Source organism: Lissotriton helveticus, chromosome 2_1 (genome assembly GCF_964261635.1).
Source record: "Lissotriton helveticus chromosome 2_1, aLisHel1.1, whole genome shotgun sequence".
Classification (NCBI taxonomy): domain Eukaryota; kingdom Metazoa; phylum Chordata; class Amphibia; order Caudata; family Salamandridae; genus Lissotriton; species Lissotriton helveticus.
In genome coordinates, this window is record NC_136059.1 from 191,086,244 (window position 1) to 191,662,959 (window position 576,716).

A 576,716-nucleotide genomic window follows, 5' to 3' on the forward strand; every position below is an offset into this window, starting at 1 on the left:
ATCCCTTTCTTGGCCGCCATGCATGGGAACACCTCCTACCCCCAAACCCGAAGTCAAAAATCTTGGCATCTGGTTGGATCAAGATCTCAACTTCAAAACTCAGGCCAGAAAAAAAACCACTGGCACTTGTTTTGCCCTCATTCGAATGGCGCGAAAAATCCTCCATCTAATCCCCTTCCAATCAAGGAAACTGCTGTTGCAGGGATTGGTGAACTCCAGACTGGACTATGGCAACGTCCTGTACCTGGGGGCACCGGCATCTGTTCTTCATAGACTGCAATGCGCTCAGAACGCTGCTGCCAGACTACTAACTGGAACCAAAGCGAGATGCTCTGCTAAACCAGCACTTAAAAGCCTGCATTGGCTTCCAGTCAAAGAGAGGATCATCTTTTAGACCTTATGCATTGCACACAAAATAATGCACGGTAGAGGCCCCCCGATTCTGAGATCCTTCGTCAAACCCCATCACTCTAATAAACAACTCAGATCGGATTCCCTCGCCCTGGCCAGCGTTCCCAGAATAAAAAAATCCCGATCTGGGGGGCGCTTGTTCTCCTACAACGCCCCAAAATTGTGGAACGCTCTCCCACTTGCCATGCGGAGAGAACACAATCTTCTGGCCTTTCGGAGGCTATTAAAAACCTGGGGCCTCATTTATGAGGCCGTACGTCACTTTTACGCCCCCGGTGCATCACTTTTTGTGACGCACCAGCAGCGTAAAAAATTTGCCTTGTTGCACCATATTTACAAAGTGACGCATCTAGGTAGGTGCGTCACTTTGTAAACCCCTGCGCTACATTATACCTAGGCCAGGTATAATGTATGCAGGGGGGTCGTTCTGACGCAAGACAGGGTCATAGAAGTGACGCAGTGAAATCTATAAGATTTCACTGCGCCACTTCTAGGTCACAAATGCGTCAATTTCTTACGCCTGCCTCACAGCAGGCGTAAGACTGACGCAGGCCCTTTCACATGGGGCTTGCCCCATGTGAAAGGACACATTGCTGGAGTTGCGTCACTTTTGTGACACACTCCAGCAATGCGTCACTTTTGCGCCTACAAATACGTCAGAAATACTGACGTATCTGTAACTCCTTGCGACATGATGCGTCATACTGTAAATATGACGCATCATTGGTCTCGCAAGGAGGGTGCAGCGAAAAGTGACGCATCGCTGTTTTCACGCAGCGATGCGTCACTTTTCATAAATGAGGCCCCTGGCTCTTCCCATAAACTTTCATTTCTTCTACTACCCTCTCTGGAACCTTAGGTCAATTCAGCGCTGGGACGCCCTAGGGTAGCTACGCGCTTTACAAATCCCCCATTCAATTCAATTCAATTCAATTGTCGTCCTTGTACATTGCATTGCAGATTGTAGAGTGAGCTAACTAAACCATTGTAGCCAACACACTGATATAGAACTTATTAATTGTTTGTAAAGCCATTAATCTGACCCTTCACATTTGGCAAAGCTAGGTGGGGGCGTTGGTGGTGGCGGCTGGCGGGTTTTTTCTTCTATGCCCTTCTCTGGATCGCTGTTGGTAAATTCGACAATAGGTTGATTAGTTGCTTTGCCTGACATGAGTCGCAAAGATTGTGGTTTATGTTGAGTGATGCCACCGAAAAAGCCTTGACGTAGAACTCACTACAGATCAGCAGCCACATGCTGATTGGTCGTGTTGAAATGCATGCACTGTCACTCACGTTGTGGTTGTGAGCAGAAGGGCTGCAATGCCAGCTGCGTGAGGTGGCTTACAGCCCTATAGACAAATACCTACATTTGTTCTAGAGGCGTCTCGGTTTCTCCTCAAGCATTAACTCTCAGACAGCACTTAGGGGTCTCTCTGCAATTTCTTATCACGACTATGAACAGCTTTCATTTAGATAGGTCTTGAATCACAATTTATTTTTAGATCTCAGCTACAGACAGCGTTAGCTATTTGTTAGCAAGGTCTATAGTTTCCAATACATAATATATATTTAGAATAGGCTTAGGGTCTGCCACGTGCTCATGACTGGATGGCTTGGTTGTCTATCTCAGTAGTCTGCTCTAGATTCAATGGCTTTTCTTCCTACTCTTGTGTTGGTACGGATCAGGAGCATTTCAGAGATACAGTTTTCTTTTTTTAAAATCTTTTTATTGGTATTTTCACATTTACAACAAATGACATTTAACATGTATATACATTTCGCTTTTATTCTCGTAGGGGCCCCTGTTGGTGGTTTTTTTCTAAGGATATCTATCGGGTTTTCTAGTTGTACATGTCTGTCTGTGCTTTCTTCCTTGCCCCTCTGTGTATTAAACATATAACATACAGCATGTAACATAGGTTTGTGTCCTTCGATTTGATTGACTGTTCTACCATTGTCATCTGCCACGTTAAAAAGATAAATTTCATTTAATGTATTCTTTATTTCAGTTAAGAATAACCATAAAAGATTACACAGGTAAATGAAAAAATGGCTGTCATGCATCATGATGCATGCACACACATGCGTCACAAGGAAAGTGTCCATACAAACCCATACAAATCCTGATGCACATGTGCGAATGAGTGTTGCAACATGCGTGCACATCAGCAGCCATATTGGAATGGATTTCCTGTCAAGACCATAGGCTAGCATTATACTTATATCTTTTAATGCCAGCTACTCGCAGCCCTTTAAAGGAAACATCACCAACATCAAAAAAACTCCAGCCAGGAGTTACGTAGCCATAAGGCTATATACCTCCCATCACAGCAGCCATCTTTCTCTTTTATCTGCTGCTCCTTGACAGATAAGTAATGTGTGAATGTAGATTTTATGAAGTGTCTTTATAACAGATTAGTTTAGGATTAATTGATATTTATTTGTTTGAGGGTATATGGGTATTTTAACTGGTGGATTTTTTAAAAGTAAGCTTGTTGTTGCATGTGTTTTAAATATTTAAATGTGATTCTTTTTTTTCTATGAAAATTGACCCACTCTATGGGTTTGTAGCGTATTGGTTGGCTGGTATAGGCTTTAGGGAGTACTTTCTGGGTAAATTTAGTTTTAAGCGACTGTTATCGCAGCCGTTTCGGGCTCATGCTCCGCTGCGGTAACGATTATAGAGCACAGACCTGTGTTTTTGCGTGGCTTCCTTTGTTCGCGCCTGGACGATCGCGTGTTGTCTCTTGAAACGTGCCTACGGAACAGGATTGTTCCTCGGAGGTGTCCGTAATGGCAAACGTGACGTCATTACACATGTGTATGTCACATAGGGGCCATTTTGGAAAAGGAAGACATCGGTATGAATAAAATTGAATTAAAGATAACGATTGCAATTTTGGAAAAGGTAGTGGCGATCTTTATCTCCGGCCAACTGTCAAACAGCGGATTCATAGCATTTTGACAGTCTGCACATTAGGAAGAAGAGCGGTAGTGTGGAAGTTAACAAAAAAAAATACAGAGGAGGAGAGAGTTGATTTTTTGGGTATTAACAGGAAGTGATTTAAATGTAATAGAGATAAATTGCTGAAATAAATATTCATTAATTGGAAATTGAAGAGATAAATATTTGAAATTAGTTTAGAGGGCGAATCTTCTGGTGGGGGATGCTCTTTTGAGGAAGTTAAAGCAGGAAGAAGTAAGGACCACAGTAAAGGAGCTTTAGAGAGTGTTTTAAAGAGGAAAAGAAAGGCTGTTTGTGGAATTTTCAGATGTTGAATTTTGTTGGTCAGTAGATGAAGATGAAGGAAGTAAAGACAGAGGTTTTGGATAAAGGAGAAGAAAAACTAAAAATGTTGAAGTTGGTATCAGATTTCTGACAAAAGAGAAAGCTGTGCCAAGCTCCACAAATGATGAGGGTGTCAAATGCGGCACGAAAGATGGTGTCCTTAGTGGCACAAAGGAAATTGAGGGTGTTCATGGAGATGAATTTAATCAGGAATTTGGAGAAAATGATGATGAGTTCATTTTAGATGATTACATTGATGATGGGACATGGATTTGTACAAAGTAGAGAAGGAAAGGAAGGAAAAGGGATTGTTAAAGATCCTCAAGGAGAGTATATGTTAAGTCCTGAAATGATAAGGCATCCCAGAAGTGCTAACTGGTGGCCACTTCCAAATGTGGCAAATTTTGATAAGCTTTGGGTTGGGAGACCATTAGAGAAGTAGGTCAGGGCGGAATACTCTTGGCAAGTTGTTGAGAACAAAGCTTGTGTAATGACTGATGTGGATCCTACTTTACTCAGTTTCTTGTTAAAAATGTGTCCAGATCCAATAAAAGGATTAGAGAGGGCACTTAAGCAGAGTCAGGATCGTTTGCTGGATGTGTTGGGGCCATTAGCCCGAATTTTTGACATGGCTGAGTAAGCAAAGATGAAGTCTGTGCAGGTAGACAACGAGTTGTTGTGTGGGTGGTCGCAGAGAGCAGGATGTTTCCTCAGAAACGCTAATGCAGCAATTATGGCTGAGTACCAAGGTGGTCCTGATGAGGATAAATCTCAAGTTGGGAGATTTAGCCAAAAAAGAGCCTTCGGAGGACCCTAAGGGTTATTTGTTTGGTGAAGGATTGGTTAAGGGGGTAGGTAAGTATGTAAAACACACAAGATGATGGATGGAATGTTGCACAATGACAAAACATTCACTCCCAATCACAGATCTGGGTTTAATCCATCGTTATTTTGCTCTCCAAGCCACCACAGTTCAGACATGGCCATATGCAAATCAGTCTTGACCCTGTGCCTCATGGTAACAGTCCAGCCCGAACTGCCAAGGCTTGTCTTCCCTGGACCGGAATGAAGCATCCTAGGACCGGTTTCTGGCTATCAGCCGTCTTCAGCCAGGATAGCTTGACTCCAGTGGCTTACTGAGCACGGGACCCACGTCTGGGCATACCCTTCCCACATAGGGTGAACAGCAAAACACACAAGATGATGGACGGAATGTTGCACAATGGAAAAAAACATTCACCCCCAGTCACAGATCTGGGTTTAATCCATCGTTATTTTGCTCTCCAAGCCACCCCAGTTCAGACATGGCCATATGCAAATAAGTCTTGACCCTGTGCCTCATGGGAACAGTTCAGCCCGAACTGCCAAGCCTTGTCTTCCCTGGACCGGAATAAAGCATCCTAGGACCGGTTTCTGGTCATCAGCCGTCTTCAGCCAGGATAGCTTGACTCCAGTGGCTTAGTGAGCATGGGACCCACGTCTGGGCATACCCTTCCCACATAGGTGAACAGCAAAACACCCAAGATGATGGACGGAATGTTGCACAATGGCAAAACATTCACCCCCAGTCACAGATTTGGGTTTAATCCATTGTTATTGTGCTCTCCAAGCCACCCCAGTATAGACATGGCCATATGCAAATCAGTCTTGACCCTGTGCCTCATGGGAAAAGTCCAGCCCGAACTGCCAAGCCTTGTCTTCCCTGGACCGGAATCAAACATCCTAGGACCGGTTTCTGGCTATCAGCCGTTCAGGGTTATTTGTTTGGGAAGGATTGGTTAAGGGGGTAGGGAAGTATGTATCCACCTTCTCCAGTTTAGACCAGTCTCAATACTCTCTGAGAAGAGTGTTTGATCGGGCCGGGGCAAGGGGTTGTTTCCCTGGCCGATCATATACAAGGTCCCAGGACCAATACCAGGGACGTGGTACATTCAGAGGTTTTCAGTCCACAACTGGGTTTTATCTCCAGAGGGAAAGAACAAGACAGCCAGTCGAGAGGAAGAGAGCAGTTTGCTCAAGGAGTTCATGGTAAGGTTGAAGACAACTTTTGGTTCTTCCCCAAAAAAGGTAGAGGGAAGATTAAGGTGGTTTGTGAACAATTGGAAAATGTTAAAAAAGGTCTGTGGGTACTTCTCGCAGTTCAAGTGTATGTTTTAGAATTCAGAAAGGATCCAAGGCAGATGGGGGAACCAAGGCAGCTAGTCTTTCAAGAGGAGCTACATAATTTAGTGCAATAGGAAGAGCAAGAGATGTGACAAAAAGGAGCTATAGAAAGAGTATCAGAGGAAGATCGGGGTATGTGAGTACAATCTTTTTGGTAAGAAAGAAGGACTAGGGTTGGAGGCCCGTAATAAATTTGAGAGAATTGAATCAGTTTCTCATTTACAGGTATTTCAAGATGGAGAGGATCCATCTATTGAGGGATATCTTGCAGGAGAACGATTAAAGAATGTGTTTTTTTATAATTTCAATAGTGAAGGAGAGTCGCAGGTTTCTGCAGTTCAGGTGGTTAGGAGTTCTGTATCAGTTTGCAGGCCTTCCATTTGGGTTGGCATCAGCACCTCGGTGTTTTACGAAGGTTTTGCGACCAGTGGCGAAATTTCTCATGGAGAGAGTTATAGGAATGATCATCTATGTAGATGATTTTTTAATTATTGCTCAGAGTCGGGAGGAATTGAAAGAACTGCAAGTGGCTGTATATCTTTTGGAAGGACTGGGGTTTTTGATCAACCGGTAAAAGTCAGTTCTGGTTCCCAGTCAGCTTTTGGAGTTTTTTGGTTTCATGCTGAACACAAAGGAGACAATTTTGAGTCTACCGGAAAAAAGGTGGTGAAGATAACGTCAGAAGTGAAAGGTCTGATGAAGAAGCAGTCTTTTACTTTAAGGGCTCTAGTGATTGGTTTGTTCTCTTCTTCAATTCAGGCAGTTTTCCCTGATATGCTTCATTACAGAGCTTTACAGAGGTTAAAGGCGGAAGCTTTGTGGAAAGGCTTGTGGTATGGAGATCAGGAATTTGTCTCAGAGGAGGCTTGAGAGGAATTAATATGTTGGTTGGACAATCTGGAGGCCTGGAATGGGCATACAATATTTTGAGCATGTCCAGATTTTGTGTTAGCAAAAGATGCAAGTCTTTTTGTTGGGGTGTTTGTTTGTAGAATCCCGAGACTGGTGGGAGATGGTCTTGGGAGGAGACTTCAGAGCATATACATGGTTTGGAAAAGAAACCAGGTCTTTTTGCTTTGTAAAGTTTTGGGAAAAAGTTGAGGAACTTCAATGTTTTGCTGAAGGTGGACAATGTTTCAGTGGTTCGGTATTTAAACAACTTGGAAGAAAGCAGGTTGAAGAATTTGACTCAGATTGCGAAGCAGATTTGGAGTTATTGTCTAGAACAAAAGATTGGGTTGCAGACAGAGTATTTCCCAGGCCAGAAAAATTTAATGCAGACTGGAATTCCAGATATCTCAGGGACTACAGTGATTGGAAGCTAAATGTTCAAATTTTCCGGAGAATATTTCAAGTTTGGGGACCTCTAGAGTTGGATCTGTTTGCATGAAGACTAACACTTCAATTAATCTAGTATTACAGTTGGAGACCTGATCCTCTAGCAAAGGAGTTGGATGCTTATCAGCAGGTTTGGAGGAAGGTACGGGTGTATGCATTTCACTCGTTTGCAGTGAGGGTATTGTTGATGGTGAGGAGGCAGAGCTGTCAAGTAATTCTTGTGCCCTGGAAACCAAGCCTGTCCTGCCTTTTTGGGCTGTTGGAATTGGCAATAGAGGAACCCTTTTTAATTCCAGATTCAGAGGACGCACTATTAGGGCCAGAAAGGATTTTACATCCCTTGGTCAGGTAAGGGGCTTTGAGCCTTCTTGTTTGGAAGATTTCAGGGAAGGAGTGCAAATCGCAGGACTTTCGCAACAGGCTAACAAGCTAGTCAGGGAGTCTTGGGCACCAGAGACAAGGAAGAGATATGATGGCGCTTGGAAAAAATGGGTGTATTGGTGCCTGGAAAGGGTTTTGGATCCAGTGGAAGCATCTACCATAGAATTTTCAAATTTTATATCAGCTTTGTTTGAATAAGGTTTAAGTTACAGAATTATAAATTGTTACAGGTCTGCTGTTGCAGCGGATCATGATTTGGTAGGAGGAATTTCTATAGGTAAAGATCCTTTGGTTTATAGAGTGATGTATGGTATTAGGTTACAGAGACCTCCTAAGCCTAGATACAGTTGTGTGTAGGATGTGAGTTTACTTCTTTGTTTATTTGAAAGATGGCCGATGAATAGGCTTTTAAATTTGAAACAATTATCAGGGAAATTGGCAACTTTGTTATGTTTAATTCTTTCAGGAGGGTTTCGGATGAAGAGTGTTGGAGGTTGGAAATAGATTTTATAATCCAGACGGGGTAATTTTTTAGATCACTAGGAGAGCAAAGACCATGTCTTCTATATTCTACCCAAGGTTTCATGACCGTCCTAAATTGGGTGTGGTGAGATGTATAAGAGAATATGAGAATAGGATGGAGGAGTGCAGAAGGGATGGAGATATTCAGCTGTTGATTTCATATGTAAAACCTTTCAGGCGAGTAACTATGGCAACTATTGCCCGTTGGGTGAGGTCTTGCATGTTTGAAGCGGGTATTGATCTAGAAAGGTTTGGAGCACATGCAGTGAGAGGTGCTATGACGAGTAAGGTGTTCGCGTCTGGTGGACAGTTGAAGCTTTGACCATTTTATAGCGCCGAGCCTCGCCTTCTGATCTGCATTTTAGCGCGACTTTGTATGATTGTAGCTGCTGCCGATTGCATATTTTGTATAGCGTGCTGGCTTGACTTTGTGCATTACTGGTATTTAATTGAGCTTTGTGATTATTGAACTCTGCCCCCGTTTCACTTTCCATTCTCCATTTTGTTTGTTGTGCATTCCCCTGGCCCGCCTACCCTCCCCGCTACCGCCTCCCAGCTGCCCCTCCCACCCACGAATAGAGAGCTCACCTCCTCCTCGTCGAAGTTGTGACCGTCTGGATCTCATCCAAAGCGGTCGCTCCCCCCACGCTCCCTGGCCTCAGACTCGGCCGTGATCCTCGTGTGAAGCTCCTCAGCTGAACCGCACTGGTGTGCTGAGTCCGGTATCGTAGGCTTTTAAACCTAGCGCTTTGACCATTTTATAGCGCCGAGCCTCGCCTTCTGATCTGCATTTTAGCGCGACTTTGTATGATTGTAGCTGCTGCCGATTGCATATTTTGTATAGCGTGCTGGCTTGACTTTGTGCATTACTGGTATTTAATTGAGCTTTGGGATTATTGAACTCTGCCCCCGTTTCACTTTTCATTCTCCATTTTGTTTGTTGTGCATTCCCCTGGCCCGCCTACCCTCCCCGCTACCGCCTCCCAGCTGCCCCTCCCACACTCCGCCCCCTCCACTATCCATTTATGACAGATGCCTCAACGCGCAGCGGCCGCGCCGAAGGTGCGCCAAAGGTAAGCCCGTCTACGCCCGTCCACGCCTGGACCGCGCCCAGCGCCAGACCCCCTGGTCCCCGCAATGCCCAGCCCACCCGCATTACATACGCCTCATCCACCCTCCTAGCACTTAACCCGGGCATACTCCCTGACTGTGCCCAAGCTTCACCGGGACACACCCATGGACCCTTCACATGCCACTCCTGCAAGTTTGACTGCACCAAGACCCCCACCAATTCCTCAAACACCAAACAGAGATCCGACACTAACCACCTACAATGCATCCTGCTCAACACCCGCTCGGTCCACAGACACGCCATCGACCTTTGGAATCTACTAGACACCATCTCTCCAGACGTCGCCTTCCTAACAGAAACATGGATGAACGCCTCTTCAGCTCCAGACATCACAATAGCCATACGGACGGCTACAAGATCATCCGAAAAGACCGCATCAACCAAACAGGAGGAGGCATCGCCATCGTCCATAAGAACACCATCCGCATCACGACCAGCTCCAACGATCACCTCGCAGCCGTCGAACACCTTCACTTCCAGATCCACACCGACACCAAGACCACACTCAGAGGCACACTCCTCTACAGGCCACCAGGACCCCGTGCACAATTCAATGAAGACATCACTGACTTCATCACCCCACACGCCCTCCCCTCCGAGGACTACATTCTACTGGGAGACCTCAATTTTCACCTGGAAAATAACAACGACAGCAACACCACCACCCTTCTGGACAATCCCGCCAACATCGGACTCAAACAACTAGTAAACACCCCCACCCACCACGCAGGACACACACTCGACTCTATCTTCACCTCCAGCAAACACATCTTCTTCAGTCACACCACAGCTCTCCATTGGACGGACCACAGCTGCGTTCACTTTGTCTACAAAAAGACCACTACCCACAAGAACCCTCAACGTACTCTGCGAAGAAACTGAAACAAAATCACCATCGACCAGATCTCCACATCGCTTCTTCAAAACCCCCCTGCCTATTCATCGAACCCTAACCAAGCAGCCATTAACCTCACACAATGGCTTACCAACAGCGCCGACAACCTAGCACCCTTGAAAAAACGTCAAATCAAACTAGGCAGCAAAAACGCCCCCTGGTTCAACGATGAGCTTAAGAAATCCAAGAAACTCTGTCGCTCCCTTGAGAAGGCCTGGAAAAAAGACCCAAACACTAGCACCAAGGACGCCTTCAAAAACGCCACCCGTATACACCACCATCTGATCCGGACAGCCAAGAAAGCCGCATTCAAAGACAGACTAGACAACAACGCCCACAATAGCAAGGAATTATCCAACATCGTCAAAGAATTTACCAACCCCACTGCCAACTCCAACGACATCACTCCCTCTCATACCCTTTGCGACTCCTTAGCTTTGTTCTTCCACGACAAAATCGCAAACATCCACAACAGCTTCGACAACCAACCCGGAGACCAACACACCCAACCTTCTGCCGAACCTTCACCCCCCTTGAACATCCTTTATGACTGGAACCCAATCTCCACCGAGGACACCATCCACCTGATGAACTCCATCCACTCAGGATCCCCCACAGACCCATGTCCTCACCACATCTTCAACAAAGCAGACTCCATCATAGCACCACACCTCCGAGACGTCATCAACTCCTCCTTCAACTCCGCCACCTTCCCGGAAAGCTGGAAACACGCCGAACTCAGCGCCCTCCTGAAAAAACCCACAGCTGACCCCACCGAACTCAAAAACTACCGCCCCATCTCGCTCCTACCATTCCCGGCCAAAGTCATTGAGAAAGCCGTCAACAACCAGCTCGCCGCCTTCCTCGAAACCAACAAATCCCTCGACTCCTCACAGTCCGGCTTCCGAGCCAAACACAGCACTGAGACCACTCTTATCGCAGCAACAGATGACATTCGATCACTACTGGACAACGGAGACACAGTCGCCCTCATCCTCCTCGACCTCTCCGCAGGCTTCGACACAGTCTGCCACAGCACCCTTATACAACGCCTCAACAACATCGGAATCCAAGGAACTACACTAGACTGGATCACCTCGTTCCTTGCCAGAAGAACTCAGAGAGTCCGCCTCCCACCGTTCAAGTCAGAAGCCACCGAAGTCATTTACGGCGTGCCACAAGGATCCTCTCTTAGCCCCACCCTCTTCAACGTATACATGAGCCCCCTCGCGACCATCGCACGCCAACACAACCTCAACATCATCTCCTAAGCCGATGACACTCAACTGATCCTCTCACTCACCAAAGACCCTAACACCGCCAAAACCAACCTACATGAAGGAATGAAAGAAGTAGCAGAGTGGATGAAGCACAGCTGTCTTAAACTGAATTCAGACAAAACAGAAGTACTCATCTTAGGCACTGCCCCCTCCGCCTGGGACGACTCTTGGTGGCCAGTGGCCCTAGGAAAAGCACCCATCCCAACGGACCACGCACGGAACCTGGGCGTCATCCTGGACTCTTCACTCTCGATGACCAGACAAGTCAACGCCGTTTCATCATCTTGCTTCAACATTCTTCGCATGCTCAAAAAAACATTTCGCTGGATCCCCACCGAAACTAGAAAAACGGTCACCCACGCACTGATTACAAGTCGCCTGGACTACGGAAACACCCTATACGCCGGTACCACCGCAAAACGTCAGAAAAAACTCCAACGCATCCAAAACGCTTCAGCCAGACTCATACTAGACATCCCGCTTAAAGTCCACATTTCTGGTCACCTGAAAGACCTCCACTGGCTCCCTGTCAATAAGAGGATAACATTCCGCCTCCTCACCCACGCACACAAAGCACTTTACGAACTTGGACCCGATTGCCTCAACACGCGACTTTCCTTCTACACCCCCTCCCGCCAATTACGCTCTTCCAACCAAGCCCTTGCTGCTGTTCCACGCATCAACAAAACCACCATGGGAGGAAGATCCTTCTCCTACCTGGCGGCTAAAACCTGGAACTCCATTCCCATTCACCTCCGCCTCACTCAAAACCACCTAGCCTTCAGAAAGCAACTTAAAACCTGGATATTCGACAAATAATTACCCAACCTTCCTCAAGCGCCTTGAGTCCCTCTGGGTATGTAGCGCGCTATATAAATTATTTGACTTTTTTGACTTTTTTTCATGTAGCTGACTGGTCGAATACTCATGTGCTTGGGAGGTATTATTTGAAGCCAATGGAACATGTATTGTCTGTGGTATTAACAATAATTTTGAACATGCATAATGCTAGCCTCCAGTCGTGACATGAAGTGTATATTCTCCAAGTAGGTTAAGAGAGAATCTGGATTTCATTAAAGACCCGGAGGCTAGCATTATCCCTCTGTCCCTCCCAGGTGAGTATTTGGGGACGAGAGGAGTAAGTAGGAAGACTGTGTTCTGTAGAGGGTCTGATTTGCAGTACGTGATGTTAGAAGAGCATGTTATATTGTTTGTCATGTGTTGTTTTATTTCAGACAGCCAATAGAAAAAGAGGAAAAGAAGATGAGTGTATTTTGTTCTTCTGTGAAGGAAATATTATGAGTTATGGGACCCGAGCAGTTTAAAAGAGGAAGATGGCTGCCGTGATGGGAGTAAAATTGGCTTATGGACAGTGTAATTCTGGAATTGTTGGGATGTTGGTGATGTTTGATTTAGAGGGCTGCAAGGAGCTGGCAATAAAAGATATATGCATAATGCTAGCCTCCGTGTCTTTATTGAAATCCAGATTCCCCCTTCACCTACTTGGAGGATTTACATTCTCCACAGAACGGATTTTAAGATTGTTTTATATACATTTCTATTGGCCTTGATTAATGCACTGCCAAATCCAATAGCTCGGCCTTCAAGAGTCAAGAGTACTGACTGTGCCAATACCGATTTCTCTACCTCTCTCCTCCATCACGCTTCAACTGCTTATAAGATGCTATCTACAGCACCCCTTTCTATCCTACTGATATCCCTGATGCTGACTGCTGTCTCTCCCACGTACAACAAATTACTATTCCCCTATTATACATACAAAGCTCATGGAGCATTTTCAACCAGTCCTTCTTCCTACAAAACCCATTAAAGCCTGGTCTTCTCCTTCAATGGGCAATAGCTTGGCACACTTTTTTCTTGTGAATGAATGCATTATTACTATGGCTTAATCATGGCTGGTTGGCTCGCCCACAGGATGTAGGAACGCTCTGGTGCATGCCGAGAGCCGGACACTGGACGCTGACCTGCTAACGCGCCGCTGCGTGATGATGAGGCTGGAGGACTTCACGCGTAAGCGATACCAGGAGGTTCTAGCCCAATCAGCAGGGGGAGTACTGATGCTGGTTCCCCAGAATGTTTCTGAGGCTTTACATCAGGTAAGCAGTGCACTTAAAATTATTTACTTTAATTGTACAGAATTGTATGTAGCGCTGATACATCAGCTTTGTCTCTTCAGAATGCTAGATTTATTTATTTACTTATGCATTTATTAATGGCAGACATTATCATCAGGGACACCAGAATGCTTTATAATACACCAAAATATGTTTACAGAGCGCTAGATTTATTTAGGCATTTATATAGTGCAGGCAGGGAAAGGAGTATGTTAGAAAGCACTACAAGATGTCACGTATACTGTAAAATAATGTTGACTTTAGGATGAAACTAGTAGGTTGACAATGATCCTCTGATGGAACATGTAGCATATTTTGCCATGACTCTTGTGATCATCTCTAAAAAATAAATATAAATCATCTTCAGTGCCCTTCTAAACGAAGATCTCCCATCACTTCCCCACCGGCTCGCCTCCCACTTTCCACACTTACTTAAACACATATTATTATTTTCGATTGAGAATTTGAGACCCGTAACGTTACATCGGACTACTGTTTCTAATGGTGTATTAAAATATATTTATGAATATGTATGCTCACGTAAGGCCATTAGACAATCTGGCGCAAGGCAGAATCGATGGCGTGGAATAAGCCCCCATCATAATGCGAGGCTGAAGATATAATTTCATACCCTCACCTCTGAATATTTCTTGTCTATACTGCAAACCCTTATTGTAAAACCCTGGATTACTATAAACTCTATAATTGTGATTTGTTTTTACATATTGATTGTAAGCTCACAATAAGCTGCCACAATGATATTGTTGGATTCTAAACCTTTTTTTACATTTGTTTATGAAAATCCTGTGAGGTCCTCTAACCCCCTCCTGCGCCTTGTTCGCCACCAATTCAAAACCACAAACACAGAAACATAAAATGCAAACACAATATGTACACTGTGGATTTCAGTGCTTATATTAGAGATGCCCATATTGTGTGTTTATAGCTAGGAACCTTAACTGCTGTTTGTGCTTAGGGTCTATTCTAAGGGGAGCTGATATGGGTAAATACTACTAAATGTCCTGCCTGATTTAAGCGATAAATGTAACCTCTACAATTACTAGCTGAGCAGAGTAGATTTGCCGTATGGAATTCCATAGTGTGAAGTAGAATCCATGTGTGGAATTCCATAGTGCGGAGTAGAAACCATGTGTGGCATTCCATAGTGCGGAGTAGAATCCATGTGTGGAATTCCATAGTGCGGAGGAGGATCCATGTGTGGAATTCCATAGTGCGGAGTAGGATCCATGTGTGGAATTCCATAGTGCGGAGTAGGATCCATAGTGGAATTCCATAGTACGGAGTAGAATCCATGTGTGGAATTTCAAAGTGCGGAGTAGGATCCATGTGTGGAATTCCATAGTGCGGAGTAGGATCCATGTGTGGAATTCCATAGTGCGGAGCAGGATCCATAGTGGAATTCCATAGTACGGAGTAGAATCCATGTGTGGAATTCCATTGTGCGGAGTAGGATCCATGTGTGGAATTCCATAGTGCGGAGTAGGATCCATGTGTGGAATTCCATAGTACGGAGTAGGATCCATGTGTGGAATTCAATAGTGCGGAGTAGGATCCATATGTGGAATTCCATAGTACGGAGTAGAATCCATGTGTGGAATTCCATAGTGCGGAGTAGGATCCATGTGTGGAATTCCATATGCGGAGTAGGATACATGTGTGGAATTCCATAGTGCAAAGTAGGATCCATGTGTGGGATTACATAGTGCAAAGTAGGATCCATGTGTGGAATTCCATAGTACGGAGTAGAATCCATGTGTGGAATTTCAAAGTGCGGAGTCGGATCCATGTGTAGAATTCCATAGTGCGGAGTAGGATCCATGTGTGGAATTCCATAGTGCGGAGCAGGATCCATAGTGGAATTCCATAGTACGGAGTAGAATCCATGTGTGGAATTCCATTGTGCGGAGTAGGATCCATGTGTGGAATTCCATAGTGCGGAGTAGGATCCATGCGTGGAATTCCATAGTACGGAGTAGGATCCATGTGTGGAATTCAATAGTGCGGAGTAGGATCCATATGTGGAATTCCATAGTACGGAGTAGAATCCATGTGTGGAATTCCATAGTGCGGAGTAGGATCCATGTGTGGAATTCCATATGCGGAGTAGGATCCATGTGTGGAATTCCATAGTGCAAAGTAGGATCCATGTGTGGGATTACATAGTGCAAAGTAGGATCCATGTGTGGAATTCCGCTACACTTGGTCTTGAGTGGTCTGTTGATTTTGGCGCCTGTATTTACTGGGTACAGAAACAAATGACTCAATTTTACCAATTGTCTGGAAAACTGGCCTTGGCGATGGGCTACAATGAAGTCCAGCCCCATTCGCTGGCCCCTGCCAGAACTTCTTTCACGGCACAGGGGAGCTTTGACAAGCAGTGCTCTTTTTCACTCTCCCAACATCCCCCCCTTCCCCCCCTGCACCATCTGCCCCGCACTAGCCCTCCCGGCTCACATTAATCACCTGTTTCGAGCAGGTGGTCAAAATGAGCAGTAATCCCCAGGGAAAATAAATACCCTGAGGAATTCTTCATAGTAAAAAAGTCTACACAAGTATTACCCATCCCATGGAGATTGACTTGTAATTTCGAGGTACTGTTGTTTATGGGGCTGAGTAACTATCTTATCAGTACTGTCCAAATGGTAATTGGAGTTCTAGGTAGTATTGCCAGGGCTGGGGAGAATTCCGCAATTATTGCTCCAGGGCATTTTTTTATACTCCAGGGAAACTCACATCTACCCCTGCAAACACTCCTTACATTTAAACTTAGCAGAATAGATACTTAGTTCAGTTGAGCACCAACCAGTCATCTTTTTAGGTAAAGAGATTTTGGAGGCCCCTGTCTGTCGCAACTTTTAATTTTATTACCCATTCTCTGCTAATTCAAGCCCTATGCGCCTACCAACACTGAATTCAGTTTTAAAGGGGACCCTTTGGACTGTGGGGGCCCTGAGGCAATTTCCCACTTTGCACATGCCTTAAAACATCTCTGTCGAGCACAGCGAAAGGAGAGACGAGCTAAATGTTTGGCCCTGTGTTTCTTAATTTTATTATGCCCCATTTTCTAAATCACAGGAGATCTGTGTTCCAAGATACTAGTGAAACTCAGAAGTGGTATTTCATATCATGCTGTTGTCAGGTCCTTGAATAATCCAAATGTCTATTATGCTTCCTTTTGTACCTGAAAGATGCCTCAGTGAAGAAGACAGTACTACAGGGCTTTCCCTAAGAAAGGTGTTCTGACCAAATCCACCCATTCAACTGAACAGAGCAGCAAAGTAAACGATGGTCAGCAGTAAAACCAGAGTCATTTTATCTGAGTGTGAGCGTTCAGGCACAGTTTAAGACCCCTTCACCTGTCAAAGATGGAACGTGCACACCTCCAGCAAGATAGCACCAACGCCAAAGGCAAGCCCGTCTGCACGTGTCCATGCCTGGACTGCGTCGAATGCCAGGAATCCTGGCTCTTTTACCCTGTGGAGCTACACCACCACCGAACTTCGAGCCCTGGATCCCGGATGCCTGAACAACCACTACTGCCATACATCCCCCAAGCACCATCAGAGGTCCGTTCTCTGGCCAACACTGGCGCTTCACCTGCACCACTGAAACAACCAATAACATCATAGACACCGCAAACTCGACTGCGCCCACCACGCCGACCGAGACTACCATGACAAAACTCCAGTGCATTCTACTCAACACTTGATCACTCGGCAAACACGCCATAGAGATCTGGGGCACAATCTAATCCCTCACCCTGGATGTCATCTTCCTCACAGAGACCTGGCTGATACCCGCCTCCTCACCAGACATTGCCATCACTATCTACAAAGGCTACAAAATAACACACCAGGACTAAACAAACAAACACAGACTTAGAATCACCTTCATCTACAAGGACACCATTTGCTGCATGACCTCCATAAACGAGGTGACCCTGATAATGGAACATCTCTCCTTCCAACTCCACACAGACAGGAAAAGCACCATCAGAGACCCCCTTGCCTACAGACCACAGTGGACCACGCCCCAGCTTCTGCAAAGCCATCCATGACCTCATCGCCCTGACTGCAATTGACTCAGAGCACTTCTTCTTCCTAAGAGACCTTAACTTCCACCTCGATCACCCCAGGGATGTTAACACAACCGACCTCCTGGAAAGCATGAGCAGCATTTGCCTCAAGCAGTTGGTCACCAACTCTATCCACATCGCAGGACACATGCTCCGCTCCATTTTCACCTCCATTGACAGAGTCAAGTACAACTGGACTATGGGAACACACTCTACGTAGGTATCACCGTACGCCTCCTGAAAGACTACAGACAATACGAATCTCAGCAGCAAGACTCATCCTCGACCTCCCCAGCAGGTCCCACATCACAGTTATTATCTCCTGAGCCTTGAGCCGGGAGACACTTAAGAAAGTGCGACTTGCTCAATTTGCACTATTTTGCACATTTACTCTGATTACTTTTCCCTGACATTTTAAATGTGTATATTGTGTTCTTCATTTGTATTTTAAACACACCTGGGACTCTGTGGGATTGCCGCTGCATTGTTAGTTGGTGTGTGTCGTCTCGCTTGGCTGAAACATGCTAAGATTGCAACAGTCTCGTAGTGCTGAACGGAACCGCCAATTTGGGAATATTGAAGGTTAGCGGGCTAGTTCTTCGCCCTGCCTGACTACAAATGCGCGTTGTGATGCGACTGCGCAATTATCTCCTGAGGCTTGAGCCGGTAGACACTTAAGAACTTGTGACTTACTCTATTTGCAGTATTTTGCACATTTACTCTGATTACTTTTCCCTGACATTTTTAATGTGTATCCTGTGTTCTTAATTTGTATTTTAAACACACCTGGGACTCTGTAGGTGCGCCGCCGCATTGATATTTGTGGTGTGGCATCTCGCTTGGGTGAAACACGCGAAGATTGCGATGGTCCCGTAGTGCTGAACGGGACCGCCATCTTGGGGATATTGAAGGTCAGCGGGCTAATATTTCGCGCTGCCCGACTACAAATGCACGTTTTGACGCGACAGCGCAGAGTTATTATCTCCTGATCCTCATCCAGGTGGTAAAGCTCTCACTTGGGCTAAAAATGCAGCCCCAGGAAGCAATCATAATTAACAAATATATTCACCCTAAACAGAAACATAAGGCGATAGAAGATCTAGCGAAAGTTCTAGGAAAAATAAGGGAAACAATAGTGTCTGAACTATTCATCATGGCTGGTGACTTCAACACGCTCCTCATCAGCAAAGATCAAGACAGCGATCTTGTTGGACCTGGCATCATTGGCATGAGTCTCTCCTCTATTTTCTGTTTGCCTCACCTGTTTACGATGTTTTTGCTGGTAAATGCTTTGGGCACTGTGCCACTGCTGATCAGTGCCACAGTGCAAGTGCTCCCTATGTGAAATTGCTGTATTGATTGAATTCCATGTTTGGCTTATTTGGTTTACTGTCAGTCCCTAGTAGAGTGCACCAGGAGTGCCAGGGCTTGTAAATACAAATGCTGCTAGTGGGCCTGCAGCACGTGTTGTGGCACCCACAAGAGCGGCCTAGTAAAAGTATGTCTGAAGGTCTACCATTGCTAGACCACGTGCAGTCTGGTACTGTCACGCAGACTGCGCAAGTACACCTACTTGCCAGTCCCTAAACCTTCCCTTAACTTCATGTTAGTCACCCCTATGGTAGGCCCACGGGCAGGATGCATTGTAAGCATAAGGTAGGACAAGCCTGACAAGGTTGGCATGTCCTAATAGTGAATTACAGCCATATTCGTTTTTCACTATTGTAAGGTAACCTGCTCTCCATCAGTTAGAATGGGCTGCCAGGATTATTAATGCTATAATCCTAGCGGGCTCGGGGAGCATGGTGCAATGTCGAGTTTGGTATCCCTGAACTCAGGGTTTAATAACGCATCCGTTTGGGTGGATGGTTTTTGGACTCTGTGTTTGAAAATAGCACTTTTAGAAAGTAGCTATTTTCTTGTCTAACTGTCTACCGGTCTCTGCTGGTTCTGGTGTGCGTGTGACAGGAGCTGGGTGGCTCCAGAGGTCTGAATGAGTCAGTGTGGGATGAGTGGGGCATTTGCATTGAGAGTAGGGGAAGAGTAGCTCCTGATAGCCTGCCCTGCCTGATACAATGCTGGCTCCGCCCCCCTGCCGGGCGGCTGATGACTCTGTGCCTGCCTGGGACTTCCTGCCGGGCACTTGATGGCCCTGTCCCTGCCAGTGACAATGCTGGCTCTGCTCCTGCTGGGCGGCTGAAGACTCTGCCCTGCACAGTGAATAGGCCAGGTGCTTCGGCCTGGCAACACCCACAACAAACCCAAGATGGGGGGAAATTCCCCTGCATGGACAAAGGGATCAAAGCCAAAAAGGGGTATAAGAGAAGGACCCCTGAACCAAGAATTTAGATCACTTCTGACAAGGAAACCTGAACCAAGGACAAGAAGCCTGCTGATCTAAGGACTGCCTACCCCTTCTGCCAGAGTGCTGTTTGTTGGGGGAATCCTGCATTGCTTCTTTATTTTTGCCAAGGAACCAGGAGAGAGGAACTGTGTGTGTACTCTCAATCTTTGCTAAGAAAATCTCCAAGGGCTGGAAGAGTGCCAGTCTCCTGTTGAAGTCACAGGGCTAAAGGACTTCATCTGCTTAAAGTGCTGTTTGCTGGAACTTGTGAATCCAGCACCTCTGAAAGAATCCAGCAATCTCGACGCCGACGGACGCCGCCGAATCCAGCTCGACATCGTGAGTAACGGCTCTAGTGTCCCGCTTCCTCGACGCCGGCCGCCGGGCCCAATCGACGCCAGCAACAACGCCAGTGAGTAGTGAGTTCGGCTCCAGCTCCAAGTGACCTCGTGTCTGCACCGCTGCTTATCGCATCGACTTCGAGCCCTCTCGACGCCGTGAGCGCTGCTCACTCTTGCAACATCGACATCGACGGCGCCGTATCCTGCTTCACCTCGTGAGCGCTGCTCCCGCCTGACTTCGGTCGACGCCGCTGCAGATCGCCCCGACTCCGAGGCCCGATCGACGCTGAAGACGCGACGCCGGACATCTCGACGCCGCTGATCATCGAGTGCTTCACTTTTCCAAGGTACTGTGTTGTGGGGGTCTGTGCGACTCCGGGCTCGACGTAGCGCTCCTCGCGGTCGACGCCGAACCTTTGGATTAACTTTGCCTCGACGTCGTGTGACTCCCGTGTGGGTTACATTGTTGCCAAGAACTGTGTTTTAGAGAAGAAGAGTTGCTTTTGATACTAAAGACTGTGTGCTAAGAAGAAACTACGCTTGAACTATTATTTTTCCTTCCAAGAGTATTTATTAAGACTGTGGTATATTTTAGTCGTTATTTGGTCTTGTGCTAAGCCTTATATAAAAATCCTTATTTTTATAATACTACTGTGTCGTGTCCATTTGTAGTGTATTCACTTTATTACTGTATGTGGTCATAAATGCTTAACGCACTGCCTCTGAGATAAGCCTGTCTGCTTTGCCAAGCTACCAAGGGGGTGAGCAGGGGTTATCTAAGTGTGTGATCCCCTTGCCCTGACTAGAAAAGGTGTGTCCCTATTTGTCAGAAGGTATACCTCTGCCAACTAGAGACAGCCGCTTCTAACATTGGTGGCAGCGGTGGGATCTGAACTTTGCATTTATGACCCATGTGCAGTGATTAGTGTGCACTACATAGTGAAAGCAGACCATAGCGCAGCCACAATCTGTTTTGGATATTCTATTTTTGTTCTCCAAATTTCCTGAAGCTTGATTTTGGAAACTGCCAGTTTTGACCATGAGTAATGCTGGAGGCACTACACCTGTTGTTGAGGAGGAATTTGATAGGAGTAAGATCAACGACTATCAGTTAAAGGATCTGAAATCCTTTTGCAAGCAATTTAAAGTTCCTACCACAGGCTGCAAAAACAAACCAGAATATCTCAAAGCATTGCAGGCCTGGGTAGAGGCCAGAGATCCCTCTGATGCGGTGGTGGTACCGCCAGGGGAAGGGGAGGAGGAGGTGCCAGTGAATGGGCCCGCATCCTCTCCTGGCAGCAGTGTTTCCTCCAAAGGTCTTTCTCCTGAAGAAAGAGAAGAAAGGGAGAAAGAGCGAGCTTACAACATGGAAATGGCAAAACGTAAGATAATGGGCAGTTGGAGATAGAGAATGCAAGAGGCAGGAGAGAAGCTGATATGGAGATCAAAAGGTTGGAGTTTTAAAGAGAGAAGTTAGCTTTTGAGCGTGATACCAGGATGAGGGAGTTGGAGCTCAAAGCTAAAGAGTTAGAATTGAATCCCTCTGGTGGCAGCATCCCATCTGTGCCTGCAGAAAGTAGGTTTTATTTTCCCAAAGATGTGATCAAAGATTTTCAGAAGAATGAGGATATTGGTCAATGGTTTAAAGCATATGAGTTAGCATTGTTGGCCCACCGGGTCCCTGAGAAGGATTGGGGAGCGGGGTTGTGGGGTCACTTTGTGAATGAGGGAAGAGATACCCTGTTAGACATGCCTGTTGAGGATAGGATGTCTTATACTCATATGAAAGATGCTTTAATGTTAAGGTATGGCCTAACCCCAGAAAAGTACAGACAGGCCTTTAGAGAATGTAAGAAGTTGCCTGGTACCACGTGGGTGGAATATGTGTCATATTTTTGCAGAGCCATGGATGGTTGGGTAAAGGGCAGCAAAGTGGAAAGTTATGATGCTCTTTATGATTTGTTTGCTTGGGAGCACTTGTCTAATAACTGTTTTCCAGAGCTGCGCCAGCACCTTATTGATAGCAAGATATCTAACCCTAGAAAACTTGCTGAAGAGGCGGACCGCTGGGTCAGTACCAGGGTCCACAAGGGTCCAGTGGGAGACTCAGCCAAAGGTGGGCAGGGTCCCCAGCAGAAGAGTGGGGGGGACAAGGGTAAACAGAGGGAGTTCCAGAAAGGGCCCCAAAGTAATCCCCAAGGGAACCAAGGGAAGGGTTCCCAGCCTCCCCCAGAGAAGAAATCAGAGGCCCCGACAGGTAAACCTGTTCGTAGGGGCCCAATGACCTGCTTCGCTTGTAAGCAGGTGGGACACCATTTTTATGATCCTCAGTGTCCCTTGAAGAACTCTAGTGCACCACCCAGTGCACCACCACGTGCCGCCCCCCGTCAGTTGGCGAGTGTAGCCCTGGGAGGGGAGGAGATGGTTGCCCATGGTGGGGAGGGTCCCGCAGAGATGTCCCTGGTCTCTCTAGGAGACATGGAATTGGTCCCTCCACCCCCTCTGCCTAGTAACACTAAGAAATATAGGCAGTGGGTGACCATTAATGGCCATAGAGTGGAAGCTCTCAGAGACACCGGAGCGAGTGTGACAGCTGTCAAGTGTCACTTGGTGTCCAGAGAGCAGGTTGTTCCCCACGCATTCTACCCTGTGATAGCTGCTGACAACTCCCAGAGAGAGTGTGAGGTAGCTCAAGTTTCCTTTGAATGGGGGGGAGTTTCAGGTACTCTTCAAGTTGCTGTAAGGCCCGCCATGCCTGTTGATTGTCTCCTGGGCAATGATTTGGTAGACTCCCCTTGGGCTAAGGTGGAGAGGGAGACACATTTGAAAATGTTGGGTGTGCCAGAGTGGGTGTGTGCAACCACTCGATCCATGACAGCAAGTAAGGGTGTTGATGGGGTTCTGGAGCCTGAAAGTATGGCCCAGGACCCAGCTGTGAAGAGAAGAGGCAGGGGGCGCGGGAAACCGTCCCCCGTAGTTCCCGTGGTCCAGGAGGAGGCAGACCTTGAGGGGTATGCCCTGGAACCCACAGGTGAACAAGTTGCTGAACTGGGAGACCTGCCCGAGCTGACCCACTGGCAGCAGGATGGTGGTCCCTCCAGGGAGGAATTCTGTGCAGAACAGAAAGTGTGCCCTTCTCTTGTGGGTATGAGGCAGCAGGCCTCAGCCCAAACCTCAGGTGATCAGTCAGGGTCACATTTTGTTTACTGGGAGAACGACCTCCTGTATAGCGAGCCTAAGGCTGCTGAGCCTGGGTCAGCCCGTGTGCTGGTGGTACCCCAGCGCTTCAGGGCCTTCCTACTGGGTTTGGCTCATGACGTTCCTTTAGCTGGACATCTGGGGCAGGACAAGACCTATGACAGGCTTGTCACCCATTTTTATTGGCCTCAGATGAGAAGGGATACAGATATCCATTGCAAGACCTGTCAAACTTGCCAGGCAAGTGGGAAAAGCGGGCGGAAGCAGAAGGCTCCCCTCCAACCTTTTCCCGTGGTCAGTACCCCCTTTGACCGGGTGGGGATTGACATTGTTGGGCCCCTGGACCCCAAGACAGCCCTGGGCAACAGGTTCATCCTGGTCTTGGTGGACCATGCCACACGGTACCCGGAAGCCATCCCTCTCAGAACGGTGACGGCCCCCGTGGTGGGACGGGCACTGATGGGTGTTTTTTCCCGAATGGGGTTCCCCAGAGAGGTGGTGTCAGACCGGGGCACCAACTTCATTTCCAACTATATGAAGTCTCTGTGGAAGGAGTGTGGGGTAACCTACAAGTTCACCACTCCTTACCACCCTCAAGGTAATGGGTTGGTTGAGAGATTCAACCGTACCCTTAAAGGCATGATTATGGGTCTTGAAGAACCAATGAGGCGTAAATGGGACGTCCTCTTGCCATGCCTGTTGTTTGCTTACCGTGAGGTGCCGCAGAAGTCTCTAGGGTTCAGCCCCTTTGAGCTTTTGTATGGACACCCGGTAAGAGGACCTTTGAGTCTGGTCAAAGAAGGCTGGGAGCAATCTCCCAGGAAACCTCCCCAGGATGTATACAGTTACATGCTGGCCTTTAGGAACCAGACTAGGCGCTTCAGAGATCTTGCTCAGGCAAATCTGGAGGCCAGCCAGGAGGAGATGAAGCGGTGGTACGACCAGAAGGCCACTCTGGTAGAGCTTCAGCCTGGACAGAAAGTTTGGGTCATGTCCCCTGTGGAACCTTGTGCGCTCAAGGACAGGTGGACTGGACCATTTAAGGTTGTGGAGAAAAAGAGCGATGTCACCTACATGGTGGACTTGGAGTCTCCCAGGAACCCCTTGCGGGTCCTGCATGTCAACCGTTTAAAGCCCCACTTAGAAAGGTCCGAAGTGGGCATGCTCCTAGCTACAGATGCTGGAATGGAGGAGGAGAGTGAGCCTCTTCCTGACCTCCTGTATGCAAAAGAGCAAGATGGGTCAGTGGATGGTGTTGTCCTCTCTGACACACTGACCCCTGAACAGCAGCAGGATTGTCGCCAACTGTTGGGACAATTCCCTGATCTGTTTTCCTTGATTCCTGGTGTCACTCAGTGGTGTGTCCATGATGTAGACACCGGGGACAGCACTCCTGTCAAGCACAAGGCTTACAGAGTGACTGACAAGGTCAGAGCATACATCAAGGAGGAGGTCTCCAAAATGTTTGCCTTAGGGGTGGTTGAGTCCTCTAGCAGTCCTTGGGCCAGCCCAGTGGTCTTGGTCCCAAAGGCTGCAGCGCCTGGTGCTTCACCGGAACTTCGGTTCTGTGTGGATTACCGAGGACTCAATTCAGTCACCAAGACTGACGCACACCCCATCCCCAGAGCTGATGAGCTCATAGATCGGTTGGGGGCTGCCCGGTACCTTAGTACGTTTGATCTAACGTCTGGGTACTGGCAGATCGCCTTGACTGATGGGGCAAAAGAGAGGTCAGCATCCTCCACACCAGATGGGCACTACCAGTACCGGGTTATGCCCTTTGGGATGAAGAATGCCCCTGCCACCTTCCAGAGGTTGGTCAACCAGGTCTTGGCTGGACTGGAGGATTTCAGTGCCGCCTACCTGGACGACATCGCAGTGTTCAGCGCCAGCTGGGAGGAACACTTGCGCCACCTCCAGGAAGTGTTGTTGGCCCTGCGCAGAGCAGGCCTCACAATCAAAGCCAGTAAGTGCCAGATTGGGCAGGGTTCAGTGGTGTACTTGGGGCACCAAGTAGGGAGCGGCAAGGTGGCCCCCCTGCAACCCAAGATTGATACCATCCTGGCATGGGCACCGCCCAAAACCCAGACTCAGGTGAGAGCCTTCTTGGGTCTCACGGGTTATTACAGGAGGTTCGTCAAGGATTATGGTAACATTGTGCACCCCTTGACTTCGCTGACTTCCAGGAAGCAGCCACGACTTGTGATCTGGACTGACGCCTGTCAGACGGCCTTTGACACCCTGAAAACTGCAATGTGCACAGCACCCATACTCCAGGCACCCGACTTTTCTAAAGAATTTGTTGTCCAGACGGACGCTTCAGAGCATGGCGTGGGGGCTGTTCTAGCTCAGGTAAATGAAGAGGGCCGAGACTTACCTGTAGCCTTCATCAGTAGGAGGTTACTTCCCAGGGAACAGAGGTGGAGTGCGATAGAGAGAGAAGCATTTGCTGTGGTCTGGGCGCTGAAGAAGCTAAGACCCTACCTGTTTGGGACTCACTTCCGGGTTCAGACAGACCACAGGCCCCTCAGATGGTTGATGCAGATGAGGGGTGAGAATCCAAAGCTGTTGAGGTGGTCCATTTCCCTACAGGGGATGGACTTCACGGTGGAACACCGCCCTGGCACAGATCACGCCAATGCTGATGGTCTGTCCAGATTTTTCCGCCTTAGTGATGAGGACTCCCTAGGGTAAGGGTATTTCTCCCCACATTTCAGCTGGAGGGGACACGTGTTAGACCTGGCATCATTGGCATGAGTCTCTCCTCCATTTTTTCTGTTTGCCTCACCTGTTTACGATGTTTTTGCTGGTAAATGCTTTAGGCACTGTGCCACTGCTGATCAGTGCCACAGTGCAAGTGCTCCCTATGTGAAATTGCTGTATTGATTGAATTCCATGTTTGGCTTATTTGGTTTACTGTCAGTCCCTAATAGAGTGCACCAGGAGTGCCAGGGCTTGTAAATACAAGTGCTGCTAGTGGGCCTGCAGCACGTGTTGTGCCACCCACAAGAGCGGCCTAGTAAAAGTATGTCTGAAGGTCTACCATTTCTAGACCACGTGCAGTCTGGTACTGTCACGCAGACGGCGCATGTACACCTACTTGCCAGTCCCTAAACCTTCCCTTAACTTCATGTTAGTCACCCCTATGGTAGGCCCACGGGCAGGGTGCATTGTAAGCATAAGGTAGGACAAGCCTGACAAGGTTGGCATGTCCTAATAGTGAATTACAGCCATATTCGTTTTTCACTATTGTAAGGTAACCTGCTCTCCATCAGTTAGAATGGGCTGCCAGGATTATTAATGCTATAATCCTAGCGGGCTCGGGGAGCATGGTGCAATGTCGAGTTTGGTATCCCTGAACTCAGGGTTTAATAACGCATCCGTTTGGGTGGATGGTTTTTGGACTCTGTGTTTGAAAATAGCACTTTTAGAAAGTAGCTATTTTCTTGTCTAACTGTCTACCGGTCTCTGCTGGTTCTGGTGTGCGTGTGACAGGAGCTGGGTGGCTCCAGAGGTCTGAATGAGTCAGTGTGGGATGAGTGGGGCATTTGCATTGAGAGTAGGGGAAAAGTAGCTCCTGATAGCCTGCCCTGCCTGATACAATGCTGGCTCCGCCCCCCTGCCGGGCGGCTGATGACTCTGTGCCTGCCTGGGACTTTCCTGGCCCACCTCCTGCCGGGCACTTGATGGCCCTGCCCCTGCCAGTGACAATGCTGGCTCCGCTCCTGCTGGGCGGCTGAAGACTCTGCCCTGCACAGTGAATAGGCCAGGTGCTTCGGCCTGGCAACACCCACAACAAACCCAAGATTGGGGGAAATTCCCCTGCATGGACAAAGGGATCAAAGCCAAAAAGGGGTATAAGAGAAGGACCCCTGAACCAAGAATTTAGATCACTTCTGACAAGGAAACCTGAACCAAGGACAAGAAGCCTGCTGATCTAAGGACTGCCTACCCCTTCTGCCAGAGTGCTGTTTGTTGGGGGAATCCTGCATTGCTTCTTTATTTTTGCCAAGGAACCAGGAGAGAGGAACTGTGTGTGTACTCTCAATCTTTGCTAAGAAAATCTCCAAGGGCTGGAAGAGTGCCAGTCTCCTGTTGAAGTCACAGGGCTAAAGGACTTCATCTGCTTAAAGTGCTGTTTGCTGGAACTTGTGAATTCAGCACCTCTGAAAGAATCCAGCAATCTCGACGCCGACGGACGCCGCCGAATCCAGCTCGACATCGTGAGTAACGGCTCCAGTGTCCCGCTTCCTCGAAGCCGGCCGCCGGGCCCGATCGACGCCAGCAACAACGCCAGTGAGTAGTGAGTTCGGCTCCAGCTCCAAGTGACCTCGTGTCTGCACCGCTGCTGATCGCATCGACTTCGAGCCCTCTCGACGCCGTGAGCGCTGCTCACTCTTGCAACATCGACATCGACGGCGCCGTATCCTGCTTCACCTCGTGAGCGCTGCTCCCGCCTGACTTCGGTCGACGCCGCTGCAGATCGCCCCGACTCCGAGGCCCGATCGACGCTGAAGACGCGACGCCGGACATCTCGACGCTGCTGATCATCGAGTGCTTCACTTTTCCAAGGTACTGTGTTGTGGGGGTCTGTGCGACTCCGGGCTCGACGTAGCGCTCCTCGCGGTCGACGCCGAACCTTTGGATTAACTTTGCCTCGACGTCGTGTGACTCCCGTGTGGGTTACATTGTTGCCAAGAACTGTGTTTTAGAGAAGAAGAGTTGCTTTTGATACTAAAGACTGTGTGCTAAGAAGAAACTACGCTTGAACTATTATTTTTCCTTCCAAGAGTATTTATTAAGACTGTGGTATATTTTTGTCGTTATTTGGTCTTGTGCTAAGCCTTATATAAAAATCCTTATTTTTATAATACTACTGTGTCGTGTCCATTTGTAGTGTATTCACTTTATTACTGTATGTGGTCATAAATGCTTAACGCACTGCCTCTGAGATAAGCCTGTCTGCTTTGCCAAGCTACCAAGGGGGTGAGCAGGGGTTATCTAAGTGTGTGATCCCCTTGCCCTGACTAGAAAAGGTGTGTCCCTATTTGTCAGAAGTGTATACCTCTGCCAACTAGAGACAGCCGCTTCTAACAGATCTTATTCAAGAACTGAACAGAGTGTGGGGAGTGCCGCCACAGGGCGATCTAAAAAATAACAAAGGGTTGAAGCCCTCAAAAAAACTCCAATATCATCTGGAACAACTCAATCTAAGGCCGCTACGTTGAAGACGATCCCCCAGTAGCCACCTTCCATACTAACTCACAATCCTCGCACCTCGACTACATGTTCGTATCTCTGAATATGTTTTGCTGGGTTTCTTCATTCAAAGTAGAAGCGAGTGCCCTCAGTGATCACTTGCCTTTAGTGGCTGAAATAAGATCCACTCGACACTGGAAATTGAGCACCTTACTGGCCCAGACATAGATGTCACTTCAAACTTAAAGCGACTACGGTGCAACCCCGGCAATATCGATTTCATCAGCCTCACTGCAAAAACTCTCTTTTCCCAAGTCTCTGGGTCTTCAACCAAGCTGTCGGACATCTGGCAAAACTTCATCCACGCCATGATGGCGAGAATAAGATGCACGGTGCCTAAAAACTCTGGCCAAGCAAAGGGATTTTCAGTTCGGAAATTTCTAACCCCAAACATGAAAACACAAAAACGAATAATAAACCAAATCCTGAGACTCATGAGGAAGGACCAGGCAAACTACAGCTTGCAAACAATTCTGTGGGAAGCGAAAAAACAGCTTAAACGAATGAAATGGGAAAGCCAAAAGCAAAGAAATGATGATCTTCGGGCTAAGCTTGTCCACGAGGGGAAGCAAAAAAACAGCTCCAGGTTCTGGCAAATGGAAAAAAGATTACAGAACCCCAACCACCTAGGGCTAAACTCTCATATATCGGAGGAGGTATGGTCAAAATACCTACTATCACACTTCAATGAAGAAGTCACCACGTGTGACACGACAATAATGCCTCCTGATATAAAAATCTTAAAGCCTGGCAGCAAGGAACAACCCACTCATCACATGGTCGTAAGCACACAAGAAATATGGGAGTGTGAAGGAATAACGCCAACGAAATTTGACTATCCCAATAAGGAAGAAAGACCTACAAAAGATGCTGATCAAGGGTCAATTAAAACTACCCCAGCAGACATCAGACGGCAAATAAAAAAATTGAGACCCAATGGAGCGCCAGGGCCGAATGGAATACCGTCTATGCTGTACAAATCAGATCCAGACTTCTGGAGTGCATCTCTGGCACCAATATTCAACAACGCAAATGTAACTCTTCCTGACTCATGGCATGGGTCCGTCATAAGTCCGGTATACAAACATGGGAAGAAGAGTCACCCAAATAGTTACAGACTTATTGCCTTGCTCGACATAGAAGCAAAATACTTTGCAGGTCTTATCTTGGAGGAATTATCATCATGGGCGTCCGAAAATTCCATCATCCCCCTTAACCAGACGGGTTTCTGTAAAGGCCAAGGGACCACAACTAACATCATGGCTCTGTCCCTTCTGATGGGTGCAGCAAAAACAACTAAGTCACCCTTGTTCCTTACATTCATCGACTACACTGCCGCCTTCAATCACGTGGACCGCAACAAACTTTGGAAGAAATTATATAGCTGGGGTATTCCGAAGCACCTCTTAGACGTCCTAATACTGCTCCATTCCAACACTTGGATCAAAATTAAGCTTGGGGCAGGCACACACCTTTCAGACCAATTAGGACGACAAAAGGATTAAAACAGGGCTGCCTGCTAGCGCCGATCTTATTTAATCTTTTTCTAGCGGATCTGCCTGCAGAACTCGACAAATGCCGCAATCACGCTCCCAAGCTTGGACGTATTACCCTCTCAAATTTGCTATACGCAGACGATCTGGTGCTGATAAGTTGTACCCAAATAGGTCTTCAACATCTCCTGAATGCAAATTACGCCTTTTCAGCAAAGAATGCCCTCCAAATAAATCTTCACAAGTCAAAGGCCATGACTGTCAATTACAGTAAAAAAAGGACTCCTTGTTGGTACCTGAATGGCGAGAAACTTGACAGGGTAGCCTCATACAAATATCTGGGTGTCCTCTTGGACTCAAACAATATTTCTAGGCCTCAACTTCACTCCATCCGAGGGAAAGCTGTAATGACTTATCTAGCACTAAAATCGCTAAAGGCAAAACTCCCTGACCTTACACTTAAACCATTCCTCGAAATCCTGCGTGCAAAACTACAGCCAACGCTCACGTATGGGAGCGAATCACTCCACAGGAGGGACGCCATACTGCTGGACACAGTCATAGCTAACTCCTATAGGGCTATTTTTAACCTTCCCTCATACGTTTCCACCACCCAGATTCGTTTGGAATTCGGCATTGTCAAGCAAACTTTAGAAAGGCGGAGTGCCTACGTAGCAAGCTGGCGTAAATTCCGTAACGCAGAGGCTGACTCCCTAAAGGCCAACGTATGGGAAGAGTTACTACGGCACCGCTCCTCGCTACCTAGAGCCTACCTCTTTGAATCAATTGAAGTCCTAGGTTTGTCCGCTACATGGGAAACGTCTATAGATCTCCAGTCCTTCAAAGAACTGGCTAAAAATCGGCACGCATCATTTCAGTGATCGAAGATAAGAAAGACCTAGCAAACAGAGCGCACGGATAGGCAACCCTGGGGGATTATGGTAAAATACAGCCACAACCATATCTCAACATCGGGATGAAAATTCAAGTCAAAGAAAAATTCCTAAAAACTACGCCTCGGCGTAATCCCGATACTGCCGCACCTGCCACCTTGGGAGAGAACACCGGCCTCGCAACAGTGTCGCCTGTGCAAATCTGGCAAAGAGGATATTGTTCACGTGATCTGTATATGCCCTAAACTGAGGAACTTGAGGTGCAACTTATTACTTCCATCCTTCAAGTCATATGCAGTACGGACCTGCCGGCAGGCAGTCAAACTATGCTTCAACTCTAGCGACACAAAATTCAACTGTCAGGTCGTGAAGTTCTTTGACTCAACAAGAAAAAGACTTGATACCATTTGAAGCTCTTTATTAGCACCCGAGGACAACCTTGATCTGCCCATTGTGAACTTTGATCTTTTTAATCTTAACTACTCAGTGGTTTAAATGTTTTTATTTGTGTTTTATATTTGTGTTTTATATTTTTGTAAAGATTTTAATTAATCGTGTACAAATAAATATTACCTTACCTTATCTATCCTGAAGCTTGAGCCGGGAGACACTTAGGAAAGCGTGACTTGCTCTATTTGCACTATTTCGCACATTTACTCTGATTACTTTTCCCAAACATTTTAAATGTGAATACTGTGTTCTTAATTTGTATTTTAAACGAACCTGGGAGACTGTGGGATCGCTGCTGCATTGTTAGTTGCGGTGTGGCATCTCGCTTGACTGAAACATGCTAAGATTGTGACGGTTCCGTAGTACTGAATGGACCGCTTTCTTGGGGATATTGAAGATTAGCAGGCTAGTTCTTCACCCTCCTTGACTACAAATGCCTGTTCTGATGCGTCTGCGCCCGTCCTTGCCCAGATCGCGCTCAGAGCCAGTTCCCCTGTGCATTTTAAACCAGGAGCTGCCTCCATTGTAAGTTACACAAAATCACAGCTACTAGATTTGAGGCCAACTAGTAAATCCACATTACATTGGATTTAAGTCCTCCCTTTCCCCTGGTCACCTGCACCTATTGCAACTGCATGTTGCCCAGACTCATGTACCAAACTGTTATCTTTATAACCCCTAAAAAGCAAAAATGTACGGGCTGGTGAATACGGTGATTAAATGCATGATGCTTAACGCCAGATCTCTAGTGAAGCACAGCATAGATTGTGCGGACCTAATTGAGGAAAGAGATATCAAAATGGCATTTATTACAGAAACGTGGACTGACAAAGCCTCAGGTCCTGACATTGTTAAGGCCACCCCTCCTGGGTTCCTATGTTACACCTGAAACGGACCATTTAGGAAAGAGGGCGTAGCTATAATCTATCAAAATTCATTGAAGGCGGGTTTCTGATCAGTTTCAAACTGAGCCTGTGAGGCACTCTCCTTTAGCCTCTCTCTATCCGTTCACCACACATTTAAGGGCATTCTACTATACAGACCCCCGGGGCCCAAAAGCAACTTCCTAGCCTCTATTCTCTCTGCTGGAAATAGGGCTATGTACTGATTCATTTACGATCTTGGGTGATTTCAACTATCTCCTGGAAGCACTCATGGAACCTGACACATTGGCTCTCGTAGACATGATGAAGAGTGGGGACCTTATTCAACAGGTTACAGGACCCACTCACATAGCAGGGCACACTCTAAATGGCATCTTTTCAAACCATCCACAACTCACCTGCTCGGGCATGGTGCCCCTTACATGGACTAATCATGCAGCTGTATACCTCTCTATCTTCGCTGCCCAAGCTCCCTGGCCGGACATCGCAGCGCTTGGCTCTGACTGCTTGCTCGAACAAGATTGCTGCCTGGGTATCGTAGTTGTGACTGCTTGGCAGTATTAACAGTGCAGATTGGTTATTTTGCGCTCGCATTGCTGGATTTAAAAAACAAATATCATTGCCTGATTGCATCGTAGCTCTGACTGCTTGCCTGTATTAAAATTGATGCTTGGTTATTTCTGCGCTCGCATGGCTGGACTGAATTATAACTAGTATTGCCTGATTGTGCTGGTACCACCGCCCATAGCGCCATTCAGCTGTCTGCCCCAATCTCGTCCTTGTATCAGGTTTGTTTATCGCTGCCATTTTGTTTGTTGTGCCTCGTAGCGAGGATCCCCAGCCCGCACCCGCCTCCCAGCTGCCCCTCCCTCGCCCCTCCACTATCCACATATGACAGATGCCTCCGCGCGCAGCGTTCACGCGCAGCGGTCGCGCCCCATGCGCGCCAAAGTTAAGCCCGTCTACGCCCGTCCGCGCCTGGACCGCGCCCAGCACCAGACCCCCTGCTCCCCGCAAATCCCATCCCACCCTTATTACCTACGACGCCGCAACCCTCTCAGCCCTTAACCCCGGCCGATCACCAAACTGCTACCAAGCCGCACCAGGACACACCCATGGACCTTTCACCTGCCTCTCCTGCAAGTTCGACTGCATCAGCACCCACACCAAATCCACAAACTCCAAACAGAACTCCATCACTAACCACCTAAAGTGCATCCTGATCAACACCCGCTCAGTCCACAAACACTCCATCGAACTCTGGAACCTACTCGACACTACATCGCCGGACGTCACCTTCCTCACAGAAACATGGATGAACGCCTCATCAGCGCCCGACATCGCCATAGCCATCCCAGATGCCTACAAGATCATCCGAAAGGATCGCACCAACCAAACAGGAGGAGGCATCGCCATCGTCCATAAGAACACCATCTGCATCACGACCAGTTCCGATGACAACCTCCCTTCTGCCGAACACCTTCACTTCCAGATTCACACCGACCACAAAACCACACTCAGAGGCACCCTCATCTACAGACCCCCAGGCCCCCGCACGCAATTCAGCGAAAACATCGCTGACTTCATCAGCCCACATGCCCTCCCCTCCGAAAACTACATTCTTCTGGGAGACCTCAACTTCCACCTGGAAAAGAAAAACGACAACAACACCACCACCCTTCTGTATAACATGGCCAATCTAGGACTCAAACAACTGGTAGACGCCCCTACCCACTCTGCCGGACACACGCTTGACCCTATCTTCACCTCCTGCAAGCACATCTCCTTCGTTCGTACCACAGCTCTCCTTTGGACGGACCACAGCTGCGTTCACTTCAACTACAAAAAACCCACGACACACAACCCCCCCCAACCCATCCCCAGAAGAAATTGGAACAAAATCACCACCGACCAGCTCTTCACATCGCTTCACCAGAACCCCTCTGCCAATTCATTGGACCCTAACCAAGCCGCCACCAACTTCACACAGTGGATCACCCTCAGCGCTGACGAACTAGCACCCCTGAAAAACCATCTAATCAAACAAGGCAGCGAAAAAGCCCCCTGGTTCAACGATGACCTTAAAAAATCCAAGAAGTTCTGTCGTACTCTCGAGGAAACCTGGAGAAAAAACCCAACCAATGACAACCTAGCCACCTTCAAGAACGCCACCCGCAAACACCATCGACTGATCCGATCCACCAAGAAATCTGCATTCAAGGATCGACTTGACAACAATGCCCAAAACAGCTAGGAACTTTTCAACATCGTCAAAGAATTCACTAACCCCACCGCCGACACAAACGACATTTCTCCCTCCCAAGACCTCTGCGACTCTCTTTCCTCATTCTTCCACAACAAAATCGCAGAAATACATAACAGCTTCGACAACCAGTCCGACGACATGCCCACTCCACCCATTTCCAAACCAACACCGCCCTCTAACATCCTTTTCGCCTGGAACACAATCTTCACCGAAGACACCATCCGCCTGATGAACTCCATCCACTCAGGATCGCCTACCGACCCATGCCCCCACCACATTTTCAACAAAGCAGACTCCATCATCGCACCCCATCTCCGCGACGTCATCAACAGTTCTTTCAACTCCGCTACCTTCCCGGAAAGCTGGAAACATGCCGAACTCAGCGCCCTTCTGAAGAAACCCACAGCAGACCCCACTGAACTTAAGAACTACCGCCCATTCTCGCTCCTCCCATTCCCTGCCAAAGTCATTGAAAAAGCCGTCAATAATCAGCTCGCCGCCTTCCTCGAATCCAACAAATCCCTCGACCCTTCACAATCCGGCTTCCAAGCCAAACACAGCACCGAAACCGCCCTCATCGCAGCAACAGACGACATCCGAACACTACTGGACAACGGAGAAACAGTTGCCCTCATCTTACTTGACCTCGCCGCAGCCTTCATCACAGTCTGTTATAACACCCTAATACAACGCCTCAGCAACATCGGAATACAAGGAATTGCTTTGGAGTGGATCATCTCATTCCTCACCGGAAGAACCCAAAGAGTTCGCCTTCCCCCCTTCAAATCAGAAGCCAAAGAAATCATCTGTGGCGTACCACAAGGATCATCACTCAGTCCCACCCTCTTCAACGTCTACATGAGTCCCCTCGCATCCATTGCGTGCCAACACAACCTCAACATCATCTCCTACGCAGACGACACCCAGCTGATCCTTTCCCTCACCAAAGACCCGAACACAGCCAAAACCAACCTACACGATGGAATGAAAGAAGTAGCCGAGTGGATGAAGAACAGCCGCTTAAAACTGAATTCGGACAAAACGGAAGTTCTCATCTTAGGGTCATCCCCCTCGGCCTGGGATGACTCTTGGTGGCCACCAGCCCTGGGAACCGCACCCTTCCCAATGGATCACGCACGTAACCTGAGCTTCATCCTGGACTCCTCCCTCTCGATGACCAGACAAGCCAATGCCGTCACATCATCCTGCTTCAACATCCTACGCATGCTCAAAAAAGTCTTCCGCTGGATCCCCACTGAAACAAGAAAGACGGTCACCCACGCACTGGTCACTAGCCGACTGGATTAAGGAAACACCCTTTACGCCGGAACCACAGCCAAACTACAGAAAAAACTCCAACGCATCCAAAACGCATCAGCAAGACTCGTATTGAACATCCCTCGGCAAGCTCACATTTCCGGTCACCTGAAAGATCTCCACTGGCTCCCCGTCAACAAGAGAATAACATTCCGTCTCCTCACCCACGCACACAAAGCCCTCTATAACCTAGGACCCGAATGTCTCAACACGAGACTGTCCTTCTACACCCCCACCCGCCAACTACGTTCATCCAACCAAGCCCTCGCCGCCAGTCCACGCATCCACAGATCCACCATGGGGGGAAGATCCTTCTCCTACCTAGCGGCCAAGACCTGGAATTCTCTCCCCACCCACCTCCGCCTAACTCAGAACCACCTCTCCTTCAGAAAGCAATTAAAAACTTGGATATTCGATAAGTAAATACTCCCGCCTCCTCAAGCGCCTTGAGACCCTCTGGGTGAGTAGTGCGCTATATAAATTTTTGAACTTGAACTGTACTATTTGAACTGACCTGTCTCGCTCACTGTGTCACCAGGGGGGCAATAAGAGTCAGATTGATAGCAGGGCATGGAACAAAATTGAGGGCAACACCTAAGAAGTGGCTCTCATAGCAACTGCTAGTCTGTTACTTACAGGAATAGATGTGGCGACCACCCTTTACACAGATTGGGTGGGAACAGCATGCAATAAATTAGCCCCAGTAAAACTGCGATTTCCCAAAAGATCTCACCCAACAGCTCACTGGTATACAGAGGTACTGAGGAAACAGAAACTCACTTGCAAAACCTTGGAGCTACTGATATTTAATGCTAAGAAAATTTTCTTCACAAATCAAATCAGTTTAGCTAAAAATTTAGCGAAAGAAATCTTTAAAACTGTATCAAGTTTGGCCTCCTCATCCAGCAAAAATGTAGTCAAATCAGGAACTATGCGAGGACATCGCGAGATTCTTACTGAATAAGGTGGAGGTCATTTTGTCAGCATTTAACCTCCCAAGCTCTGCAGAGACTGAGGTTTTGCTGGAGAGAAGGAGGCCAGCTAACGACCCTCCCCTTGTCTTTCACAAATTTTCTGAAATACCCTAACGGATACTAACAGACTCCTCATGGCAGTAAGATCAGGTTCCCCCTTTGATCCCTGCTCAGTCTCGATTTTCAATGTGCCCCGGCACCCATAGCCCTTGCACTCACCTCCCTCTTCAATGCAATTTCCGAAACAGGGCATTTCCCTAAACTGTGGAATCTCACTTCTATACTAACCCTTGCTAAAGAAGCCGAGCCTTGATCCTAAGGATCCCAACAATTTTCGACTGATGTCTCTCCTTCCGTAACCAGCAAAAATGATTGAGAAGGCAATGAATTTGCAACTCAGTGCCTTCCTAAGTGAAAACCAAGTGTTAGACCCTACTCAATACGGTTTCAGAGAAGGTAACAGTACCGAATCAGCTCTTAATAAATCTACTGAAGAGATAAGGGAAGCTCTGGATAAGGGAGGTAAGGCCGCCCTGGTTCTGCTCGAATTGTCGGCGGCCTTTGATACGGTCCATCATGATCTCTTGATGGGCCGTCTGTTGGCATGCGGGTTCAAGGTAAAGCGTGGAAGCTCCTAAAATTATTTTTTGGGCCATCATAAATAGTGGCACTGGATTAAATTCACTCTAAACCTTTCATTGTGCCTTGTGGAGTGCCACAGGGGTCTTCGCTCAGCCCCTTACTCTTTAATGTGTACGTCTCATCCCTAGCTTAACTAATCAGCTCCTTTGGTTTTAACCTGACCTCCTATGCTGATGACACACAAATTGTTGTGGCATTGCGGCCTGGTCAGGGAGCTGAAATAGATAATCAGTTCCACAACTGTATGAAAGCTGTGGGGAGGTCGATGTCACAAAACTGCCTAGAATTAAATTCAGGCAAGACAGAAGTCATCCTTTTTGGAAACGATGCCAACTTCTGGACCCCCAACTTTTGTCCAATAACAATGGCCACAAGTTCCTACACCTTTAAGGAAAGTAAAAAACTTGGGCATTATGGTTGATAGCAAGCTCAATTTTGTGATCAGATTAATGCAATGTCGTCAGCCACCTTCTATGTGCTTAGAATGATCTAGAAAATTCTCCCCTCTCTATCGGCTGACAGTCAGCGGACAGTGGTCACGGCGCTTATCCTGTCTAGGCTCGATTATTGTAATGGCCTCTATCTGTGCCTACAGGAACGCTTTATGAACAAACTCCAACTTCTGCAAAACGCGGCAGCGAGGTTCCTTTCGGGCACACCTAAATTTGCATCCATCTCCAAGGAAATTAAAAAACTTCACTAGCTGCCTGGCAAGAAACGGGTGCACTTTAAAGCCCTTTGTACCGTTTTCAAGGTCCTCCAAGGCACAGGTCCAGATTATCTGAAACAACATTTACAATGGTACTGGCCTAAAAGAGCCCTGCATTCCATGGAAGCCAAGTTGGTGATAGTACCACCTACAAAAAAAAGCCTCTTGGGGTGGAAGAAGCTTTATTGTGCCTGCTGCAAAAGCCTGGAATTACCTTCCTTTTTTCCTGAGAAACACCACAGATCTCTTGAAATTTAGGAAGGGACTAAAGACCTGGCTTTTTAACCTATAATTGCTGTCTACCGTTTTTTACCCATGGGATAGTAGTTAAAGCCAGGACACCTCCGGGTAACCGTTGTGCTTTATAAGTTCCTATAACATAACATAACATAGCACTCCACCTCAAGAAACTACACTGGCTTCCGATCCAAAAGAGATGCCAGTTTCAGATGCTGACCCACGCATACAATGCTCTACATAGTGAAGGACCAGCAAACATCAACAAACATCTGACCTTCCACCAACCAACCAGACATTATGATCTTTTTCCCTCTTCCTCGCAGACACCCCCTGGATCCGCTGAAACAACAGCAGAGGACACTCTTTCTCACACCTGGCAGCCAAGGTATGGAAAACCTCAGGACCACACCAACGATCCAGTAATTCAGGAAAGAGCTCAAGACCTGCATGTTTGAATGAACAAACTACTGCACGATAGCCAGCAACTCCAGCACCCTGAGACCCTCACTGGTGATTTGCAGTGCTATATAAATGTTTGATTGATTGATTAATGATCTTATGAATCAATCGCAACAGAGGTGAACCATAATGCCAGGAAGTCAGCACTATCCCCTTCACCTGTGAGATATAAGAGGATGACTATCTTTGTATTTCTGAGAACTTCTCACTGTACAAGGGAAAGTCATGCATCTGGAATCACACAGAATGTCATTTGGAGAGCAAGGATTTGAAAGATGTAATTTGAAAGATTTGGTTGCAACAGTGATTTTCTTGTTATATGAATGCATGTGGCATGGTGGAATGCGGTGGCATCACTGAACACATCTTCTCCCCCACCACAGAGGTGAGCCAAAGAAACAACTGTGTTGATTCAAGAAACTATTATCATATGTGTTACATCACACTGGATCACCCTGGATGAAGCGCTATACAAAAAAAAAAAACATTTTATAAAGCGCTTGCTAAATCTCTCATCTCTACATTTCACCTGAAAAGGCACTCTATTCTGGGTCGCGTGGTTCCATACTCACCTCTTCTACAATCCTGAAATGAGAAATTTCCTAGCTGTAGCAAAGGAAACTTTTAATTCTATTAAGGACGTGGAGGCGAGGATTATGCATATCTTTCTTCACTTTTTATTACACCAGCAGTTTTTAAAGTTAAACACAAAACATAATAAAAAACTTCAAGTCCCACGAGTCCTTGGGAAGTGTTCATAGTAACCATCAACCAATTACAGCACATTCCGACCATTGTATATTTATCCCCGATGTCTGTAGTCCTTCTTCTTCTTTGCTTCATGATGTTAAGTCATGCCTCCTCAATCTGTCTTGGAATCATATCCTACAAACAAACAAAACCATTCAGTTTCATTTGACCAGTGGGGCAATATTTACCAATACCAGAACATGATCATGTATGCACCACGAAAGAGATAACTAATCAATACCTTGATAACTATAACATGCGTTAAATGCAACTCGTACCATGTGAATGCATTACAGTATGTGACAAAAGCACCATAGCATGAATTCCATAGAGGAAAAGCCTCCATAAAACCACCTGTTATCTGTAGATGGCGATGTCTCACCACAAACTGTAAGAAAAAAGGAACATACTTGTACCTTCTGTAATCCAGTCCAGTGGGAGGGTAGCATATTCCAAATATGCTCTAAATCAGGACGAGAGGTGAGGATTATGCAAGTTCAAAGCTTACTTACCACCAAGCATGCAGCCTCATAAATAGGTTTAAAATAAAAACCTTTTAAAGGTTGATTCTGAGGACCAATCTTCTGCATTCATAATCTCCTCCAGTCTGCCGCCTACCTGAATGGCTTTGGAGGCTGACTGAGCTCCAAAACGATGAATGTCTATACCAGCCTCGACCATAACCCATCTTACCCACCTGGCAATGGAGGGTGAAGAGATGGCATTAAATGGTTTCCTGAGAGTAATCAGAAGCTGTTTTTTCTCACGGAGGTTTCACCTTCACCGTCATTTCCTCATTCGCTTTGAGGCATCTCATCACACAGAGTTTAGGGTTAATCTTAAAAGAAGGGTATGTTACCAACCTGGTATTTGTCTTTGTCCTCCTAGAAATAGAGAATGTCACCCCTTCTTGGGTATTGATGGGTGCCATGATAACTAGGGCTCTGACATCAGAAACTCTTTTACATGAGATGAGACAGAATAGCATGGCTAGTTTTGCAGAAGGTTTTTTCCTACACAAACACTGGTTGTCTTGCAAACTCGCCAACAGGCGCAGAACCAGGTTCACGTCCCACAAGCCCGAGTACTTAGGCTCTGGAGGTCAAGACATCCTGATACCCTTTAGTAATTTACACATCCAAGAGTGTTCCCCCACCGGGGTGTTGTTAATGGGTATGTGCCCCGCTGAAATCGCTGAGCGGAAAGAATTCACAGTGCAATAAGCTAGGCCCGTCGTCGCCAATTCTGCAAGAAAATTCAAGATGTCTGTAACTTGCAACCCCACGGCATCCAGGTGTCTCCCCACACAAACATACCTATTGTCTCCAAGCCGATCTGTACCGCTTGGTGGACCCTGGGACCATTGCTTGCTGGATGAGTTCCTCAGCCTCATTCTAAAGTCTGCTGTCTTGCCAGCGTTGCCTGAAATCCTCCACGCCATGAGACACAAGTGGCCTTGCAATACCATAGGATGTAGACGGCCGCTTGAGTCCCGAAGAATCCTGGGAAATTATGGAAGTGATAGCGGGTTCTTCCACGAAAGTTCTAGCAGGCAGGGAAATCAGGCCTGGGATTTCAAGATTGGTGTCACCAAAATCAAAGACACCTTCTGACGTCGGACTTGAGCTGCTACTTTGGGGAGCAAAAGAAAAGCTGGGAATGCATAGGCCTGACCCTCTGTCCAATCCTGAAGGAAAGCATCCACTGCTGAGGTTTCCAGATCTGGTCTCCTGCTGACATAATGCGGTAGCTGGGCATTCAGTGTGGAGGCAAATAGATCCGTGGAGCAGGGGCCCCACCATTCCATCAATGCCTGGAAGATACCTGGATCCAGTCTCTGGTGTCTGTGAAATGCCTTGATTTCCAGTCCGCCACTGCGTTCAGGGAACTTGGAAGTGACTCCAACATTACAGATATCTGACGTTAAAGTCATTAATGCCAAAAGTCTTAGTTCATTTCCACAAGCACTTTCGAACTGGTACCTCCTAGATGATTGATGTTCTGGACCGCTGATGTGTTTTCCATCCTCAATAGCACACAGCAGGAGACTCTGTCCTTTGTTGGAGAGTGGATTGCAATAGACCCCACCAGGAGTTCTGTCCTGTGGACACAGCTCCGCATCTGGCTCCCCAGCCCTGGCGGCTGGCGTTGGACCAGATCCGGGAGGGAACCAAAGATCGCCTTCCCGTTCCAAACTTCCATATGGTCCATCCACCAGTGCAGCTTCGTCCTAGCTTCGCCCGTCTGTGAAATCAGCTCCAAATAGGTGAGACCCTTCCGAAGTTGCACCACCTTCAATCTCTGTAATGCTTAGTAGTGGAGCAGCTTAGATTGAAGAAGACAATAATACAACCATTCGGGCTAGCTGCCTTAGGGAGATTAGTTCTCTCCACAAGACCTTGTTTAGTTCTTTCTTGATCTTTGTTATCTTCCCCTCCGGGAGACTGAGAGTGGCTGACCTGGATTCTATAAGAAACCCCAGGAAAACCATGTTCTGCAACAGAGTTAACTCCGAATTCTGGGCATTGATCACAAACCCCAACTCCTGCAGGAGTATAATGGTTATGTTTAGAGGGGTCACTAGCCGGTTACATGACTGGTCCATCAGGAAGACGTAGTAGAGATAGATGATCAGTCGTATGCCTTTCGTCCTTAGGACCTCCACCACTGATTTGAGGAGCTCTGTGAAGCCCCACGATGCTGAGGATAGGCCAAATGTGAGGGATTAAAACTCAAACACCTGATCCCTCCATGCAAATTGCAGAAACAGTCAGTGAGGAGGAAAACTGGGGACCACAAGATAGGCATCCTTGAGATCTAGACGCACTATCCAGTCGTCCTGTGGTAATAGGTCCCATAGGATGTGGATGCCCTCCATTTTGAAGTGGCGATATACCAGCCACTCATTGAAGCCCTTTGATTTATTACTGGGTGGAAACCTTTGTCCTTCTTCTCTACCAGAAACAGGTTGCTGAGGAAACCCTGGGGCGCATATCCTACCTCCGAATGGCTCCTTTGGAAAGTAGGTCCTACACCTCTAGGTCGATCAGCTTCATCTCTGTCTCTGAAAAGACCAAAGTGTAGAACCAAGAAAAGCCCACCTCCAAGAGGAGTGGGGGCTTGGCGGTGCGGGAATCACACAAGTCTACCCTTACCCTCCTTATATAATAAAGTGGACCCGGAAACCTTCGTCTGCAGAGAGAACCACCTTTATTACAATAGCCCGGGCTATGGAACAGAGTCCCAAGCTAGTCAGAGACAAAACCAAGGAGGCTGCTGCTTTACTCCACAGCGAACAAGCCTTATATGCATTTTTACTCCACTCTTTGGTATTCAGTCTATTGTTCAATCAGGGCGGTGTTTGTAGCTCAGCTAGATCAAGGCTCGGCATTCAGACCATTGTTCAATCAGCTTGATCAAGACTTGGTATTCAGACCATTGTTCAATCAGCTTGATCAAGGCTCAGCATTCAGACCATTGTCCAGATAACCTGATCACGGTGTCAAGGATGTTTACCAAGCAGGAAGCAGAAGATGAAAAACAAGCTTGTTTACACAGGGCGTAGGTATCTCATGGCTTTCTGTTGAGGAATTGGCTAACTGCAAAGAACGGGGGTTTGGGTATGTGATATGTTTTAGCGTCAGCAGAAATGTAGGCTGTAGGCAGGGTTTTGTCACGAGATGGCAAGGAATGGAGGAATTAATAGGACCTAGTGAAAACTCATTTTCTTCAGCCCCTCCTTTTGCCATTGAGTGGCAAAATATGTTCTCAGGAAATGTCTATCTGCATTAGGTTGCCAATCTCTTGTTGAAGCATTATCCTTACGTTGGTGTCACGTGTACGGACCGGGGAACTTTTAAGGGCCTGTGTACACATAGCACAAAGCATAGGCAAGCAATGGATACACAGGCAGCAGAGATGATGACTGCTATTACCAAGGCAAAAATGATGAGGATCCCCATCTGGAAAGGAGGCCCCAAATCCAGCCCATGAGGGACCAGTCATCTTGTTGTTGATGAATCTCAGAGGAAAGTTTATGCAGATGTTGGATAGCTTGATAGACTGATGGAGCGTTATCAGGTATGTAAATGCAGCAGCTGGAGCCGATTAGTTAACATACACCACCACGGCCAGCAAGGATGATGTCAAGTACCATTCGATGTTGTAGTGTCATCAGGCGGTCCGTCGGAAGCTCTGCGGTGATGTTGCCCAATGCCCCTGCTGTTTCATTAATGGTTGCTTCCTCCACTCGGGTAAGGTGTCATATGTTGCGGCTGTTGACCATAGGACCCAAGAACGGCAGGAAACCTTTGAAGAATTCCCCCATCTCCTGTCCTGCAGTGTTATCGGCTACAATTACTCCCCTAGGCATACGATGGTGGAGGTGGGGATTGGTCAAGTGATGTGTCCCAACAGCAGTAAAGGTAGGGGGAAGAAGAAAGGGCAAATAACACACACCTGACCAATTTCCTGGAAGCTAGGTATAAGCAGACTGTCCACAAACAAAATAGGTATTTGGAGAAGCAATTAGGAGTGGTGGTGAGGTAATATTCAGTGTACTGACTATTGCGCAGTCACTGACTCCTACCTCCCGGGTCCCCGGTACTTTCATGCACACCTGGCCATGAATGTTGATCACATTGAAAGCCTGCAATTTGGTGGGAACTTTGTGTCTGGACCGAAAGCGGGAGAAGATTATTCTACTTGAGGTGTTGAACACAACCATCTCATTGCGTTCAGCACGAGAAATGTTCAAGATGTCAGATGTCGTAGTAGGGCAGAAAGGATTTCTGATAGTGCCTGTTCTGTTTCGAGTGAAAGTGTCATAAAAATTGCCAGTGATGCAGCTCGTTGTTCCATTGATCGTATATGCATCGGTGACGAGCATCCTCTAAGCTAGGCAGGACCCAAAACCAGAAAATGGATAGACGAAATGGGGACATTGTGTGTCATACAGTGTGGCATGAGCCCACACACCCAACAGTTCGAAGTATTAATCACAAGCTGATGCTGGTGCAATAATTGTACAAAAGTATTGTTCATGAATTCCAGGTGTCGTGGTAGTTCATGGGGTGACAAGGTGGCGTGGAGATGTTCTGCAGGTGTCGGTGTCATAGCCAGAGGAGCTGGGGGAGAGGTCAGCAGCAGAAACCATCCCACAACCAGCAGGATGAAGAGAGCAAAAAGTATAACTATCGTGGAAAGGAAGCGTTTATAGTTCAGAAGTTTGACATATTTCTTGTGCACTTCAGACCCTCGGACCGCTGCTATTGTGCTCAGCCTGTTGTCACTAGCGGCTGTCTGTGATTGGTGGTTGCTTCACTGGATGTGGATACCAAGAGTCCTACGGACTTTCCATTGGTCCAGCATACCAGCACCGGTCTCAGCCGGGGATATCACAGCCCTACAGCCTATTAGACACTAGACAGAGTCAAGGGCCAGCCCCGTTCCTTGGTCTCAAGTTGTAGCGAGTGGAAGAAGGTATGGAGTGGTCTGGAAAGAGAGCTTCTTGTTCCTTCCTCTGATCCTGCAGAGGAGGGATGACTGGACCCCCTACGATTCGATCAGTTTCGGCTTCCGTAGTGGTGTAATGAAGCTGAGCATCACTGAAAGGGACAAAAGTCGGTACTACTTCTGTGTCGCAATCCGGCAGTCCTTCTTTCACCCATTGGTCGTATGGGAGGGGGAAAGTGTCATGCCTGTCGGGTTCAGGGCAGCATTACGCTCATGACGACTAAAAAACAACATTCAGTTTTGTTTTCTATGTTTTGCTCTGTTTGTCTACGTGATGCAAAAGCTTGGTTGGAAATGGTTGACAGAAAAGAGTACACGGGCATTGGCGCATGCGTAGTAGCAGCGCATGCGCGGAAGTTTAGTGTTCCCATCCTTAAGCCCGCCCCAAACCTGCAGGAAACGCTTCGCGTTTAGCCAGAGTGTTACCTTTGTCGTTCCGGGTCGGAGTTGGCGTCCGAGGAGCTAGTGGTTCGAGTTTGCTGCTTCCTTTCGTCCGGCGGTTGAGAGCCCGTTTATAGAGTCCTTGAGTCTTTAGGAGCGTCTTGCTTCTGATAAAGTGTTCTGTTCTCGTTTTCCGTGTATCAGATTGTACCGCGGTGCACGTTTAGCGGTGTTGTTAGTTATTGGATTTTCTCTTGAATAAGTCTGTTCAGGAGCCTTTTGCCATGTGATTTAGTGGTGTTTATGATTTGGCAAAACCTAAGCAAGTCATTAGGTTTAGGATATTCTTTGAGACGTTTTCAAGTTATAGAACCGGTGAGTTGCACAGTAACCGGAGAATATAGTATTAATATTGTTTGCACAATATTTATCGTGTTACTTCTTATTTAGATCACGGCTACAGTGGATAGACCACAAGTCAGATATCCCCTGTCCCAGAAACGCTTCTTTCTTTTCCTTATAAATTTTCTCCACATTTCATAAGGTCAAGATACATTACATCACACTCCATATTTTGGGAACATAAAGGGAGGGGATATTTTCACTTATTGTTCTTGTGTTTTACTGCAGTGCTACCACCAGAGGAGAGTACATCATCTGAGTGAAGAGGAGTGTGGAGCGCCATTTTCTTTCCCTTTCTTACCCTTGTTTTGTTCCCCTGTGTTCCCCTTGGTTACTTGTTGGGCGTTAGTACTTATTCCTGGCGTCCGGGGGGTGACAAGGGGGAGACAGGGTGCTAAGCATCGTGGCTCCAGGACACTTCCGAGACAAACAAGGTGCGTGCATTACAGAAAGGCACCCTTTTACAATGGGTAGCATGTGTCCAGTTCTTTCTCCCTTCGACTTTTACAGCAGTGCGGGTGGCCAGAAGAACCTGTCTGGGTGCGACCAGCGGGGCTCCAGACACTTGGTGCGCTGAAAATGTCGTATCACCACCCAGTCACCTGGTTGAATGGTGTGACCTGGGCCTTCGCTCTTGTCGGGGATAGCAGCGTGTACCTGATGATAAAGAGTACGAAAAGAATCGGTTAACTGGTACAGGTAGTCAGTCAATACTGGGAACTCAACATCAGACAATTTCTTTGGCCTTGGTATGCCCCATACATTAGCTGGTCTACCGAATACCAATTCGTATGGAGATAATCCTATCCTTGGGTGGGCAGTCGTCCTTACTGACAGGAGAGCAAGGGGTAGGGCATCTACCCAGGTAACACCTGTTTCCGCCACTATTTTGGCCAATTTTAACTTAAGTACCCCATTGTATTTCTCCACCAATCCGGCTGACTGGGGGTGATTAGCAGCATGAAACTTTTGTCTAACACCAAGCCCGGAACACACAAACTGAACCACATTGGCTGTAAAATGTTGGCCATTGTCGCTCCAAATCAAACGGGGCATCCCAAATCGGGGAAAGTATTCTTTCAACAAAACGTTGGCTGTTTTAATAGCTGTGCAATCCTTGGTGGGGTAGGCCTCCACCCATCTGCTGAAGGCACAGACCACTACAAGGAACTATTTCAAATTCGCACACCTGTCCATGTGGATATAATCCATCTGGATGGCCTCAAAAGGGAACATAGGTGGGGAGAAGCCACCAGCAGGGGTAACTGTACCTTTTGCTGGATTGTGCATAAGGCAGATCATACATGACTTAACCACCCGGTCAGCATATAGGGGTATTTTTTCATTATACCATGTTGGCTCTAGTAACTTGCATATTCCCTTTGCACTGATATGGGCAGGGCCATGGGCCATAGTGACAATAGGGGGGACATGACTGTCTGGTAACATCCATTGCCTCCCTTCGGATATAGGCACCCAATATCCCTCTATCTCTTTCTGTGCCCGATGTTCTTCCCATGTGTGCAGTTCTTTTGCAGTGGCATGAGATTGATTCTCGACCACACTCTGACTAGTATTTTCCAACATTCCTCCTTCCACGACCCATCTGGCTGGTCCTGTCACAAACATTCCATCTGATTTACTTAGAGCAAGTCTGTATTGCTGTTTCGTCTGCAAGGGCATTGCCTTCCCCTACATCATCAGTCACTTTCTGGTGGGCTTTACATTTAATCACTGCAACTTTTCTAGGTAATGTCAAGGCATCTAGAAGTCTATGTATCAGGGGGCCATGCTGTATTCTAGTCCCATGTGAGGTGAGAACATTTCTTTCTTTCCAGAGTCTGCCAAAATTGTGAGCCACCCAAAGGCGTATTGACTGCCCGTATAGATATTAACAGTCATGTTTTTACTGATTTCACAAGCTTGTGTCAAGTCCATTAATTCAGCCGCTTGGGCCGATGCCTGTGGAATTTGTACTGTCTCAACTACTGTAACAAGAGTGGTGAGGGCATATGCAGCAGATGTAGTTCCATCGGATATTTTAAGACATGAACATCTATGTATAATGTTCCATCAGCGTCTGTTAGGGGGGTGTCTTGTAGGTCCACACGACCCTTTGTCTCTTCTTCAGTCCGTAATATGCAGTCATGAGGGTCAGAATTTTTCCCTCGCATCTCACTGGGGAGTAGTGTAGCTGGGTTTAGAATATTACATCTCCTAATGTCAATTTGACTGGCAAAAAGAGTGAGATCATAACCTGTAAATCGTGCACTGGTAAGGTGCTGTGTCTTGGTGGTGTTGAGCAAGGTATCTACTGCATATGGGACCATTAAGGTCAAGGGTGAAGACATAACAATACCTGTGCTCTGGCGGACCATAAGTGCAGCTGCAGCAGTTGCGCGTAAACATCCAGGGAGGGCTCGGGCTACTGGGTCAAGTGTAGCCGAAAAATAAGCACAAGTGCGATGTTTGTCTCCAAAAATCTGAGTTAAGACCGCGCAAGCGCAGCCATGTGTCTCATGGACAAAAAGTAAAAAATTGTTTGCCATAGTATGGGGTGCCTAACAATGGAGCTGTACATAAGGCATCTTTGAGTGTCTGAAAGGAAGCCACATGTTCAGTTGTCCATGGAAAAACTTCTTTCTGGCATATCTTTAGTAGTGAGAGCTAAAAGAGGTTTGACAATGGCCGAGAAGATAGGGATCCATTGTCTGCAATAGGAAGTAAGGCCTAAAAAAGGCACATACATGTTTCTGTGTCAAAGGGGGAGGCATGGAGGTAATAAGGGACACTCAGTCAGCAGTAAGTTGTCTTCCCTCCTTCGAGAGGAGGTGGCCGAGGTAGGTCACCTTCTCTCGACAAAATTGTAATTTGTTCAAGGAAACCTTATGATTGTGGGAGGTGAAGCAGACGTACTGTTGCTCATTCACAAAGTGGAGCAGAAGTGGCTGCAATCAAGAGGTCATCTACATATTGCAACAGAGTGGCTCCTGCTGGGAGCGTCAGCGAGTCCAACTGATTCTTGAGAGCCTGACTATAGATGCTGGGGCTTTCAGTGAAATCTTGGGGGGCACGGCAGAACCGGAAACTCCACCCTCCAAGGGAGAAACCAAAAAGATGTCTACTGTCCGGATGTATGGGAATGCTAAAAAACGCATTCTTTAGGTCAATAACAGAAAAATGAGTGGCGGTCGCTGGGACCATGGTCAAGAGGGCTATGATATCAGGGACAACCGGATACTGTGAGACCGTAATTTTGTTGAGAGCTCGCAAATCAATGACAAACCGATAGATTTTGGGGGCCGCGGGAGAGGAGTCAATACATTTTTTAAGAACTGGAATAATTGGGCTGTTACACTCATTACCACGTGTCTCCTCAACGACTCCCGTCTTCATGAGATCTGATATTATAGATAATAGGGCAGCCTCACCTTCCTGGGGAAGGCGATACTGGCGAAGCCGGGGCAGTTGGGCACCTTGCTGGATATGGACAGTATGCGGAGAAATGTCGGAAAGTCCTACATCAGTGTCAGAAGTGGCCCAAAGTGATGGGGGTAAGGCCTGCAGAACGGGAGGGAGGGGTCCAGAGAGGAACATAGTGGAGGAGGAATCTGTTGATATGGTAAGGGACATGCCATCAGGACTACAAGAAATGGTAGCATGTAAGGCCTTTAACAAATCCATACCCAGCAAATTTTCACTACATCCAGTCGTGAGATCCAGCGGGAGAGGCTTAGAGACGGGGTTGGTGACAGGGACTCCAGAAAAACCCATGGAGACATTGAGAGAGCCAGAAAGGGGTGGCTCCGGTATCAAGGTGTGCGCAACAGAGGATCTAGTAGCCCCGGCGTCTAGGAGAAACTTCTTTTTATCCCCTGCAATTGACATCCGGACATAAGGACCTCACGGATCCACAGGAATCGGCACTCTTGCATTACCCCTTTCCTGGCTTTCCTATGGCTGGTAGAAACCTGTCTCATCAGTCTCATCATATCCATCGTTAAAGTAGGTCCTAGTGGCCTCATACCCGTTGTAAATCTGTTAAATGTACCCTGGGGCGAACCCATATGGGGTCAAACATTAGGATCTGGTGCATGCCTCTGCCTAGGATGTCCCATATTTCCTTCCCTTTGGGTTCGGGCCTAGTTTCTCCTGACTGAATATTCTGGGCTATACCGGGCATTCACTAACCCAGTGGCCATAAGCCTTACAGTAGGCAGACTGGTCTTTATCAACGGGACCTGCCGAACTGATGGACTTCTGTAAAGGAGACTGAAGGGGGTGCTGGAGCAGCCTCTGGAACTGGTCCGAAGGCGGACCATGGCCTCTAGCATTTTGTCCCCGGGGTGGGTAAGTTTGTTGTAGCAAAACTTTCGTCTTAAGGTCCTTGTTCTTCCTAACCTCTTTGTCTTTATCTTCATTCTCTCTATTCTCATGATATTGGGCCATGGCAAGGATGCCTGCCATAGACTGAGCTGACCATGTACTCTCAACCTTCTTAAGGCGGGCCGAGAGATCCGGTAATAAATTAGATACAAATTTATCAATAAACACTGAGCCCGAGCCAGGGGCTCTAGGGTCCAATCCACTGTGACTTTTGTACTCAGTTTCGAAGCGGGTGAACAAATCAGCAACAGACTCATTCTTACGTTGTTTACATGCATTTATCTTATCCCAATTAACAGCTATTTCGGGCAAAATGGTCTTCATGAGTTGCAACAGATGGCCTGGGAGAGACAAAATAGCCGGATCAGGCTTAGTCCCTCCCTCTCTGTCATTCTCCAACCTTTCAAAGTCGGTCCAGTCACCATGCAAACCGGCATTGTGTTTAGCATGGCCTATTTTGTCCCATACGTTGGGTGGTACTACTGACCCAAATAATAAGTCAATATCCTCTAAGGTAAGGACACCAAAGGAAACAATCGGACCTAATTCCTGATAGTAAAGAGCCAGATTCTTACGGGGGTCTGGTAATTGGGATTACAATTGAACATCCGCTCTTTTCCATGGGACATGCTCCCACATCCTACGCCAGTGGGCTGGGGCTGCTCCAACACCCTGGTTATTGGCGAGCACTGCAGGGATAAAGACGGGAGCTGTCTCTCTCATAGGTATAGCTTTGTCATTCGGAGATGGCGGAAAAGCAGTTGTGTCTCTGAACGTAATCTTGGTAACAAGGGCTTCATGCATATCATCTCCCTGAACATGACCCTTAGTTTTAAATCAATCAATCCCCGGGGAGTATCTATGAACAATACTTCGCATCTTTTCATTATAAGTGTGCACATATACTCGGCCATGTCTGTTTATTGTATGGCCGTCCATTGTCTAAACGTCGACCAGATTTCTTTAACGCCATAAATATTACCATTATTTACCCAAAATCCACATTGTTTTCGCATAGCGTCCCTTTCACTACCCCCAGCAAGTTCAGCAGACCTTAAAAATTCCTTTCTAGGGGTACCGAAGAATCCAAACAGGGTATTGGGCATGAGGGAGGACCATCTTGTTCGGTCCAGAGTGGCATAAGAGTCACCAACAGGGGTACCAATAGACTGATTATCAAGCAGACGGGAATGTATGGTCGGGGTTGGGTCAATAGGTGGGCGGGTATGAACTGTCGGTGGGAGGGGTGCTGGCAGGATGACGGGAGTCAAAGGATCAGGCAGTGGTACAATGGGTGGGGCAGCCTGAACCACCCCTGGTGGAGGTGGAGCGTTAGGAACATTTTGAGGAAGAGCGGGATACATAGGAGCCGGAGCATAGGCAGGAAGTGGACCTTCAAGAATAGCATTCAACAATGAGTCCCCCTCTTCTCCTTCAACCTCAAAGTCCCTGGAAGAACGAATGGGGTAACATTTTGTCGCCTTAGCCCTATGATGCCTATCTGCCATTTCAAGCCCTTCCTGAACCTTATTTTCTAAATGCGCTTTCGCATGATCAGCCATAGACATCCTCTCTTTCTTTTTATTCAACGCTTGCTTTTTTTTCATTTTTTGATCTATTTCTTTTCTCCCGCAATGCGGTGGCGTCAAACATGGCTTGACGAGACCGTTTGCGGAGCAGCTGATCCTCCAAGCTCGAAAGGGCCTGGAGATCAAAGGAGCCAAACTGTGACCACTGTAATTCAACATTGCTTTGTTTCGTATATTTTACTCATAAGGAAGAAAACATGATAGCAGATGGCCCATATTTAACATACATCTCGTAACTTGGAGTTCCTTCTGGAGGAAGCGGGCAGGCTGCCTCCAGAAGGAAGTCCTCTGTACATACGCAACAACATAACTTTCGGAACTTACTACTGACTGGCATATTTTTACTTCAGGCAGACAACAGTGGGAGAAAAACACTCACCTCACTGGCTTGGCTTTTGCAAAAGTCAATATAGACAGAAAACAGAGCACAAGTGGTTGATGATCAGTCCACCCTTACTCGAAAATGTTGTTCTCTTCTGCAGACGTAGGCACGAGTCCAGATCCAGACAGAGACCACACTAAAGGGGGCACCAGCGGGACACGGTCAGATGGCCCAGACCGGATGGGAAAGACTGTGTGCAAGACTTCTGGTCTACCGGACTCAAAAAATGGTCCCTCGGGTAGGGTACCTCTGGCAGACTTCCACCACGGGACCCCTCACGACCACCGGGCCAGACGTACATCTCGGTGGTGTACCTGTTCACGCGCCATTTGTAGAACCAAGAAAAGCCCAACTCCAAGAGGAGTGGGGGCTTGGCAGTGCGGGAATCACCTGAGTCTACTCTTACCCTCCTTATATAATAAAGTGGACCTGGAAACCTTCGTCTGCAGAGAGAACCACCTTTATTACAATAGCCCGGGCTATGGAACAGAGTCCCAAGCTAGTCAGAGACAAAACCCAGGAGGCTGCTGCTTTACTCCACAGCGAGCAAGCCTTATATAAATTTTTACTCCACTCTTTGGTATTCAGTCGATTGTTCAATCAGGGCGGTGTTTGTAGTTGATGACCTGATCAAGGCTCGTATTCAGACCATTGTTCAATCAGCTTGATCAAGGCTCGGCATTCAGACCATTGTCCAGATAACCTGATCACGGTGTCAAGGATGTTTACCAAGCAGGGAGCAGAAGATGAAAAACAAGCTTGTTTACACAGGGCGTAAGTATCTCAAGGCTTTCTGTTGAGGAATTGGCTAACTGCAAAGAACGGGGGGTTTGGGTTTGTGATATTTTTTAGGGTCGAAGCGTTAGAATGGAGGCTTTAGGCAGGGTTTTGTCATGAGATGGCAAGGAATGGAGGAATAAATAGGACCTAGTGAAAACTCATTTTCTTCAAAAGGGCGCGTCTGGTTGACTGTCCGGGAGTACCATAGAACTCTATGTGGAATCCCAATACCATCTCTAAGACCCATAGGTCTGACGTGATCTCCTCCTACCTGTGTGAGAACCATTGTAGTCTCTCCCCTAGCTCGTCAGGGAAAGAAGGGATACTCATTACCGTTAGGTCCTCCGGGGTTGTTAGCCTCGCCTCTGCCCTTTTAGCGCTGCCTCTTTCAGGACCCCGGTTTGGATAGAAGGTGACTTGTCTGACATAATTCCAGCCGTTATTGCGCTTGGCGTTCTTTCTGTTGGGGCCTGGCTGAGAGGAGCAGCCGGAGGAATGACCCCTGCCTCTTCCAACCCCGGGGGAAACCTTCCTGGGAAATATTTTTTTGATGGAGGTTTGCACTTTATCAAACACCGAAAAGGTGGCCACATAATTGCCTAATTCCTTCACAAAAGGATCGCCAAACAAATTGCCCTTTGCTATGGCCCCTGCCTCAAACGAGGAGAGCTCTCCTAACTTTGGGTTAATTTTTAGAAGACAAGAGCGTCTTCTTTCTGCTGAGAGGGCACAATTAGCATTGCCAAGGAGACACATTGCCCGTTGCACCCACCCAGCCACCACATCTCTGGGCAGGGGTTTCCCTGATTGCTTAGAATGTTCGGCCAGCTCAACTATTTTCATTAGGGGCCCTACTATGTCGAGTAACTTATCCTGGCACACCCTCCAGGAGTGGTCAATGCCTTTTTTAGGGTCCTTCATGTACTTAGCAAAGATGCTGCATAACTTAGGATCAATCTCTAGGGTAGCCGCCCCCTTCCCCTCTAGTAATGGTCTAGGGCACTCCCTCGAAGGCACGTGTGTACCTTTTTACCTGTGGGCTGGTGAATCTTGCGGGCGACATATTCTGCCACCTTTTGATCTGGAAGCCACTCTGGCACGAACATGTTGGCCGAGGCGGGACCCTTTTCAAAGGAGCCGAAGGCCAGAGGCCGCAAAGCCGGGGTGCCAATGCCTTCCTGAGTCCTCCACATCCGAGGTTCCATCCTCATCCGTACCACCCTCCCCCATATCGGGGAACCCATTATCAGGGTCAAAGTTTGGTGCAACAGCATCACCAGTATCCCGGGCCAGTCTTCCTCTTAACGTGCATACACTGTTATGGAAGTCGTCTGATGACATGCCACGAGGGCCTGCCCCCACGTCCTCTATGATCCCAGAACCTCCAGAGAACAGGGATATTAGCTTGTCCACACTTTCTTGCAAGGGTGCCAATGCTTTGAAATTGTCTGTGAAAGGAGCATATCCATCCCTGTAGGAAGGTGGCGTTGTGGGGGCCATTCCTGATCAGAGCTCAGTTAGGGGGAATAATCATGGTCCTTGAAAGGATGAGAGCAGCCTGAATTCACAAGGCGCCGCTCTCCTGTTATTTTTAAAACTTGTAATCTTTTTAATCTTGCACACTTGCACTAAAACCTAGCTACTGAGCACTTTGTACTGTACCTGATATCCTGATTGTGGCTCCAAGGCCCCGTTCCAACACGGCTTGTGCCGATTGTTTGGAGGGCTACACCGGACGTCCCAGAAACATCCTCACTTCCGGCGGATGCCGAAAGTAGCGCTCCAGTCTCTCGACTGCCCCAGTCTACAAAGGGCGGAGAGCCCGGAGCAGGCAAGTGGATGAGAGCAGCCTGAATTCACAAGGCGCCGCTCTCCTGTTATTTTTAAAACTTGTAATCTTTTTAATCTTGCACGCTTGCACTAAAACCTAGGTACTGCGCACTTTGCACTGTACCTGATATCCTGATTGTGGCTCCGAGGCCCCGTTCCAACACGGCTTGTGCCGATTGTTTGGAGGGCTACACCGGACGTCCCAGAAACATCCTCACTTCCGGCGGATGCCGAAAGTAGCGCTCCAGTCTCTCGACTGCCCCAGTCTACAAAGGGCAGAGAGCAAGCGCAAGCGCAGCGGACGCGCGCAGTGGGCGCGCCGAAGGCGCACCAAAGGTAAGCCCGTCTGCGCCCGTCTGCGCCTTCATCGCGCCCAGGGCCATAAACCTTGATCCTTCAGCCCCTATTCCCACATATACTCATCAGACCCTTCTTGACCTACGTCCTCCATTCACATGTTTTGATTGTATTTACAATCTACATGAGCCTCTTTATCATCTCAAAGCCTGCACTCACTGCCGATTCAAACTGGAGGCCCCTCAAGCAACACAAGCCTATACCTTGTCCCCAAAAACCAGTCGTACCACTATTAAAGCTTCACTAATAAATGCTAGATCTCTTAGTAAGCATAAAGAGGAAATTGCTGACTTTATCTGTACTGAAAAACTGGATATACTGTTCTTAACAGAAATATGGACTACCCCAGCGTCTGAACCCGATCTCCTAATAGCTACACCTGAAGGCTACAACATTCTTAGGCAGGATAGACAACTAAGAACTGGAGGAGGGATTGCCATAATATATCGAAGTCAGCTCAAAACCACGGTTAATCCCTTACCTCTCCCTACATGTGAGGCCCTGCAGTTCTCCATACTCCTGGGTCCGTCCCAATGTTTTAAAGGTGTTCTCCTATACCGACCCCCAGGAAGCAAAGGTCAATTTCTTGCCACTTTTTTAGAGATGATGGAATCCCTTGCCATTGAAAATACCTCCACCATTTTAGGAGATTTTAACTTTCCTTTAGAAAATAGGACAAATAACGATACCAATACCCTTATTTCGGACCTGGAATCTCACGGTCTTACTCAACGGATAACAAATAGCACACACGAAGCAGGGCATACCCTTGACGGGCTATTCACTAATGACAAGGACCTACACATTACTGAAATCATCCCATTAGGATTGACTGATCACTATGCAGTCGTATTCACCATTCCATCCATCCCTCCGCCCCACAAGGAACATAATTTTCGACCTCTTAAAATGCTTAGATCATGGAAGAATATTGATCATAAACAACTCCACGAAATGCTGTCTGCATCCGCAACTAACTTGCCTCTAGACTCAAATAACGCAGCCATAGAATACACGAGCTGGCTCACTCTGCCCCTAAATAAACTAGCACCTACTATAACCAGTTCAAAAAATCGGAGTACCCCATCGGCACCCTGGTACTCAGAAGAGCTATGATTGCAGAGACAACTCTGTCGTAACAAAGAAAGACATTGGAGAAAAACCTACTCCACTCAAGACAAGGAAAACTATAAGAGAGAAATGTCTCTATACAAATCGCTCATCCACCATGCCAAAGTTCCTACTATTCATCGCAAATTGAGCAGGCCAAGAACTCAAATAAAGAACTTTACAGAGTGGTAACTAGATTATCACATCTACCTCCCCAATCCACCCCTAAACCGACTCAGGCATTTTGCAATAACTTAGCCACATTTTTCTACGATAAGGTAAACAATATCTATGCCAAATTTTCATTAGAAACTCAGTCGGACCCTTGTCCTAATGCCGCCCCCACTAATCACCCCACCTTTTCACAATTTCACAAAATCAACCCTACTCAAGTCGCCGAAGTCATGAAAACCATCAAATCAGGATCAGCCAAGGACCCGTGTCCAGTCTCCACTCTCCTTCCCATTTCAGATCTTATTGTACTCCATCTTGCTAACATTTTCAACACCATGTTCAGTACTGGAGTCTACCCCGCAATCTGGAAAGATACTATTCTTAAACCCCTTCTCAAAAAAACCCCACCTTGACCCGGATGACACCAATAACTATCGTCCAATAGCTAGTTTGCCATTTCCAGCTAAAGCTGTCGAAAAATTGATGAATTTCCAAATATCACAGTATATAGAACAACACCCTCTATTGGATGATAGTCAATTCGGCTTCCGCAAACTCCATAGTACTGAGACTGCACTCATCAAATCTACCGATGAGATTAGGAAAGCACTTGATCAAGGAGGAGCGGCGGTCCTCATCCTGCTCGATCTCACTGCGGCTTTTGACACGGTCGATCATAACATCTTGATCGACCGTGTCAATGCCATTGGCATCCAAGCCAAAGCCAAAGATCTTGTAAGATCCTTCCTAACTGGCCGTACCCAGACAGTTCAGCTAGACACATTCTCATCAAAACAACTGGCCTTACCCTGTGGTGTTCCCCAAGGTTCATCCCTCAGTCCAACCCTATTTAATATCTATGTCACCGATTTGGCAAGGGTAATTAATGACTGGGGGATGAGCCTAAAATCCTATGCGGACGACACCCAATTGGTTCTCACTATTAAAGAGACGGAGGAAAAATAGCTGCCAATTTCCAACAGGGCATGCTAGCCATCAGTCACTGGATGTCAGCTAACTGTCTTAAATTAAACTCTAACAAAACAGAGGTCATGACATTCGGCAAACTTACTCCTTCATGGTCAGACACATGGTGGCCCACCGAGCTAGGCCCCCCCCACCCCAGCTACCAAGATTAAAAACCTTGGAATAATCATAGATAATACACTTTCTTATTCAGCCCATGTCAACCTCACTGTTTCATCTTATTTCTTTAAACTGAAAGCTATAAAAAAGATTCTCCCACTTCTTCCCCCCAACTCTGGTAAAACCCTGGTCACCTCATTTGTCATGTCCTCAGTGGACTATTGTAATGGACTTTTAATGAATGCCCAAAACAAGGTCATCAAAAGGTTCCAATCTATACAAAATGCCGCGGCCAGATTACTTTCCGGCACCCCCAAATTCAAACCCAATGCCGACACTATAAAAAACTATCACTGGCTCACAGTCAAAAACAGGATGAAATTAAAAGCACTCTGTATAGCCTACAAAGCCGCGTACAAACAAGGCCCGCGCTTTCTCATTGACCCATTCACGTTTCATGTTCCCAATCGATCACTTCGCTCTATGAACAATTTCATCATGACAGTCCCACGCACCAGAACTGTTGCATGGGGTGATCGTAGCTTTCACATTGCAACGGCAAAACTCTGGAACTCCCTTGATCTAGAGGCCAGGTCTGCTCCCACTCTCACCATCTTCAGAAGAAAAATAAAAACATGGCTCTTTAACCAATAAATCAATCCCTCTTTTCATTCTCTGCCTCATCCATAGCGCCGAGACGCCTTTGGGCAATTGTTCGCGCTCAACAAATCACATAAATAAATAAATAAATAAATAAATAGAGATGGAGGGTGAGAGCACCAAACAATCAAATTCACCCTTAAAATATATATAGGGTAGCCCCCTTGCAGGTTTGCAGTGTCTTGCGAGGGTTGGTAGGGAGGTGGGGGGCTCCACACAGTTTATGTGGGGCTTATGATGCCGCTGCTATCCCTAGCGCGCGTCGCGAGTCTGAGGAGCGCTTCTTTGCACAGCGCGCAGACTCTCGGTTTGCATTGTGTCCAGCGGGTCTCCAAATGCACAAAACAGCACCCCTAGCGGATACTCTGTGAAAGAAAAAGAAAGTGCTTGGGCTGTAGCCTGCCGCATGTGTATGGTATTCCATGCGTGCGCGCACAGAGGAATTGCCACAGAATTATTGTTCAATAAGGGAACAACCCTGAACAAAGAAATATACACTGCTAACAAACTCTTAAGCCCTCAAACACCGTAACACCCAAGAGAGTCGTGAATGGAAAGAGGGACTTAATAGACAGCAGTGAAGAAAGAGGAAGGACTACAGACATCAGGTATATATATATATACAATGGTTGGAATGTGCTGTTATTGGTTGATGGTTACTATGAACACTTCCCAAGGACTCACGGGATTTGAATTTTCTTATTGTGTTTTGTGTTTAACTTTGAAATTGATGGTGTAATAAAAAGTGTAGAAAGATATGCATAATCCTTGCCTCCGGTCCTAACGTAGAATATATATATATATATATATATATATATATCACCTACTGGCGGTTATAGTTAGGATTGATTTCCATAGGGAAATCGTAACATTCTATTTGGAATAACTTTGGCGCCTGTGGAGGAATCTGCCTGAAATTTTCCTCAACTTTGCCTCGCGGCGCTCCGCTCCTTCCCTGAAAGTTTGGGGGGCATTTGTGAAGCGGGGGCCGAGATAAAAGGGGGGTCCCAAAACATGTTTTCCCCATGTTAATTTCCATAGGGCGGTCGAACTCACTTTCAGCTCGAACGGCTGAATGGATTCCCACCAAACTTGGCAAAATTGTAGGGACTGGTAGCCCGATGTGCCTTTGCTATGTCTCAAGATATGTGCTCCAGTGGATTTTGAGTAATTTAGGTTAAAAGAAAATTATATATCTATAGCCACGCCCCGGTACGCGCACCGGGGAGCGCTCCGGGCACGCCACGCGACTTGCGCACGGAAAGCTGATTGGCTCTCGGGTGTCTGTAAACATTCCAAACAGTCCGGAGCGGCCGCCATCTTGTGTCTTGGTAGGATCGAGACACAAGAGGTGGCAAAAACAAAGGGGGAAATAACCAAAAGGGGGCAGGGTAGACCCCCCTGACCCCCTAGGTTTGATGTGGGGGCCATAAAAGGGTCCCGCGGGTGAAATGTTTTTAAAAAATTTTTTTCGATTTTCGCGGGGGGAGCGCCCGGTACGCGCACCGGGGAGCGTTCCGGGGAGCGTACTTTGGTGAAAAATAGTGAAAATAATAGTGTAAAATAATCATTTTTAGTGATTACAGGTAGGGTAGCTCTGAAAAGAGCTTTTGGGTTCTGTGGCTGTTTTAGGTACCTACAAGTACGACCCACACACACCCACACACACACAACCCCACACCCCCACACCCACACACTCCCCACACACACCTCACACACGCACACCTCCACCCACACCCAAACACCCCACACCCCCACCTTACACATCCAAACCCACACCCACATCCCACACACCCACACTCACACACACACCTCACCCCCCCAACACATGCACACACAGATACCTCACAGACACACCCCACACACACACCTCCCCCTCCACACACACACACCTCAGAGACACATCCACACATCCCACACATACACACACATTCTACACACATACCCCCCACACCCACACACACCCCACACACACCTCACACACCCACACCCACACCTACACCCAAACACCCCACACACCCACACACACACCTTACACACCCACATCCCCACCCACACCCACATACCCCACACACCTACACACACCTATACACCTCATCCCCCCCAGGCACACACACACACACACACACACACACCTCACAGACACACCCCACACATCCCCCACACACACCCCCCCACATGGGGAAAACTCAGTGAAACACTAAAATAATAATTTAAAGTGCTTAGAGGTAGGGTAGCTCTGAATAGAGTTGTTGTGTTGTGTGGGTGATTTAAGTACCAACATGTAGGTACCAATGCAGAGTCTTAAATTCAATGTAGACTGTCTCATCTGTAGATAATTTGCATGTTGTTACAGAAGTTATTGTGGTATATGGAATCTATACTATAGTCTGTCAGGAAAGCAGAAACAACATGGAGGCAGGAGATGAAAAAGAGATGTCAAATACACATTGGAGATAATAAAGTGGGAGAAAGGAAGTAACTATGAGCAAAATTACTATGTAACACAAAAAAAAATTGCACAGTATACTGTAAGTCTCACATTATATTATATTCATTTTGGTAGTATTTCATTGATTACATATAAAAAAGAATAATGTCTGGAACAATGTTTAATTATTAAATATAAATTTATTGCTCTGATTTTTCAAAATTTAATAAGACTTCCAAAATGATGTCGTCGGGAATGTCCTCATTTGGATTACATGATTCTATTTCTTCCACATATTTCAGAAACTCTTCATCAAGAGACTGATCCAAAAAATCTGAATCGTTATTCTCTTCCTCTGGGTTGTCCTGAAGATCAAGTTCGAATGAAATATTACATTTATTTTGATCTCCTTCCATTATGTTGCTGTAAATTGCATAGAAAATAAATATATCAGTAGAGATAGGGCACTGTTGGGTTTAAGTTCAGACAGGTAGTTTTGATTTTTTAACAGTGAAGTTATCTCTGGGCAGTGTATGGTATCAGGCTGGAAGTAGAAATATAAAAAAGTGTATATCATAAAGACTAAGTAAATTAATAATTATACAAGACAAGCCTAACTCCATCCATATCTATAACAGAGAAGTCTATCTCAATCTATAACTATTACAGAGGGATAGTATATAACTATCAGAAAATGTTTTCCAAATTAACTTAAAGTGCACACATACTTCAGTTTTCAAAATAACATCTTACCTTTGAAAAAGAAGTTTAAGTTCTCAGTGAAAATCCTTTTGAAATGTACTTCAGGAAGTAGTAGTGAAAATGGCTGTGTTTCCCTCTCTTTCTTTATATATATTCATGTACATAACCAATCAAATGTCATGAAATAATAGTAGAAAATGAAAGTAACATTTTAATTGGTTGTAAATTCTAAGACTTCAGATGTGTTTTTTCACCTCAGGATATTTAGAGAGGGCTACAGGCCAAATGGCTCAATGGAATTCCACCAAATTTGGGAAAATGGTAGGGACTGGTATGTAGTATGGCCTATTCTATATTTGGTGAAAGTGTCTCCAGTGGTTTTTATGTAAATGAACTTTAAAGAAATTTTGGGAGCGCTTCCCGGTGCGCGCCCCGGTACGCGTACCGGTACGCGTACCGGCAGCGCAACGGGAGTCCTCCATTTTGTGTTTCTGTAGATTTGAGACAGAAAATGGAGGACAAACAACGTTGGGAATGGGTATAAGGGGGCATCGTAGGCACTCCCTGACCCTCTAGGTTTTCTGAGGGGGTCTTAGGAGGCCCATATAGGCGAAAGAAAATATATATATTTTTCGCGGGGGGAGCGCCCGGTACGCGCACCAGGGCGCGTACCGGGGAGCGTACTTTGGTGAAAAATTGTGAAAAAAGTTAGAAAAAGATACTCTTTTGGAGTGATCGGAGATAGGGTAGCCCTGAAAAGGGCTTTTGGGTTCTGTGGCTGATTTAGGTACCTACAAGTAGGTACCAATGCACAGTCTTAAATTCAGGAGGAATATTCTATTCCCCTCATCTGAAAAGTGCACACCATCTCCTCTGTAGATATCTTGCATGTTGTAACGCAAGTTGTTGTTGTATATTGAACCCATTCCATAGTCTCTCATGTAAGCAGAAACAGATTTATTCACATGTTTCCGTGCTTTCTCAAATTGTGGACAAAATTGGTTGGACCAGTTCCATTTCTGTCTTTGGCATATATTGGAATATACCATGGCAGTTTGTGGAAAAAGTGTCATCAATTGCCCAAAGGTGTCCTTTAAAACCATCTCCAGAAATACCCCAGTCAAAGTGCCTAGGTCATTTCCACCACAGTGCAAAATTATGAGGTCAGGGTGCGGCAGATGGTAAAAGGTTTTCACCAATGGTATCAATTGATGACATCTCAATCCTCTTTGGCCAATCCATTTTATGTGCACATTTGGTAAATCAAGGTTGTGAAAATTTCTGGTAGCTGCATACCTTTGAGCCCAGTGAATGTAGCTATGTCCAATAATCCAGACAGAGTACATGGTGAGAGGAGGTTCTGGTGCAGTCAGATGAAGTGTAGGAATGAAATGGCAGTTGGAACAGTAGGAGTTTGCAAAAAAAACCTGTGGAGTTTCAGTGCTCTCGAATCACAAGCAATGATTGGTGGATTCAGATAGTTGAAAACTGAAAGTTAGGGTGCATGGTTCTGTTGTGTGTAAGAAGTAATTTGAACGGTTAAAAAAAAGTCATTTAAAGAAAGATTGCAGTGGATAAGCTGGTGTATTGAGAGGTCAAACATGCTTGCTGATTTGATTTGCAACATTGTAGAATAAACTTTTAACCCTGGGAGCTCAGTGAGGAGGGAGTTGCTATGGTAACAGGTAGAAAGGGCTGAGGGGGGAAGGGTGTTGATTTGAAAATAGAGAGGGAAGAGTTTTGATTGGTTACCATGAGGAAGATGTGTGTACAATTAGAGGTTTTCTGTGCCATTAAAGGTTGCAGTGCCTGGAGAACATACCTTTTGCTCTGCTAAAGAAATATTGGTGTGTGTATCTGACACTGTTCTGAATCTCCCAAAGCATTTCTAAAGGTGAGTTATGATTCATTTAGATAGAGAGTTCAGATTAAGAAGCACATTGATTTTCTCTGCTGTTGGTTTGTGTGATGCTTTTTGAAAATGCATGGTTTCTATATTTGTAAAATAGAGGATTTGTATTTTGTGAAATAGTGATGTTTCAGTAGTGAAGTTGAATGGTTGTACATAGGACTTGCACTCTGTATCTAAAATGTTATTTTTAAAATCAATTTAAGGGTAAATGAATGGGTTTCAGTAGTGAAAATGAGTGCTTGTACATAGGACCTGTGTTGTGTTCCTAAAATGGTAATTGAAAAACGATTTTAGTGCAAATCAATGGGTTTGAGTAGTGAAAATGAATGCTTGTATAGAGGATCTGTGCTGTGTTTCTAAAATGTTAATTGAAAAACGATTTTAGTGCAAAACAATGGGTTTTAGTAGTGAAAATAAATGCTTATAAATAGGATCTTTGTTTTATTTTTTGGGTAATGCTTGGTAGGAATGTTTGCACGAGATAGGAAATGTATTTTGTAAAATAGTGAGTTTTCAGTACTGAAATGGAATGCTTGTACTCCAGCAATGCATCCTTTCACATGGGAAAAGCTCCATGTGAAAGTGTTTGCCTCAGTCTTATGCCTGCTGTGAGGCAGGTGCAAGATTTTGATGTAACAGTGTCCTAAAAGTGACGCAGTGAAATCTCATAGATTTCACTGCGTCACTATTACAAGGCTTTTTGCGGGGGAATGCCCCCTCTGTGTACATTACACCTGACAGAGGTATAATGTGGCGCAGAGGTTTAAAAAGTGACGCATCTACCTACATGCGTCACTTTTTAAATATGGCGCAAAAAGGCACATGTTTTATGCCGCCGATGCGTCAAAAAAAGTGACGCATCAGCAGTGCAAAACTGACGTAGGGCCTCATAAATGAGGTTCATCTTTTTTTGCACACTACTCCAGTTTAGTCTTGTCCACTGCACTCTTGGACACAAGCCTCACCTTTTGTGCTCCTCTGGACAGGCTTCATCTCATCTGCACTCCTGCTTAGGTGTCAGAATCCTTTGCCTCAGTCTTATGCCTGCTGTGAGGCAGGTGCAAGATTTTGACGTAACAGTGTCCTAAAAGTGATGCAGTGAAATCTCATAGATTTCACTGCATCAGTATTACGAGGCTTTTTGCGGAGAAATGACCCCTCTGTGTATATTACACCTGACAGAGGTATAATGTGGCGCAGAGGTTTAAAAAATGACGCATCTACCTACATGCGTCACTTTTTAAATATGGCACAACAAGGCACATGTTTTATGCGCCAATGCGTCACAAAAACTGACGCATCAGTAGCGCAAAACTGACTCAGGGCTTTATAAATGAGGCTCATCTTTTTTTTTGCACACTACTCCAGTTTAGTCCTGTCCACTACACTCTTGGACACAAGCCTCACCTTTTGTGCTCCCCTGGACAGGCTTCATCTCATCTGCACTCCTGCTTAGGTGTCAGAATCCTTTCACATGGGGAAAGCCCCATGTGAATTCGTTTGCCTCAGTCTTATGCCTGCTGTGAGGCAGGTGCAAGATTTTGATGTAACAGTGTCCTAAAAGTGACGCAGTGAAATGTCATAGATTTCACTGTGTCACTATTACGAGGCTTTTTGCGGAGAAATGACCCCTCTGTGTACATTACACCTGACAGAGGTATAATGTGGCGCAGAGGTTTAAAAAATGACGCATCTACCTACATGCGTGACTTTTTAAATATGGCGCAACAAGGCACATGTTTTATGCGCCGATGCGTCACAAAAAGTGACGCATCAGTAGCGCAAAACTGACGCAGGGCTTTATAAATGACTCTCATCTTTTTTTTGCACACTACTCCAGTTTAGTCCTGTCCACTGCACTCTTGGACACAAGCCTCACGTTTTGTGCTCCCCTGGACAGGCTTCATCACATGAGCACTCCTGCTTAGGCCTTATAATCTTTTTTTAGAATAACATTTGAAAAACAGAGAAAAGGTCATATGTATAAGCTTTTCATTGCACTACTAAAATATTTTTGGTGCAAATTAATGAGTTTTACATTTTTGAGAAAGAATAAATAGTGTGTGCATGATTACATAACAAATTTTGACCTTTTCACAATCATGTCACCTGTGTTACCTCAGATTAGGAAGTAGATTGTGTAGATGAGGTGAGGCATGTCCAGAGGGACAGACGAGGTGAGGCCTGAGTTCAAGACTGTAGTGGGTGAGAACATAGGTGGTGAAGCCTGTGTGTAAGAGTGCAGTGGACTAGACTTCATGAAGCTTATCTCCTACTGCACTCTTAGACACAGGTCTCACTTTCTTTGTACCTGTGGACATACCTCTCTTCCACTACACTCTTCAATACAGGTCTCACCTCTTCTGCACCCTTGGAGAATCCTCACTTGATCTGTAACCCTGAATAGACCGTTTGCTTTTTGTCATTGCTTTGTTGTTTGATAATAGTGGTCTATAATGTGCTATTTTTTTTTAACACAGATTGAAATCAAGATTTCAAGAGTAAGGAAAGATGCCCTCAAGGCAAAGAAGAAGGAAGAATAAAATACGGTTCCAAACAAAAACAGCAACGGAATTACAGCACTCTTCAACAACAAATACTTCAAAAAACAGGAACAAAGCTCCTGGTAAGACCACTAAGTCTTTCTTATGGAACATATGTAGGTCAAGTAAAAATGTTGGACAGCATGTAGAAAAAGAGAATGAGAGAGTAAATTTGAAAAGGAAGGAGAGAACCTCAAAGAATCCTACAACTGGAGCCGGAGAGAATAATATGTATAGGAATAGAAGGCAGAATCAGTTTAGAGACATTCGTAAACGAATGTTTCGCAATAGGGTGGTTTTAAATTTGTTAAAAAAACATTAGGAAAGGTAAACAGAGAGCTGCTTTTTTTAAGAAAAAGAAAAGTGTAGAGAAGATTGTTGATCAGGCTTTTTTTTTAAAGTTTGAAAAGCTTTATTGAATAATAAAGACAAAGTAAAACATCATTACAAGAGCAAAAATTGAAGTACAAAATAAGAATTAAGATAAATAAACCTAGCAATCAAAAGACAGAAAAACCCCATAAGAGGTTAAGATTATACTGAGAGAAAATGCTTTTATAACTTTTGTAATTTTGGGGGGAGGGAGAAGAAGAAAAAAAGAGGGAGAAGAAGAGGGGGAGGGAGGGAGAGAAAAGGGAGATGAAGTACATAATGAAACAATGCAATGAACTGGCAAAAAAAATGCAAATGCATGTTTAGAAAGAAAAAACAAAGTAGGGAGATAAGCATCAATAAAATAAATAAATTATGGGGCACATTTGGAGAGAAAATCTGTTAAAGGGGACCATAATAAATCACGTTTAATCAAAAGAGAGGTAGTGGAGGGACATGCATGATCCAACCTATGGTGGTGACAAAGTAAATTCCACCAAGCATTATAACAGACATTCTTGGTGTCTTTCCAATTAGCAGTAATAATTTGAAAAGCAATAGCAATACATAAATCAATAAACTTACGAGTAAGAGGGGAACATTCTTGGACCGCAAATCTCAATCTCGCTACATTCCCAATAAAATGCAGAAATTATTTCATAAATCCATCTCCTCCAGAGGCCTTATTGATTCATGGAGAATCTCACACCCCGATTCCCTGGAATTTTCTTTTTTTTCTCCTGTTCACTCTTGTCTCTCCCGTATCGATTATATTTTTTTATCCCATCATGCATTCCAATTCATGACCAACTCCGAAATAGGCTCCATCCTTATCTCTGATCACGCCCCTGTTATTTTGGACATGGATTACCCCTCTCTCATTCCTCAGTCCTCCCGTTGGCGTTTTAATAATTCCCTTTTACTGGACACCGCTTTCACAGAACACTTCACTCACTTTATGGATGAATTTTTCACAAATAATACACACTCCACTTCTGATTTTCATTTTCTTTGGGACGCCTTCAAAGCCACCACTCGTGGTTGGATTATTGATTATGTATCACGCAAAAAAAAAGAAGGCTCTCTCTCTGGCTTCCTCTTTTCTAAAACGTATCAAAGAACTCGAGCATCTCTACTACACTTCTAACTCTCCAGATTCTCTATCTTCTCTCATCTCCGCGAAGATGCAATTTAATAAACATACTTGGGATTCAGCCTCTAATCATCTCCTCCAGTTTAATGCCAAAATTTATGGCGGTCGCAACAAGGCTGGTAGATCTTTAGCGAATTATCTTAAAATTAAGAAGCAAAAATCCTAAAAAAGATAAGGATCCCTCCTTGTGCAAGAATTATAGACCTATTTCATTAATCAACACCGATTGTAAAATTTATGCAAAGCTTCTGGCCCTTCGTTTAAACTCCCTTGTCCCTGATCTAGTTAATATCTACCAATCTGGTTTTGTTAAGGGTAGATCTATTACAGACAATTCTAGGACTCTACTCAACATTATTCATCTTTCCGCCAAAATGGACTCTCCACTTGCCGCTATTACTCTCGATGCTGAGAAGGCATTGATCAGGCTTTTGAAGTTAAGAAAAAATTATTTATTTTAATAATCAATAGAATTAGGACACTTAACAAGACAATTGATGTTTTCAAATCAAACAGTAGATGGAAAAGAGTGATTAATCGGACAAATTTTTGTAAAGTTTTTTCAGAAAAATGGCTGCACAGTTCAAGTTGTGAGCCATTTTTTAATGAGGAGAGTTACTTCCAGGAGAATGATTTAGTGCATGCAGTTGACACCAGTGGTCGAGCGTATGAAGTGAAAGACGGTTGTCCGATTGAAAAAGAGAAACTTGTGCCTAGAGAACCAGAAGAGGTGTTAACTGATGTAGTTTTAGGGAGACGTACTAAGGGTCCAGTGTACACTTGGAAGTGTAGTCATATTTGTAGTGTGCGACAGAAATCAATTGATTTGTTTTGTAATTTCTTACGTACATATAGTAAGAAAAGTCTAAAGCAGAAAGTGAAGTTGTTGCAAGACTTAGATCCTTGCAGAGTGAGAGAAAACGCAGGTTTGCAAGGGCATTCACTGGCTTGTCTTTCTAGAAAAGTCTGTCAGAGTGTTTTTCATCATTTTAGGATGTTAGCAGTGCATCATACCAAATTGAGGAAATTTGTGAGAATGTTGTATTATGCAAAAAGTCCAGCACTTAAGCTTAAACAATTAAACAGTGCTCTTTTGCATGGAACTGAATTAGATGTGAAGAAGATTTGTGAAGAAATTGAGATTTGTTATTTTGGTGAAAAAGAGGACAGTGTAGAAATTGACACAGCAATTCAAGGTAATGTGGAAGAGAATGTACAGATTTCAAGTACAGAAAGGTTTGAGCAGGAAATTATCAGGTTTAAGGTGAAATCAAGTGAAAGGCCAAATTTTACTTGTGTGTGTTGTCGACGAAGTCATTATAAACATCAAACTTGATTAGTTGATTTATACTTAAAAAGTGAAAAGATGAATAATTATGAGTGGAAGGATTTTGCAACTTATTTTTGGGTGGAGAATTGTTTTGATTTGGGTTGTGATCAGCGTATTTGTAAATAGTGTTATGATAAATTAAATCGAAACAGAATGCCTGCCAGAGCTGTTCATAATAATCTGGAGTTGGTAGACATTCTCCGTGAATTGATGGATTTAAATACATATGAGTCTATTTTGATTCAATGTGTCCATCCTTTTCAGGCAATTGTTCGCATGGAGACTAAGATAGGGAAATTGCCTCCTACAGATTTGCAGAGAGGATTAAAGGGAAGAGTTGTTTATTTGCCTCTAGATTTCAAAATAAAATATTAATACAATTGGTATAGAAAAAGTAGAAGTGGAACCTTTAGTTATTCTAGTTAATGGGGTTCCGACAAAGAGTAAGAAAATCTGGCAAGATTTAGTGGATGTTAGGAAAGTCAAAAAGGCAACGTTGTATTTAGTCAAAAACAATGAGTATTACAAAGATGTATGTGTTGCAGCAGAGGAAACAGCTGCAGATGAAGACAGTGATTGTTCAGGCGGCCAAATTGAAAAAGTTGATGTGTCTGGAAGTGAAGAAATATATGAACATTATACTGTTCATCCTTTGCATTCCAAAGAAGTAATGGGGAATGCAATTGAATTGTTTCAAATGAAAGCAGCAAAAGGAAGTCCCATTAGTGTATGGGAAGAAAGTTTGGAAGCTCGTTGTTTTCCACAGCTATTTCCAACAGGTCGAGGTGGACGATATGACGATCGACCACTTCAAATTCCTGCATCTGAATATCGAACTGTAAGATTATATGCTGAAGGTCCAAGGTTTCGTCAATGCATTCCCTATTTGTTTCATTTACTGTATGAAGGTGACTTGTCTGGGCTTTCTTATGCAGTAAACCATATACTGAAAAGTGGAGCACATCTGCAAAATGTTTCGGCGAGGGACTTTATGGAGAAAGTGAATCTGCAAGATAATATTTTGGAATCTCATTTAATCAATCTAATGGCATGTCAGCGTGGTACAAACGAGTATTGGTACCATCGTCATGGGGAATTGAAATGTATGCTAAGAAACTTAGGAACTCCTACATGGTTCCTCACTCTTAACTGTGCCGAGTATGCATGGGACGACTTACTTCAATTTCTACGCGAGGCAAATGCAAATATATAAAATATAGAATTCAAAACACCTGGAGAACTGTGTTCTTTGGATCCAGTGAATGTATGCAGATATTTCAATCATAGATTTGAAGCTATGATGTCTTTTATTACCAACAAAAAAATCCTCCCCTTGGAGAGGTTTTGGATTTCTTTTGGAGAAAGGAGTATCAAGCGAGAGGTGCTCCTCACATACATATGTTGTTGTGGATTAAAGATGCACCCAAATTTGGAACAGATTCGGATGAGACAGTGATGAGCTTCATTGAAGAGTATTCAACATGTGCTGTTCCGAAAAGTACCGAAGAAAACAGTTTAAGGCAACAAGTTTTACGCTTTCAATCCCATCGTTGTGGAAAGTACTGTCGTCGAAAATTCAGAAACAAGGACAAGTTCTACACAAAATGTCGTTTCAGCTTTCCACGACCAGTGATTTCTAAAGGAAGAGTAAATATTTGATGTCTTCTCTGCGACATACTGTGACGAGGAAGTCACCAAAAAATACATACAATTTAAAAAGAAACGAAGAGTCCAAGTACATCAACGACTACAACCCAGTGATTTTGTCCATGTGGAATGCTAACATGGATATTCAATTCGTTGCTGACAACTCTATTGCTGTGGCTCGATATGTGACGTCTTACATCACAAAAAAAGAAAAAACAGAACTGAAGGAAATGTGGGAGGACATTTCACATGAAAAGAGTCTAAGCAAGAAATTATACAGTTACAGTCTGAAGATGTTGTCGCATTGAGAAATTGGAGCATATGAATGTTCTGATCGATTGTCATCAGCAAGTCTCTTTGCCAAATCTAGAACCATCATTTGGGTGAGTCTATGTCTTGTTGCAACACAAAATCGAGTTTTGAAATCTGTACAAGAGATAGAGTATTTGGCGGAGAAAGAACCAGAAAGTACAGATATTTTGAAGACAAACATGTTGGATACATACTATCCAAATAGAAGTCCTCACCTTGAGAACGCTTGTCTCTATGAAGTTCTTCAAAGCTATATTTATAAGAGGAACAGCAGAGAAGATATCAATAATGGAATATATGCTGTCATTGGATGTGAAGGATGTCTAGTGAAACAGAAAAAAGGCCATTTTATTAATCATCGAAAATTGAGTTGTGAAAATCCAGAGAAAAGGGAATTTTACTATTTAGCTCTTTTGCAACTCTTTAAGCCATGGCGTACAGAAGAGGAACTACTTGGAGATTTTCTGTGTTACGAAGATTCTTTTAATGCAATCAAGGATACCATAGAATGCCCTGTTTTTCCACATTATCTGCAAATGTTGAACGAAGAAATAGAGCAAGAAGCCACAATTGCTGCAGAGATTGCTAGAGACAGTTCTCAAGACAGTCAGAGTTCTGCTTCATTGAGTCAGGATCCACTTGGAGGACCAATTATTCAAAATGAAGCTGCCACTGCCATGGATAAGGTGGAAGAGCTATGGAAAAAGCTCAAGATGATGTAGTTAACTTAGAAGATTTGGTGAAACAACTAAACCTTGAGCAGAAACAGATATATGACGAAGTCACAGATCAGATTGAACATGGATTCACTCATGAGAAAAAAGAGTGCTCATGTACATCATTTAAACCAGTCCAACTGTACGTAAGTGGAGAAGCGGGAACTGGAAAAAGTTTTCTGATTAAAGCAATTGCAACTTATCTGCAGAAAAGGACTGAATCACCGCTATCTTGTGTTGTAACTGCTCCAACTGGGCTGGCAGCACATAACATTAAAGGGATTACTTTACATCGTTTACTGATGCTGCCAGTGGAGCATGATAAATTGCAATATCACAAGCTATCTGGAGATGCGTGTTCCGAAGTTTCGAGAGTCCTGAAGAAAATGAAACTTCTTATCATTGATGAAGTAAGCATGGTGTCAAATATAATGCTTGCTTTTGTGCATTTGAGAATGCAAGAAATTCTTAGAACAGACTATAATGTCTTATTTGGAGGAAAACATATTATTGTTTTTGGAGATCTACTGCAGTTGACTCCAGTGAAAGGACAACCCGTGTTCAAAATGCTCACGCATGAAGATACCAGGAAGTGCCTAGGAAGCATTGGAAACGTTAATATATGGTTAAACTTCAAATATGCAGAACTGCTTCAAAATATGCGGCAGGCAAAGGATGAAGATTATAAAAATATTCTACAAGATGTAAGAATCGGAAAAGTAAGTCAGCAAGGGAAAGAAGCTTTACATGGACGATTAATTTCAAATTTGTACCCAAATGAAAACATTCTTCCAGAGTATATTTTTAAGAAAATTAATGAGAAGAAATCTGGCATATGTTTGATGCCAACTCTGAAAGAATGTTCCATGTTCAACAACAAAATTTTAAAGTTAGAAAATGAAGAGATAGTGAAACTGGAAGCTATAGATAAAATTGAACATATGGGAGCAACAATTATTTTGTCTGAAAATTTGAAATCAAAATTAGATTCATTAGAGAAGACTATATCTAAAACTGCTGGTTTTGAAAAGACTCTGAATGTGTGTTTAAATTGTCGTTTTATTTTGAGAAGGAATTTAAATGTTGAAAGAGGTCTGGTAAATGGAGCAATGGGTCATGTTGTTGGTTTTGTGAATTACAAAAATAGAGATGGAATTGAAATTTTAAAAATTAAATCTGATGGCATTGAGGGAATAGAACAAATTTGTCATCGTTCAGCTAGATGTTTGCTTGTGAAAGACTTATATGTACGCCGAAAACAGTTTCCTATTTGTTTGGCATATGCGGTGACAATTCATAAATCTCAAGGTTTAAGTGTAGATAGCGCTTTGGTGAACATTGGAAGTTCTGTGTTTAAAGAGGGTATGGCATATGTGGCATTATCACGAGTCAGAACTTTATCAGGATTGTACTTGATTGAGTGTGATGAAACAAAGATTTGTGCAGATCTACATTGTGTTAAAGAATACAATAGGTTAAGAAGAGAGTATGCTCCACATTTGCCTCAATATCCTCTGTTTGAAAAACGTGTGGTAGGCCGAAAAAGAAGAAATTAGAATAATTGCAGTGAGGTAGTAGCAAAAAGACAAAAAGTAGATGAAACTGTAATTGTAAGGAGAAAGAAAAAGGATTCTGTTGAAGATGTTGTTGGATTTCAGTTTGAAAACAGTTCTGGTGTCAACTGCTATGCTAATGTAGTGGTTAATGTTGTTTTTTTACTTCAAAATATACAAGAACAGATTGTTGAAAATCGGGATCAAAGATTCTGTTGTTTGTTGAATTCCGTGTTTGAGTAATGTAGCAGTGATAGAGCAAAAATAGAAAGTGTTTCAGAAATTCGAAATCTTCTAGACATATGTTCTGGTCAAAATCAATTTTCACAGAATATTCAGCAGGATTGTCAGGAATTTTTAATGTATATGTTTGATGTATTGGAAGATGAAGGTGTAGATATAAAAAATCTTTTTAGCCTTTCTTATCAATGGCAGCATGACTGCGACAACTGTACTTTATCAAGTACTACTAGAATAGACACTGAAAGATTTATATATTTGACTTTACCAGACTGCAAATCAGTGCCTTTTAATAATCTAGTTAAAGCAGCGGATCACAATATGGTGTGTACCCAATGTAAGTTTACTATGCTGTCCACATTATTTCTACAAAATTATGGTCAGTATGTCATTTTAATGTTCCAACGTTGTGTTCGTTGGTTCTCAGTTATCAATATCAGGAAGAACCTTTGCAACTGTAGCTATTATTTTTCATGACGGTCCTTCTACAACATCAGGGCATTACACATGCTATTTAAAAAGTTGTAAAGGTTGGACCCACTGTAACGACATTCATTTGACTTTCAAACAACGTTTGCCTTTTGGCTTAAAAAATTCATACCTAGTCTTTTTACAACCAAAATTTAAGTAAAGGTAATTGGCCTTTGAAGACGGGAGCAGTTAATAAAGTTTATTTTGCTGTTTAAAAATATATTCTGAGTAAAAGTGATCCAGGTAATATAAAAAATTGACTTGTCATATAGGTACTGTAAGTGGATCTCATAGTATGTGATATTAGTATTATACAAAATGATGACTATGAGTGAGTCAGAGATGGTTTTACAAATACTTAAATATTGTGAAAATGTTGTATGAGCCTTTCTTTCAGAATGTCGGAAAAAAGGTAATTTCAGAGTTTCTTAGAGTTAATTTGAAAATATACTCATACATCTGACACTCTTTGGCCAAAAGGAAAGGTACAGGAATGAGTAAAGTGTCATGCCTGAAAAAAAGGAGTATATGAAAATAATGAAAATATTTCAGATGTTCTTGGAGCTTTTCTTCTAGAAAGTCGATGAAATGGATTTTTTAGTGAACAGCAGAGTACTTTGCAACGAGAAAAGGATCTCCATGATATACTATTTGGCCTCATGGAAAAGTAAGTCAATCAAAGATTAGTGTACATTTGTCATTTGTCAGTATCTAAGGTTTTTTTTAAAACACAATCTTTTAGATTGTGTTTTTTTTCCCGCTGTCATATGATGAGTAATTTGAACTCACTGTTTTAAGTGAAATTCAATATATTCTGAGAACAGCAAAAATAAACTATGCAACATGTTGTACAAGTTATACTATAATTTGGATTGTGTAAATTAAATTGTATTCCCATTCTCTGACACTCATTTTCATTTTTCCTCTCTCTTTCAGCTCTCTTTACTCACTCACACTGCCTTTCTCTCACTCTGTTTCACACCCATTCGTTTACTGCACTTCTTTCACAACTCCTCATTCTCATTTCACCTGTCTGCATCCCCTCTCTCCCTTGCACCACTTTTCAGCTTTCAGTCTCTCTGCTTTACTTCCCTTTTCCGTCTTTTCCTCCTTTGCTCTTTTACTAATTCCTCTTTACTCACTCAGCAGTATTGTTGCACTCTATCACTATAACTTACCCACTCTCCCTCGCTTATCTTTGTTTGCTCCTTTCTTTTGACCTCTTTTCTCTATTTTTCGTTCACTACCTCTATGTCCTCAGTGCCTCACTCTCCTTGTGTTATGTTCACTTGTGTTTATCTACCTTATATAATTTCTTTTACAACAACTTCACTGCTCCTCTCTCATCGTTCTTCATCCCATTTCTTTTACTCTGGTTCCATTACTATCCCTCATTTCCTTTCTTTCAATGTCCTTCTCTTTACTTTCATCACCAAATTACTTTCTCTCAGTACCACTCTTTTAGTCGTCTTCTCCTCTCTATCCTTTTTTTGCTCCTTACTCATTTCCTTTTGTCACTCATTGTACTCCACCTCACTCAGTTTTTAGGTTTCGGCTACCGTCGCACTGCGTAAGCAGTGGGCGGAGCCGAAATCTTTTGTCTGTAGTATGGGGGCTGAACACGCCCCTCTTCTCAATTGGCTGGCCTCGTAAATGCTGGCCAGCCATTTGAGGAGAGGAGCGTCACTGAGTTCAGGGCCCGCCTTGACGCGATTCGGGGGCGTTTCTGGGTCTTTTTTTAAGCCCCGCCCCTTTTTTCGTCATTCGGAGGTGGGTCATTGTGGGCGTTTGCTTTTTTTTTTTTTTTTTACACAGGGATGTTTTTCGTCATTGCTAACATCTCTATTGCGGGATGGACGTAGTATTGCTGCTCCCGTTCCCCTCAGAAGACCCCAGCGTCCCGCGCTGTCCTGTCTTTGAGGAGCTGCTTGGCTCCAAATTGTGTTTTCCAAGAGAAATCCGTTTACTTTTCCAATACTCCTACCATTGTTATTTTTGTTATGCCTCTAATGCGTTTCTTTTAGTCTTGAAGCGAATTAAAATCGAGAAAGAGAGTGACAGACAGTTATCACCAAATACCAACTCACCAATTGAAGCTCAATATTTTCTTCCGTTGCCAATTAGCGCAAAGCTGGGCGGGTCCTAGACTGACGAGCCGAGGTGGTAGGCAGTCGACCGTTTCAGCTGCGTCTGTTACTTTTACACAGTGTGGAGTCTGCGATCTGCAAGTGGCGAGGTAAGATGGCGGCTGTGGGATGAGGCCCAAGGGCGGAGAAGGCCACGAGAGAACTAGCAGCCATAGGGGAAAAGGATAGGGCGGAAAAAACCACCGCGAGTAATGTTAGACAGTCTACGGCAGTGGCGGCTGGTGTTAAGGAGCGGAGGGGATTAACACCATTGAGCAGCTTTGAAAGAAGTGCTCGCTGTTTGGTGCTCCCCCGAGAAACGATGTATGTAAAATATGTTTTGGTGCGCAGTCTTCCTGCAGGCTGCACATGTGCTAGCTAGGCGGCGCTGGGCCGGGCGCCTAGAGGCACCAGCGACGAGGCGGTAACATCTGCTTTGTGGGAGTGTCTGCATACCACTGCAGTGTATGGCTTTACAATGGGGCGATTATGAAATGGCCCAGGGCGCGGTCAGTAAATCTTCATTCACAATAATGGGCAGTGTTGGCGTACAGTGCGGGGTGGCAATTGCTGGCCCTCCTTTCGAAGTTTCGCCTCCGTAAATTATTAAGCTTCCTAATTGGTTAAGGCAAGCTTGGGAGCGTGACGTATGCATGAGCTTGGCAGCACAGTTTTTCCGGGACACTACACGAATCAAGTTGTTGTAAAAAGAAAGGCGCCTGCAGCCGTGAAATCAAAAGGGCGTACACCAGGTTTGTTTTTCTAGTAACAGAGACCTGAATAGGGGCTGGGGCTGGGGCGGGGCGGGTAGGCTGCCATTAATTGTGTCATTAATTGTTCCAAACGGGCTGAGTCTTTCCTGCGGGCCGTAGTGATATAAACATTCCGTTCGTCTTTAGATAAAATAGTGTAAAAGCGTGTCTTTTAAAAATAGGATTGTTGTGTTATGCAAATTATGCAGGTTACCCCCTTTGGCTGTCTTAGTTGCAAATCCCACGTACAGATGCCAGCTGAAGCCGAGCCGTTGTCCCGGTTGGTTCTGTCCTTTCCAGTCTCCCCCAGGAAGCGTAGGGGGACAGTTAATACGAGCCCTTGCACGATCTTAGCGCCATGAGAACAGCTTTTTTAGATGCAGGTCAATAAACAGAACAGTTATCACCCCCTCGCCTAACACACGCACACACACACAAACACAAGGGAAACAACAGTGCGTTTCCAAAAGCCACCAAATGATAACTCAAACTCAGCATTGTTTATTGATACTCACGTATTCGAAAACGGTGCTTTGTCCTGCTCTGTGTCTGCAAGTTATGACACAAGCAACTCGCACTCTTAATAACCAAAGTGTTTCTTATTCAGTCTAGTCCTAAACAACACTCTTTCCACATGAAAGTGCCGCCAGTACTGGGAATGCCACCAGCCATAAATCAAAGCGCCAGCACCGGCAGGACTGGCTTCACTCGCAGCCCTAACTATTCATAATTAAAACATGTGCCTTTTTAATGACGGTGCGTGCATACGGTGAAATCCAGCCTAGTTGCTTAACTCGCAGCGCAATATTAACGGCCCTCACTTCATTTAGCTTTAATTGTATCTCTGGGGCAAGATTACGACGTGAGTCCGGCAAGGGCTGTGACGAATAGTCTTCCGAGAAAGCATGCCGGTTTCTTAACAATGCGCCGGAGCCGTCACTAACTGGCCAAGAGAGGACTGCAGCCTAAAATCGCGGAGCAGGCCTCTGGGATTATACATGTGTGTTTTCGTGCTTCTAAACGTGGGTCGTTTTTTCTTAGCACCATTGTTTTCAGTGTATTTGTGTCTAGATTTTTGTAGATGTCAGTAAATGCATGCAGATAAATATTATAGTTGTGTGTGCGTGTAGATATATATATGATTATTTATATATCATTTATAGCATGGATGGAACAATGTTAAATATATATGCAGCTTATGTGTAACTTATATTCATGTATACATCTTCTTTATATATAGAGACATGAGGGGGCCTGCATCTTACTTTTAAGACGGGTCTCAAGGGGGTTAGTGCAGTGTTCCACTAGTTTCTCTCTTTCCGCTTGGACAGGCTTTGCTTCAGTCTTGGCTAAGGGAATTTGAGAGGATTAATCTAAAAAACTTGATACAGGAAGGACAGAAATGTTTAAAAAAAAATAAGTAAGGGCATTTGAGCAATAGTAACATCTGTAAAAAAAAAAAAACTTTCAAGTCATCTGTGTGTCATGCAACTTAATCTCCCCATGTCTAATATAATGAATGTGTCCGTCTGTAACGCAACTGGTGCTCATGTAAAGCGCTCTGATACCTCCGGGTCGAGTGGCGCTATATAAAACTGCAACAAAACTAATACAAATACGTAAGAGATAGATGTATCGTCCATACTTATGAACAACTCATGCAGTCCCCCACGCCAGTTAAAGTGCCTCCTTGCTGCTCTGAATTCCAATTGTCTGCAGACTCCTGAAGCTACCGCCCTCTGCTAGAGCTCATCAGACAAGAACACGACATTGCTTGTTTTCATAAACTAGCAGGGTTCTCCGAGTCAGCCTAAACACAGTCTTTAACAATGGCACTAATTATTGTCTTCCTACAGCGAAAACATGTTGCACTATTCAGCAGAGTACAGAACAGGTGCCACGTATGGATGAGCAGTGCACGCGCTGCCCTCCACGGGACAGGTGCAGCATACCGCCACGGGACAGGTGCAGCATACCGCCACGGGACAGGTGCAGCATAGCGCCACTGGACAGGTGCAGCATAGCGCCACTGGACAGGTGCAGCATAGCGCCACTGGACAGGGGCAGCATAGCGCCACGGGACAGGGGCAGCATAGCGCCACGGGACAGGGGCAGCATAGCGCCACGGGACAGGGGCAGCATAGCGCCACGGGACAGGGGCAGCATAGCACCACGGGACAGGGGCAGCATAGCACCACGGACAGGTGCAGCATAGCACCACGGGACAGGTGCAGCATAGCACCACGGGACAGGTGCAGCATAGCGCCACGGGACAGGTGCAGCATAGCGCCACGGGACAGGTGCAGCATAGCGCCACGGGACAGGTGCAGCATAACGCCACTGGATAGGTGCAAGATAGCTCCACTGGACAGGTGCAGCATAGCGCCACGGGACAGGGGCAGCATAGCACCACGGGACAGGTGCAGCATAGGACCACGGGACAGGTGCTGCATAACGCCACTGGATAGGTGCAAGGTAGCGCCACTGGACAGGTGCAGCATAGCGCCACTGGACAGGTGCAGCATAGCGCCACTGGACAGGTGCAGCATAGCGCCACTGGACAGGTGCAGCATAGCACCACGGGACAGGTGCAGCATAGCACCACGGGACAGGTGCAGCATAACGCCACTGTATAGGTGCAAGATAGCGGCATGGGACAGGTCCAGCATAGCGCCACTGAACAGGGGCAGCATAGCGACTGGTGCAGCATAGCGCCACGCGACTGGTGCAGCATAGCGCCACGCGACTGGTGCAGCATAGCGCCACGCGACTGGTGCAGCATAGCGCCACGCGACTGGTGCAGCACAGCGCCATTAGCAGTGAAGATGTGCAGCTCTGGACCAGCAGCGCGAGCATCCCTCCCTCCCGAATACCTATAGCACGGCCTCGGGGGTGGAAAGTTCCATCACCCAGCACAAGTCCATGGCAGGTGGTGGCAGCCAGAGTGCACGGTACCCTCACACGTGCCTAGTGCAGCACAGGATGTAGCAGTGCGACTTCCACACCCACTCTCTGCCCTGGGGCGAGTAGACAGCCATCTCAGCTTTTTTCTCTCTCTCTCTCCCTGCCTGTCTGTCTATATATTCTACGTTCTCTCACCTTCCGTCCCGTAGTGTGAGAGACCTTTTTATTATGTTTTGGTTTTGGCATTGTTATTTGCAATGTCAATAGCTCAAACTTGCGTAAATACGCGCCCTATTGCATTGCAAATGCAATAGGTCTCGCATTTGCGAGAGATTGAGCTATTGGCATTGTAAATAACAATGCTATTTATTTATCTGTTTTCAAAACCAACATATATTAAAAATTTTGTCATTTACAATGCCAATAGCTCTAACTTTTGCAAAGCCGAGACCGTTGCATTGTAAATGCTTGTTCTCTTAGTGTGTCTGTCTACTAACTTCCTGACTCCATTTCCTTCAATCGTTGTATATTATCCTCTCTCCCTTCATCCCTTCACTTTGACTGTTCTTCACTTACTCTCAGTTATCTTCTATTTCTCAATCTTCTAAATGCATCCTTAATTAGACTCTTTTCCGTCTCTGTTATTATCTTTTTACTCACTACTGTTTCCTGACTTAGTTTTGCTAACTCACATTGTTTTAGTATCTTTCTTACCTTCAGGTAATTTCTCTGTTCTTCTCTTCCTCTGTGTCAGTGAATCTATATGCCTTACTCTTAGTAATTTGCTCTCATTCTATTTCTTTTTTTCTCTTTTTATCCTTCTACCTTACTTTATTTCCCTTCCTGTGTCCTTCACTCTTACTTTATTTCTAAATACACTGTTATGATTTTTAACCTCTTCATTTGTATATTTTAATTTAAAATACACATTTTACTAATTATGACTTATTTTTTCTTCTCTCTTTCACAGATACAAAGTGTAGTAAAAAAAATTCATTAAAGTTACATTTATTATATGGTAAGTATGACTATAAAAATGTATTTTGTCATTACCCTTTGCTTTAAGCTCACTAATATTTTCTCAACCAACCTCACTCATGTGTCTTTATTCTGTTTCCCTCACTTATTCTTATTCTCCATGTTTACTCCAATTTCCCTCCTTCCCCTCTCATATTCAACTTCTTTCAATCCCTATTCTTTACTTCACTTACCCTCTGTTCCCTTCCTTTGCTTTTTCACTCATTCTGTTTTTCCTAATTATTTACCTTACTCCTACACACACACCTCATCCCCCTCTCAATACATACACATACCTCTAACATACACCCCACACACACACCACACACACACCTCATACACACAAAACATCCCCCCACACACACTCTTCACATACACACACACATTCCATACACACACATACATCACACACATATACACCCCACACCCATACACTCCTCACACATACTTCACACACCCTCACCTCCACCCACACCAAAACACCCCACACATCCACACCCACAGACACACCTTACTCACCCACACCCCGACCTACACCCACTGACTCCCTATAAGTCACACACACTGCATTACTTATCTTTCTTTGCTGTTTCACTCAAACCCATTCAGGCACTGTTTTCTTTACTCTCTTTGTCCTTTCTCTTTGTCACTCCCCATGTCTTATCCTAATTAAATTTTTCACCCTCTTTCACCCCTCTTTACTTACACTAACTGGTCTTTTCTTACCCTCACTCACCGTTCTTCATTTATCCCGGTTACGCCACTACCCTTCATTCTCAATTTTTTACTGTCCTTTCTTTTTCTTTCAACACCCACTCAGATTCTCCCACTATCTCTATTATTATTATTATTAAAAAAGATTTGGTACCGCGCACATACACCAATTGGTTTCTTGGCGCTCGAGACCAGGTGGGAGGAGAACATTCAGGGACAGGGCCGCTAGCCGTGCGCCAGACGGAACAAGTAAGTTTTCAAGGAATTGCGAAAGCAACGATAATCGGTGGACAAACGAATGGCAAGAGGAAAGGAGTTCCAGGTAACAGGAGCAAGGAAGGAGAAGCAGGCTCCTCCATGTTTCTTACGGTTGAACCTAGGGGTGATCAGAAGGTTATGAGCCGAAGATCTGAGGTGACGGGAAGGGATATAGGCGTGCAAACAGGAAGAAATAAAGGCAGGGGCGCATGAGAACAAGGATTTGAAAATGGTGCAGGCCATTTTAAAAACACACCGCTGTGCAACTGGGAGCCGGTGTAAAGTTTTCAGCAAAGGGGTGACATGCTGATGTTTAGGTTGCTGAAAAATTAGTCTGGCTGCCTGGTTCTGGACCAGTTGGAGACGGGAAAGATGGCAGGCAGGGACCCCCACGTATAGACAGTTGGCATAATCTAGACGTGAGGTGATGAGGGCAAGGATAACAAGAATAAGGGCCTCTTGGGATAGAAACCTGCGAATCTTCCCGATTCGGCGGAGATGAAAGAAACAAGCCGAAGTGACGGTGTTGATATGTGGCCGCATTGAGAGGTCACTAGAAATGGTGACCCCCAGGCTCTTCACAGTATTCACTGAACAAGGAGGGGAACCCAAAGCTGCAGGCCAGAAGTTGGGAGACCAGGGAGTAAGAGAACCACCGGTCACCACCAGCTCCGTTTTGCTTAGGTTGAGCTTAAGTTGACTAAGGTTCATCCACTCGTAGATGAAGAGCATGGCATTTTGAAAATTAGAACAGGAGGAGGGAGAAGAATTGAGAGGAAAAATAAGCTGCAGATCATCTGCATAGTTAAAAGCAGTAAGTGAGAACTGACGAAGAGAGACAAGAAGGGGCTGCATATAAAGATTGAACAAAAGCGGGGACAGAGCAGAACCCTGGGGAACACCACAGGAAAGAGAGGATAGAGGGGCAGAAAAAGAAGAAAGCCGGACAGATTGAGAACGGGAATGAAGGAAAGATACCACCCATGACAGGGCCAAGCCAGAAATGCCGGCATTTCTGACACGGTCGACCAAGATACCATGGTCGACCGTGTCGAAAGCGGCTGAGAGGTCTAAAAGTACAAGGGCCTGGGCCAAATTCCTGTCAGCTCCCTGTTTCAGCGTGTCCATAACTGCCACCACAACTGCCTCAGTGGAATGAGCAGGTCTGAACCCAGCCTGTCGATCTCTACTTTAGTCTTCTTCCTCTCTCTTCCCTTCTTTCGCTCCTTTAGTCATTTTACTTTTCTCACTTTCACCCTATTACACCTTCTCTGTTTTTTACTATGTAATAAACAATCCCTCTGTGTTCATCCTGTAGCTCTCTTTCTCTTAACATTACTCTCTTTGTGTTCTTCCCTCATGCTAACTCCTTCATAAAATTTTTTTTTCTATTTTTTGGGGGGGGGGCCCGGTACGCGTACCCTAAGAAAAGAAAATTGACAGAGATTCATTAAAAATATAGGTTTATTTTTATGAATGAAAGGTAGTTATAAAAAGAACTGTTTTTTTTCTTCTTTTTGTTGTTTTATATTTTTTTTAATGTTTTTTTGAACATTTTGTACTTTTTTTGGCTTTTCAAAACAGTTTTATATATTTTTTGTATTTTTTATGGGGAGAAACAAAAAACAGGGAATTGTAAATGGCTCAACAGGAGCAAAAAACAAAAAACGGAAAAAATTACTGTTCTTTGGGGCATTTGTGATTGTCACCAGCAAGGACGACGAGCTTCATGCTCTTTTCACCATAGGCGATGAGCTTGCCACATGCAATACATGTGATTCTAAAATTTGCAAATCGTGGTTGTATACAAGGCATCATCTCCGTTGTTTCTGGTCCCGATGGAGTGGGTTGTGTTCTTTTGGAGGTGGTCCTTGAAGACTGGGGGAGGTTACTGGCCAGTTCCCTGAGCTCTGCACGAGAATAGTTGTTAGGATGCTTCCGGATCATATGTTGAATCATGGTATTATTACCAAAGGAATATTTTTTGTTTGGGTTGCCCCTTGAGATTTGTTCGCCACAGATTAGGCAAGTTACCATTCACTTTTTTCTTGCCCTCTGGGATTGAAAAAAACTCCCATACAATGTGTGACTTGGGCTTGTATGGGGTATTTTGTTCAGGCAGCCATCTTCTCCCCTCCTCCTCTTCCTCTTCCTCCTCCTCCTCTTCTTGACCAGCAATGTACTGTTGTGGTGGTCCTCTTGGTGGTGGTGGTGTCGATGCTCCAGCTGTTGCAGCTACAGTAGCCATTTGAAAGTACAAAATAGTTCTCTCTCTATTGCTGAAACAGGTCTTCCTCAGTCAAAGGACAAAGTCAGAATAAGGATAGAAGGTGGGGTCTTTCATCATTTGCAAAAAACAAAGTGTCCTTGACCAATGAGAAGTGTTATTTTCAGGTCATATGACCCGGGCTTTACTCATTTGGAAACCAAAACTGTTCTGCACCAATAGAAAGTGTTATTTTCAGGTCACATGACCCGATGCGCTTACGCTATGCGCCGCGGGGCGCGCCGGTGGTCGCGCTACAGGGCCCGTCCGCGGGCGCGTAGTGTAAGCACGTCAAGACGTTGCGCGATCGTATGCGCTCGCGTGCTTTCGGGTGCGCTTACGCTGTGCGTCATATGACGCATCACGCGTCTACGCCAAACGTCACGATGTTGTTTTTGTTCGCGAAAATAGCGCTAACGGGACGCTCCCCGGTACGTGCCCCGGGGCGCGCCGCAACATTGGGCTGACCGGGGCGCTCCCTGGTACGCGCCCCAAGCAAAAAAATAAATAAAAAATTACATAAATATACAATATAAAATTCGTTATAAATTTTTTTTACTTTTTATACCTATAGAGATTTGCTATTAAAAAACCTATGAAATTCACTGAAAAAACCATAGGTTTCACACCAGTTATAGTTAGGAATTAGCATTTAAAAAACCTATTAAATTCACTGAAAAAACCATAGGTTTCACACCAGTTATAGTTAGCTGGAAATTTTACTCGCATAAAACCAATGAAATTCCCACGTTATAGTTAGTTGGACTCACTATAACTTGCGCGTGCAATGCACTGCTGATGACGTCACATATTACATCACTCATGACATGGTCAGTGACATCACTCATGACATCACTGATGACACCATCCAGTGAATGTGTGTCTTTCTGAAAAATAAATATTAGTGAATAATGTTTAAATATTTAAATATATGTATTAATGTTTCACTTTGTGTATAAGTGGCTGCATGGGTTGGTGAGTAGCTTCATGTGTAGGTATATGGGTTATTAGATGTTTTTCTTAGTATCAGTATAAGTGTTTGTATGGTTTGGTGGGGGTATTACTTAGCACATAGATGCATGAATGACTGACTCTCTGTTTGTATGTGTTTTGAATACAGCACATGTGCAGGACTGTATGGGTGGATGAGTGTGTATATGTGTATGTTAGTGAGTGAATGACTGTCTCACTAGTGTCTTTATCAGTAACTACATATTTTTTAATGTAGTATATGTGAATTTTGATGTATATAAGTGACTATATGTGAGAGTAAGGGATTGTAAGAGTTCCTGTTTAAATAAGTATGTGTTTCTATAAGTGATTGTTTAAGAGAGTAAGTATGTGTAAGGTTCCTTAGAAGTAAGGTGGTAGTGTATGTATAGCTGTATATGCAAATAAATGGATGTTCAATAGTTTTTTTGCATGTGTGAGTATGTGTGAGAGTATCTTTTGGATGACTGTCGGTGTGTAACAGGATGTATAGGTGTATCACTACATATGATGAGTGAGTATATGTATGAGTGACTACATAGAACTGTTGGTGAATGAGTGGATGTGTATATAGATGGTGGAATTACTGAATTGGTTGTTGTAACTGGTATGGGTATCTCCATTTTTCTGAAAATTTTAGTTTCTATTTTTGAATATGTGTTTCAAGGGTTACATTACAGTGAAAGGAGGTCTGTCACTCTGTCACAAGGATGGTGTCATCAGTGATGTCATGAGTGATGTCACTGACCATGTCATGAGTGATGTAATATGTGACGTCATCAGCAGTGCATTGCACACGCATGTTATAGTGAGTCCAACTAACTATAACGTGGGAATTTCATTGGTTTTATGCGAGTAAAATTTCCAGCTAACTATAACTGGTGTGAAACCTATGGTTTTTTCAGTGAATATATATATGAGTGACTACATAGAACTGTTGGTGAATGAGTGGATGTGTATATAGATGGTGGAATTACTGAATTGGTTGTTGTAACTGGTATGGGTATCTCCATTTTTCTGAAAATTTTAGTTTCTATTTTTGAATATGTGTTTCAAGGGTTACATTACAGTGAAAGGAGGTCTGTCACTCTGTCACAAGGATGGTGTCATCAGTGATGTCATGAGTGATGTCACTGACCATGTCATGAGTGATGTAATATGTCACGTCATCAGCAGTGCATTGCACACGCAAGTTATAGTGAGTCCAACTAACTATAACGTGGGAATTTCATTGGTTTTATGCGAGTAAAATTTCCAGCTAACTATAACTGGTGTGAAACCTATGTTTTTTTCAGTGAATATATATATATATATATATATATATATATATATGTATATATATATATATATATATATATATATATATATATATATATATATATATATATATATATATATATATATATATATATATATAAAACACCCATGCTGTATTGCACTGCATTGCCCCATGTCTAAAATGACCTTCTCACCTCAATCAGCCATGCCAGGCTTCCGGTCGAGTTTAGGTAGGGACCATTTACTTCAGGGTCACAAACACCTGGTTTCGTGACCCGGAATTAGATGGTCATTACCAGGTGTCATCTAAAGCTAGGATCTGCTGTTCTCTTGTGCTTGTGCCTTTGGTGAGGGAAACAAACAAAATGAATGAAGTGTCTTCCTGTGCTCGGTGAAGCTCACCAATGTATGAAATGGAGAAATAATTGTTTCTCACTTCACACTCCTGAGCCGTAATAGTGCCATGAGAGGCAGGGGAGAAAGACTCTCTTAGCAGATTAATTAAGCTGCATGAGTGAGAAATACGACGCAAAGGTGGAAATGCAGTCACAGATGTAATTACAGCCAAATACCCAGATGAAGGTGTCCTGCTTACTGAATGGCACTGGAGATGCTGCTGTAATTATCAGTCAGAGGAAAGTCTCCACTGCTAAAACAGCTGCAGTATCTCAGCATAAGTGCAGGGCCACTGACATTTTGCAATCCTGCAGCCGTGGAATTTTTCGTATAATTATAGATATGCCACATTTGCCACGTAATCGATCATCTGCTGCATAATCTGCAGATTTTAACAAAAAAACTATCTTTTTTCTATCTCAAACAGTTCAAAAGTTACTAAAAACGCAGCAACACCTGTTGTCGCTCAGTGGAAGACCCTTTGCAAAGGTCAACTGGCCGGCCACCTTTCTGTTTCTTATTGCTATATTTTGGTGTTAAATTGGTACTAATGAGGTGAAACCAATGCTCTGACAGTGTAAATAAGTGTAAAAATCTCACACAATAACAAAGTAATACTATCACAAAACATGCCGGTGTTTCTTGCTGCATAATTTTGTCAACTCTGTCGCATAATTTGGACCTCTTCTGCTGCATAATTCCAGGGGCCCTGCTAAGTGTTACTGTACTCTGCAGAGGCATTAGCAGCGGTTAATACTTCTGCTGATAACTCTTTTACTGCCATTAATTGCATTCCTGCAGAATTCTGAACCCATGCAGAAGATGATAGTACATGGGGAGAAAGGGCAATTACCAACTGTGTAACTGCTGTAATTTTAGCCATTTAAATAACCTGTGGCCCTCTTCCTCCCAGGCAGTCCTTGCCAGCCTCCCCCACCACCTTTTTTCCTGCCCAGCATGGTATACACCTTTAGACCTGGGAGAGAGAGATAAAGATAGAATGTTGACGAGAGGAGAGAACCCGAGTGTGATAGAGGTGAGCTAGAGATTCACAAGTTGGACTTAATAAATTCATTGGTCTTATCTTCCTGACCCGTGTCTTTTTCTTTATAATACTGGCCCCTTCATTTCATCCTAGACAGCAAGACAAGGCCCTGAACCAGATTCACAGATCAGGCCACAGGCGGGGGCCTATAACGAGGAAGAGGACCTTCTACAGTCAGTGTGGATCAAGGCATAGGGGCTATAATGCTATCGGAACATTTCACCCCTAGGGTGGTAGTGTGTTCTAAATTAAAAAAGGAAGAAAGATAAAGACAAACATTGGAATGCTGGAGCAGCATGTATGTACCAGCCTTCATTGGCCTTGAGCTGTTTCATTGTCTACAGTGGAGCTCCCAGCATTTCAGTGTTTAACTACTGAATGAATGCCTTTTGAGTAAGAAGTAGTCGGAATACTCTGGATAACTAGCATAACCCTTTAGCAGTTCCTGAATGCACCGAATGAAGGTCTTCTAATGTCTGAAATGCAGTTGTCATGATACACCAGCAATCGGTCAGGAGGATCCATTATGCTGCCAGAACGGATGCCATTTCCCCCTCCACTAACCCTCCGTTGTGGTATTTCAGAGGAACACATCCCACCCTAATGCAATGTAACAAAGCATTGCAGAGAATGTCGAGTAACTTTCTATAAAGAATGCCCTTCACAGACTGAAACGTACTGTCTTGTCCTGAACTCCTCCATCTCCTCAGTGGCTGGACTCACTTTTGTTCTGTGAAGGACATGGTTTAGAAGGAAATGCTGCCAAATAATTCTAGGAAGAAAAAAATGAAAAAACACATATTTCCCAGCTCCATTGACTCCACACAGTGGACCAGTAAGAATCTATTATACGAGGAGTGGTTGAAGGTATGGGGTAATGGCAGCAGCCACGTTCAGCCCACTGCCCTATTGTGCCACCAGCTCAGCTGGGTATTGACACCTGTATCTGTCTGCCTCTAATTCCAGATGGTCACATCACTCTGCTTTTCTCTCACCTTTACAAGATCCTGGAAGATTACGCTCATGTTCATCAGTCTTCCCTTATAGATGAGGCACAATCTCCTCACCACCCTTATCAGTGCAGGTGGGTCAGCTTTACCAGACCACATCAACCAATTGATATACCTTAGTCATACCTTTTTCTGGAAAGAGTGCCTTCATGAAATGTTTGAGGCTGTAACATGTAAATTTCCCATCATCCATCTGCACAGGAAGTGGCATCACTGCATGTCCTATCATCTATCTGCACAGGAAGTGACTGGTTTTCCTCTAAAACCATCTTTAAAAGAAGAAGCCAAGCAAGAGGACGTCATTTAACATCATCCAACTGCATTGGAAGTGACATCACTGTATTTCCCATCATCCATCTGCCCAAGAATAAACATCACTAGTTTCCCACCAAAACTGTCTTTAAAAGAAGAAGACAAACAAGGGGACTTAAATTCCCATCATCCATCTGCACACCTCCCACCGCGTTCCTCTCTCCTCATAGGATCTACTTAGTGGCAGTCGAAGAGCAGATGCCCTGCAGGGATGTTGAAGGCACACCAAAGGCAAGGCCACTTGCACCTGTCCGTGCCTGGACCACGCCCAGTGTCAGGAACCCTGATCTTCCCCCCTACCCACTTTTGCTGTGCCATGCTCCTCCGCACTCCACACTCCAGCTGCTGCTCGCTGCACTGCTCCACGCAACACGGAGAGAGCATTCACATGCACCTTCTGCAAGTTCTCACGAACTCTCCCACACCCTACACTCCCACACAAACAGCATCAAGCACCCCATAAGCTCACACTTACATAAACCAGCCACCCATTCAAGTTCACACAGAACAATCACTACCCACGCAATATACTATATTGGCATGCATCCTCCTCAACACATGCCACATAGATATAAGATCTACTGCAGGACCACGCTCCGGCCCTGCTCTTCCTCATGAAAAGATGTCTAGACCCAAACTCTGCACCAGAAATTGCTGCAGCCATTCCTGCTGGCTGTAAGATCAGCAGGCGATACAGTTAACATATGCCCAGAGGCGGTGTCACCATCTTATTCAATGACACCATCAGCCACACCACCTACATGGACATATATACCAGCTACATGGACCACCTCACATTATGCATCACAGCCAATTTCTACCTGGGCAGAACCCTCGTATACAGACCACTAAGACCGTGCACCAATTTCGTCAGCAACATCCCAGACTTTGTTGTACCCCTCATCATCAACACCAGCATTTTCATTCTCCTCAGAACCTTAATTTTCACCTAGAATACTGCACCAACCTAATTTCTATGGCCCTTCTAGAAAATCTAGGAAACATTGGCCTCACACAGCACATTATCGAACCCATACAACACTGGATAGCTATTGGACCCGATTTCTTCTCAATCACAAAAATCACACTTGACAAGCCAGCAACTATGACCTAGACAGACCACACCCTCCTCAGTTACTGCATATCCATCCAACATCACCTTAGATACCCATCCTGCAACAACACAGACTGGACATCACCAGAACTGCCCACTGCAGCTGGGAAAGCATCACAAAAAAGAAATGGGCTTCCAGCTTCTCCACGCACTTTCCCAAGACATCAGCAACTTTCTGAAAGCAATCAAGAACCTCAACAGCTGGATCACTGCATGCGCTGACACTCTGGTTCCCCCTAAGCACAACCCAACTGCAAGATCCAGACCACAGGCCAGCTGGTACACAGAGCAACTCAGGCTGATGAAACACCAGTGCACGCAACTGGAGTGCAAATGGAGAATAAGTGAAGACACCACAGCTAAAGGCATCTTCAAATCAGCCTTAAGCCACCAGTAGATACAGAACAATGAGTGCACAGTTCTTGCAGACTGCATCGACACTCGCACAAAGGAGCAAGCAAATCTTCATCATAACTAAGGCTCCCTGTTTGCCATTGTTACTGACTTTTGCAGATAAACACAGACAGAAAACATTCATTTTCTTGTCTGTATTTATTTTTAAATGTGGATAAAAACAGAAATTGGATTGCTTTTGAGTAATTCTAAATACTGTCTGCTATGAGTGATAGGCCAATAGATGTGTGGATTGATAAATAAGGGGGTTAAAAAAAAGGAATTTTTGTAAAGAGGCTTTAACAGCAGTAGATATGCGCAAAGTTTATACTAAAATTTGTATATTTTCATATACATGCACTGATTTATCTTCTTCAGGTGTTCACGGCACTGAAACCAGGCAGACATTCAAGTATGACTGCATATTTATCGGTTAAATAAATGTGGAAATATACTAATTTCAGCTTAATTTTTCCACAAAACCCAAAATAAATATGGATAAATACAGATAAAATTAGCAAAAAGTTAATATGGATAAATACAGACGGAAATCGCAACAACATAAATACCACAAAACCGGGAGCAATAATCATAATCAATGATTTCACTGCGCCTCTTGCTGCCTCCAGCAACATTACTCCCTCGCAAGACTGTTGCAACAAGCTCTCTGAATTCTTTTGCAATAAAACCACCTCCATATATGGCAACTTCGACCCTCAACCAGACCCTCCCACTGTTGCAACTCAACTTTCCATCATGGCTGAAGAACGAACACTGACCTCATGGGCTGCCGTCACCATCATTGAAACCGCTCTTACCTAGAAGACCATCCACTCCGGGGCCGCATTTGTCCCATTGATCACCAAGGCACTCACACCCATCTTCAATGCCTTCATCAACTCCACCACATTCCCGGACATTTGGAAACATGTCACCATCACTTTCCTGCTCAAGACACCATACACTGACCCAGCCATGCTCTCCAGGTACAGGCCCATCTCCCTTCTAAGATACCAAGACAAGGTTTTAAAGAAACTAATCAATGACACCTCATCAACCACCTCAGCAACCACCTGCTCCTCAATGTGTTGCAGTACACATTCTGGCTCAACCACAGTACAGAAACAGCACTCATCACCGCCACAGACAACAATCACATGATCCTTGACAGAGGAGACATAGCAGCCCATTTCTCCTAGACCTCCCTGCAGCATTTGACATGGACTCACCCCATCCTCATCAAACGGCTGTCCAAGATTGGCATCCAAGAATACACTGAGTACACTATACACTGAATCTGCTCCTACTTAATGGATAGAACAGAAGCAGTCAGCCAGGTACCTTACACTCAGAAGCCCACAAACTCATCTGTGGAATGCTTCAAGGTGCATCACTTGGCTCCACCCTCTTCAACAGATACATGATCCCTCTGGCCAGTTTCATCCACACACATGACATCACTATTCTGTGCCAACAAAACACACCTCATACTCTCGCTCTCAAAGAAGATGCCCAAGACAAGAAACAAGTTCACCACCTGCATGCCCGAAGCACCTACTGGATGAAAGCCAAGTGTCTCAAGCTCAACATGGACAAGACAGAAGTAGTGATTTCGGCAAGAACATCTCTACATGGAACTTTAACTGTTGGTCAGACTCACACCCGCGCCCAGCACCCACCCAAAAAAACTCATATTCTTCATTGCTGCAAACTGGACATGACCATATAAGTCAGCGCCATCAAGGCAACCTATTTCCACATCCTGAAGATGTCGGGGAAGATATTTAAAATGCTTCCAAGCAACACCAGAAGAACCGTCACTCATGTCAGTGATCAGAAAGTTGGTCCAAGGGAATACTCTCTACACTGGGATCACCAAGCAACTGACCAGAAGACTACAAACCATAAAGAACTTGCTAGACAGACTCATCCTCAACCTCTCACAGATAATTTGCATCATGCTATGCCTCAAAGAGCTCAAGTGGCTCCAGATACACAGATGTGCTCATTTCAATCTCCTTACACATACATTCAAGCCACCTACCTGAACAGTTGCATCTCCTTCCACCAATTACCCAGACACCTCCCCTCTGTAGAACTCCTGCTCACACACATCCCATGCATTCACAGTACCAGATCAGAAGAATGGGCATTCTCGTACATTGCTTCTAAAGTGTGTAATGGCCTCCCACTCAACGTCAGAGCCTGCTCCTTTCTTCTTGAATTCTGCAACCTACCCTGGGCAGTGTTAGGCAACACACTTGCTGAACACCAGGATGCCCTCACAGGTGATAGTGAACTTCACAAATACACATAACATACACCCATAGCTTATTCCTGCACCAGCACCATACACTGATGTGTCTGGTCCAAGTCCCATTTCCTCTCTTCCACCTTATGTTTTGTCTTCATGGAAGGTCATTTCAACCTGGGAGCCTCATGATCCAATCCATTTAGCCCTTCATTTAGTCTACACAAAAAGGCAAGGTTAGCAAAACCGAGTATAAATTCCATCCACCGCTGTAGTGTTTTATCTAGGAAACCTGAATCGATATTCCTATTTTATGCCCTTGTCCGGCTATAATCAATAATATCCATACAACGGCATAATAATCATATCCATAATTCAGTCGTAGCACATGCTGTCACATTAAGCAGGGCTACTTCTCCGACCCCCTAGTAAAGCACACCGAGTTCTCTAAACAAAACCAAGCCTCCAGCAACCTGGGAAATCCCCCTTGCTTTTGTTTTGATTTCGTCCTAGAACTCTTGTAAAGCACTGTAAGAACGGCCAGTTCTTAGTGACATCTTTATTGACGTCTTATGTCCAACCTTACGTCAAACGCAGGCACCTTTCAGGTATAAATATACCAACGTTGCCTTAAGCAAACACACGGTGGTAAATCTGGAGCAGAGCCGCTATCTACTTGCCCGAAAGCCCAGCTGATGCGAGAGCCCACGGACGCTGCCCCTCCTCTTTGACGCGCTGAGAAAGACGCTGTCTTTTCTCCTGCCGAGAAATCCAGCTCCCGCGTTTCCAGCCTACCCTTGCGGGTTGCTGGGATATCGAGTCCTGAGAGAGAGATACCAGACCTCCTGCTTTCTATTACCCAGGTACGGAACTGACTAAACCCTTACAGAGAATTCTTGAGTCAGATTCTTGGCAAAACAAACTTAACTTAAACTGCTACTTACTTACTCCCTCCCATGTATTAGGCTTAGGTCAGGTACACCGGGGTAGGCGTATTTAGAAGCACCAGTTGAGTACGATTAGTCAATGTATATATGTATGTATATATTTTATCTATTTTAAAGTATCATATGGCTAAGAAACCATATCAATGCTTTTACAGTATTATTTTATAATCCTCCTTTTACTGTACGCACTTTACTTTACCATGAGCATTACAATCGTGGCAATTCATTTCTCTTGTATGAGGAAGAAGACTGCTCAATAAATAACACCTTTTATTGAAAATGCCCGTCTCTCTTTTCTCTGCATTCTGGTGAAACTAAGTACGCACATTTGACTGAGTGAAATAGCTGTCTATTGTTTTCACACGACTCTAGAGATACACTCTTATTCAGGGAGAGCAAAGTTGTCATGTTTTATGGTTGTCAGAAACGAATCCCTTCTTGTCTATCCAGGGAGGTTAAACTCCTCCTCGTTTATTTGAGAAAGTTTCTAGTGACCTCTGAGCTAGCTGGCAAACCTTAAGTCTAATATAGTCAGTAGAGACCTAGATAACCTCAGTCCTACGTCTACACTGCTGAATATATTATTCCAGTGCTCAGAGCCTATTGGGAATATAGGAACTACACTACATGGCGCCCAACGTTTGGTAAGGCGATAAATCTAACGCAAGACGTTAGAGTAACTCAGTCGTGCTTTTTCACACAGACCCTTTTTCCCGTAAATACTCCAAAAGACGTCTGGAGTGGGTAAAAGGTAAAAATACGCCGGAACTTAGTAGGAAGAGATTTCTATGTATAGTTTCTGGTTTAGTCAATGTTGAAGGATACAGTGTTCCAAAAATATTGTGCACCTAATTTTGGTTTCCTTGAAAGTTGATCTGCAACAAGAACCTTTCTGTCAGTAAAAAAATGACAGAAAGTGAAGAAGAAAGGGAGACAGCTAGAATAGCAGCTCGACTCCTAGAGGATGACAATAGTCTCCTGCAGACCGACCCGAATGCAATACTCATTCCGGTCAACATAAGAAAAGCTATAACTCTTAAACTAATAGAGAATGGACCAACATCGAGAGGTGGTATAGTCGTATTCATAATTGAGGCACATGAATATCGGCAGACAGAGGTATTCTATTCATGGATAAACTTTCCAGCAGCAAACGCTGTCACACACGAATTCCACTATTACAAAATAGAGGAACCACCGGATGAATACACTCCTTTCGAGGAGGTGGAAATACCATTAAAATACCAAGAGCACCTGCTCTGGTTTAAAGGCGCCCTAAAACATAATAATCACATCACCAGGCTCGGTCCACTAGGTAGACCAGGAGCAACGTGGCCGGTTCTAGCCAGCTACACACCACATCCAGGCATTGAAAAAATGTCAATACCAGAACTTTTAGCACAGCTAAAACAACTGATTAAAATTCATAGACAATTAGTCCAATATGTAATGCGGACTACAACAGTCCAACCAGCTATTAACATTCCACAGCTGACCCCTCATCAGGGGAACACAAACAAAATTACACCACAGAACATACAATAATATCCATACAACGGCATAATAATCATATCCATAATTCAGTCGTAGCACATGCTGTCACATTAAGCAGGGCTACTTCTCCGGCCCCCTAGTAAAGCACACCGAGTTCTCTAAACAAAACCAAGCCTCCAGCAACCTGGGAAATCCCCCTTGCTTTTGTTTTGATTTCGTCCTAGAACTCCTGTAAAGCACTGTAAGAACGGCCAGTTCTAAGTGACATCTTTATTGACTTCTTATGTCCAACCTTACGTCAAACCCAGGCACCTTTCAGGTATAAATATACCAACGTTGCCTTAAGCAAACACACGGTGGTGAATCTGGAGCAGAGCAGCTATCTACTTGCCCGAAAGCCCAGCTGATGCGAGAGCCCACGGACGCTGCCCCTCTTCTTTGACGCGCTGAGAAAGACGCTGTCTTTTCTCCTGCCGAGAAATCTAGCTCCGCCGTTTCCAGCCTACCCTTGCGGGTTGCTGGGATATCGAGTCCTGAGAGAGAGATACCAGACCTCCTGCTTTCTATTACCCAGGTACGGAACTGACTAAACCCTTACAGAGAATTCTTGAGTCAGATTCTTGGCAAAACAAACTTAACTTAAACTGCTACTTACTTACTCCCTCCCATGTATTAGGCTTAGGTCAGGTACACCGGGGTAGGCGTATTTAGAAGCACCAGTTGAGTACGATTAGTCGATGTATATATGTATGTATATATTTTATCTATTTTAAAGTATCATATGGCTAAGAAACCATATCAATGCTTTTACAGTATTATTTTATAATCCTCCTTTTACTGTACGCACTTTACTTTACCATGAGCATTACAATCGTGGCAAATCATTTCTCTTGTATGAGGAAGAAGACTGCTCAATAAATAACACCTTTTATTGAAAACGCCCGTCTCTCTTTTCTCTGCATTCTGGTGAAACTAAGTACGCACATTTGACTGAGTGAAATAGCTGTCTATTGTTTTCACACGACTCTAGAGATACACTCTTATTCAGGGAGAGCAAAGTTGTCATGTTTTATGGTTGTCAGAAGCTAATCCCTTCTTGTCTATCCAGGGAGGTTAAACTCCTCCTCGTTTATTCGAGAAAGTTTCTAGTGACCTCTGAGCTAGCTGGCAAACCTTAAGTCTAATATAGTCAGTAGAGATCTAGATAACCTCAGTCCTAGGTCTACACTGCTGAATATATTATTCCGATGCGCAGAGCCTATTGGGAATATAGGAACTACACTACACTGCTTTTGCTACCCAAAGACTAAGAGAATTTGCATTCTACTAAAAAGTTCTTTTTTAGTTCTGAAAAAGAGACTTCAGATGATGCCCACGAGACATGACCTCAGCTTCTGGAGGATAAAGCTGTTATGCTCTAGTGGCTGCCTAATCTCCCATCACAAAACCTTCACTCCTTTCTATGCACATAGAGCAGTTTCCAAGTTACTGGACAATGGTTTTAGGGTCTCTAAGGTAGCCTTGTCACTACAAAACTGCCAGTTTAGTTTCTGGGCGTGTAGGGCTTTGGTGAACAGCTGTATCCTCCCTCTTGGATAAAGCAGCCGGTGTCTCAAGCTATTGCAAGAAATCTGTGACTAGTCATAGAGATAGACTAAAACTATTTATTCTGAACCTCTCTGGCATGTCTTTGACAGCTAAGCATCCCTACTGCTCAAGCATGCCTAAAGAGAGGACGCATTGATGCTAGGTCTTGGTCTTGGAAAGGGAGTCGCTGAGTAGATATTACTACAGTCCTGTCTATGGGGCAGAATGACAGCGCTGCACTAACACTGGGCTTTCCATAGGGGGCAGGCCTAGTGGAAGTCTTCAGAATTTCAACAGGAGGCCTAGGGCAAGGACATTCCCCTACAACATCTGTTGACATCCTACAGTTGTAAAACTGGCCAAATCATTGAGTTCCATTGAAGAGTACATAGAGTCTCTAGAGGACACAGACACATCCTTCATACTGCATCAAGCCTCTAGGGCAGTGCGACCGGTGCAGCCGCACCTGGCACTGACCTCGTAGGTGGAGGGGGCTTGTGTTTAGAAATAATACTGGTTTAAAAATCACCTGCTAGCTTTTCAGATGTAGAAGACTAGCTACAAGGTGTATGTGAATATCAACAAACTTGGGGATTTGCTGACATTAAACTACATTTCCTGGAAGGACCTCCTTGCAACACTTACAGACCAGTCCCTAACCCCTCATTCAAGAGTGAGGAAGCCACCATACCGCTGATTTCCCGTTTATGCAGGGATGCGCCAGTCCTTGTAAATCTGCCACAATGATTTGCATGGGTGTCGCAATTACTGGTGCATTCATAACTGATGCTGCAGGATCTGTTTGACTCTAGCTTTTCGGAGTTGTCTTCTTGTCTCTCTTTAGTAGGTGTGTATAGGATAACGAGTGATCTGCTGGTGGAGATTTATGTCTCCATTATTCTGTTCTCTCTCCTTTTTAAATTGATATTTATAGTCCAATATATGTACTTTCATTGCAATTTGTTTCAAGTATACAGACACCTTAATATCCTTCAATAAAAAATTCATTCTACTTAAACAAAAAAAGAAGAGGTTTCGCATGAATTGGGCCATCTTCTCCTACCCAAGAGGCCCATCTCCAGACGTTTTATGGCCTAACTCCACCGTGAAAAACTTTAGTCCTGGACAGTGGCCGGCCTGACAGCACACGTGTGCACTCAAGCCGTCCACTTCTAAGTCAACAGCACATTACTATGCATTGAGGACTCCAAGACACTGCATGAGGCTGCATCACCCTCTGGCGCAAACTATCTCGAGACAAGGAGCCCACTTTTACAGGGTTAGTAGTGTCCTGCATGATTACACAATTTACTGACCAAGTCTTCCATTTTGAAGTCAGGCAGCAAACGTCACCTCTTGTGAGGAGAGAGGCAGCTTACCATATTTCTTTTATTTCACTTGGAGCTGGAGCTGTATGCTCTTTGGATGGAGTGCAGGAACTCATTGTGGTTGATTCTATGTATGCTCTTTTGTGCCTGAGAAATGTTAAATAAAGACTCAAAGAAACATATATATTTAAAAATGAAATTGCAATGTATGAATTTTAAAATATGCGAGTGATTATAGTAATTGGTGACTTTTTGACAATGCCAATATGTCTGTTTTATATATGTTGATGTGTTGACCACTTGATACAGCCAACTGGCCAGCCACTTTTTATATTTTGGTGCTCTGACCCATCGACAAAGCCAGTAGGCCCACCTACTTAAAATTACACCCTTTATATAGTTACATGACATAGTGGTGCCCGGCGGTGGGCACAGGGCCTGACCACATGATTGGCCCTGTGCCAACGCCATGACACACACAGCCAGAGGCTGTCTGCAGCAGGGGGTTGGTGCCCAACTCCATGCTGCACGCGACTGAAGGCGGCCTTGCCATGCACTGCGGATTACTTCCCATATTACATCACTCATTACACGTTCTCTGACATCAATGACCCAGGAGGCTTACTGTGTGTTTTTTAATGTTGCTGAGAAGCTGCTGCACTCTCTGCAGCTCTCCCCTTTTAGGGGCACCACAAGGATCCAAACACATAACTAAAAAGTCCTTGCAAGGCTTGTGTGGTGTTCCTTGCCCGGAGCAGGGACTAAATGAGCTCCCTCTGCTGCTCATTATTTATTTTTTATTATTATTTTTTTGTGTGTGTCTTGGCCCCACTCTGTACACTCACACTTCATATTTACTTTGGTGCCACGTGAGAACCTACTCGGGCACCCACAATATGGCCATCTTTCGGGGCTACGTGGGAGCCCCAAGACCAGTGTACCCCCTGCCGGCTCCCTGGCCAGTACCCATTCTAGGTGCAGCAGGAGCCGGCTTTGTCATTTGCTCTCACCCTGGCGGGAATAGTTTTTTCTCTGCACCTATTGGACGGGAGCAAAGTTGAGTTCCCCACCTGGGAGAATGTGGCCAGGGAATTACGTTTGTGGTCCCTGCCTGCACTAGGGCAGGGGATGGGGTCTCTGGGTGACTGCCATCTTTTCAGGCCAGGGATGGGGTCCCCAGGGCTGTTGCACAGCTCTGAGACAGGGGCCAATGCCTCCCTCCCCAAAAAGACACTGGCCCCAGGGGATAAAGAGGCCCTGGGAGGGGGCCCGCATACAGTCTTCCCCAAAAAGCTTATTTTGGCCCCAGGGGATGGGGTTCCTGGGGCCTACAGAGGTGGTGTGGGTTTCCATATTTTCTTGCGGGTTATATTTTTCGGCAGTGATGCAACACAGATTACTGCTTCAGGTATGAGTTCACATTGCATGCTATGATGTCCAATGCCTTGAAGCAACATCAACAGTCATAGCCTTTTAGTACCATGCATTACCTGACCTGGCTCAATCATATTCTCACTTTTGGCTTAGTTCTTTTAAAGCAGTACTTACATTATTATATCAACTAGGAATGATAACACATCCCCAGAAATGTATGCCTTACTGCTAACACTGTACCATGCTGAGCATCTCTCCCAGGTTTCTCTTCTTACTGTTAGATCTCCTTCTGTAACATCCTTACCTGATTAAACTCCAGTCCCAAACACATGGGATCCCATGAGATGTAGGTTCATGAAAGATGCATTTATTCTGAAGAAGAAGAATTGAGTTCTATGAAATATATCCACCTAACTGATGGTCAAGGACCTATATAATGTTGTGGCTCACACTGTCTGCCCTAGGGCAGCAAGGCTGCACCTATGCCTATGCAGGCAGGACTGTAGATAGTGACACTTTGTTGCTCCACCAGGCCTGTTTTGTTTGTTTATGAATCCCCTGTGGTCTTTTGCTTCTAGCATTTCATGGAGGAGGAAATGGACTTGCTGGTAAATGAGACAATGCTTCCCATCTACTTTGCCATAGAAGATACAGACCTTCTAAGCGTGTATGAGGAAAGCAAAGCAGTCTCCAAGTCCCTGACGTCGTCTTCTGCACTAGAAGGTGGGTCCAACACAACTCGCGCGTAAACGGAGAAATCAGTAGGAAATGCAACTCCTTTTCATAGATGTTTTCATAGTGCATGTATTCATGTTTCCATGTGAGCATTAACCTTGTAAGCACTTTTTTTAGAAACAAAATATTCTGTGAGAAGTAGTAATGTCATTGCTCTTCCTTAAACTACACATATACTTTGAGGAATGCATCTTCACTTAGTCGACCCTTGTCTCAATAAACCGGATTTGAGTTTTATTTTTAATCTTTTGACTTACGTTTTTGAATAAAAGCAACATGGAAAAAGAATCGATCTGTGTCACTTCAATGTGATATAATTAGCTTCACAATGTTAATATGTGTAGCAAACTACAAATGCCATACATTCTATTCCTTCTTCCTCTGTTATTGAATAGATCTGTCACCCTATACCTACAGCCCATTGAGACAAAAGTCAAACTTTCCTATTTTACATTGGTGGAGGTGATTATTTACAGACACCTCTAAGGGAAGAGGCAGACAAAGGCTCCAGATATCATTGGATAGGGGTGGGGGCGCAAAAAGCAAAAGATCTAGGGGTCATAGCTAGGCAGCTGGAATTTCCTACAGCCACAAACTGAAATCCTATTGGTAAAAAGCATGCAGAAGACCATCAATATCAGCTGTCTCCGCATAAGTTAAATATCTTCATAGCAGTACGTATTAGATTAATGTTCCCAATATGATCTGGAGTTCGGCACACTCATAAAAAATTGTAATTCTGAAGCTTATAAAGCGCATGGTTACACTTACCAGTGTGTCCCCGCGCTGAATAAACCGCTGAGGAACCCGTCCTGGCCTGTTCCTGTGAGGCGCCCAACTCTTGGGCACCCCCCTGGTGAAGCCAGGCATCCTTAGCGATTAGGGCCGGTGTGGAGACTAAGCAAGCTATTGCCCAGAGTTGCAGCGTGGGACCCCATGATTTGAGTAGGCACCGTGCCGAGAATTATCGGGTCCGCGGACATTTGAGCTCAAGACCCTGCCGCGACGGGAATTGAACCCTGGTCCCGGGCCAGACCTCTGCATCAGGGTCTGCCGCTCTAATCAGTGAGCCCCACTCCTCCACAAGCTCAGGCTCTGTCTTCCTGGGTTCACATGTTGCTAAACCTAGGACATGGCTTTCAAGTAGAGTGAAGCTGCCAATGCAGCCGACCGAGATAAAGTTTCAGCCGTCTTGACCTCAGCGAGTCTCGGGCAACATTTCACTTAATCATATTTATAGTTTACAGTTTACCATTTTTTTTAATTTCACCTCCATCTTGTTTTACTGTTTTGTAGTTTATGGAATATGATCACCACGACTCATGAAAGTAAGTCTTGTGCTTTTCGAACCACGTCAATATGATGTTTTAACGACTCGGAGAAGATAATGACCAAAGTCTGGTATTGTTGAGAATTCTGGAATCTTCCACCATTTTAACCCAAGCTTGAGGGTCCAAATCAGGTGGTGAAAGTTTACTTGAATCACTGATGGTCGAAGAAGGGCTTCTTCTCACACTTTGTATTTCTTCCTCAGTGATGTTCGGCATGATAATGGGAAGTGGATTCCAAATGGAGGCCGGAGAGACTCAGAGTAAACCCATCAGAGATTCAGTGATCATCACCTTGGAGGTATGGCACAGAGTTTACTTTCAAGTCAAGGCAAACATGCTTTATTCGGTTTAACATCACAAACCATAAACGCATCCTAAAAGTCATTAACATCTTCACATCACAAAATCTACAATAAAATACATTAAAACATGAAAGTAAGGTTACTTTATTCATCTAATTGGTGATTTGTTTTGATGCTAGAGAAAGTGAGTTCAGATAGTTAAGAGGCTGCTACCTGTGTGTATCGCTACACTCTCACCAGAGACATGAAAGACAAAACCTCAATGACACCATTTAAAATACTTTGCCCTGACTTGGAAATATTTGTATGCCGGCAGTACTAAATATGACCACAGGTTTTAATGGGGGCTTGCTGCAATGCTGCTGAATCTTGGAGTTGCCTTCTATCTAGGTTGCCTATCTAGAATACACCTCATGCCTTGTTCTTCCACCACCCTACACTTCCTGTCTCTATATCTCACTCTTGCAGGTTATTTTTCATCTTTAATTCTCTTTCTTTTCCTTTTCACCCTTTTCAACAAGTGTCATTTCCCAAAACTGAGTGCCAATTTTCCTCAATTATACCCACCAGAACAAGTTACATATTTAATCAGGATTAGCATTATATAGAATAGACATAATTGATCGATGTTAGGGACCATGTTACTGCTGAACCCAACGGTGGATGCCAATTTTGGGTATCATGCTTGACCTGCCACTTACATTTAACACCATCAATCACATTGTCCTGTTTAAAGACTATGGACAGTTGACATGGTCTTCAGGGCTCACTGGGCTTACGTTGGTCTTGGCTAATGACATCACTAGAGTCTGTTTGGATTTATTTGAAACCCCGAACTTCATCTTTGTTATGAGAGGTTTGTCCTTATCTTCGCTCTGTCTCCAATTTCTAATATCAATCTTCAAATTCTGGAATTATCCGCTAACAGCCTGAAGGGCAGTCTCCCATAGCTATGCTGATGGCGCACAGTTGTGCTTATGACCACGCTTAGGATGCAGAGAACATGTCTAGGCGCTAATATCAGGTTTCAAGTTAATTTACGTTTGATAGTATGCCAATGTAAGCAAAAGAAACACTACAAAGACAAGTTCTCATAAAATGATGGCAATATCTATAAACTAATTTCTATAAATATAATTTTTTTAAATGTCTTTGTATATATATATATATATATATATATATATATATATATATATATATATATATATAAATATGTATATCCATATATCTCTCTCTATATATAGAAATATATATATAGGATTTTCTCTTTTTTAAGTATATTTTTCCACAGGGTTAGCACAAATGTTGCACACTGATTTTACAAGTACTCCCTGTAGTCGGACATAATATGGTTATATGAATTGAGTTGGTCAGTGCCCACAGGGGCGGACATTTTTGGGAAAAACCAGACTTTGGCTGGTAGACCCTGATATATATTTAAGAGCAGTGAGTTTTTATTTTAAGATGTAATTAATTTGAAAACTTCTTAAGACTGCTCTTTTTGCAACCATATACATATTTTAAGAAACCGAATGCATAGATAACAACCTGTTTTAATAGTGCAATGCAATCTTTACAACTGAAAAATGTATGTAGATATATTTGAATACAGACAAAAATTCAATTGTATCTCTATTAATTTATGAATTTTTATATATGTATATATTTTCTATATATATATATATATATATATATATATGTGAATTTTAAAAGAGGTATGGATATGTATTTTAATTCAAATATTTAAATATTTATGTATTTATTTATTTATGTATTTATACGTGTATATATAGCTCTACGAAGTGGATATTTTCATCTTTGTAAATTTTCAGTGTATCAATTGATGTTTTCATCTATGCATAAGTTCTTACATTTGAATTTAGCATATTGACTGCACAACTGTGTATTACACACGGATTAACTTATTTCGCACATTAACAGTGCTAGCATTTATGCAATTATACCAACAAAGCATGTTTTCTATGTCTATGGACTGGAAGGGGAAGTACTTTCATGCACTGGCACTTTAAATTGTTGCAATCCTATCGACACGTCATGTGACCAAGGCCCTACGTGGGCTGAAACGCGTCGTGGCGGTTATGTTGTTGGGCTAAACAAATAAAAAATTTGCACCATCTACCTGGGTTCACCTCGTACAGATCGGAAGTGTGGCTGGAGGACGATTTCTGTCATATATGTATATATATATATATATATATATATATATATATATATATATATATATATATATATATATATATGTGTGTAAACAATACACTTTCAGGCATAGAGTGACGCATAAATTATTAAAAAAAGAAGCAGAGAACTCTGGGTAGTTCTCAAGTTTAGGTGGAAAGCAGCTCCTGTATAGAGCACTCTCAACACCAGCAACACTGTAGATCTGCTCACCTCAAATGTCAGCTTTTCCATCAAAGTCTTTAAGCATAGGATTAGCACAGTGCCATCCACGCCGAGAAACAAATGGACAAAGACTTAAAGACTTTTTACAGCAAAGTCTTTGAGCATAGGACTAGCACAGTGCTGTCCATGTCGAGCTGTAAATAGACCAAAGCCAATTACCACTCCAGGCACAATATTACAGCTTTGAATTGGTAAATTACCAACCAAGCCAACCTGAAATGAGTCAAACAAACCCCTGACACAGTGTTTCGCTCTACTTAGAGCTCTTCAGAGAGGTACAGCTTCGTCCAGACACAAGGGAGCACCCAGTATAAGTAAAAACAATACCCTTTCAGGCATAGAGTGACGCATACATTATATATATATATATATATATATAATACGTTTTTATCTCTACTCTACTATCAAAGCAAGTTGATATGTTCCTGCGAAAATAATACAACATAAGGTCACTAACTATGACGCACGTTCATATTTAATTATCATTTCTGGCAACATTATCAGCTAGATTCATGAAGCCAAATTGCGATCGCAATAGCTGCGAATTCGCAATTGCGAGCGCAATTTGACGGAAAGGAATTCAAGAAACAGAAAATACCAAAATTGCGTATTCGCAAAATAAAAATTGCGAGTTCGCAATTAGATTCACAGAATCCTTGAGGAAGGGCAATTGCGAATCTGAAATTGCGAAAATCCATGGATTCTGCAAATTCAATTGCGAACTCGCAAATCAGTCGCAATCGGCATTCATGAAAAATCGCTAATAGCGAAAAACGATAAAATCGCTAATAGCGACGCGCAAATTAAGAAGAACTCAAATCAGGTAGTAACCAGTAGTTTTAAAAACAGTATGGTTAGTCCCAACAGGTGCAGGGCTGACCAAACACATTTAAGGACATGCAGCTGGAGCCTGGGGATTCCCACAATGCCTGGACTCTACATGCTGGTGAGGCGGCGTAGGCTGCAGCGAGCTGCACGCAACAGACGGAGGATACAGGACCGGATTTTCCGCCAGCGGGTCACCCTTCTGGGCCAAACCAGGGAGCAAATCTATGCCAAGTACCGCCTGAGTGGGTCTATGATTATCAAGCTCATCCGGGACCTAGACCCCCTGATGCAGCACCCTACAAGGAGGACCAATGCCGTGCCCACACATGTGCAGGTATTGTGCTGCCTGCACCTCCTGGCCTCCGGTAGCTTCCAGGGGATGGTCGCTGTTGCAGATAGCCCAGCCCAGCATGTCCCGCTGCCTAAGTAGTTTCCTGGAGGCAATGCTGACCCGGCTACACCACTATATATCATTCCCCACCAGCCAACAGGACCTCAATGAGACCAAGCTGCAATTTTACAATGTAGCGCAATTCCCACACGTCATTGGATGTATTGACTGTACACACATCCATATTTGCCCACCTGCTGAAACTGAGTACATGTCCCGCAACCGGAAAAGCTACCACTCCCTCAACATTCAGATGGTGTGCAATGCAAAAACAATCATCACGGACATTGTGGCACAGTACCCGTGGAGCACACATGACTCCTTCATCTTCAGGCACAGCGGCATCCACACACGACTGGCCAGGGGAGACTTTGGGGAAGGACACCTACTAGGTAAGTACACATGCCCTAAAATTGTACACTGTGATCATGTAGCTGCGCAGAATAGGCACTCACCCTCTGCTCCTTTCATTCAGGTGACAGCGGCTATGCACTCCGTGAGTACCTCCTCACCCCATACCTCAACCCTGCAACACCACAGCAACGGCGATTTAATGCATCACACATACGCACAAGGAATTGTATTGAGAGGACATTTGGACTGTTGAAAAGCAGGTTCCGCATACTGCACAAGACAGGTGGGGCCATGAAATACAGTCCTGAGGTCTGCTGCCGCATCGTGGCCGTGTGTGCAATACTTCACAACATTGCTACCAAGCGCAGGATCCCTGTTGACATCTCTGGCAGTGAGTCTGAAGGGGACCAACGCCCACCAGCACATGCGCATCATGCACGCGGGGAAAATCCTGCTGAGGGACACAGAAGGCGCAACCAAATCACTATGAACTGTTTCTAGTGCACCCACTCCCCTCACCCAACACTTCACTCATGCATGACACTAGAAATAATGACATGAGTCTGATGTATTATCATAGAATAAATATTATTGTTGGTTGCACAATAATATGGAATTAGTTCAAACTGTAACATTAGAGGAGTATTGCTTCATACTACTCGACATTTTGGAGGGGGCATGCTTATGTCAGCAGCATGTCCCTGCCCTATGGACATCAATGCCATTGGCGCCTCCGGCCCGCGGCTCCCAGGCGCCTCTCTGGCTCTTCCTACGGCTGAGCACGTGATGCCGCAGTGGGCCTGCTGCTGCGGCGTGAAACACTACCATGTGACGAAGACAGGCTGCTGTGAGTAGATGTCCCCTCACTTGTGTCATCCCCTCCTGCATGGCCATGGCCATTTGGCTGCAGAGCCTGAACAGCAGTGGTTACCTGCTCCAGTGCCCGTGCCACGTCCTGATTGCATTGGACCATCTGGAGTTGCATGGTCAGAGACCTACGGGCCAGCTGGGAAGTGGCGTTCCCAATAACATAATTGGAGCGTGTGTACGCCGTGAGGCGTGTGAGGAGCTGGCGGTGGCGGCAGAGGTTTCGCTGCCTAACCATGGCCGCAGTGTTTCCCTCCATAGCAGTGGTCATCCGGTCCATCCGGTCGGACAGATGGGCAATATTCCTGCCTGTATTGTGCAGCTGCAGGTGTCGTGCCTGTAATTGGTGCACGCGCAGCATGCGGTACTCTATTGAGAGCCCTAGCACACGCACAGTCATCCCCCTCCTGGTGGTGCGTGCTGTATTTTGGCGCCGCTCCCTGACCTGCCTGCTGGGCTGGGTGGGCACAGTAGGTGTGCGTTGTGTCGCTGGTCTTGCAGCTGCTGGGATTGCCGATGCCACTAGCATGGGTCTCACTGCTGATGATGGTGGTGCGCCTGTTGTAGCTGGCCTTGCAGGTGGTGGTACGCCTGCTGGCACTGGTGCTTGGGCAGATGGGGCTGGTTGTGTGGATGTTTCTTCCTCACCCTCAGGATCCTCTTGTGTGTCGTCAATTTGCAGCCCCTCACTTTCGCTGCTGGTGTTATCAGCGCCACCTGTGATGGAAAGTGGACGTTGATTAATTACATGTATCTTTGACATGTGAGGTTGCTACATGCATGCTGGCTACAATTCCCTGACTGGCTGTTGCATTGAGTACATTAGGACATGTCTGGCTGCATGGGAATTTAGGACATTGTGGTCAGACTACATGTCCCACAATGCTATAGGGATATTCTGGTGTGCATGGGCTGCATGACTGGGGTTTATTATGAGTAGCTATAGGGTCATGGCCATTGTTAGGGGACAGGGTCGCAGTCGCATGGCACTTTCCTTGGCTGTCTTGGGTGGGTCGGGATGAGTCCAGACGGGTTACCCCCACGCATGCCTCAGGTTGTAATGTGTCCTCGACACGATCCTCCAATGGGGTATTGGGAGGGACTGTAGGCTCTCCCCCTCCTGTTGCAAGGCGCTCACCCAGCCTCTCAGCCACCCTCTCCTTGGCACGACCTCGGAGGTCGTACCACCTCTTTTTGAGTTCATCTATTGATCTCTGTGTTACTCCAACAGAGTTCACTTTCGCGCGTATGCGCAACCACAGTCGGCGTTTCTCGGCCTCTGGCACCCTCCTGGAGTCCGTGCCAAAAAGTTTGTTATGGTCTTTACAGACTCCATCGATTAGATATTCCAGCTCCTGTTCGGAGAATTTCAATTTACGCTTTCTCCCTGTGTCACTGGTCCCTGGTGCTTCCTGTGACATAGCTGCAGCCTGCAGGATCCAAAAGCAAAAACTGGAGGTGGTTGGAGTGGAGCTGTGAGCTGTGCTGCTTCCAATTCTGCCTCAGTATTCTGAATGAGGGAGGGAACAGCCTGCTTCCTGGTTGTGATGTCATCACTGTGCACGAAATGCGACTTCCCGTTTTTGCGATGTCGCTAATAGCGAGATCGCAATTTCAACACGGAATTTGCCCGTTTTTGCGAATTTTATGCGATTTAAGGGAAATCGCTATCGGCTTTTGCGGCCGAATGCGAATCGCTATATTTAGTCGCAGATTTACATGAATCCCATTATGCGAATTCTAAATTGCGATTCGGTATTAATCGCAATTTAGAATTCGCAGAATAGGGTTTTCAGGAATCTGGCAGATAGTTTTAAAGGTACTTTAAGAGAAGCATATCATATAAAGTACTATTATCATATTACCCCATCATGTGATCAGTCATACGTTCCTTCATTTGAAGAAGGTGTATTCAAGTGAAATGTGCCAACGGATTATACATAAAAGTGCAGGGCATAGAGGAGAATATGGACCTGATTTTTACTATATTCTTCTTCAGAGAGCTAAAAAGATGCCCGATGTAGACCAAACTGTTGATGAGGCACCTCTGGCCTCAGTGCCATGGAGGGAGACTTCACTACCATTACAGTTCTCTTTTGGTGACCATGCATGTCAGACCCAACCTGGGGGGAGGTCCCAGGCTTACAAGAGCTACTATGCCACAACCTTGGAGGTTATGTGTGTTTACCACTGTTCGCGAAGCTCTTACTCACTATGGACCAAGTACAACCCTTTAGCACTTGACTCTCTTTGGAAGTGGTCCATGGCTAGGGCAGGGCGCTGGTGCAGACTTAGAGACTCAGGACTCAACACTGCGCACAGTCCAGGCAGTAAATGCTCTTAATAAAAGATAAGTATTTTGTTTTTATTAACTCAATACTAAGCAGGATCCTAATGGAGCTCAATACAGTACGCAAGGCTACTCTACAGCTGTGTCACTGTGCTAAACAGCCACAGTCCTTTGGGAGTGCGTAACACTGAAATTGGGAATAGTGATTAAAACTGTGTATGAATGTGGCGTAGGCGATCTTCTACCCGCAACTCCAGGCAACACCCACCTCTCCCAAGTTGGTGACGATGTGGACAGTCTCTGGGTACAGAGAGTTCTGACCTCTCCTTACCTTATTAATCTGGGTCTGCCTGGAAGTAGTTCCACCGTTACCGGGTCCAAGGATGCATTTCAGTCTTTAAGAGCACTTCTGCTGGTCTTTGCAGACCTCATGCATGGCTCTGCCCCTCTTCCCAGGTGCCTTCGCGAGAGCTGATAGTGGAGCAGTCAGTCCAGACAAGTGGTGCAAGACGCAGATCGGGTTGATGGGCGTCCCAGCTGAATGGACAGGATTCTGAGGACACAGGTGCCTTGCCATTCAGGGTCTTTTATGCTTATGCTCTCCACTCTGGGTCACGGCTTACACAGACTGACACAGTGGAGCAGGCCTGCCACGCTGAGTCTCAACAATGTCAATAGCATGTCCAGGCACACAATATAGCATCACAGCCATGCTGGGGGGCATATGATTTTGGCAGTGAATGCAGCTACACGAGGAAGGAGTCCCATTGCACTGGTTGGCAGCACGGAGAAGTTTATGCTGAAGTGGCCCAGCTGCGCTGGACACAATGATGAAGGCAGCATGGGCATTCAGTCTAAAAACTGTTCTTCCATGGTATACTACAGCATGGGACACAAAGTCACTGGCACAGTTCTACCATGATTGACCACCACACTGGCACAGCTACTGCACACCTCACCTCCTCTGGGCAGTCTTGATCTGGAGTGGCACATTTGGCACTCCACCACACAGGCCCATACCAGGCAGTTGTCTCTGGGCTTCTCCTCTGGGTAGAAGCTTTGCATGGGCATCTCCAGTGTCCGTCCCTCAGCTCAGCAGTCCCTATTCCAGTGTGGATACTCAGCCGCAGGTTGTAATCTTCCATGACTTTGTCCCCTTGGAAATCTGGCACTCAGAGCCTCAGTCCTGGATCACAGAAGTCCTCCTACACACTGGTGGGTGCAGCCTCCCTTGGGCATGAGAAATCGTGGATGGCTGAATGGCAGCTCAGTCCAGTCTTTACACAGTCCTTCCAATGTCCTTTTTAGGTCGAGCTCTCTCGACCTATTGTCGTGGAGTTGGCTCTGAAGGGAGACAGGTCAGGGAACTGTCGTGGAGTTGGCTCTGAAGGGAGACAGGTCAGGGAACGCGCGGCGTTTCTGGTCTGTGAACGCGCTTATGCAGGCCAGCTGAAGACACGCACACACGCATACACAGACACACAAACAGATGCGCAGACAGACGCACGCACACACACACAGTCGCACAGACACACATACACACACACCGCCCCCCACTATGCCCCACTTACCGCATCAGCGGCCTTAGCCGCCACTCCTGACTTCTGCTGCCACCCGCCGCCACTCCTGCTGCCACCGCTCCCGCCTCAAGACAGCCGTGAGCGTGCACATCCCGAAACCGGAAGTTCGGGAGTGTGCACGCTGACGGCTTGTTATATAAAACTTTCCGGATAAGATTGTGCAAAAAATGTTGACGAATTTCCGTGGAATGCAGACGTATATGAATGAAAAAACTTTATGTCACAGCTTTATGAAGTGAGTCCTAAAACGTGGACTCATTTCTTCATGGATAGACTCAGAGTAGCGATAAAAATACACTGCCGCGGAACTCCTGCCACATTCCCCAGTCAAGAAATGTGTAGGCATCATTTGTTTATATTCTGTAACATTTAGGAGCCATGCCGTGGGCGCTTTTTAGGATTTCCCTGATGTTCCGTGTATTTATAAAGCTCTACAACATTTGTAAAGGCACACCTGCCAGGCCGGTATTTGTTGCTTACTGCTTTTCTTTTTACCATGTAATGTAGATTTTTGACGCACAGGGTCGAGCGACTCCCGAAGGACCGGGTGTCACCGGCGGGTGATGTCTGGTGAGGGGATACATGGTGTTTGTTACTCTCCTCCCACAATGCAGCTGGAGTGCGCGCGCGTGCTGGGAGGCGAGTTTCAAGAACCGCTGATGCAAGCCCGGAGTGCCAGTGATAAGTGTTTATTTTGATCGATTCCTCGGCATGGGCGTCCGCAGAATTGTTTCTAGGGGGGGGCAAAATGTTAAGTTCATCACCATCCGCCGACGCCATGATGTGTGCCAAGTGGGGAACAAGAAACACTGGGGCGCAGGAGGAGCCATGTAGCTCTGAATGCCCCTCTTGCTATTTTCCAAGCTCTCTGCACTTCCTAGGACATTCCTGTCCACGTGGGAAACAGGCTACCTCGATGGCACTGCTGAGCTACACAAGTATTCTTCATCTATAGATTTTCTGTGTAATATGTACACAATGTGCACTCATGTCTATCTGGGTGTGTGCAAAGAGCCACAGAGACTGCTTCTGGGGTAGCTTCCAATTCAGCGCCAAGAGACCTTTGGTGTATGTGCGCTCAATAAATTCCCTATAACATAACATAACAATAATCTTATACAAAGAGGCTGAGGCTATAGAACATCACACCTAACAAACAGTCCATGCACTGTCTTGTGAATGCAGGGCACATTTAAATAAATGCAATAAGTAAAAACACAATAACAGTGAGTTGGTCATCAGAGTTGAGAGTGGTGTAGAAATAGTGAAAGGGTGGATGGGAGACAGGCAGGTGGATGGGAGCTTACAGGCAGGCAGGTGGGTGGGAGGTTTGAGGAGGCATGTGAATGGGAGACAAACAGGTGGATACCAGGTTATAGGCAGGTGGGTGGGAGATTAGAGGAGGCAGCAGGATGGGAGCTTAGACCCAGGCAGGTGGATGGAGGTTAGATGCATGCAGGTGGATGGAAGTCAGGCAGGTGGATAGTAGGTTGTAGAGGCAGGTGGATGGGAGCTTAGAGGAGGCAGGTGGATGGGAGGGTAGATGCAGACAGGTGGATGGGAGGGTAGAGGCAGACAGGTGAATGGGAGCTTAGAGGCAGACAGGCAGGTGGTGGTTATTGGCAGATGGATGAATCCGACCAGGATGTGATAGTGGTGGCTGCCTAATACGTATAATGTCCTGACATACCTGAATGCGTTCAAACTTCCCCAGACAGTGTGGCATATGTGTTTGTTCTGCACGGGGCACTGTTGGTGTCAGATGGGGCAGGAGCTGGCCCTGTGCCCTTAAGTGGCCGGTGACTGCTCCATAATACAGGGTGAACTTTTCTCCCACACACCTTTGGCTGCAAGGCCCTGTTTGTGCACATCGCTATAGTTAGTACTTTTGGTTGGTCCTTTCCTTGCTTTTCCTGTCCTCAGGTTGGTCCAGGCCTCACACGCAGCATCTCCTAAGGGTGCCTGGGGCAGGTGCCCCCTATCCCTGTCACCCCCTCGTGTCCAGGTCTATTTGTTGCTGAAGCTCCTCTGAGCAGGCCTCATCCTGGCCTCCTGTCCTCTGAGGTTGGAATGCCTGTCACACACACTGCACCATCTACGGGGTGCAAAGGGCATGTTCCTCCCCATACCCAACCCACACCCCCTTCAGATCCTCTGGTTCAGGACTATGGTAGGAGCTCAGAGCACACACCTTCCTGGCCTCCTGCCCCGTGAGGTGGAAGCGTTCCTCACACAGGTGTTTGTCCTTCTCAGTACCAGGGCAGTAGCTGACTGGAGCACTGAGTAGGGCTCTTTCTGGGTGTTCCTTCCCACTGGGGGGTCCGGCCCTCACACACAGCCCCAACGGACGAGAGCCGAGGTTAGGTGCCCACCCCCTCAGTGCACCACGCCCCAGCCTCAAAGGTCCGTCTGCCCCATGCCTTAAAATACGCATTACTGGAGTCCCTACCACCAGGGGGTGTGGGTGAAAGCTAGGGTGCTAGCCTAGGCGCGTTGCCTCCGAAGCCTCCTCATGTCCCCAAGTGCACCTGGTGCTGTGGTGCTGCTCTGCTTGGGACCGAGGCGCATTCAGAGCAAGACTCCGTCCTTTTACAATGAAAGCGCCACTTGTTCAGAGGACTCCGGTTAAAACACTCACATAGTCAGATCAAAAAGATTCACCTAAGTGCCTTTCAAGCAAAGTATTTACATATCGTATGGTGTACAGGAGAGAGTGCTGTACTGAACATTCTACGAAGCTGGTGTGACTGCCACGTACATAGCATATCTCTGCTGTGAGAGTACCTTTTCAAAGCGGAACCCCTATATAGGTGTCCAGCGGGCAGGTATTTTTATTTAAAAGTGTCTTGTGTAGTGGGTGCACATAGATCATGCTAACGTGCATTCCGCAGCTGCACTTTAGATCAGAAAAGTCAGAAAAAGACATTCCCAGCAAAAACGATTTCTTCCTGTTAGACGGGGACCTGGAGGGTCGGCCGAGCACAAGGGAAGAGGCCTCCGGTGAGGGCCGTCCCCAGCGATCGTACAGACAAGTAACTTCCCCCCCACAGATGGACACCACACGAAGATCAGATTAACACCTTTTATAGGCAGTTCTTGAAGTAAGGTAGTACGATACAATGAGATCAGGACACGATGATCCTCTCAATTCTAGTCTCCATTAGGGAAGGGGGTAGCGGGACAGTCTTGGTACCCGTAGGTACGGCGGTGGAACGGTGATAGCTCACAATCCTCGAGCTCGGTGTTCGGACGGGTCAGACCGCGGCAGCGCCAGCAGGTCCCGAAGAGGTCGTAGGTGGCAACGGGCCGCGGCAGCGCCAGCAGGTCCCACGAGGATGAAGGTTGCAACGGGCCGCGGCAGCGCCAGCAGGTCCCACGAGGATGAAGGTTACAACGGGCCGCGGCAGCGCCAGCAGGTCCCACGAGGATGAAGGTTGCAACGGGCCGCGGCAGCGCCAGCCGGTCCCACGAGGATGAAGGTTACAACGGGCCGCGGCAGCGCCAGCAGGTCCCACGAGGATGAAGGTTACAACGGGCCGCGGCAGCGCCAGCAGGTCCCACGAGGATGAAGGTTGCAGAAGGCCGCGGCAGCGCCAGCAGGCAGGACAATAGTTCACAAGGCAGGGCTGCGGCAGCGCCAGCAGTCCGTCAAGGATGAGTTCGTCGCGGTGTCTCTTGACTCCAGGATACAACTGCCTTCCTGTTCTGGGGCTGCCTCAGTTATAGGTCTGGCACTCTTTGATGTCCGGACCCTCGCTCTTGGAGGTCGGGAGGTCCGGGATGAGGGAGTCCAGACACCCAGCAGGGGGGTGGAGCCAGCGCCCGGGGAGGCTGGGGGTGATCGGCACCTGGCGGGAGAGAGCCATCGACACTTCTTACTCCCATTGACCGGCCAAGTGGTCCGTTCACCTCCTGGGTGGATGGTGGTGCCGGGATGTCGGGGCCTGGCCAGGCCCGGGGTTGGGGTCGAGCTGAGGCCACGCGGCCTCGTGGTGCAGTGTCTAAGATGGCGGCTGGCCCGGGCAAGGGTGCTGACGGTGGCCCAGGCCAGGGACACAGGGATTCCCAGGAGCAGACGTCCCATGGGGGACGGGTTGGGGGTTGCTTCTGCGGGTAGTACCTGGAAGGCCGGTACCAGGGCCCTGTCATGCGGGGAGGGAGCGAGCCCTTCATGGGGCCTGTCCAACATGCGTCCCCCCCAGCTGAAGGCGGGGAGAGTCACCCATCCTCTTGGGGACTTTCCTCGTCGAGGCGGAAAAAGCGGGACAGGCCGTCCGCGTTGGCGTGGTCTTGACCAGGGCGATGCTCTACAGTGAAGTCCATCCCCTGCAGGGAGATGGACCATCGCAATAGTTTGGGGTTTTCCCCCCGCATTTGCATGAGCCATTGCAGGGGCCGATGATCTGTTTGTACCCGGAAGTGGGTTCCGAAGAGGTAAGGCCGGAGCTTCTTGAGGGCCCATACTACTGCGAAGGCCTCTCGCTCAATGGTGCTCCAGCGCTGTTCTCGGGGCAGTAGGCGTCTGCTGATGAAGGCCACTGGTTGGTCGACTCCTTCGGGGTTCAGTTGGGAGAGGACGGCCCCAATACCATGGTCGGAGGCATCGGTCTGAACGATGAACTCGCGGCTGTAGTCGGGGGCCTGGAGCACAGGAGCGGTGCACATGGCGGCCTTCAGCTTCTCGAAGGCCGCTTGACAGTCGGGAGTCCAGTTGACTCTTTTTGGGTGATTCTTAGACGTGAGTTCCGTGAGGGGCCCCACAATGCTGCCATAGTCCTTCACGAACCGCCGGTAGTATCCGGTGAGCCCCAGGAAGGCTCGGACCTCGGTTTGTGTTTCGGGGGGTTGCCAGGACTGAATGGCAGCTACCTTGAGTTGGAGGGGGGCCACCAGACCGCTCCCCACTTGGTGTCCGAGGTAGGTCACGGACCCCTGGCCGATTTGGCACTTGCTGGCCTTTATGGTGAGGCCGGCCTGTTGGAGGGCCTGCAGGACCTCTCGGAGGTGGTGGAGGTGGTCTGTCCAGTGGCGGCTGTATACCGCGATGTCGTCCAGGTAGGCGGCGATGAATTCTTCGAGGCCTGCCAATACCTGGTTCACCAGTCTTTGAAAAGTGGCTGGAGCGTTCTTCATGCCGAATGGCATCACTCTGAAATGGTAGTGCCCATCCGGGGTGGAGAAAGCGGAACGTTCTTGGGCCCTGGGGGTGAGGCCGATCTGCCAGTAGCCCGCTGTCAGGTCGAAGATGCTTAGGTAGCGGGCTGCCCCCATGCGGTTGACTAGTTCATCTGCTCGGGGGATAGGGTGAGCGTCGGTTCGGGTGACCGCGTTCAGACCCCGATAGTCGATGCAGAATCGGAGCTCAGGTGTGGTGCCCGGGGCCGCGGCCTTGGGGACCAGGACGACCGGGCTGGCCCAGGGACTGTCCGAAGGTTCGATGACCCCGAGGGCGAGCATCTTGGAGACCTCTTCTTGGATGCATGTACGTACCCGATCCGGTACTCGGTACGCCCGGTGTCGGACAGGAGGACTGTCCCCAGTGTCCACGTCGTGCAGGCACCAGGAGGTGACTCCGGGTGCGAGGGAGAACAGGTTTGCGAACGGCATCAGGAGGGCCCGACAATCTTGACGCTGCTCTGGGGTCAGGGCCTCGGAGAGTCGGACCCCGTCCACCGAACCATCTCTTTCACGGGTCCTCAGTAGGTCAGGGAGGGGCTCGGAGTCTCCTTCTGCGCCACTGTCGGTAGCCATCAGCAGGCTGAGCTCTGAGCGCACGAAGTGGGGTTTGAGTCTGTTGGCGTGGAGAACCCGGAGGGGGTTCCGGGGGGACTCCAGGTCGATGAGATAGGTGACGGGACTCTTGCGCTCGATCACCTTGAAGGGCCCTGTCCATTTGTCCTGCAAGGCACACGGTTCGATGGGGGACATCACCCATACCTGCTGACCCGGTTCAAACTCGATGGAGGAGGCATGTTGATCGTACCACTTCTTCATGTCCTCTTGACTGGCCTCAAGATTGGCTTTGGCGATCTCCCTGAATTTCCGGGTCTGATTGCGGAGGGTCAGGAGGTACTTGTAGACGTCTGGAGGGGTTTTTAGGGGGGCCATTTCCCATTCCTCCTTCACTAGGCTGAGAGGCCCGCGAACGGGGTGTCCGTACAGGAGTTCGAAGGGGCTGAAGCCGAGGGACTTCTGGGGGACTTCTCGGTAGGTGAAGAGGAGGCACGGTAGTAGCACGTCCCACTGGCGGCGTAGGGGTTCTTCTAGCCCCATGATCATCCCCTTGAGAGTGCGGTTGAACCGCTCGACCAGTCCGTTTCCCTGGGGGTGATAGGGGGTTGTGAATCGGTAAGTGACCCCGCACTGCTGCCAGAGGGATTTCATATACTTTGAAATAAAGTTCGTACCCCTGTCGCTGACGACTTCCCGGGGGAAGCCCACTCGAGAAAAGATCCCCATTAAGGCTCGACCCACTACTGGGGCTGTTATAGTACGAAGGGGGACCGCTTCAGGATAGCGGGTGGCGTGGTCCACCAGGACCAGGATGAAGCGATGCCCTTGTGCTGTTCGGGGGTCCAGGGGCCCCACAATGTCTATTCCCACCCTTTTGAACGGGGTGGTCACCACGGGGAATGGTTGTAGGGGTGCCTTGAGTTTGCGGCCGCTCTTCCCGCTGGCCTGGCAGGTCGGGCAGGACCGGCAGTGGTTGGAGACGTCATTTCTCATTTTGGGCCAAAAAAAGTGAGTTACCAGGCGGTGGTAGGTTTTGTCTTGCCCCAGGTGCCCAGCCAGGGGGACATCATGGGCCAAGTTCAACAGGAAGTCTCTGAAGCGGAGGGGCACCACCAGCACTCGACCGGCCCCCAGCTCTGCGATTCTCTGCTCGCTGTACAAGAGATCAATGTCCCAATAAACCCAGTGGGCCCCGGTGGTGTCTCCTTGGCCCTGGGCGAGCGCTTGCTGTCGCAGTCCCTCGAGGGAGGGACAGGTCTTTTGCTCCTGCCGGAATTGTTCTTGGGTGGGCCCCCCTTCTTGACGCCACTGAGCCAGGTCGGGAAGTTCGGGGGGCTGTGCGGACCCCTCTGGGGTTGGTTCCGGGTGGTCGGTATGGATGGAGTCTTCTTCGGGAGCGATCGGGGGAGGAGGTGCTGACCATTCGGGTTCTTCCGGTCTAGGGGTGGTGCGGGTGGCCATGGACCGGGTGGTCACGCACGCCCAGTCCGGGAGACCCAACATCCCCAGATGCTCTCTTCTTTCAACAGCTGCCCACGGGGAGTTCTCGAGATCGTTCCCCAGGAGGCAGTCCACGGGGGCATCGTCGCGGACAGTTACTTTTAGCATGCCGGACACTCCTCCCCATTCGAAGGGGACGCAGGCCATCCGACACAGGCTCTCCGAATTGTCTGCCGATCGGACGGGGCAAAGAACGTTTGGCAGGATTTGTTCTGGGGTCACCAGGTGACAGCGGACGGCCGTCACACTGGCCCCGGTGTCACGCAGGGCTTCGGCCTTGCGCCCATTTATGCTCACCCATTGGCTGTACTTCCGAGTGTTGGCTGGCAGGGGAGTCCGCGGGACCATGTCTCTTCCCCCTAGGCAGGCCAGGGTCATGGCGGCAGGTTCCCACTCGAACTGCTCCGACTCGTATGCTTCAGTGTCTTCGGAGACTTGTTCTTCTCCTAGGACGGCGGCCGCCACCTGGCGGGGCCCGGGCGCCGGTTTCTTCGGGCAGGTCGGGTCACTGGCGTAGTGGCCGACTCGCTGGCATCGGTGACACGTAACGTGGGCTCGGAACCCCGGGCGCATCGGGGGGTTTCCCCGGCCGGCTAGGGGCGGGGGGGTGTTGGCGGGAGTGACCGGGACAGCGTCTCTGCCTCGGCCCGGTCCTCCTCCTCCTCCTCGGGGACGATGATGACCTTGGTTGGATCTGTTCTGCTAATTCGGCCCACTCCGGGCCACTCGGGTGCTCTCCCACCGGTCTGCCTCGGTGGCGAGCTGCCGTGGTTCAGTAAATTTACTGTCGAGGAGGTGCTGCCTGAGTTTGACGAAACAGTTGTTGGAGAGGTGCTCCCATACAATGAGATTGAAGAGTTGTTCGTAGGTGGTTACGTTGTTACCCTTGATCCACCCCTCGAAGGCTCGGCTGAAGTAGTTTACGTACTCCAACCAAGTTGTACCTGGGATCCGGGTGCAGTTGCGGAACCTCTGGCGGTACATTTCGGGCGTAAGCCCATATCGGCTGAGGAGGGCGGCCTTCATGTGGTCATAGGACGTCATTTGATGGTCCGGAAGCTGCAGCAGGGCATCACGGCCCTCATTGACGAATCTTCCCCATAGCCCAGCTCCCCAGTCACTTCGAGCGATCCGGTGGGCCGTCATGGCGATCTGGTAGGCCTTGAACCACTGCTGTATGTCGTCGTTCCGGTGGTATTCTCGGACCACATCCTTGGGGATGTGGACCTTCTGTTCGGTAGTACCCGGGGAGCGCGGTGGCTCGGGCACCCCTAGGTTTGGGTTCAGTTTGCGTATTTCTATCTCTGCTAGTTTGCACTCGTGTTCGTATGCCAGTCTTTTTTCTTCAAGATCCCTCTGTCTCTGTTTTTCCTCTCGCTCTTCTCTGAGCCGTAATTGTTCTAAGTTTATTTTCTGTTCCGCCAGCTTCAATTCTCCGTCTAATTTGAGCCGTGCCAAGTCTAGCTCGTGTAGTCTATTTTTTTCCCGCTCCTGGATCTCTTCTCGGGAGGGACCTGTTCTCCGTTCTTCCGTCAGGGTGGTGTTGACTTCCGGGGCTTCGAGGTCCCGGGGTGTGGCGGTATTCGTCTCTGTCCAGGCCTCTAGGGCGTTTTTGAAGTCTTCTTTTGTGCTTAGCCCGGTGGTAGCAATGCCTAAGTCCATGCAAAATTGTTTTAGCTCTCGGTGGCTGTATTCCTCCAGCTTTTCCATCTGGAACTTCTCTGCCGATCCGCTCTCTTTGGTCGTCATTGTGGTTTAGTCGTAGGGTGAGTTACGGTACGCGTTGGTTTGGATCGCGCCGCTGGCCACCAATGTTAGACGGGGACCTGGAGGGTCGGCCGAGCACAAGGGGAGAGGCCTCCGGTGAGGGCCGTCCCCAGCGATCGTACAGACAAGTAACTTCCCCCCCACAGATGGACACCACACGAAGATCAGATTAACACCTTTTATAGGCAGTTCTTGAAGTAAGGTAGTACGATACAATGAGATCAGGACACGATGATCCTCTCAATTCTAGTCTCTATTAGGGAAGGGGGTAGCGGGACAGTCTTGGTACCCGTAGGTACGGCGGTGGAACGGTGATAGCTCACAATCCTCGAGCTCGGTGTTCGGACGGGTCAGACCGCGGCAGCGCCAGCAGGTCCCGAAGAGGTCGTAGGTGGCAACGGGCCGCAGCAGCGCCAGCAGGTCCCACGAGGATGAAGGTTGCAACGGGCCGCGGCAGCGCCAGCAGGTCCCACGAGGATGAAGGTTACAACGGGCCGCGGCAGCGCCAGCAGGTCCCACGAGGATGAAGGTTGCAACGGGCCGCGGCAGCGCCAGCCGGTCCCACGAGGATGAAGGTTACAACGGGCCGCGGCAGCGCCCGCAGGTCCCACGAGGATAAAGGTTACAACGGGCCGCGGCAGCGCCAGCAGGTCCCACGAGGATGAAGGTTGCAGAAGGCCCCGGCAGCGCCAGCAGGCAGGACAATAGTTCACAAGGCAGGGCTGCGGCAGCGCCAGCAGTCCGTCAAGGATGAGTTCGTCGCGGTGTCTCTTGACTCCAGGATACAACTGCCTTCCTGTTCTGGGGCTGCCTCAGTTATAGGTCTGGCACTCTTTGATGTCCGGACCCTCGCTCTTGGAGGTCGGGAGGTCCGGGATGAGGGAGTCCAGACACCCAGCAGGGGGGTGGAGCCAGCGCCCGGGGAGGCTGGGGGTGATCGGCACCTGGCGGGAGAGAGCCATCGACACTTCTTACTCCCATTGACCGGCCAAGTGGTCCGTTCACCTCCTGGGTGGATGGTGGTGCCGGGATGTCGGGGCCTGGCCAGGCCCGGGGTTGGGGTCGAGCTGAGGCCACGCGGCCTCGTGGTGCAGTGTCTAAGATGGCGGCTGGCCCGGGCAAGGGTGCTGACGGTGGCCCAGGCCAGGGACACAGGGATTCCCAGGAGCAGACGTCCCATGGGGGACGGGTTGGGGGTTGCTTCTGCGGGTAGTACCTGGAAGGCCGGTACCAGGGCCCTGTCATGCGGGGAGGGAGCGAGCCCTTCATGGGGCCTGTCCAACACTTCCTGTTTAGATCGATTTCACTGGGGAACAAATGAAGCAAAGGAGTGGAAAGAAAGGGTAAGAGGCAGTTCTTGGAGACGAGTCAAGGTTATCAGCAAGTGAGGAGCTAGACAGAGACAGAAAACAGGAGCGGTTATGACTTACTTCAAGCTGTGGGAGCAGGCAGACCCGGACCTTCTCTCTTATCTTGCCGATCAGCAGCTGTTTTCCCGCTCATCAAGCAGGGCCTGCAGACAAACACCACTCTGGCGGGCTGTACTTGACCCTATGCGTGGTTCTTTACAGCGTAAGATAGGTGGCACAGCTGCAGCACTCCTCATGATGTCATGATAAGAGTGCTGCTAGCCTAAAATATATAATGAAGAGGCCTGCTCACAAATTAAACAAGCATTTACAATGCAATGGTTTCGCCTTTGGAAAAGTTAGAGTTATTGGCATTGTAAATGACAAAATTTGTATTTATGTGTTGGTTTTGAAAACAGATAAATAAATGGCATTGTCATTTACATTGCCATTAGCTTAATCTCTGCAGTCACTCTGCACTCTCTAGCACTCCCTACTCACTCTGCACTCTCTAGCACTCCCTAATCACTCTGCACTCTCTAGCACTCCCTAGCACTCCCTACTCACTCTGCACTCTAGCACTCTCTAGCACTCCCTACTCACTCTGCACTCTGCACTCCCTCTGCACTCCCTATGCACTCTGCACTCCCTATGCACTCTGAACTACCTCTGCAATCCCTCTGCACTCCCTATGCACTCTGCACTCCCTATGCACTCTGCACTCCCTATGCACTCTGCACTCTGCACTCCCTATGCACTCTGCACTCTGCACTCCATATGCACTCTGCACTCTGCACTCCCTATGCACTCTGCACTCCCTATGCACTCTGCACTCTGCAGTCCCTATGCACTCTCCACTCCCTATGCACTCTCCACTCCCTATGCACTCTCCACTCCCTATGCACTCTCCACTCCCTATGCACTCTCCACTCTCCACTCCCTATGCACTTTCCACTCTCCACTCCCTATGCACTCTCCACTCCCTATGCACTCTCCACTCTCCACTCCCTATGCACTCTCCACTCTCCACTCCCTATGCACTCTCCACTCCCTATGCACTCTCCACTCCCTATGCACTCTCCACTCCCTATGCACTCCACTCTGCACTCCCTATGCACTCTCCACTCTGCACTCCCTATGCACTCTGCACTCCCTATGCACTCCCTATGCACTCTACACTCTGCACTCCCTATGCACTCTACACTCTGCACTCCCTATGCACTCTACACTCTGCACTCCCTATGCACTCTACACTCTGCACTCCCTATGCACTCTACACTCCCTATGCCCTATGCACTCTGCACTCCCTATGCACTCTGCACTCCCTATGCACTCTGCACTCCCTATGCACTCTCCACTCCCTATGCACTCTCCACTCCCTATGCACTCTCCACCCCCTATGCACTCTCCACTCCCTATGCACTCTCCACTCCCTATGCACTCTCCACTCCCTATGCACTCTCCACTCTCCACTCCCTATGCACTCTCCACTCTCCACTCCCTATGCACTCTCCACTCCCTATGCACTCTCCACTCTCCACTCCCAATGCACTCTCCACTCCCTATGCACTCTCCACTCCTCATGCACTCTCCACTCCCTATGCACTCTCCACTCTGCATTCTCCATGCACTATGCACTCCCTATGCACTCTCCACTCTGCACTCTCTATGCACTCTGCACTCTCTATGCACTCTCCACTCCCTATGCACTCTCCACTCCCTATGCATTGTCATTTACATTGCCATTAGCTTAATCTCTGCAGTCACTCTGCACTCTCTAGCACTCCCTACTCACTCTGCACTCTCTAGCACTCCCTTATCACTCTGCACTCTCTAGCAATCCCTAGCACTCCCTACTCACTCTGCACTCTAGTACTCTCTAGCACTCCCTATACACTCTGCACTCCCTCTGCACTCCCTATGCACTCTCCACTCCCTATGCACTCTCCACTCTCCACTCCCTATGCACTTTCCACTCTCCACTCCCTATGCACTCTCCACTCCCTATGCACTCTCCACTCTCCACTCCCTATGCACTCTCCACTCTCCACTCCCTATGCACTCTCCACTCCCTATGCACTCTCCACTCCCTATGCACTCTCCACTCCCTATGCACTCTCCACTCCCTATGCACTCCACTCTGCACTCCCCATGCACTCTCCACTCTGCACTCCCTATGCACTCTGCACTCCCTATGCACTCCCTATGCACTCTACACTCTGCACTCCCTATGCACTCTACACTCTGCACTCCCTATGCACTCTACACTCTGCACTCCCTATGCACTCTACACTCTGCACTCCCTATGCACTCTACACTCTGCACTCCCTATGCACTCTACACTCCCTATGCCCTATGCACTCTGCACTCCCTATGCACTCTGCACTCCCTATGCACTCTGCACTCCCTATGCACTCTCCACTCCCTATGCACTCTCCACTCCCTATGCACTCTCCACCCCCTATGCACTTTCCACTCCCTATGCACTCTCCACTCCCTATGCACTCTCCACTCTCCACTCCCTATGCACTCTCCACTCTCCACTCCCTATGCACTCTCCACTCCCTATGCACTCTCCACTCTCCACTCCCAATGCACTCTCCACTCCCTATGCACTCTCCACTCCTCATGCACTCTCCACTCCCTATGCACTCTCCACTCTGCATTCTCCATGCACTATGCACTCCCTATGCACTCTCCACTCTGCACTCTCTATGCACTCTGCACTCTCTATGCACTCTCCACTCCCTATGCACTCTCCACTCCCTATGCATTGTCATTTACATTGCCATTAGCTTAATCTCTGCAGTCACTCTGCACTCTCTAGCACTCCCTACTCACTCTGCACTCTCTAGCACTCCCTAATCACTCTGCACTCTCTAGCAATCCCTAGCACTCCCTACTCACTCTGCACTCTAGCACTCTCTAGCACTCCCTATACACTCTGCACTCCCTCTGCACTCCCTATGCACTCTGCACTCCCTATGCACTCTGAACTACCTCTGCAATCCCTCTGCACTCCCTATGCACTCTGCACTCCTTATGCACTCTGCACTCCCTATGCACTCTGCACTCTGCACTCCCTATGCACTCTGCACTCTGCACTCCATATGCACTCTGCACTCTGCACTCCCTATGCACTCTGCACTCCCTATGCACTCTGCACTCTGCACTCCCTATGCACTCTCCACTCCCTATGCACTCTCCACTCCCTATGCACTCTCCACTCCCTATGCACTCTCCACTCTCCACTCTCCACTCCCTATGCACTCTCCACTCCCTATGCACTCTCCACTCCCTATGCACTCTCCACTCTCCACTCCCTATGCACTCTCCACTCTCCACTCCCTATGCACTCTCCACTCCCTATGCACTCCACTCTGCACTCCCTATGCACTCTCCACTCTGCACTCCCTATGCACTCTGCACTCCCTATGCACTCCCTATGCACTCTACACTGTGCACTCCCTATGCACTCTACACTCTGCACTCCCTATGCACTCTACACTCTGCACTCCCTATGCACTCTACACTCTGCACTCCCTATGCACTCTACACTCTGCACTCCCTATGCACTCTACACTCCCTATGCCCTATGCACTCTGCACTCCCTATGCACTCTGCACTCCCTATGCACTCTGCACTCCCTATGCACTCTCCGCTCCCTATGCACTCTCCACTCCCTATGCACTCTCCACTCCCTATGCACTCTCCACTCCCTATGCACTCTCCACTCCCTATGCACTCTCCACTCTCCACTCTCCACTCCCTATGCACTCTCCACTCTCCACTCCCTATGCACTCTCCACTCCCTATGCACTCTCCACTCTCCACTCCCAATGCACTCTCCACTCCCTATGCACTCTCCACTCCCTATGCACTCTCCACTCCCTATGCACTCTCCACTCCCTATGCACTCTCCACTCTGCATTCTCCATGCACTATGCACTCCCTATGCACTCTCCACTCTGCACTCTCTATGCACTCTGCACTCTCTATGCACTCTCCACTCCCTATGCACTCTCCACTCCCTATGCACTCTCCACTCTCCACTCCCTATGCACTCCCTATGCACTCTCCACTCCCTACTCTCCACTCCCTATGCACTCTCCACCCCCTATGCACTCTCCACTCCCTATGCACTCCCTATGCACTCTCCACTCCCTATGCACTCTCCACTCTGCACTCCCTATGCACTCTCCACTCTCCACTCTCCACTCCCTATGCACTCTCCACTCTCCACTCCCTATGCACTCTCCACTCTCCACTCCCTATGCACTCTCCACTCCCTATGCACTCTCCACTCTCCACTCCCTATGCACTCTCCACTCTCCACTCCCTATGCACTCTCCACTCCCTATGCACTCTCCACTCTCCACTCCCTATGCACTCTGCACTCCCTATGCACTCTCCACTCTGCACTCCCTATGCACTCTCCACTCTCCACTCCCTATGCACTCTCCACTCTCTATGCACTCTGCACTCCCTATGCACTCCCTGTGCACTCTCCACTCTGCACTCCCTATGCACTCTCCACTCTCCACTCCCTATGCACTCTCCACTCTCCACTCCCTATGCACTCTCCACTCTCCACTCCCTATGCACTCTCCACTCTCCACTCCCTATGCACTCTCCACTCCCTATGCACTCTCCACTCTCCACTCCCTATGCACTCTCCACTCTCCACTCCCTATGCACTCTCCACTCCCTATGCACTCTCCACTCCCTATGCACTCTCCACTCCCTATGCACTCTCCACTCCCTATGCACTCTCCACTCTCCACTCTGCACTCCCTATGCACTCTGCACTCCCTATGCACTCTCCACTCTGCACTCCCTATGCACTCTGCACTCCCTATGCACTCTGCACTCCCTATGCACTCTCCACTCTGCACTCCCTATGCACTCTCCACTCCCTATGCACTCTCCACTCCCTATGCACTCTCCACTCCCTATGCACTCTCCACTCCCAATGCACTCTCCACTCCCTATGCACTCTCCACTCTCCACTCCCTATGCACTCTCCACTCCCTATGCACTCTCCACTCCCTATGCACTCTCCACTCCCTATGCACTCTCCACTCCATATGCACTCTCCACTCCCTATGCACTCTCCACTCCCTATGCACTCTCCATGCACTCTGCACTCCCTATGCACTCTGCACTCCCTATGCACTCTCCACTCCCTATGCACTCTCCACTCCCTATGCACTCTCCATGCACTCTGCACTCCCTATGCACTCTCCAATCCTGTTAGACGGACCGGGAGGGTCGGCCGAGGATACGGGGAGAGGTCTCCGGGGAGAGCCGTCTCCAGTAAATCGTACAGACAAGCAACTTCCCCCCCACAGACGGACACCACACAATGATAAAGTTCAACGATACTTTATAGACAATTCTTCACGTACGGTAGAATGGTACAAGGAGGTCTGGACTCAGGGGTCCCCTCTATTCTGGTCTCTGTTTGGGAAAAGGGTAGCGGGACAGTCTTGTTACCAAAAAGATGGAAAATAGCTCTCAATCCTCGAGCTCGGTGGTGTAGATGAACGGGCCGCGGCGGGGCCAGCAGGTCCCGAGATGGATGAAGGAAGACGACGGTCCGCGGCAGAGCCAGCAGGTCCCGATGAAGGTGGTGGTTACAAACGGTCCGCGGCCACGCCAGCAGGTCCCGACGATGATGAAGGATAGGGTGGTTCCCAAAGCCACGGCAGCGCCAGCAGGCAGGACGAGGGTGCACAAGGCAGAGCTACGGCAGCGCCAGTAGTCCGTCAAGGATGAGTTCTTCTTTGCGTCTCTCGACTCCAAGATACAACTGCCCTCCTGCTCTGGAGCTGCCCCAGTTATAGGGCTGGTGTGCTTTGATGTCCGGACCCTCGCACTTGGAGGTCGGGAGGTCCGGGATGAGGGGGTTCAGACACCCAGCAGGGGGGTGGAGCCAGCGCCCGGGGAGGCGATGGGCGAGCGGCACTTGGCGGGGGAGAGCCATCGACACCTCCTGCTCCCATTGACTGACCAAGTAGCCCGCTCACCTCCTGGGTGGATGTTGGTGCCGGAATGTCTGAGGCCTGGCCAGGCCCAGGGTTGAGGTCGATCGGGGGCCAGGCGGCCTCGTGGTGGAGTGTCCAAGATGGCGCCCAGGATGGGCGCGCAGGCCGGTAGTGGGTCGGCCTACGCGGTCAACAGGTTCGAGTGTAGGGGTCCCTGCGGGGACGGTGGACGTGCAATGGTGGTGTGTGGTACTTGCGTGGCTGGTTCGGGCCTGGTTGGGCCAGGGGAGAGCGGCCCTTCATGTGGCCTGTCCAACATGCGTCCCCCCCAGCTGAAGGCGGGGAGAGTTACCCATTCTCTTGGGGACTCTTCTCGTCGAGGCGGAAGAACCGGGACAGGCCATCTGCGTTGGCGTGATCGGGCCCAGGCCGATGTTCAACTGTGAAGTCCATCCCTTGTAGGGAGATGGACCAGCGTAGCAACTTCGGGTTTTCCCCCCGCATCTGCATCAGCCACTGCAGGGGTCGGTGGTCGGTCTGTACCCGAAAGGGTGTGCCAAAAAGGTAGGGCCGGAGCTTCTTGAGGGCCCATACCACCGCGAAGGCCTCCCTCTCTATGGTGCTCCAGCGTTGTTCCCGTGGTAGGAGTCGCCGGCTGATGAAGGCTACCGGCTGGTCATGGCCTTCGGTGTTCACTTGGGACAGGACTGCCCCAATGCCATGGTCGGAGGCATCCGTCTGGACGATGAACTCCCGGCTGTAGTCGGGGGCCTGGAGCACAGGGGCGGAGCACATGGCGGCTTTCAATTGTTCAAATGCAGCTTGACACTCTGGGGTCCAGTTGACTTTCTGGGGCTGATTTTTTGACGTGAGCTCTGTGAGGGGCCTCACGATAGTACCATAGTCTTTCACGAACCTTCGGTAATAGCCCGTGAGGCCCAGGAAGGCTCGTACCTCGGTCTGGGTAGTGGGGGGCTGCCAGGACTGGATGGCGGCAATTTTTAGCTGCAGAGGGGCCACCAGGCCGCTTCCCACCTGGTGCCCGAGGTAGGTTACAGACCCTTGCCCAATTTGACATTTGCTGGCCTTGATCGTGAGGCCAGCTTGCTGAAGGGCGTGCAGTACTGCTCGGAGGTGGTGGAGGTGCTCGGACCACTGGTTGCTGTATACAGCGATGTCGTCTAAGTAGGCGGCGCTGAATCCTTCGAGCCCCGCCAGGACCTGATTGACGAGCCGTTGGAACGTTGCTGGGGCATTCTTCATGCCGAAGGGCATGACTGTGAAATGGTAATGGCCATCGGGCGTGGAAAAGGCAGAACGTTCTTGTGCCCGGGGTGTGAGGCCGATTTGCCAGTAGCCCGCCGTCAGGTCGAAGATACTGAGGTAGCGGGCAGCTCCCATGCGGTCGATTAGTGACCGCATTCAAGCCCCGGTAGTCGACGCAGAACCGGAGTTCTGGTGTGGTGCCGGGGGCAGCTGCTTTGGGGACCAGTACTACAGGGCTGGCCCAGGGGCTGTCTGAGGGCTCGATGACCCCGAGCGTGAGCATTTTGGCTACTTCCTCCTGGATGCAGGCCCGTACCCGATCTGGCACGCGGTAGGCCCGGTGGCGGATAGGGGGGCTGTCCCCCGTGTCCACATCGTGCGTACACCAGGAAGTGACACCTGGGGTGAGGGAGAACAGGCTGGCGAATTGTGACAGGAGAACTTGGCACTCCTGGTGTTGCTCGCGGGTGAGGGCCTCTGAGAGTCGGACCCCATCTACGGAACCGTCTTTCTCCCGCGTTCGTAGGAGGTCCGGGAGGGGCTCGGAGTCCTCTTCAGCCCCATTGTCTGTGGCCATCAGGAGGCTGAGTTCTGTCCGTACAAAGTGCGGTTTCAGTCTGTTAGCGTGGAGGACCCGGAGGGGGTTCCGGGAAGATTCCAAGTCGATGAGATAGGTATCCGGACCCTTGCGCTCGACCACTTTGAAGGGCCCTGTCCACTTGTCTTGTAGGGCGCAGGGTTCAGTGGGGGACATCACCCATACCTGTTGCCCAGGTTCAAATTCGATGGAGGAGGCATTCCGGTCATACCACCTTTTCATGTCCTCCTGACTGGCCTCTAGGTTGGCTTTTGCTAGTTCTCGGAATCGCCGGGTCTGGTTGCGGAGTGTTAGGAGGTAGCGGAAAACATCTGGTGGGTTCTTTAGAGGGGGCATCTCCCAGCCTTCCTTAACTAGGCTGAGCGGCCCGCGCACGGGGTGTCCATATAGCAGTTCAAATGGGCTGAAGCCCAGGGACTTCTGGGGAACCTCTCGATATGCGAAGAGAAGGCACGGCAACAGTACATCCCACTGGCGACGGAGGGGCTCTTCCAACCCCCCGATCATCCCTTTGAGCGTGCGGTTGAACCGCTCAACGAGTCCGTTTCCTTGAGGGTGATAGGGGGTCGTGAACCGGTAGGTAACCCCGCACTGTTGCCAGAGAGATTTCATATATTTCGAAATAAAGTTCGTGCCTCTGTCACTGACGACCTCCCGGGGGAAGCCCACCCGGGAGAAGATCCCCATCAGAGCCCGGCCGACTACCGGGGCTGTCACAGTCCGCAGGGGAACAGCCTCCGGGTAGCGGGTGGCGTGGTCCACTAGCACCAGGATGAATCGATGGCCTTGTTTTGTGCGCGGGTCCAGGGGCCCCACGATATCGATTCCGACCCTCTCGAACGGGGTGGTGACCACGGGAAAAGGTTGTAGGGGGGCTTTCAGTTTGCGGCCGCTCTTCCCACTGGCTTGGCACGTGGGGCAAGATCGGCAATGCTGGTGTACATTGTCCCTCATTTTGGGCCAGAAGAAGTGGGTCACCAGGCGGCTATAGGTTTTGTCTTGACCCAAGTGTCCTGCCAGGGGGACATCGTGGGCCAGGTTTAGCAGAAAGTCTCTAAAACGGAGGGGTACCACTAGGACTCGGCTGGCCCCCAGCTCCGCGATTCTTTGCTCACTGTACAGCAGATCATTGTCCCAGTAGACCCAGTGAGTTCCGGAGGTATCCCCTGCGCTTTGGGCTAGCGCTTGCTGGCGGAGTCCCTCGAGGGAGGGACAGGTCTTTTGTTCTTGGCGAAATTGTTCTTGCGTGGGCCCCCCCTCTTGAGGCCACTGGTCGAGGTTAGCGAGGTCTGGAGGTTGAGCTGGTTCGGGGGGGGACGTCACGGTCGGTGGTTTCGGCGGGGGCGACCGGAGGCGGTGGCGCCGGCCATTCGAGTTCCTCTGGGCGGGTGTTGGCACGGGCGGTCATGGACCGGGTGGTGACACACGCCCAGTCCGGGACGCCCAGCATCCCCAGGTGCTCTTTTCGTTCGACTGCTGCCCATGGAGAGCTTTCCAGGTCATTACCCAGGAGGCAGTCTACGGGGGCATCATCTCGGACCGTCACCTTCAACATGCCGGAGACCCCTCCCCATTCGAAGGGGACGCAGGCCATCCGACACAGACTTTCTGAGTTATCGGCTGAACGTACAGGGCAGAGAATGTTTGGTAAGTATTGTTCGGGGGTCACCAGGTGACAGCGGACGGCTGTTACACTGGCCCCAGTGTCACGAAGGGCTTCAGCCCGGCGTCCATTGATGCCCACCCATTGGCTGTACTTCTGGGTATTAGCGGGTAGGGGGACCCGCGGGACCATGTCTCTCCCCCCTAGGCAGGCGAGAGCCATGGCGGCTGGCTCCCATTCTTGGTGTTCCTGTTCATATTCTTCTTGTTCCTCTGAGATCCGTTCCTCCCCCAGAGCAGCAGCGGCTACTTGGCGGGGTCTTGGGCTCTGGTACTGGGGGCAGTTTGGGTCGTTTGCATAGTGTCCGACTCGTTGACAACGATGGCAGGTAACATTGGCTCGATGTCCCGGTCGCGCTGGGGTGCTGCCCCGGTTGGCCGGGGGGGTGGGGCTGGTAGTGGGGGTGACCGGAGCGTTGCTTCTTCCGCGTCCTTGGCCTCCACCTCCTCGGGGACGGTGCTGACCATTGTTGTTCCGGTTCTGTTCGGAGGACCCATTTCGACTCACTCTGGTGATCTCCCACCGGTCTGCTTCGGCTGCGAGCTGCCGGGGATCCGTTAACTTGCTGTCGAGGAGGTGCTGGCGAAGCTCAATGAAGCAATTGTTCGACAGATGCTCCCATACCATAAGATTGAACAGTTGTTCGTAGGTTGTGACCTTGCTTCCTTTGATCCAGCCCTCGAAGGCTCGGCTAAAGTAATTGACATAGTCCACCCAAGTTGTACCTGGGATGCGGGTGCAGTCTCGGAACCTCTGACGGTACATCTCGGGTGTGAGGCCATAGCGGGTGAGGAGTGCAGCTTTCATATGGTCATAGGAGGTCATCTGCTGGTCCGGGAGTTGCAGCAGGGCGTCGCGGCCCTCATTGAGGAATCTCCCCCACAGACCGGCCCCCCAATCGCTTCTATCGATCCGGTGTGCAGTCATAGCGATTTCATAGGCCTTAAACCATTGCTGGATGTCGTCCTCTCGGAAGTATTCTCGAACGACATCCTTGGGGATGTGTACCTTCTTCTCTGTTGCCCCTGGAGTGTGGGGTTGCTCGGGCACCCCTGTTTCTTTATTCTGTTTGCGTAGGTCGATTTCAGCTAATTTCCGCTCATGTTCATATGCCAGTTTCTTTTCCTCGAGCTCCCTTTGTCTCTGTTTCTCCTCTCTTTCTTCTCGGAGACGCAGGTGCTCTAAGTTGATTTTCTGTTCGGCCAACTTTAGTTCAACGTCCATTTTGAGCCGGGCCATTTCCAGCTCGTGTAGTCGGGTTCTTTCTCGTTCCTGGATCTCGTCTGGCGAGAGACCCGTTCTTCGTTCTTCAGGGGCCATGGGGGTTTGTGCTGCGATGTCTTGATCGGGGGTTCCGGCAGCCCCGGTTTCTGCCCAAGATTCCAGGGCCTGCTTAAAGTCATCTTTGGTATTTAGTCCGGTGGTAGCGATACCTAATTCGATACAGAACTGTTTAAGTTCACGATGGCTGTACTCGCCCAATTTCTCCATCTGGAATTTCTCCGTTGATCCGCTGTCTTTAGTTGACATCGTGATTCGCCGTGGGGTGAGCTACTCTCTGTACGGTTTATGCGGTGATTCGGATCCCGTCGCTGGCCACCAATGTTAGACGGACCGGGAGGGTCGGCCGAGGATACGGGGAGAGGTCTCCGGGGAGAGCCGTCTCCAGTAAATCGTACAGACAAGCAACTTCCCCCCCACAGACGGACACCACACAATGATAAAGTTCAACGATACTTTATAGACAATTCTTCACGTACGGTAGAATGGTACAAGGAGGTCTGGACTCAGGGGTCCCCTCTATTCTGGTCTCTGTTTGGGAAAAGGGTAGCGGGACAGTCTTGTTACCAAAAAGATGGAAAATAGCTCTCAATCCTCGAGCTCGGTGGTGTAGATGAACGGGCCGCGGCGGGGCCAGCAGGTCCCGAGATGGATGAAGGAAGACGACGGTCCGCGGCAGAGCCAGCAGGTCCCGATGAAGGTGGTGGTTACAAACGGTCCGCGGCCACGCCAGCAGGTCCCGACGATGATGAAGGATAGGGTGGTTCCCAAAGCCGCGGCAGCGCCAGCAGGCAAGACGAGGGTGCACAAGGCAGAGCTACGGCAGCGCCAGTAGTCCGTCAAGGATGAGTTCTTCTTTGCGTCTCTCGACTCCAAGATACAACTGCCCTCCTGCTCTGGAGCTGCCCCAGTTATAGGGCTGGTGTGCTTTGATGTCCGGACCCTCGCACTTGGAGGTCGGGAGGTCCGGGATGAGGGGGTTCAGACACCCAGCAGGGGGGTGGAGCCAGCGCCCGGGGAGGCGATGGGCGAGCGGCACTTGGCGGGGGAGAGCCATCGACACCTCCTGCTCCCATTGACTGACCAAGTAGCCCGCTCACCTCCTGGGTGGATGTTGGTGCCGGAATGTCTGAGGCCTGGCCAGGCCCAGGGTTGAGGTCGATCGGGGGCCAGGCGGCCTCGTGGTGGAGTGTCCAAGATGGCGCCCAGGATGGGCGCGCAGGCCGGTAGTGGGTCGGCCTACGCGGTCAACAGGTTCGAGTGTAGGGGTCCCTGCGGGGACGGTGGACGTGCAATGGTGGTGTGTGGTACTTGCGTGGCTGGTTCGGGCCTGGTTGGGCCGGGGGAGAGCGGCCCTTCATGTGGCCTGTCCAACAAATCCCTATGCACTCTCCACTCCCTATTGTTAGACGGGGACCCGGAGGGTCGGCCGAGCACAAGGGGAGAGGCCTCCGGTGAGGGCCGTCTCCAGCGATCGTACAGACAAGTAACTTCCCCCCCACAGATGGACACCACACGAAGATCAGATTAACACCTTTTATAGGCAGTTCTGGAAGTAAGGTAGTACGATACAAGGAGGTCAGGACACGATGATCCTCTCAATTCTAGTCTCTAGTAGGGAAAGGGGGTAGCGGGACAGTCTTGGTACCGACTGGTACTGAGGTGAAACGGCAGTAGCTCACAATCCTCGAGCTCGGTGTTCGGACGGGTCGGACCGCGGCAGCGCCAGCAGGTCCCGAAGAGGTCGTAGATGGCAACGGGCCGCGGCAGCGCCAGCAGGTCCCAACGAGGATGACGGTTACAACGGGCCGCGGCAGCGCCAGCAGGTCCCACGAGGATGAAGGTTGCCGAAGGCCGCGGCAGCGCCAGCAGGCAGGGCGATAGTTCACAAGGCAGGGCTGCGGCAGCGCCAGCAGTCCGTCAAGGAAGAGTTCTTCTCGGTGTCTCTCGACTCCAGGATACAACTGCCCTCCTGCTCTGGGGCTGCCTCAGTTATAGGTCTGGCGCCCTTTGATGTCCGGACCCTCGCACTGGGAGGTCGGGAGGTCCGGGATGAGGGAGTCCAGACACCCAGCAGGGGGGTGGAGCCAGCACCCGGGGAGGCTGGGGGCGATCGGCACCTGGCGGGGGGAGAGCCATCGACACTTCTTTCTCCCATTAGCCTGCCAAGTGGTCCGTTCACCTCCTGGGTGGATGGTGGTGCCGGGATGGCGGGGCCTGGCCAGGTCCAGGGTTGGGGTCGAGCTGAGGCCACGCGGCCGCGTGGTGCAGTGTCCAAGATGGCGGCTGGGCCGGGCAATGGGGCTGACGGGGGCCCGGGCCCGTGACACAGAGACATCCGGGAGCAGGCGTCCCGGAGGGGACGGGTTGCGGGTTGCTTCTGCGGGTAGCCCCCGGAGAGCCGGTGTCTGGGCCCTGTCATGCGGGGATGGAGCGAGCCCTTCGTGGGGCCTGTCCAACATGCGTCCCCCCCAGCTGAAGGCGGGGAGAGTCACCCATCCTCTTGGGGACTCTCCTCGTCGAGGCGGAAAAAGCGGGACAAGCCATCCGCGTTGGCGTGGTCTTGGCCAGGGCGATGCTCCACAGTGAAGTCCATCCCCTGCAGGGAGATGGACCATCGCAATAGTTTGGGGTTCTCCCCCCGCATTTGCATTAGCCATTGCAGGGGCCGATGATCTGTTTGTACCCGGAAGTGGGTTCCGAAGAGGTAAGGCCGGAGCTTCTTGAGGGCCCATACTACCGCGAAGGCCTCTCGCTCAATGGTGCTCCAGCGCTGTTCTCGGGGCAGTAGGCGTCTGCTGATGAAGGCCACTGGTTGGTCGACTCCCTCGGGGTTCAGTTGGGAGAGGACGGCCCCGATGCCATGGTCTGATGCATCAGTCTGGACGATGAACTCACGGCTGTAGTCGGGGGCCTGGAGCACAGGAGCGGTGCACATGGCGGCCTTCAGCCTCTCGAAGGCCGCTTGACAGTCGGGAGTCCAGTTGACGGTTCTTGGGTTGGTCTTGGATGTGAGTTCCGTGAGGGGCCTCACAATGCTGCCATAGTCCTTTAGGAACCGCCGATAGTACCCGGTGAGCCCCAGGAAGGCTCGGACCTCGGTTTGGGTTACGGGGGGGCGCCAGGATTGGATGGCAGCGATCTTGAGCTGGAGGGGGGCCACCAGACCGCTCCCCACTTGGTGTCCGAGGTAGGTCACGGACCCCTGGCCGATTTGGCACTTGCTGGCCTTGATGGTGAGGCCGGCCCGTTGGAGGGCCTGCAGGACCCCTCGGAGGTGGCGGAGGTGGTCTGACCAGTGGCGGCTATACACCGCGATGTCGTCCAGGTATGCGGCGCTGAACTCTTCGAGGCCCGCCAATACCTGGTTCACCAGTCGTTGAAACGTGGCTGGAGCGTTTTTCATGCCGAATGGCATCACTCTGAAATGGTAGTGTCCATCCGGGGTGGAGAAAGCGGATCGTTCTTGTGCCCTGGGGGTGAGGCCGATCTGCCAGTAGCCCGCCGTCAGGTCGAAGATGCTTAGGTAGCGGGCCGCCCCCATGCGGTCAACTAGTTCGTCGGCTCGGGGGATGGGGTGAGCGTCGGTGCGGGTGACAGCGTTCAGACCCCGATAGTCGACGCAGAATCGGAGCTCGGGTGTGGTGCCCGGGGCCGCAGCTTTGGGGACCAGTACAACCGGGCTGGCCCAGGGGCTGTCCGAGGGTTCGATGACTCCGAGTGCGAGCATCTTGGAGACTTCTTCTTGGATGCAGGTGCGTACCCGATCTGGTACTCGGTACGGCCGGTGTCGGATAGGAGGACTGTCGCCAGTGTCCACGTCGTGCAGGCACCAGGGTGTGGAAAAGTAAATTTTGTCATGTTCTGTGTCCCTACGTGTCCCCCATCTTATGTTATGTGTGCATGATTAATATGCATATGTATTCCCCATGATCGATTAAAGATGCAATTACAGTTGTGTCCAACTCTAGTATGCCAGTTTCCAGTTCTCGTGAAAGCTATGAGTATTAGGCCTATGTAAAGCTACGTTGCCACGTTTCTCAGTGTGCACGTTATTTCATTGTAAAATCCCCGTTTCTAGGCCTCAAAAGGGCCCGGACTCAGATTCAGCTCCTGTCTCCTGAATCCTCGCTGAGGAGCGATACAGCCCCCACCTGTATCCCTGACCCTTCACTTACTTCCTGCCTCATAGTGCCCGGCTCGGCCTGGCTCTGCCTGTCAGTCTGCCAAGAGTATGTTATGATTCCAGTTATCAGTCCAGCTCTCCTTCTCTGCATTCCTAAGCTACTGAATCGCATCAATAGTTTCAGTCATCGTCTAGCCTTTACGTCTCCATGTAAGAGAAATACTGTATTTATGGTCATTTAATATTCCTCAACACGCACTACATGTAGAATAATGCATGCACCAGTCTTAGTGTCCGTTAGCCTTTGCCCTGATAACTTTTGGATTCTATCAACATGTTCTCTAAACATCAGATACTAGATAGTGTTTAGGTACATGTCGCTCTGACTCTCCAGACTTTCGTCTCTCCTTCTAGCTCAGAAGTCATAGCCCCCAGCTTCTCCCTAGTGACACGTCATTGTCAGTTTGCGCGCACCTCTAGGTCAGAGGTCCCGGCTCCTTAGGTAGCCCCCTCCATGTTTCCGCCTCATTTGTGACATATTCCGTTACGTTTACATCACATGTCTATGTATACGCCCTGTTCACGCCTCTTGTTACACCTACTTTCTGCCTTATCTCTCGCGACTGCTATAGGCCCTGCCTACTGTTACGCCTATCGTATTGAACATCATGTATTTTGTTTAAGTATATATACTTGTGCACTGTTATTAAAAGTTACCATTCCTTTGTCCCTGCCCCGTCCAGCGCTGCCATCCTATTCCCGTGCAGGTTGTCCTGTTCCTGTCCTTTATGCTGTATTAAACCTGCAAACTCCTACTACCTCGAATCTTGACTCTTATTTATTGAGCTATCTGTTATTGTATATCCAGTCAAAAATAGAAGTATTATTTATTTATTTACCACATAATGGCGCCCGAACAGGGACTTGCCCTTTCCCCACGCGCCGGTGAAGCCACGCAAGCCCCCTGATCCTCTGCAGCCGTGACGGAACCATACCGTGCACGTGCAGATATTTCTGCTTCAAGTATCCCTCAGGCCCACGGAGGAGACGGAGGTTGCGGTCCAGCATCCAGACGAGGCGGTGGAGGAACGCGGCGAGTCCCGACCAGAGCCCAAGCCGAGAGTCCAAGGTCCGAGGTATCCGGAGGCCCACCTGTAACTGAAGTCCGAAGTTCGTCCGTCCGTCGTCGTAGCAGTCCAGTCCAGTCCGAGGCCTTCCGTTCTTGCTGCCCGGTGAGTACCGTTGCTGGGGTAGTATCTAGACAGGGTCAATTGCATTGTCTCTGGTCCGTGGGTTTGGGTACACAGATCCAACACGAAGTGTCCACTTAGGTGGATGCGGGTCCTGACGTGTCTCTTTATGAGACCGGTAAGTTTCGTACTGTTTTAGCAGTGCATCTAGTTTCTGTTCTAGCCCGTTCTGTTCTCGAGAAATTCATGTATTCTGTTTTCAGTATTCCAGGTAGTATTTTGTCAGAACTGTTATTTTAAATGTCATTCATGTATTTCAATGTCGTGGTATGAAAGTGGTGTTTCTTCAGTAATTATCGTGTTCATTGTGTATTGTATTGTGTCTAGACTCCAGCCCAGTCATGCCATTGTTTTCCAAATTGCGTCAGTTAAAAACTAGAAAAGGTCTGTTAGAAGAAGCAGTTCCTGTCCCGCCTAGGGACAGTCCAGGTCATTTTATGTATCAAAAGCATGGCATAAGTGCCATATTGTATCTAGATTTGTGGGTGGAGTACACCAAACAGTTAGAAGAAAAGTATAGATGGCCCGTATCGGGTACATGGGATGCCGAGTGCATCATGCGAGTAGAAGAAGCATTATGGAAAAAGAAAGCCAGACAGTCACAGAAAGATGCCATCGAGTTATGGCGCAAAGAATCTCATAAAAGAACGGAAAAAGAAATCAGAAAGTCAGAATTAAGTAGAGAATCCTTAGAAAGAGCCCAAGAAAGGGAATTAATCAAATAGGTGAACGAGTTAAAACCGAACAGTCAGACAGACAGAGGAATGCCCACATTAAGGGTATGTATCCTCTTCTTGCCGAGGGCTTGCCAAAAGCAACCCCGGAAGCATCCAGTAATTTTCTGCCACCCTTAGTTCCGACCAAGGTACGTCACAAACCGACCGCAGCTGATATTTTTCTCTCGTCCTATTTGGACGACACAGTCCCAGAATATGCAAATCCTGTTCCGCCAGCTCCTGTAAATAATGTAAATCCTGCTCCTCCAGTCACCGGGGCACCTGTTACAGCACCTGTTACGGTACCCCCGGTCCAGCCTACATTACAAGTACCCGCTACACTGGTCACTCTGCCAGCACGAAGAGTATCAGTCGACGATTCCAGTTTAGGGGCCGCGGGAGGAGGTCCTCCGGGAACCCCGCCGCCACACAAACGTGTAACGTCAGTCGAGTTACATGAACGTGCGTTACAGCGCACGCCCAAACATCAGTCTGTTGCAGATATTAGACGAGCTCTTACCGAATGCCGTTATGATCCGGTCCCAGGTGATGATAGTATGGTTATATATTCATTACGTGTAAGACGGGTGACCGAGTATTTGGACACCCTACCGAATATGAAAGAAGATCTAGACAGAATGTATCGTTTCATTCGTACAGGACAAGATCCAGAAGGTATTGGTGAAGTCATGTCTCACAGAAAATCTGAGATCCAGTTCATGCTGTTAAAAGTTTCTGATCAATTGTTTAATTAGGGAACAAGATTCCCCGACTAAAGATCCGACCGAAATGAAAATTCTGACAAAGTGGAGTGATAATATAGCCGAGGGTAAGCACAAGACACTCAATAGTATAGAGAGTATGTACAAGAAAATACGTAAAGAAATAATAAGGTTACACGAACAACGCAAAGAAGCTCTAGGAAGCGAGAAAGAAAATGACTCTCCTACTGAAGAGGTAGACGACGAGAACACCGCCAGAATAGCGTATGTAGGTAAATCTAGATTTCCAGACCGACATTTACGCCTAGAACACAAGAAAACTGTTCCTCTTCCAGCACCAGAACAAGGTTCTCTAGAACAAGTATTTCAAGCTACCGATCACATTCTGAAATCACGAATCGGTTATAGTGAATTAAGTACCATGCATGAACAAGAACTAGCCCGATCAGCAGTCCGATGGATTACTGATTCTACCACTTTTCCAGACGAAATAGTGGCACAAATGTTTCTGAAACTGCCCCCAGCCGAGCAGCGACTGGTGGGTATGTATATGATCCAGCACCTCATTACACTGTATGAGGATCAACATTCTGATCCAGGTCCGTTACATGATGTCCTGAACGAGTTACTCCAGTATAGATGGAAAGGTTTAGGCACCGATTTAATTAGTGTCATTCTAGAACAGCGCCACAAATATAGAACGTTCCTAAATCCGCATTTTGTTCATGTCTCACCTCCAGAAAGTAAACCGTTTTATATAGATAGACAGTATCCGTTACGAGAAGTACACCCAGTTAGGACAGCGGGTGGTGAAATGCAACGAGTATTTGTTTACACCCCAGTTACCAAGATGGAACTCTTAGAGATGAAGAAATTAATTCCCTGTCACGACAAAGATCCAGCAGGGTTCCACCGAGAATTAAAAGACTTGCTCCGTATGGGAGAATACACGTATCCAGATATTATTAAAATGCTAAAAGTCCTGTTGCCTGCGGGCATATATGAAAAACTCAAGGAAAAAGATTGGGAGGTGGGAGAGAAAAAGATCGATTGGACAGCTCTAGAAGCTGAAGATAAGATACGTGTACCAGGTACCGGTCTTGGAGACAAATGTAAAGAATTACCAGAATTATTAATACAAGTTTTGCCTAGATTATTAGCCACTAAAAAGGAAGACTGGGATACAATCTCAGCCTGTAAACAGAAACAAGACGAAGACACTAGTGATTTTTATTCCAGATTTGAGAAATGTTTTATAATAAACAGTGGTTTAAAGACGAGTAGCGAGTCATACCCTCATCTTTTTGTTACTAAACTAGTCGAGAATTCAAGTCCACAAGTTAAGAATAGAGTTTTGAAAGTCGAAAGTACATGGCAAGCTAGTACCCCGTCACAGATGTTACAGATGCTCCAGTATCACCAGAATAGAATCAGAGAAGAGCAAGAACACGAGAGAAGACGTATGAAAGACACGAAAATTAAAGTACTAGTTGCACAATCTGTTCCTCAAGACAGTCAGAAGAGGGGTCCGAATCAAGCCAGTCATCCTGCAGCTCCCGTTAAAGGGACATGCAATTATTGTAAACAACCAGGTCATTTTATAAACGAGTGTGCAGTTCTGAAACACAATATAGCCACTGGTAAAACTAAAGAAAGACCACGTCCGCCTAGACAAGAACAAGTTTCACAGACTTCTCAGCCACAGAATGCACAACAGACAGTTACAGCACCGCAGCCTATCGCTGCAACACAGCATGTTACACAGCAGATGTACCAGTATGCACAGACAGAGTATCCAGAGTATCAAGCGTATTCATGAAACAGCCTAGAGAGGGAGGTAGGCTTGCCTCTCATCGAGATTCCTGTAGATCAATGTTAGACGGGGACCCTGAGGGTCGGCCGGATACTGGGGGAGAGGTCCCCGAGGGGGACCGTCTCCGGCGATCGTACAGACAAGTTACCTCCCTCCCCACAAACAGGCACCACACCAAGTCGAGTTCAATGCTTTATATAAGGTTCTTAAGGCAAGGATATCAGCGATACAGGATATCTCGGACCCGGGGGTCCTCTCACTTCTAGTCTCTGTAGGGAAAGGGGGTAGCGGGACAGTCTTGGTACCGGATCGGTACTGGTGGTGGTAAGAGGCGAGCTCACAATCCTCGAGCTGGAGTGTCTGTGGATCGGGCCGCGGCAGCGCCAGCAGGCCAAGATGATAGTCTCACAAAGCAGAGGGCCGCGGCAGCGCCAGCAGGCCAAGTCGATGGTTTCACGAGGCAGAGGGCCGCGGCAGCGCCAGCAGGCCAAGTCGATGGTTTCACGAGGCAGAGGGCCGCGGCAGCGCCAGCAGGCCAAGACGATGGTTTCACGAGGCAGAGGGCCGCGGCAGCGCCAGCAGGCCAAGACGATGGTTTCACGAGGCAGAGGGCCGCGGCAGCGCCAGCAGGCCAGTTACGGATGAGTTCTTCTCGGGTCTCTCGACTCCAGGATACAACTGCCGTCCTGGTCTGGCCCTGCCCCAGTTATAGGTCTGGTCCCCTTTGATGTCCGGACCCTCGCGCCTGGGGGGCCGGGAGGTCCGGGATGAGGGAGTCCAGACACCCAGCAGGGGGGTGGAGCCAGCGCCCAGGGCGGCCTGGGGTGATCGACACCTGGCGGAGGAGAGCCGTTGACGATTCCTTCTCCCATTGACTCGCCAAGTGGTCACTCTGCCTCCTGGGGGGAGGTTGGTGCCTCGATGTCGGGGCCGGCCGGGCCCAGGGTTAGGGTCGAGTGGAGGCCACGCGGCCTCGTGCTGCAGTGCCCCAAGATGGCGGCCGGGTCGATGTCGTGGTGTGGATGGTGACCCGGGACAGCTGGGTCCGGCGCTGGTGTCTTGTAGTGGAGGGATTGCAGGGTACTTCGGGTGGTCGGTTGGGGACTCTGGCTGGGGATGCAGGGAGAGCCAGGGTCCCGGTCCTATTGCGGGGAGGGGGGACAGCCCGAACATGCGGCCTGTCCAACATGCGTCCCCCCCAGCTGAAGGCGGGGAGAGTCAGCCATCTTCCTGGGGACTCTCCTCGCTGAGGCGGAAAAAGCGTGACAGGCCGTCGGCGTTGGCGTGGTCCTGGCCTGGACGATGTTCCACCGTGAAGTCCATCCCCTGCAGGGAGATGGACCAGCGCAACAGCTTCGGGTTCTCCCCCCGCATTTGCATCAGCCATTGCAGGGGTCGATGGTCTGTTTGCACCCGGAAGTGGGTGCCGAAGAGGTATGGCCGGAACTTCTTGAGTGCCCAGACTACGGCGAAGGCCTCTCTCTCAATGGTGCTCCAGCGCTGTTCTCGGGGCAAGAGGCGTCGGCTGATGAAGACCACCGGATGGTCGACCCCTTCGGCGTTGAGTTGGGAGAGGACGGCCCCCACACCATGATCGGAGGCGTCCGTCTGCACAATGAACTCCCGGCTGTAGTCGGGAGCCTGGAGCACGGGGGCCGTGCACATGGCGGTCTTTAGCTTTTCGAAGGCCGATTGGCAGGCCGGGGTCCAGTTGACGGTTTTGGGGCTCTTTTTGGAGGTGAGCTCTGTGAGGGGCCCCACGATGCTGCCATAGTCCTTCACGAACCGCCGGTAGTATCCGGTGAGCCCCAGGAAGGCCCGGACCTCCGTTTGGATCGTAGGGGGTTGCCAGGCCTGGATGGCAGCAATCTTGAGTTGGAGAGGGGCCACCAGCCCGCTTCCCACTTGGTGTCCTAGGTAGGTCACGGACCCTTGGCCAACCTGGCACTTGCTGGCTTTGATGGTGAGCCCGGCTTGCTGGAGGGCGTGTAGAACCTCCCGCAGGTGGCGGAGGTGGTCGGTCCACTGGTGGCTGTACACAGCAATGTCGTCCAGGTAGGCGGCGCTGAAGTCTCCCAGGCCCGCCAGTACCTGGTTTACCAGCCGTTGGAACGTTGCCGGGGCGTTTTTCATGCCGAAGGGCATGACTTTAAAGTGGTAGTGCCCGTCTGGGGTAGAGAAGGCGGATCGTTCTTGGGCCCTAGGGGTGAGGCCGATCTGCCAGTAGCCCGCTGTGAGGTCGAAGATGCTCAGGTAGCGGGCGGCCCCCATCCGGTCAATTAGCTCGTCTGCCCGGGGGATGGGATGAGCGTCGGTCCGGGTAACTGCATTCAGCCCTCGATAGTCCACGCAGAACCGGAGCTCAGGGGCAATGCCCGGGGCAGCTGCCTTGGGAACCAGGACGACTGGGCTCGCCCAGGGACTGTCTGAGGGTTCGATCACTCCTAGGGTCAGCATTTTGGACACCTCGGTCTGGATGCAGGTTCGTACCCGGTCTGGTACGCGGTACGCTCGGTGTCGAATAGGAGGGCTGTCCCCGGTGTCCACATCGTGGAGGCACCAGGGGGTGACTCCGGGGGTGAGGGAGAACAGGGAGGCGAACTGCCTCAGGAGCGTTTGGCAGTCTTGGCGTTGCTCCGGGGACAGGGCCTCGGAGAGCTGGACCCCTTCCACTGAGCCATCCTGCTCGAGGGCCCTCAGTAAGTCCGGAAGGGGTTCGGAGTCTTCTTCTGTCCCAGTATCGGTAGCCATCAGGAGGCTGAGTTCGGATCGCACAAAATGGGGTTTGAGCCTGTTGGCATGGAGGACCCGTAGGGGGTTCCGGGCAGTCTCCATGTCGATTAGATAGGTGACGGGCCCCTTGCGTTCGATTACCTTGAAGGGCCCGGACCATCGGTCTTGGAGTGCACAGGGCTCAACCGGGGACATCACCCAGACCTGTTGTCCAGGTTCGAACTCAATGGAGGACGTGTGCTGATCGTACCACCTCTTCATGTCCTCCTGACTGGCCTCGAGGTTGGCTTTGGCGGCGTCTCGGAACCGCCGGGTCTGGTTGCGGAGAGCCAGGAGATACCTGTAGATGTCCGGGGGAGTTTTCTGGGGAGGCTGCTCCCAACCTTCCTTGACTAGGCTGAGGGGGCCCCGGACGGGGTGCCCGTACAGGAGTTCAAATGGGCTGAAGCCGAGGGACTTCTGCGGGACCTCCCGATAGGCAAACAGGAGGCATGGAAGTAGCACGTCCCACTGGCGTCGAAGGGGTTCTTCTAGACCCCTAATCATCCCCTTGAGGGTGCGGTTGAATCTCTCGACCAGTCCGTTTCCTTGCGGGTGATAGGGGGTCGTGAACTTGTAGGTGACCCCGCATTGCTGCCAGAGGGACTTCATATATCTGGAGATAAAGTTCGTGCCCCTGTCACTGACGACCTCCCGGGGGAACCCCACCCGGGAGAAGATCCCCATCAGGGCCCGGCCCACCACGGGGGCCGTCACAGTCCGAAGAGGGATGGCCTCGGGATAGCGGGTGGCGTGGTCTACCAGGACCAGGATGAACCGATGTCCTTGGGCTGTTCGAGGGTCGAGGGGCCCCACAATGTCTATTCCCACTCGTTCAAACGGGGTGGTGACGACAGGAAAGGGTTGTAACGGTGCTTTGATTTTTCGGCCACTTTTTCCGCTGGCCTGGCAGGTGGGGCAGGCCTTGCAGTGGTTGGTGACATCTTTCCGCATGTGGGGCCAGAAAAAATGGGTCACCAGGCGGTCGTAGGTTTTGTCCTGCCCCAGGTGTCCGGCAAGGGGGACATCGTGGGCTAAGTTCAGGAGGAAGTCTCGGAAGCGAAGGGGCACCACCAGCACCCGACCGGCCCCTAGTTCTGCAACTTTCTGCTCGCTGTAGAGCAGGTCTTGGTCCCAGTAGATCCAGTGGGCCCCCGCGGTATCCCCGGTGCTCTGGGCCAGGGCTTGCTGCCGGAGTCCTTCGAGAGAGGGACAGGTTTTCTGTTCGGCCCGGAATTGTTCCTGCGTGGGGCCTCCCTCCTGCCGCCAGTGTGCCAGGTCAGGGACGTCCCGAAGCTGGTCGGATCCTTCTTCGGTTTGGGTCAATGGACTGGCTTCTGGGGCGGCCTTCTCTGGGATGAGCGCGGGAGGAGGTTCTGGCCACTCGGGCTCTTCTGGGCTGGGGACCGCGCGGGCGGTCATGGACCGGGTCGTGACGCAGACCCATTCGGGGAGGCCAAGCATCCCCAGGTGCTCCCTCCGTTCGACAGCTGCCCAGGGAGAGCTTTCAAGGTCGTTTCCTAGGAGGCAGTCCACGGGGGCATCATCGCGGACAGTTACTTTTAACATCCCTGTTACTCCTCCCCACTCGAAGGGGACGCAGGCCATGTGGCATAGGCTTTCAGAGTTGTCGGCTGATCGGACAGGGCAAAGAATGTTCGGCAAGATTTGGTCTGGAGTGACGAGGTGGCGTCGGACCGCCGTTACACTGGCCCCGGTGTCGCGGAGGGCTTCCGCCCGGCGGCCATTAATGTTGACCCATTGACCGTACTTCTGTGTGTTGGCGGGAAGGGGGGCCCGCGGAATCATGTCTCTCTCCCCTAAGCAGACCAGTGCCATGGCGGCGGGTGCCCATTCAGAGGGATCGGTCTCGTACTCTTCTTGGTCTTCCGGGATTAGTTCTTCCCCTAGGGCCGCCGCTGCAACTTGGCGGGGGGTAGTGTTCGGATTCTTTGGGCAGTTGGGATCACTGGCGTAGTGGCCGGGTCGCTGGCACCGGTGGCACGTAATGTTGGCCCGGAAACCGGCCCGGACGGCAGGGCTTCCTCGGCCAACCGGGGTCGAGGGGTTTCTGGGGGGTGACGAGGGGCCGGAGTCTCTCCCCCGACCCTGACTTCCTCCTCCCCCTCGGGGGCGATACGATCTGGATACTTCGCTGGGTGCGTTCCGGCCAACTCGGGTGCTTTCCCACCGGTCGGCTTCGACGGCGAGTTGTCGAGGGTCGGTTAGCTTACTGTCCAGGAGGTGTTGCCGGAGCTCCACGAAGCAGTTGTTCGACAGGTGTTCCCATACGATAAGGTCAAAGAGTTGTTCGTAGGTGGTTACTTTGTTGCCCTTGATCCACCCCTCGAAGGCTCGGCTAAAAAAGTTCACGTACTCCACCCAAGTTGTACCCGGAATCCGTTTGCAGTCGCGGAACCGTTGGCGGTACATCTCAGGTGTGAGCCCGTATCGAGTGAGGAGGGCGGCCTTCATGTGGTCGTAGGAGGTCATCAGCTGGTCCGGGAGTTGCAGCAGGGCGTCCCGCCCTTCGTTGACAAACCTCCCCCATAATCCGGCTCCCCAATCGCTTCGGGGAATCCGGTGGGAGGTCATTGCCACCTCATAGGCTTTAAACCACTGCTGTATATCATCGTTCTTGTGGTATTCCCGGATGACATCTTTGGGGATGTGAACCTTGGGTTCGGTCGAAGCAGACGGGGTCGGTCGTTCGGGGAGCCCGAGGTCTTTATCCTGTTTCTGGATCTCCAGTGCTTTGAGATTGCGCTCATGTTCGTACTCTAGTTTCTTTTCCTCTAGCTCTCTCTGTCTTTGCTTGTCTTCTCGCTCTTCCCTGAGCCGTAAGTGTTCCAGGGTTATTTTTTGTTCTGCCAGCTTGAGTTCTCCATCCAAGCGAAGTCGGGCTAGTTCTAATTCGTGGAGTCTGGTTTTTTCTCTTTCTCGGATCTCTTCCAGGGAGAGACCCGCTCTTTCTTTAGTTGGTGCGGGGCTCGTTTCGGTTGTTTGTGTTTGGGGTACGGCCGTACCCGTTTCCGCCCAGGCTTCTAGGGCTCGTTTGAAGTCTTCCTTCGTACTCAGACCCGTGGTTGGGAGACCAAGTTCCATGCAATATTGCTTCAGTTCTCGGTGGTTGTAGTCTTCCAATTTTTCCATCTGGAATTTCTCCGTTGTTCCGCTCTCTGTTGTCATGGTGGTCGTGTGTCGTGGGTCGGGTGACTTTCTGTACGATTATGCGTAGGTTCGGATCCCGTCGCTGGCCACCAATGTTAGACGGGGACCCTGAGGGTCGGCCGGATACTGGGGGAGAGGTCCCCGAGGGGGACCGTCTCCGGCGATCGTACAGACAAGTTACCTCCCTCCCCACAAACAGGCACCACACCAAGTCGAGTTCAATGCTTTATATAAGGTTCTTAAGGCAAGGATATCAGCGATACAGGATATCTCGGACCCGGGGGTCCTCTCACTTCTAGTCTCTGTAGGGAAAGGGGGTAGCGGGACAGTCTTGGTACCGGATCGGTACTGGTGGTGGTAAGAGGCGAGCTCACAATCCTCGAGCTGGAGTGTCTGTGGATCGGGCCGCGGCAGCGCCAGCAGGCCAAGATGATAGTCTCACAAAGCAGAGGGCCGCGGCAGCGCCAGCAGGCCAAGTCGATGGTTTCACGAGGCAGAGGGCCGCGGCAGCGCCAGCAGGCCAAGTCGATGGTTTCACGAGGCAGAGGGCCGCGGCAGCGCCAGCAGGCCAAGACGATGGTTTCACGAGGCAGAGGGCCGCGGCAGCGCCAGCAGGCCAAGACGATGGTTTCACGAGGCAGAGGGCCGCGGCAGCGCCAGCAGGCCAGTTACGGATGAGTTCTTCTCGGGTCTCTCGACTCCAGGATACAACTGCCGTCCTGGTCTGGCCCTGCCCCAGTTATAGGTCTGGTCCCCTTTGATGTCCGGACCCTCGCGCCTGGGGGGCCGGGAGGTCCGGGATGAGGGAGTCCAGACACCCAGCAGGGGGGTGGAGCCAGCGCCCAGGGCGGCCTGGGGTGATCGACACCTGGCGGAGGAGAGCCGTTGACGATTCCTTCTCCCATTGACTCGCCAAGTGGTCACTCTGCCTCCTGGGGGGAGGTTGGTGCCTCGATGTCGGGGCCGGCCGGGCCCAGGGTTAGGGTCGAGTGGAGGCCACGCGGCCTCGTGCTGCAGTGCCCCAAGATGGCGGCCGGGTCGATGTCGTGGTGTGGATGGTGACCCGGGACAGCTGGGTCCGGCGCTGGTGTCTTGTAGTGGAGGGATTGCAGGGTACTTCGGGTGGTCGGTTGGGGACTCTGGCTGGGGATGCAGGGAGAGCCAGGGTCCCGGTCCTATTGCGGGGAGGGGGGACAGCCCGAACATGCGGCCTGTCCAACAATCAAGAAGGTCCCTATGTTCACAGTCAAGTATTAGGGAAAGACAGAAAGTTTTTGATTGATACAGGGGCAAGTAGGACGACTATTAGTCACGACGAGGTTCCAGGGGCTCCGCTCTCAGGCTCTAGAAATATTTCCCTTGGATTTTCAGGAAAGCCTATTGTAAACGAGATATCAAAGCCAGTTACTTTAGAAGTTGGTCCATTGTCCCGAACTACTGATCTATTACTTACGAAGTCATGTCCAGAAAATTTGTTAGGCATTAAGACACTGAAAGAATTAGGTGCAGTTATTTGTTGTTCCCCAGAGGGAATACGTTTGTTTTTACGTGACTTTAAGGGTCACTATGTTCTACGAGATTTTGATCCGCGATTGTCTAATGTCCCGCAGCATCTATGGGCGCAAGGTCCAACTGATGTTGGTTTTATGCAAATCACACCCCATCGTGTGACTCTCAAGCAAGGTATAGTCTTGCCACGAATCAGACAGTACAGATTGCCACCTGAGGCTGTAGCAGCCTTATCCAAAATTATTGACGAGCTCATTGCTCAAGGAGTAGTTGTAGAAACTGACTCCAATGTATGTAATTCTCCTATCATTCCAGTCATGAAACGTACTGATCCAAATGCACCCCCAGTATATCGATTAGTGATTGACCTTCGAGAACTCAATAAATGTATCATTCCCCAGTACCCAGTTGTTCCAGATATCTCATCTCTATTGACAGCTATTGATCCTGAGGCAATATTTTTTACCGTAATCGACCTCAAGAATGCATTTTTCAGTGTTCCAATTCATCCAGACAGCCAGTACCTTTTCGGTTTTTGTTTAAATGGAAGGAGCTATAAATTCACACGAGCTCCTCAAGGTTTCACAGAAAGTCCTAGTATTTACAGTCAAGCACTTAAGAGACAACTAGACAACATTCACATGCCAACTGACACTGCCCTGCTCCAATATGTCGATGATCTACTGATCACAGCCCGTTCTGAATGTGACTGCGAGCGAGCGTCACTTACAGTCCTGTACTTCCTAGCCGAGATGGGGCACAAGGTGTCCCCTTCAAAGCTTCAATTCTGTGTCCAGCAAGTGATCTACTTAGGCCACTTACTGTCCAAGAGGGGTAGGCAGTTGACACCCGACCGTATCCAGTTAATAGCGAGTCTTCCTCAGCCCAAGACCCAGAAGGAGGTACGTGCTTTTATCGGCCTTACTTCTTATTGCCGACAATGGATTCCTCAGTATGCATTTCTAGCCAAACCACTGATACAGTTAACGACACAGGAGGCAGCCGTATCGACTGTTCTCCCTTGGACATCTGAACATACACTTAGTTTCAATGAGTTAAAGAAAGCTTTATGCCAAGCACCTGTTCTAGCTACACCGAACTACAGTAAGCCTTTTACGCTTTTTGTTACAGAACGTGATGGTACAGCATTATCTGTTCTCACACAAGATCAAGCAGGACAATACAAACCCTGTGCTTATTTTTCGAGCACACTAGATCCAGTAGCCCAGGCTCTGCCTGCGTGCCTCAAGTCAGTTGCAGCCACAGCACTAGCTATCAGACAAAGTGATTCCATAGTATTAGGACATTCCCTGACAGTACAAGTTCCACACTCCGTGGAAGTTCTTTTAAACCGAACACAGACTCAGCACTTGACAATTGCACGTTTGACAGGTTATGAACTGACACTGTTCCAGCCACACATAGAAATCAGACGCTGCAACGTTCTAAATCCTGCTACACTGTTACCGTCAGTTTCCTCAGATCCTGCCACACATGACTGTGTGGAAATAGTTAACACTATAACAAAGCCAAGACAAGACCTGACAGATATTCCGTTACCAGATCCCGACCTGACACTTTATGTGGATGGTTCATGTATGAGAACAAGTACAGGAGAACTAGTCGCCGCGTATGCAGTGACTACTGACACTGAAGTTATTGAAACACATCGTATTGACACCCTGTCTGCTCAAGCAGCAGAGCTAGTCGCTCTGACACAAGCCTGCATACATGCCAAGAACCTGAAAGTTAATATTTACACAGATTCACGCTACGCATTCGGAGTTGTACACGACTTTGGAGTGCTCTGGCAAGAGAGAGGTTTCATGACTTCTCATGGAACCAAGATTCAGTATGGTTTCCTTATTCAAGCTCTGTTAGATGCAATACATTTACCGACATCTATCGCTATCATGAAGTGCAAAGCACATACTAAAGTTACTGACATTATTTCCCAAGGAAATGATCTAGCAGATCGAACAGCCAAGCTTACAGCACAGACACCAGACATACCAGTTAACAAGACACCGACATCCACTCTAGAACAGACTACTTGTATGACAGTTAAGGACCCTACTCAAGATATCATAGATATCCAGTTACATGCTACTCCCGAAGAAATCAAGAAATGGTCCGAACAAGGAGGGGTCCAGACAGATCAGGGATGGGTGACGAAGGGAAAGGCCACATGGTTTCTCCCCGACTCTATGGTTCAAGTCATTATCAATACCGCACATAGTCCAGCACACTTAGGAGAAAAAGCCATGATAGACAGTATCCAGAACATTTGGTTCAACAAGCATTTACGAGCTGCAGCCAAGCAGAAAGTCCGTACCTGTATGATATGTTGCCAGTTCAATCCAGGTAAAAGTGTCCCGGTGGAACTAGGTGGATTCCAGCCCCCTGACCACCCTTTTGAAGTCCTCCAGATGGATTATATTCAGATGGAGCGATGTCGAGGTTTCAAGTATGTCCTTGTAGTTGTATGCGCTTTGTCCAGGTGGACAGAAGCATATCCAGTCCCAGATTATACAGCCGCGACCACTGCCAAGCAGTTGGTTTGTGAGTTCTTCCCCCGCTATGGACTCCCTAGGGTCGTGTATTCTGATAACGGCCAGCCATTCTCATCTGAACTAATGAAGCACGTTTCCCTTTTGTTAGGGTACCAGTGGAAGTTCCATTGTGTACGCCATCCTGAAGCAGCAGGTCTCGTAGAGAGACATAATCAAACCTTGAAAATCCGTATTGCCAAAGTCTGTCAAGAAAAAGGTGTAGACTGGCTAGTAGCCCTGCCAGTTGCCCTATTCTATATGCGCATGGTCGCACACTCCAGATCAGGTCGGTCCCCTTATGAGGTCGTATTCGGCCGCCCCCCGAATATGTGGGGTACACCTAGACCCCGAAGTATTACAGATGTATCCAGTAATATGCTGACAGATTACCTAGCTTCCTTGATGTCTGCCCTACACTCTTGTCGTTCACAGGTTGCCGCCGCATTTCCAGACAATACCGAGGTGAAACCGCATGAAATCGTTCCAGGAAGTCTAGTGCTTGTCCGCAATTTTGATCGTTCAAGTCCGCTGGAGCCTCGCTGGAAGGAACCGAAGTTAGTCCTCCTGACCACCCGTACTGCCGTCAAGTTGGAAGGCAGGAAGGGGTGGGTGCATCTGTCGCATGTCAAGAAATTTCACGGACTCCGACTAAAAACTGTTTCCAAGAACATTTCCAAGGATTGTCAAGATTTTAAAGACTGCCAAGATACTATTCTTAAGGACTGTCCCGCAAATGACATTAATTCAAAGCCCTCCCTGTTAGAGAAAACTCCGCAGCAGGAGTATAAAAGTAAGCTCCGGTCTAGTAAAATAAGTCAGCCAGTTTAATTGTCTAAGTCCTCCCCTAGGTGAAACGGTTAGACAGGTATCTGACATGTATGAAATAGACCCCCATAGTGAGAGAGTTAGTCAAAACTCAATCCGATGTATCGTTTTTCTAAGTTTTATATTGTTTTTAAGCTTGATGATTACCTGCACGAGTTATGCATTTCATTTATGTTTTCCAATTTCTCATGTAAATAAGTTTTCTAATGCTACAGTAGAGCACACGTTTAGTGATCTGCCTCCTCATGAACTATCCTATCGTCGTGCTATGCGTAACAATACATTTATCCGTATGTTACATTATTCACACCAGACCAGCAATGCCACTAATTGTTGGGTGTGTGGTCGACTCCCCCCTTTCCAGACACCGAAAGGAGTTCTGTCACTCTTTCCTTATCCGTTTTCACATAATGGTTCATGTGGAGCCTGGTCCATGTTAACGTCATCTTCAAATGATATGTCCCTTCTGAATAGTACATGTTTTCCAGACAAGCAAGGTCTTCCCCACAGAACAGGGTTAGATCTAGAAAATGAAGTTTATAATTTGGGTAATTATTCTTCGAATTTTATGGTCCTGAATGTTCAGTCTGATCCTACTCCAGACTTACCTGCTATTTCAGTACTACCAGTCAAAGGCGAATTATGTGTCCGAAATAATGGTTCCGTACATGTAGGACATAGTGATTGTACTACTATTGTCAAGTATAGTGACAGTGGGAAATCTATTTTCAAAGCTTCACGTCATTCTTATTTTGTTTGTGGTCAGACCGCATATGTTCGTCTGCCCCTCGATTGGGAGGGAACCTGTTACATTGCCTTCCTACTGCCACCAGTTTTTCTAGCCCCGTCCGATTATCACAGAAACACACGTCTAGTACACATTAGACATAGAAGGGAGATCGAGTCCCCGATTGTCGATCAAACTGAAACTGCTCTAGAACAGTATACAGATTCCAATAAAGGATTCTTCTTTTTTATAGGACCTATCCAGAATAGTAAGTTAATCCGTAGGTTAACAAGAACTCTTGAAGCAGTAGTGAATGAGACTGCCTCTGCTCTAGGTAACTTAACCGAAGAGCAATCTGCTATGAGATTTGTCGTGCTCCAGAATCGTCTCGTTCTTGACGTCATACTGGCCGATAGAGGAGGAGCATGTAGAGTCATCGGATCTAGTTGCTGCATTTTCATTCCTAATAACGCGCCGTCTGTTTATTCAGCTATAACCAGACTTCATAAAATTGCCCATCAGTTACACCAGAATCCAGGCACCTGGACATGGTCCGGTTGGTTCTGGAGTAAAATTTCTGCCTGGGGATGGAAAGTATTGTCATATCTAGGTATTGCAGTAGCGATCATATTCAGTTGCTGCCTCTGTATACAATGTGGCCCTGCGATTTGCGGCATTTGTGCTACCTCTTGTATTCCTAGTCCCAAGTCCCGTCCTAGATCCCGTTCCAAGAAAATTCGAGACGAGCAAATGATACTGTATGAAATGATAGATGGTATCATGAATATTGATGTTTCCTGATGGAAACGTAGTGACAAGGAGGGAATGTGGAAAAGTAAATTTTGCCATGTTCTGTGTCCCTACGTGTCCCCCATCTTATGTTATGTGTGCATGATTAATATGCATATGTATTCCCCATGATCGATTAAAGATGCAATTACAGTTGTGTCCAACTCTAGTATGCCAGTTTCCAGTTCTCGTGAAAGCTACGAGTATTAGGCCTATGTAAAGCTACGTTGCCACGTTTCTCAGTGTGCACGTTATTTCATTGTAAAATCCCCGTTTCTAGGCCTCAAAAGGGCCCGGACTCAGATTCAGCTCCTGTCTCCTGAATCCTCGCTGAGGAGCGATACAGCCCCCACCTGTATCCCTGACCCTTCACTTACTTCCTGCCTCATAGTGCCCGGCTCGGCCTGGCTCTGCCTGTCAGTCTGCCAAGAGTATGTTATGATTCCAGTTATCAGTCCAGCTCTCCTTCTCTGCATTCCTAAGCTACTGAATCGCATCAATAGTTTCAGTCATCGTCTAGCCTTTACGTCTCCATGTAAGAGAAATACTGTATTTATGGTCATTTAATATTCCTCAACACGCACTACATGGAGAATAATGCATGCACCAGTCTTAGTGTCCGTTAGCCTTTGCCCTGATAACTTTTGGATTCTATCAACATGTTCTCTAAACATCAGATACTAGATAGTGTTTAGGTACATGTCGCTCTGACTCTCCAGACTTTCGTCTCTCCTTCTAGCTCAGAAGTCATAGCCCCCAGCTTCTCCCTAGTGACACGTCATTGTCAGTTTGCGCGCACCTCTAGGTCAGAGGTCCCGGCTCCTTAGGTAGCCCCCTCCATGTTTCCGCCTCATTTGTGACATATTCCGTTACGTTTACATCACATGTCTATGTATACGCCCTGTTCACGCCTCTTGTTACACCTACTTTCTGCCTTATCTCTCGCGACTGCTATAGGCCCTGCCTACTGTTACGCCTATCGTATTGAACATCATGTATTTTGTTTAAGTATATATACTTGTGCACTGTTATTAAAAGTTACCATTCCTTTGTCCCTGCCCCGTGCAGCGCTGCCATCCTATTCCCGTGCAGGTTGTCCTGTTCCTGTCCTTTATGCTGTATTAAACCTGCAAACTCCTACTACCTCGAATCTTGACTCTTATTTATTGAGCTATCTTTTATTGTATATCCAGTCAAAAATAGAGGTATTATTTATTTATTTACCACAAGGGGGTGACCCCGGGTGTGAGGGAGAATAGGTTTGCAAATGGCAGCAGGAGGGCCCGACAGTCTTGGTGCTGCTCCGGGGTCAGAGCCTCGGAGAGTTGGACCCCGTCCACCGAACCATCTTTTTCCCCGGTCCCCAGTAGGTCAGGGAGGGGCTCGGAGTCCTCTTCCGCCCCACTGTCTGTAGCCATCAGCAGGCTGAGCTCCGAGCGCACGAAGTGGGGTTTGAGTCTGTTGGCGTGGAGGACCCGGAGGGGGTTCCGGGGGGATTCCATGTCGATGAGGTAGGTGACGGGGCTCTTACGCTCGATCACCTTGAAGGGCCCCGTCCACTTGTCCTGTAAGGCACAAGGTTTGATGGGGGACATCACCCATACCTGCTGGCCAGGCTCGAATTCGATGGAGGAGGCATGTTGATCGTACCACGTCTTCATGTCCTCCTGACTGGCTTCAAGATTGGCTTTGGCGATCTCTCTGAATCGCCGGGTCTGATTACGGAGGGTCAGGAGGTACTTGTAGACGTCTGGAGGGGTCTTCAGGGGGGCCATTTCCCACTCCTCTTTAACTAGGCTGAGAGGCCCGCGAACAGGGTGTCCGTACAGGAGTTCGAACGGGCTGAAGCCGAGGGACTTCTGGGGGACTTCTCGGTAGGCGAAGAGGAGGCACGGTAGTAGCACGTCCCACTGGCGGCGTAGGGGTTCTTCCAGCCCCATGATCATCCCCTTGAGAGTGCGGTTGAATCGCTCGACCAGTCCGTTTCCTTGTGGGTGATAGGGGGTTGTGAATCGGTAGGTGACGCCGCACTGTTGCCATAAGGATTTCATATATTTTGAAATAAAGTTCGCGCCCCTGTCGCTGACGACTTCCCTGGGGAAGCCCACCCGAGAGAAGATTCCCATTAAGGCTCGACCCACCACTGGTGCGGTTACAGTTCGAAGGGGAACCGCCTCAGGATAGCGGGTGGCGTGGTCCACCAGGACCAGGATGAATCGATGCCCTTGTGCTGTTCGGGGGTCCAGGGGCCCCACAATGTCTATTCCCACCCTTTCGAACGGGGTGGTCACAACGGGGAATGGTTGCAGGGGTGCCTTGAGTTTGCGGCCGCTCTTCCCGCTGGCCTGGCAGGTCGGGCAGGACCGGCAGTGGTTGGAGACGTCATTTCTCATTTTCGGCCAGTAAAAGTGAGTCACCAGGCTGTTGTATGTTTTGTCTTGCCCCAAGTGTCCAGCCAGGGGGACATCATGGGCCAAGTTCAAAAGGAAGTCTCTGAAGCAGAGGGGCACCACCAGCACTCGACTGGCCCCCAGCTCCGCTATTCTTTGTTCGCTGTACAGTAAGTCATTGTCCCAATAGATCCAGTGGGCTCCTGCGGTGTCTCCTGCGCTCTGGGCGAGCGCTTGCTGTCGCAGTCCCTCGAGGGAGGAACATGTCTTTTGCTCTTGCCGGAATTGTTCTTGGGTGGGCCCCCCTTCCTGACGCCACTGAGCCAGGTCGGGAAGGTCTTGGGGCTGAGCGGCTTCTCCTTGGGTTTGTTCCGGGGGGTCGGTAGGGATGGAGCTTCCCTCTGGAGCGATCGGGGGAGGCGGTGCTGGCCATTCGGGTTCTTCAGATCCAGGGATGGTGTCGACGGCCATGGACCGGGTTGTTACACACGCCCAGCCCGGGAGGCCCAACATCCCCAGGTGCTCTCTTCTTTCAACGGCTGCCCACGGGGAACTCTCGAGATCGTTCCCCAGGAGGCAGTCCATGGGGGCATCGTCGCGGACAGTCACTCTTAGCATACCGGACACTCCTCCCCATTCGAAGGGGACGCAGGCCATCCGACACAGGCTCTCCGAATTGTCGGCCGATCGGACAGGGCAAAGAACGTTTGGCAGGATTTGTTCTGGGGTCACCAGGTGACGACGGACGGCCGTCACACTGGCCCCGGTGTCACGCAGGGCTTCGGCCTTACGCCCATTTATGTTCACCCACTGACTGTATTTCCTGGTGTTGGCTGGTAGGGGAGCCCGCGGGATCAGGTCTCTTCCCCCTAGGCAGGCCAGGGTCATGGCGGCGGGTTCCCACTCGGGCTGCTCCTGCTCGTACTCGTCAGGCTCTTCGGAGACTTGCTCTTCCCCTAGGGCGGCGGCAGCCATCTGGCGGGGCCCGGGGGTCTGGTTCTTTGGGCAGGTCGGGTCACTGGCATAGTGGCCGACTCGTTGGCATCGGTGACATGTAACGTTGGCTCGGAACCCCGGGCGCATCGGGGGTTGCCCCGGCCGGCCGGGGGCGGGGCGTTGTTTGCGGGAGCGGCCATGACGGCGTCTCTGCCCCGGCCCTGTCTTCCTCCTCCTCCTCGGGGACGATGATGACCTTGGTTGGTTCTGTTCTGCTCGTTTGGCCCACTCCGGGTCACTCGGGTGCTCTCCCATCGGTCAGCCTCGGCGGCGAGCTGCCGTGGGTCAGTCAATTTGCTGTCGAGGAGGTGCTGCCTGAGCTCGATGAAGCAGTTGTTGGAGAGGTGCTCCCACACAATGAGGTTGAAGAGCTGCTCGTAGGTTGTTACATTGCTACCCTTGATTCATCCCTCGAAGGCTCGGCTGAAATAGTTCACATATTCTATCCAGGTTGTACCCGGGATCCGGGTGCAGTTGCGGAACCTCTGGCGGTACATCTCGGGCGTTAGCCCATATCGACTGAGGAGGGCGGCCTTCATGTGGTCATAGGACGTCATTTGATGGTTCGGAAGCTGCAGCAGGGCATCCCGGCCTTCATTGACGAATCTCCCCCATAGACCGGCTCCCCAGTCACTTCGAGCGATCCGGTGGGCAGTCATGGCGATCTCGTAGGCCTTGAACCACTGCTGTATGTCGTCATTCCGATAATATTCACGGACCACATCTTTGGGGATGTGGACCTTCTGTTCGGTAGTCTCTGGGGGGCGCGGTTGCTCGGGCACCCCTAGGTCTTTGTTCTGTTTGCGCATTTCTATCTCCGCCAGCTTGCACTCGTGTTCGTATGCCAGTCTTTTTTCTTCGAGTTCTCTCTGTCTCTGCTTTTCCTCTCGCTCTTCTTGGAGCCGTAAGTGTTCTAAGTTCATCTTTTGTTCTGCCAGTTTCAATTCTCCGTCTAATTTGAGCCGTGCCAACTCTAACTCGTGTAGTCTATTTTTCTCTCGTTCTCGGATCTCTTCCCGGGAGAGATCCGTTCTCCTTTCTTCCGTCAGAGTGGTGTTTGTCTCCGGGGCTTCGGGGTCCCGGGGTCCGGCGACATTTGTCTCTGCCCAGGATTCTAGGGCGTGTTTGAAGTCCTCTTTCGTGCTCAGACCGGTGGTGGCAATGCCTAGTTCTATGCAAAATTGTTTTAGCTCTCGGTGGTTGTACTCTTCCAGTTTTTCCATCTGGAATTTCTCTGCAGATCCGCTCTCTCTGGTCGTCATTGTGGATTATTCGTAGGGTGAGTTACTCTCTGTACGGTTACGCGTTGGTTCGGATCACGCCGCTGGCCACCAATGTTAGACGGGGACCCGGAGGGTCGGCCGAGCACAAGGGGAGAGGCCTCCGGTGAGGGCCGTCTCCAGCGATCGTACAGACAAGTAACTTCCCCCCCACAGATGGACACCACACGAAGATCAGATTAACACCTTTTATAGGCAGTTCTGGAAGTAAGGTAGTACGATACAAGGAGGTCAGGACACGATGATCCTCTCAATTCTAGTCTCTAGTAGGGAAAGGGGGTAGCGGGACAGTCTTGGTACCGACTGGTACTGAGGTGAAACGGCGGTAGCTCACAATCCTCGAGCTCGGTGTTCGGACGGGTCGGACCGCGGCAGCGCCAGCAGGTCCCGAAGAGGTCGTAGATGGCAACGGGCCGCGGCAGCGCCAGCAGGTCCCAACGAGGATGACGGTTACAACGGGCCGCGGCAGCGCCAGCAGGTCCCACGAGGATGAAGGTTGCCGAAGGCCGCGGCAGCGCCAGCAGGCAGGGCGATAGTTCACAAGGCAGGGCTGCGGCAGCGCCAGCAGTCCTTCAAGGATGAGTTCTTCTCGGTGTCTCTCGACTCCAGGATACAACTGCCCTCCTGCTCTGGGGCTGCCTCAGTTATAGGTCTGGCGCCTCTTGATGTCCGGACCCTCGCACTGGGAGGTCGGGAGGTCCGGGATGAGGGAGTCCAGACACCCAGCAGGGGGGTGGAGCCAGCACCCGGGGAGGCTGGGGGCGATCGGCACCTGGCGGGGGGAGAGCCATCGACACTTCTTTCTCCCATTAGCCTGCCAAGTGGTCCGTTCACCTCCTGGGTGGATGGTGGTGCCGGGATGGCGGGGCCTGGCCAGGTCCAAGGTTGGGGTCGAGCTGAGGCCACGCGGCCGCGTGGTGCAGTGTCCAAGATGGCGGCTGGGCCGGGCAATGGGGCTGACGGGGGCCCGGGCCCGTGACACAGAGACATCCGGGAGCAGGCGTCCCGGAGGGGACGGGTTGCGGGTTGCTTCTGCGGGTAGCCCCCGGAGAGCCGGTGTCTGGGCCCTGTCATGCGGGGAGGGAGCGAGCCCTTCGTGGGGCCTGTCCAACACCTATGCACTCTCCACTCCCTATGCACTCTCCACTCCCTATGCACTCTCCACTCCCTATGCACTCTCCATGCACTCTGCACTCCCTATGCACTCTGCACTCCCTATGCACTCTACACTCTGCACTCCCTATGCACTCTACACTTTCCACTCCCTATGCACTCTCCACTCCCTATGCACTCTCCACTCTCCACTCCCTATGCACTCTCCACTCTCCACTCCCTATGCACTCTCCACTCCCTATGCACTCTCCACTCCCTATGCACTCTCCACTCTCCACTCCCTATGCACTCTCCACTCTCCACTCCCTATGCACTCTCCACTCCCTATGCACTCTCCACTCCCTATGCACTCTCCACTCCCTATGCACTCTCCACTCCCTATGCACTCTCCACTCAGCACTCTCTATGCACTCTCCACTCCCTATGCACTCTCCACTCCCTATGCACTCTCCACTCCCTATGAACTTTCCACTCCCTATGCACTCTCCACTCTGCACTCCCTATGCACTCCCTATGCACTCTCCACTCTCCACTCCCTATGCACTCTCCACTCCCTATGCACTCTCCACTCTGCACTCCCTATGCACTCTCCACTCTCCACTCCCTATGCACTCTCCACTCTCCACTCCCTATGCACTCTCCACTCTCCACTCCCTATGCACTCTGCACTCCCTATGCACTCTGCACTCCCTATGCACTCTCCACTCTGCACTCCCTATGCACTCTCCACTCTGCACTCCCTATGCACTCTCTACTATGCACTCCCTATGCACTCTCCACTCCCTATGCACTCTCCACTCTCCACTCCCTATGCACTCTCCACTCTGCACTCCCTATGCACTCTCCACTCCCTATGCACTCTCCACTCCCTATGCACTCTCCACTCCCTATGCACTCTCCACTCCCTATGCACTCTCCACTCCCTATGCACTCTCCATGCACTCTGCACTCCCTATGCACTCCCCACTCTGCACTCTCTATGCACTCTCCACTCCATATGCACTCTCCACTCCCTATGCACTCTCCACTCCCTATGCACTCTCCACTCCCTATGCACTCTCCACTCCCTATGCACTCTCCACTCTGCACTCCCTATGCACTCTCCACTCTGCACTCCCTATGCACTCCCTATGCACTCTCCACTCTCCACTCCCTATGCACTCTCCACTCTTCACTCCCTATGCACTCTCCACTCTGCACTCCCTATGCACTCTCCACTCTCCACTCCCTATGCACTCTCCATTCTCCACTCCCTATGCACTCTCCACTCTCCACTCCCTATGCACTCTCCACTCTCTATGCACTCTCCACTCTCCACTCCCTATGCACTCTGCACTCCCTATGCACTCTGCACTCCCTATGCACTCTCCACTCTGCACTCCCTATGCACTCTCCACTCTGCACTCCCTATGCACTCTCCACTCTGCACTCCCTATGCACTCTCCACTCCCTATGCACTCTCCACTACCTATGCACTCTGCACTCCCTATGCACTCTCTACTCTCCACTCCCTATGCACTCTCCACTCTGCACTCCCTATGCACTCTCCACTCTGCACTCCCTATGCACTCTGCACTCCCTATGCACTCTCCCCTCCCTATGCACTCTGCACTCCCTATGCACTCTCCACTCCCTATGCACTCTCCACTCCCTATGCACTCTCCACTCCCTATGCACTCCCTATGCACTCTGCACTCCCTATGCACTCTCCACTCTCCACTCCCTATGCACTCTGCACTCCCTATGCACTCTACACTCTGCACTCCCTATGCACTCTACACTCTCCACTTCTTATGCACTCTACACTCTACACTCCCTATGCACTCTGCACTCTCCACTCCCTATGCACTCTCCACTCCCTATGCACTCTCCACTCCCTATGCACTCTCCACTCTCTATGCACTCTGCACTCCCTATGCACTCTGCACTCCCTATGCACTCTCCACTCCCTATGCATTTTCCACTCCCTTTGCACTCTCCCCTCCCTATGCACTCTCCACTCCCTATGCACTCTCCACTCTCCACTCCCTATGCACTCTCCACTCTCCACTCCCTATGCACTCTCCACTCCCTATGCACTCTCCACTCCCTATGCACTCTCCACTCCCTATGCACTCTCCACTCTGCACTCCCTATGCACTCTGCACTCCCTATGCACTCTCCACTCCCTATGCATTCTGCACTCCCTATGCACTCCCTATGCACTCCCTATGCACTTTCCACTCTCCACTCCCTATGCACTCTGCACTCCCTATGCACTCTACACTCTGCACTCCCTATGCACTCTACACTCTCCACTTCTTATGCACTCTACACTCTACACTCCCTATGCACTCTGCACTCTCCACTCCCTATGCACTCTCCACTCCCTATGCACTCTCCACTCCCTATGCACTCTCCACTCTCTATGCACTCTGCACTCCCTATGCACTCTCCACTCCCTATGCACTCTCCACTCCCTATGCACTCTCCACTCCCTATGCACTCCCTATGCACTCTGCACTCCCTATGCACTCTCCACTCTCCACTCCCTATGCACTCTGCACTCCCTATGCACTCTACACTCTGCACTCCCTATGCACTCTACACTCTCCACTTCTTATGCACTCTACACTCTACACTCCCTATGCACTCTGCACTCTCCACTCCCTATGCACTCTCCACTCCCTATGCACTCTCCACTCCCTATGCACTCTCCACTCTCTATGCACTCTGCACTCCCTATGCACTCTCCACTCCCTATGCACTCTCCACTCCCTATGCACTCCCTATGCACTCTGCACTCCCTATGCACTCTCCACTCTCCACTCCCTATGCACTCTGCACTCCCTATGCACTCTCCACTCCCTCTGCACTCTCCACTCCCTCTGCACTCTCCACTCTCCACTCCCTCAGCACTCTCCACTCCCTATGCACTCTCCACTCTCCACTCCCTATGCACTCTCCACTCTCCACTCCCTATGCAATCTGCACTCCCTATGCACTCTACACTCTGCACTCCCTATGCACTCTACACTCTCCACTTCTTATGCACTCTACACTCTACACTCCCTATGCACTCTGCACTCTCCACTCCCTATGCACTCTCCACTCCCTATGCACTCTCCACTCCCTATGCACTCTCCACTCTCTATGCACTCTGCACTCCCTATGCACTCTGCACTCCCTATGCACTCTCCACTCCCTATGCATTTTCCACTCCCTTTGCACTCTCCCCTCCCTATGCACTCTCCACTCCCTATGCACTCTCCACTCTCCACTCCCTATGCACTCTCCACTCTCCACTCCCTATGCACTCTCCACTCCCTATGCACTCTCCACTCCCTATGCACTCTCCACTCTTTATGCACTCTCCACTCTGCACTCCCTATGCACTCTGCACTCCCTATGCACTCTCCACTCCCTATGCATTCTGCACTCCCTATGCACTCCCTATGCACTCCCTATGCACTTTCCACTCTCCACTCCCTATGCACTCTGCACTCCCTATGCACTCTACACTCTGCACTCCCTATGCACTCTACACTCTCCACTTCTTATGCACTCTACACTCTCCACTCCCTATGCACTCTGCACTCTCCACTCCCTATGCACTCTCCACTCCCTATGCACTCTCCACTCCCTATGCACTCTCCACTCTCTATGCACTCTGCACTCCCTATGCACTCTCCACTCCCTATGCACTCTCCACTCCCTATGCACTCTCCACTCCCTATGCACTCCCTATGCACTCTGCACTCCCTATGCACTCTCCACTCTCCACTCCCTATGCACTCTGCACTCCCTATGCACTCTACACTCTGCACTCCCTATGCACTCTACACTCTCCACTTCTTATGCACTCTACACTCTAGACTCCCTATGCACTCTGCACTCTCCACTCCCTATGCACTCTCCACTCCCTATGCACTCTCCACTCCCTATGCACTCTCCACTCTCTATGCACTCTGCACTCCCTATGCACTCTCCACTCCCTATGCACTCTCCACTCCCTATGCACTCTCCACTCCCTATGCACTCTGCACTCCCCACTCTCCACTCCCTATGCACTCTGCACTCCCTATGCACTCTCCACTCCCTCTGCACTCTCCACTCCCTCTGCACTCTCCACTCTCCACTCCCTCAGCACTCTCCACTCCCTATGCACTCTCCACTCTCCACTCCCTATGCACTCTCCACTCTCCACTCCCTCTGCACTCTCCACTCCCTATGCACTCTCCACTCCCTATGCACTCTCCACTCCCTATGCACTCTCCACTCTCTATGCACTCTGCACTCCCTATGCACTCTCCGTTCCCTATGCACTCTCCACTCTCCACACCCTATGCACTCTCCACTCCCTATGCACTCTGCACTCCCTATGCACTCTCCACTCTCCACTCCCTATGCACTCTCCACTCCCTATGCACTCTCCACTCCCTATGCACTCTCCACTCCCTCTGCACTCTCCACTCCCTCTGCACTCTCCACTCCCTATGCACTCTGCACCCCCTATGCACTCTCCACTCCCTATGCACTCTCCACTCCCCATGCACTCTCCACTCTGCACTCCCTATGCACTCTCCACTCTGCACTCCCTATGCACTCTCCACTCTCCACTCCCTCTGCACTCTCCACTCTCCACTCCCTCTGCACTCTCCACTCTCCACTCCCTCTCCACTCTCTCTGCACTCCCTCTCCACTCTCCACTCTCCACTCCTTGTTTCACTCAAAAGAGGACTCGGTACACGAGCCTACAACGGGTTAATAATTAAAGGGGATCAAACAGGTTACGTCTGTTAACAGTATTCACCCGAAACACAAATTAACTCCATGTAGAATTACAGATGAATGGTGGGCACTGTTGGACAGGCCGCATGTTCGGGCTGTCCCCCCTCCCCGCAATAGGACCGGGACCCTGGCTCTCCCTGCATCCCCAGCCAGAGTCCCCAACCGACCACCCGAAGTACCCTGCAATCCCTCCACTACAAGACACCAGCGCCGGACCCAGCTGTCCCGGGTCACCATCCACACCACGACATCGACCCGGCCGCCATCTTGGGGCACTGCAGCACGAGGCCGCGTGGCCTCCACTCGACCCTAACCCTGGGCCCGGCCGGCCCCGACATCGAGGCACCAACCTCCCCCCAGGAGGCAGAGTGACCACTTGGCGAGTCAATGGGAGAAGGAATCGTCAACGGCTCTCCTCCGCCAGGTGTCGATCACCCCAGGCCGCCCTGGGCGCTGGCTCCACCCCCCTGCTGGGTGTCTGGACTCCCTCATCCCGGACCTCCCGGCCCCCCAGGCGCGAGGGTCCGGACATCAAAGGGGACCAGACCTATAACTGGGGCAGGGCCAGACCAGGACGGCAGTTGTATCCTGGAGTCGAGAGACCCGAGAAGAACTCATCCGTAACTGGCCTGCTGGCGCTGCCGCGGCCCTCTGCCTCGTGAAACCATCGTCTTGGCCTGCTGGCGCTGCCGCGGCCCTCTGCCTCGTGAAACCATCGACTTGGCCTGCTGGCGCTGCCGCGGCCCTCTGCCTCGTGAAACCATCGACTTGGCCTGCTGGCGCTGCCGCGGCCCTCTGCCTCGTGAAACCATCGACTTGGCCTGCTGGCGCTGCCGCGGCCCTCTGCTTTGTGAGACTATCATCTTGGCCTGCTGGCGCTGCCGCGGCCCGATCCACAGACACTCCAGCTCGAGGATTGTGAGCTCGCCTCTTACCACCACCAGTACCGATCCGGTACCAAGACTGTCCCGCTACCCCCTTTCCCTACAGAGACTAGAAGTGAGAGGACCCCCGGGTCCGAGATATCCTGTATCGCTGATATCCTTGCCTTAAGAACCTTATATAAAGCATTGAACTCGACTTGGTGTGGTGCCTGTTTGTGGGGAGGGAGGTAACTTGTCTGTACGATCGCCGGAGACGGTCCCCCTCGGGGACCTCTCCCCCAGTATCCGGCCGACCCTCAGGGTCCCCGTCTAACATTGGTGGCCAGCGACGGGATCCGAACCTACGCATAATCGTACAGAAAGTCACCCGACACACGACACACGACCACCATGACAACAGAGAGCGGAACAACGGAGAAATTCCAGATGGAAAAATTGGAAGACTACAACCACCGAGAACTGAAGCAATATTGCATGGAACTTGGTCTCCCAACCACGGGTCTGAGTACGAAGGAAGACTTCAAACGAGCCCTAGAAGCCTGGGCGGAAACGGGTACGGCCGTACCCCAAACACAAACAACCGAAACGAGCCCCGCACCAACTAAAGAAAGAGCGGGTCTCTCCCTGGAAGAGATCCGAGAAAGAGAAAAAACCAGACTCCACGAATTAGAACTAGCCCGACTTCGCTTGGATGGAGAACTCAAGCTGGCAGAACAAAAAATAACCCTGGAACACTTACGGCTCAGGGAAGAGCGAGAAGACAAGCAAAGACAGAGAGAGCTAGAGGAAAAGAAACTAGAGTACGAACATGAGCGCAATCTCAAAGCACTGGAGATCCAGAAACAGGATAAAGACCTCGGGCTCCCCGAACGACCGACCCCGTCTGCTTCGACCGAACCCAAGGTTCACATCCCCAAAGATGTCATCCGGGAATACCACAAGAACGATGATATACAGCAGTGGTTTAAAGCCTATGAGGTGGCAATGACCTCCCACCGGATTCCCCGAAGCGATTGGGGAGCCGGATTATGGGGGAGGTTTGTCAACGAAGGGCGGGACGCCCTGCTGCAACTCCCGGACCAGCTGATGACCTCCTACGACCACATGAAGGCCGCCCTCCTCACTCGATACGGGCTCACACCTGAGATGTACCGCCAACGGTTCCGCGACTGCAAACGGATTCCGGGTACAACTTGGGTGGAGTACGTGAACTTTTTTAGCCGAGCCTTCGAGGGGTGGATCAAGGGCAACAAAGTGACCACCTACGAACAACTCTTTGACCTTATCGTATGGGAACACCTGTCGAACAACTGCTTCGTGGAGCTCCGGCAACACCTCCTGGACAGTAAGCTAACCGACCCTCGACAACTCGCCGTCGAAGCCGACTGGTGGGAAAGCACCCGAGTTGGCCGGAACGCACCCAGCGAAGTATCCAGATCGTATCGCCCCCGAGGGGGAGGAGGAAGTCAGGGTCGGGGGAGAGACTCCGGCCCCTCGTCACCCCCCAGAAACCCCTCGACCCCGGTTGGCCGAGGAAGCCCTGCCGTCCGGGCCGGTTTCCGGGCCAACATTACGTGCCACCGGTGCCAGCGACCCGGCCACTACGCCAGTGATCCCAACTGCCCAAAGAATCCGAACACTACCCCCCGCCAAGTTGCAGCGGCGGCCCTAGGGGAAGAACTAATCCCGGAAGACCAAGAAGAGTACGAGACCGATCCCTCTGAATGGGCACCCGCCGCCATGGCACTGGTCTGCTTAGGGGAGAGAGACATGATTCCGCGGGCCCCCCTTCCCGCCAACACACAGAAGTACGGTCAATGGGTCAACATTAATGGCCGCCGGGCGGAAGCCCTCCGCGACACCGGGGCCAGTGTAACGGCGGTCCGACGCCACCTCGTCACTCCAGACCAAATCTTGCCGAACATTCTTTGCCCTGTCCGATCAGCCGACAACTCTGAAAGCCTATGCCACATGGCCTGCGTCCCCTTCGAGTGGGGAGGAGTAACAGGGATGTTAAAAGTAACTGTCCGCGATGATGCCCCCGTGGACTGCCTCCTAGGAAACGACCTTGAAAACTCTCCCTGGGCAGCTGTCGAACGGAGGGAGCACCTGGGGATGCTTGGCCTCCCCGAATGGGTCTGCGTCACGACCCGGTCCATGACCGCCCGCGCGGTCCCCAGCCCAGAAGAGCCCGAGTGGCCAGAACCTCCTCCCGCGCTCATCCCAGAGAAGGCCGCCCCAGAAGCCAGTCCATTGACCCAAACCGAAGAAGGATCCGACCAGCTTCGGGACGTCCCTGACCTGGCACACTGGCGGCAGGAGGGAGGCCCCACGCAGGAACAATTCCGGGCCGAACAGAAAACCTGTCCCTCTCTCGAAGGACTCCGGCAGCAAGCCCTGGCCCAGAGCACCGGGGATACCGCGGGGGCCCACTGGATCTACTGGGACCAAGACCTGCTCTACAGCGAGCAGAAAGTTGCAGAACTAGGGGCCGGTCGGGTGCTGGTGGTGCCCCTTCGCTTCCGAGACTTCCTCCTGAACTTAGCCCACGATGTCCCCCTTGCCGGACACCTGGGGCAGGACAAAACCTACGACCGCCTGGTGACCCATTTTTTCTGGCCCCACATGCGGAAAGATGTCACCAACCACTGCAAGGCCTGCCCCACCTGCCAGGCCAGCGGAAAAAGTGGCCGAAAAATCAAAGCACCGTTACAACCCTTTCCTGTCGTCACCACCCCGTTTGAACGAGTGGGAATAGACATTGTGGGGCCCCTCGACCCTCGAACAGCCCAAGGACATCGGTTCATCCTGGTCCTGGTAGACCACGCCACCCGCTATCCCGAGGCCATCCCTCTTCGGACTGTGACGGCCCCCGTGGTGGGCCGGGCCCTGATGGGGATCTTCTCCCGGGTGGGGTTCCCCCGGGAGGTCGTCAGTGACAGGGGCACGAACTTTATCTCCAGATATATGAAGTCCCTCTGGCAGCAATGCGGGGTCACCTACAAGTTCACGACCCCCTATCACCCGCAAGGAAACGGACTGGTCGAGAGATTCAACCGCACCCTCAAGGGGATGATTAGGGGTCTAGAAGAACCCCTTCGACGCCAGTGGGACGTGCTACTTCCATGCCTCCTGTTTGCCTATCGGGAGGTCCCGCAGAAGTCCCTCGGCTTCAGCCCATTTGAACTCCTGTACGGGCACCCCGTCCGGGGCCCCCTCAGCCTAGTCAAGGAAGGTTGGGAGCAGCCTCCCCAGAAAACTCCCCCGGACATCTACAGGTATCTCCTGGCTCTCCGCAACCAGACCCGGCGGTTCCGAGACGCCGCCAAAGCCAACCTCGAGGCCAGTCAGGAGGACATGAAGAGGTGGTACGATCAGCACACGTCCTCCATTGAGTTCGAACCTGGACAACAGGTCTGGGTGATGTCCCCGGTTGAGCCCTGTGCACTCCAAGACCGATGGTCCGGGCCCTTCAAGGTAATCGAACGCAAGGGGCCCGTCACCTATCTAATCGACATGGAGACTGCCCGGAACCCCCTACGGGTCCTCCATGCCAACAGGCTCAAACCCCATTTTGTGCGATCCGAACTCAGCCTCCTGATGGCTACCGATACTGGGACAGAAGAAGACTCCGAACCCCTTCCGGACTTACTGAGGGCCCTCGAGCAGGATGGCTCAGTGGAAGGGGTCCAGCTCTCCGAGGCCCTGTCCCCGGAGCAACGCCAAGACTGCCAAACGCTCCTGAGGCAGTTCGCCTCCCTGTTCTCCCTCACCCCCGGAGTCACCCCCTGGTGCCTCCACGATGTGGACACCGGGGACAGCCCTCCTATTCGACACCGAGCGTACCGCGTACCAGACCGGGTACGAACCTGCATCCAGACCGAGGTGTCCAAAATGCTGACCCTAGGAGTGATCGAACCCTCAGACAGTCCCTGGGCGAGCCCAGTCGTCCTGGTTCCCAAGGCAGCTGCCCCGGGCATTGCCCCTGAGCTCCGGTTCTGCGTGGACTATCGAGGGCTGAATGCAGTTACCCGGACCGACGCTCATCCCATCCCCCGGGCAGACGAGCTAATTGACCGGATGGGGGCCGCCCGCTACCTGAGCATCTTCGACCTCACAGCGGGCTACTGGCAGATCGGCCTCACCCCTAGGGCCCAAGAACGATCCGCCTTCTCTACCCCAGACGGGCACTACCACTTTAAAGTCATGCCCTTCGGCATGAAAAACGCCCCGGCAACGTTCCAACGGCTGGTAAACCAGGTACTGGCGGGCCTGGGAGACTTCAGCGCCGCCTACCTGGACGACATTGCTGTGTACAGCCACCAGTGGACCGACCACCTCCGCCACCTGCGGGAGGTTCTACACGCCCTCCAGCAAGCCGGGCTCACCATCAAAGCCAGCAAGTGCCAGGTTGGCCAAGGGTCCGTGACCTACCTAGGACACCAAGTGGGAAGCGGGCTGGTGGCCCCTCTCCAACTCAAGATTGCTGCCATCCAGGCCTGGCAACCCCCTACGATCCAAACGGAGGTCCGGGCCTTCCTGGGGCTCACCGGATACTACCGGCGGTTCGTGAAGGACTATGGCAGCATCGTGGGGCCCCTCACAGAGCTCACCTCCAAAAAGAGCCCCAAAACCGTCAACTGGACCCCGGCCTGCCAATCGGCCTTCGAAAAGCTAAAGACCGCCATGTGCACGGCCCCCGTGCTCCAGGCTCCCGACTACAGCCGGGAGTTCATTGTGCAGACGGACGCCTCCGATCATGGTGTGGGGGCCGTCCTCTCCCAACTCAACGCCGAAGGGGTCGACCATCCGGTGGTCTTCATCAGCCGACGCCTCTTGCCCCGAGAACAGCGCTGGAGCACCATTGAGAGAGAGGCCTTCGCCGTAGTCTGGGCACTCAAGAAGTTCCGGCCATACCTCTTCGGCACCCACTTCCGGGTGCAAACAGACCATCGACCCCTGCAATGGCTGATGCAAATGCGGGGGGAGAACCCGAAGCTGTTGCGCTGGTCCATCTCCCTGCAGGGGATGGACTTCACGGTGGAACACCGTCCAGGCCAGGACCACGCCAACGCCGACGGCCTGTCACGCTTTTTCCGCCTCAGCGAGGAGAGTCCCCAGGAAGATGGCTGACTCTCCCCGCCTTCAGCTGGGGGGGACGCATGTTGGACAGGCCGCATGTTCGGGCTGTCCCCCCTCCCCGCAATAGGACCGGGACCCTGGCTCTCCCTGCATCCCCAGCCAGAGTCCCCAACCGACCACCCGAAGTACCCTGCAATCCCTCCACTACAAGACACCAGCGCCGGACCCAGCTGTCCCGGGTCACCATCCACACCACGACATCGACCCGGCCGCCATCTTGGGGCACTGCAGCACGAGGCCGCGTGGCCTCCACTCGACCCTAACCCTGGGCCCGGCCGGCCCCGACATCGAGGCACCAACCTCCCCCCAGGAGGCAGAGTGACCACTTGGCGAGTCAATGGGAGAAGGAATCGTCAACGGCTCTCCTCCGCCAGGTGTCGATCACCCCAGGCCGCCCTGGGCGCTGGCTCCACCCCCCTGCTGGGTGTCTGGACTCCCTCATCCCGGACCTCCCGGCCCCCCAGGCGCGAGGGTCCGGACATCAAAGGGGACCAGACCTATAACTGGGGCAGGGCCAGACCAGGACGGCAGTTGTATCCTGGAGTCGAGAGACCCGAGAAGAACTCATCCGTAACTGGCCTGCTGGCGCTGCCGCGGCCCTCTGCCTCGTGAAACCATCGTCTTGGCCTGCTGGCGCTGCCGCGGCCCTCTGCCTCGTGAAACCATCGACTTGGCCTGCTGGCGCTGCCGCGGCCCTCTGCCTCGTGAAACCATCGACTTGGCCTGCTGGCGCTGCCGCGGCCCTCTGCCTCGTGAAACCATCGACTTGGCCTGCTGGCGCTGCCGCGGCCCTCTGCTTTGTGAGACTATCATCTTGGCCTGCTGGCGCTGCCGCGGCCCGATCCACAGACACTCCAGCTCGAGGATTGTGAGCTCGCCTCTTACCACCACCAGTACCGATCCGGTACCAAGACTGTCCCGCTACCCCCTTTCCCTACAGAGACTAGAAGTGAGAGGACCCCCGGGTCCGAGATATCCTGTATCGCTGATATCCTTGCCTTAAGAACCTTATATAAAGCATTGAACTCGACTTGGTGTGGTGCCTGTTTGTGGGGAGGGAGGTAACTTGTCTGTACGATCGCCGGAGACGGTCCCCCTCGGGGACCTCTCCCCCAGTATCCGGCCGACCCTCAGGGTCCCCGTCTAACAGGCACAAATTCTTTAATAAAATGCAAATGAAACACGGGGAAAACATATACGAATCAATTCAAATGTAAACTCAAATAATCTTAACCAAGCCGACCCGATTTTATGCAGTGCATTACTTTACGGGAATGGAGGCTGAAAGCAACTCACCTGGACTTCGGTCGGCCGCTGTCAAAAGGATACACTGGTTCGGCCCCCTCAGGAACAGATGCTCTTACCCCAGACCCCCTCAAGCCAAGCCAAGAACTACCCTTTAGTAATGCAGTCCAAAGTCTTAACCTGGGGGGGAAGGGGAAGTGGACAGACAAAACAAGAGAGACTTCTTCCTCACGATATCTGCCTCAGGAGTCTTTCTGGTAACTCTCTGAAAAGGAAAGGACAGGTTAATTCTCCCTAATTAACTTTCACTAAACCAAACTCATATTTTCTAGTCCCTTGTATTTTGAGTCTTACCGATACAGACTGGGAAGCTAGCCTCTCTCCTAACTGTTTTGTCTGGAATGTGTAGTATCTGATTAACCGGAAGAACCTCTAGGGATCCTTGGAAAATTAATTATTGCAGTAAATTGCTCATAACACCTCGAACTGTGAATCTCCAAAAGTCTTGAATTCGGAACTGTGAGCTCTCTCTCATGAAATTATCTGGAATTCTTCAAAGTTAATACTCAGATGATAAAGTCTTTGAATGTCTTTGAATACTTTGAGGCACCAAAAGTCTTTACAATACTTCACTTTAGTAATAGTCTCTGACAGGCTCAGGGCGCAATATGCTCTCCTGCATACAAGCAAAGGAGCGTCCTCAGCACCCCTGGTTCATCGCCCGAGACTCGTCTTTTTACTCAACAAATACTCTTACTTGAAAGTCTTTGAGGGAACTTCTCTTGACTGAAGTTTTCCCAACTCTGACTCTTCTTCACCTCGACTTTTCCAGTGCTCCGGCGTCGAATAACTTCAGGTCACTGATATGCTGAGGGAAAAAACATTCGTTAGGACAAGCTATCTGAGTTCTAATATAGCGCTATTACTGTTACTTTCCTTTTGGTTTCAGTTCGGAAGCCTTGTACGGGGAAACTAGTCGAAACACGAATTTTCTGTGGAAGATAGGTTAGTTGCTTTCTCCTCAGGTGAATTGTCGGTTGAAGTGCGCAGCACGTATTGCGCGCATGCGTGAAATACCGAAACTCTTAGAACAACTACAATGCTGACTGACCCGTCGGAGAAAACGGAATTACTTCCGCATTCCCAAAATGGCGGATCGCCGCAAGGCTGCCACTAGAACTCGCAATGAAGTCCTCCAGCAAGGGTGTCTCAACTTGCCAACTCCTTTCAAACACCCCATGTGGTGAGATGATGGGCGCATCCTGACAGTACCTCCCACCAAGGAGGCTCTCCCCAACCTGGGTTTTGAAGGATGAAGCCTATGGAATTCTCTGAGCAATTGTGGGGCATGTACATTTTCATGAGGCTCCCATGATCTTTCCTCAGGACCAAAGTTCTTCCAATCAATCAGATAATATAGTGTGCCTTTCCTGAACTTAGAATCTAAAATTTGGTGTACCTCAAACTCTTCTTCACCATCTACCTGAACAGGCTTAGGAGTCAACCCTACTCTTAGATTCACTGGATTCTTTTTAATTAAAGAAACATGAAAGGTAGGATGAATCTTCAAATATGAGGGTAAATGGAGTCTGACTGTCACTGGGCCTAACATTTTTTCTATTTTGAATGGCCCAAAAAATCGGGGTTGGAATTTCCGATTGGTTTTTAATTTCAAGTTTTTTGTGGATAACCACACCTTTTCCCCCGGACAAAACACTGGGTCTTCTCTTCTCTTTCTGTCAGCATATTTTTTGTAAGATTCCTTGGCCTTGATCAAGTTTTCTTTAACCCGAGCTAGGGATCTCTGAACTTCTGACACTATTTTGTTTACTGCTGGAACTGCACTCTCTTCTTTTTCCACAATTAAGGTTGGATGCCTGCCATAATTTACATAGAAGGGCGAATAACCAGTGGAAGAGTGAACCGAGTTATTATAAGCAAACTCCGCAGCCCACACCATATCAGACCATTCCATTTTCTGATCCAGTTGGTAAAGTCGGAGGTACTGCTCAAGTTCCTGGTTCACTCTCTCCGTTTGGCCATCCGTTTCTGGGTGGTAGCTAGTGGAGAAGCGAGTGTCAATTCCTAACTTGTGGGTGAAGGCCTTCCAAAAATGTGAGACAAACTGGGTCCCCCTATCTGAGACCAGGATTTTGGGAATTCCATGCAGTCGCACAACATGCTGAGAGAAAAGTTGCGCTAACGATGGAGCATCAGGAATCTTTTTTAGAGGGACGAAGTGTGCCATTTTAGAAAATACATCTACAAACACTAAGACAGTAGTGAACCCATGACTAGGAGGTAACTCCACAATTAGATCCATTGACACTGTGTGCCATGGGTGGGGCGGCACAGGCAATGGTCTTAACTTGCCCTGAGGGGGTCTCCTGTCTGCTTTTCCTCGTAAACACCTCTCACAGGTAGTCACATATTGTCGAATCTGCGGTCTCATGTCTGGCCACCAAAAATTCCTTTCCACTAATTCTGTAGTCTTGAGAATTCCTTTGTGCCCCGCTAACAAGTGATCATGACAAGATTCGAATGCCTTTTCTTGAAGCTCTGGTGTTGGAAGAAATAAACGCTGATCTTGATATGGCAATCCATTCTTAATCTCTCGACCTTCCTCTTTCTGAGACCAATCTTTCATTTCCTGAGAAGACATTGCTTCCTGCACCTTGTCCGCCAGAACACTTGCATCTGTCACCATGATGATCTTCTCTTTTGGAATGATGCTCTGCTCTTCTCTTTCTGTCTTTTCAGAAGTGGTGGACTCAATCCTAGATAAGGCATCAGCCTTGGCATTACTCTTTCCAGGACGAAAGGTAATGATGAAGTCAAAGTCCGCAAAAAACAATGACCATCGCAGCTGCCTCGCAGTTAAAGTACGAGCAGACTTGAGAAATTGTAAGTTTCTGTGGTCCGTAAAGACTGTAACCTTGTGTCTCGCTCCCATCAAATAATGGCGCCATTCCACAAAAGCATTTTTAACTGCCAAAAGCTCTTTATCAGCAATGGAATAATTGCACTCTGGAGGATTTAACTTCCGAGAGTAGTACGCCACTGGGTGAAGCTGACCTGAAGCTGGATGTCGCTGAGATAAAATTCCTCCAATTGCAACTTCAGAAGCATCTGCCTCTACATAAAAGGGGTCTTCTGTGCGAGGATGCAGCAAAATTGGAGCTCTGGTGAAAGAATCTTTGAGAAATCGAAAAGCCTCTTCAGCGTCCTCCTTCCACTCAAATTTGACTCCTTTCTTAAGGAGCCTAGTGATGGGGGTTACTTTATGCGAAAAATCTGAAATGAATCTCCTGTAAAAATTTGAAAACCCCAAAAAACTCTGAACTTCCTTCACAGACTTGGGAGAGGGCCAATCTTGAACTGCTTTAATCTTTGTGACATCCATGCTGTTAGACGGGGACCTGGAGGGTCGGCCGAGCACAAGGGGAGAGGCCTCCGGTGAGGGCCGTCCCCAGCGATCGTACAGACAAGTAACTTCCCCCCCACAGATGGACACCACACGAGGATCAGATTAACACCTTTTATAGGCAGTTCTTGAAGTAAGGTAGTACGATACAATGAGATCAGGACACGATGATCCTCTCACTTCTAGTCTCTATTAGGGAAGGGGGTAGCGGGACAGTCTTGGTACCCGTAGGTACGGCGGTGGAACGGTGATAGCTCACAATCCTCGAGCTCGGTGTTCGGACGGGTCAGACCGCGGCAGCGCCAGCAGGTCCCGAAGAGGTCGTAGGTGGCAACGGGCCGCGGCAGCGCCAGCAGGTCCCACGAGGATGAAGGTTGCAACGGGCCGCGGCAGCGCCAGCAGGTCCCACGAGGATGAAGGTTACAACTGGCCGCGGCAGCGCCAGCAGGTCCCACGAGGATGAAGGTTGCAACGGGCCGTGGCAGCGCCAGCAGGTCCCACGAGGATGAAGGTTACAACGGGCCGCGGCAGCGCCAGCAGGTCCCACTAGGATGAAGGTTGCAGAAGGCCGCGGCAGCGCCAGCAGGCAGGACAATAGTTCACAAGGCAGGGCTGCGGCAGCGCCAGCAGTCCGTCAAGGATGAGTTCGTCGCGGTGTCTCTTGACTCCAGGATACAACTGCCTTCCTGTTCTGGGGCTGCCTCAGTTATAGGTCTGGCACTCTTTGATGTCCGGACCCTCGCTCTTGGAGGTCGGGAGGTCCGGGATGAGGGAGTCCAGACACCCAGCAGGGGGGTGGAGCCAGCGCCCGGGGAGGCTGGGGGTGATCGGCACCTGGCGGGAGAGAGCCATCGACACTTCTTACTCCCATTGACCGGCCAAGTGGTCCGTTCACCTCCTGGGTGGATGGTGGTGCCGGGATGTCGGGGCCTGGCCAGGCCCGGGGTTGGGGTCGAGCTGAGGCCACGCGGCCTCGTGGTGCAGTGTCTAAGATGGCGGCTGGCCCGGGCAAGGGTGCTGACGGTGGCCCAGGCCAGGGACACAGGGATTCCCAGGAGCAGACGTCCCATGGGGGACGGGTTGGGGGTTGCTTCTGCGGGTAGTACCTGGAAGGCCGGTACCAGGGCCCTGTCATGCGGGGAGGGAGCGAGCCCTTCATGGGACCTGTCCAACATGCGTCCCCCCCAGCTGAAGGCGGGGAGAGTCACCCATCCTCTTGGGGACTTTCCTCGTCGAGGCGGAAAAAGCGGGACAGGCCGTCCGCGTTGGCGTGGTCTTGACCAGGGCGATGCTCTACAGTGAAGTCCATCCCCTGCAGGGAGATGGACCATCGCAATAGTTTGGGGTTCTCCCCCCGCATTTGCATGAGCCATTGCAGGGGCCGATGATCTGTTTGTACCCGGAAGTGGGTTCCGAAGAGGTAAGGCCGGAGCTTCTTGAGGGCCCATACTACTGCGAAGGCCTCTCGCTCAATGGTGCTCCAGCGCTGTTCTCGGGGCAGTAGGCGTCTGCTGATGAAGGCCACTGGTTGGTCGACTCCTTCGGGGTTCAGTTGGGAGAGGACGGCCCCAATACCATGGTCGGAGGCATCGGTCTGAACGATGAACTCGCGGCTGTAGTCGGGGGCCTGGAGCACAGGAGCGGTGCACATGGCGGCCTTCAGCTTCTCGAAGGCCGCTTGACAGTCGGGAGTCCAGTTGACTCTTTTTGGGTGATTCTTAGACGTGAGTTCCGTGAGGGGCCCCACAATGCTGCCATAGTCCTTCACGAACCGCCGGTAGTATCCGGTGAGCCCCAGGAAGGCTCGGACCTCGGTTTGTGTTTCGGGGGGTTGCCAGGACTGAATGGCAGCTACCTTGAGTTGGAGGGGGGCCACCAGACCGCTCCCCACTTGGTGTCCGAGGTAGGTCACGGACCCCTGGCCGATTTGGCACTTGCTGGCCTTTATGGTGAGGCCGGCCTGTTGGAGGGCCTGCAGGACCTCTCGGAGGTGGTGGAGGTGGTCTGTCCAGTGGCGGCTGTATACCGCGATGTCGTCCAGGTAGGCGGCGCTGAATTCTTCGAGGCCCGCCAATACCTGGTTCACCAGTCTTTGAAAAGTGGCTGGAGCGTTCTTCATGCCGAATGGCATCACTCTGAAATGGTAGTGCCCATCCGGGGTGGAGAAAGCGGAACGTTCTTGGGCCCTGGGGGTGAGGCCGATCTGCCAGTAGCCCGCTGTCAGGTCGAAGATGCTTAGGTAGCGGGCTGCCCCCATGCGGTCGACTAGTTCATCTGCTCGGGGGATAGGGTGAGCGTCGGTTCGGGTGACCGCGTTCAGACCCCGATAGTCGATGCAGAATCGGAGCTCAGGTGTGGTGCCCGGGGCCGCGGCCTTGGGGACCAGGACGACCGGGCTGGCCCAGGGACTGTCCGAAGGTTCGATGACCCCGAGGGCGAGCATCTTGGAGACCTCTTCTTGGATGCATGTACGTACCCGATCCGGTACTCGGTACGCCCGGTGTCGGACAGGAGGACTGTCCCCAGTGTCCACGTCGTGCAGGCACCAGGAGGTGACTCCGGGTGCGAGGGAGAACAGGTTTGCGAACGGCATCAGGAGGGCCCGACAATCTTGACGCTGCTCTGGGGTCAGGGCCTCGGAGAGTCGGACCCCGTCCACCGAACCATCTCTTTCACGGGTCCTCAGTAGGTCAGGGAGGGGCTCGGAGTCTCCTTCTGCGCCACTGTCGGTAGCCATCAGCAGGCTGAGCTCTGAGCGCACGAAGTGGGGTTTGAGTCTGTTGGCGTGGAGAACCCGGAGGGGGTTCCGGGGGGACTCCAGGTCGATGAGATAGGTGACGGGACTCTTGCGCTCGATCACCTTGAAGGGCCCTGTCCATTTGTCCTGCAAGGCACACGGTTCGATGGGGGACATCACCCATACCTGCTGACCCGGTTCAAACTCGATGGAGGAGGCATGTTGATCGTACCACTTCTTCATGTCCTCTTGACTGGCCTCAAGATTGGCTTTGGCGATCTCCCTGAATTTCCGGGTCTGATTGCGGAGGGTCAGGAGGTACTTGTAGACGTCTGGAGGGGTTTTTAGGGGGGCCATTTCCCATTCCTCCTTCACTAGGCTGAGAGGCCCGCGAACGGGGTGTCCGTACAGGAGTTCGAAGGGGCTGAAGCCGAGGGACTTCTGGGGGACTTCTCGGTAGGCGAAGAGGAGGCACGGTAGTAGCACGTCCCACTGGCGGCGTAGGGGTTCTTCTAGCCCCATGATCGTCCCCTTGAGAGTGCGGTTGAACCGCTCGACCAGTCCGTTTCCCTGGGGGTGATAGGGGGTTGTGAATCGGTAAGTGACCCCGCACTGCTGCCAGAGGGATTTCATATACTTTGAAATAAAGTTCGTACCCCTGTCGCTGACGACTTCCCGGGGGAAGCCCACTCGAGAAAAGATCCCCATTAAGGCTCGACCCACTACTGGGGCTGTTATAGTACGAAGGGGGACCGCTTCAGGATAGCGGGTGGCGTGGTCCACCAGGACCAGGATGAAGCGATGCCCTTGTGCTGTTCGGGGGTCCAGGGGCCCCACAATGTCTATTCCCACCCTTTCGAACGGGGTGGTCACCACGGGGAATGGTTGTAGGGGTGCCTTGAGTTTGCGGCCGCTCTTCCCGCTGGCCTGGCAGGTCGGGCAGGACCGGCAGTGGTTGGAGACGTCATTTCTCATTTTGGGCCAAAAAAAGTGAGTCACCAGGCGGTGGTAGGTTTTGTCTTGCCCCAGGTGCCCAGCCAGGGGGACATCATGGGCCAAGTTCAACAGGAAGTCTTTGAAGCGGAGGGGCACCACCAGCACTCGACCGGCCCCCAGCTCTGCGATTCTCTGCTCGCTGTACAAGAGATCATTGTCCCAATAAACCCAGTGGGCCCCGGTGGTGTCTCCTTGGCCCTGGGCGAGCGCTTGCTGTCGCAGTCCCTCGAGGGAGGGACAGGTCTTTTGCTCCTGCCGGAATTGTTCTTGGGTGGGCCCCCCTTCTTGACGCCACTGAGCCAGGTCGGGAAGTTCGGGGGGCTGTGCGGACCCCTCTGGGGTTGGTTCCGGGTGGTCGGTATGGATGGAGTCTTCTTCGGGAGCGATCGGGGGAGGAGGTGCTGACCATTCGGGTTCTTCCGGTCTAGGGGTGGTGCGGGTGGCCATGGACCGGGTGGTCACGCACGCCCAGTCCGGGAGACCCAACATCCCCAGATGCTCTCTTCTTTCAACAGCTGCCCACGGGGAGTTCTCGAGATCGTTCCCCAGGAGGCAGTCCACGGGGGCATCGTCGCGGACAGTTACTTTTAGCATGCCGGACACTCCTCCCCATTCGAAGGGGACGCAGGCCATCCGACACAGGCTCTCCGAATTGTCTGCCGATCGGACGGGGCAAAGAACGTTTGGCAGGATTTGTTCTGGGGTCACCAGGTGACAGCGGACGGCCGTCACACTGGCCCTGGTGTCACGCAGGGCTTCGGCCTTGCGCCCATTTATGCTCACCCATTGGCTGTACTTCCGAGTGTTGGCTGGCAGGGGAGTCCGCGGGACCATGTCTCTTCCCCCTAGGCAGGCCAGGGTCATGGCGGCAGGTTCCCACTCGAACTGCTCCGACTCGTATGCTTCAGTGTCTTCGGAGACTTGTTCTTCTCCTAGGACGGCGGCCGCCACCTGGCGGGGCCCGGGCGCCGGGTTCTTCGGGCAGGTCGGGTCACTGGCGTAGTGGCCGACTCGCTGGCATCGGTGACACGTAACGTGGGCTCGGAACCCCGGGCGCATCGGGGGGTTTCCCCGGCCGGCTGGGGGCAGGGTGGTGTTGGCGGGAGTGACCGGGACAGCGTCTCTGCCTCGGCCCGGTCCTCCTCCTCCTCCTCGGGGACGATGATGACCTTGGTTGGATCTGTTCTGCTCATTCGGCCCACTCCGGGCCACTCGGGTGCTCTCCCACCGGTCCGCCTCGGTGGCGAGCTGCCGTGATTCAGTCAATTTACTGTCGAGGAGGTGCTGCCTGAGTTCGACGAAACAGTTGTTGGAGAGGTGCTCCCACACAATGAGATTGAAGAGTTGTTCGTAGGTGATTACGTTGTTACCCTTGATCCACCCCTCGAAGGCTCTGCTGAAGTAGTTTACGTACTCCAACCAAGTTGTACCTGGGATCCGGGTGCAGTTGCGGAACCTCTGGCGGTACATTTCGGGCGTGAGCCCATATCGGCTGAGGAGGGCGGCCTTCATGTGGTCATAGGACGTCATTTGATGGTCCGGAAGCTGCAGCAGGGCATCACGGCCCTCATTGACGAATCTTCCCCATAGCCCAGCTCCCCAGTCACTTCGAGCGATCCGGTGGGCCGTCATGGCGATCTCGTAGGCCTTGAACCACTGCTGTATGTCGTCGTTCCGGTGGTATTCTCGGACCACATCCTTGGGGATGTGGACCTTCTGTTCGGTAGTACCCGGGGAGCGCGGTGGCTCGGGCACCCCTAGGTTTGGGTTCAGTTTGCGTATTTCTATCTCTGCTAGTTTGCACTCGTGTTCGTATGCCAGTCTTTTTTCTTCGAGATCCCTCTGTCTCTGTTTTTCCTCTCGCTCTTCTCTGAGCCGTAAGTGTTCTAAGTTTATTTTCTGTTCCGCCAGCTTCAATTCTCCGTCTAATTTGAGCCGTGCCAAGTCTAGCTCGTGTAGTCTATTTTTTTCCCGCTCCTGGATCTCTTCTCGGGAGGGACCTGTTCTCCGTTCTTCCGTCAGGGTGGTGTTGACTTCCGGGGCTTCGAGGTCCCGGGGTGTGGCGGTGTTCGTCTCTGTCCAGGCCTCTAGGGCGTTTTTGAAGTCTTCTTTTGTGCTTAGCCCGGTGGTAGCAATGCCTAAGTCCATGCAAAATTGTTTTAGCTCTCGGTGGCTGTATTCCTCCAGCTTTTCCATCTGGAACTTCTCTGCCGATCCGCTCTCATTGTGGTTTAGTCATAGGGTGAGTTACTATCTGTACGGAACGCGTTGGTTCGGATCGCGCCGCTGGCCACCAATGTTAGACGGGGACCTGGAGGGTCGGCCGAGCACAAGGGGAGAGGCCTCCGGTGAGGGCCGTCCCCAGCGATCGTACAGACAAGTAACTTCCCCCCCACAGATGGACACCACACGAGGATCAGATTAACACCTTTTATAGGCAGTTCTTGAAGTAAGGTAGTACGATACAATGAGATCAGGACACGATGATCCTCTCACTTCTAGTCTCTATTAGGGAAGGGGGTAGCGGGACAGTCTTGGTACCCGTAGGTACGGCGGTGGAACGGTGATAGCTCACAATCCTCGAGCTCGATGTTCGGACGGGTCAGACCGCGGCAGCGCCAGCAGGTCCCGAAGAGGTCGTAGGTGGCAACGGGCCGCGGCAGCACCAGCAGGTCCCACGAGGATGAAGGTTGCAACGGGCCGCGGCAGCGCCAGCAGGTCCCACGAGGATGAAGGTTACAACGGGCCGCGGCAGCGCCAGCAGGTCCCACGAGGATGAAGGTTACAACGGGCCGCGGCAGCGCCAGCAGGTCCCACTAGGATGAAGGTTGCAGAAGGCCGCGGCAGCGCCAGCAGGCAGGACAATAGTTCACAAGGCAGGGCTGCGGCAGCGCCAGCAGTCCGTCAAGGATGAGTTCGTCGCGGTGTCTCTTGACTCCAGGATACAACTGCCTTCCTGTTCTGGGGCTGCCTCAGTTATAGGTCTGGCACTCTTTGATGTCCGGACCCTCGCTCTTGGAGGTCGGGAGGTCCGGGATGAGGGAGTCCAGACACCCAGCAGGGGGGTGGAGCCAGCGCCCGGGGAGGCTGGGGGTGATCGGCACCTGGCGGGAGAGAGCCATCGACACTTCTTACTCCCATTGACCGGCCAAGTGGTCCGTTCACCTCCTGGGTGGATGGTGGTGCCGGGATGTCGGGGCCTGGCCAGGCCCGGGGTTGGGGTCGAGCTGAGGCCACGCGGCCTCGTGGTGCAGTGTCTAAGATGGCGGCTGGCCCGGGCAAGGGTGCTGACGGTGGCCCAGGCCAGGGACACAGGGATTCCCAGGAGCAGACGTCCCATGGGGGACGGGTTGGGGGTTGCTTCTGCGGGTAGTACCTGGAAGGCCGGTACCAGGGCCCTGTCATGCGGGGAGGGAGCGAGCCCTTCATGGGGCCTGTCCAACACATGCTTACTCCATCAGGGGATAACACAAACCCCAAAAACTCGACTCTAGTGACATGGAAGGCGCATTTTTCTAACTTGACATAAAGATGATTCTCCATCAACTTGATCAGGATCGCTCTCACATGAGGAATATGTTCTTCCACACTATTGGAAAAAATCAAAATGTCATCGATATACACCACAGCCACTCGATCCAAAAACTCTCCCAACACATCGTTCACAAAGTGTTGAAAGGCTGCAGGGGCATTACAAAGGCCATATGGCATTACTTGGTACTCGAAGAGTCCATACCGAGTTCGAAACGCCGTTTTCTACTCGTCTCCAGTGGCCACTCTGATCAGATGATAGGCCCCCCTAAGGTCTAGCTTTGTATAGACCTTAGCATTCTTTACTTGATCCAACAATACTGAGATTGGGCACCTATTCTTGACTGTCACCTGATTTAATGCTCGATAGTCGATGCAGGCCCGAAGATCTCCATCACGTTTTGGAATGAAGAAAAGAGGCGAGGAAACGGGAGATTGCGAAGGACGAATGAATCCATTGGCCAAATATTTGTCCAGATACTCTTTCAAAAACCGATTTTCCGTTTCAGTGAGTGCATAAATTCGACTGCAGGGCAAAATTGCTCCCGGCTCAATGTCAATTTTACAGTCGTAAGGGCGATGCGGAGGAAGCGTTTCCGCTATTTTCTTATCAAACACAGTTGCTAAATCCTGATATTCCACTGGGATTGATTTTGATTCCACAGTACAAATTTGGGCCGGATGGACTGAAGCTAGGATCTTGACCTGCGACTCATCTTCCGAAGTCTTCATTAAACAAAAGCAATGTTCAGCACAATAAGGAGAGTCCATTTCAATCGTCCTTCGACTCCAGTTTATTCTCGGATTGTGCTCAATTAACCAGGGGAGTCCCAATATTAACTGAAACTGCGGAGCATCAATTAAATTAAAAGTGATATACTCCGAATGTCCTTTAAGCCCTGTCAATTGAACCAACTCTGTTTCATGCGTAATGGGGCCAGAGGACAAGTTGGTGCCATCTACTGCACGTACTGGCTCTGGGATTACCTTTTTTACAAATTGGAGTCCATGCCGCGGAGCATATTTTTGATCACAAAAGTTGCCGGTAGCACCAGAGTCAATCATAACTGATACTTCCTTGATCTCTTGATCTCGAAATTTTACCACAAAGGTTGCTATCAAATGCGGTGCAGCTGACTGTAGTGTATTCATAATATGTTGTGATTCAGGAGTTGACTTTATTGTCGCTTCCACCCGTGCAACTCTCTCTACGGGCGAAGCCGATCTTTTACTGGCAGAGAAGTTTTCAATCGCTTGGAACATTCTTTCACGAAATGTCCAGATCCCCCACAATATAAACACAGTTGTGAATTTCTTCGTCTCTCCTTCTCCTCCTTCGATAGAGGCCCTCTAACCGATCCAATTTGCATAGGTTCTTCGACGGTTGGTGTATCTGAACTCTTGTGAGATTCACTTCGCATTCGATCAAACCGAGGAGGAATTGGGCGAAAGTCTTTTCTCTTTTCATTTTTTCGCTCATTTAGTCTATGATCCAACTGCAAGACCAAATCTATGAGAGCCGAGACTTCTGTGGGTCTTTGCGGAATTTGGGCAAGTGCATCTTTTAATTCATCTCGAAGACCTCTGTAAAAAATTGCCGCTCTTTTCTCCTCAGGCCAGTTGGTTTCCACCACTAATTTATTAAAGTTAGCCAAATACCCCACCAAGTCTCGACTTCCTTGTTTAAGGTCCAACAATTCATTATCTGTAGATTGCGCAGCAGACCGTCGATCAAAAATCCGGGCAAACTCCACCTTGAAATTCTCGTAATTTGTTAGGATTGGATCGTTCTTGGTGACCAATGACATAGACCAAGCAGCAGCGTCCCCCGTCAGATACGACAATATGAAAGCCACCTTCGCCTGGTCATCAGTAAAAATTACAGGGCGACACAGGAAGTGTAATGAACACTGCGTCAGAAAAATTTGGGCCTTCATCGGATCCCCCCCATATCTTTCTGGGGACGCTAATGGAATGACAGGGGAGATGGAATGAATCACCTGAGTTGAAATCCCTGACGAGGATGACTGTTGTTGTGCCAAGGTTTTATCTTGAGAGAACGATCCTGCGGTCACTAGTTTATCTAATCTCTGACGGGTCTGCAAAGACTCCTGACTAGATCTCTTAACTTCCTCCCTTAACGCCTTATTTTCCTCTAAAGCATTATTTAACTGCACCTGCATATTACCTAGGATTTCACCTAAAGTCTTCATATCAACGCCTTCCGCCATTCTGTTCAGGAGGGGACCTAATTCCTCAATTAAGAGGTAGGCACTTCAATCTGTCAAAAGGATACACTGGTTCGGCCCCCTCAGGAACAGATGCTCTTACCCCAGACCCCCTCAAGCCAAGCCAAGAACTACCCTTTAGTAATGCAGTCCAAAGTCTTAACCTGGGGGGGAAGGGAAAGTGGACAGACAAAACAAGAGAGACTTCTTCCTCACGATATCTGCCTCGGGAGTCTTTCTGGTAACTCTCTGAAAAGGAAAGGACAGGTTAATTCTCCCTACTTAACTTTCACTAAACCAAACTCATATTTTCTAGTCCCTTGCATTTTGAGTCTTACCGATACAGACTGGGAAGCTAGCCTCTCTCCTAACTGTTTTGTCTGGAATGTGTAGTATCTGATTAACCGGAAGAACCTCTAGGGATCCTTGGAAAATTAATTAATGCAGTAAATTGCTCATAACACCTCGAACTGTGAATCACCAAAAGTCTTGAATTCGGAACTGTGAGCTCTCTCTCATGAAATTCTCTGGAATTCTTCAAAGTTAATACTCAGATGCTAAAGTCTTTGAATGTCTTTGAATACTTTGAGGCACCAAAAGTCTTTACAATACTTCACTTTAGTAATAGTCTCTGACAGGCTCAGGGCGCAATATGCTCTCCTGCATACAAGCAAAGGAGCGTCCTCAGCACCCCTGGTTCATCGCCCGAGACTTGTCTTTTTACTCAACAAATACTCTTACTTGAAAGTCTTTGAGGGAACTTCTCTTGACTGAAGTTTTCCCAACTCTGACTCCTCTTCACCTCGACTTTTCCAGTGCTCCGGCGTCGAATAACTTCAGGTCACTGATATGCTGAGGGAAAAAACGTTCGTTAGGACAAGCTATCTGAGTTCTAATATAGCGCTATTACTGTTACTTTCCTTTTGGTTTCAGTTCGGAAGCCTTGTACGGGGAAACTAGTCGAAACACGAATTTTCTGTGGAAGATAGGTTAGTTGCTTTCTCCTCAGGTGAATTGTCGGTTGAAGTGCGCAGCACGTATTGCGCGCATGCGTGAAATACCGAAACTCTTAGAACAACTACAATGCTGACTGACCCGTCGGAGAAAACGGAATTACTTCCGCATTCCCAAAATGGCGGATCGCCGCAAGGCTGCCACTAGAACTCGCAATGAAGTCCTCCAGCAAGGGTGTCTCAACTTGCCAACTCCTTTCAAACATCCCATGTGGTGAGATGATGGGCGCATCCTGACAGTCGCGGAATGGCCAAAACAAACCTCGACGAGCAAAAAAAATAAACCCCGCCCACGGCCGCGATGACGACATCGCAGAGGCGGAGAGCGAAAAAATCTCGGGAACGCCCACGAATCTGGTCCGACCATGACGGACAGATCTCTGTTCCAATGGCTAGCCTCCATTTATGGAGCTAGCCAATGGAACAGAGGGCGGGACTAAGGCCTACAATGTAGGGACATAAGATTTCTCCTGGGCGGAGCTAGGAGCTCCGACGCCAGGCGAAATCTAAAAACCCATCCATTTTAGTCTCATGGCAAAAGCTTGGACAGCATTATAAAAAAGAATGGCACCTGCACCACGGCACAAATACGGATGGCTGGGTGATCCAGGGGGGGGCAAGTGCCCCTCCTTGCCCCTCCCTGCGGACGCCCATGTTCCTCGGTGCCCTCTGAGTTACTCATAAACTAATTTCCTTTTTCAAGCTACAACGCGAAGCCTTCTCAAAGTAAATGGTGCACTTACTTGAAGCCAGCTCTTAAAATGGAAATATAGAGGCTTAGGTACTCACTATTGCTGTGAAGATGAAGGAAGTGACATGGGGTCGTAAAATCAAACTATGGCTAAGCGACTAGCATGGCACAAGTGTGGCGCTGTAGCGTTCGAGCTGTCCTGGGTAGTGACAGGTGGGCAGGTATTCCTGATTAGAGAGGGTTGTGGTTGTAGTATGACTGGTGTGGGAACAGTTGGGTCTGCTGCGTGAGGTACTGGCGTGGTCTCATTGCGGCTCAGCAAATGTTGCCTGCTGGTATGCGCGACAAAAAGACCAAGTGGCACAATAGACAAATATATGGCAGTAAAGAGTGATTAGACACAGAAATAAGAAGTAGAAGGGAAGAAGGGAGTGGAAATAGACTATAGATGGGCGGTAGCGCAAACATTCACAGGACAAGGGTTTACATAATAGACCAGAAATGATCCTAGAACATTCAAGTTTTAACAACGTGAACGCTTCCGGTTTCCTCTTCACACTGCCAGTTTCCCTTTCCCTGTGTGCACTGTCCACCCTTTCACCACTACCCGCGCTGCCTTAACTGCTAGTCCATTTGCCTACTTATTCACCTCTGCTCTACCCCGCCTTCCTTCCATCTGTTGATAGGTTTCTGCTGAGCACCCGAAGCCAATATTTTTTGCATGCACGTAAAACCTTTTTTTAATCTTTGTGTGCAAACGCCAGGTGGTTGAATGTGAAATAAACACCTGCATTTGAGACCTCAACCGTTCAATATTTGCTTTTCTCGCTGTAGTTACAGCAAACAGATTATGTAAATGCAACGGGATTTTCAGCCTTCACAATGAGTTTAGTCGCACACTAGAGCTGGTTACCATAGCAGTAAAAGATATTCACGTTCAAGGCATGCTTTAAAAGCGTGACTGGGTCTAGTAGCTCAGTGGGCTCGTGCATCCACTGAAGGGACCTGCGTTTCATGGTCGAGGAGCCAGGCCTCTCTACGTCCACCCCGGATGGAAGAAAGATGCTGCTGAAAGAGCACACTGGTGGACAATCTGGGACACTGGGATCCTGTTGCTATGGTTGCTGCTGCTGATAGTAATTAGAGTAAGAATGCCTGTCAGATAGCGCCGCGAGTGAAGGCCCTACCCAAATATCAGTATCGAGTCGGGCTTGACCAACTCATCCTTTCATCCTTCTGTGGCCGATTATTCGAATAACATGGAGCTCGGGACAGTTTCACCTGTTATTCATGGTTCTTCAAAATTGTGCTATATAAAGACAAGTTGGTATTACTTAAAGGGAGGCGCTTCTTTGTATTTCCAAAACTTTCTACTGAATGTGTCCATTCAGGGGCCGTTCTACATTTAGTTTTTGTTGCAGATGCCTGATTCGGCATCTATGGCGGTGAAGGATTCTTCAGAGGACCACTTATTGTTTATTATTTTTCTTCAATAGCTTTGCAATTCTTCTGCCTTTGCCTATCTGTTTGCTGCACACCGGCTGCTGAACTGCAGTCCCACACGAAATGTAATAGTACAGAGAATACTGATTGTAACAGAGCAGTGTACAAAATAAGGAACTTGCTTTCATTATTCTGACTTTACAGACATGTTAGTGTCTCTCAAACGTCCTTAATAATATACATTGAAGACGTGCCGACGCTTTCTGCTAACATATCCCAGTTAATTCTCCTAAACTCTTAGGTAGAGGGTGTGCATTTCTGATTAGTATAAAGTAAAATAAAGATGTAATCAAATCACGAAGATACCATAACAGGACCACAGGAGGAAAAAAACGTGAAGACCAACATAAACGTATTCCTGTCTAAGTTAGTAAACAAAATATTGGAGTAGTCCTCATTTTTACTTTTAAATTGGGTTTTCTTTTTAGGAATTAACGCTTTGTTTATATCATCATTTCCTCGATGCAGATTGTACATCTGTTTTTATATGTGAATTATTTACGAGTTTCATATAAATCTTACAGACGTTCCTAGTGAGACCGTTCATTAATATTGTTTAACTGAGGTACATGCGCTGAAGGGGTGTTTTGTTGGGGACTGTAAAGGTTGCATCCCATCAACTTTTCACTGTTTATACAGAAAAAGACCTGCTCTGACCTGCCTGCCGGAATCTAAAACATGTCCAACAGTTTTTTTTGCATGGAATATGTACTTGCACGTTTGTGTTTGGATGATTCCACCTCTGTCACTGTTTTCCAAAAGTACATCTGCCCAGAGAGATGTAGGGGGTTCGCGGAGTTTGTTATTAAAACAATAGTGTTCCAAGTGCAAGGGAGATACTGAGAAAACAAATGTATTGCTGGTGAACGCTACTTTGCAAGGTATCATCAAAATGGATATACTTTTCTTACTCATTTAAAGAATTCGAATATGTTTTGTATTTTTGTCTAAGCGTGGTTAAATGATATAATATTATAGGAGACAAATGCAAGTCTACAAGCCTCAATGAATCATTGAAAATGCAAAAAATCATGGATATTTGCATAATGCACCCTTGCGGTCCAGCATAAACAAGCCTTTTTCACCCAAGTCAATAAGAAACTGAAATTGCTTGGACTGAAGTTCATGCTTTTGTTTCCATTGGAACTGAAATTAGTAGACCACTAAGGTTCCCATTTTTTAACAAAAAACTACCAGCCTAGAACTGGATTGAGAATATGAGGCTACCAAGCAGAGTCCTAAAAGAGTGCAAGCAAAAAAAGTTCCTGACGCTGGCCCAAAACTACAAAGCATAATGGTCGACCAAAAGTTTCACACAGGTGGAAAACCCCTACACCCCTGCAAATACAAAAAAGCAGGGGGACTTCTTAGCTATAGCAGCAGTTCTGACAGAAAAACGTCGACGCCCATGGTCATTGCAGGCAGAATCCACAACTTCCGATGATGATTCATCAGCAGATGATGACTCAAAGAATTCTCTGGCTCCCCTGGTAGTTACCCCAAAATGAGCGGATGACTAGTTATAATACCAACAGCATGAGGAAAATGACAATACGAACAACTGCTATTTCTAAAATGACATATCGAATTTTGCGTTGGGAAGCTATTATAACGTTGATACCAATGCCCTGATGTGACTCAGCAGAAATAGCCACATACAGACCCTGAACTTCTGAAACTTAACACACGTAGACCAGCGTGGGATTATTCCAGGGTGATTGTTAATGATACTTGAACATACCCCACGCCACGCACTGGGCTCTCTGTGCCTGGCCTTAGAAGACAGCTGTAATGCCAGAAACCGGTCCTTGGAAGCTTGTTTCCGGTCCAGGGACGGCATGGCTTGGCAGTTCAGGCTGGACTGTTCCCATGAGGCACAGGGTCAGACTGATTTGCATATAGCCATGTCTGAACTGGGGGGGCAGAGTGGGCTAAAGAACGGTGATGGATCAAACCCAGATCTTTTGACTGGGTGTGAGTGTTTGATTGGTTCAGATGCTCTGTCCATTACCACCCCCTTTTTTACCACCCCCTTTTGTACCGCTTTGGCCTTAGATTAAGAGCAGGCTTTTAAATCTCTGAACTGAGGTTTGGTGTGGAGGAAGTTTGGTTTTAGTTGACGTATGGAACAATGGATAAGTTACTGTACACAGAGCTGATGCCTAGAGTGAAAACAGGACTCCACATATTCCACCTCGTTCAGAATTTGAAGGTGTATACGTCGGGGATGCTCTCTATCACCCTCTTGTTTTCACTCGCAATCAAGCCACTAGCACCATGGCTGCGGGAAGAAGGGTGGAGCTTTGGATCTCCCCAAATGACACCAAACTGATAGTTTCATGTTAAGCAGACAACCTGATGGATACTAAAGATGTGATGCTTAACCTGTCTGATTATCGTGCACCTCAGCGAGCTCCCTATTGGGTCTGCATCCAGCCTGATAGTCACCTGTGCATATGTTACAGATTGATCTGTAAATGGCTGGTTACTTGGAATCTAGTTGTGTCGTTGGATGATGGGTGCTCCCATGTTGTCTTGAGGTCACTGAGCTCAAACTTGTATCAAAAGAACAATGGGTGATTTTTGTCATCTGCTGAACTGTTTTCTCAGCACACTGCTTTATAGTCTTGGGCGGACATAGGGCAGCTGTGAAAGACGATGGGTTGATATTTCCCAATATATGTATTGTTTTTTAGGTCGAGTAATTTATTACTCGAAACCTATTGTGTTAGAACAAACTCTCTTGACCAAGCGGATTTCTCACAATGCATGTTGTGTACTGGAGCATGAAGCTTCCCCAGGCGCGCGCTTGGCCTTGCACACCACCATCAAAGGCTTCTGCTCCCCCTCACTCACACCCCATCCCCATATGCTCCTTTCCTCCCTCCCACTCGCTGGCACCCCCGCCCCCCCACCAGGCTCTTGCAGCGCGACGCTTCACCAGCGCTTCCCTCCCACTTGCTCACTCCCCTTCTCCCCCGCTCCCCGCCCCCCACCCCCATCCAACTTGTTTTTCGTATTCTCTTTCCCTTTCAGGCACCCGTACTCACGGCACCTCCAGAAGCCTTCTCCCTCCGTCTACTCTACAGCCGTCTCCAGCAGAACAGCCCCTCCTTCCTCGCGAGCGCTCCTCTTCTCCCCTCACCCCCATCCGACATGTTTTTCTTCATTATTGAACGAAAGCCCCTTAAAAGACGTGCATTCTGGAAGTGTGCTGTTCAAAAACCTCTCCTGTTTGGTTTAATTTATTATAGTGTTGCCTATAGGTGTGATTGCTATATTTTAATGTTCTTTGTTCTCTCCTTTTCCTGTTCGCTTCGTCTTAAAATGTACCATTTGATTTTTTTCCCATCTTTTTTGTATGATGATATTTGTATGATGAACATATACTGTTTATATTTGAAATGGCAACTGAAAAAAAAATCTAGGCCATATAGTCAGCATAACAACTGACTTCTTAGTTCACTAATGTCATTATCGTCTAGTCGGAGATCATGAGTGTTTCGAACTTCATGTTTAAAATGTAAAATTTTTAATTAATGCTTCTCAGAGTTTGTGATATGCTTCCCCAACGGAATACTTGTTTTTGATTTTTGAAGAGACTTTAGCATGTGTTTAAATGCCGTTTGTTGCACGACTTACATGCCGGAGATTTTCATGTCTCAGGTCGTGCACGGGCTGTAGATTGTGGCGTGACTGGATGTGGCCTAAGGACCAGAGCAGCCAACATTGCAGCTGTGGGACCAGGTTTGAGTCTCGGGATTGGCTCAACATCTTGTGAAAATTGGCAAATCACTTATCTGCCCAAGCCTACCAAAAATGACTGTGTAAGATAACTGGTGCTTATGTAAAGCGCTTCAATACCTTCGGGTCGAGTTCGTGCTATATAAAACTGCCCCACGCCCCCCAAAAAATCCTCTGCATTCCTTTTTTTTAAACTTGGAAGTGACACCCGATGTGGAAGGGCGGGAGGCAGAGGAGGGGCTGGTTGTGCAGAAGGTCAGTAGCGAAACCTCTCAGTTTGAGTTAAAAACATACAACCGGCTCATGATAAACAAATTTTCTTAGCGGTTCTCGCGCTACGTGCGGCCACTTTTATGACGAGCGCTCCCTGCTGACTGACCCGCCTATTACAAGCGCTCACTGCGGCTTCTGTGTGAAAACCAAAGCGCTCGCGGATGGGAATGCGGCCCGAGAAAAAACGAGATAAACAGACGTGGTTTTCACGTCCTGCTTTGTGCATTTCTTGCTTTAATCCGAGCCAATTGCCACTACACCAGCACTTCCCTCCGATACATCTGCAGCTCCACTTTTCACTCGCTTACATTACCTGCAGCCCCACATCTGGGCGGCACAGATGTTTTCGTTTATGGTACGAAGGGGTATTTATTCACTAGGCAACCGGTGCCTTGAAAATAAATTAACTCCCGAGGACACCCAGGGATTTCTTTCTAGGTTCCAAGGCGTGCGTAGGGCCATCCTGCGTTAAAAGCACATATGCAGACAGCGATCACTCATCACTCAGCACCACTCAACGCCACAGCACCATTCAACGCCACAGCACCACTCAACGCAACAGCACCACTCAACGCCACAGCACCACTCAACGCCACAGCACCACTCAACGCCACAGCACCACTCAACACCACACCACAGCACCACTCAACACCACAGCACCACTCAACACCACAGCACCACTCAACACCACAGCACCACTCAACACCACAGCACCACTCAACACCACAGCACCACTCAGCGCCACAGCATCACTCAGCACCACAGAATCACTCAGCACCACTGAATGCCGCTGCACCCCTCAATGCCACAGCACCACTCAATGCAACAGCACCACTCAATTCCACAACACCACTCAACGCCTCAGCACCACTCAACGCCTCAGCACCACTCAGCGCCACAGCATTACTCAATGCCACAGCACCCCTCAATGCCACAGCACCCCTCAATGCCACAGCACCACTCAACGCCACAGCACCACTCAACACCACAGCACCACTCAACGGCACAGCACCACTCAACACCACAGCATCACTCAGTGCCACTGATTGCCACAGCACCCCTCAACGCCAGAGCACCACTCAACGCCAGAGCACCACTCAATGCCACAGCACCACTCAATGCCACAGCACCACTCAGCGCACAGCACCACACAGGGCACAGCATCCCTCAACGTCGCAGCATCCCTCAACGTCGCAGCATCACTCAATGCCACAGCATCACTCAATGCCACAGCATCACTCAATGCCACAGCATCACTTGGCACCACTCAACGCCACAGCACCACTGAATGCCACAGCATCACTCAGCACCACTGAATCCCACAGCATCACTGAAGGCCACAGCATCACTCAGCACCACTGAAGGCCACAGCATCACTCAGCACCACTGAAGGCCACAGCATCACTCAGCACCACTTAACGCCACAGCACCACTGAATGCCACAGCATCACTCAGCACCACTGAATGCCACAGCATCACTCAGCACCACTGAATGCCACAGCATCACTCAGCACCACTGAATGCCACAGCATCACTCAGCACCACTGAATGCCACAGCATCATTCAGCACCACTGAAGGCCACAGCATCACTCACCACTACTAAAGGCCACAGCATCACTCAGCACCACTGAACGCCACAGCATCACTCTGTGCAACCATTCAACAACAACTGGTTCTAATATGTTCTCTCAATGTTTCAAGCTTTATTACAAATGTTCAAAAAGGTGTTAATATTTCACTGCTGTTCTTGGATTTTCATCATGATAAAATACAATGAACATAACCTTCCCAAAAGTTATTTACAAAAGTTTAAAATATTGCCATTATAAATTACAATAACCTTTATTTAAGTATTAATTATTAAAAAAATTAAAAGCCATTTTCAATTGTAATATTAATACATCTAAGTCATGTAAATACAACACATATTGCATTACAAATGCTATAGGTGTCACGTTTGCGAAAGTTAAAACTATTGGCATTGTAAATGACAAAGCTATTAATTTCGCTATTTTCAAAACCAACACATAAATAAAATATTTGTCATTTACAATACCAATAGCTCAAACTTTCCTAATGCGAGACCTATTGCATTGCAAATGCTTGTTTGGTACTGGGTCTCTGCCCACAAAAGATTTCTAGAGAGTGCCACCATTTGGTGTTTTGGCTTCAGCCAAGCCCAATGGCATTACACAGGCCCTGCGGTGGGGGGTGGCCCCCAAGCTCCAGGGGGGCCCCTCAGCACAATACTCTGGCTGTAGAGCTCCTGATAATTTCCGAGGGGGCCCCTTCACGTACCTTTCAGAGCCCCCCCTTCAAGTTACATTACGCCAGGGACCAAGCCAGATACAATCTTTATTTTCAGGTAATAGCAGGAAGTAGAATGCGTCTGAGAAGCTCTCGGAGCGTCCCAAAACACTAGCAAAGAAATTATGGAACCGCTTCCCTCTTGCCAATCAGATATTCTTTGCATCTAGCACCTCTGGAGGAACCAGAGTCAGAAAATGCCCTGGAAACACCCTTGCATTTCAAAGACAATGTTGTCTCCTATGCACCCACACCCGTGTTTTCATTAACTACCAAAAGGATAGGTCTCGGGCAGGGTTTTGCGATTCACATCACCTGTTTGGAAGGTGATCTCCATCCTCCATTTTGTATACAGTGCCCACACAGTGGAATCAAAATGGGTCCATGGGTTAAAATGGCACACATGCTACTTGCACACCTTAGCTATACACTGAATGCATGCAAACATTCAACCACACACAACACTTGTGCATACAAGGATGAAGTGTAGGAGCTTGCTGTACTAACCTGAACAAATTACACAGAGAGACTAATAGACAACTCGCCTCTGTAGCTATTCGAAAAAGACCTGCCCTGCTACTAATAATTGCCACTTATTACTGGTGAAGTAAGTTATCCCAGCCTCTTTTGATCTAATAGCTGCACCTAAGTATGCTGTGATTTTTGGAATCCATAGATCAATTAAGCCACCAAAATAATTTCACAATCATCAAAGTTTTGTTATGGACATTGCTATGCTTCTCGAGTTATATATCAAATGTTGATTAAATGAAATATTACATAGCAACTCCAAACCTAATTGTGACTAATGTTTCTTCATTGTCACTTCAGTGCCACATGTATTCTCCAGTTTTTGTTAACCTGATTTATGCTCACTTTCCCCTCATCAAGAATATGATTACCAATTGAACCTAATGCTGTCACTTTTCTCTAGGCGAAAGAGAAAGTTAAAACCTATTTTCAGGAGAACTTATAAAAGGGGCTGACTAAACATTCTTAGGCTCCTTCTGCAGCACCTCTGTTTTTGTTCTGAAGAATCCTTACCTCTTAATAAAAAATATTCTTGATTCTGTAGGAGGTGTACAACTATTCACCAAATTCTGTTTTTGAGGGGCTTGCCATCTTCTCTGTCTCTGTGTATAAAAGAGGACAAGGAGTGTATAACAGCTTTTTGCACTCAATTTGCACATCTTGAGTATGAAGTGATGCCATTCAGGCTGTGCAAGGACCCTTCCATTTTTCAATATTTCATAGGGTCAGTTTATTCAGATGTCTTAACTCATTTTGTGCTGATCTATTGAGATTATATTTTGATATGTTCTAAAAGCCTTAACAAGCATTGAAACCACGTCACCTTGTTATAGTCTAGGATCTTGCAATATCAATTAACCTGTCAAATTGAGAAATGTGAATTTAAGAAAGGGGAGAATCAGTATTTTGAGTTCAAGTCAAAAGTATCCTGTTTGTGTATGGACTTAAAGAAAGTACCTGCCGCTCTTAAAGGTGTTCCTCCGCCATTGTCAAAGGAACCCAGAGTTTCCATGGATTTGTACATTTGTACTGCCAATTTATTAAGGATTTTTCAGATTTAACTGGTGGCTTTACCTGTGTCTTAAAGAGGGAAATGTGAAATAAGGTTTTTGTTTGGATTCCCTAGCTGAAAAAGCAGGGAATTATTCAGCTCTTTCATGTTTTGTTTCTGTAAGACACAGGTAATATCAGCACCTAAACCTGCAAAATCCTTAATAAATTGCCAATATAAATTCTCTCAAAATAGCAGTGGGGTCTGTCTTGTTACAACTAAAAGAAAGCGACGGGTGACGACATCCAGTTTTCTATCTGACCCATGTTTTGTGAACATGGGAGGTGAATGGAACAATTCATGTATACATGTGCTCATTATCTAATCAAGGACTCTGAAAACCGGAGGATTAGTAAAACTGATCTGTTCATGTGATGATTGCATTTCATTTTGCGTTAATTAATGAAGTAAAAACCAATTATGACGCGTGGAGGCAATCTTTAAGCACAGTTTGCAATGTTAGGGAGGTTGAATCTGAATTTATCTAATTCTAGCCATATGTTGTCTGTTTCTCTTAAACCAGGGCTACCTCGCGGGTCAAGGAGAACCAGAGGATCTGCCTACAGTGGTCATTGTTGCTCATTATGATTCATTTGGAGTGGCTCCAGTAAGTAAAGATATATTGATTTGATTTGAAATTCTTGTGGCTAATTCCACCTTCCCTCCAGTCGCTGAATACTCTTATGGGCACACTGAGAATAGGCACTGAGGAAGGCAAAGGATGCTGGGAATATGCACAGAGCGTCAAAAAGTATAGGCCTACTCTGCATCATTGATCACTGTCATTACTGCCCTTATACTAGGTGTACCTGCTTAGACTTATAGGGAGAGCGGCCAATAAGAACAGGGTACTGTGTCTGACTGTAATTATGAAACTGTATTAGACTTAAACAGCCAAATGTAGCCCTAATTTAGGGGCCTATTAGGATGGCGGACGGACCTGCATCCGTCCGCCAGCCCAGAGGTGGAGGGACCGTCCGCAGGGGCAGCGGCGGTCCCTCCGTGCGAATTAGGATGTGACCGCCACCCAGGCGGTCACATCCCTTGATCCAGCAGCACCCGCCGCAATGTTAAAACTGCAAGCAGTGCATTTGCATGCACAAAGCGGCAGGCACCGCGCGTGCCTGCCGCTTCGTGCATGCAAATGCAGGGGGGTACCAAAGGTACCCCCCATGTGCACCCCACACCCCTCCCCCTTCACCCTGGGGGCCCGCAACGGGCCCCCAAAGAAAAGACCGTATGCCTTTTCATGGCGGCATTGCCGCAGAGGAAAGGCATGTCCCAGGGCAAATCCTAATATGGCTGGCAGTGTCTGATAGACACCGCCACCATATTAGAGCTTTTACGCCGTGGTCTCGTGGCAGAAAAGCGGCGGACGGTCTCCCCGTCCGCCGATGACCCCCCAGCCATCCTAATCTGGCGGGGGGTCTGCACACACACCGCAGCGGTGAATCCGCATCCTCCGGGCCAGCGGTGGCTTCCGCCGGCCCGGAGGATGCGGATTCACCGCAATCATAATCGGCCCCTAAGTCTTTCTGTTTTCTCAATAAGTTGTACTGCACTGCATTCGACTTTGGGCCACCAGCATGCACTTTTCAATAGTCTTCTAAAATGTCTACAATCAGTATGGTACAGCGCTGCCCTTAGTTCTGACCCTGTGTCTATCACGGATATTGCTGATGTTGCTGTTAGGAATGTTAGAGTGACATTTTCAGGAAGAACCAAGGGACAGATACTCTGTGTACAGGGCCTCAAAAATGAGCTATTAAAAATGTCTGAGGTAGAGTATAGTACTTCTAGTTATAGTGAAGTAACAGCAACCCAGTGCTAGATTAGCTACACAATAAATCTTTTGCCTTCTCAGATACTGCCGGATAGCTGATTTCCCACCTTCCGCTCTCAGAGACCTTTAAACATGCTTCGCGCAACATTGGTGCCATATTGAAGTCAGGCAGCAGTCTCAATGATGATCTCTGACCCGCTCCTTGAAAACTCTGGGCCAAAATGCACCTTAAGCAGGAGCTAAGCCTATAAACACAAGAGTTATCTATTCAAGAATATGCTCTAACGGGTCCACTGAAGCGAGACCTTCAAGCGGGAGATGCAGTGCTCAAAAAATACATAATGGAATTGCTATAGAAACAAACACACACAAAGCATTTAAAATAACTTTAATAACTACTCTAATCTAAACACGCCAGCTTTTAATACCTTTCTTACAAGAAGCAAATAAACAAGAAGTGTAGGTTTTGGCTTCTTTTTACGAGAATGATTGGGTGTGTGGCTTAAAAGAGAAGCCATATTGAAGGGATGGGATTTTTTAAGTCGACTCTGGTAAAACTTCTAATCACATGAACAGATGCTCAGTGTGTAAGGACTTTTTATACCAAGGACAATCACAGGTGAGAACCCTGCTAGCACAGGTCAGGGTCAAGATTGCCCACTTAGTGGAAAAGTGCAGACCCGGATATGAGGGTGAACATTAGAGGTTGTTATGCCTAATCACCATTTTCTTTTTTATTTAGAACTTGGAAAGGGGCAAAAAAAACGAAGCCAAGTGGTTCCATGTGGTGGGAAATCATCAGCCAGTGCTGGCTTTCAGCCAACAATATTTTGTAGTCTGGGACGTGTAGTTTTTCTGTTGAAACGTATGCTATAGTGTGATAAATCATACTGTGCCATGTAACATTGGCAAATGTAACAGAATTAATGCATACTTACCCATTAGGTACAAGACAGCTGGCTATACTAGGAAGAACAGAACCAGGTTCTAGCACACAAAGCATAAGAACAACTCAGGTAGCAATTCCTAAAGCTTCCCTCTCTCAAAAAAAGGCACAAGAAAGAATAGGAGGGAAAGGTAAGAAAAAGGCAGAGAAAAAGAAACAAAAGGAAGTGTTCTACTTTGTAGCTGACAGAATGGAAAAGAGCTGGTCAGCGGGTTCTGTGGCTGGCGGCATGCTGTTAATGAGATCCCTTACACATCTGCCTCCTCTGCGCTCGGCCACCGTACAAGGACACACCAGCTAAACGGAGCAGATACCAGTTCTACTAACAGTAGCTCTGCTCATTTGTCAGCCCCTCCCCTCCAGCTCCCCAACTTGTCTGCTTATTTAGAATCTACTCGTGAATAATGCGTTGTATACCAAATAGCACATGGTGTATGCAAGGTTTCCAATTATTTGGCGGGAGCAAAAGGTAAAAGGGCCTTTTAGGTCTTGCCTACGCAGCGCTCAAGCGCTGCTTAGGAGGGACCTCTTGGAATAGCTCAGGACTTTTTGGAAAACTCTTGCATGTACTGCACTGTTCCCAATGATGAGCCCTCGTGCATGTGTGGCGTTTACCTTGCGGGAGCAAGCAGCGGCGCCATCTGTTTGTAATTATGGCGCCTGCTGCTGCTCACTCCCGCAAGGTAAACGCTGTGCGCCACTTGAACTTTTGTGACCATGGGCCGCGCTTGTCTTTCAGCGCTTGCTTTGTGTTCCTGCTGCGTTGGCATACCTAATGTACACATCCCATTGCATGTCAGGTTTAAATATATCCAAACCCTTGTTACTTCTACTCGTCTCTTCCATGTCAAAACCAAAATACGAGCGCTAAACAAATTTCCATGGGCATGGGAGCCACCGACAACTTGACAGGCTGCAGTTGTTGTCGGGCATGATTTATGTGGTCACACTCGAACCCTGGGAGTCCTCACCGAAAGCCGGGCATGATATTTTCCACCCTGGCGTTAAAAAATAGAAAAGGCATGGGGCAGAAGCTGCAATGATGTCATCCCCCTGGGCTTTTTATACCCAGCGCGTACCTCCATGATGGACGTGAATGCGAGGCTCCGCTTGCCATCATTTCCAGCTTCAAGGATATGCGCACAGCGTTGCCTAGGCTCAGAGCTCGCCCACCTCTCTGCTGCCTCAGCTCCTGCAGCTCTGCACATACCTCACATTTCACCCGGCTTTGGTCTGTTCTGCATGGTCAGACGATAGCAGCCGTGTTATTTTTCCTCAAATAAATCACTCGGGTGTTGTTAGTCAGAGACTGGGCCTCCGGTCTGCCAGCCTGGGCGATATCTTACGGTGCTGTGGTTTGGCGACCCGCGCTGGCTGTTTGCCCGCAGTCTTGCTTGGGTACCGCCCCTCCTCCTTGCCTGGTTTCGTTTTTGGCCTCATTGGTGATTGGCCGACAGCGGGACTTGTCTCTTCAGGTGTTTTAAGGGTGGGGGATTGGTCGTTTTTTGAATTCTTTATGCCTTTTCTCCCTTTCCTCTGATTCCTGCCTTCTTGCTGAACGTTCAGTGGGAGGGGGCTCAAGTGGTGGCTGTTCTTCTACACTGGCTGAGGAGGTCTTGGTTTCCTCTGTTGCTGGGCCTGGCTGTGGGCCCTCCTTGGCTTCTGCCCCGCTACCCCTCTCCTCTGAGGTCCCCATCCCCCCTTCTGGTTGTTCTCACATTGGCGGTGTGGAGGTTGGACGGTTGTCTCTTGGAGCCTGTGGTCTGCCCGACCACATTATTTTTGTGATGCAGGCCTCTCGTAGACAGTCTACCTTGGCTTCCTATTCGAAGCACTGGTCTTCTTTTTCTGGGTGGTGTTCCTCCTTTGGTCTGTCTCCTGCTTCTTGCCCTGTGTCTTCTGTTCTTCAGTTTTTTCTGGATGGCTTTCAGAAGCACTTTGCTTTGTCTACCTTGCGGGGCCAATGGTCTGCTATCCGTGCCTTCCGGGATTCGGATTCTTTTCTGCCTTCGGATGGCTTGTTGGTTTCTCGCCTCTTTCGGAGTTTCTCTCTCTCTTCCCCTTCTGTTCGTTCCCAGGTGCCCCCTTGGGATCTTTCTTTGGTGTTGGGTGTTTTGCAGTCCTCCCCCTTTGAGCCTTTGGAGTCGGTGGACCTTAAGTTCCTGTCCTACAAGGTGGCTTGTCTGGTTGCTATCACTTCTGCGAGGCGGCTGGAGGAGCTTACGGCCTTGCGTTGTTCTCCCCCATTTTTGCATTTTCTGGATGACGCTGTGGTGCTCTCTTTGGATCCTGGGTTTGTCCCCAAGATCCGCTCTCATTTTCATTCTTCTCAGGAGCTGATTCTTCCTTCTTTGTGTCCTTCTCCTTCTTCTCCTTCTGAGCTCTTGCTTCATTCCTTGGATCTGAAGCGTGCCTTGTCTATTTATGTGGCTAGGTCTGAGGGGGTTCGCTCCTCTGACTCCCTCTTTGTGACCTTTGGTTTGGCTGGTAAGGGTAAGGCTGCCTCCAGGCTTGCTTTAGGTCGCTGGATTAAAGCTGTCATCACTCTAGCTTATCTTGGTGCTGGTTTGCCTTGTCCGGCTGGGGTTCAGGAGGGTTCCACTCGGGCGTGTCTGCTTCTTGGGCTGCTTATCATGGTGTGTCTCTTGATGAGATCTGTCGGGCGGGGACTTGGGCCTTCGAATCTACGTTTGTGAGACACTACCGGTTGAATCGTGCCCTTTCTGACAGGACCAATTTTGGTCGTGAGGTGTTGCAGGCTGTGGGGGTCCCCCCCCCGCTCTGATTCTGTGTTTTTTTATTAAACTTTCACTTTGCTGCACTCCTTTGTGTCTGGTCTGTGTTTTGCTGTGTTTGGGGTGCCAAAGGCCTGGTTGGGCATTGCTTTGGTATGCCTCATGAGTGAGTCGAGGACGAGGGACGTAGAGGTAATGCTATGATTACTCTTGGTAATCCCCATTACTCTTAGTCCTACTCGTCCTCGACCCAGTCATACTTCCCACCCTCCCTCCCTGTCCAGGCCTTTGTTGCTTGGTGTGTCAGGATGTGCTTCTGGTGGTTAGGTATGATATAGCACCTGGCAGGAGGGGGGTTGGAGCCTAAAAGTGTTTCCTGTTTTGTTTCCTGTCTTGTGAGATACCTCATGAGTGATGACTGGGTCGAGGACGAGTAGGACTGAGAGTAATGGGGATTACCAAGAGTAATCATAGCATTACGTCTCATTTGACTCTAGGTGCGCCTCTGGTGGAGATTCCCACTAAAAAGACATGTCAGTAAGTGAGTACCAAGGTATGCAACCCAACGGGGGACACCGAAGATGTACGGGTGCTGATGCCAATGGGCCCTTTATTGATGCCAACAAACCTTCTTGACAGGTGACTGACTGGCCCCAGCTCTACCAGACACCCAGAGGAGATGTGTCTCCAGGGTGACGTGTGACGGACTCTGCACCAGCGTTACTGTCCTTTAGTCACTCCTGCATACGAGACACGAGTGATTCTGCATCAGCCTTACTGTCATTCAGAGTCACTCCTGCACGCAACACACAACTGACTGCACCAGCCTTACTGTCCTTTAAGGGCACACCTGCAGTCGTGTCTTGGCTGCTGCCTATCGCTCCGCCCCCTATAACGCTGAATTATACTAAGGGCTTACGGCTCTATGGTATCTCTTTTTTTACATTTCCATCTTTATCCATTTTGGCAACCCTTACCGGGTGGTGGTGGTGCCCCTCCCCCGTTTCCTTCCTTTATCTTCACCCTGTTTGTTCAGCTTTTCTATCGTACGTCGTTTTCTTTGTTGCTTATCTCCTATCATAAAGCGCCCAGTCATCCATAATAGTTTCTAGAAAGCACTACATAAAAACTTTACATTGCAGGTACACTTATATGTATAGCCTGTCTCACTGCCCTTATCTCGCTCTGCCTCTGTCTATCCCTGTCTATGCTTCCGTATCGATCTATGCCTGTCCCTCTCACTGTTCGTGTCTCACTCTCTCTGTCTCTATACACACCTTAATATAGTACCTGACCCTCACAGCTTCTTCACTCTCTTGTGGCCTGTAAATGCCCTGCCTGGCTTGATTGGTGGCTCTGCTCCCCCATTCACCACCAGTGGCACTTGAAGTATTAGTAGATGTTGTAGCACCCAGAATAATGTGCTGCATGGCTAAATACTAACAAGGTTCCAAAGGCGAGACCTATTGGCTATGCCAATGCTTGTTTCTCAAGTGCTCGATCGAAGGAAGACAGTGAGGTGGAAAGCGTGCACGTTGACAGTGATTCTGGCGTGCAGCATGTGATAGGATTGGGACATGAACACGAGGCGGTGGGCTTGTTGAATGTCTGTCTTGAGTTTGAAAGATAGTTTGACTGCTCCCTTCACTCTCGCTACTATCTGAAGTGTATTTTGTTGCCTTGAGACAGCTCTACCTTTCTGTTGTCAATCACCTATTTTACACTAATGCATTACAATATATACATATAGAGGACTTTGGGTTAGCCCTGTACTTCCGATTGGACTGCTGCCTTGTCTATCTTGCTTTCCTGCTTCTAATTCAATGGCTTCTCTCCCAGTTCTTTCTTGGTCCCGCCTTTTGAGAATTTCTTGACTGTCTTCTGATGGGGTCTTTGTGTCCTTCCACTGCTTCCGCTGAGGGAACTACTTTTTTGTTTCTGTTCTATCACTCCATGGGAGTGCATGTGTTTTAGTCCTCTCTGCCTTTTGTGCTACTCCCTCCTCAAATTCCCCCTATGATCTTCGTGCTGTGTATTCTTCCCTCACAGCTACTCCATTGCTCCCCTGCTCACTCTTTATTAAAATATGTAACCCCCTCTGTTGCTTCTCCAACCCCTACTACTCCCGCCACTTGGAAGTGTTTACTTCTCCTCCACACTTGCTCCTCCTTTACTTCACTGCCACTCCCCGTTTAGTTATTTTTTTCAATATTGTTTTGGAGGGCCTAGCAGCTGCAATTTACAGCAGGGTTGCTCCTGTCTTAACACCCATTGTATTCATATGTTTCATTTACCATTCAAAGACAGACATCCACCACATCCGAATTGATTGTAAATTAAACAAGCATTGGCAAATCCAATAGGTCTTGCCTATTGGCTTTGTCAATGAATTTTAGACTTGTTGTACACCAGCATGGCCGCTGTTCAGAATGGCTAAAAGTTAGTGGTGTAGAGAGTGGGGTGGACTGTTGTTGAGTGGAAATGGCAAAAAGGGGAGTAAAGTGTTGTAGAGTGGAGTGTCATGTATAGGAGTCGCAGAGTAGAGTCGCATAAAGTGGCAAACCGTGGAGTGGCATAGAGTAGAGTGGGCTGGAATAGACTGCATTGCTGTATAGTGATGCACAGTATAGTGACATAAAATGCAGCGGCATAGTGCAGTGCAGCACTGTAGAATGCAGTGGCATAGATTACAGTGGTGCATAGTAGAGTGCAGAGGTGCAGAGTGGAGTAATGCTGAGTAGGGTGGCATAAAGTGCAATGGCATAGAGTACAGTGGTGTAGAGTGGCATAGAGTGCAGTGGCATAGAGTGGTGCAGAGTGTCGTAGAGTGCAGTGGCATAGAGCGCAGTGGCGTAGAGTGGAGTGATGCAGAGTAGAGTGATGCAGAGTAGAGTGGTGTATACTGCATTGGTATAGAGTGCAGTGGCATAGAGTAGAGTGGCGTAGGGAGCAGTGGCGTAGAATGCAGTGGTGCAGAGTAGAGTGCAGTGGCATAGAGTGCAGTGACAGTGCAGTTGTGTAAAATGCATTTGCATAGACTGCAGTGGTTTAGAGTACAGTGGCTTTGAGTGCAGTGGAATAGAGTGGAATGGTGCAGAGTGTAGTAGAGGTGCGTAGAGTGCAGTGACTTAGAGTGGAATTGTGCAGAGTAGATTGGAGTGGCCTAGGCTGGAGTGATGTTGAGTGCAGTGGTGAAGAGTGCAGTGATTTAGAGTAGAGTGGCGTAGAGTACAGTGGCATAGAGTAGAGTGGTACAGAGTAGAGTAGAGAGACGTACAGTGAAGTGGCGTAGAGTCCAGTGGCATAGAGCTGAGTGGTGCAAAGTGGAGTAGAGTAGAGTGCAGTGGAGTGGAGTGGTGCAGAGTCAAGTGCAGTGGTACAGAGTGGTGCAGAGTAGAGTGCCGTTCAGTGGAGTATGTATGGTGTGGAAGCACACTACTACAACAGACAACATATTTTTTATTGAAATGACCATTACCTTTGCAAAGACGTCCAGTGTTATCAATAAAACTATACAGCGCACAATCAATAATGTGAAGGAATGGCATCACCTACTGTAATGATTTTTTTAATCATATTAAATCATTTGTTTCCAACACACTTCAGAATTAACAACAAATATGCTTCATTTTTGTTTCTAATTCTGATATATTCTGAAATACTTGCACGGTTCATTACAATTTTGTTGTGGGCTAGACACCCTATCCTACCCCCAGTAATCAGCAAGATTGCCACATAAACCCTCTCACTTTGTAGTCAGAGAAAAAAAAGTAAACACCCAGTTCGCTTGGCACATCAAATGTGACAAGATGAGAACATTTGCAGGCCTGTTTACAGAAAGGAGCACTCGTGGAAGAATTCAAGGGAAGTTGGCGTGAGAAGGCTTTGCTCCTTGGTAGGGGCGAACTCATCGTTAAAAGCCTAATACAAATAAAGCCAACAAATAGAAAGTCAGAAAATGTTAGTTACAAACCACAAAAATGATATTAAGCAAGGGGAGGAATGTATTCCCAGGAAAGATTTCCGAATGTTCCCAAGATGTCTTTAGCAAACCAGACAGTTGCGCTGCCTGGTAGGCTTAGACCTAAAAAAGGCAGGCATGTCAAGATGCATGTGCAAGGTAACACCTGAGCTCACATACATCCTCACGCTCACCTGCTGTAGTGTCATAATGTATGCGTGTATACTCTTCATTGTGCTTTTTTCTTTTTTTTTGCCAATGCTGTTCAGTTGTACAGCAAACAAATGATGGACAGAATGCTGTCAATGCAAACATTCTCCCCCAGTCAAAAGATCTGGGTTAAATCCATTGTTCTTTTGCCCACTACGCCACCCCAGTTTCGACCCAGCCATATGCAAATCAGTCTTGACCCTGTGCCTCATGGGTACAGTCCAGACCGAACTGCCAGGCCAGGTCCTCACTGGACCGGAAACAAGCATCCTGGGACCAGTTTCAGGGCATGTCACCCTTCTTCAGCCAGGCTACCTTAAATTCAGTGGAACAGTGAGCAAGGGACCCATCTCTGGGCATACCCATCCCACTTAGGGTGAAAAGTGTTACAGCAAACAAATGATGGACGGAATGGTGACAATGCAAACATTCACCCCCAGTCAAAAGATCAGGGTTAAATCCATCATTCTTTAACAATCATATACATGCAGGCTGGGACGGAAGTATAACCTGCAGAAAGACACACGGTAAGTAACAAAGTCAACAACCCTGATGAAGGTGTGGGATTGATTCCCGGAGGCAACGAAACACGTGTTGGCTAAAGACTTATGAAAAAATAAAGAGCACATGAACAGAAGAATCTGTGGAAATCTGATACATTTCTGTACATTACTGTATGATGATACTAGCGTGTGCTGGAGCGTACTATATTGTTGGCCTTGGTCATGTATTGGGAGGGGGCTGATCTCCCTACCTCTTAGGACTGCACTAGACTATGAGGTATTCAAATAATTCTGTGCAAGTCTTTAGAGGGCCATATCCCTTCAAAATACTGACCAAGAGGCTAATAACGTTGATATCCCTGTGATCCGGCGGTAGGGTGACGGTGGCAGAGTCATCCGATCCGCTTGCTCGCTAGAGGTAACAGAATCGAATTGTGCCTTGCGCTGTGCCTAAGTTGTTGCACTGAGAGAATTGTTTGCTTATTTTACACTGTCTGCTGTTGATCTAAAAACGCTGCAGTTGATCTTAAAAAACGCAATAATACCCTGATATGCAATCATTTTAAAAATCAAACTTCTTGTGTCTCTAGACATTTTAAAAAACGTGTACATTCCACTGTGTTAGCGCTACCTGCATTATTTCGCCTCAGCCCTGAGCCAACTGGGGGAGGACGTCATCTTTGGTCAGCAAGGAAGCCTGGGCTCGATTCTCACTCATGCCCGCCCCGGTCCGACGCGGTAGCCAGTACAGTTGCGCGGAGGGCGGGTCAGGTAGAGCCAGGCACTTCCTGTGGGCTGTTTGCTGGAGCGGTTAGCGCTCTAGTTGCCTGCATTTCTCTGGGCTATTTAGGCGGAGCCATTAGAGCGGCGAGCTGCGGTAGGGTGACGGTGGCAGAGTCATCCGATCCGATTTGCTCGCTAGAGGTAACAGAATCGAATTGTGCCTTGCGCCGTGCCTAAGTTGTTGCACTGAGAGAATTGTTTGCTTATTTTACACTGTCTGCTGTTGATCTAAAAACGCTGCAGTTGATCTTAAAAAACGCAATAATACCCTGATATGCAATCATTTTAAAAATCAAACTTCTTGTGTCACTAGACATTTTAAAAAACGTGTACATTCCACTGTGTTAGCGCTACCTGCATTATTTCGCCTCAGCCCTGAGCCAACTGGGGGAGGACGACATCTTTGGTCAGCAAGGAAGCCTGGGCTTGATTCTCACTCCTGCCCGCCCCGACGCGGTAGCCAGTACCGTTGCGCGGAGGGCGGGTCAGGTAGAGCCAGGCACTTCCTGTGGGCTGTTTGCTGGAGCGGTTAGCGCTCTAGTTGCCTGCATTTCTCTGGGCTATTTAGCCCTCGCCCCCTCCCGAGCGCGCAGCGGTCGCGCGCGAGGGAGCCGAAGGTACACCGAAGAGTAGCCAAAGAGTTGCCCGTCTGCGCCCGTCCGCGACAGGACGGGGCTAGGAGCCATACTCTCTGGCTGATTCATCATGGACCCTACGAGGGCCCCCAGACTCAGGTATTCATCCCAAGCCTTACATTATCTTCGTCCTCTGAAGGAAGGGGGTTGTGTCCGTGATCAAAAGCCATGTTTGGAAGGTCCCTTTTCGTGCATACATTGCAGATTTCGAGCAACCCTAACTACTATTTCCATTGGACACGTGGTTAAACAAATACCAGTGTCTAATGGCTGGAAAAGCTTTCTTCTTAACGTACGCTCTCTGCCCAAACATTATCTGGAGATTTGGGACCTTATACATACCACCAGTCCCGAAATATCTTTTCTAACAGAAACATGGTTAAAACCGCATGCCACCCCAGCTATTGCTTTGGGAATTCCGGAAGGATATAAAATTCTCAGACTCGACCGCCCTATAAAAACTGGAGGCGGGATAGCAATAGTATATAGAGAAGATTTGAAAGTCACCATAATTGAGCAAAGTTGTTGTCCAATGATGGAAATGATGATTTTCAAGATAAAGTCAAGCTCCAAACAAAACTGGAAAGGAGCTTTGATTTATCGCCCACCTGGGCCTAGTAAGGAATTTACTTCATTCTTAACAGAACTACTAGCACAACACCTAAAAGCCAAAGAAAAGTTTTTGTTAGTAGGTGACTTCAATTTTCATGTTGATATTCCCGACCATCCTGAAACCTTGTCCCTGCTCTCTGACCTTTCCTTATTAGGATTCCAGTTACAAAATAATGGTCCTACTCATAGAGGAGGCCATACCCTAGATTTGATTTTCTCTAATGGTCCCAAGTTATGCTGTCGACCCCCTACTCGAGTTAACTGGTCAGACCATTGCCTGGTTGAATTCATTCTCCCCGGATTAGCAAAACCAATTAAAAAACAGCCTGCTCCTCCCATCTGGCGTAGACAATGGCATATGGTCACACTAGAAGAAATCCAAAAGGTATGGAGAGAACCGATTATCACGGCAATAGATAATGTGGAGTCAGCTCTTGCCAAATACAACACAACCCTTAAAGAAGCTGTTGATCTCATAGCCCCACTGAAACTTAAGAAACAATATCCCATGTCAAAACAGGAGACATGGTATACTGAACAATTGAGGGTAGAAAAGCAAGGCTGTAGGAAACTAGAAAAGGTATGGAGGAAGACACACACGGAAGAAAGCCGGAAAAATCACCTAGAAGCTCTAAGCTCCTATTATAAAAACATCAGGCTAGCCAAAAAGAACAGCTTAACATCACAGCTAGCAGAAGCAGGGAACTCCTCTAGAGAGCTGTTCAAGATCCTACAGACCTTTGTAAAGCCCCTGGCTTGTGAGAGTCCTGAAGAATTTACCCAATCATTACGTAATGATATTTCCCTCTTTTTTGAGGAAAAAATTGATTCCATCTATCAAAAAATTACAATGGCCAAGAATCCCGGGACTAGCATTAAAAATACTCTGATATCTTCTGATAATAACCAACCCAAGCTAACTGATTTCCCTGAAATCAGTCATACAGAAATCTTATCCTTGATCAGTAGTATTAAAACCGGCTCCCCGTTAGATCTCATTTCAGCAAAAACAACGGCCTTAATAAGCAATCTTCTGTATCCTATGATACAGACAATCATCAATTTATCTCTCAAAGAGGGACAAATTCCACAAGACTGGAAGAAGGCGGTAGTAAACCCCATACGTAAAAACACGGCCTTGCCTTGGTCAGATATATCCAACTTACGCCCTGTTTCCCTACTTCCATTCCTAAGCAAACTGGCCGAGAAACATGTAAACACCCACGTGTCACGGTTTGTTGAGGCTACAGGGGGTCTGGACCACTCTCAATCTGGGTTCAGACCCAACTACAGCACCGAATCTGAACTCCTCTCCGTGTCAGATAACATCAAAATGACACTGGATAGAGGAGGCTCCATGATTCTGGTGCTGTTAGACCTGTCTGCAGCCTTTGACACTGTGTACCATGAGATTCTTCTCGGCCGGTTGCAGCAGGTGGGGATTAAAGGCGTAGCTCTGTCCTGGCTAGAGAGCTTTCTCACAGGCTGCTCACAAAGTGTCAGCTTGGGCTCCTATCATTCCATCTCTAGGGAGCTCACTAAGGGGGTCCCGCAGGGCTCATGCCTAAGCCCCACATTATTGAATGTGTATGTGGCCCCCCTTGCTGACATTGTGAGACAATATGGGTTTACCCCTGTGTCGTATGCTGACAACACTCAGCTCTTGTTCCCTTTTCAAACTTTAACCTCAGAAATAAAGAACTCCTTTGCTGAAGGCATGAGAGCGGTATCACACTGGATGGCCTCAAATTGCCTCCAGTGTAACGTAGGCAAGACAGAAGTTATGCTATTTGGGAATGCAAATCTCTTGTGGTCTCCAGATTGGTGGCCTCTGGAATTGGGACCTATTCCTTGTCCAAAACAATTAGTTAAGAACTTGGGAGTCAGACTAGACCAGAACCTGGTCCTAAAAGAACATGTGAATCTGGTGACTGGATCCTGTTTCCGGACAATTGGCCTTCTGAGAAGGGTTTTTCCCTACTTATCGGATATCTGTAGAAAGACCTTAGTCCAGGCGCTTGTAATAAGTCGGTTGGATTACTGCAATGGCCTCCAAATCTCGGCAAATGAACATGTAATCAACCGACTCCAAGTGGCCGAAAACACCGCGGCCAGACTGGTTCTCAATGTCCCCTCAAGAACTCCATCTAGACCTCTTTTGGAAGAACTTCACTGGCTGCCTGTACGCCAGCGAATTAAGTTTAAAATCTGTTGTATCATTCATAAAAGTCTCTTTGGATCAGGCCCCTACTATCTGGCTCAGAAATTTCAAATTCACAAATCGGAACGTCTTTGGCGTTCCAACAGCCAACTCTTACTAAAAATTCCATCTATTAAAAAGGCAAGGCAGGGTGGTCGTGCTCTCTCTTATGTAGGACCCTCCCTTTGGAACAAACTCCCTTTGGACATGCGTCAGAACACCAATCTTCTCTCCTTAAGGAGGGCACTAAAAACGTACTTCTTTAGGGAAGCTTAGACACCCACCCCTTTCAGTATCCAAGACACCTTTCTCTGATATCTACAGCGTGCGAAGCGCGGAGATACCCCTCAGGGGGTCGAGTCCGGCGCTATAGAAGCAGATAAATAAAAATAAATAAATAAATCCCCCCATCCCCCAACGAGCTTTTCTACATCATCACTCTCCAGCAATATATTTTCATAAAACTTCTTGTACACATCATATATCTAGTCTGCTATAGTTGGCAAGGCTATGGAGACATTTTGGTTAACTCAAGCCATGCCCCGCGGTCTTTGATTTACGTTGTATGTGCGTCTGCTAGCAATTACATTGATAACTTTGCATATATATTATATTTTAAATAAATCACATCTAATAAAACTGTCTCAATCTACACTCAACAGAGAGTTTCATATCCAAAGAAAACTGATTATAAACAAAGAGTTTATAGGAAAAGAGTTTCTCTAAACTGATTGTTGAAGTATTTGGATTAGGAAACAACTCTCTAATGTTGTTTTGTTTGCAGTATCTGTCCTTCGGTGCTGACTCGAATGGCAGTGGGGTGGCAGCTTTATTAGAATTGATGAGGCTGTTCCATGGGCTGTACAGTGATGCAAGAAGCCGGGCCAGGTAAGCCAACTGTAGAAAAGATGGTACATTATGATCTGAAATTGTTACTTTTATGGTGCGGTTCCACAATATCAAAGTCAGAATACTGTCTGATGTGAATATTTCGTTCTAAATATCAATTATAAAAATATCATGGAATGAGGGGAACATCTACACCCAGTGGAAGAATATTTAGGCCACAATGTTTATGTCCGATGATATTTCCGCATACTGTATTCTGAGATCCTAAGTTCCATATAACTGTTTTGTTTTCTTTGGTGTGGAAACACTCACATGTCCAGGCTTTCACAGGGATCCAGAAAAACACAAAAAACACTTTCCCACTTTGAGAATCTTTGCGTGCTTCCCCATGTTCACTTTCATTTTCTGATCTATGCTGTGGGCTGAGATTTTCTAAATAGACCCAGCCTCATGTGCGGTGTCCTGACCCCATTTCAGGACACTCTTATGCCACTGAGAAGAGAACATGACTCAATAATTCATTCTGATGAATCTTTAGCAGTTGGAAAAAGCCTATCTTGTTGCTAATGGCCAGTTATGAAAACTGTGAAGCATTGTACATCAGAATCACATTTTTAGATCTCAACTATAGCCAGCTGTTAGCTGTCTGTTGTCGAAGGTATATTGTGTACAATACCAGTGACTAGAGTGGGGCTTGTGTTAGCCTTTTCTTATAATTGCTTCTTGTCAGTCTCAGAAGCTTGGATCTTGTTTTATTGCTTTCCCTTCTCTTCTGGTGTTTGGCCCTTTCCCGCGCATTTTGACTGAATGGTTTGTATCCTTCCTCGGATGACTACAGGGTTACTCCTTATCTCTGTTCTGTTTCAGCATGCCATTGGAGTGCATGTGTTTTCTTTCTTTCCCACCTGGCTGCTGCTTGGCTTTCACATCCCCACACTCTCCATGATGCTCCTTCCAGTGTATCCTTTGCTTCCCTGTTCCACCATCCTGCTACAAAAAATGGCAGTGGCAGCATCATGATACACGGTGACCCGTTTTTGCATATATGTTAACACGATGCTGCAGTACTTTTGTTTTTGTTTGTTCAGCATAGGCAACAACCATTTTCTTACTGATGCAGTTCAGCATCAGCAACGGGGTATTGGAAACTAAAATGTATATGTGCTACAGAAGCATCTCTCATTTAAATGATTTTAACTTCAATATTCACCTGCTAACATGACTTGGGCAGCAAGAACATGAAGATTATTGATGATGTCAATGAGACTAAAACAAGGATGAAAAACACCTCTTGATGCGATGCTCTGGATCACTTAAAAGTAAAGCATATTTAAATGTGTTTTGCAAAGAACTAGAATACCCCTTTGATTTTGTAAATCTTTCGCAATACAGCACTGGCAACTAGATAGTTATATATATATGTATATATCATCATTGCTGGCAGGTAAAGATAGAGTCATAAAAGAACCACATTACATAGAATTTTGCACGGGTGACCAAATGGAGCACACCCATTTTTTACCGTATTGGCGGCTTGCACAGTAAGAACAAGCAAAGCCTACTGTGAATCAGTTTGTGCAATTGTTGCACGAGCCCAAAACTTTATGAAACATTACTAAAGTGTACTGCAATTAAATGAATGAGCAGAAAGAATGCACAACTCAGTGGATGGCCTAGGGAAACACTTTCTAAGTTTCATTTCTTCTCGTTGTCAGGTACAACCTTCTGTTTGCACTCACTGGAGGAGGAAAATTCAATTACCAAGGAAGCAAGCGCTGGCTGGAGGAGCACCTGGACCACTCAGGTACTGGAAGGGTCAGATAGATCCTAATTTATCGATGGAGGGAACTATTCATTGTTAGTCATTATTGAGAGCTGTATACAGCCGACTTCACAGAGGATGGGATGGGAGCAACAAACTGGGTGTGCACAGCAAACACCAAAGATTGAGTATGAAGGGAATCCATGATCGCTAAATCGCCTTGGTGTGCTCGGGAAATGGTGAGGGGAATGTATCTGCTGCCTGCCCCTCGAAACCCATTGAACACAATGGAGAAGCCTGGTCTTTGAGCATGACTGTGGTGAATCTTCATTCACAGGCGGGACCATTTCATGAGCAGAGATGCACAAATAAGTCTCCAATGCCCTATGAGAGATCAGACTCTCAAAAGTCTCAGTTGGGGAGTCTCAAGTGTGAAAGCAGAGAGTTCCAGAGGGTAGACTTCTTCTTTGTGTTCTGGCTTGACCTGGAAGTCTGATCTGGATGGATGCTATGGGTGTGAAACCTTGGAAAGGTGCCCAGGCTTATCACCGGTATTATCTTCTGGCCTATGTACAAGCCCTTGAATTGACCACTCTCTTTGGTTTGGATGCCACTATAGGTTCTTCAAGGCAAGTGAGGTCTGATTTCAGTGCATTTAGATCAAAATGATCTGGGCTAGAACATTAAGAAGTCACCAAAGCTTTATGTACACTGGAGTAAGGGCATTCCTTTATTTTATCATTATTTGTACTACGTATTTGTTTACAGTGTACCGTTCAGTTTTGAGGCTTGCAAATGCTTTTCATTACAAGAACAATTAATAGCTAGGGACAGTAACCAGCTTGGGACGGTAACCAGGGACAAACAGAGTAAAAACACAGAGAAAGTCGGTATCAGCAATTTCTAATAAGAAAGTGTTTGAATAAATGACATTTAGAGCCTCTCTGAAGGATAGCAGAGGAGATCTAATCTTACATAGTTAAACTAATTCTCCTCTGTCAAGAATCTATTCATAGATGACACATGTTCATCTCAACATCACTCTTTTATGACTTATTTGTCGTGGTCTGCAATAATCCATTCATTTTTCTACAAATCCTCTACAAATCCTCTCCAAATCCTCTCCATTCTCAAAGATTCAATCTCTTCAAGGTAATTTTATAGTGTGCTATTAATTGTCATATCGTCATCGCCTGACCCTGGACACAGACAGGGCAGGCGGAACAGGAAAGGGAAAGGAGAAAGCCAGTTCAAGGTAGGCACGAATGAATAAAGACGTGACCTCACCTTACTCATGGCTCCTGGTTGTTATTTGGGGAAAAGAGGCAACAGTGGCGACGAGGGTGGGATACTTCAAACCCCACATGCCTCAAAAGTCCCCGCCGTCCGTGCATGGCCAGAAAACAGCGAGCCTGCAGCCTGTTGTCGGCGCCGCGCGGAAGAGCACGAAAAGTAAAGAACGCTCCACACGCCGCGTTCGAAGCTGCCTGGAAGCACGACGGCTTAACTACCCTAGAAATTGCCCGCGCTGCCCTCGATCGGTGCCTCGAGTCTGCAGACTCAGAAACTAGCCTGCCTGGCCTGGAAATAGCGCGAAAATCGCAAAAGGCACCAGAGAACGTCCCGGACCCTGCCAGCTGGAGCAGAGCCCGTGAGGGTGAGTCCCGAGCGCTGGAATATTCGGCAAAGTGATTTTAAGGGCAAAAGAAAAAAAAAATAATACAGGAAAGAAAAGACACTGCAACTTCAAGTGGGAAACAGTTGTCACAAGCAGCGGCCATCTTGAAGTCAGGCGCCAGCCATAGACGGCCATTGAATTTTTTGGGTCGGCCATTTTGAAGTCAGGCGACACCAAATTTATATCTAAACAGCAAAATAAATCAAGAAGCAGCCAGCTAAGTGCCTAAATCTACATCAAGATGTCCAACCCCGACATGACAGGCGCTCCAGGAGCAGGAGCAGCGACTCCGGCCCCACCACCTCTCGTACCAGCTCCCCAAGTACTCATGGGGGTGCCATACCTGCGGCCACCAGACCCATTAGAGCTGACATCCGGGAACAGCATGGGGCCCAAGTGGAAAAGCTGGGCGGAAGACTTCGAGGATTACATGACCGGGTCTCAGGTGCAAGACCCTAAGCAAAAACTAATCGCTTTGCGAAACTTAGTTGGAAAGGACATTGCGCAGATTATCAAAGAACTGCCTGCCGCAAATGCTACTTCCTACGATGATGTGAAAGGGGCCCTTGATCGGAGGTTCTTACACAAACGCAACCTGGATTACGAACGCTACACGTTCAATCTAGCATCCCAAGAAAAGGACGAACACATGTGCGATTTCATTGTGCGCATCAGGCGTCTAGCCCGACACTGTGAGTTTGACGCTTTCACCACTGAAGATGCGTTGCGACTGCGCATAATCGAAGGCTGCCAATCCGAATCTCTGCGTCGGAGACTGTTGAAGAAACACTATACTCTCAAAGAAATTGAAGAAATGACGCGTATCAACGACCAAGCGGAAGATCACGCAAGGAAAATGGAAGTTAACAAGACTGAAAAGAAGGAACAAGCGTTCAGGATGCAAGCACACAAGTAGAAGACACACCGGTCGGACCATTACAAGCCAAGAAAACCTACACACTCCACATCCTCCCAAAGGACGTCATCACGTCAGGAGTCACGACACACCAAGAACAGCAAGACGGCACCAACATGCTACAGGTGTGGCCAAGAATACCCTCACTCGGGACAGTGTCCAGCCATTGGTCAACGATGTCATCGGTGTGGAAGGGAGAACCACTTTGAAGTAGCCTGTCAAACTCGACCATCAGGACGCAGATCATCCACGTCGCAGACAAGCACACAACACCACGCTCGAGCAGTAAAAGGAAGAGAAGTGCGCTCTTCTAGCTCATCCAGATCGAGTGTACGCTCCGCCAGTTCATATCGCTCATGAAGATCGACATCTAGTGAGTCATCGTCACCCACGCCCATGTCACAGGATAGTGACGAATACATCTGCATGGTGTCAGATCCAGATCGGCTGAAAAAGTACCCGAAATTGCACATTCGAATAGGAAATCACCCTGCCAAGTTTGTATTGGACTCAGGAGCGTCTTTAAATTACATCTGTCCTCTTGAATACCAAAGCATGAAGCCAAGGCCGAAACTAGAACCTGCGGCTGTCTGGGTGTTCACCTGGATGTACAGAAAACCACTGCCATGCTTAGGTCGTTTCAGCACGACCCTCTCCTTCAAGGATCGACAGATTCCAGCCTATATTCATGTAGTTGAAGGCCCAGATCTGGCCGATTGCCTACTTAGTCTGCCGACAGCAGAACGTCTGAGACTTGTGGAATTTCTCTACATGACAGACGATGCCCCGGACATTGTCTGCAAATTTCCAAATCTCTTCAAAGGGTTAGGAAAACTCAACCAATTCAGAGTAAAGTTACACATTGACGAACAAGTGACCCCAGTGGCGCAACACCACAGGAAAGTGCCTTTTCACCTACAACAAGCAGTGGATGATGAACTCCAAGAGCTGCTGAAGACAGATATCATTGAACGCACATCGGGGCTCACCCCTTGGGTATCGCCCGTGGTGGTGGTGCCCAAGAAAGGGAAGGACAACCAAGTACGCCTGTGTGTGGACATGCGCGCGCCCAACATGGCCATCGAGAGGGAGCGCCATCCAGGACCACATATTAGCGACATGATCGCCCGTCTTAATGGTGCTACTGTCTTCTCGAAGCTTGACCTCAATAAGGGTTATCATCAACTGGAATTGCACGAAAAATCATGCTATAATACGACCTTCACGACCCATCAAGGACTTTTCCGTTACAAACGCCTAAACTTCGGCATATCTTCGGCCGCCGAGATTTTCCAAGAGGCTATCCGGCGAGTAATACAAGGGATCCCAAACGCTTTCAACTATAGCGATGATATCCTGGTGTTTGGGAAAGACCAAACTGAGCATGAACCGCTCTGGACAGGGTATGCCACGCACTACTGAACGCTAACCTAATTTTGAACCCAGACAAGTGCAAATTCCACAGATCGACCCTGAAGTTCTATGGACACATTTTCTCCAAGGACGGCATGAAGCCAGACCCAGAAAAAGTATCCGCTCTCACAGACACCCCGACGCCACGAGACGTCAGCGACCTTCGATCGTTTCTGGGGATGGCAAGTTACTGTGCACGCTACATCCGGGATTACGCTACCATCAGCTATCCCCTCAGGGAACTCACCCATCAAGGCCAGCAATTTCTGTGGACACCTACATGTGATCACTCCTTCAACAAAATTAAGAAAGCTGTCAGCTCTGCCAGCAACTTAGCCTATTTCGACACTAAGAAGAAAACTGAAATCACTGTTGATGCCAGCCCGCTGGGCCTGGGCGCCATCTTGGCCCAATATCATGAAGACTCAGACCAACGCCACATCATCGCCTATGCCAGTTGCAGCCTCACTGACACTGAGAAGGCATACTCTCAACCTGAAAAGTAGGGTCTGGCGGTGGTTTGGGCTTGCGAGCACTTTCATCTTTTTATATATGGCAAACATTTCACTCTCATTACGGACCACCAAGCTCTCGTCACCATATTTGGTAATCCCAAAGTCAAAATGCCCCCACACATTGAACGGTGGGGGCTGCGTCTTCAACACTATGTGTACACTATCGTCCACAAGCCAGGGAAGTCGGAGAATCCAGCGGACTACATGTCCAGACACCCCCAGACATACACCACTGAACGGTGCTCATTGGCTGAAGAGTATATCCATTTCGTCATTGGCACCGCCTGTCCGCCCACAGTGCCCCTGGAGGCGATCCGTGAAGCATCCAGTGAAGACCCGTCTTCCAAGATGTCATGGCTCGTATACGCAACAACTCATGGAGACACGTAAAAGACAACCCCCAGAACTCTACTCAGAGTATCCAAGAACTCGTAGCATTCCGTACACATCCAAGAAGAACTGTCCATCAGTACGGATGGTTTATTACTGAGAGGGGGGAGGATAGTGATTCCACAAAGACTACGACAAGGAGTGATTAACCTCGCCCATCAAGGCCACAGAGGAATAAGTGCCACCAAGAAGGCTCTACGGGAGCGCGTCTGGTTCCCGTCTCTCGATCAGATGGTGGAGACCACCTTCAAAGACTGTGTCTCATGTCAACTGGTGAGCCGTGAAGAACCGCCAGCTCCTCTGCAAGTGTCAGAGCTACCAGATGGAGTATGGCAGCAAATAGCCATTGACTTCTTCAGCCCCCTAAAATCGGGCAAGTACATTGTTGTCATCATGGATGAGTACTCCCGTCTCCCGATTGCGCACCTAGTGTCATCCACCAAAGCGACTGCAGTAATCCCAGTTCATGATGAGACCTTTGCAGCGTGGGGTATTCCGCTGGGAGTGAAATCTGACAATGGACCACCGTTCAATGGCCATGAATTCGCAGATTTTGCAAAGCACCTCAACTTTAAGCACAAAAAGATCACACCGTTATGCCCTCAAGCTAACAGCATGGTGGAGCGCTTTATGGAAACTCTCAAGAAGGCGGTCCAACAAGCAGAACTAGCTCATCGAGACATACAACAAGCTATAAATGAGGTACTGCGAGCATATCGCACTACACCTCACAGCACCACCAACCAATGCCCAGCCACCCTGATGCTAGGGAGAATTCCTCGCACACGGCTGCCTATAATAGACTGTGCCCTACAGCCTCAAGCTGTGAACATTGATCATGACACACTGGTCAGACTGGACCACGACAAGAAACTGAAAATGAAGACCTATGCCGGCAAACGCAGACACGCGAGACATTCAGACATCCAGAAAGGAGATTGGGTGATAGTTCGCCGTGATCGAAGCATGAAAGCGGACAGTCGCTATCTTGCCCATCCCTTGAGAGTCAGTAGCAGGAAAGGGACAATGATTACAGCAGAGGCAGATCACAAACGGATAACTCGCAACGTTTCATACTTCAAGAAGTGTAATTTCAACAACCATGGTGGGGCTCAATCACATGAGTCTACCACTGAGTCAGTGAGTCAAAGTGAGAACAGTGACAGAGACCAGTCCAGTCCGGTGATATATGAAGAAGATGCAAGCCACCGAATCCGGACGCCGGCACAGCTCAGTCGCCCCGGCGACATGTCAGACGACCAGTCCGCCTCATTGAAGAAATCTGAAAGACAGTAAGACTCATTGTACAAAGGGGAAGGTGTCGTATCGTCATCGCCTGACCCTGGGCACAGACAGGGCAGGCGGAACAGGAAAGGGCGTGGGGAAGGCCGGAAAGGGAAAGGAGAAAGCCAGTTCAAGGTAGGCACGAATGAATAAAGACGTGACCTCACCTTACTCATGGCTCCTGGTTGTTATTTGGGGAAAAGAGGCAACATTAATCACAGGGATACACACAGGTCAGACCACCACCACTATCGAATATAGTCCTGTGTAAGTGCACTGTAACAGTGTCTCCCACTACACCCTTCATTTATGTGAGGGTCTTGTACCTTAATTTGACTCTCACTACTGAATAAATGTGCAAGTTGTGTCCTTTTAAAATAATTTATCAAGAATTTCTTCAGGAGGATGCAGTGTTCTAGTAATTTATGAAGTGTGCATACGCAAAAGCTTCTTGGCACTCAAAAATACAAAGCACCTTGTGGAATGCGATAAAACAGTTAAGCTAGTCAAGCTCAAAAAATGTCATTCTAAAACTAGTGGTTTAACAATCTTGTCTTTAAAGGTTTCCCAAAACTCAATTAAGAGGAGAATGGAGAATCATTTGAGGAACAACTAATGGAAGGAGCACTACTGCCTGTTACTGGCCTAAGAGGAAGGACACAAACATTTCCAGAGCTAACCCTTCTACTCACACGATTCAGAGGTGGTTCAATAGAATGCTATGATCACCAGCGTCATGGTACGGAAGGGTCTAAAACAACCACGACACTGATAGTACCCGCATTAGAGACCATCCTCAGATTAGCAGGACCGCCAAAAGAACTGATGTGATGACCTTCTTGTTCCCCTGTTAGGACTCACCTCCAAAAGTGAAGTTAGCTGACTGGCGTAAGAAGGACTCGTCATACCTTCCACAGTTAGCAAAGATTCCCATCGAGTACTGTAAAACTCGTTCCACACTCCTGTTTTTTCCTCTGTTTCTGGCTTTAATCTGGCAATGGAAGCACTGTCCATTGCCCAGCCTGGCTCTGATAAGCAAAAGAACCTTGATTAGGTTTGCCCTTCGACCCTGGTAAAAAATTCCAAGACAAGGACAACACAAGATGCACCGCTTCAGGTATGAAAATAGATTTTGAACTTCAAAGTTGCAGTTTCATTGGTCCAGACTGCCCCGTCAGGCACCCAATCTTTGTTGGTGCCTGTCTCTATTAAAAGTGTGGAATAATCTTTGAAATATTTGCCGCAGCGCTCGACAAGGAGAAGAGGAGCTGACGTGACAATGTGCATTCGAGAGATGAGGCCTATGCAAGGTGCATCTGGCTGAAGTTCTGTGAGGGGGCAGCTTCAGTCCCCCTTTGGGGAGTGTGTGACCTGTTGATTATATGTAGCCTCTCACCAAAGGTTTCCCTCCACCAATCCCTCATCCATGTTTCCTTGACCGCACTGCACTGTGTCCTACCTTTAGGTGCCTGCCTAAATGTAGGGTATTTCATTACAGTGTGATGTCGTGAAAGTATTTTCAGTGTGCATGCTGATGCTGTAATACTTACGTGAAATATAAGGCTTCTTTACTTTTGCCTCCGTGCAGCCTTTTGAAAATGTGCGAAGCTCTCACATTAATTCCACTTTATCTCATCAACAACTTAGGATCCGGTGAGGAAGTCAGCCATATCATTTGCATTCTGCTGCATTAAAAGAATGCTTTCACCTCCTGTTTACTGTCTTAACGCAGTGGCTTTGCCAAGAAAGTGGAAAATATGTTCTGTGCTGTTCTTCCAAGTAGCAGTGTACAGAAATGCTGGATTTGAGGTCACTCGATGCGAACCGGCACTCTGGTGGCTTGGAGAGGTGGAGTGGGGGCCAAAGGGCGGACTTACATGGCAGAGAGGGCACACGCCTGCCTACATCTAACAGGACATGTGTCATGTGTGTGCTCATCTGTAACCGCAGGTCATGGCAGGCCGTGAGCTCTCCCAGACCATTACAGAAGGGTCGGTGTTCTAGTCACTTATTATCACTTTTATCTGTAATAATTGACACATTCGCATTCTTTGTGCTCTAAGTTGGCTTCTAAGTATATATTTCTGGTGTTTACTACATTCTAACGGTGTTTAATTATTTATCCTCTTTTGTACAATGTGCAGTTGTTTCAATGCTTTGCTTCCCTGTGTCTAAGCAGTGAAACCCATGCCTTTGAATGTCCCTGCAGGCCTGATGGCAGTCTCTATAGAGAGACATGCATCATCATATTTTAGCCGCCAGGGGTGAGTGGATCCCTCTCTGTTCTGTAGATCTACAGGACGATCCACAGAAGTCCGAGGACGCCAGGAAATCCAGCCTAGGGGAGCAGGAAAGTTCACTCAACAAGTGGTGTTGGTCCAAGGAAGCATCTGTCCTCTGTCAATACTTGCAAAAATGCAGAGATCATTTCGGACCGGAAGTGCTCTTCACCGAAACTGGGCCCCCACTAGACACCAGTAAATGGACTCCCAGTAGACTGGTTGAACTGGACACAGAGGCGATTGACAACATAAAATTCACCAGTGTGGGTTGGGCAGAATCCTTGTTCTTGTTTGGACTGTGTTTTTTATTGGCTGGGGGATTTTATCCATTCTAGCGGGAACGTCAAAAACAGGGTCACAAACCCCCTTTTAGGACTATTTATCACCACGAGCCAGAGGCCCTGGAACACGAGGACCAGACATACCAAGCAGTCGTCCTATATACTGCCTTTTCTGTCTGCCACCTGTGCCTTTTGGGGAACTTTGTTTACTAATACTGCAACAAATAGCGTTAGGGCTGCGAGTTGTAACCCACAAATAATCCCTCTTGCATTTGCCTGTCACTGTTCTAAATCACAACATATAGGTGAAACTAGGCAAATTATAGACTTATGCTTCCCACACTAATGTGATTTCTAGTATTTTTATAAGAATTGGCCCCATTCAGGGGGATGTTTTGGGGTAAAATTCACATCTTTCTCCAAGGTGACCTGTTTGTAGCACAGAAGACCAGGACAACCAACAAAGGTGGGGCCCACTTTGTGTGAACACTAAGAATGACTTCTCACTCTTAGGCTGTTTGTAGAAAAGTCCACTTTATTTAGAAGCAAGCAGAGCTCTCGTTACATGAACCTTTGGCTTAACCCACACATAATAAATGCCCCCAACAACACCCTGACAATGAACTGTAGCCCATCCCCACACTCCTATACCTAACCCACCCTCCCATTTCCTAAAAGCAATACTATTAGCCAGTCGACCAACTAACAACCTATTCCTTGCTGCAAACTCTCCATTGACTACTTGTTCAGGCTGCCTGCACTAGACCCAAGCTGCCTATTATTCCTTTCTGTGTACTCTCCTTCCTCTTCCCTGCCCCTACCCTTGCCTACTCTCCCCGTGTCTTAATCCGATCTCTCACTTAGCACTTGCCTCCCACGACTCTATGCCTGACCAGACATATATATTTACCCAGCCTTACCTGCTTCCAGCCGGCTAACCCGCTTGCATCGGGGTGAGTGGTGGCATCGCCCCGGGCACAGAGGGTTACTAATGACGTTCCTGCGCATGCGCTGCTACATGACAGCAATACGGCCACTTAATTCATATACCTCCAGAGTTACCTGCCTGCCACCTCCATTTTTCCCCACTAAGGGGGCCCCAACACTTTGGCGGCCTGCGGTCCGTAAGAGTGGTGGAGAAAATTCTCTTCCCCACCCCGATGAACTACTTCCCACCATATTTAGAGATCACGCCTGGCCAATCAGTAATGTCTGCGCCTGCATAGGTACAGCCTTCACAGCACTTCCTCTCATGGCACCACGTTTGGTAGACAGCACTTAACCAGACTTTTTTGTTTTTCAGGCACAAGCTCCCAAAGCAGGAGTTTGTTTCTGAAAAACAAAAAAACTGAGGACACCATCACTCTGGGAGTTTTCTCCCAAAAAGTGGGTGTCATTTTTTATTTCTGTCTGTGGTGGAGAAAAAAACCCTCAAACCTTCTGCTCTAAGAGGGGCAGGCGGTCCAATGTCCTCACTCTGAAGGACCATTGGAGTTGGCTTTATGGCACCAGAGCCAGCGGGAGCTCCATCATCGGGAAGATGAGATCATTGGAAAGATGGCGGTACACTAGACTCGGACCACAGCGTGCAGACCAACACTTTGGTGGACAGTGTACATTTGTGATGGAGTACCCTGTCCTCCAAACTCTAGACAGTACTGTACAGTAAGATATGGTGTCATGCCTCAAAGTGTGTTATTTTACCTAAAGCTTCTCCTACTATCTGTCACTTTCAGAAACCAGCTTACTCCTCGACAATGTGGCCTTTGTCCTATGTTTGGACACTTTGGCCAATGGTGATTCACTTTACCTGCACGCTTCAAAGCCACCAAAAGAAGGAACCGCTCAGTGGGAGTTCATGATCGCGCTTCAAGAGGTAAACTGGAAATCTTTGTACCATCTTTGGATTCATAACATGACACAAGGAAAAAGATACAGCCTTTAAGTAAATTGTTCATTCAGGGTGCGTTTCAACACAGGGCTGCCTCTGTATGATTCCATCAGCAGCCACCCTCACTTAGATAATTGAAGGGTGAATAAAGTGCCTATACACTGCCGCTGAAACCTAGAATATTAGAAGCCACATAAGACCAGGGCTACCCACATAGATTTAAAAATGCTCATCATGATCCAGCTAACAAATGTAAACACTTCCAACTCAAAATTGTTAAGGTGATGAATTATTACACCAGCTTTCTCATATATTCAGTTTGACACTAACAGAATTGTTTGCTTGATACAACGAGTAATTTAGACACTGAGCCCAGGAGGTACAGCAGTAAAAGTGTTCTGAATGGGTAATGAGGAGAGGCAAAGAGGGATTCTTGGAAATTGACCTGTGCTCCTCCAGAATGCTTGTCTAGAACGTAATGACCTGACATATGTTTCCATGCTGTGGTTTGGTGTTGAAGAAGTTGATAATGCTGAGTCCATTAGAAGGAGGGGAGTACCTTTTACGACAATGAAACAGAAGGATATAGCCTTGCGTATGGTGCGGAAACCCATAATGCTCCTAGTCTCTGGCAGCAAGTGGTTCAGAGTCAGGCGCCTTCCTGCAGAAGGCCTGGCCCTGGGTATTTGGTGTGGGATGTTCAACTTGGTGCACTTTATTGACCCTGTGGAGCTTAGGGTGTATTATCACAAAGCAGCAAATAAAGTCCTATAGGGGTTGGGTATTATGCAGTAACAGGGCTCCTACTCTATAAGTATGATGTTCACCACTAGTAAAGCGGATCGCACATCATAGATCTGAGTTTCTTTTTCTCGACTCACAACAGCACAAGTGTCGGACTCATTGATTCAAGATCTACAGAAATCCGATTATTGATTATTCATGTAGTCTTTCAACATCTGATTCAATACATTCTGCTTTCATTCGTACAAATGAATTTCCTGCTCCCTTTGCACTGCCATTTTACAAAAGTCTGAGAGAGAGGGAAACATCATTAAGGGTGAAAGTTATCCTTTTAAAGATACAGGAGCAATTTCCCTTAACAGATTTGTCTAAGCGTGTGACTTGGAGTCAGCCGAATGCCTATGCGTATGTGTGACTTCTGTCCTGGGTAGTGAAGGCACTGTATGGCTTTTATTGCCATCAAATACTTAATATGCTCATTATATGCTGGGTACCAGGGGCATCTTCCAACTCATGAAAATGCACGTCTTCTAACTATCATGCCACCTCTGAAGTTAGGGAATACCAGGTGATCATGTCTCTATGCCAGTCTCCCCACATGGACATGATACGGACTAGTGATGCCGCGTGTTCATTAATGTTTCCTGTATCTTTTCAGGTTATGAACTCTCCTCCCTTCCAGAGCATGAACTTTTCAATGGTGCACAAAAAGATCCACCTGGGAGAGGAGCTGCTCGGCTGGGAGCACGAGCAGTTTGGCCTTCGCAGGATCCCGGCTTTCACTCTGTCACACCTTGACAGCCACAGGCACGGCCGGAAGAACACCATCCTGGACACCAGGTGAGCCTTCGAGTTTACAGGCGTGGCCATCTCTAGCTAAAGAATGTGTGAGCTGGTGGTGCTGGTCATTATGAGTATGGTGAATGTAGACTCTGTGCCCGCTCACACTGGCCTTCCTGGGTGGCAGTGAGGCGCATGGCCTTTTAGGAAGAGAGATAACAGGTATCCACAAGTAACAGGGGGTGGTGTGATGAGTTCCCTGGGCAATACCTGCCTGCCACTTGTGGGGGTGTGGTTGGCCAGGCAGGGGGATGGGAGAGTCAGAAGTGTGCATGATCCAGAGGGAGTGAATCAGTCCATTGCATGGAGCCTGGAGGGTAAGGTTGTCTCCAGTAAGGATGAGTGGTCTGCACTCTGCAGGAAGCCCCTCTTGAGAAGACATTGCCTCAGAAAGGCCTCCCATGGATAGATAGGTTTGTCATGAAAACCCCACTGCATAATGTGTCCAAGCCAGAATGAAACTGTGACCTTTGCAGAGAACAGGAAACCTTCCACTGAGGTATACCTTTGTGGACTAGAAGTGCTAGGGAGTAGATAAAGATCTCAGGGAATCTCTTGTACATGAAGTTGATATACATCCTAACCTCCAAAGTCAGTGCATCTGCAAGTTGGCATTCTATAATGAATTAGAATGTTTTATACGTTTTTCTTCTGCAAATCATATGGATAATAAATAAACACATATTAATGAAGACCTCAGGGTCAAAAAGAAATTGAAGATATGAGATGATAGAAAAAGGCGAGAACGAAAACTAAATAATTCCTACACATTGTTCATCACACACACACTTAGCCTATTTATCTACAATCAAAAAATGCTTTGTGGCATTCTTTATCAGTTTATCATATCCGACGAGCCGTCCAACAGCCTCGAAAGGGGTCCCTGTTCAACAGCATCTCAGCAGCATCTGATGGGTCTGCTTGCTTCATCCCCAGGTGCCAGAATGTTGTACACCTCTTCTGTACCTTAAGGAACCTCTGGAGCAAACGGGGCCTAATGCTCTTGGTTCCAGCATTCTCCAACACAGGACTGGAAAAAATCTCTTATTAGTTTATTCGGAAGTCTATGGAAGACACAGTTCTTCAAATTCTGCCAGGACGAACCTCCTACGAGCTTAGTTTGCCAGCAGAGTACTGCCACCACAGAAAGAAACTGCAGAGAATTGAAAAGTTCCCTTTCAGCTAAGCAATATGAGCATTAAAGATGTGACAATATGGTACATACACACACGCTGCTAGCTGACAAAGGATGACTAAACCCCTGTTAAGTTAGGCCCAAAATGCTTATGCCGTACACACTCCTATTAAAGCAACCACTTAAATCCATTAATTGCACAACCAGTGACTTTGTTAATATGTTTCAAGGACTCTAACATGTATCTTTATCAAACATATATAAAGGCATGCTCACACATAACATGGCAATGATCCCTAGAGCCAGACATGTGGGATCTAGACCCTCTCTGAGGCACTGATGGATGGTTCCTTCTTTCTGGGCAGCATCTCTCTTCATTCCAGAGTTTGTGATGGCCCCATTCCTGCTGCCAACATGGTGTCAAGGGCCACAGAAGAATTCTTCCTGAATAAAACATGCAAGTCAGGTCACCCAGTGGGTGAGTCGATAAAAATAGGCGAGCCTCCTGTCTGGGGTTTGGACCACCTTACCTCCTGGTATGAGACCAAGTACTAGCAGTGGCGGCTTCTCCATTACGGTGGTGAAGCTTCACCCCACTGTTGGAGCCAGCAGGTGAAAACATCATTGTGATCGTGGGACTATGGCGGGCCGGAATATCAGGCACGGAGGGCGTATGTAATGTGCAATAGCGTATCTTTTATCGTGCAAGAGAACAGTGATGGTACAAAGCTGGAAAGATGCAGTACAAAAGCGAAGGTCGTGGAGAGGACGCCTCGATCGTCTTCTGCGGGGTCTTCGGATTCGGATGGTCCCTCGAGGAGGTCGGATGCTGGGGAGTTCCTCGGAGGTAAAGGGACAAAACAAAAGGAGCGGTTAGTCCAGCTGTTCTTTCAATGGTCTGACCCATAACCAGCACCCGGAGGTTAGTGAAGGGGTCGACGGAAACGACGGTGAGGGAAGGGGGGAAGGGATGGACTCGGGAGGAAAGGGAAAAGAGAAAAGAGTGTTTGGTGGGGGGGCGTGAGGGGTGTCCTATACACTACGTGCTGTCCAAGTGGTGACGTGCTATACAAGTATTCAACAGTGATGGCCAGGCCTGGTGTGACTAAGAGAGAGGTCAATATTTACAAGGCACCTAGTGTGCTTACAGAGGCGGATTGTTGGTACTCACACGCTCCGCCGCAACTCCCTGGTGAGTTGCGGCCGCTCTTCAGCCTCCTCCTCTGGACTCCACCAGTCCTCGCTCCACTCTTCGTCCTCTTCCTTCGTCTGGTCTGCGCCTTCTCCGGTCCGAGCCTCCTGCCACGAGTTCGCTGCTCCGACGACGTCTCCGTCCCGGCTTCTCCTTTTTCCGTGTTCCGGCTTGGTCGTTGAGGAGGGACTTCCGGGGTCATGGGGGTGTGGTTCCGGTCCGTGCCCGTTCCTGATAGGTTCCTGCAAGGAAAAGAGGGGAGGGGTACGGGTTGTCATGGTGATGTCCACGGACGCCTCGGGCTCGCTGTCCGAGAAGGGGGTGTGTCCGAGAACAGGCGGTCCGGGAGGGGTCCGGGACCGCCCCGCATCACAATCATGCAAAATAAAATGATAATAAAGCAGTTTTATTATCATTTATTTTTCATGCCGGAGCCGAGTCTTGTGGGCGGGGCCATCCTCTGACAGCAGCAAGCATGGAGGAGAAGTGGTTGGCCCTGCAAGTGCGCATGCCGGTTTGGCCGGCTGTCTAAGTGCAGCCATGCGCACTTAGATATTTCCAGGCTGTTGCACGGAGAACAGCAGGATGAGTCTCCCAGTCCTTGTGGGCAGCCACGGCCCGTGTAGGTCGTGCAACCGGGAGGTGACGTGGGGCGTTGGAGGTGCAGGGTGGGGGGTTGTAAAATGGGGGATACGGACAATTTCAAGTAAGTACCGGGAAAAAAAGAATAGTTTTGTTGCGCGCACTGCATCACATTTGGTGATGCAGCGCACACAAAGAAATTCTTTTTTTTTTTCCCGGTTCTCACCTGAAATCGTCCGTTTCCCGCATTTTACAAGCCGCCCACCCTGCCCCTCCCCTGTCCCAAGTCACCGCCCGGTGGCACGCCCTACATGGCCCGTGGCTGCTTGTGGGAGGATAGAACTAGCCGGCACTGCCCAATCCTGACGCTTCACTCATGCTGGGTTACAGTATTATTAGCATGAGAGCAAGATTCCATTTTGCGATTTCTAAATAGCGATTTTTAAGGAATCGCTATTTAGAAATTGCAAAATGGAATGGATGTAGAAAATCGCTATTTTTTTGCGATTTCTTAGTCTTCCTTATTTGCGAATTCGCAATTTGCGAATTCGCAATTAAGGAATAATTTCCCATGCATTCCTATGGGCCAGGAGGCCCATAGGAATGATTGTGAAATAATTCTCAATTTGCGATTCGCAATTTGCTAATCGCAAATTGAGAATACTTTCAAGGGTGCAGGGTGTCTCAAAGACACTCTGCTGCACCCCTGAAATTTACATGTGTGTGCATATGGCGCACATACATGCCCTATGTGCGTCACATACCACCTTCACAAATGCCAAATAGGGCATTTTTAAAAGAAATCGCAAATTACCACCAACTACAAGTTGGTGGTAATTTGCGAATCGCAAAAGGCTTGATACATCTACCCCTAAGTGCCAATGATGTGTTCACCTTGGCTTGTATGCATCCTCAGTGACGCATTCAATGCAGGCCAAGTTGCATGTAAGGAATGCTGAGCAGTGAAAGGCCTTCAAGCAGAGACTAGGCCAACTTGACATTTTATTTTTTGCTGCTAATATATGCATGTGTGGATTGCCATGGCTTTTCAAAGAAACTTTCTATTCTTGGGTGCATGCACTGTTTGTAATCACAGCAGCTAAAGAGATTGCCTGAGATGGGGAATCTCAGGAATTTTCCATAACAAGTGTAATGTGAATGAGCTGAGCCCTGAACGACACGTGATGTTAAGTGGACTTCCAGAATGGTCAAAGGAGAAAGCCTATGTACATGCGCAACAAACCGCTTTAATAAGCCAGAGCTGTATCAGCAGCCCCTGCTGCTTTCAGCCCTCAATGCCAGACACCATGACCGGTGGGTTTCAACTCTTCTGAAAGATCCAGTAATATCAACGCGCTGCCATCTGCCACCAACCTGAGGGGGAAACTAACTTGAGTCCTGCTCATAATGTAAGACTGTTATATTTAGCCTGTCTCTTTTCTGTCTGTGGGGTTTCATTGTCACTCACATGATGTCACCACTAGAATGTTTGGTGACATCATGGAGTGTTGGTGGCTTAGCCTGGTCTCAACTGGCAGTTGGCACCAGGCAGGCTGAGTGACAAGGAGGTCACTCCTGGTGGGCCTTTTACATTATCATCTTAATTACTTCACCTGGAACCCAACCTGAATAAAGTAACCTAAAATATACCTGGCTCGTGGACTTCTATTTACAACAAAGACGTTTGCATATGAGCACATAACTCTGGGCTGTTTCAATGTACAGCATTTTTGCCGTAGCGGGTAATAGTGATAAATGGTAAAAATCCTTCATGACATTTAGGCCAGCCCCAGGTTTCATTAGGTATAGGGAGACGAATGCCAACTTTAGAAGATGACTTGCAATGCTTTGTTCAGTTGAAGACTCAAGCGCTAACCTTAGTTGACCTTGAGTAGACCTTTGGAACTATTTTAAAACCGATGGACAAGGATCTATTGGGGTGGCTTCAATGTGCTACAAAGAAGGACGACAGAGATAGGAGCCCGGGGTAAGTGCAGAAGCAGAACTAGGCCTTCTGCTACGGCCCAAATTAAATTTACTTAACAGCAGCGGAGGCACCTTGGAAACAATGTTGATATTATCTTTGTTGCATCTTACTGATCCTCCCGAGAAAGTGTCCATGCACTTTAAAGTTAGTTTATTTGTGAGATGGTCAGGCCTCTATCTCCTGGATGGAGACAAGCACCAAATAAGACATTGTAGGCACAAGGCAGCAGACTTTCACTTCCAGGCAAATTGTGGCTGCACATATAGATAGCACACATATACCTCTGCACTTATGCCCATGAGTCAACCATATCCTCACCACTTTGGAAAGCTTGCAAGACTCAGTGTAATACACAATAGTGTCCAATCAAATAGGACTATAAAGATGTGGAAAGATGCTGGACTCCAGTGTTCATGTAGTTAGTTCCTTTATTAAGTAGTAACGTACAGATGATAAGTGTATATCAAGATGCCCCGCACAGAGCCGAGACACTTCCTTTTCAGCTCCTCCACCAACTCATCTCCACATCCACATCCACATGTGTACAGGATGACCTCCCCAACATTCTAAAGAGAATTAATATTCAAGGCAGGGCAGCAGCAGAGATCATGAAGGGTTTAGCAGAAGTGGATGCAAACCAGAACCATACCTGTGCTCATATTTTCTATACCGTGTTCAATGCCTGATCTGCCTACTCTGTTCTTTAGCAAAAACTATAGGTTAAGAAATGTTTTCCTGTAGAAATTCCATGGCATCCTAGATAGTGACACCTTACCCTCTGTCCTGAGACCTGTGAATTTAGTGTATCTCTGAGAAATGTGTGTTGTTAATGATCCACCTTTGCATAAAAAGCTAATTTGTAATATGTATATATCCCTCAGGGCCCAGGTTGACATACAGCGGCTAACGAGGAATGCTCAGATACTAGCGGAGAGCCTGGCGAGGTTCATGTATAAATTTACCAGGAAGGTAAGCACATAGTTGTTTCCACGCTGAAGAAGCGTTCTGGGGGTTTCCTGATGCGGAATCAATGGTAGGAAGTTCAGCAGTCAGACTGACCATAGAAGCATCATGTCCATAGGAGCTCAGTGGTAAAATATCACCTTGCCTTGGGCAAAAAAAATCCTAGAACAGGTTTTGTGTCTGGATTGAGGTTGGTTTTTATAATTCAGTTTTATTCGTTTTTTTCACAATAATTCTGAATAAAAACTACTTAAGACTTATTAGACCAACCATGTAAGGGTCTTTCAGATTGGCCCATACTATATCACATCATACATTAACCAGAGTACCTGCTATATTTGTGTAAGGGAAGGGGAAATTAATAACCTGCTGCTTGGCCCTTCGATGCTGTCCATGCCATCTATCCAGGTTTCGTGGGGTAATGGGTAAAGTTATACTTTCAAAGACATCTCCCCAGCATTAGTGTTTATTGGGGTGAATGTATGCTGTCAGAGACTTCTGTTCGGCTTTAGTGGGTTCCCCAAGACTAGGTCCCTACCATTCTCAAGTGCTTATGTACTCATTTGATTCTAGCTCAAAGTGTGTCAGACATGGTCCCACATATCTTCTGAAAGGTGCTGGTTAATACCCTGCTTTCATAAAAATAAGCTCTCTCTCCATACACGGATATGTTCCTGTGCACCATTGCTCTTCAGTTGTGCCTTGTGTGCCTCCACATCCACCTGCTGCATCTGTTTTTGGCCGCCTCAGATCCAAGCGAGGAGAGAGTGAGCTTCTAGTGAGCTCTGATATGCTATTCTTTTCCTCAAATATAGGATGGAGAATCCAGGCTCCACATTACATCGCAGGGACTGCATACAAACAAATCCCCTCATATGTGTGGACTCAGTGGATTCACAATTCATTTTCTGAACAATTAAATATGTTATTAATTTGGAAAAAAACTTTCCAAAGAGCTAATGCAAACTTGTATCTCTTGAACTCTTAATTCGTATTTTCAGAATATTGAACCAGCCTTTTGAATCATTAGGACATCAAGAACACTAGTGCTCTTTACCATTTTAATTAACGCTTGTTTTAACATTTGTATAAGAAAGTATTTTTCTATATATTTTAAAATAATATTGCATTTCATATTGTAACGGTTTAATTAACTATACAATAAAGAATGTATTACCCTCATATGTGTGTATCAGCATGTATGAGTGAACCAAGTATTTTTTTTATTTTATGTGATTATGTCTTAATATGAAGGGTCAAACTGATTAGTTTAATTTAGAAAATTCTAGTTCCGGTAACATCATAAACCACAAGGTCAAGATGTCTCTGAGATGTCAATATTGGACCATAAGATACATGCTACCTTTCATGCATCTTAAGCAGACATGTTTATTTTGGGGAAGTTAGCTTGAAAACGCAGTTTTCTTCAAGTAGCTAGCAGTAGGCAGTGATTGGAGTTAGAATGTTTGGGATTAAATGTCATTAATACATTGTTAATAAAACAATGCCTAATAATGAGGGCCAGTGGATTTACTAGAGTCTGTAGCAGCAGCCTGCACATAATTATGGCATTTGTCATATATTGCATACCATACTGTGCATTATTTGCTGATTTCACAGAGAATGGGCCGTATAACTTGCGTTCTTTAGATAACCTTGCTGCATAATCCAGTGGATCTGACAATGGTTAAGGTACGCAGAATGGGTTGGGCCTGTCATTATCATGGATTTTTATGCCACTGCAAGTTTGAAGAAAAAATAAAAAACAAAGTGAGAGAAAGAGTGTGTGCCTCTCTCTCTCACACGAAAAACCAAAGGTCATTATAGTTACGTGAAGATGTCAGCTGCTTTAAAAGTACAAAACCACTAAAATTTGTGAATTATGGTTATCTCTAGTAACTATAACTCTCTCCCCGGCCATGCACAGTTTTCTCATCAATAATTTAATTGGAAATGTTGCAGTGATATTATCAATGATGTCATGGAAGATATCATGGGTGATGCAATATGTGTGTTAATTAGCAGTGCATGGCAAGGGTGCGAGTTATAGCTGCCTTAAGGCCCAAGTTAATATTACTTGAGATAACTATCACTGGTGAATTACATTATAAACAGCATTTTTATATTGCCATCTTCACCTAACTATAACATCACTTTAACCTTTTGTTTTTTCAGTGAATTTGTAGTTCTTTTTTTCCCTTCTAGATATATTTTATTATGATACGCAAAGTTAACCCCCCCCGGCCTTTGAGCCTGCATGGTGGGGGTTGGCCGCCTTGCGGCCAACTCCACCTTCTTTCTCTCTCGCCCCCTCAGCATCCCGTTCCTCCTCGCCCTCCTATTAGACATCAACCCACTGTATATAAAGCAGATCTATTGTCTTTCTCGAAAAATAACCAATAACTTTAATCAATATATATTTCAGTGAGACACCCAATGCAATATTTATTAATATTGATTAATTAAAACATCTTTAATAAAGTTTTACTAAAATACATGTCTGTGACTCCTTTTACATAGTTTTTATTAATATATTTTGTTGGTGAAAAATGTGTCAGTAAACAGTCAGGGACATTTATTTAAAAAAGAAAATTCTGAGTCTTTTTTCAGTTCCAAAAAATCCAATCATAAAGACATCCTCAAGAGGGCCTTGTATCTTGTTTATACATCGCTAGGCCACATAAAATTCAGCCATGGAACCAGCCGTTATAGGATGCTCTACTCCAAGCTGTAGAACAAACGCTACATACAGCCTGGGAGCTGCTTAAGAAAATACAGGAAGTTCACCTGGTATCATCAATTTTGTAATGTTGCTGGGGGGATGTAGAACTCCCTGCAGCACACCACAACACTAAAAAAACTTTTGTGGTTCCCCCGCCCCTCTAGTGACAGCACCAAACCCAAAAAATATGTAAATAGACCTTGTACTGTATTATGGCGAGCTCCTTGAAGGAACAGTGAATAATGAATTAGCCCAAACAGCAAAAGAACAAAACCACTGAAGTTCACCAGTTATTGTTATCTCAAGTAACTATAACTCGTGCCCCAAAGTAACTATAACTCACAACACCACCATGCACAGTGTTGTCATTAATGATGTAATGTCAGATGTTGCAATGATATCCTCAATGATGTCATAGGACAAGTCACGAGTGATGTAATATGGGAGGTAGTTCGCAGTGCACAACAAAGGCATACATTATAGTTACTGTAGGGCACAAGGTATAGTTAGTTTAAATATTACATCCCTTTAACTTTAGATTTTTTCATTGAATTTCTAAGTTTTTTTAATGTTAGGTAATATATTATTACAATTCTTAACTATCACCTCACTTTAACCTCTGTTTTTTTCAGTGAACTTCTGTGTTTTTTTAGCGTAAATTAAGATGTCAATTGCATATGGCCAGCTCTGCTCCCAACCCCGTTGCAGGCTTCCAACCCCACCCACCCCCCGCAGCACACGGCTGACTATGTAATAATATGTATATAACAACTATGTTTGTAACAATATAAAGGCTGTTAAGTAAGGCAGTCCTCCCAGTTTTGTCAAAGGGTCAAAACACCGAAATATAAACTGCAGTGGGCCTATTGGTTTTGTCAAAGGGTCAGCATATCAACGTATATAAAGCAGACCTCCAAGCTTTGTCAAAAAGTCATCAATAACTATAAATAAACATATACTTAATAAATTCACACATAGCAATATTTAATAATAGTGACTATCTCAAATTATTTTTAATAAAGTACGTAATTTTTTTTACACGTCTTTCAGTCTTTTTTAAACATTTTCAAGCCCTAATGTGCTGCCATGGGACCAACCACAAAGGAGCCCTGCACTCCAGCTAAAGAGCGTAAGCCTCCAGCCTGAGGCCAATGCCCATGGTAAGTTTTGGAGACCCTTCAAGATACAACTATTCTGATAAGTTTTGTGGCATGGTGCCATTGGGATACCCACCTCCAGAGAAATAGTTGAGCGCAAGAAGATTCTAAGGCCCTGATTACAATTCTGGCGGTCCAAGGTCCTATTATAACTTGGGCAATCGGACTGTCATTGCACTGTTGCAACCACCAGGGATCAGAGATCTTTGCCACAGTTTTCAAGCCCTAATGTGCTGCCATGTGACCAACCACAAAGGAGCCCTACACTCCAGCTAAAGAGCATACAGCTCCAGCCTGAGGCCAATGCCCATGGTAAGTTTTGGAGACCCTTCAAGATAAAACTGTTCTGATATGTTTCGTGAGAAAACAACACTGGGTGTGGGCTTCCCACAGTAAGGCCAAGCCTCTCTATCACTAAGCAACAAAACAGAAGCCAATACTGCAATTTTTGATCAAAGAAGAAATGAATTACTGCGCGCAGAGAATTAAACTGAGTGCGAGTTTGGGACAAATTGTCCAGAATTAATCAAATTTATTATTCAGAAAGATTTTTAAGCATCTTCATTGGTTTGAATTCACCAAACATTTCACAACAAATATTAAAGAACAAACAGTACAAAATTCCAAATTCATAAAAATGACTGACATAAAACATACACATTAGTGTAAGGAACAAAGCATTCATACAAGGTTGATCAACTTTCACATTCGAATCTCACTCTCTCACACATACCATACATACATCAATCGATATTTACAATTTAGAATGTCACAAATTATTTGTTTCAAAAACACCATCATCTAATTTAAACCAAACAACCAAGAAGATATTAATTTTTTTATGGAAATATAGGTATGTGATGCAGTAAGGATGTATGCAGGTATCCTTTGTTAACAGTGTGAACATTGACGTTAAATGCATGTATTTCATTTCATTAATGGTCCCATTTTTTGACATGACCAATGATGATTCCTTTGCTTTTTTTTCAGAACATTCCAGAGGACCTTCGGGTATTTCAGGGAGAGCGGGTAAGACCTCTTCTAATGCCATGCCATGATACTGCTCCATTGCATAGCAGCAGACTATGAGTGTTGCAGTGGACAAGGCGATGGTCCTGAGATGTCACATAGTTAGCCTGGAAGCACCTTCAGGTTTGGTGGGTTGGAGCAGGGAAGGAATGCATTACTAAAGCACTTGAAGGGTTCTTCAGGTCTTTGTAGGGGAGGGTTAAGGTCTGGGTAGATGTCTGTTATCCCTTTAGGATCACAAAGTATTAAGACATCTGCACAAAGTCAAATGAAATTATTACTTTAGCACATTCCAAAATAAATGCATATCTAGAGCAAGGCGCATATCCACCTGTTAAGGTGATTGGTACAAGGTCAAGACATTGTTGTGTGTGGAAGGGATGCTGGTGGAGGAAGTGGGGCGATGGGCCAAGCTGTGTGATTTAATGCTGTGTTGGCTGCATACCATATTTGTTTGGTAGAAGACTGGAAAGGAGGAGGTATGAGGAAGCCATAAGAGACATCCATATAAAATGTTACTAATTCTCCATCATTTCTGGGGGTGCACCTGTCCCCGGTGTATTTGGTGCTTAATGGCCTTCCTCAGTCAAGTGGAAGCATGGGGTAATGGTGCGGGAGGAGATCTACATTGCTTAAGAGGGAAATATCGCCATCTTGAGGGGATGTCTCAAATCTTAATTTCAGTGCGCCCAGGGCCATGCTCTATAAGTGCCCTGTTGGCATAAGCTGTTGTGCAGTTGCTCACTAAATTGTTTTACCCGCCATTAGACCTATGATGTCAATCATGCAGTTCAGGGCCCACCCTACACGGTGGGTCACACATTTACTCAATATTCACAAATATTCTTGATTTTTTAAATGTTTCTCTGCAGCTTTGAACTAAATTATAAATATTCACCTCTCAAACCTGCTCTGAGACCCGGCGTAACAACCAGATATGCATATTAGCTATAAAAACATAAGTGCAGAGGAATATGAAAAACCTAAGGACCAATCCAATTAACACTTAAAAATGCCTTTCGCCTTAGAGTGATTTTAATTACCTTCTCTCTTGCTGTAGCATCATTTAAGGGTAACTAGTGATAGCTACTGCTGTACCCACTGTGCTGCTTGTTGACTCCTTGGCTTTGCCTGTCTCCTAGTCTATCCACAGATCTTTTAAAATCAAGAATGCATTAAGAGTTTGCAGCAAGTTTAGCTGGTGTATTAGTGCCTGCCATAAACCACTTGTTTTGTAATGTGCCGCAGCCACAACTGTGCTTTTAACATAGTTTTTTGTCAGATTGCATGATGTCACAACCTGTGTCGCACTGGGTGTTGAGCCTTGTGATGTTGCTTCAGTTTCTCCTGTGATTTCGGTGCAGTGGTGCAAGTGGCATCTTGATCCCCCTCCTACAATGAATGTTATGTAAACTGTGTTTGTTTCTAGGGAGTAGATGAGTCCCGACTGAGTGCAATTCTAGATTGGCTCGTGCTACAACCCCGCGCAGCGCAACTGATCGACAGGGATCACCCACTGCTCACCACCATGGAGTATTTCTTGAAAAGATACCTGAGCAATGTTAAACGACATGTCTTTAAGGCTGATGAAAGGTAACATAAAAGTGCTCTTAATGCTGAAATGTAGTTAGACTATGTACAGGTCACTGTTTCATTATGTATGTTCAAAAGAACTGTTGGATCTGCTTCTAATAGTTACATAGCTAAAAGAAATACCGAGTCACATGACATGATACAGGCGCATAGCCATCTGTAGGAATCTAGCCAGTCTTTAATAATAGCAAGTACTGGTAAGGCCAATCAGTATTGCTTTGCTGGTGCCTTCAGGTGATGGCTGTTAGCTTTGCAGGTGCTTTTAATATTGCATTGACATTGGCAAAGCTGCCGGCTATCCCTAAAGTGTAGTTTCTATTCTTTTACGCTGGCCGATACATATCATGTAGACGTACGGTGGTGGCCACCTTGAAAGTATTGAAAATAAAATCCGCAAGTTTGGAACTTTATTTTTAATACTTCTGAAATTCCTGCCATGTTGCATGACACAACTTGGTGGCCATCTTGGAAGTGTGTACAAAATATTATACTTGGAATACGAAGTAATATATTTGAAGAAATAACAGATTCTTCTTCCTCCATTGTCTTTCATGATAGAGTATCTGCTCCCATGTCAAGTGTCGGGCCAATATTTGATGTGATAGTGAAATCAGGAAAATATGAGTGACCATTAAACATGGCAAACATTTACATATTTCACAGAAATTAAATATATTAAATTCTTAAGCTTAGTCCACAATGTGATCTTATGGTTAGCTAATTTTAAACATTGACGCAGGTGGGCAAAGGGCTCTTTCTAACTAACAATTCTCATGGCTACCTTTATCTACAGATTTATCACCATAGAATACTCCCCAGGCGCCAGGATCTGGAAACATTTCTATATAGAAATACTCCAGTATGCCACTAAGTGGCACCATGTGGACCCACACTGAATCTACACCACCCCAGTGACATGGCAGAGCCATAAATAAGTGCCACCCTATAGCTGACATAAGTTCTTTTCTTTTTGCTCCGCTCCCAAAATTGATGATTGTTTTTATGTCTTCTAAAATGACTTCACCAATGTGCTAGCGAACTATGTCCCAACCTAAAACAACAGGTTTCAAGGCATTCTATGACTGCAGAAAGCAGATATCGGTAACAGGCCTGCACGAGGTGTGTCTTTGGTCTCTGGATTTGGGCCATGATTCTAATCATGCAATAAGTGGCCCTCATGCTCCTGAAGAAGTCAAGCCTATGTGTATGTCCTGCTCCTGATCCAAGTCGTAGGCGAGAGCTCGGTTCTGGTTCCAAGGCCTTTCCTGTAACCACTCAACTTTGCATTTGAAGTCTTCCGAAGTCTAAATCTAAGTGCAAGCATGAGAAAGTGAAGCTCGAGTTGACTCCATCCAGCAAATCTGACTCCAAGGAGAAGGGACGAGGGTGTCACGATGTCAGTCATAACCTTTGAAGTCTCCTGCCATGGAACTGATTCCTCTAGTCCTGATGCGTTCCAAGTTTCCCAGGCTGTTGTTGACCCCGCAGCAGAGTTGGGCCTTTAAGGAGGCCACGCTGCAAATTTTCAGAGAGCGATGTCATCTATGTTATCATCAATGATGTCATTTGAGATGTTATCACTGATGTCATCAATGATGTCACTGAACATGACATGTCATAGGTAATGTAATATGTGAGGTCATAAGCAGTGCAAGGGGGGTGCAGGTTATTGTTATCTCAGTGAACTTCAGTTTGTTTTGTTTAAAATGGTATTCTTTAACTGACATGTTCACCTAATTCTGTTGCTCGGCAGGCAATCAGAACACGGATGCATGGGGCCGATGAGAATAAAAGCCCACTGTCAATATATATATATATATATATATATATATATTTTGAGCCTTAATTTCTCTAAAAGTTCTAAATTATTTTACAAATCGCAAAAAGCTCACTTTCTGGGTTAAGTTCTAGCTTTCTGCTAAATTTGGTATAATTTTGGTCAGCCATTTGGCAGAAGCGCTGTCTAAATTTCCCTACGGAAATGTCATTGGGGAAAAGGCATTTGGGACCCCCCTTATTCTCGCTCCAGCTCAACAGATCACCCTGAAACTTTCTTGGGATGAATTTTGTGAAGATTCGTCAAAAGGCGCCAAAGTTATTAGTAAAACAAAAAAAATGTTATTCTTGTGGAAACCTGACCTAACTATACATACACAGAGGCCTTCTTTATGTATTTAACTGCTTTTCTTTTATTTATAAATTTGTAATGCCTATTTACATTCTAAGATATTTACAACTTGATATCAATTATTTACAGAATGTTTTCAATGAAGGTTTATAATCCTTCTTTTAAAACTGTATTGCCAAATTGCAAATACATATTTATGAGCTAAATTTTGTTTGTTGTAGCTTAAAATTTGATTAATTTGGTATTTTAGAAGATCTTTCTGTGAAGTAATGTGTGTTCAGTATGTTTCAAAGACATTCACTCAGAGTCATTTCTGCATCCACAAGTTTTGATCACTTGAAATTGTGATGTCTGTTTCCATTGGAGTTGTAGGTCTCGCATGATGCCCAGCATAGGTGTATTACTAGAGAGAACTTCAGCTTTGCTACTTATCTTAATTGTGTCTAAACTTTATGTTTTCCAGGGAGCCAGAGTTTGTTTTCTATGACCAGCTGAAGCAGACAATGACATCACACAGGTAAAAACACCCTCCATTCACCAAGATTCACACCGGGGAATGTTTTTTAATTCTCTGAGTTTACCATGTGATTACACTGAAACATTATATATCCTGATGAACATTTGAGAATCGATCCTTTTAAAATACTATTACTAGCTTCTCCTACGTTATCTCTACGTGACACCATTGCTTTGAGTCTGAGTTACATCACCCCCACCTGAGAGACCTACACTGGCTCCCCGTGGACAAGAGGATTACCTTCAAGCTTCTCACCCACGCACACAAAGCACTCCACAACGCCGGACCAGCCTACCTGAACAGCAGACTCAGCTTCCACACCCCCACCCGCCAGCTCCGCTCTGCCAGCCTCGCCCTCGCCGCTGTCCCCCGCATCCAACGAACGACCTCCGGCGGTAGATCCTTCTCCTACCTCGCCGCCAAGACCTGGAACACCCTCCCCACCCACATACGGCAGACCCAAGACGTACTCGCCTTCAGAAGACTCCTCAAGACCTGGCTCTTCGAACAGTAGCAGCTCTCGCCTAGCGCCTTGAGACCCTCACAGGTAAGTAGTGCGTTTTACAAGTACTCTGATTGATTGATTGATTGATTGAGTTACTGGTCCAGTCTTGGAGTACATTAAGCCACTGCTCCATGTCATGATTAGAAGCGACTTGATTGGCTGTATACAAGCTTGAAGGTCTGTTCTTGTGTAATCATTAGCACCCTTTTTTCAAATTGTGAAATGGTTATCATTTCAGCACCCTACAATTCTGCCTGTCCCTACAGCTGAAACTGCTAGCCTGGAAGTGACACTCTCTCTGCTACTACTATGCTGCAGTCTCTTATTACGCTTCTTTTGCATTTTATTTTACTCTATTCCGGCTTCATATTCCATATTCTCTTTCTTCTGGTTGTTGGTCAGTAGCTGTCCATATCCTTTCAAGTTGATTTTATGTTCCTTGCTTGTGGATGTGTGTGGTGCGTAGGCTTACATTATACAGGTGCGGTCGGTATGGATCAGAGATAGGGGGTTGAGGGCGGGAGGAGGGAAGGACGCATGAGGGAAGGAGGAGGATGCGGGAGGGGAGAGGACGCGGGGAAGCAGTTATGGACAAATACAAATTCAAAATCATACCTTTTCACTGCTTCCTCGCCCGTCTCTCCTCGGTAATCCTCTCTCCGTCGCAACTGGAAGCACATCCAGCCTCCAAGTCAGCCAATCACAACACTGTGATTGGGCTGAGCGCCGCTTTCCAGCTCTCAGATGCTGATTGGAGGACTAGGTATGTTCTCCACAGAGGCTGTAATGCAGCCTGCACGGAGAACGTGCAAAGTGCGTAAGACTGTTTTGGGCGGGCCGAGAGGACTATCCAAGCAGTCAGTGGGCGTCACAGAGTGCTACCTATCCGCGACTGCCCTAAAGCTCTGGGCGGAAGTATGAAAAAAAAAAGATGATAATTGTCATCATTTTTTTATCTCTATCTTTCACTGTAAATAAGCAGTGGGGCGATACTCCTCCGCCTTAGCGGTGGAGCCGCCACTGATTACATAGTCAATTATCCTATTTAGCCCTCTGAGTTACTACAAACAAATGATAACAAATCCAACCTTCTTTGGAGCCTTGGCCTACCCAGTTCTGCTCTTCAAACCTCTAGCTTCTAGTATACAATCTCCATTGTGTCGTTGCAGCTTCGCAATGTTGTTAGTGTCAAAAACTTAGCCCAGCTGCTGATCCTTTAGAGTAAGTTGCTCTTCTGCACCATTGAGATTGAAAATCGTTTTATGTGTTGACGTATCAATCACCAACGCCAAAGCTATCATGATCCGCACTGTACAGCTGAAAAGCACTTGGTAATGACGCTTGTGTGGGACGTCCTACCTGCAGCCTCTGCGCTCCAAGTACTGCTCGGCAAGAGTGTAAGCACCTTGCACTCATTTTGGAAGACCCTGCCTCAGTTGTGTTTATTATGGTTAATGATCAAGTCAGATTTGACAAAGCAGCTGCCCAGGCTGTCCATAATGTAAAACTATAATGCCAGCATCCTCCACATGTAAAGGATGCTGGCATTATCATTTAGACATATTTAGCCTTTATAGTTTTTACTTATATCTACAAGTTCACCTTTTACCAAATTCAAAACCATTGGCTGTTAACTTATTACTTTGCACATAGTTGTTTCCTGCTCAGAATTCAGTGTGGAAATCCGCCACCCGCCGACAGTTTTGGATCAACCTCAGCAACCCAGTGTGCATTGGGATAAACGGTTAAAACTGAAAAAATGTTTATGGTTGCATTAGATAGTGAAAGCTTTGACCCTTTTATTAAAACTTTTGAGAATAGAGAGACAAGAAATATTTGAGCGTTCTTCATTGCCTTCACAGAGAGTAGATGCTAGAGAGTATGACTGCCTTACAGAGGTACTGGACAGACCTAACATTTATACCTATCCTCAGCATGTTAATCAACCCTCTGAATCGTGTATGGCTGCACTTAGGATTTATGCAGCTAATTGCAATTTTGGTCACATTGTTGTCTTAAATATTAGACATCAGGTCATTATTTATTGTTCAAATAAAAAATGCAAGACAGCCTTTGAGACACTTCAACCCTACCCTGACCGGTTTAAAAGGATCAACACTGCCAATAGTGTAGACAGTTGCAGAACTCTAATCATAGTCTCTTTCTTTGGAATTGCTAGTTTTTGCACATAATATCTGATGAGCAATACCTAATTCAGCCCATCAGCAAAGTGTGTTACCAAGTAACATGGACCAACAAAACTATTTACTAGGTTTATGTGAGTTTAATTCAAGGTTTGTTAACAATTTTCTGTCATTTCTTCTCCTATGTGGTTATTATTAAAAACCTTTTTCATGGGCCCATTTCGAGTTTTTCGAGTGATGCATTTGTTAGAAGGCGACCATTAATGCTGCTCTGCTTAGTCTGTTTTCACTCTCTATCAAGAGTATATTTACTGCAGATAGATGTTCAGATGATGTTGAGGTCGTTCAAAGTCAGCTTACAGCTGGTAAGGAAGTAACTGCGGCTTTCTCGTCAAAGTCAGTGACTGAGAGCGGTTTTTGCGGATTTCCTGAGTGTAGAACAATGAAAAACTTCTCTTTGGGGCAATACATTTTACATCAAGCAGATCACAAGTATTATTGTCTTCAATTGATAGTAATGATACTGTGAAAGCCTCTATATGCCTGTTTAAACTTTTGTCTGATAAGAGTGGAACATTTCTGTACCTGTTATACCTGGATCATTAAACATAAGAGCAGACTCCCTCTCTAGACTCTCTAAGTACAAAGGTGAATTAATTCAAAAGATTATTTGGAAGAATATGTTGTCACCTCTATCGAAGATGCTGGTTTTCGAATTTCCGGCTGACTCTCAAAAAGCCCTTCTTCTTTGTTTATTGTTGGATGCGAATGCATTTGAGCCTTCACAGTGAACCTATTGAACTCTGTGGGAAAGATGGCATGACACTGCATAGTGTATGGAATGTGACAGCTTGCCTTCTGCTTAAATTCAAAAAGTCCCATCTGACAAAAATATGACTGATTATTAAGCCATCTAAACCCATGTGCTCAATATCTAATTGTCAAAATGAATGTTTCTTGGTTGAAAATGTTTCCATTTCAGAGGAAGCCCCTGCTGATATAAGTGCAAAAATGGAATATAATTCCCATCACTATGAGACTACAAGACCATCTCCAAATTAGAATACTGAAAAACATATTTTCATCTATATTTTCATTGTATTTCTCGTGAGAGCCATCATGCCATCAACGGACGGTGTATTTCAGAAAAAAATCAATATGACATATCTTGACAATTTTGTATTTGCAGAGTAAAACCTGCTGTCTTTGACCTGCTTGTGGCCATTGTTATTGCAGCTTATCTGGGAGTTGTGCACCAAGTTATACAGGTAAGGAAATGTAAGCTGAAAGAATGCAGACATAATTCTATTTGGTGCTAAAATTAGGTGTCTTGGTATGAAGGCTGTAGCATTCCCTGAGTTGTGCTATATGATTGTAACTCTAATTGTATTTATATAGTGCTTACTACTGCAGACGAGGCGTTGAAGCACTTTTCAGCAAGTAGCAAGTAGCATGCTACTCCCAGGGCTCGAGTTGGGGTCCCACGCGGGTGGACGGCGTCCCCCCACTTATTTTACTGGGAGCTCGATAAGTGGAGCAAATGGAGCCACACATTCACTCTTTGGCCTCTCTGGGGAGAGGTGTGGCTCACTGGTTAGAGGCAGCAGACCTGTAAGCAGAGAACGGCCCAGGACCAGGGTTCAATTCCCGACGCGGCAGGGTCTTGGGCCAAGGTCAACGGACTCGATAATTCTCGCCTCAGTGCCTACTCTAACCAGGGAACACACTCGGTAACTCTGGGCATTAAGCTTGCCTCATCTCTACAACGGCCCCCCACAGACGCCGGGGATGCCTGGTTTCACCCTGGAGATACCCAGAAAGGGACCATCTCACAGGGAAAACCAGGACGGGTTCCCCAGCGGTCTACAGCGCCAGGACACTCGGGTAGAGTAACAGTGCGCTTTACAAGTATCCCACTGGGGCGAGATCGGTGCCCATTCAGAACGCTGCTCACGAGCTGGCTTCTCTGGCACCCCTTAGAAGCAATCGCATCTAAGGGGTGAGCGAAGGGAGGCAATGAGTCTTATGGTGCAAGCCACCTTTCATGACGTCACTTCCTGTTGTGATGTCAGCGTCCCTCCACTTCTTTTTTTAGGACTTGTGCCATGGCTACTACGGACCCTAAAGTGGATTTGTTGTGGATTAGTATAGGGAATAAAAGTTGTTATTTGGAACGGTGGACATGTGAGTCAGTTAGTTGGACTGAGTACGATAAAGGAGGGATAGAGGAGGGAAGAGTCGAAAAAGTGTTATTTGGGATATCATACTAGTAAAATGAGGTTTGGGATAAATCAAAGGAGGGATAGAGGGGGAAGAGTTTAGAAAGGGTTATTTGGGAGATCATACAAGTAAAATGAGGTGTGGGATAAGTCAGATGGTGGAGGTAGAGGATATATTGAAAGAGGAATCAGGATTAGACATAGTGAATTGGAGAGAGTTGACGATTTTTCTTTAAAGTTGGAGTAAAGTAATACATATATAGATACATAACCACATAAAAAGGTATACATATATACGGAAAATAATAGAGAGTTAAAAAATTGTAATATATAAATTTCAATATGTACACGCATGGATATATTCCTTGTGTTGCTGTACATAAAGCTAATTCATTTATTGTTATAACTTTTTGGGGGTAATTTTATGTTTAAAAAAACTTTTTTATTAGTTTATTTATATTTCCTTTATTTTTTTATATTTTTCTTTAATATTTCATCAGTGAAGCACATATGAATTCAATTGTTATGATCAAAGGTTCACATTGTGATAGATAAAATAAAACAGGGACCGATAAGCATATAATCAAATTAATTATGTGTAAACTATTCAGTTATTCAGTGACCTATATACATTTTAAGCACAGAACTCTCTCTCTCTCTCTGTCCTCTCTCTCTCTCTCTATGTATATATGTATATATACATATATAATCAGTAGGTAATATATACATTTTTTAAGCAGATCTCTATGAATAGCTATATATTTTTAAGCCATAAGTAGTATATTTATTTGTTCAAAGATATGCACATATCTAAATACATACAGAGAATCAAATTATACATGTTTACATACACAAGTATATGCTGAACATTTGTGTTTTAATATGGTGGTCATGTAGGAAAGATTCTACTCTTGAATAGTCTTCTGAAGATAAGATAGTTATCTGTGGATCTTGCAGACTCCATAGAGTTATAAGCCATATATATATATATATATATATATATATATATATATATATATATATGTATACGTGTATATATATATTCACTGAAAAAACCATAGGTTTTACACACGTTATAGTTAGGAAGTAGCATTTACAAAACCTATAAAATGCACTGAAAAAACCATAGGTTTGACACCAGTTATAGTTAGCTGGAAATTTTACTGATATAAAACCAATGAAATTCCACGTTATAGTTAGTTGGACTCACTATAACTTGCGCGTGTAATGCACTGCTGATGATGTCACATATTACATCACTCATGACATCACTGATGACACCATCCAGTGAATGTGTGTCTTTCTGAAAAATAAATATGTGTTATATATGTATATATTATTGAATATCTTAGTGAATACATATATTACTGAGTAATGCTTAAATATTTAAATATATGTATTAGTGTTTCACTTTGTGTATAAGTGGCTGCATGGGTTGATGAGTAGGTACATGTGTATGTATATAGGTTATTAGATGTTTTTCTTAGTATCAGTATGAGTGTTTGCATGGTTTGGTGGAGGTATTACTTAGTACATAGATGCAAGAATGACTGAGTCTCTGTATGTGTTTTGAAGACAGCATATGTGAAGGACTGTATGGGTGGATTAGTGTGTATATGTCTGTGTTAGTGAGTGAATGACTGTCTTATTAGTGTCTTTATCAGTAACTACATATGTTTTAATGTAGTATATGTGAATATTGATGTATATAAGTGACTATATGTGAGAGTGAGGGATTGTAAGAGTTCCTGTTTAAATTAGTATGTGTTTCTATAAGTGATTTTTTAAGACAGTAAGTATGTGTAAGTTTCCTTAGAAGTAAAGTGGTAGTGTGTGTATAGCTGTTTATGCAAATAAATGGATGTTCAATAGTTTATTTGCATGTGTGAGTATGTGTGTGAATAACTTTTGGATGACTGTCGGTGTGTAACAGGATGTGTAGGTGTATCACTACATATGATTAGTGAATATATGTATGAGTGACTACATAGAACTGTTGGTGAATTAGTGCATGTGTATATAGATGGTGGAATTATTGAATTGGTTGTTGTAACTGGTATGGGTATCTCCATTTTTTTGAAAATTTTTGTTTCTATTTTTGAATATGTGTTTCAAGGGTTAGATTACAGTGAAAGGAGGTCTGTCACTGTGTCACAAGGATGGTGTCATCAGTGATGTCATGAGTGATGTAATATGTGACGTCATCAGCAGTGCATTACACGCGCAAGTTATAGTGAGTCCAACTAACTATAACGTGGAATTTCATTGGTTTTATATCAGTAAAATTTCCAGCTAACTATAACTGGTGTCAAACCTATGGTTTTTTCAGTGAATTTCATAGGTTTTGTAAATGCTACTTCCTAACTATAACGTGTGTAAAACCTATGGTTTTTTCAGTGAATTTCATTGGTTTTTAAAATGCTAATTCAGAAATATCTCGTGTATACAACCTATACTTTTGTCAATAAAGTTCTGGCAATATTTTTTTCGGAAACAAGCCGTTTTCTTCACTGTTCAAGTTGCATAGAGACTCCTTGTAAAGCGATACAGAATTAGAAAGTCTGTACCTTGCCTTTTTTTCAACGCTTAAAATTTGCCTGTAAATAAAAATAGCCTTTCTAAACTTTCGTGCACGACCCGGTGTGCGCACTCTCGGCAGCAGTTCTCAATAAAATGGATAGCGCATTTCCAGGCTTTCGTGCGCGACCGACTGCGCGCACCCGCCTATATATTTCGTGAAAACTTTGCAATCTGAACTTATTGAATTTCTTCATAGACCCATCAAAGAACTTATACTACGTCAAAGAGACTAAACCTAGGCTTCTTTTTTAATATTATGAAAATTTTCATTAAATGGAGCCGAATGTCTTTTTAAACTTTCGTGCGTGACCGAATGTACACACCTTGGTATTTAAAAAAAAAAATATAAAAGGTTTTATACTTTAACAATTGTATGCTTGAATCGAGCTCAGAAGATATATTAAATCCGGATGTGTTTGGATTTACTCCTTTTCACGTTTTGAAACTTCGCTGAATTAGACCGCTACTTCCAAATGGCGTACGTGACCAGATACTATCACCGCGTACACGTCCTGAAACGCGCATGTGAAGTCATGTGACTTGAAAACAACACTTCCAATTGGTTCTTAGTAGTTTCTATTCTGCAATTTACACGGAGCACTCCACCCACTTATCTCACTATCTTTTCTACTCTCAAAAGAGAACAACGTTCAACATCTTTCGAAAGACTTTCTTTTCACGCGATAATGTGAAATACTGAGATTGTTACAGGATTTTCTATCAGATATGTGTTCCCATTTCTGTTGAAGCACTAACACCGTGGAAAAGTCCACCGATAGCAGTGATATTTTTAACGCCGAGCACCGGCAATTTTTATCACTTAGAAGCCTTCCTATTATGAAAGTTTATCTCCTAAGTCTCTGATTCTCAAACTGTGCAACGCGGCTCCCCTGTGTGCCGTAATGAAGTGCTAGGGGCGCCGCCCACACTCTAGTGTGACTAACCATCTATAAATTCCACAGACATCTCTACCCTGTTATCTGCAATTGTGAGCATCAAAAGGAGCTGCGCTACGCCCCTGTGAGAGGCCTCACTCCCACTGCTGCAACGGCTTGGCAGTCCTCCAGATGCACAGGAACAGCCCCTCCGATCCATTGAAGTTCTCTGTCGTGAGAGGCCTCACTCCCACTGCTGCAACGGCTTGGCAGTCCTCCAGATGCACAGGAACAGCCCCTCCGATCCATTGAAGTTCTGTGTCGGTCTCAATACCACTTACGAAATGAAAATAAGCACTGAAGAATATTCAAGCATGTAGTACTCCTCCTGCTACAGCATACAGAATGCATTGTATTACCTATAAAAAAGTGAAACACCCACGCTACAATCATATAGAATACTTCCTCTAAAGAAGCCTGTGAATAACTTTAAAACATCAGGTTAACCTTTTTTTACTCTCTCATCATTGTTAAAGATAAGTATTTACAATACTATATTAAACAATGCCATGGTTGTTGCTTTTTAATTTAAAAAATCTTGCAATCTTTCACAAACCCAATACTCATGGCTTCTTTTTCGTGACAAAAATATTGCAATATTACATACCTACATAGAATAACAGAAAAAACATAAAACTACAAAGGCCAAACAGTCTACTAAACGCGGATTTGTAACCTATGGGGCAGATTTATGTTAACTACTTCATACCCAGATATGCACCAGTTAATGTGCACCACAGTATGCTAGTGCTCCGTTACCCATGGTGTGCCACATTTGAAATGTGGCGCACCATGGTACAAAAACACCATACATGCGTAACACATCTGTGCTGAAAAAGTAATACATTGCTAGAGTTGCATCGCAACTGTGATGCAGCTCCAGCAAGGCTCACCAATGCACTATATTCACAATCCTGCGTCAATACCTACGCCTGCTTCAAGCACATGCACAGTTTTGAAACAGCATGGGCCTGAAAGTCACTGAGTGAAATATCATACATTACAGTCAGCCACTTTCAAGACGCATTCCCTCAGAGGAACACTTACCGTTTATTAGAGGTAGATCGTCCGACTCCACCGGAGGACACCCCTAATAAAAAAGACATATATATAAAATGCGTACTAGCCGCTGTATCGTGCTAGCAAACTTTAACTTAAAAATCGTTAGAAAAAACAAAATGAATCGAGCAAAATCAGTAGGCCACTGATAGGATCTCTTTTTGACCTCGCTAAAATAGAAACATTAGGAACAACCCCTCATGAGAAATATGAAACTAGTAAGAGAAACCGAGCTCGACGCCATGATGGCTGCAACATAGCTCGGCTCCGCCGCCCACCCCGCCCAAAATAACGACAAACCCTATGCAAATATTATAAATAAATACAAAACACCAGCAAAGTAACAGGGTAAAACGTTTTATTAAATAACTATTGACATGGCAGCCTGCTGCAACATGAAAACAACACTTCCAATTGGTTCTTACTAGTTTCTATTCTGGAATTTACACGCAGCACTCCACCCACTTCTCTCACTATCTTTTCTACTCTCAAGAGAGAACAACGTCCTACATTTTTCGGAAGACTTTGGTGAAATGGCTACCGTATCTCATTCATCTTCCGAATCTGAACAAAATGATCGACTACCTTTAAGAAGAAAAAAAGAATCTTTCATCTGGCAATTTTTCACTTATCCTGAAGATCAAAAGAAAGTAAATGCACCAAAAGTAACCTGCACGATATGTGACTCGTTTCTCTCAAGAGGAAATCCAACAAAAAAATATTCCTTTTCCATACATACCATGGTGCGGCATGTCAAACAAGTGCACCCTGTGCAATTTGCAGAGGCATCGACAAAAGCCCTGGCCACGCTATTACCATTAGAGGTGGCCAGCACATTTTCTGATCGACGACCTGTATCTCCATCGAGTGCACAGATGGACTTGAGATATTTAACTATATATGGTCTATAACCTATGGTTTTTTCAGTGAATTGTCAAGGTTTTGTAAATGCTAATTCCTAACTATATATGGTCTATAACCTATGGTTTTTTCAGTGAATTTGCTCCGCCGCCCACCCCGCCCAAAATAACGACAAACCCTATGCAAATATTATAAATATATACAACACACCAACAAAGTAACAGGGTAAAACGTTTCATTAAATAACTATTTACATGGCAGCCTGCTGCAACATCGATCCAAATGCATGACACTGTTCCTGTCAAGGTAGCATAGCTGGCGGCCTAGGGGTAGAGGACCGTTGTGCAAATACCCCGGGGAGGACTCTGGATATGCTTGGTCCCTGAGATTCTTCGATGTCACTGCCTTCCACAAATGGCATAAGTCCTGGATGTTCGGTGCCATACTTGAGGGTTTGACCTAAAGACACGTCCTGCGGTGCCCTGGTCCAACCATCACATATACCTGCGCCAGGAGACGGCGTGGGGTGCACTGGAAGGGAGAGGCGGCGCGAACGAGCCTCCCCCACCTCCCCAGGTGGAGGTTTCTCAGCTACACCCCTAAAGACACGTCCTGCAGTGCCCTGGTCCAACCATCACATATACCTGCGCCAGGAGACGGCAACTTCCACGACTTATGCCATTTGTGGAAGGCAGTGACATCGAAGAATTTCAGGGCCCAAGCATATCCAGAGTCATGGATGTTGGGTGCCATAGTTGAGGGTTTGACCTAAAGACACGTCCTGCGGTGCCCTGGTCCAACCATCACATATACCTGCGCCAGGAGACGGCGTGGGGTGCACTGGAAGGGAGAGGCGGCGCGAACGAGCCTCCCCCACCTCCCCAGGTGGAGGTTTCTCAGCTACACCCCTAAAGACACGTCCTGCGGTGCCCTGGTCCAACCATCACATATACCTGCGCCAGGAGACGGCGTGGGGTGCACTGGAAGGGAGAGGCGGCGCGAACAAGCCTCCCCCACCTCCCCAGGTAGAGGTTTCTCAGCTACACCCCAGCGCTTCACTGATCTCCTTGTCCTCAGTCAAGCATCAATAGTAAGATTTTCATAGGTGAGTGTAGGTTCATAGTTTGCCATCCACAGACTAAAAGCCTGGAGTGGGAGTGAAAAAACCATAACTAGGTAAGAAGGAACGCAGAGGCTGTAGGAAGGACTCTGGATATGCTTGGTCCCTGAGATGCTTCGATGTCACTACCTTCAACAAATGGCATAAGTCCTGGATGTTGGGTGCCATAGTTGAGGGTTTCACCTAAAGACACGTCCTGCGGTGCCCTGGTCCAACCATCACATATACCTGCGCCAGGAGACGGCGTGGGGTGCACTGGAAGGGAGAGGCGGCGCGAACGAGCCTCCCCCACCTCCCCAGGTGGCGGTTTCTCAGCTGCACCCCAGCACTTCACTGGACATAGGCGGCCGGCTCCCAGGGTCCGGCGGAACTTTTAGCCTTTTGCTGACTCTTCCATTCTGGACCTTGTCCCACAATCCGTTTGACCTGAAGACACGTCCTGCGGTGCCCTGGTCCAACCATCACATATACCTGCGCCAGGAGACGGCGTGGGGTGCACTGGAAGGGAGAGGCGGCGCGAACGAGCCTCCCCCACCTCCCCAGGTGGAGGTTTCTCAGCTGCACCCCAGCACTTCACTCGACATAGGCGGCCGGCTCCCGGGGTCCGGCGGAACTTTTAGCCTTTTGGTGACTCTTCCATTCTGGACCTTGTCCCACAATCCGTTTGACCTGAAGACACGTCCTGCGGTGCCCTGGTCCAACCATCACATATACCTGCGCCAGGAGACGGCGTGGGGTGCACTGGAAGGGAGAGGCGGCGCGAACGAGCCTCCCCCACCTCCCCAGGTGGAGATTTCTCAGCTGCACCCCAGCGCTTCACTCGACAAGATGAGTTGCGCCCGCTCCTGCGGCACATTGCCTCGCTCGGCCAGCTGAATTACGCCTGCTCTTGCTATTACAGCGTCTCACCCGCCATCCGGCTGAATTGCACCCACTCTTGCGGTACAGCGACAGGCGGCTGCCACGGAGCTCAGGAAATGGCGGTCAGCTCCACAGACTTGGGCCTGGCCTGCAAGGATGGCTCTGGACAACCCTGGAACTCGGACGCTTGACTGCTACGGCATGGGCCCCATTCCCAAAAGCGTCCCATCAGCCTTGAAGATTCTACAAGAGTCACCGGGGCCCCCGACTCCCGCAGAGTTCCGGTGGGGAGCTTCTGCCATGATTGCTCGCAGAATGGCCACGACGTAGCCACGGGGTGCTCTCATGCTGACGCCAGCTTCAGTCTGAAACTTCCAGAAACACTGTAGACTACCAATTCAATCAGTTCCGGTGGAGCCCCAACGACGTATCGCGTTGTTGCATAATGCGTCATATGACACGCCGCGTTAGCGCACCCGGAAGTGCTCCGGTGCGCGAGGCGCGAAGCGCAGCTTCCCGGAAGCAATCCGGGGCGCGGCGCGGAGCGCGTAACGTAAGCATAACAGGTCATGTGACTTGTTAATAAAACTTTTCATTGGTTTAGAAATATTTTTTGTCCCAAATGATGAAAACCCCTCCTTGTTTCCTCTTGGCTCCTGCCCCCTCCCCAAGTCTTGCTCGGCCAGCTGAGTTTCGCCCACTCTTGCGGCCTACGACATGGATATGCCGGGGCGTTATGGATCAGTATGAGCAAATATACACTTAGGGATTCACAAGCAACAACAAGCCTTTGTATTTGGGGCTCTAAATCAACAACAGTGACAGAGAACAGAACCAAACTAAGCACTCAGGGGCTACGTTTAAACGTAACATCATCTCCCCAGAGTTACATCACCTTACACACACATCCACTCTGATCTCCTTGGCCTCAGTCAAGCATCAATAGTATGATTTTCATAGGTGAGTCTAGGTTCATGGATTTCCATCCACAGACTAAAAGCCTGGAGTGGGAGTGAAAAAACCATAACTAAGTAAGAAGGAAAGCAGAAACAGAATCTTCCTCTGCAACATCCGTCTCTGCATCACTACTTACTTATAAATGCAGAAAAAACTCAATTAACACAAGGGCTCTTTTCAGAGCCACCTTATATCAAAGCACTGAAACTTCTGATTTATCTCCATTTTCACACTCTTGTAAATAGGTGTGCGCGCCCGAGTGCGCGCACCCCGCAACTTTAAAAAAAAAATATATATATATTTTCGCCTTTAAGGACCTTACTGCACACCCTGAGAAAACCTACGCAGCAAAACAATCTCTACCTTCTCCCCTTTCCATGTTCCAACGCTTTGAAATGAACAATATATTTACTCGCAGTGACAAAATGGCGGTCAACACTTCCTGATTTCCTTTGAATCGAACGTTAACAGACGTCACGCAGCAAAACAAATTCCGCTCGCGCGCAGCCGCTTGAGTGCGCGCACCCGTGCGCGCTTATAGATATGTAATTGACTTTAACTTTAATTTTTTCAGCAACTACTGAACAGATTTACACCATTCCAAAAAAAGCGTAATCTGCGAGCCGGACTCTACAGTTTTGCCAAATTTCTTATAAATCCATTCAGCCGTTCGACCTGTAGCCGTGTCTAAACGTCCTATGGAAAATAACATGGAGAAAACACGTTTTGGGACCCCCCTTTTATCTCAGCCCCCACTTCACCCTTCCCCCCCAAACTTTCAGGGAAGGAGCGCAGCGGACCGAGCCATCTTCTTTGAGAAATTCGCAAAGATTCATCCACCAGGGCCAAAGTTAATCCAAATAGAATGTTGAGGATTTCCTATGGAAACTAGGTCCTCACCATAACTACCTACTGGCGACCGCCAGTAGGTAATATATATACACACACACACATATATATGATGAGGCTTTTTTCTGCACCTAATTAAAACTTTGGAGCACTACAGATGGTCCGTGTCCGTTAACTTTTTTCCTGGCTGGAGGTGGTCCAGAGCGTGAGGAAGGTGACGGTGTGTTTTATATATATATATATATATATATATATATATATATATATATATATATATATATATATATATATATACTAGCAGCCCGTCCCGACCTTGTCCGGGAGCAATCAGGCTTCAGGGCCCCCGCCTGCCCCGGCCCCGCCCGTCCCAACCTTAGCTTCAGGGCCCCCGCCCGCCCCGACATTGTCCGTGGGTCCCCCGGAGCCTTACCTCATCCCCCGCCCACAGCCCTTCCCGACCTTGGCTTCAGGGCCCCCGCCCGCCCCGACATTGTCCGTGGGTCCCCCGGAGCCTTGCCTCATCCGCCGCACCTCCCCGCGCTCCTGAGTTCACCGGTCCGCCGCTCCTCGACGCTCCTCCCCACCTGTCCGCAGCTCCTCACCGCTCCTCCCCGCCTGTCCGGCGCTTCTCCCCGCGCTCATGTCCGCCGCTGCTCCTTGCGCTCCTGAACGCCGCTCCTCCCCACGCTCCTGATGTCAGCACGCACGTCGCGGCCGGCGCTACTTCCATGGGATTACTTTTTTTTCTCATACATTTTTTAAATAACTTTTTAATTTATATAGCCTATGTCCATCTGCACACCCTGACAATTACAACGATGTATCGGGTGTGTGGATTGGCGCTGTGGTTCCCGAGTTTACCTGCCTCAAAGGTTCAAAGTTCTTCCTTTATAATAGTAGTATACATATATATTGGTCCTAATCGCGTCTGTATATGGGCCAGAACTACAAAACCTTGCAAGTTGCAAAATCAGAGGCTTCACAACCACTAAAAAGTTCAAAGCTATTCACTAAACAAATTTTGGCTGTGTGGCCCATGATAGGAACGGATAAAATGTGCGACCATACAAAGTCAACATTGTCTTCACATAGTCCCTGGTTTGATCCGTTCTCGTGGGCACTAAGCCCAACTTCAAATGTGGGGTACCATAGCTATCAGGGGAAGTGTGGAAATACTAGGTGGTAGGAATTCTGTGAAACCCTGCAGGTTCCAGAGCTTTCTCTCATAGAAATATAAAGGAAAGGTATAATCATAGTCAAAGTTAGATGTTTTAAGGGCATTCTGGGTAAGAAAATTTAGAAGGATACACACAAGTGCTGCGGCAACAAATGATGGACGAAATGTTGAATGAATCAAACACTCTCCCCCAGTCAAGAGATCTGGGTTAAATCCATTGTTCTTTTGCTCACTACGCCACCCCAGTTTGGACCCAGCCATATGCAAATCAGTCTTAACCCTGCTCCTCATGGGAACAGTCCAGCACGAACTGCCAAGCCGGGTCCTTCCTGGACCAGAAACAAGCATCCTGGGACCAGTTTTGGTGTACATCATCCCTCATCATCCAGGTTAAGTTGAATCCAGTGGCACAGCAAGCAAGGGACCCACATCTGGGCATTCCCATCCCACTTAGGGCGAAAAGTGCGACGTCAGCAAATGATGAACGGAATGCTGAATGAATCAAATATCCAGGATGCTTGTTTCCGATCCAGGGAGGACCTGGCCTTGCAGTTCTAGCTGGACTTTTCCCATGGGGAGCAGGGTCAAGACTGATTTGCATATGGCTGGGGTTAAACTGGAAGGGCATAGGGAGCAGAAAAAACGATGGATTTAGGCCTAGAGCTTTGTACTGGGGTGAATGTTTGATATTGTTCAACAGTCTGTCCATCACTTTTTGCATTTGAGAGGTCCACACAAGTCATACCATCCTGGGCTCCACTGCTTATCAAGCTTTAAAGAATGTCTGGGTGCAGTGGATTTCCCTGCGTAGCGGCTTAGCTTGGTTCCAAATACTGATGCTACCCACATTGCCAAAATGAGTTAGTTTTGATGGTGACACTTTTATGTCTTAACATTGTGTTTTGTGGCCTTTCCTGTCTCGTTGGGCACTAGGCATAACCAAATGAACAAGTTAATTACCTTCTGTAACGCTTTTTCTGGTGGATACAGTATCTGCCTGTGGATACCTCACCTTTTGAATTACCCCTGCGCTAGCATTCCACAGAAATTATTTTCTTAGCTCTCCCACATCGTCGAGGTCATCATACTAGCACGACTCCGCTCGCAACACTGTATGACATCACCAGAGCCATAAGAAGACCTCGTCGGCGTGCTGACGTCAGTTCCACCCATTTTTTCCGTGCCTTCGAGGCGAACGGGTGGACCGACAACATAGCATAGTATACCCAGTATACATTATATATATACAAATACATATAGTATATACATAAGTAGAAAGGAAAAAACAATAACCAAAACATTTCCTAGCAACAAACTGTATGCATGAAAATGACATATAGAAAATAACAATATCAGACAGTTAAAACTTTTTTGGTATATGCAGGAGGACATCGGGGAGGCAGTTGGGTCAGTGAGGAATCCACAGGCAGATACTGTATCCACCAGAAAAATGTTACCGAAGGTAAGTAACTTGTTCTTCTGATGGATACATCTGCCTGTGGATTCCTATCCTTTTTAATTGAATCCCCAAGCTGTCCCTCACCCTGAGGAAGGTGTCCATCCGCCTATAGCAAAATATCTTGCGGTACAGAATGTGCAAAATGGCCTTCCCTCCTAACCTCCGAATCCAAGCAATATTGCTTCGTAAAGGTGTGGAGGTAGGCCACAGTTGCCGCCTTACAGATGTCTACAACAGGAACACCTCTAGCCAGAGCAGAAGAAGAAGACTAAGCTCTGAGCTTGAATAGCTTTAGGAGGCTCCTTCTTGGCCAGGGCTTACCAGCTCTTAATGCACAAGATGATCCACCTGGAGAGTGTTAGTTTGTGGACAGCTCTGCCTTTTATTCATCCAATGTAGCCCACAAAGAGCTGATCATCCAGCCTAGGTCCTTGGTTCTTAACAGGTAGAAGGTGACAGCCCTTTTAGGGTCCAGGCGATGAAGTCTCTCCTCCTCCTTAGAAGGGTGAGAGGGAGGATAGAAGGTAGGTAAAGTAATGGACTGTCCTAAATGGAAATGAGTAACCACCATAGGCAGGAAAGCAGCCCTGGTCCTGAGAGCCATCTTATCTGCACGAATGGTTAAAAACTGAGGTTTAGAACTAAGAGCCTGAAGCTCACTTACTGTCCTAGCTGAGGTAATATCAGTCAGAAAGACAGTCTTGAAAGACCGAAGCCTCAACGGACATCTATGAAGAGGCTCTTTACCATAGCCACAGCACAACCCTGCTGGGGCAAAGAAAGTGAAAATCCTAGAACGTGGGCTTTCAAAGGATCAATGGACCTCTCTCCACACCATTTCACAAACTTGGAACACCTAGATGAATAAATACATTTGGTGGAGTGTCTTCTGGATGATCAAATAACATCCACATCTCCAGATCCCCCAGATGAGCATCCCACCCTAGAGTGGCGGCATCGTGATCACTGTGGCCACTGGTGGAGAAGGTTGAAAGGGTTTTTCTTTAGACATGTTGCCCTGCACACTCCACCAAGACAGCTCCACTGTAGTGTCTCTGGAGATTCTGACCTTCTCCCCGAGATCCCCATTGTGCTGATACCACTTCCTGCAGAGGCACCAATGGAGTGCCCTCATGTGCCAGCGTGCATGGCTGATCAACAGTATACAGGAAGCGAACAGACCGAGCAGGCGTAAGACCTTCAGTACTGGATCAATCGCTCCATCGTGAAATAAAGGAATCATCTCCTGAATGTCGAGAATCCTCTGCGGAGACGGGAAAGCTCGACACACAGTAGTTTTGAGTACTGCCCCTATTAACAGGCTGTGCTAAGAGGGCACCAGGTGAGATTTGGGCACATTTATCGAGAAACCTAAGTTGAACAACAGTTGTGTTGTTGCATGCAAGTGATACAACACCATCTCTGGCAACTGCTTTGAGCAGCCAGTCATCCAGATAAGGGAAAACAGGAATCCCAGACCTTCTGAGATATGCTGTAAACACCGCCATCACATTTGTGAAGACCAGAGGAGCTGAAGTAAAGCCGAACGGGAGGATCGCAAACTGGTAGTGTTGCAACCCTACAGTAAACCGGACATACTTCCAATGCGACTTCAGGGGATGTGTCGATCGACAGCATCCAGTCGTCCTGTTGCAGTGCCAGAAGAGCTCCTGATTGAACCCGGGGGGGCCCACCTAAGTACCGTGCAAGGAGGCCCCCTCACTTTTCGTTACGAAAATGAATGAAGGAAGCTGGCCTGAAGCCTCTTTCTGTATATATGAAATATGAATTGAATACAATATGTTTGCCATTATGGAATAAGCACCATTACACCTGAAACTCAAAAACACATCGACAGTCCTTCTCTGGCTCTAGCATCAATAGTTGCCATTTGGAGCAGATATAATTCACATCTATGATGCGGCATTCAAAAATCGTATGTGGTCCCAGATGAAGGAATGCGGAGATTGGCAGCCAGAAACTGCAGCAGTCATGCATCTAAAGCACATACTTAGCATGAATGTGGATTTTGTGAACGTGTCTATGTGGAGAACTAGCAGTGCACAACTAAGACATTTGGGGCAAAACCCCTCCTTCCCTTTTCCCCACCTCCTTCCTTTTTACCTCTGGGGATCCTGCTTGTTGTTTCAGCTCAGGCAAACTGGAGAGAGCTAGACAGTATCATAAGGAAAGAGAACAAGACAACATATGGTGAAGGAAGAGAAAACAATGGCCATGAATTGAGCCTAGACATAGGGCTTCATTTAGATCTTGGCGGAGAGGAATACTCTTTCAGAAATGTGACAGATATGCCGTCCGCCGTATTACGATCCCATTCTATTCTATGGAGATCGAAATACGGCCTATAGAATAACTGTCATGTTTGAGTATTGCATCCACCGAGATCTCTATCAGGCCCTTACTTCTGAATCACTGAGAAAGCTAATCATTGTAATACCTATGGATTATGGAGGCAGCAACAGATTTGGACAGAGCTTTTAGGTGGCTTCTATGCCACATAAATCAACTGGAACTAGACTTACTGAGAGAGTTCAGAACTACTACTCTTTGCTTGTGTGGTGATCTAAAGAAACATGTAAAAGGAAAAAGAAATGAACGCATAAATTAAGAATAGAGTGGAAAAGATGCAAAGCCACTCTTGCTTTTACAGGCATGTGGAATGATCAGCAATCATCTGCTGGGAGGAGCTCTTGCTGCTTTGTGCTCTGACTGCAGTGAAGAGATGATACAGAGAGATGATTCCAGTGCCAGGTTTTCACTGAAGATATAAACCCACACAAGATGCTTTATTCAGGAGTATGTATGTAGTGATGCCTCCTGTTCGAGCATCTGCCTGGCAAGCAACTTATATCTTATGAAATACTTTCTTATTTCTTGATTAACAAAAATCATTGCAATGAAAACATTAATATCCTGAATAAAAAGACACAATTTCCTAGTAATTTGATCGATGTGCAGCAGCACAAAAAAATAAAGTTTCTATGGTTACATACCGTACTAGAACATTGATACCACATAAACACATCTTTTATCAATGTTGCACTATAATCATAAAACGAATAACATTATGTTCATATTCCCAGAAATATACAATAAAAACTATAAACATTATGTAACATGGTGCAAATAAGCTGTAAAGTGCCCAGGTTCGAGAACTGTAAACATTGTGTACCATTGTGCAAATGAGCAATAAAGTGCTTCTACTGATGTCTCAAATTAGCTAAGGACCAGAACTTTAAACATGGTCTGCCGTTGTGGAAATGAGCAGAAAAAGAGCTTCAGTACTTTCATGTCTTCTTTATAGCCTGATTGTCATAGTAGGTGTCAGCAACCTAAAAACAGCAACTATATATTTTCTAATCCATTAAAACTACCCTTAGGTTGCAGACACCAGCAGTTTTCAGCATTTGTTAACATTTGTATCAGTTGGCATAGCAATGGAATCGACTCGCCCGAAAGACTAAAAATGTGGGCCTGGCTGGCTGATCTTACCCCAGCCTTAAGGAATACAGGTTTTAATAGTGCACAGCGTGTTTTAAGCAATTTAGGATATACACATACTATGTCATCTCTCATGTTTGTGACAGAGTATCCCATCCACCAAGATCTAAATCAGGCCCTTACTTCTGAATCACTGAGAAAGCTAATCATTGTAATGATTATGGATTATGGAGGCAGCAACAGATATGGACAGAGCTTTTCGGTGGCTTCTATGCCACATATATCAACTGCAACTAGACTTGCTGAGAGAGTTCAGAGCTGCTCCTCTGTGCTTGTGTGGTGATATAAAAAAACAAGTAAAAGGAAAAAGAAATGTGCACATAAATTAAGAATAGAGTGGATAAAAGATGCAATGCCAATCTGGCTTTTACAGGCATGTGCAATGATCAGCCATCATTTGTTGGGAGGAGCTCTTGATGCACTGTACTCTGAATGCAGAGAAGAGATGATACATGAGATGATTCCAGTGCCAGGTTTTCACGTAAGATATAAACCCACACAAGATGCTTTTATTCAGGAGTATGTGTGTAGTGATGCATCTTGTTCGGGCATCCACCTGGCAAGTAACCTATGTCTTGTGGATCTCCTTCCTTCCACTTTTCACAGTTGTTTTTTTTTAATCTTCTGCAGTCTTGGGATGATTCACAGACTATGATGATTCACCTATGTAGTTTTTCAAATTATTCATGAGATACACTTGCTTTTCTACAAAGGGTGGTTTCTGTTTACAAGACAACAATCTGCTGAAGAAGTACTTTGCAAAGCAACCACATACATACATACATAAATACAGCACTTATAAATGAAAAATATAACTAATAAACTAGTCGTTCTGCAGTTACAGTAGAAGAGTGGGTACACCGAGCAGCACAGCTCACTATTGCAATATAGTAATATTAGTTATTGATCGTAAGAGTCTCAAAACGATAAACTTCATCTTGATAGTCAGGCTTTGTTGGGGCTGACAGACTGCTGTCCATTTGCAGGGACTGGCACCTGCCCTTAACACCATCAGAGAAACAGCAGCATTTGCATCATTGTACAGCTGAGGCCTCTAGTCAGGAAGCACAACCCAAGCCCAGAGACCTTTCCAAAAATAGTTACTGTTCCTATATGTACCACTTGTTAACATTGTGGAATAAAAACACACATATAAATGAGTTAGACTGATGTGCAGTGTAAGAGCTCCGTATATTTTCTTAAGCCAAATCCATCCTTTCGTTAATCCGGACAGAATCAAAACCAAGTACTCGAATGCATGTGTGATACATGTCCAAGGACGTGCTATATCTCTATTCTTGTTTTTTGTAAATGCAGACTTCAACACCTATAACTCCTGTGTTGCACATGGGTTCTCCCATTTAGTCCACCAGCATTTTTCACTTAAGACTACCCGGTTGTTTGACACTTACTTTGGAGGGTTCTCACTACCAGAGTCTCCTTCCCAGTAATTTCACACTAATTAGACTAAGCGTGTTTAATGCCAATGTCTGCCTTTTAAGATGAGGCTGCTGCAGGGAAGCTATGGTAAGGGGACTGGGTTGGTTACATGTCAACATTTGAACACATGTGCACAGATGTGAGCCAGTGTGCAGTCGTGATCATGTGCAGCCCAGTAATTGTGCACAGGTAGCCTGGAGCAGCAGAAACTCTACAAGCACTGGTGCTGGCCTGGAGTAGGCCTTATACTATTAGTGGGCATTCATAGATAGGTCAGTTGAGTTTACTGGAAACTCTGTAGTGTTTTAACTGTATTATACGTATTGATGAAATCTGCCCTACAGTTCAGTTTTGCTCCACTGAAGCCTGCACTGTCCAGCAAAGTATCATTCGTGGGTATGCATGGCAAGCTTGATTTTGCAGTTGTCAAAACACGCTAAATCATCATTTTATGGGAACTGTCATATTATTGTGGCTCAGCTCATAATCAGGTTCCAGTCCTTTGTCCCTTTTGCTGGGCCAAGTGAACTACTCTGTTTCCCAGCGGAGGGAAAAAGGCCTCCCCACACAGAAGGAGCAATTATCAATGATTGGATCAGTTCGTAGGAAGGAAAGGGTGAGTAGGAAAATCTGCATCTGAAAATTAGCTTGAGCACTGCACCTGGGCTAGGGTCAGCCCAGGCCCACTGAACAAAGGAGGAGGCCCAGGCATCTGGAGCTAACACAGTAGGGATCACCTGTGAAGGTTTGGTGGGAAGGGATCTGGCAGTGATGTCAGCTAGGGTCAGAGCTAAGGCCCTCAAAGAAGCCCTTGGTGGGATAAACTTCACTGTTCTATGTTGGATTGTTCCAGAATGCTGTGCAAGAGTGTTGGGATGATGTGGCATTATAGATTGCCCAGGTTATCATCTAGATCTTCCCACAGGGGAGGAAACCCTTGCAGGCGATAACAGCGGAATACCAGCTGGAAAGGGATAGCCACCTGATGCCCTGCAAAGATGGACTAAGAACTTTGACTCCAGCTGACCCCAAGACTAGGTTGGGTCTTCCCACGACCAGTGGCGCTAGCTCCTTTAGGGTCAGACCTGGATTCCATGCTTCCTTGGTTTCCCTTCAAGACTGCCATGAGGCTCTGGGAGCAGGGGCGTGCTCTGCCGGCTGGTTGTATAGTAGCTGCGCAATATGCCCCCACCTGCAGGAGCAGAGCACCAGGAGCCAAACAGAAGATAAGGCTGGCACAGAGAGCCAGTAAATCTAGCTTACCACAGAGTGTGCCACTTTAGAGGCCAGGAGGCCTGTTGAACATGTTCCTGGTGGCTAGGGCTCACCGCCGGGAGCAAAATGAACCCAAGATTAAGAAAAACGACAAAGACATGACCTTTAAAAATTGCTGTGGCCACAAACCTGGACCGCAAACTGAGTGCGCAGTGCACTGTGAGATTCCTTTAAACTATCCCTGAGGTGGGCCAGGGACCGGGGGTCAGCACATTTTTAGTAATTAATTATTTGGGGTTATAGGCATGAATAGGGCCCTCCTGCCCTAGCCAACTATCCAATTTTCGGCCCTGTGATCCCCATCTCCTAGAGCTCGATTCAGACCGAGAAGTCCCGGGGGAGGCTGCATGAGTGCGTACACACTCTCTATTGAGATGTCTGCCACCCCAGAACCCTGTGAGGCTGCCACATTCAGCGTCAAGAGCCGCTCATTAAATGTTTATTTTTCAGGCCGAGGAGTACCCCATAATCCCCGAGAGGGGATAGAAAGTGCATCCATTGACTTGTGGGGGCACAACTAACAAATGACCAAAGTGTTGTAGGTGGCTGCAGGGAGTGCAGCAGCCCTCCAGGAATGTTTAATTTAATTGGCTCAATAAGTATCACTCATTTTCAAGGCACTCCCAGAGATAGAGGGTTTGCTCTTGAGTTCTGGAGTGCGGACACCTCTAGTGGTTAGTTTTAATAATGTTGCCTAAACCAAGTGAAGAAAGGCTGCGACACACATGTTTTTGGTTGAATTGCAATGCTTTATTTAAAATATTTTATTGACAATGACCATTGCAATGCTTCTACTTATAAGGGTTACATATGAGTGAATGATATCCCTTATCAATAAGGCCCTGCCTCCTCCTATTGACATGTCCAAGGTCCATGACCTTACTGAGCATTGCAACAATTCCATGCTGAACATTCTAGATGCAATTGCACCCTTGCAACTAAAAATAATATCCACCAAATATTCCAAACCATGATTCAATGGTAGTGTAAATACTGATAGACACAATATGAACACTTTAAACTCCTGAGATTAAGGAGGAGCTCTTACAATAAACGCATCAGAAGTGCGACAGCGAACTTCTTCAGAAACCAACTAGATAAAGCCAGAAATCGCCCAAAAAACCCAGTTTGAATTAATTAGACTATAATCTGATAATCTTCCCACACTTTCACCAACAGTGCTGAGTCGCAGCTAGACTTTGAGGATTTTTCCTCCTATTGAAACTGATCTCCGAACAGCAGTAAACCAACTTACAGTCTTACCACTTATTAGCCCCACCTATCTCGTTTCCCTCAGCCTATTCCTATACTACGACACACCTCTAAAAACAGCGCTTCGACAAAATGTCCATACTCAATATTCTTACAGCAGTGAAACCCTCAAACAACTTCACTGATCCTCTACCTTTAAATTTCTTTAATGAGATGAAGATGTCCATACTCCCACTCTGGACCAAAATAGTAAATGCCTCCCTGCTGCAAGGTGTGCTTTCGGTTTGCATAAAGTCGGGGCTGGTTACCGCCATTCTCAAAAAACCCACTACAGATCACAAGGACCTAAATAAATTTAGTCCAGTCACTAACCTTCCAACCCTGCATAGCTCGCCGAGCACTTGGCCCACTCTAACACCTCCCGAAGCAATGCTGTCACTCGCACCCTCTCACACCACAAGCACATGACTCACAAACAAGTTATGAGTTCACCACTAGTTTTCTACCTTGGTCAGAGGTACTGTGCCACCTGTCTGTCACTGCCACAAGGGCAGAGGAAGGGGGGCAGGAGCGGCATTTGGGGGGGGGGAGACCTAGAATTCCTGTTGTGATTATTGTGGTTCCTATGTTGTTCAGGATGCTGGTCCTATTGTTAACAAAATTGGACTGCTGCTATGAATGAGAGTAACTCGGCTCACGAGTAGTGAGTCTGTGCACAACCATGGGATGTCATGCTAACAGCACTGGATGTATATTGGTTATAGATCCTGAACATGTACATGTATGTCCTTGTTCTGGATACATTGGAAGCAGTGATTAATAAAACCAATTTAAAAAAAAAAAAGTTCCAACTCTGGCGAAGCTTCTCAAGAAATGTGTCCATGTCCAACTATGTAACCACATAGATCAAGTCCAGATACTAGAGCAATTTCATTCTGGTTTCCGTCACAGCACTGAAATGAACCTTACTCGCATAGTTGATGACACACTAAAAATGCTGGATCAGAACGAATCCTGCCTTCTAATCCTCCTCAACCTCTCGTCGGCCTTTAATACTGTCAAACATGACAACCTCCTTAACCCACTGGAATGCAGGATGGGACTATCAGGGTCAATGTTAAACTGTCTCACCTCATTTCTCCACAATAGAAGCAAAATATTAAGGTAAATCAGTCCCTTTCCAATTCTACTGTGATCACACTAGGGGCCCCACACGGGTCCTCACTTTCACCCATGCTCTTCAGCCTGTTCAGGAGCCTTAAACTGAAATTCAAAGCTTCTAACATCCACTATCACATGTATGCGGATGACACCCATTTACACCTAAAAATCTATTCCCCTGATGATATCAGGTCACTCAACACAACTCTTCACAAAACACAGTACAGGCTGACGTCCAACCATCTCAAGGTAAGCTCGCTCAAAACTAAATTACTCCTAATCTCCTCACCCAAGCATGCTCCCATTATTAAAGAATATATGTCGACTATCTAATGCCACCTTTCTCTAATTCCCTTCTATTACGCTAGCACAATCTCTTAAAATCATGAAGAATTTAAAATTTGGCTCACCATCAGATTCCTGCCCTGCTAAAATATTGGCATCGGTGGCTGAGGTGATTAATGCCGAGGTAAATACTGTACTGAACTTATCTCTGAGCAGTGGCCAGGTTCCAGCCATTTGGAAACAAGCCAAAATCCTGCCACTGTTAAAGAAGCCTACAGCAGATCCTCTAATAGTGTCTTATTATAGACCCATCTCGCTCCTGCCTTCCATTGTTAAGGTCATTGAAAATTACGTGAACTCTGTCACTACTGAATTTATGGAGTCGAACAATTGTCTCCACTCGAGTCAATCAGGATTCCGTGCTAATTTTAGCACCAAATCAGCTCTCCTCGAAATATCAGAATCTATCAAAATGACCCTTGACTCAGGCGGGAGAGCGTCTCTAATACTGCTATATCTATCTGCCGCTTTCAACACCGTGCCCCATGAGAGACTCCTACAGAGACTGAGAGACTGCGGGGTGGGGGCACGGTGTTGAAGTGGTTCTCTTCGTTTTTAGAAGACCGAAGGCAGGAAGTCTGGAACCCACCTTTCTCCTCCCTCATGCCTCCTACGGAGGTGGGTGTTCCTCAGGGCTCTATCTTGAGCCCAATATTATTTAATCTTTACATGGCTCCCCTAGCCCTTTTGGCTGAAGCGGCTGGAGCCATGATTATATCTTACGCGGACGACACCCAGCTTCTGTTCAACTGTAAAGAGGGAGAGGCTCTGGATGGCGACAAAATCAGGAACTGTTTAAGACAGGTCTTTTCCTGGTTTAGTCACAATCAGCTTCAGTGCAACTCCGCTAAATCAGAAGTAATTCTTTTCGGAGCTTTGGGCCAGAAAGTCTGGAGACAGTTGTGGCCGCCTGATATGTCCCCCCCGCAGACCTCTGTGGGAGAAGCCAAAAACTTAGGGGTTAAACTGGACAACTCACTGAACATGAAGACCCAAGTTCGATCAGTGGTCGGCACCTGTTACTGAACCCTGAAAATGCTCCGGAAATTTCTTCCCCTTCTGTCCCTCTCCCACAGAAGGACTGTTGTCCAGGCCCTTATCACCTCCAGGCTGGACTACGCTAATGTCCTCTATCTGGGTCTTCCAGAATGCCTCCTCAGTAAACTCCAGGTCGTGCAGAATACGGCTGCAAGAGCCACCCTTATGTTGGGACCTAGAGTCCACATCTCGCCCCACCTCAAGAAGCTACACTGGCTTCCCATCCGCCACAGAATCCAGTTCAAAGCCCTGTCAATGGCCTTTAAGGCCTTACATGGTATTGGGGCCACCTACATTAGGAGAAGAGTGAGCTACTACACACCTGGTAGAGCCCTCAGATCATCTCACCAACATCGGATGAGTATGCCTAAATTCGATCGCGCCGGCTTGGGAGGGCGCTCCTTCCACGTCCGGGTTGCTCACCTTTGGAATGAACTTCCTATAACAATCAGACAAGCGCCAGACATTCTGCACTTCAGGAAACTACTGAAGACATGGCTGTTCAGCAGTAATTCTGGCTCCGCTCCGTACATGCGCCTCCCTCTATCGCTATGTTTCCGCTAGCGCCGGGACACTCTTCTGAGTAGCTGTGCGCTCTATAAATATGGTAAATAAATACAATAAAAAATAAATATGGAACAACTAACAGCTCTCAACTGCTTATCACACACATCAGAGATTCCACAAGATCACTGTGAATAATACTAGATAAGAACTTGAACATCCAGGAGTACATTAGCTCAGCCACCAAAGGAGCGAACTTCCAAATGACCATTCTAAGAACAGTAACACCATTCCTCCCCTCTTATGACATCAAGTCCGCTGTTCAAGCCTTAGTCATTTCTAGGTTGAATTATGGTAGTGCAACCCTTTGGGGTCTACCTAGTTACATGTTGCCTCCATTAGGGGCTTCTATTAACTCAGCTCCATGGCTTATCATAGGATTCAATAGAAACAACCACATCTTTCAGGATTTGTAAACTATAAACTGACTTCCAAATGAGGCCAGGATTCAGTGAAAAATTGCATGCGTGACCCACATACCCCTACACTTCAAAACCACTCTCTACCTTGCGCAAAAACTGGAGCTATCTAGTGGGTGCAGGTCCTCCAGGAGCTCCAGCACAAAACCACAAAAATTTCAAAGAAAGAAAACATATAATCATGCCTTCTCGGGTATTGTCCCGAAAATTTGGAAATTCCTGCCTCCTGAAACCAGACTGAATCCCGCAACATCGTCTTTCAAAAAAGAAGTGAAAGTACTACTGATGAAATGATTTCTAAATTAGAAATTCCCCAACTCCACCCTTAGGCCCATGCTATGATGCTTCCTCTATGCATGATTTTTAACTCCGATCTACGCCCTTGTATATTGACTTGTTGGCCTGGCTCTGTACGGGTCTTCCTCCCCATCATGCCGTTGTGACATCCTGTATTATACCTGAATATATTGTTGTATTCCCCACCCATGTTTTTTATCTCCTAACAATGTCTTGCATATAGACTTATCGACTTTACTATATATCGCTCCTCCTCCACCAGCTCGAAGTTGTGAATTCCTGTATCTCTCACGATCATATTGTTGTTTTGATCCAGCGCTCTCACCAAAATTATGCATAAATATTTCTATCTACTACTACTAAATTTATCATACAACACTAGGCCCATATCAACAACAGAGCGACTGAATCATGAGGTGATAAGATCTATATATGTTGTTTTAAACTACCCACAATAAAAAAGACCAGCTTGTCATTTAGAAAGTTTATTTAAACATATCTAGAAAAACTTAGGTTTTGGAATTTTATTAAACAGGCATTAGAAAAAATCATAAAGAGAGATTTATTCAGAATTAATAAAGAGAGCAAAATTCAAGATATATTATTGATTAGCAGAAATAAGTAAAATTTTGCATTTTCAAATCCTAACTATCTTACTGTCTCTACCCTCATCACCTAGAAATAAAGTATTTAATAAAAAGCTCCTGTCCTTACATATGTTGTCCATCAGCATAACACGTCCCTCTAGGATCTCAGGCGCAAGCCAAATGTCTGTTCTCTGAGCTGATTCTTATACCCTAAAATAAGCTGAGCTAACTATTTTTCACATTCCATCAGATGAATTCTAGCTCTCCATTGGCTGAGCCACCTCATGCCACAGTAAACTGTGACAACTCCTTCTACATGTCCGGGCTAATTCACTAGTTCATTGTTCATGCAGAAGTCTTGGCAGCATTTCCTCAGGCTGCTACAATTTGTAGCGAAAGAAGTTCAAGCAATGCAAATCTATCACGTCTCTTCCTTCCAACCTTGAGCCTGTCCGTTCTGAGCTCCCGTTGCACGTTAGCAAATTTCTCCACAGAGTCATCTTTTAGCAGTTCTTTTCAAAACCTTTCAAAATAAAAGCTCATAGGCTTTTCATTCTTTTCAGAATTATTTTCTCTTGTGGTAGTTTCATCAACAGGCCTCTTTTCAGAAAGCGTCATTTTTCTGCGCCACCTTTGCTTGCGTCAATTTTTAAAAGTGTACTATTTTTCTGCAACCATCTCTAAGCTTCATTTGTATAACTATTATATAAACAAACACAAAAGAGAAATTAATGAAAGAAATACAGTTTGTTCTGTTGTCACCCTCTATTGCTAATGATTAACCCATTACTCTAAATTACCTAGCAGAAGCAAAACAAATAAAGCAGCATTTATATCTACCATTCTTCAGGGTTCTTTATGCACCTATAGAGAATAGAGTGACACCACATAGACAGGGAAGCAAAATAAGCACATGCCATTTATTCTAAATAGCTGCAATTAATTATGACACAACAATAAACACGATTAATTTATTATTTTCCACATACATGAGAATGCAACATAATGCACATTTATGAGCACACATGTTAGTTTCCTACGTGTCTTTTGTGTATGCAACTTTAAACTAGGTTGAATTAATACACACACAGCACAAATTGTTAGCATGATTATTTTTTTATGGAAGTGTGACTTCACGAGTTGAAATAAAAAAATATTTCTAAATCTCGCTCCATCAGTTTTTCCCTACTTGTTTCCTTCTTATTTGTAAAGCGCTCTGATACCCTCTTGGGTCTTGTTCACACTTTATAAAACTCTATAAATAAAGTTGTTTTTATATTGATTTTATTGATTATATCAAGGTGATGTATTGTTATGGTATAACATGGTTATTGTTATAAATGTGGTGATCCCCTAACAAATGCCAATAGTCCTGCCTTAAATATATAGGTATTTGGGGTTGTCCCTTTGCAAAGTCATTAGACCTGCCTTATAAATAATGACACTCCTTTATAATATGATGTTGCATTTGGTATTTATGGGGGGTATTGTGATTATGGGTTTCAGCTCTTACTAAGGGTGAAGTGTGATATAAGGATATCACCAAAGATTCATCCATTTACCTGATGTATATATTTGTAATTTAATTCAAAGCATTCAGTAGTGTATGTAATAAATGTTATTTTCCTTTTTATAAGACCATACAACAATCTATTGAGTGTTGTTTGTGAGTACCAACAAATGGAGATTAATAGCCGACACCACCTCCCCTGAGTAGGCCTTGGACTGCTCTGCTTCGCTACGCTGAGAGAGTCAAGAGCTACAATGGGATTCTTGGTTCCCTGTATGGAGAGAAATGTTGACCTATTACTTGTGAAGGCCTCACTTCCTGCACAACTAATAACCAACATTCCTACACCATGCAATACATTTCAAATCTGTTTTACCTTTGTCATTAGTATCCTTTCAGAAATAAAATGTACAATTTAAAATACTTTCTGCCTTACCATGCTGGACAAACATTTGGTATTTAAAAAACTTTTTTACACTTCATCTTTCAGGAGAAAAAACTCCTAAAAACCACAAACAACATTTAGCAATCACAATTAATAGCATATTACACCCTGAATTTCTACATATATATTATATACACTGAAAAAAACAAAGATTTCAGGGACGTTACTGTTAGGCTCCAATTTCACTCATAATAACCATAGAAATTCACCAGTTATAGTTACTTGAACTGACTATAAAGTACACCCCCGCAGTACTCTGCTTATGGCCTCACATATTACATCACTCATGACATGGTCAGTGACATAACTGATGACATTTCAAATGACATCACTGATTATATCATCCAGTGAGTTTAAGTGTTTTAAAAGTGTTTCTGAGAGTTAAAGATATATACTAAGCTATTGCATGAGTTCAATTACTATTCCTTTTGTACTAATAATGAGTGATACTGTTTTGAATATATGTGTTGTGAGTGGCACTGTGACTGTCTGTATCAGTGTGGTAGTGGAGGTCTCAGTGGCTGTATGGCTGTGAGTGTGCATGTGTGAGTAGCTCTATAAGTGAATAATTGGGTGTGTGAGTAGCTTTATGGGTGAGTTACTGGCTGTGTGAGTGGCTCTAGTGGTGCGTGAGTGGGTGGGAGAGTTGCGGCATGGCTGGATGAGTAACTCTGCGAGTGGCTGTATGGGTGGATGACTGTGTTTGTAAATGGCTATATTGGTGACTCAGTGGATGTGTGAGTGGTTCTATGGGTGGATGAGTGTAAGTGTGAGAGGCTGTATGGGTGACTAAGTGGCTGTGTGAATATCTCTATGGGTATGTGACTTGGTGTGTATGTAGATATATGTTTTATTGGGTGTGTGGGTATATGAGTGGGTTTGTGAGTTGCACTTTTGCACAGGAGGTATAAGTGTGAGTGCTATATAGGTGAGTGAGTGGGCATGTGAGTACTTATATTGATGTGTGAATGGGTATTTAAGTGGTTTTGTCGATGAGTGAATGGATGTGTAAGTGGCTGTACGGGTGAGTGAGTAACTCTGTTAGTAGCTGTATGGGTGAGTTAGTGGTTGAGTGAGTGGCTAGGTGTGTGTGTGTGTATGTATGTGGTTGTATGGGTGTGCTAGTGGCTGTATGGGTCTGTGAGTGGGTGTGTGAGTGGTTATGTGGGTGTGTGAGTGTCTGTATGAGTGAGTGAGTGGTTGTGTAAAAGGCTGTATGAGTGAGTGAATGAGTGAGTGTATCAGTAGTTGTATGGGTCTGTGAATGGGTACATGAGTGTTTTCAGCATGTGTGAGTGGGTGTATGAGAGGTGGAGTGGGAGTGTTAGTGCGTGTGTTAGTGGTTATGTGGATGATGTTATCAGTGATGTCATTTAAGATGTCATGAGGGATGTCATTGACCATGTCATGAGTGATGTAATATATGAGGTCATAAGCACTGCATTGCGGGTGTAAGTTACAGTAACTATAACTGCTGCATTTTTATGATTTTATATGAGTGAAATCTGAGCCTAACTATAACGTCTCTGTAACCTTTGTTTTTTTCAGTGAATTTCTAAGGTTTTTTCTAGTTCCAGTTCCTAATTATTATTATTATTTTGGTTTAAGGGAATTTCAAAAGTTTTTAAAAATGTTATTTCCTAACTATAACATTTCTGTAAACTTTGTTTTTTTTTAAGTGATTGTTTTTTTAACTACTAGGTGCCTTTGCAGAGTGGTGGAGAAAGGGAGAAGGGTCTCTGACCAACTCTCAACAATACCACTTTGTGGGGCTTACTGAAGTAACAGGATGAGTTCTTGGCCTCCAAGGACCCTCAGCATCCAAAATGACTTCATACCCAACTCAGTAGAGTGACAGGAGGTGCGTTTGCAGACTGGTGGGGAAATGGGATGAGCCTCTGACCAGCTCTCTGCAATCCCACTGTGTGGGATTGCTGGAGTTACCAAAGAGGGGTTCTTGGCCCCCAAGGACCATCAGCATCCAATGGGACTTTATCGCCCAACCAGTAGTGCACCAGTAGACACACTTGCAGAGTGTTGGGCAAAGGGGGCAGGGCCACTAATGGCCTCTCAGCAATCTCGCAGTGTGGGATTACTGGAGGTAACAGGAGGGGTTGTTGGCCCCCAAGGACCCTCAATAGCTAAGGGGATTTTTTCCCCAACAAGTTGTGTGCTAAGAAACCCCTTTGTAGAGTAGTTGAGAAAGGGGGTGGGGCCTTGGCAACTTCTCCCGTGGGCAGCCTTTTTTTATTTTGTCTATTTTATTAGGGGAGTGGGGCATCCTGGCCCCCCTTCCCCAGCCAACTTTGACCCCAGGGACCCAATCCTCTGGGCCAGGCCTTTAAAAAGTAAAAGTTTGTAATGGGGGCGAGGGGGGCTGCAAGGCCCTCCTCCCTGGGCTGATTTAGGTCCTGTGAACACCCTATCCAGAGGCCTGGCCTATTTCTAATAGGGAAGAGGGGCCACTTGGCCCCACTCTCTGTCCCAGTTTCAGCCCCAAGGACCCCATCCACTTAGAGGACAGGAGAAGGCCTGTGCAGAACCTCTCGCGGGCCGAATTTAGCCCCAGGGACCACATCATCCAGGGCCTGCCCATTTGTTTTGGGTGCCCACAGGGCACCCAGTCTGTATTGAGACAACGGGGGAAGCCTGAAGGCCCCTGCGGTACCTGCCGGCTCCCCGTCTCTTGGGCCTCTCTTTTTTAATTTATTGATGAGGCCGCAACTCAAGTGCGACTCTCACCTAAATTGTTTTAAAAAATATATATTTTCTGCCCTGGCGGGGTATCTAAAGGACCCCCACCCCCCAAGAGGCCTAGGATGTCAGAGTATTCCTACCCTGTCCGCTTCTCATTTTTTAAATATTTTGTGTGGGACTTGGCTGAAGTCAAGTCCTAAGGTGGCTGCCAACACTTCTCAGTTTGAAGTGTTGGCAGCCAATTAGATCTCAGCACGAGATCTGGAGGGATTGTGGATCCTCTGCATCCCTATATATACAAATGAACATTTATTTTATTAACTCTGCAACTACTGAGTGGATATATAACAAATCACAAAAAGGCACTTCCCTGGAACAACATCTACATTTCGGCCAAATTTTGTGTAATTCCTTTCAGCAGTCGGACTGCAGCCGTGTCTAAAGTTCCTATAGAAATTAATATGGGAAGCACATGTTTTTTCCTCTGCTTTTTCTTGCCCCCCACTTGATGGATCACACTAAAAATGTACATGCACAACAAGAATCATTGGTGCATTTTTAAAAATAATTTTATAAAGATATAGGCAAGTCAAAAAACACTTTTCCTTTGAAAACTAGGTCCTAACTATAACTACCTACTGACGACCGCCAGTAGGTAATATGTTGCTGATTTTGAATGAATATTTGTTTTAACCAAATAACAATTTCACTATTATTCTAAGTTTATGAAGCAATCAAAATTGCCAAATAAAAGACACAGTCAAGGCAGACATATGAACTTTGCCAATGATTGTTTGCATAGGATTTATGTGTTGTCCAGGTCCAGTTCCATTTCTGTTAAAAAAAAGGCCTTGCCTATATTTTTCATTGTTTTGTCATTTACAACCACGTGTTACTTTTTGACATTCTGTACATCAGTCCAAACAGTTCATTCTGTCTTGCAGTGTCATGCCGCCCTCTACCAATTTACGAAGAATGGCATCTTGTGATGTATATAATAAAAAGAAAATCTGCAGTGCGTTCATTTCTGAAATGATGTGATGCATGCAGACATTTTTTAGGAGCGAGTGTTATGAAGTTCAAAACTTTATGTTCTTCTAGATTTTCTTTTTTTTTGTTTTTACTGACGGTTTAGTGCTATTATTTGGAAACTATGGGACGATATAAAACTTGGTGGTTGAGCCGTCCACCACCAGGGTGAAGGAGTAAATGACTCCATTGCTTTTGCAGAGGTCTCGATGACCACATTTTGAAATGTTTGTCCGGGCAGCAGACATTTCAAGCAGTAACAGGAACCACCATCCGGGCTGTTCCTGCCAATATATTGTAGTGTTCCCGTACTGCGACATCAAACATGATGGAACCATACGGCGAAGTTCTATTTTTCTCTCTTTTTCTGGGGGTTACCTCCCATGATGAGGGGGGCAGTTTGCAGTTTTCACTGCCCCTTACTGCCAGGGGTTTCCTGGCAGTAATGAGCAGTGAAAATAGACCTGTATGTCCACCCATCTAGATTAGGTGGGTTGATACACTGGTCAACCTCCTAAGACCCTTAGTCCGTCGGGTCGTTGGAGAGGTGTACCCACGGCAGAGACAGAGTAGTCTCTGCTGTCATTACACCAAATGTCTGCCTGCATTTAAATCAGAAGGGGGGACCATTATGTTTGCGGATAGGGTACTCAGCTACAGTTGCGACAGAGTTCCCCTTTCCACCAACATATAAATTAGGCTCCATGTCCTTAGCATTACAAGAGTGGGGCCTGGGCCAGGATATTCCAAGAAGTTTACATTTTCTGCTTGCACAAAAAATAATTATTCCATTTTGATGTATCATGCCGTGGCACACATAAGTTTGAGATTAAGACACTGACCCTTTTTTAGGTTTCAACTGCAGACAGCTCTCTGTCTATTAGCAAGACCTGTTGTTTCCAATACACTGCATATACTTAGAGTGGGTTTTGATTTAACCCCATGCTCATTATTGGATGGCTTTCTTGCCTATCTCATTTTCCCACGCCTAATTAAATGGTATTCTCCTTTTTGTATTTTTCCTTCCTAGGATATCCGCAACAACCATCTTTTAATGCATTTGTAATATTCAAACTCATTTCACGATGGCTGCCTTGAATACGTGCACATTTTTAGAGGCTATCTAAGCCAAACAAAAACACTGACTATGCTTATGTTAGGTTATATTATGTTATGGTATGTTATGTTATGTCATGTTTTTATGGTCTGCTACCGGCATTCTTACATCACATTTCCTCCGTTTGTGTGCCCTTGTAGTGCTTTGGAAATGTTGTCATGGTTGTGGAAATCAGTGCTTAACAAGACTTAGGAAACTTTTACCTGGCATTCTCGTAGCATAAAATATCCGTTAGCAGGGGGACTGAAAGCGTATTCTAATCGTTTTCCCACATACACGGAAAGCTACACAAGCAAACTTCATCTGTGAATGACAAATTAGAAAGAATACAAAAACATGAGAACAGAGCCATCTAAATGTTATCAGTGAAGCTGCTGGGCGAAAAAAGCCACAGAAAGGTAAAGTGGGTGGAAAAGTACTGCTACAAGTGTAAGAAAGTCAGACTCTGTAACACTAGGTCAGAGAGCTGTGAGTGTGCCAAATGCTGGGCTTTTTACCCAGGTACATATGTTCAGTGTCGGAGAACTAACAGGAACTGAGTTCCACTACCTTGATTTTTACTCATGAATAGTTGTTCTACAATGTACAATCTTTTCACAGTTCTGGTCGTTTTTTTAACTTAAAACCGAATGTGTTTACTTTACAACTCTATTTAATGCTGTCAGAGTCTAATTATTTCGCTTGTGCTTCTGATGAGCTGAGATGCATATATGAAATGTAATAAGATTTGACAGATGCTCTCTTCAACTCACATCCTCGGTTTCACAGTGTCACTACTCTTTTGTGACACGTCAACATTTATTCAAGGTTATCGTCACAGTGGCAATTCTTTTGAATGCACATGGCGAACTGCCCATCATTACACAATGTAGTTAGGAATTGCGCCAGGATTGTAGCCCAGTACACCGCATCACATCCCCTACTAAGTAAAGGCTAGCTGACCAATTTGGCAACAGGACATTTTCTAACTTGCATGTCTATCTTTGAGCTAGTCACTTGTGTTTGCTTTACATTTGATTGAATGTGCCCCAACATTTAGGTCTTTTCGTACGGTGCAGTCACTCTCTAGCTTACAGAGTGATAGTCTGTGAAACAGTCTGGGTTAAACACTTCGGTTGAGGTCAGTTGTGCCATTTCTGGTGGCATCAGTCGACCTCCTGAATGCGGGTCCTGGACGGCACTACAAGGGCCATCTTGGAAATCCCAGATTGCCACTTTGTCTGTAGTGTTGCTTGACCTCTGTGTGCATGCTTGTGTGACAAACTGCCCACAGTGATACTACTAGGGTAATGGGTGGTCCCAACACACTCCACATAAACCACACCATTTCTAATATTAAAATCCCACACTGTGGAGCAGGGTTTCTTTATTCATGGAACACTCTATAAAGAGAATGTGTACATAGATCAGGATTAGATAACAGCATAGGATTCTTATCAGTGATTGTTGTAATCACATTATGGTATTTCCCTACCCTTTCACCCCTTGCTTGTCCCCTCTTTGGTACCTTCCCTGTCCCCAACTGTCACCCACAAGATTCTAAGGCTTACTCTGTGAACTGCTCAGCTGACTGGGAATGTGATGAGTGCATTTTCTGTTTTAATAAACTTCTTGACTAGTGTTTGGTCATGGACTTCACTTCATAACACTGGCAACAAGGTTGGGATTGGCATTATGCTCTTTCTCATCCTTCCCATGGATAAGATGTCATCTTGGAAACACAATATGTATGATATGTCTGTCAATACATGCTGCATTATCCTTTGGAAAGCAGCAGCCAAATAGGTGAGCCCAAAAGGAATGCGCACATATTGGAAGGCACCCAAAGGAATTATGAATAATGTAAGATAATGTGAAGAGGAGTGAGGCTCTACTGTGTAGCGGATACATGAGAGATCCAACATGCTAAAGTAACTTGCACCTCTAATCAAGGTTAAGACTTTGTGAATCCTGGGAAGAGGGTGCCTATCCCCTCATATATTTGCATTAAAACTTCTCAAATGTACGCATATTCTGATGTCTTTCCGTGAGATCTTGGTAGCAATAACAACAGGGGCAAACCATTGAAAGCTCTCTAAGGGTTCTATCACTTGCAATTTTAATAATCAATCTAACTTTTCTTAAAGGGTCTTGTGTATGATAGGGGATCGAGAAATGTTTACTTTTCTAAACTACAGTTTTAGGATATTTGGAGCAATAATATGGGCTACCTTACTTCGGAGGTTGCTCACCACTTGGACATCAGATCAGGTGGTGCGCACCCATCAGGGTATGGCAGAGTAACGTTATTGTGGTTATAGGGGAAGGAGCAACATTCCTTGGGATTGTAAAATGTCCAAAAGCACTACATATTTATTTAAATTCTCTCACAGATGTTAGATTTTCTTTTGACAAATATATTTAACATTCTCTATTTCAGCATTATGGCCAAATGTATAGCAGATTTGTCGCACTGATAATGAAACCGAAGATAAAGTAAAGTGGGAAGCTTACGTGTGGGCTGATGACATCAACCAGAAACACCATCTGGCCTGATCAGAAGACATCTTCATATAAGACAATACTTTCAAGCATGTAAATTTAGGGGAATTGATTGGAAGGGAACATCAGGTGGAACACAGTATTACCAGGACTCTCCTCACACCTGGATCTGCAGCATCTTCACATATATACTAAACTTAGCACAGCTATGATATGTGAGATTTATCTGAAAATGTCAATGTCTTTCGTACATAAATTTCTCCACCAAGCTGATTGATTCACAGTGATGCAAGAAAGAATTGACAAAGTTTCAGGGACAAGGATATATGAACCAACCCGCGGAGCATACGCTTCTCCATATGGTAACCAGCCATACTCCAGGTAAATCTACAAAGTTTTTTTGTGGATTCTTGAGAATTAAACTTCCTGTTGACTCAATCGGCAACCTTCTCTCTCGAGTCAAGTTGGGATGGTTGAAAAAAACAAAAAATGCATTTCTGCTTGGGCCAAGGGAACAAGCATGTATCTTCATCCAAGCCTGTCCAGCGGCTCTGTTTGGAAGCACGGGGTCTGAGGTGTTGACTGAAAGTCCAGATGATCAAAATGAAGCATTATGAGTTGTCTCCTTCCAGAATTCTAATTGTCTTTAAAGGGTCCATCTGGTGATCCATGTCACACCATATATCTGAATATCCAACCATTCACCATCGAACATAGCACCATCCTGCAAAGCTTATTGGAGGGGATTACTCGTGGTATGGGATTAGATAAAAAAGAAATGTTTTGCCCATTCAATGGATGACCCCTTGAGTCCCTTCTCTGCCTGGGTTTTGCTTATCTCTGGGCCAGATTCCATTGCATTCTTTTGACTGAACTTGGGACCCTGTGTCTGCAACAATCCTGTGTAAAAAAAATGGCTTCCAAGATATCACTACGGTCGAAAACTAATTTTAGCACTCATCTCCATAAACCAGGCAGAAAGCCTTAAGTTCTCATGTTTGTATCATGAAAGATAACAACTTGTTTCCATCATTCCATGTCCTTTCTGGGTAACTGTAAATTACCTAGAGTAAAATATCTCACTGCTACTCTATGTATAATGCTATAAGGAGGGCAAAGTAAAATGTTCATCAATTTAACAACCGCCACATTAGCAGAAAGGGAGTGAAATTAAACGGTAATCTACTCGTAGCCCCACCCAGCATACTCTCACACATTGTGCATATGGGCCAGATGTACATAGTAGGAATCGCTATTAGGAAATCGCTATTTAGGAAATACCAAACCATTTCTTCCTATGAGCCTAAAGGCCCATAGGAAGGAATGGTTTTGCATTTCCTAATTTGCGATTTCCCGTTCGGAAATCACAAATTGAGAAATGCTAAATCAACGGTGACTCTGGGCCTAAGGCCCCCCCATGCACCCTAAAAAAATGGTGCACATCTAAAGCACACCCAGCCCTAGGAGCATGTGTTCGCTTTATAGCACTTTAACAAAAGCATTTGGAGTGTTTTTTTTTAATTGCTAATGGTTACCATCAACTTGAAGACAATAGTAATTGCATTTCCCAAATGCCCATTTCGCATTTGGGAAATGCTTTGTGCATATGCTTAGGAAATTGCGCATAGAAAATCCTTATTTGTGATTTCCTATTTGTGCATCGCAAAATGCGATTTCTACTGGGTGGAAATTGCATGTTGCGATTCCCAAATGGCCTTTGTATGTATGGAAAGGCCATTTAGCATTTCTAAACGGCCCGAAATAGCGATTCGGTCAGATAAGAAATGCTAAACGCTTTCGTACATCTGGCCCAAAGTGCCTGCCTTGAAGATCCTAACATACACACACACACCCGACCAAACCATGACAGCGCCACACATGCCCTCAACAGATCTTTACAGACTGAAAAAAGGAAGCTCACGCAGTAATCACTAGACAGCCACTCCAGCATTTAGAAACGCATCCTTAGATGTCTCAATAATTTTGTGATTATTAAAAAGCTCACATTGAAACAGAGAAACCATCAGACATGTGGAGCATCAATTCAGATTCATGATATATAAATATTCATATCCCAGTAATCAACATCAGATATGTAAATCACTCAGTCATGCTTACTTTGTCTCCCACAAGACCATTGGCTGTGATTAATGTACCTCTCGATCACAAAGATATTGTCCCTGATTCATTTACCTCTATCAGCTTCCATTGTCCATGCTGCATTTATCTCATGCTATCACAATGCCATTCTCCATGGTCTGCAGATACTTGTGCTCGGTCTCTCCACCAGGTCTCACGGCAACTCTGGGACAAGCGCTGCACCAAAGATCGCACCATCCAGGTCAATTCATTCTAGCACAGCATACCTTATCAATATAGCTGCACCTTCACCACACCCTTTTGCAATAATGCTGCCATTGTCTCTTGTGTCAAAAAATCATGTTGATAGCCAGGCTTCCTGCCATGACCAGCATCATTGAAAACTCTCCCTGCAACAATGGTATCTGAAAATGTATGTCTAAATGTTTATTTCAAAAGCGCACACCTAGCCAGGAAGCAATGGAGTGCTGTGCAGCCAGGGGGAGACAGACCAGCCCTAGCCAAATATTGGAAATTGTGTGCATTTTATATGGGGGTACCAAGCTCAGGGTACAGGTCAGAGGTTCTAACTGGTCTATACAGGGAAGTTATCACTCTGCCCTATTGTGAGGGTTTATCAAAGATAGATCCGACAGGGAGGGGCCAAGTAACACAGGTGCCTACGGGACCCTATGTAAAATGTGTTCATGGTAGAGGCCAAGCAGGGAGGGCCTGGAGGTGCCTATTGACAGAGAGCGAGATCAGATACAGTGGGACAGAAGAGATAGAAGAGCCGCTTAAGAAGTCCAAATATACTACGTGACAAGCAATGCCTATCAGGCGGCGATGCTGACAAGCAAATATGCAAAGCAATCATTATCAGAAATGATCACCGCTAGAGAGCAGAAAAATATATATAAATTAAGAATGTAATAAATTGAATGATCTTGGATGCATACAGGTCTCATCAAAGCTTAAATCTTAAATGCCTGGAAAATGTATGCTCATCAGATGTATTAATAGTGAGTGACCAAAGAGAGGAGGAACGAGTGAAAAGATCTCTTACTGGATAGTAAGTCACAAAAAACACTATGCATTTTCTCGTTAAATTTTTAAGGAGCTCAATGATATCTTTAAAAAGCGGCTACAATGTTTTGTAGAGATCGTACTCACTACAAGCACCACTGGCAACCTCCATTTTTCAGTCTTAGGCACCTAAATGTCCCAGCGCCATGCATCTCATCACAAACGTACATGCCCCTGATCATTCCTGCCTATTGGGTGTCCGGCAGGGAGAATCCTAAGCGTAATGTAGGGAGAGATTAAGTGGTCTTCAGCCAAAGTACTCTTTTCCTTCCTACAACCAGTCTTTACAGGATGAATCTTGTGCATCTAAATGAGAGTGTGTGAGCATGGTTGATGTGCCAGGCTGGAGGCATTCCTGCTCATGGGGAGGAGAGCTCTGCATGTCTGTGGTTTGCACCATAGGTAGCACTGCTGTGGGACATTGTCTAGAGGTTGGGTACCCGCTGCCTGAAGGAGAACAAGATTTCAGTATACCTTATGAATGGCTCTAATTAGTTTGTCAATTGAGCTGCCAGTTGCTTGGCTGATTGAGTTTGAGAGTCTGGAGTGTGCACCATATCCCACACCACCTTCAGGAGTCTCAAAGAGCATGGCATGGGAGTTGACCTCACTGCCTCTAACCAGCTAGGAGTGGTCTTCCTCCTCAGCTGCTGACATAGAGCGATACCAAAGTGGGTGGAAGAGGTAACTCGTGGCAGCTCTTACCGGTCTCCTTAGCATTATCAACCAGCTGCTTCACTCCAAAGATCGTCACAATTAAGTTAGACGTCACTTCTAGATGGTGGTGAGGCAGCCCTTCCTATCATCCACGAAGTAATCTCCAGCCCTCTTCTTAGGACGGCCTAGCTTTTTTAATGATGGGGCTGCTTCAGGGTTGTGGGTACCTAGTGATTAGTTAGTGCAGCACAGATATAATTCCTGGACACCATTGCATTAGCCCATATGCCCATTGCCAGTGAGAGGCGTAAGGAGAATGAGTGAATGCCTCGCTCACTCTGCAAGAGTGAGACATTATTAGACCTTGGGGTGGTCTTCCACCAGACTTTTTGTCTTTTACTTCCTGTTTTTGCTGATTCCTTTTATTTGCCTTAAGATTCCAAGCACTTTACCACTGCAGACCAGTGCATGTTCATCTCCCCTAAACATTGTGACATTGGTGTATACCTGATTGGCATATTTGATTCACTAGAAAGTCCCTTGTAAAGTGGTTTAACATATACACAGGGCCTGTAATCTAAATGCTACTAGTATTTCTGCAGCACTGATTGTCCCACCAGCATAAGAAGCTTTTCAAACCTGTCTCAGGGCTGCCACTGCAGTGCCTGTCTGTGCAGTTTACTGCCACTTTGGCTTGGCATTTAAAACTACTTGACAAGCCTTAAACCCCCTCTCCCCTGTTTTATTACATATAAGTCACCCCTAAGGTAGGCCCTAAGGCTTTGTAAGTAAAAGGTAGGACATGTACTTCTATATGTGCCGTGTTCTGGTAGTCAAACAGCCTAGTTCGTTTTTCACTACTGTGAGGCCTACCCTTCTCATAGGCCACCATTGGGAATTCCTTTATACACTTTTAAGCTGTAATTCTTGATCAGAGTGGTGTGGCTTTTTCATGTTTCATATCTTTGGAATGGTTACGATAAATACTCCTTTCTGATGGAGTTGAATTTAACATTACTGTTTTAGAAATGCCTCTTTTATAAAGTGCTATAACAAAGAAGTGGGGCGACCAGTCGTCCCAAGCGTATGCACAGCTCATTGATTGCCGTCTTGGCAAGAATGTTTCCAATTATTTTCCATCATATATTATCTTCATGCTTTCAACCTTGTAATCACTTGTAATCCCACTTTTCTCACACTTCCAATCGAATCCACACGCTCCGTGTATATGCTTATTTTCAAGTTTCTACTGTTCTAGCCGCGCCCATCCGGACCTTTGTGCAAGAACATGACGTGAAGCATAAATTCATTCAAGGCAGTGTTTATTTGATAGACATAACCCAATGCATTTCGGGCTCAACGCCCTTCTTCGGGGGTCACTGCAAACAATCAAAAAAAGCATCATTACGGTCTCTGTGTTATGTAAACGTTAACTAAATCTCCTTTACTTTAGCCCATCTTGTTCATTTTTTTAAAAAGCCCGTCAGATTAATGAGCCACTTGACAATCACATTCTACTAAAAATATTTGTTGTGACAATGAACCCTTCCCTGCGATTCCCATTCTCCACGTGACGCCTCCCAACTCTGTGTGCAAAACTTGGTTTTGCCCTCTATTTTGGTAACCCCTCCAATACTCGTGCAACCCACTGTCTGTCTTAAAACTTTGATGTTGTTCACAGATTGTTACTCTCTTATTAAATGCACTTATCTGTCAAGTTGTTCGATCTCCCAATTCTCTTCCATACCCTCCCTCACATCTGGCCTCCGTTCTAAAGTTCTTCCCACTTGTAAATCAACAAACCCTCTCCTTTCCGATGTGAAAGTGCCATGCAATTCATCCCACTGTAAACTATAACCTCAATCCTGTGCCACATTTAAAACACAACCTTTCATTTTGCACGTACCTGCCATTATCCGAGTTAAAATCCTATCTTGTTTTCCTCCACCCAAAATCCTGTACGTCCCGTCATTCCTAGCGCTGTTAAACCCTTCTTTCTTCTCCCTATTGGTTCATCGGTTTTTCAAAAAAATGCCACTTAACTAATCACCCACCTGGCGCTATACTTACATAAAACTACGCTTACCACAATTCTATGCGCTAAAATACTCACAGAGAATCTGATTCCATTAACTCTCAGTTCGAGTGATTCACTTAATACAGAGTATTATTACATTAAAATAAATCAAATATGCTTTTAACGATCATTTCTTTTTATATAAGTCCATCCTAAAATGTTTTTCTCTGTCCATCCTGAACCACGTGATTTTTCATGCGTGTGGGTTCGTGTAGTCCCAAAATCTTCATCAGTTAATTTATATCCGTGGGTGCTTCCTGTAGGTTAGGCCTTGGTTAAGATACATTTTTTTTAAAGAGATACAGGATGCACACCTTTTTTTTATCATCTTCTAATGTAGTAAATATAATCCATTTTCTTCATTTGGATTGCGTGCAAAATTGCTAAGTGCCTAGCCTCTCGGCACTAAGGTACTATAACAAAGAAGTGGGGCGACCAGTCGTCCCAAGCGTATGCACAGCTCATTGATTGCCGTCTTGGCAAGAGTACCTTAGTGCCGAGAGGCTAGGCACTTAGCAATTTTGCACGCAATCCAAATGAAGAAAATGGATTATATTTACTACATTAGAAGATGATAAAAAAAAGGTGTGCATCCTGTATCTCTTTAAAAAAATGTATCTTTTATAAAGTGGGCATTTCTCTGCACTTACTGTCCTATGTGTCTGACAACCTGTCTCCAATACTCGTCTGGGGTGGATGACAGCTACAAATTGTACATTACCTCTAGACACCCACAAACACAGGAAGGTGAGGCTCATCTACATTCTGAGCACTCATCTCCATTCTGATGGGTCTTCCTGGACAGGGAGGAAAGGGAGGAGCTGACACAATTTAATAGGTAGTGTCCTGTCCACACACAAAGCACTTTTTTATCCCCCCTAACCCTGCACGGCCCACAGATAGCCTGGAAGACAGGACTGGGTTGAAAGGGATCCTTGTGGTCTTCAGGGTGTAGTGTAATTCCTATATCCCTGATAGCCTATGCGCATTGGAATAATATACACTATAGATTTTACATAGGACTGAGGTCAGTATGTCTCTATCGAGTACATTAAACTTAATTACTTGTGTGTGCCAGCTAACTCAGAGGTCACTAGAAACTTTCTCGAATTAACAAGAAGGGATTTGTTTCTGACAATCACATAAACATGACAACTTTGTTTCCCTTAGAGTTGGAGCAATATCGTCAGAGTCGTGGAAACAATAGATTACAGTTTCACTCAGTCAATCGTACATGCTTCGTTTCTACAGAGTTGCACAGAAATAGAGAGACGGACGTTTCAATAAAAGGGTTTATTGAACAGTCTTATTTCTCATGCAAGAGATATGAACTGGTACAATCGTAAGACAGAATGCAAAGATTAATACATACAGCGTTAGCAGTAATATAAAATAATAGCATGGTCTGTAGCTATGACATATATAAAAATACATACATAAATAACACAGGCTAAAATACTCAACTGGTGCTTCTAAAATAATCTTACCCAAAAATGTTCTTTTTGCAGCGAATTTGTGGCCAAGTAAAAAACTATTCCGGTCGCCCGCGCTTGTTTTTTAATTTGCCCCTGGATAGGCCACGTCTTGGGGGAATATACAATTTGTAATAAAGGGGAGGGGGTGCATGTGGCCCCTCTCCCCAGGCTGAATATGGTGCTTTGGACCACCACCCCCCCCTGGGGCACTGCCGACAGTAAAAACGGGAAGTGAGGCAGCGAGGCCCCCTCCTGCGCTACATGCATCTTTGTGTCCCTGGGGCCCGACCGAATGTGAGAATGGTGAAGGAGGCCACATGGCCATTGATTTGCTGGGCCCCGAGGGATAGGATTTCGGAGCCAAAATTGGTCCAGGGAGGTAAGTGACTCGGGGATGGGTTGCCTGGGACGACAAGCTCCCAAGGAGGGAGCCATGCGGTCCCCTCTTCTGCTTTCAGTAATTGGCTGGGCCTTGGGGGATGGGGATCCCTGGGGCCGAAATTAGCCCAGGGAGGGGGCTGTGCGCGGCACCCCTTCTATTTTTCATTGGCCCGGCCTTGGGAGATGGAGTCCCCAGAGCCAAAATCATCCCAGGGAGGGTACCCCACAGTCCCCCTCCCACATTAATAATTAAATAGGCCGAGGGGATATGGGCCCCAGGGCCAATATTGGCCTGGGTAGTGTTGCAACATGCCCCTCTTTCGAATATGTAGTGGGTTCCCTTGGTGGGCTCAAAGGCACCCAGAGTATATTGGGTGGGCCCGAGGGGATGGGGTCCCCAGGGCCAATACTGGCCCAGGGCGAGGGACTGCCTGACCCCCTCCCTTCATAATGCCGGCTGGGGTCCCTAGGGCCAATATTGGCGAATTATAGTTATCTTAGGGCACAAGTTATAGTTTCTTCAGATAACTCTAACTGTAACTGCTGAATGTGGATGCTTTTGTGTTTCAAAAATGTTTACCTCACTGTAACCTTTGGTTTTTTTTTGTGATGTATATATGAGTAAAATGACACCAAAACGACAAAAATCCATTCTGTAGAATCAGAGATGTGAGTTTTTAAAGTTTTAGTTGAAAGTAGCAGGGGGAAAAAGACAGGATGTGGGAAGTGTAAGGGTAAAGAAGTGTCCACTCAAGCACTTAAACGTTACATAACTTTTGAAAGCCCATATATTAATATAACAATCAAGACGTTATACAACTGAATTAATGTATCTTCGAATTGCCATACAATAGACAAGCACTACAGAGACTGTCAGTTTATGATTACATAAATAACTTTAATCAAAAATCTTCCGAATTATAAAAATGCATAAATCAAATGCAAAAGAAGTATATTCGTAAACTTGAACTGCGCCCCATCAACTTTTGGGCAAATACACTCCAGAAAGGTAACCAGCATGTGCAATACCATAGGTCTCGCATTTCTAAAAGTTAGACCTACTGATGTTGTAAATGCTAATAGTTCTTATTTATGTTTTTTTGTTAGCTGAGGTGGAGGGGCTGGGCTTCCGAGACTGTATTCGTGTACACTGTGTGCCTAGTGGGTGCATGTATGGCAGTGGGCTATACAAAGACTTAACTCATTGACGAAGACTTATTTGACAAAATAGGCATTTGAGTACGTGGTGGAGGTTAGGGGATAGAACGGTGTGCAGTTTGTCCCAAATTGCAATACAATAAAAGCTCAACCGAATGATTGTGATTCAATTTAAAATCAATTTAAAATCAAGTTGTGCGAAGAAAAATATTTGACTTTATATTTATACATACAACAGTACTGTACAGTAGACCTTTCAGTGTCCACTATTCCAGCACTGAAATCGTCGGTAAAAAAAATACACAACGGTGCCCCTATGAGAGGGTGTAAGGTCTGGGGCAATCGGTTGACAGACACTGCATTTCAGAGATATCATCTGTGAGCACCTCCTGGTACAAGATTTTTAGGTCTCGCCTGTCGATGCGCATGCGCATCGAGCAAGCGAGACTATAGGGGCTCATCCACACTTTATCTAACTTGCAAGGAATCGTGGCGATTCCTTGCAGTGCCCGTGACTTTTAAGCTCAATGCGCATGTGCATTGAGCTTAAAAGCGCGTGCACAGCCGCCCGCATTCCTCCGACACCTTTGAAGTGAAGCTTAGCTTCACTTCAAAGGCCCGGCTTCTTCACACCCACATGCCTCTCTGCCCCGCTCCGCCCCCTCCCCTGAGTCATCCTGCCTGCCCCTTCCCGCCGTGTCGCATTTCTCCTCCCCCCTCCCCTCTCTTCCCTCTTCACTGACCAGGTCACGAAATCCATCTCCCCTACTGATATACATATATACTGTCAATCTGCCGCTGTTGCGTCTCCCCCGTTGGTGTTATTGACCCCAAAACACACTAGCTGCATGCCTCCTCGTACCTTACTGTTGCCTTTCTGCCCTCTTACATATCTCCCCCTATAGACAGACACTGCTTTCACCTTGCCTCCTCTCCTCCGAGTTGTCCTTCTCTACCCACGCATAATTGCCGCCAGTTTATGCCCCTTACTTTCCCACAGTTCTACATACAGACGCACACCCGTGTGCACCCCATACGCACAATTGGCTGCTCTGTATAGCACATGGCACTGCACCGAAGTCCGTGCTGTCTGTCCAGATTCATCCTTGTCTGTCTCTTCTCCGTGCACATATGTACTCTCTGTTTGCGTGTCTTACTTCTGTCGCCCCTGAAAGTTACAAACAAGCCCCTACTGCTCACAAGTGTACACTTTCGCTGCCTGCACCGATACGCATATGTGCACTCTTGTCTCGCGCACATTTTTACATTTCTGTTTGGTTGTTTGTGATGCCTGTCTCCACTCCAAGGCACAGATGCTGCATGTCTCTCACGCTGCCCCTTTTCTGCGCGCGCGTGTACACACACACACATTTTCCCGTCTATGTAGACGCGCACATGCCTATATCAACTGCTTCCTGTCAGCACACACGCGTGGCCTCTCTGTTGAGTCTGCCCCATCACACAAACACGGGCAGCGTGTCTATCCGTGGTCCCTGTACACGCACACGTGCCTGTTCTGTTACATCTGTCTGCTACTAAATAGACACACACATACACATTTCTGTTTGCCTGTCTGTCTCTACTCTCACTGTCCACACATGCAGTCGTTTCTCGTCTGAATTGATACCTCTTTATCTCTGAACCTACCATTATATGCACACGTATGTTGCATGTCCTGTTACCTCTGTCTATTGCCAAAGACACACGCACCCGTTTCTGTGTACCTGCCTGTGTTGACTGCTCCTTTTCCAATATGATAGCCTTTCTGTCGTGTTCCCGCTGGACTCACACTCACAGGCCTGCCTGCCTGCACCTACCCCTTCATGTGCGCGCGCACACCAGACGCAAACCCTCTGCCCTTTTCTCCTTACCTGCCCCTACCGGCATGCACATGCTGCTTGTTTCATTTGACACTTACTGCTCTTAAAAACACATACATGCACGTCTCCTTTCGGCCCTGTGCTGTCTACATGCTCCCTCAGACTCCTACAAGCCTCCTGTCCTGTTCGGGAGCACTCACACATACAGCTCCTCCCCCCTCCTCCTTCTACTCTCCTCCCCTGCCTGCCTGCCGTGTCGCACCTCTCCCCTCTCCGCCCCCTCCCCTGCCCGCCCCCTCCCCTGCCCGCCGTGTTAGGTTGCTGTGCATCTAGCAGTCGCCGGATACCTGTTGCTAGGTTAGATTCTGTTCTTTGCTGCATACAATTTTATGGGCCTGGTGTTTATATCCTTTATGTTCTCCAGTTCGAGGAACAGAAAACATAGCTTGAAGGGCTAATGTCCTGCAAACCATAGTGACAGTACAGATGCCCTCCTTCGAGTACAGTCGTTCCCATGAGCCTCTTTTGACAAGCACAGTTTAGTCAGGGTGTGGCTGCTGATACATGTTGCATGGTAACGGCCATTACAGGCTGCAAATTGATGCTGGCCCATAGGGAAGATGTCTTTACTGAATTTCTTTTTTTTGCCCCTGTCCTGTCTCTCCTCCTCTCCCTCTCTATACCCTCCCCCTCCCCCCCACCACTCCCATCAAGTCCCTCTGGCCCTTCCCTCCTCCCCGGACCCCTCCTCCCCTGCCCCCTCCACCCGTTCTTGTTACCACTTGTAAAGAGAAAGCGGACTGAGCCAATATCTCAGACCAGACGGGGCAGGCCAGTTCCGTGTCTGAAGCTGCATGAACAGCATTCGAGGTGATGCGCAAACTGCACTGGGACGGCCCTGGGGTTCAGGGCCAGACCCCCCGCCCACGCCTTGGTTAATAAATAGCTCCCCTCTACCCTCCCCGGATCGTCTAAAGGACAAACAGTAGAATAACCTTTTTTTTTTACTGAAAGTAGTCACACAAGCACAGTACACAAAGCTCCCCGGCCTGTAGTTCAAGCCCCACCCCACGCAGCACCTGCAGGGGGCTGCCTGATAGAATCAGACTGCCCACACCCCTCCATAGGCGGTATTCCGGTGCTATTGTGCCCACTCTGGTAATCATGACGCCCCCTGCTGCGTGCATTTACAATGTGATGCGTTCCTTCCGCTGGAGGGCAGATTCGACCACACACTGTTCACAATCACAAGCAGGCTCTGTTCTGCAAGGTGCCGGGGGACCTTCCTGCAGCCCACGCGTTTCTAAAATGTCAGTTCCGTAGGTGTTTCCGACAGCCCTCCCCGCGGCTCACAGCACGTAACTTTCCTTAAGGGATGTTGTTTATCTCGTGTTTTGTTTTCTTTTTATAGGGATATGTTTTTATGCATTTATGACAAGGTCTCGTGGCGGTGTCACCTCGCATCCCAAAATACCTACCCCCTCACCCTCAACCCCTCACCCTCACTCACCCTCACCCTCACTCACCCTCAACCCCTCACCCACCTGTGGAAAATTAGTGCGTTTTGGTGAACATTATCTGCGCCATCTTGCCTCCTCCCTGATGCCACACTTTTGTCGTGCGCGCCCGCCATTTTAAGATGCCCCGATCAGAACAAACCCTTTTGCATGCCGCTGGCCCCTGACATAGCCCTTTGCCTTCGCTAAGCCCGCACGCTGACCACCCCCTGCTTGCACCTGCCTTGAGTCATAAACCCCTCTCCGGCGCTGCTCTGCCCCTGGCCCTCATCCTGTTCCCAGCGCGACACCTCCCTGTTTTCCTTTCATGATCTCCGGCCCTTAGATGTAAACCCCTTTTTCCCCGTGTGCCCGTTTTGTCCTCCCCGTTCCCAAGCCGACACCCAGCTCTGCCGATACCATCCTTGCCCCTCCCCGTACAATAGAAAGCTTCCCCCATCAAAGAATCCCCGGGTTGATCAAAGCCCCCACCCCATGAGATCCGATCAAACTCCCCACATTCCGTGAATCGGCGGATTATCCAGCTGCGCGATGCTCATCACCTGTTGTGACTAGGGTGGGGACTTCAACTGTAAATGTGTGTGGGAACGGGCCCAAAGGGGAGTTCCGAGAATGTCTTTTCCATACATCAAAGCTTTAAACATGTATGTGTAATCTGCAATAAAGTCATAAATGTTGGTATAAGAGGCCGGGCCTCAGAAATACAGTTAGAGCACCTCAGAACGATACCTTCTGTCCGTTTCGTTGTGTTCTCCTCCGGAGAGAATAAAAAAACCTTGTTTCCTGCTTTCCAGTCTCCAGCGCCTGCCTCTTCATTGATTTAAATAACTAGAGGGTCACAGAGGCAATCCTGCCGGGCAAATATCGATTGTCCCCGACCCGAATGAACTTTTTACAATTGGCGTCCCAAGCGTGGGGCCCATCAGCGACTCGTGGATCCAGTGGGAGAGGTCCCGACGACAGAGTGAACGACTGCAACGATCGGGAGAGCTCTTGCCCAATAGACCCTCGTCTGGCAGCCGATCATCCGAACTTCACTAGTTCCGAACAGACCTCTCTCGAGTGATCTACGGTCCTGACTGGGAACCATCAGGAGTGCCGTGAGAAATACGAGAAAAAGAGGACGATCGGGCGCTGGATTCGGAAGACAAGAAACTGTCCACATGGTCCGGGTAAGGTCGTGTTGCCACGACAAGTTGCGAAAAATTTGTTTTGATTGCTTGATTGTTCAAAATACTAGTATTGCTTTTTGTTTATTTTTATTTAGAGATTCACTGTCTGCAAACGGAGAAACAACAGGCTCCCTCTCCCTTTGCAAGCAGTGGAGGATAAGTAGGGTAGCAGCCGTGCTTGTTCTTTTTCTCCCCCACTCAATAATTGCTTGAAACTGAACTGTTGTTCGCAAACTATTGTTTCCTGGAGATTCCCTGTCTGCAAGTAGGGAAGAGACCACCCTTTTTGCAGATAGTGAAAAGGGTAGGTAACGCAGATCTTTGCGGACCTACTCATTCTCCCCATTGTTATTTATTGGTCGTTTGGTTTTATATTTTTTTGATCCATGAGGTATTCACTACCTGCAAACAACGTAGAATAGAAATATTCTGTCTAGTCTTTGCACCTAGTGATAAGATAGGCAGTGCTGACTTTTTAGTCCCTCGTTACGAGCCGTCATGTCTGTCTTCTCCCCATTGATAAATAGCCTGTTTAGCCCGGACCGGGTGTTAGAGGTGGACCATATAGCTCCACTAGAAGGCACCCCTAATAAGGACATGTTCATAAACTATGGGTTAGTCACCATAGCTTATAATAAATTATGGCACAGGTATACCGAAGATAGCCAAGACAAACAGTGGCCACTGGCAGGATCCTTTGACCTTGATAAAATAGAAACGTTAGAAATAGCCCTTCGAAATAATAAGACGACGCCAATTATGCTCGACAGTCTCGGTATGTGGCGCAGAGAGGCTACGAAACGACAGAGAAAAGACGAGGATAAACCAAGTAGGGAAATATACCGACAGGACAACCCCAGGACACCGCTACCCACAACTTATCCCCCGACACTACGCAAAGGACGACCAGACTTAGGGTCAGACCAATGCGCTTTTTGTAGGTATGTCGGACACTGGAAAGCCCAATGCCCGACTCTACTGAGCGTGAGTAAAGGCAAAGGGCCGACAAGAACGACAGACCGACAGTACGAGAAAAGGCGCGAGACAGAGAAGAACCCGACTTACATAGACAGACCAGACAGAACCACCACGTTTGATTATGCCCGATGGCACAGATTTCGCCAGGAAAATCTCAGCGGCATGATCAAGTTCTCCTAGGTCGGGCAATGTCAAGACGGGAACCCAGCCTCGTTTAAAATTCACAGACGGAAAGAGATAATTATGACCAATAACTGTTTTTATATTTGTCTTGGGTCTTTGTATGTCGTACTTGTACTGTCCCCCGTCTGAGTTTGTGTGTATGTAATGTACAAATCTGCGTCATCCCTCTACACGTGTTTCCGTGTTACCCAACCTCTGTTAGCAGAAACTTAGCATAAAAACAACCTGAAAAGAAAGAAATGGTAAAGCAAAATCCGTAGACCATTAATGAACTTGAACTTTTAATTTAACACAACAAACAAGGAATAATAACGATAAACTGAAGAAAGTGAAAGTCAAACAGAACATTCGCCCCCCCCCCCCATTCTGGAACCTTCCAAAGTAGGGCAGGGTTACGGCTACGCCCAACCAACGGCAACCCATATAAGGCGAGCCCCGCCGCCAACTCTTGGTCAGGAAATCTTAACGTATGGGGGAGCCGGAGGAGAGGCAGGAGCCCGCAGCCTGGGCATTTGCAGGTAGTCCCGCCACATGTCTCCTTGGCCGGCCGCAACGGGCCTGGAAAGACTAAGGTAGTCCCGCCACATGTCCAAGAGGAGAGCGAGGCACCTCTTCCTTTTCTCTTCCGTCACAGCCGCAGCAGTCCTGGACGGCGGGATGTCCTGCACGTACCTCCACAACAATCTGTCCAAGTTGGGCTGGGAGGGAGAGGCGACGCGGACGAGCCTCTCCCACCTCCACCGGTATGAGGTTTCCCAGCCCCCAGCCCGACGCCGAACACCCCCAGTCAGGCGATGGTGCCCATACTTCCACAGCACCGGACACACCATGGTGGCACCCCAGTACTTGCGCAGCACCGAACGTACAATGGTGGCACCCCAGTATTTGCGCAGCACCGAACGTACAATGGTGGCACTTGGGGAACACCGGATGTGGAGAGGCCTTCATGCGGGGCGATGAAAAGGAGCGGCATGGAGTGCACCGGGAGAAGGAGACGATGTGAACGAGTCTCCCTCGCCCCCCCAGGTAGGGACATCACTGCTGCACCCCAGCTGAACGTCCCGCTCTCACAAAACAGGGACCTCTTCCTTTCACTCCGAAGGGTCTCTTCCATTCTTGCAAACTCGACGAGAGTGGCCCCTGTAGGGCCTCAAAATGGCGTCTGGATCCGCTGGAAGGCGGGCCCCGGCCACTAGAGTAACTTTGGCCAGCCATACAACTCGAACATTTGTCCCATGGAGCACGAGCCCCCATCTCCGACAGCATCTTCGCAGCCTTGAAGATCATACAAAGGTCCCCGGCGGAACCTTCGGCCTTTGCAGGTTTCCGGTAAGGGACGGCTGCCTTGATCGCCAACGAAACAAACATGACATTGCCACACCTTCTGTTAGCGTGAATTCTAGAACTGCCGAAAAGGACTCTGGTCCAAACTGCCAGTAATGGAAACATTTCCCCCTGATGCTGCTTCCGGACTGTGCCGGCCCCGCCCAAAATGGCGCTGGTATCAATCGGAACTTACGAACGCCTCGTGGTGTTCCTTCGCACTAATATAAACTTGATGTTCTGAGATTTTATATGATCCTTTGTACACTTGGCTAGAAAAGACGAAGAGAACTCACTCGACGAATAGTGTGAAAAGATCCCCGTTACAAATGTTGATTACGAATGTACAATGTATTATATTTTTATAACTGATGTAAACCTCATTTACGACGCACACGTACGGTATGCATATAGGAAATCTGATTACAACTGTTATGATTATGCTTCTAAATTATGAAAATATATGCCCCCGAACCCCCAGCCAATTAATAGACGTTTTAGTCTCTTACAAATGAATGAGTAAAACTTTCCGATGTTTTTATTGTTGCAAACGACACCCCCCACTGTACGCACTTTAGCCATTGCCACGACCGACCAAATACGACCACACCCTCCTAATCCATATGCTGAAATGAATTTGCAAAATAAAGTCTTTGAAACTATGGACGGGTATTGCATGCTTTATTTTAAAACAATATGGGATGGGTAGGAAAGTTCTTTTTCTGTGCACCCTACTCTGCTCTCTCTTTAAGGTTAAAGGAAGATGGTTGCCCAGCCCTGGAGGACGGATCGGATCGACAACACGACACTCCGCCTTAAAAGTACGCGACTGACTCATGAACTCTCGCGTAGAGGAAGACCGTGACTTCCAAGGATGGGTAAAACGAATGGTGTAAATGAGGGAATGTAAAAGGAGGGTGAAATGAAATAATGTAAATATTGTAAAGTACAACGTTCCAAAGTAGCAGGGACCCGAGAACCGAAGAACTTTAGAACGCCACGGCGTTGAAAGAGGTTTAAGGATCCCGATGGTGAGATATATCCTTTGACTAGATACCTCGCACTAGGCACCTCTGGTTTCCTTTTTACGTTTCCCCGCACACGCCCTACATGAACACACTACCCCCCTCGACTCCGAAAACCATATCCCCGGGTCCCTGCCCCAAGGAGGAAAGACGAGTAAGAGGTAAGTAAAGGACTTATGAATCCATGTATTTGAATGCGCGCGAATGCTGTCTCCCCCACCCCCACCCCCTCTTTTCCTCCCTCTGCAGGTTACGTCAGAAATTACAGCCGAGGCGTGGCGAAGATCTGAAGCCTTGCCATGTCTAATACACGAAGCGGACTAGCGCCGCAAGGTGGTGTCTAAGCACGCCTGCAAACTACTCACGTATCGAACAAACCCGAAAAATTAGCACAACCTGATAAAAAGTGATCACCCTTAAACCAGACCGGATGAATGAACCCATGTCACGTATGATGCGAAACTATGAGGGAATGTGTGTGTGTGACTGAGGCGTTGACCCAACTGGTCAAAGGACCGAGAATGCGAGAAAGTGCGACAAAATGGTACCTCCTTTTTTCTTCTTTCCTTTTCTCAAAGCACGTCCCCCCTACCCTGTCTAATGCTCAAACTGCATGATTACAAGATTCTAACGCGGACTCGTGAATACCCTTTACTGTGTAATGCACTAAATAGCCTTTCTTGAATGCACTGCCGCCCTCTCTGTTGCACGTGTACTATTTAGCCTGCCGTTGCACTCTCTCTCTCTCTCTCTCTCTCTCTCTCTCTCTCTCTCTCTCTCTCTCTCTCTCTCTCTCTCTCTCTCTCTCTCTCCTCTCTCTCTCTCTCTCTCTCTCTCTCTCTCTCTCTCTCTCTCTCTCTCTCTATTTTTGCACTACCACTCTTCCGAGTGGTTAGCCCCGAAATTGGCAGATTTCCACCCCTAGCACCCCACCTAATTGGCTTCAAATACCGTCAGTATTTGCACAAACGCTTGTCTTTAATACAATCACCCTGAAGCCGCGTCATTACCTCTCCTTTTTCCGATAGAAGTCAATGAACCCAGGTTGGGCCGTAAGGGAAAGGACAGGTAAGACGACAGAGGTTCCCTAATCTGGCCCGAAATGAGGGAACTACATGTCAACGGCTCCTATAGTATAAAACAAGAACCTCAGAATACGCGACCCTCCCCTCCCCGAATCGTCGCAATACCCAAACCAGAAAAACGATCACCCCCGTTACCTCCCCTGTCTATGTCCCTGGTTGTTTCCCATAAAACCCCTGTCCTTCCTAGAAGTAACCGGGCTGTAAAAGGTTACGTAGGACCCAGAATGATGTTTTACAAGGTTAACAGACTAGACTAAGGTAAAGAAATCATCAAAATGAACCCCGCAGTAGTTGAAAAACAGGATGCACCGATAGAAAGGAAATGTTTAGCCATGTTCGTCTCTCAGCAAAATACCTGTGTAGTACCATGTTGACGACTCACTGTACCCTTTTGTAAATGTGAAACTCTAGAGAACGGCATATCTTTGCCTGATTTGTCTCCCGAAGGTGGGTTACCATCAGATGAACTGTCATGCCTGTAATAAATGATTATGAAGGAAAGTCATAGTAAATCCAACAGGTCCGCCACCGGTCATTCATATGCCAGTTGTGAACATTAAATTTAACGGACATTTTCATTCTTTGCCTGGAGCTGGGAGAGAAATAGACTTTTTTGATTATCTTCATCTGCAAATTTTCTAAAGACTGTCTTTTCAAACTTGTTTAAGGGTACTGCTGTTGGAGGAGAGAAGGACCGGATGTGGGAGCACGAGGCCCGACTGCAGACTAAGGGACACCTGCGACATTAGCCAAGGCGAGACCACGACTGAAAGGAGCTGCAGGACGAGGCACTGTTTTCGACAGCATGAAAAGAAAGGGCCGACCTGATGCCCCTGCTCGACGTCCAGTGCCTTTCGACAAGTCCCCGCTCTCTGAATTCCGTCGCACGCCCGCCCATTTGAAGTCTCTCGTTCCACTAGTTTGTTCCCAATTTGGCCTTGCTCCATCCCCCTTTTTCCTCTGACCTACCCTATGGACTGTTTTGAACGCTCTTCTTCCATCGGAACTTTCTGACAATCACCTCAAAGGACACAGGGCGAAAAGGACCTTTCCGACCAGAAACGCGAGGAAAGGGTCGTGCCCTGCAACGCAGAACTTAGAACAGAGCTGGACTTGTAGCTCCACCGCCGGTGCTCAACAGCGCCAACGAAAGACCACAAAGAACAATGAGAACTCATAAAACTTCGAACATTTGACATCCTCAATCACCGTTTTTTATGCCTCATTTCTCTCCCAGCCGCCATTGTATTGATCCTGCTCCAATCCGAATCTGAAATATGTATTAACCTGCCAGTTCACGTTATGATATGTACTTGCTGCTCGCCGTTTTTGTATTTCATTCCTATGACTTTCCTGCTGAACAAATTTCAAATAGGTGCACCTCCTAAAAACTAGAAACCTCAAAATGTATTGTTTACAACTCTTTTTTATCTAGGGTTCCTACCGTTTTCTCTCTCATGCTCACCACAGTAGAACCGAATAGAAAATGAACCAGCAAGATGTCTTGAATATGTTAAAGGGAGGACTGTGGAAAATTAGTGCGTTTTGGTGAACATTATCTGCGCCATCTTGCCTCCTCCCTGATGCCACACTTTTGTCGTGCGCGCCCGCCATTTTAAGATGCCCCGATCAGAACAAACCCTTTTGCATGCCGCTGGCCCCTGACATAGCCCTTTGCCTTCGCTAAGCCCGCACGCTGACCACCCCCTGCTTGCACCTGCCTTGAGTCATAAACCCCTCTCCGGCGCTGCTCTGCCCCTGGCCCTCATCCTGTTCCCAGCGCGACACCTCCCTGTTTTCCTTTCATGATCTCCGGCCCTTAGATGTAAACCCCTTTTTCCCCGTGTGCCCGTTTTGTCCTCCCCGTTCCCAAGCCGACACCCAGCTCTGCCGATACCATCCTTGCCCCTCCCCGTACAATAGAAAGCTTCCCCCATCAAAGAATCCCCGGGTTGATCAAAGCCCCCACCCCATGAGATCCGATCAAACTCCCCACATTCCGTGAATCGGCGGATTATCCAGCTGCGCGATGCTCATCACCTGTTGTGACTAGGGTGGGGACTTCAACTGTAAATGTGTGTGGGAACGGGCCCAAAGGGGAGTTCCGAGAATGTCTTTTCCATACATCAAAGCTTTAAACATGTATGTGTAATCTGCAATAAAGTCATAAATGTTGGTATAAGAGGCCGGGCCTCAGAAATACAGTTAGAGCACCTCAGAACGATACCTTCTGTCCGTTTCGTTGTGTTCTCCTCCGGAGAGAATAAAAAAACCTTGTTTCCTGCTTTCCAGTCTCCAGCGCCTGCCTCTTCATTGATTTAAATAACTAGAGGGTCACAGAGGCAATCCTGCCGGGCAAATATCGATTGTCCCCGACCCGAATGAACTTTTTACACACCCTCAACCCCTCACCCTCAATCCCTCACCCTCACTCACCCTCACTCACCCTCAACCCCTCACCCACACTCACCCTCACCCACACTCACCCTCACCCACACTCACCCTCACCCACACTCACCCTCACCCTCACTCACCCTCAACCCCTCACTCACCCTCAACCCCTCACCTACCCTCACCCTCACTCACCCTCAACCCCTCATCCTCACCCTCACTCACCCTCACCCTCACTCACCCTCAACACCTCACCCTCACTCACCCTCAACCCCTCACTCACCCTCAACCCCTCATCCTCAACCCCTCACTCACCCTCACTCTCACTCATCCTCACTCACCCTCAACCCCTCACCCTCACTCACCCTCACTCACCCTCAACCCCTCACCCTCACTCACCCTCACCCTCACCTTCACTCACCCTCAACCCCTCACCCTCACTCACCCTCAACGCCTCACCCTCAATCACCCTCAACCCCTCACCCTCACTCACCCTCACCCTCACTCACCCTCACCCTCACTCACACTCACCCTCACCCACCCTCAACCCCTCATCCTCACTCACCCCTCACCCTCACTCACCCTCAACCCCTCACCCTCAACCCCTCACCCTCAACCCCTCACCCTCACTCACCCTCACCCTCACTCACCCTCAACCCCTCACCCATCCTCAACCCCTCACCCTCAACCCCTCACCCTCAATCCCTCACCCACACTCACCCACACTCACCCACACTCACCCACACTCACCCACACTCACCCACACTCACCCTCACTCACCTTCACCCTCACTCACCTTCAACCCCTCACCCTCACTCACCCCCACTCACCCTCAACCCCTCAACCCCTCACCCTCCCTCACCCTCATTCACCCTCAACCCCTCACCCTCACTCACCCTCAACCCCTCACCCTCACTCACCCTCAACCCCTCACCCTCACTCACCCTCAACCCCTCACCCTCACTCACCCTCAACCCCTCACCCTCACTCACCCTCAACCCCTCACCCTCAATCCCTCACACTCACCCACACTCACCCACACTCACCCACACTCACCCCCACTCACCCTCACTCACACTCACACTCACCCACCCTCACTCACCCTCACTCACCCTCACCCTCATGCTAAAGATTTACAAAAAAAACCATTAACAATTCTAAAAGCACTAACTCTAATGCTGCGAGACCTATTGCATTTCTAATGCTTGTTTAAACCTGTGTTCAATGTAAAAATCAGACCGTACATAGTTGTAAAGCTGGATGGCTCTCCATTTGAGTTTGCTATGGACAAATACATCTACGAACAGACAGCCAATACCTGAAGGGCACTCCACTGCCCTAGCACAACGAACCTGCAAGATGCTTTCAGAAATACTACAAATGAATTTGAGGCGAAGAAATGGCCAAAAAAAAAAACACAAGACGTACCATACAGCATGACGTAAGTAAATGTTCTCGAAATAAAACGAAATATGTAAGTGAAATGCACCCAAATCTGTAATCCTGCTCCATGACAAAAAACAACTTGTATCTACACCATCTGCTCTTGTTAAATGACGAAGTAAAAGCACATCTAGTTCGGATAAATGGAAAATAATCAGTCTATTGCTGAAATGTAATTAGCTCAAAACAAACGTGACATGCTGGTTTAAAAGGTGCTGGTTAGTCAATCATATGTGATGAAACTAAACAAAACATTTAGGATACATGATACATGCTATGACCCAAATATTGACAAAACATAAATACACCATATGTTGTAAACGATGCGTGCAACAAATGAGTAGGTTTTAAAAAAATAACACACAGGAATTTAATATAAATAAAAGAATAAATACAATTACAAAACCAGTGCTGCACAGGCCTGGATATTGACCCAGGTCTGAGTAGTTATGCACCTTGGTTTCTGATACCAGGTGAACGGTGTGAGATACGGGGCAGCTGACTGCATACGGCACGGCAGCCAGGAGAGTCAGGCACTGGAGCAGACTACATGCACTTTAGCCGGAGGCTAAATAGCGCCCCTGAGGGAATCAGAACAGAAGCACTGTCGGGGGAGGCACTGCCAAGTGTAGGCTGATGGTCTGCCAGTGTATGCGGCTACACTGAGGCGGTAAGTGCATTTGTTGTGCTAGTGAGCTCTGCTGTGTTAGTTATTCCATGTGCCCTCCTCTGAGCTCCTGGTTATGCAGCTCTACAGGTTAGAATCGCTGTAAGTTTCGGTTTTGGCAATATGCGCGTTAAAGTCAGGCAAACTGTTTGTGGATCCCAGGATGTCAGAGCCATAGTGCCAATATCGGCCCAAACCCAGACCTTTCTTCATACAACACACCCCTCCACCAATAACAGACACAACACAATTTTGATGGAGAAAGTTGTTGCAGTTTTATTAGCATAAACATTATGCCAACATGTTGGGTTATCTTACGGGTGATCCAGAGCAGGCCGCCTCTCGCGACCCGCCCACCTGATGAGCCATAACCCCGTGGTGTTAACCGTCGGGGCGTTGTCAGTTTTGGGGGGAAGGTCTAACCCCTCCCCCGGCGAACCTCTCGTCCGCCCATTACTCACACCCCTACCCCCTCGGGGGGGGGGGGGGGGCGGAGCGTTGCCAACCCCCGGTTGCTCAGGTTCACAACCGCCCGAAGGACTAACGGGGCGCCGTCGGTCCTCCAGGATCCATCGTGGATCTCCCTGGGGGATAATTCGCTCACGCACCCTTCCGGTGCTCATGTAGAGGGTACCCTTCTGTACATTCCTGTATTGGATCGCCCTGTAACTCCGCCTGCAACACAAAGACAAGTCATTGGTAGCAACAAACAACCCCCCACCAGATCTGCCCAAGAGCAGGGTAAGCGGATGGGAGGGAAAACGCCGGGCAGTCTCTAGTCCAGCGATGCAGGAACAGCCTGGGGGAGGGGGCGAGGGTCAACTCGCCGCTGCATCAGGAACAAAGAGGGCGCTTGACCCTCGCCCCCTAGGCTATATAGCCCTTCATCCCCTCCCCCAGGAACAGGAAGTGACCTCACGGGGGGACCACTGGTCCCCCCAACCACTAGACCGCTCAGGGTCTGTGCCATCCTATGGCACTAAGGGTGGCCGCCCTCGTAGGTGTCCACCTTTGGTGTCCCGGGGCAGCCTATCAAAGTGCCAATATCGTCCCAAACCCAGACCTTTCTTCATACAACACACCCCTCCACCAATAACAGACACAACACAATTTTGATGGAGAAAGTTGTTGCAGTTTTATTAGCATAAACATTATGCCAACATGTTGGGTTATCTTACGGGTGATCCAGAGCAGGCCGCCTCTCGCGACCCGCCCACCTTATGAGCCATAACCCCGCGGTGTTAACCGTTGGGGCGTTGTCAGTTTTGGGGGGAAGGTCTAACCCCTCCCCCGGCGAACCTCTCGTCCGCCCATTACTCACACCCCTACCCCCTCGAAGGGGCGGAGCGTTGGCAACCCCCGGTTGCTCAGGTACACACCCGCCCGAAGGACTAACGGGGCGCCGTCCGTCCTCCAGGATCCATCGTGGATCTCCTTGGGGGATAATTCGCTCACGCACCCTTCCGGTGCTCATGTAGAGGGTACCCTTCTGTACCTTCCTGTATTGGATCGCCCTGTAACTCCGCCAAGGCTCTGGGTGCGGCAGCCGCCATCCCAGAGTCCCCCCACCTACTAGCTTTCTATTAGTACAACCTGCTGCTCCTAGTGCTTTCCGCTATATCAACCAAAGATCGCCATATCACTTCGCGTAAAAGAACCCCGTCTACATCAAAGCACACAGTGCATATGGCAAGTAGCAACCCAAGCCTGAAGAAACAAGATCTCCTATGCTTCAGGCTACTTCCAAGTTTGTCAAGCAACACTATCCACTTCTCCTTGGCGCCATGGACCTATTGCACTACCATTGCAATCGCCGGCCTCCCTCGGCTCAGGCAAGGACAAGTCTGCTCTCTTCCTCAGCACCGCCAAGCTGGCACGCAACCAAACTTCCTTCTCACTTCAGCCGCCCCCTCCGGACAGGGAACTGTGACAGTAATGTCCATGAACTTCACAACTAGCTGCCAACTGTGCTTTGCAGGTGTCCATCCAATGCGCCATCCCCCAGTCTATTCCTATTCTGTACAGCTGGCTGACCAGCAACCAACAAGCCCCTATCAGGTAAACAACACCACTGCCATTGGCATGGTGTCCCCTGTCTAGCATTGGCCTCACCCCCTTACTAGACCTACTGGGGACATATTCACCATCAAGGTCACGCCAGGCGGTTCACTCCCATGAAGCAGACCCTACTGTAGGCTAACAAACTCCTCGCATGTTTAGCCTCACTGGAAAGACACCTAACTTTCAAACCCATGGGAACCTAATTGTAAGTCCATCGCCCCTCAACTATGCCTGCCAACTGCGTTCTGGTGTTGTTTGAAAGGAACCCTATCCCCTGCATTTCTGCACTTTAAAGTCAAATTCGCCCACTCCTGGAGATAACTTAAACACACACACGAGATCCAAAAGGCAGATATTATGTTAGCCCCTAACTGCATATATTCCTAACCATAACCAGTGTTCTGCAGAAATTTTAGTAAACTTGACTGCCGAGAGTGCTATGCACCTACGTGGTTATGACATATGTCCACTCCATATCCGGCCGGCAGCTGCTGACCTTGCCCGCCCAATCCCTGGGCGAACTAAACGGAGCCACAACGTTGCCCAAGTGCCCAGCCGCCGCTGCTAATGATGGTTCCCTACCGAACCGGTGCAACAGATGCTATTAAGATGTTACTCATGTGCAGAGCCCCAAAGTCCAATGCATAGTTCACAAGCTCAAGGGCAAGCCTGATCTGGTTAACCCAGGTCCCTGCTGCGCCCGCCTTACCATAAAGAGCTCTTTAATATGACTCGTTAAACAAAAGAAATGATCCATCCCAGGTAAAATCGCAATGTGTCGGAGAAGCCAACCCAGCCCCCCAAAGGCGAAAATGTTGCCTTGGGCAGGAGGCCGATGTCCACCTTACTCTATACTTTGTGCAGCAGTCACTGGTGACTCAATCATCAGAAATGACCCATCCCAGAGTAAGAAGCAGATTGTCAGAAGATGCCAACCTGGCCACCCTAATGCGAATTGTTGCCCTGGGCTAAAGGCCGATATCCCCCATCCTCTGGACTTTAAGCAGTCCCTGGTCATGCTTACCCAAAGACCCATGGCACCCCTAATGTTTACCAAACCAGTCTATGGATGTCCTAGCAATTAGCGCCAACGCTGTACCTAACAGCCACTACTCTCCCCTAACCGAAGTCATGACCCTGGGTCATCTTGCCCCCCAAGAGCACTTAACCAGGAACAGCATTCAAGTCCCGGGCCCAGGGCACGCCTTGGATATACGGCTTTCATTCCCACCTGACCTTCTCAGGTGCTGCCTGTGTATTTGACCAGATTGTCCTGAATTTCGAAGACATTTTCACTCCAATCTTGGACGTTTTGACCCAGGCCCCACACACTGGCTCCAGTGTGTTCTTCCCCTGTACCAGCTCCAAGTCCTGGCATGCCAGCCCTCTAGGCATGGTCTGACCATTCTGACGCGAAACTCGTGCATTTCTCAAAGAAAGAACGAAGCCATGAAAACAGCCCCCAACCAGCGACGACAAGTAAGTCATTGCACATTCAATTGCCTGGATCAGCGCCCCTTAGTTGCGCACCCATTCTCTGCAAAGAGACAGGGGCCATCAAAGCCCCCCATGCTACCCAGGCCAAGCCTGTCTGTCAGTTACTAGAACTAGTTTGGTACTTCGATCGCCAGAATCAGAGCCCCTTACTTGCGCCCATGTTGCTGTTCAAAAGAACACATTCCTTTATTGCACATAGGCTGCAAACTATGCCTAGACACATCACATGTGTAAAAGAAAACGCATTTCAATTTGTCACCTGGCATGCACTGCGCGATTTGCATACAGTCTCCACCGCTAACCGACAGAACCCCCAATTATTGCCCAGAAATGGACAAATTGCATAGGTTCATCCGATGTCACAAGCGAAACATCCAATTATTGTACAGGAGATACCTGCTAAGTTCAAATGCCCCAGTTGGCTATGAATGTACAACACCTGGGGAGGACCTGGGGGTCCCATCCCCTAGCACACAGCCCCCAGCGTGCTATGACCCTAATACCTGTTGATAATTGAGGCGGACCCCCCTGTCAGTCGGGCGGTTCTCCAGCACGGTTCCTGCATTTGAGACATAAAACATCCATTAGAATCCCTGCCCCCACCGTGATCAATTATGGATTCACTGCCATGAGACAGGGCCATCAATGCCCCTAGCGCCTGATGTAGAAGTGTAGCGTCCTGATACTAAGTCAATTATTAACATGCTAAGTCTGATAACGACCATTGCACTTTGGAGTATGTGATTTAGAGTCACTTGTTAACTCGTCCCATTCTTATTCTTCTCAAACACACTTCCTCCTCCTATGCCTTTCAAACAGACCACGAAGTTCCAGGAGCTACCTGCTAAGCTCGGATTCACTAGTTGACTATGAATGTAATACTTCCATGGGGTGTAACCTGTGTGCCCCCAACCGGGACAATCCTGACACCTGGGGAGACCCTTCACACTTCAAAATGTTATAACATGTGTCCTCTCTAATACATGAAGGAAGACCTTTCAATATAGAAATTCTATTCTCCCTGACTCTGGAAGTGTCTTCCCAGAGTGTTCTAGTGGTTTAAGAGTCTGCCCATAATGCAGTAATATCCCTCACCCCTAGCTGGGTGCTCAAATGTGACATGCACCCGTCACTTTCTCTGGTAACCCACTGTTTGCTACCTCTTACCATGTGTTAGTTTCTTACACTTGTACGTGTGGCACTGTTGCCTACCTAACGTTTGTTCCTAAGTTTGCCTGTCTGCCATATTTCGCAGTATTATTCCTCACTTGTACCCATTGTGGTAAGCGTCCGCCATTTATCGCGGTCTTATCCTTCTACCTGTGGTAGGTGCGCTTTTGTAACATGCACACGTCATTTACCTCTTGTAACACATTGTATGCTACCTCTCACATTGTCTATGCTTCCAGTACATGCACAAGTGCCACCATTGCCTGCGTACATATGTTCATGCGTTTGACTGTCTGCCATGTATTGCAGTAATCTACCTCTACTAGTACTTCGTACGCTATTGTAACTTGCACACCTGACACTTTATCCTCCTGTAATGCACCGTTTGCTACCTCTTGTATTGTCTGCTCACGTTAGTCATTTCGCTTCATGTAACATAGCGTTTGCTTTTGTAACATGTTCACCTATAGTGCTCTCATGTATCAGTTATGCTCCTATTGTGCACTCATGTATCAGTTAGTTTCCTACTGAAAAACGCTCTGACACCTTAGAGAAAAGTCTGCTCTGTATAAAGGCATGAATAGGCGTGAGAAATGACTGTGCACTGCAGTGGGGCGTCAATACCAGACTCGCCCCCAGTTCCCCCGTGTCAACAGAAAATCACGCACAACGGGGAACTACAAGCGGGTCACTACTGCTCTGGCGTCTAAAGGTTGGAGCGACCGGTTTGGCTCACTCAAACGCCCCCCCTCCATGGTATCCTTTTCTGTGCTGGACTGCCACCGCCGCTGTAAGCCGCGAGATGTTGGCCCCAGTGAACCGTCCAGTGCAGCTACCAATTAACGACAAGCCAAGCCTGACCTGCTGTGGGTATCCATTAAATGTTGTATAGTGTATCTAAGTGTAATGACTGAAGGCTCAATCAAAACAGGCGGTTCACTATGCCAGGCACCAAATATATGTATGTGTTTGGGCCCCGCCCTAATTATCTGGGCCACGCCCCTTCGAGGGACCGGCAGTTGTATTTTCAACCCACCCCAACATGGGGTCGCGCTGCCTGCATCCTATTAACCCCGGGAGCGTCCAGGAAGTGCGCATTCCTCCCTAAGAGAATACTTCATGAAGTAACATCAAGGGGGCAGCTTTAAATGACAACTCAAGGACGTGATCTATCTTCCCTTGCGACTTTCAACTGTAGCCCACTAATACACCATTCTCTCACTTGTGTCTACCCAAGGTTGGGTGGCGGACGGCCTCACCTCACGACTCACGTCCTCTTTGGAGCCCGAGGGCCCAGTCCTTCCCCAATGAGCCACCCCCATTGCCAGCTGAGTACCCTGTTATACCTGCTCCAGCTCCGACAATCCTCCTGGTGGTGTAATTCTCAGCCAACTGAAAACCTGACATCACAAAACCACGTTAGCCACAAAACACAACTGTTTCCATTATGTACGGCCCACAGACCCCAGTGTGCCGACACCGGTTTAACCCTGGCCACTCCAGTGACCTGCCATGCGGCGTACCACGACGTCCTCCTCTGACTGATAGCCTGCATGAACATAAAACAAGATGACAACAAACCCCCAATCCCTCGCCTTCCCTCCCAACACCAGGCTCCAGGGGAGGCCAAGCGGGGCTTGGCTGGAATGTATAACTTAATCGCCTTGCGTTGCGTTACATGTTCCCCAGCAAACGTATAATTGACCTCTAACATCTCACCTGTACGCATACTTCCCTGGCCGGCACTGGCTCCTATGCTGGCTTCAATCACTGACGTGTTAATGCTCACTCATTCGCGCTGAGCTAAGCTGCTCCCAATCCTGTTTACCACAGTCCACCCAGTGTTTGTATTCTTCCGCACCCGCCTTCATGACATCAGAAAATCCTCTTAACTTCATTCTGCAACTGTTTTGGTTATTGCCGGCCCCCTGACCCCAGTGCGCCAAACCTGCTCACCCATGTCATTCCAACCACGATGTGTGCCCCAACGCTCCTCTGCTGTTGTTAAGGAGTGTGTGCTATCCTAGCGAGTGCAGACCTTCTCGTGCAACTGTCCTGCAGTAAGACAAAAGAAAAACGTCAAATCCCCCCTACCCCCCCACATGGATTGTGTGCTATCCTAGCGAGTGCCGACCTTCTCGTGCAGCTGTCCTGCAGTAAGACAAAAGAAAAGCGTTAAATCCCCCCCCCGCATAGCACCGGTGATTATAACATCCAAACAAGCAGCCAGACGCTTACCCCATTTTATAAAATAGATAAACATATTCATTAACATGTGCAAGAAAACTGTTCACGTTACAAAATTAACCTTGTGTAAACAAAGCTGTTCCTAAAATTGCATTGGCGCCTACGTGGCACTTCACAGATGTAGATTGCAAGTATAGTAAAAGAATGCTCCTGCTAAGCCCAGCCGAACACCCATCTCAAACCATGAATGCATTAAATTCGATGTCCCCTTTAAAATATTACTGCCAGTGAATTAGCGTGTGCTTTTGTAAATTGTTCACGTGTACTGAAATCCACCTTTGTGCTCCTACTCGGGCATGAAGCCCTCGAGTGGCACAGCGGTAATAAAAAGGCCTAAAAGAAAACCAAATGCCTACTTCTTAGAGCAATCCCCTCCCCGCTGCTGAAATTTAGCAGCGAGGAGAGGTGGGGGGGTGGGAGACGAACAAATGCGCATGCGCGAGAGGGGTGTCCGTCCGTCTTCAAACAAAATTACCTACCTGAGGGACAAAGCGCAAAACCAGCAAACACGGAAAAAGAAATATCAGCGGAATCGCCATCACATCACTGTGATGAAGGGGGGAAGGGTGGGGGGCGTAAGAATCCGAGCGAAACGAGCAAGCGTGAACAAACGGCCAGGCTACTGGCCATTGCAACTTCCCCAGCAGAAGTCTAGCCTGGGCCCCAGACGAGGTCAGCAAGACCAGCGCAGCCGAGACAAAAGCGGACACCAGGCAGGGGGGAGAAAGGCCCCACGGGCCCGACCGCAGATGCCGCCCCCCCCACCCAGCCCGATAGCCGAGGGAGGGAGCAGGATGCCCCAGGCACATGCCGCCTCCGCAACCGGCCAACTCTCCAACCACCCCCAGGAGGAGGACAGAGGCCCGGGGCCGGCAGAGCTAACCATGAGGTAGCGCTGCGAGATTGCGGAGTTGGCTGGAAGAGGCCTTGCATAGGTAAGCTCAGCAAAGACGCGCCAAAGCTCTGACCCGAGCCTGAGAGGAGGGGGGGAAAGGCTCCGACCCAGGGCAAGGACGACTTCCTGCCCGCCCGCCACACGCTCACAGCCCCAGGCCCCATCACCCTGCACGGAGCCGACCACCTGCCACCCCAGCGGTCAGTACAACACACACTCCCCAGGCAGCAGGAAAACCCGCGGCAAGAAAAGCAGACCGGGAGAATTTTAACGTGGCCCCGACCAGAAAACCCACGACCCCGCGGAACGGAGCCCCCCTGCACACCCATCCCGCCTGCCCTCTGCATGAACGCACCCCCATAACTCACCACACGACATAAACCACGAGCCTCCTACCTCTAAAATGCCGGGCAGTCTCTAGTCCAGCGATGCAGGATCAGCCTAGGGGAGGGGGCGAGGGTCAACTCGCCGCTGCATCAGGAACAAAGAGGGCGCTTGACCCTCGCCCCCTAGGCTATATAGCCCTTCATCTCCTCCCCCAGGAACAGGAAGTGACCTCACGGAGGGACCACTGGTCCCCCAACCACTAGACTGCTCAGGGTCTGTGCCATCCTATGGCACTAAGGGTGGCCGCCCTCGTAGGTGTCCACCTTTGGTGTCCCGGGGCAGCCTATCAAAAGTGGGAGTACGGCGTGCCGAGTCTGCACGGCACGCCCAGCAGATGTGGCGGTAGTGGTGTTCAAATGCAGCAGCGGCTGCCCGTACACACATAAAAAGTACGGCGGCCGAATCTATGTATGTGGCATGCTAATAAAACAAAAAACATTAAAGTAGGCACTGGGGTCAATTTAAAGCCTGGCGCACCTTAACCTTGTATGCATGTGCAAAGGGATGTGAGAGGGGCACCGTGCTAATGAGAGGGGCGTTGTACTAAAAATTGATGTGCGGCGCCCATGTACATAGTAACACTAGCACCAATTGTAGACAAGTAGTTCCCAGCAGGGACCCATAAGCAACTACAGTGTAGGATACCTGTAGTTGTTTGGCTCTCCTGAACTAAAAAAACAGAAATGAACTATTGGGAGCCTACCAATAAGGAGGCCGGAAATGCAAGTGACGCAGGAGTGAACCAATTGGAGAAGAAGGCGGGATTATACTCCCTATGGCGTGATTACAGCAGGTCTTGCAGACAGCGCATGTGCGCTGATGCCTGACCTAAAAACAAGGTCTCTGTTGTGTTCTACCAGTCCTAGAAACAAGTAGAAGATTCAAGAGTCATCAGTCCCTCATATCAAGGCAGGCAACAGCTGACAATTAAAAATGTTTCTGCACATTTCAGTGAACAAATCCTGGTATGTATTCCCCGTTCACCGAGACCAAAAACTCATATCCTGCGTGACAAACTCAAACATCTCGAATGGTTCAACTAAGTATTCAGGGGTCTACCAATAGAAAAAGAAGAACATCACATATCAATCTTGTACAGCCGCTGTGTAATTTGATCCTCTAGTCAACACCTTGCATATGTGCATTAGAGATACATTCATTGATCATGCACATCAATTCCTTGGTTTCATTTATCATGGAGGATACATTTGCAAGTATACAAAAGAGACCTTATTTTTAACTTTCTAGACAGCATTGGTCCAAGAGTAGTAAACCTTTGACTTAGGGGCTCCTGTAGTAAGTTGGCATAAAGATTTATTTTGCTTCTGATGTAAGTATGTTTGCATTTTGAATGAATTTGTATTAAAATTCTTTATATAATCACAAACTGACAGTCTCTGTGGTACAAGTCTATTGTATGGCAATTCAAGAATAAATAAATTCAGTTGTATAACTTGTTGCTTATATTAGTTTATGGGCTTTGAAGAGTTATGTTATGTTTGCCAAAAAAGACAAAGTGCTACATGAGGTTAACTGGTCACGCTGGATCCAGGGAAAGTCACAAATTCAGGCCAACCATGATGGACTGCAGATAGTATACAAGGACCAGGTTCATTCCTCCGAAGAGTTAACATGTCAAGTTAGCTCAAGGAGTTACTGTTCCCGTTGGTGGGGGTATTAGGTAGGTTGTTGTTGGACTGAGGAGCAGGTTGGGCTGCTGTACTGCAAAGTGTTGTTCGGCTGTCGCTGTTGGCGAGCATTGTCCAGCATTCCGTTCATCAATTGTCTCTTTTGCTTATGTCATCATAATTGGGAAGGGTATGCCTGACGTGGGTCCCGTGCTCACTACACAACTGGTTTCAAGCTAGCCTGGCTGATGAAGGGTGATGCCCTGAAACCGGTTCCAGGATGCTTGTTTCCGGTCCACGGAGGCCCTGGCTTGGCAGTTCAGGCTGGACTATTCCCATTAGGAACAGGGTCAAGACTGATTTGCATATGGCTGGGTCCAAACTGGGGTGGTGTGGTAAGCAAAAGAATGATTGATTAAACCCAGATCCCTGTGAGGGGGGGTGAATGTTTGCATTGTCCAGCATTCCGACCATCAATTGTTTCTTTTGCTTATGTTGCCCTAAGTGGGAAGGGTATGCCCAGATGTGGGCCCTGTGCTCACTACACCACTGGATTCAAGCTAGCCTGGCTGATGAAGGGTGATGGCCTGAAACCAGTCCCAGGGTGCTTGTTTCCGGTCCAGGGAGGACCTGGCTTGGCAGTTCAGGCTGGACTGTTCCCATAAGAAACAGGGTCAATATTGATTTGCATATGGCTGGGTCCAAATTGAGGTGGTGTGGTGGTGAGCAAAAGAATGATGGATTAAACCCCAATCGTTGTGCCTGGGGGTGAATGTTTGCATTGTCCAGAATTCCGTACATCAATTGTTTCTTTTGCTTTTGGCGAGAAGTGCAGGTCTTATGTTGGTGGTTGTTGCAGACGTTTGCCGTAGCACTAAGAGCAGGTTCAGCTCGAGCTTCACATTGGAGGTCATCACTCGTGGTCGATGTTTGCTGCACAGAGGTCACTTCACGGTCGTGAGGAGCCCAAAACGTCTGTATCTACACCTTTCCTTCATGAAGAGTACACTCTGCTGCCAGCGAAGGGGCCAGGACATGGGGGGCACCTCTTGGGGATCAGGACTCACTCCAGGAAAGGCCTGCAGCAGGGCTCAGGCAGGTTCAGTTGCGACTGGTCAGCTAGGCAGCTTGTTTGTGTCTCGGTAGCTCAAACAGGCGGTCAGCCAAATGACCCTTGGAGGCACTTCTGGGAGCTTGGGATGAAGACAAGCTTTCAGACACCAGGATTTTAAGGCGTGGGATAGCAAATTTTGTGGAAAAAAGCAAAATACTCGATACTAAAACTTGCAGTACATTTTCACATTTACAGAACATGTGCTTGACACAGAAATACAGTCGGTCTATGGTCTGTCACTATTGGAGATTGTAAAATTACAGTCTGTGATCTGGTAGAGTGTCCAGCAGCACTGCACCTAGAAACAAGAAGGTGCCTGATGCCACAAAGTGCATATCTCAATTCGAACATTCTGCTCTCTCTGGCATCTGACAACCAGTATTCCAAAGGAGCACAGGGCAGCAGGGGGAGTGGAATGGAGTGGTAGCTACACAAGAGACTCTGGAGTAGGGGAGCAGTGGGGATGAGGAGATGGGTGTGATGAATGTCCTGGGGATGCTGGGGTTGCTGGGGGAATGGTGTTTCAGCTACGGGACAAAAGAGGCACAGGAGGGGTTGAGGGTGTAGAGAAGAGGATGTGGCAATATGGACAGAGCTGCCGACTTTGAAACTGGGGTACCAGGTTGGAGTCCCAGATTCGACACAACATCCTGTGATTATGGCAAATCACTACTCCCTAAAGAACTAAACAAATATAATCTTTTATCACATAACTAGTGCTCATGTAAAGCGTTCCAATACAGGTCATGTTTGCACTATATAAAGCTGCAAAAAAATAAAAAATCAATAAAGAGTCAAGGGGCAGCGGTTCCCACAAAAGGGCAGTGAAGGTGTAGCGGTTTGGTGAGACTGGTACATAAGAAGATATCTGGGTGTATCCTGTCAGCACAGGAGGAGGGTCCTGTGTATGGTCAAGAGATTAGCAGGCAGACAACAGAACCTCTCCCACTTGCTCCCCTGTTCCTCATCCTCCTTTTATTGGATCAGCACAGTGCAGAGTCAATGAAAGGAGGATCAGCCTCAATTTCATTATAGTGACAATTTTTGCAGGCACTTCTATAATAATTGCAGGATTGTTCTGATTAGAGTTTCTGCAGATGTCACTTTTAAAACTGGTGCAGTAATTGTGTGGGGTATTTTCTGGCCTAGCTCTAAGATTGATTTTGATCAGTTCTTCCCATAGGTTTGGCTCCAAACTCTCTAGAGTGACAATTGTAAGGGCATGCCTGGTGTCAGGTTACCTTTGTATGTCCTGCAGGCATGGTCTTTTGAAGTGTAATCAGGGCATGCATAATTCCTCCCAGCCATCCTGTCAGGAAAACCTTCTCCTTCTATACCTAGGCCTATTTTGTTTCAATGTCTAAAAACAATACACAACGTACTACAAGAGAGCCATTCACAGTCATGTGACCCTAAACACGGGCAGAAAGATACATTTGATTTACGGCAGAGAAATGGCAACTTTCTAAAAGTGCCCTTATTAGAAGAGTAACTTAAAATCCGACTTTACCATTAAATAAGATTCTAAATTAAATTACAATTCATTTGATTTTAAACACCATTTCTCTATCTAATCTCAAACTGAAGTTAGCATCTTCTAAGTGTAACACGGTAACCAGTGTTATTCTAAAAGAGCCCTAGCCTTACAGTAGTGAAGAACGACTTTAGAAGTTTGACCCTGCCTGGACACGTAAAACTTAAACCCACATGTTCTACCTTTGAAATACTATGCACCCTGCCCTATGAGCTTTTGGGGCCTAACGTAGGGGTGAGTTATAAGTATTAACAAGCATTGGCAAAGCCAACAGGTCTCGTTTTTGTTAGTTGGTCTTTTGGCTTTGCTAATTGCTGTTGCCGATTCTGAACACCAACGTGAACAACTGAAATAAATGGCAAAGCCAGAAGTTCTGTGATTAATGTGATAATGGAAGGAAACAAAACTCTACATGGTTGTGACTGTATGCACTACAAAAGAAAAGTTAAGCGTATTAGTTATGGCGCATGCACACATATGCAGAAGCATGCAGCACATAGCCAGACCTATTAGTTAAGACCTACAGATATATTTGCACACAAGGGCTACCCAAAAATGGGCACACCCAACAGAGGCACATATCTGCACTACAAATATTGTGCAACTGCAATGGGGGTGAACCATTAATTAAGAGGGGGGAGGAAGTGAGAAGTAAGGCGAGAAAGCAGTGGAGAAGGGGGTGTATCTATGAGAACTACGGGCAATGAAAGCACATGAAGTATGGAAAAGAAATACAAGGAAGAAAGGCTAAAGAATGGAAAAAATAAAGGAAGGGGGAGAAGAGAAAAGGTAAAGACTGAAAAAAATATGCATTGGCTTTAGAGTATGAAGAGGGCATTAGCTGAGCAAGTATTGATAAAGTCGAGCCGGGTACAAAACATAATGCATTGTATTACAACAGAGCTTCACACCACTATCGAGGTGCTAAAGCAGATTGGAAGTTAGACTGGATGGAGAGTATGCAAAGTGCTCTGCAAAGAGGAAAAGTTGCTAAAAAGAGATGGCAAGAAACAGTGTTGTGAGGGTTGAACAATTTAGAGAACAGTGGGTTGTTGCATTTTCCTTGATACTTAAAATATCTAGCGAAAGCGAAACTCATATTAATTGTGTTTAAGTAGGTGGTGTTGTTCTGTCCCAGAATTAACTACCAGGGTGCACTATAAATTCCTTTTTGAGAGCTTGTGCCATGCTGAACAATAAAAGTGGGCGCGGATTTAGGCAGGCACGTGGATGCCATTGAAGTGCAGGTATGTTCACGTGCAGGCAAATGGCCTGGGGGGAGCACAAACCTCTGACTGCGTCCTACAGCTATTGCAACCAGTGCTTGAAATGGGATGGTACTCTCAGGTGCGGAGTATCTGCACTTCTTTAAGTTGTGAGAGAGTACTTGCACTTCTTTGAGTTGAGAGAGTACCTGAACTCTTTTACTTGTGAGAGTACCTGCACTTCTTTGAGTTAAGTGGGAGTACCTGCACTGCTAAGCAGAGGAGCAATACTTTTAATTGCAGGGTACTCGTGTTTAGGGTGCATGCACTTTTATATGTGCATTTCAAGCACGTGTTGTGACATCTTAAAATGCCAGAACGTTTTCTAACTTCGTTCCACCTCCCATAAATGTAAAAAATGAAGGGCGGAGAGAATGCAACTGATGGAGATTGAAAGGAACATTGGTAAACAAATCTCCTGATTGAAAAAACGAATAATATGGACAACAATGCCTTGAGTGTAAGTGTGCTCTGAAGAATACTGCACTTTACTAACAGTGCACCCACCGCCGGGATGGGATCCAAGATGCAGCCGGACGGGATAGCGTTTCTTTTTTTTTTTTTTTTTTTAAATCTTTTTGTTGAAATAAGAAACCAGAGAAAATGGGCTATATACTCAGACAGTAAAGTTACGTGGCGCACCAGGAGTCACACAGGAATTATAACATTACATCAGTTGCATGGCATTACATTACATTTGAAGTCTCTCTCGGGTTATGCCTCTAGCTGTGAACTGCGAGCCTGGGGTGGTTCACAGATATATCCTCTGTATTCATTCCATTTGTCCCATATCTCCCCCCATTTTTTGGGGCATCCCCGGGCAATGTACACAGTCTTCTCTTGAACCATGCACCAGTCCATGTCTCGTTTCGACTCAGTATTTTTTGGAGGCGTCACTGCTCCCCAGCACCTAGCAATGTTATGTTATGTTATGTTAAATGTAATTTATAGAGCGCACTGACACCGAAGCTTCTTGGCGCTGAAATGTTACGCTTAGCCACCATTTGCCCAAGTGTCACCCAGATCTTCCCTCTCTCCGAAAGGTCTGTTGGCTCCCAAATGTTCAATATGCAACGTTTAACCTCTGAACGCAGTTCCATTCCCCAAACATCTTTCACACATCGGACCACTTTCACCCAGTATAACTGTAGTATCGGGCTCTCCCATATCATGTGGAAGAAGGAGCCAGCCATTCCACAGCCCCTCCACAGTAGGTACCTTGATTGATGGCCGAGAGATGTGCAGCCCAGTAGTATCTGCGGATATCTGGTAGGGCTATCCCCCCGTCGTACCATCCCAGAGTCAATTTCTGCAATGCAATGCGGGGCGTACCGGACCATAGAAGGTCCCTCTGTGCCGCCTTAATAGCCGCGAAGTAGGAAGACGGCACCAGATCAGGGTAGTTTTGTAAGGCATAAAGGAACCGGGGTAGCGCCATCATTTTAAACAGAGCAGCCCGGCCCAGCAGGGATACCGGGAGCTTTTTCCAGGTGGCGGCGTCCCGTTTAAGTCGTTGTAGGGGCGGGGTCAGGTTTCTATCGTACATCAATGTCTTATCTTTGGATATAAAGAGGCCCAAGTATGTGAAGCCTTCAGTGACCACCTTAATGGGACATCCGCGTGGAAGCACAGGGGGGCTAGGACGTAAAGGAGGGACTTGCTCCAGTTGATGCTGTATCCGGAGTTCTTCCCAAAATTAGTAAAAATATCTAGCGCTCTGATGAGAGACCTCCGGGGCCGGGTGAGATAAAGGAGGATATCGTCAGCATACAACGAAATCTTGTCCTCCCAACCTTCCACCCAGCGAATTCCCTTCAGGGAGACATCTTGCCTGATCCAGGCGGCAAGTGGCTCGAGAGCAAGAGCAAACAGGAGGGGCGAAAGAGGGCACCCCTGGCGTGTCCCCCTCTCAAGGGGAAAAGCCTCTGAGACCTTGTTGTTCACTACTACTTGGGCGAGTGGGTCCGTATAGAGGAGCCGCACCCAAGAGATAAAACTGGGGCCAAACCCCAGTTTGTGAAGAACTGCCATCAAGTTCGGCCATTCAAGGGTTAGGAATAGCCACAATCGTAGCCAATCTTTGGTCGCGAGGCAGTACCCCTACGGACTTACTTTCCTCAAACATCCTTTTGAGATAGGGGCTGACACCGTCCGGTTTGAGCTTGAAGAGCTCAATCGTAAGGCCGTTGGGTCCAAGCGCCTTCCCGGGACGAAGATCTCCTATCGCTTGCTCCACCTCTGCTGTGGTGAGCGGCGCCTCTAAAAGGTCACGCTCCACATCAGAAAGTGCCGGCATCCTGATGTCTGTCAAGAGTGCCACTGAGTCCTCCTCCGGGCGATCTGACCCTCGTTTGTATTGTAAACTGTCTTATAGTGACGGGCAAATTCATAGGCAATGTCATGGGGTTCTGTAAGCACAGTGCCCTCTGTCGTGTGAATCTCGGCTACAACTTTGCTAGCTTGTTGCTTCTTATTGAGCCAAGCCAGGAGTTTGCCCGCCTTATCTCCCTGGTGGGAGAGGTGTGGCGCCGCGGCCAGGGCGACTGACGCTGAACGCTGGGGATCAAGGTTCGATCCCCGGCTCCGGCGGCAGGTTAGCCCAGCACCATGTGACTCTGGGCAATAGCTTGCTTAATCTTCCCGACGGCCCCCAGCGCCTAGAGACCCTAACGGGTGATTGTGCGCTATACAAATGTGGATTATTATATAGATTCTGCCCTCACGGGTGACAGACAGCTTCTTTGCCGCTTCCATGACCAACGCTTGATACTCAGCAGTTTTCAGGGACAGCTGATGGCGCAATCCTGGCGTGTCATCCCTTTGCGCTATTCCCTCTAGAGATACGAGGTCGGCCCCAAGCACAGCAAGCTGCACCTCTCTTTCCTTACGACGGCCCGCAATCGCCGATAAGGCCTCTCCTCGCAGGACCGCCTTAAAGGCCTACCACAATGTAATCGCAGAGGACACAGAACCGTCATTACTATTGAAATAGTTCGCTATTGAGAGGTTGAGTGTCTTACGGAGGTCCTCACTACGGAGGTGCTATGCATTGATAGGCGCGACGCATCCCTCTCTCCTATTTCCAACAGTAAGGTGGGTCATGACCGGTGAGTGGTCGGAGATACCTCTGGCCAGATGCGTTGCAGTTCAGATAGTTGTGTCACGGTGCAGGGGGGTGAGGATATAATCCTGACGGGAGAAGGAGTGATGCGGTCCCGAGAATAAAGTGTACTGCGAGTCTACGGGGTGTGCTAAAAGCCAAATGTCTGTGAGACCAAATGTCTCAAGGAAGTCCCCAAGCCAACTGAGCCCCGGAGGCATATCCCGCGTCGGATGTCTGTCTAGTGTACCGGAGACTACTGCGTTAAAGTCGCCCCCTATAAATAGCTGCCCTTCAGGGAGAGAAAGGAGGAGCGAGCCAAGGTCCTTGTAGACCTGTGTTTGTAGACCCAGTGGAATGTATGTGGAGACCATTGTAAGTCTGCGCCCCTCCCACTTCCCCGAAACCGAGGCAAAGCGACCCTGTGGATCAGTATCAGTGTGTTCAGGCAGGAAGGGAAATCCACGGCGGAGAAGGATGCCCACCCCCCGGGACCCCGTGGTGAAGCCTGAGTGGACTATCAAAAAATACCCACATCTATTCAGGGCATTACAAGTGTTTCCCAACAGGTGAGCCTCTTGCAACATACCAACATCAGGTGTGTGCCGTTTAATTAATTGGAGTACCATGGTGCGTTTGAGTTTGTCCCCAAGCCCGTTAACGTTCCAGCTCATTAATCTGAGGCTTTTGTCCCATTTTTTAGCCATTATCAAATACCATTTCCATTTGCAACCATGGGACCCCAGCACGCCACACAAAATCATACAATATTTCAAGGCATGAGCAAAAGACCAACTCTCTTTTCTCCCCAACTCCCCAAAACTCCCCAACCCTACCTTTCCTTTCCTTCCCAACCCCATCCCCACCCCCCAATCAAATTTTTGTGGACAGCCCGTAGCTCCCCAAAACAACCAAGCCGGATTCATTGCTCCCCCCAACAACAACAACACCCCCCCACCCTGCTCCCTGCTCTGTAGGTTAACAACTACCCACGACCCCAATTAGCAGAGCGTCTTTCGCCCACCCCCTCCCGAGAAACTTCTTTAGGGAACATGCACCTGCCCCAGCTCCAGCCTGCGCGCCGACACCGCCCCATAACAATATAGTCTCCCCAGTCCCAGAGCACCCCTGGCATAGCAACGGGCCACTGAACCCCTGGCCATAGGCATAGATCGTCCCTGTTTATACAAAGTCCAAAAGAGCACAGAAAATTATACATTACAGTTCAGTAGGGAACGGCTTCAAAGGTCTAGTCTTCAGCGTGGAGCCAGGTCGCGAGAGGGGTCTCCCCTGGGACTTGCTGATCTGGAGCACCATTAACGTTGGCTCCGAGTGTCTCCTTCCGATCTGTCCGCCGCAGACCCAGGGGAGGTCGCCCGGTTCTCCCTCCACGATCCCTGCTCCCTCTGTGCCCAGTCGGCCGGGGCCGAGGTATCAAGCCACGTTTGGACTTCCGCTGGCGATGTGAAGAACAAGGATTTGCCTCCATCGATGACCTTCAGCTTGGCGGGCAAGAACATCCAGGGGCGGGTGGTGACATTTGAAAGTGGTGGGGCGCAAAGTGATTTGCATACAGCACCCTAGCGAGCGAGCGCAGCGAGCGAGCCCGAACCCCTTAAGGGGGGTTTGGGGGGATAACCCCAGCCAAGAAAATTTTGAAAAAGAGAAGAACAATCGTGCATTTTCCAAGCAAATTTGAGAAAGCAGGAAGGTTAATAAAGCAAGTGTGAAAGTGCAGTTATTACATTAATAGATGGCATAACATAGGTAGCTGCTTATACAGTATAACCACAGAGTTTCATACATTCCGTCCTATTACGCTGCTGAATTCAGACTATAAGACTTGCATGAAAATCTCAGCTCTAAGAGTAAAAGAAGTTGCACAGCAGTTGGGAGACAGCCTTTACAAAGCGCTCTGTCCCACTCGTTTTTTGTACCTTTCTGTCCCCTGTTCCACTCGTTTTTGTGTCCTTCTGCCCTCTGTCCCACTCGTTTTTGTGCCTTTCTGTCCTCTGTCCCACTAGTTTTTTGTGCCTTTCTGCCCATAAGAGGGGTTCGGAAAATTTTGAAAAAAGAGAAGAAAAATCGTGCATTTTCAAGCAAATTTGAGAAAGCAGTAAGGTTAATAAAGCAATTGTGAAAGTGCAGTTATTACATTACAAACACACGCCCACACACAGAGATACGCTTTCACATACAGACTCACACCCACACCCACACATCAATCCACACACACACTCACACAGACACCCCCCCCACACACACACACACTCACACACACATATCTAGATAGATTCCACTCTCCACAGTCACTACATGAGGTGCCAGCTCGCAACCACACATACCTATTCTTTCGAAAAGGCAAATAAAGGATCCAGCATACACACACAGACACACACACACTCACACACACAAACACACACACTCATGCAGATTGTGTTCCTGCAGGGAGCTTGCTGTCAGGCTGTTTGAGGCCTAAGTACTTGCAGCCAGTTTTTACAGTCCGTCTTTGTTTACATCTTAGATGTACCCCAAAAGTGAGCACATCCCACCAGCAAAACCGCAAAACCATAAATATTGTAGCAAGGCCAACTCTGAAGCAGTGTAGCCTTACAGGCTAAGGGAAAGATGGAAACAGCGGGGTCCACAAAAATATGGTGGCACTGTGGCAGCCATTGTGTGCTCTTAATCAGATTAAAGTGCTTTAACATTAACATAATAGTGTTTAAGTGTATTTAGGTTCCGACAGGACAGGATATGAGGCTGATGCCAGGCTTCCAGGAACAGGGTGCGTGTAACACAGTAACCCAGAAGACGGCAAGGTGTAGAAAATTGCTGACATGAAAATTAAAATTAAGCTACTGCTTCTCCCTAGCCCACGCCATCTCAACCCCTTCATGGAATTCACACTGAGTTCACCTCTGTACTGTATAACAGGAAACAGCCCACAAACTTTCCATTTGAATCCCTGAGGTAGCCATAGTGATTTCTTCATGTTAGCTACTCAAACGCCATGGCCTAAAACTAAATCAGTAATCCTGAATGTCCAGACAGCCTGTTCCTGGCTCATTCATACCAGTTGTGATATACCCTCAAAATTCCTGTATGTGATCGTTGAACAGGAGACTTGATTTACACAACACGACAGTCTGTGATGTTATGTGTCTGCCAAGTCACACACCCACATCTCCCCTGTCTTATATTGGTTACCTATTGGTTACAAGCTGCTTTGAATCACTCACTAAGCATACCTAGAATACAAACACTTTTCTTCAGGAAAAAATTAACAAATGCAATCAACAAAGGAATCGCCACTCAAAACTGGCTTGCGCCTCAGAGTCCTACCATACATGAATAAAAACATGGCAAAATAAAACGCAACACAATTTCCACAGTTGTATGATCAGCGTAATGGGAAGCGCAGAGGGAAGGAAGCAACACAGAGGGCGCGGGAGAGAAGCACCCTAACTGAGTGAAAGGCGAGAGTAACATGTAGCATGGGGGGGGGGTGAAAGTAATAGGAGGGGTGTGGCACAATCGTAGTGGCTGGAGGTAGGGGAAGCATCAGGAGGGCACGAGGGAAACGTAATGGGAGTCGTGGGTGGGGAGAACCAACACGGGAAGGTGCGGCAATGGAAGCAATCTAATGGGGAGAGACTGAGAGAGAAACATGGAACGTGGAGGTGGTGGTGGAAGTAACTCAGAGGGCAGGGCGCAATCAAGGCGGAGTTGGGAGAAGCAACAGAAAGGCACAGGGAGGGTAGCGAGCGACATGGGAGGCGAGGGTGGGGGGATGCAACACAGAGTGCACCGGGAGGAGGCAAGTAAACCAGTAGGGAAAAAGAGCAATGTATAGTGGAGGAGGAAAAGTAAAAGTGGGAGCGAGCAATGAGAGCGGGCAGGGGAGAAGCAAACGGTCATGAGAGAGTGTAATACGGAGCGCAGAGAGGGAGGAAAGAGGCACAATAGGGAGGCCCCTATACCACATAATAACACATTAAATATAGGCCCATTAGAACCAGCAAAATGTGGATGTAAACTGCATACTTATTAATGTGGAAAAACGCAAAGATCAGTGAAACGTCGTTTCTGCAGATTACTTCTATGGAAATACAATGTCACTGCAGTTTCCTGATTACTCAAAAGTAAACCTCTAAATGAAAAGCTTAATGTCTAGGGAAAACATACACTCTTGTTCCCTTCGGCTTTGACTGAGAAATTAAAATCAATCAATCGTTCCCTCGCTAATACTTTTCACTATCACTGCAAGGAAAAGGAAAGGGCAAATGTTTAGAGGTTTCATGATAAGGGTGTCCAAAATTCCCTGAATTTGATGTGGTTTATAAATATTACAAGAAGTGATGAAACAGTTTCTGCTTTCCGCAAATTTGACAACTCTTGACACCAAGTTTGAAGGTCAGAAACCCCCTTGAGGCACCTTGACATGAGTGTAGTGCCTTCCAGTTTTCTTGACTACAGCCTCCATGTTACAGAAAGACACTACAATATATACCCAAAATCAATGCTTGAAAAGTCACTACATTTCACACCTCAAATATATAAGTGCGTCTCTGCCTGGCATATATGCTCATGAATAGCCCCACATCTTCCTCAAATGTATTGGCACCAAGCAGACAACAAATCCCTCTGGGGAATTTCAGTAGATACCTTCTGCAAAGGCGTTTATTTTCCAATTCCCTTCCCTTCCCGCACGCACCAGTCCAAATGATAGTAGTGGGCGCCAGAACAAATCATGGAGCAAACTGCCGCCGCATCCTATGTAATCCATTCCAATTCCAGCATAGCCGCCCGCGACTTAAAGCTGCCTGCCATTGCCTGCATTCGTCAGCAATGTAAGGAACTGGTGCTGGTGTGTAAAGCAGCGCACCAATATCTTCCGAGTTTTGTGCCAATTGAAACGGGGGTAGTAGCACCTCTTTGGGATTATTATGCCTCAGGTGGCACGTGCATCGAGTTCTCGCATGACAGGCCAGGTAATGGCTCCATGATCTGATCTAGTGTTAAATGACGGACATGGCGGGAATCCCTGCAAATCAGCGCATGCAGAAGGAAAGTAAAGCATAATAAGTGATCACGGGATAACATCTTATAGAAGCGGTTCAATTAAATTATTTTAAAAAACCATTATCAAAGCACAAATAAGGCGTATATAAATACAACTAAAGAAGAGGCAAGCGAATCGTCGAATTTCCAATTTAGGATGGCGAAGACAGTAACACTCCTGCAAGACTTGATACACAGCACCAACATGAACACCAAAAAGAATGGGTTTTTTTATTACAAAAAAAAGTTCTGAAATATATTAGCAAAAATTGCGATGCTTATTATCCATGTATTTATCTAGCTACATAAAATGATTACCTGCTGCTTTGCAGAGGCGTAACACAAACCCCTGCAGCCCTTTGTTCAGAGGAGGCTTTTTACCTTCAAAATACGACGAAAGTCAGCAGAGTTTTGTTAGACTATCTAGGCATGCTAACTGACTGTAAATGTTTCTTTCAGCCTGTGCTTAGCGGGTTGTCTGCTATGGTGGGAAACTAGCTCCGCAGGCAATTTATTTTACAACAGAGCAGACTCATCTTTGACACACTCGACCAGACGACGTCAATCAAACCTGCAGCAAATCTTTCCCTGCCACCAGAGTAGACCACATGCACACCCCACACGGCTGAGATGCTTGGCTGGGCATGGAATTTCCTGGAGCCGCATTTTCTTAATCTTACGGTTACAACAAGTAACAGCCCAAGATCAACTGCCTAAAGAACTCCAACAAATTGGGTTCGGTGATCCCTACAGTGGTGGGGAGGAAACAGTGTTGTTTAAATACCCCTCACACACCAAAAGGCCCCTTGGTGTCATGCTTCATCATCGGGGTCTTCGCAAACCTCTACGGAATGCGGCGTGCCACGACTCACGACTACGTAGGAGCACTGAAAGTGAACTATGTGTTGGTGTGTGTGGAGTGGTAGAATGTGAGTAGTGAGGTGAAAATGAAAACTAAAAAATACCTGGCTCGTAGGCAAACAAAGACTTTTATTGAGTCCTCGGCTGGTATCATTAAAAGGTGCAAGCGAGGTTGTTCTCTACTGATTAGGGTAAGGCAACCTCAAAAGCGCGTCAACATGTTTCGGAGTAGAGGACTCCTTCTTCAGGACAAGGATGTGCTCTAGTTATCCTCACCTTACTCACATGTATATGTAGATGTCAAAGTGTGCTCTACAAAAATAATTTATGGTGAAATGTACCTATCTGTTTTATTAAAAATCAAAGTCCGTTGCGCCCAGTTGGCGATATACTGAACCTGTGAATGAACAAAAGGTTATATAAACCATGGTGTAAAATACATGTTCATGAAAAACTGTGTAAATACACAGAAGGGTAACAAGGAACCAAAAATAAGGTCCAGGAACCCTGGGAAAGAAAATGGAAAAACACGAACAAACATATAGACTAGGACACACATTAATTGTCTCTGAAGATCTCCATCTGGTTCCATAAGATGAAAAAACGGAATTAGTATCACACAGTTATCAACAGATGTATATTGATTACTTATAGTAATGGGCTAAGTAGCCTCATGAGCCAAACGCGTGGTATTGGGGGTCTTCTGTTCAGCCCAATGTGGCAACCTATGAGGTATTAAAGGAACCGAGTTTTAGGATCTAAAGCAGTCGCTCCTGATACAGATTGTGGCAATCATACATTCCAACACACACACTCACGGTTACAGCGTGGCCTGGTTGGCTCTCATCCCCTCAACGCGGCTCCGACGAAGTGTCGGTCCAGTGAGACACAAACTCCTTATATACTGCCTCAAAGGTTATTGGTTGTCCGTTAATTGGAAAAGGAAACGGCCCAAACATGGACATAACCCTTAAGTCCTGACCCGGTTCTGCGCGGGCCTGCTGAGTGTGTCGAAAGTAATCAGAGTATGCGCAAAGGGGAGACACTAACCGCGAGCGCATGCGCAAGGCGGTAGTGTCTGCGAAGACGTTCAGGCTGCAGGAGGGAGTTAGCAGCTACTCGCGCATGCGCGAGTGAGACGTCCCGTTTCTTATTGCTTATATCAATTTGGGTTCGCTGTGTGCACAGCAAATATGTGCTCGCGCATGCGTATATTCGAGTGGGAAAGGGGGGGTTAGTTTGAACTTGTCAGTGTCAATGAGGCTATCATTCTCGATACAGAGTAATGTACAACTACAAACGTTTTATCCATTTTGTGGGCATAAGGTCTTATGGTAACAGTGAGAGGAAGACATTTTTACTCTTAATTAATGATGTTCAAGGGTAGGTTGATAGTCATTGGCCTGTTATCAACGTAGTTGGCTCAAACGAAAAACCCATCTCTGTTCTTTTTCAAATAGGCCCCTTTCTGACGGCAGTTGCTCAATTACAGTCCAATGTATCTCATTCACACAGTGCTGTGCCTCTAGAAAATGTGATGCCATTTTCGTGGTCTGTTTCTTGCACCTTACATTGCTTTTGTGTTCATTTATTCTAGTTTTGACAGCACGCGTTGTCATCCCCACATATTCTTTTCCACATGGGCATGTAATTAGGTAAACAACGTTCCTACTATTACAGTTTGTGAAAGCACGTTGTTCCCATCTGGTGCCGTTTCTGAATGTTAGAGTAAGGCTTTTTTCGGTGAGGTGGCAGCTATTACAATTGCCACATGGATAGTGTCCATGAAGACCTTGCAATCTAGTTTGCTGGATCACATTGGTACGAGGTCTTGTGTGCACCAAGACATCTTATGGAACCAGATGGAGATCTTCAGAGACAATTAATGTGTGTCCTAGTCTATATGTTTGTTCGTGTTTTTCCATTTTCTTTCCCAGGGTACCTGGACCTTATTTTTGGTTCCTTGTTACCCTTCTGTGTATTTACACAGTTTTTCATCAACATGTATTTTACACCATGGTTTATATAAACTTTTGTTCATTCACAGGTTCAGTATATCGCCAACTGGGCGTAATGGACTTTGATTTTTAATAAAACAGATAGGTACATTTCACCATAAATTATTTTTGTAGAGCACACTTTGACATCTACATATACATGTGAGTAAGGTGAGGATAACTAGTGCACATCCTTGTACTGAAGAAGGAGTCCTCTACTCCGAAACATGTTGACGCACTTTTGAGGTTGCCTTACCCTAATCAGTAGAGAACAACCTCGCTTGCACCTTTTAATGATACCAGCCGAGGACTCAATAAAAGTCTTTGTTTGCCTACGAGCCAGGTATTTTTTAGTTTTCACTTTCACCTCACTACTCACATTCTACCACTCCACACACACCAACACATAGATCACTTTCAGTGCTCCTACGTAGTCGTGAGTCGTAGCACGCCGCATTCCGTAGAGGTTTGCGAAGACCCCGATGATGAAGCATGACACCAAGGGGCCTTTTGGTGTGTGAGGGGTATTTAAACAACACTGGTTGCTCCCCACCACTGTAGGGATCACCGAACCCAATTTAGTGGATTCCTTTTGTTTATGCGTATTGCCAGGGGAGACAGAATCCACTTTTTCCTCTCCCTCCCCCTTTTGTTTATTACTTACTAAAGAACTCCAACTCCATCTACTCCTAACACACATTCCTGAAGCTCAAGCTTGGCTAATTCATGAATCCGCGGACCGCTACTAGCGCTAGATCTTACCTTTTGTCTTTTTTAATCACACGAGGAGCAGGCCTGACCACGAGGTCGTGGGCCGTGACAACAACTCCTGACATGACTGAGGTGGGAGGTCTGCTGACTGCTGCTGCCTGCGCACGACGAGGGAGGCGAGCCTAGATTAGGAAGGAACGTCACACCAGCAGCGCGCTCATCCTCCTGTGTGGCCAATCACTGCATGCCTTCTCATGAAGTTACACACACAGCGTGATTGGCCATAGGCTGAGGCAGTGTGCCACCACCTGCGGCATCCAATAATGGATTGCCTGCCCCTACTGCGGTGGACCAGCCAATCCTGCCCCTACTGCGGTGGACCAGCCAATCCTGGTGCTGCATGCAGCGCCAGGATTGGCTAGGGGGGCAACCTGACTACTCGCCCTTTGTAACCCCGGTGGCTGCGTCCGGCTGCTGTAAGAATCAGCACCCCCACCGTCCCTCTCTAAGGGGAACTTTAGTGAGCCTAATAACGCGCATGCTCGGGCAAGGTGCAGCCCAAAATTCCAGATGCGCAGTACTGCTGCTGGCCTGCTGCAGCTGAGTGTGGACTGTCACTCAAGCTCAGGCAGACCAACCAGCCCCCCCCCCCTGCGCACTCCGGATTCATCGGGTGTGTCCCGGATTCCCGGCGGGAAGTGCTGCGCTGCGGGTATTTAATTTCCAATCCAATGTGTGCAAGTATTATTTTTGGTGTGCTGCTGTGCTTGTCGACGGTGCGTCCATGTGGCTTAGTGGGGCTACACCCCTACTCCCCAATGGACGCACCGCTGCTGAGAACATCATATATTTTAAGCCTCTTTCTCAGATCGCCGTCTTGACTCCCAGGAATGAACACCGCTCCTGCTGGAGGTGCAATGTGAAATCCGGGAAAAATCGGATCGTAGCCCCTTCATACTGTAGATCTCCCCGTTGCCTTGCCGCCTGGAGGATGGCGTCCCGGTCTCTATAGTTCAATATTTTAGCAATGATTGTCATGGGTGGCGCCCCCGGTTTGGGCCTGGGGACCGGAGCACGGTGGGCTCGCTCGACCGTGAAGATTTTTGAAAGCCTCTTCGGCCGCAGGTGCTGGAGGATAAGGTCCTCTAGGAAGAGTTCCACGCTGTGCCCCTCCATTTCCTCCGGCACCCCCACCACGCGGATGTTGCTCCTCCGAGCCCTCCCTTCCTGATCATCAAGGCGGAGGGCCATCTGGCGATGCTGGTGCACAAGGTCATTGATCGGACCTTCGAGTCGCTTCTCCAGGGTTTGAATGGCGGCCATTATGGAGGTGAGGGATGGCTCTCTCTGGCTCGCCTGATCATCAATCGTCGCACCTGGTTGACCTTGGTTCATTGGCACAGCATATTTGTCCAGCTTATTGGTCTGGGTGTTGGCTCCTCCTTTTGGCCTCATGGCGCAATAGTCGGGTCTCCTATATTTCGCCCGGCTGCCCGAATGCAAATGGAGGAGCCCTCGCGGGCTGCGTGGGGTACAAGTGCGATATTTATGAATTCGCCAGTCGTGCACTTATCCTCAGCCGGGAGAGCCCAACCAGGTGCTCCAGCACGCACCCGAGGCCGCAGAGCCTCCTCCGACAAGTCCAGCCAGCAGAACCACCGTCTGACGCGATATGGGTCACCTCGCCTTGCCCGTCACTAGTTCGGCCCCTCACAGCCGTGTCCCCACAACACACGATTTCGCCCCCAGGTCCCAGCAGCTAGGCAACCAGCGCAAGCACAGCAGTAGAACTCCTCAGGCTCCGGCAGTCATCCCGCCCTGTTTCTCCAACCTGTTGTTGTCAGCACTCCACAGGGCTCGCCCCTCTTCTCTTCCTACCGAGTGTTAAAATGTCCAGGGCCCACAGCCCAAGGCGCCACTGCGTGGGGAGCCAGGCCCCAGGGGCTACACCATGGGCGTCCGACCTGTAGATGTTGTGTCGCGGCCCTCGCCGGTTACGCGGGGTCACCCCTGCGTCTAGGGCCTTACTCCGGTCCTCGGGCCCCTGGTTTCATAGCCACGTTCCTCCACCCCCGAAGAGTCGCGGTCAAAATGGCGACGCCGGCTCCCGAGCTTCTCGGGGGGTCCACCCACGCTCCTCCACACTCAGGGATTAGGCCAAAGGATGTGTGGCGAGGCACCGCCGAGGCGCCCTCCAGTCCGCCGGCACCAGCCCGATCCGAGCCTCTGCTCACAACCCTCGTGTCAGGCCGCAAGCAGGGGCCTCGGGTGAACCAGCGCCCGGCCCAAGGGCTCCAGGCAGCGCCGCCCACCCAGCCGCGGCAGCGGAGAGGGACGCCTTTCCGACCTCACGCGGCCCTGGGGTCCGCCACCGACGCCGATAGGGAGCACTTCATGGGAGGCTGCTGGGGCGCAGATGGAAATGCACCCCGGTGAGGATTGAGGACGGATATTTGTTGGGCAGCGTCAGCTCCGGCGGAGCTCGGGAATTAGGCAGCCATTGCTGTCGGCGCCTTGCCACGCCCCCCTGGATAGGATTTCTTACATTTTTGCAGGTGCAGGGAGTAAGGAAATAGGTCTGAAATTGGATTAAACATTGAGATCTGTAGACGTCTCCTACAGCAAGGGGTTGACCATGGACAATTTCCAAAGCTCCGGCACTAAGGCCGATGTTAATAAATAATTTAAAATTGGATTTATAATGTCACTGGTCCGAGGGCAAGGTATTGACAGGAGAGCAACATTTACAGAATAAATGGCGCGTTCAGATTGCTGAAAAGAAATTGGTTGAAACTCAGCCCATGTGGTATTAGAACTAGGAAGGGTGGCAGTAAGAGGACCTTGCATCACCACTAACTTAGCATTATTATTTACAAACCCCGACTGGATCAATTTAATCAATTGTAACCGAAACCCTACATGTCAGAACATTAATGGACCGATTTACAAACGTTTCTTCAATCTTTCACAGAACAGCTGTGCTGAACATAAAAAGGAACCTTCTCCAAATCCATACTATAGAGGTATTCTCCTAACCACACCAAGAGAAGCAGCATGTACCTCCTTTGCTACAAGATTGCCTGAACATGGCTGCATTTCTTCAGCTGGATTCACAAAGTGATTCATGACTGTAAGGTTGAATTTACACCTTTGAGGTGTCTACAAAAAGGTACCTGGCAGGGGTAAATACATTAACTCAAACATAATTGTATAGCACTACTGTGTGGAAATAACTCCTACTCAAGGGGTGGGAAGTGGTTATTACAAGCCATGGTCAGTCTTGTGAGTTTGGGAATGCCCACTCACAAGGTAGTTTATTAACATCCACAAACTGCCTTTAAAACCTCCTCTCTGGAAATGGTTGGAGATTTGCTTCAGCAAAAGGGTAATGTAAGTCCCCCTGTGGGGTGGGAAGGGGAATGGAACCATGAGGGTGTAGAGGAAGGGGCTTTTCCACGGAAAAAATGCTTTCCATGAGGAGCAAAAAAAAGAATAATAGACTTAAATATGCAATTTCACATAGGCTATGGTTTTTCTGGCTGCGCATAAAAGTTTGCCCTCTGGGAATTCCAGCATCTAAAATGTCACATGAATGTCAGGTTTACAAACTTACTACTGGGAATATTTTTTGGATTCCCAAAAGTCATACACCCGCATTAAAATAGTATAATAATAAATATATTTTTTTATTTTTATAATTAATTATTATATATTTTTATATATATATATATATATATATATATTACCTACTGGCGGTCGCCAGTAGGTATATATAGTTAGGATTTTTTCTCTATGGGATTTTTGAAAATTCTATGTCTAATAACTTTGGCGTTTGTGGACGGAATTGGCTGAAATTTTCAGGAAAATGGCACATTTTGTTTCTGAGCAGCCCTTGAAAATTTGGGGGGGGTTCGTCAAGGGGGGGCCGAGAAAAAAGGGGGGTCCCAAAACGTGTTTTTAACATTGAGTTTTTCATTGGGCGGTTGGCCTCACTTTTAGCCCGAACGGCTGAATGGATTTGCACGAAACTTGGCAAAATTGTAGGGACTGGTAGCCCGATGTGCCTTTTGTAGGTCTCAATATATGTGCTCCAGTGGATTTTGAGAAATTAACGTTTAAAAAAAGATATATATCTGTAACAGCGGACCTGGCAGCGTCCCAGGACGCGTACTTTTCGCGCAACGGAGCTTTGTGAAGCGAAGCTGATTGGTTCTCCGGCGTCTGTCAACATTCCAAAAAGTCCGTAGCGGCCGCCATCTTGTCTCTCGGTAGGATCGAGAGACAAGAGGAGGTCAAAACAAAGGGGGAAATAACTATAAGGGGGCATAGTAGATCCTCGCTGACCCCCTAGGTTTGATGTGGAGGTTTTAAAAGGGCCCCGCGGGGCAAAAAAAAATAATAATAATAATAATAATCGAACGGCTGAATGGATTTGCACGAAACTTGGCAAAATATTAGGGACTGGTAGCCCGATGTGCCTTTGCTAGGTCTCAATATATGTGCTCCAGTGGATTTTGAGAAATTAACGTTCAAAAAAAGATATATATCTGTAACAGCGCTCCGCTTCGCGTAACGGAGGTTTGCGAAGCTGATTGGTCATTCTGTCACTGGGCTATAGTTGGGCTACATCTGGCTGATATTTGGGCTACATTTGTTTTTTTGTGTGTCTGGCGGCCATCTTTGGGCTACATTGGGCTACATTGGGCTTCATTGGGCTACATTGGGCTACATTTGGGCTCCAACATATATATAGGCCAATGTAGCCCAATATATATTTTTCAAAGTTAATTTTCGTAAAAACCACTGGAGCATATATCTTGAGACATAGCAAAGGCACATCGGGCTACCAGTCCCTACAATTTTGCCAAGTTTCGTGGAAATCCATTCAGCCGTTCGAGCTAAAAGTGAGTCCAACCGCCCTATGGAAATGAAGGAAATGAATGGGTAATTTGTAATTAGCAAATAGCTAATCGCAAACTAGGTATGGTAAAGAATCGCTATTTATTCCTTAAAGTTCGCTATTTAGGAAATGCAAAAAACTTTGATGATACATATGGCGGTTCATCTCTAACAAGATAAGAAGCATAGGGATACATTTATGATGACTGGCGCATCACCAGGGATGTGTTAGTCATTCTGTGCCGCTGTTCCGTCACCTATGGTGTGCTGCATTTACAATGCGGCGCATCATGGGGCAAAAACAGCACAGATGCGTGATGTATCTGTGCCGTAAAGGTGGCGCATTGCTGGAGTTGTATCGCAAGTGTGATGAAGCTCCAGCAAGGGTCGGGGGTGCCCCTGTCGCAGGGTTTCTGTTCTCACACAGAACTGTGGACAGAGGATTGGAACCTCGGCGAATTAGGGTGTCCCAAAACTCACGTTAGTAATCAAAAACTCCTTAGCAAGCTAGGTACAGTGTCACATTGGATATAACAAACTTTCAATGTTTAGACAATCCAGAATATGAACTTATAGTACCTCAGGATACGTGGAACTCATGAACAGTCGGTCGTTATATATTTCTTAGAAACCAGAACATGGAGTTAAGAAGAACACATGTGTATTTGAAATGTTTATTTACTAATGCCGTCTTCTCAGGCGTAGTATCTTAGATAATACAAGTACACATATTATCAGTAGCAAAATTACCAGCATAGTTACTAGTACATAAAAAGCGAATGGTGATAGTATGTTAACATGCTGTAAATGAATAAGAGTTAGCAACACTTATAAGCAGCCGCGGGCCGTGGAGGGAGTTACGGTGAGGCAGGGAGGCGGGGAGGGGGAGAAGCAGGGTGGAGAATACAAGTACACATATTATCAGTAGCAAAATTACCAGCATAGTTACTAGTACATAAAAAGCGAATGGTGACAGTATGTTAACATGCTGTAAATGAATAAGAGTTAGCAACACTTATAAGCAGCCGCGGGCCGTGGAGGGAGTTACGGTGGGGCAGGGAGGCGGGGAGGGGGAGGGGCAAGGTAGAGAGGGCTCCACCCTGCTTCTCCCCCTCCCCGCCTCCCTGCCTCACCGTAACTCCCTCCACGGCCCGCGGCTGCTTATATCTCACCCTCCCTAATACACATATTATATTATTTGCTAAGAAGGTCTCTTTGTGTTGGTTTAGGGCGTGCCCATACTTTAGTGTCTTAGATTTGAAGGAATCACATCAGCATACACCAGCTCTCTCTTCATGTGAACCGCATCAACTGTTGTGTATGTGTGTTCGGCAAAGCAATATAAAACCCGCCTCATGCCCAGAATTGGCAGAAGTTGCACTTATGTTATGAGTATGAAGTCGTGGAGATCAGACCTCATAACAATTCTGTATCGTGTTGTTCTTGAAACTTTAGCACTCGCTGTACAGATATAGTTTAACAAGCAAAGCAGATAGTAGAGCAATAACATATTATTCTCATGTAAACCACGATGAACTACTAGGTGGAAAGCTAAAGCAACAACTAAGTGTCGTGTGCAGAAGTTGCAAAAAAGGAAAAATGGCGTTTAAACCGGTAATGAGCCCATGCTAACTTAACACGGTGTAAAGATATCCAGGACCTAGATGACACCTCCCCATGATCCGGAAACGAACTGAATAAGATAATAAAAGTGCCATCTCATGAGAGCAGATTGCAAGTTTATATGTGGACGGTCCGCAAGGTAAAGCATTAAAAACTAGGAAAATTTAATGCTAAAGAAAAATAAAACAGCCAAGTACTTTATCGAGTCTTAAGCCAATAGGCAAGGTAAATAATAAAAACTTGACAAATAAGTCAATGAATTGTCAATGAAATGCTAGTACTCAGCATATCAAACATGAAAAAGGTCTATGACATAACTGTGTATGCAAAATAAGCTGCAACAGCCTCCAATAGGAAGTCACCGTCTTCATCCGAAAACAGTTCAGCCATCCAATTTAAAAGCGGAAAAGAACATACGTGCTCTCCCAGCACCGGATCCTCTATCACCATCAGAGGACAGCTCGGTGGGTTTTCAAGAAAGCTCTGTTCCAAGAAAGACTGTGCTGCCGCCAGTAAATTCCAGGGACCAAGTAGTCCATGCATCAATGCCACAGCCATAATCCTTTCGCCAGGACAAACCAACTCGTGAGTAATGATAGGAGTCATCAGCTGATTAAAGTCGACGTCAGGAGAAACCGGTCCGCAGAGACACAAATCAATGGCCCAATCGAAATCACAGGTCAGGCAGTGAAATACAGGCTGGACACAGGTGAAGTAGGAGAATCGAAAAGATAATCCATATGCCGTGCTTAATATCGCCAACGGCATTGTGCCATAATATTCTAGCATGCGATTGCGGAACAGTGTCAGCAGCTGCAGGGTGGGAGGTTGCATAGGAGGGACATCCATATTTAAAAATGTAAAAAAGCACAAGAGCGTCCGCTGGTAATGCAAGTAAAAATGCCAATCCACGAACCAGAGTGGAGAAAATAGAATGAAAGGAAGCAGGGATGACTCCAAAGATTTTCTCAAATGAAGTCACGAGACCACTGGTAACAACTTTAAAAAAGTGCGCCAGGGTCTTTGTGGAGGATGCGTTAAAGATAGTCGGAACCATCTTGCTGAAATTGAAAGGCAAATCTGAATTGAAAAGGGTCTGCACCTCTGTACGGGTGTTCGCTATGTGAAGCACGAAAGTTTCACGGGCCGAACTCAAGGCCACCTCTCTCTGAGACAAAAGAGCTCTTATTCTTGCCATGCCGTTGAAATCTGTCCCAAGGTTGGTATTTGTGGCCAGATTGAAAACTCCCTATGTTCATGTGTGGGAGGAAATAGAACATTTCTGCAGCAAATAACCCGTTCACTTACTGTTACGATAAAAGGAATACTTTTAATTAACTCAGAACAATCTTCATTATTGAGCATCAAATAACTACCATTTTCCAACAACTTGAACGTGGGGATGATAGCAGGAACTGGCGTGCCTTGCAACACGCAAGCCATATTTGGTCGGTGTTTGTTGCATGAACCGTGTAACTGTATGTGCCTACACATTAGTGAATGATCTGGCGTCTCAGTGCATTCCTCTCCATTCAGATAAACTTCTTGATCATCTTTGAAACATCTGTATGTGTATGGAAGCGACCAGACCTCATGAAGAAAAGCACTACCTAAAGGTTCATAACGACCTATTGGTATATATTTCATACAATTTGAAAACTTATATAAAGCAAAAGGCAGCGTTATTAAACCGTGGATAAGGCACGTTGCCAAAAAACCCGCAATCCTCTGCTGATGATGTCACTGAGCATGTCATGAATGATGTAATATGTGACATCATCAGCAGTGGATTACGGGTAATAGTATCTCTAGTTTACTCCCCTATAGCTGTCTTTCTTTTAACATAAGTGTCTGTTTCCTTCCCTTATACTTACTGTTTTTGGTTCGCTTCCGGTTCGCGTACCGGCGAGCGAACTGGGAAGCGAACTAAGAGAAATAGAGGTTGGCACAGTTCCAAATATTGTACCAATTTTTTAATAACGGGGAGGTAGTTCTGAAAAGAACTTTTTTTTTTATTGTTTTTGTTGTTTTATATTTTTTTTATTATTTTTCGGAACATTATTTTACTTTTTTTGAATTTTTCTGAACAGTTTTATATTTTTTTGGGTTTTTCTTGGAGGGGGCAATGAAAACGATTCATTGTAAAGGGCTCAACAGGAGCAACAAAACAAAAAAAGAAGTATTTATTATTTTGGGCGTTTCGTACAAACTTGCATATGATAGTCAATAGCTCTGTTGATCAGAGTGATGCTTCTTTCTCCGTAGCAAATGAATCCATCGCAAAATACGCAGATGTGTTTTACTTCACCAAATCTCATTTGTATATTTGGCACCATCTCCCTGCCCTCTGGTCCCGTTACTTCCGGTACAACAGATCTTCTGGCCATAATAGGGAGATTATCTAGGTCGTTCCGAAACTGTGCAGCACTGTAGTTGTTAGGATGCCACCTAGTCATATGGCGATGCATTGTGTAGTTTCCGAAACTGTATTTTTTCTCGGTTCCTCTGGACAGTCTATCTTGACATATAAGGCAAGTTACGTATCTTGCATTTACTTTTTTCTGACCTTTGGGAATTTAAAAAAATTGCCAAATGAAGTTTTCTTTCCGGTGAGACGTCCTGGGCTGCTCAGGCAAAAACTGCCTCTCTTCGTGCTCGTCGTCCTGTTCCTCTTCTTCCTCTTCTTGTTGAATTATAACTTGAGCAGGTGGTCCACTCTTCCTTGGATGTGGTGGAGGTGGTGGGGAAGCACCAGCTGAAGCTACTAAAGAAGCCATTGCTCAGTGATCACAAAGGGTCTTTCTCTCACAATGATGAAAGTCAGAGTGAGGAACGAAGGAGGGATTTTCATCATTTGGGAAAAACAAGAGTTCTCAACCAATCAAAAGTGTTCATTTTAGATTATATGACCTAGTCTTACATCATTAGGAAACCAAAAGTGAAATGAACCAATGAAAAGTGTTATTACCAAGTCACATGACTTGCTGTGTTTACGTTAAGCGCTTTGCAGGGCCTCCCGGTTTGCTTCCAGAAACCTGCGCTTTGCGACTCGCTTCGCGTACCAGTTCGCTAACGTAGCACGTCATATGACGTATCACGCGAGAACGTGAAACGTCATGCGGACGGGAGGCGTCACGATGTTGTTTTCTAACGCGGCACTTGCGGTAAAGAAACGTTTACCGGCTCGCGGTCTATTTCGCGGCATCAAGGTCAGCTAACGGGAAGCTTCCCGATTCGCGAAGCGGGAACGAAGAAAAAAAAATATTTTAAAAAAAAATTATTCATAAACATATAAAATATATTTTTGGATTTAAAGAAGAATACATTTTACAGCTACAGATATTAGCTGTTAAAAAACCAATGAAATTCACAGAAAAAACCATAGGTTATAGACCATATATAGTTAGGAATTAGCATTTACAAAACCTTGAAAATTCACTGAAAAAACCATAGGTTATAGACCATATATAGTTAGGAATTAGCATTTAGAAAACCTTATTTTACTCACACAAAACCATTGAAATTCCATATATAGTTAGTTGCACTAACTATATATCGCGCACCCGCAATCCACTGCTGATGATGTCACATATTACATCATTCATGACATGGTCAGTGACATCACTGATGACATCACTGATGACATCTCAAATGACATCACTGATGACATCATCTAGTGTCTGTGTGTTTTTGTAAAGTTTAAATACGTTTTACATATTGAAGAATGAGTGGATGTATGGAAGACTGAGTGTGTGTGTGGCTGGCTGGGAGGTGTGTGACTCTGTGCATATCAATGTGTACTTGTATCAGTGATTGTATAAGAGAGTAAGTATGTGTTAGTATATGTGTGAAAAGTATGGTGTTCTGTGTTTAACTATAGATGAGGAAATCGAAGTGTGATTGATTCTTCACAGGACTGACTAGGTGTATGAGTGCATATGATAGTGTTCTAATAATAACTGACTGTATGTATGAGTAATTGTATGGGTGAATGAGTGAATGTGTGTGTAGACGTACGAATCAGTGAGTGCGTATGTAGTAACTGGTATTGGTGTGTCATGATGTCATCAGTGATGTCATTTGAGATGTCATCAGTGATGTCATTTCAGATGTCATTAGTGATGTCATCAGTGATGTCACTGAAGTATGGTGTTCTGTGTTTAACTGTATAGATGAAGAAATGGAAGTGTGATTGATTCTTTACAGGACTGACTTGGTGTGTGAGTAACTCCATGGATGAGTGGCAGTGTGTGACTGTCTGCATAGGTGTATGAGTGCATATGATAGTGTTGTAATAATGAGTGACTGTATGTATGAGTGATTGTATGGGTGAATGAGTGAATGTGTGTGTAGACGTAGGAATCAGTGAGTGCGTATGTAGTAACTGGTATTGGTGTGTCATGATGTCATCAGTGATGTCATTTGAGATGTCATCAGTGATGTCATCAGTGATGTCATTTGAGATGTCATCAGTGATGTCATCAGTGATGTCACTGACCATGTCATGAATGATGTAATATGTGACATCATCAGCAGTGGATTGCGGGTGCGCGATATATAGTTAGTGCAACTAACTATATATGGAATTTCAATGGTTTTGTGTGAGTAAAATAAGGTTTTCTAAATGCTAATTCCTAACTATATATGGTCTATAACCTATGGTTTTTTCAGTGAATTTTCAAGGTTTTGTAAATGCTAATTCCTAACTATATATGGTCTATAACCTATGGTTTTTTCTGTGAATATATATATATATATATATATATATATATATATATATATATATATATATAAACGCCAAGTCCTCAGCACTGCGAACATTCAGCCACAGCAACAGAACATATTTATATATATATAAATAAAAATAAATATATATAAATATAATTAATAAAAATAAAAATAAAAAACGTACATAGTAGTACGTCTACAGGTGTAAATTTATCTTTTTTGTGTGAATGAGGACCTTACATTTTGCTTGCCCCAAAAGGTTATTTCTAACTTAAAATACATTTTAGTTGAAATGCCTGGGTGCAAACGTAAAGAAGGAAAGAGGACTCCGTGCAGTTTACACAAAACACTGCCAGGGAATTCTAAAGTATAGAATGTGACATAGAAGGGGGAGGACAGTGGGTTATTATGAGGCAGAAGTGATTCGTCTTGTTCTCATCCTGCAGTAGCCTTCCAGTTTGAGTCTTATGTTCATCCTGGCATGTGCATGGTGCAAGTCTGGCTTGAGTTTTAGGCATAACGAAAGTATGGCTCTCATTGGCTGCAGATCAACAGCTCAGAGAACCTATGGGAGCATAAGAAGGGCGGGGCCAAGAATCCCTGGCCAGAACTGGGCACAATAAACACAGGGTGCGTGGGTGACATCTGTACTAAGGTTGCATAAGTTCTGCTTATGTCACCAACTGTTTTTGCAGCTCTAGTTGCAATCATGCTTATTTGATGTAAATGTACAGCAGTAGGCAGTATTCCTGTCTCGAAAAGTTTACATATATCACTTCTCATGTCACAATCTAGTCCTGATCTCCAGTCATTACACTCTTTCAGAGCAAACATGCACAGCAGGAGGCTGCACTTTTGGTTTGGATTGAGATAAAATCCTTGTGACGCCGAAATCACACACAACACATCCAACAGTACACCTTTGACAAAATATTTCACCTATATCCACCATGGAGCGAATGTGACCTCAAGTGGGCTCTCATAGTTCTCACAATGACACTTGCTGCTAAAACAAGCATTTGCAATGCAATCGGTCTTGCCTTTGGGCCCTTATATGTATTTAGCTATGCAGCACATTAGCCTGGGTGCTGAAACATCTACTGTTCTTTAACATGGAGGGAAAGTAAGCACCAAACTGCGTGACACACCAGGTATGGGACCACATGGAGAGAAATATTGAAATGGTATAGTTCAAAGCTCTGTTTTTAATGTAAAATCAGGGTCTTCGGTGGTCATATCACTGAAAATATAAGATTTGGAAAAAATATTATTGTCTACGGGTGCTTGAGGAAGACAATTTCGACGGACTGGAATCTAGAGAATGCTAAAGTGATTCTGGTATTTTACCGACGTCTGCTGGTTGTTTTCTATAAAAAGAGTTGAATAGAGGCAGTGACCAGAATTTTTTTTAAAAGAAAGTCCCTCAGCAGAAAGCAATTCTGGTATTTTGCTGACCTCTGCTGGTCGTTTTCTGTCAGTTGAACAGAAAAAGTCCCTAAGCGAAAGCAGACAAGTCCTATGACTAATCTCCGTAGCCCACAAAGTACATACACATATAAGTATATAATAAGTATATACTAATGTATATACAAGAGGTCTCAAATGCTCGACCTAAAAACATGGGGCCTCATTTATGAGGCTGTGCGTCACTTTTACGCCGCTGGCGCGTCACTTTTTGTGACGCACCAGTGGCGTAAAAAATGCACCTTGTTACGCCATATTTACAAAGTGACGCATCTAGGTTGATGCGTCACTTTGTATCCCTGCGCCACATTTTACCTGCGCCAGGTATAATGGAAGTGACGCCATTTCTTGGCCGCTAATGCGTCAAAATCTTACGCCCGCTTCATGGCAGGCGTAAGACTGATGCAGGTGCTAACATCATGGGACTTGCGCATGTGAAAGTACACATTGCTGGAGTTGCGTCACTTTTGTGACACACTCCAGCAATGCATCATTTTTGCGCCTACAGATACGTCAGAAATACTGACGTATCTGTAACTCCTTGCACCATGGAGCATCATATTATAAATATGATGCATCAATCATGACGCAAGGAGTGCGCACTTTGAAGTGACGCATCGCTGCTTTCACGCAGTGCTGCGTCATTTCTCATAAATGAGTCCCATGATGTACTGCATTGCGGAATGATCTTGCACATGCTTTCCACCATTCTGTTTCTTCCTGCAAAACTCTTTAACCCAACACACCTATTGATCCATCAAAAAATACAAGATTTCAACTGGCTCTATTTTCAACTACAAAAATGTAAACCAATAAGTGTTTAAATATGTTGCAATGGGAGGTTATCAACAAAACATGAACTTGTGACCCGTGCTCTATTCATTTTTTTCATGGGCCCTGTGTCATGGAAGTATGCACTTCAGACTATAGGGAAGATACAACATTTGAAGGGATGAGGGAACCAGAACAACATTCAAGGATGCACTGGCAAAAAAGCTATATTTCTGTCATTGCTTACTCTGGCTTTGATACACAACTGCAAACTGCACCTGCTGTAAGTTGACCGCAGGAGTGATATTACCTGTAGTAATAAACTGATGCAGAGACTTGGACACTGTTCAACCTACATAGAATAAAAGATAGCCAGTGAACACAACTGCAACACTGCAACATTCAAACAAATGGTTCAAAAAACAAAACTAAAATCAATGACACATTAAAGATACAAACAAATACAGATTCATCCCCCAAGTAGTGGACCTACCGGGTTTTAGAAGGTGGGACCATATTGGCATTTCCCCGTTAGGAGACATTATGCATAGCTTTATTCTTAAATCATTCCTAGAACTAAAATCTGAATTCTCCATGCCCCGCAGTCAATTTCATAAGTACCTAAAACTTTGCCACGGCTTAACCCCCTATATCAATGGTCTTACAGCCCTTCCAGAGTTACAGCCCTTCCAGAGTTTAACTCATTAGAGGGCCAACTCCTAATGAGAGACCATGGTGATCATAAAATAACAAAGCTCTATCAATCTTAAACCACCAATAGTACTACCACACTAGGGCAGCAAGGCAAAGTGATTAAAGGCCATATAGATGATGACGACGACTGGACAGAGGCATTGGAGTCCCCACGCGGTGCTGCAATCTCATCTTGCCTGTGATTAATTCAATTTAAACATCTACATCGGGCCTACTATACTCTGCACAGCCTTTGAGTGTGGGACTTGTTGCTTCCCCCATTAGCTTGCGATGCGGCAATTTTATTTTTATTTATTTATTTAGTAGTTTGTAGAGCGCGCAGCTACCTCCAACGGAGGTGTCCCGGCGCTAAAGATATACCCTCACCAAGGGTCAGTGGGATGATGCTGGGTTTTGATAATTTAGACAAGGGAGAAAAGCCAGGTCTTGAGTTTTTTTTGGAATAGAGATTCCGACGTCAAGAATCTTAGTTCTGTGGGGAGTTGGTTCCACAGTTTGGAAGTGGTCACTGCAAAGCCTCTTCCTCCCGTGCGGGCCAGGCGAAAACGGGGGCAGATCATAAGGCGGAGATGGTTGGATCTGAGGTTTCGTGAGGCTTGTGAGTGTTTAATTCTGTTGCGCAGATAGAGAGGGCCTCGATCGTTCATCGCTCTAAAGGCCAGATGATGGTACCTCCTGTTCAGGGTGGGCCTGTAGCGCTCTCGCTTGGTGCTCGAAGGGGATCGTGTCGTGTCTGGCTGAGGTTTTTTGCCTAGGATCTTCCCAAGTCCCCGAATTTACTTCTACTGCATAGCACTGATGGGTTTGGGGGGGTAACAGATGTAAACGCCACCTGCGTGACATCGCCAAACTTTGAAAGGCTGAGGGCCTCATTTATGAAAAGTGCGCATAGCTGCGTGAAAACAGCGATGCGTCACTTTTCACTGCGCTCTCCCTGCGTCACTAACGATGCGTCATATTTACAGTCTGATGCATCATGTCGCAAGGAGTTACAGATACATCAGTATTTCTGACGTATCTGTAGGCGCAAAAGTGACGCATTGCTGGAGTGTGTCACAAAAGTGACGCAACTCCAGCAATGTGTACTTTCACATGGGCAAGTCCCATGTTGTTAGTGCATGCATCAGTCTTACGTCTGCGATGAGGCAGGCGTAAGATTTTGACGCATTAGCGTCCAAGGAATGGTGGAATAGCTGCCGCAGCGAAGAGGTTAAGATGCATCTCAAATCACTTCTCTGTTCAAAGTACAAAGGAGGATCGCCCAGGAAGGTTACAGCTTTCAGCACAACTTAAACACAGCATGACAGCAAGACACAATCTGCTGATCTGTAGGTTTTCAAACCGACAACCACTGCCCTAGAATAAACTGTTGGACCAGCAACAGCCTCGAGGGCAGAATAGGAAAACTGCTGCATTTCTTTGAACAGTTGTGATGCCCCCCAAGTGCTGCTGTCACCCTGAAGTATCCTCCAAGAACTATCGTCCAGAACTGGTGAAAGTAGCATCAACAACTCTCATCATCTCTGTGTCTTAAAAAGCCAGTTGATCACCCCACCTAATGCACCTCAGGACCTAACTACTCACACCACCCCATCAGCACCTCCGGAAGATCTACAACCCCTGCCTCCACCCAGATCCGATGAATGAAGCGTCAACAACTCATCTCCCTTATTACGCACTGCACCAACTCCCTCATCTAGATCTCTGATACCCTATCTTGGGTCTGGTTTGTGCTATAGAAAACTCTAAAAATAAATGTAACACAAAACAATCGTCCAAACCTGCACTGCTGCGTTTAACAACGTGAAAATTAGGATTTTTTGAAATAGAATTGATGGCCAAATAAAAGCAACAGATGATCTGACCAACGCAACTTTGTGCAGAACAGAAGACTTCTCTAATGCTCTCACCATTCTACAACTTTCAAGTGTACATCATCAGACACCAATCTCATCTCCAGGCCCACCAACTCTTGGACTGGTTCACTACAGGCCAGTTATTCAATCATTTGTGCCTATACCAACTGGATCCGTCTGAATACTATAGTTCACATCCTCCATGCACAAACTGCTGGTAATCCCTCGCCCCAGAAAATCTGCGTCATTAGAAGAGGGGAGTGGCGGACACCCCGCACTACCTTCAGCATATACCATTTGTGTAGAACATAGCAAGGAACTCGCGTTGAGTCAGTATATCAACACACACACACAGATAGTATGATACTGCCACTTATTGACCACCAGCAAACCGAATGCACAGTGCCTCATATCACCCATTCTCCTTGTCTCTGAAATGATGAGGATTAATGTACCTACGTGCTAAAGAAATATTTATTAATTACAAAATGTAACATCTGGGGGGGAAGGGAAGCTGAAAATACAGCCTAGACCATTTCAAATCACGTACAAGTAATGAAAACGATTTTACAATAACACACTTGCGGAAAAGCAATACATTGTCTACTACTACGCCCACTACCCCACCAATCCACTGCAAAATAGTATAGGCCCCTAAATACTGCAAACCAAAATACACAGGGTAGGAATTAGACATGCCCATGAAACAAACATGCGTTTAATGCATTCAAGCATCCATGTCTCTAATTCAAGGTCCACATGGAAGCCTTCGGTGCACGACAGTTTCAAAAGGTTTGCTCTGACAGTAATGTCAGAGTGCGTTAATTCAAAGCAAGCAATAAGTGAGCATTCGTCACATATGTGACATTTCGACATGTGTTTCAATTGTACTGAATCGATTTCTCACTTCCTATTAGCAAGATTGGAGGACTGGGCTGAAAACCATAACATCTTTATGAAGGCTCAATATGGTTTCCGGAGGGGTATGGGGACGGTGGATCACTGTCTAAACCTTTCTCTATCAATAGGAAAATATACTGAGGCAAAAGGCGGGAAGATCTATATGGCCTTAATGGATCTGACCGCAGCCTTTGACTGTGTTTCCTACCAGAGGCTGTGGTCTCTGATGGAGGGGATGGGCAATGATCCACCGATAATTCGTTTTATCCGTCAGCTGTACACCAATGCCACCCCTTGTGTACGATACGGCAGGAATGGGGAGTGCACATGTTCCTTTAAGATAGAAAAAGGAGTGAGGCAGGGGTGCGTTCTCGCCCTGTTTCTTTTTTCCATTTACACAAACGGGGTAGAGTCAGCCCTCTCTGCCTCACCACGGCACGTGCCCAACTTTGATCAATGCCCCTTTCCGATATTGGTGTACGCTGATGATGCAGTATTCATGGGCAGAACGGGGTTAGCCTTACAATCCCTAATTACAGCTTACTCAACATTCATGGCCTCCCTAGATTTAAAAGTAAACAAATCAAAATCCTTTATAATAGTAGCAGGAGCAGCCAGAGGAGAAAAACACCCCAACTTTAATTTGACATCAAAGAAGATTGAGGTGATTGACTGTTTTTCATATTTTTGAGTCTTTTTCGATAAAACTCACTCTTGGACTAACTTGGTGGCAGCAAGAGCTCAGAGTATGGAAAGAAGCCTCCAAGGTATCAAAAGTTTTGCGAAGAAGCTAGGGGTGAGTCCCCTGGACACGTTCAAAAATATATACTCTGCAAAAACCAAGGCCTCTATAACATATGGGGCGGGAGTCTAGGGGATGGCCAATTTTGAACATCTACAGCAACTGGCAGATAGCTTTTTTTTTTTTTTTAATTCTTTTTATTAACAGCAAAGTTAAACAAGGTAGGTAGCATGGTCAAGCAAGGGTGATTCATATGTGCAGTGCAGAAGTCATAGTACATACATAGTGTCAACATTACAAATGCTTCCAGGGCAGGTTTACATAGTTCGGCTACAATGCCCTTGGGTCATCAATCGGGACAGTTTGGGGGGGATCGCAGATGGTGCCTCTGTATTCATTCCATTTAGACCATATTTCTATACACTTCTTTGGGCATCCCCTTGCCACGTACACCGTTTTTTCTTGGAGCATGCACCAATCCATGTCAGTTTTCCAAAGGCTCACTCTAGGGGATCTGACCGCCCCCCACAGCCTAGCGATGTTTCTCTTGGCAATAGCATATCTTAATGTAACCCATATCTTCCCCCGGGGCGGCAGGTCCGTAGGCTCCCACACATTTAGTAGGCATCTCTTAGCCTCTAGTCTTAGTTCCGCTCCCCATACTTCCTGCATACAGCGAGTCACCCAGACCCAGGAGTTCCTCAGTAGAGGACATTCCCACAATACATGGAAGTAGGTCCCCCGTTCTCCGCAACCCCGCCTACAGATCCCATCCTCACTTTGGCCCATCCATTGTAATCTGGTACAAGAGAGATATGCTCGATGCAGGATTTTAAGCTGGATGAGCCGGAGTCTGGCCGCTATGGCTACCTCCTTAGGGGAGGCAAGTGCTATTCTCCATTCCTCCTCGTCTAGCTCTAGTCCGTCAGTCTGCCATCTACCTTTTAGGGGAAGCAGCAGGTCCGGGGAGTTATTGATTATCTTTTTGTATGTGAGTGATATGGCATGTTCGGCAAGGTGACCATCTAGGAGCCTGTCCTCTAGCGGGGAGGAGTCGGGGGGCTGTGTTCCTGCAGGGATGTTGGCCTGGAGGGAGTGTCTGACCTGAATGTATCGAAAGTGTTCGGAGGTCGCCAGTTCATAGGCGTGTTGGAGCATGGCAAAAGGGACCACCCCGTCCGGGCCCCATAAGTCACAGATATGAGAGATGCCAATGAGGTCCCAGTTACGGAACCCCTTGGTGTTACCGAGCGTTTCAAGTCTCTCCGAGACCCACAGAGGGGTTGCCATTGTTAGGGTGACGGGCCACCCGAGCTTGCGTTGCACGATGTGCCACTACTGCACCGAGTGTTTTGTGGGTCCCGTTAGCAGGTATTTCCCGGTCTAGAGTAAAGCGCTGCTTCGAAGTTGCCGCCTGGTAACTGCCAGCGATCCATTCTGTACCCGGGGTCGTTCCCGTCACAGTATGTGCCCTGATTGATGGCTGAGAGGTGTGCCGCCCAGTAATACTTGCGGATGTCCGGGAGAGCTATACCGCCCTCATACCATCCCCGAGTCAGTTTTTGTAGGGATATGTGAGGCACACCCGACCAGAGCAGTTCCCTCTGTTTCGCCTCAATGGATGTAAAGTAAGAATGCGGGACCAGGTCCGGGTAGTTTTGCAGGGCGTACAGAAATCTAGGCAAGGCCATCATCTTGAAGAGTGCTGCTGGCCCAAGGAGAGAGAGTGGGAGCTTCCGCCAAGTGGCTACGTTCCTTTTGAGTCGCTGCAGAGGGGGGAGTAGATTTCTCTCATATCGGATTGTCGCATCCTTGGAGATAAAGATCCCCAGGTAACGGAACCCCTCACTGACAGTCGCAATAGGGCAGTTTCGGGGGGGGGTCAGGGGTGTCACCCCCCAAGACATAGAGTACGGACTTGCCCCAATTAATGCTATACCCCGAGTTTCTCCCGAAGCTGGTGAATATGTCCATGGCCACTATGAGGGATTTTCCTGGTCTCGTTAAGTAGAGGAGGATGTTGTCTGCATACAGATAGCTTTTTTTTAAACCGGATATCTTTATCCCAATCTGGTTCCAACTATATCTTACATCTAGAATTGGGGCTACCGTATTTGAGCGACTGCATTAGATTGGCGCCACTCCTATTGTGGCTCCCGATTTGCCGGAGGTCCACTGTAGATCTGACCCAACATATTGTTAAGGACTGCTGCAAGTAGGACTATTATGAGAGGATTGGATGGCTAAACTATGTGGAGACACAACTGATTGCATTAGGGCTAGGCAAAATATTCCAGGACCCCGAATCCTGTAGAAGGGTTCTGAAGAAAAGGATAACCAAGCTATTCTTGCAGAGAGTAAATGATGCCCAAAGGGAAAACAATTACCTTAAAAAATCCTCTATTGCCTATGACCTAGTCCCACCCAGACCAGGGGAAGGTTTTTATTATCTCTCGTCTATTATTTAACACACGGCATAGATTTATCCTTCTACATTTTCAAATGAACCTGATCCCACTAATGCTAGGGTACCCCCGAAGAGATAGACATTTTCAGATTTGCCACCTTGCCCATGCAATAATCACTCCCTCCAGTCAGACCTCCATTTAACCCTATTCTGTGAGTACTGTACTGTAGAAAAAAAATGTTTATTCTCTTTGAGGTATCACAAATTTAAACAATGAATGGTGGCCATGTATTTTTTTAAGATCCTCCCGGACCGATTAGTATGTTTTTTTCTAGCTTCCTTTTTTTGGGTTTGGATTAGAAAGAGGAAAACGGGGGTCGTTAGGCACTTTGCACTTTATATCTTCTACGCATATGCTGCTAAAACTGTAAAATTATATCTCAAGTACTGTATCGTAACTGAAATGAAGATCGATGATTGTATTTATTTACTTTTAATGATAATGCTTTGTATTTATTGCTTTGATGATTCTGCGAATCGAATAAAGATGCTTAAACAAACGGGGGTCGTTGTTTAATTAGTAATAATTAAGATAGAAGTGGTTTATTTTTCTAATTTGGGCTTTACCTGTTAGTAAGAGATGTATACCATTTTAACTGAATTTTTATTGTTTTTTTTATGAAATGGCCAAGCATGAATTTGACAATTTTGATAGATTGGCCTTTTATTTTTTAAACTTTGTATATATGATCATATTATATGTTTTGCAATTTTTAGAATTAATTTGTACTTTTATGGCTTGTGTAACCATGATCGAATAAAGTCTCGTGATGATGATGATTCCTCACTTCAATGATTTTGACTAGGAAACCTTTAATCACAACAGAGGTGCTGTGCAACTGAACTGCGGTTGTAAATCACTTTTCATTTAATATGACAATGCACAAGACTCGATGGCACTCACCGTTAAGAAGCACTGTGTGCGTCACGTGAACTTTTAGTACACACACAAGCAGGTGAGAATGTTCCCAAAGGAGAGCCAAGCAAGCACTCCGTTGCAGTACAAATACAGAAAAAATTGAAGAGCGCCGCACACAGTAAGACGAAACCGAACTTTCATTAAAGTTGCTCTTTAAATGGTAGTCACAAAACAAGCTTTCACTCTTCCGAGTCCACCTCAACAGGCTGCGTTCAGCACCAACAAGAGTGCACTTACTACTAAGGGACTTTTTTTTAAATATTTCTTTTTATTAAGTGAAAAAACATAAAGCAAGGATCAACATCAGGTGCCATACATCATGAAACAACAGGATAATATACGAACATATAACGCAGAATAAACGGAAAATCAACCAGATCAGAACTGCCATGCATTGTAAAAACTTCGCGGCTGTGTAAAGTGCGAACATTCGCCAAAGCCCAATGCGAGCATTAAAGTCCACTAACTCCACCCCCCAAGAAAACAGGATAGTCATTGGGAAATAGTTCGAATGGGGGGAGATTGAAGTGCACCAATTCAACGGAGCTCGGCAACGACTGAAACTAATTCGCAACGATATAAAACTCAATTCATAGTTCGTTCAGTACGGAACTCAGATCCCGTCTACCCACAATACAAAAATATGTTTCGATAAGGCACCCGACTCCAGGATTCTGATAGGATTGTAAGAACATACTAAAAACACACACAATACAAACACCCCTTCCCCCCACCCTGCACCCCTGCATGTAGCTTTCGCCTAACCCCAACTAGCAGTGTGCCTGTCGCCCCATCTAAACTAAGTTTCTAAACGTAGAAAATGGAGGAGGATCATTCCCGTAAGGGCCCCCGGTCCCCTCTCCCCCCACCAGAGCTGAGAAACCCCTATACCGGTATCTACATTTTACGAATACATTTTACAGTTGAACACCGGGGAAGCTCAAAGAAACAGCGCCCACCCTCCCGTAGGCACAATAGTAGCAAGTCCCACTTTCACCGGCACCACAATTCAAGGTTTAGTCCATCAGTTTCAGCCTTGGCCCGTACGATCAGTCGTGCGAAACCCCTCCGGTCGAACAGTCGCCTCCGCAGAAGAGTCAAAGTGTGCATAGAGTTCCTCAAAGTACATCTGGAGACGAGTCAATAGTGTGAAGGCAATGAGAACCCCATCTCCATTAAGAATACCCCTCACCGACCTCAGCTCCCAACGTTGGTTCCATCGCAATCGTAATAAGACTGCCGGTGAGGGGATAGACACTGTCTCAAGCCCAAGATTATTCCAGACAGAGGTTTCCGGGAAGGGAGCACCGACTGATCGGTCCACAATAAAAGGCGATGATATGTACAACGATCCGATCGAAGCATCAAGCTCACAGTTTTCGGCTGCCACAACACATAGTAGTTGCGACACCTCACGCTGCACGAGACCGTCCTTTTCCGATAACATGGCCAGTGCGGGTGGTACAGCACTCAATAGTTCTTCCAATGGAGTAGAGTCCGGTCCAACTCGCTCTTTCTCAAAGTGATATAAATCATTTTATGCACAATGGCCTCCACATACGATTGGAGTGCCCCGATGGCCGCCATTACAGATTCTCAGCGATCGTTCCAGCCCGTCCCATCTCTCCGCACTCGATGTCGACCATGGTTCCTTCCCCAAGAGAGCTTGGTCTCCCTGGGTACTCAGGCAGGCACAGACATCTATGGAGGGAGACTTGTCAATTATCACTGCAGCTATTCGCACTCGCTACCGTGGGCCGAGACCCCGACCCAGCGAACACCGGGGGGGGGGGGCAGACAGCGTCCCCAGGAAAGGGCCTCCGCCCGCAGCTTCAGTCTTGCATCGTCGCCACTCCTTCGACGGGATAAACTTAGGGGACTGCCGTCCAAATCGGGCATGAACCAACCTCCACAACGGTGGACCAGACCCTATCGAACCCTCATGGCCGATGTTGTTCAATTCGAACCCGGCTATGCCAGCACTCGAGGCCCCGGTTCCCAAGCTGGAGAAGGCCTCAAACTTAAGTTCGACGTAACTTCGTCGTCATAGCCGGTAAAATGTCCGGTACTGCTCTTCGGTTCATCCACAGGGAGGGAGGGCGCAAACACAGGATTTAGTACAGGATCATCTGGCAGGAGAAGGAGGTCGGCGGAGCCGGGAGCCTTAGCAGCCATCTTGGTTCCTAGCGTAGCTCCTCCCCAAGGGACTTTTTTATCATTCAATAAACGTTGCAACTATACGAATCTTGCGAGAGCCTCTTATGGTAATTGTAGATACCAAGGAAAACACAAAGAATGGTGCCAACAATTTACCAATGGTTGTAAAATGAAATCGCCTCTGAAAATACTCAGAATATGCTTCTTACCTACAATGTTTTTTCGAATGAATTAGCTTCATGGTGTCCTGTACGCCTACAACATATTAAGAGAAGGGTGTAAGCATCACGCGAAAGAGGTGCGTGTAGGCCCGGACAGCAGTGGGGTAGCTGTGAAGTTTTCTCGCTATAATTCGCATATTTTACGTTCTTTTACACTCTGAGAACTTCAGAGGCGGCCAAGCTCGTGTGAACTGTATTTACAATCACAGAGCAGGTGCCGGTAGCCATGCTCCCTGGGCTCCCATTGGTGGGCTGCTGGCGACCCACATGCTATCAGTGGGCCTATTCTCGCAGCTCATCCTTTCATTGGCTAAGAAACATGGTGTTCCATGGACACTGATTTTTAAGCTTATCCGGCTCCAGTGAGCGTACCGTGGACCAATGGGGACAGCTCGAACAAGCAAAAAAACCAAGCATGTGCAATGCAATAGGACTCGCATTTACGCTAGACCTATTGCATTGAAAACGGGAGTGCGGCAGAGGGCAGGGAGTGAGAAGGCACAAACAACAAGACTGGGAGGGGACGAGAACAACACGGACTGTGGGAGGGGGCGGTGGGGAAGAAGGCGCGGGAAGAAAATAGTTACCATGCAACACTCGAAGTAAAGAGGCCGGTACCCTTGGAAGGATACAAAAGAAGACACAGTCATCATGAGGAGGGACTAACAAGCCTTAAACCAATCGGAAGGCAGCATTTAGGATCCAAGCCAATGAAAAAGATGGGCGGAGAGTGGGTGGAGCTTCCATAGAGCTTCCACACTTTGCTGAATACTGCATGCCTCGCAAAGCGAGCAGGGCATGCGCTGCAATGCTAGACTTGACCTAATAAACCATGTGGTACGCAAACGAATGATGGACGGAATGCTGAATAAATCATACATTCACCCTCAATCAAGAGATCTGAGTTAAATCCATCATTCTTTGGCTCAGCATGCCACCCAGGATTAGACCCAGGCATATGCAAATTAGTCTCGACCCTGTTCCTTATGGGAACAGTCCAGCCCGAATTGCCAAGCCAGGTCCTCCCTGGACCGGAAAGCAGCATCCGGGGACTGGTGTCGGGGTGTTAGAGTTGGACCAGTACAGCGTTGCAGAACGTGCGTTAAACTAATGCTATCAACATAAATTTAGTCTCCATAACTTTCTCTGCAGAAGACATGCCTCCTCAAAACATTAAAGCCATAAAATTAATTGTAAGAGTATTTAAAAGACTACGCATAGAAATATAATGCGTGGAGGGCACATGATTTTAGGATGTTGTTTTAAAAACCAAAGTGGTACAAAAGGGGGTGGTGATGGACGGAACACCTGAACCAATCAAACACTCACACCCAGTCAACAGATCTGGGTTTAATCCATCACCGTTCATTAGCCCACTCTGCCACCCCAGTTCAGACATGGCCATATGCAAATCAGTCTGACCCTGTGCCTCATGGGAACAGTCCAGCCCGAACTGCCAGGCCAAGCCTTCCCTGGACCGGAAACAAGCTTCCGAGGACCAGTTTCTGGCATTTCAGCCGTCTTCAGCCCGGCTTGCTTGAATCCAGTGGCAGAGTGAGGAAGGGACTCACGTCTGAGCATACCCTGCCAACTTATGGCGGCCAAAGTGGTACAAAAGGGGGTGGTGATGGACGGAGCATCTGAACCAATCAAACACTCACACCCAGTCAACAGATCAGGGTTTAATCCATCACCGTTCTTTAGCCCACTCTGCCACCTCAGTTCAGACATGGCCATATTCAAATCGGTCTGACCCTGTGCCTCATGGGAACAGTCCAGCCCGAACTGCCAAGCCATGCCTTCCCTGGACTGGAAACAAGCTTCCGAGGACGGGTTTCTGGCATTTCAGCCGTCTTCAGCCCGGCTCGCTTAAATCCAGTGGCAAAGTGAGCAAGGGACTCACGTCTGAGCATACCCTGCCAACTTATGGCGGCAAAAGTGGACAAAAGGGGGTGGTGATGGACGGAGCATCTGAACCAATCAAACACTCACACCCAGTCAACAGATCTGGGTTTAATCCATCACCGTTCTTTAGCCCACTCTGCCACCCCAGTTCAGACATGGCCATATGCAAATCAGTCTGACCCTGTGCCTCATGGGAACAGTCCAGCCCGAACTGCCAAGCCATGCCTTCCCTGGACCGGAAACAAGCTTCCGAGGACCGGTTTCTGGCCTTACAGCCGTCTTCAGCCCGGCTTGCTTGAATCCAGTGGCAAAGTGAGCAAGGGACTCACGTCTGAGCATACCCTGCCACACTTATGGCGGCCAAAGCGGTACAAAAGGGGGTGGTGATGGACGCAGCATCTGAACCAATCAAACACTTACACCCAGTCAAAAGATCTGGGTTTAATCCATCACCGTTCTTTAGCCCACTCTGCCACCCCAGTTCAGACATGGCTATATGCAAACCAGTCTGACCCTGTGCCTCATGGGAACAGTCCAGCCCGAACTGCCAAGCCATGCCTTCCCTGGACCGGAAACAAGCTTCCGAGGACCGGTTTCTGGCATTACAGCTGTCTGCATAAGGAATTCCAATCGAAGCCCATGTTAGCTGTGAAGACATCTAACATGGGCTTCGATTGGAATTCCTTAGAGCATATTATCAAGCCCATTATCGCCGCTTTATCGGCAGTTATCCGGCGATACGCAGCATTAAACAGAATCGCACAAAGCGGGAAATGCGATATTTAGCGCGTTTCCTTGATAATATGCCCCCTAATTTCCCCAACTGCCCCAGCGCCTTGAACCCCTTAAGGGGTGATAAGTCGAGCTTTACAATTCTGGAATTATTATTATCCATACTAATATAATAAAGAGAGAGCCCAAACCTTTGAGGCGGGTAATCTCAGGAACCACAGCACCAATCACAACACCCAATACAGGGTTGGAAAGGGCAGTTGCAGCAGAAGGACATAGGCTATGCAGACGCCCACCATATACATTTAAAAGGTAAAAGAACCGTGCCAGCAAAGTAGTCCCTTGTGGGCATGTCTGCGTTGTGCTGTGGGCGTGTGCTGAGGGCGTGACAAATGCTGGGGGCGTGTGGTACGTTCCGCCCTTCATGCCATGTCTCATATCGTGTGCTGGGGGCGTGGGCGTGTGCGGGGGTGGGATTACGGAAAAAAAAGTGAGCGTTGTGCCCAATATTTCATTGTTTTTTCTTCCAAGGTTCTGTACATTCCAGCTCCGGGTGTCCACCATGCTCCCTTTAAATACCCCAGCACCCCATAATCATAACCCACCCTTGCTCCTTAAAATACCCCAGCACCCTTAAACACTAACCCATCTTAACCCTATAAATATACCCTGTACCACAAAACCCAAACCTATCCCTAAACCCTAAAAATACCCCTGTACCCCAAAACCCAAACCTAGCCCTGAACCCTATAAATATCCCTGTACCTCAAAACCCAAACCTACCCCTGAACCCTAAAAATACCCCTGTACCCCAAAACCCAAACCTAGCCCTGAACCCTAAAAATACCCCGGTACCCAAAAACACAAACCTACCCCTGAACCCTAAAATACCCCTGTACCTCAAACCCAAACCTAGCCCTGAACCCTTAAAATACCCCTGTACCCCAAAACCCAAACCTACCCCTGAACCCTAAAAATACCCCTGTACCCCAAAACCCAAACCTAGCCCTGAACCATAAAAATAACCCTGTACCCCAAAACCCAAACCTACCCCTGAACCCTAAAATACCCCTGTACCCCAAACCCCAAACTTAGCCCTGAACCCTAAGAATACCCCTATACCCCAAAACCCAAACTTAGCCCTGAACCCTTAAAATACCCCTGTACCCCAAAATCCAAACCTACCCTGAACCCTAAAAATACCCCTATACCCCAAAACCCAAACCTAGCCATGAACCCTAAAAATACCCCTGTACCCCAAAACCCATACCTATCCCTAAACCCTAAAACTACCCCTGTACCCCATAACCCAAAACTATATCTGAACCCTTGAAATACCCAAACACCCCAAAACATATACCTCAGTACCCCAAAACATATACCCCTATACCCATACGTACCTTATCCAAACATCAAAAAAAAAAACATGGTTTTACCATTCATGCATTTACAACGAATTTTGTTGTAAATGTATGCGTGGTAAAAGCATATAAAATGTAATGCCATGCGTTATAATGGCATTGCGGAGTCATGGTACGTTCGGAGTGATGGTATGCAGAAAAAAAGTTGCGGAATAATGGGTGTTTACCCTCCCCCGGTAAGTACATTGGTGGCACGGCGGCCCACATCTCCAGCAACATACTCATATTTTTTCACCACCGATTTGAAAAATGCACAGGTCTCTCTCCTTGATGGCCAGCACCGACATACATTTTTAAACACACCTCCCGCCACAAGTTCTAGAATTGCGAACTTTAGAGCTGGGGAGCTACGTTCGAATCTCGGCATCAGCTCAACATCCTGTGATTCCTGGCAAATCGCTTTGTCTCCCCGTGCCTACCACAAATGAATGTGTTCTTCTGTAATGTAAATTGTGCTCATGCCATATTGTCGAGTTTGCGCTATATAATATTGCAAGGAAAAATAAAGTAGGGAAACTCGAGTTCACACACTACTGAACGCGCACTCTTAAGTGCATCAGCAGTGCACTGTGAATCTGAGCGTTTCACAGGCCTGTCACAGATAAGAAATGCTATCAAAACGAAATCCTACAAAACAATATACTACTGGCCGGCAGCAATTCATACCCGGACAACGTCGGGACGGGCTGCTAGTATTTAATAATGTGATAACAAACACTTTGAGGAAAGGGAGAGTAAGAGCAGAGAGGCAAGGAAGATGAAGACTCATTGAGCGGGAGGAATTTAGGAAGACCGCGAGAGAGCAGGAATCCAGAAGAGAGCGAAATGAAAGGTGAACCGGAGAAAGAGAGACCTCTAAAAGATTTAAGTAGAAGGATGGACAAGAGGATGAAGAGATTATATTAGATTATGGTAGAGTAGGGAGACAAGATAGAAAGGGGTGAACATATATATATTTACTGATATGCCCAGTATATACTTGTCTTGAAATTGCACTCTGGGGGGTCGGACTGTCCCTCTGGAGTCACCCTGAATGAGGAAGTTCTCAGTATATTAAGGTCAGATGTAAGTGTACTTGCTGAATGTGTATGCACTGAAGCTTGGTAAAAACACCTCATCACAGAAGTCAGAATGATGGCCATTATCAGTTGTTTGTATGCATGATGCACACAGAACAGTGCTCTTCACAAAATAAGTTCATAAGGTTTAATAGCTGCCAATTGGCTCAATGCCATGGTTGATACTTTTAGTCGGCTATACGTTTTTTACATAACAGCACAACAACCTGCACGCTGAGAGTTTCAAGCACACAATTATTATGAAAACAACTACAAGTACCTGCGAGCAAATTGTAGTAAGCTGAAAATGCTGTCTGAAGGCGCCACACATGAGATGGGCTCACTTAGTCGTACTGGTGTTTACATTTAATTTTGGACTTGGAACAGGCACTCACAGTTTTTGAAGGCGATTACACTAAATTGTATAATTTAAAACGCAGAGGTAGTTTCAGTTTGTAATTTTCTTGCCTTGGTACTGGAGGCTATTATGGTTAATGAGACACCACAATGAGCACACACTGAAAAATGAGAACCACAGGTGAGATAAAGATGCCAAATGTGATGAAGGAACCCAACCACTCACTCAGGGGTTTGAAGCGTGAAAGGGAGCAGAAGTCTTGTCTAGCTGAACAAGACTTCTGCACCCCATTGTCCTTCACCGACGAACTCATGAGTTCCAAGAAGAACTGCCGAACCCTCGAGAAAGACTGGAGAAGGGAACCAACTCCGGACAACATGACCACCCTCAAGCTTGCCACCCGGAAGCACCACCAACTGATCCGCGCCACCAAGAAAACTGCATTCAAGGACCAGCTGGACAGCAACGCACACAACTGCAAGGAACTCTTCAACATCGTGAAAGAGCTCTCCAACCCCAACGCCGGAAACAACGACATCACCCCTTCGCAAGACCTCTGCAATTCCCTCGCCTCTTACTTCCACAACAAGATCGCGGACATACACAACAGCTTCAGCACTCAACCGACGCACGCCACGACCGAACCACCGCCCCCCACCACCACCCTCCACGCCCGGACCCCGATCAGCACCGAAGACACCGTCCGCATGATGAACTCCATCCACTCCGGATCTCCAACCGACCCCTGCCCTCACCACGTCTTCAACAAGGCCGACGCTGTCATCGCACCCCACCTGCGGGACATCATCAACACCTCCTTTGACACCGCCACCTTCCCGGAGAGCTGGAAGCACGCCGAACTCAGCGCCCTACTCAAGAAACCTACAGCGGACCCCACCGAACTCAAGAATTACCGCCCCATCTCGCTCCTCCCGTTTCCAGCCAAAGTCATCGAGAAGATCGTCAACAAACAGCTGGCCACCTTCCTCGAGACGAATGGATCCCTCGACCCCTCACAGTCTGGCTTCCGAGCCAACCACAGCACCGAGACCGCCCTCATCGCTGCCACTGATGACATCCGAGCCCTGATGGACAACGGAGAAACAGCGGCCCTCATCCTCCTAGACCTCTCCGCGGCTTTCGACACTGTCTGCCACCGCACCCTAGTGCAGCGCCTCAGCAACGTCGGAATCCATGAGAAGGCACTGGAATGGATCATCTCCTTCCTCGACGGAAGAACACAGAGAGTCCGTCTACCACCGTACAAGTCAGAGGCCACCGGAGTAATCTGCGGCATCCCTCAAGGATCCTCGCTGAGCCCCACCCTCTTCAACGTCTACATGAGCCCCCTCGCGGCCATCGCACGCCAACACAACCTCAACATCATCTCCTACGCCGACGACACCCAGCTGATTCTCTCCCTCACCAACGACCCCGCCACCGCCAGAGCCAACCTTCACGAAGGGATGAAAGACGTAGCCGAGTGGATGACAACCAGCCGCCTGAAACTGAAGTCAGACAAGACGGAAGTCCTCATCCTGGGCTCCTCGCCCTCCGCCTGGGACGACTCCTGGTGGCCCCCCGCCCTGGGCACCGCACCCAAACCGACAGACCACGCACGCAACCTGGGCTTCATCCTGGACTCCTCCCTCTCCATGACCAGACAAGTCAACGCCGTCTCCTCGTCCTGTTTCAACATCCTGCGCATGCTACGTAAGATCTTCCGGTGGATCCCCACCGAGACCAGGAAGACGGTCACCCAGGCCCTCGTCACCAGCCGTCTGGACTACGGCAACGCCCTCTACGCCGGAACCACCGCCAAGCTCCAGAGGAGACTCCAGCGTATCCAGAACGCCTCGGCGAGACTCATCCTCGACGTCCCCAGAAGAAGCCGCATCTCCAGACACCTGAGAGACCTGCACTGGCTCCCGATCAACAAGAGAATCACCTTCCGGCTCCTCACCCACGCACACAAAGCCCTACACAACCAAGGCCCAGGATACCTCAACAGCCGCCTCGACTTCTACGCTCCCAAACGCCACCTCCGATCGACCAACCACGCCCTCGCCGCCGTCCCCCGAATCCGAAGAGCGACAACAGGAGGAAGGTCCTTCTCCTACCTGGCCGCCAAGACCTGGAACTCCTTTCCGACCCACCTCCGCCTGACCTAGGACCACCTCTCCTTCAGGAAGAAGCTCAAGACCTGGCTGTTCGAGCAGTAGCAGCACCCCCCCCCCCTAGCGCCTTGAGACCCTCCGGGTGAGTAGTGCGCTCTATAAATGTCTTTGATTGATTGATTGATATAAATCTAGTTCTTTCTCATATTTATGAAACTGTCCATGCGCATATGCATTTGAAGGCATTTACTTTTTATTTAAGACAAGAATAAGTGGATTACATCAGCATATTAAGCCTCTCTCTCTCTGCGAGCCCGAGGCAATAGACTCCGCCTCATTAGATAAGAATGTTGGTGGGTGCGCAAACGCACAGCCCTGGGTGCGCAAACGCACTGCCTAGGGGGAGCTACATTGGAAGATCAGATGGCCCCTATAACAGTCTTAAATTGAATTTTGTGGCAATACCCATCTGCTATATCTTGGTGGTGGGTTGTCTCTTTTCACACTGGCTGGAAGTCTACCCGACCAGGAGGTGCGACTGTCTCACAGTGGCCAAATTATTGCTGCGGGAATGGATTCCCAGGTTCAGCCTTTCGGTTTCTCTGGATTCAGTCCATGGGAGCCATTTTAAAAACAGGATTATACGATTGATGTGTGTGTAGCTACAGGTAGCACAGAGGTTTCATTGTAGTTACAGGCCAGGATAGTCTGGGACTGGGGAGCAGGTCAACAGGACACTGCAGTCTTGACTAGCCAAGGTACGTGCGTTCACTTCTTGGAAATGGCCTGATGCTCTTTCCCTGGTTCTGATGAGCCTCCGAAGCACTCCTGATCGGAAGGATTGGATTCTTCCTCCACAAATTCTGATGGGGAAAGCCACGAAACTTCCAGCCGTGCCAGCAGCTGTGCTTGAGAATAAAACAGATATAATCCTTGAGTACTACAAAGGATTGCCTGATGTTCTGTCTCATACAAGACTGGTTTGGTGACCCCACTTTCCATGCAGGACAGTGCTATTACCTAGGTCCAGGGGACTGTGTTCTGGTGAAGAAACATGTCAGGAAATCCTGCCTGAAGTCCTGCTGGCAAGGCCCTTTCCAGGTCTTCCTTCTGACAAATACTGCAGTGAAATGTGAGGGCCTTTCTAACTGGATCCATGCCCAGTAGGCCAAGAAAGTGAGACAAACTGGTGAAGGAGTGTAAACAATGATCAGTGATTTGCAAAGTCAAAATCAAGCACAGAATGAGCATCCAGAGATAGGAGAATATTGGGTACAAGTGTCTCAAAGTCAAGGCAAGACAATAGCAGAGAGTGTGCTGAATGAAACAAGAGTATTAAATCAAGCAGCTGAAACTGAATGTGCGCACCCCAAGCTCAAAGAAGGGTCAAATACTTTGGTCAGAAGAGTGCAGAGAAGAGAGAAGTAACTGAAAAGTGGTGAGAAAGTGAGTGCTGTGGTGTCAGAGGAATGCATCCCAGAAACATTTAGAGAAGAAACAGAGTAAACTGAACAAAGTGACAGTGGACAGCCAGCTAGTCAAAGGTACTTAACTCCTGATTAGGCTTACTTTGCTGAAGGCAAGCCTGATCTGAGAACATGATACTGAGAATCATGAGAGTTTTTGAAAAACTCCGGGGCCGATTCACAGATCTAATCTGAGACAAAATCCTAAACTTACTACTTCTGATATTCACAGAAGGCATTTAGTAGTAGCAAAGTTAGGATTTTGTCTTAAGTTTGATTTAAGTTTGACTTAAGTTTGACTTAAGACAGACTTACGACAGACTTCAGACAGACTTCAGACAAACTTAAGACAAACTTAAGACAAACTTAAAACAAAATCCTAACTTTACTGCTACTAAATGCCTTTTGTGAATACCAGAAGTAGCAAGTTTAGGATTTTGTCTCAGATTAGATCTGTGAATCGGCCCCGGAGTTTTTCAAAAACTCTCATATGATTCTCAGTATCATGTTCCCAGATCAGGCTTGCCTTCAGCAAAGTAAGCCTATTCAGGAGCTAAGTACCTTTGACTAGCTGGCAGTAACCATAACAACCAAATGTGTACTGGCAGTGTATAAGTGAGTGAACGGCGCAGTGACACATTTGATTACGGAACGACGTGAGGCGGCGCAAAAAGTGAAAGGTAATTGGTGAAGGTCAAACAAAGGTATTTACAATCACAAACAAAAATTCATTATTTGCTGGGTCGACGGCATTTCAACTTCACTAACTTGAGGTCATCACCAGGACGATGGTTACACGATTTGGTCAAGTGCTCTATAGATTTAGGAAAGAAGGAAGGGGAATTCAATGGGAGTCAAACCCAAAGGGCCAATGAGTATAGAGGAAAAAGTAAGGAAAGGAGGGGAGGAGAGAATGGAGTACTACCTGTCAGTCAAGGAGAGATCTGTCAGTACACATTTGGTTGTTATGGTTACTGCAATTTAGGTGTATCCCTGTGCTTCTATATGCAAATAACAACCTTTGTACAATGTTTCTTTGTTTCAATTATTACCCGGTCTCAACTGGGTTAACGGGTTTACTCCTGTTCTTTGTTTGTCCCGAGAGAATCCTCACAGCAGAGGCGATGCATAGGTTCTGCTCATGCTTGCATCGGGCAGCACATGAGATACGTTGGTTCTACAGGATCCTCAGGTGGGCTGGCAGAGCTCCTTCAGGCCCCTTCCAAGGGTACAGGACAAGGGTGGCACCATTTGGCAGAGTAGTACTCACAAATGGCAGAATCCAGGTGCTGTGTTAAAAGTGGTTGGAGCCTTCTGTCCCACCGTGCCCTTTCGGTCACTCTGGGGTCCTCGGTTCAACAGATACAGGTTCAGTCCTTCTCACTCAGTTAAAAGAGGCAGCACAGCATAGCAACAGCACATCATAGCAGCAGTCCAGGAAAGTCACACTCCTTTCAGCAGCACAGCAGCCTTTCTTCCTGGCAGATTATCCAAAGGTCCAGAAGTGTACTGAAGAGCTGGTGTATGGGATTCCAATATTTATAACTGGGCCTTCATTTGAAGTGGGGAAGTTTCTATAGGTTTCCCTTTGAAGTCCACAGGCTTCCTGCCTTCCTTGTCCAGGATCCAGACAAACTACAGGGGGTAGCCAGCCCTTTGTGTGGAGGCAGGACACAACCTATTCAAATGTAAGTAGGGCTGTGCCAGCTCCCTCCTCCCATCCTGCCAATAATGTCCCATCCAGGCACACATACGCTCTCTATTATGTGTGGTTGTCTGGGAAGAATACACAAAGCCCAGCTGTCAGCTACATACACCCTGTCATGTGACCCAGGGACAGACTGCAGACACTAAATGAATAAGGCAGGACAATGGCAACTTTCTAAAATTGGTATTTTCAAAATTATAATTTGCAATCCAGCCTCACCATGAGAGGGAATTTTTTTCATTACAGTTCCAAAGACACAAAACACGAACTGGTTACATGCTTCCATTTGGACGTTATCACTTATGAAATAAAAAAGGTAATTCCAATGTTATCCTATGGGTGCGGCTGGCCTTGCATTAGTGAAACACGAATGTAAAAGTTTTTCGCCACAGGACATGTACAACTTAAAAGTACATAACCTACTTTTCATATACACTGCACCCTGCCCTATGAGCTGCCCAGGGCCTATCCTAGGAGTGACTTATATGTATTTAAAAGAAAGGTTTGGGTCTCTAAAAGGTGTATTTTGCCAGGTCAAAACAGATGTTTAAAACAACACACACAGGCTGCAATGGCAGACATAAGGCATGTTTAAAGCCCTATTTAAGTGGGTGGCACAATCAGTGCTGCAGGCCCTCTAATAGCCTTTAATTTACAAACCCTGGGCACAGATAGTGCCACTACAAGCCAATTTTACCATGTTTTAAGGAGAGCGCACATGCACTTTCCCTGGTTGGCAGTGGTAAAGTGTGCAGAGTCCTAAAGCCAGCAAACCTAAAATTAGCAAAACAGCAGGATGGAAGGCAAAAAGTTAGGGGTAAAACCACACCAAGAATGCCAAGTCCAACAGAACAGAACTAACACGGGCAAAATCCATCAAATGAAACCTAGATAACTTCATCATAGAGTAAAAACATCTCGTTTTACTTATTTTTTCTGATGTTTTGATTATCTAGAGTTTCTAGAAATGGTTGTATGCTCTTTCAGCTGTGGTGATTAGGAAATCTTCTCATTTATTTTAGGAATATCAAGCATAAAGGGTAAAAGCCCCAGAACCAAGAAATTGTAGCCATGTCCGCCACTGCATTTACTCTGTACCTATCATTGACTTGAATGAAAAAACCGGGTAGATAAGTTCAGAGCAAGCACAAACCAACTGTCCCTTCAAATTCCCTCATCATACCCTACCAGAGACCAGGTTCCCCAGCCCCTCTAGCCTCATCATGACTTCCCTTCAGTTGAATAAACAGAGTGAGGTTTTCATCTCCAAATAGTGAAGTACCGCACCACACATCTAATCAAATCACATCCCAATCAGACCTGCTTTGAAAGACCCTCCACTGGCTTCCATTCATGGGAGGGACATACTTTAGTGCAGTACAAGGCAATCGGTGGCTCAGCATCTCTCAACAGTCCAGACATCCCCCCTCCCCTGCCCCACGTGACACTAATGCATCCTGTGCCCAAACAGAATAAGGGAAACCTATAGATATACATGCAATCTGCATCACCCACCTGCTCATATGAGGCTACAATGTGACATGCTCAGGATTGAAGAATACTCTAAGTGCCGGATGCACAGACCCACACAGTCCCCATCAATCCCATGCACTGCCTACCATATAGATGTCTAATATAGAATTGACAGCAAAACACACAAGATGATGGACGGAATGTTGTACATTGGTAAAACATTCACCCCCAGTCACAGATCTGGGTTCAATCCATCGTTATTTTGCTCACCACGCCACCCTAGTTCAGACATGGCCATATTCAAATCAGTCTTGACCCTGTGGCTCATGGGAACAGTCCAGCCTGAACTGCCAAGCCATGTCTTCCCTGGACCGGAATCAAGCATCCTAGGACCGCTTTCTGGCTATCAGCCGTCATCAGTCAGGATAGCTTGACTCCAGTGGCGTAGTGAGCATGGGACATACGTCTGGGCATACCCTTCCCACATAGGTCGAACAGCAAAACACACAAGATGATGGACGGAATGCTGCATATCGGCAAAACATTCACCCCCAGTCACAGATCTGGGTTTAATCCATCGTTATTTTGCTCACCACGCCACCCCAGTTCAGACATGGCCATATGCAAATCAGTCTTGACCCTGTGTCTCATGGGAACAGTCCAGCCCGAACTGCCAAGCCATGTCTTCCTTGGACCAGAATCAAGCATCCTAGGACCGGTTTCTGGCTATCAGTCGTCATCAGCCAGGATAGCTTGACTCCAGTGGCGCAGGGCCCGATTCCCAAAATGAACTTAAGACTCAATCCTAAACTTACTACTATTTTGGTATTCACAGAATGCACGTACTACTTTTGGCATTCACAGAATGAACTTACGACTACTAACTTTACGTCTGCACCCAGGCCGTAATTTCCGCCTCCGTGCCGGAATTTATAGCTTTGTGACAGGATTTACGGTATCAGGTACTGAGATGTATCACTGCTAGAGCCCCCAACCACATACAAATAACACATACACTGGCCATGAGACAAAGGGCAGCAAGAGATTTCTATCTCCTTGCACAATTCCCACGTGTGCTGGGTGCAATTGATTGCACACATGTGGCCCTTTAGCCACCCCCGCCACATTGCACACATCTTCTGCAACAGACACAGATGGTATTCCATCAATGTGCGAGCTGTCTGTGATGCCAGTGGGAGGTTCATCAATGTGCATGCAGTGTTCCCAGGCAGTACCCATGACAGCTTCATATTTCGCATGTCACCTCTTGCCCGGCGGATGGCTGCTGGAGAATTTGGCAACATGTGGCTACTGGGTAAGTACCGAGCACTAAAAATGAGTGATATGTGTCATTGAAATGTCTGAATGCCCCCCAATATTAACCATTGTACAATAAGAATCATGGCCCAACAGACACTGCATGTACTAACGTATAGATCATGTTCTGTGCAAGTCAAAGAGGGAAATGTAAACAATTGCCCTTTCTTCCTTCCTCAGGCGACGCTGGGTATGCACTCTCCCCACATCTCCTCATCCCTTACAGGCGTGCAAACACTGTTCCTCAGCATAGGTACTATAGGGCACACATACGAACTCGAGCCATCATAGAGCGCACTTTTGGTCTGTTGAAGTGGCGATTCAGATGTCTCGACTGTACAGGGGGTGTGCTGCTGTACTCCCCAGAAGTCATGTGCAAGATCATATTAGCATGTTTTGTTTTGCACAACATTGCTTTAAAGTCGGGCTTACACATACCTCTGGAACCTCGGCTAGCTCTGAATCTGGGAAACCGGGCCATTGCACATAACCGACGTCAGGGCATGCAAGTCCATGATCAGCTCGTTGCCATGTTTTTCACATGAGCAACCTGTAGTGTCATGGACAAAATGTGGTTTGCTGTCTGTTGTCAATGATGAAACTTGGATAGACAAGACTGTGTCAATAAATTCCACCCTGAGACGACTTTGCAAGCCACACTAACTGCATGTAAATCACAGCTGCTGACAGTAGTCAAAAGTTGGAGTGTGCCTCAGGTCATGTGCTCATGTCAGCGATCAGTGTAGTGGACGTCCCTAAAAAAAACTATTCACGCTGATGACAAACAATACATGTCCTGAGAGACATACCTGAACCTCATGAGGATGGGTCACTTAATTACAAAAGGCTGTAACCCTTGCATACTCAGACCTGTGACCTCAACAGATTTGACTCCCCCACAAATGATGGACCCAGAATGTGAGTGATGATGTCATGGGTGAATCAGGCACCATGGGGTAGATTTACAATAACTGGTGCATCCCTGCATATCAGCAGGGATGCGCCAGTTATTGTGTGTCACGGCAGACACCCCTTGCGCCATCATGGATGCGCCGCATTTACATGCTTCAAGCAGGCGCAGGGTTTTGACGCAGCATGGCCATAAAAATGACTGAGTGAAATCTTGTAGATTTCACTCAGCCACTTTTAGAAGGCGTTCCTGCCCCGGAACGCCCCCCCCCCCTCCCGCGCCAGAACGCCCAACTGTGGCACAGGGCTTTACAACGTGACACATCTCCCAGATGCGTCATGTTGAAAATACCCCACAGCTTGGCGCTGGCTTTGCGCTGGCTTTGCGCTGCCGCTGCGTCACAAAAGTGACGCAACTTTGGCGCAAATGTGGCATACAGGGTTTGTAAATCCGCCCCCATGTGTCTGGATATATCCACACTGTTCCACCCCAATGTTACGTAACACATCACACAACTCTGATAATGAGCACTCAATATGGACTACATGTACCATAATGCAAAGTAGGAGAAAATGAAACTGGTGTTTGATGTTGTGTCAGCCCCCCGTCCGTGCAGAAATGTCCTTAAATGGTCTGTTCCCCCTTTTGTTACATATTCATGATTCTCACCTGCACTGTCGTTTTTTCTACAACAGAACAGCAGGTTGGCAGTGGATTTCATTACTGATTGCGGATGGATCAGGATGAATACAAAATGGCTGCCAACTACTTCTTGTGATGTATTTCCTGTCTCCCACTTCCTGTATAACATTTTCTGTATGAAATTATGTGTCCTGGGTCATTTTCAGAGGTTACGGCCCAAAAACGTAATTTCCGGTTTTGCGGCGTAATGTGCGTGTGCGGAAAAGACACTCCGGATCCTGAAACTACGTTTTCGGGCCGTAATCTCCGAAAATAAACTCGAACACATCATTTCATACAGGCAAATTCAGGAAGTGGGAGACAGGCAATACATTGATGACGCTGGGATTCCCACCTGTATTTTCACCTTACCACTTCGAGGAATCCCTAGGTCGACGGGTCTCTTTAGTCGGCATGGAAGTGTGAAGGAAGTTCTTTAAATTCAATACTCCTTTGCCAAATCTTCAATCTCAATGCACTTTAAGCTGAAGGACCACTGACTCCAATGAAGAGTTTAAATATTTATTACAAAGCCAAAAATAACTGAACATACAAACACCTCAGCAAGAGGTTCAAGAAATAAACTGGCACGAATACAAACATAATCCTACGCAAGAGTCTCAGACGACTCAGAATAAAAAGCAAAGTCAATTCAAGAAGCATTAGACATGCAATCACCATGCCTACTGGAAAACTGGACTCCATCTGTTCCGGTGGAACAGAAAAGATTAGTCTGTCCCTACACTAATTCTAAAGTGACATACCTCCCAGGTAAAAGGAAAAAAGGTGTCAGCTGTGAAGGCTCCCTAAGAAGCACATTCACTTTCAGATAAGTAGTCTAAACTACCGAGCTTGTTCTAAGATGCTCCTTATTTCTCCTGCCAAGTCCATACTAAGACCCATGTCTAACTGTACATCCAATTGGACTGCCTTAGACAGGACCCAGTCTTAACCCAACTGACCCTAACTCTAGCTTCACTAAAACCGAAGTACTCTCCATCCTCGGGGCACTTTCCCTAATACAAAATCCTCCAAACAATTAGCACGCCCATGACACTCCTCCTTCAGCAGGTACAGCCTCTCATACTTTTCCAGTGTCGAACCTTCTTCTTCCAAAAACGTTGCTGTGTCCTTGGATACCAGGCACCTTCACAAACACACCTGCCAGCACATTCCCTTTGTCTTCACTCCTACCAATCTAACTTCTAAACATTGGCTCATTCTACCAACGAGCTACATGGCCTTGCACCTGCAAAAGAAATGCATGAAAACAAATCCCTCTGCACGCTCTAAGTTACCATTCAAATTCAACTGCAAACATAAGCTTCTTTCCCAAAGTATTTTTCCAGCTCCACATTTCTAGTCATGCTATGAAAATCACAGTTAGGCCTCTACTAGCGTTTCTATGTCTCAGGCTGTTACTCTTTTAAATGCATTTCTAATATGACAACATAAGCATTTCGTTAATAAATCCTGACGTTACACTCTATGTTACTGAACATTATTCTCATTTTAAAGCATTACATTTGTGAGAAAAATTAATCCTAAATTACTTGAGGCATCATTCTCTCTACTAAGCACTACATTAATCAATGAATGACATGAGCACAATTCTATATATTGCAACACTCTCAATTAGTCCGACAATTCTAAAACCAAAACATTAGTAGGGTCCTTTAAATATGCGGGTGCTGACTACAGACGGTTATGATGCACCCCTACAATTTTTCAAACAACATGGCGCTCTATCAACATCACAGGAAGTAGTTGGCAGCCATTTTGTGTTCATTCTGAGTCATCCTCTATCACTGATCAGATCCTCAGACATCCTGCTGCTCTCATCACACTTATTTCCCCCAAAAAGGCGGAGGAGTATGAAGAGAGAGCACCCCCTTTCTCAGAAAGGGACATGGACATCTTGGTAGAGGAGGTGCTGGATAAATTTCCTCAGCTATATGGGGACCCTGAATACCAGCTGAGCACTGCAGCCCGGGCCAGGCTCTGGGCCAACATCGCCCAGCACTGCAGTACAGTGGGAGTATACACCAGGAGTGCTAGGGCGTGCCGCGAGAGCTGGAGGGACATAAAGCGCTGGTCCCGCCAGAAGGCTACGGAGCTGGTGGGCCTGTCTTCCCAGCACCATGTGCATCGTCCTCGCCTCTCCCCACTGTACAGGAGGGTCCTGTGAGCAGCTTGGCCGACCCTCCATGCTCAGCTGGAGGAGCATGAGCAGCAGGGACCTAGTAAGTGCATCATATGCAATATGTGTCTGAGAGTATGATGTGAGTGAAACAGTGCTGTACCATTGTGTGTCCCATGAATCCATTCACCAATTCCGTGTCCATGCAGCAGTCACCAAGATTAGAAAGGCACACTATGGCATATGGACTGTACAGCTCAGAGTGCATTTTGGGAGTTGTAGTTTCTTCATGACAACTGGGTAAATGAGCCACACTTGTACATTCATATTGAATTCTGCTCTGCCAGCACCACTACTATTGAATCTAGGAAATCATAACTGATGTGTGCATTGGATGAGCAATGGTACAGACACTGTCCAGTGTGTGCATGGCAGGCCAAAGGGTATTGGATGCTGTGACTTGCATTGCATTTCTAGAGTTTGGGTTCCAATTGAGACAGATCATCATGTGCCATGGAGTCAAGACAGACTTTTCGATCCTAGCATCACTCTTAAGTTTTCTTCAATTTGCAAGGTGTGTCCACTGACAGACGTCTCACCCTCAGTGGCCTGTATGACATTTCACATGTACAGGTAGCTGTCACAACCACCCGCCACTGTTCAGCGGTGTACTGCACTACCTTTTAAGTCAACAAAGCCAATATGTGGCACTGGATTGTCCGATGATGTCTGGGGACGGCAAAAGGCTAGACTCACAATATTGCTAGAGAAGGAGCCCAGACCCTATGTGGATGTGTGACCCACATTCGGCATTCGTCTTGTCCCATATAATGCTTTAAAGCAGATGACTTGTCCAGACGTTAGATAGGTGCAACTCCATATCAATGGCCAAATTCAATTAAATCTGGACTCTTTATGTTCTTCTTTGGTAGACTGGTATTGGAACTGGCACATGTAACAGTGACAGGACCCACAGATCACAATAATGCCAAGGTTGAGGGTTGGCTTATACAGTTGCGTAAGACACAACAATACACATGAGATGTCCATGTCAGACTCAATTTAGTAAATGACAGTGAACATGTAATGTAAGTTTATAAACACTGAGGGGCAGATTTACTAGGCCCTTGTGCCTTTTTTACACCGTTGTTGTGTCACTCTTGTGATGCAGCGGCGGCGCAAACCAAGCGCCATGCTGCGGGGTAATTACAACGTGACGCATTTGGGAGATGGGTCACGTTGTACAGCCCTGCACCACATGTAGGCGTTCTGGCACTGGGGGGGGGCGTTCCGGTGCATTGTAAATGTGCCACATCCGTGGTGGCGCACGGGTGGGCACAAGCATCGCAACCCTTCTGGCACATCTCTGCTGATAAGCAGAGATGCGCCAGAAGTCGTAAATCGGCCCTGACAACTGTAAAGTGTGATCAGAGGAAAACAAATTCTGACCTTGGCTCATCTATGTATGTGTCTCGTTCTGCATGAAACAACCACCACATCAGGATTTTGCATACATTTCAGCAGGCACGGCTGGTGAGACAGAAGAACTGCAGGAAAAAGGTCTGGAGCAGGAGGAAATCAGTTTGCCGGTGTCTACACCCTCTTTCCACCAGCGAGGAAGAAGAGGAGGAGGAGGGGACCTCAACATCAGGAGGCAAGGGGATTGCGCCCACCCGGGATGAGGAAGAACACGACTCTGATGCTATGCTCAGGGTGGAGGCTGTGGACATTGAAGGTGGGGGGGAAGGACCTGACACCTCTGACCATGATGTGGTGGGGAGCGACTCTCCCCCTCGCTTTATACAAGTGGGTCCTGAAGAGGTGTCCCCGGGGCAGGCCAACATTCAATCTGGGCCTGTCATCAGCCCCTCCCTACCTCTAGAGCTCCCCATGCCATCGGGGGCTCCAGCTCCATCCCCTGCAACCTGTCCCCCTCCTCGTAGCCACGAAGCCGAACACATCTGCTCTAGAACTGAGGCACACATCCCTCCTGACCCACCAGACCCCTCCTGGTGTTGTTCCTCCTGTGGCTGTGCCAGGGGACTTGAGTTGGATGGTTGAGGGTCAAACAGACATGTCCGCTAGCATCATGCTTCAAGTGTGTCTAGAGATACGCACAATGCGAGCAGACATTCTCTGATCTCTGGACAACCTCGCCACCAACGTCCTCTACCTGACCACAGCCATGTCATCTGTTGTCTCCCGAATCCCTTCCCATACCACCGTCAATGTCTCCCCCTGACCGTTGCCCCACACTGTTTACCCTGGTACTCCTTTTGTGTCACGATCCCATGTGTTGCCTGTTCCTGCACGAGCCAGCCGTGTGCCTGCAACGGACAGTGAGGATCTGGACATTGTGGTCCTGGAGGGTGACTTGAAGGACACTTTACTTTTTGACTGAGACGTTGTTGTGGACAAAGATTTAATTTTCCCCTTGTAAATAGACTGGTTTCCCTGACGCTCCCTGACGTATTATTTATTTTTTTCCCCACCCCAATTCAAGTTCCCTTCTCCTTCTGCATTAAGATCATCATTTGTCTTTCTTTCTCCCTTCCAAACGGACGGTTATTTTCTGTTCCTACATACATATGTTTGAGGAATTCTACTTAGTTTAACTTGTTTGACTTCATTTTGAATGTCTGTTTCCAAATATGGACACATATTTTGTGAGTCATATGCTATGAACATAATAGCGTGTTGCAATGATGGGTTACACTTGCAACTGTGTCTCACACACACACACAAATGTCTACATCGTTAGACAGGACATGATACACAACAGAATATTATTTTCATTTTACACCTAAGAGTCCCAAGACAAATTGACCACATGAATGTCACTGGCGATCGTGCTTGCTACTCCGCAATTTTGGGGGTGATGATTGCTGTGAGGGGTCTGGTTGAGCTTGTCACCTACGTGTATGTGGGTGTTGTACAGGGGGATCTACAAGTGCAGATGCAGATGGTGTCTGCACATTTGGTGTCTGTGCCTGGACAAGGACTGGTTGTGCAGGTGGTGGGAGTGACTGTATAGAGGTTGGTGGTGTTTGTGCAGGTGGTGGGAGTGACTGTACAGAGGTTGGTGGTGGTTGTGCAGGTGGTGGGAGTGACAGTACAGGGGTTGTGGTGGTTGTGCCAGTGGTGGGGGTGGTGGGAGTGACAGTACAGGGGTTGGTGGTGATTGTGCAGGTGGTGGGTGTGGTGTGAGCGACAGTACAGGGGTTGGTAGTGGTTGTGCAGGTGGTGGGGGGATGGGGTGCCTGTTCAGGGTGCTGGTGTGTTTGTGTACCTTTGCTGTGGTGCTGTGCAGTTGGTGGTACAGATGTGTGGATGTGCTGTCCTGCAGGCAGATATGATTGCTCCCCTCCCTATTTGGCCGTGTAGGGAGACTTTGGATCACTCTCACCATGCCTTCCATCATCTTCATGGTCAAGGCATGGTGTCTTGCACTCTCTGCCCTTTGGATGGATATCAGGTCTGTCATATTCCTGGACATGTCCTGCCAAGTTCTATCCATCCTATCCAAAGCTTGGCTCACCATGTCTACCACCTAAGGGAATTGTACCATGTCCTGCAGGGACCCAGACATGTCTGACAGGGTAGCCCCTGTGGCATGAACGTCCAGCCTCACATCTGCCTGCTGTTGGAAGAAGTCCTGCTCCCACTGGCCACCATCGCCAGGTGCAGGCCCCCTCTGCTGGTGTCTGCCAGGGATGAGATGAGCAGGTCCAACACCAGGGGGTGTGGCAGGTGAAAGACGGTGGGCAGGAGAATGGTGCCCAGGGGATACCTGCACCACAACAGGGCTGGTACTTCCCACAGATGGTGGAGAGAATGGCAGGGATACACTGTGTAGGGAAGAGCGTGTAGGGAAACCACAATGTCGGTCCAGGACGTGAGGGCTATGAGGGAGTGATGTCTGTGAATGGATGTGTGGGAGCGGTGGCTGGTTTGATCTATGCTGAGGACATGGCATTGTTTGTTTGGGAGGAGGCTGACAAATGTTGCTTGGAGGAGGATGTGATGCCGTTACATCAGAATCGTCATCCACGTAGTGGATGGATATGTGGTCATCATCATCCGCGAGGTCAACGTCCTCATGATCTTCCTCCTCCTTTTGAGCATGACTTGCTGACGACATTACTGCCTGGAGGATCAGGGGATTCTCCCCTCTGATTCCCCGTCGGCCAGCACTGGTTGTAGGTCTGTCATCCTCTTCCTCAGCATCATCTGGAACACAGAGGTTGCAACGGTATTAGTGATTGACCTGGTATTACATGTAGTGCAACACCAGGGTTGTATTAACTGTACTTTGCATCAGCAGATGAGGATCATGTGACCTGGTTAGGGTACCACCACAAATGACCGCTCACACCATAGCGCTGAGGTGTTGCACGGAGATGTACATAATACTAGCAAACTCATCAGCTCCAGCCACAGCTTTCTGTCCCTTTGTGTTCCCCCCCGATGTATCCTGCTGAACCCTTCTCCTCATAGATGTTGTAGACATAGCTGTAGAAGGTAGAGACAACATTCTCAATGATCTGCATCACCAATTGACAGACAGGCACATGTGACACTCCTGATTTGTATTTCACTTTGTAAACAACAACTGTTGATTCCATGCAGAAGGTGATCTTGATCTCTGTAATGGCCTAGTAATCTAAGCTAGTGACACACCTCATGCCAGATTTACCTGAAGGACAGGCCCGCAAGGGTTTCGCTGCTGCAGCCAGGATGTCATGCATCACCCGGGATGTTGTCCGCTGCAGTGGTATCATCCTGTCAGCAGCTGTGATGAGACATACATGTCCATATTTTAGTACAACAGATTGTAGCTATGATCCAACATGTCATTCTCAATAACCATTTGCGGATAATTCAGGACAATGTGCAGCATGTTTACCTCATGGACTTTACATGTGGGCACCTGCTCACATGCAGCATTTGCCAGCTGTTACCTCCATGCAGCACTGACATCAATAAGATGATACACCAACTGACAAACTTGTATGAGAAGGTTACTGATATTTCAAAGAAGGGGATAAATGACTCGGACTCATCCGCATTCCACTGATTTCACCTTTACCATTGAGACTAACATTTAGTGTAATGTTGTCTGTTGACATGTCAGAAAGGAGTTCATGTGTGAGATGTGCAGTAGTCAGGGGCAAGATGTTGCTCATTTGTGCTTCCCTACCCATGAGGTCACACAGCTCATTTTTGAATGAGAGAACAAAGATTTCTTATGTCCATCCTTTGAGTGTCCTCTGTTCCATACTCTATTTCCAACATCATGATTACTTAGCTGACAACGGATGGTGTCTTGTGCAGCAGACATCCAAACCTCACTTCAAACACTCTCCTATACATATGAATACGATATAAGGAAGGCAAGCAGAAAACAACATTAGGTTATGATCACACATTGCAGATGAGGTGAGAACCTTTGAGGCTTCCCGCCTGCACTGGATTATCATGTTGCTCTTCAGCTAAGTCATTTTGCAGGTGTAACTGCATGAAGATTCACCTTAGCAGCCCCTACACCCAACGCAAAGGTACACACCTGGCATCAGTGTGTGCCTCAGCCATACCAATTTCATTTTGATTTAACCCTGTATATTTTGCTAGGGATTTATCCTATCACTGAATTGCAAGCCTGTTGTGTTTTGGTCAGTTCATATGACACATTGTTCTATTGTATGTCCATTCTGCACTCACTTGGCATACATTTTGTGTCAGCCTCTCATTTGCCACCAGGGTCTGGTCTGCCATGTGTTCAAATGCCATATGTGAGCATATTGTGATGCAGAACAACAGTGTTGTACAACACATACAACATACGGTGTAGGTGAAAGGCCCAATTAATGAGCATTCTGCCAGATTTGTTCTAGGGTTGACTTACCTTGGCCCAGCACCAGAGCAGTGTGTGGTCCCTGAACAGATGTCATGCCCCACCTTGTAGCAGAAGTCAGTTTATGTCTTTGATTCTGGGAGGACCACATTGTACCTACATTGATAAGTGTGTTTTGCAACTTTACATTTTTGCTACCACATGTGATGTATTCAATTTCTGGCACAAAGGACGAGCACAAGCAGTTGTGGGCACCACCGTTGCAGAAGTGTGTCATACATAATGTAATGAGTGATCCCACATATGACTTAGAATAGGCCCACTACCTAGATGCAACCTTTATCACAATGACATGCCTATAAATCCAGAGGTAAGTTCCACGATCGTGTTTTGTTGATGCAAAACAAGAATCCATCCAATGTAAGAAGTACATGACCAGCTGTGTGGACTGTGCAATTTAATGTATATTGGAAAGATTTGAAGTTGGATATTGGATGCATTGTCAATACTACTGAGACTGGTATCTCACTGCTTGTTCATCATTACCATATCTGTGTAAATAGGATTTCTTGGTTAGGTCTACAGACACTATGACAATATAGTGGGTACACCCTTTTGACTAGTTGTGGCACTCGATTACAAGATTGGATTCCCTGGTCTGGGACTGTTGGTGAAATACATGTTATGTACCACAATTACAAAGGAATGATTAGCCAAGACATGTTATATTTTGTCTTTTGCTGTTCACAAATGTCATATGGTAAAGGTGAATGTCCTTAGACAACTCCACTTGTAATGAAGCAATTTTAGCATCTCTGGTTGACTTTCATAGGTGGGCACTATTTGTCCCTCTGTCATCTCCTGACAATGTATGCATTTTGACCATCTCCTGGCCAGTTCGACTTACCAGTTATAGAGATTGTAATGCCTTCCTCTGTACGTTGTTGATTCCTCCCAATAGATGCGGTGACCTCTGCTACTGCAGTTGTCTGTGCTCTGGCTGGATGTGTCAATAGGTGAGAAGAGAGAAAAGTAACCAAATGGGAATCTGCTTGTGGAACTTTTTAGGGATTTCTCCATATCTTCTGCATGCTAACAGTGTTGTGAAGTACTGCCGCAGACGGGGCAGGTAGGAGCAGTGGTGTGTTGGGGATGGAATGGCGTGGCAGAATGGGAAATGGACAACAGAATATGTGTATGACATATTTTGTTCTGATGATTCTCTCACCTTCTGCTTTGTGATTTAGGCTGGCACAGGGTGATTTACTTCTTGGATAATTTGTGGCAGGTTTAAACGCCCTTTGAAAAAGATTTACACTGCTGTTGCGTAACTTCTGTGACACAGCGGTGGTGTTCAACAGACGACACATTTTGAATTATTCGCAACGTGACGCATCTATGGTGAAGGATCACTTTGTGAGGCCCTGCGCAACATTGAACCTGCGTCAGCTTTGATGTAGGCAGGGTGGGCATTCCTTTGGGATATGCCGCGTAAAAGTGATGCTGTGAAATCTACAAGATTTCACAGTCACTTTTCAGAGGCCGCTGCGACGCAAGCTTACGCCTGCTTGAAGCAGACGCAAGGAGTGCACGTTAGGTAGGGGCGGTCCATGGAGATTGTTGGAGTTGGTTCGAACTTGCGACACGACTCCACCCCCCTAAACACCATCCGATGCAACACACATCTGTCTATCCCTGCGCCACAGTGCACCGCAATGTTAATGTGACGCATCCGTGGCTGAGCAAGGGTTGAATTGCATGTCACATTGGTACTGGCGCTTCCCTGCCAATATTTGTCAATTGCTACTTAGCAGGGTTGTGTATGTACGGCAGCATTACTGTGCCCCTGTTTGCAAAAGGGGGGAGGGATTAGCCATTTCTAATGCAAAGGATTCTGAGACTTGTGGTGCTACATACAGAGGGTGACACATGAGTCTCTGACTGACTATATTTTTATATACACTTTGGACAAGTTCCTTACTCACAATGACAGTGCAACACAGACAATCTTTTCATGTACTCTTTCTTTTCGTTCCATTTACCTGGTACCACGTAGCGGACGTCACTGACAAGCAGCCCATGGACCAAGTGGGGGTGTATTGTGATAAGGATATCGTCATCCAGTGGGGTGAGACGGATGTGGGGTTCAGGGTATGCAGCAGGGAGGATCCTGCTTAATTCGAACCTGGAGTACTTCTCTTTCACCCTCTGCCTTTCATCCTGCCACTTTTTCTTGATGTCCTGTACCGTGCGCCTCTCCTCCCCCAATGCTGAGACAGCAGTGGCTAATTGCTGCCATAGGGCTGCCTTTTGTGTCCCACTGGTGAAGTAGGGTGGTAGTCCATATAGGCGTTTGTGGTACCTGACTATGAACTCCACTAGCATGGTGGTCTCCTCTGCAGTGAAATTCCTCTTTCTCCTCATTAGTTCCATTTTTCTCTGGCAATGTGAGCATTTTGGACATGAACTCTCTGTGGCCAAACCTGTTCCTTCAATGTGTGCTGTTTTTATGTGTTTTGTGGTGCTGGTCAATTAGTGTTAATTGGCTTCAGCTGGAGCGTGGTGGGGGATGGTAGGCACTTGCAACATTCATCATGGCAAAATGGAGCTATTGGCTGCGATTGGCTGCAGTGTGTCAGCTGATCCATGGTGGGGGGTGGTAGGCACTTGGACAGGTGTTTACCCTTGGCTAACATGACCAGCTGCAAAAATGTGTTTCTTCCAGCCCGGAATCCGAAATTCCGGCTTAAAATCGGAAATTACGACGTAGAGCCTGAAATTCTGGCCCGGAATCGTAAATCCCGCCGCAGGGTCTTAAATTCCGGCCCGGAGGCTGAAATTACAACCCAGTTCCGGACGTAAAGTTAGTAGTCATGGGCCCGATTCACAGAACTAACTTAAGACAAAATCCTAAACGTACTACCATTTTGGTATTCACAGAAGGCACTTACTCATTTTGATATTCACAGAATGCACTCACTCATTTTGGTATTCACAGAAGTTAGGAGTCCTAACTTTAGGACTCTTAAATGCCTTCTGTGAATACCGAAAGTCTTAAAGTTAGGATTTTTCTCTATTTAGTAGTAGTAAACTTAGGACTCCTAACTTTAGGACTCCTAAATACCTTCTGTGAATACCGAAAGTCTTAAAATTAGGATTTTTCTCAATTTAGTAGTAGTAAAGTTAGGACTCCTAACTTTTGAACTCCTAAATGCCTTCTCTGAATACCGAAAGTCTTAAAATGTGTTTTTTTCTCAGTTTAGTAGTAGTAAAGTTAGGACTCCTTACTTTAGGACTCCTAAATGCCTGCTGTGAATACTGAAAGTCTTAAAATTAGGATTTTTCTCAATTTAGAAGTAGTAAAGTTAGGACTCCTAACTTTTGGACTCCTAAATGCCTTCTGTGAATACCGAAAGTCTTAAAATTGGGTTTTTTCTCAGTTTAGTAGTAGTAAAGTTAGGACTCTTTACTTTAGAACTCCTAAATGCCTGCTGTGAATACCGAAAGTCTTAAAATTAGGATTTTTCTCAATTTAGTAGTAGTAAAGTTAGGACTCCTAACTTTAGGACTCCTAAATGCCTTCTGTGAATACCGAAACGGTATTGGAAGTGTGCCAAACACACCAGTTGCGTATATGAAAATAATTCTTCACATGAAAATAATGTTCTCCATGGAAAGAAAACATTTTGTAGTCTTTTTCACAGAAAGTTTGCAAATGCAGATTTTCTGCTCTGCGCAAAACCACACTCAAAAATGGGGCTAAAAAAAGAGATATGCCAATACATCATGTCCCTCACGTTTGTGAATCATAAAAAGAAAAAAAAATAGTGCAGCTAGGCAAATCAACTCATTTTATCGGGATGCAACAGTTTGATCACAAAATGCAAGCACACACACTTACATGCATGAACACATGCCCAGACACACACTCTCAAACAATAGCAAAACACACATTGGTGAAATGTTAGAGAGGACAAGAAATGCATACATTGCCATATTAATGACCAGAACACCTTTTCTCCTGCTTATGACTTCATTTTCTCTATTAGGAAAGCTACTTCTTTCGGTAAATTCAGAGATTGGGGTCTCCCTACTTTAGGATTTTGAATAGGGAATACCACTACAACCCCTTCAACTTGCCTACTTATCACATCCAGACAGCTAATACACATCTGGCATCGGAGCACTACACTTACAAACACTGTAAGGATTTGCGAATGAGTGGCATTATTTAGCTAATCAATTGCTGTGCAGAACGTTATCAATGTCAATAGGAAACTTTGCCTCTCATACCTCAAGGTCCCAGGGACTGAAACATTGGTTACAAATACCCAGGTCATTGGGCAATATTCCCCTGGCCTGGATTACGCTTTAATTTAATTAAAACTAATGACGGCGTTCAGCTTTGAGGAAGGTGGACTTTTAATGGAACTCTTGTGATGTCAAATGGGCCAAGGAAATGGTAGGCGGACATGATTAATGATTTACTTTTCCCCAGTGGATTTTCAGAGGAGTGCTTTACACCAGTTCAGGGGGCAGTAATTCAGTTAAAATACTGCAGGCAAAATGTAAACAAACCACCGTCAGTCAGTCAAGACGGAAAAGGATAAAGTTATTTCTTTAAACTCACGAGTTCCACTTCCAAGCAGACATTTCTGGACTTCGACTGCACGCATGATTCTATCTCACACGGATTGTGTTAGAGCGAGGCTGGTGCTATTATGGACGACGCAAAATCAAGCAGGAGGACTCCGAGTCTGTACTTTATAATTAAGGCTCCCGGTTTTATGGTATTTATTTTTTGGCCATTTCCGTCTGTATTTATCCATATTTATTTTTGGGCCATTTTATCTGTATTTATCCATATTTATTTTGAGTTTTGCGTATAAATGAAGTTGCAATACTGTACATTTCCATATCTAGAAGTGTGGCTCACTGGTTAGAGCAGGCAGACCCTGAAGCAGAGGTCAGACCCGGGACCAGGGTTCAATTCCCAACGCGGCAGGGTCTCGAGCTCAAATGTCCACGGACTCGATAATTCTCGCTTCGGTGCCTGACCTAATCATGGGTTCACACTCTGCAACTCTGGGCATTAAGCTTGCTTAATCTCCACAACGGCCCCCCGCGGCGGGATGCCTGGTTTTCACCTTGGGGATGCCCTGTAGGGGCTATCTCACAGGGAAAAGCCAGGACGGGTTCCCAGGGCAAAGCGCTTAGAGACCCCTGGGTTATAAGCGCTATATAAATCCAAACATACATACATATTTAACTGATAGACGCACACTCATACTTTGATGTCTGTCGTGTTTTAGCTATTTAAGCTGCCAAATATTACATACCAATACATTCACTGGTAAATATTAGCATTATACCATGAATGTATGTTGCCATATGCCTTTATTTCCAGAAATTTCATCCTGTTTTTTAATTTCCAATGCTGTCCATCTGCTCAGCTGCTGGCATATAATTCATGAAAGACAACTCGGAGAGTCACTTAAAAGAAGTACAATTTTCTGTATCTATCCACTTTTAAAAATAAATGCAGACAGAAAACACATTGTTTTCTGTCTGTATTTATCTGTAAAAATCCGTAAAAACGGAAAACAGGGAGCCTTATTTATAATTAATGGCAGCCCCAATGCCCCAATTCAGCACTCGGTAACTTCAAAGACGTAAACCAACTGCTGTGTGCTCGTTTCAAACCACCACGGCTGCAGGCGCCTTTCTTTTCCAACAACTGTGTCCTTCCTGGAAATAGGAGCTGCCAAAGTTGCATAGCCACTCCCCTGCACTGTGCGCCAGCCCTGCTCCTTCCCATTATCCTGAATTGCGCTCCAATGACCGCGCCCTGGGCCCATTCCTTAGCGCCCCATTTCAAAGCCATGCACTGCCGCTTTATGCAGCCACTCCCACAAGGCTGATGTCACCAGCCTCCGCTCTTGCCTCAAGGTCGCCCAGCTTTGCACATGCGCTCTTGCACAGGAAGACTCCGAGACAAGTACAAGAAAAAGATTTTACATAGGTTCACTGAAACTATGTAAAATCTTTTTTTTGTTTCACCGGGGAGCACCAAGCAGCAAGGAGGCTTCTTTTAAAACTGCTCCATGGTGTTCACTGAACACCATGGAGCAGTTTTAAAAGAAGTGCTTCATTCTCTCTCCCTTTAGTTTTCCCCGATGCTGGTAGGTAGGGCAATTCCACCTACGCCCATTAATACCAGCCACCACTGGTTACTCACCCACGCCTACAAATCCCTCCACATCGGACCCAAATACCTCAATGAGAGACTCTCCTTCCACATACCCAAAAGGAACCTCCGCCCTGCCAACCTCGCCCTGGCAGAGACCCCACACATCCGCACAACTAGAGGAGGTGGAAGAGCCTTCTCCTACATCACAGCAAAGACCTGGAACGTGCTCCCAGTCAACATCAGACGCTCCCCTTCAGGAAGAGCCTCAAGACCTGGCTCTTCGACTGATCCGGAGCTGCATCTCCACTCCCCCCTTTGCCCCCAGCTCCTTGAAATCCTCAAGGGTGAGTAGTGCGCTTTATAGAACTGATAAAAGCTCTGAAGACTGGTAGATAAAGTAGGAGCTTTATTGATACAACCATCAACAGCAGAAGTTGCAGCAAACTGTATTCTCAGCAATTTGGAATGTAATCATTCTAACAGTGATGTCACTGTCCATGACACTCTTAAAGATATAGCAACATAACACATCCCCTATACATTATAAAAGAATAAATTGAACATTGATGAAAACACACAACAACATAAATGTGAAAAGAAGAACAATTAGTAACAGTGAACATTAATGCATTAATGCATCACATAATCACTGAATTTCTTGGGAAGCTTTTAAGAGTATTCCTCTGGTAACTGGTGGAAGGAGAAACATTGGGAGTACGGGGAAGTTTGGGACCATCACAGCAATGATTTCTGACATCATTGCATTTGGTCAGTTTGGACATGTTCCAAGTGCAGCCATTGTCTAAAGTGACAACATTTTTCTTTATGGAAACAATGGTGAAAGGACCAATAAAGTTCGAAACACCCTTGTGACCAAATTTCGGCTTTTTCACAAGAACACTGTCACCCATATTCCATTTCTTGTGTTTGACAGCCATTTTAGTATCATAGCGTTGTTTGTATTTCTGCTGATAATTTGTCAACACAGCCCTCCTTCTCACTTCCTTTTCCACATTGTTCTCAACTATCTTCTCCGGAAGCCAAGTTGGATTTAGTTTTGAACAAGCTAATCTACCTCTCAAAGCCTCAAAAGGAGACTTTTGCATAACAGCATTGGGAGTCGTGCGATGTGCCCACCACGTTTCCCTTAAAACATTGCTGAATGAAGTCTTGGACTCTAAAGCCCTTTGTGTACAACTTTTTACAACCCTATTCATCCTCTCCGTGAGACCATTTGCTTGAGGAGAGTAAAGAGCTGTCTTCTGATGAATAATACCGAGGCTTTTCAAGAAGTTGTCCATCTCACTGGAAGTAAATTGTACTCCATTATCAGTGAGTAAAAACTTGGGAACACCCTCAGACCCAAACACATCTTTTAAGAATTCAATCACAGTTCTTGAGTTAACTACACTCATGCATTTAGACACAACCCATTTTGAAGTGTAATCAACTAATAAAACAACATATCTTTCATGTGAGGGCATAAGCTCAAAAGGGCCGGCGATGTCTAGGCCTAACTTTGTCCAAACAGCCACAGGAACTTCTACTGGTGGCAAGGGGGAGTGACTGGTAGTACGTGACTTGTCATTGACCGCACACAAATGGCAATCTTTAACTACGGTTTCTACCATGTGATCCATTCCAGGCCACCAATATCTTTCCCTGATGCGAGCTTTCGTCAAATTTCTTCCCAAATGGTCTTCATGAGCCAGGTTGACAATCCTCTCTCTCAAATCACTAGGAGGCACAACTCTATCACCCCTCATTAAATTCTCTTGAAAAAAAGTTAACTCATCTCTCACGGACCAAAAAGGCTTCAATACACTTTCAAGAGTATCATAATCCGGCCAACCATTCCTGATAATATTCCTTAGTAATAAAAAAACTATATCATCATCAACCTTGCGTGACCATTCCTCTTTGGAAATGGTAGGCTCCAAAACCCAATTTATACACGTAGTAACCTCTGTGACACAATCTCTATTAATGGGAAGACGTGATAAGCAATCAGCAGGTTTGTTGTTTAACCCCGGAATATATTGTACAGAAAAGTTGAACTCTTGCAAACCTTCACTCCATCTTTTCAATCTTGGCGTCATATGATCACTTTGATGACATGAAAAAATTTGAACTAGGGGACGGTGATCCGACTTAACCACAAATGGTATCCCCCATAAGTAAAATTTGAAGTGACATATAGACCAATATACTGCCAACGCTTCTCTTTCAATGCAAGAATAATTATGCTCAGCTTCCTTTAAGGCTCTTGAAGCGAACGCAATAACAACTTCTTCACCATTAACAATTTGGGAAAGCACAGCACCCAATCCTTTAAGGCTGGCATTGGTGGTTAATATAGTTTTGAGCTTGGAGTCAAAATGACCCAAAGTTGGCATCTCACCAATCTCTTTCTTAACCAAGACAAAAGCTTTCTCGCAATCACTAGACCAAGAAAAATGTACACCCTTTTTTAAAAGGGACCTAATGGGCTCAACGAGACTGGCAAAACCTTTAACAAACTTGGAATAAAATTCCGCCATCCCTAAAAATGACTTGACTTGGTCCTTATCTACTGGAGTGGGTGCCTTAACAATACTCTCAGCTAGTTCTAATTTGGGCTGAATCCCGTTCCCCGAGATAACGTGTCCCAAATATGTGACAGAGTTCAAGCCAATACGTCATTTTTCCTTTTTTACAGTAAGTCCACTCTCGTTCAATTTATCTAACACAGATCTCAACACCTTGTCATGCTCACACATGTCCACACCATGAATTAAAATATCGTCTTGAAAGAACATTACATTGGAGAGTCCGTCCAAAACTATTTTCATCACCCTTTGAAAACATGCGGCTGCTGAGGCTAAGCCAAACGGCATTCTTAAAAAACGGTAAGCACCCAGAGGTGTAACAAATGATGTTAAGTGTCTGCAGTCCTTATGCAGCACAACTTGATGGTAAGCAGAGGAGAGATCTAGAACACTAAATATCTTTGCTCCCTTTAATATACTGATACTCTCAGCTATGTTAGGCAAAGGCTGACGGTCCACCCAGATCCATTCGTTTAAACCGCGAAGATCCACACACATCCTAATCGATTTCCCACCATCTTTGGGTGCTAGAACCACTGGACTCAACCACTCTGATGATTCAATCTCTTCAATCACACCCAAGCTTAGTAATTTCTCAATTTCAAGTTTAAGTGGCTCTAGCATCATGTTAGGTACTTTCCTGACTTTGTGTACACATGGCCTGGCAGATTTTTTAAGAATAATTTTATGTTCAAATCCCTTCAGACATCCTAATTTGTCAGAAAAAACATTTGGATAATCTTCAAAATATTTACTAGATTCACACACCATATCTATCTGGGAATGAAGATAACTGGAAAGAAAATCTTTCATCAGTATGACTTGATCTTTAGGATCTTTGGCTCCCGGATTAAGGATAATCCCTAAATCATGTTGATGCCGCCATCCCAGAAGATTGTCACCTCTGACGGCTACATAAACTTTCCCAGATATACACACACCACTAAAAGAAATGTTTGCCACGATATATCCTAGGATTTCAATTCTAGACTTATTATAGCTAAGAGGAGAGATATCAGAGGGTAATAATTGAACATTTTCCAACCCAACCACTTCATCCCAAATTTTATTACCGATTAGCGTAAAAGGAGACCCTGAGTCTGCCATGAGTTTAAATACGAACTTGTTAATTTTCACATCACAGAATGGCATAAAAACACGTTCTGTGTCGACCATCACATCATTAACATTGGACACTACAGGTGTACGTACAACATCAGAGGTTGGTATAAAATTACTCTCTGTGTCAACCTTTGCATCACTAACATTGGACACTACAAGTGTACGTACAATATCAGATGTTGGTTCACCAACTTCTCTCTTTTTCCCAGATCTGCATACCCTTGCATAGTGTCCTTTGGTACCACAGTTATTGCAGATGCTATCTCTAGCAAAGCAATGGGGAACATTAGAAGAATGAGAGAAACTCCCACATCTGAAACAACGTATTCTTTGGTTACTTGTAGGACGTTGTTGGCGAGAGTCACGCTCCTTAGAGAAAGTGGACTCTTTGGAAGAAGAAGTGCGAATATCAAGATTGTTTCTCTGGGCAAACGTCTTTTGGGGAGGCTTGCTCTTAGAACTCACACTGACTTTTGCCACCTCTTCGTGATATTCACCAGACAGTTCATCATCTTCCAACATGTGTATAGAGTCAGAAGCTTTCTTTTTACCATCACTGACAGTGTGACTATCATCTTTATTTTTTCTTATTTCCTTTACCCATGTAGAGGTATTCTCCATACCCTCCACGATGTCTAAAGCTTCTTTCAATGTAGGATTTTTGGATAACAACTTCTCCTGAACCCTAGAACTGTTCGTACATCGAACGAGTTGATCTCTAACTAGAGATTCTGATAAATCACCAAAATCGCAAGTTCGAGAGAGAGTTTTTAGAGCTGCGACATATGTACCCACACGTTCACGAGAACCTTGGACTCGAGTAAAGAACCTATGTCGCTCTAAAACAACATTTATCCTAGGACCGAAATATTGTTCCAACATAGTCATAGACATCTCAAAAATGTCTGCAGGTTCCCCATCAGCCCCACCAACAGGTATGATGTCCATACTGTCATAGGTATGTCTACCTCCAACTCCCAAATTGTGCAACAAGATGGCTTGTTTTCTGGCAGCTGAAAACTTTTCTCCACCAATGGCAACTAAATATGAGTCAAATAAATTTCTCCACCTTTTCCAAGGAAGAATGGGTTCACCTTCCTCTGAAAGAAAAGGTGGAGGCTGCGACATGCTAGAAGTAGTGGCCATATTGAATTAAAAATTAAATAACAATAGAGCTCTATAATAAAGTAACAGGCTGATTCTGTAGTAATGTAAGGTAAAACGAGTAAAAATAATTAATTAACAGTTTAGAGTTAACAGTTCTACAGCAGTAGTGCACATTATAGTAGAATAATTAGTCCAAACCTCCAAACAATATTATAATGCGCAGTTAACTGTCACTGTGTTATTTTATTGCTGAGTGTGTCAGCGTTGTATATTTCAGGCTGCTGTTTGATTCACGAATGAAGTTGTATAATTGACACACTGCTGTGCGTGTCAGCGTTGTGAATTTTATCCCGTTATCTGTTGTTTTGATCGAGCACCAAATATACACCGCTGTGTGTATCAGCGTATGATCACAGTAATTATGCGCTGCCGTGCGCATCGGCGTAACCAGGGTAACGAAAAATAATCAAGATGGCTGCCGCAGCGTGAAATGCGTGACAACGTATTGACGTTGTACGCGAGGTCACGGCTGCGTGTAAGAAGGTGAGGTAGCAAGCAGGAAGACAAAGCGGGACCAGGATTCTTCAAGATGAGCGAGTAGTCAGACGAACGCTGAGGCGTTTCACTCGCGCACTCGCGCATAGAAGGCACAATGGCGCTGGGAAGTCGAGTTCAAATCTAAACATGAAGTAACGGTAAGCGCCGAGAAGGCGATGATGATGCGTCTACAGTAAATCAAATACCTGGCAATATGGCTTGTTTTCCTTTTCACTTGGGTTCGTTTTCCACACAGGGAGTGATGTCCAGCAAGGAGGTTTAATTATGTTTTCTTTTTGGATCCAAATGTAGCGCAAACATCATAGGTTCCAATTTAGACCAAAATAAACAGTCAAAGTATATAAAATCAGTCAGGAAGTAAATCCAAGGGTAATTCCAAGAGAGTAAGAGCTATTCCAGTCGAATATGCTGTGTCCCAAATGGTTTGGCAATCCAAAACGATGGTTTATATATAAATCCAAAATTCAATCAAAATCCAAAGAGTAGGGGAGTTGATGGTTGTGAATGCTTGTCCCCAATCAAGCCTTGACCCTCGTCGCCAGTGATAAAAACTCTGAAGACTGGTAGATAAAGTAGGAGCTTTATTGATACAACCATCAACAGCAGAAGTTGCAGCAAACTGTATTCTCAGCAATTTGGAATGTAATCATTCTAACAGTGATGTCACTGTCCATGACACTCTTAAAGATATAGCAACATAACAAGAACCCTGATTGATTGATTGATTTGCACCTCATCCAGCTTCAGGGGCAAATTTCTGGACATTTTTGGAAATTCCAAAAAGTAGTACATTTGCATCCAGCAGATGTACTACATTTTTATTCATCAGTCCCATATGTATATGTAAATGTACAGGAATTTATATAGCACAAATCACCGAGCGGTTTCTAAGCGCTTGCTTAGGGAACCCGTCCTGGTATTCCCCTGTGAGATAACCCTGGCAGGGTATCCGCAAGGTGAAAGCCAGGCATCCCACCGCGAGGGGCCGTTGTGGAGATTAAGCAAGCTATTGCCCAGAGTCGCAGAGTGTGAACCCGTGAATCAAGTAGGCACCGGAGCGAGAATTGTCGAGTCCATGGACATTTTAGGACTCAAGACCCCGCCGGGCCGGGAATTGAACCCTGGTCCCAGGCTGACCTCTGCTTCCAGGTCTGCCTCCTCTAACCAGTGAGCCACACTTCTCCACCCATAGATTGTTTTAACTAATTCCACATAAATGAGCAAATCCAATGATGCAACACCAACTCAAGGGCTCCATTTCTGTCCATCTTTCTTCACAATCCAGTACAAATATATCTCTAACTGTACTTTTCTTCCAAGGCCTCACTCATCCTCTATCATGTAAGGCCACATAATGAATCTGAATGTTTATTTAAGTTCTCTTCACACCTGCTGCCTATAATAATCCACCAGAACTGTGGCTGACTCAGCTGACTGTGACATCACCTGTGACGTCACAGGAAAAGCTTCCCAATAAAACCTCTGTGCTGCACTCCCTGTCCTCACTTGATGCTCACCAGGCTAATGTGACTGCCTACCTTTCATACCTGCCCCTATGAACCTTCCTTCCCAGTTCCGTTTCCCTCCCTCAATTCCACAAGGTGCTCCTGTCCTTTCCTCATTGACACCGCCCATAGTTAGTTATGTCTGAGCCCCTGTGCCCTGTAATCGGAGTCTGAGAAGAAGGAGCGGTGAGCCAACACCAAGCTAAGAAAAATGTCTCTGTTTGGGGTCCCCGGAAGTGTTAACCAGACGGGGATCAGCACCTACCAGGCTGACTACAGACCGCCACCTTCATACGCTAGGGTATGGAAACCACAGATCCAGGAGAAATTAAGTTTTAAGTTCTCCAAAGATTCTAATCTACCTACAGATTTATCAAAGTATTGGGGACTGTGGCATGTGTCTCAACCACAAACATGCATTTGAGAAGGAGGGTCTTGTGGTGGTCTTGGAGTTTTCATTATCTCCTTTGTCATTTCCTATTGAATACTTTGCATGCTACTCTCTTAAGTAAAGGGATTGGACAGTGGTGTCCACCCAATTAGCTAATTATCTGTGACTATAATGAGATATCTTGCTGGGAGATCATAGATTTGGTTTTGTTTTATACAATTCTTGTTTATGTCTTTCCCTGGACTACGAATTGTACTTCTTGAGATGTGAAGAATATATCACGGCAGGGTATTAACTGAAGCAGTTTTATGGAACAGTTAAGGAGCGGTGTAATACACAGACACCATTTGATTGGAGTTTACCACGAACCTCCTCTGTACCTGTGGGTATCTGCATCAGTGGTCCTCTAGAGTTGACCTGCGTTTGAAAGGAGGTCAAAGAGGGAAAATGCCATTTTTAAGTTACTGGTCTAGCAATAGTTGATTGTCATGTTAGACTGGTGAGTTAAAAGCAAAAAAAAGCGTGCAAAAGCTCAAAAAAGATAGCAAGAGGCCCAATGGCAATTAGGTATTATTAATAATAATATTAATAATAATGATAATAATATTAGTAACGTTTTGAAGACTGGAGCAGGATGAGGAGCTACATGGGGAGTATCAGGTGGCGGGAATGGGGAGAGTAAAAAGAGAGCATGCAAGAGTAGCAGGCAACTCAACAAGTGGGAGAGAGAGAGCAGGAAAACACATGCCATATCAAGGAATGTTAAGTTCAATATAATGGAACAGAACTATCAGCTAATCAGTGGAAGAATACAACTTAACCAATCAAAACATTGTGATGCCAAAGTACTTCTCGGACACAGGGTGAGGTGTGGCGCAGTGGCCAGAGCTGCTGACTCTGGAGAGCAGGGCTCACGGTTTAATCCTGGCACCAGCGGCAGGTCAGCTCAGCATCATGTGACTCTAGGAAATACCTCACTTAATCTCCCTGATGCACCCCAGTGCCTTGAAACCCTTAAGGGTGATATGTTCGCACTTTACAAATAGGAATTATTATTATTATAATTACACAAGAATAGGGAGGAGTGTCATCAGATCCGAAAAAGACACAAGAGAAAAACAACAAAATTATCCAATCATGACCAAGGGGCCATCCCAAAACCCACTCTAAGGGCCCCATTAGGATGGCGGGCGGATCGCCACTGCCGGCCCGGTGGTAGCCACCGCTGGCCCGACGGGGGCGATCGGTCCGCCATCCTTGCTGCAAAGACCCCCCCGCCATATTACCATGGCTGGGGGGTCCGCGGCATATGGAAATACCGTCTGCCGCTTTTCCACCCGGTTGACAAGTCGACCAGGCGGAAAAGAGATCAATATGGTGGCGGTCTCTGTTAGACACCGCCAGCCATATTTAGATGTGGGCGGGAACATGCCTTTCCGTGGCAGCAATGCCGCTACTGAAAGGCATGCAGGGATTTCTTGTGGGGGCCCGTTTCGGGCCCCAGGTACTCTGGGGGATGGAGGGTGCACATGGGGGGTACCTATGGTACCCCCCTGCATTTCAATGTACAACGTGGCAGGCACCGCGCGGTACATTGAGCACAACATGCAATTTTTGGCACTGCGGCGGGGGTGCTGCCGCAATGTTAAAAATGCGGGATGCGCACGCCAGTGTGGCAGGCGCATCCTAATGGGATGTGCGGAACTGCCGCACCCTTAGCGTGCGGTCCAATTTCCCACTGGTATGGCGGGCGGACAATGTTCCCCTTAGTATACTTATGTATTAGAAACAATAGGCCTGTCAACAGACAGCCAGGGCTGTCTGCAGCCGAAACCAAAATGCAGCCCACTACACAACAATTCCTTTTAAATGTAATGTGCTAGAAGAGGTGACAAACATCCTTCCCCCTGTGCCGTGACATGGCCATCATAATTATGTACTAGAGAATTTGTGCCTTTGGCAGGTGCTTCCTGGTGACTGTTCCCAGATTTAGCTTGGTAACATCTCTTGCTACTGTATTGGGCCTTTTAAAATTAATTGGTCCATACAGGACTTCCTGCCTAGAGCCACAATACAGAGCACTTTCGCATAGGTCAATGCCTACTGTATACCGAATAGTGCATTAAGACGTTGTGCATGTTACTATGGGTATTCCAGAGGAGAAACTGGAGCTACAATTACTGCCTCAATGTTATCTTGAAGCAGAAAAAGTAAGATTGTTGGTATGTCACATTTATCACGGTAATGTTTGGGTGGGGGTACCTCTACTCTATCTCTTCCTTACAAAGCCCTAGCATAACATCACATCACCTGAGCACTACATTGCCCCATAACTAAATGCCCTGACCATTACTAGGAACAAGGTAATTAAATATTCTTTGGGCCCTAAGCCAATCAAATTAGATTTAATTATTTTAAATACAATTTCTAAAATAAAAATAAAATGATCCAGCATATAAACAGCTTTAGTTGTGCCTATAAAGTTTTTGTTAATAACTTCGTCCAGTGGTCACTTACCTCAGAGGGAGAGGAGTAAGATTAATAATTTACTTAGATGACATACTCATTATGTCACAGTACAGATTAGAGGTACAAAAGTATTTACTTATGACTATGAATCTTCTGGGGAGTCTGGGTTTCATTATAAATAAGGTAGATTATAAATAAGTCGATTCTGACTTCCACTGAAAATGTAGACTTCCTAGGCTTTCAGGTAGATCGGTCCTATCCCACATGGTTTTACCACACAAAAAAGTGGTAAACATACACTAATGTGTGGTCAGTCTTATCCAAGGACACAATACTGTTCAGCGACCTTGCAAGGGTTGGGACTCCTCTCATCCTCAATCCAGGCCATATCTCCTGGCCCATTGCACTATAGGGGATTACAGGGACTAAAGAACTTAGGTCTAAGGAAAGGGCTATGGTACGAAGACTTGATTCCCCTTTCACCAGATGCATGAGACAATTTAACTTTTTGTCCAAACAACCTTGGTGCATGGAATGGCAGATCCATTTTCAGGAACGTACCAGACTTCATAAAAGAGTCTGATGCAAGCAACACAGGACAGGGAGCCCGCATAGGAAAAATAGAGAGAGGTGGAAGACGGCCCATAGAGGAACAGTCTCTTCATATAAATTGTTTAAAAATGCTGGAGGCCCTGAACTCTGTTATGAGCTTCAAGGACCTTCTAAAGAATTCAAACACTCTGATTCACTTCGACAATTTCACAGCAGTTTCCTATATAAACAGATAAGGAGATGTGAGATCCACTCTCAGACTTAGCACGACAAATATGGTATTTTTGTTGAGAACACAAGATTATCCTAAGAGCAGAATTTATTCCAGGGATTCAAAATGAAAGAGCAGACTGGAACTCAAGATTCCTGAGGGATTCTAGCGATTGGAAGTTACATCCAGAAGCCTTCGCTCTGATTCAGGACCTATGGGCCCAATCCATATAGATCTCTTTGTGAGCAGATTAAACTTTCAGGTTCCAACCTACTTCAGCTGCAAACCAGACCCAGGGGCTGCAGCAATAGATGCTTTTCTTCAACCATGGGGCAGGAACATAGCCTATGCATTTCCCACTTTCTTGTTAATCGAGAGTCCTGTGGGAAGTGAGAGTAGAGTCCAGCAGTATCATCCTTGTGACTCTCTTCTGGAAAACCCAGGTGTGGTTACCGGGAGTAATGGAACTGTCTATAGGTATTCATCATCTAGTTCCAGCATCCCTGGGCCTGCTTCAGGACCCAGAGGGACAGGACCACCATTTGGTTTTAGAGGGGGAAATGAACCTTCTTGTTCGGAGGATTTCAGGGGGCCCAATGGATATTCAGAACTTTCATCAGAAACTAAGAATTTATTGGATGAATTATGGGCTCCAGAAACAAGGAAAAGATATAAGGGTGTGTGGAAAAAATGGTTCAGTTGGTGTCTGGAGAGGAGTTTGGATCCCGTGGAGGTCCCTGTTCAACAGATAGCAAACTATTAAGCAACCCTTTTTAACTCTGAAATGAAATGAAATGAAAAGAACATTTATAAAGCGCGGTAGCTACCCTCGGGCGTCCTAGCGCTACGGACAACAGGCCTAATGAGCAACCATTCGGGCTATTCTGGTTTGTTAAAAAGCAGGGTTTTTAGCAGTTTGTGAAAAGTAAGTAGTTTAGGTTCTGATCTGAGTTGAATGGGAAGGGAGTTCCAGAGTCTGGCCGAGTTGAGGGAGAACGGGCGGCCTCCTCTGCTCTCTCTTATGGGACCATTCACTGTTACAGATCTGTAATTTCATCAGTGCATGCTTTAGTGGATAATCTAGCAAAAGATAGCAACTCTCTAATCAAACGAGTAATGATGGGAGTTAGACATAATAGACAGGTCTAGTTTTACTAACCAATCTCCTGACTGTGGGATATCTCTCAAAAGGTGAATGCCTTCCATTTTGAAATGTCTGTAAGTTAAGAATCTTTTCAGGTATCTCAGATTTATACTGGTCGCCACCCCTTGTCCTTTTTCTTTACCAATAATATTGTAATTATGAAACCTTGTGTAGTGTCTTGGCTCCTACTATTGTTAGAGCTCCTTTGCTTGACATCTGAGTTACCTCTATGTCTATAAGAGTCATCTTCTCCTCTTCTAAGCGTAACTCCCTGACTTGATGGGGTGTTTGCCAAAAATCGATTTTGAAGTCGGTAACTGTTTCAAAGACTCAAGGGTCATGAGTTATCATTTCCCAATTGTGGGCAAAGAGTCTTAGTCTGCCCCCTACTTTTAAAGTTGAAGACGAAAAAGTGCTCACATTGATAAACTTGAGAAGAGGATCTTGTTCTTCCTCCACGGTTTCTTGGGATTCTGGAAGAAGCCTCTCCCATAGTACTGGGGGTTTCTGTATTCTTGTTGATAAAACTAGGACCTGGAGGATCCACTGCTGGCAGGTTGTCCCCTTCTGTGAATACTTCCAAAAAGTAAGTGTGAGCCACAAACCTTACGCATATTGTACTGCGCTTTGCTGAAAGCAGTGAAGGTCGAAACATATTACCAAATATCCTAATGAGCCTTTCTCCATTCAGCGCCTTGAGACCCTCGCGGGTGAGTAGCGCGCTCTACAAATGTATTGATTGATTCAGGAGCCCATTAGTATGGTTAGTATCTTCCCTAGAAGCTAGATCTGTCTTCTATCCCTTTTTCAACGACTGTAAAAAATTGTGTGTGGTAAGATACATAACATTTTATGATGACAAGATCGCACAATTTAGAAAGAAGGGAGTTGATCAACTACTTTATCTTATGTTAAACCACATAAACCAGTCTCTTCAGCAACTTTAGCTAGATAGATTCACACCATAATGAGTGAAGCTGGCATAGACCTGTCAAGATTTGGGGCCCACTCATCTAGAGGGTCAATGTCTAGTAAGGTTTTCTGGTCAGAAGGATCTCATTTGGAGATTCTTAGACCAGTGGATTGGTCTAACATAAACAACTTTGCAAAATGTTATTTAAAAACAATAGAGCATGCTAGCAGTGTAGCTCTCAGCAGCTTTGAACATGCATAATGGTAGCCTCTGATCTTGTAATTATATGATAATTCTCCATTTATTATGCAGAGAGAATCCTGATTTCATAAAAAAAATGGAAGCTAACATACTCGGGGTTTCTGTATTTTTGTTGGTACAACTGGGACCTGAAGGATTCAGGGCTGGCAGGTAGTCCCCTTCTTTTAGCCCTTCCTAAAAGTGAGCGTGAGCCAAAAACCTTACTCATATTGAACTGCGCTTTGCTGAAGGCAGTGAAGATTGAAACATATTTACCCAATGTTTTAATGAAGTTTTCTCCAAACAGGAGCCCATTAGTGTGATTAGTATCTTCCTTTGAAGCTAGGTCTTCCAGTTTGGGATCTATTCTAATCAAGACGGCTTTACGTCTTTCCATAATGAGGTTGGCATTTGCATTACCTAGCCTGCATAAGGCTCTCTGTGCCCAACCGCTTAGTAGCTCAATGTTAACAGGTATATCTTTTCCCCTGGCGTCTTCCGTCATATCCAAGATGCGTGTAAGGGGACCTAGGATATCCAAGAGTTTATCTTGAGATTGTTTTAGGCATCTCTCAATACGTTTCGGAGGATCTTTGCCAAATCTGATAGGAAGCTTATAATTTCGGGGTCCAAGTTGGGTGTGGTGCACACATTGTCCTCAGTGGAGGGTCTAGGACATTCGCTTCTAAGGAGATTTGGTGTGTTCCTCTCAAGGGGTTTCTTGAACCAAAGGCGTAAGAAGTAAAACACGTGTCCTAACGGCACTGCAGGGTTGTTTAATAGTGGTGGGGTTAAACTTCTCTTCCCCAAAGGGGTTAAGAATTCCCTGGGAAGTAGAGGGTTGGCCCATGTCATCATCCAAATCTTCTAGCAGATCAAATTTGGCTTGTGGATCAAAACTAAATTCGTCCAAGTCGTTATCAATGGTGATATCAGCTGATGACAATATATTTTCTTGATCTATTGTGCCAATACAGTCACTCGTTCTTACTGTGCCGCCATGCGCAACCTTTCTTTGTGTCCGTTTAAGGTGCCCATTCTCTCTTGTGCTGCAGCATGCACCTGAATATATAGTGGTGTGAGGGCTACTAGTAATATATGCTGGTTCATGAGCTTTAATTAGGTGTTTGCTTTTATGAGCAACTTTTCCTCTTTTTTTAGGGAGGGAGGTGGGTGAGGGAAAAATGATTATCCCCAGAAGGTGATCCCCTCTTCCTTTTGGACTAGGCGGCACCTACTGCCTCTTTAAGGGAGGCTTTACGCTCCTCTTTTCAAAAAGTTTATCTTGTCCCCCAATAGGCTTGGTTCTCCCTGATTCTGGTTATTCATCTCCATTTATTTATTGGGACTATTGAATGGTGTTATATTACATTTAGTATGGCTATAAGGCCTTAAGGAGCTTGTGTTTTTTAAAAGGGTGGGACAGCTATTGTAATTTTATAATGGATCCAGAAAATAATCAGTAAGACTGTACTGGAAATGTCCAGAAGGTAGTGCAGTGTGACCAACAAAGGCTTAAATAAGAGGCTAATAGGGAGCTTTGTGTCAGTTTCTTTCAGTGCGGCTGTTACAGCTTGGTGAAAGCTGTTGCCAAGGCTTCGCTGGAGGAGGGGGGTCGTCAGTAGAAAGGCAGGACTTCCTGCGCTGACGTCCTACAGCAACTTCGTGTGAGTCAGGCCTCGGGCTGAAGATTCCACATGCGTTGCCAGGAGAGTGGGTGCGTTGCAGGCCGTTGAGTTATTTGAATTAAACTGACTCCGTTTGTGGAAAAAAGACAAGATGTGGCATCTATGTAGTCATCTATGTAGTCGCGCCTCACCTCTCAAGCAGGGATATTTGCTCAGTTAGGAGCATTGGCAAAATAGAGGGAACGCCAACTTTAGTTAACCCTGAAGGGTACTTAAAATTGTCAAAACGTGTTAAAGCCAACCATAAATTGGAAGGCTGGGAATGAAAAGAGCCACAAACCTGTAATTCATTAGAAGCCTGTATAAGACTGTGATAAACCTATAAACAAAGCAGTTGAAAGACATTTCCAATAATATAAAAATATAGAGATTACGAATAATCACACAGTATGACAAATAATAAGCGATACCTGCACTCATCTGTACGTTACTGATAGCATAACAGCATTAAGAGTGTAAGGAAGACTACATAATTGTATACTTATCTTGTTGTGAGCAGCTAACAAAAGATGAAGATAGCCCTGTGCACTGGATAGTTACACTTCTTCACAAACATTCTATAGGCTTATGATGTATTAATGTTCTTTAAAGGGCTGCTTGTTGGGGCAGCATATGCATTATGGTAGCCTCCGGTCTTGTAATGAAATTAGGCATGGTGAGTGATGGCACACTGCCTGGTCATGCTACACACTGTCTGGTCCTTACGAGGAATTGGTGGGTATGGAGTGAAAAGGAGGCTTTCTCCAACCACCACTTACCACCCCCCTCGGTGGGCAAGCAGTCACTTAGGAGCCCATTAGGATGTCGGGCGGATCGCCACCGCCATGCGGGCGGTGGCGATCCACCGGACATCCTTGCCCGTCCGCCACCTATTTCCCCCTGCCCTATTACTATGGCGGGGGGACCGCGGTGGATGGAAGCACCGCGCGGTGCCTGCCACGTTGTGCATGCACATGCACGTCATGCATTTTTAGCATTGTGGCGGGCGGTGCTGAGAGCACCGCCCGCCACAACGTTTAAAATGCAGGATGCGCCGCTACAGTGGCGGGGGCATCCTAATACCCCCCACGGGAACCCCGCCCTTATGGCCGGCGGTCCCGTTATCCAATTGGATGGCGGGCGGACTTTGGCCCCCTTAGTATCAACACCAGCTGCAGCCCAATTGACTGGCTAAGGTGTAATATATGCAATGACATCATCGTGGGCATAGGGCCCACAATGGTGCCACAAGCCACATGTTAATGAATGAACCAGCTAAAATGGCCACCCAAATCTCAAAATAGAGACCCACAGACACTCATGGGACCTTCAGCAGTTGGATGGATCTTGCTCCACATGTAGCTGCGTAGACTGCCCTTAGCCTGGAGCACTGAGTCATGTAGGCTAGGCCATTATTTCCACAATGGTCAGTCTCTTCAGGAACAGAGCACTTAAGCTGGGCATCTACAGTGTAGAACTGACGGTCACTTTTTTGTAAATATGCTTAAAAAGGATCCATGTTAAAACATCGATATTAAAAATATCGATGAAAAAAATATCGATGTGAAAATATCGATAACAAAAATATCGACTCCCTATACTTAAAAAGGTAAGTACAATAATATCGACTCAAAAATATCGATGTAAAAAATATAGATGTAAAAAATATCGACTTTAAAAAATAACATAACTAAAATTAAATTAATTAAATAATATTATTATTATTAACAAATTAAATTAATTTTAATATATATTGTAACTAATTATAACAAATAAACTAAATGTAATTAATATAAACACAAAATAATTGTACATATACATATATTTACTTATTTTTTTTAACAATTATCTTTATTTAATTTATAAACTTTATTACTTATATATAAATAAAATAAAAACACATAAATAATTTAAAATAAATAAAAATATTTAATATATTCTATATTTAATTAACACATTAAACTATGAAAAAAAATACATACATTTAATAACAAAATAAAAACATTAATAGTTAAAACGTTAGATAGCGGGAGGGTAAAAATTACTATTCCCACTCCAGTGAGTGCAACAGTAGGGAAAGCACTGGATAGCGGAGGGGTAAAATGTACTATTCCCACTCCAGTAAGTGCAACAGTAGGGAAAGCGCTGGATAGCGTTGGGGTAAAATTTACTATTCCCACTCCAGTGAGTACAACAGTAGGGAAAGCGCTGGATAGCGTAGGGGTAAAAATTACTATTCCCACTCCAGTGAGTGCAACAGTAGGGAAAGCGCAGGATAGCGGCAGGGTAAAATTTACTATTCCCACTCCAGTGAGTGCAACAGTAGGGAAAGCGCCGGATAGCGTAGAGGTAAAATTTACTATTCACACTCCAGAGAGTGCAACAGGAGGGAAAAGCGCTGGATAGCGTCGGTGTAAAAATTACTGTTCCCACTCCAGTGAGTGCAACAGTAGGGAAAGCGCTGAATACCGTAGAGGTAAAAATTACTATTCCCACTCCAGTGAGTGCAAAAGTAGGGAAAGCGCTGGATAGCGTAGGGGTAAAAATTACTATTCCCACTCCAGTGAGTGCAACAGTAGGGAAAACACGGCATCCCAAAACAACAAAAAATAAAAATATCAAAATTTTCATTAAATTTAATTTCTAATTTTAACATAATTAATATATACAAATATTATTATGTACAAAGATTAAAAAAAAATTAGTTAGCACTATAAAATCCACAACAAACACCTAAAATTAATTACACAATTACATTTAATATTTACTAATTAATAAATGAAAATTAATTTTTTTATATTGATTTATTGATAAATAAACAATTCATTACTTAGCAACTTTTACACCATTTGCACATATAAGCACCACAACACACACCTAAAATAATTACACAATTACAATTAATAATTACTAAATAATTAATAGAAATTAATTTTAAACTCTTTAATAATAAATCAATAAAAAATTTAATACCACCCTTCACACAATTTACATATATAAACACCACATCACACACCTAAAAAAATATTCAATTAGCATAATTAATTATTAATTGACTAATTGAAATTAATTAACAACTAATTATTAAACTATAATTAATTAATAAATTAACACATTAATTAATCAATTAATCTTACATAATTAAATTACTTCCCACCCTATTCCCCTATAAACCCACAACCCACTACGGAACTAAGAACGCAAAATTAAACCTAAAATAAATTAATAAGTAGAAAAATTCCAAAACATATAATCAAATGCCAAACAATTCTTATTAAAACACTAAAATACATAACATTATTAATACATCGATATTTCAGTATACTATATTTTTGTAAACGATATTTATTACAACCATATTTTTGTAATCGATATTACTTATCTGTCAGTTGATATTCTTGTCATCTAAATTTTTGCTGCCAATATTTCTTCCAAACGATATTTCGGCAGCGATATTATTGTCCCACGATATTTCCCCGTCGATATTCCTGCTCTACACCGCCCAAAAGAGCCATCTAGATCGCTATGAGTTCTGATGTGCAATTGTGGATGCTTTTGCATGCATCACGAATTTAATGTTAATTTACAACTGGATATCACAAGAAGGTGTTTTTAGTGGGATTTGATCTGTACAACCTTACTTAAGCAGTTGTGCATGCCAGTATCTTCTTGTGTCACCCCATTAAAGTCAGATGTATTGTTTTGCCAACGCTTGTTAGGGCTGAGCCTGCAAAAGCATGTCTTAGTGCATGCGTCTTGCTTATGAGACACTCTTGTGTACAGGAAAGACCTAGGAGCCCGCCCGTTGCTTACCATTTGTTGGCTTGCATGGCACTCTTTTTTACAGCCTCGTAATTCGTCAAGACAGGCCTTACATCATTACTGTTCCTCTCTGTGGAGCATGCACTTAATCAATGCCCGTCCACTGCTCCTGAAAAGATTGAGGTACTATTTAATTCATTTAAACTTTTATTTCCCTGCTCACAGAAGGCGTGTGACTGGCAAAAAACATGACCAGCAAGACAAAAAAAATTGCAAAGATGTATTTTCTATACTTACTTTTTTTTTTTTTTTGCCAAGTCCGTCTTTCTCACTTTCCACTAATTTTTTCATTTGTGGTTGATTGTGAGCGCTGTTCTCAAAAGGTGAGGATTATGTTACTGCGAAGCGATATTGTTTCTTTCTTATGTATCATTTCTGAAAGGATGCTTTAACACAAATTCGTGCAGTACGCGCCAATCCACTCAACTCCAATATGCCCCACTCCGTTCCAATCCACCCCACCTCACCTCACACTAATCATCCCCACTCAATCCAATCCACCCCGCTCCAATCAAACCACTCACCCCAATCCAATCCACTCCAATCCATCACACTCCATTTCTCCCAACCCACCCCACTCCCGTCTGCTCTACGGCAAACCAAAACAATCTGCCCCACTCCAGTCCAAAACAATCTGCCCCACACAAATCCAAAACAAAAATCTGCCCCACTCTAAAACAATCTGCCCCGCTCCAAACTAAAACAATCTGCCCAACTCCAATCTACTTTACTCCAATCTGCCCCACTCCAATCTAAAACAATCTGCCCACTCTAATTCAAAACAGTCTGCCCCACTCCAATCCAAAACTATCTTTCCCACTCCAATACAAAACAATCTGTCCCACTCCAATTCAAAACAATCTGCCCCACTCCAATCCAAAACAATCTTGCCCACTCCAAACTAAAACAATCCTCCCACTCAAATGCACTAACTCCAATCCTAAACAATCTGCCCCACTCTAATCCATCCCTCTCCGATCTTCCCCACTCCTAGGGCTTTAAGTATGCTGGGTCTCACCGGTGCTGTCATCGGCAGTTTTTTAAAGGGGGCCTCGAAACAAGTTCCTATTGGACTCTGTTTTGTGCCCTGGCACAGGCGGTCAATTTTCTTCCAGACTGCAGTGACAGCAGGCACATCCATGTGCGCTGCTCACACTGCTTACTTGACAGTAGTAGAGGAGTTACGGCATGATGTCATGCCAGTTGAGCATTGTAGGGGAAAGGGAAATCTTTTAAAGAGAGTCATTTTCTCTCTGGATTTTACTTCTCTTTTCGAAACTCTGGAGCACCAACATTGTTGTGGTGTAACCATGGCTTTAAGTGGAAGCTTTCAATATTATATACAAGCCATAGTTACTGCTTATTTATCTTATGCAACTAACAACCACTAATCCTGACTTGTTGTAGGTATGATGTTACTTGTCGTATCATATATCTGGATGCAATGACTGAAACAGCATAGTACAAGATGGGCGGCACACTATGCTAAGCACAGATTTTAAGCTTTGCCCCACATTTTTAAGCCACATCCTTAATTTCATTGGCCACGCCCCTTTGAGAGACCCCCAGCTTTTTCATCCCACTAAAAGCCCTGCCCGTTCATATCCAAAACAGTCTGCCCCACACTAATCCACTTTAATCTTCCCCACTTCAATCAAAAACATTTTGCCTACTCCAATCTGCCCCACTCAATCCAAATCAATCTGGCAAACCCCAATCCCCCACTCCAATCCCCTCACTCCAATCCCCCCACTCCACTTTTCCCCACTCAAATTGTGGTGTATTTATTATGGGTACTGTATCGATCCCCCTGTTTCTGACCCTTGTCTGGTTAATAATTAACTAGCAGCCATTCAACTGCACAGAAATCTGTTATCTGATTAGCCACACAACGGCACAGAAGCCCGTTATCTGATTAGGTCATAGCGCATGCCATCTCATTAGGCAAGCACTATTCCTCCAGCCCCCTAATAGGCATACGGTGTTCTCAAAACAATTCAAACCTACCACGATCTGGGAAATCCCCACAGCCATTGTTTTGATTTAGCCGAGAACTTCAGTAAAGAATGTGCGAACGATCAAGTTCGTATGACATCCTTATTGACGTATTTATGTCCATCCTTACGTCAATCCCGGCACCTTTCAGGTATAAATAATACCGACATTGCCTTAAGCAAACACACGAGGTGGTGACACGATTGGAGCAGCGAGACTTGCCGAGGAGCCCAGCAGACAGCGAAGCCCACAGACGCTGCCCCTCCTTTCTGACGCGCTGAGAGAGAGACGCTGCCTTTTCTCCTGCCGAGAAATCCAGCTCCGGCGCTTCCAAGCAGCCCTCGCAGGCAGCTGGAATATCAAGACCTGAGATAGAGATACCAGCCCTCCAGCCTTCTAAACTCCCAGGTACTGAACTGAATCATCCTTTGTAGAGAATTCTTGAAGCAGACCCTTGGCAAAGCAAACTTAACTTAAACTGCTACTTATCTACTCCCACCACGTATTAGGCTTAGGTCAGGTACATTGGGGTAGGCGTAGTTAGAAGCACCAGTTGAGTACGATTAGTCAATGTATATATGTATGTATCTATTTTATCCATTTTAAGTATCATATGGCTAAGAAACCATATCAATGCTTTGACAGTATTATTTTATAATTCTGTTATTACTGTATGCACTTTACTTAAATCTAAGTATTGCAATAATAGCGATTCATTTCTCTTGTATGAGAAAAGAGACTGATCAATAAATAACATCTTTTTATTGAACACGCCCGTCTCTTCCTTTTCTCTACAATCTGGTGAAACTAAGAATGCACTGAACTGACTGAGTGAAATAAGTTGTCTTTTGTTTTCACACAACTCTAGAGATACACTCTTGGTTAGGGGAGAGCAAAGTTGTCATGTTCTATGGTTGTCAGAAACTAAATCCCTTCTTGTCTATCCAGGGAGGTTAAACTCCTCCTTGTCTATTCGAGAAAGTTTCTAGTGAACTCTGAGCTAGCTGGCACACACATAACTTTAAGTCTAATATCGACAGTAGAAGACCTAGTTAACCTCTGTCCTACGTCTATACTATTGAAGATATTATTCCAATGCGCAGAGCCTATTGGGATGATAGGAACTACACTACATGGCGCCCAACGTGTTTGGATGGGCGATAAATCTAACGTAAGACATTAGAGTAACTCAGTCGTGCTTTTTCACACTGACCCCTTTTCCCCATAATACTCCAAAGACGTCTGGAGTGGGTAAAAGGTTAAATCCGCCAAACTTAGTAGGAGGAGACTCCTATGTATGGTTCTTGGTTTATTCAACGTTGAAGGATACACTGTTCCAAAATATTGTGCATCTAATCTTTGTTTCCATAGAAACCTGATCTGCAAATAAATAAAATAACCTTCTTGACATTAGAATGTCACTAGAAGAAGAAGAAAGGGAGACAGTTAGAATAGCAGCTGAACTCCTAGCAGCTGACAATACTCTGCTACAGCAAGACCCGGAGGCAATACTCATCCCGGTCAACATAAGAAAATCTATAACTTTAAAACGTATAGAAAATGGGCTGACACCGAGAGGTGGTACAGTCATATTCGTAATCGAGGCACACAAATATCGGCAGACAGAGGTATTCTATTCATGGATAAACTTTCCAGCAGCAAACGCTGTAACAAAGGACTTCCACTATTACAAAATAGAGGAACCTCCTAATGAGTACACTCCTTTCGAGGAGGTGGAAATACCACTCAAATACCAAGAGCACCTGCTCTGGTTTAATGGCGCCCTAAAACATAATAATCACATCACCAGGCTCGGTCCACTAGGTAGACCAGGAGCAACTTGGCCGGTCCTATCCGGATACACACCACATCCAGACATTGAAGAAATGTCTGCACCAGATCTTTTAGCACAGCTAAAACAACTAATTAAAATACACAGACAATTAGTCCAATATATAATGCGGACTTCAACAGTCCTACCAGCTATTAAAATTCCACAGCTGATCCCTCACCAGGGGAACACAAATAAAATTACACCACAGAACATACAGTCCTGTCTAGGTAAAGTTCCCGCAAAACGGGAACAAATTCCATTCTGGTTAGCACAAAAAATCACTCAAATAGAGGCGGTATTTCCAGATACCACCCCGGTTGAGAAACACAGGATTCTGACTATCTGTCTTCCAATGGGAATCGCACCACATGTGGAAGACTGTGACACTTGGGGTACAGTCTTTGCTTCCATTTACACAAAAACACATGGTGTTCCATCCATGTCAGTAATACCAGATGTGCTAAAACAAATTCAAGATGAATACGGTCCAGAACCTGCTTTAACTCTTGGTATGAAATTACTAAAAGACTTCAAGCAGGTCTCGGCAATATTATTAGCCAATATAAAGGGAGAAGCAGCAAATGTGGCGATTCGCCAGAGATTGAAAGAGACAGATATAGCAGACCAACCATTTGAAATTGCCAGAATCATAGAAAAATCCTATGAAGAACTAGGAAGAGATAGTTTGGGTGGAAAACCGGTGAAACCCCAACTTATTGAAAAACCTGAAAAAGTATTTATTAAAAATAATCTAAACACTCACAAAAAGAGCTGGGATGGAAATAAACAATCCACTCCTAAGGAAAAAAGATTCCAGTCCAGAGGAAGGTCTCCTCGGCGGAGAGAAAGATCTCCGGACCAAGGACACAGGTCTCCCCAGAGGGAGCCCTCTGAGAAAAAATACAACCTTAGAAATAGGGATAATATGAAGAAACCTGATAGATATCAAGATATTGATACACGTCCCTCTCAATCTTTTCAGACTTCCTCGCAGAAATCGGAAAGGAGAGGACGGTCAGAACACAGAGAAGAGCACGTCAAGTCCAAAGACAAGGAACCTGCTCATCAAAATAAAAAATTACAGTTTCCAAAAAAGAAGGTAGCCAGTATTAAAGTAATCAACCATGCCGAGAATACTGAGGACACAACTGAAAAACGGAGAATGGGCTCAGACAATGCTAGACAGCGCAGCAGAAGTGAGCATAGCTCGCAAGATCCTTATGAATCATCTGGAGACAGTGGACACGAATGAATACATTCAGGTGGAAACTGCAGATACCAGAGTTAGCAAACCTCATAAAATATATGAAATAACATTGCATATAGAGGGGGATAAGACTAGGAAAATTAGGGGTCTCTTTTGGGATAATCTCTCCAAGGGCTATGATATCCTTCTAGCTGAAAGAGACTGGCCACCAGAGTTTGTCAGGGAGTGCCCTCATGGCGAAGAAATAATTATGCCTGCCTTCTCAAATCATATTCCAATTCATAAAAAATATACACTTGCAAGAAAGTGGGCAGTAGCCCAAGCTCCTGCATTATATAAAAACCATGTGGGATGGGATGAGGACTCTCCTCCTCACAAAATCCAGTTAAAATCACAACCTACTGCTCAGAGGCAGTATCCAATTAAGCAAGAAGCTAAAAAACGGGTAAAAGAGATCCTAGATCAACTTGAATACCAGGGGGTGATTGAAACTTGCACCTCACAAATGAATAATCCTTTGTTTCCTGTCTCCAAACCAGACAATTCATATCGTCTTGTTTTGGACTACAGACACCTTAACTCTTGTTGCAAAACCTTTGCAGTACAAAACTCACATAGTGCTGCACTAATGAACAACATAGTGCGCAAAAAATACAAAACAACATTAGACATCTCTAATGGATTCTTCTGTCAAAATATAGCACCAGAGAGCAGATATTTGACCGCGTTCTCAATAAATGGCGCGCAAAAAAAATGCTGTTGTTTGCCCCAGGGGTTCAAGAACAGCCCACGATTATTCACAGCAAGAGTAACAGAGTTACTACAAATATATGATGATGAGGCATTATCTGATGTCGATGACATCTATCTAACAGATGATGACTTGGATACTCACTTGAAGAGAGTGAACACCATAATACTTGGGTTCGCAGCAGAGGGTTACAAATTCAACTTTAAAAAGTCAAGAATTGCCCATCTAACTGTCCTGTTTTTAAGATATGAACTATCAAGTGAAGGCAAAAGCCTGGCTGACAATTTCCTAGAGAAATGTGCTGTAATCCAAGCACCTAGAACACTAGAAAACTTACAATCAATTCTAGGTTTCCTAAATTTCGGAAGAACTTACATTATAAATTATGCAGAGAGAGTTAAACCTCTCTATGATCTTATAAAACCAGATTTTAAAAGAATCAATTGGACTCAAAAACACACAGAAATTTTGAGATCTTTACAAACAGATATGTTAGTTAAAACAAAATTACAAACACGTGACAACACACGCAACCTTGTGATTCGAGTCATCCCAGGAAGATGCGGATTCACGTACCTGACCTCTAATGAGGGAGAAAAGGTACCAATAGCATACAAATCACATTTGTACACAGAAGCTGAAAAAAGTTTCAGCATTAAGGAAAACATTGTTCATGCGGTTCAGACAGCTGTAGCAAAAGAGAAATACCAAGCCGACGGTAGACAGGTTACAGTCAGAACAGCAGAATCAGCTTTTGAGGCATTAACAACACCATGTAATTTACCGACAACGGCACTGAATCCAGAATGGATACAATGGGTAAATTCTGTTGCTACAGACAAAGTAAAATACTATTTTGACCCGGAAATGAAAGAATTAAAATTTCTAGAATATGAGAGAGAATACCCTCTGCCAATCGACATTCTGCCTTTACGACAGTACGCCTGTGTAATATATACAGACGGACATGCTCAACCCTCAGTTTGGAGAGAGCTGGCTTACAACGCCACATGCGAAATTGTAAAAGAAGTGTGGCGCGGAGTTAAATTAAGACCTCTACTTACAAAAACACACTCAGTGGAAAATAATTCAGAACAACAAACTGAAATAATAGCGTTAAAAATGGCGCTAGATAATGTCGATCGCGAATTCCCGACACTTATTGTGTGCGATTCGTATTACTGCATCAAATCATACAATAACGATTTACAGAAATGGATTCAAAACGGTTACAAAGATGACACAGGTGCAACAATAAAGCAAAAAGTGCTTTGGGAACAAGTAGTTCTTTTACAGAAAGAACTACCAAAAACTGACGTGATACACTCACTGAGTCATCAGCGTGATGGCGTTCACGTTGCAGGGAATTCATTGGCTGAGACAGCCACAGCGGTAGCAACTAAATCGGCTTCCGTAGCTACAAAAAAGCGTGCAGTAAAATACATTGACGGGGAAACTGTGCTGGCAGTAAAAACGTCATCAAAAGGCGACTGCTCAGCGCTACCGATCAATTACCCACTCAATTATACATACATAATCGATGCAAACTCAGTCCCTTTTGCTCGAATCCCTGGAGTGGGGGATAGAGTAATTCCAAACACGGACAGGAGAGGCTTGTTAATAGCAGACGCACATATGGGTGAGGGTCTCAGACACCTTAAGCTAAAAGATTCTCTGGAAGAATTACAATCAGTGTACTGGTGGCCAGGCATGAGCCTGCATCATCACATTTTTGTAAAAAACTGCCCAGACTGCAATAGAGATCGCAGTGGCGAGAGAAACGGGTTAATACAATGGCGTTTCACTCCAGAATGTATCAAATTGACAAAATAAAAACCAGTATGAATAATGCGTCACATTTAACATATAAAGACTATTTTTACTTATAATGTAGAACCCAACTTTTGGCTGACGTCTGAACTGTTATAAAAGATTTGCGAGTCTATAATGGCATATACGCAAGAAGCATGTTACGTTCTGACCAAAATCTTCACTCTAGCTCTAAAACAGCTTATGGGGGGTGCCTGGCCAGAATGAACATTGCATTGCGGGACTCTTCTCACTTCCTTCCTGAGGGAAACGGGATGGTGTAAAGAAAAAACCAAGGCATAAAGCAATCTATAACAGCAAAGGTATTAGGTTCAGGAGCTGGGTGGGTCAAACATCTAATAAGTGTCCAACGTAGTCTAAATAACCTGCCAAGAAATTCTCTGAAAGGACTCAGTCCGTACGAGCTATTGTTTGGGACTAGAATGTTAATCCAGGACTTAGATAGTCAGACTTCAGTGGTTAAAGAAAAATGCTTTGATATCAAAGATCGCTTGGCTATTTTACAGGACTTAAATGAAACAAGAAAAGACCTGAGCAACATAAAGTTGAAACAGCAGCCAACAACCACTGAAGAAAAACCACCTGTCCCAGCAAGGCCTGTCTGGATTCCAAAAGTCGGGGATCTGGTCAGAGAAAAGATCGCGGTAAAGAAGGAATTTGGGCCTTCTTACAGAAAAGCAGTTCCTGTCTTGTCTATCAACGGGACAAGATCAATAGTACTACCGCCCCTTGCTGGTAAAAAGGAGAACCGAGTCATATCCATCGACCTGGTTAAACCACAATCATGTGGCCTATAACAAATAGTAGGCCAAGTGGACTCCCAAGAAGTAGCAGAACACCAAAGTTTGCTACATCCACAGAGGTTCAATCTGAAAGACTGATCACATTTGGAAAATCTACAGTGAAACTACAAGGACTATGCAACAAAGCAATGGAACTTGAACCTCTTAAAACCCAAATCAAAGCTTTTCATCAAGAAACAACTACCAACGATGATGTAACTACAGAGTTTTCTAATGAAACAAAGCAAAAGCCAAAAGCAAAAAGTAATCCAGAAGCAATTGGAACAATTGACAGAACAGCATCCGGTTACTTCATCAACTTCGATGATTCTTCAGAAGGACAAAGCGAACCAGAAGTACAGCCATCAACAAAAACTTTTAAAGACAAAGCAAAAAAACTTTTTCAGCAACTAAAGAGAACCTATCTGACTTCTCCATGGATTGAAATTTGGGTGACATTAGGTGCATTTATCCTCATACTTTGGCTCATCATGGTACTATGCTTGGGACATTTCATTGAGGGAAAATATGCTAAAATGGACACAGCAAGCCAGAAAATCAACTTGGTCCTTAAACCACACACAACTTCACACGTCAAGAAAAGAGAACTTTCTTCGGTGAACTTCACAGCCAATCCTATACCAGGCGGTGTAGCATGGGACAATACTGATTATGAAATCTATGGCCCGGTTGAAATCCTGAAGTATCCACACCAATTTAAGATCTCGTTAAGTGACTTTGTAAAACCAAGCACATTTGCTGATGATTGGGACTTTGAAAGTATTAATGATATGATGTCTGACCTAGTAATGTCTGCTAAGTTTACAGAACATGATTATTTACAGGGTTCATCTAATTATGATCAAATGTTCTGCTATAACCACTATGGTAACCATTATCTCCATAAATCTGCACAACCTAGAAATGTTTTAAATTATAACCAATGGGAACATTGTGGTACTCCACCAAAGGGTAGTTCCAAAACATTTTTTGATAAATATTCATACTTTTCAGGGTTTAACACAAGTAATGCAGAAACATTTTATTTCAAATTGTCAAATAAGACAGGTATGAAGACCATGCTTACCAACACAAAATTGATATATTCAGATTCATTTTTTGAACAAATGAATACATTTGGTTTTGATTTTTGAAACAGTAACATTGAAACAAAAACTGTTTGGGGTACAAAAGATTGGCAAGTACAAGGTATAGAATCATTGTTCAGAGCCTGCATGATCCCAGAACAAATTATATTTTTGAATGACACCATTCAACAAACTACCTGTCTTGGCTTAGCCAAAATTAAAGACTTAAACAAACCGTCTATTCCAAAGCCAACAACGAATAGTAATAACTCTATAGATGTTGAGATAGACGTAAACCATATTTTAAACCAAAACAGAACACATCCTGATTGGAAACAATGGTTGATCTGGCCCACAGACACAAATAACTGTCAAGACAGATTCCTGAACAAAATACAGGGGTTCAAATTGACCAGGCCAGACCCTAGATATTCCCAAAGACAACATCCAGGGATAGTAACTACTTACAGTGTGGGCAAGCTCTGCCTTCAATGGCTACAAACATCCACACGGGCAGAAATTAAGCAACACCTAACTTTACTTCAAGAAGGTGCTGACTTGCGTGATTTCATTATGGGACCACGCAAACAGCGTCAAAAACGTTTCATAGCGGCCTCTTTATATGCAGCTTACAATGAAGTTTGGAAAGTAACTCAAATTGAGACAGCAGAAAAAATACGGGAAATTGACCGTATTCATTTGGAAAAATCACTTTCTGTTGTGGACAATGGGTTAATGACTCTGTCCTCCAGAATATATTCACTGGACAGTATTGTATCTTCAGCAATCGATATAATATCGCAAGACTTACTGATGTTACAACACGGTCAGTCCCAATTGCGTTCTATTGTACAGCTTGGCTGGACGTTACAAAATCTGCGTTCAGGCTATGTGCCTTGGCGTTTAATCAACACAACGTCACTATTTAATATCTTTAACCTTACTGATAAACAAATCAGTTTGGCATAGAAGGGTGCTGACTATACAATTCTGAGCATTGAAAAACTTGAGAGATTACCATTGACAATGTCAGAACGACCTGTCATTGAATGGATAATACACGGGATAATAAATATTCCGATAACAACTTTCCAGTTTCAATACTGCCAAAAATATATACAGGCAGGCCAGTATGAAAGGTTGGGTAAAGGATACATTAAGTCAACATGGAACTTGCCCTATACACACGCATGTGTTAGTAATAAAGGACGAAGTGTGTTCCTTAGTGGCAATAATTGTGAAAGGTCACTAAGCGGTACACTTCTGTGTCAGGGTATTAGTTTACATGGAGCATGTGAAGGGAACTCAAATAACCTTTCATGTCACCAGCTAGGCACACCTGCAACACAAATAGAACCATTCTTTATGAGACTCTCGAACGGGAGTTACATTCTAATTGTAGATCGCAGATGTTGCAGTCTGCTGCCCGGAAAACCTTATCTCATAACCGTGACTACGAAGGTCATGTGCTGTGAACGAGTATTGTACCCGAACGATGCCCGAGACAGGGAGGCAAGGTTGTGGCCCAGTCTGAAAATTTCTTCTATTCGAATTGATACTTTAAGCAGAATGAAGACAGTGCTCCTACAGATGCCAACCATGTTATCATCATCAAAAGAAACATATGATCTCCAAGTTGCAAGGACAACGGCTGAGATTCATTCACTGTTATCAACCAATTCCCCCATACATTTCGCAGAAATACTGAGCGAAATCTTAAATATTTCTGATACAAGCGGAATCGCCCCACTCCAATCCAATCCACTTCACCCCAATCCACCCACTCCATCCCAATTCACCCCACTCCAATACACCCCACTCCAATACACCCACACCAATCCAATTCATCACAATCCAGCCCAATCAATCTAGCCCACTCCAATCCTATCACCTCACCTTACCCCAATCCGATCCCCCTCACTCCCTCTCCAATTCACCCGCTCCAGTCTAATCCACCACAATTCACCTACTCCATTCCAAAACTATCTGCCCCACACCAATCCAAAACATTCTGCCCCACTCCAATCCAAAACACTCTGCCCCACTCCAATCCAAAACAAACTGCTCCAATGTAATCCAAAACAATCTGCCCCACTCCAATTCAAAACAATCTGCCCCTCTTCACTTTGCCCCACTCCAATCAGCCCCCACTCGAATCTGCCCCAATCCAATCCATAACAATCTGTCGCAGTCCTATGCAAAACAATCTGCCCCAATCCAATCCAATCCAGCTCACCCCAATCCAATCCACTTCACCCCAATCCACCCCACCCTACCCCACCCCACCCCACCCCACCCCACTCCAATCCACCCACTACAATCCATCCCACTACAATCTATCCCCATCCCAATCCAGCCAAATCCAATAGACCCCAATTCACCCCACCCCACTCCAATCTACCCCACCCCAATCCAATCCACCCCACCCCACCCCAATCCAGTTCACCCCACCCCAATCCAATCCACCTCAATCCAACCCATACCACTGCAATCCAATCAACTCCACTCCAATCACCCCACCCCATGCCAATCCAATCTACCCCACTCCAATTCACCCCACTCCATTCCACCTCACTCCATACAACCCACTCCAGTCCAGGCCACCCTGCTACAATTCACCCCACTCCAATTCAATCCACTCCATTCCACTCCACTGCAGTCCACTCCATCCCGCCACAATTGAATCCACTCTCACCGCACCCCATTTCATTCCACACCACTTCAATCTAATCCACCACATCAGTCCACTCCACTCCAATACACCCCACCCCACTCCACTGCAATCCAATCCACACCACACCACTCTACTCCAATACAGCCCACTCTAGCCCAATCGAATCCACCACGCCCCAGTTAGGTCTACCCCACTCAATCCAATCCATTCAGCTCACCACACTCCAATCCAGTCCAATCCACTCCACTGCAATCCAATCCACCCCGATCCAGTCTGCCATCTCTCATCCAGCCCAATCCACCCCCTCTACTCCACTCTGATTCACCCCACTCTGAACCACACTTCTCTAATTGAACCCACCCCACACCAATCCACCCCACCCTGAACCAATAAAATCCACCCCACTCCAATCTGCCTCAAATTAATCCACCTTGCCCCATTTCAATCCACCTGACTCCAATCAAATCCACCCCACTCCACTCAATCCAACCAACTCTACCCAAATCCGATCCACCCCAGTTCTTCAATCACCTCTAACCCACACCACCCTATTCCAATCCACTCTATGCCACTGCACCCTATGCCGCTCCACTCTATGCCACTCCACTCTATGACACTGCACTCTATGACACTGTACTCTATGGCGCTCTCTGTCACTGAACCCTGCTCCACCTACTTCACTCTACTCCAACAAATCCAGTCTGTGACACTCGGCTCCCCCCACTCCGCTAGGACACTCCATGCCACTAACATTTAGCCATGCTGAAAAGCAGCCACACTGGTGTACAAAGTGGCAAAACCACATTTCCAAAGCCAATAGCTCTTGTATAGGCGAGACCGATTGGCTTTGCCAATACTTGTTTTCATTGAAGCAGCTGGATTGTGCATCCTTATGCATATGTGTAAACATATGTGTGTGCATGTATTGTGACCTGCTCAAAATTAGTGACTAAATTGTTTAAAAAGCCTGCTGCAGTAAAATAAAACCAAAGAATTGTATGAATGAGAATAATATTTTAATGTATAATTAAGTATGCAGTACACTTTTGAGATATGAATAGTCTACCGTGCATTGCAAAGTAGCACTCTGTATGGGGTTGATTGGTACATCAAACAGCCAACAGCATGAGAAGATAGAGAAACTACTCCTCTGGGAAAAGGCAAAGCCCATTCTGTGTGTATTTTAAAGAATTGGTATCATTGAATCTTGCAGACAGCTGCATTGTCAAGCCAGATCTAAAAATAAATAATTGACTATAGGTGGACACCAAATCATGGGTGTATCATCATTTATCTTTTGCACATTCGTATTTATTGGTAGCTGGATATATATAGATTAAAAATGTTTAACACTGGTGTAAAAACTCCTTGTTCAAGAAATAATTATTTGTAAGTGCCAGTGACAGAATTGATATGATGTGTAGTTTTGGTCTGGTATCCAGAAAGCTTTCCTTGACTATAAATTCACCTGTGGAGTGCCTCAAGGCTCATCGCTCTGCCCAACCCTCAACATCATTCATGCACACAACATCAACATTCTCTCCTATGCAGATGACACACAACCCATACTATCACTATCGGGCAAGAGCCATGACACAAGGAACGAGTTCACCGCCTGCATGAACAAAGTTGCTAACTGGATGAAAGCTAACTGTCTCAAACTCAATACCAAGAAGACAGTAGAAGTGATCTTTGGCAAGAGCACCTCACCATGGGAATCCAGCTGGCTGGCCAAACTCAGACCCACACACACTCAAAACCCATGCCAGGAACCTCTGAGTAATCATCAACAGCAAACTGGACATGACCACAAAAGTCCCCCCCGTCACTGCATCCTGCTTCCACACCCTGAAGACACTGAGGAATATCTTCAAATGGGTTCCAAGTAACACTAGAAATTCTGTCACCAGTAAGTTGGACTCTGGGAACACCCTCTATGATGGGATCACCAAGCAGCTCACTAGAAGACGACAAATCATCCAGAACTCGGTAGCCAGACTTATCCTCAACCTCCCACACAAAACCTGCATTGCACACACCTCCAAGAACTATACTGACTCTCTATACACAAATGGGCTCAATTCAAACTCCTTACACACTCATTCAAGGCACTATACAACAAAGGCCCCACCGACCTGAAAAGTCCAATCTCCTTCCCCGTCCCTTCCAGACACACTCACTCCTCAGGATTCCTACTCACACATATCCCATGCATATACAAAACCAGATCAGGAGTACAGGCAGTCTCTTACATTGCACCTAAAGCGTGGAGTGCCTGTCCCTCTCCATAGCACCCTAGCAAGTGATATTGTGCTTTACAAATACACACAACATAGCATAACAATAACCTCCTTTAGTTGTATACGAGGGTTCAAAGTCCACTCTACTATATGTATTTTTTACAACAGTTTAATTTTGTGTCCTAAACCCTTGTGTACTCTTTAGGTAGGGTGAGCAGGTATCAACAATTGTAATAAAGAAAAATGTACAAGTGCTGACCTTGTGGCACAGGTTACTGCTGTTCTTTTGGGACTGACAATGTCTCATTGGCCTTCTAGTATGCTACATATTGCAGGTATGAAATATTTCATTTTGTGTACATCATTACTGTTGAAATGTGAATGAATAGATGACCACCACAAGGTAAGTATAAAAGGTTCTTTATTCTGGTCACCAACTCTCCTGAATGCTTAGACTTCAACATTCTAACATGAACTCTAGAGGAAACATTCCATTGTTAACAGGGATGAGGGGTAGGGGAGCAACCAAGTGAAGGAAAAGGGCTAAAGAAAAGCAGTACATAATACAGGAAAGATTACAACACTTCTCCCTTATGTAGGGGAGAAATTAAGTGACTTCCATCAGTCTGTCACCGCTCCATGACAAGGATGACTTGGTCTTTGTTGTTGGGGTCAAGTATGATGACCATTTCCTTCTGGTGTTTACAGCCAAGAGGGCTGGAACCTTTCTCCACAATATACACTTTGCCCACAGTGGATCTGCCTTTAAAATGTATGTGCACCTTTATCATTCCCACCAGCGGGGTGGGATCTTTGGTATATCCATCTGCAGAAATGTCGGGCTCACACATTTCTATGCCTGAGGTTCCCAATACTTCTTTGTGGTCAGTGTGATTATGTAATATGAATGGGGAACAAGAATATGCAAACTTTTCTACTGGCCTATTACTAAGGAAAACCATGTATTTGGGGTACTCTGGTTTGGAGGTACCCTCTTCAGTTTTTCACTTGGAATACAAACTTCTGATGCTGTTCACCCTCCACATTAACCATCTTAACTTAGTGTTTTCCCTATCCCTACATACTCTAGCAAAGTGTATTGCATTTTTTACACTTAACACTGTGGGCAGAACATTGCAAACTGTTAGCCAGGTGGTTACTACTGTCACATCTGAAACATTTCAAACCATTACTTCCCTTGTAGGTTTGCTAACATAGACATCCTTATTTTTTACTTTGAGTAATTCATTGTGTACTTCCTCTACTTGGATGGAAGCCACTACCTCCTCGGTAACCTTAATTTCTTTCATAAATTTGGCTGTGTGTTCAACGGATTGAGCTAAGGTAATCGTTTCTCTGATTGTGGGATTCTTAGCAAGTAATTTTTTTGGATCCTACTGCTAGTTGTACATCTGACTAATTGGTCTCTTATGAGGGAGTCATTAAGCTCCCCAAAATCACGAAGTTGATTTAATCCCCTCCATGCTGCTACATAGTTGTGAACAGACTCGTGTTTGTCTTGCGCACAAATAAAAAATATATGGTGTTCTAGGACCACATTGACCTTATCTCCAAAGTGTATTTCTAATTTCATTAACATGACATCATATACATCTATTTCATCCTCATCCTCTACATCTGGTTTAGGTAATGTTTCATATATCTTGCTACCATGCACTCCAAGATTATGTAATAAACTATGTTGCTTACATACTGCAGAAAACTTGTCCCACCCATTGTAATTAAATATGATTCAAACAATGTTATCTAATCTTTCCTGTGGATATCTGGTTCACCACTTTCTTTCAAGAAATCAAATCAAATCAAATCAGGTGTTTGTTAAGCGCGACTGCTCACCCGTAAGGGTCTTAAGGCGCTGGGGATATGGGGGGTGTTCGCAGGTTCCAGTCCATCAAGGAGGGGGTCTGTTGAAGAGCCAGGTTTTGAGGTTTCTTGCGAAGATGGGGTGCAATGTTATCCGTCTGAGGTGGAGCGGAAGGTCGTTCCAGGCACTGGCCGCGCAGAAGGAGAAGGAGCGTCCTCCCGATCTGGTCTTTCTGGTGCGGGGGACCATGGCTTTGGCGAGCTGGGCTCATCGTAGGGTCCTTTGTGGTGCGTGGAATTTGAGTCTGCTATTCAGGTATGCTGGTCCGGTGTCGTGGAGGGCCTTGTGAGCGTGGGTTAGCATCTTGAATGTGACTATAGCTTCGATGGGGATCCGGTGGAGTGTGCGCAGGTGCTAGGTTCCAGTCTTTCAGCGGCGTTTTGGATGTTCTGTAGCTTGCGGGTGAGGTTTTTGTTTATTCCGGCATAGAGTGCGTTGCCGTAGTCGTGCCTGCCGGTGACCAGGGCGTGAGTGACGGTCTTTCTGTGTTCGTGGGGGATCCATTTGAAGGTCTTATGTAGGAGGCAGAGGGTGTGGAAGCAGGAGAGCGAACAGAGTTGATCTGGCGGTCCATTTTAAGGAAGGATGGGGGTTGACTAATTCCAGTGTTTGCCATAATAAAGAGGAATACTCAGGTAGAATGGACTAATCGAAAATAAAATACCCCACAATATGGTAAAACACCACTTTCCATTGAATAAGAGGTTGTACAGAGTAATCCCTAGGAGAACCTGAATTAGGAATCCACAAAAAGGGCACAATAGGTCCACAATAGTCAGAGCAAGAGAATTGCAGTAGTTCTGTGGGAGTAATAGTGTGTGGGTCACCGTAAACCGATTGGCACACAGGGAAGAGGTGTCAAAAACAAAATGAGCGTAAGCCAATTGAACACATGGTGTGTGTGTATTGATTACTGTTTAGTAATCACTTTTCTAATGCGATGAAGGGCATGAGTGCTATAGATGTAAATATATCAAAACCCCAGACATCTCTAAAATCGGACCTTTCCTGAGAAGTGACTCATGCCAACCATGCCAATTTAAGCAAGAGTCTTACCGAGATGTGGAGGCCTGTCAGGCAAACCTGTTGGCTTCATCCTTGAAGCAATGTCGGTTACTCTGGCACAATTACACATGGCTAATGTCATTGATGGCCAAGACACACTCTTCTTCCTTTCTTACCATATTGGACATGCGTTTGATCGGGAAAGTCGTTTCCCTACCTTCACACTTGCTCAATTGAAGTGAACTGAATGTGCAAACTCCAGACTCACATATATTCCCTGTTTCTCTGGCTGCCTATAAAAGAGTTGGGAGTTCTATCCTGTTGTAACAATTGCACTCTACACCGAAGAAGCTGATGGATCCTTGTCCAGTTCGTATGGTTCTGCTGGCCCTTTGTTATCTTACTCTCAGTAGCTTTGGCTTCCTCACAGCTGTTTTCCTCTGCTTTCTTCAATTGGCAAACAATGAGTACCTGTGTCAAGGCTGCTACTTACATCTGTCTATTTGTCTTGGCACAAAGTCTCCCTGGAGGTACTCTCTCTCAAATCATCTCTAGATATCTACCCTTAGGAGACCTCCAACTAAGACAATGTGATTTTAAACTTTGACCAAGTAATCAGGCAATATCAGGGAACATTGCCCTTCACAAAGAAAGTGTTCCAGCTTTGCAGGACTCCTACTTCCATGTGTCTGCTTGTCATAACACAAAGTCTCCCTGCAGGTGTTCTGTATTAGATTTTTTCTGTCATGTCTAACAATCTTAGGAAAAGGAATCTCAAACTGTGTGTGTGAATTTTAAGCTTTGCCCAAATGACTGGAAACTTTGTCATCAACAACTATAAAGTTGTTGTGAGTTAGGTTGAAGTTATACCTCACTCCAGTTCCTTTCCTGAAACCTGAAGTCTGCGGCACATCTGGCTGCAAGGAATTGTTTCCTCTCCATCATTCAGTGATGCCAGCTGGGTGAGAGCGGGGAAACAAAATATCCCGTTTGCCAGAAATTCTGCCCTGACACTTCTGCCATTGGAGAATGTGAAGTGCATAGTTTGTCCTGTACAAGTAGACCATGTATACTGAGCGGTACGGTCATGGCCCTAGACAACAGCGGGTCCATTCTCAATGTGAGGCAAGCCCCCTTTGTGTAGAATTTTTGAATTTGCCAAGTGTGCACTTAGAGAAACTAGCAAATTGATATAAAAAGTGCCCCTCCTGCACCACAGACGATGAAACCTTGCATCATTTTGCTTTTTTCTGTCCCTCCTATGCACATCCTCGTAAAAAATGGCTTATACCTATTTGTAAGCTCTTTGGATTCACCCAATTCATCCCTGCTTTACGGATGTTACGCACTGGTACGAGAAAATTGATTGTTATTGCGGTGACAAAATTTCAACATGCTGCTTGGCCTATTTGCAACCACACTATCCGTAGTAAGCAGTGATACCTTCTTAGCAGTCTTCGTTAATCGGCACGCACCTTGTATAGCTTTGTCGTGTCTCTTTGTACTTTACCTCACTCTTAATGGATTGTTGCCACTGTTTTTATCTATTTTAAAGTGATTTTATGAATTGAAGGATTTTGCGGATTTCGCTTCTTAATGGACATAAATAAGCCTTAAGATTTTTTTTTTATTTAATCTAGCTGCCTTAAGTTCTTATATTAACTTTCATTTAATTGGCAGTGGTAGTATGTACACTAGTATCTTTAATGAGCCTAAGTGTGGACTAGTTGTTTTAAGTTAAGGCATTAACTGTTTTTCATCTGCCACTAGCCACTATGTATGACTGATGGCACTATACATTTTATCTAACAGTTTCAGTTGTGCTTTTTATGATTGTTTATATTTTTTATGGACCGACTAGTCCATAATAAACAAAGTAAACAAAACAAATGTAAACAAAAAAAAACGGTACCTCTTATATAATTATCTTCTACTCACCCATACAACATGATCTACGATGAGAAACCATATAAACATTTCTCTCCTCCAACTCAGACTGTGCCCACTAATGGATCCTCAGTGTCTACTCCTTGTGTGTATTAATACCCTCAAGGAAGTTCCTTCAAATATTGGCATATGTATTTGCTTTTCCACATATGATCTGGCATATGTTAATCCATATGAAGTCTTAGCTTCAGTCGAAAGGCTGTAATCAGTTGTAGGTGATTGCATTTGGACAGTCACATCGTAAGTGGCTGGTAGTTCTGCAGCCCCTCACCACCTAGTGCCAATGAACCGTGCCATGTTTTATTATTCCACTGCATCCAATTGAAATAAAAAATGCTACAGTTGAACACAATTTGTAAAATTATTTGCTTGTTTGGCAACAGCGCCATGTAATTACAAGCATGGCAAAGCCAATAGGTCTTGACTTCTAAAGGTTGAGCTATTACTTTTGGCAACTGGGCCAGGCAGGCCTTATATTCCACGAGGCATTAGCCAGGTGGGCAGGAGCCTTTGGAGGCTGCTTTTAAAAGTCCAGGACCACTTCTCTGGTGACACTGACAGGAAGTGCCAGGAAGGTAGAGAGAAAGTGATCAAGGAGGGAGAATAGATACAGGAGAAAAACAAATAGTTGTGCTGGACAGAGAGAGAGATAGGATGTTTGCCAGAGCTGCTTTTGGTTCCCAGCTCTAGCTCCACTTTGGCAATGCTTTTTGAATCAAGCAAAGTGTAAAAAAGAGAAGTGGGTGGCTGACACCACAACTGTCACGATTCACTCCCTGTGCTCTTGTTCCCATCACCAGGGGGCCGAATTGTGTGGTTTTCCAGTATTCTAGTATGCTTCCAGACACTCCCCTGTATGCATATCCTGACTTTCAGGCATTTGGACATCATTTAGGAATTGACATCCATTCCCAATCCATGCCCAGTTTTGTGGAAGCCAGTCTGCTCATACTGGAAACTCCATTACCTATAATCCCCGGCTCACTGCTTTGTCTCCTCCCCTGCAGGCCAAGGATGGGAGGAGGAATTCAGCTCACCTGTGGCTGGCTGGTACTAGCCTGCTCACACCTGATGCGCATGAGTAATGTGAGCTCTTTTAACAGCATGCGCGCTGCGGCGATTTTCGCGCTACGCGGCTTTTTTCTAAAAGCCGCGTTACATGACGAGCTCAGCGTGCAAGCGGCGCAACTGATGACGAGCTGAGCTCGTCATCAGCACCGAAGGGGTTAAACCCTAGCTCCCTTAAACCTAGGGTTGGTCATTGTTGCTGTGTACCGGTGAGACCGATCATTTGTTTCCAGTGCTCCCTGATCTTTTGATATTCCTTGATTCCTGAGCTATAGTCAATCCGTGTTCCTTGATTCCTGAGCATGATTATTCCTTGTGCCTGAATTAGCCTTGCCTGCAGTGCTACCTTGTTTCCTCAGTTCCTGAGCTATAGCTATTCCTTGTACCTGAATTAGCACTGCCTGCAGTTCTACCTTGTCTCCTGAGTTCCTGAGCTATAGTTATTCTTTGTTCCTGTTCCTAGGCTTCAGCTATTTCTTGTTCCTGATTTGCACTGCTTGCAGTGCTCTCTTGAGTCCTTGTTTCCTGAGCTGTAGCTATTTCCCTGCTTCCTTGAACTCTGCCTGCAGTGCTGCCTTGACTCCTGAAGCTTCAGTAATTCCCTGTTCCTGAACAAGCACTGCCTGCAGTGCTACCTTGACTCCTGAAGCTTCAGTAATTCCCTGTTTCTGAACTAGCTCTGCCCGCAGCGTTACCTTGACTCCTGAAGCTTTAGTAATTCCCTATTCCTGAACCAGCACTGCCTGCAGTGCTACATTGACTCCTGAGCCTTAGCTCAATTCTTGTTCCTGCCCCAGCACTGCCTTCTATGCTACTTTGTTTTCTTGATTCCTGAATATGCAATATTCTAGCATACCCTTGTAGCCTCCCCTTCTGTATATCCTTTCCAGTCCCTCCCTTTCTTCCAATTCCTTTGTTCCAATTCTAGTTTGCTGTCTTTCTATTCTGCTGTCTTGCTTCTATTACCTTGTATGTTTGTCATCTGCTTTCTGCCAAGTGTGCCCTGTGATTTTCTTCCTTTGCCATTAAGCACTCCTCCTTGCTAGCTCGTTGTCTATTGTGCTTGTGTTTAGTTCTATCCCGTTGCTGTTACTGCCTTGCATGTTCCTGTTTGATCGCCAGGATCCGTGGGCACAGCTTGCTACCTAGGTGGTGTTTCTTGTTCACTGTGAGTATTGTCCTTGAGTTTCACTTATAACATCACCATAGGTATAAGCTCCAGAGACCCTGCCTTTGTATACATATCCTGTATGTGGGTATTTTCAGTCAGTATCTGTAAAAGCAATTTTGGGTGAGGAACTTACTGAGCTCCAATCTTACCATGTGGATCTCCTGAGTGCTTTACCGCACATTCCCTTTATGGTAATGTATTATATATATATATGTCTTGCACATCCATCCTGGGTGTAGTTAGTCTGAATGCTAAATTGCCTTGTGAGTGCCCTTCCTTGTTCACTGTACGGGCTTCCCCTTTGGATCTCTTTTTCACCTCTACTCCCTGTGTGATCCTGGGCAGTGCTGTATTACTCTTTCTATGCACCATACGTTTTCTACCCAGTGCGCAGTCCTTGCTCAAGTCCCTGACTGTGTTCCTGACATAGTCCTGGACAGTCCCTGACAATAACATTTCAAAAATATAATATGAGGAGCAGGATGGGGCACGGAGGGAATGGAATGAAAACTGGGGAAGGGTGGAGGATGCAGAGAAAGAAGCAAGAAAACAGATGCACTGCCATGGAGAAATAAATATACAAATTAAAGGCAGTGCAACTTATTGCATTAGAATACTGTGAAACAGAATGCTCATAGGTGGAATACTCAAAATAATAGGGAGGCAAGCCAATCAAAGTAGATAACTGACACAGACAACAATGCTATCCTATAATGAGCAAAGCACTGACCAAAAGCCCTCTCGAAGAGCCTGATTCAGAGTTTGGCAGCGATGGTACTCCATTGCAATGACAACGGCATACCCTCTCTGCCAAACTGAAGTTTTGCCACCTCATTTAGGTATCAGGTGAAACTTAAGTAGGTACGGGATGGAGGCTAGTCTGTTTCCACTGCTGACATACTCCTCCGATGGCTCAACAGAGTAAAGCCTGTTGGAGTTTTGGCATATTGTCTACCCGCCCTATTTAGAGTGGGTGGACAAACGACCACATTTTTCTTCACACAAAACTAAAATGTGGAAGTGAGTGAAACTAATAACACTTTAATGACCCCCTCACCATGGGAAAAAACTCCCCTGGTGAGGGGGTCATTGCATTTATTTTTATTTTACAGAAGAAAATCCGGCTATCGGATTTTGTTTTTGAAAATTAAAAAAATATTGAAAGTGTGCAGAACAGCACCTTCATGTTGATGGAGTTGCCCGGCACACTTTCAATGCATTGACAGGAACCGTTGTGATGGTGGACCCCCAATGTGAGACATTGCTACATTTGGATTGCTGTTACTCCATCGCTCTGACAGAGTAAAGTCCATAGTTTCATCTGTTAATCAGCCCCTAACTCTGTTTAGAGCGATGTAACTTACCTCAACAAACATACATTTTTTACTCTGACATTACATCTGAGTCACAAATGTCAGCGGTATTCTAGGCAGCAAGTTACCCACTTTTTAATCTATATAAATGTGGTCCTATCTTGACTTATATCTACCGCATTCTATTGATTAATTTTTTCAACTTATTTTAAGGCAGTCTATTTCCTTTTAAGTTATTGCCTGATGTTGAATTTCAAACTGTCCAAAGTACTGCCGCATGCACTGCATTCAATTGAATATATCACTATTTTCCAGAGAGTCCACACGACTGACCAATAATGGCCAAGAAAGAGACAGGTACTCAAAAAGAGTGGTTTTGTTGCCTAGAAGTCTGCCCTGGACTTGCGTCTATGCTATCTGTCGAATTGTTTTCAGATTCAACAGCCAAAGATATCACTCCTTGCAGCAGATCCCAAAATAGTCATTTCTGAGGGCAGACTGACTAAGGGGCCCATTACGATGGCGGTTTTCCCGCATCCTCCGGGCCGGCGGAAGCCACCGCCGGCCCGGAGGATGCGGGAAAACTGCTACGGACTGAAAAAAGACCCCCCGCCAGATTAGGATGGCTGGGGGGTCGTTTTTCAGTCCACAGCTTTTCCACCGCGGTCGCCTTCCGACCGCGGCGGAAAAGCAATAACATGGCTGGCTGTGTCTATCAGACACCGCCAGCCATATTATGATGGAGTAGAATGTATGCTTTTCCACGGCGGCTTTTCCGCCGTTGAAAAGCATACGGACCTTCACTTTGGGGACCCGTTGCGGGCCCCCTGGGTGAAGAGGGGTATGGCGGGTGCGCATGGGGGGTACCTATGGTACCCCCCTGCATTTGCGTGAACAAAGCAGCAGGCACCGCGCGGTGCCTGCCGCTTTGTGCACGCAAATGCGGGGGAACGCATTTTTAACATTGCGGAGGGTGCAGCTTGAAGCTGCACCCGCAGCAATGTTAAAAATACAGGATGTGACCGCCAGGGTGACGGTCACATCCTAATTTGCACGGAGGGACCGCCGCTGCCTCTGCGGACGGTCCCTCCTACTCTAGGGTGGCGGACGGACTCAGGTCCGTCCGCCATCATAATCGGCCGCAGTTTGGCTGAAAAACGTAACAAATTTATCGATTAATAACTTGTAAAAATTGATGCCCTTGTCGCTCGTAATAGTTTAAAATATATATTAAAAAGGCACTTCAGGGCGTGGCTTGGCAGGCCATGATGGTGGACGCAACTTAGTTGTGCTCCGTCCATCCACGCCGTAATCCCCCCGTTATCTGTCTAAATCCTGCCCAGAGTTGACTCACCTTGTAGCGCTGACTGCCCTACACCCCTGGAGTGAGGGGCCTCCTCGCTGGGCATGAGAACTGTGCCACAGAGGGCTCTTACCCGCCACTCTGACACGCTGTGCTGGCTGCTGCCTCCATCTTTGCAGCCAGCCCGGATGCTATGGAACAGCTCTGTGGCAGCGGGCCCTGCCCGTGGTCCGAAGAGGCAACGCTCGGGGGCAGCGCCTTGGGCCCCCCAATGAAGGATATTGCTGATGGGGACAGTATCGGTGTGTAGAGGTTGCTGCCCCTCCCCCTGCACCCCGGAGCCACCATCTTGCCTGCGTGGAGCCCGGACGCAGTGACGCCGGCCCGTGTACCGACCGAGCCCATGCTGGCCTAGGCCTGCCTGGGGGGGCGGGGGTGGGGGGGCATGACGGCGTTGATGCCCCAGGAGCCCTTGGAATGTGGCCCCGAGGTTACTGCTGAGGTGGACGGCCCGGAGGATCGAGTCGGGCGAGGCTGTGGCTGACAGATCCGGCCAGCTCATGGCCAAGAAGGTGAACATTCCTGCCGCTGCCACGCTCCCTCCATTCGTCGGCGTGAATCTGCCCAGCCTGGGGATCGACTGCGCGAGATCCGGAGTCCCGGAATACCTTTGGGGCAGGCATAGATCACCAAACTGCACAGGTTGTGGGGATGGGGCCCCCGATTGTCACGCCTGGGGCCCTGAGGCCACACCGACAGAAAGAAGGGTGGATTTGCATAGACCCTCACTGCATATCCTGCGCTGCGGCAAAGAACTGCATTCTGCCCTAGGTGAACAGTATTCCACGTCCTAGGGCCACTAAATGCCTACACCTGGCTGACATCTGCTGTTTCTGATGGCGCTTCCCCCTGGACGGGCCTCTCTGGGTCTGAGCTGTCCAGCCCGGCGTGTTGGGCTGCAGTGTTTGCCCTCTCAGTTCCCGGACCGTGACTAAATGGATTGATCCTCTGCAGTGTCTGGTGCTGTACTGGGGGCTCAGCCTCTATATCTTTGGACATCCTTGTCCGCGCTTTGTGGAGCATCCACCTGCCTCTATAGTGTGGACTCACCGTCCCCGCCGCTTGCCCCCTCCCTTCGGTTGCTGCGCTGCCCTAGGCCACTCTTCCAGATAGGCAAAGGTGGGCCAGGTGGGGCTGGTTTCAAGCAAGGCACAATCGACCAATTTACCACTGCTACCGTTGGTACTATGGGCAGCAATGGGAGCTGCTCGGTTCCAGACAACGCGACTCTCCTGGCTACAATCAACGCTTCCCGAGACATGCTGGCTGCGAAAATCGGCGCAGTGGGTTCAGAGGTTTCCTTTTTGCGCCAGGATTTGCGCAAGGCTGTGGACCGTATCACCAAGGCTGAAACGAGGGTCTCCACTGTAGAAGATTCGGTGACCTCCCACCAAAGGAAAGTAAATAAACTCACGGTTGTGATGCAAGAACTGGCCTCTAGAGTGGAGGATGTGGAAGGCCGTGCAAGACTGAACAATCTGTGCTTTGTGGGCTTGCCTGAGTGCTGGGACGGGGACTCCATGATGAATTTCATCACTAAGTGGCTCACGGCTATCCTACCTAACGGCCTCCTCTCTTCGGCCTTTGTGGTGGAGAGGGCACACAGGGCCCTGACGCAGAAATATCCCCTGGTGCGGCCCCAATACCTGCCATCGCAAAGATCATGAACTATGCTGACCGTGATGCCATCCTGCATTTTGCCAGATCACATAAGGTCAGCTTTGTACATGATTCCGGCTCTATCATGATATTCCCAGACTACATGCGCCTGGTTCAACAACAACGCCAATACTTCATGGCTGCAAGAATATACAATATATGCTGTTATATCCAGCCAGGATGCGCGTAATTTATAATTCTAAGTCTTTATTTTTCGACACCCTGGAGGCAATCTTCACCCCGACAGATGAACACCCGCCGCTCCGAGCGAACTCTCCATCGGGCATAGTCACAGACTGCTCTCGAAGTTCACGGAGCAGGCGGCCGCGACGCAACAAGTCTCAGAAGTGGTGAGGGCCGGGATCTGACAGGATGTCGGCAAGTCCTGAGCGACCGCCCTGAACACTCGGGACTAATCTGCAGACCACATGGCAATTGCAGGGCACAGTAACTGTTCAAATATACATTCGTATTGTTCTCTCTGGGCGGGCATGGGAGCTCGATCATGGGCTGCTAAGTCAAGGACTTCTTGCACTCCCCGTGTTCCTAGAGTTATAGGGTGGGGAGAGAATCTTTGGTGCGCGATCTGGGGGGTCCCCCCGTTAGGAGCCTACACCTCTACACAACGCGACAAATGCTCCTTGTTTTTGGTAGTATGGGGTGGGGGGATCGGAGGGGGGGTTCTTAAGAGACTGTTATTTTTATAATATTTTAAGTTACTTGCCGGCAGGGGTAATTTTCTTATCTTCTTTTATGCAGATCTTCTCACCTTATTCACCTCCTACTTAGGTCTGGATGACACCTGGCGAAGTGAACCCCCTGGGGGACCTAATGGTGGTCTCCTGGAATGTTCAGGGGTTATTGAACAAGGTGAAACAAGGCGCAGTCCTACAACAGGCGAAAAGGTATGGGGCAGACATCCTGCTTTTACAAGAGACCCACTTAATGGGAACTAAAGTCCAGTGCCTCGCCAGGTTCGGCTTTTATAATATCTATCACGCAGGGTTCACTAGGGGCTCCACGGGGGTGGCAGTTCTTATCCACCGCAGGGTTCGGTTTAAGTACACAGCACACAGGGCAGATCCAGTGGGCCGATTCCTCTTCGTCACAGGTGAAATACAGTGAGAACAGATTACCGTCAGCAGTATATATGCCTCCCCTCCATTAGTGGCCACTTTAATTGACAAGCTATTGGGGGTCTGGGGAACCGTTCATACTGGCTTGACCCTGCTTGGAGGTGACTGGAATGACAGCATGGGACCTCTGGATCGACAGCGCGACCCAAATATCCCTCAACCACCGGGCTTGACTAAATTACATACATTGGCCTCGACATTGGGCTGGGCAGACATATGGCGCGCATTCTACCCTTTAGAGCATGACTACACGTGCCTCTCCTCGGTCCATGGGTCACAGTCCAGGCTCAATTATTGTGTTGTCACTCGGGTGTTACTCCATAGATTTTTGCAGGTGTAACATCAACCCCGTGGACTATCCGATCATTCCCCTGTTGCCAAGATCACCAAAAACTCCTCGGGATCTGTGCGATGCTCAAAGGGGTCCACCTCCTGACATCCCCAACTCTGACTGACATATGTCCAGAGTATTGAGGCGATCAAGCAAGGGATAGGGTTAGGAAGGGTGCAGCGGGGGAATTGGGATACCTGTAACAAAAGAAACAGAATTATAAGTTATCAATAATTCTAACTACTCTCTGTATTCTCTCGCTAATTCCACTTCCATACCTGTGACATGTCTTCGCAGACAGTGACTGTAAAAACTTCTCTGTGGCAGATATCTCTCTGACCATGAAACCATTTGAACAGGCACCTATTACCAAACACATGCCCATTAATACATAGATGACTCACGGACATCCACAAGACTTCATTAAGACACATACATAGCCTAGCTTCTGCACCCCAAAGAAGAAAAAGATATAGATAGCCAACTCCAGAGAAAATCAGTAGTTTATCGGCTCTAAATTGTGGGAACATCCATGAGGAACCATCTGGTTGTCATCACCAAAGGAAATCCATAGAAAATGTACATACCTCTGGCATATATTAGGGAATCGCTGTAGTGTCATAAACCATAACAAAAAAAACAATACCACGTGTCTCCTAGGTAAAAGAAGAATCTGTGTTCTCTTGCTTACTCCGAGGTTCCTTCCCTTGCCATCCGCAGGTACGGAAACCCCTGTCAGGAACTCCGCGCTAGTTGCGCAATGAAACAATGCAAATTAAATTTGAGCTTCCCAGGTAGAACACCTCCAAGTGTACTCTCCGCCGAACGGGGAATTATCAAGTAAGGAAGTCAACGCACATCCTCGCTTCGCTTCCCCCAATAGAAAAGAAAAAAAGGAACAAAAGAAAAGCCGCAGCACATCTCCTCTCATGACTGCAAGTGCGAGAATCAGAAATGCTAGCCCTGGTCACGAGTATCCAATTGCCGATACTCTCCCACTCGACTGTGAGGCTGATGATCCAAGCACGTCCGTGCTTCGGTAATAGGCGTCGCCAATGAAATTAGAGACCCCAGAGATGCAGAGCAGCCGCTCTGCATGGGTACATTCGAGAACAGCAAAGAATCACGTACAACGCTTCGCGTGTTGTGCGTGACTTAAAATACACTTCCCGCCCCCAGAAGGACGGTCTTCTGGGAGTTGTAGTACCGCCAGTCTAGGTAGGCGCGTATCTGCCTCAGAACCTGACAGTACGCCCTCCTCCCATGCGCCTCCTAGAACCATGCTTTCCAGGTTTGCGGGAATAGAACAAGCGCACCGCCCTAGGAGCATGCACCCCAGCACACGGCTCCCAGGAGTCATCCTCAGACGAATACCCTTTCCAGGAAATGAGATACCAAAGACAGCCCTGGCGATACCTGGAATTTAGGATGCGACGCACCTCATACTCCAGCTGTCCATCCCTCACCACCGGTCCCGGTGTCTAGCACTCATAGCAGGCTTCAGCAAACTACAGTGGAACACAGGGTGAATCCTCAGAGACGCTGGCAGTTTAAGTTTGTAAGCCACAGGGTTGATAATCCGAAGGATATCGTATGGACCAATGAAGCGAGGGTGAAATATACTTCGGAATCAGATGTTCTTCATGGAGAGCCAGACCCGGTCACCCACCTGATACCTGGGGGCATCCTGCCTTTTTTTAATCTACCCAGTTCTTGTAGGTCATCTTGGCTTGAACCAGCGTTGCTTGGATGTGTTTATGCATTTTCAAGAGGGATTCCACCTGTGCCTGCACCGTAGGATGATTCTGTACCTCACTCGGAATAGTCAGAGGCAAGGTGGCGGCATGGAAACCGGTGTTTGCTCTGATGGTGATTCTTTTATGGAACAATGCCAATTGTTGTTGTAGGATAGTTCAGCCAACCACAACAGTGACACCCAAGAGTCCGTTGCTTCCTTCGTATAACCAGTGGCGGCTGGTGACATTTGAAAGTGGTGAGGCTCAAAGTTTGTGGTGAGTGCGCGGTGGCGAGCGAGCGAGCTCTAATGTCATAGGGAGGGTTCGGGGGGTTCTCCCACCGAGAAACTTATGAAAAAAGAGTGGGCAAATGGTGCATTTTAAAGCATATTTGCAAAAGCAAGAAGGTTAATAAAGCAATGGTCATAGTGTCTTTTCAGACTCGTAAGCCTGTCAATAAATCTGCTGGCACTGCTCCAGCTCAGCTGTCCTTTCAGACTCCTGTACACCCTTTAGCACTCCCAGGCCTGCCAGTAAGTCTAACGTCACTGCCCCAGCTCCACTATCCTTTCATACTTCCAGGCCTGCCTGCAAGTCTACAGACACTGTCCCAGCTTCACTGTCCTATCAGCCTCCCAGGACCTTCAGCAAATCTACTGGCACCACCCCCAGTTCCACTATCCTACATCTGCTCTCTCTCTGGCAGGAGAGGGCCCTCTAGGCACTAGCAGTACACACACACACTTGATCTTAGCCAAAGGCCGAGAAGCACTATCAGTTATTTCTCGTTCCCTTTCTGACAGAAGAGGACCCTGGCAGTGGTTGCCGGGAGGATACATGTCTAATGAGGCAGACTTTTTGTGGCTCAAGACCTGTTTCCCAGATCCAGTGCATTAGCTGGGAACTTTTAAGGGATTTGAAATCACTCCTATTAAATGGGATCCTCATGCACCTGGCTGTGCCACGGGCTGCCAATAATGGGTATCAGGAGTGGGCCACCCCCACCAACAGTGTGGGCATTGGAGACATTAGCGGAGACTGCCTTTCCTATCACAGGCACTAGGAGGGAGAGAAGGCAAGAGGCAAGTGAAAGAGAGAGGGAGAAAGGAAGCGCAAAGGAAGAAAAGTGGAGAAAGGAGGGAAGAGAAAAGGAGAAAGTGAGTCCGTGGGGACAGACAGACGAGAGAGGACAAGAGAGAGAGAGAGAGAGAGAGAGAGAGAGATGAGGAGACTGAAGAAAATAGAGATAAAGAAGAAGGAGTAGTGCGGCAGAGAAAGGGAAGACCAGAAAGGAAGAGGAGAGTGCAAATAAAGTGATAGAGAGACAGTCAGTGAGAGGGAGCCAGGGGCAACAAGAGAACAAATGAATGTGGGACAAAGGTAGGGAGATGAAAAAAGGAAAACGCAAAAACATGTGCAAATGTCTCTGGAGCACGAAACAGTGTTTCACCAGGGTGAGATGACAGTTCAGAGTCGAATACAAGGACACAGGGCAAGGTTGGCCCTACAACAACATCATCCATCAGCAACAGGCCAGCCCAGACAAGAAACTGAAGTGAGGCGCAGACACCACAGCTGATCTATGAGACCCGACAGAGAGCAGTCCTAAAGTTTTTACTGCCCTTGACAAAAGTGCTCTCGAGAGCCACATCTAGCAGCCACCTCTCTAATGTGCGCACATGAAGGAACAAGGTATTTTACTTATATGTGGTGACCTGATGCATTTCAAGGTGCATCCAGCGCCATACTTGTAAACCTATCTCAGAAGACAGAACCACCACCCTGTGCCCCTAATCACCCACCGCACAGCTTCAGAAATGAAGCAATTCCTTTAAGAAAATAGACTTTATTGTTGTCATTTGAAATTCAAACTCACCAAATCGATGGCAGGGATACATTGCAGACAAACATGGCATTTAAAAGGCTTGATGCTATCTACTAAGAACCTGAATACTATATAAAAGCGGGGAATACAACACTCCTCCGCAAAGAAATATGCCATGTTCTTCTATTGTATATGACAAACAAGATTATAAACGAGTCTAAAACCTACTGAAATTAAATAATGTCTGAAGAGACCGGAAGTTATCTTGTTAGCACTCTTGAAGATGCACTTTTATTGTGTCAGTGAAAGTGCACCTTGAGCAAGTGTGCAGTGCAGCCTGCTATTCACTGAGCTGCACGGACTGAAATGATGCAGGAAGGTGAAGCAATTAGATTCAGAAGGGGCACCAGAGGGCAGCGGAAAGTGTGGAGGGGGCCTTGCAGCCAATTTACCGGCAGCACTGACTAGAGATAGACATAGAAAAAACGCAGTAGGTGAATGCTGAAATGTAAGCATGATTGGCCTCTTTTACAGCAGTAGCACACGATTACAATACTGACAAAGACTGTGTTACAACACAATGCTGACAATATGGTTTACAAATAATTATTCCTATGCAGATGGAAGACCGCACTAAAAGACCTGTTGACAGTGAGCCCCTGTATTCCATTTTATAGGCAAACAAATCAATCTATGGACCATCATGTCTGGCTGACTGTCATACAACACACCATGGCTTCAGGTGTTGCAGCTGGCGCGTATCACGCACAAACAGGCCAGAAACAGAATATATAATAATGTGAGCAAGCACGTTCTCGACGTAATTTTGAATGCTACCCTAAAATGTCTTTTTCTCACATACTTTGCGCACTTCTGCACATCTTTGGCCTAAAGACAAAACTAGGGATATGAGAAGGAATAACACATTTGATTTTTTTTATTTCTTGCCTCAATTGTAAGCGCAGTGTTTGTTGTCACTGTAACCAAGTGTATTACATATAACACAAATACCCGTAAGGGTATAAACATGCATGGAAGTTGCATCCGAGACCCACTCGGTTATTACGACCTCAACCAAGCAAGCAGCGGCAATGAGAACTTTACGTTGCCTGAGTCCTCATAAATAATTGAATGCCATTCGGCGGTGGAATCCCTGTTTATTATTGCTGTGCTGACGCGCTCGCCCATGCTCTGGTTTGGGCACGAGAAGAGAGGCACTTAATGGGAGAAGGAATCCGAAGGCTATGAGAGAAAGCGACGACCTGCATCCTTCGAGTGGACACTCCGGGCACTTGGGATCCTTCAGATACCCAGGGACCAGACCACTATCGCACACCGAACCCTGGGCCTGTCGTGGCTCGCGGGGGGGGGAGGGGGTTCACGCGGGGGTGGCAGCAGGGATTGGAATTCAATTAAATATAAAAAAGAAGGAAAACTTACCTCAGCCCGCCGGTCCGCGCCACCTCTGCGGTTTGGCGCCTTGTTCACAAACGGCCCTGGAGTGGCCCCTCTCAGCCAATCCTGGCGCTGCCAGCAGCGCCAGGCATGGCAAAGGGCACAGCTAATTTTCGCCCGAGGCACACCCATTAGGAGCCCAAAGGGCTCCTAATGGGCACGCGCAAACAAGGTAAAACACAAGTGCGCATGAGTGGACAAGGTGCCCTCTGTCCCCACTCATGCGCACTTGTGTTTTGCTGCTACACAGTCATGTCAGTCAACATGACGCCAGACCACCCACCCCCTTCGTGGGCAGTCAGACGTCATGCTGACTAGTTTAGTTCTCCCTCGGCGTCTTTAGCTTGATCTATGCCGAGGGAGCTGCGGGCAGGGGGGCTACGCCCCCACGCCCCAATGGACGCACCGCGCCTGCGTATAACATCTCAGATATTTCTTAAGGGTCTGGTTCAGCCTCTCTGTTTGTCCATCAGTATGCGGATGGAAGCTAGTGGAGAGTGCGGCCTCCACGTGAAGGGCCTTCCACCACATACGCCAAAATTGTGCAATGAACTGAGGTCCCCTGTCTGAGACTATTATTTTCGGAAGTCCATGTAAATGAACCACATGTGTTAAGAGCAATTGAGCGGTCTGTCCCGCTGTGGGTAGATTTCTACATGGAACAAAATGACCCATCTTTGTCAGACTGTCAATGACAACCAAAATGGCATTGCAACCCTGGTCCATGGGTAATCCTGTAATGAAGTCCAGACTGATGGTGTGCCAAGGTCGTGAAGGCGTGGGCATGGGCATCAGTTTTCCTTGCTTATGCTATGGTCCCCTTTTGCACGTGCACATGTTTCACATTGTGCTACCCAACGTTCCACGTCTTTAGTCATTTTATCCCACCAAATGTACCGCTGGATTAGATGTAGTGTTTTCTTATTGCCTTGATGACCAGCCAACACCGCATTGTGACACCAGTTGAAGGCCCTCAACTGCATGGCCTTGGTAGGTTTAAACAGCTTGTTGTTATGCAAAGGAACCCCATGTTGGAGGGTTTGCTGTGTGTTTTGATCTACCCATTGCCGCCACTGGTCTAAGGACCGGTGAATCTTGACTTGTTCAATGAAGTGCTCCACAGTCACCACACATAGTACTTTATTGGAATGTACAATGGCCTCAGGGTTATCATGTTGTGTGGTACTGTCTTCCCCTTGTCTGGACAGGGAGTCTGCTTTACTGTTGTCAGATCCAGGACGAAAAGTGACCATAAAATCATATTCCGCGAAGAACAGCATCCACCGCATCTGTCTCTGAGAGAGGTGGCGAGCCGTCTTCATGAATTGAAGGCTTCGATGATCCGTGTAGACTGTTATGGTATGTCGCGCCCCCCACAGGTAATGTCTCCACTCTAGGAAGGCCTTTTTGATGGCTAATAGTTCTTTCTCTGCCACCGTGTAATTGGCTTCGGCTGAATTCAGTTTTTTGGAAAGGAAAGCTAGTTGATGCAGCTGACCAGTATGTTTATCCCTTTGAGATAGTACTGCTCCTACGGCGATGTCCGAGGCATCTGCTTCAACTATGAAGGGTATGTCAATTGGTGGGTGTCACAATATAGGAGCGGTACAGAAAGTCCTCTTCAGTTGAGTAAATGCCTCCATGGCTTCGTCATTCCACAAAAAGGGCGTCCCCTTCCTTAACAACCTGCAAACTGGAGCGGCCATCGGGGAGAAATAAGAGATGAATCTCCGATAGTAGTTGAAGAACCCTAGAAACCCTTGCACCTCTTTCACACTCTTCGGAACAGGCCAGTCCTGCACCGCTTCCACCTTCCTTTCGGTCATACTAAACCCTTGAGGACTCAACATGACTCCTAAAAACTTAACCACAGTTACGCTAAATTCACATTTGCTTAACTTGCAGAATAGACTATTTTCTTGTAGCCTTTGTAGGATCATGATTACATGGTTGGCATGTTGTTTCTGAGAAGCGGAATACACCAGGATATCATCTATGTATACAATTGCTATCTGGTCTATGTATTTTTTAAGCACATCATTGAGAAAATACTGGAATGCCGCCGGGGCGTTGCATAACCCGAACGGCATTACCGAGTATTCGAACAAACCATAACGCGTTTTGAACGCCGTCTTCCACTCATCCCCTTCGCGTAGGCGTACCAAATGATAGGCCCCTCTCAAATCGAGTCTGGTGTAAATTGAGGCCTACCTCACCTGGTCAGCAACACCGGTGAGTGGAAGCGGATATCGATTCCTTACGGTATTTTTGTTCAAAATGCGATAATCAATGCACGTCCTCAATTCACCATTGGCTTTCGCCGTAAAGAAAAGAGGAGAGGCTGCAGGAGAGCGTGAAGGTCAGATAAACCCAATGTCCAGGAAATGGTCAAGGTATTCCCGCAGGTGTTTGGTCTCGGGTTCGGATAGCGCATAGACTCTACAAAAGGGAATGGTAGCTCCATCCACTAAGTCGATGCGACAATCATATTCGCGGTGTGGGGGCAGAACCTCCGCTTTGACTTTGCTAAATACATCTCTGTATACTGCATATTCCCTTGGAAGATCTACCTTTTTTTCCACTGCTGTAACCACCTGATAGATGAATGCAAGAGCCAGGGTGGGCGAGTAATTGTCTTTCATACAGGTACTCAAACACTCCTGGGAGTGGAAACCGATGGTTTTCTGTCTCCAATCTATGGTAGGGTTGTGTTGCCACAACCAGGGCATGCCCAAAATGACCTCGTGTTGAGGTGCCTCAATGATGTTTAAAGTGATTTCTTCCTCGTGATCCTGAGGATCACCTTTAAGGACCAATTCTATCAACTCGGTGTGCTCTGTGATAGGACCAGACTTCAATGGAGTACCGTCTACCGCCAATACTGGTTTGGACTTGTTACTAGATACTCTTGTCAACCCCAATCTCTGTACTAGCCCATGGTCAATAAAATTGCCTGTGGCCCCTGAATCGATCATGGTCCATACCTGGTGCCTTTGTTGTCCTGACCGAAGGATCATTGACAACACTATATGGGATTCAGTGCTTCTTACTTCGGTGACCGCTAATGATGGCAATTTCCATATTTTTTCAGGGGGTCTGGAGGTTTACTGCCTTCAGTCTTGGAGGATTTGCCGAGTTCAGTGAATCCCATAGAGGTGATTGCCACTTTTTTCCCGGAATAATAAGTATTCCTTCTCTTTGGCTTCGAGGGACAACCTCATACGTAATTTCCTTTTTTTCCGCAATACATACAGAGACCCTGTGCTCGGCGACTCTCCTTTTCTACTTTGGATAACGGGGGCATAGCAGTTCCCACATCCATGGGTTCAGAACCTGTTTCTCTCGCAGTGTTGGAGGAGAGACCATCATGCTCCCGCCCAACCCATACCCTTTCCCCTCTTCTATGGTCCCCTGTCCTCTCAGCCATTCTATGGTCTAACCTCAAAGTGAGATTGATGAGATCGTTACAAGTGACGGGTTGGGGAACGATATGGGCCAGCACATCTTTCATCTCTTTGCTTAATCCCTGATAGTAAAGCGACATCCTTTTCTCCTCAGGCCAGGCCGTTTCAGCCACCAAACGGTTAAACGCTGTCATGTAAGACACTTAGTCTTTTTTCCCTTGTCGGAGCTCCAGTAGCTCCTTATGTAAATGTAAATGTAAATGTATTTATATAGCGCACGAATCACCCAGGGGTCTCAAGGCGCTTGCTTAGGGAACCCGTCCTGGTATTCCCCTGTGAGATACCCCGGCAGGGTATTCACAAGGTGAAAGCCAGGCATCCCGCCGCGAGGGGCCATAGTGGAGATTAAGCAAGCTATTGCCCAGAGTCGCAGAGTGTGACCCCGTGAGTCGAGTAGGCACCGGAGCGAGAATTGTCGAGTCCGTGGAATTTTTGAGCCCGAGACCCGCCGAGGCGGGGAATCGAACCCTGGTCCACGGCTGATCTCAGCTTCCGGGTCTGCCGCCTCTAACCACTGAGCCACGCTTCTCCACTTATCGGCACTAAGCGTGGTGGTCCGCCGATCAAAAACTATTTCAAACTCCCTCCGGAAGTCCGTCCAGTCAGAGAGTAAAGGATCGTCGTTCCTGACTAAAGGGACCGCCCAATCGGCCGCCTCTCCCGTCAGATATGATATGGCGAATGCCACCCTCGATACATTATTAGGAAAAGAAGGAGGTCGACAGGAAAAATGAAGCGCTATCTGAGTCAGGAGGTTTGTATCTTGTGGGGGTCGCCGGAATATCTCTCGGGACTAGCCAAAGGAATGGGAGGGGGTACTGTCACCTGAATTTGAGGGTTAACCATTGACACATCAAAGGGGTTCCTATTTTGTCTATCGACCATTTCACGCAAGGCCGCAGTCTTTGCCCTTGATGTGGCTAATTCCTGCTGTACCAATACCAAAGCCTGCAACACATCGTCCAAAGACGCCATCTTTGTGTATGGCCCAGACCAGGAGGAGTATAGTTTTGTGGGGACGTGATTCTGTCAAGACCACAAAAAACTCCTCGGGATCTGTGCGATGCTCAAAGGGGTCCACCTCCTAACATCCCCAACTCTGACTGACATATGTCCAGAGTATTGAGGCAATCACGCGAGGGATAGGGTTAGGAAGGATGCAGCAGGGGAATTGGGATACCTGTAACAAAAGAAACATAGAATTATAAGTGATCAATAATTCTAACTACTCTCTGTATTCTCTTGCTAATTCCACTTCCATACCTGTGATACGTATTCGCAGACAGTAACAGTAAAAACTTCTCTGTGGCAGATATCTCTCTGACCATGAAACCATTTGAACAGGCACCTATAACCAAACACATGGCCATTAATACATAGATGACTCACGGACATCCACAAGACTTCATTAAGACACATACATAGCCTAACTTCTGCACCCCAAAGAAGAAAAAGATATAGATAGCCAACTTCAGAGAAAATCAGTAGTTTATCGGCTGTAAATTGGGGTAACGTCCATGAGGAACCATCTGGTTGTCATCACCAAAGGAAATCCATAGAAAATGTACATACCCTGCAATTCCTTCAAATTCAATCCTCTGGCATATATTAGGGAATCGCTGTAGTGTCATAAACCATAAGAAAAAACAATACCTCGTGTCTCCTAGGAAAAAGAAGAATCTGTGTTCTCTTCCTTACTCCGAGGTTCCTTCCCTTGCCATCCGCAGGTACGGAAACGCCTGCCAGGAACTCCTTGCTAGTTGCGCAATGAAACAATGCAAATTAAAGGTGAGCTTCCCCGGTAGAACACCTCGAGCGGTACTCTCCGCCGAACGGGGAATTATCAAGAAAGAAAGGCAGCGCACGTCCGCGCTTCGTTTCCCCATAAGAAAAGGAACAAAAGAAAAGCCGCAGCACTTCTCCTCTCTTGACTGCAGGTGGGAAAATCAGAAACGCTAGCCCCGGTCACAAGTATCCAATTGTCGATACTCTCCCACTCTACTGCGAGGCTGATGATCTAAGCACCGAGCACGTCCGTGCTTCGGTAATAGGCAACGCCAAAGAAATTCAAAACTCCAAAGATGCAGAGCAGCCGCTCTGCATGGGTACATCCGAGAACAGCAAATAATCAGGTACAACACTCCGCGCGTTGTGCGCGACTCAAAATACACTTCCTGCCTCCCAGAAGGACGGCCTTCTGTGAGTTTTAGTACCGCCAGTCTAGGTAGGCGCGTATCTGCCTCAGAACCTCACACCTGTCACTATGCAATTTCATACGTGTTCACGTAAGCTCCCATTCCGCCGGAGAATGTCCCCATGGCACCTCCGTAATCCCGCATATTGAGACATGCTTAATACGGCGACCACTACTTATTTAGCAGAAATGGTCCTTCCACACTCTCTCTCTGGGAAGCCCTTAAACCATCTATTTGCGGCTCTGAAATCAGTTATCGCACTAACGAGAAACGTACACATCGAGAGCTCCTTGACACCCTAAAGGCGCGCCAGGTGATCCTATCTTCTCAACTCAATGCCAACCCTAGCCCCATCCTTCGTCGCAATCTGATACTTCCACTGCAGGAGTTGAGACAATATCTATTGAATGAAGCCAAGGAAACTTGGGAGGCATCACTGCATCGGCTATATCAATGGGGTGATAAATCCAGTAAAATGCTCCACAGACTGTGCCAGGCAGAGGGTGCTCTGGCCGTGAGGCCCATTATTTGGGGTCCGGATGGGTCTGTATACACGACACCTGAGGGTGTTGTGGAGGATTTGCGAGGCACTTCACCTCCCTATACGCTCGGAAAGAACAGATCTCTTCTGAACTCATTGTGGAATTCCTAGTAGACATTCCGCCCGTCAGCTCCCCAACTGTGTCCGGGAACATCTAGAGGCCCCAATCACATTAGAAGAACTGACTGTTGCCCTCAATGCACTACACCCTGGTCGTGCCCCAGGTCCCAACGGGTTCCCCATAAAATTCCTACATTCATACATGCTTCGTTTGGGCCACATCTATAGGTGACTATCGCTGAAGCAGCAAACCGGGCTTGTATGCCACAGGACTGGCGACACACAGAGATTGTGCTCTTTCTCAAGCCAGGTCGACCCCCAGAAGACCCCTCTTCTTATCGCCCCATCTCCCTTATTCATTTTGAACCCAAATTGATAGGGAAGGTCCCGGCAGATCGCCTTTGGGGGTGTATCACAGACCTGATTCATGCGGACCAGTCTGGCTTCATGCCTCAGAGAAGCACTAGGCACAATATCAGACGAGTCCATAATGCCATTGCTGCAGCTCCAACTTTGGGTAGACCCGCTGCTCTGTTATTAGCCGATATTGATAAAGCTTTTGATTCACTGAGCTGGGTCTATCTTTCAACTGCTCGAGGCGATTGTTTTGGACGCTGTTTTCTGACATACATACACAGACTTGACAGCATCAGTCCCGATCACGGGACACCACTCACGCCCTTTCCCAATCCAGAGGGGCACCCGTCAGGGCTGCCCACTTTCTCCATTGTTGTTCGCCCTTGCGGTCAAGCCTCTGGCGGCCTGAATCAGAAGTGACCCAGTGCTCAGGGGGTTTGATTGGTCTCGATCGCAGTCAGACCGTATTTCATTATAAGCGGACAAAGTCCTCTTTTTCATGACGGACCCTTGGTATTCTGGATCGTGCAATTTGGAAATTTTGGGTATTTGGGGGCACGACGGGCCTCCACCCCAATCCCGCCAAGTCCGTCTTGTTCCCAGTGTGCGGACACCAGGGTCGCGAGTCATGGGCTGCACAGCTCTCTCGGGCTACAGATGGATTCAAATATTTAGGGATTTTCATCTCCCCTTGCCCCAAGATTTCATGGGCGCACAATATTACCCCATTGTTAATTAGCCTTAAGAATGAAACAACGATAAGGTCTGCCCTTCCCTCTCCCTCAATGGGCGCTCCGCCATCTTTAAGATGGTTTCTTTCTCTCGGATCCTGTACCTCCTCCAAAATTTTCCTTACCCTCTCCCCCGCACTTGATTTGCGCAGGTGAATGCTATACAAAATAACTTCCTCTTGGGTGGCGGGACTGTTTGTGTGACACTCCGTACGTGTGCACAGTCCACATACTGTGGGGGGGGGTAGCGGCGGCTGATATTTATTCCTATTATGTTGCATTTCTCCTCCTTGTCATCAACGAATGGTGGTGTAATTTCCCTACGGACCTGGCATACACTGTTGAACACGCTGCAATGGAACAAGTCCCCCTTCTCTACTTATTTATAGTTACACACGTTTAGATCACTTACCACTGGCTGGCAGAGTAGTCATATAACTGTGGAGGGCCGAGACCAGACAAATGGGGTGGAAAGGAAAACTCACTAGGCAAACCCCCTGTGGCATAGCACACACCTCTCATCAGCTACCTCATTTGGTGGGTTCCGGGGATGGGACCTGGTGGGGATTTCGACCTTGGGGGATATATTACGGGGTACTACCCTAAAATCATTCCAACAATTACAGACGGACTTCGGCCTCCATAAGTCCAAATTTATACAACTCCGTCATGCACTCACCCCCCAGATCCGAAATGTGGAGACTCTCCCCGAGTTCCAGCCCTTGGAGGGTCGCCTGCTAATAGGGGACCTTGGTTTACACAAAATCAGGCAGATATACCAAGCACTGATGACGCACACACCCACTTCCCTTGACAAAACCCGACTGGCCTGGCAGGCAGAAATTCCTGAACTTATGGATGATTATTGGGCTGAGGCGATTGCCAGCCCGAGGGGCGCATCGGTCTCCACACAATACCAGCTCATCCAGTTCAAATATATACATAGAATATATTACACTAGGGTACGACTGTGGCGAATGGGGGTTATTCAGTCCCCAATGTGAATACGGTGTGCCATTGAAGATGGCTCCGTCATATACACAATCTTTTCCACAGCGGTCCCCTGGCTCCACCATCCTAGCGATCAGATATGGGGACTATCCCATGTTAACAGCGATTCCGGAGATCTCCAACGAGGAGCTCACCAGACTGTGTGGTAGGATCAAATCTGGGTCTCCTTTGGATCCCATGAGACCAGCCCAATTTGTTGAGTCCCTGACGCTCTTCCAGCAGCCATTGGGTCAAATACTCAATCTGTCCTTTTCCATGGACAGTGTCCCTGTGGCATGGAAACAGGCCTGGGTGTCACCAATCATCAAGAAACCCACATTGGACCCTTCAAAACCGGAGAATTTTAGACCTATCTCCCTTCTCCCGTGGGTTGCCAAGATCGCAGAAGCCCACGTCAACAATGTTCTATCTCACTACCTGAGCCTTCATAACATTCTGGACCCGTCACAAAACGGTTTTCGACCGGGCCACAGTACGGAATCGGCCCTGTTAGCCACGACCGAACATCTTCGGACGATTCTGGATGCCGGTCAAAGTGCAGCGTTGATCCTGTTGGATCTTAGTGCTGCCTTTGATACGGTGTCACATGACATTCTTCTCTATCGTCGAAAGGCAGCAGGGATCGTTGGAACCGCCCTAGAGTGGTTCAGATCATTTTTGACCGATAGATCTTTCTGGGTGCCGGCCCCGCCGTTCCTTTCTCAATCCCATACCATCAGTCAGGGGGTCCCCCAAGGCTCAGCATTAAGCCCGTCCCTGTTTAATCTCTACGTACAGCCACTTGTAGCGGTGGCAAAAGAATGGGACCTAACTATGGTATCTTATGCTGATGATACCCAGCTTGTTATCACCTTAGCGGAAGGGCCATCAATATCGGCCACTAGGTTCAGAGATGGGATGGCAGCAGTGGCTAAATGGATGGCAGACAACTGTCTACAGCTTAATGCGAGTAAAACCAAGGTTTTCTTGGTAGGCAAGAACACCACCCTTTGGAATGAACATTGGTGGCCGGCATCTCTGGGGTCTATACCAACGCCAAAGATATTAGTAAAGAATCTAGGAGTCTGGATGGACTCCTCACTCCGTTTCAAGACCCACACATAGGGGCTCATTAGGATGGTGGACGGACCTGCGTCCGTCCGCCACCCCAGAGGAGGAGGGACCGTCCGCAGGGGCAGCGACGGTCCCTCCAGTGCAATTAGGATGTGACCGCCAGCCTGGCGGTCACATCCTCAATATTTAAGGTTATATATGCATGCTTAGCATTTGCATGCACAAAGCGACATGCACCGCGCGGTGCCTGCCGCTTCGTGCACGCAAATGCAGGGGGGTACCATAGGTACCCCCCATGTGCACCCCCCACCCCCCTCCCACTCACCCTGGGGGCCCGCAACGGGCCCCCAAAGAAATCACCGTATGCCTTTCCACGGCGGAGAATCTGCCGCGGAAAGGCATCTGTTAACCCATTCTAATATGGCTGGCGGTGTCTGATAAACACCACCAGCCATGTTAGAGCTTTTCCGCCGCGGTCGGAAGGCGACCACGGCGGAAAAGCTGCGGACGGATTTTGAGACCCACCACCATCCTAATTTGGCGGTGGGTCTTTTGTGCCTCCCCAGCGGTTTTCCCGCATCCTCCGAGCCGGCCGTGGTTTCCGCCGGCCCGGAGGATGCGGGAAAACCGCAATCCTAATCGGCCCCTAAGAGAGTTGCAGCCACATGTGTGGGCTTGCTAAGGGGCCTCACCCCTCTGTTGAAGTTTTTTGATCCAGCAGTACGACAGCTCATTGTGCAATCTACCATATTGTCTCGCTTAGACTATGCTAGTGCGCTGCTTCTAGGGGCTAATAAAGCTGAGATACAGTGACTACAACAAGTTCAAAATTCGGCAGCTAGAACTCTGGTGGGACTTCCCCGTCGATGCTCGGTCAGGGCTACGATCAGAAAGCTGCACTGGCTTCCGATCGACACCCGGATACAGTTCAAAGCTCTTTGCCTCTCGTTTAAGATTCCAAAATCTGGGAGTCCGGAACTATTGAGCAATCTTCTGGTCCCGTACGTGCCCCGTAGACAGCTGCATTCGCTGGGACAACATTTGGTGATTTTCCTGCGGATTAAACACTGCCAAGTTGGTGGTCGTTCCTTTCGGTACATGGCAGCTAAGCTGTGGAACTCCTTGCCAGTTCACATTCGTGGAATGGAGGACCTGCTTATCTTTCGAAAAGCCATTAAAACCTTCCTTTTTCCTTTAACATAGTTGGAATTTACCATAGCTGTGAAGTTTTCCGGGGATCACTGACTAAATATCCAGGGACAAAATATAGACTACTCAAAATATAGATTCCAAAATATCGACAGACAAAATATTGAATTCCTATCTACAAACAGGTAAGTACCAAAATATCGAACCCAAAATATTGTTTATATATATATACTTTGTAAAAATATCGAATTTCTTAAAAATAATGTAAAATTAAAAAAATATAAAAAAATAAATAGCTAAAACATACTTAAAAATATTTAAATTACCTTAAAATTATTAAATAACTAATTTAACTTATAAAAAAAATATACATTCATATCTGTTAAAACATATATATATATTAACATAATATTAATAAAAAATACACAATATTATTACCGTAGGGGTAAAAATTACTATTCCCACTCCAGAGAGTGCAACAGTAGGGAAAGCGTTGGATAGCGTAGGGGTAAAAATCACTATTCCCACTCCAAAGAGTGCAATAGTAGGGAAAGCGTTGGATAGCGTAGGGGTAAAAATTACTATTCCCACTCCAGAGAGTGCAACAGTAGGGAAAGCGTTGGATAGCGTGGGGTAAAAATTACTATTCCCCCCCCAGAGAGTGCAACAGTAGGGAAAACGTTGGATAGCGTAGGGGTAAAAATTACTATTCCCACTCCAGAGAGTGCAACAGTAGGGAAAACGTTGGATAGCGTAGGGGTAACAATTACTATTCCCACTCCAGTGAGTGCAACAGTAGGGAAAACATTGGATAGCGTAGGGGGAAAAATTATGATTCCCACTCCAGAGGGGGCAACAGTAGGGAAAGCATTGGATAACGTAGGGGTAAAAATTACTATTCCCACTCCAGAGAGTGCAACAGTAGGGAAAGTGTTGGATAGCGTAGGGGTAAAAATTACTATTCCCACTCCAGAGAGTGCAACAGTAGGGAAAGCATTGGATAGCGTATGGGTAAAAATTACTTTTCCCACTCCAGAGAGTGCAACAGTAGGGAAAACGTTGGATAGCGTAGGGGTAAAAATTTCTATTCCCACTCCAGTGAGTGCAACATTAGGGAAAGCATTGCATAGCATAGGGGTAAAAATTACTATTCCCACTCCAGAGAGTGCAACAGTTGGGAAAACGTTGGATAGCGTAGGGGTAAAAATTACTATTCCACTCCAGAGAGTGCAACAGTAGGGAAAACGTTGGATAGCGTAGGGGTAAACATTACTATTCCCACTCCAGTGAGTGCAACAGTAGGGAAAGCATTGGATAGCTTAGGGGTAAAAATTACTATTCCCACTCCAGAGAGTGCAACAGTAGGGAAAGCGTTGGATAGCGTAGGGGTAAAAATTACTATTCCCACTCCAGAGAATGCAACTGTAGGAAAAGCGTTGGATAGCGTAGGGGTAAAAATTACTATTCCCACTCCAGAGAGTGCAACAGTAGGTAAAGCGTTGGATAGCGTAGGGGTAAAAATTACTATTCCCACTCCAGAGAGTGCAACAGTAGGGAAAGCGTTGGATAGCATAGGGTTAAATTTTACTATTCCCACTCTGGTGAAAATAAATTAATATAATTCACTTATTTATCAATTAATCATTTAATAAAAATTAATTATCAATTAAGAATTAATTAATTATCAATTAAAAATTTAATTAATCATTTATTCAAAATAAATACCAATAAAGTAAATAACATATTTAATTAATTATAATTAAAATACTTTCCACCCTATTCCCCTATAAACCCACAACCCGCTACAGAAAATAAATTAATTTAATTCACATAATTATCAATTAATCAATTAATACAAATTAATTATCAATTAAGAATTAATTAATTTCCAATTAAAAATTAATTAACAATGTATTCTTAATAAATACCAATTAAATAATTAACATATTTAATTAATTATAATTAAATTGCTTCCCACCCTATTTCCCTATAAACCCACAACCCGCTACAGAAAATAAATTAATTTAATTCACATAATTATCAAATAATCAATTAATAAAAATTAATTTTCAATTAAGAATGCATTCATTACCAATTAAAAATCAATTAACAATTTATTCTAAATAAATACCAATTAATTAACATATTTAATTAATTATAATTAAATTACTTCCCACCCTATTCCCCTATAAACCCACAACCCGCTACAGAATAAAATTACGCAAAAATTAAATAACATAAAATTAATTACTTAAAATAATTACAAAAATATATACACTTTTCACACATATGCTGACATACAAAACACTTTAAAAAATTCAATATTATTAAAAATTCGATATTTTTAATAAACTATATTATGTACTTCGATATTTTGACTGTCTATATTTTTAAAATCGATATTACATTACTTACCTTCAAAACGATATTTTTGATGTCTATATTCTGTCCATTCGATATTTTGTCGATTCTATATTTTGGAGTCAATATTTAGGTTAGTCTATATTTTGGAATCGATATTTTGACCATTTACCGTTTTCAGGTACTGTGTCACTTGGATCGGGTAGCGCCGGGACGCCCCTTGGCTGGGGAAGCTGTACGCTTTAGAAAAACCTTTAACATAACATAACATAACATAACACGGTAAGGAGCTGAACAGCCTTGCGGCCCTTCTGGACCAGGGTCCGATCATGTCTTAATGAGGTATTGGCGTGGGCGCTTCCACTCGACACTATAGTTGTTTTTGATCTTCACTCATGACATTGGGGGGAACCTCTACAAACAGCATCTATTGTTTCTTGCCCTTACTATTGCAAGGGATATTGCACAGGGGTGGAAGGTGTCCTCTCCCCCGACCATAGGCAAATGGAAAACTGAACTGGATAAATGTATGGGGGCTGAGATTGCTGTATTTGAGGCCCAGGGTTGCCCGGGAAACATCGTAAGATCTAGACACGGTGTGTGACCTATTGAGAAATTGACCGGTGTCCCCCCCTGCATGAAGAGGATCCGTGAGTGGCACCCTCCCAACCTGATGTGTATCAGCCAATACTATATCATTTGGTTGTATTATTGCACTGTCCTGCGGTATTCTTAGAACCGGATTAATTATGTGCTGAATTATTGAGATTAACAACTGTCTGCATAAAGGTTGTATTATTGTTTCATCCGGCATGTTTGGCAGATATTGTTCGTTAGTGTAAAAATGGTTATCGATGCGAATGTCATCCTAATGCTCACACATATCCTTGTAGGGCTTACGGCTGCCACACATGCAGAATAACCAAATAAAATGTATTTTAAAAAAGAAGGCACTTCAGCCAATTCTCATTAACTATAATTATATAAGGATTATTGCTGATTATTGCATGTAAGCTACATAGTGGATATGTCTCTTACATTATATATGTTTTTATGTAAAAATTACTTGTATATGTGTTGCGGTATTTGCTATCACTTTGAAGCTAGACAGACTACAAAGAATGCCCCAAAAAATCCTGCTTGTCCTTTACACACTTGGATACCCCACTTTTAAATTTATTGCCAAAATGTAATCAATAGTAGCAGATTTTTCTAAGTAATTATCAATGTTACTAAAGGAATTCCATAATTCATAACCTGTTTTTTACAGAAGCTAGAAGACGAGAAAAATGCATCATCCGTGCTTGCTCAACGGGCCAATTTGGCAAAAGCATGTGGTCAGCCAAAAATATCACAGGAGGCCATGTGCAGCTGCCTGGAAAAATTTTACGCGGCTCAGCGGAAACCAGTGAACCAACTACAAGACGACTGCCGGAAACCGAAGCCCAAAGGTAACACATACATGTTGACTTAATTTGTTGAACCCAAGGATGTCAGTTAAGAGTACCTGGGACACAAATTGCTTCCTCTATACTGTTGCTCGCAAGTCCCTGCAGGCTTCTTTGCAATACTTTTTACTTAACTCACAATGAGAGCTGGTCTTTTTAATGGCTGCCCTGTTTTTAGCTTTGATGGTTTTAAGAGCTGGCTATTTGTGCCTGTCATGGATACCATCTATGAATGAGATGCAGACTCAAGTATTTCGCTTGTTATGGACATTATTTTGTTAACAGATTTATCTCCCTATGCCCCCATCATCCCTAGGCCTCACCTATAGGCAACTCTAACTGTTATCGAAAGACCTATTTTGTACAATGTTGATGCATATCGTGGGCTTTGTTTTATCTTATGGCTAATGATTTTTTGGCTTTTTTGTCAACCTTATTTGCTTTCTTGCTTCCTATTTAATGGCTTTCCTTCCTCTTCTTGTGTTTGTCCCTTCACTGGAGGGACAAACTACTGCTTACAGTCAAGGAACAACTTTTTACTTTTCCATTCAACAATCCATGGGAGTGCATGTGTTTTCCTGCTCTCTCGCTTGTGTGCTGCTCCCAGCTCACTTCACTGTGTTCTCTGTGTTGCACACTCAGCTCATCTGTGGTTTCCCCACACAGCACCCCTATCCTATCCTATTAAGCTGTCTTCAGCGTATCTTCATTTTTAATACCCCTGATCTCATGTGCTTCTCCCCTAGTGCCCCTTGTTGCTCTATTGACATTCTGTTGCTTCTCCACCTCTCTTTTTTCAAAGGCTCAGCAGCTGCAATTTGCTACCAGGTCGTTCGTCTCTCAACTTGCTAATGCACTTTTATATTTTCATTTGGTGGTCCTGGATGGATGTTTGCCGTCTTTTAATTGTAAATTAAAAGCCCAAAAAATGGCTGGTGAGTGTCAACACATATGTACACATGTGTGGTGACACATGCATGCATACGTCATCATGGTGGGCTGCCCAATGTGGCATTTGGTTTTGCAGATTGGTGTTCGACATTGACAATACAAATCAGGAAAGGGGAGACAGAGGTCAGGAAACAGAAGACTCTGCCTCCTGTGTTTACTTTATCAAACAAATAGAGTCTGTCTGCGCTGTTTGGACCATCTTTCCACTCTACTCTAGAAAACAGAAAGTTTTCTTAAAATAACCTTCACCCACCAAGATTTCCCTTGGTGGCTGCGGAACGGGCCGTGCTGCGAGCAACAGAGCCGTGGGAGCACTTTTAGTCAAATACTATGAAGAGTTGGGTGGTATAAGAGTGGGAGGGTCTTATCTAGAGTTACAAATAGCTGGCTATGTAGGAACAAAAGTTTTATTCTGACCTCTTGCTGGTATGGTTAAATTCGAAGATTGTCATAAGCATCTTGATTGCACTGCAGCAGGAGACGAGACTGCTTTCACTTGGCCTTTCAAGGTGTGGGGCTGAGTCTGGTGATCTGATGGTTTGTCTTGATCACTTTCATCTTCCCTCTGAGGAGGAGTTTAATAAAATAGCCTTAGGAGTCTCCTCTGGCTCCCCTCTGGATCCCCTCCCTCCTAAAATTTGGAAGGAGTTGGTACCTGAACTCTTCCCAATACATCGACAGCTGTGCAACCAATCGCTAAGCAGTGGACTGCTACCGGCAAGCTGGAAGCAAGCTAAAAGAACACCTTTGCTGAAAAAACCTGCGCTTAATCCAGCATGCACTAAGAGCTACAGGCCCATATCCCTCCTACCCTACCCAGTAAAGATCATAGAGCGCGTGGTCAGCAGGGCACTCTCCCAGTTTTTGGAGTTTAATAACAAGTTGGAGGATGTGCAGTTTGGTTCTGCCCATGCCATGGGACGGAGACAGGTCTAGTGACCGTCCTGGACGATCTTCGAATGCGAGCAGACAGGGGACAATCAGCTATACTGATTTAACTGGACCTGTCTGCCGCATTCGACACAGTCAACCACACAGCTCTCCTAGCAAGGTTGAAGACAGTAGGGGTGGTGGGATCAGCCCTGGAATGGTTTCGATCTTACCTGACAAATAGACGTCAGGCTGTGGCTCTTCCCTACTACCATTCGGATTTTGCTGAGATTAGGCATGCAGTCCCCCAGTGGTCGGCAATTAGCCCAATACTGTTTAACGCCTATATGAGTCCCCTGATTGTGCTCATTAAGTGTTAGAAGCGGCTGTCTCTAGTTGGCAGAGGTACACACTTCTGACAAATAGGGACACACCTTTTATAGTCAGGGCAAGGGGATCACACACTTAGATAACCCCTGCTCACCCCCTTGGTAGCTTGGCAAAGCAGACAGGCTTATCTCAGAGGCAGTGCGTTAAGCATTTATGACCACATACAGTAATAAAGTGAATACACTACAAATGGACACGACACAGTAGTATTATAAAAATAAGGATTTTTATATAAGGCTTAGCACAAGACCAAATAACGACAAAAATATACCACAATCTTAATAAATACTCTTGGAAGGAAAAATAATAGTTCAAGCACGGTTTCTTCTTAGCACAAAGTCTTTAGTATCAAAAGCAACTCTTCTTCTTTAAGACACAGTTCTTGGCAACAATGTAACCCACACGGGAGTCACACGACGTCGAGGCAAAGTTAATCCAAAGGTTCGGCGTCGACCGCGAGGAGCGCTACGTCGAGCCCGGAGTCGAACAGACCCCCACAACACAGTACCTTGGAAAAGTGAAGCACTCGATGATCAGCGGCGTCGAGATGTCCGGCGTCGCGTCTTCGGCGTCGATCGGGCCTCGGAGTCGGGGCGATCTGCAGCGGCGTCGACCGAAGTCAGGCGGGAGCAGCGCTCACGAGGTGAAGCAGGATACGGCGTCGTCGATGTCGATGTTGCAAGAGTGAGCAGCGCTCACGGCGTCGAGAGGGCTCGAAGTCGATGCGATCAGCAGCGGTGCAGACACGAGGTCACTTGGAGCTGGAGCCGAACTCACTACTCACTGGCGTTGTTGCTGGCGTCGATCGGGCCCGGCGGCCGGCGTCGAGGAAGCGGGACACTGGAGCCGTTACTCACGATGTCGAGTTCATCACCACCCCCTTTTCTGAATCGTTTTTGGCCACTATAGGTGTGGCAGGGTATACTCAGACATGAGTCCCTTGCTCACTGCTCCAACAGGATTCAAGCAAGCCGGGCCGACGAGGCTGAAATGCCAGAAACCGGTCCCCGGTAGCTTGTCTCCTTTCTGGTGAAGAATTGGCTTGGTAGTTTGGTCTGCCCTGTTCCCATGATGCACTGGGCCAGGGACAGACTAATTTGCATATAGCCAGGTTCTGAGCTGGGATGGGGCAGTGAGCTAAATAACGGTGATGGATCAAGCCCTGATCTTTGGACTGGGTAAGAGTGGTCTGCTTAATTCAGACACTCTGTTCATCACCACCCCCTTTTCTGAATCGTTTTTGGCCACTATAGGTGTGGCAGGGTATACTCAGACATGAGTCCCTTGCTCACTGCTCCATCAGGATTCAAGCACGCCGGGCCGACGAGGCTGAAATGCCAGAAACCGGTCCCCGGTAGCTTGTCTCCTTTCTGGTGAAGAATTGGCTTGGTAGTTTGGTCTGCCCTGTTCCCATGATGCACTGGGCCAGGGACAGACTAATTTGCATATAGCCAGGTTATGAGCTGGGATGGGGCAGTGAGCTAAATAACGGTGATGGATCAAGCCCTGATCTTTGGACTGGGTAAGAGTGGTCTGCTTAATTCAGACACTCTGTTCATCACCACCCCCTTTTCTGAATCGTTTTTGGCCACTATAGGTGTGGCAGGGTATACTCAGACATGAGTCCCTTGCTCACTGCTCCATCAGGATTCAAGCAAGCCGGGCCGACGAGGCTGAAATGCCAGAAACCGGTCCCCGGTAGCTTGTCTCCTTTCTGGTGAAGAATTGGCTTGGTAGTTTGGTCTGCCCTGTTCCCATGATGCACTGGGCCAGGGACAGACTAATTTGCATATAGCCAGGTTCTGAGCTGGGATGGGGCAGTGAGCTAAATAACGGTGATGGATCAAGCCCTGATCTTTGGACTGGGTAAGAGTGGTCTGCTTAATTCAGACACTCTGTTCATCACCACCCCCTTTTCTGAATCGTTTTTGGCCACTATAGGTGTGGCAGGGTATACTCAGACATGAGTCCCTTGCTCACTGCTCCATCAGGATTCAAGCAAGCCGGGCCGACGAGGCTGAAATGCCAGAAACCGGTCCCCGGTAGCTTGTCTCCTTTCTGGTGAAGAATTGGCTTGGTAGTTTGGTCTGCCCTGTTCCCATGATGCACTGGGCCAGGGACAGACTAATTTGCATATAGCCAGGTTCTGAGCTGGGATGGGGCAGTGAGCTAAATAACGGTGATGGATCAAGCCCAGATCTTTGGACTGGGTAAGAGTGGTCTGCTTAATTCAGACACTCTGTTCATCACCACCCCCTTTTCTGAATCGAGCTGGATTCGGCGGCGTCCGTCGGCGTCGAGATTGCTGGATTCTTTCAGAGGTGCTGGATTCACAAGTTCCAGCAAATAGCACTTTAAGCAGATGAAGTCCTTTAGCCCTGTGACTTCAACAGGAGACTGGCACTCTTCCAGCCCTTGGAGATTTTCTTAGCAAAGATTGAGAGTACACACACAGTTCCTCTCTCCTGGTTCCTTGGCAAAAATAAAGAAGCAATGCAGGATTCCCCCAACAAACAGCACTCTGGCAGAAGGGGTAGGCAGTCCTTAGATCAGCAGGCTTCTTGTCCTTGGTTCAGGTTTCCTTGTCAGAAGTGATCTAAATTCTTGGTTCAGGGGTCCTTCTCTTATACCCCTTTTTGGCTTTGATCCCTTTGTCCATGCAGGGGAATTTCCCCCCATCTTGGGTTTGTTGTGGGTGTTGCCAGGCCGAAGCACCTGGCCTATTCACTGTGCATGGCAGAGTCTTCAGCCACCCAGCAGGAGCGGAGCCAGCATTGTCAATGGCAGGGGCAGGGCCATCAGTTGCCCGGCAGGAGGTGGGCCAGGAAAGTCCCAGGCAGGCACAGAGTCATCAGTCGCCTGGCAGGGGGGGGGAGCCAGCATTGTATCAGGCAGGGCAGGCTATCAGGAGCTACTCTTCCCCTACTCTCAATGCAAATGCCCCACTCACCCCACACTGACTCATTCAGACCTCTGGAGCTACCCAGCTCCTGTCACACGCACACCAGAACCAGCAGAGACCGGTAGACAGTTAGACAAGAAAATAGCTACTTTCTAAAAGTGCTATTTTCAAACACAGAGTCCAAAAACCATCCACACAAACGGATGCGTTATTAAACCCTGAGTTCAGGGATACCAAACTCGACATTGCACCATGCTCCCCGAGCCCGCTAGGATTATAGCATTAATAATCCTGGCAGCCCATTCTAACTGATGGAGAGCAGGTTACCTTACAATAGTGAAAAACGAATATGGCTGTAATTCACTATTAGGACATGCCAACCTTGTCAGGCTTGTCCTACCTTATGCTTACAATGCACCCTGCCCTTGGGCCTACCATAGGGGTGACTAACATGAAGTTAAGGGAAGGTTTAGGGACTGGCAAGTAGGTGTACTTGCGCAGTCTGCGTGACAGTACCAGACTGCACGTAGGTCTAGCAATGGCAGACCTGTAGACATACTTTTACTAGGCCGCTTCTGTGGGTGGCACAACACGTGCTGCAGGCCCACTAGCAGCATTTGTATTTACACGCCCTGGCACTCCTGGTGCACTCTACTAGGGACTGATAGTAAACCAAATAAGCCAAACATGGAATTCAATCAATACAGCAATTTCACATAGGGAGCACTTGCACTGTGGCACTGATCAGCAGTGGCACAGTGCCCAAAGCAATATACCAGCAAAAACATCGTAAACAGAGGAGGCAAACAGAAAAAATGGAGGAGAGACTCATGCCAATTATGTCAGGTCTAACATTAAGTTATATGGGGTCAGCTTGGTAAACTATGCTGACGATACACAGCTTATCTTATCACTGGAGGGAGACCAAGCGGTCTCACTGGAACATTTTCATGCCTATATGCAAGGAACGGTGCACTGGTTAAAAAACAACTTGAAATTTAATGGCGCAAAACTAAGATACTCTGCTGTGCAGCAGGTAAAGTCCCTTGCTCTCTTCCTCTGGGCTTCTGGCCCATCCCTACGGAGACACCCCTGCTGCCCGTTACGACGGTACGTAATCTTGGGATCAGCTTTAATGACAAGCTGAACCTCGAAACTCAAGTTAACATACTTGTAGGAAACAGCTTTTCGCTCATCAGAGTTCTCCGGAAGATTCTCCGGAAGATTCTCCCGCTACTTCCCAATCAGGTACAAGCACAAGTTGTAAGGAGCGTCATTCTGAGTCGGCTTGACTATGGCAATGCGCTACTACTGGAGTTCCCACGGTGCTTGATTGGGAGACTCCAGAGAATCCAGACAGTGGCGGCTAAGCTGGCCTTATCAAGACCACGACACTCATCTACATCTCTGGTGCTGGCGGAGCTGCACTGGCTCCCTGTATTCCAGAGGATACAATTCAAATCACTCTGCATTGTCTTTAAGGCACTGCACGGGATGGGGCCCATAACGATGCAGTCTAAGTTCAGTTGGTTTACTCCCACCCGCAGCCTCCGTTCCTCCTCGGCCAACCTGGTGTATATACCCACGATTAAGAGAACTAATTCAGGCAGCATGGCTTTCAGCTATGCCGCAGCACGCCTCTGGAATGGTATGCCAGCTGACCTGAGACAGTCGCAGGAGCTGCTGAAGTTCAGGGGGAAAGTCAAAACCTGGCTATTCCATGGAACTCTTTTTATCCTGATTGTAGCAATGATGGTTCTTACACATGGAACTCCGGGGGAAATGATGCGAGTTTTGTGTGCTCGTACTTACTTTTCATTCTCGCTACCCCACAATTGGACCATTGATCATTTGTACAATTAAGCCCTGATGAAGTTCAATGTGAATTGAATGAAATGTGTTTGCTGGACCTGTATTTAATACCGTTGAAATAAAGGAGAAATAAACATAAAGGAACATTTGTCCGTTTATCATATCTTTTGGAAAAGAAAACTTGGTGGTTCACCCTTCCCAAATTATTCATTTTTTTATCTGTGTTGCAGTTTGCCCTCAACAATGGCAGGTGCAGGAGTTGTTGTGCACACTTTCATAGATTAGTATAAGAAATTACTATCCGAGGAACGTAGCAGTAAAGTGCAGCTCTCATAGTCTGCTGTTGTTCTCTCCCTTTGCTGCCTCCTGAGAGTGTCTTTGCCTCTGTGCCCACATCTGTAATTGGGTGCAGGGCAGAGGCAAAGGGATTCCCTCCTTTGCATGCCCACACCCCCATGCAAATGAGAGAACGCCCTCTGAAGGTAGCAGTGGCATTTAAGTGCGCCAGCACTATCGGTATTACAGAAGGGCCCGCAAATGTTTCTGTGGCCCCTTTTGTAAAACCAAAGTCCCCCTGGGGCACGCAAGGCACCTTCCCTATTATGGCCTCTGGTGTGTGGGGGAAACAAAGCTTAGGGTGAGATTGTTATCAATTAGGAATGGTGATATAAGTGTTATTGCAGCATCTTTAATATCACAATAGTGTGTAGTGTAGTTCCTATTTCCCTTATAGGCTTCTATCGAGTATAATAAACTTAATTACTTTATGTGCCATCTAACTCAGAGGTCACTAGACACTTCTCGAATAAACAAGATGGGAGTAGTTTCTGACAACCGCATAAACATGACAACTTTGTTTCCCTTAGAATCGGAACAGTCTCAGAATCGTGGAAACAATAGATAACAGTTTCACTTAGTCAATTGTGCACGCTTAGTTTCTTCAGAGTTCCAGCGAAATAGATAGACAGGCGTTTTCAATAAAAAGGATTTATTGAACAGTCTTATTTCTCGTGCAAGAGATATGAGCTGTTACAATCACAACAGACTGTATGCGAGATATAATATGTACAGCGTGAGCAGTAAGTAGAAATTATACTGCAATAGCATTGTCTTTTAGCTATGACATATATTCATATATACATATATAAATAACACAGGTTAAATGTGAATACTCGTCTGGTGCTTCTAAATAGTTCTACCCAAATGTACCTAACCTAAGTGTAGCACGATGTAAGATGTAGGTGCTGTTTTCTATAGTATAGTTAGCTATAGTTTATATTGCCAAGAGTCCCTCTAGGTTTTAGTCTGCTCCATACCTTAGAATGAGAGAGGTGGGAATCTCTTTCCAGATCTCAATCTCTAACACCCTGCGAAGGGAGTCAGAACACTGAAAGCTGGATTCTCTGCAAGCAGGATGACAGCGTCTGGTCAGTGCGTTAGGCGGGGAATCGAATTCCTTCTGAACTTGCTGTGGCGAGCCGTATCGAGCTGTGTAGCCAAGCCATGGTTTGCCATGGTAAGTGAAGGTATATTTATACCTGAAAGGTGCTTAGGAATGCTAACATTTACGTAAAGTCGGGCAGAGGAAGACGTCATGAATGAACCCCGAAGGAATAGTTGTTCATGCATAATAAAGGAGTTGTTGGAGAAGTCAATAATACAAGCAGGGAAAGTCCCAATGGCTTAAGGGTCTGGTTTCTAAGAACTCGTGTGACGTGGGATGGACAGATGTAGGTGACCATGCCTATATTTGGATCGCATGGCTAATGCTTAAATAAGGACAGTGATTCTATGCCTAAATAAGGGCAAGGTGAGTTGTGCCTATATAAGTGAATGATTTGCGAAACCTATATATGGGTATCTAAATCGAAACACAACAAGTGCAAATGTAAATCTTCTTGGGAAATGTTGTTACTCAAGATTATTAGGGAGTCCTTCATGTGTTTGATCAGTTATTTAATAAAAATGTTGTTGCTTCTCGTGGATGGTAGATGAGATGGAGTCTGAAGGGCGCAGGGATGATTGTTTTCATTATGAGAGATGGAGAGACATTGGAAAGTGGGAAACTAACTTCTTTTTTGATTGTCTAAAATTTGTTTGAGTCTTGGTATTAATGGTCCTGCCACCCATTTCTTCCATTCTCTCCATGTGTATGATGAAGTATTTGCAGTGGAAAACAGGTTTAGTACCGTTTGTGAGGATTCCTTTAGCTAGCTTTCGGTCAAAAAGATGAGATCCAGATTGTTAGAGTTGATTAAATTAGCAACTGCTAATCTATATTTAACCACTAATCCATAGTTGTGCAAGGGAAGTCTGAGAAGCTACTTGCAAAAGTTGAAGTCGATTTTGTCTCTATTAGTTTTTATTTTTAAGACAAATGTCTCTCTACATTTTCTGATGTTTTCTTTTCTTTATGTCTAAGAATTAAGTAGACTCCTGGTTTTATTTGATACAGCATCCCAAAGTGGAGACAAAAAACAAATCGAGCCTCCGGGTTTTGTATACAACCACAACTTTCCTAACTTTTGTAAAGTAAGAATTATGATTTATTAAAGAGACAAACAACAGATATTATCCCTTCACTTCTTTACCTCCTTCCTGCTTTATTTCTTTATCATAGAGCGTGTCTTACAAATGAAATTACCACAGGATTATTATCATGAGTTTGCATTACCAGATTACTTTCTCCTAAACAGTAACATTTGTAAGTAGAGTGGGTTTATATAGTCATCAGTTGTTCCTGCCTCACAGACAGAGGGATGTGGTAGCCACAACTACAATGTAAGAAACTTGCCATGCACTACAATTGATGGGCCACAATCTGTGGCTATTGGTTGTCTTCTCCTGCTAGGAAATCAGTTTCTTCTTGGCTGTTAAGATTTGTTGCAGCTTCCAATAAAGAAAACTGAAGGCATACTTTTTATCTCTGTGTCTTTAACAACATTGTGATAGCTGATAAAACCATTGTGCCTATGGGATTTATAACATTAAAAGATGGTATGATAATAATAGAATAGGATCTGAATTGGCAGAACTAAGCTAAGAAACTTACATTACTTGAAAGCCGCAGATTGCTTCATCAGTAGTTATCATCTCCATCAGTCGTTAGCCTTCCACCACTTTGAGAAGGGGACCGTCTTTGGTGCATATTCCATCTTGTCCTTATTTATTTTTTTATTTATGAATTGATTTATACAGCACAGACTCTACCCCTCCAGATTTCAGAACACTGTACATTAAGCATTGGAACACCAGACTGTCCTAGACTGACTGTGGAATATATTTGTGTTTTGTAGTTGGTTACATGACAGAGCACAAACAATTCTATTGTTTCTATTCACTAGGTACAGGCATTATGTACAATATATACATGAGATGGGATCCCATCAAGAAGGCAATCAGCTGCCTGAATTCTAATGCGCTGCTTACCCATGCTGATTACCCAGGGATTTGACCCATAAAGGCATTCTTGACTGCCATTAGCCCACAGCCATGGCCCTCCTAAATTAATTCCATTTGAACACAAGTGCCTTGACTTTGTCTAACAATACCAGCTTACGGATGGACATAGTCATCACTCCGTGGCATTATTCTAACCTAAGAAGAAAATGGGGACAACCCAGTAACGCAGGAACCCGGGCTGGACAGTTACTGAACAATAAAGTAGTCCCTCCGGGGGGTAGTGTAGCCCTTGACCACCACAGCAATAGTGTTATATTAGGGAAAGAAGGAAAAACTACTCAAATGTGTAAGTTTCAGTTATGTGTTTAATGCGTTTATTCATTCAAGGGAGAGGTGTGGCGCCGCGTTTAACAACTTCTGAAGTGACTAAATATGATTCTTGTAAAAATACAACATATGCTCTAATGTGAGATAAATGGGAAATAACTCTTTGTCGTTTGATAGGTGTACCCAAACCTCTAACATTCCATGTAGTAATACATAACGTCATTGATTAACTATAGAGATGAATTATAATGGTTGAAAAACATTACAGCAAATAGGGAAATAATAAGAGGTTCGTAAATAACAGAATAACGAAAAATAAGCACTCCAATCATAATAGAGAAAGAGATAAGGCAGAATATATTAGAATATAAAGAGAAATGATAAAATAAGAGAAAATGGAGAGAAAGGGAGAAAAGGGAAGAAAGAGAAATAAGGAGAAGAGACAATAACAAAAAACAAACAAAGCAATAAAACATATCAAATACTCAAACATGGATGAGGGAGTTGGAGCCACATGGGAGGAAACAAAATAGCCAGCCACGACATTCCATGGAACGAGACCACGAGAAAAATATCGAATTAAACCGACTTTGACAATGGATGGACCAGGAAAAGAAAGAAAAGAAAGAAAAGAAAGCAACACCTGATGGGGAAAAAACCAATTAGTAAAACATATCATGAGAACATTGTAAAATACAGTTATATTTAACTTCAGCATGGAGAAATAGCATTCAAGAAGTAGATGCTCCTGCAAAGTCCATGGAATCCTCTCTGCAGCCATCAAGAAATTGTTGAAGCACAACCGGGTTTTCATATGTCGTTGTTGTGTTTTTGTAGGTCACTTGAAAAGGCAGGAGGGCACCAAACCAAATCTAGCGTTGAGATTACGTAAAGCTGGACGCATGCTTAGAAAACTCTTTCGTTTGTCAGCAGTGACTTTTGCATAGTCTTGCGAAAAGAAAAGTTGAGATCCTTGTCAAGAAATATGACGTTTTGTTTTAGCAGCCTGTAGAACCTGTAATAAATCTGTATATTCTAAGAAGTATAAAATTACACCTCTTGGATTGCGTTGGGTAGACATATTTTGCGGAATGCCAAGCCTATGGGCTTGTTGTATGTTAAGTTATATAGATTTTGGAAGTTGAAGAACTTGAGGAAGGAAAGATTGGAAAAAAGAAATAGAGTTGGAACCTTCCAGTACTTCAGACAATCCATATATGTGTAAATTGTTACGTCTGCTTCAATTTTCAAGATTTTCTATTTGTTTTTGTAAGATAAGATATGCCTGTTTTCATAGAGGGAATTTGTTGAGAGGAAATGTGGAGAGAAGAAATTTGATGTTCCATTATAGTTACTTTAGTATCCAAAGTAGTCCATTTATCCTTAATAGCTTGTAAATGAGTATTAGTTTCAGTCATATAAGGTGTAAGGGCTCGAATCTTATCAAGAAGCAGTTCCAAGGAAGCTGGGGGTGGAGATGTGGTTGGTGAAAGAGGATCTTTCTTTATCCTTTTAATCGTTAAGGAGGTAGAAGAAGATGGTATTTTAGAAGCGTTCTTCCCAACTGGAGTATCTGAGCGTTGGGGAGATATGACTTGACCGGGTTCCTCCATATCAGACTGTAAGACAGAAAAAGAATTCAGAGAGAATATTGCAGTGGATTTAGGACGTAGTAAAGAAGCGTTGGTTCTTGTAGAAGATCGTTAATATTATGATATTTAGAAGAAAAATGTTGGCTGTAAAAGAGAAAAGGCAAAAAGATCCCAAAAATGTCCACCAGATAAGCAGAAAAAGGCATTACCTGATCCTGGTTAGTAAGATAAGTTTGTGACAAGAATTTTGAGTAGCGTCAGAGGATAATATACAATGCACTTCAGAATGCAAAACGATGAAGTAATATAATATCGCACCAAACACTTTTATAGAAGAATGCTATAGTAGTTATAATAGGTTTCATGCAAGCTTATGTTGTTTTGACAGGAATTACAATAAATTGCATGAGAAGGAGGGAAACTTCAATAACTGCAGAAACAGAAGCAGTTATAGTTGCAGCATAATGCCGGTAAATAGGATATGCAGGGGTGCTGATATCACGCTATGCGCCTTAGAATGCACAAAATGGCAGCAACGAATCCAGTCACGGAGACGCTTCGCACATTTGTAACAAAATTCATCGATATCGGGCTTACCGCGACTGCAGAAAATCCTCACTGGAGTCCAGGCATCTTTAGGACGAGAGTCCCCGTAAATAGAAGACTAACAGCGCGGTCCTGCCGCCTGCTGCTGTGTAAAACCTCCAGTCACAGCACCGAGCAACACTAGGCAGCCGCCATTTTCTCCGGCGCCAAGCCACGCCTGCATCATAAATTCTAAATCACGTCAGAAACCTATGTTCAGCATGGGCCCCATAGTGCAGATAGACACAAGAAGTAGCTAAGTGACAGTAGTGTTTTTAACATGGGGAAGACGCTCTAAAATAAACCCAGACAGTCTAAGGAAACATGAAAGCACATCTCGACCAAACGGCCTTATTAGTCAAGTATCAATCCATGCGTTGTATTGTGGGAAACCCAGAGGAGCCTTATAGTGTGAGGCATGGAACAGTGATGGAAAGAAAGAGTCGAGGGAAGGAGGGTGAGGGAGAAGCCATGAATAAAATTATCTTCCACCCGGAGAGTTAAACAGAATGAAATACAATCTTTAGAGAACGTGCAAGAAGAGGCTGGCACAGAGACGGAGGGTTGCCATTTGGAAATAAAAGGGGTGTGGCACTCGGGGTATTGTCCCAGGAGAACTCTGCACATAACTACAATTAACTTAATACAACAGGTGTGTGGTGAGAGATGGGACAATGGAGAAGCTGATATAAATTATTGTGGGTGCTTGTTTCTGTATATGTACATTAACTGTAACAAGTTTTTTTTGTGTACTTACTTGGCCTGCCAAACTATCAGTGGAGGGCTGGGGCAGCTGCAGTTAAGGTGTGTCATTATTTAATACAGAAATGTGTGCTAAAGCATTTAAGGTCGTCTGTATGCTATGGCTCTAGCGGCCCTGTTAATGTGGCAACCACAAAGTACCACATAGTGCTCCATTTGTTACAAAAATTTGCAAAAGTAAAAACGTTTTGAGAAGGGGACTGGGTCTATAGAAGTTTTAGAAAGTCAACTATATTTCAACTGTGCAAAATATCCAGCACAGTTTTTACTCTGAGAGTTATGTATTAAAATGTAATGACAATAAGTGCATGCACAGTAATGAACCCCTCAGATCTTGATTCTGTGTTTGTGTGTAACTCCACTGCCTTGGGGAGGGGGGTTGCTCGCAGAAGAATTGTGGTGGGAATAGTCCTAATTGTGGGGTGTAGACTGCACACACTTACACCTGTATGTCATATTGAGGTGGGGGCTGTATTTGGAAAGGTCTTACACCCAACTCCATGCCACTTATCTGACTGTAGCAATAATTGACGTGCATACAATAGCAGTGGCGCTGCACCTCCACCAACTACCATCCTGCGCCCTATGGAGCCTGATGAAGAGGTGTCATGCCTAGGAGGCAGCGGTGCCACAGCAGTACATGGGCACTAAAACATCTCAGTAAGATATAGGGCCCCACGAGGGTAGGATTGAGGCTGTGCTTCCGTAGAGTTGCAGGCACTTTAAACATACCTATATATGGAATATTCTGCTAAAACAGTTCCATTGGTTTAAGGCTGAAATATAATGATTATGAGTACAATAAAGTGCCGCAATAATGCCGCTAAATTTCCATTTTTTGCTGCTAAATTTCCATATTTGAACCGCAAAATTTGCGAATCTATGCCACAATATCACGGGGGGGGGTCTGACACCTACTCCAAGTAGTAGGCATGAAAAGAAGCATTGGTAACAGTTTTGCAGGTGCACCACTGGGAATGCCATGTGACAGCAGCTCAGCTGTGAGTAATCCTACATAACGTAGAATCGTGCACAGGGGAAATGGAGGCTGGGAGGCAAATGTATTTTATTGTATTTTTCTCCATTGAGAAAGCCTTTTCTTATACCCCTCTAAAACTGGCAATGATCCGTGTCTGTTCCCATTCCGGAAAGGGTTTTACATTTCTTACCACATGAATCGTCGTTTGGCCATGCCCACAAATGCACCAGTCTATGGTTGTCCCCAAATTAACAAGGCAAACACCTTACAGTGCCTACTGCCACAACCCTGCTGTGGGGTTTGCTACTGAGAAATATTAAGCAGTAAATGCTTTTACACCAGCCAGGATTCATTTTGTGAATTTCTGACATTTATAAATGGAGCCATTTTTGGGTATAAACTTACGTTTACAAGCAAAAATATCTTTGTGAAATGAGCACAGGCTGAGAGCTGTTCTGGAAAAGGCTTGCAAAACACCTGCGTTTCTGCCAGGCGTACACTTATGGTGGAAGGAACCTGTCAAGGCTGTCAGTAGACTTGTAATAAAGAACAGTGTGGTGTTAAGGAAGCAGGGCAGGGAAAAGGCTCTGCGTGGCAGGCTCTGGACCAAGAGAGGCACAGTGGAAATGACAAGAGCAGGGCTTGGGACTCAAGAGGAGCAGGAGGGGTCTCTGCGCTTGCCTGCGACTGCTGTACATTTCCCCTTGTCAGCCTATTCCTTCCTCGCCCCCTAGTTTGGGGCTGTGCTTTCACTTTAGGTCCAACGTCAAGCTAAAACCAGGGCTGACAACGCAAGGATGTATAGTTCAATGGGCTACGGCAACCGCTGTGGATGTTTCTGGCTGTGATGGAGAAACTGATCTGCAGCCATTTCTTTTTTAAGTTGTATATAATGCGAACTCGGCCCGGAGGTATTTGAGCATAAGTGGTGCTCATGTAAACACCAGTTACGTTACAGACGGACTAATTCATTTTGTTAGGTACAGGGTGATTAGAGGGCATATATACAAGGCCCTATCGCCACAAGAACATCACTTTTTCGTGACATTCCTTTGGCGATAGGGGCCTTGCCTTATGTACAAGGCAGTGTTAAGCCACTTAATCTGGCTTAACGCTGCCTTGTACAAAAGGCAGCCTTTCACGCTAAGTTTAGCGTGAAAGGGACGTGCAGTGGGTGTTGTGGTTCCACCGCCACACCCATTGTATTTGACCCTGTTTCCTATGTACAAGGGTGGAGTACATAGGAGGCAGCACCTGGTCTTAAGTTGGTGAAACAAGGAGAAATGCATTATTTCACCTCGGTTTTGCAGCAAAATGCCATGGGTTGTTTATGTACAGGAAGGTGTCCATTCCTGTACATAAACAAACCTTTTTTTTTTAAATTCGATTTTGTAACTTGCATGTGTGCTCCTTAAAGCAGCACACATGAAAGTTACAAAATGACACTTTAGGATTGTTTATGTGCCGGAAGGAACACCTTCCTACACATAACCAATCCTCCCCTGCACTCAGACACGCTTGCACTCCGGTGCAAGGGTGCCTGCGTTGGTGCTAAGTTGTTAAGCTTCGCGCCATCACGGGGGTAAAGGCAAGGCTGCACCACATTCTTGTAAATATGGTGCAGTCTTGCGTTTCTGAAGTGGCGGAGGGTGTCGTTAAGCCCAGGAGGTTATCGACACACTCTGCCACTTCATTATACAGGTCTCCTAAGTGCGCAGAATTACAGGATGTTGAGCTTCCCTGCCGAGACTCGAACCCTGGTTCTCCCGCTTCGTGGTCGACCGCTCTGACCAGTTAGGCCACATCTAGTTTGGCTCATTCTATGAGGGAACCAAGAGAGGGAAGAATGGAAGATGTAATCTGCATTCGCGTCATGGGATTAATTCCATCAGGACAAAACTAATTATTTCTTTTTTATGAGAAATCATTGTTGTTGCATTTACAGCTGTGCTTCGAGTTTCTCATAATTTGAATGGGACACATCTTGCTCTTGTCTTTAGTGCCTTTAGGAGGGGTGCCCCATTACCTCCACATGGGCAGGGATCGAGATTATTCCCATTTTTACAAAGGGATCTAGGGAACTTCCGGCTAATTATAGGTATATAAGCTTAATTGACTGCACTCAAAAAATATTTGCAAGAATTGTTTTAAATAGGCTTCAGGAGTGGATGTTTGCCACACAGGTCGTGTCCCCCTTGCAGGCAGGGTTTAGGGGACAGACAAGCACTTTAGATCAGGTCCTTCGGTGTCAGCTTCTTTATTGGAACAATGTTTTACTGGGGCGGGGAAAGTGATATGTGATATTTGTTGAACTTCACTCAGCTTTTGATTTGACATTAAGCTGTGGTACGTTTTGGCTGAGTTAGGGGTTTCGCGCTATGTATTGAATATAATGAAGCGCTTGCATGAAGGCAATTTCACTCAAGTAAGATGTGGGCAGATGGGAGAATTAACTTAGCCCTTCCCTATTAATAGGGGGGTGAGACAAGGGTGTGTCCTTGCGCCAACCCTTTTTTCGCTTTTTATAAAATATTTAGCAGCTTGGTAGACTAGGGTGGACCTGATCCTTGCAAACATCAGAACCCCGGCACTGATGCTTGCTGATGATACACCGCTCATCTCAAAATCCCCCCATGGGGCTCCAAAGGATTTTGGAGAGATTTGACATTTTCTGCAGCCTCAGAGGTTTAGATTTCAATGTCACTGAAAATGAATATATGTTTTTTAACCATTGTAATACCAGTCAACCAATCCTACTCTTAGAGGGTCCTTCGTGGAATGTGTTCATACTTTTGAGTGCTTGGGAGTCACCCTTACTGAACACTTTAATTGGCAACCGCATATAATAAGGAGCAAGGTTAGGTTAAAGCAAACATCAGGGGGTATTGCAAAGTTACATAAATCTATAATCTTCAAGAGCGAGGCTCAGCTCTGCACGGCGCTGAGCTTTGGGGACATAGGGACGTCTCTACCATTGCGCTGGTGGAAAATCGCTTTTTGTGAGAATTCACTGGCCTTCCCATTAGCACCCCGTTGCTGTCAATAAAGCTAAATATGGGCCAAAAAAAACATAAAAGATGTAATCGGCTTAAGGCCTTTATTGTATTGGCAGAGACCCCGGGCAGGGTGGAGGGGGCAGTGGACTCAGACGGACAGGAGTATGGTAAGTAATTAAATAAATAAAACTATTTACCTTGTGCTCGCTGCATCACCAACTCGGCGATGCAGAGAGCGCAAGGTAAATAGTTTTATTTATTTAATTATTTACTTTACTTTGGAACTTCGTATGTCCAAGTACACTGCCCCCCCCTCACCCTGTCCCTAACCCGCTTCACTGCCCCGCAGCACTCCCTCTACAAGCCGCCATTGCCCATGGCTAAAGTATATCTGAGTTACTCTTTCCAATACTGGATTAAGTCAGCTTTGGGATGCTCCTCAGAGACTAGTGAACTTTTGAAGATTGAGGTCAAGAACACATATTGGTTATACTAGATGAGGTTGCAACTTAGTCGGACTAATGTAGGATCACTGACCTTGGGATTTTTGTTCAACTGAAAGATAGCTACAAGTGGGCAAATATTTTGGATGAAATTGAGCCAGCAACTGCTAGGAAATTTTATCTGCCATTTAGATATGGGTCCCACTCCCTTTTTAGGGCTCGGCCTACGCCCCCCCAGCGTCAGCAGGGGGCGGAGCTCCGAGCTCCTTTTGTTAAGGGCTTTTGGATCTTGCAGGAAAAATTCCTCAGTGCGCGAGCTTTTTCAGTCATTTTGTTTGGCATCTGCATAGTGATTCGTCTTCGCTGTGCTGTCTTTTTAGTAGCCTTGACGCGATAGGCTATATGTAATTTTTGGTCGCCATTTTTGGCATTTTCTGTGCGGTTATGCGCACGGCAGTCCATTAATTTCAATTAGGAGCTGTCAGGGTGGCTCTGTAATGCAATCCAGATGGTCTGAGCGCGTTCACCATTTAGCATTGCGTTTGTCGGGCGCGCGTTGGTCTGCATCGGTAAATGTGAATTAGTCTTCATCCTTTGTGCTGGCCTTTGAAGAGCTGGCTTGGTGGTGCGCGACAATGAGATAAGAGAGAGTGAGCTGATAGTGCGTGTGCGTGAGATTCTGCAGTCTGTCTGGCTCCCTGCCAAAGCTTGTTTAAAAGTGTTGCGAAACACAGAAACGTTTTGGCTTTTCTTACTGCTCAGTGCTCATACTAGGTCGAAGTCCATCATTCAGACCTCCACCCTTTTAAAGAAAATCTTCCTTGCACCAGGGCCAGCTATATATTATATTTCGTCACTGCTTTATTTGTAAATGTGCTCAAATGTGCTTTCATTCAATCGCATTGGCTTCGATGTTCATTATTCAATGTAAATAAATTCTAAAAGTATTTTTTGCAAGGAGAAGTTTACACTTGCCTTGTACACTGAGGTAAAACTGAAATTACAAAGTACATTCAGTTAAACGTGGGTCACGACCTCTGTGTGTACAACACGTTTTCTCCTTCATTATCTGCGTGTTATTTCAGCACATTTCTCGGATCCCCGGCTCCTGCCTTGTCTGAAAGGTGCAGAGGTGAAAGCCTGCTAAGAAAACTGTACTGCGCCTGTCCTCCTCGGCTGTCCGCGCGCCTGCAGTGTCTTTAACGTCCTGTCAGGCAGGTCATGTCCTCTTTGTATTCTCACTTTGCGTGACTCTATTTAGTTGTAAATGAGAGCACCTCTCTGGAACCGCCACCTTTGTTGTGAAGAACATTTCAGGGTTGCAGAGTAACACGCACATGCATAATCAGGTCCATCATTCACACCCCGCGGAATGCTCGGTATTTGTGTAAAAATACGAAGTATTAAACATTGCTGTCAGTGACACGTTAGTGAAAGACCGCGGCGGAATGTCCCCAGCAATTTGGGCTTTTTTTCTCACTAGATTCCTTTTCCTGACCTACATTTAATAATTAAGTGCAAGGAACATCACTTCATTCGTCTATTCACTCTACCTTCTATTCAGAGTGCAGTTTCAGAGTGCAGAATCAGAGTGCAGAGTGCAGATTCAGAGTGCAGAGTGCAGATTCAGAGTGCAGATTCAGAATTCAGAGTGCAGATTCAGAGTGCAGATTCAGAATTCAGAGTGCAGATTAAGAGTGCAGATTCAGAGTGCAGATTTGAGATTCAGAGTGCAGAGTGCAGATTCAGAGTGCAGATTCAGAGTGCAGAGTGCAGATTCAGCGTGCAGATTCAGAGTGCAGATTCAGAGTGCAGAGTGCAGAATCAGAGTGCAGAGTGCAGATTCAGAGTGCAGAGTGCAGATACAGAGTGCAGAGTGCAGATTCAGCGTGCAGATTCAGAGTGCAGATTTAGAGTGCAGATTCAGTGCAGATTCAGAGTGCAGATTTAGAGTGCAGATTCAGAGTGCAGAGTGCAGAATCAGAGTGCAGAGTGCAGATTCAGAGTGCAGAGTGCAGAGTGCACAATGCAGATTCAGAGTGCAGATTCAGAGTGCAGATTCAGAGTGCAGAGTGCAGATTCAGAGTGCAGATTCAGAGTGCAGAATCAGAGTGCAGAATCAGAGTGCAGATTCAGAGTGCAGATTCAGAGTGCAGAGGGCAGATTCAGAGTGCAGTTTCAGAGTGCAGAATCAGAGTGCAGTTTCAGAGTGCAGATTCAGAGTGCAGAGTGCAGATTCAGAGTGCAGAGTGCAGATTCAGAGTGCAGAATCAGAGAGCAGAATCAGAGTGCAGATTCGGAGTGCAGAGTGCAGATTCAGAGTGCAGAGTGCAGATTCAGAGTGCAGAGAGCAGATTCAGAGTGCAGAGAGCAGATTCAGAGTGCAGATTCAGAGTGCAGAGTGCAGTTTCAGAGTGCAGATTGCAGTTTCAGAGTGCAGATTCAGAGTGCAGAGTGCAGAGTGCAGAATGCAGATTCAGAGTGCAGTTTCAGAGTGCAGAGTGCAGATTCAGAGTGCAGATTCAGAGTGCAGAATTAGAGTGCAGATTCAGAGTGCAGAATCAGAGTGCAGAGTGCAGAGTGCAGATTCAGAGTGCAGAGTGCAGATTCAGAGTGCAGAGTGCAGATTCAGAGTGCAGAGTGCAGATTCAAAGTGCAGGGTGCAGTTTCAGAGTGCAGAATCAGAGTGCAGATTCAGAGTGCAGAATCAGAGTGCAGAGTGCAGATTCAGAGTGCAGAATCAGAGTGCAGAGTGCAGAATCAGAGGGCAGAATCAGAGTGCAGAATCAGAGTGCAGAGTGCAGATTCAGAGTGCAGAGTGCAGATTCAGAATTCAGAGTGCAGATTCTGAGTGCAGATTCTGAGTGCAGAGTGCAGAATCAGAGTGCAGAGTGCAGATTCAGAGTGCAGAGTGCAGAATGCAGATTCAGAGTGCAGATTCAGAGTGCAGATTCAGAGTGCAGATTCAGAGTGCAGAGTGCAGATTCAGAGTGCAGATTCAGAGTGCAGAATCAGAGTGCAGAATCAGAGTGCAGATTCAGAGTGCAGATTCAGAGTGCAGAGTGCAGATTCAGAGTGCAGTTTCAGAGTGCAGAATCAGAGTGCAGTTTCAGAGTGCAGTTTCAGAGTGCAGAGTGCAGATTCATAGTGCAGATTCAGAGTGCAGAATCAGAGAGCAGAATCAGAGTGCAGATTCAGAGTGCAGAGAGCAGATTCAGAGTACAGAGAGCAGATTCAGAGTGCAGAGAGCAGATTCAGAGTGCAGATTCAGAGTGCAGAGTGCAGTTTCAGAGTGCAGAGTGCAGTTTCAGAGTGCAGATTCAGAGTGCAGAGTGTAGAGTGCAGAATGCAGATTCAGAGTGCAGTTTCAGAGTGCAGAGTGCAGATTCAGAGTGCAGATTCAGAGTGCAGAATCAGAGTGCAGAATCAGAGTGCAGATTCAGAGTGCAGAATCAGAGTGCAGAGTGCAGTTTCAGAGTGCAGATTCAGAGTGCAGAGTGCAGATTCAGAGTGCAGAGTGCAGATTCAGAGTGCAGAGTGCAGATTCAAAGTGCAGGGTGCAGATTCAAAGTGCAGGGTGCAGTTTCAGAGTGCAGAATCAGAGTGCAGAGTGCAGATTCAGAGTGCAGAATCAGAGTGCAGAGTGCAGAATCAGAGGGCAGAATCAGAGTGCAGAATCAGAGTGCAGAGTGCAGAATCAGAGTGCAGAGTGCAGATTCAGAGTGCAGAGTGCAGATTCAGAATTCAGAGTGCAGATTCTGAGTGCAGATTCAGAGTGCAGAGTGCAGATTCAGAGTGCAGATTCAGAGTGTAGAGTGCAGATTCAGAGTGCAGATTCAGCGTGCAGATTTAGAGTGCAGAGTGCAGACTCCGAGCGCAGAGTGCAGAGTGCAGAATCAGAGTGCAGATTCAGAGTGCAGAGTTCAGATTCAGAGTGCAGAGTGCAGATTCAGAGTGCAGATTCAGCGTGCAGATTCAGAGTGCAGAGTGCAGATTCAGAGTGCAGAGTGCAGATTCAGAGTGTAGAGTGAAGATTCAGCGCGCAGATTTAGAGTGCAGATTCAGAGTGCAGAGTGCAGATTCAGAGTGCAGAGTGCAGATTCAGAGTGCAGATTCAGAGTGCAGAGTGCAGATTCAGAGTGCAGAGTTCAGATTCAGAGTGCAAAGTGCAGATTCAGAGTGCAGAGAGCAGATTCAGAGTGCAGAGTGCAGATTCAGAGTGCAGACTGCAGGTTCAGAGTGCAGTGTGCAGATTCAGAGTCCAGAGTGCAGATTCAGATTGCAGATTCAGAGTGCAGTTTCAGAGTGCAGAGTGCAGATTCATAGTGCAGATTCAGAGTGCAGAGTGCAGAGTGCAGATTCAGAGTGCAGGGTGCAGATTCAGAGTGCAGTGTGCAGATTCAGAGTGCAGAGTGCAGATTCAGAGTGCAGATTCAGAGTGCAGATTCAGAGTGCAGAGTGCAGATTGTGAGTGCAGAGTGCACAGTGAGAATGAGTGCAGAGTGAGAGTGAGTGCAGAGTGAGAGTGAGTGCTGCAGAGTCAGAGTGAGTGCTGCAGAGTGAGAGTGAGTGCTGCAGAGTGAGAGTGAGTGCTGCAGAGTGAGAGTGTGTGCTGCAGAGTTTGAGTGAGTGCTGCAGAGTTTGAATGAGTGCAGAGTTTATGGTTTGCAGCTGACTGCTGCAGAGTGGGAGTTAGTGCTGCAGAGTACGAGTGAGTGCTGCAGAGTGAGAGTGAGTGCTGCAGAGTGAGAGTGAGTGCTGCAGAGCGAGAGTGAGTGCTGCAGAGTGTGGGTGAGTGCTGCAGAATGTGAGTGAGTGATGCAGAGTGTGAGTGAGTGCAGAGTGAGAGTGAGTGCAGAGTGTGAGTGAGTGCAGAGTGAGTGCAGAATGAGTGCAGAGTGAGAGTGAGTGCAGAGTGAGAGTGAGTGCAGAGTGAGAGTTAATGCAGAATGAGTGTAGACTGAGAGTGAGTGCAGAGCGAGTGCAGAGTGTGAGTGAGTGCAGAGTGAGAGTGAGTGCAGAGTGTGAGTGAGTGCAGAGTGAGAGTGCAGAATGAGTGCAGAGTGAGAGTGAGTGCAGAGTGAGAGTGAGTGCAGTTAATGCAGAATGAGTGCAGACTGAGAGTGAGTGCAGAGTATGAGTGCAGAATGAGTGCAGAATAAGTGCAGAGTGAGTGCAGAATAACTGCAGAGTGAGTGCAGACTGAGTGCAGAATGACTGCAGAGTGAGAGTGAGTGCGCAGGATAAGACCAGACACATAAGACCACACACATAAGACCACACACATAAGACCACATCATAAGACCACACACATAAGACCACACACATAAGACCACACACCTAAAACCACATACATAAGACCACACACAAGACCACACACATAAGACCACACACATAAGACCACATCATAAGACCACACACATAAGACCACACACATAAGACCACACACACACACACCACTCTCACCACCACACACACCACCACACACTCACCACCACACATGCAACCACACACACAACCAAACACACACACACACCACCAGCCGTCACTGCACACTTTCACTGGGCACAAACACCTCCAGCCTTCAGTGCACGCTTTCACCGGGCACAAACACCATCAGCTGTCAGTGCAGGCTTCCACTAGGCACACAACACCAGACATCAGTGCACGCTTTCACCAGGCACACACACCTCCAGCCGGCAGTGTACGCTTCCACCAAGCACACACACCTCCAGCCGGCAGTGCGAGCTTCCACCAAGCACACACACCACCAGCCATCAGTGCACAATTTCTACAGGCACACACACCACCAGCCATCAGTGCACACATCAATTGTTAACGCATCCACAATTAACTATTGTAGCAATCACAGTATGGCGCACTTTACTTTTAAACATATTCATCTAAAGCGCAGCATGACACTATTGCTACAATTCCAATCCAACCCACATAATCCCACTACACACCACATGCATACACTCCATAACACATGGCTAAAAGACATTGCCATTTACAATGCTACTAGCTCTAACTCAAATAAATCCGAGACCTATTGCATTTCTAATGCTTGTTTCTTTCACAATCAGTTGGGCGGGGGCATAGAGAGGTGCTAGGAGACTTTATATTTGTCCTTTGTGCCGCAATTATAGAATTAGGTTGTAAGCTGCCAGAATTTTAAATAGTGACATCTCCCAGTGTGTAGTCTTTGGGGTCTCACAATATTTGGTTGTGGAAGATTAGACATCATGTAAAATCAGAACATATAACGGGCTTAAGCAGCGCTGTCTGCTGGCACCTCTTTTATTTTCTTTATGTATATCCAATCTTCCCTGCGTTTTGAACTCAGTGAGGGGGGTTGCCCCCAGAATCGGTACAATGTCCGTTGGTTCTCTATTATATGTGGATGTTGTGGCCATTTTTTATGAAACGCCTATTAATTTTCAACATCGCCTGGATGCCCTGACCAAATATGCAAAAGACCATTTCTTGGAAATTAACCTTGCCAAAAGTAAGATCTTGGTTTTCCGCAAGAAAGGGCTCTGAATAAAAAGGTGTTTAAGTGGATGTTGGGGTCTGAAAAATTGGAATTGGTTGGTTCTTACTTATATTTGGGGAAAGTTTTTTCAATAACCGGGTGAGATTTAGAGTGTATCAAACTTTGTGTAAGTAGGGCTGTCTCCCAGGCTAGCGCATTAAACAGATTTTATAAGATTTGTGGGAGATACCATATTGGTCATGCTCTGTCAATGTTCAAGGTTAATATTCTCCCTTCATTAACATACGCTGCTGAGGTGTTGGATATGAACCATTGGCTTTCCTTTGATAAGGCCGAAGGTCGAATCCTGCGCCAAATTTGTCATTTAAACTCTTTGGCTGCCCCACATGTTTTCCTTCTCTAATTTGGCTTATTATCCTCATATATTTTAACCCTGGCAACGGTTTTGTGGTGGGGTAACTCCCTCTGCTGGGGGGATGAGGGTACTCTTATGGCTGCCTTGAGAATAGAAATCTTTGATAAATTGAATGAACAATCAAAATGTTTTGGGTACTTTGCCCAAGCAAATGATTAATTTGGGCTCAGCTTGAACACTGTTTCTCCCATGCCAAAGTCTACATTTTTTTTTTTTTGCAGAGTTTTATATAGCGCGAACTAGAACCGAACCGAATCAGTTATCAGAGCGCTTTACATATTTTCCAGTTACGTTATATGAGGACACACTTTCATTTTAGGCACGGGGAGATTAAGTGATTTGCCCAGAATCACAGGGGGTTTTGGCGTCGTTACCGAGACTCGAACCCAGATCCCCAGGTCCGAGGTCGAGCGCCTTAGCCGTTAGGCCAACCCCTCTCCCTACATTGAAGTTGTTTATAAAGAAGTCTGCAACCTCTGTTAGTCTGGTCGGAGATATCACTTTAAGTCAGCCCAATGCTCGTAATGAGGTGGTCTGTCGGAGTGCTCTGGGGAATAAACCACAGCCTTATTTAACTTGGAACTTACCTCACGGGATTAGAAGGCTGATACTCTTATTGAGAATCAACTTGTTGCCCCTAAGAGAAGTTACCGGTATTTGGGATAAAATACCGAGAGAGGAGAGAATTTGTGAAATGAAAGATTTCAACCATGTGCTATTTGTGTGCACGGAGTTACATGGGCCAGGCACATGTTTTTAAGACCATTATTTATCAAATGTAATACTCATTCTCTACCCAGGATGCCCGTTTATTTGTTCTGTTCCCAGCAAATGAAATGGTTTGTTTTAGGATATATCAATTTTTCAAAACTTTTTTGGCTATTTATTATATAATTTTTAACTCTATTTTGTATGTCGCAATATTTTGATGGTTGGATATTTGATTGTATACATGTTTTAATATTTCTCCTCATGTTCCATATGAATCTTCTGATTTATTTATCTATTTATCTTTCCTGTACACCACACAGTATGTTTGATAGCAGTCTTTTTTAGGAGGCAGCCATGTATATAGGAAGAATTTCGTATTGTATGTAAAGTATTTCTTGTTTAATCTGTGTGTGTATTTTTGTGGACCTCTGTAGGAGTTCCATATCAAAATAGATAAATGAACTGGCAAACAACTGGAAGATTAGACAACATACTTTACCCAGCCCTGTCTAGGGTAGAAGTAATTACTTTAATGGTGGAGATTTGTGGACAATTTTGTACTGACATATATTTTTACTATTTTAACGATGTATTTATGTCTATATGGTTTTATGCATTTTTACTGTGATTTTATATATTGACTGTTATTTGTGTGGGCTTCCTTTTTAATGTAGGAACTTTGATGCCAGAAATGCCGAATAATGTTTCGAAAGCTTGAAACTTGAACGGCACATGCTTAGGACGTCTAGATAGAGAGTTGCTGTCTTGTGCTGCAGCAAGGGGCTCTGGAAACCCCATAGATGCAAGGTTGACCTTGTTGTGGATGACATCTTCAGCATTCTTAGCTCTTTAGACAATAGATCCTTGCATTTTGGGACCTTTATCCACAATGCAGAAAATCTTCTTACCCCCCTGCCCTCCCCACCTTAAAGTTAAAGAACAGGTAAAGGACCTCACAGTGTCAGGGACAGGCCCAGGCTTCTGTGCACATGCTTAGATCATTGTGACATAAGGGCCAAAGTAAAAGTCACAATACCAGATATACATGCGGTTGGGCGCTCAGAGCAGGGGAACACACCTGTATACATGAGGGGAAATTCCCATTTATTTCCATTTACTTTTTTTTTTTTTACAAATCAAGCACTGGGTGTGTTTGATAATCAGCATTGGTAAACGAGTTCAGGTGACTTTTTTTCGAAGCACCGAGTTTGGGGAGCATTCCACAGAGAGGGTGGCATTTTGTCACCTAGAACAGAATTATTGCAAACGCATTACAAATATTATTGGTCAATAGGTTTCCTTGAATTGGTTAGCCATAATTTTTGGTGATGTTTTTCTTTCCTGGCACAGCACAAACAATTGACACTTATCGTGTAAAGACCAAAATGCTTTAAAATCTAAATTCGTATTTATAGTTTCGTAGCACAGGATAACATGAGCAACAGAGTGTACTCTTTCTAGAATCCTTTAAGGCTGTACTCATACCCTGAGACCTCAGTCATTCTGACATAAGAAATAGATGCTGGGATGCAGTGTATTTCGCCACAAAAATGTATTCTGACTGTCTGGCCCCAGTAACACCTTGGCACTGCCATGGCTTTAAAACACAAGTCACACACATATCTTATGCGTCGTGATAGGTTGGCAGAAATGCACGATTTTTGTGACCTCATACTAAACTGGGAGCATATAAAGTAATAAAGCACAGTATATTTATATATCACATAACTCCAAAGTGACTTGCTATTAACTGTGGTACAAAGAATTCACAGAAAAGTATTCAGGTCAAATGCAATTTTTATCACCTGGAGAACAAAACTGAGTTTTGAAAATCTGCTAAAAACCATGCACATTAACATTTTCATTCAACGTTTGCATTCCTTACACAAATACTTACATTTACCTGTGTTTGTGAAATGTGTTCCTTTCTTGACTGCAAACCAGAGTCCAAGGACCTGTGGACTGCCTACAATGATTCAGATTGGCTGTTAGCTGGAAGCCAGAATGGTCCTATTATGGTTGATTGAAAGGTGACCAATCAGATTTTGATTCTTTCACCAATCAGGTTTGCCACCTTTGCAGGCAATCAGATTATGACCATTTCCTAGATCCATTTTTTCGGGCTGCTGCGGCGACACAGAACAGTCCTTAAGTGAACTTTGTGAGCTGCCCACGCCTCCTGGGTGGCCAGTAATTCTGCATTGATTGGGTGATTGCTGCAAAATTACAGTTCATCTTCTTTTTAGCCGGATAGATGTGGATATTGATCCCACACAAATTGTGGTTTTGTGCCAATATTCTCAATCATGTAACCAAACAATATACAAATTTGCTTGGCCCTGATTGCAACATCCTTATTAGGTTTCACCCTCTGTTGCTTTATGCAGCTTTAGCTGGCTTCCTTTGAAATCCTATTGTGAATAATACAATGCATAGAAATGACTTGGTGTTGGCCACTTATGCATGACTTCATGGCTTTCTTGTCTATCTCACTTCTCTTCTGATTTGATCATGGCTCCCCTCCCTGTTCTTGTGTTTGCCTCGCCCAGGAGCATGAAGGTCTCACCATGTTTTCACTGGATGGTATGTACCCTTCCACTGCTGTTGTCAGATCTTGAATTGCGATGCATATGAGGCACTATTTTCTTCCTGCCTACTTCCCTCAACCTCAGCTCTTATTTAAATCATCCTCCTTCCGCACCGAATGGCATTCTTTTTATTTACCTTGCTTCAGCCACTTGCCCTCCAATCCCCTTACGTTTCAGCATGGCCTGCCACTCTGTCTGCGGGCTGCCATCCTAAAATGTTTTTTCACCCATAGCAAGATGGCCGAACATGTGTGCACATGCGCACATATGAATGGAGGGCAACTTTAAATGAATGTTATTATATAGGAAGAAATTGCATCTAAAGATGGCTGCCGCAGATGACTAGATAAGTGGGGTGGCCAACTTGGAATGAGGTTTCTTAAACTGTAACAAAATTAATTCAAAGATATACGTGTTCTTTAAAGGGAGTTTCTTATATTTTAAGAAAAGTCATTCAAAGATGCCCGCTGCAGATGTGTGCGTTCTTTTTCGAATGGATTTCTTAAAGTTTAAGAAATGCCATTCACAGATGGCCACCATGGATGCTAGTGCAGTCTTGCCAGACATGTTTGAATGGGGTTTCATAAAATATAACACACTAGATTTCAAGATGACTCCCACAGGTGCGCGCACATCAGCTGTAGTCATCTTGGTGTACACAACAATAAAACAAGTATTAGCGAAGCCGATATTAAATATAACTTTATTCAGACTAAAAACGATAGACCATAAAAGTACACAGAAATATAATACATAGAAATGATAACACATACAAATTAAAAATAGTCCTGAGTTAAAAAAAACTGTTTAAAAAAGTGCATAAAGGACTTATACGTTTCTGGAGAAATATCCAAACTTTGGATCAACAAGAGAAAATACAAATCAAAGTCAAATTTCAGTGCACAATTAAAGAATTAGGGCGGGAGCTGCGTTTGAGGCGGCTTAAAAGTGAGACTGAGAGAGAGAGAGAACAAAAACCTCAGATATGGTCCGCCATGCACTCCCACTGATAGACCCAGCATACCAGCCAAGTTATGTGCAATATGACACAACTGTGCATAAAGATCTAACAGATTAGCCCAAGATAGTCTTTCTAGCCCTAAGTGCTGCTTTCAAAAAAGCACAAACATTAAAAACTATTTCAGATGAGCACAAAGATTGTAAGTGAAGGATGCCTACTCTGCATCTTCGAAGGCCTAGACTCCTTAAAATTGCTTTCGTGCTCCGCTGTGCAAATTACAAAAGAACATAAAGTGTAGTTGTGATTGTGTAGAATAGTTATCACATGGGCAACAAGAAACTATGGGCCCGATGTAGGTAAAAGGCATTTACCGATTTTAAAATACCGAATCATACCGAATCGGTATTTTGAAATCGGTAAATGAAATGTAGGTAAAAAAATTCGGCAAATTACCGATTCGGTAACAATCGGTATCGTAGTTCGATACTTACCGAATTGATATTTGCCGAATCGGTAAGTACCGTATCGGCGATTACCGACTCGGCAAATACCGAATCGGTAATTGCAATACACCCCCATGGGCCAAAAGGCCCATAGGAATGCATTGCAAATACCGATTCGGTATTTACCGATTCAGTAGTAGCCGATTCGGCAAATACCGAATCGGTAAATACCGAATCGGCAAACACGGAATCGGCGAGAAAGTGAAACTGATGACAACAGCCAATGAGGTGGAAGCACCCTACCCCACCCTAGCAGGGAGTGGCTACCCAGGCAGGTGCAACTCATTAGAACTTTCTGGAGAGGCAGCCTGAGCTGAGCATTCAGAGTGAGCCGCAGTGGTAGCACTATCCTGAACTGTGTGGAAATGGCAAGCAGCTCTGAGAGCCAGAAGGCTGAGCGCAAGCGCAAGGCCAAGTTCAGCAACAAGGAGCTGCAAGTGTTGGTGGAGGAGGTGGTGAGGGTACACAGGCAGCTGTTTGGGAGGCTGTCCCTCACACTCCCAGAGAGCACCAAGAGGAACCTGTGGATTGCAATCGGTGGGAGGGTGAACGCAGTTGGTGTCACCCCCAGGAGCCTGGACGACCTCAAGAAGAGGTTTTACGACATTCGCAGCCTCACCAAGAGGAAACTGGCCGAGCTGCACAAGCAGGCAGGACTAACAGGTGGAGGCAGGAACCCCGCGCCACCCCTCACTGACCTTGAGGAACTTGTGTCCACGACAATTGAGAAAGAGAGTGTGGTGGGAGTTGGCGACCTGGACAGCTCATCCAGATCCACAGCAAAAGGTAAGAAGCATGCACAGCATGACACACCCTACCAGACACCTCCCCTTTAGCCCCAATGCACAGCCAAACCCCAGCCCAGTACTGCTAGCAACATACATGAGCAATGCATCATGGTAACTGTAGTCAGCTAATGTAGTAACAAATGCCAGTGCACATTCAAATGAAATGCACCTAGAAAATGAATCAGAGTATTGAAAATGGGATGTGCAATGCTTTTATTGTAGTGACTGTAAGACATTTGCACTCAGTTCACAAATGCTTCTTTATACCTAGGGGCACCATCAGGCAGTGGAGCAGCAGCTACACAAGCTCCAGCTCCAGCAGCATCAGACAGTGCGGTGCCAGGGCAAAGCAGCATTCTACCATCACAGGAGGAGGAGGAGGAGAACAGCAGTGCCGGGGGCAATGAGGATGACACAGGACATACACTCTCATTTCCCCACTCCCCCCTACTGTCACTAACGCCCCCAGTGCAGTTCTCACCCGAAAATTCCCCAACACAGACCCACCCAGCACCTGCCACATCTCCTGCCAGGAGGATCACGGTTGCACCATTGAACATCATGGAGGGAGCAGCGGCTCAGGCTCCAGCACCCACCCCTGCAACACCCGTGGCACACCAGCCCACACAGCAGGCCAGCAGCAATCGGCGCAGGCCACGCACATCCAGGCCTGCTTTACCAGCATGGGAGGGCAGTGTATTCCAAGGGCTGGAGGGGAGTATGGTCCGGATCCAAAGGATGCAGGCCAAGTCGATCCTGGCTTGCCATCGCCAATTGCGGGAGCACAACCTGCACATGGGGGAGATGACAAAGAGGTTTAAGAGTTTCGTTGAGAGCAACAAGGAAATAGCTACTGGACTGGGGTGCATGACTACTGCCATTACCCAGCTATGCACTAAGATGGAGGAGCACGAGCACTGTAGGCGCAGGGATGCCCGCATGCAAAACCGGTCACTCAACCGCCTTGATGCAGCAACCGCCCAGCTATGCCGCCGAGGGGCTAACATGGAGGACTGCCTCACCAAGAACACTGCTGAGGTGACCAGGGGCATGGCCCGCATCACCACTGCCATGGAGGCACTAATCATATCAAACACGGTGGTGAATCCTGCCCTGGACGTGGGCGAGGCTGTGGACAGCAGCAGCCGCAGCAGCCCGGCCAGCGCTGTATCTGAGCCGCGCCGGAGCAGCAGGCACTCCGCTGAGGCAGCCGGACACACAGAAGGGGGTGAGCCACATCCAAGTGGGTCAGCTAAGCGCAGCAAGAAGTAAGACTGCCAGGGTGGGTGAGGCAAACCGGACAATTTACAATCCCCACCTATTCTGTTATAGTTAAATTTGTAGCACATCAGTGCAGTAACGTTGTGCCAACATTAGTAAATTTTTATATGTTCCACATACATTGACGTGTCTGTGCATCTGTACTCACTCAGAAATAGTTGTCTGTTATCTCCTCACGTCTGTACCTCCCGTCACTTGGTGTAGACACTCCTGCAGGTTGTGTTAGTGGCACAGCTATGTCATCGTCAGGGTCCTCGTAGTCAGACAACTCTACCTCTGTGCCCTTCTTGACCGCAAGGTTGTGCAACATTGCAGATACAGCAATTATCTTGCAGCAGGTGATGGGGGTATATTGTCTAGCACCTCCGGTCTTGTGCAGGCATCTGAACCTGCTTTTCCAGATGCCGAAGGTCCGTTCAACTACATTCCTTGTGCTTTTGTGCGCACGGTTATACCTCCTTTCGCTGGGTGTTGAGGGGTTGAGGTAGGGGGTGAGAATGAATGAGGGGAGGGCATATGCACTGTCGCCTAGAAGAGAATGGGGTAACATTACTCACATGCATACATGTACTTCACACTGCTATTTAGGTTATGGGGGTCTGACACTGTGTCTTACCTAGGAGGTATCCTTCACCGAATTCCCCTGCCGTCAGCCGTGCATAAATGCCACTATTTTGAAAGATATAGGAGTCATGGGTACTCCCTGGAAATTTTGCTACCACGTCAGTGATGACACACTTGGCATTACAAATCACCTGCACATTTATGGTGTGCGTTGACTTCCGATTACGGTATATGTATTCCGTGTCAGCAGGCGGACAAATCGGAATGTGTGTGCCATCTATGCAGCCAATGATGTGGGGGAATCCTGCCATCTGGTAGAAGTCTGCTTTTGTCTGTACCAGTTCTGCATGGGTTGCAGGGAAGGAAATGTATTGGTCCATCCTTTCGATCATGGCGTCTAGGAACTTGTGGAAGAACCGGGACAGGCAGCTCTGGCTCACCCCTCCTACCGCAGCTACTGCACTTTGAAAGCTGCCAGACGCAAGCAGGTGTAGGCTGCATAGCACCTGCACGTGCACTGGGATTGCGTGTGCCCTTGGGGTGGGGTGCTGCAACAGGGGTTGGAGGTCCCTAATGAGCTGTAAGATGGTCTCTGGGTCCAGCCTGTACCTCTGTAGGATCTCTGCATCTGTCTGCATGGACAGGGTGAGACGCTCTCTATACACCTGCTCCTCTCTCTGCTATTCCCTCTCTCCATCCTGCTGTAGCCGTAGCCGTCTTGCTATGACATAAAAAGCTGCCATGGTGCATGCAGAAATGCATTTTGGGTCCTTTTTTATAGGTTGCACCTGGTTACCACCTGATTCAAATCTATGGTAAATACCGATTCTTAAATACCGAATTTGACGCAAAATCGGTATTTCAGAGCTTTCCTACATCTGAATCTTCAGTAGAATCGGTATTCTACCGAATCGGTAATTTTACCGATTCGATAACATTACCGAATCGGAATTTTTCCAGATTCTGTTTTTTCCGAATCGGTATAGTACAGAATCGGAGATTTTTCCGATTCCCAAATTTTTTACCGATTCTGTTTGGTTACCGATTCGGTATATTTGCCGATTCGGTATAATTTCCGATTCGATATACTACCGACACGGTAACTTTTCCGATTCGGAATTTTTACAGAATCGGGCGTTTTTGGGACTCCTACATCCCAAAACCTCAATACCGGTCGGTAACGGCCGAAAATACCGATTTTCGGCCGTTACCGACCGACCTACATCGGGCCCTATATTCCCATCTTGATTTAAAAAATGTTTAAAAAAGAGAGACCAGTACATTTTTCCAGCTCTGAAGCGAAAAAGAAGGGACCACTCCCATCTTGACAGGTCCAGCAACAAATACAGAGGGGAAATGTCTGTGTATAGAAGGCTGTAGTACTGCGACACAGACGGTTTGTATAGCTCAAGTTTCAATCTAATGTTTGTGCAGTGGGCCTTAAAAAGTATTTTTACCTTCATAGGGCCCGATGTAGGTCACCAATTACCGGTCGGTAACGGACGATTTCGGCCGTTACCAACCGGTATTTGGGATTTGACATGTAGGTAGGCTTAATTTACAGAATCGGTATATTTACCGATTCGGTAAATTTACCCATTCTGTAAAATACTGAATCTGTAAATTTACCGAATCGGTAAATACAGATGTAGGTGGCACTGAAAACAGTGCTACAGGCCATTCCGATTCGTTATTTACCATGTAATACTATTACATGGTAAATAACGAATTCCAGTTTTCATGCACATCTGTGCATGTACACCTGTGCCATGTGGCACACAGACATGCCCTAAGGGCATGTCTGTGTGTCACATGGCACACAAGCCAGAAACAGGGGTGCAACAGGGTGTCAAAGTGACACCCTGTCCCTCTTGTAAAATCGGTAATTTTACCGATTCGGTAATTACCGAATCGGTATTTGCTATTGAATCCTATGGGCTTCAAGGCCCATAGGAATCAATGGCAAATACTGATTCGGTAATTACCGAATTGGTAATTACCGAATCTTACCGATTCGGTATTTTTACTGAATTTTTTACCTACATAGCAATTACCGATTAGTAAATACCGAATCGGTAACATTCGGTATTTACCATTCGGTAATTTGCTATTACCTACATCTAGGCCTAAGTTCGGTAAACCACTAGGATAAACTGTGGGAACCAAGGCTATCTTGTATATAAGTAAACCAGGGTATGGCGCAAGCCTTATCTAGCATCAGGCAGTCAAATATATTGAATACAAAAGCTGCCCTCACGTATGAGGGGCGTCCCCAACCAGCACTCAAAGAAGCAAGTTCAATCAATTGATCCTTTTTAAAGAAGTTCTTCAAATTTTATTCAATATTTAAATGAATCTTTAGAACATCCTGTGTTATTCCATCATAACAACTGTTTCAATTTCTCATGATAAGGAATCCCTAGTCCATGTGCCCATGTGCCCGTGCCCAATGCATTTCGGGCGACAGCCCTTCATCAGGGGTTCAATGTGTGCAAAGTTGAAGAAACTGGGTATCAGTACACGAAATAACAGCAACAATTAGTATACGCAAGTGATTCAGTGAAAGAACGTGAAACATGCCAATTATTTCGACGTAATGGGTATGGTCAAAAGAATAAGAAATGGTGAAGTGTAGTAAAAATGCCAAGAGGAATGCCAGCAGTATTGTACACCAGTGTGCGGTTAAAACACAACACGTGTCGAAAACGAAAATAGTGAACTAGTGGTGTAATTTTAAACAAATGCATATGTAATGTTCAAAACAACGCCCACTTGACTTCACCTTTTAAGTGCTGAATGTAAAAAGCAACTGGTAGTTGCCAACAGGCAAAAAAAGCCAAGGTGAAAATAAGCAACCTGTGAAAACTCACGAGGCAATGGGTCAGTGAAGCAAATGCTCAAACAAGATGTAGGACAGTAACACTGAAAAAGGAAGCCATATATTAGACTCAATAAATTTATCCAACAAGTGAACAAAAATTACATATGTGGTGCCTACACTCACCCGTATAGAAATTCGAGAACGGTCAAATATATTGTCCATACAGAGTTTAGCAGCAGGATTCAACCAAATACTAACCCATAATTAGAGTGGCGCAGCTCGATTGTGTCCTCAATAAAACCCTGGCTTAGCTAAAAGTGGGTAATGAGAATTGGAGTGGAGGGGGGTGAACTTTACAGCCTACGCAAAAAGCGGTATTCCTCTGCCTGGAGAGAATCGCATTTACTAAAAACCCATACTCCTGCTCCATAAGTAGCTACACTGATACATTGAGAATTATAAACTTTCAGAGGTGGAAACCCAGTCCCTCTAATTTGCGGTCTAATATGATTGCAGACTGTGCCCGCAGTATAAACCTAAATAGCTAAAGTTCTCAACAGTCCTCAAAACATGCCCATTAACCCCTTCCCTGCTGCCGTCGGCCGTTGGCCATCGCAAGCACTACCTTCGTAGTGCTACGCACGTCCAACGGCCGTCGCAGTCCCACCCGCGCAAGGGAACGCCCACACCGTGGCAAAATTACCGCCACGGTTAACGGTTTAATACTAATTTTGTTTTGCCTTAATTTACCCGGGCGAAAGGACATGATGTGCGACTTGGACTAATTAGTGCTGAGATTCAAGTTGTGCATAAATGATGCAAAGCCGTCTACCTGATGTCTAAGGGCCCGATGTAGGTAGGCATTTACCGGTCGGTAACGGCCGAATTCGGCTGTTACCGACCGGTAAATGCCTTTTCCAATGTAGGGGGCATGTATTTACAGAATCGGTATTCTTACCGAATCTGTATTTACCGAATCGGCAAAATTACCGAATTGGTAAATACAGACTCGGTAAAAATACCGAATCTGTAAATGCAGATGTAGGTGGCGCTTTCACCAGTGCCACAGGCCCCTAAGAATTTGTTATTTACCAAGTAATACTATTGCATGGTAAATAACAAATTCAGGTGTACATGCACATCTGTACATGTACACCTATGCCATGTGACACACAGACATGCCCTTAGGGCATGTCTGTGTGCCACATGGCACACAAGCCTGAGATTGGGGTGCTACAGGGTGTCAAAGTGACACCCCGTTCCCCCTGCCAGGATTCGGTATTTACCAAATCGGTAAATACCGATTCGGTATTTACCCTTGATTCCTATGGGCTTCAAGGCCCATAGGAATCAATGGGAAATACCGATTCGGTATTTACCGATTCGGTAAATACCAAATCGTACAGATTCGGTAATTTTAAAATAAAAATTAGCTACATCTGCCTACTTCCAATTTACCGACTCTTAAATACCGAATCGGTATGATTCGGTATTTAAGAGTCGGTAAATCAGAATTACCTACATCGGGCCCTAAGTGCTTTAGGGGTAAGGGCTTACAATAACATGTCGTCCGCATATAGTAAAGCGGGAATAGGGGAGCCTGCGATTCTGTATGGGAAGAAGATGAGTGGGCTGTAAGTCTGTGAATGTATAAAATAAATAATAAAGGAGCCAATCTGCAACCTTGCCTCACTCGACTCATTAAAGGGAATTCAGATGAAAGCTCCCCAAGTGAATTTCAGCAGGTCCGAGCTGAAAGGTTTCAGTGCAGGCAGTATGAAAAATTCACCAGAGGGGTGTCAACGCCTTGATCCAGCCATATTGGCCAAAGTTTGGTTCTGTTCACTGAATCAAAGGATGTGGTTAGGACTTTATTTATTTATATAAGTTAGGACTCCTAACTTCTGGGAATACCGAAATGAGTAAGTGCCTTCTGTGAATACCAACATGAGTAGGTGCCTTCTGTAGATACCAAAAAAGTTGTAAGTTTAGGATTTTGTCTTAAGTTAGTTCTGTGAATCGGGCCCTTAGAAGGGAATGCCCTCCAATCTTCATTATTGATCTTCCCTTTGAGACCTGCCACATTCCAACTAAGTTCAGAAAGAGTTCTGTGGTGAGTATACATAGTATGAGTGCGGGTAGTGACTGCCAATAACTCTGGCAGTGGGTAGGAATAATTATCTATGTGGGGTTGTCATTCTGAGGTAAAGTACCAGAGGGATCAGGTGTTAAAATTACTTTTGGGCCAAAGAGTCAATCCCAGTTGGATGGAGCCTCAAAACTATTAGATATAAGTATGGGGCACGAGACAGGAGAAACACTCTGTGAAGCCTGCGGTGCCACCAGGATATTAGAAGATGTTTGGCTAACAGTGGCTATCGGGGCTAGTTATCTTGATACATATTAAGAACCCTGTGAGAGTTAGTAGAAGCTGTATCGTGAACACTGCGGGTGAAAACTGAATTGGGTGGGTACTGCCTGAGGTCAGAAGCAGGTCTATAAAAAAGCCTAATGAAACCAAAGAAATGGCAGTAAGAGCCGGGTTACTTGACCTGGCATGAAATAACAAATAACATGTCAGATCTGGAAGACTGAAATTAACCACAATACACTCCCCATTTGTGTCCGGCCTATTTTGCCCAAACCATGCACATCTCCTTACGTGCGGAATGTCCTTAGCATACCAAACAGGCATGGCTTTGTGCTGTGCCAGCCAGTCTAAAGTTGTATTAAAAAGCTATTCATATGATTCAGGGTGGTCCAGGCCCAATGTAGAAACCCCTCTCAGGACAGCCACATACCGGCAAGCAGCAGGGGGAAGATTGATGACTGGTAGCTGTGACTGCATCTGAAGTGAGTTGGTGCCACTCTGCCCTCTAAGTGCATTGCAATATTGGTGAAACCAGAAGAGGTAGGAGGGGTTTGACCTGCGGTCTGCTGTCTGATCGGTAGCAAAGATTTTAGTATGAGGTGGGGCAGCTTCTACTGGCAAATTGCTGGCAGAAGACATGGCCTTTATTGCTAGAATAGACTTTTCAGGAGGACCATTAGGAGTCCTATCAATGGAACAAAGCTTGGAGATGGTGCTAGTCGAGGTACCTTTGGCTGAGCCTGTAAGATTAATGCCAAGGGGACCAAGTTGGACTCAGTAGAATCTAAACGTAGGGCCAAAGGAGAAACATTTTTTTACTTGATGAGCACAGATTTTCTGAAAAAGTCTTTAGCTGGATAGCCAAAAGGTCATTAAAGGAGTTAATAAGATGTGACTTGTCCACCTGTGAGGGTTGTACTGAAATTGAAACTGAACTCTCTGTGGCTTTTGTGCTTGAAACCAAAACAGGGAGTAGATCCACCTCAGGCACATGTTCAGTCGCTTGCGGAGTCTCAAGGGGGGAAGGTAGAGGACTAGCCGTGTGTATGCACGTTTTACCACGTTTAACTCTCTTTGTTAATGTAGTAGACAATGCCTTATTGATTAGAGCTTTAGAGAAATCAGAGGGAGGGGCAGATGGAGGAGTCAGTGTTTGATTTGTTAAAGGGCCTTGAATGAAAAAAGGCTCAGCATTGTTATGGGGTGTGTCTGTGAGTATGTCCAATGTAAAACAAGGGGACAGGCCCGGGAGACCCCCAATGAGGCCAGCTGCATTGAAGGAAAACCTCTGTTAGGTTTCATTGCTAATAGCACTAACTGCTCATTCGAGCATCCGATCAATCGAAGTAGGCTTTGGTGTAGACTTTGCGGTAGACTTGACTGCATGAGATGAAATAGTACTACAAACACCCTCTTTTCTTTTGCCCATGATCCTGACAATTGTTTGAGAATTTAAGTTAAAAAAACTGCGCAAACAGTAATAAGCCAGCACGGGCCAAGGGTAGAAAAGGAAACCGCTCCAAGCACTTGAAGGAAGGTGAAATACAATACCTCAGGGGGAATACGGACTCAATGCCCAGGTAAGGACGTTGAAGCTTCACAGTTTCCAAGTCCCTTTAATGATGCTCGAACACAGGTATAGAAGCTGCAGATGTAGCGCCTATGGGTGCAAAAATGACGGGGGTTGACGGCAATGGCCCCATAGCAGTTCTGGGGCTTGTAGGCTGCTGCCTTCTTCCCCCTGTTATGTTATGTTATGTTATTTTTATTTATACCGCGCACAGCTGCCCCAGCAAAGGGGCATCCTGGAGCATTGATAAGGCAGACACAACACAACACTGAAAAGAGACAGAGGGAAACATGAGACACTACCTAGGGGCTAAACAAATAAAAAGGTATTGATGGCCCGTCTGAACTGAAGGAGCTCATCAATAGCCCGGATTTGCAGAGGAAGAGAGTTCCACCAGCTTGCAGCCAAGACTCGGAAAGAGCGGTGACAAACATCCCGCACTGCAGGAGCCCTGAGCTGCAGATGTATCACCTCTGGGTGCGAAAATGACGAGGGTGTTGGTGGTGAAGGCCTCGAGCAGTTCTGAAGCTTGTAGACTCCAGCCTTCTTCCACCTGAGGCGATGATGGTGTCCCGCGCTGCAGAAGGCGCGAGCTGCAGATGTAGCGCCTCTGGGCAAGAAAATTACAGGGGCATTGGCGGTGATGGCTGCGAGCAGTTCTCCTACCTTCTGCCCCTGAACACTATACATGCAAATACTGAAGTAACTCCCTGATCTTTGTTTCTTTCAGAATGGGCCGGGACCTCCTCGAGCTCTCCGGTCTCCTTGCTTAATAGTAGATGATTTTCATCGACCTGCTGACTTTTTCAGCGATGTTACCCCCAGACATTTTGCATTTTGGACTCCTGGTTCTGACCTGTTTTTATTGGTTTCATGACTCTGGGCACTTTACCACTTCTGATCAGTGCCAAAGTGCAAGTGCTCCCTCTGTATATTGTGTATATGGATTGATGTTTCCATGATTGGCTTATTTGACTTACCACTTAGTCCCCAGTACAGTGCACTGTATGTGCCCGAGGCCTGTAAGTCAAATGCTGCTAGTGGGCCTGCAGCACCGATTGTGCCATCCACACAAGCAACCTTTCAAAGGGTCTCAGACCTGCCACTGCAGTGTCTGTACGCAGTTTAAAACTGCCATGTCGACCTGGCAAGTGCACCAACTTGCCAAGTCTTAACCTTCTACATGTGAGTCACCCCTAAGGTATGGGCAGGGTGCAATGTCTGTGAAAGGTAGGACATGTTGAGAGGTGGGTAGCATGTCCTGACAGTGAACTACAGTGAATTTTGTTTTTCACTATTTTTATTTTTTTATTTTTTTTAAGAACCTTTATTTCAATTAGCTTGAAAGTACAAACACGGGCCTACAACCAGTGTGGCCGGCCGCTAATTAAATCGAGCAGAAATTAAGTAAAAGGTATCACATCAGTCCGGCGCTTAAAAACAAAGCCACATCCAGGGTACAGCAGAGAGGCAAAATAATACGTGATACCAAGGATTCGAGACGGTTCATTTTTAAATAACCAAAAGTTAAACAAAAAGCTACATCGCATTATCATTCCCGCTCCCAACACAGTCAGCTAAAACACATTATCACTCCGATGATGAACATACATTGAGTGGGAAAGGAGAGGAGTACCAAAGTCAGGATAAACACAATAGTCACGTACCAAGCACGGTATGCGAGCCACACCCCTGAAAGGGAACGTACTATGGGAGACATGAAGACGACGACATCGAAGAAGGAAAAGGGCAAAGGGCCATAGAAACAAAAAAGGAACAGAGAACAAACCCATCCCCCAAACCCCCACCCTGCACCCCTGCGAAAGGCTACGGCCTACCCCCCTAGCAGCGTGCCTGTCGCCCTAAATGAATAAATAGAAAAGAAAGAGAAAAGAAGAAAAAAGTGAGGAGAAGAGCCGGCGAGTCGGTTACCCATTCGATCCCATCCCCGCATACTAGAATCGTAGAAACAGAAGCAGTATAAGAGTATAAGTATCAGCAAGCACATAAAACGCAATCAGTTACAGCCCCACCAGACGTGCCCTTGAATCACCATTAACCAGCAAGAAGTCCCTCCAAATCCCAAACGAAGTCACCCCAGGCCGCTTCTAGCAATAGTATCAATGATGAACAGTCCTGCAGACGAGACACAATTCGGTACAAGAGGTCCATTCGTTCCAATCAAACCAGGGAGCGCAGCCGCCCAACATGGTCGCAGCCACCGAGAGACAACTGACGATGCATGGCGGATGTCGGAAAGCAACAACACCCAGACCACCAACAGTCTCAAGTCCAAAGACAGGTCCGCCAAGCACGGAACGGAAAGCACAGGATGTGGGAAACACCGCAGCACAGTACGGGCCTCATGTACCAAGGATCGATGTAGCTTCTCCACTCGCTGGACAGAAAAAGGACCCGGTGAGACAACCACTAGCGGAACAGATGCGGCAACAGGGAGCTCAGAAACCAGATCTATTCGCGCCTCCAAGTCTGTAAACTCATCCGGGGAATATAACACTGTAGCAGAGGGAGACACATCGGCACCAACTCGAAAGCAACCCAGTCCGCTACAAAATGGCGGGCCAGCAATGGTGGCGATCCTTCCTTCCAAGTCCCGGGCTCCCCGGAGCAGGGCAGTCCGCAGGGTTGTCAGTGCAGCCAATACGTGGCCACGCGTAAGCGGTTCCCCACATTGCCAAACTCCGGGGGTCTCACGTTCAGCAGTTTCTCTGTCCCCGGGAGGGGCGCACCCCGAGGCGCCATCTGCCATTTCAGCCATCGCGTTCTCTTCCTCTTCCCCTCCACTTCAGATTCTCGTCCGACCACTGGAGTCAGAAGGCCCCACGGCTGGATCTTGACAGTCGGCGCTGTATGCAAAAAGGAGAGTCACCGAAAGGCCGGACATGCTCCCCGCAGCTCGCCGGGAGCCACCCGCTGGATCCCGGACGGGACTATCGACATGGCCGGGCGTCTCACCCAAGGGGAACCGGGCGACATGGGCTCTCTCCGGCTCGGCAATATCTCGGGTTCACGGGGCAACCCACTATTGGGAGTGGGTTGACACCAACTCTTCCGGCTCGCGGCTCTCAGGCTCCCACTGACCGGCTTCTCATCCCGACCAGGGCCGCCAACGCTACGATCACTGCAGGGCACCCTCTGCACTCGAGGCCCCGGCTTCAGCGCCACGAAGGCCGGCAAACATACGGGGACGGTTCTTTGGATCTACTGCACGGTGGAGCCCCAGAAACAGACGGTAAGTGATTGCTTCCCTTCAGCAACTTAGATCAACAAACCTTGCTCAGGATTATCTGCAGGATACATGTGCGGGGAGGAAGGGCCCACGGAGCCAAGCGTTTATGCAACCGTTCCGATCGCCATCTTGGCTCCTCCCCCCGTTTTTCACTATTGAAAGGCTCTCTGTCCCATAGGATAGAATGGGAGTTTGTTTATAATATCTTACCAATATAACTTTCCATTGGGACAAGATAGGAAGGTAAAGTTTAGTATGCCTGAACGGATGATTTTTACATTCTGTGGTTGAAAATACCACTTTTAGAAAGCAGGTATTTTCATGCTTAGCTTTCCAGTGTGCCTCTGCTGGGTAGTGTATTGAGTGTCTGGTTTTGGAGTGACAGGGCCTGGGGATGCGCATTCACTTTAGACAGCCACTGGGGGGGTTGAGGTGTGCCCTGCCTTTCCTGGATGAGTTGGGCTGGGCTAAATAGACCTGGGTTGCATTTCGAGTAGGGGGAGGAGATTTCCTTTCACCTCAATGGGCCTGGTCTGCCTTACACAATGCTGTCTCCACCTCCTGCCGGGAAGCTGCACCAGAGAGGACAGAACTGGTTTGGACTGAGCACAGGGCTTCTCTGCCACCAGAGAACAAAGAGATTTGCTGTATAAATGACGGGCCCAGACACCTGAACTTTGATTACTTCTGGAATTCAAGAGGAACCTTTGCCAAGGAGAAGAGCTGCAGAAACTGTAGGAGAAGTACTGCCTCTTTGCTGTGTGCTGTCTGGGGTTGGCCTGCAGTGGTGGTTTCTGCCAAGGAAAGGACAATGACTTTGCTGTGCGGTGTGTCCCCTGCTTGAGGAAGATCACCAAGGGCTTGAATTAGAGCTTGCCTCCTGTTCTGAAGTTTCAGGAACACAAATACTTCCCTCAAGCTCCCCTGAACTTCCTTGCTGGGAGTTCTGACCTGCCAGGAGGTGCCTGCTGCTGTTCTGGGCCTATGGAGGTTACAATACAATACAATACAAAATATTTTTATTGTTGAATTAATAAAAATCCTTACAATAAGAAAGGTAAGATTAACCAGTGTTTGCAACGCAGGTTACATTATAAAAAACAAGAAGATAACAGTTTCAAAAAGAGTTAAAACTAGAGCTCTACTCGAAACCCGCCCCCTTTTACAGGATAAGGATTTATAGAGTGGGCAGGGGTTCACTAGCAAAGAAGGTAGGGGCAAGGCCTATGGAGGTTGTTCCTGCTGTTGTGAGCAGGAAAAGAGATGCAACTAAGAGAAATGCGACGCATCTGCACCTGGTCTTACGCATCGCCGGCGTGCCGCTGAAGAAACCGGCGCATCGCCTGCCCACAGCTGGAGAAATCACTGCATGCCACATCAAGTGCACTGATATATCAAGTCTGAGATCACCGCACCCTTTCTGACACAGGCCCTTTCAATAGTGAAGAACCTACGCATCATGGAACCGTGACTGAAGAAACCAACACAGGGCCGTTGCTGCTCCCACATCAAGAACCAACGCATCCCCAAGCCCCATGCATCGTACTGGGGCGCCAAGTGTACAAGGACCCATGGGCTGTGATAAAAACCGACGCATCACCCCCCCATGGCAGTAAGGAACCGACGCATCACCTCCCCCGGAGTAAGGAACCAACTTATCACCTTCCCTGCACGTAAGGAACCGACACATCACCTTCCCTGCAGCTGTTCTTGTTTTTGATTTTGATGCATCCAAGGTACTTTGTGTTAACTGTGTTGCATCTATAGTTTGCTATGGACAGAACTGTTTTTACCTTCTAAAAAGTTTATTTTGATAACTGTATTGTGGATTTTTGACGTTTTGGTCTTGTTTGGTTTAGATAAACATTACTTATTTTTTCTAAACTGGTGTGGTTTCCATTTGTAGTGTTTTTACTGTATTACTGTATGTGTTCACAGATGCTTTACACCCTGCCTCTGAGATAAGCCTCTCTGCTCGTGCCAAGCTACCAAAGGGGGTGATATGGGGTTATTTTAGTTGTGCATCCCCATTACCATGACTAGGAAGAAGGGTCCCAACTTGGACAGCGGTGCAAACCATTGGCAACTAGAGACTCCCATTTCTAACACCGTGCAAATACCAGAAAAGTATCATTATTTACCCAGCTGCTGGATGACTAGTAGAGATTCTGCGCTGTTCGTCTGACAGCTGTGCAAATAGCAGAAAACGTTACTATTTGCCCAGCTACTGTACTATTTAGCCAGCAGTCAAGCAAACAAAAATACTTCACTCATTAGCCAGCTTCTGGCAAAACAGCAGACATGTACACTTAGGCCAGTAGTCATGCAAACAGCAAATAAACGTAATTATTTATATGGCCACTGAATAAATCGTAGAAATTAAATATTATCTTACCAGTAGCCTGGCAATATTCATTTAGCTAAAAATGTTAACTTATGTACTGTATTGCGGGTTGTCTTGCAAATAAAAAACTTCATTATTCACCTGGTGGCTAGAGAAATAGTTGACAGTGTGCACAACTTAACCATTAGCTGTGCACATATCAGAGGAACAACACTATTTAGCTGGCTGCTGTCTAAACAGCTTAAATTGCTTTATTTTGCAGATTTCAACAGGTACATACAACAAATAGAACTGAAAACAAGGAGTGAACACCATTGGTATCCATCTCCTTATGAAAGTTAGGTTCCTGATATATTATTAGGTCCTTTGCAAAAAATGGTTGAAAAAACCCCACATACTTTGTGCAAATGGAATATTATTCGGTAAACCGACCTATGTTTGGTCAGTTCACAAAATGGTAAGTGGTTGCAGCACAACCAGCCTAAAAAATATTCATTAGGCAATTGACAATTTGCGACCCTCTCTGATTGGCTGTAATCAATCACAGCAAGGTACACCACACCAACTATGACTGCATAGCAAAAAGCACAATGGTTTTTCCAAACCTGGCCATGTTCCTTAAAGAAACCAGTGTTTGTTTAAAAAATGTTTTTGGAAAACGTCTCACCCTGTGAGATTGCCAACATCCTGTTCTAAGAGTACCCCTTCCCCTTTGCAAATTAGTTACCACCCCAACTCGGGGGTTGTTAGCTCATCAATGGTTTGCTACAGCAATTGCAGTCACAAACTATCAATATAATAAAGGTTTTTTAATAATCTAAAAAGAATTACAACTCACAAAAAGGGTTTTCTATATTTTGATAAGTACGTTTGTGGTTTTGTGACATGAGGCACCCAGTGCTAAAACTGGGCTTAGGTTCATGCACTAATTTATAGCTCTAAAGGTCCCAAGTATTTGAATGTTTTGAAGTTACTTTAACTGACATGTCACCGAATGCCACTCCATTACACTGTGGGCTAAGACATAGGGACTTGAGAGTCCCTTTATGGAGCTGTCTTGTGCTTCCCAAATGCTGTTATGAGACCAACTATTTTTGAATGGCACCCCTTTCAAACTTATAGAACAAAAGACAGACTCGAATGGGCGATATGTGCTGTTACATGGCTTGTTGGATGGAGAACACATAGTGGTAGGGAGTATCTATACCCCGAACACGGAACAAAACACATTTCTGGCAATTCTTACTACGGCTTTGACGGGATGGGAAGGGTACCCATGGATCTTAGGATGTGATTTTAATGCAGTGTTGGATCTAGAACTGGACAGATCGCACCTTCCCCTGCAGGGGGCGGGGTTTAGGAAGCAAATAGAAGCGCTTTAGGCATGGGCAGGAGGTTGGAGAGTGGGAGATATTTGGAGGGAGAAACACCCAGTAGACAAAGAATATTCCTTCTTTTCCACACGGCAAAGCCTACCCACTCGTATAGACAGGATATTTTGTTCACAGAGGCTATTAGAATCTGTTATGGGCACCACACACTTGGGCAAAACGTGTTCAGGCCATAACCCGGTAGAGGCCACATTACTATAGGGGAAAGTCCCGACACCAATTCCATCCTGGAGATTAAACCTATTACTGCTGGAAGACTCTTTGTTCCGTGATGCTCTCTCCACGACCATAACCAAATATTTTAATGAGAACACAAATACAGTGAGCACTCGACAGCTTGAGTGGGACGCCTTTAATACGGTGATAAGAGGTTGGCGATCAGTACAACAGTGGGTGTACGTGCAACACTCCTTTCGAAGCTTACGGACATAGAGGATAGGCTGGGCAAACTGGAAGAGGAAGCAGTAACGTATAACACGAGCAAAACAGAGTTACAAGAACTGCACATAACACACGCAGAGCTATTAGAAGAACTCTGAGTTCTAGATTATACATTTTATACACAGAAACAACATAAAGCGGTCCCTTGCTTGCTAGGAATATTAAAGATGCACCACCAGTGTTTCCCATTCTAGAAATAGATGTCCCTGGTGGTGAGGTGAGGTGAAACACACACAGTTGGAAATTGACGCTGCTTTTCGGCAGTACTATGAGCAACTGTATACATCCCCGGACCGGGTGGAGGAAAGGTAATATGAGGCGTTCTTTGAGGGATTGCAGCTCCCTGCACGAGGCGATGACTAAGCAGCAGACATAAAGTGGCCAATCACCCACATGGAACTAAAAACAGCGACTAATGCCCTCCCCCGTAACAAGTCACCAGGTAATGGCGGCTTGCCCATGGAATTTTATGCGGTGTATTCTGAGTTGTTGATTCCCTGACTGCTAGAATTGTATCGAGTAGTGCTAGAGGATGGCTCACTCCCCCTCACTACAGTGCAGGCAGCGGTGATCTCTTTATTGAAATCGGGAAGAGACAGCAGAGACATGGCGAGTTACAGACCCCTATCACTCCTAAATTACAAGATTTTGAGTAAACTGCTAGCAACAAGACTATTACAATATTCCCTGAGACTGATACACGCTAATCAGCGGGATTTGTACCGAATATGAGTACGGCGCTCAACATTCGGAGGCTCCATATGGTAATGTCGCATGTGCCTACGAATGCTGATCCGCGGGTCTGCATTTCTTTGTATCTGAGGCAAGCATTCAACTCGTTACACTGGGACTATATATTGACTGCGTTGCCTCAATTTGGAATTCCGCCGGAGTACATGAACTGGGTGAGACTATTATATACGAATTCAACGGCAAGTGCTTACACGGGGACACACATTTCAAGCCAATACCAGGTAGTGAGGGGTACTAGGCAGGGTTGCCCGCTCTCGCCCTTATTATTCATTTTAGCGCTAGAGCCTCTACTGCAAAAGTTACCCAAATGTTTAAATTACTGGGCACCCTCCTAGTTGAAATAATATGCGGCTCGGTACGTAGGAGTATGGGGCTCGCTAAGCTGCAACTAGCTTCAAGCAAGGGGGTATGAGAGTCCCCGACATGAGAGCTTATTGCTACTTAGGCCAATTACAGTGGCCTGCATACTGGCTAACAGGCCGTAACCTGGGTGAAATATCCATGACACCAAAGCTTGGGAACGTGGGGAACTGCATGTACAACTGCTACCAGGCAGCAAAATCCCGATGTCGGGATCCCCACTCTTGCGAACAGCCCTACAGCACTGGAAGAGGGCCACACGTTATACTAAAATAACTGTGCCCTACGCCCCAAACAAACCCCTGATGGGCCTTCCACTTTCATCGGGTAGGGTGACCCTTAGGCATATAGAGATATGGGCAGAGGGAGGGGTGTCCACGATAGGCGATTTCTTCACCGATGACACATTTATGAACCATGACACATTTGTGCAGGAGTCAGGGGTGACAGATAGATTGTTTCTGCTGCATGCACACATTTCTCACTATATCAAAACGGTTTGGGCCCCTGGAGGGGATGAGCCGCAGACCCATGCACATAGGCAATATTTGATGGGTAATGGAAGTCACATGACAATGGCTGTACTGGGGTATCTGCACACACACGTCTGTTTCATTGCAGTTGACTTGTGATAGGTGAGACGCAAATGTCGGACGTACACTCACAGATAAGGAATAGGAGATAGTATTAGAACAACCATGTAAGATCTCTAGGAACCCGAAGTTTAAATCTATCCAGCTCATGATTGTGCACCGTGCGTATTTAACCCCCCACAAGCTCAGCAGAATGTTCCCAATGGTATCAGGTGATACTCCCGCTGCCATTCCACAAATGCCGGTTTATTACATATGTTGTGGGACTGCCCAAGATTACTGCACTATTGGTCAACCGTACAAGATCTAGTGAATAATGTGGCACCAACAGGGAACATTCGGTCACTGGACTGTTGCATATTAGGTCTAGGTCCCAAGAAGAACAAGCATTGGCATAGCCAATAGGTCTCGCCTTTGGGACCTTATAAGTGTTTAGCCACGCAACAGTTGATGTTGTTGCACCAAGGATATTGTGCTGCATAACTAAATACTCAGAATGTCCCAAAAGCGAGACCTATTGGCTATGCCAATGCTTGTTTAGAGAGAAAACTGCACAGCAACAGATAACAGGTACCACAGACAAGATATACAGAACAGCAGAGACACTAAAAAGCATCACGATGTGTCAGAGCATAAGAATGTTTCGCCGAAATAAAGACTATGACAGAGGGACAGGAAAGTCTAGGCCATGGACTAGAGCAAACAAATATAAGGGTGCAGCCAAATAAATCGCGAGACAAGACACGTTACAGCTGGGCAGGAAAAGGCTGCCACAAAGGTTTGAAAAGCAGTTTCAAAACTACGTAAAAGAAAGCACTTCAAAGAGAGTGGGAATACCCTGCATGATTTTCAGAAGGGCACAGCAGACCTGCAATGCATTTCGCTGCCTCTGTACCTCGTTTTTACCAAGCTGCAGAGCACTGCGAAAAGAGTTCAGTGAAACCACTAATAGCAGAACGCATAAGGGAACCCAGAAGACAAAAACACATGCTACTACAGTGCTGTAACGGCGATCGGTCGTGCCATTAAAATCCACTTTAAACGAGGTCTGCAAAATGTCTGACAAGCGCAAGTTTTAATTAAATGGTGTTCACAGTCTGCGGGCAGGATAATGAGTTTGAGGCTCACACTGAGGCAAGAAAGTTAATCAGGTTAATTAGAGGCAAACACACTTTAGCGCCAGACGGAACTGCTCGCCTCTAGCAAGTGCGCCGAACCACTGCGGCACCGGCGGCCTCACACAGTTGGAATCACGCCAAACTCACATTCTGTCCAAAAGTTTCATTGTCCGGAACCGCAAGATAACAATTACGGGACAGAATTATAAACACGTGGGAATACCCGATGTAGCGCTGCTATGGATTCTGATGGTACCATACATCATACGACCAATCTCACACCTTCTGCCCCGTTTCTGCCAGTGGTTGTTGATGGAGTAAGAGCAGAGCCTGCCCCAATGGTCTCTGCTTCCACTGACGAACTAAGTCAATCACTGCAACATCACTCTGAGGCTTAAGGTGTGCGGTGGGCATTACAACCTTCCTCTAAGGAACTGGATGCTGGATACTCGGCAAGTTGGATCCTGCTGCTGCACACTTATCCAAAAAAGTTTGATCCGCAAGTATTAAAATGGTGTAGTTTTATAGAAGTGAGTGGACTAGAAATGGTAATGGGCCAGTGGAACTTGACTCCGTTTAAAAAAAAAAGTTCGACTACAGTAAGCTTTTGCAATCGTTATAAGAAAAGCCAAAGCCTCAATGTTAAGAGTTGAAGCAGGTTTGTTTGATTTAACATTCCGCATGACTTTATGGTGTGCAGACTATCAGGTAAAGAAACAAGCTCAAACGCATGCAATGTCTTATCCAGAAAAGAAGCGTATGTAACTTTAATACCTTCAACAATGCCAAACAAAGCTGACCTTAAACAAGCCACAGATATATTAATATAGTATACAGTCTGTTATAATCTTGTTATTTTGTAACTCATTGAAAACAAGCATTGGCCGCGCGACCCGGCCAGGAGTTGTGTGGCCTGCGTAAAAATTAAATCATCGCGATCACGATTGCTCTGAAAGCTATAGTGATCGCAATGATGTGCTAAAAAACGCAAGGGATGTGCGCTTCCTTGTGCGCATTCTAGCAAGCTGGTCGCCGCTTTGGGAGCACTTTCCAAAGCAGCTACTAAATGTCTCTCCGAGCAGCGCCTGCGCGCTGACTCAGCGAGACCTAGAAAAAGGGAGATCCCACCCGCAGATTTGTGAACCTTGCACTGATCTTGGCAAAAAGAAATATAACCATGAGGTGGAAAGCTACCAGGCTGCCCAAATTTTTAGACTGGTATAATGAGGTGGTGCGATAGGGAAGGGAAGAAGGAGTAGAGCTACAAAGAGAATAACAGAAAGGGTTGCAAAGGGTACCAATCTCAATGGACTGGAATGCAATGATGAAGGATTGTGTGATCAAAGACTTACAAGAATAGTGACAGAACCCGAGAGACCTGCACTGGCTCCCCGTCAACAAGAGGATCACCTTCAAGCTCCTCACCCACGTTCACAAGGCACTCCACTCCTGGCGGCCGTATTTACCTGGCTGGCACAGGCCAAGCTCAAATGCAACGAGGGAAAATCGGAGATTATACTATATGGGTACTTTCCAAACCAATTTACTGAATTGGTCTGGCCTCCCGATTTCCCCCGTCCCCTCTCTGAGGGGGGCCCTGCCAAGAATCTGGGCATCTGGTTCAATGAAGATTTGAGGTTCTCAGAGCAGATTAAAAGACTGACGGGTGCCTGCTTTGGGACCCTTAAATCCCTGGGCAGATTCTTCCCCCTACTGCCCCAGCCGGCCAAAGAAACGGTCGCTAGAGCCCTCATATTGTCCTGCCTAGATTACGCTAACGCTCTCTATCTGGGCTCCCCCTCCTTTTTTGCTAAACAAGCTGCAGCTCATCCAAAATGCGGCGGCGAGACTTCTGCTGGGCATCCCCAGACGCATTAGCATAAGATCACAATTGGCCTCACTTCACTGGTTGCCGGTGGCCCAAAGAGTTCAATTCAAGGCTCTGGTTCTCACTCATCGAGCCTTACACTATACTGGCCCAGTTTATCTCAGGGAAAGAGTGACGTTCCACGTGCCTAGCAGACACCTCAGGTCAGCTTCCCAACGCCGGCTGGTAACACCGCGCTTTAGGCGCACCAGACTGGGCGGTCAATCATTCTCAGTCAAAGCAGCTACCCTCTGGAATGCCCTTCCGTTCACTCTCAGGGACACCAGAGACCTTAGCTGCTTTAAAAAGCTTCTTAAAACTCACCTCTTCAATCAAGCTTACTAAAATAATGCTGTGTTTCTTTTATGTGATTTCTTTTGTGGTTGGGCTCCGCGCCAGGATCCTCAAGAGTAATTGTGCGCGTAATAAATACCCATATAACATATAACATAACATAACTCCACAATACCGGACCAGCATACCTCAACGAACGACTCTCCTTCTACACCCCGAACCGCCAGCTTCGCTTCGCTGACCTCGCCCTTGCCACCGTCCCCCGCATCTGACGAGCGACCGCCGCTGACAGATCATTCTCCTACCTCGCTGCCAAGACATGGAACACTCTCCCCATCCTACTGCGATAGACCCAGTACCTGCTGTCCTTCAGGATACTCCTCAAGACCTGGCTGTTCGAGCAGTAGCAGCACCCCCCTCCCCCAGCGCCTTGAGACCCTCACAGGTGAGTAGTGCACTCTAAAAATCCCTGATTGATTGATTGATTGAATGTATAGTCCAGGACTGCAAATGCTGTAAGATGGTGTAGAAATGTTACTAGGTAGAACAATATAAACCATGTATGTGTTGCATATATACTAAACTTTATCTGCATAGATAGGTATCACTGTGCCCGCACGGTTGATAAATACGGGTTTTGTATACAAATGATAGCTTAAGCCTGTACCGGAGGGTGGATGGGGGGGAGATGTTTTTGATTATTTCAAATAAGAATGCAATGTTCATGATAATCCTTGACGGATAAAATATTCATGTTATTGTGAAAACCAATAAAAATAAGTTTTAAAAAAAATGAGACAAACTATTTTTCTGCAGCAAATCTGTGCATTCTGGAAATAATACTTCTGGTTATGTTCAATTAAACAAATCAGACTAAAACACTTTAACAGGATGATTTGTAAAAGCAAAACAGAGAAATGGAAGTATTGTTTCTTAGTAACATAGAACCATCTTCACTAGGGCTAATTTGTCCACTTTATCTTGATCCTCCTTGTTCAGGTCATCCTGTTCTTAGCCGCACTTATCTAAACAGCTTGGGCATTATGGCTTGTGTCATCCTAACCTTCCTTGTCCTCATTTTCCTCCTCATCCAGGTCCTGATTGTCCTCCAATGCCAGGTCCTGATATTCCTGGGTCTCTGTCACTTGAGCTTCCTTTTCCCTTTGGTTGCGGTCCCAATGGTCTTCATTGCCCTGGTCCTCTTAGCACTTGTCCTGTTGGCTCTTGTTGCCTGGCCATATTGTCTTTACTCTTCAGGCCCTGTTCTCCTTGTGTTTCTCACTCTCAGTCTGGTTCGCCTAGCAAGGTTCTTCCCATTCCTGTACCTCACAGTCCATGTTCTCTACCTGGTGCCCACTAGACTTGTTTGAGTCTTTATTTGCCTAATCCTCTTGTTTCTGGTCTTTCTGACTAGCATGGTCCTTTCAGGCACCCTTCTCCTAACTATATATTTTCTTTCCTGTTCCTCTTACCCTCGTCGATATAACCTGGTCCTTCAGATCCTTCTCCCCCACTCATCTGATTTCCAGTACATCAGTCCCTAGTCCTGCTAGTCCCCTCAGTCTACCTGTCCTCCTGTGTCCTTCCCAATGTAGGCCTTGCCTTCTTAGCTCTTGTCTTTTTGCTTTGGCTTATCCTTTCCCTCTTGGCTCTGTGCCTTGTCCTCATGGTCCTTCTGGCATTTCCCCCAATGGCCTGGGACTTCATGGTCCTAGTTCTCCTTATTTGAATTCTTCTGAGCCTCAATATGTTAGTCCAGATTCTTCTGGACATCCGCGTCCAATCACTTGGTCTTTCTGGTTCTCTAGATCTTTCTCGCACAGGTTTTGCTACTCCCAGGTTCTGGTCTTTCTAATCCATTTGCTACTGTGGGCCCTGACCCTATGGTCATGGTCCCCCTTGCACTCCTAGACCTGTTCCTAGTCCTATTGGTGCTGATCCTTATGATCCTCCTTGCTCTAGTCTTGGTCCTCTTGGCTCTGGTCCTCTGGTATTCTTGGTACTGACCCCTCTTCACTCTTGCTTATTCTGGCCCCCGGTCCTATTGGCCTGGATCTTGTCGTTCTAGATCTGGTTCTGATCCTCTTGGCCCTGATCTTCCTGCTGCTTGTCCTCGTGCTGATACACAAACCCATCATGGTCCTCTTGCATCTGGCCCTCCTGAGCCTGGCCATCATGCTGCTCATTTCCTGGCCATCCTTTTTCTAGCCTGTGGCCTGAACCTCCAGGCTGTGATCAACCTAGTTTTGATGTGACTGGTCCTGATCCTCATTTTCCTCCTCACCCTAGTTCTGATCCTCTGTGCTCTGATCTTCCTGGTTCCCTTATTCCTTGGTTTCCTGGTCCTCTTAAAACATTTCCTTCTGAGTCTGGTCTTCTATGTCCCTGGTCTCAGCGACCTGGCACTCCTGGCCAAGGTCATGGTAACCTTGTTTTTCATAGTGCTTGTCCTTTTTGTGATTCTGTGGCCACTGTCCATGATCCTCTTGGGTTTTCCTGGAACTGATCCTTCCTGCTATCTTAGTCTTGGTCTCTTTGGTCCTGGTCATCCTAGTCGTATTTTGCTTGTTCACATAAACATTGACTTTTGGCCATCATGACCCTTCCTGGTTCCCCCAGTCTTGGCCCATTTGGTCCTGTTTCTTTGTGGTCCTCTTGGTCCAAGTCTTCCTGTCCTGGTTCTCCTCAGCATCAACTTCCTATTGTGGGACCACTGGTCCTGGTCCATCTTGCGTCCCGTGTCCTGACACTCTTAGACTTTGTCCTCCTGGTTGTCCTTGTTCTCCCGGATCTGTTCTGTGCCCATTTAGTCCTACTGGCACTTTGGTCCTGGTCCTCCTGCCCGCCACTGTCCATTCCACTATGTCTTCCAGATGCTGGATGATCTTTTCATCTCTGATCCTCCTGGTCCTTGGTACTTGGAATGATTGCTCTGTCTGACTGGTCATGGTTCTTTTAGTTTATTAGGCCTCTTGCTCTGTTTTTTTGGGTGCCTTTTGTATTACCCCTAGACCTTCTTAATTCCTGTCCTGCTTATCCTAGTTCTGATTTGACTGGTCGTTATTCCAAAGTACTCCTGCCCCTAGTTATTTGGATCCTGGGTCTCCTGTTTGACAGGCTTCTAGTCCTGGGCCTTTTTATCCGCCTCACCTTAATTCTCATCCATCAGTCCTCAAGGCCCTGCTCCCTTATTTTACATAGTCCCCTTGTTTTCATGTTCCTAATTCTTCTGAACCTGATCAGCTTGGTCCATGTAGTCCTGGTCTTAGTTCTGGTACTCCTTTGTCTGATCATCATGTATTGGGTCTTCCGGTGCTAGTTCCACCGGCCTTCGTTTCCATAGCCCTCCTAGTCGCCAGTCCTCCTGCCTCATCCTACTCCTACTGGTCCTCCTGGTCACCTGTTCTACCTCGTTCTCATCTATCTAGCCATGGACCCTCTATCATGGTTCTCAGAGTAATGGTCCTAGTAGGACTGGCATTCCTCATCCTCTGGCACTGTTCCATGTAGTTCCTATGTTTCGGGTCAGCCTAGCTGATTGCAGTTCTTGTCACCCTGGTTTATGATCCCTCCTGGACCTTCTCATCCTGGTCTCACTGGGCCTAGACTGCCTCATCCTTTATAACCCCCCCTGGTCATTCTAATATACGGTCTCAGGTCCTGATAGCCCTGGTCTTTTCTGGTTGTAGTCATCCTGGTCATCCTTTTGCGTCTGGCCCCTTGGTCCTCCTTGATCTGATGTCTGTGGTTTCAGCCTTCGTGTCTCTGGTCCTTCTTTCCATTAGTCTCCTGGCCCTCTTTGGTCTGTCTACTTGGGTCTACTACAACTAGACCTGGCTGTCCTGGTACCTCTGGTCCTAACTGGTGCGCACAGGCCCTCACAGCCCTCTTTGTCATCATGGTGCAACGCCTGTTGTTCCTTCTATCTCTGGTCCTTCTGTTCCTTCTGGCCCATGACCACTGGGTCCAGATCCCTCTGTTCCACATCCTCCTGCCCCTTGATCCTTTTCACCCTTCACCTGGTCCCCATACTGCTGTTTTTCATTGTCCTGCTCCTCGTCGTCTATTTGTTTCTGGCACCCTTTGGCATTGGTAACCCTGGTCCTCACTGATAAGGTCTCCGTGGGCCTGGTCCTCCTGGCTTTGGTCATTCTAGCCCTCCTAGTGGTCCACCTCCTGACCCTTATTCTCCCATTTTTCATCATCCTCTTTCTCCTCCTACTGCTTCCTTCCCCAGCCTCCCTCCACAATGCCTTCAGCCAGGTACAGTTTCGAAAGGCTGCCACATATGTTTTATATTTTTTAGCTTCCAGATTTCTTTTACTGAGACAGCACTGTCTCGTACAGAAAAGAGGGCTTGGTAGAGACGCGAGCTTGCCCACACTACTTCAAATGTTAAAAATCGAAACTACCATTCCCAAAATGCATTGTGCAAGGGACTAAAATGTCAGTGTCGCTGAAGGGCCCCTCATGACATTAAACCACTAAGCAACAATGCCCTAAACTTACTTTGCTGGGTGAATAGAATGAAAAAGTGTGTTTATTCACAGGCAACAGATGAACTGTTCCTGTGAATTACCCAGATGCATTAATTACTTGTCTCCTGCTTTTACTTTCACATTCCAAATAGGCCATGTTACAGTGTTTCACTCAAGTTACCTCCTGCAAGTGCCCCAAAGCACTGTGCCCTCAAACACCAATTACCTACTGCATGTATCCCTCCCTCTGGGTCCCAGATACCACCTATCTGTCTGCATGCCCTGTTTGCTGTTGCTTGTTGACTGATGTGTGTTGCAGATTCAAAATAATAAGCAAGCAAAACACAAGCTTCCTACAGGGAAGATCAATGTCCCCGAGGACTCCCAAGTGAACAAACTGGGGATGGCAGGAGATATCATACTCTAGTATGTCCCCCATTTCCCTCAGTCTACTCTCCCATTATATTTCAATCTTTGGGCGCCTTCATAGCGTGGAGAAGAAGGACCCATTGGCGTCATAACATCTCAAACAATCAGTCGTAGGGATTTTCCCTTATCTTGTGGAGTCTGTCCCTGGCAATGTATATCCTGTATAGGATCTTCTTCAGTTGGATTAGATGGAAGCTTGTCCTGATAGCACCTTCACAAGGGCACATCATTTATGTCACCCACATTGTGCCCCCATTGCCGCGTGAGACTCTCAAGACCTTTCAGAATGTAGTTAATGATTGCTTTATGTATCATGGAAACTGCCCTCCCCGTGGGCCTCCCAATAGGTGGCTCTCAAATGGTGACAAATAAGGCAGGTCACAAAAGTCAGTAGCTCATGTGTTGATTGTGCAGCTTGCATTTATTGAGTTGCTTATGTGTACGCCCATATTCTTCTTGCAATCGTTCAAAATATTTGATAATCCCGCGTTCCACAATCCCCCCCGGGAGGAAATGCCAATAAGATCCCAGTTGGTGAAGACCTGCAGTCAGTTGAGCTCCATTAACACAGTGCCCTACCGTAGAGCGTACCCTTTGTGACTTTCCATCCCACATGGGTCCTGCTCTGTCCCAGGTAATCAGAACCGCCTGCACCTCGGCCAGTGTGCCGGGTCAGCCTTCCCATCATGGACATAGTGCACCCAAGCGTGCTCAACCATGGAGTACCTATTCAGACGGATGTATGTCGTTACAACGCATGCTTTTTCCACGCATGCCTTTACAACGCAGGTTTTACAACGCAAGTCGTTACAACGACTTGCATTGGGGGGCGCTGGATAGTAAATAATTTAATTTACTATTCCAACTCCAGTCCCCGTGGATAGTACGGAAGGTGTTGGATAGTAAATTAAACTATTACCTATCCTACAGCGCCCCCCAGCGCAATTCGTTGTAACAAATTGTGTTGTAAAAGTTGCGTGTTAAAGGTAGTGCGTGGTAAAAGTTGCGTTGTAAACGCTGTTTACCATTGAGACGGACTGCCGGGTCTCCCTAAGGGCATACGTCCATTTATTATTCACCTGGATTTGAGAGGACCAATAGTATACCCGAGGTATGGGAGAGTAATCCCACTGTATACTGATTGGTAGAGGCTTCCCTGAGGTATCAGTGGGACCACTACATCCTAACGGAGACAGCGGATCTATTAGTCAAGTCAGGAGAAGAAGGATTCCGGGATCAGAACTGGCGTATTCGCACAGGAGTATTGGAAGGATGATCATTTTGAGTATGGTTGCTCAGCCGGGTAGTGTCAAGGGGAGCTTCCACCATCCAGCCATGTCCCTCTGTAGGGTCACCATTTGGGATGCTCCTGATCCAGCTTGACATCAGGTATTCAAAACAGTCCATTGCAGCCTTAATAGAGGCGAGCATGTTTATCCCCTGGTCCCACTAGCCAATCTTGAAGTTAATTGTTTTGCATCTATTCAATTTATTACTTCCTGCTCAATGCCTAACACATAGAAATGGATGTCTAATGTGTCCAACCGTGAACTGTGCAGTTTCTATTGGTACATTGGGATATCTTGTAGGAAGCACTGTTGCATTCATCAATATTTCTCCTTCAACCTGCCTCCTGGATATGGGAACAGATTGAGGTGTGGTTGTGGGTATGTAGAATAAATGATGAGTCTGTAATATGAAATTAAACTCACCGATAAGCAGCCAGTAATAGGCTGCAAAAATATGTTATGAGCAGTGCAATATACATTACTTTCAAACGCGGTAGTAGTTCAGAATGTGTGGTATCATTCACAGAGATTCCTTGTTCTAAGTATTAAACTTTAGCCATGCAAAATATAAACATATAATCTCAAGGAAAAATAACGCAAAAGAGCTGAAAAGCATGTTGATTATGTAAACAGAAATTATACATCTGCCCATGACCTGCCTTCATACTCCTGCTGGCTCTGGCAGCCCACATGTTGACATTATTACTTGGCTGTAATAAGTTCTTACTGTAAATTAGTTATGTCATTTTCATATTACAGTTGTCTAGTGATTTTAAAGCTAAACTGTAATAAATAAATTGGAAACTGGAGTTTGTACATATATATATATATATATATATATATATATATATATATATATATATATATATATATATATATATATATATATATATATATATATATATATATATATATATATATATATATATATATATATATATATATATATTACCTACTGGCGATAGCCAGTAGGTATATATAGTTAGGATTTTTTTCCTATGGGATTTTTGAAAATTCTATGTCGAATAACTTTGGCGTTTGAGGACAGAATTGGCTGAAATTTTCAGGAAAATGGAACATTTTGTTTTTGAGCAGCCCCTAAAAATTTGGGGGGGTTTCGTCAAGGGGGGGCCGAGAAAAAAGGGGGGTCCCAAAACGTGTTTTTCCCATGCAATTTTCCATAGGGCGGTTGGCCTCACTTTTAGCCTGAACGGCTGAATGGATTTACACCAAACTTGGCAAAATTGTAGGGACTGGTAGCCCGATGTGCCTTTGCTATGTCTCAAGATATAGGCTCCAGTGGTTTTTACGAAAATTAACTTTCAAAAATATATATTGGGCTACATTGGGCTATATATATGTTGGAGCCCAAATGTAGCCCAATGTAGCCCAATGTAGCCCAATGTAGCCCAAAGATGGCCACCAGAGACAAAAAAAACAAATGTAGCCCAAATATCAGCCAGATGTAGCCCAACTATAGCCCAATGACAGAATGTCCCAGAGTGTTCTAAAGAACAACTAGAGTGCTAACAGTCCTACTTATTACAAAGGTATGGCACACCTGAAGCCATCTTGATTGGAATAAAGTGGTAACTCTTAAAACATTTAATTTAAAAAGGAACAAAATGAGGGGGTTCATTTTGCCATAGAAAGTATGATTAGCGAATATATGACGAAATCCCGCATACCATCAGTCCGCAAAAAAAATCCCGCATGTACTATTAGGCCGCAAATTAAAATAACGAAAACTTTTAGAACGAATATGCCTTTAGCATACACTAAACAACTAAACTACCCTAAACCCTAAAACACTACCCCAGCATGACCCTACACTACACAAACAGTACAACACTACCCTAAACCCTAAAACACTACCCCCAGCATGACCCTACACTACGCAAACACTACAACACTACCCAAAACCCTAAAACACTACACCCCAGCATGACCCTACACTACGCAAACACTACAACACTACCCTAAACCCTAAAACACTACCCCCAGCATGACCCTACACTACACAAACACTACAACACAACCCTAAACCCTAAAACACTACCCCCAGCATGACCCTACACTACGCAAACACTACAACACAACCCTAAACCCTAAAACACTACCCCCAGCATGACCCTACACTACGCAAACACTACAACACTACCCTAAACCCTAAAACACTACCCCCAGCATGACCATACACTACGCAAACACTACAACACTATCCAAAACCCTAAAACACTACACCCCAGCATGACCCTACACTACGCAAACACTACAACACTACCCTAAACCCTAAAACACTACCCCCAGCATGACCCTACACTACGCAAACACTACAACACTACCCAAAACCCTAAAACACTACACCCCAGCATGACCCTACACTACGCAAACACTACAACACTACCCTAAACCCTAAAACACTACCCCCAGCATGACCCTACACTACGCAAACACTACAACACTACCCTAAACCCTAAAACACTACCCCCAGCATGACCCTACACTACGCAAACACTACAACACTACCCTAAACCCTAAAACACTACCCCCAGCATGACCCTACACTACGCAAACACTACAACACTACCCAAAACCCTAAAACACTACCCCCAGCATGACCCTACACTACGCAAACACTACAACACTACCCAAAACCCTAAAACACTACCCCCCAGCATGACCCTACACTACGCAAACACTACAACACTACCCAAAACCCTAAAACACTACCCCCAGCATGACCCTACACTACGCAAACACTACAACACTACCCAAAACCCTAAAACACTACACCCCAGCATGACCCTACACTACGCAAACACTACAACACTACCCAAAACCCTAAAACACTACACCCCAGCATGACCCTACACTACGCAAACACTACAACACTACCCAAAACCCTAAAACACTACCCCCAGCATGACCCTACACTACGCAAACACTACAACACTACCCAAAACCCTAAAACACTACCCCCAGCATGACCCTACACTACGCAAACACTACAACACTACCCTAAACCCTAAAATACTACACCCCAGCATGACCCTACACTATGCAAACACTACAACACTACCCAAAACCCTAAAACACTACCCCCAGCATGACCCTACACTACGCAAACACTACAACACTATCCTAAACCCTAAAACACTACGCCCAGCATGACCCTACACTACGCAAACACTACAACACTACCCTAAACCCTAAAACACTAGCCCCAGCATGACCCTACACTACGCAAACACTACAACACAACCCTAAACTCTAAAACACTACCCCCAGCATGACCCTACACTACGCAAACACTACAACACTACCCTAAACCCTAAAACAATACCCCCAGCATGACCCTACACTACGCAAACACTACAACACAACCCTAAACCCTAAAACACTACCCCCAGCATGACCCTACACTAAACAACCACCACAACTCTACACTACACTAACACAACACTACACTACACAACACTACACAATCACTAACCCACGAAAAAATTAACACAAACCCACTTACCTCTCTCGTCATCGTGGTTTTCACAACGCAAATGCATTTACCATACATGCCTTTAAAACGTAATTCTTTGTAAAGGCATGCGCGATAAATGCACATGCGTTTTGAAAAAATGCGGGATAATGGTATGCGAGGTCAATGACCTTGCGGGATAATGGTATGCGGACGGAAAGTCTGCGGGATAAAATATGCGGGAAAATGGCTGCAAACCATGATTAGCAGCAGACTTCCCTGGTAAGCACTAGCTTTACTACAGTGATCTAATGAGCAACTAGAGTGCTAACATTCAGAATTTATGGCAAATGTGTGACACATCTGAATGCCTTCTTGATAGAACCAAAGTAAACAAGCATTGAAAATGCAATAGATCTCGCCCTCGTTTAAGTTAAAGCCATTCTGTTTGTAATGAGGTGGCTTTTTAGCTTTGCTTTTATTAGTGTTTTTAAAACTTTCATGTAAATAACATGCATATGTATGCATATATGTATATGTATGCATGCATTTATATTTATATAGATATGCAGATTATATATGTTTATATATGTATATTACCTACTGGCGATAGCCAGTGGGTATATATAGTTAGGATTTTTTCTCTATGGGATTTCTGAAAATTCTATGTCTAATAACTTTTGCGTTTGTGGACGGAATTGGCTGAAATTTTCAGGAAAATGGCACATTTTGTTTCTAAGCAGCCTCTGAAAATTTGGGGGGGTTTCGTCAAGGGGGGGCCGAGAAAAAAGGGGGGTCCCAAAATGCGTTTTTCCCATTCATTTTTCCATAGGGCGGTTGGACTCACTTTTAGCTCGAACGGCTGAATAGATTTACATGAAACTTGGCAAAATTGTAGATATGGTTTGCCCGACGTGCCTTTGCTATGTCTCAATATATGTGCTCCAGTGGATTTTGAGAAATTAACGTTTAAAAAAAAATATATATCTGTGACAGCGCTCCGGTTAGCGCCCCGGTTCGCGTACCTGACGCGTAACGGAACTTCGCGAAGCGAAGCTGATTGGCTCTCCGGTGTCTGTCAACATTCTAAACAGTCCGGAGCGGCCGCCATCTTGTCTCTCGGTACGATCGAGAGACAAGATGTGGTGAAAAACGAAGGGGGAAATGAAGGAAAGGGGGCAAGGTAGACCACTCCTGACCCCCTAGGATTGATGAGGGGGATATTAAAGTGTCCCGCGGGGCAAAAAATAAAAAAAAATATTTTTTTGCGATTTTACGCCGTAGAGGCGCGTCCCGGTACGCGAACCGGGCAGCTCACCGGGCAGCTCACCGGGCAGCTAACCGGGCAGCTAACCGGCAGCGTAGCTGTCAACATTGTAAACAGTCCGGAGCGGCCGCCATCTTGTCTCTCGGTAGGTTCGAGAGACAAGATGTGGTGAAAAAAGAAGGGGGAAATGAAGGAAAGGGGGCAAGGTAAACCCCTCCTGACCCCCTAGGATTGATGAGGGGGATATTAAAGTCCCCCGCGATTTTTCGCGGTAGAGGTGCTTCCCGGTACGCGAACCGGGCAGCTAACCGGCAGCGTAACGGGAGCCCGCCATCTTGTGTTTTTGGAGCGTCCGGTTCGCGTACCGGGTAGCGTCCCGGTAAGCGTAACAATGGGAAAACCAAGAGAAACAGTAAAAAAAAAATTAAGGGAATAGATTTCCAGCAAACTTGCCAAAATTGTAGGGACTGTTTCTTTGATGTGCCTTTGCAAGGCCTCAAGATATGTGCACGTGTGGATTTTGTCTAATTAAGGTTAAAAAAAATATATATATCTGTAAGCGTGCTCCAGCACGCTTACGTTACGGGTTTTGTTTGCGCTGCAGAGCCGATACGTCACGGTTATGCGACGCGTCATGAGGCGTCTCACGTGGCTACGTGATACGTTACGTAATAAAGAATATATTTTACAGCTATAGATATTAGCTTTTAAAAAACCAATGAAATTCACTGAAAAATCCATAGGTTATAGACCATATATAGTTAGGAATTTGCATTTACAAAACCTTGAAAATTCACTGAAAAAACCATAGGTTAGAGACCATATATAGTTAGCTGGACATTTTATTGACATAAAACCAATGAAATTCCATATATAGTTAGTTGCACTAACTATGTATCGCGCACCCGCAATCCACTGCTGATGATGTCACATATTACATCATTCATGACATGGTCAGTGACATCACTGATGACATCACTGATGACATCTCAAATGACATCACTGATGACATCACTGATGACATCTCAAATGACATCACTGATGACATCATGACACACCAATACCAGTTACTACATACGCACTCACTGATTCCTACGTCTACACACACATTCACTCATTCACCCATACAATCACTCATACATACAGTCACTCATTATTACAACACTATCATATGCACTCATACACCTAGTCAGTCCTGTGAAGAATCAATCACACTTCGATTTCCTCATCTATACAGTTAAACACAGAACACCATACTTTTCACACATATACTAACACATACTTACTCTCTTATACAATCACTGATACAAGTACACATTGATATGCACAGAGTCACACACCTCCCAGCCAGCCACACACACACTCAGTCTTCCATACATCCACTCATTCTTCAATATGTAAAACATATTTAAACTTTACAAAAACACACAGACACTAGATGATGTCATTAGTGATGTCATTTGAGATGTCATCAGTGATGTCATCAGTGATGTCATTTGAGATGTCATCAGTGATGTCATCAGTGATGTCACTGACCATGTCATGAATGATGTAATATGTGACATCATCAGCAGTGGATTGCGGGTGCGCGATATATAGTTAGTGCAACTAACTATATATGGAATTTCATTGGTTTTATGTCAATAAAATGTCCAGCTAACTATATATGGTCTCTAACCTATGGTTTTTTCAGTGAATTTTCAAGGTTTTGTAAATGCAAATTCCTAACTATATATGGTCTATAACCTATGGTTTTTTCAGTGAATATATATATATATAGCAGATATGCCTGTTTCACCAATCCAAGGTGAAAGAACATCAGGTAAGGACCTCTTGTCGTGACTTATTTTTCAAAATCAACACAGATGAAAGAAGGCAGCAACCAAATTATCCAGTGAGATATATTTATTTCACAAAGATGAAATAAAAAGACATGGTGTCGTCCATGACGCGTTTCACTCCCAAAAGGAGCTTGTTCACATATACACATGCATGTACATAAACATATTTAGACATATATTCCAGGCTCCTATGCATTATTGTAGGCCTGGTGCCTGGCATTAGGCTTCTGTTTATTATAATCAGCCTGTTAGCCCCAGAAGAGACAGACAGGGAGTACTGGACATTGCCCAAGCTGGGTGCTGGTCCTACGACCAGGTCAGCGACATCAAGGAGGAACTGTAATGTGAAAGACATTAAGGAGAATGATACATGTTTCCATTTAGCTGAATGTGCAGCAAAGGTTGCATAGATACTAACCATGGTTTAAAATTAAAAATAAATATGTAAATTGTTTAATCAGATGAACAATATTCCCATTGGGAATGAGAATTACTCCCAAAATCCAAAAGTCAGAAGTAAAAAAAAAAACAATTCAAAACCATCCTTGCAGCCCTGTTGATATGCCAAGTAGCGTTTAATGGGGAAGCCTTTTACGGACTTGTATATCGTTGCCACACTGTTACCATTCCTTACAATGTTAAGATGTTCTGTTATATCCTTCATTATGGAACTTTTCTAACCTGCTCATCATCTTACTTTTCAGAAGTCCACAAAGTCATCAACATGAAGATACCTCTGCCAAAAGACCCAAACGTGTGTTTAGGTCCCAAGTTACCTGACTGGGCGGTCGCAAAATCAGATGACCCCTGCTGTAGGGGCCCGTGGCCCTACCAAAGGCCCCCGCAGGTAAAAATTTGACCATTATGCAAATATTTTATGTATCCGACACATAAAGGTTAAAGCTTTGGATGGGTGCATTAGGAAGATATTAGCTTGTCGTGATGAACCAGTTTCCAGTTAATCACTCATATGACGTCATAACAATGATACATTGCTTTTCACACCCCTAGCCACCAGTAAAATGGTTCCTTCCTATATTTTGTGCCACCTCCTACAGCTCTCCTGAGACACAGGGGAAGCATCAGCTAATAGATTGCTAGAGATTCCAGAGACCTGAGCGAACAATGGATGGCAATGTATACAAGGCATTACAACCCACAACCTACGCTTCTCGTAGGACTTCACAAATCCAAAGGGTACAGCACATCTTTGCTGTCCTAGGCTACAGCATCATGTGGTGGAGCATTGGAGCTCCTGAGCATGGTAGCGGCTGCTTCGTTCTCTCTGAAAGGGAAGGCGAAAGTACATACTAAGTCCAGGAGATGCAGAGATGGTCTGAGGGTTAGAGAGGCTAGCGAAGTATAAGAGTGAGGAATACCTCAAGGAGGTGGGTGAGGGCAGCAGAAAACAGGGAGATTTTGCTACAAGTGGTTTCCAAGGAAAGGAAGACAGGAACCTCTGATGCGCAGGTAATCTGTCAGAGGAGGGCCATATTTTGTATGGGTCCTGCATGACTCTATCCCATTCCACAGCTGGCCGTGGTATCATGTTGGTGCCATACAAGCATAACATTGTGTACGTCAAGACACCACAGACAAAGACATCTTCAATTCCACCCAAAAAGAATGTCAACTGCACTGCTCTTGCAGACCATATTGGCTCTGAAACAAACAGCAGCAAGGAAATCTTCTCCATAATCAAGGATTTCACCACGCCTCCTGCCCATTCCAGAAACATCACCTCCTTACTTGCCATATTCAGAACAAAATGCAGAGATACAAGTTATGCAAAAGCACAAGACTTTTAAAATATTGCAGCTAGCATTGGCGCTAAGTTGAAGTAATTAAAAGTAATTAGAGTGCCCCACCATATCACGTCCGCTAAGGGAAAAGCACATCCCCCCAGTGGTCGATGACATAGTGGCTGATCTCTACGGATCCCAATGGTTCTCTAAATTGGACCTCAATACCGGCTATCACCAGTTGAAGCTGGCAGAGGAGAGCCGGTACATCACGACCTCTCGACCCACATAGGACTGCGTTACTACAAGAGTTTAAACTTTGGGATTTCGTCCGCAGCAAATATATTCAAAAATGCAGTGTGTGAGATGTTGTCAGGCCTCCAGGGAATACTAAATATAAGTGATGACATCCTGATACATTCGGCAACCATCGAAGAACAAGACCAACACCTTCGAGCTAGGTTGCAGCAGCTTTCTGACCACAGAGTAACTCTCCATAGAGACAAATGCTCATTCTTCCAAAACACAATTGAATTCTTTGGGAATGGCTTCAGCCAAGATGGCGTCCGAGTTGGCCCTGGATTCTCATGCCATCCAGCAAGCACCGGCCCGACTACCCCGCATCGGAAGTACGCAGATTCCTCGGAATGGCCACGTACTGTGGGCGGGCTATACCCAATCGTGCTACGATCGCTGGGCCATTATGAGCCCTCACGAAGAAAGATGCTGCGTGGAAATAGGGCCATGAAGAAGACGGAGCATCTCAATGGGTGAAGGATGTGTTATTCATTAAGACCACATTGGCGTAGTTTGACGCCGCCCGAATGACCGAACTCCTGGTGAATGCCAGCCCGGTGGGTCTCAGAGCGCTCCTAACACAGGAAACTGAACCAGGCAAATGGGCACCCCTTGTTTTTGCCCTTACCCCGACCAAAGCATGCTACTCTTAAATCGAGAGGGAAGCGCTTGCAATCAAATGGGCGTGCAACCACTCCCATCTGTACATCAGCAACCATTCTGAGTTGTGACCGACCATCAGCCACTACTTCCCTTATTCAAAGGTACAGCTCCTCATCCCCTGCCAAGGATTGAACGGTGGGACATACAAATGCAACAGGGAGCGAAAATCCCCGCAGATTTCTCCCAAGACATCAACCCAGTCAGGGGCAAAAAGACAACAATCAAGACCAGACGACAGAAGAATACGTTGACATGATCTCACAGTGGGCATGTCCCCGCGCCCTCGCAGAGATCAAAGCAGCGACCACCGAAGACCCACATGAGAGAGAAGGTATGGTATCCGGGGCTAGAGACATCCATGGATGACCTGGTCAGAAGCTGTCGACCCTGTCAGCTCACTAGCAGCCAGGAATCCCCTGCTGCTGTAATCACAGAAGTGCCGGCCACCACACCCTGGTCACAAGTCAGCCTCGTCTTTGGGAGACTCCCGGACGTCAGAGTAACAAATGTGATCTTTGACAGCTATTCCAAGTATCCTCTAGTGGAAGTGATCCACTGCCTTCACGCATTTACAGCCCGTCTTGGAAAAGACATTTGCATTTTTTGGTGTACCCCACAAATTGAAAACTGACAACAGCCCTCTCTTTCGGGGAGGAGAGTTCAAAGAGCTGCTCACGTTACAAGCTGACCCCTAAACAGCGCTACAACACTTTTTGGGAGAATACCACAGCACCCCGCCTACTCAACTCAGAGATCTCCGTGGTCCTTGATGTTTGCTGGACATCACAGGGACACCATCCCTGTGGCCAAAGCCTGGTTCCCAGAGCCCTATGAACCAAACAACACCTAGGTTAATCGGAAAAGGAAAAATGACCACACCAGTCGACAGCTGGCAGTCCAAGACTCGCATCATCATGCCTGGGAACTTTGTGCTTGTGCGGAATCAGCACAGTGGTGGGAAGTTCAAGACAGCATATAAAGCAGGGCTTTGGACTGTCCTAAGTTTAAACAGCACTGTGATTACCACTCAAAAGGGTACAGACATAAAAAACAGAAACATCTCCTAGTTCAAGAGGCTGCCACCATCTGGTCGAGATGAAGATGAGTCCAGTTATGACAGACACGAAGAAGAGGCTGTGGATGAAATGTCATCCATCCCCACTGGTAATAAAAGTGCAAAAAACCTTTTCCAACCATCCACCATGCACGACCAGTCAAGGAGGTATAACTTGAGACGACACCCCCCTACCAGTCCGAGGCTCCAAGACTTTATCTGTTGACTTTGCAATTTTGTTTTGAACACTAACTTGGGGAAGGATGGATTGACCCCGAGTTCCTCGGAGGCGGGACCCGGGACATGGCCCGGAAGCAAAGCAACACATTGTATCACTTTCTGGCCAGGTGTGGCCAGAGAGCCTGAATAAACGTGCCGGGCTCGCTCTTGAGTTCCGGCTCACACTGCAACACTGAGTGTTTGTGTCTTTACTGGCTACCGCTGTTGGAGCGGTTGTTAGCCCCTGCATGCACCCTGTAACAATAGGGAGCTCGGTTATTCTCATTTAGATAATGTAACCCTGAGTCCCACATATTGCTAAAGCAAGTTGTGTCTCCTCTTAGCTCATATGCCACCTTTTCATGAGCGAGGAGGTGCCTGAGATGTTGGAGCCAGTTTTGTTTGGTTAACATTACTTCCTACGGGGTGTTATTTTAACTCCCTACTTCCATTATCTATTATAGGAGTGTGTTACAATACCCTGTTTGTTCTCCATGTTTGGTGTCGGACATACTCCAAGGCTGAGCTGGAGTATGTTTACAACTGTTTCAATCAATCATATCATTTGTAAAGCGCACTACACACCCGTGAGGGTCTCAAGGCGCTGGGGTGGTGAATGCTGCTACTGCTCAAAAAGCCAGGTCTTGAGGAGTTTTCTGAAGGTCAGCAGGTCTTGGGTCTGCTGTAGGTGGATGGGGAGGGTGTTCCAGGTCTTGGCGGCGAGGTGGGAGAACGATCTCCCGCCTGAGGTCGCTCTTCGGAAGCGGGGGACTGTAGCGAGGGCGGCGGAGCAGAGCTGGCGGGTGGGGGTGTAGAAGCTGAGTCGTCTATTGAGGTGCGTTGGTCCGGTGTTGTGGAGTGCCTTGTGTGCGTGGGTGAGGAGCTTGAAGGTTATCCTCTTGTTGACCGGGAGCCAGTGCAGGTCTCTCAGGTGGGGTGTGATGTGGCTGCGGCGAGGGATGTCGAGGATCAGGCGTGCAGAGGCGTTCTGGATGCGTTGGAGCCGTCTCAGGAGTTTGGCCAAGGCTCCTGCGTAGAGGCCATTTCCATAATCCAACCTGCTGCTGACAAGGGCCTGCGTGACTGTTCTTCTCGTTTCAGTGGAGATCCACTTGTAGATCCTACGGAGCATGCGGAGGGTGTTGAAGCAGGAGGAGGAGACGGCGTTGGCCTGTTTAGTCATAGAGAGGGTGGAGTCGAGGATGACCCCTAGGTTGCGTGCGTGGTCGGTGGGTGTTGGAGCGGTTCCCAGTGCGGTCGGCCACCAGGAGTCGTCCCAGGCCGAAGGGTTGGATCAGAGGATGAGGACCTATGTCTTGTCCAAGTTCAGCTTCAGTTGGCTGTTCCTCATCCATTCAGCAAAGGCCTTCATTCCTTCATGAAGGTTTGTTTTGGCGGTGTGGGGTTCCTTGGTGAGGGAGAGTATCACCTGGGTGTCATCGGCGTAGGAGAGGATGTTGAAGTCATGCCGACGGGCGACGTGGGCGAGCGGTGTCATGTAGATGTTAAACAGGGTTGGGCTGAGTGATGAGCCCTGGGGTATGCCGCAGATGATCTTGGTGGCTTCGGAGCGAAAGGGGGGAAGGTGGACGCTCTGTGTTCTGCCAGAGAGGAAGGAGGTGGTCCAGTCCAGGGCCTTCTCTTGGATCCCAGCGTTGAGGAGGCGTGTTCGTAGTGTGTGGTGACAGACCGTGTCGAAGGCGGCTGACAGGTCCAGGAGGATGAGGGCGGCCGTTTCTCCGTTGTCCAGCAGGGACTTGATGTCATCGGTGGCAGCGATGAGAGCAGTCTTGGTGCTGTGGTTGCTGCGGAACCCGGACTGGGAAGGGTCCAGGATGTTGTTCTCCTCGAGGTAGCGGGTCAGTTGTTCGTTGACGGTCTTCTCGATGACCTTTGCCGGGAACGGGAGCAGGGAGATGGGCCGGACGTTCTTGAGGTCCTTGTGGTCTGTCTTGGGTTTCTTGAGTAAGGCGTTGATCTCGGCATGCTTCCAGCTCTCCGGGAAGGTTGCTTTCTCGAAGGAGGTGTTGATGACTTTCCGGACATGGGGTGTGATGGATGTGCTGGCTTTCTTGAAGATGTGGTGTGGGCATGGATCTGACGGAGATCCGGAGTGGATGGTGTTCATGATCTTGATGGTGTCATCGTCGTTGATGTTGGTCCAGTAGAGTAGGCTGTTGGTGCGGATGGTGGTCGTGGGGGCGGAGGTCTCAGTGGTTGTCGGGTGGTCGTGGCCTTGAAACTGTCGTGGATGTCTGTGATCTTGCGGTGGAAGAAGGTGGCCAGCGAGTCGCACCGGTCTTGCGAGGGTGGGACGTCGTTGGTGTTGGAGCTGGGGTTGGAGAGTTCCTTCACGATGTTGAAGAGCTCTTTGCTGTTGTGCGCGTTGTTGTCTAGGCGGTCTTTGAGGGAGGCCCTTTTGGCAGATCTGATGAGGTGATTGTGTCTGCGGGTGGCATTCTTGTGGGCGGCGTGGCTGTCCGGTGTTCGTTCACGGAGCCAGATCTTTTCCAGCTTTCGGCAGGTTTGCTTGGAGGCCCGGAGGTCTTCAGTGAACCAGCTGGTTTTCTTGTTGGTATGATTGTTGGAGGGTTTCTTGATCGGGGCGAGGGTGTTGGCGCAGTCGTTGATCCACTGTCTGAGGATGCGGGCGGCGGTGTGAGGGTCGGTATGGTCGGTGGTTGGGATCTGGGCAAGGGTGGTGGTTAGCTGGTCTTCGGAGACTTTGCTCCAGCAGCAGTGAGGCATCTGTTGGGTGCGGTGGTGTGTGGTGGGTTTCTTGAAGGTGAAGTAGATGCAGCGGTGGTCCTTCCAGTGGAGTTCTGTGGTATGGTTGAAGGAGACGTGGGGGCTTGCGGAGAAGATGGGTCAAGCGTGTGGCCAGCGGAGTGGGTGGGTGTTGTGACGAGTTGTCTGAGTCCGAGGTTGGCTAGGTTGTCGATCAGGGTGGTGGAGTTGGTGTCGTCATTGTTTTCGAGGTGGAAGTTCATGTCCCCGAGGAGGATGTAGTCCGTGGAGGCGAGGGCATGTGTGCTGACGAAGTCGGCGATGGAGTCGCTGAACTATGGTCAGGGTCTGGGCGGTCTGTAGATGAGGGTTCCTCTGGGGGTGGTGTTGGGGTTGGTGTGGATCTGGAAGTGCAGGTGTTCAGCGGTGCTGAGGGTGTCGTCGGTGTTAGTCGAGACTCTGAGAGTGTTCCTGTGGATGATGGCGATTCCTCCTCCTGCTCTGTTGGTGCAGTCCTTGCGGGTGATCTTGTAGCCTTCTGGGACGGCTATGGCGATGTCCGGTGCTGAGGCGGGGTTCAGCCAGGTCTCCGTCAGGAAGGCGACATCTGGGGAGGTTGAGTCGAGTAGGTCCCAGAGTTCAACGGCATGTTTTCGGGCGGAGCGGGTGTTGAGAGGATGCATCTGAGGTGGTTGGGTTCTTTCCTGGTCGGCAGCATGGTAGGGCGGATGCTTGTGAAGCTGCAGTTCCGGCAGGTGAAAGCTCCATGGGTGCGCTTTGGGGCAGCCAGGAAGCAGGTGTGTGATCGTCCAGTGTTGAGTGCGTGGAGGGTTCTGGCATAGTAGCGGTGTCGGGCATCATGGCGTTCGTGGTGTCCAGGGGTCCTGGCGCTGGGCGCAGTCCAGGCACGGGCAGGCACAGACGGGCTTGCCTTAGGTGCACCAGCGGTGCCCACGCTGAGCGCGGCCGCGTAGCGGCTTCTATATGAGGGGATGTGGGAGGGAGGAGCAGCTGGGAGGCGGTAGAGGGGCGGCGAATGGGATTGCAGGTGGGCGGGGCCGCAGGGACACAGCAGCAGGAAAAACAGGCGGGCCGCAGGAGAACTGAAAACAAATACAGGCACAGAGGAATAAAAACAAGTCTGGTCAAGAAAGCAAGTTAGGCACAGGGGAATAAAAACAAGTCTGGGCAAGAAAGCAAGTTAGGCACACGGGAAAAATACAAGATTAGGCAAAAACAATGCAGGCAGAGCCGTGCAGCAGCGTGGGGAGCGACCTGCCTGCGAACAAGGTTTTGCAAAGTCTTTGGCTGTAGTAACAATGTTTGCATTTGTCTATCCCTCTCTAAACCCCTCTTGATTCCCTCTCCTACAGCTGGCTCCCATTTTTGTGCAAGAAATCCCCATTTTGCAGCTATTCCTGTCTCACCCACATTTACTACAAAAACGTAAACATACGTGTCAGGAGAGCTCTGCACAGAAAAGATAGTTGTGGCGTAGGCTGAGGTGTCCACGAGCAGGTTAGTGAATTGCATTTTCTAGTACCTGAGTAGTACTACTGTGGTATTACTCACATACTTCAAATGCAATCTGTGCATGAACCCCTCTGTTTCAGCACAACTCTGTTGCAGGCTTTTAAGATCTCCCAAAAATCCTCCCTGCTGACGATTATTCTGCATCTGCTGCTGTTCTCAAGTAATCCTTTACTTTAAGAGGCTAAAGCGGTGTAAGGCCCAACCCAAATGAGAAGATCAATGATGTAAGACTTGGCCATTTATCCAGAAGCTGTAACCTTACTGATAAGACCAGTAGTGTGCTCACCCAAGGCTGTCAAAGCTCAGTAGACAATACCCGCTGCCCTGCTAGGGACCACGCTGTCCCTTGGACAACCTAAATGCCCCTTGTAAGTTCGGAAAAGGACACCAGTAAAATATTCCAGTGCTTGCATAGTGTGCCCAGGCAGCACACCCTCACCAGCAGAGCCTGGCACATTCCATATTTTGTTTTTTTAATAGTTGCACAGCCCTACTGCCATCTAGAGATCTGAAATGGTGATACAACAACAGAAATTCAGATTGCAAGCAAGAGTAATTACTTAAAATGTAATTCAATTATGTGCCAGATCATTGTTCAATGAGTTATGTCCTGGAGCTATGGTGATATACTGCATGAAGCACTGAGCACTGGAATGTGACCAGCTGTATTGGATCTATGTATAAAGGAAGTGACGAGCTGCAAATACGCCAGTCAGACATCTCCTGTTCTTTTTTTCTCACCCAGGATCAAGCAGGAGGAGTTTGTCCCATCACCAACGGAAGGGCGGCTGGAAAGGTAATTATCAACCCAAAGTCACACTTCCAGCCAAAACACCATTAGCTGTCTTAAATTAGAACGATCACTTTGCGTTCTGACAGTGGAACGGTTTCGTTGTAAAGTGATGTCCTGACTACTTGTGACGTAGTTTATCACAAAAACATGTTATGTTTAGTAAATTTCATTATCATTCTATGCCCTAAATGTAAATATATTTAAGATTTCAATATTTTATTATCGTGTTTTGAAACATAAGTACAGAACGTCAATCGGGCTTTCCTGTTTTAACTTATACACAACAAACACCTTCCCAACCTGACCCTCCGCCCTCTTGCCCTTCCCTTCACCCCCCGTGACAATCATTGAGGGCATGAGTTCCGTTAGACCATATTCCACCCCTCTTCCTTTTTAGGCGTATTGCCCTCTGAACTAGCGCCTAGGTGACCAATGTCAAATAAGCCCGGAGCTCATAATCTTGTAGGACAGTAGACGCCTCTACTAGCCTCATTTAGATAATGTAACCCTGATCTCCACATTTTGTTAACGGGTTGCGTCTCCTCTTAGTTGGTATGCCACCTTTTCATGAGCGAGGAGGTGCCAGAGACTTTAGAGCCAGCTTTATTTAGTTAACAATACTTCCTATGGGGTGTTATTTTAACTCCCTGCTTCCATTATGTTCTATGGCAGTGTGTGCTGCAGTAACCTGTGAGTGGTGAGTGGTGAGATCTGGTGCTGGACGTACTCCAAGGCTGAGCTGGAGTATATTCATTACAGTCTTGTGACATATTTGGCTGTAGTAATAATAGGGGGGATTCTCGATAGGGCTCTGGGGTCGCGTCCCTCGGAAATTCCAACACATTTACATAAATTATATTAAATAGGTCGATTTATTAAGAAATACTATCACATCTCTAAACAAATTGATGTATTTAAGTCTGGGCTGTCTGTCCTAGGCTGCCTACCCCGCCTCACTCTGAAGGAGGAGACGGAAGCCAGGGAGTGAATCAACTTTCTGCACTGTGACGCACAGTCCAGTGCTTACCGTTTTAAAGCCCTTCATTGCCATTGTGGTCTATGGTGGTATCCACTGTAGGCCAGTGATGCTGATAGCATCACGTTCTGGAGTCGGAGTCTTCACCCATGCATGATACAATTCATCACTCCCACCTTTCCCTTTCTTCACACTTAGGAGTGGATGCAAGCACGTGTGATTTGGTATCTTGCCCTTGGTAATGTTAAGTGTGAGAATGCTATTCAAGTATAATATATTTTGTGCTGAGACCCAGCGTCAGACTAGCCTCTCTCATTGGGACACCTCATGCCCTGGCTGCAGATTGCTGGCCCCTTTAGAAGTTGAGCTGCTATATGTGGTCCCTGTGAAGTTGATTCAAAAGATGAGTAGGGTTCTTGTTCTCTTGCGAAATTGATCTACGTATCCGAATCAGATGGAAAACCCGAATTATGTGCTTACAGTAAAGTCAATTATCTGCACTGTGGTGTTAAAACGGGCCCTGTCTTTATGCCCTTAACATTAATGCCAAACACATGGATTGATTTACAAACAAAGGGGCTTATTTACATTGTGCCACCAGTGCGTCACTTTTTTGGACGCACCGGCGGCGTTGTGTGCCTGCCCATATTTACAAGGCCACGTAAAGCGACCCTGCGTGGCTTTTCATGTCCCTTTGACTCATTACTCTGCATGAAAAGGGTGTTCCATGGGTGTTGCTGTGGGTCTTCCCATGCAACATTCATGGAACCTGATGCAGTCCCAGATTTGCAAGTTTTTGAAAATCTGGGAATGCATCAGATTCCGGAGGCGGAAGGGAGGTGTAACCAGGAAATAAACCTTTATTTCTCCTGGTTTTTGCTTTTTCCACATTTGCTGAATTCTACATCACACATAGAAAGAGGAAAACACCTCTGGTGATTGTTTGTGTAAGAAGGTCTCCCTTCCTGCTCAAAAGCAATCACCCCTACAACTCAGACACACTTGCACCATGGCGCTAGGGTGTCTACGTCGGTGCCATCATGCACCAGCGTAGGGAAAAAGGAGAGAAATGCACCGTATATTTTATCTCTGCGATGCATCAAAGTATTGTAAATGAGGTCCAATGAATTGTAGTGTAGTTCCTATATTCCTAATAGGCTCTGCGCATTGGAATAATATATCCTATAGATTTGACGTAGGACTTATGTCGACTAGGTTTCTATTGGATATACTAAACTTAATTGTGAGTGCCAGCTAGCTCAGAGGTCACTAGAAATTTTCTTGAATATGCAAGAAGGGATTAGTTTCTGACAGCCGCATAAACATGACAACTTTGTTTTCCCAAGAATAAACGTATCTTCAGAATGGTGGAAACAATAGATAGATATTTTACTCAGTCAATCGTGCATGCTTCGTTTCATCAGAGGTGCATAGAAATAGAGAGACAGGTGTTTTCAATAAAAGGATTTATTGAACAGTCTTCTTTCTCATGCAAGTAAAGTGAACTGCTACAATCGTAATGCAGGCTGCAAAGTATAATGCGTACAGCGAGAAGAGTATTATAAAATAAAAGCTATTGCCCAGGATCACATGGTGCTGGGCTAACCTGCCGCCTCCGATCGAACCTTGAACCCCATGATCCGAAGTCAGGCACCCTGGCCGCTGCGCCACACCTCTTCTTCCGTGTGTTGTGACATCACCCTGGTCATGTGTTAGTCACGTGCTCATGGTTCTACTATGTGGTTAGGGCTATGTGGCATCCCTCAATGAACCAAAGCCCCTGGAGATCAGGTGACCATTATGTGATATAGAGGAGTAGACCCCATTTTATTATGCTTAGAATACATATAAGGAGCCCCTAAACATTTGTTTCAGTAGTTATTAAAACAGCACACTGTTCATCATTTTGTAATGCACACAAGGTAAAAGCTGCTGTTATAGACAGAACTTTGAAATGTTAGATGTGGAGATATTTAACGGCCTACAACACCTGGTTCTATGTCAACGTTCTACAGGGGTTTATAGATGCTTATAACAGAAGCAAAAAAAGTCTCTCGTAGAGGTAAGAACCGATAATTCTTTGGCGGTGTGGAGAATGGTGTACAGGAGCCATTTCACTGCCGAGGTAAAGAAGCTTCTTTTAAAAGAAGGTGATCATGTTAGGGTTGTAAAGTGAAAAGTGATCTTTATGAAGGGCTACCAGCAGACTTTTAGTAATGAAATATTTATAGTGAAGAGTGTGGAGCTTAAAGAAGGTATATATATTTAAAGCTTAAAGGACTACAATGGCAAAACGGCATTGGGTGCCTTTACAATGAGGAGTTACAAAAGGTACCAGATGATCCATACAGGGTGTACAGGGTTGTAAAGATTCTGAAATGGAAAGGTAGTGGGGCTAACAGAGAGGCCTTTGTCAAATGGAGGGGGTGGCCGAGAAGTGTAACGGTTGGGTGCTGGCCGGCTCCTTGCAGGGTGTGTTGGTACGGGGGCTCTCTGAAGGCGATAATAAAGTGACAACATCATTTTATATTACCTTGCCACCCAATGCCTCGAAGGACATGTTTCTGGACAGTAACATTTCTAATTATACTGTAAAACTGGCTAAACATGTGGACCTAAAAGGGGAGCAGGATGTAGCCCTAACCGAAATCCAATACTCAAGAACATGGAATACATTTAGAATGCTCAAGGCCATATTTACTATAAAGCGTGATCAGGACCCTTGGAACATCCATGCTGGCTTTCCTCATGGCTATTAGTCCAGCGTTGCAGGGCTTGTCGAAGCCATCAACAAATCCATACCAAGCATCGAAACGTATTCAAACATTCAGCTAGTATCAGATAACAATGGAAGGAAGGTATTTCTTAAAGATCCAAACCGCGGTACGGAGTTTAGCTGTATGCTAAATGAAGAGGAGTTTTAGGAACAGTACAGCATATAAAAAGCCAAGTAGAGTTGGACCTCATGTGCCCCGATATTGACTAAGGGTTCTAGACACTCTGCGTCTAAAGTGATATTGTAGAGCCACAGAGGATCAAGATAGTTATTCACCATTGTGAGGATGGGTCCGGGTGAAGGGAAAAAATAGCACAGTGATTAATATTCAACATATCAAACCTGAACACGTAGCAATTTCCAAAAACCATTTTGACACTATGACGGTCATGATCCTCGACCTTCAATCTGAGCCGGTGACCTTTCAATACAAGAAAGCTATTGTAAGCTTTATTTAAGACAGCGACACAACAGCATATATTAAGAACTCATCATGGTGATCATGAAAACATATGGCGACCCGCTCTCAAAAGGGAATATTACAGACACCAGGCCGGATATGGAGGGGCACCATTCTTTCAAGTAGCCCCTGTTATGTATGGAGAGGAACTTGGAGGTTTTTTCTGTAGTATTTTTCAAAGAGCTATGTCTCTCTTGAGAAGAGACTATGAAATAGGAAAACTCCATGTTAAAGCGGTGGCCTCAAACATTGCCCAGGAATTGGTGGGATCTGTGACTTCTGTGGTTGCCAAATGCATAAACAAACAACCCAAAGAAGGAGCGGGCCTTGTGCACAGGTCACACACAAATATTAAAATGAAGCGAGGGTTTTCGACGCGTAGGGGTCCGTAGGCTCCCTATAAAAAAAGTTGGTGCTCTTCAAAAAGCGCTTACAAAACAAGAGCCATATGGCGAGAATTGCTTACCCCATCGTGACCATGTTTAATCAGGTGGGCATTACCCTCGGCAATCGACTTGTCAACCAAAGTGATAACATGTATGCCTACAAGGCCTACATGTGGAGTATTCTAAATTACAGCCACAACGCCCTGGACACACAGCTTACAACAGGGCTCTTCTACAAGGATACGTATGTGCATTTTGAAGACAAGGAGCTGGACGGGGACAATCAAGTTTTTGTAAAAAGATCAAGCTTCGCCGCCTGCAGTAGACAGTTTGACTTCCTCGGGCGTATGCATTCTGAACTTTTCTTCCAAGATAAACTGCTTTTCAACAATATCGATCTTAAGATCAAACTTAACTGCAACAAGGACTCATTCTGTCTCATCATTGGGGATGCGTAACAGTATAAACTGGTCGTACTGTCCACTAGTTTGTTTGTAAAGAGAGTGAAAGTGTCCAAAAACATCAGCCTGGCTCATGCCGAAACCTTACAGCTACTGAACTCCAAGTACTACGTTGAAAGAGTAGCTCTGAAGATATTCTGCATCCCAGCCAGTACCAGATTAAGGCAGCAGCAAAATGAATTTTTGGGGTAACTACTGGACCTTATTATCATAGCTTTTGCCGACACTACAGCTATTAGCGATCTCCATACCTCAACCCCTTTCAACTTCAAACACTAAGACATCAACTATTCAGTGCTGTTCCATGAGGGGGCTGTGATTCCTGCAAAGTCGGACACAGTCAGCCATGGAGATGCTAATTTTATCAGTGAATATCTGGGTTTGATACCGGGAAGCGCCTGCGTGACTCGGTAGTCGTCGTGTCAAGAGAAGAATATGGAACGGGCTACACGTTGTTCGCTTTCAATCAGGTATTGCTATACCGAAATGCATTGGGATTCACTGAGAATGATGCTGTAACAAACGTATGTACATGATGTAAATGTGCAGAGAAAAAAGTATAAGTCAAAAGAAAAGAAAGAAAGACAAGCAAGAAAATTGTCATTAAAACAAGATGTTAGCAATGACTTGAATCTTGTTTTCACTTTTTGTGAATATTGTGCATTAACAGTTTTGAAAAAGTTTTATTGGTTTATTGTCTATCACACCATGTAAGAAATTGACAGATTGTTTACAAATAACAGCACCCAAAAGGGACATGTGAACAGTGCGCCACTCACGAACAGTATCTGTTTGTCTATTTAGCTTTGTCACTGACCGGAGCCAGTCAGTTAGAGTGGCAAGCACCGCTTTTTTGTATTAAGTTTAAAAAAACTATAAAAAACGCAAATTGGTTAAAAATAGGTGTGCAGGGGGTCGAGTTTCTTTCATAGATTCGCTTTCAATCAGACCACTGACATGTAAGACGGCGACCACTACAGCTTGATCAAAAATGGAAATCTAAAAGCAGATATATGTTTTAGTCAGTCTTTGGCTATGAATGTGAACATGGTTGTACTATCTGTATTCAACAATGTCATTAAGATCAACCATGCCCGGCAGATTTTGTTTGACTATCTTTAAAATATTGAAAATGGACACGGTTCAAATTCGGGATTTCTTAAGCCATCATAAATATGCTATTAAATGACTTTTACGTGTATTTCCATGCGACACTCTACCTGGTGAAATAGAGTCAGAAAGACCCTGCACGCTCGTCTTTAACACAGATCTGCATTACATGGAAGGAACTCACTGGGCATTCCTGTTTTTGGATAAAGACAAGGGTACAGTGTTTGACAGTGCAGCGACATTTCCCGAGCATTGCATCTACACAAAACCTATATTCAAGTATGTTAAATAAGCTGCTGCGAGGGTGGGGTATAACAAAATACAGGTACAGGGTTCTCTCGCTGTCACATGCAGGGAGCATTGTATATATTTTATTAGTAAAATATTTGAGGGTATGATGTTTCGATTTTGTTTTTATCTATATTCGACGACCCAGTTAACAATGACAGTATTATTATGAAATGTGTGAAATAAAACTCCAGCTCTACATCAAGCGCTATTAAAACAGAATACGCAGTTTGTCAACACCTCTTATGCATAATGATGACTATCAAAAACAAAAAAAGTTATAACCTGAATGCTGACTCAATATCTTTATTCTAATGCAAGTGCACACATTTAAAATGTTTTTAAAAGATGACAGAAACACTTTAAAATGTTTAAGGATTTATTTACAAAACACTGATAAACCTAGTAAAGAAATAAAAGAAGAAAAATGTCAAAATGTAAACTATGACAAAACTATAAACACAAACACAGGCACACACATACATAGGTTCGAAAGTCAGAATAAAACATCACACATTTAACCATGGACAATGTCTTTTTTTTAGGTTCCAGAGGCAGTGCCTCGGGCACCAAAAGGGGGATAGCTGGGAGAAAAGGGGATGCTGGCATCTTAGGGAGGGGGTTAAAAACAACAGGTGTTGGAGTACATAGTGGCCGTTAGTTGGATCTTTCAAACTTTCAAACAGCTGACTGTGTTCAGCATTTCTGACGATCAACGAAGGAATGTTGAGTTCCGCAGAGGCTTTCAAAAACTGTTCACAATCTCTGGGCGCTTCCTGGAGCGATAGTGTTTTGGGGGTGCGTAAGACCTTTCGCTAGTCATATATGTGGGATCCAACAACTGGTTGACCTTTGTAGAGGAATTCGCCTCTCTCATTCCATGAGAACAGGCCTTTAGAAGCTGACATTTTACTTAGCAACATTTGTATGGCCCCTCTGTACCTTTGTCTAATATTTTATAATAGTTCTTCAACAATGATGTCTGAGGATGGTGGTGGTTCTTGAGGCGTTGAAGGGGCTGGCGGAGGCAGTTCAGTGTCAGGGGCATGTGAGTCAACCTGTTGTTTTCAGAATTCCAATGCCTGTAATATTTTTAAAAGTTTTGAAGAGTGCTGGAGTAAAGACCTGCTTTGTGGTAAGGTTTGTAATCAGTACGGTCAAAATGTCTTTATTCTGGCCATCCAGGTGCTGCGTCTCATTTTTCTGGATGTTCCAGATAGAGTCCATAGACTTCCGAAACTGTTCCAGCTGCTGCAATGGTACCAAGTACATCTTTTGGGCATAATCCATCGGTTCCCTGTTAGGAGGCTGATAATTAGCAGTGTAGCTATGCCCAACAAAGAACCCATAAAACCTCCTGACTGCTGTACCAGTTACTTCCTTAGACATGAGGGATGCCCTTTTATTACTGGTTTTCTTGATAAGGTGCCACTTCTTCTTCAAAACAAGGAACTGGTGCTCTGATATAGGGGCATTACCTTTTAGTGTTTAGAGCGACTTTTTAAAATGCAGCCACTAAATCCTCCGAAGCCGCACTCAGGATGGTCTTTCTTTGCTGGGGGCTAGCTGTGATTAGCATTTTTAGGAGTGCTAGATTCCGGTGTAGACGCGCCAACATGTTCAATACCGGGTATTAGAAGGTCTAGAATATAAATGCTACAGGAGACTCTTTAACAATTCTGTTTAAAGGCTTTGAGCTTAGGTTTGGTTTTATATGTGTAAGAGACTGAGAGATCTGGTTAGAAAATACCAGCATGCAGTCTGTAGTCTTCTAGAGTATTGGATTTGAAGTCTACCAGTAATTAACTTTGCAGTTTCTATGTATCGTTGTTAAAGGCTTACAAGAAAAAGTGGGTGTTAACAGGGTACATCTGTTTACCTATAATGGATATCTGTTGTTTGTCTAGGGGTTTAAAAAAAACAGGTACGAGGCGTTAAGAGCTATAGAATGACTGCTCTTACCTTTCTAAAACAAGTTCTACATGATGTAACATATGCTTAGATTGCGATGGTGTGAATAATAAGTAAAAGCTTTCTCTATCGCAGGGTGATCCTCACCTTTGCTCATAAGGTCGTTGACAATCACCATGTTTACAAGGCTTATACTTATCAATGTATCATTGTTGAGATTATTCGGTATACATTCTATACATTTGATGTGTGGAAACCTTAGGGATAGTTCTGTATAAAGATTTTGTCAGTACGAATAAAGGCAAACAATATTGTTAGGGGTTTTGGATCAAACACTGGGAACATTTTCTAATAGTTTCTTTCTAATATAGCTTTTACAGCAATTTGAGGGGCCTGCTAATAAGCAGGAGAACGGGTGCTGCAACCTGGTGTCCATAGTTGGGTTTACGAGACTCTAATGCTCCTTCAGTAAGCGTACGGTAGGGATTTGCAGTCCCCAGACAGGACCCTTTTTTCAAACATTATGTGCAAGGTTATATGCAATGGTTATAATTTCCCACTATCTTTAGAACCAGAATATGCTAGGTTGTTTTACAACAATTGTTTTATCATTTTCATGGTAGCTAGAGGTAGAGAATTCATTCAACAGATCCTTTAGACTGTCAATATCGATTTTAACACGGTTGTTTACATTTAATGTGATGCCTTGGACTTTCATACATATTGCAGTCTTGGAATTCTGTATGAATAGGTCTTGGGCCCAAATGACCTGAACTGGACTATGTACTCATCATTTTCTAGCTTGCTGTTCATATTGCCTAGATAATCACTGAGTTGGGGATCTACATCCCCTAATTTGCTAAAAAAAACAAATAACAGAGTCAATCGTGATACAGACACCGTTCCTGAAGTTTATCCATCAGATTGTAAAGCTCTAAAAGAGCATGAGCGGTTGTGAAGCAGGATATGAAAATGTTTATATTGTTACAAGTTGTTGGGTACTCTTTTGCGTATTTCCATCGCAGTGCGGAAGTTTTGTCATTGATAAACTTGCAGCTGGACACCTTGTAACTCAGTGCAAAAAGATATTTAAACTGTTCATCAGGATCTGCGATGAAGGTCGTGTTTGACAAGTTGGTACGCTGTGCAAATTGTCCCCATAAGGTATTAAGGCAGAGCTTGGCTAGCTGGCGGGGTTGACTTAGATGAACTCGAGTCTCAAGCATATACCCTTGTGGGCGTAGTAATTTTCTTTTTTGGGGGTGTTTTGTGTAGCGAGAACTAAACCTGAAGGTAACAGCACGCTTTACATGAGCGCCATTTGCGTTACAGATGGATAAATTCCTTTTTGTTAGGCATGGTGAGATTAAATGATTTGCCCAGAATCACAGGATGTTGAACCTCTCTGCCGAGACTCGATCCCAGTTCCCCAGTTTCGAGGTCGACCACTCAGTCTCTAGCCATTAGTAATCAATGATGTACTTTTGTTTTGAGGCCTCGTTAATGCACCATTCAGGAAACCCAATGCCTCCTGCTTATCTCTGATAAATAAGTTAGTATACTAACTGAGCTGTAGTCCTCTCAAAGTGCCAAATTCAATGTATTTTTCCAAGTTGACATCCTTTCTCCAGGGCTGCCTGTACCTCAATGCTACACCAGGTCCTGGTGAGCACCGTGTGCACGTCAATCTGTCTGCACTCGCTAGTCTCTTTACTTTCAGAGCATGTCCAACACAGGGGGAACATTAGCTTACCATTGAACTCTGTACGGTGACATTTAACTAACCCAAAGTATTTCTCTATGGATTCAAAGTCCCTATATATAATGCTTGGGGGACCTTAGGAGTATAACATCGTCTTGTTCACAAATGGATAGAAACATATGAAACTGAAGTAATGTATTCTGTCACCCTCTCCCATGGCCCTATACAACTGTATAATGTGTGTACGACCTACAAATAAAGGGCCGCAGGGCTACTAAGGTTCGGGTAACTCATTGCTCTCAATGAAAGAATATGATGTTAAAATATCTAGCCATTTGTGCTCCCAGACTGACCTCAGAACAAAATCACAGTTTTTAACATATTGCTCCTTTAACAGAGTACGCCTGCAAGTGTTCAAATTTTGTCCCCAACAGCCTATTAAACTTGTGGGGTTTGTAGCAGTGGGGACAACCGTTTTAAAAGCAACCAATGTATTCAAAGGCCATTGGTACGCAGTTTATTACAGCATACCCATCCAGGAAATTAGGGCCCACACAGTATTCACCATGCTGCAAGGTTTGTTGGATAAAGATGTTTTCCTTGTCAAAGATGTACATGAGCCGTTGAGTAGAGGAGGTAGACTATCATTTCTGTTTACAGTTATAAAGGTAAGAAGGTACTAGAGCTAAACATCCAGGTTGTAAAAACATGTGCTAGTAGACATGCGCATGAAAGCCAGCATAACGTATTGAAAAGGGTCAATGTACTCTATAAATTTGATCATCTTGACGGTAGTGGGTTTCAGAACGTTTTCTTGTTTTGTCATGTCTACAACAACGCCTCCGAAAAGATTGCAAGCTTTTCCCAAGATCTTTACATAAGCCTGACAGTAAGCTTTCAACTCGGTTTTAAAATGAAATGTCTTTTCGCGGTTTTCACTATACCACTGTAGATAACTCTCTTTCTCCGTAGGCATCATATACTCAACACCGTAGCTGTCGGGCGGAAGCATGGGACCCTCATAACTCTGATTTGCCCAGGTGTTAAAAAAGTGGGGGAAATGACCTTTACTACCTGGAAAACCAAAGGCTTTTGGAAACTTGCTCAATTTCATGGGCAGAAAATTCAAAGTATCTATGAACCTTACATCTAAAGGTACAACCGTTAGAAGCATCAGTTTGGAACCCTCGGTGATAAGTTCTGCAGGCATCTTTTTATGAATCATAATTTGCGAAATAAAGAATGAGTCATATGCTTTGAGTTATGGGTCATGGGGTATACCCTTTTAATTTTGCTTGCATGAATGCGCTAAGGAATTGGTTCATGCAAGAAGGGTCTTCAGACTCCCAGTTTTCATCGGAAGTTAGATGGTGCGCAAAAACTATAGTCAGGCTGGTGCATTTTGGTCTCTTAGGTACACGCTATATTGAATACTGTGTAGTGTTCTGTTTTGGTCTGAGGCCAGCCTTTAGTCATGTAACACATGTGTTCTGTCCCTAGAGCAAAAGGTGCCTTACACCAGGGGCATTTCATACATTTGCATTCGTGATCGGTGGCTGTGTAGCGCCACCCCCCTGCATTGTCTGTTTTAGGGATGCACTGAATAACCCCAGTGTGTCTGCTCAAGCAGTTTTGCGAGCAGCAGAAAATATTACATCTAGGACCTCTCACCTTCTGTAATGCGACTACGATCCAGCCGTCCCTTTGACACATTTTACAATGCATTTCACACTGATGAGCTGTCTATGTGTTGTAGATGTGATCTCAGTGGTGCTGTGATCCATTAGTAACCCAGTGATGCTAGCTGCCAGTCATATATTGGTTGCACCAGTGATAAAGCTGGGCAACCACCGCAGTTTTTTTCCAATGACTTTACTGTAGAAGATACTCTATAAAGGTCTAGAAACGCCCCCACGGAAACCCTGAATGTCCCAAATACTGCTATTTCTGCTTTACTTTGTAAATGTTTTAGAGAGATTTTTGAAAAATTCCATAGCATCAAACACATTGCCGGGCTTCCCTCTATTGAACAAGGGGCTGGCATTACCCTGCCCGTGGAGGCAGAGCTGAAAGAAATAATTTGGCCCCGCGTCGTGTAGCAACCACTTTACGAGCGTTTGTGTGGTCTGATGAATAGATAAAAACCCATGATCAAAAGGGTTTATACATTCTAAGTTAACAAATCTGAATTCTTTGTAATACTATGTAGCGTTAAATCTCTCTACACTTCGCCGGTACCTTCTGACACTCTCTAAAAGCACCATCTCTGAATCTTTAGGTTTGGGATTTGCTCTGGATGGCACAGACGGGCTTGCCTTAGGTGCGCCAGCGGCGCCCCCGCTGAGCGCGGCCTCGCAGCGGCTTCCATATGAAGGGATGTGGGAGGGAGGAGCAGCTGGGAGGCGGTAGAGGGGCGGCAAATGGGATTGCAGGTGGGCGGGGCCGCAGGGACGCAGCGGCAGGAAAAACGGGCGGGGCCGCAGGAGCACTGAAAACAAATACAGGCACAGAGGAATAAAAACAAGTCTGGTCAAGAAAGCAAGTTAGGCACAGGGGAATAAAAACAAGTCTGGGCAAGAAAGCAAGTTAGGCGCACGGAAAAAATACAAGATTAGGCAAAAACAATGCAGGCAGAGCCGTGCAGCAGCGTGGGGAGCGACCTGCCTGCGAGCAGGGTTTTCCAAAGTCTTTGGCTGTAGTAACAATGTTTGCATTTGTCTATCCCTCTCTAAACCCCTCTTGATTCCCTCTCCTACAGCTGGCTCCCAGTTTTTGTGCAAATAATCCCCATTTGGCAGCTATTCCTGTCTCACCCACATTTACTACAAAAACGTAAACATACGTGTCAGGAGAGCTCTGCACAGAAAAGATAGTTGTGGCGTAGGCTGAGGTGTCCACGACCAGGTTAGTGAATTGCATTTTCTAGTACCTGAGTAATACTACTGTGGTATTACTCACATACTTCAAATGCAATCTGTGCATGAACCAATCTGTTTCAGCACAACTCTGTTGCAGCTTTTAAGATCTCCCTGCTGATGATTATTCTGCATCTTCTGCTGTTCTCAAGTAATCCTTTACTTTAAGAGGCTAAAGCGGTGTAAGGCCCAACCCAAAGGAGAAGATCAATGATGTAAGACTTGGCCATTTATCTAGAAGCTGTGACCTTACTGATAAGACCAGGACTGTGCTCACCCAAGGCTGTCAAAGCTCAGTAGACAATACCCGCTGCCCTGCTAGGGACCACGCTGTCCCTTGGACAACTTTAATGCCCCTTGTAAGTTCGGAAAAGGACACCAGTAAAATATTCCAGTGCTTGCATAGTGTGCCCAGGCAGCACATCCTCACCAGCAGAGCCTGGCACATTCCATATTTTGTTTTTTTAATAGTTGCACAGCCCTACTGCCATCTAGAGATCTGAAATGGTGATACAACAACAGAAATTCAGATTGCAAGCAAGAGTAATTACTTAAAATGTAATTCAATTATGTGCCAGATCATTGTTCAATGAGTTGTGTCCTGGAGCTATGGTGATATACTGCATGAAGCACTGAGCACTGGAATGTGACCAGCTGTATTGGATCTATGTATAAAGGAAGTGACGAGCTGCAAATACGCCAGTCAGACATCTCCTGTTCTTTTTTTCTCACCCAGGATCAAGCAGGAGGAGTTTGTCCCATCCCCAACGGAAGGGCGGCTGGAAAGGTAATTATCAACCCAAAGTCACACTTCCAACCAAAACACCATTACCTGTCTTAAATTAGAACGTTCACTTTGCGTTCTGACAGTGGACCGGTTTCGTTGTAAAGTGCTGTCCTGACTACTTGTGACGTAGTTTATCACAAAAACATGTTATGTTTAGTAAATTTCATTATCTTTCTATGCCCTAAATGTAAATATATTTAAGATTTCAATATTTTATTATCGTGTTTTGAAACATAAGTACAGAACGTCAATCGGGCTTTCCTGTTTTAACTTATACACAACAAACACCTTCCCAACCTGACCCTCCGCCCTCTTGCCCTTCCCTTCACCCCCCGTGACAGTCATTGAGGGCATGAGTTCCGTTAGACCATATTCCACCCCTCTTCCTTTTTAGGCGTATTGCCCTCTGAACTAGCGCCTAGGTGGCCAATGTCAAATAAGCCCAGAGCTCGTAATCTTGTAGGACAGTAGACGCCTCTACTATCCTCATTTAGATAATGTAACCCTGATCTCCACATTTTGTTAACGGGTTGCGTCTCCTCTTAGTTGGTATGCCACCTTTTCATGAGCGAGGAGGTGCCAGAGACTTCGGAGCCAGCTTTGTTTAGTTAAAAATACTTCCAATGGGGTGTTATTTTAACTCCCTGCTTCCATTATGTTCTATGGCAGTGTGTGCTGCAGTAACCTGTGAGTGGTGAGTGGTGAGATCTGGTGCTGGACGTACTCCAAGGCTGAGCTGGAGTATATTCATTACAGTCTTGTGACATATTTGGCTGTAGTAATAATAGGGGGATTCTCGATAGGGCTCTGGAGTCGCGCCCCTCGGAAATTCCAACACATTTACATAAAAAATATTAAATAGATCGATTTATTAGGAAATACTATCACATCTCTAAACAAATTGATGTATTTAAGTCTGGGCTGTCTGTCCTAGGCTGCCTACCCCGCCTCACTCTGAAGGAGGAGACGGAAGCCAGGGAGTGAATCAACTTTCTGCACTGTGACGCACAGTCCAGTGCTTACCGTTTTAAAGCCCTTCATTGCCATTGTGGTCTATGGTGGTATCCACTGTAGGCCAGTGATGCTATTAGCATCACGTTCTGGAGTCGGAGTCTTCATCCATGCATGATGCAGTTCATCACTCCCACCTTTCCCTTTCTTCACACTTAGGAGTGGATGCAAGCACGTGTGATTTGGTATCTTGCCCTTGGTAATGTTAAGTGTGAGAATGCTATTCAAGTATAATATATTTTGTGCTGAGACCCGGCGTCATACTAGCCTCTCTCATTGGGACACCTCATGCCCTGGCTGCAGATTGCTGGCCCCTTTAGAAGTTGAGCTGTTATATGTGGTCCCTGTGAAGTTGATTCAAAAGATAAGTAGGGTTCTTGTTCTCTTGCGAAATTGATCTACGTATCCGAATCAGATGGAAAACCCGAATTATGTGCTTACAGTAAAGTCAATTATCTGCACTATGGTGTTAAAACGGGCCCTGTCTTCATGCCCTTAACATTAATGCCAAACACATGGATTGATTTACAAACAAAGGGGCTTATTTACATTGTGCCACCAGTGCGTCACTTTTTTGGACCCACCGGCGGCGCTGTGTGCCTGCCCATATTTACAAGGCCACGTAAAGCGACCCTGCGTGGCTTTTCATGGCCCTTTGACTCATTATTCTGCGTGAAAAGGGTGTTCCATGGGTGTTGCTGTGGGTCTTCCCATGCAACATTCATGGAACCTGATGCAGTCCCAGATTTGCAAGTTTTTGAAAATCTGGGAATGCATCAGATACCGGAGGCGGAAGGGAGGTGTAACCAGGAAAAAAAAACATTTATTTCTCCTGGTTTTTCCTTTTACCATATTTGCTGAATTCTACATCACACATAGAAAGAGGAAAACACCTCTGGTGATTGTTTGTGCAAGAAGGTCTCCCTTCCTGCTCAAAAGCAATCACCCCTACAACTCAGACACACTTGCACTATGGCGCTGGGGTGTCTGCGTCGGTGCCATCATGCACCAGCGCAGGGAAAAAGGAGAGGAATGCACCGTATATTTTATCTCTGCGATGCATCAAAGTATTGTAAATGAGGTCCAATGAATTGTAGTGTAGTTCCTATATTCCTAATAGGCTCTGCGCATTGGAATAATATATCCTATAGATTTGACGTAGGACTTGTGTCGACTAGGTTTCTATTGGATATACTAAACTTAATTGTGAGTGCCAGCTAGCTCAGAGGTCACTAGAAATTTTCTTGAATATACAAGATGGGATTAGTTTCTGACAGCCGCATAAACATGACAACTTTGTTTCCCCAAGAATAAACGTATCTTCAGAGTGGTGGAAACAATAGATAGATATTTTACTCAGTCAATCGTGCATGCTTCGTTTCATCAGAGGTGCATAGAAATAGAGAGACAGGTGTTTTCAATAAAAGGATTTATTGAACAGTCTTCTTTCTCATGCAAGTAAAGTGAACTGCTACAATCGTAATGCAGGCTGCAAAGTATAATGCGTACAGCGAGAATAGTATTATATAATAATACTGTAAAAGCATTGTATGGTTTCTAAACCATAGATAAATACATATATATATAAAACAAAGGCTAAAAGTACTCAACTGGTGCTTCTAAAATACGCCTACCCCAATGTACCTAACCTAAGTCATAGTACGAGGGAAGAAGTAAGTGTGGTGTAGCATAGGTTTAGTTTTCTTTGCCAAGAATCTATCCAAGATTTCTCTTAGGGTCTAATCAGCTCCATACTTTAGTTTATAATGAAGGAGGTCTGGTATCTCTGTCTCAGGACTCGATTTCCCAATACCCCGCGAGGGGAGGTGGAAACACTGGAGCTGGATTCTGCCAGAGAGAAATGCAGCCTCTCGATCAGTGCGTCAGCTGGAGGGTCGGCTTCCCTCGGCATTTGCGGTAGCGAGCTGCGTCGGGCAAGTAGATAGTCGAGCTGCTCCGAAACACCGTGTCTTGCTAGAGCAAGTGAAGGCATATTTATACCTTGAAGGTGCCTAGTTTGACGCAAAGTCTGGCATAATAACATCAGTAAAGAACCCCTAGGGAATGGTAGTTCTTTGTAAACTCCATGAGTTCATGGACAAATCAATATTCAAGCAAGGGGAGGTCCCTGACTGCTTCAGCCAATTTTCCAAGAAATCGTTGTGACGTTTTGGTACGGGTGGAAGTAGCCATGCCTGTATTTGGACTGCATGGGCTATGTCTAAATATGGGTATGATTACTCTGCCTATATTAGGGCAATGTGAATTGTACCTAAATAAGGGCATGAATCGGTAAATTTCGCTCAGATCCTAAAACGCCATACAACAGAATATTATAAACGTAAAGGCATATCAGCGATTTAGTTCCTCTCTTATTTCACGTGTTACTGGGACTTCCAGGCCTCTGGTGGCCCTCCCCGGCAGTGATGTGACTTTTTGGGGAGTCACCTGACCTTGTTGGGCCACGTGTTAATAAAATGTTAATACCAGTATCTGTAAAGTGCCCAGCTACCTCCAAAGAGGTGTCCCGGCGCTGGGGGCCATCGGGAAGATTAAGCAAGCTATTGCACAGGATCACATGGCGCTGGGCTAACCTGCCGCCTGCGATCGAACCTTGAACCCCATGGTCCGAAGTCAGGTACCCTGGCCGCTGCGCCACACCTCTTCTTCCTTGTGTTGTGACATCACCCTGGTCATGTGTTAGTCACGTGCTCATGGTTCTACTTCGTGGTTAGGGCTATGTGGCATCCCTCAATGAACCAGAGCCCCTGGAGATCAGGTGACCATTATGTGATATAGAGGAGTAGACCCCATTTTATTATGCTTAGAATACATATAAGGAGCCCCTAAACATTTGTTTCAGAAGTTATTAAAACGGCACACTGTTCATCATTTTGTAATGCACACAAGGTAAAAGCTGCTGTTATAGACAGAACTTTGAAATGTTAGATGTGGAGATATTTCACGGCCTACAACACCTGGTTCTATGTCAACGTTCTACAGGGATTTATAGATGCTTATAACAGAAGCAAAAAAAGTCTCTCGTAGAGGTAACAACCGATAATTCTTTGGTGGTGTGGAGAATGGTGTACAGGAGCCATTTCACTGCGGTAAAGAAGCTTCTTTTAAAAGAAGGTGATCATGTTAGGGTTGTAAAGTGAAAAGTGATCTTTATGAAGGGCTACCAGCAGACTTTTAGTAATGAAATATTTATAGTGAAGAGTGTGGAGCTTAAAGAAGGTATATATAGTTAAAGCTTAAAGGACTACAATGGCAAAACGGCATTGGGTGCCTTTACAATGAGGAGTTACAAAAGGTACCAGATGATCCATACAGGGTGTACAGGGTTGTAAATATTCTGAAATGGAAAGGTAGTCGGGCTAACAGAGAGGCCTTTGTCAAATGGAGGGGGTGGCCGAGAAGTGTAACGGTTGGGTGCTGGCCAGCTCCCTGCAGGGTGTGTTGGTACGGGGGCTCTCTGAAGGCGATAATAAAGTGACAACATCATTTTATATTACCTTGCCACCCAATGCCTCGAAGGACATGTTTCTGGACAGTAACATTTCTAATTATACTGTGAAACTGGCTAAACATGTGGACCTAAAAGGGGAGCAGGATGTAGCCCTAACCGAAATCCAATACTCAAGAACATGGAATACATTTAGAATGCTCAAGGCCATACTTACTATAAAGCGTGATCAGGACCCTTGGAACATCCATGCTGGCTTTCCTCATGGCTATTAGTCCAGCGTTGCGGGGCTTGTCGAAGTCATCAACAAATCAATACCCAGCATCGAAACTTATTCAGACATTCAGCTAGTATCGAATAACAATGGAAGGAAGGTATTTCTTAAAGATCCAAACCGCGGTACGGAGTTTAGCTGTATGCTAAATGAAGAGGAGTTTTAGGAACAGTACAGCATATAAAAAGCCAAGTAGAGTTGGACCTCATGTGCCCCGATATTGACTAAGGGTTCTAGACACTCTGCGTCTAAAGTGATATTGTAGAGCCACAGAGGATCAAGATAGTTATTCACCATTGTGAGGATGGGTCCGGGTGAAGGGAAAAAATAGCACAGTGATTAATATTCAACATATCAAACCTGAACACGTAGCAATTTCCAAAAACCATTTTGACACTATGACGGTCATGATCTTCGACCTTCAATCTGAGCCGGTGACCTTTCAATACAAGAAAGTTATTGTAAGCTTCATTTAAGACAGCGAGACAACAGCATATATTAAGAACTCATCATGGTGATCATGAAAACATATGGCGACCCGCTCTCAAAAGGGAATATTACAGACACCAGGCCGGATATGGAGGGGCACCATTCTTTCAAGTAGCCCCTGTTATGTATGGGGACGAACTTGAAGGTTTTTTTCTGTAGTATTTTTCGAAGAGCTATGTCTCTCTTGAGAAGAGACTATGAAATAGGAAAACTCTATGTTAAAGCGGTGGCCTCAAACATTGCCCAGGAATTGGTGGGATCTGTGACTTCTGTGGTTGCCAAATGCATAAACAAACAACCCAAAGAAGGAGCGGGCCTTGTGCACAGGTCACGCACAAATATTAAAATGAAGCAAGGGTTTTCGACGCTTAGGGGTCCACAGGCTCCCTATAAAAAAAGGTGGTGCTCTTCAAAAAGCGCTTACAAAAGAAGAGCCATAAGGCGAGAATCGCTTACCCCATCGTGACCATGTTTAATCAGGTGGGCATTACCCTCGGCAATCGACTTGTCAACCAAAGTGATAACATGTATGCCTACAAGGCCTACATGTAGAGTATTCTAAATTACAGCCACAACGCCCTGGACACACTGCTTTCAACAGGACTCTTCTGCAAGGATACGTATGTGCATTTTGAAGACAAGGAGCTGGACGGGGACAATCAAGTTTTTGTAAAAAGAGCAAGCTTCGCCGCCTGCAGTAGACAGTTTGACTTCCTTGGGCGTATGCATTCCAGCTGGGACTTAAGGGACAAGGAAGCCCATAAGATCCTGATAAGGAATTATAAGCTGGAAGTAATAAGGATAAAACAAGAATACTTTACGGCCCTCACCACCTCACTTTCCTCTCCTAAAGAGCTCTTTAGGATAGTGGATTCTCTCACCACCCTTCAGATCCCGGATCCAGTCATTGCGTCACAGGAGCTCTGTGATAACATAGCTTCCTTTTTCCAGACTAAGATCTCGGACATTTATACCGCCTTGGAGTTACAGAAACTTTATACTACCGAGCCCCTTGTTCCAGCTACTCCGGATCCTGTTCTCTCGGAGAAGCTCCCGTTGGGATGTCTGGATTCTTTCCCTCCTCTCCCTCTACAGGATGTAGAGATCCTCCTCAATAAAACCAAATCCGGCTCCCCTTTAGATGTTTGCCCGCTCAAGATCCTTAAGCAGTGTAGAGAATCCCTCCTGCCTCCCCTTGTTGATATTATGAACAAGGCCATGAGGGATGGCATCTTTCCCCAGCAGTGGAAAAATGCAATAGTAAAACCTTTACTCAAGAAACCTTCTCTTGACCCTGGGGTACTAAAGAACTTTCGCCCCATCTCACTGCTCCCAGCCCCCGCGAAGATGTTAGAAACACACCTGAATAAACATCTCGCTGCCTTCGTGGAAAGCTCGGGCTGTCTGGATCTTTCCCAGCATGGATTCAGGAGGGAACATAGCACCGAGTCTGCCCTCACCATAGTGCTGGATAATATCCGCACGCGTGTGGATGGGGGACAGGCCTCCCTCCTGATCCTTTTAGATCTCACTGCTGCCTTCGACACCCTTTCTCCCTCAGTTCTAACATCTCGCCTGAGGGAGATCAGGGTCCAGGGGGCGGCTTTGAGGCTACTCACCTCTTTCCTCGATCAACGATAGCAAAGAGTGAAGCTGGGTAAATTCCTATCTCCATCCCTGTCTGTGCAATGTGGGGTCCCTCAGGGGTCGGCGCTAAGCCCGACCCTGTTTAACATATAAGTGACCCCACTTGCCAGACTGATTAGATCTTTTGGGATGGAGGTAGTATCCTATGCGGATGACACGCAGATCCTCGTCTCTCTCTCCCAGTCAGTTACTTCGACTGCCTCCAATTTTAGATCTTGTATGGAGGCAGTCGGTCAATGGATGATTTACAACTCGTTGAAACTGAATGGGGAGAAGACTGAGGTGATGGTGTTTGGAGGAAAGGAGGAGGTATGGTCAGCTGAGTGGTGGCCAGACTCATTGGGAGCCTGTCCTGTCCCTGCTTCTTCTGCCAAAAATCTTGGGGTCATGATTGATCCTACCCTCAGTATGTGCCAACAGGTTAATAGGACTATCTCTACCTGTTGGGGCATCATTCGCATACTGAGGAAGATCAGGCATTATCTTTCGCAGCAGGCAAGGAAACAACTCGCTGTTGCCCTTGTTGGTTCTCGACTGGACTACTGCAATGCGCTGTATGCGGGACTGAATAAAAGTCTGCTACAGCGCTTGCAGGTAGTCCAGAATGCAGCGGCTAGGTTTGTGCTGGACTTACCCCGGCGCACTTCGGCTACGGCTGCCAGAAAGCTGCTTCATTGGCTTCCCATAGAGGATCGTATTCTTTTTAAGACCATGTGTATGATCTATAAGGCCTTGGCAAAAAGTAGCCCTACCGGAATTGGATCCATTTTGTCCCACTACAGCCCTTGTAGGAACTTACGTTCCTCTAACAGACTCCTTCTATCTGTCCCTCGTATCCGGAGAACCAGATGGGGTCGCAAAGCCTTCTCCAATTTGGAACCCAAGTGGTGGAATGCTCTCCCTTTGGAATTGAGGTCCCTTCCCACCCTGCAGCTATTTAGAAACGCCCTGAAGACCCGTCTCTTTGTGCGCGCATACCTGTAGTTGTGTTCTGCCTTTTCTGATCTGTTTTTGGTAGGCGCCTTGATACCTTCGGGTTTTAGTCGCGCAATAGAAATTTCCATAATAATAATAATAATTCAGAACTTTTCTTCCAAGATAAACTGCTTTTCAACAATATCGATCTTAAGATCAAACTTAACTGCAACAAGGACTCATTCTGTCTCATCATTGGGGATGCGTAACAGTGTAAACTGGTCATACTGTCCACTAGTTTGTTTGTAAAGAGAGTGAAAGTGTCCTTAAACATCAGCCTGGCTCATGCCGAAACCTTACAGCTACTGAACTCCAAGTACTACGTTGAAAGAGTAGCTCTGAAGATATTCTGCATCCCAGCCAGTACCAGATTAAGGCAGCAGCAAAATGAATTTTTGGGGTAACTACTGGACCTTATTATCATAGCTTTTGCCGACACTACAGCTATTAGCGATCTCCATACCTCAACCCCTTTCAACTTCAAACACTAAGACATCAACTATTCAGTGCTGTTCCATGAGGGGGCTGCGATTCCTGCAAAGTCGGACACAGTCAGCTTTGGAGATGCTAATTTTATCAGTGAATATCTGGGTTTGATAACCGGGAAGCGCCTGCGTGACTCGGTAGTCGTCGTGTCAAGAGAAGAATATGGAACGGGCTACACGTTGTTCGCTTTCAATCAGACCACTGACATGGAAGACGGCGACCACTACAGCTTGATCAACAATGGAAATCTAAAAGCAGATATATGTTTTAGTCAGTCTTTGGCTATGAATGTGAACATGGTTGTATTATCTGTATTCAACAATGTCATTAGGATCAACCATGCCCGGCAGATTTTGTTTGACTATCTTTAAAATATTGAAAATGGACAAGGTTCAAATTCGGGATTTCTTAAGCCATCATAAATATGCTAAGAAATGCCTTTTACGTGTTTTTCCATGCGACACTCTACCTGGTGAAATAGAGTCAGAAAGACCCTGCACGCTCGTCTTTAACACAGATCTCCCTTACATGGAAGGAACTCACTGGGCATTCCTGTTTTTAGATAAAGACAAGGGTATAGTGTTTGACAGTGCAGCGACATTTCCCGAGCATTGCATCTATACAAAACCTATATTCAAGTATGTTAAATAAGCTGCTGCGAGGGTGGGGTATAACAAAATACAGGTACAGGGTTCTCTCGCTGTCACATGCAGGGAGCATTGTATATATTTTATTAGTAAAATATTTGAGGGTATGATGTTTCGATTTTGTTTTTATCTATATTCGACGACCTAGTTAACAATGACAGTATTATTATGAAATGTGTGAAATAAAACTCCAGCTCTACATCAAGCGCTATTAAAACAGAATACGCAGTTTGTCAACACCTCTTATGCGTAATGATGACTATCAAAAACAAAAAAAGTGATAACCTGAATGCCGACTCAATATCTTTATTCTAATGCAAGTACACACATTTAAAATGTTTTTAAAAGATGACAGAAACACTTTAAAATGTTTAAGGATTTATTTACAAAACACTGATAAACCTAGTAAAGAAATAAAAGAAGAAAAATGTCAAAATGTCAACTATGACAAAACTATACACACAAACACAGGCACATACATACATAGGTTCGAAAGTCAGAATAAAACATCACACATTTAACCATAGACAATGTCTTTTTTTTAGGTTCCAGAGGCAGTGCCTCGGGCACCAAAAGGGGGATAGCTGGGAGAAAAGGGGATGCTGGCATCTTAGGGAGGGGGTTAAAAACAACAGGTGTTGGAGTACATAGTGGCCGTAAGTTGGATCTTTCAAACTTTCAAACAGCTGACTGTGTTCAGCTTTTCTGACGATCAACGAAGGAATGTTGAGTTCCGCAGAGGCTTTCAAAAACTGTTCACAATCTCTGGGCGCTTCCTGGAGCGATAGTGTTTTGGGGGTGCGTAAGACCTTTCGCTAGTCATACATGTGGGATCCAACAACTGGTTGACCTTTGTAGAGGAATTCGCCTCTCTCATTCCATGAGGACAGGCCTTTAGAAGCTGACATTTTACTTAGCAACATTTGCATGGCCCCTCTGTACCTTTGACTAATATTTTATAATAGTTCTTCAACAATGATGTCTGAAGATGGTGGTGGTTCTTGAGGCGTTGAAGGGACTGGCGAAGGCAGTTCAGTGTCAGGGGCATGTGAGTCAACCTGTTGTTTTCAGAATTCTAATGCCTGTAATATTTTTAAAAGTTTTGAAGAGTATTGGAGTAAAGACCTGCTTTGTGGTAAGGTTTGTAATCAGTACGGTTCAAAATGTCTTTATTCTGGCCATCCAGGTGCTGCGTCTCATTTTTCTGGATGTTCCGGGTAGAGTCGATAGACTTCCCAAACTGTTCCAGCTGCTGCAATGGTACCAAGTACATCTTTTGGGCATAATCTATCGGTTCCCGGTTAGGAGGCTGATAATTAGCAGTGTAGCTATGCCCAATAAAGAACTCATAAAACCTCCTGACTGCTGTACCAGTTTCTTCCTTAGACATGAGGGATGCCCTTTTATTACTGAGCTTCTTGATAAGGTGCCACTTCTTCTTCAAAACAAGGAACTGGTGCTCTGATATAGGGGCATTACCTTTTAGTGTTTAGAGCGACTTTTTAAAATGCAGCCACTAAATCCTCCGAAGCCGCACTCAGGATGGTCTTTCTTTGCTGGGGGCTAGCTGTGATTAGCATTTTTAGGAGGGCTAGATTCCGGTGTAGACGCGCCAACATGTTCAATACCGGGTATTAGAAGGTCTAGAATATAAATGCTACAGGAGACTCTTTAACAATTCTGTTTAAAGGCTTTGAGCTTAGGTTTGGTTTTATATGTGTAAGAGACTGAGAGATCTGGTTAGAAAATACCAGCATGCCGTCTGTAGTCTTCTAGAGTATTGGATTTGAAGTCTACCAGTAATTAACTTTGCAGTTTCCATGTATCGTTGTTAAAGGCTTACAAGAAAAAGTGGGTGTAAACAGGGTACATCTGTTTACCTATAATGGATATCTGTTGTTTGTCTAGGGGTTTAAAAAAAACAGGTACGAGGCGTTAAGACCTATAGAATGACTGCTCTTACCTTTCTAAAACAAGTTCTACATGATGTAACATATGCTTAGATTGCGATGGTGTGAATAATAAGTAAAAGCTTTCTCTATCGCAGGGTGATCCTCACCTTTGCTCATAAGGTCGTTGACAATCACCATGTTTACAAGGCCTATACTTAACAATGTATCATTGTTGAGATTATTCGGTATACATTCTATACATTTGATGTGTGGAAACCTTAGGGATAGTTCTGTATAAAGATTTTGTCAGTACAAATAAAGGCAAACAACATTGTTAGGGGTTTTGGATCAAACACTGGGAACATTTTCTAATAGTTTATTTCTAATATAGCTTTTACAGCAATTTGAGGGGCCTGCTAATAAGCAGGAGAACGGGTGCTGCAACCTGGTGTCCATAGTTGGGTTTACGAGACTCTAATGCTCCTTCAGTAAGCGTACGGTAGGGATTTGCAGTCCCCAGACAGGACCCTTTTTTCAAACATTATGTGCAAGGTTATATGCAATGGTTATAATTTCCCACTATCTTTAGAACCAGAATATATTAGGTTGTTTTACAACAATTGTTTTATCATTTTCATGGTAGCTAGAGGTAGAGAATTCATTCAACAGATCCTTTAGACTGTCAATATCGATTTTAACACGGTTGTTTACATTTAATGTGATGCCTTGGACTTTCATACATATTGCAGTCTTGGAATTCTGTATGAATTGGTCTTGGGCCCAAATGACCTGAACTGGACTATGTACTCATCATTTTCTAGCTCGCTGTTCATATTGCCTAGATAATCACTGAGTTCGGGATCTACATCCCCTAATTTGCTAAAAAAAACAAATAACAGAGTCAATCGTGATACAGACACCGTTCCTGAAGTTTATCCATCAGATTGTAAAGCTCTAAAAGAGCATGAGCGGTTGTGAAGCAGGATATGAAAATGTTTATATTGTTACAAGTTGTTGGGTACTCTTTTGCGTATTTCCATCGCAGTGCGGAAGTTTTGTCATTGATAAACTTGCAGCTGGACACCTTGTAACTCAGTGCAAAAAGATATTTAAACTGTTCATCAGGATCTGCGAAGAAGGTCGTGTTTGACAAGTTGGTACGCTGTGCAAATTGTCCCCATAATGTATTAAGGCAGAGCTTGGCTAGCTGGCGGGGTTGACTTAGATGAACTCGAGTCTCAAGCATATACTCTTGTGGGCGTAGTAATTTTCTTTTTTGGGGGAGTTTTGTGTAGCGAGAACTAAACCTGAAGGTAACAGCGCGCTTTACATGAGCGCCATTTACGTTACAGATGGATAAATTCATTTTTGTTATGCATGGTGAGATTGAATGATTTGCCCAGAATCACAGGATGTTGAACCTCTCTGCCGAGACTCGATCCCGGTTCCCCAGTTTCGAGGTCGACCACTCAGTCTCTAGCCATTAGTAATCAATGATGTACTTTTGTTTTGAGGCCTCGTTAATGCACCATTCAGGAAACCCAATGCCTCCTGCTTAGCTCTGAGAAATAAGTTAGTATAGTAACTGAGCTGTAGTCCTCTCAAAGTGCCAAATTCAATGTATTTTTCCAAGTTGACATCCTTTCTCCAGGGCTGCCTGTACCTCAATGCTACACCAGGTCCTGGTGAGCACCGTGTGCACGTCAATGTGTCTGCACTCGCTAGTCTCTTTACTTTCAGAGCATGTCCAACACAGGGGGAACATTAGCTTACCATCGACTCTGTACGGTGACATTTAACTAACCCAAAGTATTTCTCTATGGATTCAAAGTCCCTATATATGATGCTTGGGGGACCTGAGGAGTATAACATCGTCTTGTTCACAAATGGATAGAAACATATGAAACTGAAGTAATGTATTCTGTCACCCTCTCCCATGGCCCTATACAACTGTCTAATGTTTGTACGACCTACAAATAAAGCGCCGCAGGGCTACTAAGGTTCGGGTAACTCATTGCTCTCAATGAAAGAATCTGATGTTAAAATATCTAGCCATTTGTGCTCCCAGACTGACCTCAGAACAAAATCACAGTTTTTAACATATTGCGCCTTTAACAGAGTGCGCCTGCAAGTGTTCAAATTTTGTCCCCAACAGCTTATTAAACTTGTGGGGTTTGTAGCAGTGGGGACAACCGTTTTAAAAGCAACATATGCATTCAAAGGCCATTGGCACGCAGTTTATTACAGCATACCCATCCAGGAAATTAGGGCCCACACAGTATTCACCATGCTGCAAGGTTTGTTGGATAAAGATGTTTTCCTTGTCAAAGATGTACATGAGCCGTTGAGTAGAGGAGGTAGACTATCATTTCTGTTTACAGTTATAAAGGTAAGAAGGTACTAGAGCTAAGCATCCAGGTTGTAAAAACATGTGCTAGTAGACATGCGCATGGAAGCCAGCATAACGTATTGAAAAGGGTCAATGTACTCTATACATTTTATCATCTTGACGGTAGTGGGTTTCAGAACGTTTTCTTGTTTTGTCATGTCTACAACAACGCCTCCGAAAAGATTGCAAGCTTTTCCCAAGATCTTTACATAAGCCTGACAGTAAGCTTTCAACTCGGTTTTAAAATGAAATGTCTTTTCGCGGTTTCACTATACCACTGTAGATAACTCTCTTTCTCCGTAGGCATCATATACTCAACACCGTAGCTGTCGGGCGGAAGCATGGGACCCTCATAACCCCAATTTGCCCAGGTGTTAAAAAAGTGGGGGAAACTACCTTTACTACCTGGAAAACCAAAGGCTTTTGGAAACTTGCTCAATTTCATGGGCAGAAAATTCAAAGTATCTATGAACCTTACATCTAAAGGTACAACCGTTAGAAGCATCAGTTTGGAACCCTCGGTGATAGGTTCTGCAGGCATCTTTTTATGAATCATATTTTGCGAAATAAAGAATGAGTCATATGCTTTGAGTTATGGGGTATACCCTTTGAATTTTGCTTGCATGAATGCGCTAAGGAATTCGTTCATGCAAGAAGGGTCTTCAGACTCCCAGTTTTCATCGGAAGTTAGATGGTGCGCAAAAATATAGTTAGGCTGGTGCCATTTGGTCTCTTAGGTACGCGCTATATTGAATACTGTGTAGTGTTCTTTTTTGGTCTGAGGCCAGCCTTTAGTCATGTAACACATGTGTTCTGTCCCTAGAGCAAAAGGTGCCTTACACCAGGGGCATTTCATACCTTTGCATTCGTGATCGGTGGCTGTGTAGCGCCACCACCCTGCATTGTCTGTTTTAGGGATGCACTGAATAACCCCAGTGTGTCTGCTCAAGCAGTTTTGCGAGCAGCAGAAAATATTACATCTAGGACCTCTCACCTTCCGTAATGCGACTACTATCCAGCCGTCCCTTTGACACATTTTACAATGCATTTCACACTGATGAGCTGTCTATGTGTTGTAGATGTGATCTCAGTGGTGCTGTGATCCATTAGTAACCCAGTGATGCTAGCTGCCAGACATATATTGGTTGCACCAGTGATAAAGCTGGGCAACCACCGCAGTTTTTTTCCAATGACTTTACTGTAGAAGATACTCTATAAAGGTCTAGAAACGCCCCCACGGAAACCCTGAATGTCCAAAATACTGCTATTTCTGCTTTACTTTGTAAATGTTTTAGAGAGATTTTCGAAAAATTCCATAGCATCAAACACATTGCCGGGCTTCCCTCTATTGAACAAGGGGCTGGCATTACCCTGCCCGTGGAAGCAGAGCTGAAAGAAATAATTTGGCCCCGCGTCGTGTAGCAACCACTTTACGAGCGTTTGTGTGGTCTGATGAATAGATAAAAACCCATGACCAAAAGAGTTTATGCATTCTAAGTTAACAAATCTGAATTCTTTGTAATACTATGTAGCGTTAAATCTCTCTACATTTCGCCGGTGCCTTCTGACACTCTCTAAAATCTCTGAATCTTCAGGTTTGGGATTTGCTCTGGATGGCACAGACGGGCTTGCCTTAGGTGCGCCAGCGGCGCCCCCGCTGAGCGCGGACGCGTAGCGGCTTCCATATGAGGGGATGTGGGAGGGAGGAGCAGCTGGGAGGCGGTAGAGGGGCGGCGAATGGGATTGCAGGTGGGCGGGGCCGCAGGGACGCAGAGGCAGGAAAAACAGGCGGGGCCGCAGGAGAACTGAAAACAAATACAGGCACAGAGGAATAAAAACAAGTCTGGTCAAGAAAGCAAGTTAGGCACAGGGGAATAAAAACAAGTCTGGGCAAGAAAGAAAGTTAGGCACACGGGAAAAATACAAGATTAGGCAAAAACAATGCAGGCAGAGCTGTGCAGCAGCGTGGGAAGCGACCTACCTGCGAGCAGGGTTTTGCAAAGTCTTTGGCTGTAGTAACAATGTTTGCATTTGTCTATCCCTCTCTAAACCCCTCTTGATTCCCTCTCCTACAGCTGGCTCCCATTTTTGTGCAAGTAATCCCCATTTTGCAGCTATTCCTGTCTCACCCACATTTACTACAAAAACGTAAACATAAGTGTCAGGAGAGCTCTGCACAGAAAAGATAGTTGTGGCGTAGGCTGAGGTGTCCACGAGCAGGTTAGTGAATTGCATTTTCTAGTACCTGAGTAATACTACTGTGGTATTACTCACATACTTCAAATGCAATCTGTGCATGAACCCCTCTGTTTCAGCACAACTCTGTTGCAGGCTTTTAAGATCTCCCAAAAATCCTCCCTGCTGATGATTATTCTGCATCTGCTGCTGTTCTCAAGTAATCCTTTACTTTAAGAGGCTAAAGCGGTGTAAGGCCCAACCCAAATGAGAAGATCAATGATGTAAGACTTGGCCATTTATCCAGAAGCTGTAACCTTACTGATAAGACCAGTAGTGTGCTCACCCAAGGCTGTCAAAGCTCAGTAGACAATACCCGCTGCCCTGCTAGGGACCACGCTGTCCCTTGGACAACCTAAATGCCCCTTGTAAGTTCGGAAAAGGACACCAGTAAAATATTCCAGTGCTTGCATAGTGTGCCCAGGCAGCACACCCTCACCAGCAGAGCCTGGCACATTCCATATTTTGTTTTTTTAATAGTTGCACAGCCCTACTGCCATCTAGAGATCTGAAATGGTGATACAACAACAGAAATTCAGATTGCAAGCAAGAGTAATTACTTAAAATGTAATTCAATTATGTGCCAGATCATTGTTCAATGAGTTATGTCCTGGAGCTATGGTGATATACTGCATGAAGCACTGAGCACTGGAATGTGACCAGCTGTATTGGATCTATGTATAAAGGAAGTGACGAGCTGCAAATACGCCAGTCAGACATCTCCTGTTCTTTTTTTCTCACCCAGGATCAAGCAGGAGGAGTTTGTCCCATCCCCAACGGAAGGGCGGCTGGAAAGGTAATTATCAACCCAAAGTCACACTTCCAACCAAAACACCATTAGCTGTCTTAAATTAGAACGATCACTTTGCGTTCTGACAGTGGACCGGTTTCGTTGTAAAGTGCTGTCCTGACTACTTGTGACGTAGTTTATCACAAAAACATGTTATGTTTAGTACATTTCATTATCTTTCTATGCCCTAAATGTAAATATATTTAAGATTTCAATATTTTATTATCGTGTTTTGAAACATAGGTACAGAACGTCAATCGGGCTTTCCTGTTTTAACTTATACACAACAAACACCTTCCCAACCTGACCCTCCGCCCTCTTGCCCTTCCCTTTACCCCCTGTGACAGTCATTGAGGGCATGAGTTCCGTTAGACCATATTCCACCCCTCTTCCTTTTTAGGCGTATTACCCTCTGAACTAGTGCCTAGGTGGCCAATGTCAAATAAGCCCAGAGCTCGTAATCTTGTAGGACAGTAGACGCCTCTACTATCCTCATTTAGATCATGTAACCCTGATCTCCACATTTTGTTAACGGGTTGCGTCTCCTCTTAGTTGGTATGCCACCTTTTGATGAGCGAGGAGGTGCCAAATACTTTAGAGCCAGCTTTATTTAGTTAACAATACTTCCTATGGGGTGTTATTTTAACTCCCTGCTTCCATTATGTTCTATGGCAGTGTGTGCTGCAGTAACCTGTGAGTGGTGAGAGGTGAGATCTGGTGCTGGACGTACTCCAAGGCTGAGCTGGAGTATATTCATTACAGTCTTGTGACATATTTGGCTGTAGTAATAATAGGGGGGATTCTCGATAGGGCTCTGGGGTCGCGCCCCTCGAAAATTCCAACACATTTACATAAAAAATATTAAATAGATTGATTTATTAAGAAATACTATCACATCTCTAAACAAATTGATGTATTTAAGTCTGGGCTGTCTGTCCTAGGCTGCCTACCCCGCCTCATCTGAAGGAGGAGACGGAAGCCAGGGAGTGAATCAACTTTCTGCACTGTGACGCACAGTCCAGTGCTTACCGTTTTAAAGCCCTTCATTGCCATTGTGGTCTATGGTGGTATCCACTGTAGGCCAGTGATGCTATTAGCATCACGTTCTGGAGTCGGAGTCTTCATCCATGCATGATGCAGTTCATCACTCCCACCTTTCCCTTTCTTCACACTTAGGAGTGGATGCAAGCACGTGTGATTTGGTATCTTGCCCTTGGTAATGTTAAGTGTGAGAATGCTATTCAAGTATAATATATTTTGTGCTGAGACCCGGCGTCATACTAGCCTCTCTCATTGGGACACCTCATGCCCTGGCTGCAGATTGCTGGCCCCTTTAGAAGTTGAGCTGCTATATGTGGTCCCTGTGAAGTTGATTCAAAAGATAAGTAGGGTTCTTGTTCTCTTGCGAAATTGATCTACATATCCGAATCAGATTGAAAACCCGAATTATGTGCTTACAGTAAAGTCAATTATCTGCACTATGGTGTTAAAACGGGCCCTGTCTTCATGCCCTTAACATTAATGCCAAACACATGGATTGATTTACAAACAAAGGGGCTTATTTACATTGTGCCACCAGTGCGTCACTTTTTTGGACGCACCGGCGGCGCTGTGTGCCTGCCCATATTTACAAGGCCACGTAAAGCGACCCTGCGTGGCTTTTCATGGCCCTTTGACTCATTACTCTGCGTGAAAAGGGTGTTCCATGGGTGTTGCTGTGGGTCTTCCCATGCAACATTCATGGAACCTGATGCAGTCCCAGATTTACAAGTTTTTGAAAATCTGGGAATGCATCAGATACCGGAGGTGGAAGGGAGGTGTAACCAGGAAAAAAAACTTTATTTCTCCTGGTTTTTCCTTTTTCCACATTTGCTGAATTCTACATCACACATAGAAAGAGGAAAACACCTCTGGTGATTGTTTGTGCAAGAAGGTCTCCCTTCCTGCTCAAAAGCAATCACCCCTACAACTCAGACACACTTGCACCATGGCGCTAGGGTGTCTGCGTCGGTGCCATCATGCACCAGCGCAGGGAAAAAGGAGAGGAATGCACCGTATATTTTATCTCTGCGATGCATCAAAGTATTGTAAATGAGGTCCAATGAATTGTAGTGTAGTTCCTATATTCCTAATAGGCTCGGCGCATTGGAATAATATATCCTATAGATTTGACGTAGGACTTATGTCGACTAGGTTTCTATTGGATATACTAAACTTAATTGTGAGTGCCAGCTAGCTTAGAGGTCACTAGAAATTTTCTTGAATATACAAGAAGAGATTAGTTTCTGACAGCCGCATAAACATGACAACTTTGTTTCCCCAAGAATAAACGTATCTTCAGGGTGGTGGAAACAATAGATAGATATTTTACTCAGTCAATCGTGCATGCTTCGTTTCATCAGAGGTGCATAGAAATAGAGAGACAGGTGTTTTCAATAAAAGGATTTATTGAACAGTCTTCTTTTTCATGCAAGTAAAGTGAACTGCTACAATCGTAATGCAGGCTGCAAAGTATAATGCATACAGCGAGAAGAGTATTATAAAATAATACTGTAAAAGCATTGTATGGTTTCTAAACCATAGATAAATACATATATATATATAACAAAGGATAAAAGTACTCAACTGGTGCTTCTAAAATACGCCTACCCCAATGTACCTAACCTAAGTCATAGTAGGAGGGAAGAAGTAAGTGTGGTGTAGCATAGGTTTAGTTTTCTTTGCCAAGAATCTATCCAAGATTTCTCTTAGGGTCTAATCAGCTCCATACTTTAGTTTAGAATGAAGGAGGTCTGGTATCTCTGTCTCAGGACTCGATTTCCCAATACCCCGCGAGGGGAGGTGGAAACACTGGAGCTGGATTCTGCCAGAGAGAAATGCAGTCTCTTGATCAGTGCGTCATCTGGAGGGTCAGCTTCCCTCGGCATTTGCTGTAGCGAGCTGCGTCGGGCAAGTAGATAGTCGAGCTGCTCCGAAACACCGTGTCTTGCTAGAGCAAGTGAAGGCATATTTATACCTTGAAGGTGCCTAGTTTGACGTAAAGTTTGGCATAATAACATCAGTAAAGAACCCCTAGGGAATGGTTGTTCTTTGTAAACTCCATGAGTTCAATCAATATTCAAGCAAGGGGAGGTTCCTGACTGCTTAAGCCAATTTTCCAAGAAATCGTTGTGATGTTTTGGTACGGGTGGAAGTAGCCATACCTGTATTTGGACTGCATGGGCTATGTCTAAATATGGGTATGATTACTCTGCCTATATTAGGGCAATGTGAATTGTACCTAAATAAGGGCATGAATTGGTAAATTTCGCTCAGATCCTAAAACGCCATACAACAGAATATTATAAACGTAAAGGCATATCAGCGATTTAGTTCCTCTCTTATTTCACGTGTTTTACTTAATCTTGCATGTTGTGTTTCTGGATTTTTCTTGTGCATCTTATTTCTCTTTCATAGTCCATACTTTCAGTTGTGCCAGGTGTTAGTAGTAAGGAGGGATACTTTCCACACCAAGTAAAAATGACAGTTGTCCTACCCCGGTAGTGACTTTACTTCCGTTACTGGGACTTCCAGGCCTCTGGGGGCCCTCCCCGGCAGTGATGTGACTTTTTGGGGAGTCACCTGACCTTGTTGGGCCACGTGTTAATAAAATGTTAATACCAGTATCTGTAAAGTGCCCAGCTACCTCCGGAGAGGGCCATCGGGAAGATTAGGCAAGCTATTTCCCAGGATCACATGGCCTCGCCGCAGTTCCGCATATCCAAAGATCCACCATGGGAGGCAGATCCTTCTCCTACTTGGCGGCCAAGACCTGGAACTCACTCCCCACTCACCTCTGCCTTACACATAACCACATCTCCTTCAGAAAAGAAATCAAAACCTGGCATTCGACAAATAATGAACCCCCTCCCCAAGCGCCTTGAGACCCTCTGGGTGAGTAGTGCGCTATATAAATTCTTGAACTTGAACTTGAACTTGAACATGGTGCTGGGCTAACCTGCCGCCTGCGATCGAACCTTGAACCCCATGGTCCGAAGTCAGGCACCCTGGCCCGCTGCGCCACACTTCTTCTTCCGTGTGTTGTGACATCACCCTGGTCATGTGTTAGTCACGTGCTCATGGTTCTACTACGTGGTTAGGGCTATGTGGCATCCCTCAATGAACCAGAGCCCCTGGAGATCAGGTGATCATTATGTGATATTTATTTATTTTATTTATTTATTTGCTTATTGAGCGCCTGAGTCAATTGCCAAAGGGATATCTCTGCGCTATTGCTTAAAGCTGGACAGTGTATAATATGATTCATGCTGTGGGGGAGTTATGAGTAATTTATGACTGGGTAAAGAGATAGGTTTTAAGTTTTTTCCTGAAAAGTTCCAGATTACTGATCAGTTTGAGCTCAGTGGGTAGGGAGTTCCAAAGGATAGGTCCTTTATAAGACAGGGCTCGGCCGCCTTGTCTAGCTCTTCTTATTTTTGGGACCTGTAGCAACTGATGATTGCTTGAACGTAGTGTACGTCCGGGAGTGTATGGGACACATTTTTCTTTCAGATATTTGGGGCTGGTTCCATACAGGCATTTATGTATCATACTACAGATTTTGAATTTGATGCGCTGTTTTATTGGCAACCAATGGAGTTGGCAAAGCAGAGGACGGGAAGGTGTTCTGGGTGGGGCGTTGAGAGCCAGTCTTGCTGCCGTATTTTGGACAACCTGAAGTTTATCCAACTGTTCCTCATTTGCTGATAAGTATAGTCCGTTGCAGTAATCCAATCTGCTTATTATAAGAGTTTGTATGAGAGTTTTTCTGTGATTGTCTGGCAGAAATGGAAAGACGCGCCGCAGTAGCCCCACCACGTGGAGGCAGGCGCCTGCCACTTGAGTGGTGTGCTCCTTGAGCAGGAGCGCCTGATCTAATTTGACACCAAGGTTTTTTGCTATTGGTTTAGGGTCGGGGACAGGGCCTAGCTCCAAGGGCCACCATTCTGGGGACCATAGAAGAGTCGCCCCCCCAAACAACATTACCTCGGTTTTGGACACATTGCATTGGAGGAAATTCTGGGCCATCCAATGCGCCACAGCTCTCATCCCATCAGCAAAGGTTGACTGAATTGCCGGTGTGAGGGTTTGAAAGGGAAACAGGAGCTGGGTGTCATCAGCGTATGACACCGGAGTGAATCCGTAAGATCTAATTAGATTTGCTAAGGGGGCCACATAAATGTTAAAAAGTGTGGGGCTGAGACACGAGCCCTGTGGCACTCCCTTAGTTAGCGCTCTAGAGGTTGAAGAATGGGAGCCCAGTTTGACACCTTGCATACGGCCAGAGAGAAAGCTTTGCAGCCATGATAGAGCCATTCCTCCTACCCCCACGTCACTCAGTCTTTCGAGAAGAAGTTCATGTGATACCGTGTCAAAGGCAGCGGACAAATCTAACAGCACTAAAATCACTGAGTCTCCCCCATCCAGTGACATCCTGATGTTATCGGTCACGGATAGGAGGGCTGATTCAGTGCTGTGATTGGGCCTGAAACCAGATTGGGATAGGTCCAGGCCCTCCGCTGCCTCGATGTATTTTGACAGGTGGATGTTAACATGCTTCTCGGTAATTTTACTGAGGTAGGGTAGGAGGGAAATGGGTCTGAGGTTGGATAAATCAGACCATGGAAGTGAGGTATTTTTCCGAATGGGATTCACCACTGCTTGTTTCCATTCAGATGGTACCTGTCCTTCTCTAAGGGATTGGTTTATGATGGTTTGAATAACGGGACCTAGAAAGGAATTTAGAGGGGCCATCATTTTGGCTGGTATGAGGTCATTAGGGGAGCCTGATTTTATGTGGCTGGTTAGGAGGGGAAAATCGGTGTTAGAAACTGGGGGGAAAGAAAGTAAGGATACTTTCTTTTGTTGTGGTGTAGTGGGGACTGGCTTATCACTGATAATACTGGTGGCTTTCAGAATTTTATCATATATAGTGTTAATTTTGCTCTCAAAAAACAGGGATATCTCATTACATAGTGGCAATGAGAAGTCATCCATGCTCGTACACGCTGCAGGTTTTACAAAGGATTCCAATATCTTGTATAATTCCTTTGAGGAGTTTCCTGCCTCTGTCAATTGTAGGGCCAGACTATCCTTACGGGCTTTTCTGATGTTTTTGTAATATTTTGTTTGAGCTTCTAAGTAAGCTTTCTTGTCCTCTTCGTGGTGTGATTTCCTCCATTTCTTTTCTAATCTTCTACACCCTTGCTTCTCAGTTCTCAGTGTTTCTGTGTACCATTTCTCCTGTTTGTGTGCAGAGAATTGTTTGTGCAGTTTCAGCAGGGCAAGCTTGTTTATTGCCTCTGAGAGAGAGTCATTGAATTTATTAAGTGTATCTTCCACCTTATCAGTTTCCTGGAATATGGGTTTCTTCCAGATGTTCTGCATTCCCTCTGTTGTAACTTTGTGCCACTGGCGCCTCCATATTGGAGGGAGAGTTATATTGGATGGCCGTTTATTTGTTATGGGGAGATTAAAATCTACTAGATAGTGGTCTGTCCAATCTAATTGGGAGGGGGTTTTACAGGGAATGGTAGGGCAGTTTGAGAAGAGTAGATCTAAGAAGTGTCCCCCATCATGAGTTGGGCCAGAATTCTGAAGTTCTAGGCCTATCGTGGACATATCTGTGAGCAGAGATTTTGTTTCCGTAAGTTCAGGGTTATCTGCATGTATATTAAAATCTCCTAGGAGAAAAAAGTCTTCTTTGGCTCTGAGGTAGGGGGCTAGCAGTTCCATGAGGGCCAGAGAAAACCCTCCGCAAGGTCCAGGCGGGCGATATATGAGTGCTCCTTTCATAGCTATTTTAGTAGAGAGATTGATTCGGAAAGTTATGATTTCTAGTGTGGGACTACATTTTTTCTCTAGTATGGTAACTTTCAGATTTTCCTTATATATGATGGCCAGTCCGCCTCCTATCTTAGTAGGTCGATCCATGTTTAGAAACTTATACCCTGTAGGAATTCCGAACGTAATAGCGGGGGTAGTATGGGGTTTGAGCCATGTTTCCATGAGGAAACACAGATCTGGCTGAGATGTATGAAGTATGAAATATGAAATATAGAGGAGTAGACCCCATTTTATTATGCTTAGAATACATATAAGGAACCCCTAAACATCTGTTTCAGAAGTTATTAAAACAGCACACTGTTCATCATTTTGTAATGCACACAAGGTAAAAGCTGCTGTTATAGACAGAACTTTGAAATGTTAGATGTGAAGATATTTCACGGCCTACAGCACCTGGTTCTATGTCAACGTTCTACAGGGGTTTATAGATGCTTATAACAGAAGCAAAAAAAGTCTCTCGTAGACTGTAACAACCGATAATTCTTTGGCGGTGTGGAGAATGGTGTACAGGAGTCATTTCACTGCCGAGGTAAAGAAGCTTCTTTTAAAAGAAGGTGATCATGTTAGGGTTGTAAAGTGAAAAGTGATCTTTATGAAGAAATACCAGCAGACTTTTAGTAATTAAATATTTATAGTGAAGAGTGTGGAGTTTAAAGAAGGTATATATATTTAAAGCTTAAAGGACTACAATGGCAAATCGGCATTGGGTGCCTTTACAATGAAGAGTTACAAAAGGTACCAGATGATCCATACAGGGTGTACAGGGTTGTAAAGATTCTGAAATGGAAAGGTAGTGGGGCTAACAGAGAGGCCTTTGTCAAATGGAGGGGGTGGCCGAGAAGTGTAACGGTTGGGTGCTGGCCGGCTCCCTGCAGGGTGTGTTGGTACGGGGGCTCTCTGAAGGCGATAATAAAGTGACAACATCATTTTATATTACCTTGCCACCCAATGCCTCGAAGGACATGTTTCTGGACAGTAACATTTCTAATTATACTGTGAAACTGGCTAAACATGTGGACCTAAAAGGGGAGCAGGATGTAGCCCTAACCGAAATCCAATACTTAAGAACAAGGAATACATTTAGAATGCTCAAGGCCATATTTACTATAAAGCGTGATCAGGACCCTCGGAACATCCATGCTGGCTTTCCTCATGGCTATTAGTCCAGCGTTGCAGGGCTTGTCGAAGCCATCAACAAATCCATACCCAGCATCGAAACTTATTCAAACATTCAGCTAGTATCAGATAACAATGGAAGGAAGGTATTTCTTAAAGATCCAAACCGCGGTACGGAGTTTAGCTGTATGCTAAATGAAGAGGAGTTTTAGGAACAGTACAGCATATAAAAAGCCAAGTAGAGTTGGACCTCATGTGCCCCAATATTGACTAAGGGTTCTAGACACTCTGCGTCTAAAGTGATATTGTAGAGCCACAGAGGATCAAGATAGTTATTCACCATTGTAAGGATGGGTCCAGGTGAAGGGAAAAAATAGCACAGTGATTAATATTCAACATATCAAACCTGAACACGTAGCAATTTCCAAAAACCATTTTGACACTATGACGGTCATGATCTTCGACCTTCAATCTGAGCCACTGACCTTTCAATACAAGAAAGTTATTGTAAGCTTCATTTAAGACAGCAACACAACAGCATATATTAAGAACTCATCATGGTGATCATGAAAACATATGGCGACCCGCTCTCAAAAGGGAATATTACAGACACCAGGCCGGATATGAAGGGGCACCATTCTTTCAAGTAGCCCCTGTTATGTATGGGGAGGAATTTGGAGGTTTTTTCTGTAGTATTTTTCGAAGAGCTATGTCTCTCTTGAGAAGAGACTATGAAAAAGGAAAACTCCATGTTAAAGCGGTGGCCTCAAACATTGCCCAGGAATTGGTGGGATCTGTGACTTCTGTGGTTGCCAAATGCATAAACAAACAACCCAAAGAAGGAGCGGGCCTTGTGCACAGGTCACACACAAATATTAAAATGAAGCGAGGGTTTTCGACGCGTAGGGGTCCACAGGCTCCCTATAAAAAAAGGTGGTGCTCTTCAAACAGCGCTTACAAAAGAAGGGCCATAAGGCGAGAATCGCTTACCCCATCGTGACCATGTTTAATCAGGTGGGCATTACCCTCGGCAATCGACTTGTCAACCAAAGTGATAACATGTATGCCTACAAGGCCTACATGTAGAGTATTCTAAATTACAGCCACAACGCCCTGGACACACAGATTTTAACAGGGCTCTTCTACAAGGATACGTATGTGCATTTTGAAGACAAGGAGCTGAACGGGGACAATCAAGTTTTTGTAAAAAGAGCAAACTTCGCCGACCTGCAGTAGACAGTTTGACTTCCTCGGGCGTATGCATTCAGAACTTTTCTTCCAAGATAAACTGCTTTTCAACAATATCGATCTTAAGATCAAACTTAACTGCAACAAGGACTCATTCTGTCTCATCATTGGGGATGCGTAACAGTATAAACTGGTCATACTGTCCACTAGTTTGTTTGTATAGAGAGTGAAAGTGTCCATAAACATCAGCCTGGCTCATGCCGAAACCTTACAGCTACTGAACTCCAAGTACTATGTTGAAAGAGTAGCTCTGAAGATATTCTGCATCCCAGCCAGTACCAGATTAAGGCAGCAGCAAAATGAATTTTTGGGGTACCTATTGGACCTTATTATCATAGCTTTTGTCGACACTACAGCTATTAGCGATCTCCATACCTCAACCCCTTTCAACTTCAAACACTAAGACATCAACTATTCAGTGCTGTTCCATGACGGGGCTGTGATTCCTGCAAAGTCTGACACAGTCAGCTTTGGAGATGCTAATTTTATCAGTGAATATCTGGGTTTGATAACCGGGAAGCGCCTGCGTGACTCGGTAGTCGTCGTGTCAAGAGAAGAATATGGAACGGGCTACACGTTGTTCGCTTTCAATCAGACCACTGACATGGAAGACTGCGACCACTACAGCTTGATCAAAAATGGAAATCTAAAAGCAGATATATGTTTTAGTCAGTCTTTGGCTATGAATGTGAACATGGTTGTATTATCTGTATTCAACAATGTCATTAAGATCAACCATGCCCGGCAGATCTTGTTTGACTATCTTTAAAATATTGAAAATGGACACGGTTCAAATTCGGGATTTCTTAAGCCATCATAAATATGCTAATAAATGCCTTTTCCATGCGACACTCTACCTGGTGAAATAGAGTCAGAAAGACCCTTCACGCTCGTCTTTAACACAGATCTGCCTTACATGGAAGGAACTCACTGGGAGTTCCTGTTTTTAGATAAAGACAAGGGTACAGTGTTTGACAGTGCCGCGACATTTCCCGAGCATTGCATCTATACAAAAATCTATATTCAAGTATGTTAAATAAGCTGCTGCGAGGGTGGGGTATAGCAAAATACAGGTACAGGGTTCTCTCGCTGTCACATGCAGGGAGCATTGTATATATTTTATTAGTAAAATATTTGAGGGTATGATGTTTCGATTTTGTTTTTATCTATATTCGACGACCTAGTTAACAATGACAGTATTATTATGAAATGTGTGAAAAAAAACTCCAGCTCTACATCAAGCGCTATTAAAACAGAATACGCAGTTTGTCAACACCTCTTATGCGTAATGATGACTATCAAAAACAAAAAAAGTTATAACCTGAATGCCGACTCAATATCTTTATTCTAATGCAAGTACACACATTTAAAACATTTTTAAAAGATGACAGAAACACTTTAAAATGTTTAAGGATTTATTTACAAAACACTGATAAACCTAGTAAAGAAATAAAAGAAGAAAAATGTCAAAATGTCAACTATGACAAAACTATATACACAAACACAGGCACACACATACATAGGTTCGAAAGTCAGAATAAAACATCACACATTTAACTATGGACAATGTCTTTTTTTTAGGTTACAGAGGCAGTGCCTCGGGCACCAACAGGGGGATAGCTGGGAGAAAAGGGGATGCTGCCATCTAAGGGAGGGGGTTAAAAACAACAGGTGTTGGAGTACATAGTGGCCGTAAGTTGGATCTTTCAAACTTTCAAACAGCTGACTGTGTTCAGCATTTCTGACGATCAACGAAGGAATGTTGATTTCCGCAGAGGCTTTCAAAAACTGTTCACAATCTCTGGGCGCTTCCTGGAGCGATAGTGTTTTGGGGATGCGTAAGACCTTTCGCTAGTCATACATGTGGGATCCAACAACTGGTTGATCTTTGTAGAGGAATTCGCCTCTCTCATTCCATGAGGACAGGCCTTTAGAAGCTGACATTTTACTTAGCAACATTTGCATGGCCCCTCTGTACCTTTGACTAATATTTTATAATAGTTCTTCAACAATGATGTCTGAGGATGGTGGTGGTTGTTGAGCCGTTGAAGGGGCTGGCGGAGGCAGTTCAGTGTCAGGGGCATGAGAGTCAACCTGTTGTTTTCAGAATTCCAATACCTGTAATATTTTTAAAAGTTTTAAAGAGTGCTGGAGTAAAGACCTGCTTTGTGGTAAGGTTTGTAATAAGTACGGTTCAAAATTTCTTTATTCTGGCCATCCAGGTGCTGCGTCTCATTTTTCTGGATGTTCCGGGTAGAGTCGATAGACTTCCCAAACTGTTCCAGCTGCTGCAATGGTACCAAGTACATCTTTTGGGCATAATCCATCGGTTCCCGGTTAGGAGGCTGATAATTAGCAGTGTAGCTATGCCCAACAAAGAACCCATAAAACCTCCTGACTGCTGTACCAGTTTCTTCCTTAGACATGAGGGATGCCCTTTTATTACTGAGCTTCTTGATAAGGTGCCACTTCTTCTTCAAAACAAGGAACTGGCGCTCTGATATAGGGGCATTACCTTTTAGTGTTTAGAGCGACTTTTTAAAAGGCAGCCACTAAATCCTCCGAAGCCGCACTCAGGATGGTCTTTCTTTGCTGGGGGGTTGCTGTGATTAGCATTTTTAGGAGGGCTAGATTCCGGTGTAGACGCGCCAACATGTTCAATACCGGGTATTAGAAGGTCTAGAATATAAATGCTACAGGAGACTCTTTAACAATTCTGTTTATAGACTTTGAGCTTAGGTTTGGTTCTATATGTGTAAGAGACTGAGAGATCTGGTTAGAAAATACCAGCATGCAGTCTGTAGTCTTCTAGAGTATTGGATTTGAAGTCTACCAGTAATTAACTTTGCAGTTTCTATGTATCGTTGTTAAAGGCTTACAAGAAAAAGTGGGTGTTAACAGGGTATATCTGTTTACCTATAATGGATATCTGTTGTTTGTCTAGGGGTTTAAAAAAAACAGGTACGAGGCGTTAAGAGCTATAGAATGACTGCTCTTACCTTTCTAAAACAAGTTCTACATGATGTAACATATGCTTAGATTGCGATGGTGTGAATAATGAATAAAAGCTTTCTCTATCGCAGGGTGATCCTCACCTTTGCTCATAAGGTTGTTGACAATCACCATGTTTACAAGGCCTATACTTAACAATGTATCATTGTTGAGATTATTCGGTATACATTCTATACATTTGATGTGTAGAAACCTTAGGGATAGTTCTGTATAAAGATTTTGTCAGTACGAATAAAGGCAAACAATATTGTTAGGGGTTTTGGATCAAACACTGGGAACATTTTCTTATAGTTTCTTTCTAATATAGCTTTTACAGCAATTTGAGGGGCCTGCTAATAAGCAGGAGAACGGGTGCTGCAACCTGGTGTCCATAGTTGGGTTTACGAGACTCTAATGCTCCTTCAGTAAGCGTACGGTAGGGATTTGTAGTCCCCAGACAGGACCATTTTTTCAAACATTATGTGCAAGGTTATATGCAACGGTTATAATTTCCCACTATCTTTAGAACCAGAATATGCTAGGTTGTTTTACAACAATTGTTTTATCATTTTCATGGTAGCTAGAGGTAGAGAATTCATTCAACAGATCCTTTAGACTGTCAATATTGATTTTAACACGGTTGTTTACATTTAATGTGATGCCTTGGACTTTCATACATATTGCAGTCTTGGAATTCTGTATGAATAGGTCTTGGTCCAAAATGACCTGAACTGGACTATGTACTCATCATTTTCTAGCTTGCTGTTCATATTGCCTAGATAATCACTGAGTTGGGGATCTACATCCCCTAATTTGCTAAAAAAAAAACAAATAACAGAGTCAATCGTGATACAGACACCGTTCCTGAAGTTTATCCATCAGATTGTAAAGCTCTAAAAGAGCATGAGCGGTTGTGAAGCAGGATATGAAAAAGTTTATATTGTTACAAGTTGTTGGGTACTCTGTTGCGTATTTCCATCGCAGTGCGGAAGTTTTGTCATGGATAAACTTGCAGCTGGACACCTTGTAACTCAGTGCAAAAAGATATTTAAACTGTTCATCAGGATCTGCGACGAAGGTCGTGTTTGACAAGTTGGTACGCTGTGCAAATTGTCCCCATAAGGTATTAAGGCAGAGCTTTGCTAGCTGGCGGGGTTGACTTAGATGAACTCGAGTCTCAAGCATATACCCTTGTGGGCGTAGTTATTTTCTTTTTTGGGGGAGTTTTGTGTAGCGAGAACTAAACCTGAAGGTAACAGCGCGCTTTACATGAGCGCCATTTGCGTTACAGATGGATAAATTCATTTTTGTTAGGCATGGTGAGATTAAATGATTTGCCCAGAATCACAGGATGTTTAACCTCTCTGCCGAGACTCGATCCCGGTTCCCCAGTTTCGAGGTCGACCACTCAGTCTCTAGCCATTAGTAATCAATGTTGTACTTTTGTTTTGAGGCCTCGTTAATGCACCATTCAGGAAACCAAATGCCTCCTGCTTATCTCCGAGAAATAAGTTAGTATACTAACTGAGCTGTAGTCCTCTCAAAGTGCCAAATTCAATGTATTTTTCCAAGTTGACATCCTTTCTCCAGGGCTGCCTGTACCTCACTGCTACACCAGGTCCTGGTGAGCACCGTGTGCACATCAATGTGTCTGCACTCGCTAGTCTATTTACTTTTAGAGCATGTCCAACACAGGGGGAACATTAGCTTACCATCGACTCTGCACGGTGACATTTAACTAACCCAAAGTATTTCTCTATGGATTCAAAGTCCCTGTATATGATGCTTGGGGGACCTGAGGAGTATAACATTGTCTTGTTCACAAATGGATAGAAACATATGAAACTGAAGTAATGTATTCTGTCACCCTCTCCCATGGCCCTATACAACTGTATAATGTTTGTATGACCTACAAATAAAGCGCCGCAGGGCTACTAAGGTTCGGGTAACTCATTACTCTCAATGAAAGAATCTGATGTTAAAATATCTAGCCATTTGTGCTCCCAGACTGACCTCAGAACAAAATCACAGTTTTTAACATATTGCGCCTTTAACAGAGTACGCCTGCAAGTGTTCAAATTTTGTCCCCAACAGCTTATTAAACTTGTGGGGTTTGTAGCAGTGGGGACAACCGTTTTAAAAGCAACCAATGTATTTAAAGGCCATTGGCACGCAGTTTATTACAGCATACCCATCCAGGAAATTAGGGCCCACACAGTATTCACCATGCTGCAAGGTTTGTTGGATAAAGATGTTTTCCTTGTCAAAGATGTACATGAGCCGTTGAGTAGAGGAGGTAGACTATCATTTCTGTTTACAGTTATAAAGGTAAGAAGGTACTAGAGCTAAGCAGCCAGGTTGTAAAAACATGTGCTAGTAGACATGCGCATGGAAGCCAGCATAACGTATTGAAAAGGGTCAATGTACTCTATAAATTTTATCATCTTGACGGTAGTGGGTTTCAGAACCTTTTCTTGTTTTGTCATGTCTACAACAACGCTCCAAAAAGATTGCAAGCTTTTCCCAAGATCTTTACATAAGCCTGACAGTAAGCTTTCAACTCGGTTTTAAAATGAAATGACTTTTCGCGGTTTTCACTATACCACTGTAGATAACTCTCTTTCTCCGTAGGCATCATATACTCAACACCGTAGCTGTCGGGCGGAAGCATGGGACCCTCATAACTCTGATTTGCCCAGGTGTTAACAAAGTGGGGGAAATGACCTTTACTACCTGGAAATCCAAAGGCTTTTGGAAACTTGCTCAATTTCATGGGCAGAAAATTCAAAGTATCTATGAACCTTACATCTAAACGTACAACCGTTAGAAGCATCGGTTTGGAACCCTCGGTGATAAGTTCTGCAGGCATCTTTTTATGAATCATATTTTGCGAAATAAAGAATGAGTCATATGCTTTGAGTTATGGGGTATACCCTTTGAATTTTGCTTGCATGAATGCGCTAAGGAATTCGTCCATGCAAGAAGGGTCTTCAGACTCCCAGTTTTCATCGGAAGTTAGATGGTGCCCAAAAATATAGTTAAAGCGATACAAAAGGGGATGATGGACGGAGCGCCTGAACAAATCAAACACTCACCCCCAGTCAACTGATCCGGGTTTAATCCATCACCATTCTTTAGTTCACTCAGCCACCCCAGTTCAGACATGGCTATATGCAAATCAGTCTGACCCTGTGCCTTATGGGAACAGTCCAGCCCGAACTGCCAAGCCATGTCTTCCCTGGACCGGAAACAAGCATCCTGGGACCGGTTTCGGATTCATAATCCTCATCAGCCAGGCTATCTTGAATCCAGTGGCCAAGTGAACAAGGGACTCACGTCTGAGCATACCCTGCCACACTTAGGGCGAACAAAGCGATACAAAAGGGGATGATGGACGGAGCGCCTGAACAAATCAAACACTCACCCCCAGTCAACTGATCCGGGTTTAATCCATCACCATTCTTTAGTTCACTCAGCCACCCCAGTTCAGACATGGCTATATGCAAATCAGTCTGACCCTGTGCCTTATGGGAACAGTCCAGCCCGAACTGCCAAGCCATGTCTTCCCTGGACCGGAAACAAGCATCCTGGGACCGGTTTCGGATTCATAATCCTCATCAGCCAGGCTATCTTGAATCCAGTGGCCAAGTGAACAAGGGACTCACGTCTGAGCATACCCTGCCACACTTAGGGCGAACAAAGCGATACAAAAAGACATGGCTTGGCAGTTCGGGCTGGACTGTTCCCATGAGGCACAGGGTCAGACTGATTTGCATATGGCCATGTCTGAAATGGGGTGGCTGAGTGGGCTAAAGAATGGTGATGGATGCAACCCAGATCAGTTGACTGGGGGTGAGTGTTTGATTTGCTCAAATGCTCCGTCCATCATCCCCTTTTGTATCGCTTTCTTCGCCCTAAGTGTGGCAGGGTATGCTCAGACGTGAGTCCCTTGCTCACTTGGCCACTGGATTCAAGATAACCTGGCTGATGAGGATTATGAATCCGAAACCGGTCCCAGGATGCTTGTTTCCGGTCCATGGAAGACATGGCTTGGCAGTTCGGGCTGGACTGTTCCCATGAGGCACAGGGTCAGACTGATTTGCATATGGCCATGTCTGAAATGGGGTGGCTGAGTGGGCTAAAGAATGGTGATGGATTCAACCCAGATCAGTTGACTGGGGGTGAGTGTTTGATTTGCTCAAATGCTCCGTCCATCATCCCCTTTTGTATCGCAAAAATATAGTTAGGCTGGTGCCATTTAGTCTCTTAGGTACGCGCTATATTGAATACTCTGTAGTGTTCTGTTTTGGTCTGAGGCCAGCCTTTAGTCATGTAACACATGTGTTCTATCCCTAGAGCAAAAGGTGCCTTACACCAGGGGCATTTCATACCTTTGCATTCGTGATCGGTGGCTGTGTAGCGCCACCCCCCCTGCATTGTCTGTTTTAGGGATGCACTGAATAACCCCAGTGTGTCTGCTCAAGCAGTTTTGCGAGCAGCAGAAAATATTACATCTAGGACCTCTCACCTTCTGTAATGCGACTACGATCCAGCCGTCCCTTTGACACATTTTACAATGCATTTGACACTGATGAGCTGTCTATGTGTTGTAGATGTGATCTCAGTGGTGCTGTGATCCATTAGTAACCCAGTGATGCTAGCTGCCAGACATATATTGGTTGCAATAGTGATAAAGCTGGGCAACCACCGCAGTTTTTTTCCAATGACTTTACTGTAGAAGATACTCTATAAAGGTCTAGAAACGCCCCCACGGAAACCCTGAATGTCCCCAATACTGCTATTTCTGCTTTACTTTGTAAATGTTTTAGAGAGATTTTCGAAAAATTCCATAGCATCAAACACATTGCCGGGCTTCCCTCGATTGAACAAGGGGCTGGCATTACCCTGCCCGTGGAAGCAGAGCTGAAAGAAATAATTTGGCCCCGAGTCGTGTAGCAACCACTTTATGAGCGTTTGTGTGGTCTGATGAATAGATAAAAACCCATGACCAAAAGAGTTTATGCATTCTAAGTTAACACATCTGAATTCTTTGTAATACTATGTAGCGTTAAATCTCTCTACATTTCGCCGGTGCCTTCTGACACTCTCTAAAAGCACCATCTCTGAATCTTCAGGTTTGGGATTTGCTTTGGATGGCACAGACGGGCTTCCCTTAGGTGCGCCAGCGGCGCCCCCGCTGAGCGTGGCCGCGTAGCGGCTTCCATATGAGGGGATGTGGGAGGGAGGAGCAGCTGGGAGGCGGTAGAGGGGCGGCGAATGGGATTGCAGGTGGGCGGGGCCGCAGGGCCGCAGCGGCAGGAAAAACAGGCGGGGCCGCAGGAGAACTGAAAACAAATACAGGCACAGAGGAATAAAAACAAGTCTGGTCAAGAAAGCAAGTTAGGCACAGGGGAATAAAAACAAGTCTGGGCAAGAAAGAAAGTTAGGCACACGGGAAAAATACAAGATTAGGCAAAAAAAATGCAGGCAGAGCAGCGTGGGGAGCGACCTGCCTGCGAGCAGGGTTTTGCAAAGTCTTTGGCTGTAGTAACAATGTTTCCATTTGTCTATCCCTCTCTAAACCCCTCTTGATTCCCTCTCCTACAGCTGGCTCCCAGTGTTTGTGCAAATAATCCCCATTTTGCAGCTATTCCTGTCTCACCCACATTTACTACAAAAACGTAAACATACGTGTCAGGAGAGCTCTGCACAGAAAAGATAGTTGTGGCGTAGGCTGAGGTGTCCACGAGCAGGTTAGTGAATTGCATTTTCTAGTACCTGAGTAATACTACTGTGGTATTACTCACATACTTCAAATGCAATCTGTGCATGAACCCCTCTGTTTCAGCACAACTCTGTTGCAGGCTTTTAAGATCTCCCAAAAATCCTCCCTGCTGATGATTATTCTGCATCTGCTGCTGTTCTCAAGTAATCCTTTACTTTAAGAGGCTAAAGCGGTGTAAGGCCCAACCCAAATGAGAAGATCAATGATGTAAGACTTGGCCATTTATCCAGAAGCTGTGACCTTACTGATAAGACCAGGACCGTGCTCACCCAAGGCTGTCAAAGCTCAGTAGACAATACCCGCTGCCCTGCTAGGGACCACGCTGTCCCTTGGACAACCTAAATGCCCCTTGTGAGTTCGGAAAAGGACACCAGTAAAATATTCCAGTGCTTGCATAGTGTGCCCAGGCAGCACACCCTCACCAGCAGAGCCTGGCACATTCCATATTTTGTTTTTTTAATAGTTGCACAGCCCTACTGCCATCTAGAGATCTGAAATGGTGATACAACAACAGAAATTCAGATTGCAAGCAAGAGTAATTACTTAAAATGTAATTCAATTATGTGCCAGATCATTGTTCAATGAGTTGTGTCCTGGAGCTATGGTGATATACTGCATGAAGCACTGAGCACTGGAATGTGACCAGCTGTATTGGATCTATGTATAAAGGAAGTGATGAGCTGCAAATACGCCAGTCAGACATCTCCTGTTCTTTTTTTCTCACCCAGGATCAAGCAGGAGGAGTTTGTCCCATCCCCAACGGAAGGGCGGCTGGAAAGGTAATTATCAACCCAAAGTCACACTTCCAACCAAAACACCATTACCTGTCTTAAATTAGAACGTTCACTTTGCGTTCTGACAGTGGACCGGTTTCGTTGTAAAGTGCTGTCCTGACTACTTGTGACGTAGTTTATCACAAAAACATGTTATGTTTAGTAAATTTCATTATCTTTCTATGCCCTAAAGGTAAATATATTTAAGATTTCAATATTTTATTATCGTGTTTTGAAACATAAGTACAGAACGTTAATAAGGGCTTTCCTGTTTTAACTTATACACAACAAACACCTTCCCAACCTGACCCTCCGCCCTCTTGCCCTTCCCTTCACCCCCTGTGACAGTCATTGAGGGCATGAGTTCCGTTAGACCATATTCCACCCCTCTTCCTTTTTAGGCGTATTGCCCTCTGAACTAGCGCCTAGGTGGCCAATGTCAAATAAGCCCAGAGCTCGTAATCTTGTAGGACAGTAGACGCCTCTACTATCCTCATTTAGATAACGTAACCCTGATCTCCACATTTTGTTAACGGGTTGCGTCTCCTCTTAGTTGGTATGCCACCTTTTCATGAGCGAGGAGGTGCCAGAGACTTTAGAGCCAGCTTTATTTAGTTAACAATACTTCCTATGGGGTGTTATTTTAACTCCCTGCTTCCATTATGTTCTATGGCAGTGTGTGCTGCAGTAACCTGTGAGTGGTGAGTGGTGAGATCTGGTGCTGGACGTACTCCAAGGCTGAGCTGGAGTATATTCATTACAGTCTTGTGACATATTTGGCTGTAGTAATAATAGGGGGATTCTCGATAGGGCTCTGGGGTCGCGCCTCTCGGAAATTCCAACACATTTACATAAAAAATATTAAATAGATCGATTTATTAAGAAATACTATCACATCTCTAAACAAATTGATGTATTTAAGTCTGGGCTATCTGTCCTAGGCTGCCTACCCCGCCTCATCTGAAGGAGGAGACGGAAGCCAGGGAGTGAATCAACTTTCTGCACTGTGACGCACAGTCCAGTGCTTACCGTTTTAAAGCCCTTCATTGCCTTTGTGGTCTATGGTGGTATCCACTGTAGGCCAGTGATGCTATTAGCATCACGTTCTGGAGTCGGAGTCTTCATCCATGCATGATGCAGTTCATCACTCCCACCTTTCCCTTTCTTCACACTTAGGAGTGGATGCAAGCACGTGTGATTTGGTATCTTGCCCTTGGTAATGTTAAGTGTGAGAATGCTATTCAAGTATAATATATTTTGTGCTGAGACCCAGCGTCAGACTAGCCTCTCTCATTGGGACACCTCTTGCCCTGGCTGCAGATTGCTGGCCCCTTTAGAAGTTGAGCTGCTATATGTGGTCCCTGTGAAGTTGATTCAAAAGATGAGTAGGGTTCTTCTTCTCTTGCTAAATTGATCTACATATCCGAATCAGATGGAAAACCCGAATTATGTGCTTACAGTAAAGTCAATTATCTGCACTGTGGTGTTAAAACGGGCCCTGTCTTTATGCCCTTAACATTAATGCCAAACACATGGATTGATTTACAAACAAAGGGGCTTATTTACATTGTGCCACCAGTGCGTCACTTTTTTGGACGCACCGGCGGCGCTGTGTGCCTGCCCATATTTACAAGGCCACGTAAAGCGACCCTGCGTGGCTTTTCATGGCCCTTTGACTCATTATTCTGCGTGAAAAGGGTGTTCCATGGGTGTTGCTGTGGGTCTTCCCATGCAACATTCATGGAACCTGATGCAGTCCCAGATTTGCAAGTTTTTGAAAATCTGGGAATGCATCAGATACCGGAGGCGGAAGGGAGGTGTAACCAGGAAAAAAAAACATTTATTTCTCCTGGTTTTTCCTTTTACCACATTTGCTGAATTCTACATCACACATAGAAAGAGGAAAACACCTCTGGTGATTGTTTGTGCAAGAAGGTCTCCCTTCCTGCTCAAAAGCAATCACCCCTACAACTCAGACACACTTGCACTATGGCGCTGGGGTGTCTGCGTCGGTGCCATCATGCACCAGCGCAGGGAAAAAGGAGAGGAATGCACCGTATATTTTATCTCTGCGATGCATCAAAGTATTGTAAATGAGGTCCAATGAATTGTAGTGTAGTTCCTATATTCCTAATAGGCTCTGCGCATTGGAATAATATATCCTATAGATTTGACGTAGGACTTATGTCGACTAGGTTTCTATTGGATATACTAAACTTAATTGTGAGTGCCAGCTAGCTCAGAGGTCACTAGAAATTTTCTTGAATATACAAGAAGGGATTAGTTTCTGACAGCCGCATAAACATGACAACTTTGTTTCCCCAAGAATAAACGTATCTTCAGAGTGGTGGAAACAATAGATAGATATTTTACTCAGTCAATCGTGCATGCTTCGTTTCATCAGAGGTGCATAGAAATAGAGAGACAGGTGTTTTCAATAAAAGGATTTATTGAACAGTCTTCTTTCTCATGCAAGTAAAGTGAACTGCTACAATCGTAATGCAGGCTGCAAAGTATAATGCGTACAGCGAGAATAGTATTATATAATAATACTGTAAAAGCATTGTATGGTTTCTAAACCATAGATAAATACATATATATATATAAAACAAAGGCTAAAAGTACTCAACTGGTGCTTCTAAAATACGCCTACCCCAATGTACCTAACCTAAGTCATAGTACGAGGGAAGAAGTAAGTGTGGCGTAGCATAGGTTTAGTTTTCTTTGCCAAGAATCTATCCAAGATTTCTCTTAGGGTCTAATCAGCTCCATACTTTAGTTTAGAATGAAGGAGGTCTGGTATCTCTGTCTCAGGACTCGATTTCTCAATACCCCGCGAGGGGAGGTGGAAACACTGGAGCTGGATTCTGCCAGAGAGAAATGCAGCCTCTCGATCAGTGCGTCAGCTGGAGGGTTGGCTTCCCTCGGCATTTGCTGTAGCGAGCTGCGTCGGGCAAGTAGATAGTCGAGCTGCTCCGAAACACCGTGTCTTGCTAGAGCAAGTGAAGGCATATTTATACCTTGAAGGTGCCTAGTTTGACGCAAAGTCTGGCATAATAACATCAGTAAAGAACCCCTAGGGAATGGTAGTTCTTTGTAAACTCCATGAGTTCATGGACAAATCAATATCCAAGCAAGGGGAGGTCCCTGACTGCTTCAGCCAATTTTCCAAGAAATCGTTGTGACGTTTTGGTACGGGTGGAAGTAGCCATGCCTGTATTTGGACTGCATGGGCTATGTCTAAATATGGGTATGATTACTCTGCCTATATTAGGGCAATGTGAATTGTACCTAAATAAGGGCATGAATCGGTAAATTTCGCTCAGATCCTAAAACGCCATACAACAGAATATTATAAACGTAAAGGCATATCAGCGATTTAGTTCCTCTCTTATTTCACGTGTTACTGGGACTTCCAGGCCTCTGGGGGCCCTCCCCGGCAGTGATGTGACTTTTTGGGGAGTCACCTGACCTTGTTGGGCCACGTGTTAATAAAATGTTAATACCAGTATCTGTAAAGTGCCCAGCTACCTCCAAAGAGGTGTCCCGGCGCTGGGGGCCATCGGGAAGATTAAGCAAGCTATTGCACAGGATCACATGGCGCTGGGCTAACCTGCCGCCTGCGATCGAACCTTGAACCCCATGGTCCGAAGTCAGGTGCCCTGGCCGCTGCGCCACACCTCTTCTTCCTTGTGTTGTGACATCACCCTGGTCATGTGTTAGTCACGTGCTCATGGTTCTACTTCGTGGTTAGGGCTATGTGGCATCCCTCAATGAACCAGAGCCCCTGGAGATCAGGTGACCATTATGTGATATAGAGGAGTAGACCCCATTTTATTATGCTTAGAATACATATAAGGAGCCCCTAAACATTTGTTTCAGAAGTTATTAAAACGGCACACTGTTCATCATTTTGTAATGCACACAAGGTAAAAGCTGCTGTTATAGACAGAACTTTGAAATGTTAGATGTGGAGATATTTCACGGCCTACAACACCTGGTTCTTTGTCAACGTTCTACAGGGATTTATAGATGCTTATAACAGAAGCAAAAAAAGTCTCTCGTAGAGGTAACAACCGATAATTCTTTGGTGGTGTGGAGAATGGTGTACAGGAGCCATTTCACTGCCGAGGTAAAGAAGCTTCTTTTAAAAGAAGGTGATCATGTTAGGGTTCTAAAGTGAAAAGTGATCTTTATGAAGGGCTACCAGCAGACTTTTAGTAATGAAATATTTATAGTGAAGAGTGTGGAGCTTAAAGAAGGTATATATAGTTAAAGCTTAAAGGACTACAATGGCAAAACGGCATTGGGTGCCTTTACAATGAGGAGTTACAAAAGGTACTAGATGATCCATACAGGGTGTACAGGGTTGTAAAGATTCTGAAATGGAAAGGTAGTGGGGCTAACAGACAGGCCTTTGTCAAATGGAGGGGGTGGCCGAGAAGTGTAACGGTTGGGTGCTGGCCGGCTCCCTGCAGGGTGTGTTGGTACGGGGGCTCTCTGAAGGCGATAATAAAGTGACAACATCATTTTATATTACCTTGCCACCCAATGCCTCGAAGGACATGTTTCTGGACAGTAACATTTCTAATTATACTGTGAAACTGGCTAAACATGTGGACCTAAAAGGGGAGCAGGATGTAGACCTAACCGAAATCCAATACTCAAGAACATGGAATACATTTAGAATTCTCAAGGCCATATTTACTATAAAGCGTGATCAGGACCCTTGGAACATCCATGCTGGCTTTCCTCATGGCTATTAGTCCAGCGTTGCGGGGCTTGTCGAAGTCATCAACAAATCAATACCCAGCATCGAAACTTATTCAAACATTCAGCTAGTATCGAATAACAATGGAAGGAAGGTATTTCTTAAAGATCCAAACCGCGGTACGGAGTTTAGCTGTATGCTAAATGAAGAGGAGTTTTAGGAACAGTACAGCATATAAAAAGCCAAGTAGAGTTGGACCTCATGTGCCCCGATATTGACTAAGGGTTCTAGACACTCTGCGTCTAAAGTGATATTGTAGAGCCACAGAGGATCAAGATAGTTATTCACCATTGTGAGGATGGGTCCGGGTGAAGGGAAAAAATAGCACAGTGATTAATATTCAACATATCAAACCTGAACACGTAGCAATTTCCCAAAACCATTTTGACACTATGACCGTCATGATCTTTGACCTTCAATCTGAGCCGGTGACCTTTCAATACAAGAAAGTTATTGTAAGCTTCATTTAAGACAGCGAGACAACAGCATATAGTTTAAGAACTCATCATGGTGATCATGAAAACATATGGCGACCCGCTCTCAAAAGGGAATATTACAGACACCAGGCCGGATATGGAGGGGCACCATTCTTTCAAGTAGCCCCTGTTATGTATGGGGACGAACTTGGAGGTTTTTTTCCTGTAGTATTTTTCGAAGAGCTATGTCTCTCTTGAGAAGAGACTATGAAATAGGAAAACTCTATGTTAAAGCGGTGGCCTCAAACATTGCCCAGGAATTGGTGGGATCTGTGACTTCTGTGGTTGCCAAATGCATAAACAAACAACCCAAAGGAGGAGCGGGCCTTGTGCACAGGTCACGCACAAATATTAAAATGAAGCAAGGGTTTTCGACGCTTAGGGGTCCACAGGCTCCCTATAAAAAAAGGTGGTGCTCTTCAAAAAGCGCTTACAAAAGAAGAGCCATAAGGCGAGAATCGCTTACCCCATCGTGACCATGTTTAATCAGGTGGGCATTACCCTCGGCAATCGACTTGTCAACCAAAGTGATAACATGTATGCCTACAAGGCCTACATGTAGAGTATTCTAAATTACAGCCACAACACCCTGGACACACAGCTTTCAACAGGACTCTTCTACAAGGATACGTATGTGCATTTTGAAGACAAGGAGCTGGACGGGGACAATCAAGTTTTTGTAAAAAGAGCAAGCTTCGCCGCCTGCAGTAGACAGTTTGACTTCCTTGGGCGTATGCATTCCAGCTGGGACTTAAGGGACAAGGAAGCCCATAAGATCCTGATAAGGAATTATAAGCTGGAAGTAATAAGGATAAAACAAGAATACTTTACGGCCCTCACCACCTCACTTTCCTCTCCTAAAGAGCTCTTTAGGATAGTGGATTCTCTCACCACCCTTCAGATCCCGGATCCAGTCATTGCGTCACAGGAGCTCTATGATAACATAGCTTCCTTTTTCCAGACTAAGATCTCGGACATTTATACCGCCTTGGAGTTACAGAAACTTTCTACTACCGAGCCCCTTGTTCCAGCTACTCCGGATCCTGTTCTCTCGGAGAAGCTCCCGTTGGGATGTCTGGATTCTTTCCCTCCTCTCTCTCTACAGGATGTAGAGATCCTCCTCAATAAAACCAAATCCGGCTCCCCTTTAGATGTTTGCCCGCTCAAGATCCTTAAGCAGTGTAGAGAATCCCTCCTGCATCCCCTTGTTGATATTATGAACAAGGCCATGAGGGATGGCATCTTTCCCCAGCAGTGGAAAAATGCAATAGTAAAACCTTTACTCAAGAAACCTTCTCTTGACCCTGGGGTACTAAAGAACTTTCGCCCCATCTCACTGCTCCCAGCCCCCGCGAAGATGTTAGAAACACACCTGAATAAACATCTCGCTGCCTTCGTGGAAAGCTCGGGCTGTCTGGATCTTTCCCAGCATGGATTCAGGAGGGAACATAGCACCGAGTCTGCCCTCACCATAGTGCTGGATAATATCCGCACGCGTGTGGATGGGGGACAGGCCTCCCTCCTGATCCTTTTAGATCTCACTGCTGCCTTTGACACCCTTTCTCCCTCAGTTCTAACATCTCGCCTGAGGGAGATCAGGGTCCAGGGGGCGGCTTTAGGGCTACTCACCTCTTTCCTCGATCAACGATAGCAAAGAGTGAAGCTGGGTAAATTCCTATCTCCATCCCTGTCTGTGCAATGTGGGGTCCCTCAGGGGTCGGCGCTAAGCCCGACCCTGTTTAACATATAAGTGACCCCACTTGCCAGACTGATTAGATCTTTTGGGATGGAGGTAGTATCCTATGCGGATGACACGCAGATCCTCGTCTCTCTCTCCCAGTCAGTTACTTCGACTGCCTCCAATTTTAGATCTTGTATGGAGGCAGTCGGTCAATGGATGATTTACAACTCGTTGAAACTGAATGGGGAGAAGACTGAGGTGATGGTGTTTGGAGGAAAGGAGGAGGTATGGTCAGCTGAGTGGTGGCCAGACTCATTGGGAGCCTGTCCTGTCCCTGCTTCTTCTGCCAAAAATCTTGGGGTCATGATTGATCCTACCCTCAGTATGTGCCAACAGGTTAATAGGACTATCTCTACCTGTTGGGGCATCATTCGCATACTGAGGAAGATCAGGCATTATCTTTCGCAGCAGGCAAGGAAACAACTCGCTGTTGCCCTTGTTGGTTCTCGACTGGACTACTGCAATGCGCTGTATGAGGGACTGAATAAAAGTCTGCTACAGCGCTTGCAGGTAGTCCAGAATGCAGCGGCTAGGTTTGTGCTGGACTTACCCTGGCGCACTTCGGCTACTGCTGCCAGAAAGCTGCTTCATTGGCTTCCTATAGAGGATCGTATTCTTTTTAAGACCATGTGTATGATCTATAAGGCCTTGGCAAAAAGTAGCCCTACCGGAATTGGATCCATTTTGTCCCGCTACAGCCCTTGTAGGAACCTACGTTCCTCTAACAGACTCCTTCTATCTGTCCCTCGTATCCGGAGAACCAGATGGGGTCGCAAAGCCTTCTCCAATTTGGAACCCAAGTGGTGGAATGCTCTCCCTTTGGAATTGAGGTCCCTTCCCACCCTGCAGCTATTTAGAAACGCCCTGAAGACCCGTCTCTTTGTGCGCGCATACCTGTAGTTGTGTTCTGCCTTTTCTGATCTGTTTTTGGTAGGCGCCTTGATACCTTCGGGTTTTAGTCGCGCAATAGAAATTTCCATAATAATAATAATAATTCAGAACTTTTCTTCCAAGATAAACTGCTTTTCAACAATATCGATCTTAAGATCAAACTTAACTGCAACAAGGACTCATTCTGTCTCATCATTGGGGATGCGTAACAGTATAAACTGGTCATACTGTCCACTAGTTTGTTTGTAAAGAGAGTGAAAGTGTCCTTAAACATCAGCCTGGCTCATGCCGAAACCTTACAGCTACTGAACTCCAAGTACTACGTTGAAAGAGTAGCTCTGAAGATATTCTGCATCCCAGCCAGTACCAGATTAAGGCAGCAGCAAAATGAATTTTTGGGGTAACTACTGGACCTTATTATCATAGCTTTTGCCGACACTACAGCTATTAGCGATCTCCATACCTCAACCCCTTTCAACTTCAAACACTAAGACATCAACTATTCAGTGCTGTTCCATGAGGGGGCTGCGATTCCTGCAAAGTCGGACACAGTCAGCTTTGGAGATGCTAATTTTATCAGTGAATATCTGGGTTTGATAACCGGGAAGCGCCTGCGTGACTCGGTAGTCGTCGTGTCAAGAGAAGAATATGGAACGGGCTACACGTTGTTCGCTTTCAATCAGACCACTGACATGGAAGACGGCGACCACTACAGCTTGATCAACAATGGAAATCTAAAAGCAGATATATGTTTTAGTCAGTCTTTGGCTATGAATGTGAACATGGTTGTATTATCTGTATTCAACAATGTCATTAGGATCAACCATGCCCGGCAGATTTTGTTTGACTATCTTTAAAATATTGAAAATGGACACGGTTCAAATTCGGGATTTCTTAAGCCATCATAAATATGCTAAGAAATGCCTTTTATGTGTTTTTCCATGCGACCCTCTACCTGGTGAAATAGAGTCAGAAAGACCCTGCACGCTCGTCTTTAACACAGATCTCCCTTACATGGAAGGAACTCACTGGGCATTCCTGTTTTTAGATAAAGACAAGGGTATAGTGTTTGACAGTGCAGCGACATTTCCCGAGCATTGCATCTATACAAAACCTATATTCAAGTATGTTAAATAAGCTGCTGCGAGGGTGGGGTATAACAAAATACAGGTACAGGGTTCTCTCGCTGTCACATGCAGGGAGCATTGTATATATTTTATTAGTAAAATATTTGAGGGTATGATGTTTCGATTTTGTTTTTATCTATATTCGACGACCTAGTTAACAATGACAGTATTATTATGAAATGTGTGAAATAAAACTCCAGCTCTACATCAAGCGCTATTAAAACAGAATATGCAGTTTGTCAACACCTCTTATGCGTAATGATGACTATCAAAAACAAAAAAAGTGATAACCTGAATGCCGACTCAATATCTTTATTCTAATGCAAGTACACACATTTAAAATGTTTTTAAAAGATGACAGAAACACTTTAAAATGTTTAAGGATTTATTTACAAAACACTGATAAACCTAGTAAAGAAATAAAAGAAGAAAAATGTCAAAATGTCAACTATGACAAAACTATACACACAAACACAGGCACATACATACATAGGTTCGAAAGTCAGAATAAAACATCACACATTTAACCATAGACAATGTCTTTTTTTTAGGTTCCAGAGGCAGTGCCTCGGGCACCAAAAGGGGGATAGCTGGGAGAAAAGGGGATGCTGGCATCTTAGGGAGGGGGTTAAAAACAACAGGTGTTGGAGTACATAGTGGCCGTAAGTTGGATCTTTCAAACAGCTGACTGTGTTCAGCTTTTCTGACGATCAACGAAGGAATGTTGAGTTCCGCAGAGGCTTTCAAAAACTGTTCACAATCTCTGGGCGCTTCCTGGAGCGATAGTGTTTTGGGGGTGCGTAAGACCTTTCGCTAGTCATACATGTGGGATCCAACAACTGGTTGACCTTTGTAGAGGAATTCGCCTCTCTCATTCCATGAGGACAGGCCTTTAGAAGCTGACATTTTACTTAGCAACATTTGCAGGGCCCCTCGGTACCTTTGACTAATATTTTATAATAGTTCTTCAACAATGATGTCTGAGGATGGTGGTGGTTCTTGAGGCGTTGAAGGGACTGGCGGAGGCAGTTCAGTGTCAGGGGCATGTGAGTCAACCTGTTGTTTTCAGAATTCTAATGCCTGTAATATTTTTAAAAGTTTTGAAGAGTATTGGAGTAAAGACCTGCTTTGTGGTAAGGTTTGTAATCAGTACGGTACAAAATGTCTTTATTCTGGCCATCCAGGTGCTGCGTCTCATTTTTCTGGATGTTCCGGGTAGAGTCGATAGACTTCCCAAACTGTTCCAGCTGCTGCAATGGTACCAAGTACATCTTTTGGGCATAATCCATCGGTTCCCGGTTAGGAGGCTGATAATTAGCAGTGTAGCTATGCCCAATAAAGAACTCATAAAACCTCCTGACTGCTGTACCAGTTTCTTCCTTAGACATGAGGGATGCCCTTTTATTACTGAGCTTCTTGATAAGGTGCCACTTCTTCTTCAAAACAAGGAACTGGTGCTCTGATATAGGGGCATTACCTTTTAGTGTTTAGAGTGACTTTTTAAAATGCAGCCACTAAATCCTCCAAAGCCGCACTCAGGATGGTCTTTCTTTGCTGGGGGCTAGCTGTGATTAGCATTTTTAGGAGGGCTAGATTCCGGTGTAGACGCGCCAACATGTTCAATACCGGGTATTAGAAGGTCTAGAATATAAATGCTACAGGAGACTCTTTAACAATTCTGTTTAAAGGCTTTGAGCTTAGGTTTGGTTTTATATGTGTAAGAGACTGAGAGATCTGGTTAGAAAATACCAGCATGCCGTCTGTAGTCTTCTAGAGTATTGGATTTGAAGTCTACCAGTAATTAACTTTGCAGTTTCCATGTATCGTTGTTAAAGGCTTACAAGAAAAAGTGGGTGTAAACAGGGTAGATCTGTTTACCTATAATGGATATCTGTTGTTTGTCTAGGGGTTTAAAAAAAACAGGTACGAGGCGTTAAGACCTATAGAATGACTGCTCTTACCTTTCTAAAACAAGTTCTACATGATGTAACATATGCTTAGATTGCGATGGTGTGAATAATAAGTAAAAGCTTTCTCTATCGCAGGGTGATCCTCACCTTTGCTCATAAGGTCGTTGACAATCACCATGTTTACAAGGCCTATACTTAACAATGTATCATTGTTGAGATTATTCGGTATACATTCTATACATTTGATGTGTGGAAACCTTAGGGATAGTTCTGTATAAAGATTTTGTCAGTACAAATAAAGGCAAACAACATTGTTAGGGGTTTTGGATCAAACACTGGGAACATTTTCTAATAGTTTATTTCTAATATAGCTTTTACAGCAATTTGAGGGGCCTGCTAATAAGCAGGAGAACGGGTGCTGCAACCTGGTGTCCATAGTTGGGTTTACGAGACTCTAATGCTCCTTCAGTAAGCGTACGGTAGGGATTTGTAGTCCCCAGACAGGACCCTTTTTTCAAACATTATGTGCAAGGTTATATGCAATGGTTATAATTTCCCACTATCTTTAGAACCAGAATATATTAGGTTGTTTTACAACAATTGTTTTATCATTTTCATGGTAGCTAGAGGTAGAGAATTCATTCAACAGATCCTTTAGACTGTCAATATCGATTTTAACACGGTTGTTTACATTTAATGTGATGCCTTGGACTTTCATACATATTGCAGTCTTGGAATTCTGTATGAATTGGTCTTGGGCCCAAATGACCTAAACTGGACTATGTACTCATCATTTTCTAGCTCGCTGTTCATATTGCCTAGATAATCACTGAGTTGGGGATCTACATCCCCTAATTTGCTAAAAAAAACAAATAACAGAGTCAATCGTGATACAAACACCGTTCCTGAAGTTTATCCATCAGATTGTAAAGCTCTAAAAGAGCATGAGCGGTTGTGAAGCAGGATATGAAAATGTTTATATTGTTACAAGTTGTTGGGTACTCTTTTGCGTATTTCCATCGCAGTGCGGAAGTTTTGTCATTGATAAACTTGCAGCTGGACACCTTGTAACTCAGTGCAAAAAGATATTTAAACTGTTCATCAGGATCTGCGTTGAAGGTCGTGTTTGACAAGTTGGTACGCTGTGCAAATTGTCCCCATAAGGTAATAAGGCAGAGCTTGGCTAGCTGGCGGGGTTGACTTAGATGAACTCGAGTCTCAAGCATATACCCTTGTG

At 46.3% G+C, this 576,716-nt stretch overlaps 1 protein-coding gene across 1 annotated transcript; it reads left to right on the top strand.

Moving 5' to 3' along the window:
• The first annotated feature begins 3,237 nt into the window (after positions 1 to 3,237).
• Positions 3,238 to 277,043, top strand: LOC144817844 (BOS complex subunit NCLN-like). Its single transcript, XM_078674705.1, has 15 exons — positions 3,238 to 3,272; positions 13,347 to 13,528; positions 100,029 to 100,173; positions 101,720 to 101,814; positions 195,039 to 195,122; positions 209,668 to 209,771; positions 211,448 to 211,536; positions 221,990 to 222,129; positions 223,547 to 223,728; positions 229,506 to 229,593; positions 234,457 to 234,495; positions 235,925 to 236,088; positions 238,680 to 238,733; positions 242,572 to 242,650; positions 276,537 to 277,043. The coding sequence occupies exons 2-15, from the start codon at positions 13,418 to 13,420 to the stop codon at positions 276,594 to 276,596; spliced, it is 1,434 nt and encodes a 477-aa protein (XP_078530831.1). The 5' UTR covers positions 3,238 to 3,272; positions 13,347 to 13,417; the 3' UTR covers positions 276,597 to 277,043.
• Positions 277,044 to 576,716: the final 299,673 nt, after the last annotated feature.

Excerpts from the sequence above, each read along its gene's own strand:
- LOC144817844 (XM_078674705.1), top strand. The coding sequence starts at position 13,418 with ATGATGAGGCTGGAGGACTTCACGCGTAAGCGATACCAGGAGGTTCTA. Across the intron at positions 195,123-209,667 it reads ATTCATTTGGAGTGGCTCCA|TATCTGTCCTTCGGTGCTGA; the intron begins GTAAGTAAAGAT and ends TTTTGTTTGCAG. Across the intron at positions 242,651-276,536 it reads TTGTGCACCAAGTTATACAG|CATTATGGCCAAATGTATAG; the intron begins GTAAGGAAATGT and ends TCTCTATTTCAG.